This window comes from Pongo pygmaeus, chromosome 12, assembly GCF_028885625.2.
Source record: "Pongo pygmaeus isolate AG05252 chromosome 12, NHGRI_mPonPyg2-v2.0_pri, whole genome shotgun sequence".
Classification (NCBI taxonomy): domain Eukaryota; kingdom Metazoa; phylum Chordata; class Mammalia; order Primates; family Hominidae; genus Pongo; species Pongo pygmaeus.
Window position 1 is genome coordinate 48395147 of NC_072385.2, and position 576716 is coordinate 48971862.

Genomic DNA, 576716 nt, shown 5'->3' on the forward strand with positions numbered 1-576716 from the left:
CCAGAAAGCAAATCCCCACTCACACTTAGAAAAAAGAGATTTTACAAAAACATCTGAACTCTAAATGTTGATGGAGTTAAATCTCGAAAGACTTGGCTCTTCAAAGCCAGGGGTTTTTTACGGGAAAGTTGGAAACGGGCTTCAGAAAACCTCTTCGCGCATTGTATGCAAATCTGCCCCCCATTTTTTTCTTTTTCCCTGGGAGATCGTCCAGTTATCAGATTCTCAAAATGGACAGCGACTTAAAGCAATTAAAGACCACTGCGACAAATGCTCCTGCGAACACCACTCCGAAGTTAATCGCGCAGACGTCTAGACTTCAAAAGGTGGTGGTAAAGTGCGCTCAGGCATCGGTAGGAGGTGCGGCAGGCAGGGCACAGCTACTTGCTTTCATAATTTTTTTTCTTCCTGATGGACCAATGCTGTGAAAAATCCTCAGTGGGGTTTTGGAGCGGAAAGGGAGCGACTGCAGTTTGCATGCTTGCTATGTGTGCCAATCAAGGTGTTTCTCATAAATTTCCTCTTTTAATCCTTGCGGCAATCCTCTGAGTTCGGTGTTAACATCCTTAATATTATTCCCAAAAATCCATTAAGAGGGCTCTTAATGGAGTGCCGGCTTTTGTGGTCCTGGATTTTCAGTGGATGCACACACTGACCATTCCCCTCTCTCTTTTACATTCAAAACTTCCATGAGATTTCCTTTGTTTAAATGAACTTTCCTTTATAGATAGCCTTTCATTTGTTTATTTTGTCTGCCTCTTTCAATCAAGAGGCACCCTCCCCTCAAAATTGGCAGCATAAGCACAGACGTAAACGCAGGAACCAATGCGATTTCAGGTTGATTTAGGACAGCGCTGGAACTTCACTTTATCCCTCTTACGGTCACACGAGGTGGGCGGCGGCCCCGGCAGGGTTTGGGCGGGAGAAACGCGGTTCGGGACTCCGCGGCCGCCTAGGCGCGGGGATGACCTGCGGGGGTGGGGTGGGGGGAGGGAGGTCGGGGCCCGGCCCCACGTGGCCGCTGCTGCCGGGCTCATCCCAGCCCCGCCCGGAGGCGGCCCCGCGGCCCCGGCTAGCCAGGGCGGGCGGCCACCGCTGCCCTACTCCTTCTCTCCGCGTTCCGGGCCTCGGAGCCACCGTGAGGAGGATGAGTCCCTGGAGCTGGTTCCTGCTGCAGACCCTCTGCCTCCTGCCCACGGGCGCAGCTTCGCGGCGCGGGGCGCCGGGCGCCGCCAACTGCGAGCTCAAGCCCCAAGTAAGGCGCGCGTCGGGTGCTGGAGAGCCGGCCTCTCTGCACCTCCTTGGGATGGTTTCCCTCCGAACGCCGCGAAGCAGCGCTTTCGGACCCCGAGCCGACTTCCGCGGCTGGGCTTTCACCTAGCACCGCGGCGCTCCTTGCTCGCCCTCCTCTCTTTGCCCTCGGTTTCCCCTTTCCCGCGGGGGCGCAGCCCGCAGGCTCCAAGAGACTCAGTGCCCTGGCCTTTGCCCTCCGCCAGCCCAAGGGCGTCCGGGAGGGCCTCTGGGGTCTCGCCAGCCATTTTCGCGAGCTTTCGGGGGACGGATCCGCCAGGGCGTAGCGGAGCAGGAACTTGGGCACATTTATTTGAAGTTTCTTCTTCCCTCTCTTCCTTAAGAGTTTAATTGCACCTGCTCTTATCAAAATATTAATAGCGCCCTGAAGCTGCTTGGCTTAACCTTTATATGTTCAGTGCCTGAGTTAGAAGGGACTTTAGGGAGTTGAAGCCATTTCCCTTGTTTTACCGATCTGGGAAACTGGCACTCAGCGGGGGACCTGTGTGCTCCAGGTCACAGAGTGCGTTCGCGGAGTGACCACTGTCTGAGCCTTGCGTGTCCAGCCGGGCGCTTTAGATGTTCGCATCAGCGTTTTGTGGGTGAGGGAAACCCAGGCAAGGGAGGCTCAGTGACCTGCCCGAGTCAACACAGCTCTATAGCGGACAGGTCTTGCGTCTCCGAGGCTGGACCTCTTTCGAGATGAATATTTCCTTCTCTGATCAGTTTTCCTACACTCAGAATTTTCTGTGGTTCTCGAGTCCCTCTCTTCTGAGTGCGGCATAGGTTGAATTTCGCGCATATGTTCCGGTGGGTTTGATCTCTGTGCGTCCCTGGCTCTGGAGAGGGCCATGCCAGGCTTATCCTTCTGGTGCGCCCGCGACGCGGGGGTCGGGGGGTGGGGATGGGTTGAGGGAGTGGGGACTGGAATTTAGAGGCCCACCGTTGATGACACCTGCGCAGCTCCCCGGTCTGCCTCCACCCCTGGCCATTAGCAATTTTATTCCTCATCCCAACTGCGGCAAAGCAGAGGACGGCCAAATAGAGCCGATCCTGGAACTCCGGGCTGGGAAGACGCACGGTGTTCGCTTCTCTAAGGCGTCGCGGGGCTGCGGACGGCCCTCTACCAAGGCAGGAGGCGCGGCAGCTGGAGAGGGGAGTCTGCACCAGGCATGGTTTCAAACTCTGTTGCGGTGTGGCCGCTTCATGCTTGTTAGACAAGGCAGGAGTCCATCTCCTCACAAGAAAGCACATTGCCTTTCACTTCTGCAAAACCTATTACCAACTGGTAATTATGACAAGTGAGTCTGGATAAGATCTCTCTCCTTTAGAATCTGTCTTTATGAGTCCTTCATTCCATCGGTCGTCCTACCTTTTGGTCTCAGGACTCCTTTACATTACAAAAAATTATCAAAGAAGCCCAGCATGGTGGCTCCCTCCTGTAATCCCAGCACTTTGGGAGGCCAAGGCGGTGGATCACTTGAGCCCAGGAGTTGCAGACCAGCCTGGCCAACATGGCGAGACCCTCGTCTCTACAAAAAAATAAAAAAAATTACCAGCTTGGGGACACATGCCTGCAGTCCCAGCTACTCCAGAGGCTGAGGTGGAAGGAAACCTTGAGCCTGGGAGTGGGGGCCAGTGAGGTGTGATTGCGCCACTGCACTCCAGCTTGGGTGAAAGAGCGAGACCCCATATCCAAAAAAAAAAAAAAAAAAATATTGAAAACCTCAAAGACTTTTACTTTATGTGAATTAATGGAGATAGTAGTAAAACACAACATTCCATTAGCCATCAGAGCAGTGACCTCATCACACACGTAGCCTCCAGAAAATTCTACAGTACCTCGTGAGAAAATGAGGGTGAAAGGAAAATATCTTAGTTTTATGAAAACAGTTTTGACCTTATAGACTCCCTGAAAGGCTCTTGGGGACACCCACAGGTCCCTGGACCATACTTTGAGAATTGCTGTTCTCTTCTGTGGGCAAACTCTGTCTTGCCCCCTGTGGAATTGGGAAGGCCAATTAGCGGCACACATGCTGTATGTCTGACCCACATGCTGTAAGGGCGTTGCGGTTGGGTCCCTCAGTGGGTTGGGGTCTTGAGATTCTAGAGTGGAAGTCCTGGGATCCAGCCTCCAATCCAGTGCAGCAGCCCCTATAGGATTCTGCAGGATTGTGGGTTTGAGAGCTGGTTTGGTTTTCATGGTTGGTTAATGATTAGAGAGGTCTTCTGAGCCCAAATTGGCCCCTAGACACTGCAGGGTTTACCCTGAGCACCACGCAGGTTGAGTCTCTTTCTTGTCAAACAGAACTCTCAGTGTTCTTTCCTATTTATTCCTGCCTGATGCCTTTTTTTTTTTTTTTTTTTTTTTTTAGAGTCTTGCTCTGTCTGTCACCCAGGCTAGAGTGCAGTGGCGCTACATTGGCTCACTGCAACCTCTGCCTCCAGGGTTCAAGTGATTCTCCTGCCTCAGCCTCCTGAGTAGCTGGGATTACAGGCGCCCACCACCAAGCCCGGCTAATTTTTGTATTTTTAGTAGAGATGGGGTTTCACTATCTTGAGCAGGCTGGTCTTGAACTCCTGACTTCATGATCCACCTGCCTCAGCCTGCCAAAGTGCTGGGATTATAGGCATGAGCCACCCTGCCCAGCTTGATGCCTTTTATACTTGCTCTTTCTTCCCCCTGGAAAGTTCTTCCCTCATTTATCCACAGGCTTGCTCCCTTACCTCCATCTGGCTTTGGCTCAAGTGTCTCTCAATGAGTTTCTTCCTGATTACTCTTGTAAAGGTGATATCAACAGCTGCCACCACTACCATCTGCCTTCTCTGCTTTATTTTTATTTATAGCACTTAATCACCATCTGATAACAATTTTGGTTTACTGCTGTCCCTTCCCCTATGTCATCTTCATAAGGGTAGGGATTTTTGTGTTTTGTTTGCCTCTGATCCCCAGTATCCAGAAGAGTCCCTGGCCATAGCAGATGCTCAACAAATATTTGTTGAATGAAAAGGATAATGTAAAGCCAGTTTCACTGTGGCTGGTCTGCTGAAGAGTAATCCTGGAAAAGTGCAGTTATTGCAGGTCCAGGGTTGCTAGGATGGGAGGAGCTGAGGGTGTGCTGGGTGTTACGGAGTTAGCTTGCAATATGCAGTTGTCATTGTGCCTTGTTCTTTTTCATTGGATGGACTACACAGGTGTCTGTTAAAATCTCAGTTTGATTCAGAATCTTGTAGCTTCTGTGTCTCAGTCACCCATGGCCATGTTTTCTCTTTTTTGAGATAGAGTCCTGCTCTGTCACCCAGCATGGAGGGCAGTGTCATGATCATAGCTCACTGTAACCTTGAAGCCCAGGCCTCAAATGGTCCTCCTGCCTCAGCTTCCCAAAGTCTTGGGATTACAGGCATAAGCCACCATGCCAGGCTATCTTTTCCTTCTGGGAACAGTTGCAACAAGTTAGAAGGGACATGTTAATAGTGGTTCAATTTTTTTTTCTTTTAAACTATCCTAATGTTAAAATCTATGGCTTCTTCTAATTGCCATATATTTTAACAGTGAAATAGGGTAGTGGAGTTTTTTTTCTTTTTTTTTTTTTTTGTAGAGATAAATACCCCTACCCTGAGGATATCAGTATGAGAGAGGCAGAGGCAGTTGCACCAGTACAGTAAGTGCAAGGGTCCAGGGGCTCGCCATTGTGCAAGGTAAGGTAAAGAAGAGTCCTGAAGACTCTTCTTTCAGCCTGTGCCCTGCTGAAGACATGTCTGGTAGGGTAGGATCAGTGTTCCACAGGAATGGTTATTGGTGCACACAGTGGGAATCCGGGTGCCCTGCTTGGTCAGAACAGAACTGTAGGTATTGAAGAAATTGTACATGATAAGATTCATTTCTTTAAAAAATTCTTTTTGAGCTCCTATGTAGTAGTATATGGCAAGTATTTCAGTATTTGGGAATATGAAGGTGAATAAGATACAGCCCTTGGCATAAAAAGGCAGAAAAGCCCGTGAGTTGTGTTATCTTGAAAAGAGAAGATGGGAAAGGTGGCACCTGAGGCTGTAACAAGGTCAGTGTGGTATTTGTCTGGGCAATCATCTGGGACAGGGAAGATGAGCTGGACAGAGCCTTTCTAGATTTGGAATCAGGTGGTGCTCCTGAGCAACAATACAACTAGCAGGGTATTAACTGAAAAAAGATAGGACACTGAATCACAAGTAAAGCCTATTGCATGTTAAGGCTGCATAAATATGGTGTTTAAAAGCTTGGACTCAGGAGCCAGCCTACCTGTCCACCACTTAGCACGGGGCATATTTTTGCTCCCACCACACCACTAAAACTGTTCTTGTCTGAGTCCCTAGTGACTTCAGTGTTGCTCAATCCAGAGGTCAGTTCTCAAATTCTTGATTTATTTGGCCTACCATCCACATTTAACCCACTTGCTTATTTTCTGCTCCTTGAAGTACTTTCTTCGATCGGCCTCCTACTCTTCTGATTTTCCCAGCAACCTTGCTGGCCACTTCTCATTCTCCCTTGCTAGCTGCTCTTCTTTCCCCAGACTTCTTAGGGTGAGAGGGCCCTGAGACTATTCCTAGAACTTTTCTCCTGTGGACATCCTGTTGGAGACCTTATCTAGTCCCATGGCTTTAAAGAACATCTACGTGGTGATGATGCCCTCATCTTTATCTCCGACCCAGGCCTCTCCCAAGCTCCAGACTTACATATTCACCTACCACCTGGACCTTGGCACTAGGTTGTGTGCTTGACATGTCAACTGGACAGATCCAAAACGAAATTTCTGACCTTCCCCTGTAATCCTGTTTCACCCCTGTCCTTCTCCATATCTGTTAATGATAACCTCATCCTTTCATCAGCAAGTCCTGTTTACTTTTCTTTTCTTTTCTTTTTTTTTTTTTTTAATTTTGAGATACGGCCTCACTCTGTTGCCCAGGCAGGAGTGCAGTGGTGCAATCATAGCTCACTGCAGCCTCATCCTCCCAGGCTCAAACCATCTTCCTACCTCAACCTCCTAAGTAGCTGGGACCGGAGGTGCCTGCAACCATGACTGGCTAATTTTTAAATATTTTGTAGAGACAGGGTCTTGCTATTTTGTCCAGGCTGATCTCAAACTTTTGGGCTCAAGCTTCTCAAAGTGTTGGGATTACAGGCATGAGGCATCGTGCCGGCCAGCAAATCCTGTTTTCTAGACTACATCTGGAATTTGATCACTTCCCATCAATCCTGTCACTCCCACTTTGATTATTTTGGTAATGTCCTAACTGACCTACTTGTGTCTGCCCTCATCCCTCTATTCATCCCAGCCTCCAGGGCGATCCTCTGAACACACTGTCAGCTGATGTCACTCCTCTCTCAAAAACCTGGGCTAGCTACCATCTGACTCAGTTGAAAGCCTGAGCCCTTCCTGGGGCCTTTCCAGGGGCCCACCGACCCTGCATGGCTTGCTCACTCACCTCTCTGACCTCTGCCTCCTACTTTCCTGTTCAGCTATCCCTCTCTGTCGTGCTGGCCTCCTTGCTGGTCTTCCAGTACATGGAGGCCCTCCCTGCCTCAGGGCCTTTGCACTGCTGTTTCTGCCTCCTGGAGGGAATGCTCTTCTCTTAGATATCCCCATAGGGGGCCCCTCGTCTCCTTCATGGCAAGGCTTAGATGTCTTTCTAGACATTCAGTGACTTTTCTGGTCCCCCTACTTAAAATCACCCCTGCAACCCTGTGCCACAGTACTCACTGTCCCTTTTCCAGCTTACATGTTCTTTTTGTGTTTTTTGTTGTCAAATTATCCTTTATTGAAATGTTTTCCTTTGTGCTTCTTAACTAGCTGGGCATTCCACTGCACCATTGTTGATGTCATGAGTGTGGCAGCCATCAAGATTCAGCCCACGGACTGGGAAGTCCCCAGGATCTCTTTAATGGTTCCAGAAAGTTCTCTGGCTAAAGATTGGTGCTGCATCTATTGAGCAATGTTGACGACCTCATCAAAAGTGATATTTCCACTGTGTTTAATGTTTTCCTGTTTCTTTCTGTCTCTTGGTGGTTCCTTGAAGGCTTCGATGATCAGGGCAGAAGCAGAAGGTACCACCTCAATCTGGGCCTGTCTGTTCTGAATGGCCAGTTTCACTGTAGTCCTCAGACCCCTCCAGTCACTGGTTGGCTTGGCAATGTCATTACCACCCTTTTTTGGAGACAGACGCAGGGGGGCTGATCTTGGGGGCCACCACAGATGAGGCATTGACTTCACCCCCGGTGCAACTCAGGTATACGACTTTGATCTCGTTAGGGTCCAACTTAGGCGGCATGGTCGAGTCAGCTGGTGTCAGATGAACCCAGATTTGGGACACCAGAAGAAAGTTACATCTTGGCCTCCTCCAGGCTGAAAGACTTAAAGCCAGCTTTACATGTTCTCCACAGCAATTAGCACCAACAGGGAACTGCGTGTCACTCACTGTTGTATTCTCGGTGCCTAGAACAGTGTCTGGCACATGGTAGGCTCAGCAGAAATAATTGTGTTGAATGCAGGCAGTGGGACAGTCCATGCGAAATGCTTGGGTGGAGCCTGGCACACAGTGAACAGCTGCTGTTAGCATTGGTACTGTCATTACATGGCTAGAGGCCAGACATGTGTATGTGTGTGTGTGTGTTTTTTAAATTTAAGCAGTTTTCAGTGAAAAGATCATACAGGGACCTTATTTCTAGACCAGTAATAGTTGAAAAGGCAACAATAAATAAATAATAAAATGAAAATGGATGCATATTGAACAGACTGCTTCTGAAGAGAAATGCAGGTATTTTGAGGTAGGATGGGGACCTTAGGCAGATTAAGTGTATTGGATAAAAACAAACCAAAACCAAACCAAAACGAACCCCACCCCTCCATTATCCTGCAGTATGGGTTTGGTTTTCCTGGGAATATATTTGTTTAACATGATGGTGTCCTGATAGATGACAATGAATCAGGTGTCCATGGGTTTAATAATAACATTTCAGCTTGTTTGCTGTGTCTCCCAGTTGGAAACCATGTAGAAGCTCTTGGGTAGACTGCCTGGATGTTGTGCAATTAGATCTCTTATATAGGTCAGTGGTCCCCAGACGTTTCACGAGCCAGACCTCTAAATGAACAAATAAACTAAAATTACTCTTCGAAGCCTGCCTCTACCTATTTGTAGGTAATAATTCTTACCTGTTTACAATTAACCAAAGACATAACTGTCAATCTCAGCTTTTGATTAGCATCTATTATAGTTACCCAGTGTCTTCTACCCTTTTGATCTAATTCTAACCAATAGTGAGACATTTGATTGCTTAATTCGCCTTAGCAGGCATTCTTGGTAGATGTACGGTTTCCATTTCGTTTTTGAAGTATTTAAATAACCCCAGGGGCCCTTATTACTGCATAAGAGGATGCCTAGGGGATGGGGACCCTGTAAATGATTCATCTGTTAATATTACTTCAACAATCAATGGTTTAAAAAATTTTTTTTTTCTTTTTCGAGACAGTGTCTTGCTCTGTTGCCCAGGCTGGAGTGCAGTGGCGGGATCTTGGCTCACTGAAACCTCTGCCTCCCGGTTCAAGCGATTCTCCTACCTCAGCCTCCTAAGTAGAGTAGCTGGGACTACAGGCGCTCGCCACCATGTCTGGCTGATTTTTGTCTTTTTAGTAGAGGAGGAGTTTCATCATGTTGGACAGGCTCGAACTCCTGACCTCAAGTGATCCACCCTCCTCGGCCTCTCAAAGTGCTGGGATTATAGGCGTCAGCCACTGCGCTCGGCCTAAATTTTTTTTTTGTTTTTTGAGATGGAGTCTCGCTCTGTCCCCTAGGCTGGAGTGCAGTGGCGCTATCTCTGCTCACTGCAACCTCCACCTCCTAGGTTCAAGCAATTCTCCTGCCTCAGCCTCCCAAATAGCTGAGACTACAAGCACAGGCCACCATGCCTGGCTAATTTTTTGTATTTTAGTAGAGACAGGGTTTCACCTTGTTGCCCAGGCTGATCGCGAACTCCTGAGCTCAGGCAATCCACCCGCCTCGGCCTCCCGAAGTGCTGGAATTACAGGCATGAGCTACTATGCCTGGCCAATAAGGTGCCTTTCAGTAGAAGCACACATAAAACAAGGCTATGTATTGATCAGTTGATGAAAATGTTATGAACAAGAACTTAACCCTATGTTTCTCCTAGGAACAACAGTTTAGTATTTGCTAATTTTGTGTTTGTGGCAACTTTATAAAATATAACTACCACGAATAATAAGAATTGCTTGTAGATAGAAACTTCATAATCCAAGGGAAGCATGTTACTTAAAAGGCTGAAGTCAAATCCTTTAGTAAAGGGAATATGTTCCAAATATTTCTTTCTCCCTCCCTCCTTCCCTCCCTCCCTCTAGTCCTTCCTTCTCTCTCTCTTTCTTTCTTTTTCTGAGACAAAGTCTCATTCTGTAGCCCAGGCTGAAGCACAGTGGTGCGATCTGCAGACTCAACCTGATGGGCTCAAGCAATCCTCCCACCTCAGCCTCTTGAGTAGCTGGGACTACAGGCATGCACCACCATGCCTGACTAATTTTGGTATTTTTTGTACAGATGGGGCTTTGCTGTGTTGCCCAGGCTGGTCTCAAACTCCTGAGCTCAAGTGATCTGCCTGCCTCAGCCTCTAAAGTACTGGGATTACAGGTGTGAGTCACCATGCCTGGCCGAAATATATATATTTTTTCTATAAACCTAGATTTTCACATTTCTGGCTTTCTGAATACATTATTCTTATCACTAGTATGTCTGCCATTTACACCTAATTCCTTGAGCACTGCACTTCTTTGTACAGTGCCTCTTAATAAGCAGATATGTTATAAATGCCAGTTGTTGAGGATGAGAGACACTCAGGGGCCAGGAGTGAAATGGCCTGGCTTCAGATGAACATGCACCACTGCTCAGCATGTGCAACTGCTTGGAGAGAATCCATCCAGCAGAGATCATCCAGATCTCTGCAATGGAAACTGAAGGCTTTGTGAGAGAAATAAATGTGATCCACATCCTAAAGGGACAAGAGCAAACTGTAAAATCATAGGCTCATTAGGACCCTAGTTTCAACCTTGGTGGTACGTTGGGGTCACCAGGGGAGCTTCAAAAGTAGCATCTCTGTGGCTGGGAGCAGTGGCTCACGACTGTAATTCCAGCACTTTGGGAGGCCGAGGTGGGCGGATCACAAGGTCAGGAGTTTGAGACCAGTCTGGCCAATATGGTGAAACCCCGTCTCTACTAAAAATACAAAAATTAGCTGGGCGTGGTGGCGAGTGCCAGTAGTCCCAGCTACTCAGGGGGCTGAGGCGGGAGAATTGCTTGAATCCGGGAGGCTGAGGTTGCAGTGAAGTGAGCTGGGATTGCGCCACTGCACTCCAGCCTGGGCAACAGAGCGAGACTCCGTCTCAAAAAAAAAGTAGCATTTCTGAGTTCCACCTCCAGACATTCTGATGTGATTGGTCTGGGGTGGGACCCAGGCATTGGACTTTCAAAAGCTTTGTGGGTGATTCCAGTGCATAGCCAGATTTGAAGCCTCTGCCTTTGGGGATGTTGGTTTTGAGATCTGAAAGAGCAGGGATCATCAGGTCTGCCTGAGAGACAGTGGGCTTCTCAGGTGTCTCTTAGATGGTATCAGGTATATCCTTGGAGGCCCCTGAGACTCACTTCTTTAACTCTTGCCCAGTTCATTGCTGGGGCAGGCATGGTACAATCTCAAAACTGGTGATTGCTATTGCTTTCTCATCTTGGAATCAACATTTTGATTGAAAAGGGGGTCCCATCCCCTTTATTTTATTTTATTTATTTTTATTATTATTATTATACTTTAAGTTTTAGGGTACATATGCACAATGTGCAGGTTAGTTACATATGTATACATGTGCCATGCTGGTGTGCTGCACCCATTAACTCGTCATTTAGCATTAGGTATATCTCCTAATGCTATCCCTCCCCCCTCCCCCCACCCCACAACAGTCCCCAGAGTGTGATGTTCCCCTTCCTGTGTCCATGTGTTCTCATTGTTCAATTCCCATCTATGAGTGAGAACATGCGGTGTTTGGTTTTTTGTCCTTGCGATAGTTTACTGAGAATGATGATTTCCAATTTCATCCATGTCCCTACAAAAGACATGAACTCATCATTTTTTATGGCTGCATAGTATTTCATGGTGTATATGTGCCACATTTTCTTAATCCAGTCTATCATTGTTGGACATTTGCCCATCCCCTTTTGATTGAAAAGGTGAGTGTCATCCCAGACCAATGAAATCAGAATCTCTGGAGGTAGGACTCAGAGATGCTTCTTTTAAAGCTCCCCTGGCAATCCCAACATACAGCCAAGGTTGAAACTAGAGTCCTAATGAGCCCCTGATTTCATAATTTGCCCCTGTCTATTTAGGACATGGATTGTCCTGGCAGGTGAATCTACATGGACTCAAAAGTCTAATTCTACTTTGATATCTTTTCTCTTGAAATGTGACTAATTCATTTCCTCTCACAGGTTCCTGACCACCCCTCTCCCCCATATTATATCTTGATGTTACCTCTTTTCTTTTCAGCAAAGTGAGTTGAATTCCTTCTTGTGGACCATTAAGCGAGACCCACCATCTTACTTCTTTGGCACAATCCATGTCCCGTACACCCGAGTTTGGGACTTCATCCCTGACAACTCTAAGGAGGCTTTCCTGCAGAGCAACACTGTGTACTTTGAGTTGGATCTCACAGACCCCTATACCATCTCAGCTCTCACCAGCTGTCAGATGCTGCCACAGGGCGAGAACCTCCAAGATGTGCTCCCCAGGGACATCTACTGCCGCCTCAAGCGCCACCTGGAGTATGTCAAGCTCATGATGCCCTTGTGGATGACCCCAGACCAGCGCGGCAAGGGGCTCTACGCAGACTACCTCTTCAATGCCATTGCCGGAAACTGGGAGCGCAAGAGGCCTGTCTGGGTGATGCTCATGGTCAACTCCCTGACTGAAGTGGACGTTAAGTCCCGTGGGGTGCCTGTCTTAGACCTATTCCTTGCCCAGGAGGCTGAGCGGCTGAGGAAACAGACTGGGGCAGTGGAAAAGGTGGAAGAGCAGTGCCATCCATTGAATGGGTTGAACTTTTCACAGGTAAGACTCTCTTTGCATAAAAGACTTAGTGGCATTTGGTTGTATGGGTGAATCTGTTGAGTTTCAGGGCAGGTGATGGACCACGGGCACAGGTTGTCTAGAAATTGTCTTTGCTTAAAAATGCTTTTCCGGGGGTTAAAAAAAAAAAGCCAAGTGGTCAGTTATATCACTTATTTGAGTATTGCCAAGAAAAAAAACTTGTTTTTTTCTTATCATTCCAACAAATACTGCGTGCTTTTTTTTTTTTTTGAGACAGAGTCTCACTCTGTCACCCAGGCTGGAGTGCAGTGGTGCGATCTCAGCTCACTGCAACCTCTGCCCTCTGGGTTCAAGCAATTCTCCTGTCTTAGCCTCCCCAGTAGCTGGGATTACAGGTGTGTGCTACCACGCCTGACTACTTTTTGTATTTTTAGTAGAGACAGGGTTTTGCCATGTTGGCCAGGCTGGTCTCAAACTCCTGACATCAAGTGATCCGCCTGTCTTGGTTTCCCAAAGTGCTGGGATTACAGGCGTGAGCCACTGCGCCTGGCCCATACTGTGTGTTTTTAAAATGCATTTTAGTTCAGATCCTTCATTAAAAAGCTGCTTTGAGACGTTGTGGACATGTGGATGCCACACTGGTTGTCACAGGGCATGGCCTGGTTTGAAAATGATACTGGCCATTGCTGTTTTAGGAGACAGCAGTCTCTTTGAGGTCACTACTGTCCCTCTTCAGGACACTGCCCCAGGACAGTTCCTTTCCTAGGTAGAGTTATGCTCCTCTTACCCCTGGTTTAAGGATCCTACCCCAGGGCATTGGAATTTAGTTTGATGTTCAAGAAGTTGGTTCTTCAATTTTCATAAGTAATACTTGATTAAAGTGCCATGGTTTAGTTATTTCCATGAAAGTTGTTTAAAGTGCATTAGAGACTTCTGGAGACCAATGGGAGTTTTGCAATATGAAATAAAGTGTTCTTGTTTTGTAAATGTTCTCATTGGGTCACCCTGAGGTTTTGTTCCTCAGAATTTGAGATTACTGTTAATCCAAATAGCTCAGCCTTAGCAGATCTTGACATACTGAACTAAGGTTGTTATTTAAAAGGTGTAAGGACATGTAACAGCATAAAAATAATGTTCCTGAGTTGATAATGATATCTTTAGGGAATTTATCTTGCTAAAATTCTATAATATTAATAAGTACTCAGATGCTATTCTATATGCTATAGTATTTGTTTGGCACATTAAGATTTATAGATAAGATAAGGGATCATTAATTGTCTGCATTGATCTCCTGGGAAAGATTTTCTTGCATTATTATGGAAACCCAAAGAGCCAATGTTATAACCTTTTCAATGTCTGCATTTAATATAATATTTTGAAAAAGAAAGGTGCTTTGATTTGAAGGCTTATTGATTTTGACCAAATGAGTTTGAAATTGGTGAGCATTTTAACCTGAGCCAAAGCCTTCTTTCATACTCCTAGTTGGGGAAAAAAAAGGCTTCGAAGTAAAATATTAGCTCAAGCAAGGTATCTTTGAAGGAAGGTGTGCAACAGTGTCTCTTTTTTTCTTTCTTTCTTTCTTTGTTTTTTATTATACTTTAAGTTCTAGGGTACATGTGCACAACATGCAGGTTTGTTACATATACATACATGCGCCATGTTGGTGTGCTGCACCCATTAACTTGTAATTTACATTAGGTATATCTCCTAATGCTATCCCTCCCCCCTCCCCCTACCCCATGACAGGCCCTGGTGTGTGATGTTCCCCTTCCTGTGTCCAAGTGTTCTCATTGTTCAATTCCCACCTGTGAGTGAGAACATGCGGTGTTTGGTTTTCTGTCCTTGCGATAGTTTACTGAGAATGATGGTTTCCAGCTTCATCCATGTCCCTACAAAGGACATGAACTCATCCTTTTTTATGGCTGCATAGTATTCCAAGGTGTATATGTGCCACATTTTCTTAATCCAGTCTATCATTGATGGACAATTTGGGTTGGTTCCAAGTCTTTGCTATTGTGAATAGTGCCACAATAAACATATGTGTGCATGTGTCTTTATAGCAGCATGATTTATAATCCTTTGGGTATATACCCAGTAATGGGATGGCTGGGTCAAATGGTATTTCTAGTTCTAGATCCTTGAGGAATTGCCACACTGTCTTCCACAATGGTTGAACTAGTTTACAGTCCCACCAGCAGTGTAAAAGTGTTCCTATTTCTCCACATCCTCTCCAGCACCTGTTGTTTCCTGACTTTTTAATGATTGCCATTCTAACTGGTGTGAGATGATATCTCATTGTGGTTTTGATTTGCATTTCTCTGATGGCCAGTGATGATGAGCATTTTTTCATGTGTCTGTTGGCTGCAAAAATGTCTTCTTTTGAGAAGTGTCTGTTCATATCCTTTGTCCACTTTGTGATGGGGTTGTTTGTTTTTTTCTTGTAAATTTGTTTGAGTTCATTGTAGATTCTGGATATTAGCCCTTTGTCAGATGAGTAGATTGCAAAAATTTTCTCCCATTCTGTAGGTTGCCTGTTCACTCTGATGGTAGTTTCTTTTGCTGTGCAGAAGCTCTTTAGTTTAATTGGATCCCATTTGTCAATTTTGGCTTTTGTTGCCATTGCTTTTGGTGTTTTAGACATGAAGTCCTTGCCCATGCCTATGTCCTGAATGGTATTGCCTAGGTTTTCTTCTAGGGTTTTTATGGTTTTAGGTCTAACATTTAAATCTTTAATCCATCTTGAATTAATTTTTGTATAAGGTGTAAGGAAGGGATCCAGTTTCAGCTTTCTACATATGGCTAGCCAGCAACACTGTCTCTTAAGATAATGTATTTCAGAGATATTTTAGAGCACTATAATTATAGACTACAGTGTCATGTTGATTTTATAACACATTCTTAGGGTTTGTGTAGGTGTTTAAGATGTATAAACTAAATTTCTTATAAGATCTTGAGGTTAAGCTGGCAAGGTGGAGTTGTTTAAATTTAGGAGGAAAACATGACTTGTTCTTAAGAGTCTTTTTTCATGTAACTTCCCCATGTTTCATTTCTAGAGATAAACAGTAAAATACTCACAACCTGAGTATACAGCTCAATGACTTTTTTTTTGAGACAGAGTCTCACTCTGTTGCCCAGGCTGGAGTGTAATGGCACGATCTCAGCTCACTGCAGCCTCCGCCTCCCAGGTTCAAGTGATCCTCCTGTCTGGGATTACAGGCACCCGCCACTACGCCTGGCTAATTTTTGTATTTTTAGTAGAGATGGAGTTTCACCACGTTGGCCAGGCTAGTCTTGAACTTCTGGCCTCAAGCGATCTTCCTGCCTCAGTCTCCCAAAGTGCTGTGATTACCGGCGTGAGCCATCACACCTGGCCTCAGTGTATGACTTTCAACCATCACTTAACTTCTCTAAACTTTAGTTTTCTCATCTTTCCAATGGGGATAATAATACTTGCCCTACCATCCTGTTGTCAGAAGCAAATAAAAGCAGGAAATTGGAAAGCACTTCATAAATATTATAAGATATAAACAGAAGGGAGTGAACATACAGTGCCTACTATGAGACAGTCCCCACTAATAATTTTATATTTAACTCTCAAACTTCTCAAGATGAGTGGTATCATTGATTTTGCAAAGGGAAATTGTTTTCCTTCTTGGTTTCCTATAGACAAAGATTTTTTTTCAAAGAAGTTAAAGGAAAAGAGGACAGAAGCATAAAACAGAAGGGCTAGCAGAGGTTGCAAATAAGAGGCATATGGGCTGAATCCGGCTTGCAGTTCTGTTTTATGCGGTTAGCATTATTTTTTTTCTTTTTTAATGACTAAGTTGACAATATTTAAAACTTGAGAAATATCATATGGAGAACAGCCTGGATTCTCTTGGGCCATCAGAGGATCTGGAGTACGGGGGCCATGCTCCCACATAGCAGCCGTTGGCTGGACTGAGCACTGGCCACCCCCTTTAGTTGTGGCCAATATTGTCTTTCCAGTTTGGTTGCAGTCCCCATTCCTCCCTGTTGCCTTTCACCTAGACATCTTGACTTCTTTTAACTCATCTGCCTGGCCCCTGTAGGCCTTGTGGCTCTTGGTTTGTGGGGTGTAGGGCCCTGAATCTAACTGAAGTCTGGCAACAGGTTAGGACCCTGACACGGATGCCTGGATTTGATGTTGTCATCTCAGGGCAGACATCATCCTTGCCCCTCAGTATCAAATCAAGTTATGACTCCCGTTCTCCTTCACCTAAAGTTCATGCCTGCTTGGTACTGCCAGCTGCACTGGCGTTCCCTATGTGAAGGAAGCACATAGCTTGGACCTGGAGGCTCAGCAGAGTGGGCTCAGCAGGGTGGTATCTCACTTCTTCTCTGTCTGCACAGGTAGGTTCCCCTAGAGAAATGGTCTTGCTAAATCCTATCTCCATGTTCACACATCACCAGGCATCTATGGACAGGCTCTGGGCATGGGGAATTGCAATGCCTGCTCTGCCCATCTAAGCATAGGACTCTCCTGTCCACTTCCCCACCGAATGATTTGATGTCATGGTGGGGTGGGGCAGGAATCTGGGAAAGCTCCAGTCTCCTCAGCATGGAATCTGTCCTTTGGGACCCAGTCACATCTTGGCTTGGGCTCTTTTTTGTCATATCCCTAAGTGAACATGAATGTAGCCAACAGTTCTGGAGTTTCCCTCTGCTTTCCACATGCAAAGCCTGCATCTTTGGGCTTTTAACATCCTAAGAGGCAGTTAGTTGGATATAAAAGTCCTTTTGCAAACCCCAGAGTTGACGCTGAGGTGCTCTTATTTGAATTGCTACTGTGCAAAGCATCACTTCTTTGTCATTGTTTACTCTTGCCAATAGATGGCACTAACATTTTTCATATTTGCCTTTTTGGCTGTCATTCTTTTGTACTTTCCAGGAGGATGGTCACTGCTAGTTCTTGTTCTTCAGGACCCTAACAACTCATTCTCTTTTTTTTTCCCCACAATGCAACATTCAGTAGTGGTTTGGGCTCAGTGGACGTACTTCCAGATTGTATGAAACTGCAATTCTTGAGCTATAGTTTTGGGGTGCTGGAGAAGATGGGGACTTTGTTCTTTGGAGCAAGTTGTCTTTAGTTTGGTCGGTCACCTAATAGAAGAAACAGATGGCTCCAGGATGATTCTCTGGAAAGGTCCAGGGCAGAGTGGAGTGGTGGAGGCAGCCCCGCTCCCCAGGAGCCCTGTGGTCTGGCTGAGGAGGAAGGGCAAATTCTTAGAAGGATACCACCTCTCTCAGCCTGTGGTTATTAAGGGCTAGGTGGATGCTGGAGGACTCGGAGCTGGGGAGGTGCTAGCTGGCCTGAGGAAGACTCCTATGGAGGAAGGGGTCAGATTCTTTGAGGATGGGGTGGCCTGCCAGGCCTAAGGGAGAGGATCCTGGGGATACCATGTAGTGCCTTGTTTTGTACTTTGCAGGTTTCTGCATATTCTCACATCAGTGCCATGGGTCTTAAGAACAACCCCTGGGTCTAGGAGGTCTCTGTTCCTAGAGGCCAAGGCAAGATTGTGGGGGGTCAGCCAGCAGAGGTCACTGGTGGTGGTTTCCTGCTGGAATAACCCGAGAGAGGCCCATCTGGAAGCAGAGGGTGGGCTGGCCTGGGTTCACAGCAAGAGTTAGTGCAGGACAGGCCTAGGCTCTCAGATCTCCTGTTTCTAATCCAACTCTGCCTCTGAGTGTCATTTGGGACCCCTATTGACTTCAGTGGGGATGGCACTAGGTTCAAAAGGTGGAAGAAGAGACCCAGAGCCAGCAAATGAGACACAGGGTTTATTGAGAGGACTGACTTACAGGGTGATCCAGTGGCAGTGGGCTGGACAGGAGAATCCCAATCGCTTGTAAAAAGCATGCAGTTGATAAATCACCTTCACTTAGCACCTGCTCCTATATGGCAATCCTCATTTAACTCAAAGCAAAGGGCCTCAATCCCTTGTGTGGTCCATATTCCACAGGATGGGCCAAGGGTTCAGATGTTCCTTATAGATAAAGAATGAATCTCTGGGTTGGCCACTCCTGGATTCCTTAGCTCAGAATTCTGAACACACATTCTTCTTCTGAAGTTATTGCTGTCAGGTGCACCTACACTGAGTGCTGCCAACTGCCAGACTTAGAGGAGTAACTGGCTGAGGGATTCTGGCTTCCCCATCATAAATACCAATAAAAGCAGGAGGTCTCATTTTTAAAAAAATTGACTATGATGCTCATAGATGACTTTTCCACATTTTCCATGATCGATTTGGAAGTTGCTTGAAGATGGAGATCCTGACATTCTATTTTTCCTTGATAGTTTTGGTTTAAAATAAAGGCCTAGGAAAAATATGTGAACTCTCTGAAAGAGAACTCTTCCCTTTCTGATCAGGAGATTGAGACCATCCTGGCTAACATGGCGAAATCCTGTCTCTACTAAATATACAAAAAATTAGCCTGGCGTGGTGGCGGCACCTGCAGTCCCAGCTACTGGGGAGGCTGAGGCAGGAGAATCACTTGAACTCAGAGGGCGGAGGTTGCAGTGAGCCGAGATTGCGCCACTGCACTCCAGCCTGGGCATCAGAGCGAGACTCCGTCTCAAAAAGACAAAAAAAAAAAAAAAAAAAAAAAAAAAAAAATTTGAATAGAGCCTTTCTAAGAGCTATGTAGATATAGACTGGCATCTTAAGATTCACATGAAGTCTAACCTTTTGGGAGCAATTTGCTTTTATCCCAGTCTTTTGCTTTTTTACATTATTTCCCAACACTGCTATGTATTATTTCCTGTTCTTAGGCATGGTTGGGCTGAAGTGCTGCAGTTACTGTCGGTACCCCGGGAGGCTGACACATCTATTCCTTGGATAAACCATGTCCCGGCTTTCACATAGGTGTCAATACAGATGTTGTACGTGGACAGTGTCTTCATGAATTAGAAGTCTGGGTGGGTTCTTAGCTCTCTCGGGAGTATCTTCTGCAGTATTGTTTTCATGTTGGACATCCCTTTAGTTTCTAATTTTTTTGACCAGAGTAGAAAATCAAATCAACGTTGTACCTAAATGGCTGGTTGTGAAGCTCCTGGGCTCCCAGGTGCAGACGTCAGCTCTGCTTCCCCCTGGGCACAGGCCTGCTCAGGACTTGAGCTGTCTTTCCTTTTATGGCCACTTTTTATTTGGGACACATTTCTTAAGCACTCAGCATAGGTGAGGCACTCTGTTTCTAATTTTGGGGATTCAAAGACAAAGCAAGTGTTGATTCCGCCTTCCCCTGGCTCTGGGCTGCCCCTCTAAAGTCCAAAGTGAACTTCAAAAAAAAACAAGAATAGGTATTTTTGTACCCATTTTTGTACAGGTACCTGGATGCCACACATGCTGCTGGGGTTCTGACCATGCTGTGGCTGTGTCTGACCCTGCCCAGCTGCTTTTGGGGTCCTAAGAGGGGTACTTCAAGGGGAGCGCAGCCTAGTTTCTGCCTCATATCCCTGCCTCCTGCCCTGGTGAACTAGGCTGGCAGTAGAGAGCTCCTTTGAAACCCTAGCAACCAGCTCTTCCTTGACACCTGCTTGGTGGATCAGCCCAATGACACGTCTAGACTTCAGGAATAACTCCCAGCATGTCTCCATGCGAGAAAAAGTGAGAACATGAATTTTCCATCCCTCCTCCAAAGAGTCCACCTGCCAGGTAAGGGTAGTTGAGGCAGAGTCTACCCCACTTTGGGGAGAGGAAGAAGGGCAAGGAGACAGGTGGGACTGGGGCCAAGTTGTACTGGGATCCTCCAAGGAGCTGGTTAAGGTGTTGGGGTCAAGGTGCTCCATGGCCCAGGGACAGAGGAAGTGGGGGCTGCCCTGGACCCTGAGGTGGTTACTGGTGGTGTAGCATCACGTCATGCCATGGGCATTAGGGCGCTTCTTCTCTGTATTCTTTTTCTCTGTCCCTCCTGACACTTTTTGTGCTGTCCTACCTCCCTGAACTCTTCCATGAGGCTCTTCCCTTTGCATTCACAGTCATTTAGAGCTTCAAAGGGAGCTTCAGCAAGAGCTGCAGAATCATAAAATGAGGAATCCTAACAGGAGAGACCTCATTAGCCTGTCAACGCTTAGGTGAGAACTGCAGCTCACACTGAGCTTCTACTCTTGCGGGGGCTTTGGGCAGGTGAGGTTCTTTATCGCTGAGCAGAATACAGGCAGGTGGGTTGCTGCTGTCTGACTTTCGGGGAAAGGACAGCTCTGGGATGCTCTGTGCTCTCTGGGGCTTCAGTGCTGTCTGAAGAGGCTGCCGATGGTTGTTGACACAACCCAGGCCCAGAAGTGATTTTGAAATGCCGTAGAGCAGGGCCCCAGACCACAGACGGGTACAAATCCCCAGGCCACAGACAGGTACTGAAGCTTCATCTGTATTTACAGCTGCTCCCCAGCCGTTTCCTATCACTCGCATTACTGCCTGATCTCCTCCTCCTGTCAGATCAGTGGCAGCACTAGATTCTCATAGGAGCATGAAGCCTATTGTGGACTGTGCATGCAAGATCTAGGTTGCATGCTCCTTATGAAAATCTGATGCCTGATAATCTGTCACTGTGCCCCATCACCCCCAGATGGGACTGTCTAGTTGTACGAAAACAAGCTCAGGGCTCCCACGGATTCTACTATACGGAGAGTTGTAGAATTATTTTATTAGATATTACAATGTGATAATAATAGAAATAAAGTGCACAATAAATGTCATGTGCTTGAATCATCCCCAAACCCTCCCCCAACAGCACCCCTCACCTGGTCTGTGGAAAAATTGTCTTCCACGAAACTGTACCTAGTGCCAAAAAGGCTGGGGACTGCTGCTGCAGCGTAAAGCCCTATTGGCCCTACCTCCCTGCAAACGATCTACCTCCCTGCAAATCGATCTACGGCCCTGTAAATCAATCGCCAGGCTGATGGAAAGTGTTTAGAGATGTCTGAGGCATCTTGTGACTGAATCCAAGCTCGAGGGCCTGATACCTGCCTGAGCACCTCTCTACTGCTCCCACCTCCCTTTCTGGATCCAGGACTTTCAAGATCCTGTCAACCCTTCACATTCCCACCCAGCCCTGGCTCTGCTTCTCGAATGTGGCCTACATCTGGCTTCTGCCAGTGGGTGATCTGGAGATGACCCTACACACCTTCTCCACCTCACCAACAACCCCCAACCCTGACTCTGCTGTTGCTGTGACAGTTCAGAAAGCAGGCGCCATTGCCTACAAGGCAGAGAGAAGAAACTGTGGAGGATGAAAGAGAGAAGGAAATAAGCAGAGAAAAGGAGGCTTAGGAAATGGATTCTAACAGCACAAGACTGGAGCTTTCTTCTTGCTTTTCTGGTCCTCTCCCTAGGAGATGATGTAGAAATCACTGTTAAAAAACTGCAGTGGACATGAGAGTTTGTATTAGTTTGCTAGGGCTGCCATAAACCAAGTACCACCAACTGGGTGGCTTAAACAACAGAAAATGTCTGCCTCACAATTCTAGAGGCTAGAAGTCTGAGAATTTCTAGTGTCGGCAAGGCTGGTTTCTTCCAAGGCCTCTCTCCTTGACTTGCACATGGCTGTCTTCTCCTTGTGTCTTCACATCTTCGTCCCTCTGTCTGTCTGTGACCTAGTCTCCTCCTCTTATATGGACACCAGTCACACTGGATTATGGCTCACCCTTTTAACTTAAAGGCTCTATCTCCAAATAGTCATTTTCAGAGGTATGGGGGGAATGGGTGGTTAGGACTTTGACATATGAATTTAAGGGGTACACAGTTCAGCCCATAACACAGACCCAGGGTAAAGTTGCAAAGTTTGAGTAACTTTGACAGGAAAGAGATTTTGACATCATTTCAAAGCTGTCTTTAGGTGTCCAATCAAAGTGAAAACGTTTTGTAGAAGGTTTTTCACCTTGATGTGTGTGTGGTGGGGAGGAGAGGGTCCAGCTGTGCCAAGTTCATGGCAGGTGCTTGCATTGTGGCTAATTCTCTTATAGCAAAGGTCACTTGAGCCCAGGAGTTCGAGACCAGCCTGGACAACATAGTGAGACCCCCCCCATCTCTCCAAAAAATAAACGAGACCGAGCCATGAGCCAGATAGGCCATTTGGACTGCCAGTTTCCTACCTGTGATGTAGAATGTTCAGGCTAAACCAGTGGTTCTCAAAGTGTGTCCCTGGACTGGCAGCATCAGCATCATCTGGAACTTATTCGTAATGCAAAATTTGGAACCCCCATCCCAGACCTCCTGAACTGGAAACTCTGGGAGTGGGGCCAGCCATCTTTGATCTAACCAGCCCTCTGGGTGTTTCTGATGCATATGCAAGTTGGAGAACCACTGGGTCCTATTCTTGGTCCCTGCTCCAGTCCTGTTCTTGTATTGCCACAGTGCGTTACCTCAAGTTGCAGGGCTCAGAAGACCCTCTTTTCTCCCGAACTCATAGCGTCTGCTGTCCATACCACCACTGAGAAGTTGTTCATTTGCTTCCATGTGGTGGCTGTAGAATTATCAGGCTTATGGTTATTTAATTCTTTTGTTGGTGATTAACTTTCCAGATGTTTATTTTGTCTCCTGGCCTGGCACATAAACTTCTAGAGAGCAAGGATCTTGATTTACCCCCACTTTTTTTTGGTATGGGTCTAGCATAGTGCCTTGCACATGTAGGTGTTTACTAATTGCTGGGTGCAATTGGAGGGAGGTAGTTTTCTGATAGCTCAATCCGGCCATACTGTATTAAAAGACCAAACTACAGCATTTACTCTTTGCTGGCTGTTTCCATCTTTACCCTGACTTTTTCTCTTCTGTTGATCTTCCCAGGATCATTTCCTTCCTGCCACCAGGGCAGAGATGCTGCTTACACAATGAAGTTAGTGTGCCATTTTCCTGGGGAGTAACTTCCAAACAATAAAAAAGTGAAAGTTAAACACATCCCGAGGGCAGTAGTGGGTGTGCGGCTCATGGGCTGTGAGGGCAGAGACCTTCCTTCCCTTGCGAGGGGTAGTTTTTGAATCTGTGATGCAGGTTTTTAAAAAAATTTTTATTTCTGTAGAGATGCTATGTTGCTTGGCTGGCCTCAAACTCCTGGCCTCTAAAGATCCTCCCACCTCCACCTCCCAAAGCATGGGGGTTACAGGTGTGGACCACTGTGCACGGCCAAATGGGAGTCAACCACCCCATGGTTCCAAGGGAGTTTGAACCCAGGACCTTCAGTGTGTAAAGCAGACATGATAACTGTTACACTATGGAACCATGTGTGGTGCAGCTTTATAGCTTCTCTCCAAACCAGTCCTGAACTTCAGGGAGCCTCATATTGATTGAAGAGCCTGAAAATGAAGGCTGCCCCGAGGCCCTTGGTTGCTGGGAGCAGAAGTGACAGACATCCCTGCGGTCGGGTGGATTTTGGGCACAGCCTATCCTCATGAACCCAGTTTTTCTCCCTTCCTCCTTCTCTGGGGCTGTCATGGTAGAATAACTGCCTAAGAATGTGATTGATGAGGAAAACGTATACAAACTTTATTTTCTAAATGTTATCCAGATTAATGAACATACTGGAATTTGAGCTGGATTTTCAAGGGAAGGCTAGCATTTAGTCAGGTAGGAAAAACAGAGAGCTATTGTGAATGGGCCAAAAGCGCAGGCAAATCTGGGAAAATTTGTGCTGTGCTGGCCACAGGGTGGCAGGCTGGGTTGGCTATATGAGCATTTGTGTAGGGGTCTGGTGGGAGATGATGTTGGAGGAAGCTAGGGTGTGGGGCTGGGAAACCCAGGTGTGTTCTATGCACAGAAGGGCTATACAGAAGCTGTTTTTAGTGGGGAGGGAGAGGCTGGACATGGTGACTCAAGCCTTTAGTCCTAGCACTTTGGGAGGCTGAGGCAGGAGGATTGCTTGAGGCCGGCTGGGAGTTCAAGACCAGCCTGGGTAACATAACAAGACCCTGTCTCTACAAAAAGTGAAACAGTAGCTGGGCATGGTGGTGAGCGCCTGTAGTCCTAGCTACTCAGGAGGCTAAGGCAGGAAGATCACTTGGGCCCACAAGTTTGAGGCTACAATAAGCTATGATTGTGCCATTGCATTCCGGCCTGGGTGACAGAGCAAGACTCTGTCTCTAACAAAATAGAAAATAAAGTGGAGGGAGGGACAGCACACAGCAGTGCTGCAGGACAAGGCATTTGACCGCTGAGTGTGGCTGGGTAGGGGGAGACACCCATCTACCCGGCAGTGGTGTTGGAGGTTGCCTCTTTGCTGGGACCCCGGGCCGTCAGAAGGAAGACATAGGGAGTCTGGGAACCGAGACAGCTGGGGAGTGAGACATTTGACTTTTATTGAGTTGCTTTATGTGTGGACTGGATAGTGATTGTCATGTAGTTTGTTGGACAAGGGAAAACCTGACATGGATGCTGATCATGGATATTGCAGAAAATTAAGAGAAATGCCAGGGATTCTGTGGAACTGATATAGTTGATAATCATTCAGATAAACTGCTTAGCACTCATGCCTAACTGGCCCCAGGCACAAGTTCATATGCGGTTAAGGGTGGGTTATTAGCTTTATTGTGCTTTTGATTTGGTTCTTCATATGATTCTTCATAGTTTGTTGACATAGTCTTGAAGCTGGGTTGTCTTGTCACAACTTTATAAAATGTAAAGGAAACTTACCTACCAAGCAGTCAAAGTTACAAGAATGGAGACCTTCTGAGACAGTCAGGAAGTGCTTGGTAGAGGCTGGACATTTATTAGGCCTTGGAGATGGAGAAATTAGTATTTATTCTTATTGTTGCCCCAGCATTGCGTGAGATTTGGGGGAAGGAAGTGTATTAGCCTGCTTGGGCTGCTGTAACAGAATATCACAGCCTGGATGGCTTCAACAACAGAAACTTATGTCTCACAGTTCTGGAGGCTCCAAGTTCAAGACCAGGGCGAATCCTCTCTCCTCGGCTTGCAGACGGTATCTTCTTGCTGTGACCTCACATGGCCTTTTCTCTGTGTGAGCTCAGGATAGACAGCTCTGGTGACTCTCCCTCTTTTTGCAAGGTCACAGTCCTGTTGGGTCAGGGACCTGCCCTTATGACCTCATTCAACTTTAATTACCTTCTTAAAGGCCCTTTCTCCAAATATGGTGACATGGGGGGTTAGAACTTCAACATGACCTTTGGCGGGGACACAATTTAGTGTGTAACAGGAGAAGATGGATGTGCTCATTTAGCCCTTGGAAGTCAGGGCTGGAGCTGAACTGATTGAAAAGGAGAAAAAATGGTCAGGAGATGTGACCAAAGTGAGCAGAAGGCTTGGGTGGTGTCCAGGAGGCAGCGGGAAGAAAAGAGAGGGAAGGTCCAGTTGGCTGTGTGCATTCTTCCAGGCTGTGTGCCCTCCTGGTGTTCAGGAACCATCATCATTGACAACATGGCACTTCTTCAGATTAAAATGTCACTGAAGATCAGTTTGTCTCGTCCTTATGCTTGAGTCCTTTTGTTGAGAACTCAGGTTCAAGTTTTGAGAAGTGCTTCCCTGCTGCCTTTGCCAAAAAGCAGACCTAGACATCCAAAGAAGTGTGTGGAAGCTTTAGCCCCCGAGTCTGGCAGCATCCATTCACATGACAAGAAGGAGCAGGACTTTCATCACCGTCTTGGTTTGAGGGGCCAGTCTAGACTCTTTCAAGGGAATAGTCCCTTTTCAGGTAAGGGAGGAGGTATTTGGAAGAGTGGCTGCAAAGGTGGAAAATGAGCCTGAGAAGGACCTCCCCACTGCCTGGAGACCTAGGTGAGGTGGGGAGGCAAGGACCAGACACCCTCAAGGTGTCTTAAAAAATTATCTGGGTGAATGGTCTGAGGGCAAGGGAGACCCTTCCCCTACTCTTCCAAACTATACTTCAAGGGGCTGAATGGCTCTCAAAAGTGAACTAAGATAAAAAGAAGACATGACAACCCCATGCTCCAGAAGGTGAGGCCTGCGCTTGAACAGATGCGAGGCCCTTTGTTTGAGTGTGGGGAGGCTAGTGGGGTGGTGCGGGCCACTGTGAGCCGCGTAATGGGCGGTGCCTTTCATATGCAGAGCAGGCCTTTGATCTGAGGGGGATGAAAGTGCTGGAAAGAGGAGAGGCTCGCTGGGGGGTCTTTGTTTTTGACAAAAAAGACATCTGCCGGACTCGAACCCCCTCACCCACCCCCTCAACCCCTGGGCTAACGCAACAATGCCCCAACTGGGACCTGGGTCTCCCCACAGCTGAAGAAGTCTCAGGAAAGAGAAAAAGGCCTGCTGCAAATGTGGACAGGAGCTTAATCGATTCTTTCCACAGCCCAGAAGGAAAGGGAGAGAGAAGAAGGGCTGTGGGGAGGCAAGGGGAGAGTGGAAAGGGGGATGTGGGGGCTAGGGGCAAGGAAGGGTGGAATTTGAACCCTGAAGTAAACTGTCTGGTGATAAGCCTGTAAAGTATTCTCCAGTGAGCGCAACTTTCGGAAGGCAGTGCAGGTGGGGTGAGTATGTGTCATTGGAGGGAGGGAGAAGGGGATTCAGCTGATGATAAGCCATGATTATGGTTAGACAGATAATCATTTTTTTTTTTTTTTAAAAAGGGAGTATAATGTACAGCAAGCACTAATGTGAAAGTAGCAATGTGTGTATCTTACTTACTGTGTTTTCCAAGGGGAAAATTAAGTCCCTTTAGTTTTTGCACCGTAGGAAATGCCATATCAGGGGTGTTTTATCTTAGTTGTAATATTTCCAATAGTTATTTTCTTGTGGTCTCTTGTCTCTTGCCCTTCTTGAAATCTAAACAAATGCAAATTAAAAGAGATTTGAAATGAGGCAATTGGTATTTGGCCTATAAAGATGAGTATTTTCTGCTTGTGGACAATTTTAAAGTCCATTCGGTGGGGTAGATGTACTCTTTGAATGTAAAGCTGATGATTCAGCCAGTGCCGTATCATCGAGTCAGGTGTCCACTCAGGTGTAACTGGCATGGCTTGGGGAGGGAGGGGGCACATGGAATCATGTCCTACATAGGGCTGTCCCTTCAGAGGCTGTGGTTTGGGTAGGGGTTGGTAGAAGAAGGGCACAGTGATTTGACACCTTTGGTACACCCAGTAGGAGAGAAAGGTCCGTAATCAGAGGATGATTTTGTGGAGTTTTTCCCAGAGGTGGAAGTTGACCTGACACCATGATCTCTGGGGGGCAAGGGGCATTAGTTAACAGGACAGGAAGGGTGAATTTGAGGCTGTCTGTGCATCTTACCTGGTGATGCTGTCATAACCAGGAAAGGGCATTCAGGAGAAGTAGGTGTATTGCCTCTCCTTGCCTTAGAGTTGCATGGGTCTGGGCAGTCAGGCAGGTCTTGCCTGAGGAGAGATTGGCTTTAGAGGCCCGGGAGGCACCAAGGCCAGTCTTGCTGCCTATTGCCCTGTTCTTCTGTGCAGTCTCTCAGCGGAAAGAGTATGAACTTTGGAGACCATGGATCTGGGTTTGAATCCTAGCTCCCCCATTTCCTAGTATTGTGACCTTGGGTGAGATATTGAACATTTCTGAGTCTGTTTTCTTCTTTGTAAAAGGGGTATGATGAAACAAACATTGTCAGTTTGTAGTGAAGAATAAACAGAGAACCTTTGTAAAGTGCCCAGTGCATAATGTTTTGGTAAGTTTGCTGTTGCTTTTGCTCCTACCACTGTAAGTGGTTGGGCTTACTTGTACCTAGCCTGTACAGTTGTCCCTCAGTATCCATGGTGGATTGGTTCCAAGACCTACTTGGATACCAAAATTCAAGGATGCTCAAGTTCCTGCTATAAAGTGGCAAGTTGCATTTGGATATAACCTACGCACACCCTCCCAAATACTTTGTCATCTCTGTGTTACTTACGATACATAATACAATGTAAATGCAATGTAAATAGTTGTTATACTGTATTTTTGTTTTTAAAAATTGTATTATTTTTATTTTTTCAAATATAAATAATATATATTTATATATAATATATGAAATATAAATAAAGAAATATTTTTTCAGATGGAATCTTGCTCTGTGCCCAGGCTGGAGTGCAGTGGGGCCGTCTCTGCTCACTGCAACCTCTGCCTCCTGGGTTCAAGGGATTCTTCTGCCTCAGCCTCCCGAGTAGCTGGGACCACAAGTGTGAGCCACCATGCCTAGCTAATTTTTGTATTTTTAGTAGAGATGGGGTTTCACCATATTGGCCAGGCTGGTCTCGAACTCCTGACCCTGTGTGCCTTGGCCTCCCAAAGTGCTGGGATTACAGGCGTGAGCCACTGCACCCATCAAGGCTGGAAATCTTAAATTGAGGTATTGGCCAGGCAGTGTTCTCTCTGAAGGACCTGGAGGAGAATCCACTCTTCCAGCTTCTGGTGGTTGACACCTATCCTTGGTGTTTCTTGTCTTGTAGGAGCCTCACTCCAGTCTCTGCCTGATATGGTTTGGCTGTGTCCCCACCCAAATCTTATATTGAACAGTAGTTTCCATAATCCCCATGTGTCATGGGCAGGACCAGGTGGGAGGTAATTGAATCATGGGGGTGGTTACCTCCATGCTGTTCTCCTGATAGTGAGTTCTCACGAGATCTGATAGTTTTATAAGGGGCTTTTCCCCCTTTTGCTCGGCACTTCTCCTTCCTCCTGCCATGTGACGAAGGACATGTTTGCTTCCTCTTCTGCCATGGTTGTAAGTTTCCTGAGGCCTCCCCAGCCCTTCAAAACCGTGAGTCAATTAAACCTTCCTCCTTTATAAATTACCCAGTCTTGGGTATGTCTTTATTAGCAGCGTGAGAACGGACTAACACACTGCCTCTGGCGTCACATGGTGTTCTCGGTGGGTGTTTCTGCATGGTCTTCCCCCTGTGGCTGCCTGTCTTTCTGTATCTAAATTTCCCTTTCTTATAAGGACACAGTCATATTGGATTAGAACCCACCCTAATAATCTTAACTTAAATATATCTGCAAGGGCTTGTTTCCAAATAAGTTCACATTCGTAGGTCCTGGGGCTTAGGATGAACATATCTTTTGGATGGGGGGAAAAATTTAACCCACAACACTCTTTTGCCCTCTCTAGTAGTTCCGTAGCTGGTTAGGGAGATGATTTTCAGATTGACCTGTCTTCTGTGTCCTGCAGTGACCTTTACCCTCCTGGGCTAATGGAAACTTCTCCTATTGGGAGATCTATTCTTCTTTTTCCTTATTTCCTTCTGGGCTTGCCATTGGCCCAGGAGGCTCTGGCTTCCATCTAATTCACTCAGGGAGCTTTCACTCTGCACAATGGAGATGAAGGTTTCATCACTGGGCCTTTGGCTGCTCCTACATTGGGCGTATGGGTCATCTTTGCAGTTGTCACATTCCTGCTGCCCTCTGGGGAAAGCCTGGTGGCTCCCACTGAGGTGCTGGAAGCATCTCCAAGTACAAGCTGCAACACCCTCCTCCACCCTGCCAACAGCCCCTGAGGACATATTGGCCCTGCTTCTGATAGCCAAGCTAGCAACTCCCGCCACCATGGTCATTCTGGCCACCCCTCCCCCCAGCCCATGGTCATTTTGGCCATCCTCCCTCAACTCTGCGGTCATTCTGGCAACCCCTTCCCAAACCCCATGGTCATTCTGGCAACCATCCCCCACCGCATGGTCATGCTGGTTGTGCTTCTTCCTGGACCCTTGGTGGCTACTCCTGTCCTTGCTGCATTGGTCTGTCCTGGGTCTGCAGACTTGGTTGCTGCTACACTAAGAGAGCCTGCTGCAGTGCCTGTGTCTACCTGTGCTGCCACCCCTGTTGTCCTTTGCCAGGTTTCACAGGTTTATGAATGTAGAAGAGTATGTGCTGGGGTAGCTATACTGGCCATTCCATGAGTAGAGTTTGTGTGTGGAGGTTACGTTGGTGTCCCTCCCCACAACATAACCAGGGGAGATGACTCAGACATCTCAGGGACCACGTGGAGCCTCCTGATGCCAACCTGATCCTAACCCCCTTCTCTATGGAGCTCCACAGCCCGTGCCAAGGGGAGGAGAATCAAGCAAGGCAGAGAGGTCAGAATGGAGACCAGAGAGCTCTGCTCCCATTGCTTCTTGAGATGGAGCAAATTAAGGGGTTATAAGTGTAATTACACTTGAGGTCATCAAATCCAATCTTCCATTCGATGTAGGAATCCCATTTATGGTCATCTCAATTTTGACTGAACAGCCCCAGTGCCAGCAGAGCACCATTACAGTTCCCCAGGGAGCCTCGTTGTACATGTGTATATTACATACTTGTGCTGGTATTTCTATGGGGGAGAGATTCCTAGAAGTAGGACATGCACATTTTCCATTTTGACAGCTACTACTAACAAATTATGCATGTGTGCAAACACACAATGTACTGATATATGCAAATGAGTACACGGCAGTCATGGACAGGGAACTCAAAAAGAAAGGACTTTCTAATAATTAAAAATGTCTTACAAGACATTTTACAAGTGAGTGACTTGAGATGGTAAGTGTTCAAAAAGAAGAGCTTGGATGGTTGGGATGCTATAGAGGGGATTAAGCGTTGGGTAAGAGATTAGAACAGCTGACATCTAAGGTCTTAAATTCAGCCTTCTGGTACACTCTAAAAAAGCACTGAGACTCTCACCAAGGTGATATTACCCACTGGTGGCTCATTTTTTCTGGGTCCTTCCCAATGCAATGCCTCTTTCAGGTGAGCCTCAGAGAACAACAGCTGTGTATGACCCTGAGCCCATCTCCTCGAGTGTTTGCAGAGACTTAGACTGGGCTGTGCTTGTCCTCTGCCACAGATACAGACGTCCATTGTATCCCTAGTTGGGATGGCCTGGATTCTGCTGGGACCCTCCACTGGTGGCCTCCAATGATAAAGAGTTTTTCTCAATAAATAAGGCCTTTCTGTGTATCTGAAGCAGACACCTTTGCAGGTAGCAAGAATGGCAAGTAGCAAGCTTTAAGCATAGCTACTGTTTCTTATAGCCCAGGACAGAAATCTTTATAGACTTTTAGGGAAGTAGCCTGGTTAGTGCTAACATCTTGGAGGTCTCTGGCTTCTTCCCCTAATGGCCTGGCCACATCCAGCAGGCTATTCACAGCCTGTGGCTGGTCAGGCCAGCAGCATGATGTTAGGTGGTAGAGGAAGGGGCTGGTGGAAGCCATGGCCACTGTTACCATTTGGATGCAGTTCTGCACATCAATCACTTCTCTTTTGCTAATCAGGATAATGTTGCTCTCAAACACTCTCCTCCCTTAGATCATTATTGCTGAAGGTCCCCCATGGAGGGGTCGAGCATGCCTACTGCTTGGCCATCGGGAGCTGGTAATACAGTAACATAGATTCACCGCTCATAGCGCCACCTGTTTTTTGATGAGGGGAGGGGCAAACTATAGTTCTAGGGCAAGGGAGTGACTGAGACAGCTCATCTCTCTCTGGGGCCTCTACCTTGACCCCAAACTCCTACTGAGTGTTTGCATTTATCCTCTACTGCCCTCTGTGACTGGTTGCTGTCACATGCCCATTGGTTCTTGCCCCCTCTCCAACCCAAGAGCTACCCTGTCAGGGTAGGACCACCACCATCTTCTTCCCCAAGTGCAGTTCAACCTCCCAGAGGACAGGCGGACTCTGTGGGGGTGGAGGAAGGGTGAGGAATACCATTATTATTATTGTGATGATTATTATAATTGTAAACCCATTCTGCTAACAGCTTTGAATACTTTGCTGTCCCTCTCCTGGATGCTCAGAGTTCTAATATTCCACCACACTTCCTTTTGTCCTTTTTTTCCCAGGGGATCATGCTTTTCCCCCAGGGGCTGTTAAAAGATTGACAGTGAGTGACAAGGACCTAGGTGAAGGCATTTGCTACCTGGCAATTTTTTGTTCAAGAGAACCCATTGGAGGTACATCAGTGTGAGTAGCTTGGCAAGACGGCATTAGAGAGGAAATCTCCTTGGAACATTCCACCAACTGGACTTGGAAACTTAAAATGTGAATTTCTTTTGAAATAATGTTTTAAAGGATGATTTCTAGGCTAGTCCATAGAAAGGCTTATGTTTCTATGGAAAAACCGTAGAAAACACTACGACTGGCAGAAGCATGATGGCCCATTCTGCCAACACCTCAACAGCCCACATCCCTTCTGGCGAGAGTGAGTCAGACTCTAAAAGCTATGGTACAGGGAATTGGCATTCAGGTACTTGTTGGCGACTTGAGCCAGCAATTGATTGCGGTGCAGCAAGACCAGCACCTCTCTAACGCGTTTTTTTATTTGCAAGAGTTGGACATGTCGGGTATTCATTTCTTCAGGTTCTTGAGGCTCTAACTCTGACAAGTCCTGTCTGTGGTTCCCAGCCTTGCCTGTGTATTGCAGTCACCTGGGGGTAGAGGTAGGTGGAGATTCATGAGAGCATAGCTGTGATTACAGAAGATGCCCATCTGGTATACAAGCTGGTGTACAAAAGAGCTGGTGTACAAGCTTGGCTTGGTTTATATGCAGCAATTACTCAGCATGGAGCAGCCCTGGATGCACGATGTGAGCTGGTGCCTAAGATGAAGGGAAATAAGCAAGCTTATAGATGGGTAGATCATGCCAAGGTTTATGTCAACAATGAAGTGGTGGAGAATGAGCTGCAATCTGTGGTTTGGGAAATACTGGCTTCGAAGGTCTCAGGGAAAATCAAATCATCTGGGTGTCTGGAGGAGGAGGCTGGTCTGAGATCTGGGAGAAATGAGCCCTGAATCCTTACAGGATTGTCTGAAATACTGAGCTGTAGAATTCTGCTTGGGTTTCTCCTTGGAGTCAGCCAGGGGCAGCCTGAGCCCAGAGCAGAGGTCCCAGGACGGCTTTGGGTTGGGACAGTAGGGGATACATCTGGGGGTCTGCAGCAAGGGGCTTCTGCACCTAAACTACTTTTTCACTTAAAAGACTGCAGGGAACCTTGATTTTGTCCCTTTTCGTAGTCAGAAATTTTCCTTCTCCATTTCTGTGATTTGCCACAGTCATTGATGTTATCCTATGGCTAGGATAGCTCGGGCTGCATTTCCTTCAGAAACAGTGAAGGCTACCTATTCACCAGACTTGGGCTTTTTATTTCCTGCTTGTTTTATCTTACATTATAATATATAGTTTCAGGACCAGGCAGTGGCTTACACCTGTAATCCCAGCACTTTGGGAGGCTGAGGTGGGTGGATCACTTGAGGCCAGGAGTTCAAGACCAGCCTGGCTAATATGGCAAAACTCCGTCTCTACAGAATTACAAAAATAGCTGGGCGTGGTGGCGGGTGCCTGTAATCCCAGCTACTCGGGTGGCTGAGGCACAAGAATCGCTTGAATCTGGGAGGCAGAGGTTGCAGTGAGCCGAGACCATGCCATTGCATTCCAGCCTAGGTGACAGAGCAAGACTCCATCTCTTTCTCTCTCTCTCTCTCTCTATATAGTAATATATATAAAAAATATATAATATATAAAAATATATAATATAAAATATAAATTATATATATAAAATATATTTTCAGTATTTGTTCATGGAAAGGCTTTTATTGACTAAAGCCTTTGATTGAGTTTTATTGGCCAAAGCAGCAAAACGAAAGTGGAGACTATCTGTCTGTCTGTCTATCTATCTATCTATCTATCTATCTATCTATCTATCTATCTATCATCTATCATTTTTATGTGCAGACAGCATCCATGGAAAGAGATACAATGTGTTGGCGGCAGTGGTTGCTTTTAGGAAGCGTGATTGGGGAATGGGAATTGGAAGGCGATCTATTTCTTTACACTGTTTAAAATTTTTACCATATGCATACTGTTAGAAAAAAAGGAACGCTGAGATCGACATGTGTTATGGGTTGAATTATGTCTTCATCCCCAAATTCTTACATTGTAGTCCCAATCCCAAGTATCTCAGATTGTGACTATATTTGGAAACAGGGTCTTTGCAGGTGAGGAAGTTAAGATGAGGTCATTAGGGTGGGCCCTACTAAAAAATGACTGTACTTATAAAAAAGGGAAATTTAGACACAGAGATAGATACACATGTGGGAAGAACACTATGTAGATCGGAATTATATAGTCACAAGCCAAGGAACCACCAGAAGCTAGGAGAGAGGCCCGGAAGAGATCCTTTCCCAACTTCTTCAGAGGGAGCATGACCTCGTCAACACCTTGGTTGCACACTTCTAGCATCCAGAATGGTGAGGCAATACAATTCTGTTGTTTAAGCTGCTCAATTTGTGGTATTTTGTTATGGCAGCCCTAGAAGCCTAACACAACACATGAAAAACGTTAACAGAAACTGTAAAGGAAGGATTTGAATGGAGAAAGGGAGGCACAGTGGGAGGCAGTGAGCACTGGCTGGGTGGATCCATCCAGGACCCTTGTGCCTGCTCCTTTGCCCTTCTCCCCTCCTGGCCACTGTCCCCAGCTCCTGGCTGAGCATGCTGCTCATGGCACCTGGCCTTTTTGGATCTCCAGGAACAAAAGTCCTTGTATCCCAGGTGTGTTCAGCTGATTCATGTGAGGTGACTTGATCAGTGACAATGCCCCATTCAGGATGGTCCTCCTGGAAGACGCCCTGGGGTCAACTTAACTGGTGGAGTTTGTGAGCAATTCTCTTATCCACAAGCCACATCCTGAAACCCCAAATTTGTCAGACTGGTTCAGACTTCTCCAAGCACAGCAAGGAGAGTAAGTTAGGTAAGGATGACTGACAGTCATTAGTTCTATCAGAGAGGGGTCCTTCAGAGATGCCATAGTAGTTTATGAGGATGCCATATCTGGGCCTCAGTTGTTTGAATGGGAGTGAGTTTAGGGTTGTGCATTGCTCCTGTGGTGCCCATGGAGATTTCCCTTGGAGCCCCATCCTGTCCTGGACTTGGCTCCTCACTGGAGAGGGAGTTACCTCCTCTAGCTCCACAGATGGCTACCCATGGCCTGACCAAAAGTTCACTCCAAGGGAGGCAGCTTCAGCAGGGCCCTGCCCTGCCCAGCTTCCCTCCAGGGCAGCCTGAGGCATGGACTGCTAGGTCTGGGCAACGCAGGTGATAAAGGGCTGCCATCTGGAGTGGGACAGCTGGATAGCAGTGACCTGCCTCCCTGGTTTGTGGTGGTAGTGTGCGAACAGGCACCTCGAGTCATCAGGGGAGTATTCTGCCTCCAGGGAAACCCTGTAAGGACCCTTTGATCCCACTCAGAGACTGTTTCTTCAGGAATCCATCTTGGGTCTTTCTCCAAGGAGTCTGTTTCAGTGAGGGTTTTCCCTTGCTTAACATAAACAGTGCCCCAGAGACTTCCCCACATCTCAGCTAAGCCAGCGAAGGAGGGGTTTGGGGTGGGCTGCCTTGTCTGATGACCCCAGGCCAAGCTGTCTTTGAGGCTCATTATGGAGCCTTCCTCTGACTTTCATTGACTGCGTCTCTTTGGACATACAGTGACCACTGTGTTTGGTGTTTGGCACCTGCCGGTGAGCACAGTGTGGGCAGGATCCTTGCTCTTCTCAGCCAAGGAAATCCAGCCCCTTCTACCTCATCACTTAGCTGGTCTCTTGAGGCACTGTATCTCTTGATCTTTTAGGTCAATGGCTTATCTTGTGCTGGGTTTTAATCTGTGAGAAGCTTAAGGCCTTTCATAAGTAGTTGGGGTATAAATAAGCACTCATGAAAGCCATGCTTCCCCTGGGTTGTTATTCGGATCATTGCAGCAGCTCTGAAAGGAAAGGCGTGTGGTGATTACTGGAAGTCATGCTAGAGATTTAAAAAGTACATTTCTGTGGTTTTTAGCAACAAAAGAAAGATTCAGCACCAATTCTGATGCACAGCCCACTGTTCAAACTTCCTTAAAAGAAGAGTGTTTATAGTATGGCCTCCTCATCATAGTGCTGGGTGACATGAGGTGACCTCCCTTCCCTCCAGGAAAAATAGAAAGCAATGACCCTGGGATGATCAAGGGTTTTGATTTGCTTGTGTATGTGCTGTCCTGGCAAGCCTGAAATCAGAGAGTTTAACTTTGGGCCTCTGCCTTTCATTCTCCTCCCAGAAGCTTCTATGATACACCAGACCTCCTTTCCACCCTTCTTTTCAAGATTTTTCTTGAAAAACGCCCCCTTTTTCAGGTAAAATGAAAGCTCCATTAAAGGCAAGGATCTTGTCTTGTTCATGACTATATCTTCAGTGCTTGGAACAGTAGGCATACAATAACTATTTATTGACTGAATTAATGAATAGAAGAAGAGATGAATGAATGCAATTTAGGATCATTTAGTACTGTGACTTGCCTTGATTCTGTCCTTGATTAGTTGACACAGAATGAATTCTCATGATACCCTTCATCATCCCTTATGCCCTTCCATTCTTGATGTTCAGTCTATCAACCACTCAGTTTCCAGAATCCTGGAGTAACTTAGGATCACAGTTGGCATTTTGCTACCCTTCTTCCCACCCCCTTATCTCCCCCGACTTTGCTGTTCCCAGGCCTTCTGGTCCTTGAGGACCACGGGCCCAGATACCTGTCACTGATGAACACCATTAGCCAGGTCACTGTCCTAATGTCCATCTTCTACCAGGGATTGTGTGTAATTCTCAGTAGGGGAGTATCTGATATCTTAAATCATTGTAATGCACAAAACTCTCCAGTAGTCATTTTATTTACTTATTTTTTGAGAAGGAATCTTGCTCTGTTGCCCAGGCTGGAGTGCAGTGGCACAATCTCAGCTCACTGCAACCTTCGCCTCCCAGGTTAAAAGCGATTCTCGTGCTTCAGCCTCCCAAGTAGCTGGGATTACAGGCACCTGCCACCATGCCTGGCTAATTTTTGTATTTTTAGTAGAGACAGGGTTTTACCATCTTGGCCAGGCTGGTCTTGAACTCCTGACCTCAAGGGATCCACCTGCATTGGCCTCCCAAAGTGCTGGGATCACAGGAGTGAGCCACCGTGCCCGGCCTAAAGTTCTTATTTAATCTGTGATGTGGCCCATACACAGTCTGCCCCAGTTTGCAGACTGACATGTCTGTTACAATGGGTAACTCAATCTTCTCCAAATACCAAGAAAACCTTAAGGAAGAAAAACATTTCAAAATTAATGGACACTCTTCGAGGAAGGTATTTAAGCACCAGGTAACCTGGGCTTGTGCTCAATGCCTTTAAGAGAATAGCAAAGCTCATCAGCAGGTATTTGTGAGCCAATCAGACTTTGAGAATTTGGCTTGGATGAGTTAGATGGAGACAGAATATGTGGGACTTTGGCCTGGGACCAGGCATACCTGATAGGTGTTTCATAATGCCCCTCTCTCTTCCCTCCCAAACCTTTGAAGGTTTGTTCCTCCAGCTAATCTGAAGTCAGTTGGCAATTCCCAGTTGTTGTGGGTAGGCCCTAATTGTATGGCTTTAGAATGCAGGGGCTTATACCTGTGGAAGGCTGAGTTGTCTCATTTAGATCAGTTTGCAGACATGCGCCTGGGTGTATCTGCTTCTCTGGCAAGGCTGTGATCCCACATGTACCAGTCTGTTCTCACACTGCTAATGAAGACATACCCAAGACTGGGTAATTTGTAAAGGAAAGGGGTTTAATGGACTCACAGTTCCACATGGCTGGGGAGGCCTCACAATCATGGAAGAAGGTGAAGGAGGAGCAAAGGCGTGTCTTACATGGTGGAAGGCAAGAGAGCGTGTGCAGGGGAACTCCCCTTTATAAAACCATGAGACTTATTCACTATCACGAGAACAGCATGGGAAAGACCCACCGCCATGATTCAATTACCTCCCACTGGGTCCCTCTCACAACACGTGGGAATTCTAGGAGCTACAGTTCAAGATGAGATTTGGGTGGGGACACAGCCAAACCAAATCACCGCATGACCAAGCAGGCTTGTTACCTGCTCTGGCTTGTCACCAATAGAGGAGTGGGAAGGATGGGAACACAGTATGGTCTAGAGGGTACCAAGACAGAAGACGCTATTGTGCAGAACCTTGGGGAGATGCCTTCCAGAGAGACTGGAGTTACCTCTGCCAGAGAAAAGGAGGAGGTATTGAGAGAAGACAGGATGGAGGGGTTTTACAGAGAGATCTGTCTCCTTTGGTTAAGGTTGCATCACAGGCACAGGAAATATTAGAGTAACTGAGGGAGGTAACTATGTGGAAGGAGGGATGCTGTGGTTTGAATGTGTCCCCTCCAAAATTCAGATGTTGCTAGTGTGATGGTATTAAGAGGTGAGGCCTTTAGGAGGTGATTAAGCCATGAAGGCTCCTCTTTATAAGGGCCTTTATGGGATTCAGACTCCTCTTTATAAGGCCTTTATGGGATTAAGGCCCTAATAAAAGAGGCGTCATGCAGCCGTTCAGTTAGCTTGCCCTTCTGTCTTCTTCCATGTGAGGATGTAGCAAGAAGGCCCTCACCAGACCAAAGGCCAGTGCCTTGATCTCGGACTTCCCAGCCTCCAGAATGGTGAGAAATATATTTCTGTTCCTTATAAATTACCTAGTTTCAGGCATTTTGCTGTAGCAGCACAAATGGACTGAGACAAGGGGTACGCAGTGGGCCTGTGCCACCTTGGCCCACGGGAGGCAAACCAGGAAGCCTTGTCTCCCCGCCACTCAGAATGAGGAGAACATGTGAAAGGAGAAAGGGGTTGGGGCTGGGTAGGGTCATTTGCTGACCTGAGACCTCTAATGCGTTGTCTCTGGAGAGCTGAAACATCTTGCTAAAGACCTCATAGTCAGTCTTTGCTGCAACACAGATGGACCAAGCCTGTCTGTATTGCAGCAAAGAGTGAGGAGATATTCCAGCAAAGGCAGCATCCTGTATGCTGATTACTGGGGAAGCACAAGAAAGGGGAGCTGTCAGAGGCTATAGAGCTGCATCTGTACCTGGGGAAAGTGAGAGAGAAAATTCCACGGGTCATAAGTGTTGTCTGGAGCCTTGTAGGGGGTGGCCAGCCCCACTACCCACCTGATACCAGGAACCCTACCTCCCCACCTCTGACCCAGCTCTCCAGTGCCCAGGAGAATTCCCTGCTTTGTAAAATGAATTCTCCTGGGCACTGGAGAGCTGGGTCAGAGCTGGAGAGGTAGGTTTCCTGGCATCAGGATCTTGAATTTGGATTTTCCCAAAAGATGTTTCAACGAAGCTTTCTCTTGTGATGTATGCCTCAAATATGTTTGGGAAACCTGGCATACTCTGTTCCCCATCAAGGTGAGCCACATCGCACATTAGTATATCAAAGACTGAGAAGTTCTGTAAAATTAAAACCTGTTTGATTTTCTTTTTTTTTTTTTTTTTTTTTGAGACGGAGTCTTGCTGTCATCCAGCCTGGAGTACAATGGCACAATCTTGGCTTACTGCAACCTCTGCCTCCTGGGTTCAAACGATTGTCCAGCCTTAGCCTCCTGAGTAGCTGGGACTACAGGCACATGCCACCATGCCCAGCTAATTTTTTTATTTTTAGTAGAGACATGGTTTCACTATGTTGGCCAGGCTGGTGTTTAATTTTGTTTAGCCTTCATTTCCTATTTTTTCACATTAACTTCCATTAATATCCCATGGATCTAATGACGCCATTAGCTGGCAATGCCGCACTGATGGTTAGAAAAGATGTGGATAATGCACTGGTTCCTGCCCAATCCTTTATGTAATTGGAACCCACGGGTAGGTGTGTCTGTGAGTCCCCAGCCCTCTCTCTGCCCCACCTCCTAGCTTCTTCAGTCGTTCCTCACAAGCCAGCTCTTGGGTTCCCTCACCTCTTGGTCACACTCATGGAAGAGTTCCAGGTTGTCTGTGTCCTCCATAAGGCAGTTCCCTAGGTGTGTCTGATTGTGGCTGATTTGGGAAGGACAGTTCTCCTCCTTTTCTTTGGACGCTGTCCAGGGATTTGTGTTCCCTTTTTTAAGTAGCACTATCCACGTCCTTACATAACGAGCACAGAGGTGAAGGTATTTCCAGCCATGGACAAAAGAAATAAGATGGCAGCAAACAGTTGCCTTGTTAGTGAACTTAAAAGAGACCTTTCTTTTAGGTCATCTTTGCTTTGAACCAGACCCTCCTGCAGCAGGAGAGCCTGCGAGCGGGCAGTCTTAAGATCCCCTACACGACGGAGGATCTCATCAAACACTATAACTGCGGGGACCTCAGCTCCGTCATCCTCAGCCATGACAGCTCCCAGGTGAGCGCCCTTTCCCCCTGCCAAGCTCAGCACACATTTAATTATAGGAATAAAAACATTACCTGGCAACACGTACATCCTGTGTACAAAGGATTGAGGTCATGAGGGCTCTAGAAATAAAGTGGGCAGATTTAGATGTCATTGAATGAGGCACTACAGCGAATGAAAGCTTTACAATCCTTGTAAGAACAGAGAGGGGCATTGATGAGGGTTAATTCCAGGATTCCAGCCAAAGGATGAAGCTTCAAAGGATTTAACAGCGGGCCACATGAACCGGCCTTGAGGAAGGGAAGGGTTCTGGGTCTGATGGCCTCCTGGCTGACTTAGGTCACACTTTTGCAAAATGATGGAGGAGAACTTTGACTGCAGCTTCAGTGGCCTCTAGGAACATGTGAACATGATATAACTGTGTATTCACAGAAGGCTTACAGGGTTGGGGCATCAGAGCTGGGAAGGCTGCTAGCATTTGCAGACGTGGATCATTGCATCCTGTGGTGTTGCAGGATGAGTGTGACTGAGCTGGTGGATTGAGTGTTTGCCCAGCTCAGACCTTACCTGTGGGCCATTAAGTGGAATGAAGCAGCTGCTCAGCCTCAGAAGATGATGGTCTCCTTCCAGGAGGGAAGTGGGATGGATCTTTGTTATGCTTTTATCAACAGGCTTCCCATGGGACAAGCCATGGTGCCTTCACCTCCTCTCTAGGACTACATGCAAATAGCAAACACCAGCTAAACTTCTGAGGTAGGGGAGCGTGTTGTTTCCCCCACCCAGGACTGGTGTCCACATGCATGAGGACACTGGAGAGGGGAGACAGGAGCTAGTGGGTGTGGGTGATGCTGTACAGGTCTATGTTAAATCTGGGGACCCAGCCATAAGGAGACATGTGTGAACATGAGAGCTGAAGGAGGAATAGCAGCAATGGGGAGAAGGACAGCACAGGCTGAGTGCAGCATCAGCCCAGAAAGGTGACATTTCATTAATACAGAAGCCTGAAAAGACGTAATGAGCATCCCCAAAAATCTAGAGGAAGAAAAAGTCAAATTGAGACAAAGTGAAGCAGGAGGAAAGGGAGAACAAGAAACACATTAAAGAAGGAAAAATAGAGTTGTTGGTGGTGATAAATCTTACCTGCACTCTTGCTGGGGGTAGGGAAAGGGGGAGAAAAGTCAATATCAATTGGGAAATTGACATTTGAAGCAGTAGAAAAGTGGGTGGAGGATTTGGTCATTATGTGGGCAAATGGTGAGGCTGATGGAGCAGATAATACAGATGCCTTATGCATTTTTCTCCTGTGGCTTTCCCATATCTGTCCTGCCCACAGGGCCCCTACAGGAGGTCAAGGAATGTGCTGCCACTGTGAGTGAGGGCCAGGCTGGCCAGCAGGGAGTGGTGCAGGCTTTGGGTGATGTTTGGAATTTAGAAGGTAGAGCAGGATGTCAGAGGGAAGTCACCCTGTGTATCTGACGCTGCCTCTGTAGAGAGGCTGGTAGAGAGGGGGCTCTGCTGAAGAGAAGAGATTTTGGGAAATGGGCAGGGGATCTTACATAAATGACATGATTGAAAAAAATAGACGACAGAGTAGAAGATGAAGGCTGTAGATTTGAAAATGAAAGAATATCATTTCGAGGCCATCGCGAAAGGAGATCTGTTATCCATAGATGGAAGTTAATGCTGTCACAGAGTCTGAGGACTTTGGAAAGCTTTTTCAGAGGCTACTGGAAGCAGCAGCAGCAGGCAGTGTAGATACTGACCAAGATAATGGGTAACATTGTTAAGTCCCTGGGTGGAGGAGAGAGCATGCACCCAGGGGGAGGAGTGGGAGGCTGAGGTTTGGGAAGCCAGACAGCTGAGGGGGTGGGGAGAAAACACAGAGTGCCAGCCTTACCTGTAGCTCCTGGGCTGCAAGAACCATGCTGATTGTCACAATTTTGACGCACTTGCATCCTGTTATTAGCCAAAATACTGAAACTGGCTAACATGTATACCAGAATCAAGTGAAATATTTGCCAGGAGGGCAAAGAACATTGGGGAAAGCAAGAGAGAGAAATAGGAAGTGGAGAAATAATGAAAATGTAAAGTAGAGGATTTATAAAACATTTAAGTGTTTATATAAATTTCATGTTTTTGGTAATAGAATCTAAAATATGTAACTATATAAGACTATTTTTATAAGAAAGGCATGTGTGAATCACACAAGTTAAAACTATGGATTGCTGTGCAAAGACAGTGTCCTTTTTTTTTTTTTAATAAACACACGGCATCAGACAGAGCCATTTAACTAAAACAGAAGTGCAGTTGTAAATAGCATAAGAGTTCATTCAGTGCACTTTACTTAATATTTTTTTTCACTTTGGTTACCGAGAATGTGATAGAGTTGGAAACATAGCAGACGGGAAACTCCAAGAATGGCGTCACTCTTCTCTTGACAACGTCTTGACCGTCTAGGTTAGGGGATTTGATGCTCCAATGATGTAACTTTGTTAATAACTCTGTTGCCCCTTATTTTTTTTCTCTTTATTTTGGTGGAGGTCCCCAATTTTATTAATGCCACACTACTGCCTCAGGAGCGCATCACTGCTCAGGAGATTGACAGCTACTTACGCCGGGAGCTGATCTACAAGCGGAATGAGAGAATAGGGAAGCGGGTGAAGGCCCTTTTGGAGGAGTTCCCTGACAAAGGCTTCTTCTTTGCCTTTGGAGCTGGTGAGTAGTGGGTCGCCTCTGATTAGCCTCTGAAATCTGAGGCTTCTCCCAAGAAGGGAATGTTGAGGTGAGCCCCTGATTAGGGCCTGTGTTAGTCATGAAACGAGATGAAGGGAGTGACACCTTCCTTGACTTATTTCAGTTGCAGAGTGGCTCCAGCTGGGGACGGAGCATCCAGCATGGTTGAAATGTTGCTGGATGAGCTAGTGCGTGTGACATCACCCACAGCTCTCTCCACACATGAGCCAGCTGGGAAAACATTTTTGTCCTCTGAATTTCATACTTAATCCCAACTTCTTCCTGGTACTTTTCACTTTGTAAACTTTCACTACAAATATGTCTGTCTTTACTCTTCTACCTGACAATGAGCCTCCCAAATCCAAGGCCTGGGGCTGATACATCAGCTGTTATTGACTGTTAACAGCACACATGGAGACAGAATAGGACAATTGTTTTCTTTTGTGGGCTTATTGAAATAAATTCTCTCCCCCGGAGTGACTCTGACACAGAATTCTTTGCAGCCTCAGGAAATCAGGATAGAAATGCCAGAGGCTGGACAGTATGCAGAAAGCTCATTTGCTGGGCTTGGCTTTGTTGTTTCATATTTTTCTGCTAACTTCATAAACTTAAACAAGTCCTGTCCCTCAGTTTCTTTACCAGTAAGATAGGGGGTTGGAGAGAAGCAATTCTGAAATGGTGGAGTGAGGGCCTCCAAAAGCCTGTTCTTCCATAACATCAATAAGAACACTGGAAAAAATGGTCAAAATCAACTTTTCCACAGCTCTGGAAATTAATTAAAGGCTTGCAACAATCCTAGAAGTGTTTATTTAAGAAAACTGGATGAATTTTGATAGAAGCAGTGGGCTTTGTGGCATTTTAACTTGTTCTGTTTTTATCTCCCTTTTCCCAGCTTCACAGTAGCCTTAAAAATCAGGAGCCTTGAACTACAGTAGCTGTGAAAACCATTTGCCTAATGGTTACTGGAGGGGACAGAATGGGTTCAAAGTTCCTTCAAAGCTCCATCCTTAAAGAATCATCACTATCTGACATGTCCAATAGTTCCCTGAAATTTCCATTCCCAAGCTTGTCTTCATTTGGACCTGACTCAGAGCTTGCTCTGTGTGAATAGCCCTATTCTTAGGGTGTTTGTTGAAAACAATCAGTGGCAGCTGTTTAACATCATAGTTGCTGGAAATAGCAATATTAATTGAAGCTTACAAGGGGCTGCCCAAAAAACTTAAAAGCAAAATCCCAAAGGGAGTTTAGAAAAGCTCTAAAATGTTCCTAGAAAGCCACATGCATGAGAAGGGCTGTGCACATGCCCAGGAAAGACCTGAGAAGGTCCTAATCTCTCACCTCTGGCTGATCTTGAGGCTCTGTGTAAGCAGAGTGTGAAAGCTAATGCAAGGTCATAAATTGCCTGCTGAAGCATCAAATACATGCCCCCGAACTCACACAGCCCCTCTGCAAAGGTTGGGAAACTTGCAAGGAATTTAAGGAAATCTCTGTTCAGTCATTAGCCAGCCACTAAGCTAACTGAGCAGATCCTTCAGTGATCACACACAACAAAGAATACAGACTTTACAGACTTAGTCCTAGAAAATCACTACACAAACAGCAACAACAATGCACCTGGGAAGAGGGGAGAGGAGATGAGTTCCAGAGTTGGTATATTATTTAAATGTCTAGTTTTCAATAAAAACAATTATAAGACACAGAGCAAAACTAGAAAGTATGGCCCATACCCAGGGAAAAACAAGCAACCAATAGAAGCTGTCTTTGAGGAAGTTAATATCTTGGACTTACTAGAAAACGACTTTAACACTAGTTATTATAAATATGTTCAAAAAACAAAAAGAGGCCGGGTGCAGAGGCTCACGCCTATAATCCCAGCACTTTGGGAGGCTGAAGCAGGTGGGTCACCTGAGGTCAGGAGTTCAAGACCAGCCTGACCAATATGGCAAAACCCTATCTCTACTAATAATACAAAACTTAGCCAGGCATTGTGGCGCACACCTGTAATCCCAGCTACTTGGGAGGCTGAAGCAGGAGAATTGCTTGAACCTGGGAGGCAGAGGTTGCAGTAAGCTGAGATCATGCCACTGTACTCCAGCCTGGGCCATAAGAATGAAACTCCATCTCCCCCCACCAAAAAAAAAAACCCTAAAATAAACCATATCTAAAGAATTAAAGGAAAGTTTGAGAACAATATCTCACCAATACAGAATATCAATAAAAATATAAAAATTATTTTAAAAGAACCAAATGGAAATTCTGGAATTGGAAGTGTAGGAACTGAAATGAAAAATTCACTATAGGGGCTGAACAGTAGATTTGAACTGGCAGAAGAAGAATCAACATACATGAAGATAGGTTGATTGAGATGATTCAGTATGAGAAAGAGAAAGGAAAAGGAATGAAGAAAAATGAATAGATCTTCAGATACCTGTAAGACACCCTCAAGTGTGCCAGTGTATACCTAATGGGAGTCCCAGAAGACAGGAGAGAAAAAAAGAAAGAAATAAAAAGAATATTTGAATTTAAAATTGCTTGAAAATGTCTCAAATTTGATGAAAAATATTATTCTGCACATTCAATCCATGAACTATAAGTTGTATAAAATCAAAAAGTTTCACACCAAGGCATATCATAGCCAAACTGTCAAAAGCCAAAGACACAGAATCTTGAAAGCAGTGAGAGCAAAGCAGACAAGGGATCCCCATAGGATTAACAGCAGATTTCTCATCAGAAGCCATGCAAGCCAGAAGGCTATGGGAGACATACTCAAAATGCTGAAATAAAAGACTGTCAACAAACATTTCCACATCCAGCAAAAATCAAAAACGAAGGAGAAATCTGTTGCATGTGAGCTGAATAGAATTTGTATTCTGCTGTTGTTGGATGAAGTATTCTTTAAATGTCAATTAGATCAATTTGATTGATGATGCTCTTCAGTTCAACTATATTCCCTGATAATTCCAGAATCTCTATCATGTCTGAGTCTGGGTCTGATGCTTTCATTGTTTCTTCAGATTGTAATCTTTCTTGCCTCCCAGCGTGACTTGTAATTTTTAATTGAAAGCTGGATATGATGTATCTGGCAATGGGAAGTGAGGGAAATATGTTTTTAGTGTGAGGGTTTATGTTAATCTTTCTCAGAGTTGGGCTGTTTAATGTTTTGCTGTGGTCTGAATATTCCTTAAAACTTGTGTGTTGAAACTTAATTATTATTGTCACGGTATTAAGAGGTGGGGCCTTTGGGAAGTGATTAAGACATGAAAGCTCCACATTCATGAGTGGATTCATGCCTCTTAAAAAGACTGGAGGAAAGTAGTGTAGGCTCTTTTTTTGCCCTTGTGCCTTCCACCATGTGAAGATCTAGCATTAGCCCCTCCTGCCATGTAAAGCCTCAGGAAGAAGGCCTTCAGCTGGACATGGTGGTGCATGCCTGTAATCCCAGCACCTTGGGAGGCCACGGTAGGAGGATCACTTGAGCTCAGGAGTTTGAGACCAGGTCAACACAGTGAGACCTCATCTCTACAAAAATTAAATAAAAATTTAGCTAGGCATAGTGATGTGTGCCTGTAGTCCCAGCTACTTGGGAAGCTGAGGTGGGAGGATCACTTGAGCCCTGGAGGTCGAGGCTGAAGTGAGCTGTGAACATGCCACTCCAGCCTGTGTGACAGAGTAAGACTCTCTGTATTAAAAAAAAAAAAAAAAAGGCTCTCACTGGGCACTGAATGCCTATGCCTAGATTTTGGACTTCCCAGCCTCTAGAACTGTGAGAAATAAATTTCTATTGTTTATAAATGACCCAGTCTGTGGTATTTTGTAATAGCAACACAGACTAAGCCATATTTGCTGTAACTCTAGGTCCCAGAGGCTTCAGTTTCCTCTAGTGTCCTCTAGTTTTTCCTCTAGTTTTTTTGTCTTTGTGCTTTCTTAAGAACCTTCTTAAATAGAGTCTGAGTCTTGCTGTACTTTCACGTGTAATCCACTGTTATTTTACTAGAGCCCTATTGTTGTGGTGCTAAAGTGAAGATACCATTTCATACTCAACTAGGCTAAAATAAAAAAGATGGATAGTAAAAAGTTTTGGTGAAGACATGGAGAAACTGGCACCCTCATACATTGCTACTGGGAATGTAAAATGGTGTAGCCATTTTGGAAAACTGTTTAGCAGTTTTTCAAAATTAAACATGGGGCTACCATTTGATTCAGCATTTCAACTTCAGGATATATGCCTAGGAGAATTGAAACACATGTCCACACAAAAATTTGTACACAGATGTTCATGGCGGCATTATTTATAATAGCCAAAAAGTGGAACCAATCCAACTATCCATCAACTGACATGGATAAATAAAAGGTGATATATACACACAATGGAATATTATTTGGCCATAAAAACGAAAGAGGTACTGATATACGGTACTACATGGATGAACTTTGAAAACATTATGCTAAGTGAAAACAGCCAGTCACAAAATCATATGATTATATTTATATGAAATGTCCAGAACAGGCAAATCTATAGAGACAGAACGTATTCATAGATTAGTGGTTGCCAGGGGCTGGGGTCAAAATGATGAAAATGTTTTAAAATTAGATAATGGTCATGCTTGCACAATTTTCTGAATATACAAAAAAAAATCACTGACTGGCATACTTTAAAAGGATCAATTTTATGTTATGTGAATTATATTCAAATATTAATAAAACTGTTATAGAAATATGAGGGGTTTGGCTCCCACATTATGTTCATTGAAAAGTTCTGCCACAAACAAACTGCAGTTTGTGCCCTCAGCAGTGCCTGTGAGTATGTGGTAGTTTTCTTCTTCTGTAAGTCCTGTGTTTCATGTCTGGATTGGGCACCGTGTGCACATTTGTACTGTATCGACGAATGGCTTCCTGTACAAACCTGTTAGCCTGGGCCTCACTCTTGAGGCACCATAACAGTGGGGCAGGCCCCAGATGAGAAAGTTAGGAAACAGAGCCAGTGGTGGTGTCCCAATGCACCACCCCGGGTCTGCGTGAATGGAAGGTGCCCAGGTGCTGGAGTGTGGGCTTTTGCTTTCCACCCCTGCCAGACTTAGGTGAGCTCCCAAAAGCTTCCGCTATGTCCAGTGCAGGGGTAATGGGGCGCTGGGGTGAGGGGAAAGGTCAACTGGGTTCTGGGCTGGTGGGAGGCTGGGGCACTGCTTAGTCTGAGCAGTTCAGTGGGTGGGCCCTCGTGGTGGGGTTTGTGCCAGGCAGGTGGAACAGGCAACACCAACACCTGAGCTTGCCCAGTACTCAGGGCTCGATTTGTCATACTGATGCAGGGCTAGATTGGGGCTGACAGCCCCTGGGCACTCCTGACGCCCGAAGTGCCCAGGGGCTGTAAGTCCCCATCTAGGACTGGCTCCTTCTAGGGCAGAGTTATATTCCTGTAGCTGCTTTCTCTCTGTGCCTTCTGAAGGCTAAGTTGAGCTGAGGAAACTATAGAAATTGCTCCCAAACACATTACTGTGTGCTTTTAAAACTTAAAAGCTGTGTGGTTAGCAAACTTTTAATTGCAAAATGAGGATAACTGAAAACGGAAAGTACTGGAGTTTTAAAATCAAGCAGCGACTTTTGTCATGGGGATCTGGATATAAAATGCGAAGATTAGAAATGGAAATCACCTTTGCAGTAGAAGAAAAATTGAAGTCAGAAGTGCTAAGTGGAAACTATAATCACTTGTTCTAAATTGCCAGTTCCTTACTTGCAAATGAATAACCTAGGATCAGTGGTGAAAGACGTGACTTTTTTTCTTATTTAGGTGTCGATCTTAAATCAGCTTATGCTGATTTTTGGCTCCTGTTTGCCAGGGTTACTTCTCCAGTGGCCTCTTGTCCTACCCCACATTTCTAGGTTACAGCTATCGCCCCTGCACTGGCAGCTGTCTAGGCTGGTCTAGGCTGTGGGGAGGACGGGAGGATGGGAGGGAATGGTTTTGCCAAACTTCCCTTTCTGAGCCCCTGCTGACCCATGAACACCCCCTTTGATGCATGAGGGTGAAAATGAAAGCAGGAACCACGGGCCTTCTGCTTCCTTCTCAGGGCCTATTTGCTGTACTGCCACAGGCTCCCAGGGTTCCCTGGTTGTGACTCCTGAGACTACAGTGGGTTTGTCCTATGCAGAAACCTCCAAGAAGGACAGACCTTAGATTAGGTTGCCTTTACTTTTTCTAGAAAGTGGTGATTGGGAAGTAGCCATTCCTTTGGTCCCACCAGCCTCCCTGTTTTCTCAGAGAGCACAATTGCATTTCATCCTGTAGTTGGGAATTCCCCCCCCCCCCTTTTGTTTTTAATTGAGACAGAGTCTCGCTCTGTCACCCAGGCTGGAATGCAGTGGCACGATCTCGGCTCACTGCAAACTCTGCCTCCCGGGTTCAAGTGATTCTTCTGCCTCAGCCTCTCGAGTAGCTGGGATTATAGGCGCCCGCCACCACGCCCGGCTAATTTTTGTATTTTTAGTAGAGATGGGGTTTAACCATGTTGGCCAGGTGGGTCTTGAACTCCTGACTTCAGGTGATCCACCCACCTCTGCCTCCTAAAGTGCTGGGATTACAGGTGTGAGCCACTGTGCCCAGCCTGAATTCTTGTATTTTCTCCAGACCAGTGTCCTCACCTTTCAGGATCCTGCTCACATATCACCTCTTCTGGGAGGTCTTACCAGGTTGCAGTTTGATGTCCAGGCTCTCCCCTTAGCTTTGTGACTTCAGGTAACTTGCTGCATTGTTCTGATCTTCAGTGTCATTGTCTCTGAAATGCTACTGATGCTGCCCTGCCTGCCTTGCAGGACTGTTGGCAGGCCTGATCCCAGAAGCTCTCTGGAACTGTACTGTGCTGGACAGATAGGCAAGGGGCTTGGCAGGGTAATTTCTTGGTTCTAGGGTGTGTGTTTGGGGAGTATGTTTGGTGGTCCTGAGAGCTGCAGCATTTCAGGTTGTTTTTCTCACTGCAGGTCATTTCATGGGCAACAACACAGTGCTGGATGTTTTGCGGCGTGAAGGCTATGAGGTAGAACACGCCCCTGCTGGACGACCCATCCACAAGTAACCGTCCTGTGCTTCTATCTTGGCTGGGGAGCTGAGACCCTCATGGGGCTGCCTGGGCACCAGGGTGGGCTGCTATCTTGAGGAGCTCCAGAGAACCCCTGCCTTGTCATTTCCCCCACACTTTACCTTACGTGGACATTTGGCACCAGCTCAGCTGGCTCTGTGTGGCTGGGGCTGTGTCAGACATGGTTGGCAGGATGGACACTTTGGGCTGCAGGGGCCACACTGGCCTTTTCCTCAGTGGTGTTTGGCGAGTGGGGGAAGGTGAAGGGAAGGTTGCCCAGGGGTCAAGGGGTAGGGGAAAGGAGGGGTAATTAGGCTTGATGCCCGGTGTCCTTTGCCCTAGGTGTTTCGGAAGTTTTCGGGAGGCAGAATCGGGCCATGACAGTGATAAACAGGCCAGAGGGCTTAGGGGTGCCGGGAGTTGCATGTCTCGCCCTTCTCAGGGGCAGGAGAAAGCCCCTTTTCTCTGAGCTGTTTCCTCCTCCCTAGGTTTATTTCTTTCTCTCTCTCTCTTGTTTTTTTTTGGCCAAACTGCCCTCTGCCCCTGCAGACCTTTCCGTAAAGAACTCAGGAGGCTCAGCCCCCAGCCCTCAGCAATGCTGTCCACCCACTGGCCTCCCAACTGGTCGTCCATCCTGGTGGGCCCCAGGTGTCCTTCCCCTTCCCCTGTAGTAGTCTGCTTGGGCTGTCATAATAACCACCACAGACTGAGTGATTTAATCAACAGAAATGCATTTCTCACAGTTCTGGAGGCCGGAAGTCCCAGATCAAGGTGTCAATGGAACTGGTTTCTCTCGGGACCTCTTTGTTTGGCTTGTGGATGGCCGCCTTCTCTTCCTGCCGGCGCATGGCAATTTTTTCCTGTAAGCGAACATCCCTGGCCTCTCTTCTAGTAAGGACACTGGTCCTATTGGACTAGGGCCCTCATGTTAACTGAATCACCTCTTTAAAGGCCCTAACTCCAAATAGTCACATTCTGAGGTACTGGGGATGGGGCTTCAACATGTGAATGTGGGGGGCACCCATCATCCCCTAATATCCCCTCCATTCTTCTGGCCCCCACTTGCTCCCGATCTGTGGTCAGCAGCCCCCCCTCCTGGCAGAGGTCTCAGCTGTAGCGAGAGCGCTCCAGAATGCAAATGCCCATCCCCTGGCAGAGGATCCAGCAGTTATGTCTGCCCGAAGGCCGCCCATCTCCAGCTGCCCTCTTTCTCCTCAGAAGGCCCCCCTTCACTGCACCTTGTCTCCCTGTTCCCCCTCACCCCAGAGGCTCCTGCCTGGCAGAAGCCATGATTTTTTCAGTCCCCCTCCAGGCGGGAAATCCTGGCTACATCCTGGACTTCTCATCCCCACCTCTCTTCATGCCCTGTATTCAGTATGTCAATACGGACCACCCTTCACAGAGCACTTTCTAGTTTACAGAAGCGCTGATGTGAGACTGCTCATTTCCCTCCTCCACCAGGCTTTTGGCTTCCTCCAGTAAAGACTCGCTGGGATTTGTCCTCCTCCATTTCCATGGCCACCGCCCCCTTCCAGGCCCTTCTCCCTCTGGTTCACTCTTCGCCCTTCTGTGGGACTATTCTTTCCAGTGTCCCGTATTCAAACCCTCCGTGCTTTCATATTGTTCTCTTTCAAGGTCATTGTCTTCACGTGGAGGCCTTGGCACTCCTTCCAGCACGGATCTGCTGCTTGCTTCAGAAGAGCTTCCATCCCGTCCCTGCCTCTACACCTTTACTGACGCTACTTCCCCCGTCTGAGGAGCCCTCCTCTCCTCCCCTTGACCGGGAGGATCCTGCCCCTGCCTGAGTCAGCTCTGCTGCAGGCTCACATCTCCTGCCTCTCTCCTTCCTGTTCTCCTTGAGATCTGGAGAAGCCAGCCCTTAGGGGTTCTCTGCGCCCTGCAGGACTGTAGGTCTTTCCTCCCTCACTGGCCTCTGGTTCCTTCTCAGCAATTGCCGCTGGACTGACTGGGCTGGGGTTCAACGCACTGTCCCTGGGGTGCTGGAGAGGGCCCTACCTGGGGAGTGTGTGTGTGTGTATGTGTGTGTGTGTGTGTGTGTGGTGTAATGTGTGTGGAGTATGTGATGTTTGTGTGTTTGTGTGTGTCTGGTGTGTGGTGTGTGTGGGGGTGTGTTGTGTGTGTGTGATGTTTGTGTGTAGGGTTTGTGTGGTGTGTATCTAGTATGGAATATGTATGTGTGGGGTATATGTGTGTATGTGTAGTGTGCATGTGTATGGTACATGTGTGGTGCATGTCTGGTGTGTGTGTTGTTTGGTACGTGTGTGTGAGGGGTGTGTGTGGTATGTGGGGTGTGTGTGTGTATTGTGTATGTGTGTGTATTGTGTATGTGTGTGGGGTATGTGTGGTGCATGTCTGATGTGTGTGTTGTGTATGTGTGGGGTGTGTGTTGTGGTATGTGTGGTGTGTGTGGTACGTGTGTTGTGTGTGTGTGTAGTGTGTGTGGTATGTGTGGTGTGTGTGGTATATGTGTGTGTGTTGCTGGTTGTTCCCAGGCTCCCTAATTCTGCCTCTAACCCTGACACCTGCCCTTGGGGAAAGGAAGGTCAGGAATCCGTCTTTTTAGAAGCTCTCCAGGAGATTCCAATGCCCAGTGAAGGCTGAGAACCAGTGTTCTCACTTCCCGGGGAGGAAAAGAACATTTATTGGTGGATCACCAGGTGGTAGCCAGGTTTATATGGGCTCTCTTAATTCTCAAAACCAGCCTGCAAGGGAAGTGTTCCTTCTCATTTACTAATGAAGAAACTGTGAAAGGCCACACAATTAACCAGGACCAGGAAATAGCACAGACCCCTCCACCTCCCAAACCTTTTCTTTCTACCCTTTCTTCTCCCACCTTTTACTTCCTAGCCTCTATGTCTTTGTTCGTGCAGTTTCCTCTGCCAGAGATTCTTTCCCTACCCACACTACCGCCAGTTCTCTCTATCAGAATCTGTGAGATCCAGCACAATTGCCACATCTTCCTCCGTTGCTCCAGCCTGGGTTCATCCTGTGCAGACCCCAAGGAACCTATGATTTGTGCAAGAGCTCTCTCTTTCTTCTAGAGCCTTCTGGACAAGGATCTAATTTTCAAAATCGGATTTCCAGGAGTACCTATCCTGGCATCTGGCACATGATGGGATCTCAAATAGGACTGATTATGTGTTAATATCATTGCTGGTACTGCTCACATGCATTCATTTATTCAGCCAGTGGGGGACCTGAGAGGTTTTAGGGGTGAGCGTGCATACAGTGGCCCCAGGTGAAGCCATGAGGGAGGATGAGGTCTCCAAAGGAGCTCCTGTTCAGGAAGAAAGGACAGGGTCCCGGGAGGCTAAGGGCCCAGCGAAGTGGGTGGGGGAGAATGCCCACAAAGAGGGGCTGGCAAGGAGGACCAGGGCAGTGGAGGGATACCTGTGTCCTTCTTCCCCTCCTCGGCAGCCATCTGGTAGTCCTTAAGGGATGATTCTGGTCATGTGGAACTTGAATCCAGGGCAGGCTGGTGTGGCTGGGGACATGAGGGCTGTTAAGTGGTGATCTAGCTTACTTAAGGCCCTGCCAGCTCCCTTAGTCTTGGGGTAGGGCAGTATTGGGGAGACAGAGATGGGCCTGCATGTTGGGGTTTGGGGAGGGCAACTAGCAGCTGCCACTCTCCACCTGTCAGCAGGCTGGAAAACACAGGAAATGCTCCTGAATGTGAGGCTGCTGTTCTTAGAAAAGAGAAGAGAAAGAGATGGGGTTCCTGTTGGGCTAATCTTCAGAGGGCTTAGCCAGTTCTTCTCTCCTCCCCCTGGGATAATGGATACTATGTTAGTTTTCTATTGCTGCTATAACAAATTATCACAAACTCAATGGCTTAGAACAACACAGATTCATTATTTTATCGTTCTGGAGATCAGAAGTCTGACACAGGTCTCACTGGCTGAAATTAAGGTTTGGGCCGGGCTGCATTCCCTTCTGGAGGCTCTAGATAATTTGTTTTCTTTCCAGCTTCTAGAGGCTGCCCACATTCCTTGACTTGTGGAGCCTTCCATCTTCAAAGCCAGCAATGTTGCATCTCTATAACCATTCTTCCATAGTCATATCCCTCTCTGACAACAGATGGGTTCTCTGCTTTTAAGGGCCCGTGTGATTGGATTGGGCACCCCTGGATAACCTGGGCTACTCTCCTCATCTTAAGGTCCTTAACTTAATCATGCCTGCAAAGTTCCTTTTACCGTGTAAGGTAATGTGTTCACAGCTTCCAGGGGCTAGGTCATGGACAGCTTTGGGGATCTGGTAGATGTCCATTTGATTACACAGTGGGGTGCTCTAAGGTTCTGGTCAGCCCTGCTAGGGTTTATACAGCTTCACTCATTCTCAGAAGACTGGGAGAAAGGGGGATGCACCTGAACTAAGGATCTACTGTGTGCTCAGCACTGTGTGAAACATGGTGCTTGGGCTGTTTTAATCCTCACAGCAACGAGGCAGGATAGGTTAATTTTATGCAAGTGGCAGAGGCTCAGAAAGGTCAATTATCTTGTCTAAGGCTCCAAGCCTCGGGTCTTTTCCTTGTCAACCAGTGTGTTTCTTTCTTGGAGACTTCCATGAAGTGAGGAGGCTGCGTGAAATGCAGGTAGGGGGCAAATAAGCTATCAGCACAAGGGGGTAGCCCTATATTGTAGCCAAAATGACCATGGGCTTAGCCTTTGTGGGTAGAAGTTTAGCTAAACTGTGAGAATCCAGGTGGGTCAAAACATGATAATCTAGATCTTGAGCCTGTGATGTGATCCAGCCCAGAGGCTCTATGATGGATTGGGTGTGTTCAGCAGCTGGGATTTTCTATTTGAGACAGAAGAGCAGCCACCTCTATTGACCTAGGGACCCTTAAACCCCTGTCTGAGCCCATGTGAACATTTGTCTGTAGGATCTCCCTGGAGATTACAGTGACACTAATTTATACTCTTTATATTTTCTACAATGAGAATGGATTAGCTTTATGACCTGAAAAAAATCCCAACAATGAATGTTACTTAAAAATGGCAAAGAATTGGCTAGGCACGGTGGCTCATGCCTATAATCCCAGCACTTTGGGAGGCCAAGGCGGGTGGATCATGGGGTCAGGAGTTCAAGACCAGCCTGGCCAAGATGGTGAAACCTCGTCTCTACTAAAAATACAAAAAAACTAGCTGGGCGTGGTGGCACGTGCCTTTAATCCCAGCTATTTGGGAGGCTGAGGCAGAGAATTTCTTAAACCTGGGAGGCAGAGGTTGCAGTGAGCCGAGATCATGCCACTGCACTCCATCCTGGGGGACACAGCAAGACTCCGTCTCAAAAAAAAAAAAAAAAAAAAAAAAGATGGCACAGAATCCTTCTTGGAACCTTGTGCAGGTCAGTTTCCTCCCCCTGGTCTTCAGTTTCCTCAATTGTAAAGTAGGTGTTATGATTCCTCAGGACTCCTTAACTCAGAAATATGAGGGAGATAAAAACCAGGAAGAGTAAAGCTAATTTCTTCCTGATCCCTACTCTCCAACCCCCACCCAGGGCTATTAACTTGGCTCTTAAGCCCTGGCCTCGGCTACCTGGAGTTTCTGGGGTGCGGTCTTTGTTTGTTGTGAGTTGAACAGAAACAAAGCTATGATTTGTCTCACTGTGAGGACCCTCTGTTTCAAACTATAGAACATAGCCCTAGTGAGTTAGAGACCATGTTCCTTGCTAAATCAAAGCAGCAGACTTTTTCTGAGTGCCTACCATGTACCAGGACCTGTTTGGGTCATATGGAGGCCAAGACATAGTCTCTGCCATGGGCAGAGGGCTTGGTGGGCATGGAACTACCTGACCATCTGCTCTTGAACCCTCTAAGACAGTGGCCCCCAATGTTTTTGGCATTACGGACTAATTTTGTGGAAGAAAATTTTTCCATGGATCGGGGAGTGGGGGATGGTTTTGGGATGAAACTGTTCTACCTCATATCATCAGGCATTAGATTCTCATAAGGAGTGTGCAACCGAGAGCCCTAGCACACACAATTCACAACAGGGTTTGCGATCCTATGAGAATCTGATGTCCCTGTTGATCTGAGAGGATGTGGAGCTCAGGTGGTAATATGGTAGCTTGCCTGCTGCTCACATCCTGCTGTGTGGCCCAGTTCCTAACAGGCCACAGACTAGTGCTAGTCCATGGCTTGGGGGCTGGGGACCCCTGCCCTAGGAGGCCACCTGAATCCTAGAGAGCCGTGATGGGGACACATTCCCTTTCTAGGCTCTAGTTTCTTTGTTGTAACAATGAGAGGGTTCATTTAAGTGGCTTCACAGTTATGTACCAGGCATTGTGCTGAGCTCAGGAGGCAGTAATAATATATTAAGCCCTGTCCTCCAGGAACCTTCTAGCTATGAATTTATGTTTCTGGGGTCCTTAGTCTCAGGTTCAGAGTGGGGGCCTTTTTAAATCCTTTGCCATTTTAGGAATTCCCTTCTTTTATCTTTTTTGCCCAATATAAGTCTTTTCCTTTTTTGCTTTCCTTCTTGTATACCTCCTCCCTTCCTCACACAAGGCCATTAATACTGACTTCTCAGGTTCTGCCATGTTGTGGCTCAGACCTGGGGCCCACTCTGGTAATGTAGATCGTTCATCAAGGCTGAGTAATTGAGTTCTTACATGTGCTGGTCAGTGGCATCTACATCATTGGACGAGGAAAGCCCTAGACATGGCACATCCACTGCTCCCCTTCCTCAGGCAGATGGGAGTTTCAGGACTCTCACTGCCTACCTACATCAGGAGACAATGGGATTGAATCTAGTAGAATTCTTCTCTTTCTGCTCCCCCATCCCCTTCACCAAACCCTTGACAAAAGTTCTGTTGTTGGAAGAAACTTGGTCCTTTTAGTAGCTTATTTCTTCACTCAAAGAAGTATTTGGTGACTATAGTCACTTTTTGGGGAAAACTAGAAGTAAGTCTGAGTTTCCCATTAGTTGTGAAAATCTCTCTTTGGGAAAGATGATTTAAGGACAAATCTGCGATTAAGTGGTTAGAAGACAGCCCTGAGAGCCTCTTCCTGAATAAAGCCCTCATGAAGGTAAAGAAAGGGTTAACAGGGTTAAGAGCTACTTCAGTGGTTTTAGGCAAATGGCATTTAAACATTTTCCATCTGTCTTTAAAAGCTTTACTGTTCACTAGTCAGATTGGTGACATTTGCCTGTATTTGGGAGGCTGAGGTGGGAGAATCACTTCAGCCCAGGATTTTGAGGCTACAGTGAGCTATGATTGGGCCACTGCACTCCAGCCTGAGCTACTGAGGGAAACCCGGTCTCAGAAAAAAAAAAAAAAAAAGCTATAATTGTCAGTGTCTTTCTAGACAGTGCTGACCTGTTCATTGTTGGAAAACTACAGTAATTACTGTACATGTAATAGTTTAAAAATCTTGGATCTTTCTCCCCAGGACTAGGGGATTTGGAGAAGGTAGGGTGAGGATATCTGAGGGGAAAAAAAAAGGCGTCAAAGAGATAAATTCCCAAGGTAATTTCAAGAACTGGGTAATTTCTGCCCTTCCTGGCCAGCTTGAACTTTCAGGTTATCTGCCGTTGTTGTGAAACCCTGAGGTGTAAGAGAGCTGGCAAGGGCGCCATGCTGTGTGACCCTCCTCCAAATACCTTCTCCTTCCACTTGTGTACAGACAGAAGAGTAAAAAGACCTCCACACGGCCCACTCCGTCCACCATCTTTGCTCCAAAAGTCCCTACCCTGGAAGTACCGGCACCGGAAGCCGTATCCTCAGTGCACTTAACGCCGCCTCCCCTTGTGTCCCGGCCTGGAAGTGCCGACCCGCCCAGTGAGGCCGAGCAAAAGTTCCGGAAGAAGCGGAGGCGGTCACAGCGGAGGCAGCGACTCCGGCAATTCAGCGATCTGTGGGTCCGCCTGGAGGAGAGGTCAGGCGAGTAGGCTGGGTCGGGTTGGCATCCACCTTTACCCTAGTGAGCAGAACCAGGAATGCCCCTCACACTGGTTGCAATGGGAGCCCCCCTTATGGAGCAACCTTTCCCTTTCCTCATGACCCCAGGCACCCTTTTTCTGTCCACTGACAGAAGCAAATCCAGATTTAAGATAGTTGCTTCAAGCTAGGGCAAGGGCAACATGTTTATGCTTGTTAAAGAACAAGTTTCGGGGTAGGATGAGTCTGTTAAAAGTGGAAGGCATCTGGAAAGGTTGCAAAGAACTAGATATTTCAGATCTTTCTCCATGGCAGACTTAAGGAGAATGTCATAGATTTGCAGAGCTGGAAGCAGCTCCGTAGGAATGGGCATGTTTAACCCCCACATTGTAAGGTAAGGGTCGTGACCCTACACCGAATGTAGTCTCAGAGATGGCTGGGGAGTAGACCAGAGGTGGATAGGCGAGCCTGAGTCTGCAGGGCACAAGGCTTCTGGAAGAACTACCCCAGAGAGGCTGGGAGCAGGAATCCAGTTAAATTAATCTCAGCCTTATTGAGTCCCTCCTTTGTGCCTGCTGTTGTGTTGGATGCTATGTGTGTGGGGCCAACCAGACACGGGCCCTGCCTTCATGGAACTTTCAGTCTGGTGAAGAAGATGGATTTTTGAATAGATAATCTGGAGTGGAAGTGTAAGGTGTTGTGGGTGTGTGTGTTTGTGGTGCATGCATATGTGTGTGTGTGTTGGAGGTTACTACTTAGGGTCAGAGGTCAGGAAAGTCTTCCCTTGAGGAAGCATCCTTTTGGCTTCTACTGAGTAGAAGCCAAAGTGGAACCTTGTGAATAGAGCTTCTGAGTCTGGATCAGTAGACGCAGGGATTCAGTGCCTGCACAGCTGCTTAATAAATGTAGAATGAATGAGTGAGTGAGTGAACAACTGAATAGGGAAGGAGAAGAGTTGAGGGCAGAGGGAACAATGTGAAAGCCTGGTTGGAGGGAACGATTGTGTTAAAGAGCCGAGATAAAGTAATTCTGGCTGGAGCCTGGGAAGTGAAGGAGTAGTGGGGTGAGATGTGTCCAGAGAGGTAAACAGGGAGGGAAGTAGGGAGCCATTGAAAGGTTTGAAGCAGACATGTGATATGCTGTGTGATTTGCATTTTAAATGGACAGAAGCTGGCAGCCAGATGGGACCTGGAGAACAGGGACAGCTTCTGATGGTGTTCATGTCCCAGGGTGACTCATGAACCATCCTCCCTTGACAGAGGAATAAATTGACCTGTTTAGTACTTTTTCAAACAAGGCCATTGGTGGCACTATACCTCAGCTGAGTTGAAAGATCTGGGTAAGCCTGAGGTCATGGGCCCCTCAGCTTGAACTGTCTTGACCTGGTATGCCTATATGCTGTGCACATCAGGCCTGGACTTGGGCAGGTGAGAGAGGCAGAGACCCAGGGAGGAATCTGCATGGTTTGGCTCTGCCTCTGTGGTGGCCAGTGAGGAGGGTCCCTGCCTAAGATTGCCCAGAGGCTAATGATTAGCAAACTTTGAATTGGGCCTTATACAAGACTTTCACTAATCTTTGAACGAAGAACCAAATAGCCAGGGACAGTTGGCCAGCCTGCTGGTCTAAATATCCTCTGCCATTTGGTTTTCTGGTAACAGTGGCCAAAGACATGAAAGAGGGCCAGAGATATAGGAAGCCTATTAACATACGAATACCCATTCCTATCTTTAATGAGGGGAGATGAAGAGAAGCTGTGTGGGCATTTGGGGGCCTTGGCGTGTGTAGTGGTTTCTGCTGTGACTTCAGACTCTGTCTTTCTCTTTGCCTCCTAGTGACATGGTCCCACAACTCCAGGTCCCTGTCCTGGACAGGCACGTCTCCACTGACCTGCGGCTCCCTCGCCATGGGTATTCCCACCACAGCCAGATGGTGGCCAGCAGTGCCTGCCTGTCTCTCTGGACTCCTCTGTTCTGGGTGCTGGTGCTGGCTTTCCAAACAGAGACACCCCTGTAACGACTGGAAGCACCAGGCTAAGACCCTGACCCCTCGGACTTGAAGAATGGCCATTCCTGTACTCCACATTCTGGTCTAGCCTTGTTGGGCCCAATCCAGGAGAAAAGACTTCTCCTGAAAGAGAAGCCCAGTGTTGATTCTTCTCTTTCCAAGGAATGTGACTTCGGGTTATCCAACTTTGGCAGCAGGTGTACAGTTTTGTAACATAGTGAGTTGTGTGAAAATAAATTATAAATGAGTTGTATGAAAATAAATACCTTTTTTTGTGTAGATTTTTATTCATGATGTATATATATACATCAGGCAGACAATTTCTTCTCTCACACCCTCTGAATCCTTTCACTGCCTCCCCCTAGGCCCTGCACTTCTCAGCTGCAGCTCTGATCCCTTGAGGCCCTGGCTTTGTATCCTGACCCTTTCTTCTTTCCGCTCCCTTTCTTTGTGTCACTCTTGGTTCTGGATGCAGGGGAGTCAGTGGGCCATGGAACTTGTGGTCTGCATCTCTCTATTCAAGCTCTGGTGAATAGGGTGCTCCCTGTGCCCTGAGAGATGCTTTTATTTTGTATAATGTGTGTGTCTCACTGACATGCTGGAGGCTGGGTGGGGGGTGGGGGGGGGCGTGGGTAGGCTTTGTCAGAGGTGCTGTGCAAGAAAGTGGTTTTTAAACTACCCCCAATCCCCATTTTGTTATTTATTATTTACATGTTTATTGTCAATGTCTTTTCTAAATACAAATCTTATTGGGACTCTCTCTATAAAATGTGTAAGAGTAGAACTTCTCCAGTTGAATCTGAAATGGGAGCTTTTAACCCTGCCCAGGTGATCTCCCTCCCCTAACCACCATGGTTCCAGATCAGGGTCTCCCACCTGTGGCAAGCATCCTTTATGGTCCTGGGCCTCTGAATAGCCCACAAAAACCCTGGGTAGAAGGTCTGTCCAGGACTTGGGTGGGGTCAATAAGAAGTAGTTGTATTTGTCCCCTAATCTGGCTTAGGGTAAGGCTGATTGCCTGGGTTTGTAGCTCTGGCTTCCCTTCCTTTTCTGAGGCTTTTGTGGATTCATGTTCAGTTATTTCCAGGGCCCAGAAGATCTCAGTGGCCTTACTGAAACAGTGATGTGGTGGCACTCAGGACCCATGTCCACCACTTTGGTTCCATTCTGCACCACCTGTATTGCAGGGGTAGGCGGGCAAAAACTCCCAAATCCCCTTGCTGCTGTGTTCGATTCTCCTAATGAGATACACTCATGGGATATTTGGAAAACAAAAGTGGGCAGAGGGAATTTTTCTTGAGCAGGGGGCGTGGTTATGTGCAGGCTTCAGCAGACACAAGTTTGTGCAGTAGCCAGTCTCTGCAGCCCCCTCTATTCCCCTGCTTCAGCGTGGAGTAGCTGTGAGGTTGGCACAATTTTTCCTTCAGGGTTCCCACCTTGGAGTACAGATGCTGTGATGTCTGATATCAACTCTTTGACTTCTGCAGTGGCAGCCATTCCTGTGACCATGTTAGTACCTATTTCTGCTTGAAACACCAAGAGTAGTTTCTGATTTGTGCACTGATTTCTGGTAAAAGTGGTGTTCCCTGCTTCTCTGCGACTTGAGTCTGCTCTTAACTTCGATAGGTATGGGGATGAAGTGGGGAGGCAGAGATAAACTGGGAGGGTAGGATCATGGTGGCTGACTCTGTTCCTCCAATTCTTTGTAAGAGGGTGGTGTGGCTCCCACCAAGGGCTCAATCCTAGCTGGGTGATTTCCTTGTTTCTTGGGTCACATTATGGCCGAGGAAGCAGGCAGACCATTATTGGCAGGACTGACACAAGGTGGTTTGTCACAGTGGCTGCTCCATTTGAGAACTGACCCACCAACCTCTGCTTTTGAGGTGGCAGAGGCTTAAATGCACCTGGCTGGGACTTGGTTAGTTTTCACACAGATTCTTCCTAAAGTGGAAGGGGAAAATCCTCCATACATGGGCAGGACTGGCCTGTCCTTTTGTGAAAGCACAGGCTCTTCCAAGGATTGTGATGCAGCCCCACAGAACAGGGAACTGACATCATAGGCCAACTTCTTCTTATCCTGCTCATTTGCTCTACCAGTTGTGCTCACTGCATCAACCTCCCATGCACTGGACTCTGAGAGCCTTAATCTTGTCTAGAAATGGAAGCACCTGGGGCCTTTCCTATCAGGATGAAGAAAAAAGGAGCCTGTGAGGGGAAGCGAGTGCTGAGTCCTTACTCTTCCTGGGGGTCCCAGAAAGTAAATGATGGGAAGCTGCCTCTCACTTAGGGTGGGGGAGCAGGCTTAACAGGTGGGTGTCGAACCCACTGCTTCTACAGCAGAACTTGGGTTGCCAACAGAAAGAACTCAAACACTTTATTTTAAGGTCATAAGAGAAATAAAAGTCACACTTAATACGTTTAAGTCAAATCAGAATTAATACCGTTTTGCTCACATATAAATTATTGAAACCTTTTGCTCCCATTAGGAAAGCTCTCTGGCCTGGTTCTTTTTCAGGGCTGAGGTGGCACCTTTTCATTCACTCAGCTGGCAGAGCAAAGCTGATCCCTTGGCAATCCAGTAGTCTTTGGACCGCTTGGAGGGTAACAGGACGGTTACCACAAAGTTGGTTGAATGTCCTAATTAAGGATATAGGAAAAAAAAGGGTTGTTACTTAGAGAATAACTTCCTCATACAAAGAGAGAGGGTACAAAGAGTCAAGACATCTGGGTTCCAGGACTGACTGCCCCTAAAGATGCTGGAAAAATAGTCCTTTATGGGTCTGTTTTATGCTCTATAAAATGAAGATTTTAGAACAAATAATTCTTTAGGACTTGTCCAGCTTAGACTTCATAGAACTTTTTTTTTTTTTTTTTTTTTGTTCGAGACAGGGTCTCACTCTATCACCCAGGCTGGAAGTGTAGTGGCGTGATCTCAGCTCGCTGCAACCTCTGCCCTCCTGGGTTCAAGTGATTCTCCTACCTCAGCCTCTTGAGTAGCTGGGACTATAGGCACGTATCACCATGCCTGGCTAATTTTTGTATTTTTAGTAGAGGCAGGGTTTCATCAGTTGGCTAGGCTGGTCTCAAACTCCTGGCCTCAAATGATCCGCCTGCCTTGGCCTCCCAAAGTGCTGGGATTACAGGCATGAGCCACTGCGTCCAGCCTAATAATTTCTTAATAACCAGGATTCAAATGAGTTTCATATCTTGCAACAGTGATGTGTCTCTTAAATCTTTCAATTGGTAGGTTTCCCTCTGCTTCTTTTGCCGCCCCCTTGTAATATATTTGTTGAAACAGACTGTTTGTCCTGTTAAGTTTCCCAGAATCTGGATTTTATGACAGCATTGCTGTGGTGATTTTAAATATATTCCTCTCTTCCTGTAAGGGGTGGTTAGATCTAGAGGCATGACTACATTCAGGTTTGAGGTTTTTTTCCCTTTTTTTTTTTTTTGAGATAGGGTCTCATTCTTTTGCCCAGGCTGGAGTGCAGTGGTTTGATTATGGCTAACTGCAGACTTGAACTGGATTCAAGCGATCCTCCTGCCTCAGTCTCCCAAGCAACTGGGACTACAGGTGCGTGCACCACACCTTGCTAATTTTTGTATTTTTTGTAGAGGTGGGGTCTCGCCATCATGCCCAGGCTGGCAGGTTTGAGTTTTATGGCAAGAATACTTCTTAGGTAGTACGTACTTCTATCAGGAAGCACATTATGTCTGATCGTCTTTCTTTATTGGGATATTAGTGGCCACTGATGACTACTACATAGGACTACCCCTCTTTTAAGTAGCTGAAAAAGAGTTTCTTTTGATCCTTGTACAAGATGGGGTTTCTGTCACAGTTTCAGATAATGTTAGGTTGTTGGTCCCCTCTCCTTAATGATTTGTAAGAATTCTTTATGCCAGGCTTCTATAGTTTGGATGTTTGATCCCTCCAAATCTCATGTTGAAATTTGATTCCCAATGTTGGAGATGGGGCTTAATGGAAGGTGTTTGGGTGATGGGGGTCAGATCCCTGATGAGTAGATTAATACTCCTTGGAATGGGGGGTGAGCTGTCACTTTATTAGTTCTTGCGAGAGCTGCTTGTTAAAGCGTCTGGCGCCTCCCTCTCATCTTGCCTACTTCCTCTCTTGCCATGGGACCTCTACACACCAGCTCCCTTTTGCCTTCTGCTATGAGTGGAAGCATCCTGAGGCCCTCACCAGAAGCAGATGCTGGCACCAGCCTGTAGACCCATGAGCCAAATAAACTTTTCTTTAAAGTTACTCAGCCTCAGGTATTCCTTTATAGCAACACAAACACAAACAAAGACAGTTGGATTTTTTTTTTTTTTTTAAATTGAGATAGGGGTTTCACTATGTTGCCCAGGCTGGTGTTGAACTCTTGGGCTCAAGTGATCCTCCCACCTTAGCCTCCTGAGTAGCTGGGACTACAGGCACATGATACCACACCTGGCTAGACAGCTGGATTTTTTTCAAAATAGAAGGTCAGTGATGATTAATTTAGAGCCTCTGTATGTTCAAAACTGTCTTTATTCACTTCCCTTTTGAAAGATGGTTTGGTTGTGTTTTGAATTCTGGTTCAAAGGTATTTTCCCTCAACCCTTTGAAGGTGATTCTCCATTATCTTTTTATATGCACGGTGGATAATGAGAGTTGACTGATATCAATCTGATTCTCATTCTCTGGGATTTCAGTTCCAGCATATATTATACATCATCTCTTCTCTTTGGTTATTTTGAGCATTTTTTTTTTGTCTCTGACAGTCTTAAGTATCACTTTGGTATATCTAGGTTTCTTTGAAGATTTGATTACTTGTATGTTGCTAAAAATCATTCCTTCCATGTTGTGAGATCTCATAATCTAATGATTCAACTGTTTCTTTAGTTTTGGGAAATTACCAGCCATTATTTTTTCAAACATTCTCTCTCCTCCATTCTTTATTTTCTCCTTTCAGGTTGCCTAGAAAACAAGAAAAATGTTGCAAATTCTGGCTCCTTCCACAGGGTCACTTCTTTCCCCTCCCACTGTGCTGTATTCAAGGCGATTTTCCCAGTTCATTCTCTCTTCTCATTCTTCAGCTGTCCCTTGGTGTATCTGTTGAGGTGGCTTTCTTTATGTCTGGTTTCTTTTTTCAGGGCTGTATCTCAGTTTCAGATGCACTCAGAGTTTTGCATCAGGGCTGTCCATTTATTCATTTGTTTATTTACTTATTTATGATGGAGTTTTCGCTCTTGTTACCTAGGCTGGAGTGCAGTGGCCCAATGTCGGCTCACTGCAACCTCTGCCTCCCAGGTTCAAGTGATTCTCCTGCCTCAGCCTCCCAAGTAGTTGGGAATACTGGCACCCGCCACCATGCCCGGCTAATTTTTTGTATTTAGTAGAGACAGGGTTTCACTATGTTGGTCAGGCTAGTCTTGAACTCCTGACCTCAGGTGATTTACCCGCCTCAGCCTCCCAAAGTGCTGGGATTAAAGGGGTGAGCCACCTTGCCCGGCCTATTCACTTATTTTAAAATCTCTTTTATAATGAGTAAAAATGGATTTAGTGAGAAAAAGAGAGATTTTAGTGTCTATTCAGGCCACCATTTTGAAAGTGGAAGTCTCTACTTGTTAAACTCTATTTTCTACTCCTTAGATTCTAATAGAAGCAAGAATTAATTCTATAATATTAATCTACACTCAGAACAAATAGAATGTATAATGACATTTACGAATTTTGTATGTTATAGGTGGCTTCATTTTAAGTCTAGTTTATTGGCCCAAGGGAGATCTTGAGCCAATCACAGCTTAGTGTTTGGACTTTGATTGAAGATTGCATTTGGTCATTATTTGAACTAATCTTAAGAACATCCTCACCTGTGGTTGAGAGTGTTCCCGCCCGGGCTCCTGTTTTATAAAGTGGGCAGTGGTAAAGTGTTGGGCTTGGCTCATAGTTTTGTTGTGGTTCAAAATGCACCACAGGCAGCATTGGATTCATCTGTCCGGGCAATGCGTCTTCTATCACCGTCTCCTTATCATCCCATCGAGAAGCATCCATGAACATCCCATGAACAAGAACACCATCCTCAGGAGAGGGCAACTGAAAGATATCCAGAAGTCTTAAAGTGAGAGGGGGGAAAAGGGATCAGCAGGTGTGAGCCACTTCCTATGTCCCACATCCTCACCAGGTAATTCTAAAAAACACTCTATACATTGCTGTTATTATTCACATTTTAGAGAGGTCAATCCTGAGGCTCTGAGAGGCAAAAAAATGTAATAATAATGTAATGACTTTTCCCCTTTTCATGGGAGGTGGAGGAGTACTGAGATCATTGTCTATTATTCTTAGCAAGGTTTTTCAAGGATTTGGATGCCCTCCTAGAAGACAGATTATATATCTGCAATAATATTTGCAGAGTGCCCATGGACAATTCCTTTTTGTTCTTTCTCTCTTTTTAAAAAATTATGCTTACTTTTAAATGTTTGTATTAAATAAGAAAGAGTGAGAGTGAGAGACCCTGCCCATCAGAGTCCTGTGATGTGATTGGATGTCTCCACCAGTGCACACTTTTTTTTTTTTTTTTTTTGTGCCAATTGTGGGCATCTGAGTCATCCTTCCTCAAACCCTGAGTGGATTTGGCCAATTCTGGCCCGAGGTCTTTGGATAATTGGAGCCTCACGTCTGCAGGCAGAGGACTAAGAGTTGTTTGGATAATATATAGTGCATTTTATAGTGAATAAAAGGATGGTAAACTAAATTCTTTTTAGTGGGTCTTTGCTTTTTGGTGTCCTAACCTTTCTGTTTCTTGGGTGCAGCAGAATGGGCCTTCCTGTTTTTGGGCTGCACATATGTTTATGCAGGTTTGCCTGAAAACTATCCTGCTACCTACTGGGTGTCCACCATCTGGGCATCACCCAGAGGGAGCACCTTTTCCTATGCTGCGCCAAGGCGGCAAATGGGCTGACAGTGGTCTTGCCTGTTTGTAACAGACGTAAAGCTGTTTAAACACATACCCTGTGTTTAGACCAGTATATGTGCTGGTCACATGACACTGGCTGTTTCCTTTACAATGCACTACTGGCCTGTCTCCTGGTCTGTTGGTGGCAGACATTTGCTAGGTGGGCCAGGAGACAGGCCAGCTAGACAGTCTGAGGTCTCCCCAGATCTCAGAGATTGTAAGGCATTGTCATGGCTCAGCGCACATGACCCAAGCAGAGACATGGTATGAACTGGGGTGGAGGGACAGAGCCCTGGTGGTCACTGTAAACTTCTGTCTGTCAGAATCAGCCTCTGTGGCAGATGGTCCTGGAAAGCTCCGGTGGGGGCTTTTATGTGGGTATTGCTTCCTGGAGCCTCAAGTTTTCCTGACATGGGAAAGTTGACACCCTCTTCTTAAGACAAGAAGGATCTTAAAATAATAAGAGGTGCAGACACGTTAACAATTGCTCCAGCACATACAGCTGCTGAAAGGTAGTGTCAGAATTCAAACTCAGGCTTCTCCAGTTTTTAAACCCTTGCTTTTAACTTCTTGCTGTATTGATTCTGTAAGATGAAGAAGGTTACTAAAGGTAGCTAAAAAATCAAAAAATATTGCTTTAAAAATATTTCTATAAATCAGACTAGTTTAGGCAGTTCCCATCTGGTCACTGCTAATTGGGGAGCTTGTCTTGGAGGTGTGATGACTACCCTGCCCTTCCTGCTCCTGCCAATGGGAGGTGGTGGGGGAGTGAGGCATGGGAGGTTGTCTGAAATCTCCAAGGACAGTGGGATAGAAGCTGCTTTGCTGTAACAACCAGGTGGACAATACCTCCACGTCCATGGGCAGTTCTTGTCCAAATTGCACTGTCTTGGCAGCTTCTATCACTGCAGCTTGATCCCGATAGGTGGGAATTACGTTGTATTTGAAACTCAGCTCATCTATAGGCAAATTGTATTTTCGAGCATGATTTTGAAGAGTTCCTGTAATTATGAAAATTGGAAAGCTGTGTTCAAACAACACTGCTACTCCCCAGGCACTATTCCCCTTCACCCAAACCAGGCTTCCCTGGCATTAGAGAGCCTTCCCACCACAGAGAAGACCCAACTCTTAATACCTTCCTCTGAGTTAGTTCACAGGGTCAGGAAGCCTGCGGGTCATGTTGGGAGGTAAGGGCCCAAGGGACGGACAAGCTCTGGTCCTGGTTGGGAAGGGAGGGAAGGCAGGGAAGGCCAGTGTGCAGTGCATTGCCCTGCCATGAGGGAGACAAACCAGTGAGGCAGTTTCAGAGCCCAATCTCACTAACTTTAGGATTTTGCCCAGCTTGTTTTATATGGGCTGTTTAATAGGTATTAAGAATGAGAGAGATGAAGGGCTTGGGTGATTAGCATTGAGTTGCTCACAGGCCGTAGCCCCCTCTGAGGCTCTCTAGCCAGATTCCCCAAGAGCTGATGGAGGCACATCAAGAGAATTTCTCAGAGGGAAGGGAGCTGCTCACAGCTGGGGTCTGAGTGGGTGGATAGCAGTTGATGCCCTTGAGCGTGGGTCACATGGGGAACTGAGGCACACTCTGTGTGTTCTTGGAGGCAGCAGTGCCTGCACTTATGTAACCTGAGAGGGACAGGGATTAGGTTGCTGGGGAACATCTGCTATCTCTGTCATCTTTCCTCTGCCCCCCACAAGTGAGGAAGAGCAGGACCTTGTTAGATTGCCCTATGATCAATAGCCTCATTGCTAAAGCATTAGCAGCCATGTCATTTCCCCAGCACCTTAAAACCCTGTGTATGACAAGTCATGGCCTTTCCTATGGGGTTTTTCTAGAAAGCACTGGTACCTGTTAGAAATCCTTGAGGAAAGAAGAAACCGGAGATCCAGTAGGACTTAGGCTGTCCCCTTTTGAGCCACAACTGAAGGAGAAACATACTCATAATAAACGTTATTTCTGGGATGGAGTTTGTTTTCTAAAGCAAAGTCTTATTTGGGAGAGTTTCTCAGGAGGCAGAATCTAAAGCAGCCCTGAGTTAGTCACCACCCCCATTTCACTGCCTTCCCCTTCCCCTTCCTGTTCTGCCAGCCTGATGACTGCGGACACAGAGCCTGGTTATTGTGGGGTATGTGAGAGGGAGACAGCAGCAAAGTTATCTGGGATTTGGACTGATCTTGGTTGGTCTATACCTCACTGTGGGGTCCCATGGATTAGAGCTGAAACCCCAAGGATGCCTGGAATTAAAGTGGAAGGTGGGGATGAGTGCCTAGGGCAAACGATATTATAATCAGTAGAAGACTTTTAAAGTGATGCCATTCTGGACATTTCTTTTTCTCTGGGCTCAGATTATCCATCAGTGACTGTGGATATCTTTAGCCAGTGCTTCCTAGGGACCTTAGGCCAACTATGCCATCAGATTCATCAAAACCCAGTGAAAGGAATTTTCTTACATCCACAAATGAGGTCCTCAGGATAAGGTCTTTGATCCACGATCCTAGTGGCTTCAGGGATGGGTAGGCTGTGTTGGACCACAGAGCGGGAACCTGGTTGTTGAGGAAACTGTTATACACTTTTTCCATTTCTTCAGACATCACCACGAATCCAGCAATGGCTTTGTTGAGTGTTTCCAGAGAAGTCTGAAAGAACAAAAAAGGGGTTGGTGGCCTTTGCATATGTCATTTTCCAGTGTCAGTGACACACATTAATGACAGCAGGGGCTGCCTTGCCTGGAGGCGCCACTTGCTGGGTTCTATCCTCTTTGCACACTGTCTGCTGGGCCAGACCTCCAATATTTCATGCATTATTACAATATGTGACCGTTGCGGTGTAACACTTCAGCGTGGCAGTTGATAGCAGAGTCCAATGCAGTGGAAAGAAGGAAGCAGAAATGTCTCCTGAACCCTGGAGAAGTGGCTGGGAGAAATGCCACTGTCCAGCACTCCTCCAGGCCAAAAGAAAAATAGGCCTGACTGTGATTTGGGAAGCACAGAGTGTGAGGAGGAGGGGGAGACGGGGAGTGAGAACCACCTCATGCTACTGGTCATCTCTGCTCAGGGGGTTCCCCCAAACCCCAGAGTTAGTGCAGAAAGAGGAAAGTCTTTTTTTTTTTTTTTTTTTTTTTTGAGACAGAATCTTGCTGTGTCGCCAGGCTGGAGTGCAGTGGCATGATCTCGGCTCACCGCAACCTCCTCCTCCTGGGTTCAAGTGATTCTCCTGCCTCAGTCTGCCATGTAGTTGGGATTACAGGCATGTGCCACCATGCCCAGATAATTTTTGTATTTTTAGTAGAGATGTGGTTTCGCCATGTTGGCCGGGCTGGTCTCCAACTCCTGACCTTAGGAGATCCGCCCACCTCGGCCTCCAACATGCTGGGATTACAGGTGTGAGCCACCATGTCCGGCTGGAAAGGGGAGAGTCTTAGATGAGACTAATCTTCTAGCTGGCATCAGAGGGTCTCCTTGAACTGGAAACACCTCCTTAAAACATGTCTCGAAGCCTCTCCTTCTCTCACCAGAAGATGGAGGCAGGCCACAGTCCTGGGAGACACTGGGCTAGAGTGGAGTACAGGGCGATGTTTGCCACCTGGCTAAAGACAAGGGAGAGCATATAGGTGGGTTATGGCCCCTGTGGGTTGCAGTGTTGTGAAAACTGCCATATATTGGGAAAATATAATAGGAAGATGTTAGAGGCAAAATTTATGTTGACTAAGCAACCAAATAAGTCCTGGGACCACATGCACAGCATCTTAGCGACAGGCACTGTGTGGATGAAACAAGGCTACACGTCCTTCCACTCTTTCACAGATTTATTTATTGGTTCCCTTCTCCCTGTACCTCTTTTCACAAGAGGCAGTGGTAGAAAAAAGAAATGTTTTACTTAGATTTGTCCTTAGGATCTGAGGAACCATCTGCAGCAGAGTGCGGGAAAGAGGCCCTTAGCCAGAGCCAAGACCATCCTCCATGATAGACCTGGAAATAGGAAGAAGTAGCAGAAGACTCATCTAAAATGCAGAGAGAACACAAAAATGATAGAGGTGGAGGGAGCAGACTGCTGAGATCTTCAAGGTCTGCTTAAAACAGAAAGAGGTCATGTTGCAGTCGATTCTCCCAAAGGAGGCAGCCAACACACAGATGTATTAAATGGGAGAAAGAGTACTTCAAAGGCTTTCCTTCCCTTATGGCTCGAAGCCTACACAGGGTGGCCTTGTCACTCCTAGGACCTGTCCTATCCCACGGTTCTGTCTGGAGGAGAGTGGGTTCACCAGGATGGCATTCCCCAAGACTCCTGGGTGCTGCTCCCTTCCCCTGGCTTTCTTATTGCCACCATAGTACTGCCTGGCTGTTCCCAAGGGGAAGGGAAGGTGAGGCTGGGAACAAAGCCACGGCAAGGCAGGACCAGGCCTGAGGTCTAGGACTAGAGGTCAGGTGAGGAAGGCCTCAGGCAAAGGCACAGCATGCTGTGGTGAGCACCTCCCTTCTGATGGGAATGCTTGGCTGTGATTCCTGATGGCCCTGCAGGTCACCTGTCCCTGGGCTCCTCCCCTTACACTTCCATTAGGTGAATTCCTCTGTTAGTGGTGGACTGGGGTTTGTTTGACCAGAAAAAGTGACCAAAGTAGACCTGAGAGTCACATTTGTTCACTTGTACATTCAAATATTCATGGAAGATTTAGTATGTCAGTTACTAAGGAAACAAAGATGACGAATATAACAGCTCCCTTGTTTTTAAGAAATCCTTTGTTAGAGTAGCCATACTCATAGGGGGAAATTACAAAAAATGTAATGAATACAGTGGTGGACACAGAGACCTGAGATGACAGGGCCTTGAGGATGGGACCCTAATTCATCTGGCAGTAGAGGGAAGGGCTGGTCTCCAGGAAGACATTATGGAGAAGTGACATCTGGACTTAAATTCAAGTGGGTGAAAGTTCATGATGTGGAAAGGGCAAGACATGAGTAGCATCCGTCTCCTGGTGTTCCTCAGAACAACAGCACCTCCTTAGTGTTAGCTGGGCACATAGCACCTCATCGAGAGACTCCTTTCCCAGCCACCCTTGCGGCTGGGCTGTGGTCATATGACCAAGTTTTGGCTAATGGGATATAAGAAGAAAGGATGTATACTACCACTGGATCACATTTTTATAAGGAAGCTGCTTTTCCTTGCCTCTCTCTTTCCTGCTTCCCACTGGCTGGCAAAAGGGGACAACTGGGGCAGACACCTTAGACCCAGACACAGAAGTTGTCTGTTGAGACTGGAAGAGCCAACCTGTTTATCCCTGGACGAGCTCACAAAGCAGAATTAACTACCTGCCCTAGACAGGGCTCCCTCAGGGCTGTTAGGGGAGAGTAAAGTGAATTTTTATCTTGTTTTGGACTATGTTATGGGGGTCTTTATCATAGCAGCTTAGTCTGTACCCCAATTCATTCAATATAGAAGGAAATAAGCCCTGACCTGGTGACCTGACCAGGAGACTGAGAGAGGAGAGAGACTTAGCCTGCTGACTTTGGTGCATACCTGACTAGATGCCATAGTCCCAAGGTGAAGACTACATACTCAGCTGACCCAGGGTCCACCTAACCAACAAGCCTAGGTATTGCCAGCCAAGCAGCAACATCCGGAGACTTTGCCTTTCTGATAGGGAACAGAAATGGTCTTTAGCTGTAAAAGATCTCTCCCAGTTCTCCCCCAATCTTATCCCCAAGTCTTGACCTTGAAGTAGGTGTTTGGTTCCCTGCTTCACAGTAACACTTTTCCTGTTAATGCTCAATATTTTCTAATAGTTATTCTTTTTCTCTTATCAAAGTTATGCACAGAGAAACTAGGAAGGCCTTTGACCATCATTATAAATGCAAGGCAATGCAGAGAGAAAGTATCTATGAACATAGAGCAGAAGATCAAACAGATGTTTGCAAATTTTAGTGACATTAAAATCATCTGGGGAGTTTATTTAAAATTCATATTCCCAGGCCCTGCTTCAAGAAATTCTAACTCAGTAGATCTTGAGTGGGATCAAGGAATCCACATGTTGAACACACCACAGGGGACTCTAATGCAGGCATTCTGCGGCCCACACTTCGACAGATTCTGGTTTTCACAGTCTCGCTTAAAGACTATGTTATGAAATGCAAACTAGACATTAGGAACAAGCACTGAATTACTCTTAATTGAGTGCTTAGGTCTCTGATCAATTTCTAGTGAGTCAACAGAATCTAAGGGTATAAGGATAAGGAGGAGACTGAGAATTTGTAATGTTACATATTCACTCCATCATTATTAGAAAATGGGAATACAGATTCATTAGAGAAGGATAAATTCATTTTTAGACTCATTGGGCTTGAAGAGTTGTTAGTGTATCCAAATGGAAATGCTGAATTGATGGAAATGGAAGAATTTCATATTATACAACCCTCTACAAAGCTTTGATGCTCAATAGCAATGATGAAAGTAAGCTCTCATACATGAATTAACTTCAGCAGGTTGTTAAACCGGTCTACTTCCTGTCCAAGAACAGTGGTCAAGGAGTTCAGGCGTCCTTGAGGATCCTTGATGAAAAGGCTCTCAGAAGCACCCTCCATTTCCAGTTTTTCTGAAACATACACAGCGATTCCTCAGGCCAGTTATCATTGTTTTGTTGTCACAATATTGCTAAGGCAATGTGCTTATCTTAGCATTTTAAAAAAGCCAGCTTCTCTCATTGTTTAAGCCAGATACATAGGATTTAAATGTGATGTTTCTATAATTTAGAAAGCTTTTGTGATTCACCTATGTTTATATAGAAGCAATCACAGAAAATTATGCTTAAATTCATGTGTATTAGTGTATCAGGGCATACACACACACACACACACACACACACTTTTTTTCCTCAAACATTAAACCGTTGCATTTTGTTTCTTCCCTTAAAGCATGTTCCCCATGGGTCTTTTCATCTTCCCAGCCAGTGTGAGCTATGTGATCTATGGCCCTGGGACAGGAGAGGTAGGTCCTTGTTGCTTAAGTGAGATCATAGAAAGACTGGCTGTGCTAATGTAGAAGGAGAACTGGAAAAAGGAAGGAGAAGCCTGCTCATTTTCATTCTGGTTGACTGTGGGGAGAAGGTGAGGGGTTGAGAGGGAAGTGGATGAAATGGAAGGTCAGCATGGCTCAGTGGTATCTGCAAGCTTGATGAGGGGTTTGAAAGGTCTCCAATGTGGAATGAGGGGGGTTGGCAGGAGGGCATAGGAAGGTGTGCCTGGCTTTGGCTGATTGGGAGGCAGAGTCCTGAAGGCTTCAGTGGTAAATGCTAGCAGGATGAAGCGGTTGCCTGGCAGACAAGGAACATTCCAGAGACTAGACGGTCCAGGGACCCTAAGTCTCCCCCTCTACCATACAAGCATTTAAATCTCCCACTTCCCTGCTCACCCGCACTGCATAGGAAAGGTTGGGGGCAGGAGACTAGAGACAGGAGAGAGACTTAGTGTTTATCGCATGTTACTGGGCATTATTTAAAGGGACTGACTGCATTATTAAACAGGCCCATAGTTCAAACTGGATGGAAAATGTAGCTCTTCTTTCTCCCTACAATCCACCAAATGCAGGCTCAGATGAAGAACGATATGAGCTACGAAAGAGGAAGGAACAGCCTTTTCCTTGCTTATTTGAGAAAAGTATGTGTAAACAAATGGCTATGACATACATGTATCAAATTCCTTCTTGACCACACACATTTGGCTGCTGGACAAAAATCCCACAGCAGTGCCAATGAGTCTAATCTCTTGGGTCCGCTGTGCTGTGGTTACATGTCCCTGGTCTTCTCTTTCTACCATTCCTCTCAGGGCTATTTCAAACCCTCAGTTCTTTTGCTGAGCCAATTGCTTTCCTGCCCCCTCAGTCTCAGCAGATGATCTGCTTAGCACTTCACAGTAAAAGGACAAGCTTTATGAAGCCTGGAGAGAAAAACCTCCTAGGTGTCAGTAGGATTCTACCAAACAAGTGCACGGTCTCTGCAGCTATCCATTCATCTCTCCATCCTTTTCCCAACCAGCACTCCATCTTATATTTACTGATCTTATATTTATTGACTCTGTTTGCTTCAACAACAGAATTCTCTACCCAAGTAGACATTCTCTTGAGGGCCTGCTTCTAGGAGGCAGATAACTGACTTTTGAAACCACAAGGCTCCTTTTCTTCCAGGGGCTTTAAGGGCATTAGCAGGACTCAGTTGCCGTTTTTTCTGCCTCAATTTTCTTTTTCCTATAATGACATCTCTTCCAACCATGAATAACTAAGACATCTAAATCTCCTATCGATCTAAGAAAAGTGTTAAAATAGATCTCTTGTGATCATTCAGGAAGACTCTTTTTTTTTTTTTGAGATGGAGTCTTGCTCTGTCACCCAGGCTGGAGTGCAGTGGCACAATCTCCACTCACTGCAATCTCCGCCTCCCGGGTTCACGCCATTCTCCTGCCTCAGCCTCCCGAGTAGCTGGGATTACAGGCGCCCGCCACCATGCCCGGCTAATTTTTTATATTTTGAGTAGAGACAGGGTTTCACCGTGTTAGCCAGGATGGTCTCGATCTCCTGACCTCATGATCCGCTCGCCTTGGCCTCCCAAAGTGCTGGGATTACAGGCATGAGCCACTGTGCCGGGCCTGGGAAGACTCTTTCACTTTTCAGAAAACAAGGTGAAAGTAATTTAGCCATGTCTTCTAAATGGAGAAAAAATTTAAATGGATTCTAGAGCAGGACTGTCCAGTAGAGCTTTTAATGATGATGGAAGTGTTCTCTACCTGTACTGTCCGATATGATAGCACTTGAAATGTGACTGGTGCAAATGAGGAAATGAATTTTAAATTACATTAAGTTTAAATTTAGGTAGCCATATGTGGCTAGTGGCTATTTTCTTGCACAACACAGGTCTAGAGACAGTAGAATAATGAAACCAAGGGAAACTCAGGAAAGAGTCTGGTTGAAGTTACATTGAGCTGGAAACCAATTTCCTCCTAATGCTTCTGGCAGTTGAGATGTTGAGATGCTGTAAGCTTCTAGTCTATAAATCAAGAGCTCCATGTCAAAAGAGCTCTTTAGGTTAAAAAAAGTCTACATAATCAGCAGGTTTTGACACTTGTTTATCACTCAGTTCTCTGAGTTTATTCCTAAAATTCCCATTACATACAGATTCCTAGAATTATTTATTACCTGGAACTCTAGTCTGGACAGAAGCAACAAGTTCTTGAACAATTTCGTCATTGCTTTTTCCCTCTCCACCAGTAGATGACCTTGGCTGAACCTCAAGTATGGTGTTGATTAAAGTGCTGGTCTCTTTGTACTGTAATGGCAATAAGAGACAGAACAGTGAAGACTCAAATTCTCAAAATATAAATTGGCAGCAGACATAATTATTTACAAAAGTAAAGGCAGTTCTCTAAAATCATATTATTTATTTTCACTTTATTTTACTGTGGTAAGAACAATTAATGAGATTTACCCTTTTAACAAATTAAGACAGTAATTATTGCTGACTATAGGTACAATGTTGCACAAAAGATCTCTAGCGCTGATTCATCTTGCTTGACTACAACTTTATGCCTGTTGATTAGTAACTCCCCATTTCCCTCTCTCCCCAGCCCCTGGCAACTACCATTCTACTCTTTAATTCTATGAATTTGACTATTTTAGATAACTCCATAAAAGTTAAATCATACAGTATTTGTCTTTTTGTGACTGGCTTAAGGAAATTTTATTTTCTATCTTGAAGGTAGAGTTGGTAAAATGTGGTCATTGGAAATGCCTAGTACATAGTTGTTACTGTTATACTAAAAATTTTTTTGTTGAGCAACAATGGAAATGTACTTAATGGGCCAGGCCCAGAGGCTCATGCCTGTAATCCCAACACTTTGGGTGGTCAAGGCAGGAAGACTGCTTTAGCCCAAAAGGGATTGCTTTAGCCCAATAGTTTGAGACCAGCATGAGCAACACGGTAAGACTCTGTCCCTATAAAAAAAAAAAATTAGCTGGGTGTGGTGGTGTGCACCTGTGGTCCTAGTTACTTGGGAGGCTGAATGGGGAATAGCTTGAGCCCAGGAATTAGAAGTTGCGGTGAACTATGATCTCACCACTGCACTCTAGCCAGGGCAACAGAGGGAGGCCTATTTCAAAAGGAAATAAAAGAAAAATAAATAAATAAATGTACTTAATGCCACTGAACTGTATGCTTAAAAATGATTAAAATGTATATTTTCTGTTATAAATATTTTACTACAATAAAGAATGGTTAAACATTTTTAAGCTGATCAGTTAAAAGAAATTATGAAAGTCAGGGAAAAATCATGAGAACACAGTTTCAGGTCATTCTTTTATTCAATTAACTTTTTTTTTTTTTAATTAGAAAAATATGGCTTATTACAGAAAAATTTGAAGATAGAAAAATATAAAGAAAAAATATTCATGATACTTACTTTCCAGATATAATTACTTATAATGAAGTAATATTTAATTAAATAAACTATAGTTTACTTCAACTTGGACACTTTCTGTATATATGTGCATAGGTTTGCAAAATTGAACTAATAAATTTATGTAATATTAATTCATTTTCAATATTATGAGTCTTCTAATATCACTGAAAAATCCTCATGAACCATGCTTTAAGTGACTATGTGATAATTTAAGTGACAATGTGATACTAATTATGGTATAAATGCATCGTAATTAATATGAGTTACTTATCTATTTTTTGGAAATTTCTAGTTTTTTGATTTTATTAGACTTTTTTTTTTTTTTTGAGATGGAGTCTCACTCTGTTGCCCAGGCTGGAGTGCAGTGGCGTGATCTTGGCTCACTGCAACCTCTGCCTCCCAGGCTCAAGCGATTCTTCTGCCTCAGCCTCCAAGTAGCTGGGATTACAGGTACCCGTCACCACGCCTGGCTAATTTTTATAGTTTTAGTAGAGACAGGGTTTCACCATGTTGGCCAGGCTGGTCCCGAACTCCTGGCCTCAAGTGACTCACCTGGCTTGGCCTCCCAAAGTGCTGGGATTACAAGCGTGAACCACTGTGCCCAGCCGATCTTATTACACTTCGGGAATAGAATATGTTTGTATGAATTTCATCCACCATTTCTGAAATTCTTTAAATGATAGATTAAGTAGAGGCAATATTTTAAAACTGGGTATTACCATATTAATTTCTAAAAACATTGTATCAATTTATATTTCCAACAATAGTGTATCATAAGCCTTTCTATGTCTTTGCAAGAATTAATATTATTACTTAAACAAATGTTTCTAATTTAATAGATAAAATAGTTTCTCATTTTTTGCACTTCTTTAAGAATTTAAATCTTGAAAAATATGTTCATTGACCATCTATATTACTCCTTTATGAATTATTCATAATGTTTTTTGCACATTTTTGATTTTTAGCATTTCATTATTTATTATTAATTTATAAGATAATTCTATAATATAGAAAGCGAAATTTTCTGTTTTTTGTTTCAAAAATGTTTTGATTTGCCACTTGCCTTAATTTTTTAAAAAACATTTTAGATTCAGAAGGTACACATGCACATTTGTTACACGGATATATTGCTTGGTGCTGAGATTTGGGCTTCTATTGAACTTCATCACCCAAATAGTGAACATAGTACCTAACAGGTTGTTTTTCAACTCTTTCTTCCTTCCTTTTCCCCGCTTTTGGAGTCCCCAGGGTCTACTGTTCCCATCTTTACGTCCATGTGTACCCAGTGTTTAGTGTCCACTCGTAAGTGAGAACATGCAGTATTTGGTTTTCTGTTTCTGCATTCTTCGAGTTTAGTTTGTTGTTATTTTTCCAGTTCCTTTGGGTGCAACATTAGGTTGTTAATTTGAGATCTTTCTATTAATACCTTTTTGATGTAGGCAGTTAGCTTTATACACTTTCCCCTTAACACTGTTTTTGTTGCATCTCAGAGCTTTTGGTGTCTTGGGTCTCTATGTTCATTTGTTTCAAATAATTTTTTGATTTTTGCCTTAATTTCTTTGTTTACCCAAAAGTCATTCAGGAGCAAGTTGTTTAGTTTCCATGTATTTGTGTGGTTTTGAGAGTTCCTTTTGGTATTGATTTCTAATTATATTCCACTGTGTTCTGAGAAGATGCTTGGTATGATTTTGATTTTTTAAATTTGTTGAGACTTGCTTTATGACCAAGCATGTGGTCAATATTAGAGTATGTTTTGTGTGCAGATGAGAAGAATGTATATTCTTTGGTTATTAGTGGAGTATTCTGTAGATGTCTATTAGGTCCAATTAGTCAAGTATTGAATTTAGGTCTAGAATTTCTTTGTTAGTTTTCTTCCTTGATGATCTGTCTCATGTTGTCAGTGGAGTGTTGAAGTCCCCCCACCCCCTGCTCCTCTGATTATTGTGTGGCTGTAAAAGTCTTTTCTTAGGTAGAAGTAATTATTTTATAAATCTGAGTGCTCCAATGTTGGGAGCATATATATTTAGGATCATTAAATCTTCTTGAATTGAATTCTTTATCATTATATCATGCCCTCTTTGTCCTTTTTTAGTCTGTTAGTTTAGGGTCTGATTTCTCTGATACAAGAATAGCATCCTCTGCTCTTTTTTATTTTGTTTGCATGAAAGATCTTTTTCCACCCCTTTACTTTGAGCCTATAGTTGTCATTACATGTGAGATGGGTCTCTTGAAGACAGCAGAAGGATGGGTCTTGTTTTTTAATTCAATTTGCCACTCTATATCTTTTAAGTGGAATGTTTAGGTCATTTATGTTCAAGGTTAATATTGATATGTGAGGTATTGTTTTTGTTGTGGTGTTGTTGGCTAGTTGCTTTGTAGTCTCGATTGTGTAGTTGCTTTATGCAGTCTGTAGGCTATGTACTTAAGTGTGATTTTGTGGTTACATGTATTGTTCTTTCATTTCTATGTTTAGGATTCCCTTAAGCATTTCTTGTAGAGCTGGTCTGCTGGTGCCAAATTCCCTCAGTGATTACTTGCTTGGGAAAGATTTTATTTGTTTTTTGTTTATAAGGCTTAGTTTGGCAGGATATGAAAGCCTTTGCCGGAATCCCTTCCCTTCCCTTTCTTTTTTTCTTTTCTTTTCTTTTTTTTTTTCAGAGCCTCACTCTGTCACCCAGGCTGGAGTGCAATGGCATGATCTCAGCTCACTGCAACCTCTGCCTCCTGGGTTCAAGCAATTCTCCTGTCTCAGCCTCCTGAGTAGCTGGGATTACAGGTTCACACCACCAGGTCCAGCTAATTTTTTGTATTTTAGTAGAGACAGGGTTTCACCATGTTGCCCAGGCTGGTCTGGAACTCCTGAGCTGAGGCGATCCACTTGCCTCAGCCTCTCAAAGTGTTAGGATTACAGGCATGAGCCACTGCGCCTGGCCCAGGAATTTCTTTTCTTTAAGAATGCTAAAAATGGGCCCCCAATCTCTTCTGGCTTCTAAGTTTTCTGCTGAGAGACTGCTGTTATTCTGATAGGATTCCCCTTATTGGTAATATGGCCCTTTTCTCTAATGCCTTAAGAATTTTTCTTTGGTTTGACCTTGGAAAGTCTGATGACTATGTCTTAGGGATGGTCAGCTTGTACAGTATCTTGCAGGAGTTCTCTGGATTTCTTGTATCTGCATGCCAACTTCTCTAGTGAGACTGGGGAAATATTCCTGGATTATATACTCAAATATGTTTTCCAGTTGCTTACTTTCTTTTCTCTCCAAGGAATGATAATAAATGGTAGATTTAGTCACTTTACATAATCCCATATTTCTCAGAGCCTTTGCTCATTTTTTAAAAAATTCTCTTTTCTTTATTTTTTTCTGACTGGGTTGATTCAAAGGACCAATCTTTGAGCTCCGAAATTCATTCTTCTGCTTGGTGTAATCTTTGTTAAGGATTCCAGTTTCATTTTGATACTCCTGTAGTGAGATTTTCAATTTCAGAAGCTCTGTTTGGTTCTTTCTTAATACAGCTGTATCATCTTTCAAAACTTGGATTATTTCTCTGGCTTCTTTGCATTGGATTTCAACTTTCTCTTGGATCTCATTGAGTTTCCTTGTCATACATATTCTGAATTCTGTATCTATTATTTCAGACATTTCAATCTGACTAGGATCCACTGCTAGGGAACTAGTGTGATCCTCTGGAGGTAAAAAAGCACTCTGGCTTTTTGTATTGCTGAAGTTCTTGTGCGGATTTCTTCTTATCTGAAGGAATTGATGCCTCTTTATCTTTTTGAATTTGCTTGTTTGGATGGAGTTTTTTGACTTTTTATTCTTTTTTTTTCCTGGAGGATATGACTGTGGTGTATGTTGTGTACAATCAATTGGCTTTGTTTCTGGGTGCTTTCAGAGGGGCAAGGCTCTATATGGGTTCTTTGGTTACATATAGGGTTATGCAGTGTGTTTGACAGGCATTGCTTGTAGCAATGTTATTTTTGTTTGGTATTGTAATTCAGGCTGTAGTCCTGGCTTAAAAGAGCCAGCACATAGGCTCTTAGCTGCAATAGCCCTCAGTGGGGGTGGAGGCACCAGAGAAGCATGCTCCTCCAACTCACAGTTACTTTCAGCAGGGGTGGGTCCAATGGAGAATCACAGAAAAGCAGCTTACTGAAGTACACACACTTACCAGGCCCCAACAGGAAGGGCTCCAATGGGAATGCGGGTGAGGGTGGAAAATGAGAGATGCTCCCTCTTTAAGTCCATTCCTAGGCCTTGGTGGTGTCTCTTTTAGTGGCTGGTGTCACACCTCCATTTCCTTTGTCCCAAGTGGGGCTTTGGTGGAGTAGGCTCCCTCCTTTCTTAGGGGCGGTTTGCACCAAGGACGGTCTCTAGAGGACCCTTTACTCCTTAGGTAACTGCCCATCCCCTGTGCTTGCCAAAGTTAGAGTGAGTTGTGGAGTATGTCTGCAGGTGGTTTGGTGATGCAGTTGTTCAAAGGTGGAGGTTCCTGGACAGGGTAGTGGCACTGCCAGTGTACAACCAATATGGCACCTGCTGCCTAGGCTTCTCAGCCCAGTGGATCGTTGTGGGGCCTGCCCAGCTCATGCTCCCTCACCTGGTGGGTCTCCCTCCAGTCTCTGCCCAAGTAGCAGGCCCAACCAGCTAGGCTTGTCTCAAGCCATTTTTGTCCAGATCACTGAGCCAGCCGAGGCATTCTGGGCTATGGAACTCCGTAAGGGAGAAGTGGTGGCTGTTAGGCCATGCCCATCCTGGAGAAAGAGGGGTGGGCTGGGCGCAGTGGCTCACAGCTGTAATCCCAGCACTTTGGGAGGCCGAGGCAGGTGAATCGCCTGAGGTCAGGAGTTCGAGACCAGCCTGATCAACATGGTGAAACCCTATCTCTACTAAAAATACAAAAATTAGCTGGGCATGGTGGTGGGCACCTGTAATCCCAGCTACTTGGGAGGCTGAGGCAGGAGAATTGCTCAAACCCAGGAGGTGGAGGTTGCAGTGAGCTAGATCGTGCCACTGCACTCTAGCCTGAACGACAGAGCGAGACTCCATCTCAAAAAACAAACAAACAAACAAAAAAAGTAAAAAAGAAAAAAAAAAAAAGGAGTGACCAGCTCCCGTGCTGGCATACAAACCTGTGCCATACTCTTCTTTGTGTTCCCCTACTCGAGCTCAGGCCACAGATATCAACTTGATATCCCTGGGTGGTGTGCTTGAGTCCTGGGGAGTTGGGACCAGAACTGTGGATTTTTACCCTGGCCCCTAGAGGTCAAGCACTGGCTGTAATGGGGGTGGTGAACTACTCCTGGGCTGCCAATAAAACACTCAGGCAGGGCCGTGGAGGCTGTGCTGTGGGCACTCTCCCACAGGAGCGGCCTCGGAGGTGGTCTTGGGAGGGGCCAGCAGGCAAAGGGGTGCATGGAATAGATGCACTTTGGGCCTGTAGCAATGGTGGTGGGGCCTGTCTTGAGGCATGAGCACGCCCAGGCCCTGCTCTTTCCTGGCCTGGCAGATAGCAGGAGCTGCAGCCACTCAGTGTAACGTGGAGAGCCTTGGGGGATGAGTGTCTGTGGTAGTGTTATCCTGCAGCTGCACAGCACAGCAAAGCCTTCTGGGCTGTGTGTGGGTTCAAACTGTGCCTCTGCTTATTCTTTGGGCTGCTCTGCCTGCCAGTCCAAAGGTCTGTGGGGGTCACAAGAACTCCTGTGTCTAGGATCTCAGAGGTCCATGGCAGGAACGTGGTGCCCTGGGGTTCCTTCACTGACTCCTTCTTTAGGTCCAGTCCAAGTCCAGGGGTTGGTTCTGGTGCCTGGTGACTCCGAGCAGGCCTAAGTCATGGGAGAGCTTCAAGTGCACGCTGAAGAGCTTGGACTACCCTTAGGTAATGGTGCAGCATCACAAGGTCTTACACAGAGGAGTAAAACAACCCAGTTTGCTCTGGGTTATGATCTGGCACTGTGACCATGCTTTTAATAAACAGTGTTTTAATTTATCTGCTTTGGACATTTGTCACTGTATTTTTATAATTGAATCATGTATGGATCCACAGACCTCTGTGTAATATGACACAAATGTGCCCAGCCTGGTAGAAGAAGGGCAAAGGGAGAGGGTTGTATTATTATTGAAATCTTCATGTAATTGTTGGACTGTGATCAGGTAGGTTATGGATGGACTAGGCAGAAGGCCTGGAGATGGAGGGGCTTGGCCAGTGAAAGGGAAAATGCACGATGGCCTTAGGATTCTGTGAAGGACCCAGAGGTAACAGGCTAAATTGGAACCAAATGTTGAAGTCAAGGTGAAACAATTATTTTATTTGTTTATTTAGGAAGATTATAATTTCCAGAGTGAGTGGGGGTGATTATTGATGTTTTGAGTTTACATACACAACATAAATATGTATTTTAAGATGAAAGGCCACATACCTGGAAGACTAGATTGGCATTTTCATGCATTCCAAAAATTTCTGGGTCATCGATCAAAGGCAGATTTTCAATGTAGTCCTTAAACTCTTGTAGGCTGTCAGCCATGGGTGCAAAATAGATGCCTGTTATTAAAAACACAGAAGACAAATATGTCTCAGATAGACTGGCTTTGTACTGCCAAGTTTGATTTTTCTTTGCGTGGTGCAGATGGTGGCTGCAATCAGCTGGCTCATGTAGAAAGGGGGATTGATTTTCCCTAAGCTTTCATTGCTGTGTCTAGTTTTGTTACCTTTTCTTCAGGCCTTGAGAATCTGATTACTGTCCTAACTTTTCAGATGCCTTCTCCAGAGCATTTAAAGATGCGGAGAATCCAGGGACATGCTGCTGAAAGGTGTAACTCATGAAGGGCTCCAAATTTATGCCGAAAGGTGTAACTCATTAAGGGCTTAAATTTATGCTTGTGTTAGAGATTGCTTTCATATTTGTTTGATAAACAACAACAGCCCTCTCGAATTCCCCAAACTAAAAGCTACATTGAAATCTAGGGTAATTAAACTATCTATAGTGATCACAGGATATACAGTTGAATCTTATCGGCTCTGACTGATGCTCAATGGTAGGAGCTTTTATGAGCTTGTACTAATCAAGTTGCTCCTTCCAAGGGGATCAACACTCAGGACAATTAATCTGTTTTCTGTCTGACTCATAATGAGCTATCTCCAACTCACAGATCTGGTTTTTACTCAACTTGCTGTAACAGACATTTTATTTTCTTTATTTTTTTAAAAACTTTTATATAGTAGTAATAATAATATTTACTATGATTTAGAGACTGGGTCTTGTTATGTTGCCCAGGCTGGATTTGAACTCCTGAGCTCAGGTGATTCTCCTACCTCAACCTCCTGAGTATCTGGGACCACAAGACATGTGCCACTATGTCTGGATGTTTTATTTGATTACATTCAAAATATACTAGAACATAACATTGAAAACAAATTTAGACACAGTGCAATAAACTTTAAAATTGAAGTAATTCAAAGTAGTTACCATGCACTATGTACCTCTGTGATCCTACTATCAAACCAGCTCTGAAGGTGGCCAAGCATGGGGATAGGGTGTGGCTATAACAGGGTTGTGGAGACCCGACACAGACAGCCCCTGGATGGGAAACTGAGAGATCCTGTCAACATCTTCTTGGGAAAGGCCTTTTCTGTAATATTGAAAAGTCATTCACCTGATTCAGAGTATTTATAATCTTCTTCCAATGTTTCAGGAGAAAAAAATCTTTTCAAGATAGTACGAAGGCATCTTTGATCCCAGCTGTCTGTGACTCTACCACCATAAGTAATTTCACCTGAAAAGAAATTTGTATTTTGAAATTATTGCTGTTTTTAAAAAATTGATAGGCATACCTAATTTAAAAATTTTAATGTTTATTTATATACACATTTATTCAGTACTGAAAATGGAAAGCACACAACAGAATTTCCTTCTACCACCCCCCTCAAAGATAATAGAAGTCAATTTTTGAAAAGTAGAAAAAATCTACTATATGTACTCTACTCTCATTATTTTGCTATTTTAGTTTTCAGAAACTAAAGCCACTGAGCTCTATTTACATATTTCCTTTTTTGTTTTTGTTCTTTTGCTTTGAAATATTGGCTTTGAGTCTTATCATTGATTGCAGTATTCTAAAACATACACACTTTCCATCAAACAGTGCTTCTTTCGGAGCCAATGAGTAAAATGTAATCAAGTATTTGTAGCAAGGCATTCAACCTCTATACATTCCTTACTAATTACTGCTGTCAGGGTAAGGAGGAAAGACAGATTCAAAGCAAAAGGGACAACTCACTTCACAGTAATTATAAGGAATTATAACTGATTGGTATCCCATCTCTCTTTCCACAGAGAAGCTACTTTCCATGTGCCCCATTGTCATCCCAAAATTATGTGTAGCAAGAAAGCACACTGGAATCTATTGCTGATATAATTTCTTTAAAATTCCAGATCCATTGCTACAATTCACCATTCACCACTGTAGTGTTCCTGGAAGGATTTCACTTGTGATACCAACATCGTCAACTTCTGAATCCTCCAACTGTTGATCCATTCTCATCTCTATTTCTTCCATCATGTCAGGAAGAAAAAATTGTTTTTTCTTTCTCTTTCAAGCTGAGATGGTTGGTTGACAAAGTTATTTCAGTCTTTGGAATCTCAATAATTTATTTATTCCAAGACAGCAATGTCTTCATCTGCATATCCTGTAGAGATGCCTGTCTTCCCTCTCCTGTTGGAGTAACTCTTGTCTGTCTTGTTGGGTAAGCCACTCAGGGAGAGGGGAAGGGAAGTAGGTACTAGGGCTGATGGTTAAGTTGCTGAATCCCTGTATCGGCAATTCCAAGAGGTAAAAAGGAGATGTTCTGTACCTTCCTAGGAGTATTCTTTAGCAACCCTCTGGGAAATCTTGGAACATAAAGTTGGGTTAAATCTCTGTCGTGGGTCCATCTAATATGGTCTGACTTGAAGCTCCTCTTGGGTCCTTGGTGCTGGAATATAAAGCTCTAGTTTCTCCAATTGCATGATGATGTCAGGGGAAGAAGGGTATCCTAACATATATTATTCTAAAATAAGTTTCTAACTAAAATATCTGCATTTTGACAAGCAGCACAGAAGTGTTTTCCTTACAAATCAACAGATTTTGTGCTTCTCCATCCAGATTTGACTCTATTCTTTTTCTTGGGTCAAACTGAGCAAACAAGGAACTCTGTCATTTTGACTCAGGGTAGATGACTCACAGCTCACTTTCAAGAAGGAGTCTTCTGGCTTTGGTCTTCTTAGAAGAGGGACTGTGTGTGTGTGTGCACGCCCGTGTGTGTGTACGTGTGTGTGTGCATGTGTGTGTGTGGTGTCCGCCATCCATGCCACCGCCTGGTCTGGCCCCAGCATCATGGTTCCTGTGGGTACCATTGCAGAACCCAACATAGTGGCTTCCCCTTTCTCTTCCTTTTCCATCCCTGTGGGCTAGCTTGGGGATGGTCCAATAAAAACTGGAGAGGCCTGAAGTTTGACTTTGTCTTTGCCAACTTTGAGCCCAGATCCACCCCCAATACCACTCCTGGATATATGTAGTGCTGTAACCTACACTATAAAATCTGAAGGTCCTCCTCCAATCCCAAACACCTTCCAGTATTTAAAGCCTCCTAAATATTTCTGTTTATTCTCTCCTGTCTAGTTTTCCCATGGGTATTGCTATATCTCCATGTTCAATCCCTCATTTTGCTTTTATTATAGCTTTGTGAATTGTTGCACCTCTTCCTAACCTAAAAGACCATAATTGCTAACCAGTGTTTGTAAGTTAGAGCAAAATTTATTATCAAGACCCATACGCCTTTCAGGATATGCCCCCGGCTTACCTTTTTTAGTGTTGTTGAAGACACAACTGCCCTCCATACACACTTCCTCTTTTGGAGCTACTAACTGTTTCTCTAGTAGTGCCATGTCCCACACACTGTTGGCCTCCCGTCACCCCCACACCTTTATTGAGGTATCATTGGTATCCAAAAAACTGCACATAATTAATGTAAACAACCTGGTGAGTTTTGACATATGTATATACTTATGTTGCTAACTCCACAATCCATATGGTAAACATATCCATGACCTCCGACAATTTCTTTGTGCCACCCACTTTTTTATTTTGGTTAGAATACTTAACATGAAATCTACTCTCTTGATAAATTAAAGTACAAAATACCTTATGATTAACTGTAAGTGCTATATTGTACAACAGATCTCTGTAACTTACTCATGTTGTATAACTATAATTTTATGCTTACTGAATAACAACTCCCCATTTTCCTCCTCCCTCTATCCTGTGATACTCACCATTCTCTTGTCTACTTCTAGACTTTTGACTATTATAGAGGCCTCATATAAGAGGAATAATGCAGTATTTGTCCTTCTGTGACTAACTTATTTCACTTAGCATAATGTCAGTCAGGTCCATCCATGTTGTCACAAATGGTAGGATTTCTTTCTTTTCTAAGGATAAATAGTATTCCGTTGTATGTATATAGTATACTTCCTGTATCCATTTATATGTTGATGGACATTGGGGTTGTTTCCATATTTTGGCTACTACGAATGATTATCTCCATCAGCTTTTGGTAGGCAGAGACTATGTCATCTTTGATATCCAGCATCTATCATAATAGTACTAATCAATATTTTCTGAATTAATCCATAAACGAATGCCTAAAAAACTCACCATTAGCAAGTATTGCCACCTGGATAAAGCATTGTCTTTTTACTCCTATCTTTTTTAAAAAATGAGTTTCAATGAGATATAATTTAAAAAACCATAAAATTCACATAAAACTTATATATAAAAGAATATATATTGAAAATATATCTATTCCTATATAATTATATATATATATAAATTCATTAATTTTTGGTAAATTTACAGAGTTGTCCAACCATCATTGCAATCTAATTTTAGAACATTTCCATTTCCCCCCAAAAGAAATCTTGTGTCCATTTGCAGTCAGTCAATCCCCATGTTTACTCCCTGTCCCATGAAACCACTGAACTACTTTCCATCTCTATAGACTTGACTAGTCTGGAAATTTCACATACATAGAATTGTACTTGTGGGCTTTTGTGTCTGGCTTCTTTTACTTAGCATAATGTTTTTGGGATTTATTTATGTTGTTGTATGTATCAGTACTTTATTCCTTTTTATGGTGGAATAATATTCTATTTATGGATATGCCATATTTTACTTAGCCATTTACCAGTTAATGGACATTTTTGGCCATTATGAACAATGCTGTTATGAACATTTGTGTACAAGTTTTGTTTTTGTTGTTTTTTGTTTGTTTGTTTTTGAGATGGAGTTTCACTCTTTCGCTCAGGCTGGAGTGCAGTGGTGTGATCTCAGCTCACTGCAACATCCGCCTTCTGGTTTCAAGTGATTCTCCTGCTCCAGCCTCCTGAGTAGCTGGGATTACAGGTGTGCACTACCACACCCAGCTAATTTTTGTATTTTTAGTAGAGACAGGGTTTCACCATGTTGGCCAGGCTGGTCTCGAACTCCTGACCTCATGATCCGCCCGCCTGGGCCTCCCAAAGTGCTGGGATTACAGGCGTGAGCCACTGCGCCCGGCCTTGTGTACAGGTTTTTGTGAGGACATATGTTTTAATTTTTTCTAAGTACATATCTAGGAGTAGAATTGCTAAGTCATATGGCAACTTTATTTAAAAATGTTTTCAAAGCAGCAGGACAATTTTACATTGCCACCAGCAGGTATGAGGGTTCCAATTTTCTCATATGCTCACCAGCATTTGTTATTGTCTTTTAAAATTATAGTCATCCTAGTAGGTGTGAAGTGGCATTTCATTAGAGATTTAACTTTCATTTCCCTCATGACAAATTGAGCATCTTCTCATGTGCTTACTGGGCATTTGTATGTCTTCTTTGGTGAAATGTCTATTCAAATAAAATCTTCAACCATTTTAATATTGAGTTATTTTTCTTATTGTTGAGTTGTAAGAGGTCTTTATATACTCTGGATACAAGCCCTTATCAGATATATGATTTGCAAATATTTTCTCTCAGTCTGTGTCTTATGTTTTCACTTTCTTGACAGTGTGTGTTGAAGTGTAAAAGTTTTAGATGTTGATGAAGTCCAATTTATGTTTTCTTTTTTGTGTCATATCTCGGAAGTCAGTGACTAACCCCAAATCACAATTTACTCCAAAGCTCTCCTCTAAGAGATTTACCTTTATCTGTTAATTGTAGGTCTGTCACCCATTTTGAATTAATTTTTGTGTATGGTATAAAGGTCCAAATTTATCCTTTTGTTCATGGACACCCAATTGCCCCAGCATCATGTATTGAAAAGACTATCCTTCCTCCATTGAATTGCCTTGGCACCTTTGTTGAAAATCAGTGGTCATAAATATAAAAGTCATTTTTGGATTCTCAATTCTGTTCCATTGATTTATAAGCCTATTCTTTTTAAAAAAACATATATATTATTTCTCAACACAAGGTCCATCAATTCAAGACATTTTTGTAAGCAATGATACCAGCCATTCAGTCCATCCCTAAAGAACTGATGGTCCTGGGAGTTTAACCATGTCATTGCAGTCTTTTTTTATATTAACCGAAGCAAAATGGGTGCCCTTTAACAAAATTTTAATATTAGGAAACACGGAAGTCAGAGGGAGCCAAATTAGGTCTGTAAAGTGAATACCTAATGATTTCCCATAAAAACTCTTGCAAAAGTGCTCTAGTTTGATGAGAGGCCTGAATAGCATTGTTGGAGTGGAGAAGGACTCTCTGGTGAAGTGTTCTTAGGCATTTTCCTGCTAAAGCTTTGGCTAACTTTTTAAAAATACTCCCATAATAAGCAGATGTTATCATTCTTTGGCCCTCCAGAACATCAAGAAGCAAAATGCCTTGAGCATTCCAAAAAACTGTTGCCATGAGCTTTGTTCTTGACTAGTCTGCTTTTGCTTTGACTGGACCACTTCCATCCCTTGGTAGCCATGGCTTTGATTGTGCTTTGTTTGCAGGATTGTACTGGTAAAGTCATCCTCCATTTCCTGTTATAATTCTTCAGAGAAATGCTTTAGGATCTTGACTGCACTTGTTTAAATTTCCACTGAAAGCTTTGCTCTTGTCTGCCTCTGATCTGGATCTAAGAGTTTTGGCACCTATTGAGTGGAAAGTTTGCTCAACTTTAATTTTCAGTCAAAATTGTGTAAAATGAACCTATTGAGATGTCTATGGTGTTGGCTGTTGTTTCTGCTGTTAATTGTTGGTGCGCTTCAGTGAGGGCATGAATAAGATTATTTTTTTCTTTGCAAATTGATGTGGATGGGCTGCTGTTGTGGGCTTCATCTTCAACACTGTTTTGGCCCTTCTTAAAACTAGTTATCCATTTATAAACTGCTACTGATTTGTTTGGGGCATTGTCCTTATAAACTTTTTGTAAAGTATCAATATTTCGCCAATCTTCCACACAAGCTTCACTGTAAATCTGATGCTTGTTCTGCTTCATTTTAGCAGAATTGATGTTACCCTGGCAAGGGCTCCTTGCAAATTGATGTCTTATCCTTCTTAGTGCCTCAAACTAGATCCAGAAATGGAATTTTCAACACAGATTGAAGATCCAAATTTGTAAGAACTGAACACCTTTCTTAATTTTCCCATAAAATCAGTCTTATTTACAGCAATACTTTGGGATATTTGTTGCTGAGATGTCCTGTTTTCTTCAGCGCAACTTTCTGACAGCTCTGAGACTCTTCTGACCAAGACTAGGTGCTGGCCTGGAGGGAACAGTGGATGGGTGCCACATAAAAAGAAATGGACCTGATAAAGGCTCTGCTCCCTTCATGCCAGAAACAAAAAATGTGATAAAGCTATGGTCACCACTGCCAAGTCAAAATCTATGTCTATTCTTATGCCAGTGCCACAATGACTTGTTATAATTTTGCAGTAAGTTTTGAAATTGGGAAACGTTACTCTTTTGCTTCATTCTTTTTTTCAAGATTGTTCTTGCCATTTGAGGCCCTTCACATTTTCATATGAATTTTATAATCAGCTTATCAATTCCTGCAACATGCTAGTTGATCTGGGTGTAACAGTCTGCTGTTACATAGGGATTGCATTAAATCTATAGATCAGTCTGGCAAATTACTTTTTACCTCCAGAATTACTTCCACAGCAGTAGAGACTGAGGTAACCTGAAACATCAAGGATTCTAGGAGAGGGAGAAGGAAAAGGAAAATGAGAAACAGGAAAACTCAGGGTAAGCAGAGGATACCAGAGAACAATTTTGCCTACATCACCACTTTGCTAAGCAATTTTGGCCCCATTGGGATGGCTTGGGGCAGGAGTACAAAATAACCTCCCAAACTCCAGGCCTTTCCCTATTGGTTCACTCTGGGGACTGGTCCTAATCTATTTTTACTGTTATTTTGCTGCCTTCATCTCAAACATGTTTTAAGGTTTCATTTTACCTTTTAGGCTCTAGATCACCTGATATCCTTCTGCTGTTCTCCATTTCCCTTACTTGCCAATGAAAATCATCGATTTCCTTTCTGTCCCTTTTCAGAGCTCCTCCTTCCCCCACTTCCCAGTGCAAATATCCTCTCCCTTACTACTTGAGCCCACATGGTCCAAATTGGTTCTAATTTTGGCAACAAGATCCCTATGTAGTCACAGTTAATATTTACCAAAAATTTAATTCCTGAAAGATTTTTCCTTTTTCACAGGTATATGTGAATTAACAGGTCTCTACTAGTCAATTAATGTTTAGGTTCTTTTGAATCATGGACTCTGGAGGTTACACTGTTTGGGTTCAAAGCTTGGCCCCAGCACTTTGTAAATGGTGTGCCTCAGTTTTCTCATGTGTAGCACGGTGATAATAACAGTCCTCACATTGTAAGGTTGTTATGAGGATTAAATCTGCTAATTCTTGGGAAGTGCTTAAAATAGTGCTTGGCATGTAGTAAGCACTATTTTTCCTATTATTATTATTTGACAAAGCAGCTGTCCCATTTTCTATGTGTGAATATTCTCATGATGTCCTTATATGTTCTTGTCACAATCTTGTCTTCACACAAGGAACATCAAAAATCATCATCACCACCATTAAACACTGGGGGAGGACACCATCTTTGTAACTGCCAGGTGGGAGTAAACCAACAACTTTGTGGTACATAGATGGAAGCCCTGGCCACAAGGACGTACTCACCAGTAATGTAAATTAGTGCATCCCAGGGAATCTTTCCTTCTTTACAATAGAGGTTGAGGTTCAGTAAAGCACATTCCCTGTCACTGTCATTAAATTCATAGCAGATATTCCAACCAAGGGGGCCAAACTTCTTTCTCTCCTAAAATGAAAAATGAAAATGGTCTGAAATAAAATTTGATAAAATTAATTTTGTGTAAAATATTGGAAACTAAAGAACTTTCCATTGAAATTGGGCATCCCCACACTGCAAAATCAGTAAAATCATGTGGCTCGACTTCAGCTAGGCTTTCACCAGACAGAGGAAGCACCTCTTCCTTCCATACTGGCTCCTCCCCATATTTCCAAAAGAAGATTTGCTATTACCAGAAATTTGATAGACCTGTCAAAAGAACATTTTTCCTTTGGGATAAAATAAAGCATTTTCTCATCAAAGTAGGAAAAAAAAATTTCACCTACAGTCTTTTGGCATAAGAATACTGACCCTGTAATCATCCATCTGATGGAGAGAGCTACTCCCTACTGTTTTAAGGAGTCTGTCCATGATTTTTCAGTTATGCCACACACAGAATCATATTTTTTGTTTCATGGCATACCATCATGAAATCCTCCCCCAACTTCCTTTGTTATCTCCCTATCCTACCTTAATTTCTTAAATTTGAAACTGATAATTATGCCAGAGGTTTGATTCCAAGTTCCCAGCTCTTGATCTCAAAATTTTCCTAAAGCTTAAACTACATCCTCATCTCAGCTGCTTTTGTTAGCGGAACAAGGGCCTCACCCAGAACCTCTGATCCCAACCTGTCAGACCTCCTCTAAGACCTTTTAACCTATTTATCTTATATCTGGCTTCTTTTCTTTTTTTTTTTTTTTTGAGACAGTCTTTCTCTGTCACCCAGGCTAGAGTGCAGTGGCACGATCACTGTTCATTCAGCCTTGACCTCCCAGGCTCAAGCAATCCTCCCACCTCAGCCTCCTGAGTAGCTGGGACTACAGGTGTGTGCCACCATGCCTGGGTATTTTTTTAAACTTTTGTAGAGATGGGGTTTCGCTGTGTTGCCCAGACTGGTCTGGAACTCCTGGGCTCAAGCGAACTGCCCACGTTGGCCTCCCAAAATGTTGGGATTACAAGGATGAGCCACTATGTACAGTCTGATTCTTTCTTTCCTTCCTTCCTTCCTTCCTTCCTTCCTTCCTTCCTTCCTTCCTTCCTTCCTTCCTTCCTTCCTTCCTTCCTTCCTTCCTTCCTTCCTTCCTTCCTTTCTTTCTTTCTTTCCTTTCTTTCTTTCTTTCTCTGTAGACCACACACATTTGAAAACCGGGAAGCTAATATAGTAAATATGCCACCTATGAGGAAATCTATTTTGTGCTTGTTGAACTTAATTGAACCTACTGCATTCATCCAATTGATGGTATTCTGTAGGCAGATCAGACAAGAGGTGAGAGCTGAAGCTGTGAAACACGGAGGCAAGGGGAGTATAGAGATTGAATGAAAACAACTTGGGTTCAGACACAGAATGGGGCCTTCAGCATTTCACAATGACATTTATAAGCTTTCACTTAATTATTACTATTTATTTATTTCATAATACACTTCCTTGTTGCTATTAAAAAGCAGAGTTGAGTGTACCTGAATAATTGCATGGAAGAAACAAATGCCAAATATTATTTGTCTCCATTTTTTTCCAAGTATATTTTCTTCAAAAAACGAAGGTGTCATTTCAGTAAATGCTCGTCTGATATTTGCACGTAAGCCTTTTGGAGGCTCATTGGTCACCTGGATTTAGATAGAATATACGTGGCAGAGAGAGTGATTTTATAGATTTGCATTATTTCTGAATAACACACATAGACTGAAGCCATTGAAATGATGTAGGTAGCTGATGTTCATGGGGAGGTGGGGACCATTCCTGGCATGTTCGAGCCTGCTTTGATTATCTTGCTCAGGCACAGTCCAGGGAGAATAGGGAATGGCAGGGTTCTCAGACCTACAGTGGTTGAACCACATGACAAGAACCTCAGACACTTCCATTTAGTGTCCATTTTTTCTAAACACAGGTCAGAAAGCATGCTCAGGGTTTCCTCATTGAATTTTGCATCATCCCGACATAGGGCATTGTTCCATAGTTTGTCCCCTGATGTCCCATGACATGGGACAGGGAGGGAAGAAGCACCTCTTGTTCCTCATATGCAGAGGCTTGCCACAGATCATAAATTTCCAGCATTGAAATCCAGCAGCCATACTAGTATGGCTTGTAGGCCTTCCTGTCTCTCAAATGCTGAAACATTCCCTTAACTCTGGAAGGGGTTCTCTTCTCATCACTCTGTACCCTTAACATTTTCTCGTTAGGGTGACAGCTGGGAGAGCTGAATGACCCATAGGACTAGAATATGCAAGGATGGGGTTGGGAAATCGTTTCTCTGCTTGTTATAGGTGAAAAGATACTGACTTCACCTCCCCATGCTGGCCACACAGACCACCACATGCTTCTGTGCAGGCTCTGATCTCCTGGGAGGCACTAGGTGAATATTCTGAAACCAACCATTTCACATTGTTCCAACCATATGCATACATTACCTTGACAGAATTTTGAAGAACTGTAACAGGAAATGTATTACTAGGCATGGAGCTTAAAAAAAGTCGAAAAGTGTCCTTGATAGCAGTATCTGTTTAAAACAAAGATAAAACAACCAAAAAGGAAAATGTTTAGTTGGTAGTAGCACTTTTCTATAAGAAATGATTATTCTAGAGAAGGAAAAAATGCTATAAGCTTTGTTTAAAGACCTAGTTAATCCATTACAAGTATATTGTAAACTTTCTAAACGGGAGTAAGATGCATTGTTTTAGAAATTTCATGTTAGGAAGGTTTGGCAGTCTAGAAGCAGGCACATTTGGGTAAATAAATTAGGAACACGTTAATTTTTAATACTTGCTGAACTATTAAGGGCCTTATCTTTGAAACGGGAAACATTTTCAGTTGAAAAAGAGGGCAGTTATTGCCCATGTATTTATTCTCATGAGGATTTTTTGACCGTTCAATTTAACACAAGTTGCATGAAAATGGCCAAAAAGCCCTACTGAGAAAAGAATTCTCCCCTCAGCAGAAAAGTTGCAAAGGAAACAAGGGAGCAAGGATATGGAGAGACCCCATGTGTGGCATTAGCACGTTAAGTCTATGCACTTACTTTCTGAGCTATGGACAGAGGACCCAAGAAAGAATGAGCTCCACTGTAGGTTCAAAAGGCCAAAGTAAAGTTGGAAAAATCATTGTTCCCATCATAGGAAGACACAGGCATCATCCAAGGACAACTTCCTTGGCATTGGTTCTTAAGCACATATTGTGCTGTTTCTCAAACACGCTAGGCTGGCTCTCTCACTAGGGCCTTTGCACTGGCTGTTCCCTCAGATTCCCTCACTTTCTTCATGTCTTGGTCAAATATCACCTTCTCAAAGAGGACTACTCAGATTAAACCAGTTAAAATTGCTATCTTCCTTGCTCCCTACTCATATCCCATCTCAATCTTTCTGATCCTCCTTACCTTACTCTCCTTGTTATTTTTTCCAAAGCACAACCATGTTCTAACACAACGTATATGTTACTTATTTACCATGTGGTTTATTCTTTGTCTGTCTCCCCCCCAACTAGAATGGAAACTATGAGGACAAATATCTATGGTTGTTTTGTTCATCAACATATCCTAGAACAATATATGATACATAGTAGGTCCTTAATTATTTATGGAATGAATGACAGCAAATCAAAGCTGATTTCATGCTTCTTGGTGTGGTAATCTAAATTCACAAGCCACATTAAATAGCCCAAATTAAAAGTTAGTTCTACCAAATTCTAGAGCAACATTAACACTGCTTGCATAGTAAAAACTATTAGGCAAAGAAGTCAAACAACAACCAAAGTTTTAGGGCCAATGGTTTCAGTAACCAAAAAACCAAAGAAAGAAGGCGGCCAGGTTTGGAGAAGGATTTTTTCCATACTTTTGTTCTTATAATTGCAAAAGCACCAAGCTTCTTAACTTTCATAGACATCATAGTATTTTAGGGCTGGACATCTTAGAAATCATCTTAGTACAGGACTTTTCATGATGATGTCATGTAGTCATTTTACAGCTGAGGAAACTGGCCCAGAAGAAAGATATGACATGCACAGTCAGGAAGTGGTGAGGCAGAACTCTACAGAGGTGTTAGGATTTCAAGTCCTGTGGTTTTATTCGTTTTGTTTTTTTTTTCTTTTTCTTCCTCTTGTATTTTCAGCTTATTACCTGAATGTATTTTATTTCATACTGGTTCAAGTTAAACATCAGAACTTAAATGGTTAGGTGATAAATGATTATAGCAAGGGCCAGAAGAGGATTTTTTCTATCCACTTAAGTTTAGTAAGCACTTAAAATACACAAACTACTTCAGCTGGCTTCATTGGCCGATCCAGTCTCCTTGAAGAACTGGCAAATGTTCTTGTCCTAGTTATAGTGAAACTGAATGGCATCTCCATATTCTGGAGGCTCATGTAGTACCACCACAGTAAATTGCTTTTTTGATGCCTCTCTAGCATTTTTTTCTTAATTATATTCCTAATCACTGGGGACCCCTGACCAGTACTGAAGACCTCCTTGTCATTTCTCTTTAATTATTTAAGTAGAAATAAGCCACAGGCCCAGCAGGAAGCAGGCCATCTCTTATTTGACTGCAAAAGAGTGGAAATAGTGGAGATTCTGAATGGTGGATAAAAATGAGTCCTTACCTTTGTCAGAAGCAGCCTGCAGAAGGCTTGTGGGTGAGGGCAGGGGGCCAGGAAGTGAAGGGCCTTTAGGGGAAGGCTGCTAAACCCTGAGTTGGCTCAGTGACCAGCGCAGACTGGGGACTCTGTAAAGGAGCAGCTCTTCACCTTAATAAGTAGCACTAAATAAAGTGATTTGCAAGATCACCTGCATAGCTCTCACCTTTCCAGAAAGCGTTCTGTAGGGAGGGCATGAATAAAGGCCTCAAAGAAAGGGCTCTCTCTGGATATGCTTGCCTGGAGGTTCTTCCCCAGGGCTTCACAGCAGAGTGGTAGAGTGGGACCCATGCAATTTGTTACCAATAAAATAGTTCCCGAGGTTTTGGTTATTTTTATAGCAACACTTTAAAATGAGTAGATTCTAATTCCACTTCCTCTCTTTGCAGCCCATTACACTTTCTTGAGTAGGCAAAAAAGTGGTGAGATAAAACTGGTGCTAGCAACTGTGAGTAACGCTGGGCACCCCCATGGGTTGGGTGTGGCTCTGAGGCACATGTAAAGGTTAGTTGTCATGCGGGTTACAGAAGATAAAAGGTGGTAAAACACTACTCTAAGGGAATTGGTGGTAATTTGAACTCTGTTCCTTTACATTTCTCATTTTATAGGGAAGGATTTAATTTCCTTTGTTTGTCCTAAGTATATTTTTCTTTTTATTATGCCTATAAGTAATATATTTCAAATTCAAATGACTTGTCATAGAAAGCAATAAGAAACAGAAATGATCCAGTGGATCCTAGCCTCAACTTGGAATTCTGAAGGCCTTTTATCAAACTCTGGTTGTGTAAATTAGCTAAATCTGTTTAGGCCTCAAATTGCTCCTCTTTCATATATGGAAACACAGTGCCTACAATAATGAATTACTATAAGGAATGAATTCAACAAGAAAAGGTTACATAAAAATGTTATTATTATGCAAGGGCTATGTGCTCAACATACCTGGATCTGTGAAGGTTTTAATGAGCTCTTCCATTGCCAACATCCAAGAAACAGCAAGATGGCAGTTTTGCAAAAATACCCAGTTTCCTGATTTCATTGCATCCTTGATCATTTTTTCAGCAATAGGTCCTTGTCCTTGCCCCAGTGAAATTGACTGCACCCTGAATTGAACAGCAACAACACAATAGCATCTTATGCTATTTTAAAGCAAAATTAATATGAAGAAATGTAAATATAGTAGACTCTTGCTTAGGATATATATACATTTTGAATCCTCATTCCAATAGGAGTACAAATATGTTTTCCTTATTTCTTGTTTTTAAAATTATTTTTAGCATGACCCACACAGAAAAGTGCAAAAACCGAATATACAGCTCTACAAATGATCACAAATCAATACCTGTGGTTGAGAAGAGACCTGTACTGATACACTAGAGACATTTCTCTCATGCCTGTCTCCACCTCAATGATTTCCCCCTTCCTTCTTCCCACAGGTAATCATTATCCTAACTTCTAACAACACTATAGATCAGTTTTTAAACACTTAAAAAATTAAAGTCTAACATATATACAGAAAAATACATATTATTAGTGTATGGCTCAATGAATTCTCACAATGCAAATGTGCACATGTACCACCACCTAGGTCAAAAAACAGTACCCCTCCTTATCCCAAAAGGCAAAAACAATTTTGAATTCTAATGCCATTGATTAATCACACAACATCTGTGAAAGCCAGTGCGGGAAACTAGCTACAACTAAGAAACCTGTGCAAAGTGTTGGCTCTCTGAAAGCACCCAGAAACAAAGCCAATGAACTATACACAACATACACCACAGTCAAGCCCTCAAAGGAAAACAGGAATACAAAAATAAAAAGCCTCAACGAAATGACAGAAACTTGAAAATGATAAACACTAGCCCCCTTGGATAATTAGGAATCAGCACAAGAATTCTGGCAATTCAAAAAATCAGTGTTTCCTTACCTCTAAAAGATTGCAATGTATCCAACCAGATTGAAATGTCTGAAATGACAGACATAGAATTCAGAATCTGGATGGCAATGAAGCTCAATGAGATCTAAGAGAAAGTTGAAATCCAGTCCAAAGAAGCCAGTAAAATGATCCAAGAGTTGAAAGATGACATAGCTATATGAAGAAAAAACAAAACTGAACTCCTGGAATTGAAAAATTCACTACAGGAATTTCAAAATACAATTAGAAGCATTAACAACATACTAGGCCAAGTCAAAAAAAGAATTTCAGAGCTAAAAGACTGTCCCTCAAAACAACCCAGTTAGGCAAAAGTAAAGAAAAAAGAATTTAAAAAATGGACAAAGCCTATGAGAAATATGAGATTATGCAAATAGATAAAACCTATGCCATACTGGCATTCCTGAGAGAGGAGAAAAGGTAAAAAACTTGGGTAACATATTTGAGAATATAGTCCATGAAAGTTTTCCCAATATTGCTAGGGAGGTTGACATGCAATTTCAAGAAATTCAGGGAAACCCTGGGTGATACTATATTAGATGACCATCCCCAAGACACATAGTCATCAAACTTTCCATGATCAATGTGAAAAAAAAAAAATTCTTAAAGGCAGCTAGAGGAAAAGGTCAGATCACTTACAAAGGTCATCCTATTGGGCTAACAGCAGACTTCTCAGCAAAAACATTACAAGCCAGAAGAGATAACAGAACTATATTCAGCATTCTTAAAGAAAAGAAATTCTAACCAACAATTTCATATCCTGTCAGACTAAGCTTCATAAGCAAAGGAGAAATAAAAGCTTTTCCAGATAAGCAATTGCTAAGGCAATTCTTTACCACTAGACCAGCATTACGAAAGATTCATAAAAGAGCTCTAAACATGGAAATGAAGGAGTGATACCTGCTATCACAAAGACACACTTAAGTCCAGAGCCCATAGACTCTATAAAGCAACTACACAATCAAGACTACAAAGCAACCAGCTAAAAACATCACAATAGGATCAAAACCTTACATATCAATATTAACCTTGGATATAAGTGGTCTAAACACCCCATTTGACAGGCACAGAGTAGCAAGTTGGATAAAAAAATCAGACCCAACCATCTATCTTCAAGAGACCCATTTCTCATGTAACAAAACCAATAGGCTCAAAGTAAAGGGGTGGAGAAAGATCTATCATGCAAAAGGAAAAAAAGAGAAGAGGAAGTGACTATTCTTATATTGTAGAAATAAGACTAAATTGACAACAGTAACAAAGGACAAAGTAGGGCATTACATAACGGTAATGGGTTGAATTCAACAAAAAGACTTAACTATCCTAAATATAGATGCACCCAACATTGGAATACCCAGATTCATAAAACAACTACTTCAAGACCTACAAAAAGACTTGGAAAGCCACATCATAATAGTGGGGGCACTTCAACATCCCACTGACAGTATTAGACAGATCATTGTGGCAGAAAACTAACAAAAAAATTCTGGGCATAAATTAGACAATCAATTGGATCTAAGAGCTATCTATAGAATACTCCACCCATCAACCACAGAATATACATTTTTTTCATCTGCATATAGAACATAGTCTAAGATCAACCACATGCTCAACCATAATAGATTTGATGGATTCAAAAAGATCAAAATCATACCAAGCATGCTCTCAGACAACAGTAGAATTGAAATAGAAATCAATACCAAGATCTCTCAAAACCACACAATTACATGGAAACTAAGCAACTTTATTCTGAGTGACTTTTGGGTAAACAACATATTAAGGCAGAATTAAAACACTTCTTTGAAACAAATGAAAAGAGACACACAATATGCTGAAATCTCTGGGATGCAGCAAAAGCAGTGTTAAAAGTTTACAATGTGTCTGGGTGCAGTGCCTGTAATCCCAGCACTTTGGGAGGCTGAGGTGGAGGGAACTTGAACTCAGTTTGAGATCATCCTGGGCAACCTGGCAAAACCCTGTCTCTGCAAAAAATACAGAAATTAGCCAGGCATAGTGGTGTGTGCCTGTAGTCCCAGCTACTTGGGAGGTACAGGAGGGAGGATCACCTGACCCTGGGGAGGTTGAGGCTGCAGTGAGTCATGATCACTCCACCACAGTACAGCCTGGGCAACAGAGTGAGACCCTGTCTCAAAAAAAAAAAAAAAAGTTTATAGTGCTAAATTCCTACATTGAGAATTAGATTCACGATCTAATATTGCAATTAGAGGAACTAGAAAAACAAGAACAAACAAATCCTGAAGTTAGCAGAAGAAAAAGAATAACTAAAATCAGAGCAGAACTAAATGAAATTGGGACCCCAAAATCCATAGAAAGAATTAATAAACCCTCACTTGCCGCCGACGACTTGTCTCGCCGCGCGCACGCCGTGCCGCCACCCCGCAGAAATGCTTCGGTTACCCACAGTCTTTCGCCAGATGAGACCGGTGTCCAGGGTACTGGCTCCTCATCTCACTCGGGCTTATGCCAAAGTTGTAAAATTTGGTGCAGATGCCCGAGCCTTAATGCTTCAAGGTGTAGACCTTTTAGCCGATGCTGTGGCCGTTACAATGGGGCCAAAGGGAGGAACAGTGATTATTGAGCAGAGTTGGGGAAGTCCCAAAGTAACAAAAGATGGTGTGACTATTGCAAAGTCAATTGACTTAAAGGATAAATATAAAAACATTGGAGCTAAACTTATTCAAGATGTTGCTGATAACAAATGAAGAAGCTGGGGATCGCATTACCACTGCTACTGTACTGGCACGCTCTATAGCCAAGGAAGGCTTCGAGAAGATTAGCAAAGGTGCTAATCCAGTGGAAATCAGGAGAGGTGTGATGTTAGCTGTTGATGCTGTAATTGCTGAACTTAAAAAGCAGTCTAAACCTGTGACCACCCCTGAAGAAATTGCACAGGTTGCTACGATTTCTGCAAACGGAGACAAAGAAATTGGCAATATCATCTCTGATGCAATGAAAAAAGTTGGAAGAAAGTGTGTCATCACAGTAAAGGATGGAAAAACACTGAATGATGAATTCGAAATTATTGAAGGCATGAAGTTTGATCGAGGCTATATTTCTCCATACTTTATTAATACATCAAAAGGTCAGAAATGTGAATTCCAGGATGCCTATGTTCTGTTGAGTGAAAAGAAAATTTCTAGTGTCCAGTCCATTGTACCTGCTCTTGAAATTGCCAATGCTCACCATAAGCCTTTGGTCATAATCGCTGAAGATGTTGATGGAGAAGCTCTAAGTACACTCATCTTGAATAGGCTAAAGGTTGGTCTTCAGGTTGTGGCAGTCAAGGCTCCAGGGTTTGGTGACAATAGAAAGAACCAGCTTAAAGATATGGCTATTGCTACTGGTGGTGCAGTGTTTGGAGAAGAGGGGTTGACCCTGAATCTTGAAGACGTTCAGCCTCATGACTTAGGAAAAGTTGGAGAGGTCATTGCGACCTAAGACGATGCCATGCTCTTAAAAGGAAAACGTGACAAGGCTCAAATTGAAAAACGTATTCAAGAAATCATTGAGCAGTTAGATGTCACAACTAGTGAATATGAAAAGGAAAAACTGAATGAATGGCTTGCAAAACTTTCAGATGGAGTAACTGTGCTGAAGGTTGGTGGGACAAGTGACGTTGAAGTGAATGAAAAGAAAGACAGAGTTACAGATGCCCTTAATGCTACAAGAGCTGCTGTTGAAGAAGAAATTGTTTTGGGAGGCGGTTGTGCCCTGCTTCGATGCATTCCAGCCTTGGACTCATTGACTCCAGCTAATGAAGATCAAAAATTTGGTATAGAAATTATTAAAAGAACACTCAAAATTCCAGCAATGACCATTGCTACTAATGCAGGTGTTGAAGGATCTTTGATAGTTGAGAAAATTATGCAAAGTTCCTCAGAAGTTGGTTATGATGCTATGGTTGGAGATTTTGTGAATATGGTGGAAAAAGGAATCATTGACCCAACAAAGGTTGTGAGAACTGCTTTATTGGATGCTGCTGGTGTGGCTTCTCTGTTAACTACAGCAGAAGTTGTAGTCACAGAAATTCCTACAGAAGAGAAGGACCCTGGAATGGGTGCAATGGGTGGAATGGGAGGTGGTATGGGAGGTGGCATGTTCTAACTCCTAGACTAGTGCTTTACCTTTATTAATGAACTGTGACAGGAAGCCCAAGGCAGTGTTCCTCACCAATAACTTCAGAGAAGTCAGTTGGAGAAAACGAAGAAAAAGGCTGGCTGAAAATCACTATAACCATCAGTTACTGGTTTCAGTTGACAAAATATATAATGGTTTACTGCTGTCATTGTCCATGCCTACAGATAATTTACTTTGTATTTTTGAATAAAAAACATTTGTACATTCCTGATACTGGGTACAAGAGCCATGTACCAATGTACTGCTTTGAACTTAAATCACTGAGGCATTTTTACTACTATTCTGTTAAAATCAGGATTTTAGTGCTTGCCACCACCAGATGAGAAGTTAAGCAGCCTTTCTGTGGAGAGTGAGAATAATTGTGTACAAAGTAGAGAAATATCCAATTATGTGACAACCTTTGTGTAATAAAAATTTGTTTAAAGTTAAAAAAAAAAAGAATTAATAAAGCCAGGTGCTGGAGCCACTGCCAAGTCCGGATCTCATTGCTGTGTGCCCCCGATGCCCGCTGGATGTGCATTCCTGATTCCTTTTGGTTCCAAGTCCAATATGGCAACTCTCAAGGATCAGCTGATTCATAATCTTCTACAGGAAGAAGAGACCCCCCCCAGGATAAGATTATAGTTGTTGGGGTTGGTGCTGTTGGCATGGCACAGGCCATGCCAACAAGTCCACAAAGGACTTGGTAGATGCACTTGCTCTTGTTGATGTCATGGAAGATAAACTGAAGGGAGAGATGATGGATCTCCAACATGGCAGCCTTTTCCTTAGAACACCAAAGATTTTCTCTGGCAACAACTATAATGTAACTGCAAACTCCAAGCTGGTCATTATCACTGCTTGGGCATGTGAGCAAGAGGGAGAAAGCCATCTTAATTTGGTCCAGCCTAACGTGAACATCTTTAAATTCATCATTCCTAATGTTGTAAAATACAGCCCGAACTGCAATTTGCTTATTGTTTCAAATCCAGTGGATATCTTGACCTATGTGGCTTGGAAGATAAGTGGCTTCCCCAAAAACCGTGTTATTGGAAGTGGTTGCAATCTGGATTCAGCCTGATTCCGTTACCTGATGGGGGAAGGGCTGGGAGTTCACCCATTAAGCTGTCATGTGTGGGTCCTTGGGGAACATGGAGATTCCAGTGTGCCTGTATGGAGTGGAGTGAATGTTGCTGATGTCTCCCTGAAGATTCTGCACCCAGATTTAGGGACTGATACAGATAAGTAACAGTGGAAAGAGGTTCACAAGTAGGTGATTGAGAGTGCTTATGAGGTGATCAAACTCAAAGGCTGGGACATTGGACCCTCTGTGGCAGATTTGGCAGAAAGTATAATGAAGAATCTTAGGCGGGTGCACCTAATTTCCACCATGATTAAGGGTCTCTATGGAATAAAGGATAATGTCTTCCTTAATGTTCCTTGCATTTTTGGGACAGAATGGAATCTCAGACCTCCTGAGGAAGAGACCTGTTTGAAGAAGAGTGCAGTTACGCTTTGGGGAATCCAAAAAGACCTGCAATTTTATTTTTATTTATTTATTTATTTTTTGTTATACTTTAAGTTATAGGATACATGTGCACAACGTGCAGGTTTGTTACATATGTATACATGTGCCATGTTGGTGTGCTGCACCCATTAACTTGTCATTTACATTGGGTATATCTTCTAATGCTTTCCCTCCCCCCTCCCCCCACCCCACAACAGGCCCCAGTATGTGATGTTTTCCTTCCTGTGTCCAAATGTTCTCACTGTTCAATTCCCACCTATGAGTGAAAACATGCAATGTTTGGTTTTTTGTCCTTGCAACAGTTTGCTGAGAATGATGGTTTGCAGCTTCATCCATGTCCCTACAAAGGACATGAACTCATCCTTTTATATGGCTGCATAGTATTCCATGGTATATATGTGCCACATTTTCTTAATCCAGTCTATCATTGGCGGATATTTGGGTTGGTTCTAAGTCTTTGCTATTGTCAATAGTGCTGCAATAAACATACGTGTGCATGTGCCTTTATAGCAGCATGATTTATAATCCTTTGGGTATATACCAGTAATGGGATGGCTGGGTCAAATGTTATCATTAAAAAGTCAGGAAACAACAGGTGCTGGAGAGGATGTGGAGAAATAGGAACACTTTTACACTGTTGATGGGACTGTAAACTAGTTCAACCATTGTGGAAGACAGTGTGGCGATTCCTCAAGGATCTAGAACTAGAAGACCTGCAATTTTAAAATATTCTGATGTCAGACCATTTCACTGTCTAGGCTACAATAGGATTTTAATTGGAGGTTGTGCATGTTGTCCTTTTTGTCTGACCTGTGATCAAAACAGTAATATTTTAAGATGCACTGGGAAAAACATCAATTCCTGAAGTTGGACATAGGAATGGTTTGTAAAATCCTACAGCTATACCCTGATGCTAGATGGTACTAATCTTGTGTAGTCCTAAACTGGTCAGTGTGAAATAGTTCTACCACCTCTGAGGCACCACTGCCAATGCTGCACATGCTGCAGTTGCCCCTTGAGCCAGATGGATGTTTACTGTGTCTTATATAACTTCCTGGCTCCTTCACTGGACATTCCTAGTCCAACATTCTTTCCCAATCAGTCACATCCTGGGATCCAGTGTGTAAATCCAATATCATATGTCTTGTGCATTATTGTTCCAAAGGATCTTATTTTGTGATCTATATATGTCAGTAGCGTACATTACCGTATAATGTGAAAAGATCTACATATAAACAATACAACCAACTATCCAAGTGTCATACCAACTAAAACCCCCAATAAACCTTGAACAGTGAAAAAAAAAAAAGAATAAAACCAACAGTTTGTTTTTTGAAAGGATAAACAAGATTGATAGACCACTAAGTATATTAACAAAGAAAAAAGAGAGAAGATCCAAATAAACACAATCAGAAATGACAAAGGTGATATCACAACCAATCCTACAGAAATACAAAAGATCCTCAGAGACTATTATTAATAACTTTATGCACAGAAACATGAAAAGTCTAGAGGAAATGGATCAATTTCTGGAGACACACCACCTCCCAAGATTGAATCAGGAAAAAACAGAAATCCTGTACAGACCAATAATGAGTAATGAGATTGAATTGGGAATAAAAATCCTACCAAACAAAGCCCTGGACCAGAAAGATTCACAGTGGAATTCTACCAGATATACAAGGAATAGCTGGTACCAATCCTACTGAAACTATTCCAAAAAATCAAAAAGGAAGGACTCCTCTCTAACTCATTCTGTGAAGTCAGCATCATCCTGATACCAATATCTGGCACAGACACAACAAAAATGAAAACGTCAGGCCAATATCTATGATGAACATAGATGCAAAAATTCTCAACAAAATACTAGGAAGGTGAATCCAGCAGCATATTAAAAAGTTAATTCACCATGACCAAGTAGGCTTCATTCCTGGGATGCAATGTTGGTTCAACATACACAAATCAGCAAATGTGACTCACCACAAAAACTGAATTAAAATAAAAAAGCATATGATCATCTCAATAGACATAGAAAATGCTTTTGATAAAATCCAACATTTCTTAATGACAAAAATTATTAAAAAAGAAACTAGGCATTGAAGGGACATACTTCAAAATATTAAGAATCACCTATGACAAATCCACAGCCAATATCTTACTGAATGGGCAAAAGCTGGAACCATTCTCCTTGAGAACTGGAACAAGACAAGGATTCCTACTCTCATCACTCCTTTTCAACATAGTACTGGAAATCATAGCCAAAACAATCAGGCAGGAGAAAAAAATAAAAGACATCCAAATAGGAAAAGAAGAACTCAAACAATCTTTCTTCTCCAACCATTTGATTTTATAACTAGAAAACTGATAAATGTCTTCAGTAAGTTTCAGGATAGAAAATCAATGCACAAAAATCAATAGCATTTCTATACAACAATAATATTTAAACTGAGAGCTAAATCAAGAAAGGAATGCCACTTACAATAGCCACAAAAAGAATAATACATCTAACCAAGGAGGTGAAAGATCTGTACAAGAAGAACTGCAAAATACCACCAGAAGAAATCATAAATCACACAAACAAACGGAAAAACATTCTATGCTAATTCACTTGAAGAATCAATACTGTTAAAATGACCATACTGCCCAAAGTAATATACAAATTCAACGCTATTCCTATCAAACTACCCGTATCATTGCAAAACTATTCTAAAATTCATGTATAACCAAAAAAGAATCTGAATGGCCAAAGCAATCTTGTGTAAAAAGAACAAAGCTGGGGCATTATATTACCCAACTCCAAACTGTACTATAAGGCTACAGTAACCAAAGCAGCATGGTACTGGTACAAAAATAGACACACAGACCAATAGAACAGAATAGAGACCCCAGAAATAAAGCCGCACACCTACAGTCATCTCATCTTTGACAAAGTTGACACTAATAAGCAATGGGGAAAAGATTTTCTGTTTAATAAATGGTGTTACGATAGCTGACTAGCTATATGCAGAAGAATGAAACTGGACTCTTATGTTTCACTATATACCAAAATTAACTCCAGATGGATTAAAGATTTAAATGTAAGACCTCAAACTATAAAAATCTTAGAAGATAACCTAGGAAACACCGTTTTAGACACCAGCCTTGGAAAATAATTTATGATTAAGTCCTCCAAAGCAATTGCAACAAAACCAAAAATTGATATATGGGACCAAATTAAGTGGAAGACCTTTTGTGCAGAAAAAGAAACTATCAACAGGGTAAACACAACCTACAGAATAAGAGAAAATATGTATCTGAAAAAGTCTAATATTTAGAATCTATAAGAAAGTTAATTCAACAAGCAAAAAACAACTCCATTAAAAAGTGGACAAAAGATATGAATAGACACTTCTCAAAAGAAGACATACAGGCGTCCAAAAGCATAAAAAAATTCTCAACATCACTAATCATCAGAGAAATGCAAATAAAAACGACAATGAGATACCGTTTCACACCAGTCAGAATGGCTATTATTAAAAAGTCAAAAATTAACAGATGCTGGTGAGGCTGCATTGAAAATGGAACACTTATACACTGTTGGTGTATAAACTGTGCATTCGTTCACAATGTAAACAATTCAGCCATTTTAAAAAGCAGTTTGGAGATTTATGAAAGAACTTAAAACAGAATTACCATTCAATCCACCATTCCCATTAATGGGTATATATCCAAAAGAAAATCAATTGTTCTACTAAGAAGACACATGCACTTGCAGTATTCACAATAGCAAAGATTCACAATAGCAAAGATACTCAGTCAACCTAGATTCTGTCATCATGGTGGACTGGATAAAGAAAATGTGGTACTATAAACCACGGAATATGATGCAACCACATAAAGGAACATAATCAGGTCCTTTGCAGCAACATGGATGCAGCTGGAGGTCATTATTATAACTAAATTAACACAGAAACAGAAAACCAAATACTGCATGTTCTCATTTATAAGGGGAAACTAAACAATGGATACACAAGGACATAAAGACTGGAAAAATGGACACTGGAGACTACCAGATAGGGGAGGAAGAGAGGGTTGAAAAACTAACTATTGGGTATTATGCTCACTACTTCGGTGATAGGATCATTTGTATCCAAACTTCAGCAACATGTAATATTCACATGTTAAGAAACCTTAATCTAAAGTAAAAGTTGAAGTTTTAAAAAATGAATAAAGTATTTTCTAATTTCCCTTGTGATTTCTTAAAAGTGTATCATTTTATTTCCATATATTTGTGAATTGTCCATATTTCCTTCTGTTATTTATTTCTAATTTTATTCCTTTAGTGTTTGAAAGGATGCTTTTTATGGCTCAATCTTTTTAAGTTTATTGAGACTTGTTTTGTGGCCTGATGTATAAACTATCCAGGAGAATGTACTATGTGTACTTGAGAAGAATGTTTATTTTGATATTGTTGGGTACAGTGTTCTATATATGTCTGCCAAATCTATTAATATTAGTTTTAATGTTGTTGAAGTCTTCTATTACCTTATTTATTTTTCATAATTGTTCTATCCCTTATTAAAGATGGGACATTGAAATTTCCAACTGTTTTCATTGAACTATTTCTGACTTCAATTCTGTCAGTTTTTAATTTATAAATTTTGGGACTTGGTTGTTAGGTGCATATGTATTTACAATTGTTATGTCTTTTTGATGATTGTCTTATCATTAAATTATATCCTTGTCTTTTGTAACAACTTTTGTCTTGAAGTCTATTTTTTTCCCTGATATTATTATAGCCACTTCAGCTCTTTTATTCACTGGTTGGATCTAACGTGAACCTCTTGTAGGCAGCATGTAATTGAATTGTATGTGTGTGTGTGTGTGTGTGTGTGTGTGTGTGTGTTTGAAATCCAGTCTGCCAATCTCTGTCTTTAAATTGGAGACTTTAATCCATTTGCATTTAATATAATTACTAATAAGGAAGAATTTACTTCTCTGATTTTTTTACATGTCATATCATTTTTGTTCCTTAATTCCTCAATCACTGCTTTCTTTTTGTTAGTTAGATATTGATTTTGATTCTCTGCTCATTTCTTTTACTATATTGTATATATTTTGAGTTGTTTTCATAGTGATCATGTCATGGACTCCAATTAACATCTGAATTCATAAAAATTTAAATTTGAAATAATACCAATTTAGTTTCAGTTGTGTACAAAATTTGCTACTACATAGCTCTGACCTCTCTTGTGTTGTTATTGTGTCACAAACTATATTTTTATACATTGCATGACCACCAACATATATTTATAATTATTGCTTTATGCTTTTGCCTTTTTAATTATATACAAAATGAAAAGAGAAATTATAAGCCAAAAGTATATTCTTAGTGACATATATTTACCTATGTAGTTACACTTACTTGGGTTATTTATTTCTTTGTGTAAATTCAATTTACTGTCTAGTGTCCTTTCATTTTAGTCTGAACAACTCCTTTTAGTATTTCTTGTAGGGCAGTTCTCCTAGTGACAAACCTTCTCAGTTTTTGTTTATCTGGGAATATCTTAAATTTTTCTTCATTTTTGAAGGATCATTTTGCCAGATATAGAATTCTTGGTTAACAGTCCCCCCTTTCCCCCACAGCACTTTGAATATGCCATTCCATTGCCTCTGACATCATGGATTCTGATGAGAATCAGCCATTAATTTTACTGAGAATCTCTTATCTGTTAAAATTCACTTCTCTCTTGCTGCTTTCAGGATTATTTCTTTGTCTTGTCTTTTGATAGTTTGATTATAGTGTGTCTTGGTATAGCTCTCTTTGAATTTATCCCACTTAGAATTCATTAAGGTCTTTGGATGTGTAGATTCATACCTTTCATCAATTTGGGAAGTATGGACCATTATTTCTTCAAATATTCTTTCTTTCCCTTTCTCTCTCCTCTTCTCAGATTTCCATTAGTGTATGTTGGTATGGTCGATGGTATCTCTCAGGTATCTTAGGTTCTGTTAACTTCTTTTTTTTTTTTTTTTTTGAGACTGAGTTTCATTCTTGTTGCCCAGGCTAGAGTGCAGTGGTGCAATCTCAGCTCACTGCAAACTCCGCCTCCCAGGTTCAAGCGATTCTCCTGCCTCAGTCTCCTGAGTATCTGGGATTACAGGCATACACCACTACACCCAGCAAATTTTGTACTTTTAGTAGAGACAGGATTTCTCCATGTTGGGCAAACTGGTCTCAAACTCCCGACCTCTGGTGGTCCACCTACCTTAACCTCCCAAAGCACTGGGATTACAGGTGTGAGCCACTGTGGCTGGCCCACCTTTTTTTTTTTTGACACAGGATCTTGCTCTGCCACATAGGCTACAGTGCAGTGGCATGATCTTAGATCACTGGAGCCTCAAACTCCTGGGCTCAAGCAATCTTCCTGCCTCAGCCTCCCAAGTAGCTGGGACTACAGGCACATGCCATCATGCCAGGCTAATTATTATTATTATTATTTTTGTAGAGGCAGGGTCTTGCCTTGTTGCCTAGGCTGGTCTGTAACTCCTAGCTTCACATGATCCTTCCACCTTGGCCTCCTACAGTGCTGGGGTTACAGGTGTGAGCCACTACACCTGGCAGATTCTGTTTGTATTTTTTTATTTTTGCTCATCAAATTGAGTAATCTCAATAGACCTATCTGCATGTTCATGATTTTTTCTTCTGTTTCTTAACATCTATTGTTGTATCCCTTTTGTATATTTTTCATTTTAATTATTGTACTTTTTATCTCCAAAATTTCTACTTGGTTCCTTTTAATAAATTCTATCTCATTGATATTCTCTATTTTGGTGAGGCATGATTCTCATGTTTTCCTTTAGTTATTTGTTCATGTTTCCTTTAACTGTATGAGCATATTTAAAATATTTGATTTAAAGGTTTTGTCTAGTAAGCTCAATGTCTGGCATTCATTAGGGTCAGTTTTTATTGTTTTTGAATGGGTCATAATTTATCATGTCTTTGGATGCTTTGTATTTTTTGTTGTTGAAAAGCAGACATTTAGAATATTACAATGTCACAACTCTGGAAATCAGACTGTCCCCACTTCCCAGTGTTTCTTGTTGCTATCTTTGGTTTGTTTAAAGACTTTTATAAACTAATTTTGTAAGGTCAGTGTTTTTTGTTGTATGTCTCTATTCAGTTAGTTTAGTATTCAGCTAGTAATTCAACAGAGATTTCATTAAATGTCTGAAACAACAAAAATTTCCCAGGTTTTGCAGATGGGCTCTGTGTGTGCCTTGGGGTAAGACTTCAACACTCAGCTGGGCAGTTTACAAATCTGCATTAGCCTTCTCTTCCTGGTTGGGCCAAGCCTGAAGGTTAGCCAGAGGTTACAGCTTAGTTCCTTCTCATGTCTTTTGTGAGTACACACTTAACCTTGAGCATGAGTGTGGCCTTCTGGATTCCCAAAAATATGTAGGAGATTTTCAAAGCTTTTGTTTCCCAAAGCATCTTACTCTCACCTTTCCTCCCAGGCTTTCTGCTTTGTCTGCTAGTTGCCTCAACTGTTATCCCTTGGGCCAGGAGGCAGTGGCTCATACATTTGCCTTTAAATAATTTTGACAAAATCTTCCAGGGTAGTACCTCTCTCCTGGAGCATTCCTAGTTAGATTAAATAAAATTAAGACCTGTGAGCTAGTCCTTCAAAGAGCCACCAGACAGGCCAAAACAAACAACTACAATCCCCCAAGAACAAGATGTTTTCTGTTCACTATGGCACCTGGAACTCACACCATTGCTAAGCTAGAGAATGAGGGTTGGGGTAAGTTAAAATGCCACAAAGCTCTCCTGTCTAGATTCAGCTGCTTTTTCTTTATTAAGCATTCGCTTGGTTGCTGAAACCTTTGGTTATTTTCCAGAGTTTTGATAAAGTTGATTAGGACAGCTTTTGCCAGACTTATTTTTGTGTTGTCACGCCAAGTGTCAGGTTCCAGTCCATGCTGAGGTCTGAGGGGAGTGGGTGGACGGGTGGCAGATAGCTGAAAGAACACTCAGGGGGCCATAGGCATGTAAAATATGGCTTTTATTCTCTGGCTGCTCTGTCTGTCTTTATCTTGGTTGCCCACTGTGGCTGCAGCCCTTCTCAGCGGCTGGATCCGCAGCTCCTGCCATCCCCATGGCCCTCCCTTACAGGGTCAGCAGCTCCACTCTCTCTTTCTGGGTGTGAACCATATGTACAGCATCAGCAGGGCAACTGTACCTTTTACAGACAATAGTGGCTGAGAGCCAAGTATGAGTTTACACAAACAGGTTATATAACAAGAGTTTTGCGCCTGTGCTCCAAACTTGCTGAGTCACACTGGCCCAGATATCTGACTCAACTTACTCTTGACCATAGCACATACATTTTCCTTACATGTGTAGAGATAGATTTTTGGAATTTCTACTCTGCCATTGTTTGCTGATATAATACCTGGCTTAGTTATTCTTGGTCCTTGCATTTATATATAAGTTTTAGAAGTAGCTTGTCAATTTCCACCCAAAACACCAAATGGTATTTTGATTTGGTGGCATTGAATATATAGATCAACTTGAGGAGAATTGATATCTTTACAATATTGAGTCTTCCACTTAATAAATATGGCATAGCCATCCTTTATTTAGGTCTTTTTGATTTCCTTCAGTAATATTGTATACTTTTCTGTGGTGAGATCTTGCATATCTTTTATTATATTTGTCTTGAAGTATTTGACTTTTTATGCTTTTATTGTGGGAGGGTTTTTAATAATAAATTTCTTTTAAAATTATTGGACTATTCAGAAATGCTATTTATGCTTATCAATTTTAAAAGTTATGTTTTTTGAGGAACTTTAAATTTCACTAAAATTTTCAAATTCATTGGCAAAAGTTTTTTTTAAATAATATACTCATTTTAATGTCTGTGGATCTGCAATGATATTCCCTTATTCATTTTGGTAAATATTTTTAGACTTGCTCTCTCTATTTAATCAGTTTCAGCAGGAATTTATTAGTTTTATTAAGTTGAAAAAGTCAACTTTTGGTCTTTTGGATCCTGTCTATTGTGTGTTTCCTAAGTCATTAATTCTTGTTCTTATTTTTATTTTTTAAATTCTAGTAGAATTTAATTACTAAGTTTAGATAGTTTTTTATATAACATATATATTTAAGCCTATACATTTCCCTCTAATTCTGGATTTAGGAGCATCTCACAAGTTTTGATATAGTTCCACCATTATTCTGCTTAATTTATTTTTGGGTTTCCATTTTCAATTTCTTCTTTGTCTAAAAAAGGCTTATTGTTGTTGACTTTATTTTTTAAGAGAAGTTTTGACAGTAATTTGCTTTCCACACTTAGAATATATGTCTTCCAGATTTCATTATTTCTGCAGAGAAATCAGTCAATGGCATATTTGTTGCATCTTTGAAGTTATCTGTTTTTAATATGTTCTTTTTTTCCCCCCCACAATTCACTGTAATGGGTCTAGGTAGAGAATTTTCTTTGCATTTATTATGCTTGGGGTTTAGTAGAGTTTATATAATCTGTGGATTGATGTCTTTTGTTTTGGAAAATTCTCAGCCATTGTTTATTAAAATATTCTGCACTCTTCTCTCCTTCTGGGACTCAAATTACACTTTAATAGATCTTGTCATTGTATCTCTGCCTCTTATCTTCTCTTCCATCTTTTCCATTGTTTTGTCTCTTCATACTTTCAATTCATCAAATTGATATATTGAATTCTTACTTTCAGTTATATATATATATATACACACACTTATAAATATGTGTATCTATATATATACATTTTTTTTTGACACAGGATCTCACTTTGTTACTCAGGCTGGAGTGCAGTAGCATGAACATGGCTCACTGCAGTCTCAACCTCCTGGGCTCAGGTGATCCTCTTACTTCAGCCTTCTGAGTAGCTGGGACTACAGGTGTGCAGCACTCCACCTGGCTAACTTTTTTGTAATGATGGGGTCTCACTATGTTGTCCAGTCTGGTCTCAAACTCCTGGGCTCAAGTGATCTTCCTACGCAGACTCCCAAAGTGCTGAGATTACAGGCATAAGCCACTGTGCCTGGCTCAGTTGTATTTTTACATTCTAGAATTTTATTTTAAGTAACTTAAATTGTCTGCCAATTTTCTCAATTTTTTATTTCCTTGAACATTTTAAAGTTATCTTAAAATTAATGTCATATATCCATTATCAAGATACTCTGTGCTCTGTTTCTAATATACACTGTTTTTCTTGGTTTTTAAACAGGTAGTCCAGGGTTCTCTTGTATATATTTCCTTGTGCAGCTAAAATTTTCTGTTCCCCCAGATAAGATTTATGTTTTCTGGCAGGCATCCAGAGATACTAGTAGTCAGGGATCATCTTAACTTCTTCCACAAACCATTTATTTCTTACCTGGCATTATTTGTTTTGATAAATCTCCTTGGAGTGCAAACCTAAAGTAAGGGGGTTTATCAGCCTCCCCTCCTACTTAGTGGGCTCTGGGTTCTTATTTTGTCTCCTTTGTCCTTTGAAGCAATCAAAAAGTCTGCCTCACTTCACAGCCCCTTAGCATCCTCCTCTGGTGCCTCTAGGAAAAAAATGGCCATGAGTGCTGGGCTCATTGCTCTAAGTTTTCCTTTCCTCCTAAATATTCTTCACTATTTTATTAATTCTCCAGACCTTCAAACATATATTTCCTTAAGTATTTTGTCTATGGTTTCTAGGTGTTCTTAGTGGAAATATTGATCTGAGTCCTTAGTTTGTTATTACTGGAATGAGAAGTCCACAAATATGCATCAATTTACTTCTAAGTGTCACATTACTACATCCTACAGGTTTTTATATGTAATATTGTTTTCGTCATCTACTTCCACTTATGGAAATTCCCATTTTGTTTTCTCTTTAACACATGGATGTGCAGAAGTGCATTTTTTTGTTTCCCAAAATGTTTAAAAAATAATGTTTTAAGATAGATTCCTAAGATTTTATTGTGGTCAGAGAAAATATCTGTCTTCTTTTAGAAATATGTGTCTTTCTAAACACATGGCTAATTTTTGTAAATGTTCCATGCATACTTGAAAATCTTGCATTTGTTATATTTGTTAAATATAGAAATCAAAGTTCTTAATTTCACTGTCTGAATATTTTATATTTTTACCAATTTTGCAACTTTTGTTTGCTTCATGACAGTTTCTATCAGATGTGTTAAAATTTTCCATATTAATGTTGATTTATCAATTTTTTCTTGTATAAATTTCTCCAGTTTTGCTTTATAAATTCAACATTTGTTGTTAGTTGTGTACAGTTTCACAACTGGTGTCTCTTCTTTGTGGATTGTTTTGTATATCATGTAGTTTTCCTTTTAATCCTTAATAAAATTTTTTGCTTCAAACTCTGTTTTGTGATATACATTGGAAATATTACTAGCTCTCTTTTCATTAGTATTTGCATGGCATATACCTTTTGAATTTCTTTATTTTCTACCTTCTGTATTGTTTTTGTATTGAACATGTGGTTGCTAAATAGCATATAAATAAAAATTGTTTTTGAAATCTAACTTGATCACTTTTATTTGTTCTTAGGTGAGATATTTATACCTATTTAGGTATTTGCATTAATTTCTACTCTCTAGTTTGACTTTTTGGTTTACTATACTTCATTTTTGATTTTCTTTATTCCTATCTGCTTTTGGATGGAAATATTTGACTGTATATCCTTTTTCTCCTCTGCTTGTTTGGAAACTACAAATCATTTATCCTTTTAGTCTTTTCCCCTAAAATTTTAACACATACATGAAACCACGAATTTTCCTAAGGGAATATAGTGATTCTATACTTCTTTTTTCCTCCTGAATATATCAAGAAATTAGCACTCATTATCTACTGATTAATAACCTTCCTAATTTTCTAATTGTCATCTTGAATTCTACCTTTACTTTAAAAATTATTATGAAATAGTTAAGAGTCACAAAAGCGAAGTTAATACAACGCATATTCATGTATCCACAACCCAACTTAAGAAATAAAACATTATCTACATGATCTGAGCCTGCAGTCTGCCTCTCCTTGTTTAATTCTCTCTTATTACCTAACCTCCACTCCCAAGGTCACTTCTATTCTGGATTTCATATAATTTCTGTACCTTTCTTTACACTTTTTAAAAAAATATGAATTCCTAAATAATACATGCAATTATTTGCTTGTTTAATAATTTTACATATTTTATTCTACTTCTTGAATATTTAAGTTCTTCTGAAATGTAATTTTTTTGCTCAATATTAGTTTGTGTGACATAGTCATATTGATAGACATTATTATTCTAGTTTATTCATTTTCATGGCCATAGTGTATTATATTACATTTTATGAATATATCAATTTATATACTCATTTTCTAGATGGAAATTTAGGTTATTTCCAACTTTTGTTATTACAAACAATGTTTCTATAGATGTTCTTGACACTATTCACAGTAGCAACGATATGGAATCAACCTAGGTAGGTACTCATCAACAGTGGATTGGATAAAGAAAATGTATATATACACCATGGAATGCTATGCAGTCATAAAAAAGAATAATATGTTCTTTGCAGCAACACGGATGCAGTGGGAGGCCATTATCTTAAATGAATTAATGCAGGAACAGAAAATGAAATATCACAGAAGTCTAAAAGTTGAAATTATAAAAAAAGGACTTGAATGTGGCTTCTTATACAAATATGATTGATTTTTTCTCTATGATGCAAATTCAGTAGTGAATTGTTGAGCTATTGAAGATGCCCTCTTTGACTTTAATATATACTGCTAAATAATTTTTGCTTATTTTTTACTCCCCTTGCAATATGAATTGTTTCCATAACTCCATATCTTTGCCACCATTTTGCCAGTTGGATAGGTGTGAAATGGCATCTTTTCATGGTTTTAATTTGTTGTTTCCAAATTACTAGTAAGGTTGGATATATTTTCATATGCTTATTGGGCATTTAGTTTTCCTTTTCTGATAATTCTGTTTGTATTTTTTGTCTTTATTCCTTTTGGGTTGTTCTCTTTTTCTTACTGATTCACAGAAACTCTTAATAAGTCCCACTTTGTTGAGATTTCAGAACCAAAGGCAAATGTTTAGGATCATTTGATGATTAATTTTATGTGTCAACTTGTCTGAGGCATGAGATATTTACATATTTGGTCAAACATTATTCTGGATATATCTGTAAGGGTGTTTCTGGGTGAGATTAGCATTTCAATTAATAGATGGTAAAGCAAATTGCCCTTCCTAAGCTAAGTGAGCGGGACTTAGCTAATCAATTGAAGACCTGAATAGAATAAAAAGGCTGAAGAGAGAATTTCTCCTGCCTGACTATTAGGCAGGAACATCGGTTTTTTTCTGGCCTTTAGACTCAGACTGAAACATTGGCTCTTCTTGTGTCTCAAGCCTGCTGAGTTTTGGACTGGTACTTATACCATCAGCTCTCCTGGCTCTCAGGCTTTTGGACTCAGACTGGAACTACACATCAGCTGTGCTGAGTTTCCAATTGTTGACTGCAAATCTTGCAACTTCATACACACACACACATGCACGCACGCACGCACACACACACATCTTATCAGTTCTATTTCTCTGGAGACTTCTGACTAATACAGAACATGAACTCCAAATGAAGAAATGGAATCCATCCTTAATTCCCAGTCCAGGGACCAGGCCAGACCAGCCACTCCATGAAGGAACCCATCAGAGCTGGAGGCTACCTCGTGGATCTGAGACCCTTATTCTCCTCTGCCATTGTGTGGTCTTGCATACTTTTTTACCCACCTGGATAACATCTTGGAGAGCATTAGGGATAGAAAGAGGAGTCAGGAAGACTGAACTTTCATTAAAAAAAACTAAATCAGCTTACTGTAAAGGAGACATTTAAATCAGAAGAAAATAATGTAAATTAGCAAGTTTAAACATCCCCCTTTTCCCTATTACCCAGAAGAGTGAAGACTCATGAAAAAGATGAGATTAATAATAGAACATGGAGAGCTCTTTTTTTGTACATTTGATTATAGAGAGTAAACTGCAGTACCTTTTTGGTTATGTTAAAATCCTGTGTTAAATACCAAACAAATTTCAATAATTATTCCACTAGATTATTAAACTTTAATATTTTAAGCAATTTCTCCTTTGCTTAAACAAAATTTACAGCTACTTTTATGACTTTTGACACTGTTTTAACAATAGCTAACTATTAACATATCTTAAATTTATGTTGTAAGAGATACCTGAATGTAAGAATTTATGCTCTACAAGGGGAAGAACAAAGGCAAATTTTAACAAAGAGATGTTCATATGCATCTGCATTATTAAAACTGCACAACATGACCTTACCGTTCTGAATATCCACTTTCCCGGGCAAACCTCTGAAATGCACCCATGGGATCTGAGCCTGTGCTTAGGATGAATACCAGGGGAGTGTTGCATGACATGTCTTGATACAGGGTAGGCAGGTCCACAGGTGGTGTCTCTATAAACTGTTTTCCAAGATTTTCTATCACAAAGTCTGTAAGAGCAAAAACCACCTGAAAGTTGAAACGAAAAAAAAAATATGTTGAATGAGGATCCTTCATAATTTTATCCTAATTTTCTCCTTCAGCTCCTCAGAGGTTGGTGCCCTCTGTTTTTGTACTTATTCTGTCTTGATTGGGTATACATCTTTTTATAGATATTATTTGGTGGATTTATTTACCAAATATCTGTGGACAGCTATGGTTCTCATGACTCACAAGCAAGATGAAATATTAGGTAAGAGGGAAGTCCCTCAACATTCACTCTATTTATGAAGCTGCTGTCTCCCCTTCCTTGCTGCTTCTGTCCTGTTTCACATTCTTGTGGACTTTACTTTCAGCCCCTCCATTGTCTCTTTCTGCATTATTGATCTCTGTTTCCTTGATATTCCTATCATCACACAATTAAGCATTACTATATTCCATCCTTAAAAATAAAACCGAAACAAAGATCTTCCCTTGATGGCAGCTACTTTTCCAGCCACTATTTCATTTCTTCGCAAGCACTCACAAGCCAACTTTTCAGAAAATTGGCTCCATTTATTGTCTCCCTTTCTTCATCTCATTCATTCACCAGCCTCTTCTGACCCTTCTCTGGAACCAACCACAGCCTTGATGATTACGCCCAGGCCTGGCCATTTCCTACATCGATTTGGTTCTTTCACTGATCCTACCCTACCCTACCTACCCCATTCCTGTTCTTGCCGGCCTTGTCCCTCCCCAACCCATATGGAACCTTCGTGTAAGATAGAAAAAGGTGTCTCCTCTTCAAGGGACTTTTAATGTGCCAGAAAGCTGTCATGATAAATACACAGCCTATAATATCTACAATGTGAATGGCTCCCCCATGCATTATTCAGTGGACATCCTGCATAACTGTTAACAGCAGCCCTCCCCTTAGCCCTCCACTAGCTATCAACACCGTTCTGTCCAAACAAGCCTTACTTGTGTGTGTGTGTGTGTGTGTGTGTGTGTATGTAATGCTGTTGGGCAGGGAGGTGTCCCAACCTGGTCTAGGGCCATGGCCTTGGATCACACCCTTCTGTGGCCAACTTGGGAATAGATGGTGTTCACATGCCTCTTCCTTTAAGTGAGGATGTATTATGGTACTAACTATAAAGGTGTCAAGGTCTAGAAGGAATAGCCATGCAGTAGGGCCATCACGTTTGGAGCTTAGTTCTAATTCTAGTTGTGTCACTGTGTGGCTAAGTATAATTCACTTAACCTTTCCAGCATCAATTTCTTTATATTTTTTTTTTGGGTGGACACTCTTTTCTGTATAAATTTATGGGGTAAAAGTAATTTTGTTACATGCGTAGACTGCATTAGTTCTTGAGTCACAGCTTTTAGGATTTCCATCACCTGAATAATGTACACTGTGCTCATTAAATAATTTTTTTTATCATCCATCCCCTTCCCACCTTCTTACCCCTCTGAGTCTCCATTGTCTACCATCCCTTTCTCTACATTCATGTGTACATAATATTTAGCTCTCCCTTATGAGTGAGAACATGTGATATTTGCCTTTCTGTGTCTTACTTGTTTCGATTAAGACAGTGGTCTCCAGTTCCATCTATGTTGCTGCAAGAGACACGATTTTATATTTTTTATGGTTGAATATAGTATTAAATTGTGTATATATACGACATTTTCTTTATCCAGTCATCCATTGATGGACATGTAGGTCGATTCCATGTCTTTGCTACTGTGAACAGTGTTGTGATAAACATATGAGTGCAATTATCTTTTTGATATATTGATTCCTTTCCTTTGGGTAGATACCTAGCAGTGAGACTGCTGGATCAAATGATAGTTCTTTTTACTTCTTTGAGAAATCTCTGCCAGGCATGGTGGCTCATGCCTGTAATCCCAGCACTTCAGGAGGTTGAGGCAGGTGAATTGTTTGAGCCCAGAAATTTGCGATTGCAGTGAGCTGTGATTGTGCCACTGCAATCCAGCCTGGGTGACAGAGTGAGATCATGTTTCAAAAAAATTTTTTTTATACTGTTTTCCAAGGAGGTTGCACTAATTTACATTTCCACCAAGAGTGGAAATGTGTATTCCCTTTTCTCTGCATCTTCACTGACATTTGTTGTTTTTTTACTTTTTTTATTTCATTTTATTTTATTTATTTATTATTATTATACTTTAGGTTTTAGGGTACATGTGCGCAATGTGCAGGTTAGTTAAATTTTTTTACTTTTTAGTAATAGCTATTCTAACTGGGGTATGATAATATCTCATTGTGGTTTTAGTTTGCATTTCTCTGATTAATGATGTTGAGTATTTTTCACATACCTGTTAGCCATTTGTATGTCTTTTGAAAAATGTCTATTTATGTCCTTTGCCCGTTTTTTAATTGGATTATCTCTTTTCTTTGTTATTGTTGTTGAGTTCCTTGTGTATTGTGGATATTAGTCCCCTGTCAGATGCATAGTTTGCAAGTATTTTCTCCCATTCTGCAGATTATTCATTCATTCTGCTGATTATTTCTTTTGCCAAGCAGAATCTTCTTAGATTAATTAAGTGCCATTTGCCCATTTTTTGTTGCCTGTGCTTTTGAGGTCTTAGTCATTAATTCTTTGCCTAGACCAATGTCAGGAAGAGTTTCCCTTGGTTTTCTTCTAGTATTTTTATAGTTTCAGGTCTTATTTTTAAGTCTTTAATTCATCTTTAGTTGGTTTTTGTATATAGTGAGAGATAGGGGTCCAGTGTCATTCTTCTGCAAATGGCAATCCAATTTTTCCACCACCATTTACTGAAAGAGGTGTCTTTTTCCTATTGTATGTTCTTGTTGACTTTGCCAAAGATCGGTTGGCTGCAAATATGTGGCTTTATTTCTGGGTTTTCTATTTTGTTCCATTGATCTATGTATCTATTTTTATAACAGTGCCATACTGTTTTGATTACTGTAGCCTTGTAACATAATTTGATGTCAGATAATGTGATGCTTCCAGCTTTTTTCTTCTTTCTTAGCATTGCATTGGCTATTTGGGGTCTTTTTTGGTTCCATATGATTTTATGATTGCTTTTTCTAACTCTGTGAAAAGTGATGTTGGTATTTTTTAGGGTTTACATTGAATCTGTGGATTGCTTTGGACAGTATGGTCATTTTATTGATAGTAATTCTTCTTATCCATGGGCATGGGATGTTTTTCCATTTATTTCTGTCATTCACAATTTCCTCAGTGTTTCGTAGTTTTCTTTGTAGAGATCTTTCACTTCCTTGGTTAAATATATTCCTAGGTATTGGGTTTTTTTTTTGTTTGTTTGTTTGTTTTTTGAGACAGAGTCTTGCTCTGTCGCCCAGGCTGGAGTGCAGTGGCACAGTCTCGGGTCACTGCAACCTCTGCCTCCTGGGTTCAAGCAGTTCTCCAGCCTTAGCCTCAGCCTCCCAAGTAGCTGGGATTACTGGCAAGCACCACCACACCCAGCTAATTTGTTTATTTTTAGTAGAGACGGGGTTTTCCCATGTTGCCCAGGCTGGTCTCGAACTCCTGAGCTCAGGCAATCCACCCATCTTGGCCTCCCAAAGTACGAGGATTACAGGTGTGAGCCACTGTGCCCAGCCAGGTATTTTTTTTTTTTGGTAGCTATTATAAATGGGTTTGCCTTCTCAATTTCATTCTCAGCTAGATTATTATCAATATCTAGAAATGCTACTGATTTTCATATGTTGATTTTGTATTCTGCAACTTTCTAAATTCATTTATCAAATTTAAGAGTTTTTGGTGAAGTTTTAAATTTTATTTTTTGGATATATCATACTATACCATATCATCAATAAACAGGAATAATTTGACTTCATCTTTTCCAAACTGTATGCCTTTTACTTCTTTCTCTTGCTTGATTGCTCTGGCTAGGACTCTAGTACTATGTTGAAGAGAGGTGGTAAAAGTGGGCATCCTTGTTTTCTTCCAGATTTTTGAGGAAATGTTTTCAACTTTTCCTCATTCAGTGTAATGTTGGCTGTGAGGTTATCTTATATGGGCTTTGTTATTTTGAGATATGTTCCTTCTATGCCTAATTTGTTGAGGGTTTTTATCATGAAGTGGTGCTGAATTTTATCAATGCTTTTCTGAGTCTATTGAGATGATCATATGATTTTTGTCCTTAAATCTGTTTATGTGATGTATCACATTTATTGATTTGCATATGTTAAATCATCCTTGCATCCCTGGATAAAACCCACTTGATATTATCTTTTTGATATTATCTTTATATTATATTATCTTTTTGATGTACCATTGAATTAGTTTGCTAGTATTTTGTTGGGGATTTTTGAGTCTATATTTATCAGGGATATTGGTCTATAGTTTTCTTTTTTTGTTGTGTCCTTATCTGTTTTTGGTATCAGGATAATACTGGCCTCATAGAATGTATTAGAGAGAATTCCCTCCTTCTCTATTTTTGGAACAACTTCTTTTATCGTTTTTATTTCAAAAGGCCTTGCTTATATAAACCATTTGCTTTTTACTTTGCTAAAATTGTTCCAAGAGTTTAAAGTGAATTACAATATACAAAACACAAATAACTTATTTCTTGGGGTTGCTATTTAAATACCAAAATGGTAACACACTCATGAAATGCTTTTGAACTTAAAAAGTTGGAGAAATATTTTTCTCGCAAACAGGACAAACTGTCATTAATATTATATTGTGATCTTGGTTCTCAATGGCTTTATCACAAGCTATTGGTCTGTTACAAGCATATGTAACATGCAATTTCTCATGTGTGTGAACTAATTTTCTTTATGAAACATTTTAAATATGCAGAAAATAAATGTGCATAAAACATACCCTCATTTGGGCGCTAGTCACCCAAAACATATACCCAAGAACATGGTTAAGTACATAAAATACAGAAAGGAGATGCATCAGTTAAAGCTATGAAGAGGATTCCTGCAGAATTAGCATGCGGTTTCCTGTCCTTTGATTTGTCCCAGTGCTAGTTGTCTCTCCAGGAAGGTGGAAGGTGAATGATTCTCAGGTGGAAGAAGGGGCTGTACCATAGAAGTGAGTTATGTATGCATGCTAGCCCAAGGGTTGTATCTCACTATCATTGCTAAATGGTTCTCCCCACTTTTGTATTAGGTGGTTTAGAGTTCTCTGCTGTTTATAATAGTGTATTAAAGATCTTGTTCATACAAAAGATAACATAGTAACTCCTATCTTAGTTAGTCATTTCTTTGGTTTTAGTTATTCTAGTCAGTATAAATGAACCAGGCCTGCTTCCTGATGTTGAAACCATCACTGGCATAATGGCCTGAATAGAGAGTGTTTCCTTATGACTGACAACATGCTGAGATGGCAGGAGTATGGAAGATTCCCTGGCTTGACATTTTTGATCAGTTCTTCAGCTTTAGCTTTTGTGCAGTCTGTATATACATTTCCTGACTTTTAAAGTCCTTATCAGATCCCACTCTACCCAAGAAAGTCTTGCAATCCTGCAGTGGATTTGCAGTGGACTTAACTCTGTAGTTATGCTGAGGTCTTTCTCTCTGTGCTCCACTGTACTGTGCTGCTGTAGGTTCCTAGATAGTGACACTGACCTGCTTGGTCCTCATGGGCTTCTTCATATCACATGGCTGGAACTGATCAACTTCTCCCTGTGCCTCTTTTGGATATTTTTCTGTCCTATTCTCATGGAGATCTTGATGGCAGTAATGGCAAGAATTTGCTGTGGAAATGGTTTGGATTTCTTATAATCTATAAGGCCTAGATATACAGGCATTTCTTAAAGATCGTCCTCTGCAAAATCCTGTGTCTGGATTGCGGGATCATTAGAGAATGTTCAATCTCTTCCTTCTTTATCACCATGTTCTTTGCTAGGAGCTCCTCTCTCTTTTTTACAAAATTAAATTTCCCATTATGATATATGTGACTCTATTATGTTTTGCCTAAAACTCTCTTTTTAGCTTTGCTGCTTGATCCTTCACACAGTCTCTGGCTGAAGCCCTCAGAGCATTTTTCAGTTTATCCTTTCCATCAGAAGCCATCTGGCATCTCCAAAGGCAATTCCCGGCTTCAGAGGAATACTTTTTTGAAGGTATTGATGGGTGAGTCCACAAATTCACCACTGAAAAATTCTCTGTGACTGGGAATTACCTGCCCAGAGAAAGGGCATGGTTCTGTGTTTTCTCTGGATGAGAAGATAAGTTTAAATATTTGGGAATAAGGATTCTCTGCTCATCCTTCACTAGCGACAAATCTTATTAAAGCTATAGTGTATTAGGTGACCTATCAGGACCCTGGGTGACCTACTGAAATTGTGCATTATAATAGAACCCTTGTCCTTACACTTCTTAGCATCATATTCAAGTTCCTGAGACCTAAAGAAAAAATAAGAGAATGTTAAGTGGAATAAGGAAGTGTATGTTTCCTTGTAGAAGGCTAATGGATAGGTCATTGAACAGGTTATGAGAATTGCAGTAACTCAAACTTTAAATTGGTAATAATTATTGCATACTCTTGCAGCAGTATCATCAGCAAAAATCCATCAAGGTAAACTTTCTTTCTCAAGTTCAATATTAGTCTTCCACGATTTATTTAATTTTTCTATGTCTTCCTTCACTTGATCCAAATAGTGGCTTAAAAATTCTTGAAAGAAACACTCCACATACTAGGAATACAGAAGAGAACTTCCTCAACCTGATAAGGGATAGTGTATTAGTCCATTTTCACACTGCTGATAAAGACATACCTGAGACTGGGCAATTTACAAAAGAAAGAGGTTTAATTGGACTTACAATTCCACGTGGCTGGGAAAGCCTCACAATCATGGCAGAAGGCAAGGAGGAGCAAGTCACGCCTTACATGGATGGCAGCAGGCAAAGAGAGAATGCTTGTGCAGGGGAACTCCTCTTTTTTAAAACAATCAGATCTCGTGAGACTTATTCACTATCATGAGAACAGCACGGGAAAGATTTGCTCCCATGATTCAATTACCTCCCACTGGGTCCCTCCCACAACACATAGGAATTCAAGATGAGATTTGGGTGGGGACACAGCCAAACCATATAAGATATCTATGAAAAGCTGACAGCTAACATCATACTTAATGATGAAAGACTGAATGCTCTTCTTCTAAGATCAGGAACAAGGCAAGGATCTGCTCTTATAACATCTATTCAACATTGTGTTGTAGGTTCTATCTAGGGCAATTAAGTAAGAAAAATAAAAGCATCTAGATTGGAAAAGAAGAAGTAAACTTATCTTTATGTGAAGGTGACATGATTTTGTATATATAAAACACTAGAGAACTCACTCAAAAACTATTAAAACCAATAAACAAGTTTGGCAAGGTTGCAGGATACAAAAATGTACAAAAATCAACTGTATTTCTACACAATAGTAATGAGAAGGGAGAAAATGGTTTTAGTCTGTTTTGTTCTGCTATAATAGAATACTTGAGACTGGGTAATTTATAAAGAAAATAAATTATTTGGCTTATGGTTCTGGAGGCTGGAAGTCCAAGAGCATGATATGGTATCTGACAAGGGCCTCTATAATGCCTCATCCCATGGTGGAGGGCAGAAAGGCAAGAGAGGGCAAGAGAGCAAGACAGCAAGAGAGGCCCAAACTTGCTTTTATAACAAGCCCACTCTTGTGATAACTAAATCACTCGTATGACAATGACATTAACCCATTCATGAGCTCAGCGTCCTCATGATCTAATCACTGCTTAACACTGCTGTATTGGGGATTCAATTTCTAATAAAGGAACTTTGGGGAACACATTTAAATCATAGCAAAAGTTAAGAAAGCAATTCAATTTACAAAAGTATCAGAAAGAATAGATTACTTAAAAATAAGTTTAACAAAAGAAGTATAAAACTTCTTCTCTGAGAACTATGAAATATTGTTGGATAAAGTTAAAGAAGATCCAAATAAGTGGAAAAACACCACATGTTCATAGATCAGATGACTTAATGTTGTTAAGAGGTTAATATTTCCCAAATCGATCTTCAGGTTCAATGCCATTCTTATCAAAATCTTAGCTGGCTTCTTTTCAGGAACTGACAAGCTCATTCTAAAACTCATGTGAAAGTTCAAGGGACCTGGAATAGCCAAAACAATCTTGAAAAAGGAAAACAAAGTTGGAGGAGTCATGCTACTGGATTGTAAAACTTACTTCAAAGCTGCAGTAATCAAGACAGTGTGGTATTGGAATAAGGATAGACACACAGGCTAATGGAATAAAATTGAGAATTCGGAAAAAAACTCTCACAATTGTAGTCAACTGATTTTCAGGAAGGGTGCCAGAATCATTCCATGGGTGAGGAGTAGTCTTTCAACAAACGATGCTGTGACAACTGGTAGCCACATGCAAAAGAATGAAGTTGGGGCCGGGCGTGGTGGCTCACACCTGTAATCCCAGCACTTTGGGAGGCCAAGGCTGGTGGATCATCTGAGGTCAGAAGTTTGAGATCAGCCTGGCCAACATGGTGAAATCTGTCTCCACTAAAAATACAAAAAGATTAGCCAGGTGTGGTGGTGGGCACTTGTAATCCCAGCTACTTGGGAAGCTGAGGCAGGAGAATTGCTTGAACTCAGGAGGCGGAGGTTGCAGTGAGCCGAGATTGTGCCATTGCACTCCAGCCTGGGCGACAAGAGCAAAATTCCGTCAAAAAGAAAAGAAAAAAAAAAAAAGAATGTTGGACTCTTATTTCACACTTCACACCATATACAAAAATTAACTCAAGGCCAGGCATGGTGGCTCACATCTGTAATCCCAGCACTTTGGGAGGCCAAGGCAGGTGGATCATGAGGTCAAGAGATGGAGACCAGTCTGGCCAACATGGTGAAACCCCATCTCTACTAAAAATACAAAAATTAGCTGGGTGTGGTGGCACACACCTGTAGTCCCAGCTACTTGGGAGGCTGAGGCAGGAGAATCGCTTGAACCTGGGAGGTGGAGGTTGCAGTGAGCTGAGACCGTGCCACTGCACTCTGGCCTGGCGACAGAGCGAGACTATGTCTCAAAAAAAAAAATTAACTCAAAATGTATCAAAGACCTAAATGTAAGAGCCCAAATTGTACTTTTTTTTTTTTTTTTTTTTTTTTTTAACAGAGTTTCGCTCCTGTTGCCCAGGCTGGAATGCAATGGTGCGACCTTGGCTCACCACAACCTCTGCCTCCTGGGTTCAAGCCAATCTCCTGCCTCAGCCTCCTGAGTAGCTGGGATTACAGGTATGTACCATCATACCTGGCTAATTCTGTATTTTTAGTAGAGACGGGGTTTCTCCATGTTGGTCAGGCTGGTCTCGAACTCCCGACCTCAGGTGATCTGCCTGCCTTGGCCCCCCAAGGTGCTGGGTAAATATTTAACAGGGTGCTGGGTAAATTCTCCCAAGGTGTAAATATTTATGACCTTGGATTAGGCAACGGTTTCTTAGTTGTGACACCAAAAGCACAAGCAACAGAAGAAAAAAAATAGATAAACTGGACGTCATCAAAATTAAAAGCTTTTGTGCTTCAAAAGGACACTATCAAGAAAGTGAAAAGACAGCCCATAGGATGGGAGAACATTCTTGCAAATCATGTATCTGATAAGAAACTTGTAGCTAGGATATTAAAAAAAACCTTTTACAACTGCATGATAAAAAGACAAATAATCTAGTTAAAAATGGTAAAGAATCTGAATAGACAGTTCCACAAATAGCCAAGAAGCACAAGAAAAGATGCTCATTATCATTAGGGAAATGCAAATCAAAGCCATAAGGTACCATCTCACACCCACTAGGATGGCTATAATAAAAAAGATAATAATAAATGTTGTGAGGGTGTGGAGAAATTGGAACCCTCATACACTGATGGTGGGAATGTAAAATGATACAGCCTTTTAGGAAAACAGTCTGGCAGTTCATCAAAAAGTTAAACATACCATATAATGCAGCAATTTCATTAAGTAAATACATAAGAGAAATTAAAACCCATGTCCACACAAAAACTTGTACACAAATGTTTACGGCAGCATTATTCATAATAGTCAGAAAGTGGAAACAACATAAATGTTCATCAACTGAGAATGAATATATAAAATGTGGCATATCCATGCAATAGTATATTATTTGCAATAAAAGGGAATGAAGTACAGACACTTGATACAACAGAGACGAATCTTTAAAATATTATGTTAAATGAAAGGACAGGACACAAAAAAACAGAATAGGCAAACCTGTAGAGACAGAAATAGACTAGTGTTGGTGATGATGGCACTGGGGGATGACGGCTGTGGGTATGGCATTTTTTCGAGGGGTAATTAAAATGTTCTAAATTGTGATGGTTGCACAACTCTGTGAAGATCTTAAATGCCATTGAAGTGAATATCTTAAATGGGTGAATTATATAATAAGTAAATTATCCCTCAATAAAGTTGTTTGTTGTTACTACACATGATCAAAGAGTATGTCTGTGACAGCTAACGTGGCATTTTAAACATTTTCAAGTAACTGTTGCTTAATCTGTATGACATAGAGATCTTTCTTACTTAGCAAGCAGTTGTGCCAAGCATCAATGAGACTCTTTTGGGGAATTTTCTTCCATGGGATATTCTGCTTAAATAAATAGTCAGCACATGGCAGAATTAACAATAAGGACTTAACACTGCATTCATACATCTGGGGTTTACCAGCTTGGGAAAAGCTTGCAATTGTTGCTCTAAGTGAGATTCATCATAATTCTGGTTTCTCTATGGTTTTCAACAGAGAAAACCAGCTGTCACAGAAACTGCCTTCTTTGTGAGGTGGAGGAAACCTGGATTGAAACACCAGTCCTGCCAACATTTGAGTTCCCAGTGGATTTAGCCTTGGAAACCAAGATGCTTCAGGGAACGATGCATGACCTCATCTCTCCGATAGCTTTGAAAACAGCTTCTCCTTATGTATATTTAATCACCTTAAAAGAGTGGTTCTCAAAGTATGTTTGCAAAAAAACCAAGAAATGCAGGTTCTTGGTCTTTAGCCCAGACCTACTGAATCAGAAACTGGGGGATGGGCCCCAGGAGTCTGTTTTAACAAGACCCCCAAATGATTCTGATGTACACCAAAATTTGAGAACACTGGTGTAGAGAACTTTACTTAGCTTCATTCTGTGGTGAGGAATTATTCTCTATCAAGCAAGCTTTATTCATCTCTGAATTATGGTAGTTTTTTTTCTCTTTCTAGTTCAAATTCCTAATAATCTTTTCCTGAGAAGTTGACACTATTGATGCCAAAGAAAGAATTATTGGGATGATGAGCATTCTATTTCCTGTTGCAGTTGCAATGAGCCTATACCATGTGGCTTACTAAGAGTTTTTGAAATGAAATTTTATCTTTAGGTCTAAACACACTATTTATGAAGAAGGCTTGGTTTTCATGTAAAACTATAGTTTTCCACAGAAGCCGTTTTGTTGGACTATCCTCCTTCTCCCAATAGAGCAGTTGATTCCAACATATAGAGGCACTGGACGCCCAACAAACTCTGTTTGTGAACAGACCTGGAAACAACAGTTTGGTTACCCTGAACTCTCTCATCACAGAGGTCTTGTTTCTAGTCTTGTCTTAGTTCTAAGGCTTCTTTTTTTTTTTTTTTTTTTTTTTTTTTTTTTTTTTTTTTTTTTTTTTTAGAAAACTGAACCAAGGTGGTCATATTTATTTCCATTCAGCTATTTACCTATTAATTGCCTAATAATGGTCCCAAACTTGTCAAAATTTTAGAGAAACAACAAAAAAACATAAATACAATTATAACTTCATATAACATCAGTAAGCCCAAGTTAGTTGTGATGAGAAACTCTAATGCTGTTAAATAAACAAACACTTAAAATTCAAAGCAAAACTCATAGACATACCACTACATTGCTGACTACTGATGAACAGTGATCTCAAGGTTGTTATTATACATGTAAAATATTGTGTTGTATACTAACAATTCATAGTAAATGCATAATAAATATGCTAATATTAATGTATGAAATATATTTTGTATTTCACCTTTAAAAGCTCTTTTTGAAATTTAATCACATATTTATTTATTTATTTATTTATTTTTTTTTTTTTTTTCTTTTTTTTTTTTTATTTTTTCTTTTATTGTAATTATTATTATTATTATTATTATTATACTTTAGGTTTTATGGTACATGTGCCCAATGTGCAGGTAAGTTACATATGTATACATGTGCCATGCTGGTGCACTGCACCCACCAACTCGTCATCTAGCATTAGGTATATTTCCCAATGTTATCCCTCCCCCCCCCGCCAACCCACAACAGTCCCTGAAGTGTGATGTTCCCCTTCCTGTGTCCATGTGTTCTCATTGTTCAATTCCCACCTATGAGTGAGAATATGCGGTGTTTGGTTTTTTGTTCTTGCGATAGTTTACTGAGAATGATGATTTCCAATTTCATCCATGTCCCTACAAAGGACATGAACTCATCATTTTTTATGGCTGCATAGTATTCCATGGTGTAGATGTGCCACATTTTCTTAATCCAGTCTATCATTGTTGGACATTTGGGTTGGTTCCAAGTCTTTGCTATTGTGAATAATGCGGCAATAAACATACGTGTGCATGTGTCTTTATAGCAGCATGATTTATAGTCCTTTGGGTATATACCCAGTAATGGGATGGCTGGGTCGAATGGAATTTCTAGTTCTAGATCCCTGAGGAATCGCCACACTGACTTCCACAAGGGTTGAACTAGTTTACAGTCCCACCAACAGTGTAAAAGTGTTCCTATTTCTCCACATCCTCTCCAGCACCTGTTGTTTCCTGACTTTTTAATGATCGCCATTCTAACTGGTGTGAGATGGTATCTCATTGTGGTTTTGATTTGCATTTCTCTGATGGCCAGTGATGGTGAGCATTTTTTCATGTGTCTTTTGGCTGCATAAATGTCTTCTTTTGAGAAGTGTCTGTTCATGTCCTTCGCCCACTTTTTGATGGGGTTGTTTGTTTTTTTCTTGTAAATTTGTTGGAGTTCATTGTAGATTCTGGATATTAGCCCTTTGTCAGATGAGTAGGTTGCGAAAATTTTCTCCCATTTTGTAGGTTGCCTGTTCACTCTGATGGTAGTTTGCTTTGCTGTGCAGAAGCTCTTTAGTTTAATTAGATCCCATTTGTCAATTTTGGCTTTTGTTGCCATTGCTTTTGGTGTTTTAGACATGAAGTCCTTGCCCATGCCTATGTCCTGAATGGTATTGCCTAGGTTTTCTTCTAGGGTTTTTATGGTTTTAGGTCTAACATTTAAGTCTTTAATCCATCTTGAATTGATTTTTGTATAAGGTGTAAGGAAGGGATCCAGTTTCAGCTTTCTACATATGGCTAGCCAGTTTTCCCAGCACCATTTATTAAATAGGGAATCCTTTCCCCATTTCTTGTTTTTCTCAGGTTTGTCAAAGATCAGATGGTTGTAGATATGTGGCATTATTTCTGACGGCTCTGTTCTGTTCCATTGATCTATATCTCTGTTTTGGTACCAGTACCATGCTGTTTTGGTTACTGTAGCCTTGTAGTATAGTTTGAAGTCAGGTAGCGTGATGCCTCCAGCTTTGTTCTTTTGGCTTAGGATTGACTTGGCGATGCGGGCTCTTTTTTGGTTCCATATGAACTTTAAAGTAGTTTTTTCCAATTCTGTGAAGAAAGTCATTGGTAGCTTGATGGGGATGGCATTGAATCTGTAAATTACCTTGGGAAGGATGGCCATTTTCATGATATTGATTCTTCCTACCCATGAGCATGGAATGTTCTTCCATTTGTTTGTATCCTCTTTAATTTCCTTGAGCAGTGGTTTGTAGTTCTCCTTGAAGAGGTCTTTCACATCCCTTGTAAGTTGGATTCCTAGGTATTTTATTCTCTTTGAAGCAATTGTGAATGGGAGTTCACTCATGATTTGGCTCTCTGTTTGTCTGTTATTGATGTATAAGAATGCTTGTGATTTTTGCACATTGATTTTGTATCCTGAGACTTTGCTGAAGTTGCTTATCAGCTTAAGGAGATTTTGGGCTGAGACAATGGGGTTTTCTAGATATACTATCATGTCATCTGCAAACAGGGACAATTTGACTTCCTCTTTTCCTAATTGAATACCCTTGATTTCCTTCTCCTGCCTAATTGCCCTGGCCAGAACTTCCAACACTATGTTGAATAGAAGTGGCGAGAGAGGGCATCCCTGTCTTGTGCCAGTTTTCAAAGGGAATGCTTTCAGTTTTTGCCCATTCAGTATGATATTGGCTGTGGGTTTGTCATAAATAGCTCTTATTATTTTGAGATACGTCCCATCAATTCCTAATTTATTGAGAGTTTTTAGCATGAAGGGTTGTTGAATTTTGTCAAAGGCCTTTTCTGCATCTATTGAGATAATCATGTGGTTTTTGTCTTTGGTTCTGTTTATATGCTGGATTACATTTATTGATTTGCGTATATTGAACCAGCCTTGCATCCCAGGGATGAAGCCCACTTGATCATGGTGGATAAGCTTTTTGATGTGCTGCTGGATTCTGTTTGCCAGTATTTTATTGAGGATTTTTGCATCAATGTTCATCAAGGATATTGGTCTAAAATTCTCTTTTTTTGTTGTGTCTCTGCCAGGCTTTGGTATCAGGATGATGCTGGCCTCATAAAATGAGTTAGGGAGGATTCCCTCTTTTTCTATTGATTGGAATAGTTTCAGAAGGAATGGTACCAGCTCCTCCTTGTACCTCTGGTAGAATTCGGCTGTGAACCCATCTGGTCCTGGACTTTTTTTGGTTGGTAAGCTATTGATTATTGCCATAATTTCAGCTCCTGTTATTGGTCTATTCAGAGATTGAACTTCTTCTTGGTTTAGTCTTGGGAGGGTGTATGTGTTGAGGAATTTATCCATTTCTTCTAGATTTTCTAGTTTATTTGCATAGAGGTGTTTGTAATATTCTCTGATGGTAGTTTGTATTTCTGTGGGATCGGTGGTGATATCCCCTTTATCATTTTTTATTGCATCTATTTGATTCTTCTCTCTTTTTTTCTTTATTAATCTTGCTAGTGGTCTATCAATTTTGTTGATCCTTTCAAAAAACCAGCTCCTGGATTCATTTATTTTTTGAAGGGTTTTTTGTGTCTCTCTTTCCTTCAGTTCTGCTCTGATTTTAGTTATTTCTTGCCTTCTGCTAGCTTTTGAATGTGTTTGCTCTTGCTTTTCTAGTTCTTTTAATTGTGATGTTAGGGTGGCAATTTTGGATCTTTCCTGCTTTCTCTTGTGGGCATTTAGTGCTATAAATTTCCCTCTACACACTGCTTTGAATGCATCCCAGAGATTCTGGTATGTTGTGTCTTGGTTCTCGTTGGTTTCAAAGAACATCTTTATTTCTGCCTTCATTTCGTTATGTACCCAGTAGTCATTCAGGAGCAGGTTGTTCAGTTTCCACGTAGTTGAGCGGTTTTGAGTGAGATTCTTAATCCTGAGTTCTAGCTTGATTGCACTGTGATCTGAGAGACAGTTTGTTACAATTTCTGTTCTTTTACATTTATTGAGGAGAGCTTTACTTCCAAGGATATGGTCAATTTTGGAATAGGTGTGGTGTGGTGCTGAAAAAAATGTATATTCTGTTGATTTGGGGTGGAGAGTTCTGTAGATGTCTATTAGGTCTGCTTGGTGCAGAGCTGAGTTCAATTCCTGGGTATCCTTGTTGACTTTCTGTCTCGTTGATCTGTCTAATGTTGACAGTGGGGTGTTAAAGTCTCCCATTATTAATGTGTGGGAGTCTAAGTCTCTTTGTAGGTCACTCAGGACTTGCTTTATGAATCTGGGTGCTCCTGTATTGGGTGCATATATATTTAGGATAGTTAGCTCTTCTTGTTGAATTAATCCCTTTACCATTATGTAATGGCCTTCTTTGTCTCTTTTGATCTTTGTTGGTTTAAAGTCTGTTTTATCAGAGACTAGGATTGCAACCCCTGCCTTTTTTTGTTTTCCATTTGCTTGGTAGATCTTCCTCCATCCTTTTATTTTGAGCCTATGTGTGTCTCTGCACGTGAGATGGGTTTCCTGAATACAGCACACTGATGGGTCTTGAGTCTTTATCCAATTTGCCAGTCTGTGTCTTTTAATTGGACCATTTAGTCCATTTACATTTAAAGTTAATATTGTTATGTGTGAATTTGATCCTGTCATTATGATGTTAGCTCGATGTTTTGCTCGTTAGTTGATGCAGTCTCTTCCTAGTCTCAATGGTCTTTACATTTCGGTATGATTTTGCAGTGGCTGGTACCGGTTGTGCCTTTCCATGTTTAGCGCTTCCTTCAAGAGCTCTTTTAGGGCAGGCCTGGTGGTGACAAAATCTCTCAGCATTTGCTTGTCTGTAAAGTATTTTATTTCTCCTTCACTTACGAAGCTTAGTTTGGCAGGATATGAAATTCTGGGTTGAAAATTCTTTTCTTTAAGAATGTTGAATATTGGCCCCCACTCTCTTCTGGCTTGTAGGGTTTCTGCCGAGAGATCCGCTGTTAGTCTGATGGGCTTCCCTTTGATGGTAACCCGTCCTTTCTCTCTGGCTGCCCTTAACATTTTTTCCTTCATTTCAACTTTGGTGAATCTGACAATTATGTGTCTTGGAGTTGCTCTTCTTGAAGAGTATCTTTGTGGCGTTCTCTGTATTTCCTGAATCTGAATGTTGGCCTGCCTTGCTAGATTGGGGAAGTTCTCCTGGATAATATCCTGCAGAGTGTTTTCCAACTTGTTTCCATTCTCCCCATCACTTTCAGGTACACCAATCAGACGTAGATTTGGTCTTTTCACATAGTCCCACATTTCTTGGAGGCTTTGCTCGTTTCTTTTTATTCTTTTTTCTCTAAACTTCCCTTCTCGCTTCATTTCATTCATTTCATCTTCCAGGGCTGATACCCTTTCTTCCATTTGATCGCATCGGCTCCTGAGGCTTCTGCATTCTTCACGTAGTTCTCGAGCCTTGGTTTTCAGCTCCATCAGCTCCTTTAAGCACTTCTCTGTATTGGTTATTCTAGTTATACATTCTTCTAAATTTTTTTCAAAGTTTTCAACTTCTTTGCCTTTGGATTGAATATCCTCCCGTAGCTCGGAGTAATTTGATCGTCTGAAGCCTTCTTCTCTCAGCTCGTCAAAGTCATTCTCCGTCCAGCTTTGTTCCGTTGCCGGTGAGGAACTGCGTTCCTTTGGAGGAGGAGAGGTACTCTGGTTTTTAGAGTTTCCAGTTTTTCTGCTCTGTTTTTTCCCCATCTTTGTGGTTTTATCTACTTTTGGTCTTTGATGATGGTGATGTACAGATGGGTTTTTGGTGTGGATGTCCTTTCTGTTAGTTTTCCTTCTAACAGACAGAACCCTCAGCTGCAGGTCTGTTGGAGTACCTGGCCGGCCGTGTGAGGTGTCAGTCTGCCCCTGCTGGGGGGTGCCTCCCAGTTAGGCTGCTCGGGGGTCAGGGGTCAGGGACCCACTTGAGGAGGCAGTCAGCCCGTTCTCAGATCTCCAGCTGCGTGCTGGGAGAACCACTGCTCTCCTCACAGCTGTCAGACAGGGACATTTAAGTCTGTAGAGGTTACTGCTGTCTTTTTGTTTGTCTGTGCCCTGCCCCCAGAGGTGGAGCCTACAGAGGCAGGCAGGCCTCCTTGAGCTGTGGTGGGCTCCACCCAGTTCAAGCTTCCAGGCTGCTTTGTTTACCTAAGCGAGCCTGGGCAATGGCGGGCGCCCCTCCCCCAGCCTCTCTGCCGACTTGCTGCTTGATCTCAGACTGCTGTGCTAGCAATCAGCGAGACTCCGTGGGCGTAGGACCCTCTGAGCCAGGTGCGGGCTATACTCTCCTGGGGCACCGTTTCCTAAGCCCGTCGGAAAAGCACAGTATTCGGGTGGGAGTGGCCCGATTTTCCAAGTGCCGTCTGTCACCTCTGGAAGGGGAACTCCCTGACCCCTTGAGCTTCCCGAGTGAGGCAATGCCTCGCCCCTGCTTCGGCTGGCGCACGGTGCGCTCACCCACTGACCTGCGCCCACTGTCTGGCACTCCCTAGTGAGATGAACACGGTACCTCAGATGGAAATGCAGAAATCACCCGTCTTCTGCGTCGCTCGCGCTGGGAGCTGTAGACCGGAGCTGTTCCTATTCGGCCATCTTGGCTCCTCTCCGGCTTCTTTACATACTCTTTTTCTCTAGTCAGGGGAATCTAGATCTTCAGTTTTGAAATGGAATTTGGATTCTTCACTCTTGAGCCCCAATTTCTTTAGTAAGTTGTTCTTTGGCATCAATAGCAGGGTAAGGATTGTTCCTAAATGCTTTGATGAGGGCTCTAATTGGTAGGAGGTGTAGCTGGGACAACACTGTCATACTTGAATCTTTTCTTCAGGTGATACTGTCCTTGGTCTTGGCTGATCCAGGTTCCTGTGCTCTCTGTAATGGGTGTCTAGCTCTTAATTTCTGAAACCTAATCTGGGTTCTGATTAGTGTTGATTTGTGAATATATGCTACCAATTGTTTGGTATCATAACCTGGGTAAGGTTTTTGGTTGAAGGCATTGATAAGAATTTTCAGTGAAACCTCTGTGAATTTGGTATGACAGTGTCTACTGTTTGTAGATTTGGTCACATGTGGACAGCTATCCTATACATGTTGCAAGGGAGTTTAGGTGTTCAAGGATGTGACTAAGAGTCAAAATATTTTTTTACTATGGAAAATTTCAAGTACATATAAAATGAGAGAATAGTGAACTTGATGCTTCACCCACCTTCAACATTTTTTAGTACAAGGCCAATCTTATTTCATTAACACACCCACCCACTCCCTCAGCCTCTAGGATTATTTTAAAGTAAATCTAATGCATCATATGATCTTATCCTTTAGTAATTCAATATGTTTCTACAAGACAAAGGCTCTTTAAAAAAGTATAAACACATAGGCCAGGCATGGTGGCTCACACCTGTAATCCCAGCACTTTGGGAGGCCAAGGTGGGAGGAACACCTGAGCTCAGGAGTTCAAGACCAGCCTGGGTAACATGGCGAAACCCCATTTCTACAAAAAGAATACAAAAATTAGCGGGGCGTGGTGGTACATGTCTATGGTCCCAGCTACTTGGGAGGCTCAAGTGGGAGGATCCTTTGAGCGGAGGTTGCAGTGAGTGGAGATCATGCCACTGCACTCCCACCCAGGCAACAGAGAGAGACTCCATCTCCAAAAAAAAAAAACCCAAACCAACCAGACAAACAAACAAACAAAAAAACCATAATCACAGTACCACAATTACATCTAAAAAATTAACAATAATTCCTTAATATTATCAAATATGTAGTGTTCACATTTCCCTGAATAAATTATAAATGTATGTGAGTGTATATTTAAATAATAGTATGTTATTGTGTATATTTAACAGTATGTAATTATGTATATTTAGTATGTTAAGTTAGGATCTAAATAAAGCTTATACATAGAGATTATTTTGTCTCCTAAGTCTCTTCTAATCTATAAACTTCATCGTCTCCTATTTACCTTTGAAAAGCAAACAAACAAAATGTGTTGTTAAAGAAATCAGATTGTATGTCTTGCAAAAATTTTCATAGTCTGTAATTTTCTAGCTTCAATGTCTTTATTTAGAAAATTCCTTTTTTTGACTCATGGCATCTAGTCATCCTCTCATGTTTTCACCACTCAACCTGGTAGCTATTGTCCATATTCACTGGAGACTTTCCACCCAGATCACAGCCAGCCTTCCTTTCTATTACATGTCTGTTCCACTGAACAAAGTGTTACTAATTTATCTACTGCATCCCAGGCACCATCTGAGATGACACAACCCAGGTTCAGGGTTCATGTGGACATCCAACGGCCTAACCTTGCAGTTCCTTGGCTTCTAACTTCAGTGCACGTCCTATCTCTTTCACAGTCACCCATACCCATGGTCAACCTCAGAACATTGTCATCATTTGGAACTGCTCCCCATTAGAAATTTTAAGCTCAATTTTGATTATAACCTCTCCCATCTTTCCAGCTGTGCCACATCCCTAGTCTAACTACATCATTTCTCAAAGAAATTTCCACCTACTTGTTGTTCTCCCAGTCTATAAGCCCTTTCTATATCTCTTCTTTTTCCTATAACTACTCTTACCAACACTCTCAATGGTCTTGTATTCTCTATTCTTTTATTAAAATCATCTGTATTTAAGGTCAACCACATAACTTATTTTCTGTGTTCCTACAGAGTGACATAGTTTGAATGTTTGTCCCCTCCAAATCTCATGTTGAAATGTGATTCCCAATATTGGAGGTGGGGCCTAGTGGGAGGTGTTTGGGTCATGGAGGTGGATCCCTCATGAATGGCTTGGTGCTCTCCCCACAGAAACGAGTGAGTTCTCACTCTATTAGTTCATATAAGAGCTAGTTGTTTAAAAGAGTCTGGTGCCTCTCTCCCCTCTTTCTTGCTCTCTCTCACACCATGTGACATGTTTGCTCCCCCTTTGCCTTTCACCATATGTAAAAGATTCCTGAGGCCTCACCAGAAGCCAAGAAGATGTTGCTGCCATACTTGTAGAGCTTGAAGAACTGTGAGCCCAATGGACTTCCTTTCTTTATAAATTATCCAGCCTCAGGTATTTCTAAATAGCAATGCAAAATGGACCAATACAGAAAATTGGTACTGGGGAATGGGGCATTGCTACAAAGATACCAGAAAATGTGGAAGCAGATTTGAACTGAGTAATGAGAAGAGACTAGAAGAATTTGGAGGGCTCAGAAGACAGGAAGATGAGGGAAAGTTTGGGACTTCTTAGAGACTAAGTTGTGACCAAATGCTGACAGAAATATGAACCGTGAAAGCCAGGCTGATGAAGTCTCAGATGGAAATAAGGAACTTACTGGGAACTGGAACAAAGGTCACCCTTGTTATGCCTTAGCAAAGGACTTGGCTGTATTGTGTCCGTGCACTAGGGGTTTGTGGAAGGTTGAATTTAAGAGTGATGACCTAGGTTATCTGGTGGAAGAAATTTCAAATTTTTCATAATCCAATTTTTTCACCACAAAGTGGTCAGTAAATGCCACAGCTCCTTCTAACAGCCTACAATCAGATATGGAAGGAAAGAAATGACTTAAAGTTGCGACTTATAATTAAAAGGGAAACTGAGGGTAAAAATTTGGAAAATCTGTGGCCTGCTTATGTGGTAGGGAAGGAAAGAGCATTTTCAGGAAAGGATTCTAAGAGGCCTGCAGAACAACCACTTGCTGGAGAGATTAGTATGACTAAATGGGAGCCAGGTGCTACCATTCAAGGCAAGGGGAAAAAAGACTTCAAAGGCATTTCAGAAATCTTCCAGGTAGTCCCTTCCATTGCAGTTCCAGAGCCCTGGGAGGCAAGAATAGTTTCAGTAGACAAGACTTGGGCGTCGCTGTCCTGAGCCACCTATGGAAGCTGATCCCCAAATCCCAATATCTCCAACTCTACCCTTGGCTCAGAGGGCTCCAGGTACAGCTTGGGCTGCTACTCTGGAGGGCACAATCCATAAGTCTTGGTGGCTTCCATGTGATGCTAAGTCTGCAGTTGGGCAGAATGCAAGAGTGAAGGAGGCTTGGCAGCTTCCACCTAGATTTCAGATGTATTGGAAAGCCTGGGTGCCCAGGAAGAAGCCTGATGTAGGGGTGGGATCCTCATAGACCCTACTAGAGTAGCGCCAAGGGAAAATGTGGGGTTACAGCCCCCACACAGAGTCCCCACCAGGGTGCTGCCTAGTGGAGCTGTGAGAATGGTAGAGATACTGGCAGTGCACACCCTTAGTCTGGGAAAGCCATAAGCATTCAACTACAACCCAGTAGGGCAGTCAACATGGACAGCTCCCCAAAAGGCCATGGGGACAGGGCTTACTAAGGCCTTGGGAGCCCACACTTTGCACCAGTGTGCTCAGGATGCAGGACATGGTGTCAAGGATTATTCTGGAGCTTTAAGATTTAGTGTCTTCCCTACGGGGTTTCAGACTTGCATGGAGCCTGTTGCCCTTTCCTTTTGGCTGATTTCTCCCTTTTGGAATTGGAATGTTTACCCAATGCCCAAACCACCATTGTGTCTTGGAAGTAAATAACTTGTTTTTGATTTCATGGGTTCATAGGTGGAAGGAACTTGCCTTGGGTCTTAGATGAGACTTTGGACTTTGAAACTTTGAGTTAGCACTGGGATGAGTTTGAGGACTGTTGGGAAGGCATGATTGTATTTTTTAATATGAGAAGGACATGAGATTTTGGGGGCCAGGAGTGGAATAATGTAGTTTGGATGTTTGTCCCCTCCAAATCTCATGTTGAAATGTGATCCCAATATTGAAGGTAGGGCCTAGTGGGAGGTGTTTGAGTCATGGAGGTGGATCCCTCTAAATTGCTTGGTGCCCTCTCCATAGAAATGAGTGAATTCTTGCTCTAGTAGCTCACATAAGAGATAGACGTTTAAAACAGTCTGGTGACTCCCTCCCCTCTTTCTTGCTTCCTCTCTCACCATGTGATGTGCCTGCTCCCCCTTTGCCTTTCACCATATGTAAAAGTTTCCTGAAGCCTCACCAGAAGCCAAGAAAATGCTGGTGTCATGCTTGCACAGCCACAGAACTGTGAGCCAAATAAACCTCCTTTCTTTATAAATTACCCAGCCTCAGGCATTCCTTTATAGCAATGCAAAGCAGACTAACACGCAGAGTAGCAGAAAATCCTACAACATAGCATCAACACCTCCCAAATATGCTTTCATCTTTTCCAGTTAGTTTTTTCTCCCTTTTCCCAAAGGAACAATCTCCATTTTTCTCTAATGCTTTCTGAAACTCATCAATCAAATCCTTAGCAGATAATATTATACCCTTATTAACAATAAAATTAGGAATTATATCTAAATGCATAGAAACTGGAATTGCCATGAATGCTTCATTCATTCTGTTGATAACTTGTGCTGTGTTGAAACTTGCACCTCCTTGGCTTCCATGACACTTTTTTTTTTCTCCTAGTGCTTTTCCTGACCCTCTGCTATTTCTTCTCATGGGCTCCTTATCCTTTCTCTCCACCTTTTAAAAGTTGGTGGTAATCAGAGCTTCACTTTTTGCCCTTTCCTCTTATTCTATTATGTCTTATTCCTCTACGATCCTAACAACTCCCACAGTTTTACTTTCCAACTGAATGCTGATTCCCAAGTATTTATTTCTAACTCATATATCTCTCTACAGTTTCCTACTTCCATATGAGCTGACTTTCAGACTGCTATCCACTCTGATAGCTGTAGAATCAACAGCATCTTTCTCTCACACATTACTCCTTTCTCATTTGCTTAGTTGTTGGCACAACTATCCCCTTTGGCATGCAAACAGAAACTGGGGGCCATATCAGTTGCCTCATCTCCATGCCCCCCTTCATCTCTCTAATCTACTACCTCTGTCTTAATTCAGACTGCCATAATTTCTTTCATCTTCAAACAGGTCCTGGTAACTATGGCTTTGTACCCTTCAAATGTCTCCTCTCCATTGTTGTCAAGATCTGAAAGGCCCATTATTTCCCTTCTAAAGCTTCCCAACAGACTCCATCCCTTCAGCAGAGAGCACAGTACTCTAATGGCACACACCAGGGAAAGGATAACCACGGCCCTGGCTGGCTCTCTTCCATAATTCTCTATATAAAACATTATGTTCTAGTAATAACACAGAACCATGTTTCTTTTTTTTCTTTTTTTTTGAGACAGCGTCTTGCTCTGTCGCCCAGGCTGGAGTGCAGTGGCGCGATCTCAGCTCACTGCAAGCTCTGCCTCCTGGGTTCATACCATTCTCCTGCCTCAGCCTCCCGTGTAGCTGGGACTACAGGTGCCTGCCACCACGCCCGGATAATTTTTTTTGTATTTTTAGTAGAGACGGGGTTTCACCGTGTTAGCCAGGATGGTCTTGATCTCCTGACCTCGTGATCCACCCGCCTTGGCCTCCCAAAGTGCTGGGATTACAGGCATGAGCCACAGCGCTCAGCCCATGTTTCATTTTTTTGAGTCATCTCCCAAACACCCTCAAATAAATTTATAAATCATAACTGGCTAGTGAGCTTTAGTAGAAATAATTGTAACACAGTCCTTTAATTAAAGAAATGCCCTACCTTTTCTTCTTTACAACATTTAATAAGAATTAGCTTATGGAAAGAACTCAATCCTGCACTCCACAGATCTTGGCGTGCGGCCTCCTTTTCCTGTCTCATGTGTTTATCTTCGTGTTTCATTTTAGAATAGCCTTCCCATTCCTGTGGGTTAATATAAGTCTCAAAAGATCCTGGAAATACAATTTAAAAAAGATAATTTGATTAGATTTGTTTTGGCTTTGAAATTAAATAATGTTTGGTAATTTAAAAATATCTCTATATTTACTATCAGTTTTAACCACAAGTATACTGTAAATACATCAGTCTCCCCTGCTACCCAACCTAATCAAAAAGTAAAGAGTTTAAAATGTAATCAGAAAATAGCAGCAAACCACTTACAAAAAACAAAAACAAAACAAAATATTAGGAAGGTTAAAAACAAAAGGATGCATAGAGATACTTAAGCAAATGCGAGCAAAAAGAAGATTGAAGTGATAAGGGTAATATTGAGTTAACTAGAATTCAAAGCAAACATAATTAAATGGGACAAAGTAGGTTCTTATATTAATAAAAATAACAAATCCATAATAAAAACATAATAAAATGAACCCAGGTGTGCCAGAAAATAGCATAAAAATATGTCAAATAATCACTGTTAGAGGTAGAAGAAAAAGCAAGAAAAAAAAATAAAATCAGTCTATGATAAATGAAGTAAACTGAAAATTCTGGCATATGTAATTTGAACACTATAAATAATAGCTGAATACGTTGACATATTTACATTATGCCCTAATAAATGATACATCATCCCCTGCTCCCTGGCTGTAGAATATTTATAAGAAATGGATTTGTATCTTGTATGAAAGTTAGGATCATAGTTCTTACAACGGTTATAACATGTACTAAGAATTCGCACCGACACTTCTGTAGGTACAGAATGCATATGGTATAAGCCTTTCAGAAAGCCAAAATAACTAGTGTGTTCTCCAGTGAGGAAACAGGAAACAGGTTTCTTGGGTTGGCCATTAGGCACAATTGTTGGCTTGCATTTCAGGCTAGAAAACAACTTTCTCTAGCTTGTCTGCAGGGGCTCTCCTCTGGGGGCTTAATCATAGCAATCAGAAAGCTAGTGACACAAAAATTTAGTGACACTTCTGACCATGGCCTTGGGGTAGTGTTCATCTTTGCAAGATTTATAATTTATATATGGAATATAGACAACTACAAGGTATGAGACCACAAAGCATACCATGCCACAATACTCTTTAGTTAAAGGTGTTTGCACTATTCTGAAGACCAGGTAGCAGAACAACGTATTGCAAAAGGACTCTTTTTCCAGTGAGGTTCTCATTATTTATTGTGTAATCATTAGGACTCCAGGTAATGATGGGAGAAAATAATGCATAAAATATGCATTAGAAGATGGTATCTAATAATACATTATTTATTTATTCATTTGGAGACAGAGTCTTGCTCTGTTGCCCAGGCAAGAGTGCAGTGGCGTGTTCTCGGCTCACCGTAACCTTTGCCTCCCAGGTTCAAGCAATTCTCCAGCCTCAGCCTCCTGAATAGCTGGGACTACAGGTGCACACCACCACACCAGGTTAATTTTTTGTATTTTAGTAGAGATGGGGTTTCACCATGTTGGCCAGGCTGGTCTCCAACTCCTGAGCTCAGGCAATCCACCCACCTCAGCCTCCAAAACTGCTAGGATTACAGGCGTGAGCCACCGCACCTGGCTTAATAATGCATATTTTAAATAACTCCCAATTAATAGGACATGAAGCACTTAGAAATCATGAAAGACAAAAGATTAAGGCAATTAGGAAGTTTCTGAAGGTAAGATTGACAATGGAATTAAACATCACGTGCAAATATCTAAAGCTCACTTTTAGAATACCAGCCATCCTATCAAACTATGTACAAACCTTCATAAGTCTGTAGCATTTCTGGAATAAACCTTGAAATCTAGCACATAAAAACAGGAAAGTTTTTTTAAATTGTTGCAATTTTAATCTCAAAGACATGGATAACACATGGTGGTTTTATCAAAAAATTATGAGTTGTCCCTATAACCATTTTGCTTCTCAACCTCCACACCTTCCCTCTTCCCTCGCCTCTGTGTAGATGAGGCTCCATTTAGCCCTTTCTGCTTTGTGTCTGTCCCTAACTGTCCATCTCTGGGTTTCTTCTATGAGTATTTTTCTTTTTGTGTTCTCTCTCTACCTCTAGCTGTCTCATTTAACTGGTGCATAATATAGAAACAATTTTTACTGGGGGGGGGACAAAAGACTGGGGGGAATGCACTTTTCCATAAGTTAATGCATTTATTGAACAGCTTTTTTTCCCCCTAGTCTTCATTTAGAAATCCAATAAATCTATTAGGATCTTAGAAATTCTGGTTAATGCAGACTTTAAACCACCACACTTGCTGGGTACACTAAGTTAAATAAATATTCATATTAGAAGTATAAGAGTAATTACCAAAAAATAAAAATAGAATTTCAAATCAGTAGAGGGGAAAATAAAGAGTGTGGATGATGCAACTGAAGAAGAAAGGAAGGAGAGGAGAAATAAAGGATATAAAGAAAGGAAGAAGAAAGAAGAAAAAAGGAAGCAAAGAAAAAGCTGGCAAGAAAAATATGCCCAAAATGAAGATGACCAATGTAAGTCCAAACAGATCAGAGTTTCTTAACTTTACTAATACTGACATTTTGGATGCTGTAGTTATTTGTTGTGGAGGGTTGTTCTGAGCACTGTAGGATGTATAGTAGCATCTCTGGTCTCTACCCACCAGATGCCAGTAGCACTACCCCAGTTGTGGCAAACAAAAATGTCTCTAGACATTGTCAAATGGAAATCTTCCCCAGTCAAGAAGAACTGAAATAAATCAATAGCCATAATAAATATAATCAGATTAAAATTTGTCTGTTAAAAGAAAGACTTTCATGTTCCTCAAAACAACAACAAAATCCTACTAAGACACACCAAAAACATAATGATGACACACAAAAAATGGAAAGTAAAGAGTGTAGAAATATATAGAGTGAGAGTACTGACTAAGAGAGGCTTGCTGTAATAATATTAATATTAGAAGATGTATTTTGAGGTTTTAGGTCAGGATGGCTGACTAGATGCAGGTATTGCGTGCTGCCTCCATGGAGAAGAGCCAGAATAGTAAGCAGATACTCACATTTCAAACAGGTAATCTAGGAGAATGCTTGGATTCATTAGAGAAGAGACATGAAGTACCAGAAGTAAGGAGAGGGTTCAAGTTAGCTTGCGCAGCCAGGAACTGACTGGGCTGGGAGATGGTCCTGGATGCAGGGAAACAGTAAGAGGGAAATCCCTGGAGCTCCAAAACAGGGTTTTATGATCTTGGCTACAGGAGAAACCCTTGACCCACTAGGGCCTTGTGCCTGACATATGGAACTGCCTAAAGATTGTACAGAGACATTTCTCTAGAAAGGGAACCCACACACAATCCCACAGGAATCCGAGCCTGGTGCAGCCTCAGCTGGGTGCCATTTTGAGAACCCAGATCCTGGGGATTTACAGACACAGCTGCAGCCACTGTGCTGCTCCAGGGAGGGAGAGGGGAGAATGGGCACACTCACGCACCTGCTATAGGGTACTTGCTGCCCTGCGATGAGCTGCTGTTGAGACTGAGATATGAGTTGACCACACTTCTCACAGCTTCCTGCTTATGCTGCTTGCCTGAATGGTGCCCCACCCTCTTTAGCCCCAGGCCCAAGGTGCCCTTTTGAGAGTTTAATGCGGGGCTGAGCTCCACGCTTTGCTTAGTTTGGGCTGATGTGGCTGTAGCCTCTGCTTGGCTAAGGAAGAACAGGGAGACCAGGTCATCCTACTCATATCTAGGACAATACTCACAGCTCTGTAGCAGGCTGCTGTGAGACAGATGTGAATGAAACACACTCTCCACAGCTTCTTGATCATGCTGTCTGCCCGGGCAGTGATTTGCCCTCCCTGTTTTCAGGCCCAAGGCACTATTTTGAGAATGTAGTGTTGAGCTGTGCCCCATCCTTGGCCTGAGTTTGGGCTGATGTGGCTGCTGCTGCCATCCAGCCAAGAAGGGAAAGGGGACCAAGGTTCTCCTACATATACCTAGGACAATGCCCAGTGCCTTGCTACCAGCTGCTATGAGACTGAGACTTGAGTGGACCACACTCCTCACAGCTTCTCGTCCATGCTGCTCGCCTGAGAGGGGCTTCCCATTCTCTAGGTGCAAGCCCATGGCTGGCACCATTTTGAGAGGTTAGAGCCAATGTTTGGTAACCTGGCAGCGGTGGCCACAGCAAGCATTTTGGTCTTAGGTGAGATTAAAGTGCTTGTTCTGGAAGGGGAGAAGGGTCCCCACAGGCAGAATTGAGCAGTGAGTGTGGAGAGTGCCCCAGTAGTAGGTGGTGGAATTACGCTCTCTCCCATCACAAGACTGGAGTGGGAGGAGAGTTGCTGAAGTTGAGGTTTTTCCCAGAGGGCAAGACTTTCAGCCAGAGACAGTTTTGCAACCTAGAACTGGTCTGCATGGGTCATAATGGGGTGTCCCAGCTTGTTTCCTTGGTCAGTGCCCCACCAGCTCTGAGGAGTGGGAGGGAGGCAGACTCCACTCCCCTGGAGATCTAACCCTTGATGCAGACTGTCCCTAAAGGAGGGGAGAGTGCAGCCCACCAAAGACCCCCTTGGATAAAAGAAAACATGAGTGCAGTGCCAGCCACTGAAGGTGGTACCACCAAAGCCTGGGAATGGACATGGAGAGGGGGTCACACTTGCTCCACCACCCTTCTTATCAGCGCCCTGTCATGGATTTGGGAGTGACTCTTCACTTTGGGGTCTGGGGAATGCAGGTTGAAAGAGTCTGCGTCTCAAGTTTCTCCAGCAGCTCCATGCTACTGAGGGTGAATGTGCTCTGCAGAGGTGCTTTTTGTACTTCTCTAGTGCTTCCACCCCTGCTTGTACTCATCAGTTCTTACTCTTAAGCACCATCTACTAGACTGCATCCTGAATTACGCCACCAAATAAAATTACATTGCTACAACAAGCAACTTCTGAGAAAGCCACTGCATGAACCTACTTGCAACCAAGGAACCTGTACAGAGAGTTGGCACTCTGAAAGCACCTAGAAATGAAGCCAATTAATCATACACAATATACATCACAGTCATACCCTGAAGGGAAAAACAAATAAACAAGAAGCCCCATCCAAATGATAGCAAATTAAAAAAAAAAAAAAAAGAGAAGTATCAGCTCTCTCAGATGAGGAGTAACCAGTGCAGAACCCCAGCAATACAAAAAGCCAGAGTGTTGCATCACCTCCAAAGGATCCCACTAGCTCCCAAGCAATGGATCCTAACCAGAATGAAATGTCTGAAATGACAGATATAGAATTCAGAATATGATGCAAAGAAACTCAATGAGATCCAGGAGAAAGTTGAAATCCCACACAAAGAAGCCAGAAAAATGATCCAAGATATGAAAGACAACACAGCTATATTAAGAACAGAACAGAAGATATGAAAGACAACATAGTTATATTAAGAACAAAACCAACAGAAGTCCTGGAATTGAAAAATTCGCATCAGGAAATTCAAAATACAAATGGAAGCCTTAACAACAGACTAGACCAGGCAAAAGAAAGACTTTCAGAGCTTGAAGACCAATCTGTCAAAATGACCCAGTCAGACAAAAGTAAAAAAGAATTTAAAAAATGAACAAAGCCTTTGAGAAATATGGGATTATGTAAAGTGACCAAACCTATAACTTACTGGCATTCATGAGAGAGAAGAAGAGAGAATAAGCAACTTGGAAAACATATTTGAGGATATAATTCAGGAAAATTTCCCCAATCTTGCTAGAGAGGTTGACATGCAAACATAAGAAATCCAGAGTACTCCTATAAGATGCTACACAAGATGACCATTCCCAAGACACACTTGGGGATGGATAGGAGGGATAGGACTAACCAAAGTCCACGTGAAAGAAAGAACTTTAAAGGCACCTAGAGAAAAGGATCATGTTGCTTATAAAGGGAACCTATCAGACTAACATCAGACTTTTCAGCACAAACCTCACAAGTCAGAAGAAACTGGGGCTATTTTTAGTATTCTTAAAGAAAATAAATGTCAGCCAAGAATTTCACATCCTTCCATGCTAAGCTTCACAAATGAAGGAGAAATAAAGTGTTTCCCAAACAAGTAATCACCAAGGGAATTTTCCACCACCAGACTGGCCCTACAATACATGCTTAAGGGAGTTCTCAACGTGGAAACAAAAGAATAATGCTTGCTACCATGAAAGCACATGTAAGCATATAGCCCACAGAACCCATAAAGCAACTATATAATAAAGACTACAAAGCAACTAAGCTAACAACATTATGACAGCAACAAAACCTCATATATCAATTTTAACTTTGAACATAAATGGCCTAAATGCTCAACTTAAAATACATAAAGTATCAAATTGAATGAAAAAACAAGACCCATTCTTCTATCATCAAGAGACCCAGTCTTACATGTTATGACACCTATAGGCTCAAAGTAAAGGGATGGAGAAAGATATGTCATGCAACGGAAAACAAAAAAAAGCAAGGATTACTGTTCTTATATCAGGATTTAAACCAACAAAAATAAAAAAGAACAAAGAAGGGCATTAAATAACGATAAGGGGCTCAATTCAACAAAACATCTTAAGTGTCCTAGATACATGTGTATCCAACATTGGAGTACCCAGATTCATAAAACAAGCACATCTAGGCTTAATGAAAGACTTTGGCAGTACACAACAATGGTCACACAACACACAACACCCCACTGATAGCATTTGATAGATCACTGAGGCAGAAAATTGACAAATTCTGGACATAAATTCGACATGACCATTTGGACCTAATAGACATCTACAGAATACTCTCCCTAACAACCACAAGATACCCATTCTTCTTATCTGCATATGGAACATACTCTAAAATTGACCACATGCTTGGTCATAAAGCAAGTCTCAATAAACACAAAAATATCAAAATCATACTGAGCATCTTCTGAGACAACAGTGAAATAAAAATAGAAATCAATACACAGAAGATCTCTCAAAGCCATAAAATTATGTGGAAACTAAACAAATTGCTCCTGAATGACTTTTGGGTAAACAATGAAATCAAGGCACAAGTAAAAAACTTTTTTGAAACAGATGAAAACAGACAAGGAATGTATCAAAACCTCTGGGATGCAGCAAAGCAGTGTTAAAGGAAAGTTTATAGCACTGAAAAACTACATCGAGAAGTTAGAAACGACATCGAGAAGTTAGAAACATCTCAAATTAACAAACTAACCTTGTACCTAAAGGAAATAGAAAAATAAAACAAATGAAACTCCAAACCAGCAGAAGAAATAAAAGAACTATAATCAGGGCAGAAATGAACAAAATTGAGACCTCAAAAACCATACAAAGGATCAATGAAACAAAAAATTGGTTTCTCGAAAGGATAAACAAGATTGATAGACCATAAGCTAGATTAACAAGGAAAAAAAGACAGAAGATCCATAATCATAATCAGAAATAACAAAAGTGACATCACAAATGATCCCCCAGAAGTATAAAGGATCCTCAGTGGGTATTATGATGAGCATCTCTATGCATACAAACTAGAAAAATCTAGAGAAATGGATCAATTCCTGGAAACACACAACCTCCCAAGATTGAACCCAAAAAAAACAAAAATCCTGAACAGATTAATAATGAGTAATGAAATTCAATCAGGAATAAAAACCTACCAACCAGCCAACTAACGGAAAAAAAGCCCTTTACAACCAAATTGTACCAGATGTACAAAGAAGAGCTGGTACCAATTCCACTGAAACTATTCAAAAAATTGAGGAGGAGGGACTCCTCACTATCTCATTCTATGAAGCTAGCAACATCCTGATACAAATATCTGGCACAGACACGAAAAGAAAACTAAGGCCGATATCCCTGATGAAAATAGACTCAAAAATCTTCAACAAAATACTAACAAACCGAATACAGCAGCATATAAAAAAGTTAATTCATCATAATCAAGTGAGCCTTATTCTTGGGATGCAAGGACGATTCAACATATACAAATCAATAAATGTGATTCACCTCATAAACAGGACTAAAAACAAAAACCATATGATCACCTCAATAGATGAGGAAAAGCATTTGATAAAATTCAACATCGCTTTATGATAAAAATCCTCAACAAACTAGGCATCAAAGGAACATACCTCAAAATAATGAGAGCCATGAATGACAAACCCACAGCCAACATTATACTGAAAGGACAATAGCTGGAAGCATTCCCCTGTAAGAACTGGAACAAAACATAGATGTCTACTCTCACCACTCCTATTCAATATAGTACTGGAAGTCCTAGCCAAAGCAATCAGGCAGGAGAAAGAAATATATCCAAACAGGAGAAGAGGAAGTCAAATGATCTCTCTTCACTAACAATATGATTCTGTCCCTAGAGAATCCTAAGGATTTGACCAAAAGACTCCTAGACCTGATAAATGACTTCAACAAAGTCTTATGATATAAAATGAGTGTACAAAAATGAGTAGCATTTCTGTATACCAATAATGTTTAAGCTGAGAAACAAATAAAGAATGCAATCCCATTTAAAATAGCTACAAAAATATTGAGGAATACATCTAACCAAGGAAGTGAAAGATCTCTATAAGAGTAACTACAAAACACTGCTGAAAGAAAGGATGAAACAAACAAATGGAAAAACATCCCACACTTATGGGTTGGAAGAATCAACATCATTAAAATGACTATGCTATCCAAAGCAATCTACAGATTTAATGCTATTCCTATCAAATTACCAATGTCATTTTCCATAGAATTAGAAAAAACTATTCTAAAATTCATAGGAAACAAAAAATATGCCCAAACAGCCAAGGCAATCCTAGTAAAAAGGAACAAAGCCAGAGGCATCATGTTATTCAACACGTAAATATACTACAAGACTACAGTAACCAAACCAACATGGTACTGGCACAAAAGTAGACACATGGAACAGAATAGAGACCCCTGAAATAAAGCCACACACCTACAACCAACTGATCTTTGACAAAGTGAACAAAAATAATGTGGAAAGAATATTCTATTCAATAAATGAGCTGGGAAAACTGGCTAACCATACGCAGAAGAATGAAACTGGACCCCCTACTTCTCACCATATATAAAAATTAACTCAACGTTGAAGAAAAACCTCAAACTATGAGTATCCTAGAAGAAAACATAGGAAATACTCTTCTAGACATTGGCCGAGGCAAAGTATTTATGATGAAGAGTCCAAAAGCAAATGCAACAAAATAAAAAATAGACAAATGGGATTTAAACTAAAGAGTTTCTGCATAGCAAAATAAAATATCAACTGAGTGAACAGACAGTGTACATAATGGGAGAATATATTTGCAAACTATGCATCTTACAAAGAACTAATATTCAGAATCTATAAAGAACTTAAATCAATAAAATGTAAATAAGCCCATTAAAAAGTGGGCAAAGAACATGAATAGACACTTCTCTAAACAAGACATACAAACATGAAAAAATGCTCAACATGACTAATCATCAGAGAAATGCAAATCAAAACCACAATGAGATACCATCTTACACCAATCAGAATGGCTATTATTAAAAAGTCAAAAAAATAGATTTTGGCAAGGTTGTGGAGAAAAGAGAATGCTTACATACTGTTGCTGAGAATACGAATTAGTTCAGCCTCTGTGAAAAGCAGTTTAGAAATTTCTCAAAAAGCTGAAAATAGAATTAACGTTTGACCCACAATCCCATTACTGGGTATATATCCAAAGGAAAAGAAATCATTCTACCAAAACACACCTGCACTCACATGTTTATCGCAGCACTATTCACAACAGCAAATACATGGAATCAACCTAGGTGCCCATCAACAGCGAACTGGACAAAGAAAATGTGGTACATATACACATGGAATACTATGCAACCATAGAAAGAATGACATTATGTCCTTTACAGCAACATGCATACAGCTGGAGGCCATTGTCCTAAGTGAATTAACACAGAAACAGAAAACCAAATACTGTATGGTCTCACTTATAAGTGGGAGCTAAACGTTGGGTACACACAGACATAAAGGAGGGAACAATAGACCCTGAGGACTCCAAAAGAGCAGATGGAGGGAGGCAGTAAGGCTTGAAAACCTGCTTATTGAGTACTATGTTCACTACCTGGGCAATGAGATCATTAGAAGCCCAGACTTCCCCAGCATGCAATATACCCATGTAACAAACCAGCACATGTACTCCCTGATTCAAAAATAAAATAAAAATAATAAATTAAAAAAGAAATATATTTAAGGCAAAAAGCATTATTCAGAGTAAAGAGTGATATATTTAATAAAAAGGAACAATTACCAAGAACTTAACTGTAAACCTGTTTTTATACACTGGCATAGTTTCACAAAGTATAATGGGAAAAATTCTAAAATTACAAAGGGAAATTGCCAATCATAGTGGTATACCTTAATATAGCTGTCTTAGAATCTGACAGATCCAGTATAAGAACATTAGTAAGGTAAATACCACAATTAGTAAGTTTGAGCTAAAGGTCACATGTGGAATCTTGCATTCAAGAAATGACATGCATAGAATATTTTATATAAACAAAACATGCACCAGGCTGCAAAGGAAGTGTATATAATTCCAAAGAGTCAATTTCATGAAAACCATGAGTATAATTTCCATAATGTAATTAAATTATAAACAAGAAAAAGATGGTCCCCTAAATCCTAAAATGGTTTTGAACTAAAAAGTGTAGTTTTACCCGGCACTTTGGGAGGCCGAGGAGGGCGGATCACAAGGTCAGGAGATGGAGACCATCCTGGCTAACACGGTGAAACCCCGTCTCTACTAAAAATACAAAAAATTATCCGGGCGTGGTGGCGGGCGCCTGTAGTTCCAGCTACTAGGGAGGCTGAGGCTGGAGAATGGCGTGAACCCGGGAGGCGGAGCTTGCAGTGAGCCGAGATCGCGCCACTGCACTCCAGCCTGGGCGACAGAGGGAGGCTCCGTCTCAAAAAAAAAAAAAAAAAAAAAAAAGTGTAGTTTTAGAATTGAAAGGGCTATATATTAAAACTTGTAGGGAAAAATGAATACAGAATGTTATAATTCAGAGTGGTCGTTACCTCTGAGGAAGGGAGAGGTGAGAGAGAATGAGGGGATTCTGGGATGCTGGTACTGTTCTATTTCTTGATTTCGGTGATGGTTCATAAATAAATCTACACAGTTTGTGATAGTTAACCAAACTGTATAATTTTGATTTGTGCATTTTTCTGGATTTATGTTATCCTTCAATAAAAAGTAAAAAAAAAACCTATGGGCTACAGCTAAAGCAATACACAAATGTATATTTATATTCTCAAATATATACATAAAATATATGTGTGTGTGTGTGTATAAAGTAAACATGAAATATTAAAAATTCATGGGCCAAGCATTTGACTCAAGAAATTGTGAAAACAAATAATTTACAGTTTCTTAGAAATGAAGGAAATTCCTAGTGAAAAATATTGACATTGCAGAAGAGGTTAAAGAAAACATTAAGATTAGGATTCAAGAGCCTGTTTATAAGCCTCCTCAGCAGGTTCTTTTTGTCACATTACCTAAGCGTATGGAAATAGGATGTGACAATATATTTTGGGTAAGTCCGTGAAAAACTGGAAATGATTCTTCCAAGTCACAGCATGCAAACCATGTAGCAGTAGGTAGCCAGGGAGCTTCAGGCTTAGGTGGGCGTTCCTGTTTGAAGACAGAAAATGAATAATAATTCACAAAGGCAATCACAAAATATACTTTCACTTTGTCCAAGTGAAAAATCAAGCTCTAATAGTATGTTAAAATAACCATTTTCCTAGGACAAGTAGTACAATATGGTGAAATAGAAATGGTGTTGAATCAATTCTAATTGTGGACCTTTGCACAGAAGTACAGCTACTGAAAACTTTTCAGATTGACATTTACAGAAAACAAAGTGGATCAATTAAATCTGCTACTTTCAGCCTGTTTTTCCAACACCCAATACTGATCTCTCTCCACTTGCCAAATATTCCTATGGTTAATAATTTTTCTCTAGAGAACTAGTCTCCCAATCAGATTCCCAGAGGTTCTCACCCCTAGGAGACAGAGAAAGCTGAGTATGGAGCAGTATCAGCAGCAAGACAAATGGCAACCTTATTCTAGCTGTGGTAAGTGTTTGTCTAATTATTTTAGATATTCTTAGAAACTTCTGGGAGAAGTGTTATGCCATCTGGCAATATTCCATGAAGCACTTACATGTGGGCAAACAGTTTTAAAGGAGTCAGAAAAATAGCTGTGATTGTAAGACTGAAACTAGTTCTTCAAAATTTCCTGAATATTTGCCTGAGGTTCCTTACTATAATAAAAAACAGGTTTATTGAGATAAAATTTATATACTAAGCAATTCATTCATTTGAAGTATATAATCTAATGATTTCAGTATATTCACAGATATGTACAACCACCATCACAATTTAGAACATTGAATTTCCTCAAAAAGATACCGTGTACCCCTTAGCTATTACTCCTTTAATCCCATCCCTTGAGCCCTAAGCAACTGCTAAACTACTTACTGTCTCTATATATTTGCCCATTATGGACACTTCATGTAAATCAAATTATATAATATGTGGGCTTTTGTGATGGACTTCTTAGCTTAGTGTTTTCAAGGTTCATCCATGTTGTAGCACATATCAGTACTTCATTCTTTCTTATGGTTGAATAATATTCCATTGTATAAATATACCACATTTTATTTATCTATCAGTTGATGGACATTTGGGCTGTTTCCACCTTTTGACTAGTGTAAACAATGCTGTAATGAATTTTCGTGTCCAGCTTTTTGTGCAGACATACGTTTAACCAGTAAGTATAATGGAAATATTCCAAAAACTGAAAAAAACCCAAATCTGAAACACTTCTGGGCCCAGGTGTCTTGAATAAGGAATACTCAATCTGTAATGTATTGTAGCAACTCTGAGCATGCACCCTTTCCCCAAACGTTTCTTATTGTTACTGGCTTATTTGTTTAATAACTGACTGGATTATTTTAGTGGAGTCTCCCCACATACCCTGCACAGCATTAAGTCTCTAATGTTGCTCCTCAAGGGGTGCAGGCTTAGGAATGCCCACAGTTACCCCGGGATGATCATAGCTTTTTCAGGGCTCTTTTTGATAGTTTCTTTCCCTGACTGCATCTAGCTGTTAAGCACCACTAATTGTGGGCTGATTGCTCTAATGTTTTTAACAATGCTCTTGGGCATATAAATTTCTCCTCAGACTAAAACATTCAAATTTCGGCCCCTTTGAAGGAGTTGCTGGGGTCAGTGTTTGGGTTTTCTTCTGGTCTTTGGCAGGCTTCAGTGTCTTCTCCTAGGTTATCTCTGGCAAACCAGCTGGCTTATAATGTTGTGTCTCTGTCCAGTAATTCCATCAACCTCCTTTCAACTGCTTTTCACTACAACCTTTATTGTTTTAGAGAGCATCATTAGGCTTAAACTTTTCCATACTGTGTTGGAAATGAAGTCAGTTACTCTGTGAGGAGATAAGGAACTATCTGTTTTATAGGTTGCTTCTCCCACTCAGGCAAAACCTCCAAGCCAGGGGCATGACAATGATGCACTTTTCGCAGAGGCATATTCTAGCTCTAGGAGCTGAGTACGCCATGGATGGGAAGACAGTAGCTTCAGGTCTCCTCAGCTTGCCTCTGCCATTGAGGAATTACTATCTTAGGAGCTGGGACAACAGTGATGCTGCACCAAACGTGGAGCCTCAGTCTCCCCAGTGGAGGCTGGGTGGAAGAAGGCAGCCCCATGTTTTGGCTACACTCAACTGGAACTTATCTTCAGCAGTAGGTAGCTGTGGGCAGGATGAGAAATGCTGCTGTCCTGTCCTTCTCAGGAATATGGCCGTTTAACTGGCAGTGGGGAGTAGGCAGGAGCCCTATGCTCTTAGCTGCATCAGTCTTGAGTGCAGTTCCTATCTCACTAAGCTGGGACCAGGAAGGGAGGGAGTGAGTCTAGGTTCAAAGACCACAAGATTCTTGCTGTCCTTATTGAGCCTCTAGTAAATTCTCTCAAATAAATGTTTATTCATTTGCTATATGTGCCCGGGACCATTTCCAGATGCTTATGTAATTTTCAACAGTTTTGCTGGGGAGCCAGTATGCGAAGATCCTCACACTGTTATGCTGGAAGTGGCGTTTCCCTGTGTTACATCTTGATCCTAGATAAATCCCTCAAAGACTCTTAGATTAGTTAATGTTCATAGGCATTTATAAATATCTAATAAACAATTCTGAGTGGTTTTGCTGTATTTTGATCTCTAATAATAATGTGTAAAACAAATCACTGGTCTGCGCAAACTTCAATGAATTTTCCAGGAAATAGATTTCATGTAAAATTTTCTGGTTATGCTATTATTATGTACTAGCATCATTTTTTGGATTCCTAGCCTTAAGAGAAAATGCTTTAAAAAAAGCTTGTCCAACCCATGGCCCACAGGCCACATGCAGCCTAGGATGGTTTTGAATGTGGCCCAACACAAATTCATAAACTTTATTAAAACATTATGAGATTTCTTTTTTTTTGCGATTTTTTTTTTAAGCTCATCAGCTGTCGTTAGTGTTAGCGTATTTTGTGTGTGGCCCAAGACAATTCTTCTTCCAATGTGGCCCAGGGAAGCCAAAAGATTGGACACTCCTGTTTAAAATATCATCATTTAAAAACATTAGTTGTATGGACCAAATACAGCCAATGAGAATAGCGTGGAGACCTCAATTTGCAGAAGTCCATTTACCTTGTCCACATGTAATAGGAACTTGCAGATGCTTGAGGCTTTGTGTATTGGTTCCAGTTGTTTTCTGTTTGTCCTTAAACTGTAACTGTTGTGGTTCAATCCTGGAAACGCCTACTTCTGCTCACACCAGCCAGTCTCCAGCTGCAGATCCCAGCATCTCCCCCCACCTTTTGTTGTTATTGCCACCTTCTAGAAATCTATGTTTTGCTTATCTGGATTTTCTTTAGTGCATCCAGTCAACTCCAGATTCCATGGGGCATGTATCTCCTTCCTGTCTCTCCTCCCATCCTGGACACTCATCTTTTATTCTTTCTAGGTCTCTTCCAGGGCTCTTTTGCTGCACCATCTCCTTGCATAATGACACAATCTTGTCATAGGTGTTTGGAACTCACTGCACATTTTTCCACAGAAAAAGTTTTATGCATGGAAGTTGGCTTCCGAGGTTATTCCAGAAAATTTAATTTAGATCATAATGAATGTAGCAAAAAACAATGTAGCACTTATGATAAAAATAGAAAATACTAGTGTCAAAATATTAAATGAAGTGACCATATAAAATACACCCCAAATACATTTCTAAAAAAAGTTATTAGTCAAGAATCATTCCAATTTCCTCATGGTAGAGGAAAAGACAGTTTAATTAAAAATAATTCAGAGAGGTTTCTGATGATGGTAATTTTAAATTTTGAATTTGATGGTATTTAAAACATATTTTAAGCTTTTCAAGATATGCTGTTCATGAGAAGTAGATGGTGCTGGAATGGACATGGGCTTTGGGAGCTTAGAACACAGGTTTGAATCAGACTGTGTCATGCATTAGTGTGATTTTGGAAAGCTCTTTAACCTCTTTGAGTTTCTGTGTGAGACAACTGTAAGCAGAGCTGTTGATAAGGCTGCAGTGAGGAAGGAAGGGCGAAAACACACAGGGCAGGGCCTGGCTAAGTGATTGGCTAACAGTCAGTGGCAGAGTGAACTGGTTAAGAGAGCAGGCTTCACAGACTGCAAGAGTTCAAATCCTGGTTCCAGGTCCTGTTAAGTGTGTGATCAGGACAAGTTACTTAACCTTTCTGTGCCTAACTATCTTATCATAGACTAGAGATACAAATTAGGAACTTACCTAAGAAGAATACTGAGAAGAATAAGGGAGTTGACATTCATAAAACACATAGCAAGCTCTCTGTGAATATGAACTGTGATTACGAGGATAAGACACATTAAGAGAGGAGTCACAGAATATATGTGTATTTAAGATGGATGGGGGTCAGGGAGGAAGGAACAGCTGGTGGAGAGATCTTGTCTCTGCTTTTTCTGGGAGCATGGGGTGCTGAGAGTCAAACAAAAGCATCAGGTTCAACCTCCTAGTGATACACTGGAGTTCGAATACTGGCAAACAGGTGCAGATGTCAGGTCTGCAGGGGCCAAGGAGAGGACTTGAGATTTGCAGAGTTGGACAGAGCCAAGAATTTAGAGTGGAGCAGAGATCAAACTGTAGGCAAGGTTTGTGGGCTCACCTCTGTGGGCCACTAGCTTTGTGGTATGTGTGTGGGTTAAGCCAGTTTAAGGGACTGGAGCAAGCAGGACAAGCAGATGAACATGAAGAAGGGAACTGCAGCAGAACTCATATTACAGTATTACAGAAGGTGACAATCAAGTCATTTTGTCACTTCCCATGCTTTATAATGAGATATATCTCCAGGCAAGAGAGGGTCATGGTTTTTAAAAAAACTATCGCTAAATCTGTGAATTACAACTTTTATTGGATTTTAACTCTACATTTGTAAGAGGGTCAGCTTTGCAAAACATGTTCACTTCTACTAGCTCATTGGTTACTCCCAACATTCCTTTTCTATAGGTGAGGATAGTACTCCATACAGAGGTTAAATGATACATTATACAGCTAGTTGGAGGCAGAGCTGAGTTATAACTTGGGCCTCCTGACCTCAATACCCCTCCACTGGGCCACACAGCCAAATGTATGGCCTTCAGCCACCAGAGTCACCACAGAGCAGTGGTAGATGCTTGTGGGCTCTATCTAGAATAATGATCATAGGATTATTCTGTTTTCATGCTGCTGATGAAGACATAGATGAGACTGGGTAATTCATAAAGAAAAAGAGGTTTAATGAACTTACAGTTCCATGTGGCTAGGGAGGCCTCACAATCATAGCAGAAGGCAAAAGGCACATCTTACATGGCAGCAGGCAAGTGAGAATGAAAATGAAGTGAAAGAAGTTTCCCCTTATAAAACCATCAGGTCTCATGAGACTTATTCACTACCACGAGAACAGTATGGGGGAAACTGCCCCCGTGATCCAGTAATCTCCCACCAGGTCCATCCTACAGCACATGGGAATTATGGTAGCTACAATTCAAAATGAGATTTGGGTGGGGACAAAGCCAAACCATATCAATCATCATCTAAATGGGAATCAGGTACCTTTTCCAATCCTGCAGAACCTCGGAGAAAGAAATTCCATTCAGCATCAGTTAGGGTTCCTTGCTGACGCATCATCTCAACACAGAGCATAAAGCTGTAGATGAGTTTATGTTGCTCAAAAAGTCCTCTTGAAACATTGACATAAGCAGTTAGGAGAGTTTGTTCTAGTAGTATGTCCAGGCGCTGTTGTAGATTTTCTGTCTTTACAGAAGTTTCAATGGTGGTATTGAACAACTGTGTGAAAGAGAGCTCTATCAATGTCTCTGATTTAATTCATTCTCTGCAGAGAACAAAAAATCTCCGTCTCCCTTGTTTGCATTCAGTGAGTAAATGGCAGCATGGGAGATGAATACAGTAAGTCCTCAATGTGCCCGATAGGTTCTTGGAAACTGAGACTTTAAGTGAAATAATGCACAGCAGGTCTTTGAATTATGAACAACCTTGCATTCAAAGTCATTTTGCTATTACATTGATGAGACAAAAAAAATTGGTTTCATTTTATGTCATTTTGCTTAACAAAGTCACAGTTTCCAAGAACCTATCCACAACATTAAGTGAGGACTTACTGTACTATGAAAAAGTCTAGAATTCATCCCAAAGTGGTATGTGATATTTGTTTACTACACTCCCCTTTCTCTCCTATTTTTAAGAAATGGCCCAATGCCAAGCTCTTGACAATATTCAAGAGGCATCATCTTGATGTGAGACATGAAACTTTGGAAAACGGAGGTGAGCTGGCAGGACCAGTTTTTTCACATCTTCAACCCAGATTTGATAAACCCTGCATTTTGGGGTGAGAGATGTGAGAGCAAAGTAAGCTCACGCTTATTTCTTAGCACTTCCCCAAGATAATTCTTAGGGTGTAGAAGTAATGTGCTAGAATTTTTCTTGAAATTTAAGAGAAACTGATTTTGGTGATTTTAAAGGAGATTTCTACCCTGTTTCTTACCTGGAAATTTTGAAAGGAGAATCACTACCGCAAAGGTGCCCCATATTATAAAGATACTGGGAAGGCAGTAGAGATGGTGGCATTGAGGGATTAGGCCTGAGGTAGTCCCACCCATTTTCTGCAACTTCTAAGTGGAGTGGAAGGAAGATCAAACAATTTCTAAAGGCCCCAAGCTGTGTGAGGAAGCTGAGCAGAGCCTGAATGTGTGGCCTTCCATGGAAGTCACAGGGCAAGGAGGGATCTTGCAGCAGAGACTCAGGGGAAGTCCCACCAGGGCCCCGAGGGGCATGTGTTTGCAGTCTCAGGATCCACAGCCTGAGGGGCAAAGGTGGGAGGTGAGGTAGTACCTGCCCAATCCCTGGGATCAAGATATATTGTTCATGGTGAGGGCAGACTGATCAAAACAGACTGACAGCTAGAAGCCCACTAAGGACCAAAGCAGATCAGGGTCAAGAAACGTCCTCCACTCCTCCCTAGAAATACCGTGCTGAGGCTGTGCAGGCCTCTTCTACCCACCCCTTCTACTAATAGGATGGAGCGCAAAGGGAAAGGGGCCTGATTGTATCAGTCTCCTCACCAAAATAGGTTTCCATTCCCCCAAGTTAAAAGGGCTTAGAGGAAGCCTACAATTATTGTAGGGAATTGGGAAAGTGCTTGTTGATTCTCCTGAAAGTTTGGTTGACAAGGGTAATAGAGTTTTGTTTTAAGACACTCAGGAGAAAAGAGGACTCAGCCCTCTTTAACAACCTGACAAGAACCATTAGAGGTTAAAGCCCAGTGAATATGTGATAAATATGGTACCAAAATAAAACCGGTAAATCTCAAAATTCTCTAAAGAATTTCACAGTGAAATGGGTTTGGTAGAGGGTATCCTGGCCAAGGCTGTCACCTACAAATATGTTTTGGATTTCCGGTTTCCCTTCTAATCTGTAAAACTCCAGAGCTTTGATGATTCATCCTATATCACTTTTACTTTCAGCCCAAGATATTTTAGGGCCTTTTCACTTTTATTTCTTGAAGGAGATTTTAAAAACTTGAAGAGCATAAATTCCAAAACACCCAAGATAAGAAAAGTATTAACAAAAAGTCATTTAGGTGGCATTACAGGATTTGGTAATTCTTATTTTGCTTGGGTTAATACCTGTCAACTAAAGGAAGGGAGCAGAGATATGAGAACCCAAACCCTTGCCTCTAGGAATTGAGGTTTGAACCCAGCACAGATGGCTTTCAAAGGCTGCTAAAATGAACATCTTGTTGAAAGACAACCCAGGCCTATCTAAACAACTTGACTCCCATTTCTTTCAATTCCTCATTTCCATTCTCTCCTGGAAATAGAAATTGTTCCTGGACCTCCAACCATTATCAAGGGTACTAAATAAGACCTCTAGGGGAAAAATCAAGCTGTCATAAGAATTGTTTGACTATTTGAAGTTCAATAAGAATTGTTGGAATGTTATATGCAGAGATCAAAACAGACTATTCACGAAACACTCATGGGCATTATGTGGCGCTAAGTACCACTGGGGATATGGGATTGGTGAGGCTTCATTTTTGCCTCCTGGGAGTTCAGGCTCCAGCAGGAGAGAGAAGCCAGATGAAGCATTATGCCAGATGAAGCATATCAAATGTTTTGGATAAAGACTGCTGAAACTGTTTGCTACTACTCCCATTGAGAGGTGGAGTCTAAATCCCCTTTTCTCAAACCTGGACTAGCCTAGTGATTTGATTGACCAACAGACTGTAGCAGAATTGATGTTGCATGAAATCCAAGGTTAGGTCAGAAGAAGTCCTGGAGCTTCCATCTTGGTTTCTTTGAACATTTACTTTGGGGAGAGGCCCTCTTGGAGCCCAGCTGCCCTGTAGTGAGAAGCCCAAGCCACAAGGAGAGGTCACGGCAGCTGCCATGGGTGACAGCCCAGCCATGTGAGTCAGCCATTTTGGATGTTCATTCCAGTCAGCCTCTAGATGTTTGCAGCCCCAGCAGCAGGTTTTGCTGGAGAAGGTGGCATTTAGGTCGGGAGGAAGGGCATTTTAAACAGAGGGAGTGTCAGAAACACAAAAGCATCCAGTTAGTCTTGGGAATGTAAATGGATCAATTTGGCTGTTGCACAGGAGTTGAGAGAAATGTGACTGGAGAGATGAAACAGGGACAGGCTGGATGTGGCTTTGAATTCCAGGCTATAGAGTATGAATTGTGTTGATGGGCAATATCTGTGAAAATTCATTTAGGACCTAGGTCTGTGCAACAGTGTTTTGAAAACACTAGGCCTAGGCTGGCCTGGCTTCCAGGTATGTGAGCCAGCATTGACTATACAGGGGCATATAACAGGAAATAGAGATGTGTTGCAGGGAAAGAGCATTATGTTTACAATTCTCCACTGTTTTCTACTGAGTGGCACGTATGGAGGGAGAGGCCTTTGTTGGCTGAGTTGTGTCATGGGTAGGGTATAAGCATGGATGAACTGAAAAGTGAGAGTAAGTTAAACTGCTCTGCCCAGAAAAGGAGACAGCACTGCCAAGAGGGAGCAGGAGCTGATGGGAAGACTAAGCCAGGAAGGCTATGGTCGGGTGGGCTCAGAGGAGGCCACTGGCACCTGTGAGAACCTCTGGAGTGAACCTCTGATGCAGCTGCTTGGTAGTCTTGCTGTGTGGTGAGTAATGCAAACTGTCTTCCCTGGAAGTCTTCAGCAAAATTGGCATTGCCTGCTGAAGCTTTGTGGCATTGAATTTGCTTTTGAGAAAAAATGAATGCTGCTACAAAGAGGATAACGGGTGAAAACATCCTACTCATGAGACAGCAGATGAAATTCAACTGTGAATATGAGATAAAGAAGAGAGGCTGAAATAAAACAAGAGAGTCTCATAGTCATATGGTGAAAGTGGGACAGGAAGAAAGCAAAGGGATCCCTCTAAGTCAAAAGTGGGCGCAGGGAAGGAAGAGGGACAGGTTGTTGCATAAAAGGTTTGGGAAATAAAAGATATGTAAACCAATTTGGTTAAGGTCAGTGCTGTTCGGACTTAAGATACAACAGAAAACACTAACAGTGGAAAGGAATCTAGATTACTGCAGAGGATGTCTAAAGAAATGGGACTGAGCTGTGACTCTTAAAAAAGAGAGAAGGGCAGGCATGAAGGAAAACAAGCATGTTAGCTAGTTGAGGAAGTCAGGAGCAAATGAAACTTGCAAAGCAGCTTTCTTTCTTCTCTTCCTCTACAGAGTGTTCTGTGCATATTGGGCAAACAAATCTTTCAACAAATTCAAATTTTATATATACCTTTTATATATATATATATATAAAATCACTAACTCTACTCTAAAAACTGCATCTTTGGAAGGGCTGGTGAACTCTTTTTTATTTTTTATTTTTTTTTGAGACAGAGTCTCACTCTGTCGCCCAAGCTGGAGTGCAGTGGCACGATCTTGGCTCATTGAAACATCCACCTCCTGGGTTCAAGCAATTCTCCTTCCCCAGCCTCCCGAGTAGCTGGGATTACAGGCACCCGCCACCAAGCCTGGCTAATTTTTGTATTTTTAGTAGAGATGGGGTTTCCCCATGTTGGCCATGGTGGTCTTGAACTCTTGACCTCAGGTGATCCACCCACCTCGGCCTCCCAAAGTACTGGGATTACAGGTGTGAGCCACCATGCCTGGCTGGAACCACTCTTGGACCAAACGTGCACCTGGGAGATTTTACCTGATAACTAGACTTATGGCTTGTGTGAGGCAAGAAGTAATTCAACAGGTGTAATGGAGGCCAAAGAGATGACTGTCATTAACAACAAGAACACACTTACCTGTTTAAAGTATTTTAATGAGTACTGGTACATAGGATCTATTTCTGAGAGGCTTGCAATGACAAAGTACATTACAGAGCCTTGAGTGGCCACAGGACGATACTTCTCACGAGCCACATTGATCATCTGCTCAGTGGACTCTGCTTCTTCCAGCCTGGTTTTAATGGCACCAGAAGTGATCTGAATAAACATACAATAACAAGTTCTTAGGGATCTGTTTCAGAAAAATAGTGTGACTTCTGGAATGTATCCAGTTAGGTCTAGGGAAGAAATAAGGATAGAATGAGTTGGTGATTATAGTAAGCGGTCCCCAGGTGGAATGACTGAGTCTCAGGGCTCAGTGACCTTCTGAATAAGCTGACCTTTCTTCCTTCCAGAGTTAGGAATAGGCAGAGGGCAGCAGGCAATACAAGTAGCTTTGAAAACATAGAAGCAGCACGTCTCTGAGACTCAATCTGAGTTACTCCTGCAATGCAAACACTATCACAGCACTCCTAATTGCTCCTGAACTTCTTTGTGAGCAGTCCAGGGCTTGCACAATGAATGAAGGAATGAAAGGTGAAGGGATACCCAGGAAAGTGCCCAAAAGAAGGGAGTAGAGAGTGGCTGGGAGGCAGTGGCATCACATCCCTCCCTGGAATAGCAAGGGTGACTAATATTCTCGTTCTTTACCTAGTATTCCCAGGTATAGACATATGGGATAGAAGCTGTTTTTGTGGAGGATTATAACCCCAAATGAGTTAGCGATGCTTTCAAGGTCTTTTGGTTTTCTGCATTTTGGGTTTGTGGGTCTGGGGCCTTCCAAGATTCCCTTCTCTGTGTCTCTCAGTCTCTCTCTTTCTCCTGCTGTCTGTCCCTGCCTCCTCTCCCTTCCCCCACTGTTTTTCAGAGGTGGATATCCCTCGGTTGGGAAATCCTTTTCTCTCTAGAAAGTCAAAGGGTCTAGAGCAGGGACCATGAAAAATCACCAAGGGAACTGACTGCTCAGTATTTGCTCCATCAAAGCTAAAAGGAATCATCAAGTTCCTGTATAGACCAGTGCTTTCCAATGGAAATATAATGTGAGCCACATAAATAATCATACATTTTCTGAATTTATTAAAAATAAAAAGAAATAAGTGAGATTAATTTTAATAAATTTTTAATATACCCAAAATATTATATCAACATATAATCCACATAAAAGTTACTGAGATATTTTGTTTCTTTGGATTTAGCCCTTGAAATCTGTTGTATATTTTATACTACCAACACATCTTAATTCAGGCTAGCCATATTTGAAGTGCTCAACAGCCACCTATGGCTAGTGGCTACCTACCATAATAAAGAGTATAAGTCTAGACTATTTACCCCAGCCCACCAGGAAAGGGAGGGGAAGGATTCAGTGCAGAAGCTGTTTCCAGGAATCAGAGAGATCGAACTCTCCCTGTAATAACCCCTTAGGGAGCTGAAGGGAAAATAAAGGGCAGAGTTGAGTAGGAAACCCCTGTGTTAATATGGGACTCAACTAAAGCTTTCAAATCCAAGTAGAAAAAAAAGTTGATATGGGAGCAGTTGGTGGATCATGTAGGCCCACTAACAAATAATTCTTTATGTCTTAGGGAGCACAAGGCACTGATAATGTAGAACCCAGGGCTAAAGAGAAGGAAAGTGGATTGTTTTCTTCTCCTGCCAAAGAATATTAGAATACTATATGCCTCCGCTGAGTTTGGCAACTACTTGTAGACATTATGCCCTACAGGCTTGGGGTTTCAGCCGCGTTTAGAGAATATGAGACATATTTTTATGTAAGGATTCTAAGAGCTGAGAGGAGTATAAACTGTAGCCAAGAAGTGGCAGGAAACGCAGCCAAGGATCAGTTTGATCCCTGCTCTATAGAAAGGATGACTCCAAAGCAACTCCTTGCAAAACAAATAAACCAGCTTATAGATAAAGATGGCAGTCATCACGTGTATCTACCTTCACTTCCTACTGAAACTACAATAAAATTGTAGGAAAAGGCTTAAAAATGCAGAGTAAACCAGTAAAGATAGGAAGAATGGGAGAGGAAATATCAATGAATTTTGGGAGCTCGAAAGCAGACAGAAGGGTGGCAATGACTTAGCAGACCCAGAAAAATGGATTCCTACGCTGGCAAAAGCGGATAGCCACAAACTCACCCAATTTATAAAAAGAATCCTCCTCAAAGGCTTAAGAATTAGCAGCAAGAAGCACTCTTGGAAGTGGGAAGGGCTTAAAATAAGAATTGGTTGTAAGAGGACCCCCTAGGTCATCTTCCCACACCACCCATGGCCAGGGGTTTGTCCCTTTCTCACCCTGGCAGAAAAAATAGAAATTTTCTTTGGAGAAAGTAAAAGAGAGAGTTTTCTGATGGAAGGAAGGAACTAAAACAGAGTGACTGGGTGACCGTATGCAGACTGGATGCTGAGACCCTAGCCCTTCTTCTCCTCTCAGACCCCAAATACTTAAAGCCAGATCTTCACCCTTAGGCAATGTTAACATTTAATGTTCAGCTATAATCAGGATATAACTACAGTGGGAGGCCAGAGGATGGGAAGGTATGTGTGTGTGTTTGTGTGTGTGTGTGTGTGTGTTAGAGGTACAGATAACAGTTAAGATGCAAAATGAAAGTAGCTGCTTTGGCCGGCACAGTGGCTCACTCCTGTAATTCCAACACTTTGGGAGGCCAAGGCAGGAGGATTGCTTGAGGCTAGGAGTTTAAGACTAGCCTGGGCAACATAGTGAGACACTGTCTCTACAAAAAATAAAAAATAAAAAAGTGAAAAATTAGTTGGGCATAGTGGCGTGCATTTGTAGTCCCAGATATTCATGGGGCTGATGGAGGAGGATGGGTTGAGACCAGAAGACGAAGGCTGCAGTGAGTCATGATCATGCCACTGCACTCCAGCCTGGGTGACAGAGCGAGACCCTGTCTCAAAACAAAACAAAACAAAATAAAAAACAAAAAACAAAAAATCAAGAAAGCTGCCTCTGTGAAGGGAGGCATGGGTGGCTGGTGGGAAGAGAAAGCACAGAATGCTATTTTTCATAATAAGCCTTGTAGAAATATTTCATTCTTTAAAGAGTTGGCATGTAAAACTTTGCTAAAAAATAAAAATAAGTGGGTTAACAGACAACCGCCAGAAATAAAAAAATAAAAAACCCAAGGAAGAATGAACGAGAGGAGGATAAAGAGATCTAAGAACAAACAAGCTAAAGGAGAGAGGAAGAAAACAGAAGCCCAAAATTACTTGCTTATTACTGTTTTAATACTGCAATCTCAAGGGACTATACGATATAAAGCAGTCAACCAGTTTTGATGTCAACAAAAGCAAAAAACATAACCTATGTGTTTCTGGTTTAATAAAGTCAAGGGGATTTTTTTTCAGTAAATTATTTTGTCTCTCACAAGTGGATGAAAATCATTTGTTCTTAGTATGCACTCCTTAAATGATAGTTTGAATCTGAGAAATAATTTACTGAAGAATTTTAAGTTTAAGGTAAAACTTCATCTTACTATCGACACGTTTTTGTTGAGTACCAATTGTGTGCAACCACCATGTGTAATCCTTGGAGAAGGAATATCAAAATGAACTATTCACAGATTCCCACTGCATAGAACTTAACAACACAACAGAAGAGATAAGCCATGTAATTGGATAACTGTGACATAGGATAAACAGTGTCAAGTGCTGTAGTAGAGATTCAGATAAGACACTATAGAAGTTCTGAGGAGGTGGAAGTTAATTCCAACTGGGAATATCAGTGAGAGGCTTCCTGCAGGTGATGGCATTCATATGAAAGTTTGTTGGGGGAGGGGCCAAGATGGCTGAATAGGAACAGCTCTGGTCTACAGCCCCCAGCGTGAGCAACGCAGAAGATGGGTGATTTCTGCATTTCCATCTGAGGTACCAGGTTCATCTCACTAGGGAGTGCCAGACAGTGGGCGCAGGACAGTGGGTGCAGCGCACCGTGCGCCAGCAGAAGCAGGGCGAGGCATTGCCTCACTCGGGAAGTGCAAGGGGTCAGGGAGTTCCCTTTCCTGCTCAAGGAAAGGGGTGACAGATGGCACTTGGAAAATCGGGCAACTCCCACACGAATACTGCGCTTTTCCGATGGGCTTAGGAAACGGTGCACCAGGAGATTATATCCCGCACCTGGCTCGGAGGGTCCTATGACCACGGAGTCTCGCTGATTGCTAGCACAGCAGTCTGAGATCAAACTGCAAGGCGGCAGTGAGGCTGGGGGAGGGGCGCCCGCCATTGCCCAGGCTCGCTTAGGTAAACAAAGAAGCTCCAACTGGGTGGAGCCCACCACAGCTCAAGGAGGCCTGCCTGCCTCTGTAGGCTCCACCTCTGGGGGCAGGGCACAGACAAACAAAAAGACAGCAGTAACCTCTGCAGACTTAAATGTCCCTGTCTGACAGCTTTGAGGAGAGCAGTGGTTCTCCCAGCACACAGCTGGAGATCTGAGAACGGGCAGACTGCCTCCTCAAGTGGGTCCCTGACCCCTGACCCCCAAGCAGCCTAACTGGGAGGCACCCCCAAGTAGGGGCAGACTGACACCTCACACGGCCGGGTACTCCTCTGAGACAAAACTTCCAGAGGAATGATCAGACAGCAGCATTTGCGGATCACGAAAATCCGCGGTTCTGCAGACACCGCTGCTGATACCCAGGCAAACAGGGTCTGGAGTGGACCTCTAGCAAACTCCAACAGACCTGCAGCTGAGGGTCCTGTCTGTTAGAAGGAAAACTAACAAACAGAAACTAACAAACACACCAAAAACCCATCTGTACATCACCATCATCAAAGACCAAGAGTAGATAAAACCACAAAGATGGGGAAAAAACAGAGCAGAAAAACTGGAAACTCTAAAAAGCAGAGCACCTCTCCTTCTTCAAAGGAACACAGTTCCTCACCAGCAACGGAACAAAGCTGGACGGAGAATGACTTTGACGACTTGAGAGAAGAAGGCTTCAGACGATCAAACTACTCCGAGCTACAGGAGGAAATTCAAACCAAAGGCAAAGAAATTGAAAACTTTGAAAAAACTTTAGATGAATGTATAACTAGAATAGCCAACATAGAGAAGTGCTTAAAGGAGCTGATAGAGCTGAAAGCCAAGGCTCGAGAACTACGTGAAAAATGCAGAAGCCTCGGGAGCTGATGCGATCAACTGGAAGAAAGGGTATCAGTGATGGAAGATGAAATGAATGAAATGAAGCAAGAAGGGAAGTTTAGAGAAAAAAGAATAAAAAGAAACGAACAAAGCCTCCAAGAAATATGGGACTATGTGAAAAGACCAAATATGCGTCTGAGTAGTGTACCTGAAAGTGACGGGGAGAATGGAACCAAGTTGGAAAACACTCTGCAGGATATCATCCAGGAGAACTTCCCCAATCCAGCAAGGCAGGCCAACATTCAGATTCAGGAAATACAGAGAACGCCATAAAGATACTCTGCGAGAAGAGCAACTCCAAGACACATAATTGTCAGATTCACCAAAGTTGAAATGAAGGAAAAAATGTTAAGGGCAGCCAGAGAGAAAGATCGGGTTACCCACAAAGGGAAGCCCATCAGACTAACAGCGGCTCTCTCGGCAGAAACTCTACAAGGCAGAAGAGAGTGGGGGCCAATATTCAACATTCTTAAAGAAAAGAATTTTCAACCCAGAATTTCATATCCAGCCAAACTAAGCTTCATGAGTGAAGGAGAAATAAAATACTTTACAGATAAGCAAATGCTGAAAGATTTTGTCACCACCAGGCCTGCCCTAAAAGAGCTCCTGAGGGAAGCACTAAACCTGGAAAGGCACAACTGGTACCAGCCGCTGCAAAATCATGCCAAAATGTAAAGACCATCGAGAGTAGGAAGAAACTGCATCAACTAACGAGCAAAATAACCAGCTAACATCATAATGACAGGACCAAATTCACACATAACAATATTAACTTTACATGTAAATGGCCAAAATGCTCCATTTAAAAGACACAGACTGGCAAATTGCATAAAGAGTCAAGTCCCATCAGTGTGCTGTATTCAGGAAACCCATCTCATGTGCAGAGACATACATAGGCTCAAAATAAAAGGATGGAGGAAGATCTACCAAGCAAATGGAAAACAAAAAAAGGCAGGGGTTGCAATCCTAGTCTCTGATAAAACAGACTTTAAACCAACAAAGATCAAAAGAGACAAGGAAGGCCATTACATAATGATAAAGGGATCAATTCAACAAGAAGAGCTAACTATCCTAAATATATATGCATCCAATACAGGAACACCCAGATTCATAAAGCAAGTCCTCAGTGACCTACAAAGAGACTTAGACTCCCACACAATAATAATGGGACACTTTAACACCCCACTGTCAACATTAGACAGATCAACAAGACAGAAAGTTAACAAGGATACCCAGGAATTGAACTCAGCTCTGCACCAAGCGGACCTAATAGACATCTACAGAACTCTCCACCCCAAATCAACAGAATATACATTTTTTTCAGCACCACACCACACCTATTCCAAAACTGACCACATAGTTGGAAGTAAAGCTCTCCTCAGCAAATGTAAAAGAACAGAAATTATAAGAAACTGTCTCTCAGACCAGAGTGCAATCAAACTAGAACTCAGGATTAAGAAACTCACTCAAAACCGCTCAACTACATGGAAACTGAACAACCTGCTCCTGAATGACTACTGGGTACATAATGAAATGAAGGCAGAAATAAAGATTTTCTTTGAAACCAACGAGAACAAAGACACAACATACCAGAATCTCTGGGACACATTCAAAGCAGTGTGTAGAGGGAAATTTATAGCACTAAATGCCCACAAGAGAAAGCAGGAAAGATCCAAAATTGACACCCTAATATCACAATTAAAAGAACTAGAAAAGCAAGAGCAAACACATTCAAAAGCTAGCAGAAGGCAAGAAATAACTAAAATCAGAGCAGAACTGAAGGAAATAGAGACACAAAAAACCCTTCAAAAAATTAATGAATCCAGGAGCTGGTTTTTTGAAAGGATCAACAAAATTGATAGACCGCTAGCAAGACTAATAAAGAAAAAAAGAGAGAAGAATCAAATAGATGCAATAAAAAATGATAAAGGGGACATCACCACCGATCCCACAGAAATACAAACTACCATCAGAGAATACTACAAACACCTCTATGCAAATAAACTAGAAAATCTGGAAGAAATGGATAAATTCCTCGACACATACACTCTCCCAAGACTAAACCAGGAAGAAGTTGAATCTCTGAATAGACCAATAACAGGATCTGAAATTGTGGCAATAATCAATAGCTTACCAACCAAAAAGAGTCCAGGACCAGATGGATTCACAGCCGAATTCTACCAGAGGTACAAGGAGGAACTGGTACCATTCCTTCTGAAACTATTCCAATCAATAAAAAAGGAGGGAATCCTCCCTAACTCATTTTAGGAGGCCAGCATCATCCTGATACCAAAGCCAGGCAGAGACACAACCAAAAAAGAGAATTTTAGACCAATATCCTTGATGAACATTGATGCAAAAATCCTCAATAAAATACTGGCAAACAGAATCCAGCAGCACATCAAAAAGCTTATCCACCATGATCAAGTGGGCTTCATCCCTGGGATGCAAGGCTGGTTCAATATATGCAAATCAATAAATGTAATCCAGCATATAAACAGAACCAAAGACAAAAACCACATGATTATCTCAATAGATGCAGAAAAGACCTTTGACAAAATTCAACAACCCTTCATGCTAAAAACTCTCAATAAATTAGGTATTGATGGGACGTATCTCAAAATAATAAGAGCTATCTATGACAAACCCACAGCCAATATCATGCTGAATGGGCAAAAACTGGAAGCATTCCCTTTGAAAACTGGCATAAGACAGGGATGCCCTCTCTCACCACTCCTATTCAACATAGTGTTGGAAGTTCTGGCCAGGGCAATTAGGCAGGAGAAGGAAATAAAGGGTATTCAATTAGGAAAAGAGGAAGTCAAATTGTCCCTGTTTGCAGATGACATGATTGTATATCTAGAAAACCCCATTGTCTCAGCCCCAAATCTCCTTAAGCTGATAAGCAACTTCAGCAAAGTCTCAGGATACAAAATCAATCTACAAAAATCACAAGCATTCTTATACATCAATAACAGACAAACAGAGAGACAAATCATGAGTGAACTCCCATTCACAATTGCTTCAAAGAGAATAAAATACCTAGGAATCCAACTTAGAGGGGACGTGAAGGACCTCTTCAAGGAGAACTACAAACCACTGCTCAATGAAATAAAAGAGGATACAAACAAATGGAAGAACATTCCATTCTCATGGGTAGGAAGAATCAATATTGTGAAAATGGCCATACTGCCCAAGGTAATTTATAGATTCAATGCCATTCCCATCAAGCTACCAATGACTTTCTTCACAGAGTTGGAAAAAACTACTTTAAAGTTCATATGGAACCAAAAAAGAGCCCGCATCACCAAGTCAATCCTAAGCCAAAAGAACAAAGCTGGAGGCATCACGCTACCTGACTTCAAACTATACTACAAGGCTACAGTAACCAAAACAGCATGGTACTGGTACCAAAACAGAGATATAGACCAATGGAACAGAACAGAGCCCTCAGAAATAATGCCACATATCTACAACAATCTGATCTTTGACAAACCTGAGAAAAACAAGCAATGGGGAAAGGATTCCCTATTTAATAAATGGTGCTGGGAAAACTGGCTAGCCACATGTAGAAAGCTGAAACTGGATCCCTTCCTTACGCCTTATACGAAAATTAATTCAAGATGGATTAAAGACTTACATGTTAGACCTAAAACCATAAAAACCCTAGAAGAAAACCTAGGAATTACCATTCAGGACATAGGCATGGGCAAGGACTTCATGTCTAAAACACCAAAAGCAATGGTAACAAAAGCCAAAATTGACAAATGGGATCTAATTAAACTAAAGAGCTTCTGCACAGCAAAAGAAACTACCATCAGAGTGAACAGGCAACCTACAGAATGGGAGAAAATTTTCGCAACCTACTCGTCTGACAAAGGGCTAATATCCAGAATCTACAATGAACTCAAACAAATTTACAAGAAAAAAACAAACAACCCCATCACAAAGTGGGCAAAGTATATGAACAGACACTTCTCAAAAGAAGACATTTATGCAGCCAAAAGACACATGAAAAAATGCTCATAATCACTGGCCATCAGAGAAATGCAAATCAAAACCGCAATGAGATACCATCTCACACCAGTTAGAATGGCAATCATTAAAAAGTCAGGAAACAACACTGGAGAGGATGTGGAGAAATAGGAACACTTTTACACTGTTGGTGGGACTGTAAACTAGTTCAACCCTTGTGGAAGTCAGTGTGGTGATTCCTCAGGGATCTAGAACTAGAAATACCATTTGACCCAGCCATCCCATTACTGGGTATATACCCAAAGGACTATAAATCATGCTGCTATAAAGATACATGCACACGTATGTTTATTGCAGCACTATTCACAATAGCAAAGACTTGGAACCAACCCAAATGTCCAACAATGATAGATTGGATTAAGAAAATGTGGCATATATACACCATGGAATACTATGCAGCCATAAAAATGATGAGTTCATGTCCTTTGTAGGGACATGGATGAAATTGGAAATCATCATTCTCAGTAAACTATCGCAAGGAGAAAAAACCAAACACCGCATGTTCTCACTCATAGATGGGAATTGAATAATGAGAACACACAGACACAGGAAGGGGAACATCACACACTGGGGCCTGTTGTGGGGTGGAGGGAGTGGGGAGGGATAGCATTAGGAGATATACCTAATGCTAAATGACGAGTTAATGGGTGCAGCACACCAGCATGGCACATGTATCCATATGTAACTAACCTGCACATTGTGCACATGTACCCTAAAACTTAAAGTATAATAATAATTAAAAAAAAAAAAAAAGAAAACAACCAGACAAGTGCCCACTGATACTTAAAAATGTTATTTATTATCTTGTGAAATTTAGGCTGGGCATGGTGGCTCATGCCTGTAGTCCCGGCACTTTGGGGGCTGAGGCGGGTGGATCACCTGAGGCCAGGAGTTCAAGACCAGCCTGACCAGTGTGGCGAAGCCTTGTCCCTGCTGAGGATGCAAAAGTTAGCTGGGCATGGTGGTGTGAGCCTGTAGTCCCAGCTACTCAGGAGGCTGAGACAGGAGAATTGCTTGGACTCAGGAGGTGGAGGTTGTAGTGAGCCGAGATCACGCCATTGCATTCCAGATTGTGTGACAGAGTGAGACTCCGTCAAAAAAAAAAAATTATCCTGCAAAATTTGAAAAGGAAATCCAAATCAACAGCTTCTAAACTATTTTTTAACATGACTCATAATAAGAAATACATTCTGTATTTACATATATATGTTCTATATTTTTGAAGAAAAGAATTAACAAAATCATATTTATTTTATAACATGTAATACATATTTTTTATTTTCCTTCATTTGTTTTGAATGCTCTGTGCAATCTACAAAAAGTCCAATAGTCATAATTAAATTATTCATTAAATTGAACATTATCTTGTCTTTTAAAATGATAATCTCAAAAATGATCTTTTATTTTTGAGATTTATATATATATGTATATATATACACATTTTATATACATATATACATATATATATATATACATTTTTTTTGAGACAGAGTTTCGCTCTCTCACCCAGGTTGGAGTGCAATGGCACTATCTTGGCTCACTGAAACCTCCGTCTCCTGGGTTCAGGCAGTTCTTCTGCTTCAGCCTCCGAGTAGCTGGGACTACAGATGTGTGCCACCACGCCCGGTGAATTTTTGTGTTTTTAGTGGAGATGGGGTTTTGCCGTGTTGGCCGGGCTGGTCTTGAACTCCTGACCTCGTGATCTGCCTGCCTCAGCCTCCCAAGGTGCTGGGACTATAGCTGTGAGCCACTGTGCCCGGTCCGAGATAAAATTATTTTAACAATATACTATGAAGAGAAAAACACTGGCTATGAAAGAATATACATAGTTTTACCCTATCTGTTTAAAAATAAATATTAAAAAAAAAAGAAAGTTTGTTGTGTTTGTTCCTTTCAATTTGTGTCTTGTCCCAGTTCTTTATGTGTTTTATTTAAGAAATGCAGACAAGACAAGAGAAGCAGTGGTCTACAGTTTCTCTAAGTTTCTTTGGTTGGCAAGGAACCCTGACAGGCAGGCACCCGTCTGTGTGTCCATGGAAGCCCAGTGTGGCCCCTGTCTTGCTTTAAAAGCCCTTGCAGGACCCTCAGAGGCTGTAGTTATAACTTTTGAAGTAACACACTTTCCATAAATACTAAAAATATTTTACTTGCCTTTGAATCCTGGAGTGTGTCAATAAGTTCTTCATTGTCCAGAATATTTCCTTCAGAGGTAAAGAGCATTCTCAGGATTTTCTCTTCGATAGTTTTCAACTGGTTTTTATCAGTGTTGATCCTCACGATGAGCTTAATTCTTTGTTCTTCCAACCTGGGTTTTTCAAGTCGCACCACATCACTAAAACCAAAGTTCAGATACCTAAATTACGTCTCCGCCAGTGCCTCAAAGTTGCTTCTATTTTTCTTTCTCTGTTTGTAATCGTTCTTATTCTGAATACTATTTAGTTGAGCATTAATGCTGATGGCCATATCTGAATGCACACCACGTCTTTTTTGCTGGGTTTACACAATAGCTTCTGACTCAACTACATGTCAATTCTGATCCTTTATCTTGTATTTTAGAGATACATACTACTGAAGTTCCCATACCTTCTGCTCATCTCTTAGGAAGACCTGCTTAATACTTGATCTCTCTAATCATTCAATTTCTGTCTCTAACGCTTGCTTGTGCCAAGATGAAAATGGTGCCTGGAATATTTATGGCGCCTTGAATATTCTTTCTGTACCAACATGGCAGATTCTGAAATCACACCACCTCCATGAAATGATTTTTGATTGCATATGAGAAACGAGCCTTACCTCCAGCTTCACCCATGTATAAACAGGTGAACTTATATCTCCCTTCACTTGTTCTTTCATAATTTGCTCCCAGTCTCCATTTGCAAGAGTTAATCTTTATTAAGCACTACTCTATGCAATGCACCCTGCTAAGAGTTTTATGTGGATTATCTATTAATCCTTTGGCCCCCATAAGGTGGGCACTGTGGTTATCACCCCCAGCTTGCAGATGAACAAACAGACTCTAGTGGGTCACTTCCTGAGATCACATGGCTATGAGAGGCCAAGCTGGGCTTGTACCTGGGTCTGCTGGCTTCAGAGCATGCATTGTTACTAGTTTGCTGCCTCAAGTAACAACCCATTATTTACTTGTTATGTACATGCTGAATTCAGACACCTTGAAATTATTATATAAAGAATATTAAAAATCATAGCCTCAAATTCAATTGTTTAAATAAGTTTTTCAGAAGACAGTAGTTTAAGGAATTTTTAAGATAAAGATGAGCTCAGGAAACAGCTTGAGAGAAACATTAATCAAATTAGTCAAGTTAAGAATCAAAAGAGCCTGCCAAGGAAGTCTGTGAGGTGAGTTACAGTTTCTGGAAATAGAAAAGAAGACAGAAGGAGGTGGACAGTCTGGGTGGCTGAATGGAATTCCTTGAAGTTGAAAAACGGCCTTGTGCTGCCCCAGAAGGACTAAGGCATTGTGGTTGGCATTCTCCAGGAGGCAGGGAGGTGAACTGTGGTGTTCAAAATTGAGAGGATCTGAGGAAAATTGCAATGAGCAATTGAGCACAATGTGTATCACTGCCTGTCCAGGAGCTCAGCAGAGCAGAGGGCAACTGAAATAGGTGACGGCCTGTCAGAACACAGGCAGACCCAGCTCCATCCTCACCCTGGCTAAGGGCTGTTAGCTTCCCTTTTCAATGCCATCAGTCTAGGAGAAATAGCAGAGAGATACTGCACACCACGACTGAGTCCCAGCATTTCTCGTGTTCTTATCACGGCACTTCTCCTTCTTGTCCCAGGCAGCCTAACATGCTGGGAGCTTAGTGACACAGCTGAGCTTAACTATGCACAGGAATAAACTGGTATGCAAAGTGTTCAGCCAAGTCCTTAGAATATATTCGTAAAATATGTTGAAATAAACTTTAATTGGAAAGAAGTTAACCTAGTGGAAGGTAAGCAAGTTAGCAGCTGGCAGAATAATTCCTAAAACAAACTAGAGAAATAAGACTTAAGCTCATTAGTGACAACATGGCTAAGTCAGGATGATCTTGACTTGAATATAAGGGATATTTCTTTTGAACATGGGTCTAAATTATGTTTCTTTAGAGTGAATAAAAATACATACGTAGGTATTCCTATATACATACATATGTGTATATATGTGTTGGTTAAATATATATATTAAATATAAAATTAATTTTGAATCAACATCAATGTTATTATTTTAATAAATATTTTTAAAGTTTGTCTCCTGAACCTCTTGGCTAATTCTGATGATTAATACTAACAACTCATAATCCAATATTTGGGAAATAGGGATTTAATCACATACAGAATATACTAAGAAAGGGTATGTGTGTATATATATATATATACACACACACATATATATGTATATATATGTATATATACATATATATGTATATATATGTATATATACATATATATACGTATATATATGTATATATACATATATATACACACACATATATTTGAAGTGGACAGTTAAATACACTAAGAAAACACCTAAAGACCAGTGAAGCTGGAACAAATATATTTGGAGAAGCTGCTTTTTCACAGGTATGGACCAGTGCATTTCTAGGAACAACAAAAAGACTGACTTCGTTCACTTGCTCAAGATGGAAATCCTAGTGAAGGGAAGAGGCAGGGTTGGGCTGCCAGCCTGGTTCAAACAGTGGGGGTGGGGAATTAAGGGTCTATCCTTGACATCCTTGAGAAGACGGTAGACAAGATCAGCTGCTCTGAGCAGCTATGGAAACGGTAAAGAACTTGGCCACTCACTTGTATTTTTTTTGATTAAGGGTTCATGTGTAGTGCTCTTACACAGCAGAAAATTGTCTTTGTCAATATTTCTAAACAAAATATTTAGGAAACCCACAACACCCACTTCCCTCCCCTCAACTCCCTGGTTTTTTACCTTAACAACTGATCCTCCAGACCTGATTTTGTTACAGTGAAATTGATAATGGTAACTTTAATGCATACCTGGAAGAGAAGCACAGAGTGCATAAAAATGCTTAAGTGCAAACTAATAAAATATCTTTCTTTATTAGAACACAGCTCATTACTACCCAGGTGGATGTATCTCAGGTCTAATTGCACACACACCTACTCCCACACATACTTTAGGTGTAATGTGGCTTATAAAATCCTCATATGTTTTTCCCTGCCAGTATGAGTAACAATCTTGCTCCTCAAACACCACAGTTACAGAATCCTACATTGTGTTTTACGGAAAGGTGAGCCAGCGAAGGATTAAAAGCAGTATTTTGGAATTGATAGCTTGGGTTCAAATGTGAGCTGCACCCTTTAGTGACTGTGTCATCTTGGACGAGCCACTCATCTGTGCTGGGCTTTAGTTTCTGGTATTTAAAAATTTGGATAATTATAGTAAAAACTCATAGGGTAGCCATGAGAACTAAATGAGGTAATAAAATCACTTAGTTACTTATGACACAATGTGCCTTTGCTTGAAAGAAGCTATTATTGATAAACAAATAAAGTTTTATATGTTTTGTCTAATAACATTTTAATGAGAAATTATTACTATAATGTATTCTGACATCACTTGATAAGTCAATAGCAAAAACCAGTAAGTATAACAAGAGTGTGTGAATGAACATATGGCATCGTACTTCAAGGATTTTGTAATATGGTAAATTACATATTGTAATTTTGTAATATTTACCATATTACAAAATCCTTGAAGTAGGATTGATCTCTTTTTAGAGATGATTGACCTGAGGTTCCTGGAAATGGGATAATTTGCCCCCCGTTACAGAGCTAGGCTTGGGTCTTGTGGGCACTACACCCTCTCAAAAGTTAAATAAGTGAAAATCAAATAGTGAAAGTTGGCACGTTGGTCACACTTCTTTTTTGGGGGCGGTATCCATCACCTCAAGCATTTATCATGTCTTTGAGTTAAAAACATTCTGACTATGCTCTTTTAGTTATTTTTAAATGTACAATACATTATTGTTGACTGTAGTCACCCTGTTGCACTATTATATACTAAATCTTATTTAGTCTATCTAACTATATTTTTGTCCCTATTAACTATCCCTACCTTCCTGCTCCCCTCCATTCTCCTTCCCAGCCTCTGGTAATGTTGGTCACTTTTCTAAACTCTGAAATGGGACTTGGAACATGAGCCCCGGCAGTGGCTGTGTAATTAAACTCCTTGAGGCTGACGAGGAAAATCCTAACTTAAACTTTCAATGATATTTCCCCATCTTATTCAAGAAGTGTGTCAATTTCATTCAACCTGAACACATCTGGTGAAGACAGACAGCTATAAGCAATTCAACAGCTAAAACGAAAATGACACTCTTTGGAATGGTATATTTAAGGATATTTTTGGGAGGGTTGTGGTGGTGAAGAAGTAAAGTTCTGAGGTCAAGTTCCTTTCCTAGGTAAGAGCCTGCAGAGTGCACAGACGTGCCTGGAGCTGGGGCAGCACCTGGGCATGTGAGGGGGGTTGTGGCCAGGGAGAGTCCCGTGGGAGCTTGGTGGGTGGGGCAATGGAGTCCCAGCTGTCTTCATTTCTGTTGCAACTACCTTGGACACTGTAGTACTAGAGTAGGGGTTCTTCTAGAGTCTTCTGAGTCTCAGGGACATATGTATGGAGTGGAGCTCACACAGCTCCACTCAAAGAATCTAAGAGCGTGAGAAGGGGACAATATACCCCCACCACCCATAACTCTAAGTGTAGACACTGGACCTCTAGATCATGATTCTCTAGTGTTGTCTTGTTCCTAGAGTTTTCAAATGGGTGACCTCCTTATTTGGGCACATATGCTGTGGGCATTTGCACATTTAAATAATGACACCTCCTCCTCCCCCCAACCCCAGCCCCATGGACTCTCAACTAAGCTCTGATTCATTTATTAGTCATAATAACAGGGACAAAATAGTCTTTGCTGATGGAAGAAAGAGAGAGTTTAAAAGGGGGATGCCCTGTGTTTAGGAGGAGTGGCTGTGGACCAGGAGGGAGATGGCAAGGGCACTGGAGAGGTGTGCAGTGGGGCGAGACAGAGCATCGGCCTGGGCCCCAGTGGGTAGGGGCTTGCAACCTAACTAGATGGTGATGACAAGGGTGATTGGAATCAGAATCAAAGCTCAGAAGAGAAGCAAGAATGGAAGATGGTGGAAGAAAGGGGAGTGTACAGGAGACAGGGGAGAATGGGGGAGAGCTTTCCCTCTGGGTAGGAGCCCATCAAACTTCAGAGATTCATTACACAATAATAATCCAGTTAAGTTGAGAATTCCAGACCAGTAGTTCATACCTCAGGCAGATAGTGGGGATTTGGCATTTTGGTTGTCATATAGAACCTAAAGTTTTTGTCATAATCAATGTCTGAATCTCCAAGACGGATGAGTAGTCGGCCACCACTGATAAAATTTTGTTTCAAAAGAATGGGTTCTAGTGCTGGATCCAAGGTTTCCTTAAGCTTAAAAATTAAAACAGGACAACACAAAAAGAAGCAATTAAAATGGATAGCATCAACTTCACAAAATTCCTTAGGCCTCAAAATGTACTGTGAATGAATAATTTTCCAGTGATCTGATGGATATTTATTAACATCCTCACACTACCTCTAACAGTACCTATTTTCCAGTGAGCATTTTATTAGCAATCTAAGGAAATAAGAGCATCTGAAGACAATATATCTATTTAGATCAATCTTACACACTATTCATTTCCATGAGAAGAAGAGAGAAGCTGGGTAGATTAAGTCATTGTAGGTTGGACTTCAGGCTCCACACAAATGAAGATCTGTTCATTTTCATGGTTGTTTAAAACCAGGGATTGGCAAATGACAGCCTGTAGGCCAAATCTGGCCCCATGTGGCCATTTTTCTATGACTCTTGAGCTACGAATGGCTTTTACCTTTTTTAAGGGTTGTAAAAACATACAAACAAAAAAACACTAAACCAAAACAAAACAAGGAAGAACATGCACAGAGACTGCATGACGCCTGCAAAAAATGAAATATTTACTCCCTGGCTCTCTACAGAAAAAGTCTATGAACCCCTATTCTACATGATAGTTATGCCTTTTTCCTCAAAGCGAATCTGACTGTTGGTAGGAATGTGGGCATGGAGACATTGCCCAGGGATCCCATCAGAAACATCTTTATGTCAGGACGTATGTGATGGGGTCCCATGGCCTAGGGGCTTTCAAAATTTGACTGTCATCCATTTTAACAAATCCATTTCACATTGTAATTTACCCACACATGTAAATTCTTCAAACAAAAGTTTATGAGATAAAATTTACCTTTATTCAATATAATTTTGGGTTTAAAAAATTTTATTTCACTTGAAAATGTTGATTGAGATGGTCTAAGCTGATTTCATACCCATAAATGGGTGGAGACAAAGTTTGAATACACCACCCTAGCAAAGGTAGAAAGCAGCTAGGTGTATAATGCTGATGACCCCAAGACACAGAGAGTTGGGGAGGACTGGTCAGAGTGTCCTGTTCCTGGCTGGGGCCCTGACAAGGGCCCACCCCCTCTCCCAAGAGCACTCTGCTACAGTTAAAACACTCTTCTGTCCAGAGGCAGAACATCACAGAAAACCTTTTGTCCGCTGCCATGAAAGAGGAAAGTCCCTCAGGATCTCCCGTGTCACGAAGTAAACCTGAGTTCAGGAGTCCAGTTTGGAGCTAAAATACCTGTGCCAAAGTTTTCTGGAGACTTCACTCTCTCCTGTGACTGGGATCCGTTACAGAATCACCCTCGTGTTGGTCAAGGCCAAGCTTGGTCACACTGAGGCCCCTTGTGCTCTTTGTGGCTTGAGTGGGGAATAGTGTAACTTGTGGATTTCCTAGGCAGGCAAGGCTGCTTGGATAGTTTATGTGGTGACCCTTCCACTCCTCAGTTTCCTCATTGACAAAATGGAATAACAATAGTAACTATCTTGTGATGGGGCAGTGAGGATTGATGAGTTAATATACATAAAATACTGAGAACAGAGTCTGGCATGGAGTGAACACGCAATAAATATTAGTTAATGCTAACATATTAATTACAATTCCTAGTCATCATGCAGGTGCTGCAGCTAAACTGCCCTGGTCCATGGTCTTTTTGAGCTTTCTTTCTTTCTGATGAAGCAGTGATACTTCTAGGCACGATTAAACTGAGACTCAACTCACAGCCCATGTTTTGGCTCGCTCGTTCTTTTATTACTTATAGGAAAATAAACCATGATCATTAACCAATCTCTTTTGTGCCCAGGGCCTTTGTGCTGTTCCCTTTGCTTGGGAAGCCCTTCTCTCTAAGCCTGGCATATGGCTGAGCTCATCACATAGGTCACAGCTTAAATTACTCCCTTTATCCACATATCTAAGTCAGACCAGTCTTGGTGGCCTATCCATTGGTGACTATCCCAGCCCCCTCTTTACCCTTTCAAACCTCTGATCACAAGTTTCTTCCCCTCCCTCTCTCTCATTTCTTCTTTCTTTCCCTGTTTACTATCTCTGTCCCCACCTCAATTGTAAGCTATTGAGGACAGAAACCACATCTACATTTTTTGCCACTGGTTCTCAAATAATGTTTGAACGAGGGAACAATTTTAAAAAACATCCATTCTTGCAATGATAGCCAAAGAAATGGAGCACCTAGACTCAACAAACAACACTGCCCTCCCTTCTTCTTCTTCTTCTTCTTTTTTTTTTTTTTAACAAAAGTTCATTCTTATCTAATTCACTCAATCCAATTCTGACTTATGCCCAGGTAAAAAATAATGTTTATACCCACTAGAATATTTTACTGGCTTCACATCATTAGTGTATGTATATAATCCTGACTGCACTACTGTTGTGAATTTTCAGGGCAGCTCACCATCAAGGGCCACAATGAGGCCTGTGAAACAGCAGTGTCAGGAAACAGAGGCCAGCCCTCTTAACACTAAAACAATGTCTGAAAGTCCACAGGTCCTCCCTCCCACCCCTCTTGCAATTGATAATGTATTGTTTAAGGAGAAGAGGAACTGGTTTGACCAATTTGAAAATGGAGTTGACTGGTGTCTTTAGCATGATGGGGATGTGGCCTATATAGGATTCCAGATATGATTTGAAAGTTGGGAATTAACATGAGAAAAGGAAGTGAAAATCAAACCTCTTCCAGTAAGACAGGTAAACCAAGTCGGATTGAATTCTCGAGTATTCGTAAGAAATTACTATCTGTAAGCTTAATGATCTTTAAACCATTTTTGCTTTCCTTGTTCCTTATCCAACGGTTTGCCTGTTTGGAAAAGCACAGAGCAGAACATTTGCTTCAGAGCATAATAAACGGCTAGAAAGTGAAAGCTTTAGAAGAAAGTGTGGAAATGTTATTCAATCTAGAAACAAATTTGAAATATATAAACTATACTGCCCCGCCCCCCGACAATAAAGACATCTTTTAAGCCCAATGTTTAGGACTCTTCTCTTTGTTTAGATGTGGAAGAAATAAAGAAAAGAGTCATCTGGGAACAGAGTTCATGCTTATGGTATTCATGTTGGTCTCCCTTGCTTCCCCAGTCGCTCCTTCTTCCAAATCCTATTTAGTGTAACCTGATCCATGAACTTAGGGAGTCAGAAAATGGGATGCTGTCAACTGTAAATTCCAGTCAGGCTTGCCCTAAAATTTGATCATACCCTGACTTCACTCTCATTCCTCAGACCTTTTAGGAACAAGGACTACAGAATAATGAAGATCTGTGGATTTCTGCCTTCACAGAAAACAAAAAATGAATGGTTATTCCCCTAAACAAAATCAATCAAAATCAAGTATGGGAGCACTTCAATTCTTCCTTTCTTACTTTCTCATCCACAAAATGAGGGACTTGGACTATAGGACTTTAACACTCTCTTCTGGGTCTAAATCTCCATGTATGTTAAATCTAAATCTCCAAGTACATTGAAGCCCACTTTTATAATTTTTAATAGCTAACTCAACATTAAGCAGAACCAAAAGCCACTCTCTTAAGCATTTGCTACACACCTGATCTTGGGGATCAATCATCAAAGGCCATCTTCTGCCTTGAGTAACCAAAATGCCATTTTCTGTTGATATCAAGTCACGGGGCAGCCCATCAGTGTTCCACTGCCGTATCTCGTAGGGATCTCCAAGAATGTTAATGAGACTGAAGGAAGGATCAATTGGGATCTCCAGAGACTGACAGTCCTGGATCCAACACTCTATAAGCTGTAGAAGGGGGAAAGCTTACTTGAGTAGAGTCAGGAACACTCAGTAAACGAGGGCACATGCAAAATGTGGTGGGAAGTGGTAAGTCAGTGGCTGAAGAGCTAAGCCCTTCCAGTCTCCACAGATGTGCTGGCATCAGAGCATGGGACACAGGAAGTAGACCAAAATCAGGAGGCCTAGGTACTCTAACTATACCATTAGTTAGATGTGACTTTGGAAACATCATTCCCTCTATTTGGACCTCAGTTGTCTCATGTGTAAATGACTGGGTTGTCGCAGTGGTTTTCAACCAGGTTTGTATTTTCCCTGTTGGGAGAGTCTGAAAGCATATGAAGTTTCGGGTTATCACAATGACTGAGGGTGTACAAGAAATCAGTAGATGAGGGAAAGGGATGTTGGCATATGACCTCCTTCAATGAGTGGTGCAGTCATGCAGAAGAGAGAGCTGTCTGTCCCCAAAAAGCACAATTGGCCCCAGTGAGAAATATGGCACCCTAAGAGCTTAGAGCTCCTGGAGAGTCTATATGAGAGTACTATATCAGGTTTTATAACTCAAGGACAAGGGTAAACATTTTTAGGAAGACATTTCAAAAAAATGACTGTAAAATTCTTTCAAATAATTTCATTTCCTGGAAAATGCATGTAGATGAAACTTTTATTCTCTGATAAATGAAAGGCTCTTTCTTTCTCTCTTTCTTTCTTTCTCTCCTCTCTCTCCCTTTCCTTCCTTCCTTCCTTTCTTTCCTTCCTTCCTTCCTTCCTTCCCTCTTTCTTTCCTTCCTTCCTTCCTCCTTCCCTCCTTCCTTCCTCCTTCCCTCCTTCCTTCCTCCTTCCCTCCTTCCTTCCTTTCTTCCTTCCTTCCTCCTTCTTTCTTTCTTTCCTTCTTTCTTTCTTCCTTTCTTTCCCTCCCTCCCTCCCTTCCTTCTTCCCTCGCTCCCTCCCTCCCTTCCTTCTTCCCTCCCTCCCTCCCTCTTTTTCTTTCTTTCTTTCTTTCTTTCCTTCTCTCCTTCCTTCCTTCCTTCCTTCTTTCTTTCTTCAGAGTTTTGCTCTTGCTGCCCAGGCTGGAGTGCAATGGCGCGATCTCCACTCACAGCAACCTCTGCTTCCTGGGTTCAGGCAATTCTCCAGCCTCAGCCTCCCCAGTAGCTGGGATCACAGGCACCCGCCCCCACGCCCAGCTAATTTTTGTATTTTTTTTTAGTAGAGATGAGGTTTCACAGTGTTGGCCAGGCTGCTCTTGAACTCCTGACCTCAGGTGATCCACCCGCCTTGCCCTTCCAAAGTGCTGGGATTATAGGCATGAGCCACCACACCTGGCTGAGGCTTTCTTTCTTATAGAGATAAAAGCCTAAGGAAGCACAGATTCCTCCTGGTCCTGCCTGCTCCTTTCTTTTGCTTGGCCCTCTGTTGCAGTTTCACCAATTGAGAACATCTCATCCAGGCTGGCTTTACATGCCACTTGTGATCATAAGGGTAGGGGACTCACTGTCTCTTTTCCTTCCCCCAGGTTTTTGAGCTGTGTAAATGATGAATAGCTTTCTAAGACAGGAGAAGGAAAGGGAGGAACGTGTTAAGGAAAGCCTAGGGGTAGACCATCACTGGCTGATGGGGGAGTGAAGGGCTGTGAAATATATCAAGAAATTCTACCATGAAGAACCTCTACAGTGGAGAGCATTCATCTGAACTCAGAAAAATGAACCACCTCCGGCTCCAGTTTCAGCTGCTTCTTACCCCTCCTTACAGAAAGCAGGGTTACTCACTGACTGCCTGTACTGGGCTGTGAAAGCCCCATAGTAGGCCACACAAGCTGCTGCTATGAACACGTTCCCAGTGATATTTGATATTTCTTCCTCAAACTTCTGTATGCTTTCTTCCCATCGAACCTGCTCATCTTCTAATGCTGCCGTCAGCTTTCCAGCACGTACTAGACGTGCTTTTGTCAGGGCCATGGTCTTTGCTAGAAAAATTTTAAGAAAATCAGATTATACTATTAATTATTTTCATAAAGTATTAAAAGCTTATTTACCTGTTTTTTATAGCAGAATAGCATTATTTAGCTAATGATGTCAATACATCTCTGTGAAACCTTACACCAATTCAGCATTAATTCCCATTTCAGAACCAAGTCTAAGTTTGCCTTTTCCATATTGAAAACTCTTTTTTGATACTCTGTTACTCTGGTTGAAGACAGTGGTTTCTGTATCTTTGTAGTATTTAGCTTCTGGATCAAATTCACATACTGTTTTGTGTTTTAATGTAACATGCTCCAGTAAGGCTTGTTCAGGTACAGGATGTTGAATATATAAAACACATGAGTTCTTATTTGAGCCTAGGAGGCTAATGAAAATACATTCTACACATTGGATAAAAGCTGAAACCTGATTGCCAAAAACTTCTTCCTACTTCTGAAAATCAGGCATTTCCTGGCTAATGTAAATTTTATGAGTTACTTACCCAGGCTTTCTTTTTCATTTACACTTTTGTCATATTCATCTTGTAAGGCCTGTATTTGATCTTCTACTTGTCTTAGTAATGCTTGCTTTTCTCTCAGGGTAGCCATGGTAATGTCAAGTTCAGCCTAATAAAATCAAGCAACTGTTTAAGAACAGGGCCAAAAAAAGGCTGAATTTGCCCATTAATAATACAGATCTAAAAAAAATTTTATATATGTTCCTCTTTTCATGTCCAAAAAGACTTTGATGTGATACATAAAGTTAAAACAAATATAAATTAGAGTAAAATACAAGAACAGAAGTAAATGAAACAAAACAAAATCAATAATGAAGCCCAACAAAATAAATCATAATAGAGAAACAGGTGTACCGAGCATTTGGGATGAATTAGGTATCATAATGGATTATTAATATTAAATGATGCAACAAATTAAATATTCATGCCATAGTGGAAACTAATATTTCCTAACTAGTTCTCCACATCAGAGGTCGGCACACTACGGCCTGCAGGTCAAATCTAGCCTGCTGCCTGTTTTTGTACAGTCTGCAAGTTAAGAATGGTTTTTACATTTTTAAATAATTAGAAAAAAATCTTTAAAAGAATAATATTTCATGAAATGTGATAATTGTGTGAAATTTGAACTCCAGTGTCAATAAATAAAGTTATATTGGAACATAGTCATGCTTATTCATCTATGTATTGTCAATGACTGTTTCTGTGCTGCAACAGCAGAGCTGAGTGCTTGCCACAGAGACCATATAGCCTGCAATGCATAAAATATTTATTCTATGGGTCTTCATGGAAAAAGTTTGCCAACCCCTGCTCTATAGCCACAGTTCTTTCAGTAACCTGCTCCACTAAATGATCATTCTTTTTTCTTCTTGTAAAGATGAAGGGCCTCACATCCAATACAGGGTTAAGCTGGTTCTAAAACCTCAGATGACACCATCAAGCATGAAAGTATTTAGCAAATGGAAATACAGACCATCAGATGCTTGAGCTAAAAAGTACCTTAAAAAAAAGAGATTAATTCCCTTTTTTTCAGATGAATATACTGAGGAACTCATGTTCCTCTTATGCTGAAAGAAGGCTGATTTCAGAGGCAATTTCTGAAAAAAAATTGCCAGCTCTTGTTTAAAACAAAAGCTAATTTCCAAGAGTTTTGTCACTGTCTATATTGCGTAGGACCACAGTAACATTATACAGAGAACTTGAAATGACTGGCGATCATGGCCTTCAATTCTATAAAATATCACAATTCAGAAAACGTACCTGTGCGGCACGGAGCTTTTGTCTTTTTGGTTCGACGACCTTGACCACTCGAGAGTACAAATCCATAGCTCTTACCCACATGCACATAGATTTACATGCTTTGGACACTTTCTCCACTTTTTCAGGCACAAAATCGGGATTATTAATATACTTTTGAAGCTTTGCCAATATCTGAGGCTTTATGTTCTCCTTATCATATTCTAAAAGCCTTTTTAGAAAGTTAGAGTCACCAAGAAGTTGCTTTGCTGATGGCCAATCAGGCCTGAAAGACAGACATGATATATTAATGGCACGGAAATGAAGTAATATAAGAACAAAAGAAATGTATTTCTTTGAGAACATTATGATATTATACCAATAAGTGGGTAATTTTAATCTTGGTACTATAATTTTAGTAATTGGTAGTTAGGTGCACCACAATTAATTCAGGGGGTGAAAAGAAAATGGGTGACTAAGGTTCCATGCGACCCAGCTTTGGTAGAGAAAGAATTACAAAATCACAGTTTTAGAAATGTAAGGCATTATAGAAACAACAGTTTTATTTTTAAAATGCCGCAGGCACTCACATTTTACCTCCTTTATCATAGTTCCCACCCTTAAAATCACCTGCCAGGACACTACAATTGCTTTCTAACTGGGCTTTATGTCTCTTTGAACTTTGTTCTTCTGAACTTTTGCCAGATTGATCTTTCTACCATGAAAATCTGATTAGATAAAAAATGTTCAACGATTCTCAGTCCCTTCTGCCCACAGCTCTCTATTTGTGCTCTGCAGAGCTCTCTGGGTCCTACTGAGGTACCAGTTTAAGGGTCAGTGGGAACCTCTCCAACCTGTCTCCTGGAAGCCTGGTGGTGATGTGGTGCTCTGAGCCCTTTGCCTAGTTTTACATAGAAAGGTTCATTACAACATAATTTTATGAAAAAAAGTTTGTATCACTAAAGAAAGTTTAAAAACTACATATCTCCAAGATGAAATCTGAAGTGTTTAGTGCAGCATTTAAGATCTTTCATGATGCAATCACTGGCCTCCTGCCAAGCCCCATCCCACTCCAAGAACATCAAAGCTCATTCCTGAGCTTGCCTATGGTCCCACTATCCAACTGAGCATTGTTTTCCAAAAAACCTACTTGTACAACCCAGCTGGGCTTAGACACTGTTTTCTCAGCACTCCCAATACTACACAACTCTCACACTGTAATGAAATTATTAGTTTTCATGTCTGTCTTCCCACTAGCCTGTGTATACCTTGTAGAGAAAAACATATCTTCCACCATCTAGTACAAAATAGATGTTGGGGAAGAAAATGCTTCTTGAATCAATTTGTTGAATGACCAACCGAAGCAATGAGAAGTGGAGAAGGGAATGAATAATACATTACCATGGAGGAAAACAGTAAAGAACTCTTACCAGGTATCACGGCAATACATGACTCTGAATTACTCACTTGGCATTCAAAAGAATGGAGATTGCTTCCATTACAGTCATGACCAAATCGGGGGGCTTTGTAAAAACTCTGATTTCAGATATATCTGCCTTATCTAAGGAATCCAGTGCTTTATTGGCAGCATCTAGTGCAGGTAGTGCCTCGTCAAGATCTCTTTGAGCATCATCAGCTATTGCTTGGGTTTCTTCAGCTTTGACTTTTGCTGTTGCTTCATCCTCCTGTACAGTGTTACGGACCTAACCATTGAAACATGACTGCTTAAGTGGCCTCATTATTTGAATTTTAATGTTTAAAACAAAGCCAATAATAATGAGTCATATTTGCCCTTTGGATTAGAGTAATGATGAAAGGGAATTAGCTAGATTGCATTTTATGCTCTCCTTTGTCCATCTGTGCCATGCCAATAGCATAATGAATATAAACTTACTATAACAAACAGTTCCGTCTTAGGAGAGACACAGTTGCTTTATATTTATAAGTGGTGCTTTTCTCACAATTCTCTGTCCCATTCATTGGGCTGTATCAATTCTTGGGGACAGAGCCCCAAGAATTAGTAAAGGGAGATTGTTTACAAGTTAAAAGCATTGCTAAATTGCTAAAAAAACAAACTTTGCTAAATCTATCACTTAATTATTTTAATAACATATATAATAAAAAAATCCAATCGTGTCTCATTATATATAAGTGATCAGTTGCTGACGGAAGCCTTTTCCACATTCTCAGGAACTGCAGCATACCTGATCGGCACTTTCTTGATCCACTGCCAATTTTTCCATCAGGGCTTCAACATCTTCTGATTTTGTTAAAAGTACAGGCTCTAAAGCTGAAAGATCTAATTTCATTTTATCTACTAGTATGTTTGTTTCTAGTAGCTTGGTGAGACCATTCTTCACCCGATCTCGTGCCTAAGTGACAATGAAAATTTCTATTATAATGAGTATTATAAACTCTAAGTTTACTGGTATCAAACACATATTACTCATGTATTAATTAGACTTTTACATCTACAGAATTGGTAAATCAGTTTGTAATAATTCAGATTGTGAACATATTACAAATTGGGAAATGTTCAGATAATGGAACTCTAGAAATGGCCATGACATTCATCACAGTTGTTTGGATCCATGCCCTCTGGCCACAGCAGTGGGACGTCACTGGGCTGTGGCTCACTGAGAGTGAGGACCACATGGTACTGTTTTTATTCCCCATGGTAGCATGTTGAATGAGTGAAGAACAGGTCCAGATGTGAATCCCTGGAGGCTGCAGCTCTGGGAGCTTGTTTGCTCTGGCCAGCAGGGCTGAGGACCCCTAGGGAGATGAGGTCCAGAGGGTGTAGCTCTAGCTGCTGGATTTGAAACCTACTTCCCTGTGGTAGAAAACTCTTGACCATGATCAAAGGGCTGGTATCTGGTAAAGGAGACACCTGGGAAGAACTGTTTTTCGAAGGTGAGTCAGAAAGCTTGGCTCATGGCTGGGGCAGTGGCTCACACCTGTAATCCCAGCACTTTGGGAGGTTGAGGTGGGCAGATCACGAGGTCAGATTGAGACCATCCTGGCTACGGCAAAACCCCATCTCTACAAAAATACAAAAAATTAGCCGGGCATGGTGGCGGGTGACTATAGTCCCAGCTACGTGGGAGGCTGAGGCAGGAGAATGGCACGAACCCGGGAGGAGGAGGTTGCAGTGAGCCGAGATTGTGCCACTGCACTCCAGCCTGGGTGACAGAGTGAGACTCCGTCTCAAAAAAAAAAAAAAAAAAGCTTGGTTCAAATGGGCAGATTTCAAAAATATCAGTCAAGTTATTTCACAAGGCAGGCATTTTACCAGGTAAAAATCCTCTTAAAAAATTTAAATATCTATATTGTAAGTGCTTCCATTTTTAAGTGTGTTTAAAATGTAGAAAATTGTAGGTCGTGTTAATTTCCTGATGATGATGATGATGGCAGCTTCTATTTTCCGAGCATTTTATATGTGTCAGATCATAGTTTCAGGAATTCACTAACAGTGTCTTAAATTCCACGACAATCCAAGAGGTAGATACAGATTTTCTTTTAGAAAATACAGATTTTCTTTCTTTCTAAGCCTATTTTCTACTAAGGCTTAGAGAAGTTACTAATGTGCTCAAAGTTGCACAGCCAGAGGCAGAACATAGGCTGTACACAGTTTGACTGATACCCCAGTCCTTGCTCTTAGTCAGAACCACTGGCACATGTTCTTTAAAACACCATCTGTATTGCTTAACAAAATGTTTTCCTCTGTATTAAATACCACAGAGATGACCAGTTCACTGCATAACTTTGATGGTCTTGTGATGTCCATATCATTCTACTGAGTCAAGGATACTTGCATAAATGGCAGAAGGAAAATATATATAATTATTGAAAAAGAGAAGGCCCTCAGACCAACAGCAGGAAACACTTTTTGGTCATATTTTAGGTTGTCAGGGGCACATGTCAGGATGGAGAGGGCCTGATATGGTTTGGATCTGTGTCCCCACCCAAATCTCATGTTGAAATGTAATCTCCAGTGCTGGAGGTGGGGCCTGGTGGGAGGTAATTGGATCATGGGGACAGTTTCTCTTGGCTTACCACCATCCTCCCTTTGGTGCTGTCATCACGATAGTGAGTTCTTGTGAGATCTGGTGTTTAAAAGTGTGTGGCACCACTCCCCTCTCTCTCTTGCTCCTGCTCTTGCCACATAAAATGTGCCTGTTTCCTCTTCGCCTTCTGCCATGATTGAAAGTTTCCTGAGGCCTCCCCAAAAGCTGAGCAGATGCCAGCACTATGCTTCCTGTACAACCTGCAGAACTGTTAGCCAATTACATCTCTTTTCTTATAAATTACCCAGTCTCAGGTATTTCTTTATAGCAGTGCAAGAATGGACTAATACAGGGCCCTGACAGATAAGACAGTGCACAGAGTTTCCATGCATTCTCAAAAGTTCTGAGTTCAAGCAAAACAATATTTTCATAGACAATATTGAACCTACTGAAATAATCTGCTTCCTTTTTTCAGACAGCATAGATAGGTAAAGATTGATAAGCTCCAGGTAGGAGGTGGGTGTTGTGTAGTACCGCCTGCGCAGCTCATTGTAATAGCGCTCTGCCATGCTGGAGACACTCAAGTGAACGTTCACGCACATCAAGGGAAGCTTTTCTTTCAGTTCTTCATTTCCAGCATCGACTTGTGAGAAAAATGTCTTTGACACAGAAAGAAGTGCTTCTTTGGGCCACTGTGAATCAAGGAAAAATCTAGAAAATCTGTTGTGTCATTTCAATAACATACAGCTTAATACCAAGAAAAACATATTTCTCGGGAACTCCTCCCTGCCCAGTCCGCTCTTCACCTAGTTAACTCCTACTCATGTCTATGGTGCTTAATGAACTGAAGGGCTCTGTCCATTTGAGGGGTACCTGGGTCTGCATTTACTGACCAGTATGTCTCCACAGTATCATGCACACAGAAGTTGTTCAATAAATATTTGTTGACTGAATGAATTAATGATTCGGTGCTTCTAGAATTCCATAAATAAATCACATATGTTACAAGGACCTTATGTCCTCACTCTGTTTGTTACATAGTTGGGACCTCACGTCCATCATTATAATCACTGTCCTGCACACCTCAACTGCTTTGCTCCTCTCTTGTTTCTTTGAACTCACTTGAACATTGGTCAAATGCAACTCTCTTACTTCATGCCTGCAACTGTGCAGCTGAGCATGGCTGGAGAAAAATGCACAACGTTGCCAATTAGTATCACTTTAAATTTTTGATAATTAGCTTAGTGCAGCCCAGCAATGCTTCTACATTTTCTAATATATCAGTTTTATGCTCTCCTGAGTATTTCACACCAGATTCTACTTCCTTAAACTGCTGACACTTAGTCTTTCTTCTTCACTCTCAGCTGATGACCTTACTGCCCATATCACTAAAAAACAATAGCAATGAAAACAGAACTTCAATGAGCTCTTACCCCCACATCTTCCCACCTACCTGCATCTGTGCTTATATATTCTGCCTCCCCACCTGTTACTCAGGGGTAGGCTGTGGATGCACCCTGACCAGGTCAGCCCCTTCTTTGATGACTCATTCTCATCCCTTCTTGCTTATTCAAGGACACTGGTCCCACAGTGCTTAACTCGGTATGCTGCATCATCCATATATTTATCTTTTCTGGATCATTTACATCAGCACACATGCATGCCACTTGTGTTTCACATTTAAAAATACTTCTCTCTTGACCTCACATGTCCCCTAGCTCTTGCCCCATCTCTCTGCTTTCCTTTGGGGCAAAACTCAAAAGTGTTGCCTATAACCACTGACTCAGATTTCTCTCCCCTCTTCTCTCTTGAACCCTTTCCCCCACCATCCATTGAAACAGATTTGTCAAGATCGCTGATAACTTCCACATTGCTAAATTCAATGGTCTCCTCTTCCTTTACAAATTCTGTTTTGTCCTTGTTCTATGATTGCCACAGTCATTCCCTATATGAATAAATTCCTAGTAGGCTTTAAAGCTAATACAAGTACCCATGAGCTACTCTTGGACAATGTGTTACCCCTTTAAAGTCAAGCAAGTCCAACTTCTCAAAGAGATATCCTGGGATGTCACCAACCTGCACAAACCAGTCAATGGTGCAGCAATTCACAAGGGATGGAAACATCCTGCATCGGGACCGAAAGGCCTCCCCAACTGGGCTCATGCAGAGAACAATGTGCAGCTTCTGACGCACTTTGCTGATAAAGTATTGAAACACCTGACAAAAAGAAAGTTATTTTTTCAATTTAAAATAATGATTAAGCAACAATGAAAATAAGTGTTGGCTAATGCATCTGAGGCTCCCCATATCAAATATAAAATGTCAGCATAGTAGATATGTAACTTTTCTTGTTCAACATTCACTCCAACCTCTTTCTCTCACACAGTCTGGAAAGATTAAAAATGGCATTTTGCAAATTCCATTGCGGCTAGGGTTCTGGATGTGATTTAGGTCCCTTTCACCCGTGTACTTGAGGAGATCCTTTGAATAAAGGGCCATTCATACAAGGTTTTGCTGTGGGGCAGAGGACATCTGGGAGAGAGGGGCAGGGTGCTGCACAGCATCAGGTTTTACAGGTGCAGAGCCTGGCAGAAGTTGCATGGTATGGGAGTTTTGTTTTTTTTTTCTTTTTCAACTTTTATTTTAGATTCTGGGGGTACATGTGTAGGTTTGTTACAAAGATATATTGCGTGATTCTGGGGTTTGGAGTATGACTGATCTTGTCACCCAGGAAGTAAGCACAGTACCCAATAGGTAGTTTTTCAACTCTTTCATCCCTCCCTCCCACTCTGCTCTTTTATTCTGCGGTATCTATTGTTCCCATCTTTATGTCCATGTTACCCAATGTTTAGCTATAAGTGAGAACAGGTGGTATTTGGTTTTCTGTTTCTGCATTATTTGCTTATGATAATGACCTCCAGCTGCATCCATGTTGCTGTAAAGGACACAATTTCATTATTTTTAATGGCTGTGTAGTATTCCATGGTGTACACATACCACATTTTCTATATCTAATCCACCACTGATGGGCACCTGAGTTGGTTCCATGTCTTTGCTATTGTGAATAGTGCTGCAATGAAACTTACAGGTGCATATCTCTTTTTGGTAGAATGATTTATTTTCCTTTGGGTATATACCAGTAATGGGATTGCTGGATCAAATGGTAGTTCAATTCTTAGTTCTTTGATAAACTATCCTGGAACTATTATTTCTGGAAGTGGCTCCTGATTTCAGCTGCTTCCTGATGTGATGATGGACACATGGCTCTGGAGCTGGCGGCTGATGCAGAGGCACACTGACTGGTTTAGTGGCTCCCTGCTTCAGCAGGAATGGTTGTGGCAGAGGCAGTTACCTCCTTGACCATTGACTTCTACAGTGTACATTTTATATTCATTCCAAGCAGTTCAGTCTGGAATTTCTTTTTTGGCCCTTCCAATGATCCTGTGTCCCTTTAAGAAATCCCTTCCTGCTTACATTAGCAGAAGTAGACTTGCCATCTGTACCTATAATCTCTGACCTAGCAGGAGAGACAATTCTCACAAAGGGAAACAGTAAAGATATAAGAAAGAACAGTCAGAAAGTTAAAGAAGGTGCAGAAACAAGGAAAAAAGCTGGGGTGAACAAGTAATGGTGTATGGGATCTAGCATGGTGTTGGAGAATGGAAGTGTACAGCAGCCACACTGTTCCCGAGAGAGTGAGAGAAAACACATTCCTGCTTTGTTGTGTCATAACATTGCTGTTAGGCAAGGGCATCAACAATGCTAGACCTATGCCTTCAGCCCTCCACAGGCAGGATGCTGCAGTGTGTGAAATAAACTGGTGCTTAAAGAGGAATAAGAGAGGCTGGCCAGTTTGGACAAGACTATGACCTCTGTGGGGCAATGGGATTTCTGTTTTCTGCTTCCCGGAGAACTTTCTGGAAGTCTGGTGACCCAATGCTTTAAACACCGAAAATAAAATACATAGAATACAAAGGAAACCAATTATATTGAAAAAAATTCTATTCATGGACCCCTTCAGGGAATCAGTGAATGGTTAAATAAAAGGTGAAGAAACCTTTTTGTGATAAAGCCACATAACTACTCTGGCACGTCCTACCTCGTCTCTGTTCCCCTCGGAAATTCCTACTTCTTTTGCTCTTGGTCTGGTGGCTGCTAAAACCTGCTCCAGTTCATCCTTTTCAAATAAATTAGGCACTTCACCTGAGTTCAGGATGTTATTTATATCTTCTAGGAACTCCTCCACTACAATCTGTAGAAGAAAGCAGTGATCATTACAACTTGCTCAATCATTTTCCATTTATTATAAAGCAAATATTTATTCTAAAATTCACATGAATCAATTTCATCTTTAAGAGAAGATATCTTAAAAATTACATGGAACCCTGAAGTTCTAACATAGCAAGTACACTGATTTTTCATTTTTCCTTTGTGTTTTGTTTCTTAGCAGGCATTCCCATTTTACCTGGGTCAAGTCATATGTGCAAGTATTTTATATTCTGCCCCTTTCAGTTACCATTTTATCATTAATACTAACCCATAGTTCTGTAATGTACTCATCATATTTATCACAAATATAGAAGCAGAATGCACCATTGAGCTGATGCACCATACATTTGCACGGACAGAGATAGTTTACAGTCTTGTTGACATTATAAGAACAATTTTAGGCGTATAGCTTTTCTCCTTAGTTGGATTATTTTCTTGAAACAAATTCCCAGGAGTGAGATTACCAATTAAATGCATAAATATTTTCTGGATTTTGAAGATTTTACTATTTCTCATTCAATTCAAGTGTGACTTCATCCATTTTTAACATTTTTTTTGTTAATTTGGGAGGTATAATAAATGCTTTCTTTTGGAGAATTTATTTTGGATGTTTTTGATTATTAGCAAGGGAAAATATTATCCCACATTTATTATTGTCCATTAAAAAGTCTGTCTAAACTTTGCAACCACCTGCATCTTGGAGTTTTCTTTCAAATTTGCATGAGTAATTTACATATTTTGAAATAGACTTTTTGTCTTTCAACGTTGATGCAAATATTTAAAAGCAATCTCTCGTTTACCCTTTATTTCAGTTAACTTTTTAGTCATATAAAAGTTTGAGTACTATATATTTAACTATGACAAGATATCTGTTATTTTATTTTCTTCATTTGAAACTTTTTGTTTTTCTTAATGAACTTGGTATAATTGTGTCTGTCAATTTTCCCCAAGAGCAAACAGTAGTTTTCTGTGTTCTAATTTATTTTTGCTTTATCTTGTTCCATTTTCTTATGTGTCTTGTGACATTTTTTCCCTCCTAAAGTTTTAAGTAAACTAATTTGTGTAGTTTCTAATTTTTGATTCAAATCTACAAATGTAAATTTGGGAACTGCTGGGTTGCTTTCCATAGATTTTTATTTATATTAAGTTCATTTTTCTTAGTCTCTAAGAGATTTTGACTATCTTGTTCTTTATATGAATGTTTTAAAGTCCTAAGACACATCATTAATTTCTCCTTTAATTAAAGCATGGGCAAAGAATGTTATGAGTACAGCTTATGCTTTTAACAATTTAATAAAAATTTCTTTAAATCTAGTATATGATTAATTTTTGTAAACATTCAGTAGTATTAGAAAATATTTGCTTTCTCTGTAAAATATGAAATATTGTATATAGCTATTAATTGCAGCTTAGAAATTATATTATGTAAAATATCTAATCATAGTTATTTCTACTTTGTATTTGTTAAGTTACAGCCAATTAAACTCTATTTTTAACACCTTGTTTCTCTCAATTTCTTCTCACATTTATAATGTTTTGTGTATATATAAGTTCATGTATAGACACATGCATTTTTATTTTTATGGTTACGTTTACTCTTCATTATTGTAGAACATTTGAGATTGATTGGGGCTTCCAACAGAATGTAATAACTTTTTGTCTAAAGAGAAGCAACAAAATATGACTTGATCTTTGGAGCTTTAATACTTGGAGACTTTTTACATAACTTGTTTGATTTTTAAAAGCAATGTTAAAAGCACTATCAGAAATATCTTAATTTTAGGACAATCAGAAACTACAGATAAGCAAAACTAAGACAATAAAAATCATTCACAATCTCAAGATTCAAATGTTTTCTCTTTGTACACAGGGCATACATGTCTAGATATACATTAAAATGTGGATGCTTCTAAAACATAATTTTAAAGTTTTTACACAGTGCTCTAGTATATGGTTATATCAGATATTATGTATATGACTCTCTCTCACTGGACATTAATACTCTCTCAGATTATTATTTAAAAACATTACAATAGATATTCTTATACATGCAACTTTGTACATAGCTTTGATTATAATGTAAAAGAAGTATAAAGGCTTTACCTACATATTGCCAACTACCTTCCAGAAAGATTTTGCTAATTTATAATCTCCCAGTGAAGAATAAACAGGCCTATTATTCTCACACCTCTGCCAACACTGTATATTATGATTTTTAACCATTATCAACTTGCAAGGCCAAGTCACTGGCATTTTTATTTATTACAATTTCCTTCGTTAACGGTGAGGTTGAAAATTTCTTCAGGTGTTTAAAGCCCTTTGTTTTCTGGAACTGTGTATTGACATTCTATCACATTTTTTCTATTTCTTCTATAGATGTGCTTGACTTTTCCTTTTTCATTTGTGATAAGTATTTTTATAATAAGATACAAACTCATTGCATGTCATAGATACTAAAAATATTTTTCCAATTTTTTCTTTGTATTTAATTCTGCTTACAATGTTTAAAAAAATGTATGCATCAAATCTATCACTTTTTTATTCGTTGGCTAATTTCTAGACGGGTTTATTTTCTCTAAAGAAAAAATACCCACGAATAATCAATGTAGAAAGTCCTCTGCTATAGAATTAATTCAAGATCAGTTAAATTAGCTGTCATAGATACAGATGTAATCCTCCTTCAATTTTAAAGGTAATTTAACCCAAAAGATAGCCCTTACTTTTTCCTTTCTGTAGGTAAAGTCATGTTTCCCTAATTGAATTTTTGGTAAATTATTTTCTTATATGCACTTTTATACAGTTTATTACCTTCTGTTATCTTTGCCTTTTCCCTCAAAGAAAAGTTAAAAACTTACCTCCTCGACCTTTGATCAAATTTAATTACTAAGAATTTAAAGAGGGAAACAATACTTGGTAAAATAAATAAAAATGTATTATAAAAGTCTTTTACAAGCTGCGGGAAATCTGTTATCAAAGGGAACAATCCCCTTGAACTTCATCCTACAAACTGTTCAAAGCACACACCCGATTGTAACACCCATACATTTCCTGTTCTTACCCATGGGCTATTTAAACACACACCTGGGTGTCAGTGAAAAGGAAAACCATATTCTTGTCTTCTACACCAGCCATTTTGTACAACTTCCTCAGGTCTTCATGAAAACTATCATAATTATATCCCCGGCTGAGTTCAATCTGCAAACATTTGTAACCGCATATATGAGCTGCAAGTCTCGTGAGTGACTGCTTTCCTGTGCCTCCTACTCCGACAAGCAGGGCATTGCCTCTTTCTTGACGTATCATCCGAGCAATCCTGCAAACATCAGAGCAGAGAAAGGTTTTTTTCAAGTTCACAGACATGGCTCCTGCTCAGAGAGCCTGCCCCAGAGCCGAAGCCTGGTGGCCAGTGGAGCCTCCTCCCTGGGCAGGATGCTGCAAGGGAAGAGGAGGCTGCATCTGAGGCCAGGGTTTGGTGAACAGCACTGCTGGGCTTTTCTCTTTTTCATTGTTTCCCCCATTCCTAACAGGCTGTTGGGTCTCGGCCCTAGTCGTACAAATTTAGAATAAAGTAAAATTTCTTTTCCCTAAAGTCTGAAGGACTTTGTCGGAGACCCTAGCCGATCTAGTCCACAACTTATATTGTCAATTGGTAAGCCCAGGTTTCCATTTATAGGAATGAGCAAGCAGAAAAATCACTGAGCCTAGAAAAAGACACCACAGTGAGAAGGAGAGACCAACAGAACACTTCGAAATAGATTTACTGCAGGATACCAACAAAATTTTAGAAAGTTTCTGATTCATGTTAACAGGAAGATTTTTTTTTTTTTTTCTGATAGAGTCTTGCTCTGTTGCCCAGGCTGGAATGCAGTGGTGTGATCTCGGCTCACAGCAACCTCCACCTCCCGGGTTCACACCATTCTCCTGCCTCAGCCTCCCAAGTAGCTGGGACTACAGGCGCCCGCCACCATGCCCGGCTAATTTTTTGTATTTTTAGCAGAGATGGGGTTTCACCGTGTTAGCCAGGATGGTCTCGATCTCCTGACCTCATGATTCGCCTGCCTCAGCCTCCCAAAGTGCTGGGATTACAGGCATGAGCCACCACGCCCGGCCAACAGGAATTTTGAAAAGCACTGCAATGATGATACTAGAGAGAGAGCCCTCAAAAAGGAGGGAAACTCCCGTAATTTAGGAAAAGTTGGGTAGAGATGGAAAATCCACTAAACTGAGAACCTGAGTGGAAGGTGATCAGTCTCACAAATAGAGTACCGTGGAGAGTTGAACAGGAAAAGTAGAGGCCAAACTCCAGGAATATACCCAGAACTCAGAAAAAAGAGAGCAATCTTAAAATAATGGGAGAGAAAATGGAAGATAAGGAGGGCAAATCTAGGAGAAACAAATGGCATCCCAGAGGCCATATCATAGAAATTACAGGAATGAGAAGAAGGAATAGAACTGAGGCAATGGTGACTGACATAGTAGAAGAAACCACTGGAGCTGAACCCACAGACCCAAAGATCAAGAAAGAAAACTAGAGGAGAGACAAAACACTAAATGTTTCCTAGGAGATCTATAAGTAATTTACATGTAGAAGTTTTACAGTAGAAATCTATGTTTTAAACATAATTGAAAAGTTTATGATTATCTAATGCAGAAATAATAGATTATCCCCAAAGGAACAAGTAATTTTAGGTTGGCTTCAGGCATCTATTCAACAAGATGACATTTTACAAGACAATGGTTAGAGGGAGAAAAACACCATGTTATGGCTCAGAGAGTAAATAATCTGCAAAGCCTCCCTAAAAGATTCCTTGAAGATATACACAAGTATGAATGAAATTTAAAGACCTGGGAAGGGGGAAGGGATATTAGTATAAAGGTGACCAGTATGTATGAGAATCAACTCTATACATTCTTGTTAAGATGATAGAAAAGGGGGTGATAACGTCAATAAATTCTTCTTAAGAAGACATAAAATATAAACATAATTTAAAACTTATCATTACCATTGTCTAAAATCTAGAAATCATGGGAGAAATTAAAAGCAGGTTTAATTATTTTTCCTCTTCCTCCCCGCCTTCCTTATTCTGGGAAATTATCTATCTATCTATCTATCTATCTATCTATCTATCTATCTATCTATCTATCTATCTTATTTATATTGCTGATAATTGAAGAAAACAATGTTCAAATATTTCAAAATTATAGTGACTTTATTATTTTTTGATTATGAAAACATCACATGGTCACTGTAACTCATGAGAGAAAACCACTGCTAACTCTTTCCCACATGTAAGCTTCATCATGGGGGCCTGGATACTGTTCATTTCTCTATGAGAACAGTGCATAGCATTTGGCGGGTTCTCCATCAATTCCACATTCAAGTAACCAACTTCTAGAGACTGTAACAGTTAGTTACTATATACATCATCTTTGGTGGCAGGAAATAGGAGCTATGTAGTGTAAGAATAGAACAGGGAGTCTACAAGGACTTATTTAAAAAGTCTTCCTCCGGGACAAGGCACAGACTCCCAGTCATTATTTAGGATCTTCTGAAATAAGAATCAAACTTTGAAATTTGTTTCCTCCACCTTTACACCCTCTCCTGCCCCTCAGACAGGTCCACTTTTCCTATATCTTGAGTGCCTTGGTAAGATGGCTTTGTCTAAAACCGGGGTCAGCAAACTATGGCCTGCGGGCCAAATCCTGCCCCTTAACAATGTGGTTTTTTAATGACCCATGAACTAAGAATGGTTTTTAGATTTTTTTAATGGTTGAAAAAAATTTTTAAAGAGTAATATTTCATGGTATGTGAAAATCCTTTGAAATTCAAATATTAGTGTCTATAAATAAAGTTTGTTGAAACATAGCCAAGCTCATTGATTCATTTACTGTCTGTGGCTGCTTATGCATTATGACAGCAGGGTTGAGTAGTTACAGTATGATCTGCAGAGCCTGAAATAGCTTTTCTATCTGGCCCTTTACCAAAGCAGTTTGTCAACCTCTTCCCCAGAACTTTTGGCCAACTCCTCTACTAGAACAACGAAGACCCATAGGCACCACTGTCATTGCTATGTGTCTGCCACAGTACACATCTACTCAAAGACACATCAGATGTCTATTCGCTTATTTCTCTTCAGCTGCCAAGGCGAGTATAAAATTGAGGGCAGAGTGAATAGATAATAATGTTTTCTTATTTTTCCCATAATGTACAAGTGTCCTACAGTTGATGAAATATTGAATATGATAAAAATCTTGCACTTTATATGTCACTCTTTCCTTATTTCATGTACATTATTATTTATAGTAGTTTGATTATTTCTATCTGAAACTACTGGAAACAAATTACTTGCCCATTCTGCTTTGTAGTATTATTTTTTTCTGGCAATTTACTTATAAATGGATTGAAAACTTCCCCCAGTAAGAATCCTCTAATGTAGTAGCTAAGTTATATTTTCTCTCATGTGGTAGGCAAGAGATGGTTCTCCTAATTAGTGGCTTAAATACTAATAGATTTGTTCTACTATCCTTGGAGTGTGGTGACAACTTTGGGGGCATACAATGGGCAGAAACTGCCTGGTGCATTTGCTCTTTGAAAGCACAGGCTCTGAAGCAAATTTTTCCCCCGAGTTAAAAGACTTTTACTTACCCTATGTTAAAAAGCCAAAAACTAAAATGTCACCAACAAATGGAAATGTAGTGTGTGCTAAATTACTGAGTATTTAGTAATTAACCCATAACTCACTTTCATGACAAAGTCCTTTCCATTGCTAATCAGCATTAGGTGTTTGAACACTCTTACAAGCAGAAATATGTTTTCTCTGATTCCTAACTACTGATCCTCTCTTGAATAAAAGAGAACAGTCTACATCATTATTTACATGGCAGTCCTTTGTGCATCTGAAAACCAAATCTTCACCATTCTACAAATGGTTTTTAATTTCCGTCTATAATATTTTAAGCAAACCTTGAGGGGCCTGGTAATTCTCTTTCACAAAAGTAAGAAAGATTATAAATAGAATTAAGCCAACTTTGCTTATGGTCTGGTCTATTCTCCAGGAAGTTTCTCAGACCAAAATGCTGCCTTTATTTTTTTCCTTGTAGGCTTAGGGCCTGCCTGAGCGATGGGAATAAAAGTTGTTAGGGGATAGCATGTGGGTATGCTGCCAGGGGGACAGAGGGGAAGCAAGTGGCATCTGGACAAGCCAATGACAAACGACCTATGTTATAACACTTAAGCTGTGACAAACATAAATCTTGAATTAGGGCTAATTAAAGAGCTGAAATATGGAACAGGTGAAGACTTTATTTGCTTATGGTTTATGTGAAAAAAAAATCCTAGGGATTTAACTGTCAGTATTAACAAGGACCAACGCTAAAATGTAGTTGACACAGGAAAAAAACCAAAGCCATGAAGAATCTTGCTGCAGCAGTAGACCATGGGAAATCCTACTCTCACTGTATTTTACTGTATTTATTCCACAGAATATGATATCAAATCTGGATGCTGCATTTTAAGTAGAACATTGAAAAATTATAAAGTGCTCAGTATGTGAAGACTGGAAATAATGTCTAACAGGCAATAAGAAAGATGTGGGATAATTTTGCCTGGAGAAGATAAAGCTAAGAAGAATATGGGAATGATCTTCAAATATTTGGAGGGCTGTTATGAAAAAAGTGAGCCCATTTTGGGTAGGGGCACCCACAGTGGAGTTAGAGCTGAAGCACTGGTTGTGATCCCCAACTGCCACTCACTGACTAGAGGACTTTGGACCATTTATCTAATCTCTCTGTGGCATACTGCGTTGTCCAAAAAGTGGCCACAATAATGCCTCTGGTCCTACTTGCTCTTTGATTCCATCAAGAGATAGGGTCCCTGTCCTCTTCTTTTGACCTTGACTGGGCCTGTATGACTGCACTGACTAGAAGAGCACAGTAGAAATGATGGATGCTATGTGACTTCCAAGACTATGTCAAAAAAGCCATTTGGCTTCTGCCTGGCTCTGTCTTGCAGCACTTGCTTTTAGAGCCCTTAGCCACCATGTTGAGAAACCCAGATACCCTGATGCTGCCATGCTGAGAGACAAGTGGAGAGACTATATGGAGGCGGAGATGCTCCAGGCACTCCAGCGGCGGTCTGATTACAACCGCAAGAGAGATGCTCAGAGAGAACAGTCGCGAAAATTGAGAGATGATAAAATGAATCTGCTAAGGGTAGGAGTGGCTTATTATGCAGCAATAGACCACTGGGACATTCTCTGAGCCTTACTTGTAAAGAGATTATGATCCTGAGCTATAGAGAGATTGTTGTACCAGGTAAATGAGATGCTCCATATCATGGTTTCATACCCACACTGAGTGCCTTAATCATGACTGATTCACAGGATGGGATGGATACCAGAAGTACAGGAGGCAGATGTTGGCTTATCCTAGAAGGATCATTTTAGCATTAGAACTGTCAAACAGGACAGGAGCCACTTCAGGAAGTGTGCCCCAAGGACTGCAGATATTTAGGCTGGATGCTCATGAATGTGTCAAGGTTGTCCCTCATAGGACACTTGCAGTGGGTAAGAGTCAGACTCGCAAGCAGGTGAAATCTTTGATCCTGGATTGAACTCGTTTTGCTATAATTTTGAAGCTCCTCTTTCTTTAGGCATGCGTGGAATTAGCCTTGTTATACCGTACATGTATCTCTGTAAACAACCTCATACCCTTTTTATAACAAGACAGAACAGATAAAAACAAACAGAAACCATCTATTAACATTTAGCAAAAATAATGACTCTGGGGATTCCATAGAAAGCTCATTCCACAAATATTTAAAATATGTTAAACAATAACCCTTAAGTTATGGTGAGAGTTAATAAAAGACCTCTGACCATCTAGCAATCTGTTTGAAGAGTTTATTCAACTTTTTTTATCCTTTAATACAAAAAATATTAAATCAATGCATTATTGGGTGCCTTATAGCACTATACCTTGAAACATGTTCTATAGCATCCTGGAAGAACACCAACTTTACTTCTTTGGGATTTGTGAGATTATAATCATCAAGATAGTCCTGTAGAACATTTGCAATTTTCTCTATATCGGGCATGTCATCATAAATCCGATCAGCTTTATCTGCTCCAAACTATAATTTATGGGAGAAGAACCAAGTTGGATCAATTCTGATAGACACATAACCTGGAAAATCCATTTCATTTAACTTGTTCGAGAGCTACACTGGAATTTTGAAGGTCTTTGCAATAAAATTTACATAGGAGCTCAGAAATAGGGTTTTGATTTTTCTCACAATGCTACATTCTGATTTCACTTTTTTTTTTTTTTTTTTTTTTTTGAGATGGAGTCTCTCTCTGTTGCCCAGGCTGGGTGGGGTGCAGTGGTGCCATCTCAGCTCACCACAACCTTCGCCTCCTTGGTTCAAGTGATTTTCCTGCCTCAGCCTCTGGAGTAGCTGGGATTACAGGTACCCACCACCATGCCCAGCTTATTTTTGTATTTTTAGTATAGACGGGGTTTCACTATGTTGGCCAGGCTGATCTCAAGGTCCTGACCTCAAATGATCTGCCTGCTTCTGCCTCCTAAAGTGCTGGGATTACAGGTGTGAGTCACCGCGTCCGACCTGGTTTCATTGTTTTGCTGTTAGGTTATTGACATTGGAAAAGCTAACTGGTTAAAAACTATGCATGGCAGAATGCTATTATTATAAAAAATCATGCCAGAACTATTTGTGGTTTTTAAATAGCAGTCATCTAGGGTTACCTAAATTGTTGAGAATGAAATTCAGGTGTAAACTGTAGGGAGTCAAGTCCTTGTTTTAATCTATTGATGATGTCCCTTTTCTATTGCATGTAGCAACTGCCCCAGGGGCACTTTGTCCAGGAATGTTTTACTAAAACACACATAGGCAATGCAAGAAGAGGCTAGCTGTTCTTTTTCTGTTTATTCCCTCATCTGATAATACAATCAACTAGAAACACACAGGAAAATAATCTCTGAAAACAAACTTTGGACCATACGTTTAATAATAAATATAAATATATACTTTACAAAAATACGTAGTTTATCTTTTTTATTTGTCAGGTGGTAATACTTATCTAGAGTGGAGTTACCAGAGTGGTGAGGTATTGCCTACATATAATATAAAGACAAGTTCCTTCATGTGTTGAACCAGCATTGATTGACAGCCTGCTATGTACCTCTGTGCAGGAACCTGGGAACTTAAGATGAACAAAAACAGACGTGGTCTCTGCCCTCTTGGAGACACTGGGAATGTTTTACTTGAACAAGAGGCACCTTAGTAAAACAACATGGCTATCTGCCAATGTAGGCAGGGCAGTGAGATAGCAGATTTATTCTAGACAGGTCAAGAGGGTAAAATTTACCAGAGGGTAAAATTAGGTCCAGAGGGTAAAAATTAGACAGTATTGTGGAGATGGGCTTGAGGAACTCATAAGGGAATAAAAGGAAGTTAAATATATAAAAAAATTTGCTACTAATTAGAGTTACTCTGAAATGAAGAGAACAATTCTCTTAACCAAGTAGCTTCACTACGTAGAGTACAATAAGGGGGAAGTCCTGAGTTAAGAGACTAGACCTCTCTGCTTCCTTCCAAATTGAATATCTGATAGCTCTCTGATTCAAACCATTACCAAAATGAATGTAATTAGATCAGGAGTCAGTAAACTTTTTCTGTAAAGGGCCAGATAGTAAATATTTTAGGCTTTGCAGGTCATATGGTCTTTATCACTACTACTGCACTCTGCTGTTGTAGAGCAAAAGCAACCATATAAAAAAATCATATATATAAATGGCTGTGGCTATGTTCCATAGAATTTTGTTTACAAAAATAGGCAGCAGGCAGATTTGGCTCATGGGCCATAGTTTGCTGACATCTGGCCTAGATCTTAACTCTTCACACATGTAAAGTTTTTATAGAATATACATGTGAATTGGAAAATAATAAATGCTTTATAATTTTCAAATGGGGTCAAGTCAGTCTAACATACTTGCCTTAATGAAATCTCCAAATATGATGGGCTTATTCAAAAAATATTCCAGGTCAATTGCAATTCCAAAATGTTTGTCTATTTAAAGAACAAAACCAAGTTTTTAATATAATGATAATCTTAAATGGAATATTTTAGTGATAAAACATATAGAATAATAGCTGCTACTTTACTTAGAAGACTTAATTAATATATATAAAAACAGAGAATACTGTGGTAACTCCATGCTGCTTTAGTTTAGCTGATAATCTCCCAAGTTTAAGATTAAGAATACTTAACCAATAATTTAAAACATTTGTTAAATAATGAACATTGGATACTTATTTAAGAAATAAGAAGTACTTTAAAATTATCCTGGCTTTTTTTTTTGAGACGGAGTCTTGCACTGTCACCCGGGCTGGAGTGCAATGATGTGATCTCGGCTCATTGCAACCTCCGCCTCCTGGGTTCACATGATTCTCTTGCCTTAGCCTCCTGGGTAGCTGGGATTATAGGTGCACACCACCACACTCGGCTAATTTTTTGTATTTTTAGTAGAGACAGGGTTTCACTACTTTGGCCAGACTGGTCTTGAACTCCTGACTTCGTGACCCACCTGCCTTGGCCTCCCAAAGTGCTGGGATTACAGGCATGACCACTGCGCCCGGCCTATCCTGGCTTCTTATCAGACAAAATGCTCTTTCTCCTACTTTCTCTCCTCTACTTAAAACTTCATAATAAATCAAAATACGAACACTTCCTGAATTTATTTATTTTGGTATTTTTAGTAGGGATGGAGTCTTGCCTTGTTGCCCAGGCTGGTCTTGAACTCCTGAGCCCAAAGGATCCATGTACCCAGCCACCCAAAGTACTGGGATTATAGGCATGAGCCGCCATGCCCGGTTGACCCTTCCTGAATTTTAATAAAATTATTTTATAATATTTCATAATATTTCATATATTTTAATATATATTTGAACCATCAAAGAAAATAACTTTTACTCATAAATTATGAAAATTCTTTTTGTGTTAATTGTTCTTTGTAGAAACCAAATTGCTTTTCTACTCAAATAAAAAAAAGAATAGGTAAAGATTCATATTTACTGGCCATTTCTGTCATAATAACATGGAAATAGTGCTTATCTTCATTATTAATCAAGCGATCATGGAAGACTCTTTGGCACTCGTGGCAAAAGAGTCTAAATATCTGAATTTCTTCTCTTACTGTTCCTGGATCACATTGGAGGATACCTGTTTTTTAAGAAAAGAAAAAAAAAAAGAAAAATTCTACATTTGTAGAATCTCCAGTAGTAGTTTAATTAGGAAATCCTTAAGTAAACTTTACCCTCATATTGCCAAAAATGACTGCTTCCCCAGTGGATATAAACATATACTAATAGTGACCTCATTTTTTGATAACAAAACTGGGATACATTATTTGACAAAAACATTTTTTCCCTGTTTTGTGATGTTTCTTTAACTGAGCATGTGAAGTGGTCAGACTTCACAATATAAGCAAGGTTTATCTCATTATTACATGAGTTGCAATATGTTAAGTGAAGGGCCTCACATTATTTTAAAATATACTAAAGTATATATATTTACTTATCTTGCAACTTTCCTCCTCCCAATGCTTATACTGTTTTTGAAACTCCCATTTCTCTCTCTTTCTTCCCCAATGTGAGTCCTCACCAAATGCCCCTGGCCCTTCTGGCTTCTACTAAGATTATTCTGAGTACTCATTTCATTAGTGTAAATTGTTATTGCAAACACAGTTCTAATGATTTCAAGTTACAATCAAAGCAACAATGTACAGGAATTCCTGGAAATGGTACTTCTCTACAGGGACCACCAACATGGGGCTCCTCACACTGTAGACAGGGGCAGGGAGAGTGTCTACTGTGCACGTGGGCACACACAGCAGAGAGTGGGTACCACACAGCATGGTAGGTACTTTTCATGTTGCTTTGGAATACTAGGGTATTTCTATAGATAATGATGCTACCTGTTTTTTGCATCTCACATTGGTGTTGTGTGTGTGTTTGACATATATGTTTCTTGAAATGCTTAAAGTTTTAATTATTTTCAGTTAATATTTGTAGAAATAAGGAAATTTCTAGGATTTTTGATGAAATGCGGAAACAAGGGGAAAGAGATTCAACATTGGAATTTCCTGTGTATTTTATGATGTGTCATTTCAGAAATAAAGTGGATCCTGAATTTTGAAGCTCAAAAATTATCTTAAAAATAGGAATAGAAAGGCAATGGGGAAGGATAATAAATAAATGACTAGATTAGACAATGTCTGAGGATCAGTGAGTCTGAAGCAGTTCATGAAAGAAATGAAGTTATATTCTAATGTTTTCTAGGAAAATCGAGTTCATGAATCACAGGACTAAACTGCTAGTATAAGAGGGCAAGATTTCAGTGGAGGAAGAGAAAACAAATTATTTTGTCATCCTGTGGCAAGGATGGTGTGCCAGCTTTGAGAGTCCTTCAGGCTCTTGAAGGAGGAAGAAAAAGAAGAATGACAGAGCCTTCAGCTCGGGAGTTGGGAAGATCAGGAACCTGTGTGAGAACTGTGCATTAGGGAGGAGCAGGAGGGGTTTGCAGGGTTCTTAATGCCTAAGCTCCTGCCATGGGCCAGCATATCCTAGTTCATTCCCAGACTTGTTAATGCACAACAGGTAATGACTTAGATTGTGATGAAGACAGGAAAGAGAGCTGGCTTTCAAAGAGGCCAGTCATTGCTTCACATGAAAGCACCCCACAGCTTCTACTTTGGCTACTTTGCAGATATTAAAAACAAACTTATACATGTTAGTTAGAATCTTTTTAGAGAAAAAACAAATATTGGCCGGGCGCAGTGGCTTACGCCTGTAATCCCAGCACTTTGGGAGGCTGAGGCGGGTGGATCACCTGAGGTCAAGAGTTCAAAACCAGCCTGACCAACATGGCGAAACCCGGTCTTTACTAAAAGTACAAAAATTAGCTGGGCATGGTGGTGTGCACCTGTAATCCAAGCTTCTTGGGAGGCTGAGGCTAGAGAATCGCTTGAACCCAGGAGGCGAAGATTCAGTGAGCCGAGATCACACCACTGCACTCCAGCCTGGGCAACAAGAGTGAAACTCTATCTCAAAAAAAAAAAAAAAAAAAAAAAAATTAAGAGTGGTGTAGAACAAAGGGCACTGGATGGGGAGTCAGGGAACGAAGCAGATTGTGGAGCAACTAAGAGTTAGTGTCCTTGTATACAAAATCAGGGGAGACTTGTTTATTCATCTAGACATTGATTCATTCAGTGCCAGGCCCGATTAGGCACTGGGATACAGTGGTGAACTAAGCACACAGCCCTTGGGGAGCTGATGTCCTAATGGGAGAGACAGATATATAAACACATATATATGCAGAGAAATATGTGCGATATGATTACAGGTAATAGGAGCTATGAAGGGACATGGGAAAGTTTTGCTGAGAAGGTGACATTTGAGCAGGGAAAGTGAGCTATGTGGCTATCTGGTGTCAGAGCATTGCAAGCAACGTACAGAGGTCCCTAGGCAGGCCTGATTTCAGGAATGGCAAGGAGGTGGCAGTAGCAAGGAGGAAAGTGGTAGGCAATGAAAGGGAGAGGGAGCCCGGATCCAGATCACACAGAGACTCAACACAGGCAGGTGCTGGAAGCAGCCTCAGGAGGGTCTCAACAGGGCCCATGGCTGGCTGCTGTGCAGAGGGCAGAGCTGGGTCTCTTTGAACAGGGTAAATGGACAATCAGAAGCAGGAGATTAGAGAGGAGGTTAGAAGGGTAGTGGATGGAGTGGTGAGGAGTGGTTAGATTCCGGATATATTCTGAAAATAAAGCTGTCAGGATTATTTGTGGATTGCATAGAGGTTTTCAAGGTTCCTGGCCAGAGCAACTAACGGTAGTCTCCTCTGGGGCCGGGGTATGCATGGCCAAGGTGGAGGGGAAAAGCAAGAGTTCCATTTAGACATGCCAAGTTTAGCAGGCCAGCTGGATGCCTGAGGGTGCACGCTGAGAAGGAAGCTGGATATGCAAGTCGGACTCTTAGAGTAGGGGTGGGAGCTGAAGGCAGGCACTCCAGTGCCATCTCTGAGTAGACGGTATTTGACGATGTAGAATTGACCAGAATTACTGAGAGAATATGTATGTAGATCTCAAGACCGAGCCCTGTGGCCCCAACATTTTGAGGTAGGGAAGAAGAGGAGCAGCTATCAAAACAGACTGAGCGACAGCAGGCAGTGAGGGGGGACCCCAGGAGAGCCTGCCCTGGACCACTGGAGAAGGTGGGGAGGTGAAAGTTGCGTGGACATTGCTGTGAGGTTAAGGTGCCGCTGAGAGCTGACCAGTGGATCTGAGCAGACGGAGATGGGACTCAGGTAGAGCAGTTGAGCGCAGTGTTGGGTATCACACTTTGATGGACATATATTAAAGGGAGAACTGGAGGGAGTAAGTGAGACAGGGAGGAGAGACCATTCTTTAAGAGTTCTAGAAAGAGCAGAGAAATGGGAGGGGTACCACCAGGGGATATGGGACTTAAAGAAAAATATGTACTTTTTTTAAGATGGGAGGTAAGATAGTGGCTTTTTATGCTGTTAGGCATGATCCAATAAAAAAGGAAACTTTGAAGATGAGAAGAGAAGTGGGAATTATGATAGCAAAATCCTTGAGTAGACAGGAGGGGACTGGGTTCGGTACTAGAAGGAGCATTGGCACTGACAGATGCAGGGGCAGCTCAGCCCAGAGAAGGAAGATGCAGGTTGTCTGGGAGATTTAGAAGATGAGGCAGCTCTGGTCCAATTGCTTCTATTTTTTTTTTTTCAGTGAAAGACAAGTAACCAGCTGGGAGTGAGAAATAGGAGGCAGTGTTGGCCATGTGAAATAGCTGTGAAGCACTCAGCCTGAATAGGAACAGGTGATGGGATTTCTGGGTGAGTCACCGACACCTGCATACATACAATGTTACTGAGATATTTGGGGGCCAATGGAAAAGTAGGGAGGGTGCAGATCAGAAAACGAGGGTTCAGTACACTACCTTGCACACATTTGGATAAGTCCCTCAAGTTAAAGACATAATGGGACTTGGTGGGTGTTGGCAGGAGGTCAACACTCATTTTGTTATAAATCTCAACTGAGGCTTCTACAATGCTTGATGCAGTTTGCTTTACAGCTGGTGGAAAGTCACTCAGGAAACCATTTAAGATGGCCTAGAACCAGAAGCATAATATGAGAGGATTAGATTTATTTTAAACCAAATATCTATCTTTTAAATACTCCAGATGATAACATTTTCTAATAATAGATAGAAAGCCAAATTCCAACACCAAGTCTTCTGGTATCAAAGCTCTTCTGCTCATTTCAGAAAACATTCTCGAGAATGCGCTCACTCCTGTCTTCTGTGATTGTTTTGTGATGCCTGAGTGGCATTCATATCTGACTAGTGAATTTACATGAACACATTCTCAAGTAATTTAGACCTCTGCTTGAGGTGAGTCCAAGGGGTCATCACGAAGTGCACAAACCCACCTGGAAATGAACAGAAACCCTCTCTCTCACTTTTATGGATGAATGACCACCACTCTCATAGACTTTCATCTTCATGTATATTTTAAATGCGACTTACTTGCAATGGTGAACTCCCTCACACTTCAGCTTCCCCATCTCAGTAGCTGGCCATTCCCTCCTAAGCTTAGATCAGGAGCTTGGAAGTCTCTTTAGACACCTCCCATTTTCTGTCCCGCAAAATCAATCTTGAACACATTTCTTGGATCTGTTTGCTTCCCTCTGTTTCCCTGGACATCACCCCATCCTGGCCCCCACTCTTTTTTATCTGGGCTTCTCCTCTCTCTCCTTCACTCTGGCCTCTCTATTTCCATCCTGGTCTCCCTGCTGGTCCACCCTTCCCCCAGCTCCCTCACTTCACCCCTCCCTTCCATTGCTCCCCATGTCCCCACCACACTAGTCTGAACACCCACACTCCTTCCCACCTCAGGCCCCTGCACTGCTGCTCCCCTCTCCCTGTGCCCAGCCCTCTCTGCTTGGCAGGTGCCTTTTCATCCTTCATGTTTTAGGTTACATGCCATCTCTCCAGAGAGGCTTTTCCTGACCACTCAGTCTAAAACAAGTCCTCCCCCATCAGTCTCTCTGATCTTCTCATCCATAACATCACAACTTGAACATGTGTATTTATTAGCTAATCCTTGACCCCCAAGTGCTTGGAAAAATCATTATTGTTTTTTAAACAGATAAATTCTTATCACCATTAACCCTGGAGTAACTAATGGGAGAAGCGACGAGAATGCATATCAATGTTTGCAAGTTAGTCCAATCTGAAGTTGTGACTTCAGATTTGGTGTCATATATGAGATCTTTTGAAATAAACCTGAGTATTTGTTCTCAGTGGGCCTCCTGTTTAACATTTGCTTTAACTTGTGAGGATGACCTCTTTAGGTACCCCCTCCTGGGACCCCAACATGAGTTTAACATACTTCACATGGTCAATATTTTATGTAGGACCATCTCAAACCCAATCTTTAAATTTGATGAAAATCTGTCCATTTGTATGTGTATGATGGAGAATAGACAAGCTGATAATTTTATTTATATATATGTTATATGTATGTAGAAATCTCCAGCCTTGTGTTCTCCATGACACAAATACAAATACAGTTTCTAACATATACATGAGTAACTGTGTGTCTATATCTAGATATCTCATTCATCTATTCATTGTCTGTGTCCATGGAAGAAGATCCATGAGGGCAGGGATTATATACCAATGTCAGGCATATGGAAGGTGCTCAACAAATATTTGTTTAATGAATGAATTAAAGGCTACTAAATTGGTATCCATACATTAAAATTTGCGTATCATCATAGAATTTACTGAGGACCACAGCCTGGTATTCTACTTAAGGACCTGGCTTACATGATCTGTTTGGCAACTTTGCAAAACTCTTACTAAGAACATGCACACAAGATGCAGCCAGGTTTCTCAGTTTTGGGAGAAGGATTCTTTGGCATAAGCATGTTATCACTAGTTTATGGAGCTGATCACAGTTTTCAGTTACTGCTGTTATAGCTTTCTAACTAGAAATTTCATTAAATTAAATTTACCTGGTTGTGTGCTGTTCAGTTTACCCTTAGAGTGTATAGTGATGCATATTTTGGCACATAAATTTCCAATAAGTAAACACTCAGGTTTGTATGAACTGTGGTCCGAGAAAGAGTCACTTATAATGTACATATTCCAACTGTGCAAACCGTGACTGGACATTAGTGGTGCGCTCCCTGCATATATGCACTGTTTAACTAATTTGCAACAGACTATCAAAGAAAGTACAATGATAGGACTAATCGTGTTAACACTAATAGGTGATTGAAAACATTATATATAATATACATGTACTATTTAGACTCATAGGCTTCTTTTATATAGTAGAAATAAATCTATTTATATATGTTGCTAACAATAAATTTACTTTAACTTATTGATTTTGCTCTTCTTCAATTCTTGATTATATCCAAGTTCTTTCTCCTCCAAACAGTAATGAAGGACAGGACAGATGGGTGATGAATTCTTGGGTCCTGCTTAGGTGGGATGTGATGAAAAATGAAGTTTGAGATCCATGGGCCTAGAGCAAGTTCTTTTTTCCTACAGGCAAAATACCCTGTCCGTTGTAATGAGAGCAATATTCTTTCCCACCTGAATTCAGTGCAACCTGGTAGACCCCAGAATCTCTCAGTTTTGCCACATATCATTTCTATTTCCCCTTATAGCTGGTATGGGTTTTAAATGTAAACCTGTAAAGTTACAGTGGGAAGAAGCAGCCCTATCACAGCCAGTTTTCAGCTGTGGTGTGCTTGCTGGATGATGTTCCCATGGATGACACATTTCCATGGACATGATAATCCCACAGGAGGTTGAGAGTTGGGGACCATGTCTTTCCCAGTGGCCCAGACTTCACTGTATTCTTCCCACCCACAAAATGGAAATCATTCCATTTTGGAATGATGAAGAATGATGTTTTGTAAATAAATCATTTATTTAACTTTTATTTAGTTAACTTTTATTAAGTTAAACCCTCAATTTGCTTTAACTTAATAAAAAATGAAATAATTTGCAAATTCAGTCTCTTCTAACCAGGCATAAGTTTCTTGAGACACCCCTCACCACTCATCACATCACAGTGTATCTGTGGTGTGGTTGGGAATCACTCACTTCAAACTTCAAAATATAAATATAAAAGTTCTCAAAAAAGTGTGCAGGCCTTAGACAACCCTTCTAATGGCTTTGGTGGTTCCTGTTATGTCTTGTTTTATACTCTGGTGCTTAATTATAGAAGTGAAGCTCCCATCTTTTCCTATTTTCTAAAGCACTCTCCGAAAGTTTTTCAAAATGTGGCAGTTTTTATATACCATTTTGGCATTAGCTCCTAAACAGCTTATTGGAACTACTTCAATTTATTAAAAATAATTTACCACAGAAATAAGCTATTTCAATACAAATAGAAAATTCCTTTCCATGTACTGAAGGTTGTATACATGCGGGGTCTGTCCCTCTTGAGAGAGGGCTTCCACTGGAAGAAGTTGATGCTGGTGAATGTGGAGGTTCACTTAATTGCCATATCCTTGGGCATCACTGTCCACATTACTGTCATCAGCTTCTCCAGGCCAGTCACCTGAACCGTCTTATTCTACCTTTGTGCCCACCTTACCATTTCCTGCATCTGCAGTTGCATTCACCCAGCACTTCCTGTTCCTAAGATCTGTTCCTCCCTGTCAATTCCCAGTATCCCCAAGACTCAGCTCACAATCTCTCTTCTCTAAGCAACCTTTGCAGGTTGGTTATGCGGGGCTTTAGTCATGCTGCTTCATATTCTCTTACCGTTCTACTCAAAATAATGCCTCTCAATCTGTTGAGCACTTGTAGAGCAGGTGTTATTATTTTTCCCATATAAAGGATGGGGAAGTAGCCTGTTAGGGAAGTGAGTACAGATGGACAAAATATAGGTTATTATTCTTAGCGAGAGTGGCCGAGGAGATGAGTTCTGTTTTAGGTGTGTTGAGCTTGAGCTCTCTGGCGTATCAGGTGCCAAGTTTGGTGGCAAGTGGACACGCAGACCTGGTGGTTAGGGATAAGATGAGCACAAAGGCAGGGGCTGGGTAGTGATAAGATCTGCCAAGAACTGTGTGTGGAGTGCTAAGTGGCAGGGACCTAAGATGCAGCCTTCTCTAAAGGTAGGGGTTTTGTTTGCACAATCTTTCTGCATTTCTAGAACTCTCTGAGACCAACAGATACAGAAGGCAGTGATGCAAATGCCTGCCAGCTACTCTCCAGGAGTCCATATTTACCTGCTTCCTGCTCAGGAAAGAGATGGATAGATGGATTCCTTAGAAACACAGACACCACTTTGATTGTGGGAGCCTTGGAACAAATATGCTTTCTTTTCCTCCTGTTGCCTAAGTTAAAATCGACACTCACCTGAAAAATCTGTTTCAGACTGTGCTCTGAGGGCATTGGGAGGCACAGCATGCTGAAGTGTCTGATGAAGCGGGGAGTCACAGGGTTGCGGCCACCGCCTGGAGGTGCACACGCCGATACGATTGTTACATCCTGTGTGCAGAGAAATCCACTTGGATCACTCAGCAGAGAACGAAATGAGACCTGCCTATCCTAACGGTAGGACTTCCCAAATGCCAGCATTGCATTACATTTTTTTGTGCATGTTAAATGACTTAATTCTCACAATCACTCCAAGAGATCACTGTAATTACACCTATTTTATAGATTAAAAAACCAAGGCCCTGGATGGTTAAGTAAGTTGCTCAAGGTCACTCAGCTAATTCATCTACTTTGTACAAATACCTTTATATGAAACTGTAATCCTAAAAACTTTGTTATCTGAAGATAAAACATAGCCATTCTTTCAACAAATATTCATTATTCATGGTAGTTAAGTTTAGTAAAGTTGGCTGGAGCACTGGATTAGTGGTTACCAAACCACTGCTCCTAGGGTTAGGTTTCTGTGAGTCTCTGGTGATGACATTTTGGTCAACTGACCAATACATAACTTTGTTTTATGTGTGTTTCTGTTTAAAATGCCTTATTTTATATTGTTGAGTCATTAACATTGAACTCATGGACCATAGCACTATTACTCACGCCTAAATGAAGCTTATCAAACTCATTCATTTTTTTCAGTAAGGCACATCACAGCCTTTTTGTGTTTAGAAATAGTAGACAGCACTTTAGCACCACACTTGGGCCATTTTAAGTAGCAAAGTCACTAACAGAAGGCACAAAAATGTGAAAATGTGGTCTCAAGTAGACTGTGAAAAGGGCAGTTGTTTACAGCATGAGAGCTGAAAAAGAAGGCAGAGTGTTGTCTTGTTCCACCTCATCTGGAAACTGTGGGTTGGATAGCTAGATTTTTTTGCCACTCCATACATGTCTGCAAAGGACAGAATAAATGCTATGAATATTGATTTTGCAGTTACAAATAAATTTTGTGAGCAGGTGGATCTTCAAACATGGAATCCACAAATAGCCTGGGCTATTGTGAGTTAAATGGAAAGCAAAAGCCTTGTGGGTCTAATGGAGAGAACATGCCACCTATTCCATCTTAAAGCAGCTTTAGTGGGAAGGACAGAGGTTAATACCATAAATCAATGATCTTAAAAATAAATGTGCAACTCTGGGAGGCTGAGGCAGGCGGATCATTTGAGTCCAGGAGTTCAAGACCAGGTTGGGCAACATGATGAAACCCTGTCTCTACTAAAATATTAAAAAATTAGCCGGGCATGGTGGCATGTGCCTGTGGTCCCAGCTACTCGGGGGCTGAGGTGGGAGGATTGCTTGAGCCTGGGAGGTTGAGGCTGTAGTGAGCCTCTATTGTGCCAGTGCAGTCCAGCCTCAGTGACAGAATGAGACCCTGTCTCAAAAATAAAATAAAATAAAATAAAATAAAATTGCAATATAAATCACAGAAAGTTTTTTGAAGGAAAGGGATATAATGCTGAGGCAATGCTTGTTGGGGGAACCTAACTTAGTCTGTGGGTCGGAGAAGATTTGGCCAAGGAAGTGGCACTTGCAGTGGAGAGCTGGAAGCTGACAGGAGCAGAAGACAAGGCCATAGGGGTGAAGGGAGCAGGTGCATTTCTGGCAAAGGGAAGAGTGTGTGCCAACTCCTTTAGTAGGAGGAAGAATCTGAAGACCAAGAGGAAGGCACTCTTGATCCCAGATCTACAGTACCAAGGCTTGAGGTGGGCAAGTCCCTGTCTCTACGTGAATCAGTTCCAACAAACAACGGCTTACTATGTACAAGGTATTAAGCTTAGCAGGGGCCATAAAGATGAGGGAGATGGAGGTCAGGAGCTCAGAGTCTAACATGAAGGAATGCAATACAAGATGAGCACATCAACAGCTCTGATTCAAGATAGAATGTGAAGGCCATAAAGACACACACAGTGCTCCATGTGGGTGAAAGAGGAGCTCACACTGGAAATGGGGGTTTAAGGAAAGACCTTGTGAGCAAGGCAATTTGGAGATGGGCCGTGAAGGAGTAGGAGGATTACAAGGGAAGAGCTGGAGAGCAGGGCCTTTCCAGGTAGAGGACACCATCACAAAGGCATGCCGTGGGGGATATGGGTGCATTCAGGAGACAGCAAGCCTCTGCCTCAGTGGGACTGTGGGGCATGTGCAGGGAGCAGCAAAAGACCCTTGGATCAGAGCAGCCATTCACGGCCATATGTGGGAGCCTCAGAGTGCCAGGGCAAGGCATTTCCATATGACTTGTTTGGCAGAGAGGAGCCACTGAGCTCTGGCCTGGTGGGAGGTTTGGCAGTCATTCCCTTCTCACCTTCATCCCCATGGCACTGAGTCAGGGGAATTCTAAACCTGCAAAGGGCACGTGATATTCTTTCCTCACTGCATTGTTGGGTAGATAAAGTTAGATAAACTTATTTGGGAAGTAAAAAGCCTTATATGCAAAAGACTGCTTTGTTTATAAAGTTCCCAGGAACTGAATATGAGTTCATCTTCCATCCGGGGCTCCCTGTGTTGGTGACTGAGGCCCCTTTCTCAGTACGTACTATCTGTGCCCCCTTCAGTTTTCACCTCTGCACAGCTTGAACCCTCTCTTCAGTCTCCATTTATCCCTCTGCCTCTTACACTCATTTTTCACTTCACAGAATGTTTATGCCTGTTTAAGCTCTCATTTTGATAGACAGAAAGTGCTCTACCTGGATTTCCCAGGGAACTGCAGCTTAGAAATGGGGGCAGGGAGGAATCTTAGCTGAAATCACATATTCAGGAGCCAAATGGCCTGGGCTCTAATCCCAGTTTTGCCCCTTACTAGTAGTGTGACCTTGGACCAGTCACATAACTCCATACTCTTGGTCTATTTCTTGATCTATAAAACAGGGCTGATAGCATTATCCATCTTGTAGGGATGTTGGGTGCTAGTAGGTGGGAAACACTTAGAATAGCGCCTGGTACAATTATTTGTTTTTATTGTGAGCAAAACTGAACATGTCCCCTGCCCTTTTCTTGTCAAGGGTGTTGGTTTCTGCTTTCCAGAACAGAAATGCGGCAGTCAACCTAGCTTCCCCCTTCTCCCTCTTGACTCCAAACCCCACCTGTGATGGTTAATACTGAATATCAACTTGACTGGATTGAAGGATACAAAGTATTGATCCTGGTTGTGTCTGTGAGAGTGTTGCCAAAGGAAACTAACTTTTGAGTCAGTGGGCTGGGAAAGGCAGAATCACCCTTAACCAACCCTTAATTGCGGGCACAATCTAATCAGCTGCCCGTGAAGCTAGACTATAAGGAGTCAGAAAAATGTGAAAAGAGAGACTGGCCTAGCCTCCCAGCCTACATCTTTCTCCCATGCTGGATGCTTCCTGCCCTTGAACATCGGACTCCAAGTTCTCCAGTTTTGGAGGTTGGACTGGCTGTCCTTGCTCCTCAGCCTGTAGACGGCCTATTGTGGGACGTTGTGATCACATGAGTTAATACTTAATAAATTCCCTTTTATGTATACATATCTATCCCATTAGTTCTGTCCCTCTAGAGAACCCTGACTAACACACCACCAGTCCTGCTGATCTGCCTTCTGGCTTCTAAACCCTTCTGACCACACACATTACCATAGGAGGCTCGACCCTCATCTCTTGTCCTCTAGGCTACTGCAGTTGCCTCTGGTCTTGCCTCCTCTTTAGCCCATCCCTGCCCTGCAGCCAAGGGGATCTTTCCATAACATTTCCTTCAGCAGCTACTCAGCACTTACAGGATAAATCCAGGCTCCTCCTCATGGGCCCACAGCACCATGGGATGTGACTTCTGCCTCTCCTGTTGCTTTGGTGCTCATAATTCACACCACCGTAGTATTTTATATTCCCCACTTCTGGGGTGTAAAACACTCCCTTTCCCTGCTTTGGCATGCATGCCTTCAGAATCCAGCTCCAGCATCACTTCTGGGAGGCTTCTCCCATCCTCAACCCAGCCCCACCCCTGAATCCCTCCTGTCTCTCCCCTCTCACCACCCTGCATTAGAAATATCTGTCTATCCTCTGAAGCTCTCTGGGAGGCAGGGACTGTTTCACTTGTCCATGGATCTCCTGAATCAAACATGGCAAAAACTCAATATAGACTGAATGCATTGAATTACATGGAGGAAAAACTGAGGCCACATGTTATGGGCTGAATTGTGTCCTCTGTCCCCAAATCATATGTTGAAGTCCTAACTCATTGTCTCAGAATGTGACTGTATTTGGAGATAGGGTCTTTAAAGAGGTGATAAGCTAAAATGAGGCCATTAGGGTAAGCCCTAATCCAGTATGATGGGTGTCCTTATAAGAAGAGATTTGGACACAGACAGACACAGAGGGAAGCCCATGTAAAGACATAGGGAAAGAGTGTTCAGAAGAAACCAATCCTGCAGACACCTTGTTCTTAGATGCCTAGTCTTCAGAATTATGAGAAAATAAATTTCTGTTGTGTAAGCCACCCCATCTGTGGTACTTTGTTATGGTAGTCTCACAAACTATACATCATATTTCCTTGACATTTAAGTTTAAGCACACCAAGTAATTTAAAAGTTAAAGTAACCTGTATTTCTTTCCAAAACAGTTTGTTTCTGTCATAAAATCCCCCAAAATCTTGATACTGCCGAAGTAATTCAATCGGAGGCTGAGAGCCATAGCGATCAAGTCTGGGCATGTTTAAATCATCAACAAAAATCACAATTCGTTTGTTTCCCGGTGCTCCTAGGGAAATAAAATGAATTTAATTTAAGAATTATGATTTTCCCTTAGAAAATGTAAGACAAAGCTAGGGTATGACTTTGGACTCAATGACATCCTACAGGTCATAAAGAGCTCAGTTCTGAGTCCTGCCTGGAGGAGGAGAGACTTCTTTCTGGCCCCACCCAGGCCCCTTCAGGAAGATGTGGTCCTGGTCAGGACGTCCACGTTGTCATGCCAGGTGGCCCCTTACCCTCACTGTCAGGGCACAAGATGGTGGTCTCTCTCCAGCAAGGAGTGAACCTTCCTCTGTCTCAGCCACACCCACTGCCCTCAGCTACCATGTGGCTTAGGCATGAATGAGGAACATCATTTTCTTTCCATAGTAGGAAGAGGAAGAATGCCAAAGTTTCCTTTCATAAATGTCATCACAGCACCCTCACAGGGAAACCAGATTAGATATTCAAAAGCATCCTGATCACATCAAAGGGAAATCCAGTGCAGTGGGGCTGCACAATGCCACATTTAAATAAATATACACACTCATTAGAAAAAGGAATGAGTGATAGCAGAGGAAAGAGAAACCCGATGGACAAATAGCCATGTCCCTGTGGTTGGGATTATTACAGGAGGCGATTCCAAGGCAAACTGAGTGCTCCACTCCATCCTGTGGCCCCCTGGAAGCCAAGTAGCAGGAAGGGGTGGGGGGTAAGGAAGGGGTCTAAGATAAACCTTTGTAAGAATTTGGGGCCCCCACCAGAAAATAGACTGGCATCTGTTGCCCTTTGCCTACCTGAGCAGGAGAGAGGGGACAGATAGAGGAGGCAGTGAAGCAGCTGGTGGCACCATTGTTTGGCATGACAGGGCCTGCTGGATGGTGAGCAATGTGGGAGGCAGCCAAGCCTGAGCCCTGGCTGGTGCACCACCCCAGAGACTGTGGACTGAGGAAATGGGGCCCCAGCTGCAAGAGGCTGCAGATGGACTGCTGGAGAGTGAGGGCTGAGGTCCTGACTCCCACCCTCAGGGAAACTTCCAGTGGTAAGGCCAATGCCTGACCTGCAAACAGCTCTTTTGGGAGTTGATTACAAGAGTCCACTCCTGAAAGCCTGCCTCACAGGCAGCATGGACACCACTCACTGCCAGCTAGAGAAGCAGGGGCCAGCCACAGAGAGGCCCATCTGAGCACTGGCTAGGGAGAAGAAACTTGTCCTTTCCTTCTTCTCCTCCCATTCCCTGCATACTCCAGCCTCCTACAGGGAGGGTGGGGAGGAGTGAAGAGCATTCCATGACCCCTTCACCTCCCATACGTACCTGGAGCCACAAACCTGGCTTAGGACAGATGAGAGGAGGAACTTTGAATTGGGTATTGGATTGAGGCTTAGACTGGCCCAGACTCCAAATGTCTGAAGGTGACCAGAAAGTTATGCTAGTTATCTAAGCAGTTAGTAAGGGAGGGTGGGGAAGCTTCCACAAAACCTGGCTGAAAGTACTGACTGAAGAAAAAACCAAAACAGTCTCATACTTATTCCTCACTGAGTTCAGATAACCCAATGTGCCAAATATACAGAGGTTTGTTTATTTTAAATAAGGGGAAATCAGTGCATGTTGGAAGAACCTGGGTGGAGAGAGGGAGAGCCATGGAGAGGCAGAGACTGAAGATGTTCCGAGTTGAAGGTGATGATAGAAATAAATGACTTGCTTGGCAACACTAAGACGTCTACATAGCTAGCATAAAGATGCCATGAACAGAATCACCTTTACAAGTAAATTAAGCAAATAAAATGTCCAATTGTCATTTTATTACATGCACTATTTATGTCATTTATTAGCTTAATGAATAATTTGTGTGGGACAAACTAAAATAGTGATTCTTACCTAGAATATTTTTTCTTTTTCTCTCCAGTTTTGACTCAATGATCTCTTGTGTCCTTGCAGATGAAGTTTGAGCAGAAAAATTCAGATAAACAGGGACATAGCCAGCTGATTCTTGAATTTTATTTAGCAATCCTTTTGCAATCACAGACTTAAATTAAAATAAATTAATTAATGTCACATGAATATAACCTCTTTCAGTTATATCTGTAATAATTTGGCACAATGAGTAAGAAACAGGATAAAAAGAGAGGTTAAAGCCAGATTGAAATGTCTGCTTTCTCTTACTGGAGATTCCATTTAGTTATATTTTTCAGAACCAAAGAGATATTCTAATCAGCACTATCTTAGCAAAAAGTTTTAATTTAGTTTCATGCCAAAATCCATCTTGGCTACTCTTCAAGCCAATTTATGGAAAGAGTCACAGAAAGATCCAAATTTCTTTTAGAATATTTTTTTGGGGAAACGGTGAAGTCCTGTTTATGTGGATTCTCCAAAACCAAGAAGCCCAAATCATCAATATTCCTCCCTCCATTCTACTCTAACAAAAAACCCCAAATAGTCAAGGATACCATTGCTGTATCAGGTATAAGTGAACAGGCCAGAGGGGATGGGCTGATCTCTATCAACAGTGTTTTGGGAATGCAAACTCCTCTGCCCAATTCTCATCCAACCAGTCCAGTGGCAGCCCCCAAAATACCAAGGGATAAAACATAAAAGCCCCTAAACACAAACGCTGGCCCTCTAGTTCATATAGTATCAACTCCAAGAATGTGTCCGGAAACTGGCAAACTTTGGAACAATTCCCAGGATCAATATAGATTCAGCATAACGTTCTTCCTGCAAAAGTGCTAAACGCTAAAAAAAATTCCTCTCAGCAATAATATTACTTCTGGTGCTAACAATTCTAAGGCCACCACGCCCTCACATTTGGAGAGGACTTCTTGTCTGATGTAAGTTTCCTACCTTGCCCACTCCAGTTATTCCAGTAAACAACACAGAATGCTTGACTGCCAGTAGTTTTTCCATTAGATACCCATAGCGCACTGTGTCAGTTGTGGGGACAAGTATTTCAAAAAATGGAACATCTCGGTTGTATTTGAAGGTAGGTATGATTCGTTCCCAGGGATCCAGCCGTTTGGTGTCAAAGTCCATATGAATGCTCCACAGATCACCAGAACTGGGAAGCTAAAGTACAAAATTAAACACCACTTTCAATAGGGAATAAGCAATATGGATACACAGTAGTAGATATACTCATATAGAAAAAAAGGCAGTCAAAAAACCTAAATGGATTTGGATTTCTTTTTTATTTGTAGATACATAGTTATTTAGGTATCTGAGACTAGTTATTTAAACAAAATCATGCAACACAATGCATGGAAATATGTGTTATACCGATTATATTAAAACCCATGTCAGAATTGTATAGCTTTTTAATTAAATTTAACATTCACAGGGCTTACTCCATGCCAAATACTGTCTGCGATGTTGAGGACAAGTGCTGAATGAGACCCAGCCTCTGTCTTCAATGACCTGGTAATTCCCCTGAGGGACAAAAGCACTTCAGTTAATACCCATGGGGAAATAAGGGCTCTAAAGGAGTTTATTACAATCACACACACACACACACACACACACACACACACAGGGATGGCTCATTTCTACTTGCAGGGGAGTTATGGTGATGGCTACAGATTCAGGAAGGCTTCCAGGGGTGGTAATGCTACAACTCAGACTTGAAGAACAATCTGGAGTCAGATGGGCAAAAAAGGGATGGCATGGGGTGGGGAAGAAGGGGTTCAGGATCCAGACTAAAAAAACAGGATTAGAAGTCTGATGTCGTGGAAAATATGGTGTATGCTGGGAAGCATGAGAGTGCTGCATACAGTGAGATGAGGCTGGAAATACAGATGGGCCAAGTTATAAAAAGCTTTACTTATTAAAAATCTTAGAGCAACAGTCCAGTGAGGGATTCTAAGCAGGTAGGTAACATAATCAGATTGCGTTTCAGAAGTTTCATCCTGGCAGCTGTACAGAGCAATATTGCTCCAAGGTCATTTGACAGTGACTTTTAGTAAGAAATTCATGTTTCATTGTGACTCTCGACATACATACATATGTGTATCTACAAACATGTAAAATATTTACCTCTACTATGAGCAATTCACTCTACTTTCTTTTTTTTATTGTTATCCAGAATCAAAGTTTTTTTTAATTATTATACTTTAAATTCTAGGGTACATGTGCACAACGTGCAAGTTTGTTACATATGTATACAGGTGCCATGTTGGTGCGCTGCACCTGTTAACTCGTCATTTACACTAATGTAATCTAATGTGTATCTCCTAATGCTATCCCTGCCCCCTCCCTCCACCCCATGACAGGCCCCAGTGTGTGATGTTCCCCACCCTGTGTCCAAGTGTTCTCATTGTTCAATTCCCACCTATGAATGAGAACATGTGGTGTTTGGTTTTCTGTCCTTGCGATAGTTTGCTCAGAATGATGGTTTCCAGCTTCATCCATGTCCCTACAAAGGACATGAACTCATTCTTTTTTATGGCTGCATAATATTCCATGGTGTATATGTACCACATTTTCTTAATCCAGTCTATCATTGGTGGACATTTGGGTTGGTTCCAAGTTTTTGTTATTGTGAATAGTGCTGCAATAAACATACATGTGCATGTGTCTTTATAGCAGCATGATTTATAATCTTTGGTATATACCCAGTAATGGGATGGCTGGGTCAAATGGTATTTCTAGTTCTCGATCCTTGAGGAATTGCCACACTGTCTTCCACAATGGTTGAACTAGTTTACAGTCCCACCAACAGTGTAAAAGTGTTCCTATTTCTCCACATCCTCTCCAGCACCTGTTGTTTCCTGGTCGCCATTCTAACTGGTGTGAGATGGTATCTCACTGTGGTTTGGATTTGCATTTCTCTGATGGCCAGTGATGATGAGCATTTTTTCATGTGTCTGTTGGCTGCATAAATGTCTTCTTTTGAGAAGTGTCTGCACATATCCTTCGCCCACTTTTTGATGTGGTTGTTTGATTTTTTTTTCTTGTAAATTTGTTTAAGTTTTTTGTAGATTCTGGATATTAACCCTTTGTCAGATGGGTAGATTGTAAAAATTTTCTCCCATTCTGTAGGTTGCCTGTTCACACTGATGGTAGTTTCTTTTGCTGTGCAGAAGCTCTTTAGTTTAATTAGATCCCATTTGTTTATTTTGTCTTTTGTTGCCATTGCTTTTGGTGTTTTAGTCATGAAGTCCTTGCCCATGCCTATGTCCTGAATGGTATTGCCTAGGTTTTCTTCTAGGGTTTTCACGGGTTTAGGTCTAACATTTAAGTCTTTAATCCATCTTGAAATTAATTTTTGTACAAGGTGTAAGGAAGGGATCCAATTTCAGCTTTTTACGTATGGCTAGCCAGTTTTCCCAGCACCATTTATTAAACAGGGAATCCTTTCCCCATTTCTTGTTTTTCAGGTTTGTCAAAGATCAGATGGTCGTAGAAGTGTGGTATTATTTCTGAGGGCTTTGTTCTGTTCCATTGGTCTATATCTCTGTTTTGGTACCAGTATCATGCTGTTTTGGTTACTGTAGCCTTGTAGTATAGTTTGAAGTCAGGTAGCGTGGTGCCTCCAGCTTTGTTCTTTTGGCTTAGGATTGTCTTGGCAATGTGGGCTCTTTTTTGGTTCCGTATGAACTTTAAAGTAGTTTCTTCCAATTCTGTGAAGAAAGTCATTGGTAGCTTGATGGGGATGGCATTGAATCTATAAATTACCTTGGGCAGAATGGCCATTTTCATGATATTGATTCTTCTATCCATGAGCATGGAATGTTCTTCCATTTGTGTCCTCTTTTATTTCGTTGAGCAGTGGTTTGTAGTTCTCCTTGAAGAGGTCCTTCACATCCCTTGTAAGTTGGATTCCTAGGTATTTTATTCTCTTTGAAGCAATTGTGAATGGGAGTTCACTCATGATTTGACCCTCTGTTTGTCTGTTATTGGTGTATATGAATGCTTGTGATTTTTGCACATTGATTTTGTATCCTGAGACTTTGCTGAAGTTGCTTATCAGCTCAAGGAGATTTTGGGCTGAGATGATGGGATTTTCTAAATATACAATCATGTCATCTGCAAACTGGGACAATTTGACTTCCTCTTTTCCTAATTGAATACCCTTTATTTCTTTCTCCTGCCTGATTGCCCTGGCCAGAACTTCCAACACTATGTTGAACAGGAGTGGTGAGAGAGGGCAACCCTGTCTTGTGCCAGTTTTCAAAGGGAATGCTTCCAGTTTTTGCCCCTTCGGTATGATATTGGCTGTGGGTTTGTCATAAATAGCTCTTACTATTTTGAGATACATCTCATCAGTACTTAGTTTATTGAGAGTTTTTAGCATGAAGAGCTGTTGAATTTTGTTGAAGGCCTTTTCTGCATCTAGTGAGATAATCATGTGGTTTTTGTCATTGGTTCTGTTTATATGATGCATTATGTTTATTGATTTGCATATGTTGAACCAGCCTTGCATCCCAGGGATGAAGCCAACTTGATCGTGGTGGATAAGCTTTTTGATGTGCTGCTGGATTCGGTTTGCCAGCATTTTGTTGAGGATTTTTGCATCAATGTTCATCAGGGATATTGGTCTAAAATTCTCTTTTTTTGTGTGTGTCTCTGCCAGGCTTTGGTATCAGGATGATGCTGGCCTCATAAAATGAGTTAGGGAGGATTCCCTCTTTTTCTATTGATTGGAATAGTTTCAGAAGGAATGGTACCAGCTCCTCTTTGTAGCTCTAGTAGAATTCGGCTGTGAATCTATCTGGTCCTGGACTTTTTTTGGTTGGTAGGCTATTAATTATTGCCTCAATTTCAGATCCTGTTATTGGTCTATTCAGGGGTTCAACTTCTTCCTGGTTTAGTCTTGGGAGGGTGTATGTTTCCAGGAATTTATCCATTTCTTCTAGATTTTCTAGTTTATTTGCATAGAGGTGTTTATAGTATTCTCTGATGGTAGTTTGTATTTCTGTGGGATTGGTGGTGATATCCACTTTATCTTTTTTTATTGTATCTATTTGATTCTTCTCTGTTTTCTTCTTTATTAGTCTTGCTAGCGGTCTATCAATTTTGTTGATCTTTTCAAAAAACCAGCTCCTAGATTCATTGATTTTTTTTGAAGGGTTTTTTGTGTCTCTCTCTCCTTCAGTTCTGCTCTGATCTTAGTTATTTCTTGCCTTCTGCTAGCTTTTGAATGTGTTTGCTCTTGCTTCTCTAGTTCTTTTAATTGTGATGTTAGGGTGTCAATTTTAGATCTTTCCTGCTTTCTCTTGTGGGCATTTAGTGCTATAAATTTCCCTCTACACACTGCTTTAAATGTGTCCCAGAGATTCTGGTATGTTGTGTCTTTGTTCTCCTTGGTTTCAAATAACATCTTTATTTATGCCTTCATTTCATTATGTACCCAGTAGTCATTCAGGAGCAGGTTGTTCAGTTTCCATGTAGTTGAGCGGTCTTGAGTGAGTTTCTTAATCCTGAGTTCTAGTTTGATTGCACTGTGGTCTGAGAGACCACAGTTTCTGTTCTTTTACATTTGCTGAGGAGTGCTTTACTTCCACCTATGTGGCCAGTTTTGGAATAAGTGCGATGTGGTGCTGAGAAGAATGTATATTGTGTTGATTTGGGGTGGAGAGTTCTGTAGATGTCTATTAGGTCCACTTGGTGCAGAGCTGAGTTCAATTCCTGGACATCCTTGTTAACTTTCTATCTCATTGATCTGTTAAATGTTGACAGTGGGGTATTAAAGTCTCCCATTATTATTGAGTGGGAGTCTAAGTCTCTTTGTAGGTCTCTAAGGATTTGCTTTATGAATCTGGGTGCTCCTGTATTGGGTGCATATATTTAGGATAGTTAGCTCTTCTTGTTGAATTGATCCCTTTACTATTATGTAATGGCCTTCTTTGTCTCTTTTGATCTTTGTTGGTTTAAAGTCTGTTTTATCAGAGACTAAGATTGCAACCCCTGCTTTTTTTTTGTTTTCTATTTGCTTGGTAGATCTTCCTGCATCTCTTTATTTTGAGCCTATGTGTATCTCTGCACGTGAGATGGGTCTCCTGAATACAGCACACCGATGGGTCTTGACTCTTTATCCAATTTGGCAGTCTGTGTCTTTTAATTGGAGCATTTAGCCTTGATCCTGTCATTATGATGTTAGCTGGTTATTTTGCTCATTAGTTGATCCAGTTTCTTCCTAGCATTGATGGTCTTTAAAATTTGGCATGTTTTTGCAGTGGCTGGTACCGGTTGTTCCTCTCCATGTTTAATGCTTCCTTCAGGAGCTCTTGCAAGGCTGGCCTGGTGGTGAAAAAATCTCTCAGCATTTGCTTGTCTGTAAAGGATTTTTATTTCTCTTTCACTGATGAAGCTTAGTTTGGCTGGATATGAAATTCTGGGTTGAAAATTCTTTTCTTTAAGAATGTTGAATATTGGCCACTACTCTCTTTTGGCTTTTAGAGTTTCTGATGAGAGATCAGCTGTTAGTCTGATGGGCTTCCCTTTGTGGGTAACCTGATCTTTCTCTCTGGCTGCCCTTAACATTTTTTCCTTCATTTTAACTTTGGTGAATCTGACAATTATGTGTCTTGGAGTTGCTCTTCACGAGGAGTATCTTTGTGGCATTCTCTATATTTCCCGAATTTGAATGTTGGCCTGCCTTGCTAGGTTGGGGAAGTTCCCTGGATAATATCCTGAAGAGTGTTTTCCAACTTGGTTCCATTCTCCCTGTCACTTTCAGGTACACCAATCAGATGTAGATTTGGTCTTTTCACATAGTCCCATATTTCTTGGAGGCTTTGTTCATTTCTTTTTACTCTTTTTTCTCTAAACTTCTCTTCTCACTTCATTTCATTCATTTGATCTTCAATCTCTGATACCCTTTCTTCCAATTGATAGAATCGGCTGCTGAAGCTTGTGCATGTGTCACGTAGTTCTCGTGCCATGGTTTTCAGCTACATCAGGTCATTTAAGGTCTTCTTTACGCTGTTTATTCTAGTCAGTCATTTGTCTAATCTTTTTTTTCAAGGTTTTTAGATTCTTTGTGATGGGTTCGAACATCCTCCTTCAGCTCGGGGGAGTTTGTTATTACTGATCGTCTGAGGCCTTCTTCTCTCAACTCATCAAAGTCATTCTCCGTCCAGCTTTCTTCCATTGCTGGTGAAGAGCTGCGTTCCTTTGGAGGAGATTTTTAGGATTTTTAGGATTTTCTGATTTTTAGGATTTTCAGCTTTTCTGCTCTGGTTTCTCCCCATCTTTGTGGTTTTATCTGCCTTTGATCTTTGAAGATGGTGACGTACAGATGGGTTTTTGGTGTGGATGTCCTTTCTGTTTGTTAGTTTTCCTTCTAACAGTCAGGACCCTCAGCTGTAGGTCTGTTGGAATTTGCTGGAGGTCCACTGCAGACCCTGTTTGCCTGGGTATCACCAGCGGAGGCTGCAGGACAGCAAATATTGCAGAACGGCAAATGTTGCTGTCTGATCCTTCCTCTGGAAGCTTTGTCTCAGAGGGGCACCCAACTGTATGAGCTGTTGGTCAGCCCCTGCTGGGAGATGTCTCCCAGTTAGGCTACTCAGGGTTCAGGGACCCACTTGAGGAAGCAGTCTGTCCGTTGTCAGATCTCAAACTCCATGCTGGGAGAACCACTACTCTCTTCAAAGTCGTCAGATAGGGACAATTAAGTCTGCAGGTTTCTGCTGCCTTTTGCTCAGCTATGCCCTGCCCCCAGAGGTGGAGTCTACAGAGGCAGGTAGGCCTCCTTGAGCTGTGGTGGGCTTCACCCAGTTTGAGCTTTATGGCCGCTTTGTTTACCTACTCAAGCCTCAGCAATGGCGGACGCCCCTCCCCCCAGCCTTGCTTCCACCTTGCAGTTCGATCTCAGACTGCTGTACTAGCAGTGAGTGAGGATCTGTGGGCGTGGGACCCTTTGAGCCAGGTGCAGGATATAATCTCCTGGTGTGCCGTTTGCTAAGACCGTTGGAGAAATGCAGTATTAGGGTAGAAGTGTCCCGATTTTCCAGGTACCGCCTGTCATGGCTTCCCTTGGCTAGGAAAGGGAATTACCCAACCCCTTGTGCTTCGTGAGTGAGGCAATGCGCCACCCTGCTCCGTGGGCTGCACCCACTGTCTGACAAGCCCCAGTGAAATGAACCTGGTACCTCAGTTGGAAATGCAGAAATCACCCATCTTCTGTGTTGCTCATGCTGGGAGCTGTAGACTGGAGTTGTTCCTATTTGGCCATCTTGGAACCTCCTCAATTCACTCTACTTTCTGTTGTATTTTTTTTAAACCTCAAGGTATAACATAACCTTCTTTGCCAATTTTTAAGAGTCCATTTTAGAGAGTTTCATATATGTAAATATTAATATAACCACCCTAGATTAAAATATAGAACATGTACAGCACCTCAGAAGGCTTCTTTCTTCCACTTCTTTGTCAATACTAGTTTGTCTATTTGACTATCCTTTTACCAATGCCACACTCTGAATTGCTGCTGTTTTATTGTCTTGAATTATTCAAGTCATGTAGTTAAGTCCTCCAAATGTGTGTTCCTTCAAGATTATCTCAGTTGTTATAGATCTTTTACATTTTTATATAAATTTTAGAATGAGACTGTCAGATTTCATGGAAAAAATCTGTTGGGATTTTGGGATTGAAGTTGCCTAAAATCTTCAAAATATTTTGGAAAGAACTGATAACTTAATAATAGTATCTCAATCCATGAACATAGTATATCTCTCCATTTATACAGATGTTTTAAAATTTCTCTCAACAATGGTTTGTAGTTTTCAGCAGAGGCCTTTCACATCATTCATTAATTTTATTCCTAAGTAGTTGGTATTTTGTTGCTTTTATAAATGGCATTCTTTTAAATTTTCATTTGTTAACTCTTTGTGGACCTTATATCCAAGGGCCTTACTAATGTACTTATTAATTGTAATCATTTGTTTGTAGATTTTTTAGGATTTTCTACATATTCAGTCATTTTTTTCCTGCAAATAATGACTATTTTCTTCTTCCTTTCCAAAGTTTATATGTTTTATTTCTTTTTCTTGCCTTATTGCACTGGCTAGACTCTCCAATATAGTGTTTACTAAAAGTTGTAATAGAGGATATTTCCTTTTTAAAAACTGGGCTGTGACCCTTTCACTTGATTTCATGACCAGTTAATAGACTGTGACCTTTAATTTTAAGAATACTAGTAGAGAGGGTGAATTATATATGACTGCAGCAAAAGGAACAATAAATAGGCTATTTTAATAGCCCATGGAAGAAATCATAAAAACCTGCGTTATCCAAAGGCAGCAAGGATGAAGACAAAAAGACATATTTAAAAAAATACTTAGGTGATAAAATTTATTGAATACTGACATATTATTATTTAATTTACATTCTATATTCAAATATTGCCATTTTTTCCAACAATATAATTTATAGCTATATTTTTCCAAGTCTAAGATCCAATCCAGGATCATGCATTGCATTTAATTATCTCTCTTTAGTCTCATTTTATTCAGAGAAGTCTCTCAACTTTGTCTCTTATAACATAGATATATTTGAAGAATATAGTCTAGTTTATTTTATAAAATATTCATTGGTTTGGGTTTTCCAGGTGTAACCTCATGATTAGATTCAAGTTATACATTTTTGAAATAAATATCACAGAAGCAAGATTATATCTTTCACAGTGCCCCATATCAGGAAGAAGGCACAGGTTTGCTTTGATGTTAGTTAAATTAAATTGATCACCTAGCTAAGGTGCTGTTTACAAGTTTTTTTTTAAGTAAATACTTAGAAACTATGTAAATACTGCTTATCATGAAACTTCTACCCACTAATTTTAGTATTCATTGATGATTCCTGCCTAAATCAATTATTACAATAATGGTTGCAAGGTGATGACTTTCTAACTTTATCCATTATTCCTTCTACATAGGTTAGTTGGTATTAGCTATAAGAAAGAGTTTTTCTTTCTTCCCTACTTATTTACATAGTCATGCATATTTTTATTATGAGTATGGACTTACAGATTTTTATTTTACTAAAAGGGTTATGATCCTATACTATGATTATTGATTTTGATGTTTAAATCTATCCATTTTTGACCAGTGGAAGTCTCTTCAAACTGCCTTCTGTGTTTTTTGACATGTCACATCATTCTTTGAGCACTTTTTTACTATGCAACATAAAATAGTTGTTTTGTATTTTCCCTGATACAGTCTTGAAATCAACTATTTTACTAAGAATTTCTCATTTTCTTTAGTGGAGGATGACAATAGTATTTAAAAATAAGTATACTAGATATGCTCATTGCTGCTATCAAGATGTCTTTGTGTCTAGTTCCTTTCAGCACATGGACTAGAAAATTTACAGGTATGTATACACACATCAATTTTCATACATTTACTTATTTATTTAAAGACGGAGTCTTTCTCTGTTGCCTAGGCCGGAGTGCAGTGGTAAGATCACAGCTCAGTGCAGCCTCAAACTCCTGGGCTCAAGAAATCCTCTTGCCTCAGCCTCCTAAGTAGCTAGAACTACAGGTGTGCACTATTGAGCTTGGATACTAAAAAATTTTTTTGTAGAGACAGGGTCTTGCTATATTGCGCAGGCTGGTCTCAAACTCCTGGCCTCAAGTGGTCCTCCTGCCTAGCCTCCCAAAATGCTGGGATTACAGGTGTGAGCCATGTGCCCAGGCAATTTTCATACATTTGCATGTATGTATGTTAACATTTTGAATATCAATGAGTACTGAGACCTGCAATACCAATCCAATAAAACAGAGTGCATTCTAATTTTTCTCCTTCCATACATATTTGTAAATCCCTTCTCTAACAGTGATTTAGATTGAGAAATTCATTGCCATTATTCTCAATATATTTACTTATTTAGTCAATCTTAGAATATATAGCAAGCACATTCCAGCAATTCAGGATAGCTAACCAATCACAATGTTATTTTCACACTGTGAAAAATAAATTTACTAACTAGAATTCAATATTTGTTTACAGTAGAGAGTTTTTATATACTTATACATCTTACTTTTTTAATATGACTGGGAGAGGGCTCCTAACTTAAAAAATATGATAAATGTTATCTATGGTTGGAAAAACATGAATAATTTTAGGAACCAGCTTAGTGTATAAGTTATATTTTCAATAGAACTAAAGCTTTTAAAGTTTTAATCTTAAAATTTAAATAATTCAGAATTACTATGTTAAAATAGAATTTATTTAGTTCTTACCCTGGCATCAGGATTATCATCAAATTGTGTTCTAATAAATGTATCAAAAGAATCACAGTAGTTTTCGGTTAGGTTTCCACCCAAGGACCACAAATAACAGAATACAAAAGTCTGACATAGTATAGTGTTCAATTTTGTTTGTTCCTGAAAGAATTAAGAGAAACAGACTTAATATTTTATACATGAACATAAAAAGAATCCTAAGCTGCAAAGTGTAAAGATATTTTCTTTCATTTAGACTCACACATTTTTAAATGGGCACAGTGTATGTTTCTTATACTTCACTCAATGGTTCACAGAGTAGTGTTTTCTTATAGTTATACATTATAACCACTGATGAGAAAATGAATGAGAAGGAATATGTAGGGGAAAAAAGTCCAAGTTTGTCTTTCAACTGATTATTATAACTTTTTAAATGCCTGCATGGAGGTATGTAAGCAGATTGAGAACATCTTGTATTGGGAATATGTTGTAGACTGTAAGAGAATTCAAAACTGAGTAGAGGAATAAACTATACATCTAACATTACTTGTAGCTTTGAGATTCTAAGAATGTAATCATAGCTATTAGTCCCCTGAAAAATTAACTTAAAAATCAAATGGTTATATTTTAGAATGGAGTCATTTCTTTGCAAAGAACTTATACAATAATCTAATTTTTCTAGCTTCATAGCAGTAAGAAAACTCTTCGTACCATTGCCAAGTTAACTCCATCTTTCCCAAGTATCAAGGACTCCAATAAGCAACAGAGTGTAGTAACTTTGCTGATGTCCACTTGTGGAATTGCTTGGCTGCACTTTTTATTGATAAAATGTAAACCTTCATCAACATAACGTTGGAAAAGATTCAATATATATTCTTGGGTTTCCTCAGTCAGCTGAAAATGAAACAAATGATAGTTTAGCAAGACCTGATAAATATATAATTAAGTTTAGAATTAGGTTGCTTAAAATCTGGATATTTCTATATATTCAGTGACCTTTAGACCAAAGGCTATAACTATCACAACGTATTAAACAAATTAAATTTTAAGGAAACCTTTTATGACTGGGAAGGGATACATGGGGGAAATTATGGGTAGTTGATGGCGTTCTATTTCTTGGTCTGGCAATGGGTTCAGAGGTGTTAATTTCATAATTATTTCTTAAGCTGCCAATACATATTTCATGCACTCTTCTACATTGATGTTCTTTCACAATTATTAACAGTGAAAAAGAAGAAACACTGAAGACAACATTTTAATATCTATGTAAGGTAGAAAAATAATTTCCAAATATTTGAAAGTGAATTCAGCCCCTCTTACTACTCTTATTCAACTTTGTCCTGAAGTCCTAGCTAATGCAATAGGAAAATAAAAGGAAATAAAAGGTATACGGATTGGGAAGGAAGAAGTAAAACTGTCTTTGTTTACAAATAACATAATTGTCTATGTAGAAAATCTACCCAAATTGACAAAACAAAACAAAACTGGAACTCATAGGTAATTATAGCAAAGTTGCAGGATATGAGGTTAACATATACAAGTCAATCATTTTGTTATACACCAGCAAGGAGCAATTGGAATTTGAAATTAAAAATATAACACAATTTACATTAGTGCCAAAATAAATTAACTATAAATATGTACTAGATCTATATAAGACAAGCTATAATACTCTGATGAAAGAAGCTAAAGAACTACTAAATAAATGGAGAGAAATACCACATTCATGGATAGGAAGACAAAATAGTCTTAAGATGTAAATTTCTCTGATGTCATCCACAAATTCAACACAATCTCAGTTAAAATTCCAGCAAGTTACTTTGTGGATTAATTGACAAACTGATTCTAAAGTTTATACGGAAAGGCAAAAAACCCAGAATAACCAACACAACAATGAAGAAAAAGAACAAAGTTGAAAAACTGACACTACCCAACTTCAAGACTTACTATACAGCTGCAGTAATCAAGACAGTGGATTATTGGTGAAAGAATGGACAAGCAGATCAATGGAACAGAATGGAGAGCACAGAAATAGACCTACATAAATACAGTCAATTGATTTTTAACAAAAAAGCAAAGGCAATCTGATGGAGAAAGGACAGTCTTTTCAAAAAATGGTGCTGGAACAACTGGATATACATATGCAAAAAAACGAATCTAGACACAGACCTTATACCCTTCCTAAAAATTAACTGAAAATGGATTATAAATGTAAAGCACAAAATATACAGTTTTTAGAAGGTAACAGGAGAAAATCTACATGACTTTGGGCTTGGTGATGACTTTTTAGGTATGACACCAAAGGCATCATCCATGAGGGAAAAAACTGGTAAGTTGAATTTCATTAAAATTAACTTCTACTCTGTGAAACACACTGTTAAGAGAATAGATGAAATATTTATACAATCTGAAGAGAAACCAGAGTATTGTTAAGAAAATAAAAAGACAAGCCATAGACTAGGAGAAAATATTTGCAAAAGATATAATCTGATAAAGAATTGAATTCAAAATATATAAAGAACTCTTAAAATTCAACAATAAGAAAACAAACAACCCAATTTCAAAGTGGGCCAAAGACCTTCCTTAATAGACACCTCACGAAATAGGATACATAGATAGCAAACAAACATATGAAAAGATGCTCAAACCATTTGTCATTAGAAATTGCAAATTAAAACAAGATACTACTACGTGCCCTTAGAATGCATAAAATCCAGTTTTCAAAGGGAATGCTTCCAGTTTTTGCCCATTCAGTATGATATTGGCTGTGGGTTTGTCATAAATAGCTCTTATTATTTTGAGATACGTCCCATCAATACCTAATTTATTGAGAGTTTTTAGCATGAAGGGTTGTTGAATTTTGTCAAAGGCCTTTTCTGCATCTATTGAGATAATCATGTGGTTTTTGTCTTTGGTTCTGTTTATATGCTGGATTACATTTATTGATTTGCGTATATTGAACCAGCCTTGCATCCCAGGGATGAAGCCCACTTGATCATGGTGGATAAGCTTTTTGATGTGCTGCTGGATTCTGTTTGCCAGTATTTTATTGAGGATTTTTGCATCAATGTTCATCAAGGATATTGGTCTAAAATTCTCTTTTTTTGTTGTGTCTCTGCCAGGCTTTGGTATCAGGATGATGCTGGCCTCATAAAATGAGTTAGGGAGGATTCCCTCTTTTTCTATTGATTGGAATAGTTTCAGAAGGAATGGTACCAGCTCCTCCTTGTACCTCTGGTAGAATTCGGCTGTGAACCCATCTGGTCCTGGACTTTTTTTGGTTGGTAAGCTATTGATTATTGCCACAATTTCAGCTCCTGTTATTGGTCTATTCAGAGATTCAACTTCTTCCTGGTTTAGTCTTGGGAGGGTGTATGTGTTGAGGAATTTATCCATTTCTTCTAGATTTTCTAGTTTATTTGCGTAGAGGTGTTTGTAGTATTCTCTGATGGTAGTTTGTATTTCTCTGGGATCGGTGGTGATATCCCCTTTATCATTTTTTATTGCATCTATTTGATTCTTCTCTCTTTTTTTCTTTATTAATCTTGCTAGCGGTCTATCAATTTTGTTGATCCTTTCAAAAAACCAGCTCCTGGATTCATTTATTTTTTGAAGGGTTTTTTGTGTCTCTATTTCCTTCAGTTCTGCTCTGATTTTAGTTATTTCTTGCCTTCTGCTAGCTTTTGAATGTGTTTGCTCTTGCTTTTCTAGTTCTTTTAATTGTGATGTTAGGGTGTCAATTTTGGATCTTTCCTGCTTTCTCTTGTGGGCATTTAGTGCTATAAATTTCCCTCTACACACTGCTTTGAATGCATCCCAGAGATTCTGGTATGTTGTGTCTTGGTTCTCATTGGTTTCAAAGAACATCTTCATTTCTGCCTTCATTTCGTTATGTACCCAGTAGTCATTCAGGAGCAGGTTGTTCAGTTTCCATGTAGATGAGCGGTTTTGAGTGAGATTCTTAATCCTGAGTTCTAGCCTGATTGCACTGTGATCTGAGAGATAGTTTGTTATAATTTCTGTTCTTTTACATTTATTGAGGAGAGCTTTACTTCCAAGTATATGGTCAATTTTGGAATAGGTGTGGTGTGGTGCTGAAAAAAATGTATATTCTGTTGATTTGGGGTGGAGAGTTCTGTAGATGTCCATTAGGTCCGCTTGGTGCAGAGCTGAGTTCAATTCCTGGGTAACCTTGTTGACATTCTGTCTCGTTGATCTGTCTAATGTTGACAGTGGGGTGTTAAAGTCTCCCATTATTAATGTGTGGGAGTCTAAGTCTCTTTGTAGGTCACTCAGGACTTGCTTTATGAATCTGGGTGCCCCAGTATTGGGTGCATATATATTTAGGATAGTTAGCTCTTCTCGTTGAATTAATCCCTTTACCATTATGTAATGGCCTTCTTTGTCTCTTTTGATCTTTGTTGGTTTAAAGTCTGTTTTATCAGAGACTAGGATTGCAACCCCTGCCTTTTTTTGTTTTCCATTTGCTTGGTAGATCTTCCTCCATCCTTTTATTTTGAGCCTATGTGTGTCTCTGGACATTAGATGGGTTTCCTGAATACAGCACACTGATGGGTCTTGAGTCTTTATCCAATTTGCCAGTCTGTGTCTTTTAATTGGAGCATTTAGTCCATTTACATTTAAAGTTAATATTGTTATGTGTGAATTTGATCCTGTCATTATGATGTTAGCTGGTTATTTTGCTCGTTAGTTGATGCAGTCTCTTCCTAGTCTCGATGGTCTTTACATTTCGGTATGATTTTGCAGTGGCTGGTACCGGTTGTGCCTTTCCATGTTTAGTACTTCCTTCAGGAGCTCTTTTAGGGCAGGCCTGGTGGTGACAAAATCTCTCAGCATTTGCTTGTCTGTAAAGTATTTTATTTCTCCTTCACTTATGAAGCTTAGTTTGGCAGGATATGAAATTCTGGGTTGAAAATTCTTTTCTTTAAGAATGTTGAATATTGGCCCCCACTCTCTTCTGGCTTGTAGGGTTTCTGCCGAGAGATCCGCTGTTAGTCTGATGGGCTTCCCTTTGATGGTAACCCGACCTTTCTCTCTGGCTGCCCTTAACATTTTTTCCTTCATTTCAACTTTGGTGAATCTGACAATTATGTGTCTTGGAGTTGCTCTTCTTGAGGAGTATCTTTGTGGCGTTCTCTGTATTTCCTGAATCTGAATGTTGGCCTGCCTTGCTAGATTGGGGAAGTTCTCCTGGATAATATCCTGCAGAGTGTTTTCCAACTTGTTTCCATTCTCCCCGTCACTTTCAGGTACACCAATCAGACGTAGATTTGGTCTTTTCACATAGTCCCACATTTCTTGGAGGCTTTGCTCGTTTCTTTTTATTCTTTTTTCTCTAAACTTCTCTTCTCGCTTCATTTCATTCATTTCGTCTTCCAGGGCTGATACCCTTTCTTCCATTTGATCACATCGGCTCCTGAGGCTTCTGCATTCTTCACGTAGTTCTCGAGCCTTGGTTTTCAGCTCCATCAGCTCCTTTAAGCACTTCTCTGTATTGGTTATTGTAGTTATACATTCTTCTAAATTTTTTTCAAAGTTTTCAACTTCTTTGCCTTTGGTTTGAATATCCTCCCGTAGCTCGGAGTATGCCCTCTCTCACCACTTCTATTCAACATAGTGTTGGAAGTTCTGGCCAGGGCAATTAGGCAGGAGAAGGAAATCAAGGGTATTCAATTAGGAAAAGAGGAAGTCAAATTGTCCCTGTTTGCAGATGACATGATAGTATATCTAGAAAACCCCATTGTCTTAGCCCAAAATCTCCTTAAGCTGATAAGCAACTTCAGCAAAGTCTCAGGATACAAAATCAATGTACAAAAATCAGAAGCATTCTTATACATCAATAACAGACAAACAGAGAGCCAAATCATGAGTGAACTCCCATTCACAATTGCTTCAAAGAGAATAAAATACCTAGGAATCCAACTTACAAGGGATGTGAAGGACCTCTTCAAGGAGAACTACAAACCACTGCTCAAGGAAATAAAAGAGGATACAAACAAATGGAAGAACATTCCATGCTCATGGGTAGGAAGAATCAATATCATGAAAATGGCCATCCTTCCCAAGGTAATTTACAGATTCAATGCCATCCCCATCAAGTTACCAATGACTTTCTTCACAGAATTGGAAAAAACTACTTTAAAGTTCATATGGAACCAAAAAAGAGCCCGCATCGCCAAGTCAATCCTAAGCCAAAAGAACAAAGCTGGAGGCATCACACTACCTGACTTCAAACTATACTACAAGGCTACAGTAACCAAAACAGCATGGTACTGGTACCAAAACAGAGATATAGATCAATGGAACAGAACAGAGCCGTCAGAAATAATGCCACATATCTACAAGTATCTGATCTTTGACAAACCTGACAAAAACAAGAAATGGGGAAAGGATTCCCTATTTAATAAATGGTGCTGGGAAAACTGGCTAGCCATATGTAGAAAGCTGAAACTGGATCCCTTCCTTACACCTTATACAAAAATCAATTCAAGATGGATTAAAGACTTAAATGTTAGACCTAAAACCATAAAAACCCTAGAAGAAAACCTAGGCATTACCATTCAGGACATAGGCATGGGCAAGGACTTCATGTCTAAAACACCAAAAGCAATGGCAACAAAAGCCAAAATTGACAAATGGGATCTAATTAAACTAAAGAGCTTCTGCACAGCAAAGGAAACTACCATCAGAGTGAACAGGCAACCTACAAAATGGGAGAAAATTTTTGCAACCTACTCATCTGACAAAGGGCTAATATCCAGAATCTGCAATGAACTCCAACAAATCTACAAGAAAAAAACAAACAACCCCATCAAAAAGTGGGCGAAGGACATGAACAGACACTTCTCAAAAGAAGACATTTATGCAGCCAAAAAACACATGAAAAAATGCTCACCATCACTGGCCATCAGAGAAATGCAAATCAAAACCACAATGAGATACCATCTCACACCAGTTACAATGGCAATCATTAAAAAGTCAGGAAACAACAGGTGCTGGAGAGGATGTGGAGAAATAGGAACACTTTTACACTGTTGGTGGGACTGTAAACTAGTTCAACCCTTGTGGAAGTCAGTGTGGCGATTCCTCAGGGATCTAGAACTAGAAATTCCATTTGACCCAGCCATCCCATTACTGGGTATATACCCAAAGGACTATAAATCATGCTGCTATAAAGACACATGCACACGTATGTTTATTGCAGCACTATTCACAATAGCAAAGACTTGGAACCAACCCAAATGTCCAACAATGATAGACTGGATTAAGAAAATGTGGCACATATACACCATGGAATACTATGCAGCCATAAAAAAGGATGAGTTCATGTCCTTTGTAGGGACATGGATGAAATTGGAAATCATCATTCTCAGTAAACTATCGCAAGAACAAAAAACCAAACACCGCATATTCTCACTCATAGGTGGGAATTGAACAATGAGAACACATGGTCACAGGAAGGGGAACATCACACTTCAGGGACTGTTGTGGGGTGGCGGGAGGGGGGAGGGATGGAGGGATAGCATTGGGAGATATACCTAATGCTAGATGACAAGTTGGTGGGTGCAGCGCACCAGCATGGCACATGTATACATATGTAACTTACCTGCACGTTGCACACATGTACCATAGAGCCTAAAGTATAATAATAATAATAATAATAATAATAATAATAATAATAATAATAAAAAGAAAAAAATACTGAAAAAAAAAAAGGAAAACATCAACATAAAAAAAAAAAAAGAATGCATAAAATCCAAAACACTGACAATGCCAAATGCTGGCAAAGATGTGAACAACAGGAATTCTCAATCATTATTGGTGGGAATGCAAAATGATACAGCCACATTAGAAGACAGTCTTGACAGTTTCTTACAAAGCTAAACATATACTAAATAATTCAGCAACCACATTCATAGGTATTTACCCAAATATGGTGAAAACTATGTCCACACAAAAACCTGCACATTAATGCTTATTAAGAGTTTAATTCATAATTGCCAAAACTTAGAAGCAACCAAGATATCTTTCAGTAGGTGAATTGGTACATGAACTGTGGTACATTCATACAAAAAATATTATCCAATGCTAAAAAGAAATAAGCTACCAAACCACAGAAAGACATGGAAATATCTTAAATGAATATTACCACGTGAAAAAAAGCCAGTCTGAAAAGGCTATGTACTGTATGATTTCAACTGTATAACATTCTAGAAAAGATAAAACTACAGAGATAGTAAAAAGATCAGTGGTTGCAGGGGTTAAGGGATGGGGAGTAGGGATGAATATGTAGAACTTAGAGGATTTTTAGAGCAATGAAACTATTCTGCCTGATACTATAATGGTGGAAACATGACATTATGCATTTTTCAAAACCCATGAATTCTACACAAAGAGTGAACTCTAATGTAAACTATGCACTTTGGTTAATACTAATGTATCAATACTGGTTCGCCATTTATGCAAAGTGTTAATAAGAGGCGAAACTGTTTGGGGGTGAGGGAGTACAAAGTGTTAATAATAGGCGAAACTGTTTGGGGGTGAGGGAGTACATGGGAACTCTCATTTCTGTTCAATTTTTCTATAAACTTAAAACTGCCCTAAGCACAAAAATGTCTGTTAATTTTTTAAAAAGTGAATTCAGAAAAGTTAAAAATCTTAAGGTAGCCAATGACAGACTCTCAATTCTGAGAATTATTGTCTTTAATAAGGTACTCTGAGACTAGACCATAATATTTTTCAAAATGTTGATGCCAAAAAAAGGAGGAAAACAATAGTTTTCTGGCTCATCTTTGGAGGGGGAGAGGCAGAGATGAAGATGGCTTACTTGGAGTAGGGGATGAGACGTGGGGGAAACATCTCAAAGGACTACTTGTTAAGCTAAGCTAAAGAGAAAAATTCTGTGTTAGAATGGAGAAGCTACAGAAAGTAGTATGAAACTGAGTTGTTTTGAAGAACAATGTATAAGCTTTCCTTCACTTTGGGTGGAATTGTACCTCTGGGGTAAGAATGTGTCTTAGGTCTTGCACCTACAATTGGGGTAGGTTGTAAATGAGTTTTCTTTTATCTTTGGCTGTCAGAGGTGTTAGGGGCTCTGAAAATCCAAAAACAATGACGGTTAAGGTCTGGACTTAAATATTCTTTTTCTTCATTTTGCTTCCTTTTATTACTCCCAAGCTTTCTGCAAAGTCTCAATGCCTCAGGCTGTTGTAGCTGTGTTTTTAGGGACTCAAAAAAGTGGCTTGTGTTTGTAGTCCGGGGAGAAGCCAGGCAGAATAGGCAGGAGGCAGGGTGAGTAGGCAGGCTGGCAGGCTGGGGTAACAAGAAATGAGGACAGATTTGGGGAGTATATAAACATTCCTGGAGGATTCCAGGAATTCACAGGGAGGACTAGGTAAAATAATGAAGTCCCCTCAATCAAGCACCATGAGTCCTTAACCTATTGTTATTTGTGCACTAGAAGGCAACGTGAGTCCTGACAGATGGAGATATTGGGGAATATCTGATGGCACTTACTTTTTTAGAAATACCCTTCATCCAAGTTTTAACATAAGGCATCCATTTCAGTTCTTCAGGATCCACAAACACCATTCCACATCGACTGACTGTTGCAGGGGAGGCAACCCGCAGATCTTGCACCTAAAGTTGAAGAAAATTGAACAGGAAACAGCTGATATGATACTTCCTTATTTCTCCAACTTCAATGTTCACACTTATAAAATGATTCACACTTTTAAAGTCTAACAACACTGAAGGGCTTTATGTGGAAGAGAGTGGGAGAGCAATAAGTAATTAGAAATGGAGGAAGAAAGTTAAATGACCTATAAGGTGAAAAAAATTCCCACAAGTACAGGAGGATACTGTCAAACTCTATGGGCAGGGCTAGTTATTTTTTTCTTTCTTCTCTTTGCTTTTCTCTTTTTTCCTGTTCATTCTTGTATTAGAATCCCTAGCACATAGTAGACATTCAATCAGTATTTGATGAATGAATAGAACACAGGTGGCATCCTTCATAATGTTGGTAGCTGTACTTGGTCCCCATTCCTCTCCCAATCCCTCATCAAATATTCATATCATGGTGGGATAATTTACTCTTACTAAATATAATAATTTTTAATTTAAAATGCATTTCAAATGATACAAAGCTCTCTCTCTCTCTCCTCTCTCTGTCTCTCTCTCTTTCTCAGGGAAGCCAGAGTTTATTGTACTTCCTATTTACAGAGACAAGAACATTTGAGACTTTGACTGTCAATCTATTACAAAAGGATGATTTAATAAGTAAGTAAACAGAACACAATAATAGACATTATAGATAGTAAAGGCTACATCAGTGTGAGAAAAAAATGTAATGATAGTATGCCAATTTAAAGAATTATTTCACTCCACAGTAATGTGTACACTTACCTCAAAAAGCATGTGAATTTGAGGTGTGAGTTTAATCCTCTCACTGTTAGCCAGGCAAAGCATTTTGTTATCATCCAGCACTGTATTCATGTTTTCAATCCAAAGAGCATCTACTGGCCCATCACTGATGATCCATTTATGGTCTTCTGAAGTATCATTCACAGCTGCTCGGACACTTAGTGCCATCAAACCATCTTTCCATTCCAAGGTTAAGTTATTAACCTCTCCATATAATTCACCCATGGTAATTGATTTAGGGTTGAGAACATATGTTTTAACTGCTTGGTAAAAGGGATTTTCTATCCCAAGTTTTTGTAAATTCCCTAAAGTTTCTGCTAGTATTCGGTAAACTGTGGTCTTGCCACCTCCTGTTGGCCCGACTAACATAACACCATGCCTTACTAGCATAGTTTCATAAAACTGTATCACCTTTCTCACCATACACATCTCAGGCTGAAGATTTTGTCCATTCATGACATCCACAATTGTTGATTGTAAAATACCATAATCGTGTTCTGGAATTTGGACTCCAGGAAAAAGGTCAGATATGATTCCACTGTCAAAACAAAAATAAAATCAATTAGGAACAACTGGTCATTGATATTTTCCCGTATTTGTTACAATCAATGAAATATTATGAGTCTTACTGTTTCTCATTCATCTTTCTCTTCTGACATGTACAGTATTAGTTTGTCCTATGTGCTGTACCAGAATCTATCATTTCTCTGACATCATGTATGATTTTGTTTGTTTCCTGTATAGTAGACCAATGTTCCTAAGTATATTAGGAGCTTCTTGGGAGTAAGCGATATCTCTTATGTTTCTTTCTGTATTTCCCATAGTACATGGCATAGTACCAAACATATAGAAGGTGATGAACTTATTTTTAATTATTAAAAAAATTATAAAATATCTCACAAATTTAAAATTATTTTAAAATTATATTTAAAAATTATGTTTATAGCTCAACTTTTCCTAAAGTCACTTACATATACTCATTAACTGTATGTGGCTATTCAAAAAAATAAGATGAATATATAATTAAAATTAGTATCATGCAAGAAGGGAGGAAGGAAAAATGTGATTATTTCTATAGGAAACAGTTAGTATGAGATGTTTCAATGGGAAAAAAGAAGCTAAATCTTTACCTCACATTATATACACAAATACATTTGTGATACAGTTAAAACCTTACATAAAGTGATGAAAGTACTAGAAGAAAGTACAAGAGCTAAATTTTGCAACATTGTGGTAAGGCGGTCTTTCTAAGAAAGGCAGGAAATCAACTGTAAAAAAAGTTGACAATGAAAAAAGAAAAACAGACAAAAATCAAACTTCTGTGAGATAAAACGCTTTATATGCAAACTTAAAGCATGAATGACAGACTTAGAAAAACATTTCCAATGTTTATATCAGATAAAGTTTATGAGTTTCTATAAATCAATAAGTAAGAGTACAATAGGAACATGCTCCAAGAATAATAATTATAAATAAATAATGAACATAGGAAATGATGCCCAATGACTCTAATAGTTAAAGAAATGAATATTAAAATAGGCTAGTACATTTGGCCTCTCTTTAAAACACTTATGGGGAAATAGGCGCCTTCGTAAAACCACTTATGTTAATGTAAAAGGGTGAGTCATCTTTGGAGGACAATTTGATTTAATCTATTTAAATAAAAAATGTGCAAACCCTATGACCTAGGAAACTTACTTCCAGGAATCTCTCCTGTAGAAATATCATACGTGTGCAAAGATATATGTATAGGAATATTCATTATTAGAATAGAAAACAATTAGGAAAAAATCTAAATGTCCATATATAAGACCTTTCATGTTAAAGTAGTTCTATAGGTTTATTATGTCTCAAAGTACCATCTTATATAATAGCAATCTAGCAGCAGTAAAAAAAAATAGACTCCTGCATATATAGTAACATGAAAAAGACGCTCATGATATATAATGAATTGAAAAAGCAACAGCTGTAAAAATAGAAATGTATTAAAGGTAATACATGAAAGTGTCAACCAACTTATTTCTCCAGAAAGATGGAACAGATTTACTTTTCCCTATTCCTTCCATTAAGTACAACTAAAATCCCTGTACATTAAGTAAAATAAATACAAGAAGACTCTGAAAGGTAGAGAGAAGTCAGACTGGCTAGGTAACTTAAGATGCAAGCAATAACACAGTGACTAGTCCCTTGTGTCTTTTTGTCTTTTACATCCTGGCAATCCAGAAATGCCAATGGGCACAGATTTTAAAAAAAAGCCCCAGGAAAAGCTTACTGTCTTTATCCAAAGGACAAGGAAAGGGGCAGCCCAGCAAGACAGAAAACTTTTAGGCAATAACTGCTCTACTCTAACCAAACACCACAGAAAAATCCTGAGGTATTTATTCCTACCCTCACCGCAGACACTGAGTGCACAGCCCAGACTTCCACTCCAGCTAGGGTGTAACAAGTCTCCTGAAATTCCTCTTCTCATTCCCCCACAGTGTCAGAGAAGGCCAAATAGGGATGTACTTTCATCCTCACTGGGAAGTAATGATGCCCCCTTTGGTATTAGTGGAGACCATATGGGAAGCCTGGACTTCCAGCCTTACCCAAGAATAATGAAGCACCCCTTCCTCTCTCTGATGGGTGGAATCAGAGGAGGCTCAGTGGAGAGTCAGGACTTTTACCACTGTCCAGGGGTAATAAAGCTGTCTTCCCTTGTGGCATCAGTGGAGGTCACGTGGGGAGCAGTAATGAGGTGCTTCTACTCTTCTATCCAGGACAATATCACTGGAGGACTGCCAGGGAGCTGGAACTCCCACCCCTACACAGCAGAAATGACTGCTCCCAGCAGATATCAATAAAGCTTGAATTCCATCCCCACCTGGCAGTAACAAAGTTGCATTTCTAACTTCTCTTGCTGGTGTGGCATCAGGAAAAGCCAGCTAAAACAAGTTTAAATAAGATCTAGAGTCTCATAACATAATACCTCAGATAAGTAGGTTTCAATGAAAATCATTCATCATATCAAAAGCCAGAAAGATCTCAAACTGAACTAAGAGAGACAATCAGTAGATGCTAACACTGAGATGAGAGAAACGTTAAAAGTGTCTGAAAAATTTATTTCTTAAGGGATAGGGTCTCACTATACTGCCCAGGCTGGCCTTGAACTCCTGGGTTCAAACAGTCTTCCCGCCTCAGCCTTCTGACTAACCAGGACTATAGGTACATGTGACTACACACAGGTGAGATCATTATCTTAAAACAGACATCATAAAAATGTTTTAAGGACCCATTATGAACACAATAGAAACAAAAGAATATAAGGACATCTCAGCCAAAAAAAAAAAATACAGAGAGCCTATTAGAAATTTTAGAACACAAAAAATACAATAACAAAAAAATCAATAGATGGGTTCAAGAGCAAAATAGAAGGGATAGAGGAAAGATTTGGTAAACTGAAAGATAGAATAATAGAAGTTACCCAATCTGAACAAGACGGAGAATATTGTCTGAAAAAAGAAATGAGAAGCCCTTGGGGACCTATGGAAATATAACAAAAGATCTAACATTTGTGTCACTGGAGTCTCAAATGATGGGGAAGGATGAAAGAGCTGAAGAAGTATTCAGAGAAATAATGACTGAAAATGTCACACATTTGCCAAAAAGCATGAACCTACAGATTTAAGAAGTTGATCAAATCTCAAACAGGATAAACCCAAAGAAATCCATATGAAGATACAACATAGTCAAACTTCTAAAAATGGAAGACAAAGAAAACAATTTTAGCAGCAGCCAGAAGAAAAAAAAAATGACACCTTACGAACAGGGAAAAAAAACACATAAAATGACAACAAAATTCTCATCAGAGACCATGGAGGCTGACAGGAAGTGGTATAACATCTTTTTAAAAAATGTTTTATTTTCAGTTCTGGGGTACATGTGCAGGATGTGGAGGTTTGTTACATAGGTAAGTGCGTGCCATAGTGGTTTGCTGCACCTATCAGCCCATCATTTTTCAGCTCCCACTTATAAGTGAGAACATGTGGTGTTTGGTTTTCTGTTCCTGCATTAGTTTGCTGAGGATAATGGTGTCCAGCTTCATCCATGTCCCTGAAAAGGAAAATGATCTCATTCCTTTTTATAGTTTGCTGAGGATAATGGTGTCCAGCTTCATCCATGTCCCTGAAAAGGAACATGATCTCATTCCTTTTTATGGCTGCACAGAATTTCATGGTGTACCTGGGAAGTATATGGTACAACAGCTTTCAAGTCCTGAAAGAACTGTCACTCCAGAATCCTACATCCAGGAGAAATATCCTTCTGGAATGAAGGGAAATCAAGACATTCTCAGATAAAGGAAAAGGAAATGAATTTGTAGCCAGCCGATCTACCATGAAGAATGGCTAAAGGGAAGTTCTCTAAGCAAAAAGAAAATGATGAAAGAAGCAAACTTGGAGCATCAGAAAGGAAGAAAGCACATGATAAACAAAAATATGAGCTCCTATTATGAACATAGTATTACCATTCATTGTGAAACTTAATCGCATATTTATATATAAGCATCCTTCAGAGATGCTGTGGGTTCAGTTTCAGACCACTACAATAAAGTGAATATAGCAATAAAGCAACTCATATGAATTTTTTGGTTTCTCAGTGCATATAAAATTTATCTTCATGCTATACTGTAGTCATTTAAGCATGCAATAGCATTATGTCTAAAAAATGTACATACCTTTATTTAAAAATGCTTTATTGCTAAAAAAGGCTAATGACCATCTGAGACATCGGCAAGTCATAATCTTTTTGCTGGCTGAGGGTCTTACCTCAATGTTGATAGCTGCTGACTGAGCAGGGTGGTAGTTGCTGAAGGCTGGACTGACTGTGGCAATTTCTTAAAATAAGACAATAACGTTTGCCATGTTCATCGACTCTTTTGTGAAAGATATCTATGTAGCATGTGATGCTGTTTGATAGCATTTTACTCACAGCAGAACTTCTTTCAAAATTGAAGTCAGTTCTCTCAAACCCTTCCACTGCTTTATCAACTATATTTATGCAATAGTCAGAGTCTTTTGTTGTCATTTTAACAACGTTCACAGCATCTTCACCAGGAATGGATCCCATCTCAGGAAACTACTTTCTTTGCTAATCCATAAGAAGTAATTCCTCATCTATTCACGTTTGATCATGAGATCGCAGCAATTCAGTCACATCTTCAGGCTCCACTTCTAATTCTAGTTCTTTTGCTATTTCCACCACATCTGTAGTTACTTCCTCCACTGAGGTCTTAAACCCCTCAAAATCATCCATGAGGGTTGGAATCAACTGTTTCCAAACTCTTATTAATGTTGACATTCTGTCTTACCATGAATCATGAATGTTCTTAATGACATCTAGAATGATGAATCCTTTTCAGAAGGTTTTTAAATTAACTTTGCCTGGATCCATTAGAGAAATCACTATCTATGGCAGATAGAGCATCACAAAATATGTTTCTTAAATAATAAGACTTGAAAGTTGAAAGTACTCCTTGATCCATGGGCTACAGAATGGATGTTGTGTTAGCAGACATGAAAACAACATTCATCTCCTTGTACATCTCCCTCAGAGGCCTTGAGTGACCAGGTCCATTGCCAATGAGCAGTAATATTTTAAAAGGAGTCTTTTTTTTCTGAGCAGTAGCTCTCAATGGTGATTTAGCCCTTTTCTCATTTAGAACAAAAAAGGGCAGCTCGCTGCCAGTGCTCATTTAATTTTACATAAACATGTTCTTTGAGGCTGAAGCAAATCTGACTGCTTTTCAGTGTGAAAATAAAATATAAAAAGTGTTCTTGGAGTTATTTCTAAACAGAACTAACATTAGAATCATCCAAATCATCAGAGTCATCTATTTTGGAAAAATCAGATTTATCAAATGAATCTTGGGCCAACAACTATTAAAAAAACAATGTTAACATCATGCATAGGAATGTTATGCTTTCTAGGATTTGACATTTTCAGTGATCAAGAACTACTATGTTTTGTAAGTGGAAATAACACTACTAAAAACAGAATGCTATAGAATGATGCCTTTTGTTTCCAAAGTCAGTATACTAGAGCAATGTGAAAATAATAACAAAAGTGAGATAATTCATGGCAAAGTTATCTCGGGTTAAATTCGGCAGCCACAAGTGCTGCCAGTGAGTACTCTTGGGGCAAATGGGAAAAGGGTTAAAATATTCAGTAAACCATTCTCTAAACAGACATGCTGTCATCCATGCCTTGTTGTTTCATTTTTAGAGCACAGGCAGAGTAGATTTAGTGTAATTCTTAAGGGCCCTAGGGTTTTTGGAGTGGTAAATGAGCATTGGCTTTAACTTAGAACCACCAGTTGCTTTAGCCCCTAAATAGAGTCAGCCTGGCCTTTAAAGCTTTGAAGCCAGGCGTTGGCTTCTCCTTTTTCACTATGAAAGCCCTATATGGCATCATCTTCTAACAGAAGGCTGTTTTATCTACATTAAAAATCTGTTGCTTAGTGTAGCCACCTTCATCAGTGTTCTTAGCTAGATCTGGATAACTTACTGCAGCCTCTACATCAGCATTTGCTACTTTACCTTGTACCTTATGTTATGGAAATAGCTTCTTTGCTTCAACTTCATGAAGGAACCTTCATGAAGCTAGCTAGGGAAAGAAGTTTGAAGCTAGCTACTTCACCAGGAGTAGATCCCATTGCAAGAAACTACTTTTGGCTGGGTACGGTGGCTGACACCTGTAATCCCAGCACTTTGGGAGGCTGAGGCGGACTGATCACTTGAGGCCAGGGGTTCAAGATCAGCCTGGCCAACATGGTGAAACTGTCTCTACCAAAAATACAAAATTATCCAGGGGTGGTGGCATGCGCCTGTAGTCCCAGCTACTCGGGAGGCTGAGGCAGGAGAATTGCTTGAACCTGGGAAGCAGAGGTTGCAGTGAGCCAAGATTGTGTCACTGCACTCCAGCCTGGGTGACGGAGTGAGACTATCTCAAAGTAAACAAACAAAAAAATGACTTTCTTTGCTAATCTACAAGAAGCAACTCCTCATCCATGCAGGTTTTATTATGAGATTGCAGCAATTCAGTCACATGTCTGCTAGCTTTGAACTTTTCTTCTGCAGCTTCCTCACCACTCTCTCCTCCTTTATAGAATTGAAGAGAGTCAGGGCCTTGATCTGGATTAGGCTTTGGCTTAATGGAATGTTGTGGCTGGTTTAATCTTTTATCCAGACCACTAAAACTTTCTCCATATCAGCAATAAGGTTACTTTCTCTTTCTTATCATTCATGTATTCACTGGAATAGCACTTTTAATTTCTTTCAATATCTTTTCCTTTGCATTCACAATTAGGCTATTTGGCACAAGAGGCCTAGCTTTCAGCCTATCTTGGCTTTAGACATGCCTTCCTCACTAAGCTTAATCGTTTCCAGCTTTTGATTTAAGGTGAGAGGTGTGTGACTCTTCCTTTCACTTGATCACTAGAGACCACTGTAGGGCCATTAGTTGGCCTAATTTCAATATTATTGTGTCTCAGAGAAGAGGAAGGCCCAAGGAGAAAGAGAGAGATGGGAGAATGGCTGTCTGTGGAGCAGTCAGAGCACACACATTTATCAATTAAGTTTGCTGTTATGTATGGGTGCAGTTTGTGGTGCTCCCAGAACAACTGCAATAGTAACATCAAAGATCAATGATCACAGATCACCATAACAGATACAATAATAAAAAGGTTTGAAATACTGTGAGAATTACTAAAATTGCCACATATACACATGGTGAACACAAGCTGTTGGAAAAACTGTGCTGATAAACTTGCTTGATGAAGGGTTGCTACAAACCTTCAATTTGTAAAATACATGATATCTGCGAAGTGCAGTAAAATGAAGTGAAATAAAATGAGGTATGCCTGTAGATACCTCTGCCCTCAACTTTGGAGACACAGACAGTCACATACACAGGATTACAACAAACTAGTATGGGAGCCAGTGCCAGGGTAGGAAAATGTGAGCTGTAATTGATAAATTGCTTGAGGCTAGATGTGGAGATGTCTGAGAGTTAAAAACTCCAGGGGCATCCAGTCATGGGGTGGAGGGGCATATCTTTTGTGAGTTTTACCTCTAGGAGCTCAACCAAGTCTTGGAGTAAATATCTGAGAGAAATCCCATCATGTGAAAATTTTTGCAATCTATGCATCTGGCAAAGGTCTAATACCCAGCATCTATAAGGAACTGAAACAAATTTACAAGAAAAAACAAACAGCCCCATTAAAAAGTGGGCAAAGTGCATGAACAGGCACTTCTCTAAAGAAGACATCACATGCGGCCAACAAACGTACGAAAAAAAGCTCAACATTACTGATCAATAGAGAAATGCAAATCAAAACCACAATGTGATACCATCTCATGCCAGTTAGAATGGCTATTATTATTATTATTTTTTGAGACAGAGTTTCACTTTCGTTGTCCAGACTGGAGTGCAACGGCACAATCTTGGCTTACTGCAACCTCCACCTCCCGGGTTCAAGTGATTCTCCTGACTCAGCCTCCCAAGTAGCTGGGATTACAGGCATGTGCCACCACGCCCAGCTAATTTTGTATTTTTAGTACAGACAGGGTTTCACCATATTTGTCAGGCTAGTCTCAAACTCCTGACCTCAGATGATCCACCTGCCTTGTCCTCCCAAAGTGTTGGGATTACAGGCGTGAGCCACCACCCCCGGCCTAGAATGGCTATTACTAAAAAGTCGAAAAACAACAGATGTTGGTGAGGTTGTGGAGGAAAAAAGAATGCTTTTACACTGTTGGTGGAAGTGTAAATTAGTTCAACCACTGTGGAAAGCAGTTTAGTGATTCCCCAAAGAGCTAAAAACAGAACTACTACTTGACCTAGCAATCTCATTACTGGGTATATACCTAAAGAAATATAAGTCATTCTGTTATAAAGACATATGCATGTGTATGTTCATTGCAGCATTATTCAAAATAGCAAAGACATGTAACCAGCCTAAAAGCCCATCAATGGTAGACTGGATAAAGAAAATGTGGTACATATGCACCTTGGAATGATACGCAGCCATAAAAATGAGATTATATCCTTTGCAGGAACGTGGATGGAGCTGGAGGCCATTATCCTTAGCAAACTAATGCAGGAACAGAACACCAAATACTGTATGCTCTTACTTATAAGTAGGAGCTAAATGATGAGAGCACATGGACACATGGTGGGGAACAACACACACCGGAGCTGTTGGAGGGTGGGGAGTGGGAGGAGGGAGAGGGTCAGGAAAAATAGCTAATGGATGCTGGGCTGAATGTCTGGGTGATGGGATGATCTGTGCAGCAAACCATCATGGCACATGTTTACCTACGTAACAAACCTGTACATCCTGCACATGTACCCTGGACCTCAAAATAAAAGTTGGAAATGAAAAAAAAAATCACATTAAAAAAAAAGAAATCTCTTCATGCTTCTGGCAGGGGAGGGGAAAAGAAACCATTCTGAAATAGGCTGGAGCATTCTGCTCTTCCTAATAAGAAGAAGCCAGGAGAGTTAATCAGAGCCTAACCTGCCAGAGTTTTGTCAGAGCTTAACAGATCCGGGGGATGGGAAACATCAACTCCAGCTGGCTTTAGCCTTTCACTAGGAGAAGGGAATTACCCAATTCTAGGCCACTGTAGCCACCCTGTACCATCTAATGGGGAGAAGAAACTGAGAAACATTTATGAAGCTTACAGTTCAAAGGCATAGGCTCATTAAAAGACTGAGTCCTAATCCTAGGACAATAGAACACTTTCCCTCCTGCTGCATCTTACCACTACATTACTTGGAGCCAATTTACTTTTGGCTCAGTTCCTTTTAACCAGTACATCATGTCCAGCTATCAAGAAAATATTATGAGGCATACTAAAAGGCAAAAAACAAACAAACAAACAAACAAACAAAAACAAAAAACCCCCCACAATTTGAAGAGACAGAGCAAGCAGCAGAACCAGACATGGGAGGGATGTTGAAATTATCGGACAGGGATTTAGAACAATGATGATTAACATGTGAAAGGCTTTAATGGATAAAATGGACAGCATGCAGAAACAGCTGGGCAATATAAGCAGAGATATGGAAAGCCAAAGAAAGAAGCAAAAAGAAATGAATTATAAAAACCAGCACACTATAACAGAGATGAAGAATGCCTTTGATAGGCTTATTAGTAGATTGGACACAGCTGAGGAAAGTATCTCTGAGCTTGAGGATACCTCAACAGAAACCTCTGAAACTGAAAAGTAAAGAGAATAAAGACTGGAAAAGCAACATAATACCCAAGAACCATGGTACAACTACAAAAGGAGTACCACATGTGCAGTGGGAATACCAGAGGATAAGAGAGGGAGAAAAAAACAAAAGAAATATTTGAAAGAATAATGGCAGAATTTTCCCAAATTGATGTCACACACCAAACGTTAGATCCAGGAAACTCAGAAAACACTAAGGAGGATAAATACCTAAAAATTATACCGAAGCAGGTCATTTTAAAGCCATAGAAAATTAAAGATAAAGAAAAAATATAGACATAAGCCAGAAGGAAAAAAAACCCCACTTTACCCATAGATGAGCAAAGATAAGAATTATATTTGACTTTTCCTCAGAAACTATGCAAGCAAGAAGAGAATGGAGTGAAACATATGAGGAAAACCCCACCAACCTAGAATTCTGTACCCTGTGAAATTATCCTTCAAAAGTGAAGGAGAAATAAAGACTTTCTCAGACAAATAAATATTGAGAAAATTTGTTGCCAGTAGCCTTGCCTTGCAAGAAATATTAAAAGTAGTTCTTTAGAGAGACGAAAAATAACATAGGTCAGAAACTCTGATCTACCTAAAGGAAGAGCATGTAAGATGGAATAATTGAAGGTAAAATGAAAATTTTTATTTTTCTTACTCTTAATTGATCTAACAGATAACAGTTTGTTCAAAATAGTTATAGCAACAATGTATTTGATTACGTATGCCTATGTATATATTATATATGTGCTTATGTATGCTCATATATAAGTAAAATGAATGACAGCAATAACACAAGGGATGGAAGGGAGGAATTAGGATAGAAGGGAGAAATAGGATTGTTATTATAAGGTACTCACACTTCCCATGAAATGGTATAGTGTTAATTGAAAGTGGGCTTAGATTAGTTGTAAATGTATATTGCAAAATCTAGGGCAACCACTGAAAAAAGTCAAAAAAGGAAAAAAAAGAAAAAGAAATGGTATAAATGTGGTATTAAGAAGTTTGGAAGGGGATAGCAGAATAAATAAATAAAAGAGTTAGAAAATGATTGTCTTTGGGAAGTGGGAGTTGGTGAAAGGCTGGGGACTGTTGCTTTCCATGAGACTAATTTATGAAACTATTTTCTTTTTAAAACGATATACATGTATAACGTGGAGAAATGTAAAACGAAACAACAAACAACAAAATGGATAAAAGCAATTGTATTTATGTTAAACCCCAAGTCTGACTTTTTTTGAGTCAGAAACTTCTCTTAGGTCAGGAACTTATGGCCAAATGCTAATTTGTACAGCACATAGTCTGGTGATAAACATTTTGATAAAAAAACACAAATGATTGTAATTATGCCCAAACTTTAGTATCTTCATTTTAAATGAGTATTTCTTAAACTGCAAAATAAGTTTCTCCAGAAAAGACAGGAAAGTTTTCAGCTTGTTAGAGAAAGAAATAATTGAAGAAAAGACTACCATTTGCCTCTACGTGATAGCCATGCTTTACTTGGTAACGTCTAGAAACTTACCTGAACAGAAGAGCATCATCTGTTAGAAATTTTGGCAAATTGGAGTCTCGTAAAGCTCTTATCAACACCACATCTTCATTTAGGTCTGGGTTTTCTCTTTTTAAAGATCTAAATTTAAAGGAATATTTCGGATAATATCACAAGAACGTAGGGTTGAACATGATTTTCTAAACCTGTGGGGAGGGCAGAGCCCTTCCCCTGAGGATTCCTGTTAGAAGGAGATCATTTTTCCTCGTGTGTTCAGCGTTCATCTCCATCAGAGCATACTGACAAGTCCTGCAATGGCTACGCAGCCTTGAAGAGAATGACAAGGACATCGTCTCATCACCCTCCCCAATCCCGATGTTATTCAACCTGAATTTATAGTTCCCTGAATACACCATGATGATTCCTATCGCTGTGATTTTCTTTTCTCCCTGCCCAGAATATCTTGCCTTGTTCTTTGCCTGCTCTTATTTCCCCCTCAAAACCCAGCCCAGTGACTCCCTTTTCTAGAAAGCTCCTGTTCTCTATCCTCCTTCTCAGTGAACCTCTGGTGGGTGCAGCCCTGTTGCTGCCCTCCCTGCATTGCAGCTACATGACTGTACATTGGTCTGTCTCTATGATCCACTGGACTGTAGTTGTGCTCCTTCAGTGCAAGTGTATCTCAAGTTCTTAGTATTCCTAGTCCTTAAATGGCCATCCTGTAAAGAGGGGACATACTATATCTGAGAGGTTAAAAGATAGAACAGAGGGTAGGAAAGTGCAGGGAGATTCGTGCAGAGCCCAGTGATGTAGGAGCCAGGCAGAGGATTCCTGGATGTGCAGAACCTGAGCCAATGAGTCATGGCCTGAGAGGAAGGACTAGAGATAAAATAGGTCTCCTCAGAGGCTCTGGACAAGTTGGAGATTCCAGATACAGTAGTTTCAAGAAGTTATAAAGAGAAAAGGTGGGGTCTGAGAAGAGGAAAGAATCTTTCTTTACTAGATGCTAGAAAGAAGCTTAGGCTTGGGCCACGTTATAAAGACAGAGGTGAAATCTAAGACATAAGCTGAACTGAATTGGAATTATGAAGTTTCTTTAAACTCCTGAGGCTTTCTCAGGCAACATGTATGACTTGCTTTGTTGCATATGCATAACAGACTGTGTGTCTTTTAAGTCTAGTCATACCATCTTATGGTGGTAAAGGTTTTTGTACACAAAAGACCGATGTTTGAATTTGAGTTCGGGGGAAGTGAATGTTATCCTAAGCCTAGCTGGGGATCATTTTCCGTCGAGGACAACCATGTTAGGACTCACAGTGAAGAACTGTCATAGGATAAGGAGAGAGAGCCTGTGTCACTCTGTCATGGAGTGTCAAGGTAAGAATGATGACAACAGCAGCAGCCAACATTTATTAATCACTTACTGTCTGAGAGCCTTTCCTGAGTTACCCATTTAATGCATTTGATCACATGGTTTGGGATTTCACTCGACTACTTTGGTTTCTTACCCAGCCATGACCAGGACAGACTTCACAGCTCTCATGCCAAAGTCATAGTGATCCTGCTGAGACAGCTGCTCACTGCAAAGCTTATACATCTGAGTCATTTTTCTTGCTAATATTTTACTGGATTCAAATCCTTCAGAATATAGAATTACCTAGAATGGAAAAAATAATGCAATGCTTATTATATTGTATTGATAACAATGTATTAGCATGATACCAACATAGTCAAAATTGACTCTAAACATTATACTTTCCAAGTTGTTATGTCTTTCAATCAAAAAACATAAAGATTGAAGGGAAAAAGGCTTTCTGTGCCACAGGAAACTGGAAGGCAAAATATTGTATGGGGATACCTAGGCACTGATTCTGTTTTCCATCTGTAGATGAAGATGTAGCTCTGTGGACATTTGGTTCAAGGAACAGAAGAGCCTAGCTTTTGAAAATGTTCCCATCATGAAAGTTGGATGGTGTCATTAGGCCCGAGTACAAAAGCAAGAACTGAGCTTCTCTGATCTGACAGGAACATCACCCTAGTGGAGAGTGATTACCACCAGCTTCCTTAGTTTCCCGAGGAGTCAAGGGAAGCCATGCAAAGATTGTCAGCCTCTCCTCTGCCTTTCTTCTGACAAGTTTCTGCATCCTTGGTTAAATTAATCAGATGATGCGTAGTGTCTCTGACAGTAGAGCTGGAAGCGGACCCTTTTTTCTATTTATAATCTGCCTGAGACACTGCAGTTGGCTTCAGATGCAGAATTTAGAATGATGCAGAGTTCTTACTGGTGTCTGTTTTGTTTACTGACCTATCCCTGCTGATTAGCACAGTGCTCTGCACACAGTAGGTGATTAAAAATATTTACTGACAGGCCGGGTGCAGTGGCTCACACCTGTAATCCCAGCACTTTGGGAAACCGAGATGGGTGAGTCACTTGAGGTCAGGAATTTGAGATCAGCCTGACCAACACGGTGAAACCCCGTCTCTACTAAAAATACAAAAAATTAGCTGGGCATGGTGGCAGGAGCCTATAATCCCAGCTACTCGGGAGGCTGAGGCAGGAGACTCGCTTAAACCTGGGAGATGGAGGTTGCAGTGAGCCGAGATCTTGCCATTGCACTCTAGCCTGGGCGACAGAGCCAGACTCAGTCTCAAAAAAAAAAAAAAAAAAAAAAAAAAAAAATTGCTGATAACAGAATCTAATTCATTGAAATTCTAAAAATAATAGGAATAGCACTCTGAAGACTAGACTTTCAAATTCGTCCAATCCATTACTGAGTACTATAACAACAGGACAAAGCATGAGATGTGGAAAACATGTTGGACTGGGCTCTAAACCTGGTTTTCTTCCTACCAGGTTGGGACAATGAGCAAGTCATTTATTGTCCCTGTTGGTAGAGAGGGTCAAGAGTAAAGATACTACCTGTCCTAACTGCCCCCCACCCCACCATGCCCACAGTGGGTACGGGGGACTCCTGAGCTGCTGTAAGCATTATACTAATTGACATAGTTTGGATGTTTATCCCAGACCAAATCTCACATTGGATTATAATTCCCAGTGCTGAAGGTGGGGGCTGATGGGAGGTGTCTGGGTCATGGGGGTGGATCCTTGATCCCTCATGGCTTGGTGCTGCTTTGCAATAGTAACTGAGTTCTGAGATCTGGTCATTTAAAAGTGTGGGGCACCCCCCCACCCATTCTTTCTCTCTTGTTCCTGTTTTCACCATGCACAGTGCCTGCTCCCGCTTCACCTTCCACCATGAGTAAAAGCTCCTTAAGGCCACCCTAGAAGCCAAGTAGATGCCAGCACCACACTTCCTGTACAGCCTGCAGAACCGTGAGCCAATTAAACCTCTTTTCTTCATAAATTACCCAGTCTCAGGTATTTCTTTATGGCAATGCAAGAAAGACCTAATACCCTAATATAGGTTGTAATTTTTCTAATGATAGGATTTGGCACAGTCTACTCTACTCTTAAGCAATTACTTTTATTTCACATAGAAGAATATTTAAAATTAGCTGTTATCACAGGAATTTATTAGCCAAAGGAGTGATCTGTGCTTTCTGAGAAATTCCATCCTAAAGGGGTAGTGTCCCTTGTTATGAAATGCAGCATGGAGCACACAAGGGGTCTTCTGGAGTCCTAAAAATGCCTTATATTTTGGTCTTAGTGGTCACACAGATGAATGCATGTGTAAGAATTCACTGAGCTGCACCCTTGTGAGCTGTGCTCTTTACTGTGTATAAATTACACCTCAATAAAAAGTGCCATGAAAAATACGTATAAAATTTAGCTGGATGTAGTGGCATGTGCCTGTAGTCCCAACTACTCAGAGGCTGAGGTGGGAGGATTGCTTGACCTTCATTTAGTTCCAGCCTGGGTAGCATAGTGAGACCCTGTTTCTCTTTTGTAAAAAAGCACAAAATTTAAATATATCAATTATTTTTAAAAAACTATTTTATTTTTAACTAATTAAATATTTATTTATTTATTTTGAGACTGGGTTACGAGACTGGCTAATTTGTATATTTTTGGTAGGGATGGGATTTCACCACGTTGCCCAGGCTGGTCTCTAACTCCTGGACTCAAGTGATCCTCCCACTTTGGCCTCCCAAAGTGCTGGGATTACAGGCCTGAGCCACTGTGCTTGGCCAAATACATCAATTTTTGGCTAACATTTAAATTCTTGGCTATTTAAAGCCAGTTTAAATAGAAAGATGCCTAAGTAGATACAGAAAAAACAAACATGATTATAAATAATTTGTTAATGATTACTATTTTTTGACTAAGTTGATACATACTTATAAACCAATCTCCAACCACCTCATAGTGAGGAGGCATCTACTCAGCATCCCTTGACTCCAGTAAAAAATAATGTGCAAAGAGAAATAAAAATAATCTGTGTTTTCGTAACGAATCTAGACATTTTAATTCGTAGAGAGGAACTGAAAAATCCCAATGAACTGGTTAATTAAACTCATTGATTCTTTCCAGTTTTAGGGGCCTATTATATTCCAGATACCATTTTGGGTATTATGGCTATAGCAGTAAACAAACAAACATGCAGAACTTAACATTCCACATGATAACAATCATATCTACACTTAATAATGTGTAACCATTACTGGGGCATTCATAAAGGAAACTTTCTACCTTGATAGAATCGAATGGTAAATAAAAGAAACAAGTTTACATTTCGGCTGCTTTATAATGTGATGCTCACCTCTGCAATCAAGGCATAATTTGGAACCATCATTGCAAATGGTCTAAACAGGGCTTTCAAATTATCTGGCAATTCAGTTCTGCCTGCATAGCCAGGATTCATTGTGATGAAGGCTGCACAAGTCATCACCAACTTTATTTCCCGCCCCTCAAACATGAATCTAGAGAGCTGTTCGAAGATAAAATATAAGTTAACACTCTTCCAGACACTTGTAAAATGTTTCACCTAATTATTACTCGAATACAAGACTCATGTAATGAAGCACTAAAGCAAAGACTACTGAATACCATTGTTGGACAACAGGGAACATTTCTGATTCTGTCCTGTCTACTTCCAATCTCTTCTGGGCTCTGTGTTTCCTGATTTCTGTCTCCCTGCACCTGACTTGCCCAAATTGTCTCTTCTTTCCTAGCCAAGTCCTGAAATCTTCTAGGTCTGAACATTTACTGAGCCTCTTCAATTCAACTTTCTATTTTTTTTTTTTTGAGACAGGGTCTTGCTTTGTCTCCCAGGTTGGAGTGCAAGTGGCATGATCAGAGCTCACTGCAGCCTTGACATCTCAGGCTCAAGCAATCCTCCCACCTCACACCTCAGCCTGCCAAGTAGCTGGGACCACAGGCACGCCCCGCCACGCCCCACTAATTTTAAATTCATCTTAAACTTACTGACCATTAAACCTTCTCCACTCCCACTTTCTGGTATTCCCCAAGAAATTCCAACTTCATCTTAGTTCTTGAGTTATTGAGGCCCCACTGTCACTGTTTTTGTCACCACCCCTTCACTTTTACTTAACAGCAAACACTTGTTGAGCACCTGATGCAGGTGAGGCAATAGGTGAGGCATGGAGGCACACAGCTGAAGGAGCCTCACTCTTGAGATCTCCAGAAACTCCCAGGCTTGCTGTCTGCAATCAACCTGGAAACCATGAGCACACAGTACAACACATACTACGGTGCAGGTGTGTGCAAAGCCCACGGGGGTAGTAGGCAACCTGCCTGGGATCTGAAGAAGGAAGAAGGATGTTTCAGGTGGAGGAACAGGGGCAGCCATTCCAGGAAAAGTGAGCAGGAGCAAGAAACAACACTGCATGTTCTGGAAATGACCAGCAATTTACTTTGCCAAAGGGCAAAGTTCCAGAAAGCATAGCTAGGCTGGGCCTGAGCATCAGGAGTCTTGTACACTAAACTAAGGAATTTAGATTTTGTCCCACGTTTGGGGGGAAGCAGAGAAGACTTTTAAGCAGAGTGATAGGATCAAAATAGGCAGCAGAGAGGTTGGACAGGCTACAGACAGGGAGACCAGTAAGGAATGATCATTAGGGACGTAATGAGAGCCAGAATTCAAGAGGTGTAAGTGGGGAGGAGAGGCATCTAGCAGATAAAATTAACAAGACTTGGTGATGGCTTAGATTCTGGGATTAATAGTGATGGGTCAAATCCAAGGTGAGTTCCAGGTTTCTAGTTGGGCCACTAGATGAAGGTGCTATCAACAGACATGGGGAATACAGGGAAGACCAGGATGGAGTAAGGTGATGTGCCACAGCCTGGAGGAGAGAATGCATGGTACAACTGGAGACCATTTCTGCTGCTGCTGAATGGTTGCTTGTGCTAGCAAACCTCTCAATTTCTGTGGTTTAGTGTATCTATTCCAAATGATATACCCCACTCCAACTGTCTCATTTGGCACTGGCAGCTTGAGGACGAGGCTGGTTATTTGCAGATGCTCTCCTGTCTTCCTCTGTCCTCATGTAGCTGCTCTCCAGTGGGCAAAGCTTCAATCCTGCCTCTACTGTCTCTGGTCCCTGTCCCCTTATTCCATACACTTTGCTTTCAGTGAATTGCTCAGCCAGATGATAATAACTTGCACAATATAGACTATGCTATCTCTGTATTTAAAGATCTTGTGTTTAATATAGGCCTCCCCAGAGTATGCGGGAACAAGAGGGAGTACAGATAAGGGAGCTTAGACTTTAGGGTCTAATAATTTTTGGTGTCTATGAAAATATTTTTTTAACTTTGAATTCTTTTCACCTATTACCTTGGGGGAAATGACATATACTTCACACAGATTTGGTGTAAGATGAAATAAGTGTGAGCACATACCACAATGACTTACACAATTTAGTAGCTCACTATAGTCCAAGTCATGATTTCTTTTTATTTGTTCTATAATTCGCTTTTTTGCAGAGGGTGATAATCAAAATATTTAACAACTCTTATCAGGACACCTTCCAACGAGATAGCCTCTGCCTCTGGAGCTAGAGCTGAGTCCAGAGTCCCCTGTGCTGTGCCAGGATGAACCCTTATTGGTGGATCGAGACGAGGTCTGGGGCTCGTCCAAAAGGGCCGAGGGAGTAGTGGGGGCCCTCACAGGGCTTGGAGCAGTGCTGTTTTGGTTTGTAGAGGCTGAACACCAGTGCTGCCCATTGTGACCAGATCTCCAAAGGTCAACACAGAGTGGTAGAGACTTGGTCCCAACCTTCACTGCCATCAGCTTCTGAATATGAAATCCCTTCTCTAGAGACATGCTAATAAGGGGCTAAAACAAATTTTAAATAACAGGACCACTCAGTATCTTCATCTGACACCATATTCCTTGGATTTTCTAGTCCAGTGAGCTCTGGAGAGCCAAGGTCCCATTGGGCTCCCCAGGATTCCTCCCTAACATTTTTAGCATCTGCTTTCTAAAATGTAACATTCTGTGAGTTAATGACAAACTTAAGGATTGTTACCTTGAAAGTCGATTGCCCAGTGCCTTACCTTTGCCGCTTTGGCGTTCCTAATGGTAATGAGTTGCTGCGCAATGACGGACAGAACTTCTATGTCAATTCGATTAAATTCATCAAAGCAGCACCAGGCCCCTGACTGTGCCAAGCCACTGAAGAAGCGCCCCATCATCTGAAATCAAAATAAAGCAGTTCAACTTTGTATTGTGTAGTTCAGCTCATTCAAAAATTAAATTTTGAGCTGAAATATTAAAGAAAAAAAAGAGGTGGTATCCGCAAATAAGCAATAGTTTTATGTGAATACTGGTCTATGTCAGAAGTAAACATTTTTCTACAAGAGGAAATGTCTTTTTGAGTCTCTCTAAGTGATTTGAATCTGTTTCATTTTTAAACAAAATGACAATCTGACCAATTTTCCTTCTTGTTTATAACCTCCACTCACCTCTGCAAATACTTGACAGATTCTCAAATAGTTTAACACATGGAACATACAAACTTAAGGACTTTAAAAAAACTTGAAAAATTTTACTAATGGAAGCTTTCGTTGTCTTTAGAAGGTATTCTACATGGCAGACACACGACTACTGAGCAGAAGGCATAGCTGTGCAGATTATAGCAGTGATTCTTAATTTCTTCTACAGCAGAATCCTAATGGTGGAGGAAAATAAGAATGTACCATCTAAAGTGTGGCATTTCTTTTGGGCACTTGAGATATTGGTTAAGCATGTGTATAAATCTTGCATTATACCATGTATCTATCTCTTTAGTAATAGAACTAGTGGTTTTAAATTTCAAGGTGGTCAACTGAACACATACCACTTACCCCCTTCCTCCAATTCCCACAAATCACAGAAAGGCTGATAGATCTGTGTGCATATCTCTCTCCTTTTCTGTGACCACACTTATACCTGTACCTGCTTGATAAAAACATAATGGAAAGGGAAGCCAGCAGGAAGAAGGTTTTGAAAAAAAAAAAAAAGCTGGAATACGGAAAGCATAGGGAAACAGACTGTCCAACTGAGAAGGGAGAATTGCAGCCCCAAAACAGAGGGAGAGGAGTAATGCCCTTCATGAGGTCTCTAAGAAACTCCAAACCCAATATCAATATACACAAGTTGCAATACATGCAACATGAATACATACATGCAGCAAAGCAGACACAGGCCCTAGAGAAATATTTGGAAATGAGGCAAAGATCCACACTTGGAATGGTTGGGTTTATGGGTCCTTCCTCTCTCTGTTCTCCCTTCCTCTCACCCCAAGCAGAGTAAACAGGGCTCTTGAGATTTTAGTGCTGACATCCCCACCAGGCTAAAATGAAGGACTGCCTCATAAGTAAAGGGGGAGATCTGCCTTGGGGAGATATTAATATTAGGAGATACTGGGAGACGACATTAGGCTTGGGAGATAAGGAAAGCAGAGACAAGGAGAGAAAGATGGTTCCAGACATCCACTTCAGTCACCGAGATTCAAAAATAATAAAAGAAAGTGAAACCTACTGAAATGTACTACTTTAGAAGGAAAATCCTTATTGTTTGGCATTCGATGTGGGCTTTCTCACTTACTGGCTGCTCCGTGTGCATACATTCTATGGAGAGGCCTGCTGGCCACACATTCTATACTTCCACAGAGCTCTTGGTAGTTCTTTCATTCAAGGAAGGGGCATTTGGGGGAAACAAGCTGTTTACACTAATTAAATTAGTCCTTCATCTATACTTATGAACCAACAGGTGAAGATTCAAGAAAGAGAAAGAATGAGAAGAATAAACTAAAGGGCAACTCTGGAGAAAGTGGAGATAATTTAGGGAACAGAAAGTAATTTTACAAAATTGAAATGGAATCCTCAGAGAGATCTGGGAGGGAAACACATTCTTAAAATAAAACAAGATATTCTAAAAAAAGGATTAGTCAGAGATAAGAAACAGTCCCTGGAAATCAGTAATAATATAGCCAAGGTAAGAGAAGTTGAATGAATGCATGGAATAATAGCATGGACAGGACTAAAGACCAAGTTGGTGTTCTGTACAACAAAGCTGCAGAATGCTTCCATATTGTAGAGGAATGGTCTTCATACTTAGCATACATGTAAGTCCCGGCTTACGTGGAAACTTCCCAAGGGATACTTTTGAACAGTTTTAAAGGAAGTAACAAAGAAAATTCCAGATCTTGATCTGTGACACAGACTCTTTGCTAATATTTTTCTCTTTAAGAACATGTCTGTGGTCATGGTGGTTCTTCATTTCCATTTGCTCTTCAAAAATGACCCTCTTTCTCTGCCACTCCTGGCTCTGCAGTTTGCGCCTGGCTGAGGAGGAGAGTGGGGGGTTTGAAATCCAGCCCTGACATGGCTGGTGACTTGGTGAACGCGTGCCACAGGTGTAGAGGCTCAGCAGATGATACTGGAAGCCTTGCTCTTATCCAAACCAGATCTTACTGTGGTGCATTGCCCCAGGATGCAAAAACCTCCAGGGTGCCAAACAAAGGAGTAGTTCCAAATATTGATCATGAACGCAGGAATGCTTGCAATGACTGACTGGTTAACAAATACTTTTTCAAGTCAGGTGATCTCCAGTTCTTTGTTTTCAACAAAAGTGAAGGACAGGGTCAATGCCTACAGGCCAAAGATAACCAGGACACACCTGTAGTCAGATACAATTGGGTTTACCACTTGTTCCAACAAGGGAGACCACACTCTGTGGGGAACCAAGGTTTCTCTCAGTAAAAGGATATTAGGAGGACTTGTCGTAGGATTTGGGCTTCTGTTAGAAAATTCTGGGGAAAGGTCAGTGAAGAAGAGTCTTGCTCTATTAGTTTTTAAGAGCTACTATAACAAATTGCCATAAACTGAAGGGCTTAAAGCAGCAGAAATTTATTCTCCCACAGTTCTAGAGGCTAGAAGTCTGAAATAAAGGTATCAACAAAGCCATGCTCATTCTGAAGGCTCTTGGGGGTAGGATTCTTTCTTGCCTCTTGGAAGCTTCTAGTGGTTGCCAGCAACCCTTGGGATTCCTTGGCTTCTTGTACTGCATCACTCTGATCTCTACCTCCTGCGTATCTTCACTTGGCTGCCTTCTCTCTGTGTATCCATATCTACATTTTTTTCTTCTTACAAAGGCAGTAGTTAGTTATTGGATTAGGGCCTGTAGAATTCCAGTATGGCCTCATTTTAGACATCTGAGTCTTTATAAATGTAAAGACTCAAATTAGGTAACACTCACAGATATTAGGCATGAGGACTTGAACATATTTTGAGGGGACACAATTCAATCTACAACACTATGGATTAGGTGCTGGTAGGAAGCAGGTGCAAGTTTATGATGGATATCATAATAACATTATATAGGAGGCTGGGGCTGTCATCGGTAAAGGTGAAGCAGTTACACAGCTTAGCCTGGAGAGGGGGATATTAGATTATTTTTTGTGGTTTGGACAGCATTCTTGTGTGTTTTCAGACACCATTATGGCATCTCATTCCAAATGGATGCATCGTGACCTGGTCTGTAGTTGGTGGTCTGTGAAATTGTTTGTGTTCAACCGGAGAAGCAAATAGTCTGAGTCAGGTTGGCTCTCAGCGGACAGCAGTCAGGGGCTATTTTGTTTGGTTTTTCAGAAATGAATTGTGTAGCAATTAATTGACCATTAGAAATAAGTTTTGGTGTTATTTCTATCATTTTATTTTGCGATTATTTCTACTTAAAAAAAACCTTTTATTTTGAAAAATTTCAAACATACACAAGAGGTGAAAGAAGGTATATGCCACCCAGCTTAACAATTACCAACATTCTGCTATTTTCAAAATACTCTCCAACATTTTTTGTTGTTATTTTAAAGCAAACCCTAGACATCAGATTGTTTCACAATAAACTCTGTAACACATAAGAACCCCCAAATTACCCAAATCAATACTGCTAACCTACTCAAAGAAAAACCCATTAATTACTTAATATCTTGTTCAATTGTCCTCAATGGTACTGATATTGTCCTTTTACAATTGGTTTGTTCCGACAAAGATACAAGCAAGGTACAAACATTGCATTTGGTTACTGTGTCTCTTAAATCTTTAAATTTATAGCAGTTCCCTGAATCCTCTCTCTTTTATGCAATTTATTTTTGAAGGTCTGTAAGTTATTTTCCCTATAGAATTCCCCTGATTCCATATTTAGCTGATTGTATTCTTGTGGTGTTAACATGGTCCTTTATCTCATACACCTGTACTTCTTGAAAACTGGTATTTAAATCTAGACACTCCATTAGATTCATTAGGTTGAAGTTAATTTTTTTTGAACAGGAATAATTCATAGCTTGTATATCATAACAGGAGATATGTATTTTTTGATTGTCAAAGTTGTGATCAGTGGATTACTAGCCTGATTCGTCCATTATAAATTTTCCAATTAGTCTTTAGTGGTTTTAGCAATGATGGCCATTGCTAGATATATTATTTTTTGAAGGTTGCAAAATAGTAATTTCTAATGTTATCATCTCTTCTGCATTTATTAGTTGTGATTATTCTATAAAAATTTTTCCTCATCAACTTTTTTATTACCCCAAAAAACAGTCCACAGAAAAGGCAGGATAAATACTTAATTCTTTTTCTTTATCAATTTTTCAAATAAGTTGTTTCCCTGGAAACCTCTAAGGTAATCAATGAGTTTTTTGTTTTACATTTTTTGGTTAATCATTGTATATTCATGAATTTAAAAATGTTTTATGTGTTTTGATCCATTCCAGTTATTATCATTCTTGCATTGTCCCATCTTTGGTCAATGAGATCCTCTTTAGTAACATTCTGATAATTGATATGGTTACATTAATTTTTGGTATTTTGTTGTTGCTATTTCAGATAGGACATGATGTTGTAGGCTCATTTTATGCATTTCCTGCCCCAGACCTAGAACCAGCTCTGGTTACTTTTAGTAGGAAAAGGTACTTAAGACCACAGTCTGCGTACTAGAGGTGATCACTATTTTTAGGCTGTCAATGTCCCTTTTTAGAGGACAGAACTAAGAGATAATACCTGAGAGAAGAAATCAGTATCAATAACATATTAAAAACACTATTAATAATCAATTTAAAAAAGCATAAGCAAGCCAAGAGAACATGGGGAAAGATGTAAATAGGTATTTCACAGATGAGAAATCCTAGAGTATAAACATTTGAAAAGACATTCAACCTCACTAGTAACCAGGGGAATACAATGGGATACCATTTCATACTCCTCAGACTGACAACAGTTATGGAACCTGACAGCATGGGCAAGGATGTGGAGCATAGGCAGCTCTTATACATTTGCAGGGGGAGTATAAATTACCACAATCACGGAAGAAGCATTTGTCCTTATTGAGTCAATATGATACGTATATGTACCTTGAGACCAACTCCTATATTCCAAGCCAGATAAACCAGGCACCCATTCACCTGGAGACCTGTGTAATAATGCTTATTGCACATTGCTTACAGTAGCAAATACTATATTAGAAACACCCCAAATACCTATCAGAAAGAGAATGGATGAAAAAAATCATAAAAACAGAGCAGTGAAAATTAAAAAAATAGAGCTATAGTATTAGCCTGGATGAATCTCATAGACAAAGTGCTCAGTGGAAAAACCAAAATGTAGAATGTAGCACACAGAATGATACTATGTTTTAAATTTAGGACTACACACACACATATGCACACATGTGAATGATAACCCCCAAATTCAGAATAGAAGTTACCCCTGGTGAAGAGAGACAGAGGATTTCAAGTGCGCTGGTAACATTTTATCTCTTAGCTGGGAGGTGGCTAAGTAGATATTCATTATTTTATTCTTTATATCTTTTTATGTTTCTAAATTTGCATATAATATGTATTTTTTTTAAAAAATGGGAGAGAACATTTGACTTGAATCAAAGGATGTGTTCAAATTCTTTCTCTGCCATTTTCTAGTGGTGACTGCTGGCGAGTTACTTCACTGCTCCAAATCTCACTCCCATCTGCGCAATGATGACAACACCTATCACAGAGGAATGCTGGGAAGGTAAATCAGATAATATGCCTTCTGCTGAGTCTAAACACAAAGTCTCAACCCAGTGCTTGAATATTTCATTTGCTTTTTGTAGAAAGGAAGAGCTTCAAAGGAGACCAAATCCTGAGGAAAACTTTAGGGCAAAAGAGTTCCTGGAGGAGCAGGAACTAGGTCTTGGGAAAGGCAGTGCATCTGACCAAGGATCTGCAGTGTAACCTCCTCCTGCCCTAATCTCTCCTCTCTCTTATGAAGTTGTCAGGAACCGGAAAAAGCAGGTAGAGAAAACAGGAAAAGGGGACTGGTCAGAGCCCTGGGGAACATCCACACATGAAGGGACATTTAAAGCAGAAAAGAATAGCCGTTGGAGACAATCTTGTTTTGCTTAGAAATCTTATGTTGCAGAAACCCTTAGAGGATACCATTCCTCTTTCTCTGGAAACTGCTTACCACATCTAGCTCTCAACAGCCATCCATGCCTGTATGAATCAGACTATACCCCCTTCTTCTGGCTATTGCTCACGAATCTAGGGGTGATCACTTGAACGCACTTTGCCAATTAGAATCCTACTTTCAAAACTTGAAATGTGACCTTGCTGTTTTCTTGGCAAGGTTCTAAAGAGAAGGCTCTAAAGTTCCCAATGCGAAGGAGTTGGCTGCCCTAGTTCCTACTCAGCCTGAGTCATGCTCACCTCTTCTCTGGATTCCGTGAGATATCCCACTATCTCAGTAACCTTTCAATAAGTTTATTTATTTTTATTGTTGCTTAAAATATAAAATAAGTGTGTTTATGTGTTTAGCAATCTAAACAAATACAAGAAAATTAGCAATAAGCAAGAGAAAACATGAGGGTAAGAGAAGTGGAGAATAGAAGTAGGAGGCCCAGAGCAGAGAATAGAGACATAATGATAAGCAAAGAAGCAATAAAATAAGGTCTCACTAGGCTGACAAAAGACATATTTTTCTCATTAAAGAGTTCCCCAAAATGACAAACCAAATGAATAAAGAAAATTATTTCATCTAGACACATCTTGGTAGATTTTCACAATACCGAGGATCAAGAGAAAATCCTATAAGCTGCCACAGATAGACAGGAAGCAAAATATTATTAAACCTCCAAAATGTATTAAGCCATGATCAGTTTTATCATTAGCAAAATACATACTAGAAGACAATGAAGTGAGGCCTTCAAAGTCAGGTGAGAAAATTATTTTAAACCTATAATTCCACCCTCTACAAATTATCAATCAAGTATGATGACTCAGGAAAGACAGAATATTTATAAACTTGAATGGGAAAAAAATTGCTCAAGGAAGTATTCCAACAAAATTAAAATGAAATATAAGAAAGACGCAAAACTGAAATACAAAGAACAGTGGCAGCTGCATCGACTCTAGAACAGTGGTCCTGAAATCTGAGTGTGCATCAGAATCACCTGGAAGTTTGTTTCAAAAAAGCTTCTCGTTGCTGTGCTCTAGCTCCAAATTTCTGATTAAGTAGGTCTGAGGTGGGGCTTTATAATTTGCATTTCCAACAAGTTGTCAGGTGATGCTAATGCTGTTGGTTCAGGGTTCATGCTCTCAGAACCACGGTCTAGGGCTTAGCTTCTCATAGTGGACCAGTATCGATTTGCACCACCTTGGCGGATGTCAGAAATGCATAATTTCAGGCCCCACCCCAGACCTGTACATCAGAATATGTAGTTTAATAAATATCTCCGGGTGATTCACAGCACACAGAAGTTAGAAAAATAATGGTTCTGGCCGGGCGCGGTGGCTCACGCCTGTAATCCCAGCACTTTGGGAGGCCGATGTGGGTGGATCACGAGGTCAGGAGTTCAAGACCAGACCAGCCTGGCCAAGATGGTGAGACCCCATCTCTACTAAAAATACAAAAATTAGCCAGGCGTGGTGGTGGGCGCCTGTAATCCCAGCTATTCAGGAGGCTGAGGCAGGGAACTGCTTGAACCCGGGAGGCAGAGGTTGCAGTGAGCCGAGATTGAGCCACTGCATCCTGGGCAATAGAGAGAGACTCCGTCTCAAAATAAAAAATAAAAAAAGAGAAAAATAATGGTTCTAGAAGAAGTAAAGAAAGTGGAAAGAAAACACAATCCACTAACCCTGAAGCTTAGGACATTTACTTTGAATGGCAGGGGTTTGTGATGTATGTATTGATCTTTCTCTATGGGGCCAATTATTCTATTAAATTCCACTATGAACAATCTTTGATATTATAAGTGCTGTATAAGGGATTTACATTTTTATGTTCAGCCCTAGACAAAGCAGTGAAGATATAATTTAGTTATAGAATAAAATACAAATTTTATAAAACTTGACATGGTAAAAGTGAGGTTGAAATATAAAGTCCAACTTCATTAGACACACAAAGTTGTGTCTAATAAAATCCTCATCTATTTAATGTGTTGGCAGATAGTGTCCAAAGTGGGTACATAAAAATATAGAAACAAATGTATGTTTTTACAGTATAAATAGCAACCACCAGAAGAAATAAAGCCAAACAAGGATCCCTGCAAATCCATGAGTTTTTTTGGGGGATCTGTGAGGCCAAAGTGTTTTCATAATAATACTAAGGTGTTTTCATTCTTACTCTCTTTTTCATTCTCACTCTCTCATGAGAGTACAGAGTATGAAAAGATGTGGATATGGTTTCAGTTTTAACATAGCAAATAACCTTTAAGAAACTAACATTTGTCAAGTTTTGGTGTAGTTCAAGGAAGAGTATAAACAATTAACTGAAAAAGTTATTTAAAAAAATTCCTTTTTTCAGAGTCCATATCTATGTGAGGTTAGATTTTCTTCAAATGTTCAACCAAAAAAACATATGTCAACAGACTGAATGTAGAAGCAAATCGGAGAATCTGGCTGTCTTCTATTATGCCAAATATTAGCATAATAGCAATATTTTGAAAATATTAGAGATTTTCAAAAATATAAAGCAGTGGGACAATGTTTTTTGTTGGAAGTTTTGTTTTACAAAAACATGTTTAAGTTAACATATAATGGGCTTACTGTTATTTTTTTTTAACAAATAAATATATAAAACATATTTTACTTAATTTTTTCTAACATGGTAAATATCAACAGATGTAACCCATATGAACAAAAGCTCTTTGGAAGTCTCAATAATTTTTAAGAGTGTAAAGGGGTCCCATGACCAAAAAGTTTGAGAACCACTGTATTGAAAAACCTTACTGTGAATTGACTCCCACATATTTCATGTTCAATACACCATTCTTTAAATTGCCAATTTCCTACTGTAAGCTTAGTCCTTGTTCTTCGGTTTCCCTGCTATTCTATCTTGTACCTCATCTCGTTTCTTTCTTCTTACTGACATGTACAGATTTTTTATTTTTTCACCATTTGACAAATCATCCCCTGGCCTTGATTTTTATCCAAACTACCCAGACCACCACGTGTTGACTCTTCTCTCTTGCTCTATTTATTCCACTTTAACCATTATTTGCCCCATTTCTTTCCTCTTGCTTGTCATCACTCCATTCTTGCCTTATTTTCTTATGTCATGTTGCAAATAGAGAAAGACACATAAAACACTTAATGTTAATATTCAGATGCAAGAACTGTACCTTGTAGTCCAAACCATCCGAACAGTTAAAGACCACACACTGGATGGCAAGAGCTTTTGCCAGATCTTTGGTAGTCTCTGTTTTCCCAGTGCCAGCAGGACCAGCTGGTGCACCCCCAAGGTCAAGCTGCAAAGCTCCCATGAGGCAAAGATAGCAACGATCCTGAAGAAAGCAATAAACTATCAATATGAAGGGAACCAACTCTGGCCACAAATTAAGGCATTTCCTTTCTATGGGGGAAGGATTATTATTTTCTATGAAAAATATAGCAGTTGAAATACACCCAAAGATCCATGCACATAATTAAATAATGCAAATCTTTGCTTTACAAAGATGTATTCATAATAAATTCTTTCAAGAGTTAATGTCATATGAAACTTTTCAAGACTTTTGATTGAAAAGCACTCTTGTGTCAATATTAACCTAAGTGATCAATAACTTACTGTGAGTGGAGTAATAACCAATCTTGGGCATGCACCCAAATATTCATAGCCGTAAGTGTACTGAGAGAGCGCCATTCTAGCCACGCAATTATCCAGGTCTATATCCCAGTAATAGCGCAGTTGTCTCTGCCAGTCAAAAGATTCAACTGTCTCCACCTGTATGTGATATACATATTAGATACACTAATTTCAGAAAGAAGTATATAATTTTACTTAAATGAAACAGTTACCTTGGATTGAACAAGTTCAGTGACTATATCTCTTGCATGCACATCAATAGTAATCAATGCAGTCAGGATGTTTCTGTGTAATTTAGGAAGACTGCCTCGAACTATTGCAGCCAGGGCATTTAATCTCTACAAATAAAAAAAACTGTCATGGTGAATTTTCCAATATCAGCTTACATATATACATTATCTCTTTCACCATTCAATTTGGAAAGACATTGCTAAAAACCAGCTAATTTTAAGAATCTATAATTTTGTGACCAAACAGGACAATACTTTTATTTAATTCCCATAAGATTTCTGTGAAATATATACTGTCTTTACCCCATTGTACATTTGAGGAAACTGAAGGTCAGAGAGCATAAGTAACTTGATGGCAGTCACACAGTTATGAAGCAGCAAAAATGAGACCTGAGTAGACATTTGCCTTGAGAAAAGCCCACGTTCTTAACCACTATGTGATGATTCTCTAGAGGAGAGTGTCCTCCCTAAAAATTAAATGTGGTTAAAGGTGATACTCTTCAGTTTTAGGGGTGATTTTCCCATTAATAATCAGAAAATCTGAGCATTTTAACCTAGCCAATGACTGGTTAAATGAAAACATTTTCAGAAAGAGTTAGATAAATTTTTACTTGATTTTTACCTAAATAATTAAATCTTTTTCAAGGAAGAGCAGCGCCTCTGAGGACCTTGCACCATTATGCTGAAATGTCACTTGGGCCAACCCTGATGAGGGACCACCTCTACACAGAGGCAAAGGAACTTTCTTTAGGGAGTCATTTCTCTTTTCTGAAGCTATGGAGATGAAATTTCTTTGAGGAATTTCATGAGAGTGTTTTCTCTTACTTCAATGAAATTGTTTTATTTGATAAATAAATATTTATTGAATATTTACATATAAATATATATAAAGTTGTTTTATTTCAATAAAGTTGTTTTATTCAATAAGGTTGTTTTATTTTTCTGTTTTAAGAGTGAATCTTTAAAAATGTAGTATTGCTTGGAAGTAGAATTGAATTTGGAGTTAAAAGAGTCGGCCTAGGTCCTAACGAGATATACCATTTGTAAATATTTTCCTTTATTCCCCAGGTTTCCTTTTCACTCTGTTGATTGTTTCCTTGCTGTGCAAAAGCTTTTAAGTTTGATGCAATCCCATTGATCTATTTTTCCTTTTGTTGCTTGTGCTTTTGGTGTTATATCCAAGAAATCAATGCCAAGCTGATGTCAAAGCTTTTCCCCTATGCCTTCTTCTAGGGATTTTACAGTTTCAGGTCTTACATTTAAATCCTTAATCCATTTTGAGTTGATTTTTGTGTATGGTGTAAGACAAGGGTCTAATTGCTCCTACAACTTATGAGCAAAAACCAAATAACCCAATTAAAACTTGAGTAAGGGAAGAGAATAGACATTTATCAGAAAAAGACATACAAAGGGCTAACCAGGTATATGAAAAAATGATCAACATCACTAATCATAAGGGAAATGTAAATCAACTCATAATGAGATGTCACCTCATAACTGTTAGGGTGATTGTTATCAAAAAAACAAAAGATAACCCATGTTGGCAAGGGCGTGGAGAAAAGAGAACCCAGGTATGCTGCCAGTGGGAATATAAACATGGTACAGCCATTATGGAAAACAATATGCTGGCTCCTCAAAAAATTAAAAATGGAACTACCATATGACCCAGTAATCCCACTCTGGTACACATCCAAAAGAAGTGAAGTCAGGATCTGGAAGAGACTATCTGCACTCCTATGTTCATTGCAGCATTATTCACAATAGCCAAAATGTGGCAATAACACAAGTGTCCATCAATGGATGAATGGATAAAGAGAATGTGAGTTGGGCATGATTATCACGCCTGTAATCCAGCACTTTGGGAGGCCAAGGCAGGAGGATCACTTGAGGGAAGCTTTTGAGACCAGCCTGAGCAATACAGTGAGACCCTGTCTCTACAAAAAATAATAATAAAAATAATTAGCTGTGTGCTATGATCGCATCCCTGCATTCCAGCCTGGGCAACAGAGTGAGATCCTGTCTCTTAAAAAAGAAAAAAATAAAAGGAAATGTGGTATACACATACAATGAAATATTTATTATTCAGACTTAAAAAAAGGAAATCCCATGACATGTGATAGCATGAATAAACCTGGAGGATATTAAGCTAAATGAAATGAGTCAGTCATAGAAGGATAATCCTGCATGATCTACTTATATGAAGTATCTAAAATAGTTAAATTCATAGAAAAAGAGTGGTGATTACAGGGAGCTAGGGAGAGGAGGAAATGTGGAGTTGCTGTTCAACAAGTATAAAGTTTTAGTGCTATTTAAATGCTATTTAGTAAAATAGCATTTCCTAGCTATAGCTAAAAGTTCTTGATGGTATTTAAATTCATTGAATTATTTATTATTTTATTGTTAGTTGCCTGACAGTTTTACAAAATAGCAGAAATAGAATTAGAGCCTAGAAATAGTAATGGCATGAATCTGGAGGTTTTCCTGGACTGAATAAACTTCCCCGAGAGGTATCCAGGAACTAGTGAATACAGTTTGTCCTTAAAAGCTGCAAACATTATAACCCTGGTGTTTTGTTCTGGAATTGTTTTTCCTCCTATTTTCACAAGTATTCACATAAATACTACACAAATATTAAGATAGTGTCTCTAAAAAATGTAAAACACAAATAATTTTAGAATTCTAAAGCTTTGTAAGAGCTATTACAAATGTCAAAGCATTAGAATTTCTGAAATAAAGTGAATTTGCATTAACTGTGCTTAAAAAAAAAACCCACCAAGACCATCTTGCAAGACAACAATGTCACTTTGTTACAGATCTCACCTCAAAATTTACTTTTTCAAAATTCTTCAGGGCCTGTATATGATTACTGTGTTCTGTTTCCAGACATTCAGTCAAATCACGACACCACATAATTTGAGAAACAGTCAGGATAACCTGCAAGAAAACATCTTTCTTAAATATGTGATGCATATCACCAAAAAAGAATTCAGGGATATGAAATGTGAGTTCGAGTTACTTGAGAAGGGTGGCCAGCAACCACCCAGTCTGTCCTCCGTTTCCCCTGATAGTCAGCGATGGCAGCTTTGCACAGGCGACGCAGAGATGTGAACATGGCTTCTTCCACTTTACGAAGCCATTCCTCTACATTGCCTCGGGCCTTGAGGCCTTTCCCCAAGCTAACCTAAAAGGTAATCAGAGCATTGATAAAGAGGCTTGTGTGGGACTTGTAAGCTGTATGCTTTCTATATTTCCATTACAGAATCCAAAGCTACATAAATGCTGAAGCCTGACCACAAATACTGAAACTTCTATTGACATTCCACTATGCATCTATCTCCTTTCACCCCACCTATTGCTTTATTTTACTGCTTCCACTTGGAGTCAACTCCCTGAAAGAGGAGTCTATATGCACTGCATGGATTTCTGCACTTATTTTCACTTTCCTACTTGCTGCTATCTGACTTTTGTCCCTGATCACTTCTATTCTTAAGTTTTCCCATGTCCTCCCAACTGAAAAGTCCAAATGACACTTTTCAGTTCTTGTATCTATTTTTTTGGACTTCCAATGGCTTGACTGTCATGGCTGTTTTGCCTTCCTTCATCTGCTCTTCTTCTAACTTCTCTTTAAATTTCATGTTTTCCCAAGATTCTATCCTTGGTCTTCCCCCTTCTCTTCTGCACCAGTGATGAGCAAATTCTTTTGCAAGAGGATCAATTCAGAACAAATAAAATGTTTATATGTTCCCATAGATACACCACTGTGTTCTTACTGGACCCAATTCCTTAGCATTTCCTTACACAGTTCCTGTGTGTGAAATGTCTCCCATGCCCACATAGAAGATACTCCCCCTTCCATCATACTTGACTTTGTGTGTGTGTGCATATGTGTGGCTCTCCTTTGTGAAGTCACTTGGTTCCTCACAGTATGCTAATATATTCACTCTCTTGGTGTTCCCCATATGCCAGGGGCTGTGCAGTGCCCTGGAGATGCTGCTGCCAGCAACTAACACTTAAATAGTGCTCACAGGGTATTGCTTTAAGTAATTTACTACACTATCCCCTGAACGGGCTCATCATTCCATTAATCAGATACAATTACTAATCCTCATCTTTTGGCTGAGATTAAGGGATAGGACTTAGTCCAAGTGGCCTGATAGTAGAACCAGTACTCTTAACCAGTCCACCAGTGTGCCTCTTGTGGAGAGTTAAATAAGACATGGTTCTAGTTTTCTCCACTCTATTTCCAACAACAGAACACATGTCTTTGTTATTGCATTTTCTGTGGTGATTTTCAGTTGTTTGTTCAACTACTTCTCTGTTAGACTTTGAGCTCTTTGAGGGCAAGAATTTTATCTTGGTTATCCATGAAACTGCTGAGCCAACAGAGTACCTGTATGCTTAGAGTGAGAATAACCCTAGAAGAGTAACAAAGTTCATCAATAAGGAAATATAAACAAAAGCACCTCACCCTTTCTCCCTCTGGTGACAGCATTGCTAAAATATCATTAGTATAAACCTTTTCTGGTTCTCCATCAATACCAGGAATCTTTCCTTCGGCAGGAGGCATGAGAGCAAATTCGAGCTTTGAAATGGAGTCGAAGCATTTCCTTAAGTGTGGCTGCACGGCCTGTGGATTTCGTGTCTGGGCCAAAATCTCCAGAAGTTCATCATTTGACAAGAAGTAAAACCTGGATTAAAGAACATCCTTAAAATATAACTTGAAATTGAAGTAAAGTCTTAGATAGACATAAAAGATAAATTCCTTAGCCACATCTCTTCCTTGTCCACCAATTTCCTGGACCTCCAATTATACTGGTCATGGGTTTCTGGGGAAGCCACATATCTCTAAACATGATTTCTGTGAAAATTAGTGATGATGCATTTAGGTGTGATGATGCATACCTAGAATTAGTGTCTAGTACATAAAAGATAGATATTGTTCATAAAATTGTAAAAATGCTAGAAACTGATGTGTTCACATATCTGTCTCACCTGGCTTTAAGCCTCCAGAGTGCAGATGTATTATTTGTTTTCCCTAAAATGTAGCCTAGTATGTCACACATACCTGGTATTCAATATATGATTTGCTGAAGAGTTAACAGATGGATGGGTGGTTGCAGGAGAACCTTATTGGGTTGTGTGAATGTGTACTGGGCCATTCTCTTAACCCAAAGGCATTTGCTATTCCCCGCAGTATGTGCTACTGTGAAAACTGGCATAATATAATTTTGCCAGCACACCATTTCCAACCATGTGAGGCTACACCTATGTAGAAATAAAACATTTATATATATTCCATATTATTACCAGCAAGATAGGTAAAGGAAATTGTAAACTTACAGAAGATTATTTTGCTATAGATTGGGGTTGGCAAGTTACAGCCCCAGGCCAAATCTGGCCCACCACTTGTTTTTGTAAATAACGTTTCATTGTCACACAGCCATGCAGACATACTGTCTGTGGCTCCCTTTGTGTTCCAATAGCGGACCTGACTACAGAGAATGTAAAGCCTACAAAGCCTTGAATATCTACTATGTGACCTTTTATGAAAAAAAATTGTTTGTCCCTGCTCTAGATAACCAAAAATATTCTAAATGCCAGACTTCATGTAATATAGTTCTTGTATTATGTTTAATCTCTCCAAATCACTCAAAAGGAATTTGATTTATTATCCCAGCTGACTATCCTAGTTCATACTAGAATAGGTTACAGCAATTAACTATTAACGTTTAAGACAGTGATTTTCAAACTTTTTTTTTTCCAATCAAGGGTCATTTTTACTGCTGTTCCTATCCCCAACTCTCTCATGTTTTAGAAGACTAAATGTACAAATCAGCATTTAGTGAATGCTCTAGATTGTTGATTGTCAACTTAGCAATATCCCTGCATCAGGGAAAAGCTGGAATGACATTTCCAGAATCTCTTTCCAGTAAGGTTTCAGATTAAATGCTGCCTATGAGATGCTCTTCTATGTGACTGAGAAGGTGGGAGGAAGCAAAGCCATTATTCCCCAACTTGAGCATGGATGACTGAAGCTGGTGGGATTTTATCCTTGGTTTTCAGGTGTCCTCCTGACAATCCCTCCCTTTCTTGTTGTAGGAAGCCGAGACTTTGGTGGCACTTCCCTGAGACGTCTGCCTGTATTTCCAGATTTCCTCAAAGTGGTCCTCAGTTCTTCCCTTCTTCTGCCTCTAGCACCAGTGAAAACTTCTAATTCCCTGCATGAAACTTGCTCTAAACACCTAGAGTGGCTTCTGAGGTTATAACTATAACCTCAACTTGATTGACAGTCATAACTACTAAAAAATATCTTAGGTTGCTTTATAAACTTACCTTGGAAAGATAACTCTTTTTGATTCTAAGTATGCCTCTAGGCACTTCTGAATTTGGTCAAGTAATGCATTATTGTTTTGAAAAGTTTCCAGAAGTCCTGTTCATTAAAAAAAATAGTATTGGTAAAACTGTGTTAAAATCAAATTTTTTTCTGAAAAAAAATCACTTTAAAATGTAATCAATTTATGAATCTTCTCCCTAGAAAACTATTTAATAAAACTCTTATAAAAATATGCTTTGAATTATCCAAACCTAAAGTTAAAATGAGTCATGGAATTGCAATGGCAATAAAAAAATTACAATCACATCATCAGCAAAAGCTGACAGTTTGACTCCCTGTTTACCAATCTGGATGTCCAGACAGTAACTGCTGTCTTCAAGAGACTCACCTAACACATAAGGAATCACATAAACTTAAGGTAAAGGGGTAGAAAAAGATATTCCATGCAAATGGACACCAAAAGTGGGTAGGAGTAGCTATTCTTATTTAAGACAAAACAAATTTTATAGCAACAACAGTTAAAAAAAGACAAAGAAGGATATTATATAATGATAAAAGGACTTTTCCAACAAGAAAATATCACAGTTCTAAATATGTATGCACCTAACACTAGAGCTCCCAAATTTATAAATTTATAAAACAATTACTACCAGACCTTAGAAATGAGATAGACAGCAACACAATAATAGTGGGGGACTTCAGTACTCCATTGACAGCACTAGACAGGTCATCAAGGCCGAAAGTCAACAAAGAAACAACTTAAACTATACCCTAGAACAAACGGACTCAACAGATATTTACAGAACATTCTACCCAACAAATGCAGAATATACATTCTATTCATCAGCACAGAATATTCTCCAAAATAGACCATATGATAAGACACAAAACAAGTCCCAATAAATTTAAGAAAATCAAAATTATATCAAGTACTCTCTCAGACCACAGTGGAATAAAATTGGAAATCAACTCCAAAAGGAATCCTCAAAACCATACAAATACGTAGAAATTAAATAACCCTAAAGACTTATCCAAAAAGCTCCTAGACCTGATCATTGAATTCAGCAAAGTTTCAGGATACAAAATTAATGTACGCAAATCAGTAGCTCTGCTATACACTAACAGTGATCAAGCTGAAAATCAAATCAAGAACTCAACCCCTTTTACAATAGCTGCAAGAAAATAAAATAGCTGCCAAAAAAAAAAATACTTAGAAATATACCTAACCAAGGAGGTGAAAGACCTCTACAAGGAAAACTACAAAACACTGCTGAAAGAAATCATACAACACAAACAAATGGAAACACATCCTATGTTCATGAATGGGAAGAATCAACATTGTGAAAATGACCATACTGCCATAAGCAATCTATAAACTCAATGCAATTGTCATAAAAATAACACCATAATTCTCACAGAGTTAGAAAAATATAATTCTAAATTTCATATGGAACCAAAAAAAAGAGCCCACATAGCCAAAGCATGACTAAGCAAAAAGAACAAATCTGGAGGCATCACATTACCTGACTTTAAACTATTCTACAAGGCCATAGTCACCAAAACAGCATGGTACTGGTATAAAAATAGGCACTTAGACCAACGGAACAGAATAGAGAACCTGGAAATAAAGCAAAATACTTATAGCCAACTGATCTTTGACAAAGCAAACAAAAACATAAAGTGGGAAAAGGATACCCTATTCAACAAATGGTGCTGGGATAACTGGCAAGCCACATGTAGAAGAACGAAACTGGATCCTCATCTCTCACCTAAAAATCAAATCAAGATAGATCAAAGACTTAAATCTAAGACCTGAAACCATAACAATTCTGGAAGATAATATTGGAAAAACCCCTCTTGACATTGGCTTATGCAAGAACTTCATGACCAAAACCCAAAGGCAAATGCGACCAAAACTCAAAAGCAAATGCAACAAAAGCAAAGATAAATAGATGAGACTTAAACTAAAAAGTTTCTGCACAGCAAAAGAAACAGTAAGCAGAGTAAACAGACAACTCACAGAGTGGGAGAAAATCTTCACAATCTGTACATCTGGCAAAGGACTAATATCCAGAATCTGCAAGGAACTCAAATCAGCAAGAAAAAAAACAAACAATCCCTTCAAAAAGTGAGCTAAGGACATGAATAGACAATTCTCAAAAGAAGGTATACAAATGGGCTATAAACATGAAAAATGCTCAACATCACTAATGATCAGGGAAATGCAAATCAAAACCACAATGCGATACCACCCTACTCCTGCAAGAATAGCTATAATAAAAAAAAATAGATGTTGGTGTGGATGTGGTGGAAAGGGAACACATTTACACTGCGGGTGGGAATGTAAACTAAGACAGCCACTATGGAAAACAGTGTGGGGAATCCTTAAAGAACTGAAAAGTAGATCTACCGTTTGATCCAGCAATCCCATTACTGGGTATCTACCCAGAAGAAAAGAAGTCATTATATAAAAAAGATTCTTGCACACGCATGTTTATAACAGCACAATTTGCAATTGCAAAAATATGGAACCAGTCCCAATGCACATTAATCAATGAGTGGATAAAGAAAATGTGTGTAGATATACCATGGCATACTACCTCAGCCATAAAAAGGAATGAAATAACGGCATTTGCAGCAACCTAAATTGATTTGGAGACCATTATTTCAAGTGAAGTAACTCAGGAATGGAAAACCAAGCATCATATGTTCTCACTCATAAGTGGGAGCTAAGGTATGAGGACACAAAAGTGTAAGAATGATACAATGGACTTAGGCAAGTGGGGGAAAGGATGGGAGGGAGCTGAGGGATAAAAAGATAAAAGACTACGCATTGGGTACAGTGTACACTGCTTGGGTGGTGGGTGCACCAAAATCTCAGAAATCACCACTAAAGAACTCATTCATAGAACTATACACCGCCTGTTTCCCCCAAACCTATTGAAATAAAAATAAATAAATAAATAAAATGCAATGGCAGTAGTATGGTCTTTTCAATAAAAGGTACTAAGTTAACTGAAAAATAAAGAGATAATTTTAAGTAAAAGTAAAATCTACTGTTAAGATTTTAAAAGCTTTGGTATTATTTGATAAAGGAATGCTCTATTACATTAAAATGGGGGGAATTGACTAAGAATTTTAACTATTACCTTTAATAATAATATGAAGTATTTACCAAGTATGAACAAGTATATTTAATATGAAACATATTTAGCTGGTGTATCCCACTTTTGGGGGGCTAGGAGTACAAAACCAAAGCCAAGCAGTTGCCTTCTCCTTGACTCTCCAAACCAAGCCAGTCTCTATACCTACTCATTGTCTGTCACTTTCTTACTGGTATCTTTTCTGTATCCTCTGCCATCTTTAAATGCCAAAATTGTGGTGATGGGATACTATTTCTTTATCGCTAAACTACAGCTCCTTAAGGAATAAGATCCATGTCTTATTTATCTTTGTAGTTTTGGTGCTTATCATAGTAGCTGGTGTCCCCACCTGCCCAAGAATCAAATCCACAGTCTTGATCATGGTTTCCAAGGCTCTATGTAATCAAGGACCCAGTCTGATGCCCAGTCCCCACCTAAGCACTCTTGCCTCTCTTGCTTCACCTCCTAAGCCCTTCTTCTGCATTCCACTTCAGCTCGCATTGGCTTCCTTGCAAACAATTGGGCATGTGAAGCATGCACTCACCTTGGGAGCCTTGCCTTTGATCTTCCCTCCTTCTTTAACAATGTTCCCTTTGGTCACATACATGACTCATTCCCTCATTCCTGCAGGTTTCTGCTCAAAAGCCACTTTATCAAAAAAGCCTTCTGTCACAGACACACACACACACTCTCTCTCTCTCTCTCACCCATTTACCCTACTTTATTTTTCTTCATAGCTTTATCATCCCCTGAAATGATCTATATGTCTCTGTTCTTATCTTACATCCTTAGGAGCAGATGTATTTTTGAATCATATTTTTTTTCATTTCAGAAGTTATATTTTATAACAAGTCTAGTAGGGACTGGGACAGCACTCTGTAATCTAACATATTAGTTTTCACAGCAAAATGTTTCAACATGACAAGTGAGTGCAGTAGACAGAATAATGGCCCCCTAGAGATGTTCATGTCTTAATCCCCCAAACCTGTGAATATGTTAGTATACATGGAAAAGAACTTTGCAGGTGTGATTAAGTTAAGGATCATGGATGGAGAGACTGTCCTGGATCGTCTGGTGGACTGATCGATCATACATGGGTCATTATAAGCAGGAGGCGGGAAGGTCAGAGGCTGATAAGGAGATGTGATGACAGAAACAGAGATCAGTGTCCTGAGATTACAGGCTGGAAGAAGGCCATGAGCCAAGGAATGTGGGCTGCCTCGAAAAGACCCAAAGAGTTTTCAATTCTATTACTCCATGTAACATTTCTTTTCCATTTCTGTCTTATGTCAGAGTTTTTGGGCAAAGAGTGCAGCCCAGCAAACTGCAGGGAAGCTGTCTGAGGATATTTACCAGGATGGGCCATGTGCTGCTGTTTCCTGAACAACAGGCAAGCTTGCCAAGGCTTTTACTTTAAGCATAAAGTTCAACAGCCACATATGTGCACCCTGAAAGACTTTGATTCCACATCCACAGAAATGGAACTTATTAAAACACATTTCAACCTTGAGACTAGAAATGTAATAAGTGGTAGTATTTTTAACTAGTTTTAATGAATTCATTAAAAATAAAGTGTGGACATTTTTGTGGCTATAAATCTGTGGAGGAGCTTTAATAGAATACATCAAGCGAAGGCAAATATTTGTCTCGTCGTCAAAATTCTGAGATGAAAACATCGCTGATGTTTTCAACATCCCCAAATCATAAAAACAGCAAAAATAGCAGATTCTCCTTTTCCAAAAAGGAGATTCTCCTTTTCCAAAAAAAAAAAGCAGATTCTCCTTTTCCAAAACTACAAACTAAGCTGAGAGATAATAATAATAAAAAAAAGTCCAGTGTTCCGTTGACATTGCTTAGCAAGTGTGTCAAATGAAAGGATTCCTAGTCATCCATGCTGACTAGAATCAAGGGTTGAATGGACTGTATGTTATTAGATTCCCAGAGAAACATTTTAGGTGACTGTAGTCTTTTTGCTTGTTTGGAATTTTGTTTCATACCTGGCTGAGTAGCGGCTCGAAGAGCATTAGGCAGCCGATTCACCTTTCTCATGATTTCTTTCCATGACTTATCCACCTGAAGGAACATCTTGGCCTCTGCAGGCAATTGCCTCTGAATGTCTGGAGCATTGAAAATACTTTCTAGGTAGAGCCAGTTTCTCTGGCAGGTCAGCCACTCTTCCTAGGAGAAAAATATGGACACTGTCAGATTTTAATTCCCCAATTAAAAACATATGGTTACAGTAAAAATCATGACACAGGGAATCACTGTATCTTTTTCCTTGAGGGTGGTGTTATGACTCCTCACAGGTCCTTTGAAATTAAATTCCTTACAAGGTCCAAGATTCACCTTAGTCTGATTTCATCCCACTGTCTACTGAGCAGAGTTCTAATGGGTCTTCCATGTGGTTACCAGAATGGATCCAGAGAAATATGATTAAAATACCCACAGGAGAGATTCAGGGGGCAGCACGATGCCTACTCAAGGAAATCTGAAGGGAAGAGGAAAGTTCAGCGACCATTTTCAAACATACACAAGATTAGCATGAAAAAATTTTGTTTTTTTCTTTTATCTCAACTATGTGTTCATTCTTCCTTCACCTTTCTTTAAAAATGAATTTTTTTTTTAAAAACCCTGCTCATGACAGCATATGTAGTAAATATAGAAGACTGGAAGAAGAAAATCATGCATTCCCTCTGCTTTTAGACAATCACTGTTAATAAAATAAATCAGAAATATAGGGTCAGAAATCAAATGTCTGTAGACCTCACCTTTCCTCTGTGCCTCCTGCTATTACTGCATGTGTGTGCCCAAAATCCATGAAAGAGTTCCTCACTTCTCACTCTAGGTTTGGGAGTAAGCCCAAATGTCACAACCACTTCCTGGTTTGTCTCAGGTCTCACACTTTCCAAGCAATTCATTCTCTGGGAGGTCCTCACTAATCAGCTCAGGCTTCTTTCAGGGACCCTCTATGAAAACGTTTCCCTTGACTTTGACCTGTAGTCCCTCCCTTCACAGGGCTTAATCATCAGTCCAGAAGGCTGAACAGGACTCAGACAATGTGGTTTGTTGAAGAAGATGAATTTCTGAGAAAGTTCTCTTTGAAACAAAGTTGGCACAGGTTATCTTTTCCCTCTTACTGACTTTATTATTTCATAGATAACTTATCATATTAGCATGTCTAGAAACGTAAACATAATTAAGTCAAGCTAAATATCTGAAGTCTAAGAAAGAGATTGGATGGGAACAAAATGAGATTAGTGTAAGTGGGTTCTTTGTTTTGCTGTGGGACAATCAAAGGTGGAATAAAATCAAAAGGACATGTGCACCACAAGGAAAGATTCCAAGGAGACTTCAAGCAACAATGAGCATTCTTCCAGTAAATATAAAGTCGTTGTAGCAAGACTCATAAGGTGGCCCCCAAGATGTGGCATTCACATCCCTGTGTAATCCTCTCTCCTTGAATGTGGGTGCCATCTGTGACTTGCTCCCAGGTGCTATGGGATGTGGCAAAGGTAACAGAATGTACATAATTATGTTTATGTTATATAAGACTGTAATAGTCATCTTGCTAGGATCCTTTTTTCTTCCTTGCTAGATTGATGCAGCCAGTGGTCATGTTGGGGAAGCTCACATATAAAGAAAAAACTGTGGGCAACATCTAGGAGCTGAGGATGGCCTCCAGCTGAGTGCCAGCAAGAGATTGAAGCCCTTAGCCCAGAATTCCAAGAAAATAATTTCTGCCAACAACTGGAGTGAGCTTGGAAGTGGGTCATTCCCCAGCTAAACTTCTGATGAGAACGCAGTCTGGCTGACATCTTGATTGCAACCTTGTGAGACCCTGAGCAAGAGGCCTCAGTTAAACCATGCCTGAACTCCTGAGCCACAGAAACTGTGAGATAATAAAGGTATATTGTTTAAGTTTGTAGTATTTGTTTCACAGCAAAATAATAATATGGGCATGCTTTGTTTTATTGTGCTTCATTTATTGCATTTTGCAGATATTGCATTTTTCACAAATTGAAGTTTTGTGGCAACCCTGCATCAAGAAAGTTAATTCATGCCATTTTTCCAACAACATGTGCTCACTTTGTCTCTGGGTCAAAATTATTACAATTACCAATTGTCTTTGGTAATTCTTGCAATATTAAAAATATTATTATTAAACATTATTATTATTATTATATCTGTTATGGTGATCTGTGATCAGTGATCTTTGATGTTATGATTATAATTGTTTGGGGTGCCATGAAGCATGCTTATATAAGATGGCAAACTTAATTGATAAGTACTATGTCTGTTCGTTCTTTGTGCTCCACTGACTGGCTGTTCCCCTGTTCCCCATCTCATTTTTTCTCCTCAGTGCCCCCTGTTATTCCCTGAGACATAACAATATTGAAATTAGGCCAATTAATAACACTACAATGGCCTTTAAGTGTTCAAGTGAAAGGAAGAGTCACATGTCTCTAAATTAAAAGTTAGAAATGATTAAACTTAGTTACGAAGGCATGTCAAAAGCCAATATAGGTCAAAACTTAGCCTCTTGCACCAAACAATTAAGACAGTTGTGAATGCAAAGGAAAAGTTCTTGAAGGAAATTAAAAATGCAACTTCAGTGTAGACACAAATGATAAAAGCCAAAACCCTCTTTCTGATTTGGAGAAAGTTTGAATGGTTTGAATAGAAGATCAAACCAACCATAACATTCCCTTAAGCCAAAGCCTAGTCTGAGGCAAGACCCTAACTCTTTTCAATTTTAAAAAGGCTAAGAGAGGTGAGGAAGCTGTGGAAGTAAAGTTCGAAGGTAGCAGAGGTTGATTCACGAGACTGAAAGAAGCTATCGCTATAACATAAAAGGGCAAGGTGAAGCAGCAAGTGCTGATAAAGCTGCAGCAAGTTATCCAGATGATTTAGCTAAGATCATTGACGAAGGTGGCTACTCTCAACAACAGGTTTTCAATGAAGACAAAATAGCCTTCTATTAGAAGAAGATGCCATGTAGGACTTTTATAGCTAATGAAGATTAGCCAATGCCTGGCTTCAAAGATTCAAAGGACAGGCTGACTCATGTTAGGGATAAATGCAGCTGGTGACTTTGAGTTAGAACCAATGCTCATTTACCATTCAAAAAATCTCATGGCCCTTAAGAATTATGCCAAATCTACTCTGCCTGTGCTCTAAAAATGAAACAACAAAGCCTGTGTGACAGCACATCTGTTTACAGCATGATTTACTGAATATTTTAAGCCTACTGTTGAGACCTACTGCTTAGAAGAAAAGGCTTCTTTCAAAATATTACTGTTCATTGACAATGGACCTGGTAACCCAAGAGCTCTTATGGAGATGTACAAGGAGATTAATGTTGCTTTCATGCCTGCTAACACAACATCCGTTCTACAGCCCATGGATTAAGGAGTACTTTCAACTTGAAAGTCTTATTATTTAAGAAATACATTTTGTAAGGCTATATCTGCCATAGACAGTAATTCCTCTGATGGATCCGGGAAAAGTGAATTAAAAAACCCTCTAGAAAGGGCTCATCATTCTAGATGCCATTGAAAATATTTGTCATTGATGGGAGGAAGTCAAAATATCAACACTAATAGGAGTTTGGAAGAAGTTGACTCCAACCCTCACAGATGACTTTGAGGGATTCAAGACTTCAGTGGAGGAAATAACTGCAGATATGGTGGAAATTGCAGGAGAATTAGAATTAGAAGTAGAGCCTGAAGATGTGACTGAATTGCTGCAATCTCATGATAAAACTTGAATAGATGAGGACTTGCTTCTTATGGATGAGCAAAGAAAGTGGTTTCTTGAGATGGAATCTATTCTTGGTGAAAATGCTATAAACATTGTTGAAATGACAACAAAGGATTTAGGATATTACATAAACATAGTTGATAAAGCAGAAGTAGGGCTTGAGAACATTGACTCCAATTGTGAAAGAAGTTCTGTCATGGGGAAAATGCTATAAAATATTGCCTGCTACAAAGATTTTTTTTTTAATAAAAGGAAGAGTCAATGAATGTGGCAAACTTCATTGTTGTCTTATTTTAGGAAATTGTCACAGCACCCCCAACCTTCAGCAGCCACCCATCAACACTGAGGCAAGATCTTCCACCAGCCAAAAGATGACGAGTCGCTGAAGGCTCAGATAATCATTAGCATTTTTTAGCAATATAGTATTGCACAATTAATGGACTACAGTACACTATAAACATAACTTTTAAAAAAATAATTTCAACTTATATTTTAGATTCAGGGGTTACATGTGCAGGTTTGTTAAATGGGTATGCCGTGTAATGCTGAGGTTTGAGGTATGAACAATCTTGTCATTCAGAGAGTGAGCATAATATCCTATAGGTAGTTTTTCCACCCTTGCACCCTTCCTCTCTCCCCTCTTTAGTGGTCTCCAGTGTCTATTATGTCTATCTTTATGTCCATGTGTTCCCAATTCAACATAACTTTTATATGTTCTTGGAAACCAAAAAATTCATGTGGCTTTCTTTATTGCAACATTTGGGTTATCATAGTGGTTTGGAACCAAATCTACAATATCATTGAAGTATACCTATGCAAGGGCGATGGTAATAGCATTAAGCTGTATAATTACGTAAAGAAGAGCTCAATACCTGTGCATTTCCCTTACATTCTAAACACAATAACGTCCACAATTAAAACTTACATTTTAAAACCATATAATATTTAAATAATGAAACAAATAATTTCTAAGGTCCTTGTAACTCTCCAATTCTGAGTGTATGAATCAAAATTATTCTTACTCACCAGTGTTTGATTAAATAAAGCAAGTTGTTTTTGCCATTCATCCACTCGAGTTTTCAGTGGACCAACGTAACGTGATGAGGCAAGAGTTGCAACATTGATGGTGCTATCATCAAGAAGGACCTTTAAAGGAAGGGGAAGACAATACATGCAGCACCCAGTATTTGTGCTTTCAGTAATATTTCGGATACATAATCCCAAGTGTCTACTTAAAAGTCAACTCTTTGAATTAACAGCTTAGCCCCTCTTACTGTTTCCTACTCATCAATTTCCCCTCATTATTCACATCCTTGTGGCACCATGATGTTCTTTCAAAGGTCACCTAGGACTTCTGATTGCCAAATTTCTGCTGATCCTGTAATTAATAATGGCACAAGTTTTTGTTTGGTTTGACACTTTTCCTCTCTCCCTTCACTATTAGGTAACTTTTACCTTCTTAACACAATTTGGTCACCTGGGCTTGCCTTTATTTCTCAAAATATCATATACTGGCAAAATTAGCTGTCTTCTGTCCAATGAGTTATCACTTTCTCTCAATTATCTCAAGGAAGAGAGAATCGAACTCATTCATATCAAGCTCTGAATGGTTATACACAGTTTCTCCTCCACCTCCCTCCCCTACTACTCCCCTTTATACAATAGCATCTCTCACGGAGCATGTGAATTTTTAAAAATGTGCTTGTTAACCTGAAAGATGTAATGGTCCATTTCAATTATAAGCTTTTTGAGAGTAGAACCCTCACCACATGATGTCAATTGGCCTAAACTTACTGACCTCTTTGACTCTACTCTCCCATCCCCTGTGCAGAGTGATGTCTGGTCTTTCTCTTCCAACCTACACCTGGAAAAGCTATTTTATCTCTAATTCTGGCCTGGATACACCCTATTAGGCCAGGGCTTTGCCTTCTAAGTTGGGCTATGTGACCCAGCTCCCTTTGCTAAACAAATGTGCCTTCAGATTTTAAATGATAAAGACTATTCCAAACACATGAGTTAGATTTATTTTCTTTTGTGGTTGACAGAGTGTGGCCATTGTTTCCTAATTCTAATAAATTCAAGTGAATTTAGCCTTTTAGTGTGCTATAAACATGAAATGCTCATTCAGGTTTCTTTGCCTTGTTTACAGGGTTTGAAGTGCCCCTTATTTTTTTCTATGTCTATCAAATCCCATCTAATATTTAAGATCCAGCTTGTTATGACTGGTCTAGGAAACATGCTCTGATCACTTCAGCTGTAACTGTTCTCTTTGTTTTTCCAAATTCCTCAATAGTTACCAACTACAGGTTGCAACTCTTACATATATATGAAATTTTTAATGCTTTGTTAAATATTTCACGTACAAGCATTTATGTCAATTATTTGCATTCATTTTGCTTTCTCAATTAGATTTTTCTTATTAAGTGACTCTCACGTTTTATTCCCTCATCATAATCTCTCACAGAAGATTTAAGACTAGGTGTGGCTGGGATCTTTACCATAAGTTTTCAATAACCCAGTTACCCACCTGTATGTCATCTGTGCCGCCCAGGATAAACACATCTTTGGAGTCACGGTGAGGCAGAATGACAAATTCAGTTGTTTTCCAAGAGTCCTCCACCTTAGAAATAATTCAAGTCTTAGGATATCTAAATTCAGTGTGTTTAGATACTCAATAAATGCATGTGAAATGAAATAAATAAAAACTCCATAATTATCCCATTTTCCTCCTTATTGCTCTCTAAAATTATTATTATTTTTTTTTTGAGATGGAGTCTCGCTCTGTTGCCCAGACTGGAGTGCGGTGGCACAACCTCGGCTCACTGCTAGCTCCACCTCCTGGGTTCATGCCATTCTCCTGCCTCAGCTTCCTGAGTAGTAGCTGGTACTACAGGCACCTGCCACCACACCTGGCTATTTTTTTTTTTTTTGTATTTTTAGTAGAGACGGGGTTTCACCATGTTAGCCAGGATGGTCTTGATCTCCTGACCTCGTGATCTGTCTGCCTTGGCCTCCCAAAGTGCTGGGATTACAGGCATGAGCCACCATGCCCGGCCTGCCCTTTAAAATTCTTAAAATCTTCTTCTTGGATAGATGACACTAATTTGCTTAATTTTATTTGATTGACATTAACACATATACTTTGACAGAAAAAAAATTCCTTTTATGCAGAGGGTTAGTAGGTGTGTATATATTTTTGGGGTAAGGAGATAGTATCATAACTAGGAAAATCTTAATGTGTTTTGAAGCATTTAACAGATTTCTCTGGTAGCTTGGAAGATAACATATTTGGGTTTAAAATATCATTCTTGGTATATGATTTCTTACATAAGCATGCACATTTCAAACCTTGTGGCCATCAAGTTCCTATGTGTTATAGGATAAGCAGAAGGAGGAGATTTTTAGAGGTGATAACAGTAATATCTGTTGTAAGGAAACAACAGAGGGATGACTGATAATGAGAGAGTGAAAGCTGCAACGTTGAAAAATCCATCCAGATCACCAAATGTTGAATTTGAAAACTTTCACATTCCCTAATGGTATATAGATAAATATATATTCCAGATTTACCTTTCTAAGAATTGCTTCTAAGGCAGCTTCTCCAGAAGCCTGTCCAGATATGTCCTGGATTTCTTGACCAAAGTCAAAAACATGCAACTGGGAGAGCCTCTCCAAGGTTAATGGAATTTCAGCATCCACTAGAGTGGCATCAACTGTTTGTTCAATAGCTGCCCAATGTCTTGCCTTCAAAGTCGGGTTCCTCAAGTCAATGATAACTGGAAGCTGAAAAACAAACACTCTCAGAGACACGAAGCTTTTTATCTTAAAAATATAACCCAAAGGTTCTGGTTTCAATTTGTGCATGTAGAGAGCTGGAAAGAGCACCACTTACCCTCTTTCCACAAAGCAAAATCTGGATGACTGCAAATTAATGACTCTAACTGAGCCTATTAGAAAACCAAGTTTGCGGGGGCAGAACCAACTCCAAATTTGGAGAGAGATTGATACCGACAGGTTTCTCCACAAGAAGAAACAGCAACTGAAAATTTTTCTACCTGGGGCAGATTCCTTGGGATGACATACAAACTATTAAGAAGATTCAGCTAAATTTTAAAAGTAGAGTGCTAAATATTAAGTGCGGGATAGAATGAGAATGGAAAATCTCTGAGCCTACAAATACAGTGGAGATTGACAGTGAAGACTGAAAGAAAGGACTCCCAAGAAAGCTTCCCTTATGATGCTGGCTTGGGGAGGGAAACAGTGGCCATTATAGTAGCTCCAACAAATTTATCTGCCTTAGCTCCCTTGTGGAACAAATCCCTTGATGTACAGGGAAAAGAGTAACAAACTGTGCCACCTTAAGGCACTAGTGATAACTCATTGAAGATATCTCTTCCTATAACTGGAGAAATAGAACATGGAAAAAAACAATTTACCCTTGGGGGAGGGACAAAAATAAGTGCTAGGCTCAGCACTACAGCTAGAAAAGGGAGAGGAGCAACTGTGATAGGAATTCTGAGAAAAAGAGCTACAGTGCCTTGTAAGATAAAGGTTTAATGAGAACATGAGGGAATGTTCCTTCTCACCTGTGCCACCAGGTTATCAAATATTGAGCAAAAATAGCAGTGGGATACAGAGTGGAAAGCTGCAAGTGACAGATTCTCAGTGAGCACAACACAAAGGTAAGACCCAAGGTCAGAGGAAAATAGAAATTGAGAAAATAACCTTTGGTAAACCAGCCCAACCCTAAATTCGAGGTATCACTAGAAAAATCTGAAGCCTGTGGTGCACTGAAGGTAACCATAGCAACATCAACCCTTAAACCTAGCCCAGTTCCTAATTAGATTTAATGCAACATGTTACACAAAAATCCAAGTAGAAGAAGAGGCATGCTCATTTCCAAGCACAAATATTATTTGCTTTGGTATTTACTGTACTATATAAGATACCTGGCTTTGAACAAAAAATTAAGATGCATGTAAAAAGGCAAGAAAAACCACACATCTAAGAGGCAAGACAATAATCAGACCCAGAAATGACACACATGTTGGAAGTAGATGATTTAAAATAACTATGATTAATATGTTAAAGGTTCTAATGGAAAAGACAGATAAGCAAAATCAGTTGGGAAATGTCAACAGAGAGATGGAAAGTACAATTACAAATCGAACAAAAATGCTAGAAATAAAAAAAACAGTATAAGAGATAAAGAATGCCTTTAAAGGGTTTAATACAGCCAAGGAATGAATGAACTTGAAGATAAGTGAGTATAAATTCCAGAAACTGACACACACAGAAAAAAGAGGGAAAAGAAAAAATAAAAACAAAACAGAGCATCCAAGACCTGTGGGACAATGTCAAACAGCCTAAAGTACATATCATAGAAATCACAGAAGAAGAAGAGAGAGAGAAAACAGAGCAGAAGAAATGCTTGAAAAATACCAGCTGCAAAAATTTTCAAAATTAAAAACAAACACCAAATCACAGATCCAAGAAACTCAGAGAACATCAAGCAAAATAAATTTGAACAGTAACAATAGCACATGCACACCTAGGCATACTCTATTCCTAACTGATGAGAATCAAGACGAAGCCCATTAAATTATCTAGCAATTTAATTTTGTATAAGCAAAACAAAACATTTTGTATCAAAATGTGTCACTTGAGCCACTCGTAACTCCATCTAGTCAGAACCCTGTCTTTACTAATATTTTTCACTACATTTTCTTGTAATTTTATTTACCAGACCTTTACATTGGAGAAAAGCACCAACAGCAGCAGCCATCAGCAGGCTTGACACAAATTAGGTCTATGTGGCAGTTTTCTGCCTTACTCCCCTGATATGATGAATGCAGTCATTTTATGAGGCTCACCATTCCTGGAAAGGTTATTTTTGCTAGAATGTCTAAAAATCAGCCTCCGTCTCTGTCAGTCCTAGAGGTTTCTGAATCTTGGTTCTTGGCTTTCCTCTGCTTCTACAGCATTCCAAATGTATTTTGATTATAATTAAACCTTTTAAAACATTTCTGTCCATTCATTTTCTCACTGCACTAAATGTCCACGCCTTTCTTGCAAGTATAATGAGAAGAGCATTGCCCTCATAGACACATCTGTATTGCTATTACCAGCTGTGTATGTTTGGGAAAATTCTTGGTCTCTTTCAGCCTCAGTTTCTTATCTGTATAATGGGAGTATAATCTCTGTCTCATAGGGGTATTTTAAGAACAGAATGTGACAGGGAAGGCCAAATCTTGAGCTTAGTACCTACTAAAAAATGTTCAACTAGTGGGAACTATTTTTTTGTGGTGATGATGGTGTCTCAGATGCTCTTGGAATCCTAGGCAAGGAGAGAAGACGATGATCAAAATGAGAGATTCACCGGAGCTACAGAACCCAACCAACCTAACCAGTAAAACATAATCTGTTCCGTCTATACATGGTTTCACTGATGTCTCCATTACTCTTGTACTGTATCCTGTAGTATTTAAGTATGCCTCAAGAGAGAACATTGTAGTTCAGATCGCTGCTCTGCAAAATAACTTTTGCAGATATAATTGCTGACCTAATTTTTATAACTTTATTTTACATTTACGTGGTGATGTGGCATGTCTATGACGCACTATTCAATATGCAGAGATTTGAGAATAATTCATTTAGGCTTAATTTAAAATGGAACTTGACTTAAGGATTACTCTTACAATAGATGCTAGGTTGGATTTCTTTGATATTTGTAAACCTTAATTCTTATTGACATCTGGTTGATGCCTTGTGAGAGTATGCTTATTTACAGCTTAAACCAGTCCTTACAATACCAACTTCTCATCTCACTAACACAAAGGGTTTTGGAACACCGCCTTCCGTCGGATGAGGTGGGCATCCACAAGAGGCTCCTGCACCTTTTCAAAGCTGACACTAGTTTGGAAAAAACAGTCTAGCTGAAAAGCAAAACCCAAATCAAAACCAGACCTGAAGAACTCTGTCCTTAACTTGGTATGTTAATTCAGCATGACTGCAATAAAATAGTACAAGTATATAATATTACTATCGCTATAGCTGTGTAGACGATTTATGTACATCAAGTTCAATTTGTTGCATCAATTATGTGTGCAGTTTCTTCAAGCTAACAGTTTTGTGTATTGGTCTCCAATATGTATGTGTCTGTGTTCACAAGCGTGTGTGAGTTACTAACATGTTAATTTCACTTAACAAAAACTATATATTTATTGTGTACAATATGTTGTTTTAAAATATATGTATTTTATAGAATGGCTAGCCTCAAGTGTGTGTTACACAAGTTTTTGTATAGGAATTAGAATAGTTTTTTTTGTTTTTGTAATTCACAGAAACAAATCTTGAACAATCATTGCAATACAATAAACATAAAGCATAGTTTTATTTTCCCTAAGTATTTCTATTAAAAACCTATTTAAAATAATGTAACAACTTTATGTTATACCTTTTCTCCTGAGGTCTTGATAATAGAGTTTTATTTTCTGTATCTCTGTAATTTAATAAGCTAGTGACAAAAGCTAGGCTATTAGATTTAATTTTCACTAACTCTAGGCAAAGCTTGAGCTCTGTTTTACAGGTTTTCTCTCCTCTGTCCCTCAGGGAGCTTATATCTTCTCACTAATGAGCTAAAAATGTAAAAACAGTAAAGTTCCAAGAAATGCATGGGATCATAGCTAGTGGTATGGGGATTGCTCACACATGTATTTTACCTTAGTCACTCTGACTTATTGCCATTTCTCTAATTCTCCATCTTGAGATTTTTATTATGTATTTCTCCTTCATTTACCAGTGTTCAAAAGTCAACATCTAAAAAAAATCACTGTAACCTGTTAAAATTTCTACTGCAGAATGCAGATACAGAGATATTTAACTTTGTTTTCTATAATTAACTCCACTTGGTGTTGAGCTTCCATTTCTTTTGATGGAGGAAAATAAACTTTGTCTTACCTTTTCACAGTAAAAAAAAAAAAAAAAAAAAAAAAAAAGAAAATCTTGAAGGTAGCCAGACCAAAAAAAAAAAAAAAGGGACACATCATCTACAGAACAATGAGAATTTAAAACTACAGCAGACTGCTTGTCCAAAATCATGCAAACAAGAAAAGAATACTTCCAAATTACCGAAGGAAAAACAGAAACAAAAACTGTTGTCTCGGAATTATATACCCAGTGAAAATATCATTCAAAACTAAAGGATAAAGACTTCCTCAAAATAAAAACCGAGGAAATTAATTGTTAGCATACATACTCTATAAGAAATATTAAAGGATATTCTTTAGGCTGAATGAACATGTTATGAGTCAGAAACTTAGATCCACACAAAGCAATGAAGAACACTGGAAATGTAATACTGGTAAAGTAAAATTCATTTTCTTTCTTATTTTTATTGCTCTAAAAGATAACTGTCTGAAGCAAAAACAGTAAAAATAAGTTATATTTATAGTATATGTAAATATAGGCATAACATCAGCACAAAGAATGTATGGAGGAATTAATTGGGTGTGTACTATTATAAGGTCTTTATAGTACACGTGAAATAGTAAAATAATTGATTTGGATTAATTATAAATCTATATTTTAAGCTTAGGATGATAATTTTAAACAAATTTCTAAAAAATTGCTTCTAAAAATTATTGAAAAAGTGGTATGAATGATGATCTCATTGAGAAGATAAAATGGAATCATAAAATATGCAATTAAATTAAAAGGCACAAAAAGAGAAAAAAGAAACAAAGAAGCAATAGAATAAATAAAACAGCTAGCAAGATGGTAGATTCAATCCAACTATATAAATAATGACTTTAAATGCGAATGGTCTACACACACCTGTTAAGAGACTAAGAATGTCAGACTGGATAAAAAAATAGGAATCAATTCTATGCTATCTAAAAAAATCTAAATATAAAAACACAGATAAGTTAAAAGTAAAAAATGCAGAAAGCCATATCACACAAACACTAAAATACAGCTGAACTACCTATACTAATTTCAGAAAATGTAAATGTTAGAACAAGGAATCTTATCAGAGATAAGAGAGAAAATTCATAATGATGAAAGGGTCAATTCCTCAAAAAGAAGTAACAATACTAAATGTGCACATGTCCAACAACAGAACATCAAAATAAATCAAGCACCACTATCTTGAAGTGGCAGTATCATCATAAAGTTATTCACTCATTCATTCAATCACTCATTTATATCAGTATGAATTCATGGATATTTACTTTATAACTTGGGTTATAATACAACATTACATTTTTTTTGCCTAAAATTCTTACGGCTTTGGTCATTAAGTCTTCCTTGCCCTTTTGATATTCTCCCATCATTTTGTTTTTTCAGCTTTTTCTTACTTCCCAGCACCTCAAGATGCTCCAGACTCATCTTGTATATTTCCTGACTCGTCCATATAATCAGCCATTTCTACAAGGATTCCTTATAGTATAATAATAATAATAATATTATAGTATAACAATAATATTATAGTATAATAATAATAATATTATAGTATTATTATTCCTTATAATATTATTCCTTATAGTATTAAAAATGAAAATCTGGATACAAATTATGCTCATTGCTACTGGGGTGTCAATGCTTTTAGGAGGTGGAACATAAATTTCCACCCCTTAAGTATGGCTGTGCATAGTAACTTCCTTTCAAAGAATACAGTATGGAAAGGGCAGTAGTAACTGTACAGTTAAGACAAATGCTACTTCAGCCATGTGGTCAAGCTGAACACCATCAGTGAAAAGTCATGTTGATAGCATGTATTTTAGATATGATGTGATGAAAATGGTACTTTACCTGTCTTGTCTTCTTTGTAAGAATCTATAATACCAGTGTAATTATGAGAAAAACCTCAGACAAATCCAAATTGAAGGATATTATACAAACTACTTGACCAGTACTTTTCAAAATGATCAAGGTCATAAAAAACAAGGAAAGTCTGAGAAACTGTCACAGCCTAGTAGAGCTTAAGAAGACATGACAATTAAATGTAATGTTTTATCAATGGATGAAATCTTGGGACAGAAAAAGAAAAGGATGTTAGGTAAAAACTAAGAAAACTCAGATAAAGCATGGACTTTAGTTACTAATAATGTATTGATATTGGTACATTAGTGGTGACAAATGTATTATACTAATGTAATATGTTAATAAAAGAAACAGAATGTGGAGTATATGGGAACCCTTGGTATTACTGTTATAACTTTTCTATGAATCTAAAACTATTCTAAAATAAAAGTATATTAAAAAATGCATAAACTGATAGAATGGAAAGGAGAATTAGGTAAATCCACAATTATAGTTAGAGAGTTCAACACTCCTCTCTGAGTCCCTAACGGAACAAGCAGGCAGAAAATTAGCAAGGGTATAGATGACCTGAACACCACCGCCAACCAAGTCTCCCTAATTAACACTTGTAGAATGATCACTGAGCAACAGTAGAATGCACATTCTTCTCAAGTGCATATGGAAAATTCACCAAAATTGACCATATTCTGGGCTATAAAACAAATCTTAAAAAATTTAAAAGGACAGAAGTCATAAAAGTATGTTTTTGGACCATAAGACAATTTTATAGATATTGAGAAGCTAAATGTGAAATAGATATGGAAAGGCAAAGGAATTAGAATAGACAAAACAATTGTAAAAAGGAAGAACAAAATTAGAGGATTAAGACTACTTGATTTCAAGACTTACTAGCTATCGTAATTAAGAAAGTGTGGTATTGATGAAAGAATAGGCTTATAGAACAATGAAACAGAAGAGTCCAGAAATAGACTAAAAAATATAGTCAATTGACTTTTGGTAAAGGTGCAAATATGAGTCATTGGAGAAGAGTGCCTGGGGAGGATAGTCATTTTCAAATAATGACTGAAGAAAAAATAATCATTTCAAATAATGCTGTTGCTTTAATTGGATATAATATGTACAAAAGTACACCTTGATACCTCATATTTATGAAAAAATTAACTCAAAATAGATCATATACCTAAACATAGAAAAAAAACCCTTTAAACTTCTAACAGAAGAAGCATAGAGAAAATCTGTGTGATCTTAAGTTTGAAAAAAAAGTGTTTGGATACTATACTAAAAGCTTGATTCATAAAAGAAAATATTACAGAGTTTATTGAAATTAAAACCTTTTGCTCTGTGAAAATCACTGTACAGGAACTGAAAAGACAAGCAACTGACTGGAAGAAAATATTTTCAAGCTACATATTTGAAAAAAACTTATATTCAGAATATATGAATAACTCTTAAAACTCAGTTATAACCAAGGAAACAACCCAATTAAAAATGGGCAAAAGATCTGAACAGACATTTAATCAAGAATATAGACAGATGGCAAATAGCATATGAGAAGATGTTCAACATTATTAGTAATTAGAAAAATGCAAATTATGACTTTTTTGTTTTTTTTTTTTGAGACTGAGTCTCCGCTGTATGGCCCATGCCTGAGTAGAGTGGCACGATTTCGGCTCACTGAAACCTCCATCTCCCAGGTTCAATCGATTCTCCTGCCTCAGCCTCCCGAGTAGCCAGGACTACAGGCGCATGCCGCCACGCCCAGCTAATTTTTGTATTTTTAGTAGAGACGGGGTTTCACCATGTTGGCCAGGAATGGTCTCGATCTCTTGACCGCGTGATCCACTCGCCTTGGCCTCCCAAAGTGCTGGGATTATAGGCATGAGCCACCGTGCCCGGCCAATTATGACAATTTTAAGATACTACTATCCATTGGTTAGAATGACTGAAATTAAAAAGCAAAACAAAAAGTTCCCTCAAAATAATAAGGGCTAGTGATGATGAGGAGAAACTGGAATTCTCATAAATTGCTAGTGAAAAGCCAAAATGTTGCAGTTCTTTGGAAAACATTTTGGCAACTTCTTATAAAGTTAAACATACACTTACCATACAACCCAATAATCCTACTTCTAGTTATTTACCCAAGTTAATAGAAAACTCATGTTCACACAAAACAAAAAGCTGTACATGAAAGTTTATAGCAGCTTTATTAAAAATCACCACAAAATGAGACAGAACTCAGATATCTTTCACCAGGTGAATGGATAAACAAACTATGGTACATCTATATAACAGAATACTAGAAAATAAAAATAAATGAACTGGCTGGGCATGGTGGCTCAGGCCTGTGTGTGATTCCAGCACTTTGGGAGGCCGAAGCAGGAGGACTGCTTGAGCCCAGGAATTCAAGACCAGCCTGAGCAACACAGTGAGATCCTGTCTCACAGAAAGAAAGAAAGGAAGAAAAAAAAGAAAGAAGGAAAGAAATGAACTATTGCTTCACGTGACAACATGGAAGAATGTTTTTTCTCTTAAAAAATTATAATTCACAGAATTATGCTACCATCACCTCTATCTAATTTTAGAACATGTCATCACCCCAAAAGGAAACCCCATACTCATTAGGTTCCATTAGCAGTCACTCCCATTTCTGCCTCCCCACAGTGCTTGGTAACCATGAGTTCACTTTCTCACTATAGATTTATTTATTCTGGACATTTCATAAAAATGACATATGTTATCTGGCCTTTTTCTGTGACTGGCTTCTCTTACTTTGCATCATGTTTTTAAATGTTTTATCTTATTTGTTTGCAGACATGAGGCCCACTATGTTGTACAGGCTGGTCTTGAACTCCTGGGCTCAAGTGATCCTCCCACCTTGGCCTCCCAAAGTATTGGGATTATAGGCATAAGTCGCCGCACCCAGCCCAGCATCATGTTTTTAAGGTTCATCTATTCTGTTGCACATACTACTTAATTTCATTTTACTACTGAATAAAACTCATAAAGATGTGCCACATTTTATTTCTCCAATTTATTAATTGATGGAAATTTGTTTTTCCCCCACTTTTGGCTATTGTGAACAATGCTGCTATGAACATTTGTATCGAAGTTTCTGTGTGAACACGTTTTCAATTATCTTGGCCATATATCTAGGAGCAGAGTCACTTGGTAATATGGTAGGTCTATATTTAACATCTTGAACAAACTGCCAGATTATTTTCCAAAGTGGCTGCACCACCTTACAATCCTACCAGCAACATGTGGAAGTTCTAATTTCTGCATATTCCCTACAACACTTATTTCTATATAATCTGTCTCTTTGATCATAGCCATCCTCTTGAATGTGAAGTGCTATCTCATTGTGGCTTTGATTTGCATTTCCCTAATAACTAATGATGTTCAGCATCTTTTCATGTGTCTTCTTTGGGGAAGTGTGTATTCAAATCTTTTGCCCATTTTAAACGATTATTTGTCTTTTTATTTGTAAGAGTATGTTATATATTTTGGGTACAACTACATAGAGGGATCTTAAATGCATTTTGCTGAGTGCATCCAGACCCAAAAGGCTGCATGTTGTATTATTTCATTTATATAATATTCTGTAAAAGGCAAAACCTATAGAGACAGAAAACAGATTAGCAGTTGTGTGGAATTGTGATAGAGGGAAAGGCTGACTACAAAGGGACAACACAAGCAAATTTTTAGGGTTGTTCTGTATGGTACTATTGTATTGGATACATTACTCTACCCATTTGTAAAAACCCATAGAACTGTATGCCACGAAAAGTGACCTCTACTGTATTCAAGTTAAAAAAAATATAAACCAGGATTTTGAGGGAACCCAAGATAGAATGCAGACTGTAACAAATAAATTTGTTTACAATTGTATGATATAATCACACTAAAGGCAATAAAGAAGAAAGAAGCTGACTTAACCTGGGAAAGCATTTTGACTAGATATTGTAAGCTAAAGGGGAAAATATTATGCAAATAACACTGTTTTCAAGCTGGAAAATTTTCTTCTCATTGTGTCTGAAGCTTTGCTTACTTTTCTTCTCCACATTTTTTTTTAAGTTCTTTATTTCTTTTTTTTTAAAAAAAACCCTAAAATTGTCCAGGTGCGGTGGCTCACGCCTGTAATCCCAGCACTTTGGGAGGCCAAGGCAGGTGGATCAGATGAGGTCAGAATTTCGAGACCAGCCTGACCAACATAGTGAAACCCCATCTCTACTGAAAAAGACAAAAAATTAGCCTGGCGTGGTGGGTGGCAGGTGCCTATAATCCCAGCTACTCGGGAGGCTGGGGCAGGATAATCACTTGAACCCAGGAGGCCAAGGTTGCAGTGAGCCAAGATCGTGCCACTGCATTCCAACCTGGGCAACAAGAGTGAACAAAAAACAAACAAACAAAACAACAACAACAACAAAAAACACCCTAAAATTGTTTTAAAAACTAAAATCATATCCCGTTTCTTAACCATTTCAAGCACTGGCTTAGCTGAGATGGTTGCAAAGATTCAGCCCTGTACACCTGCAGCCTGGCTTCCCAACTTTCTTCACATCATAGCACATCTGGAAAATGGCATAGTTGTGTGGTGCACTGATGCAAATGGACAAGGCCGATTGGACAAGTCTACCCCAGCCTCATCTGGCTCCCTAGGGGTTTGAGCACATTAGTATCTTAGCATAAATACAACCTATTCCTGCAATATTTCCCTTACCACTTGGGAAACACTCTGAACGCCCCTGCTAACCACAGTATTCAACTGAATGATTTGGCCAAATGAAGACAGGGATGCAGTCTGTGCCACTGCAAAAAAATGAATTTGACTTGTTTTTTTCTGTCTGCGAAGCTGACTAACTTAATCAGGGAAGAATTCCTGATTTTGGTCTCATTAGCATCAATTAATAACCAACTGGCCTAAAGTTTTTAAAATAACTTCGACCAACCTTACCTTTTCTTTCATTTTTTCCACCTTGTATTTGAGCTGGGACACTACACTGTTGGGTGGCAAGCCTTTTTCCAGTTGAGTCACAAATTTAGCGTATTTAGAAACTTGACCGTTTAGGACTTCTGGATCCAGGCAATCAAATTTGGACTATGAAAAATTTAAAAACAAAGCAAAACAAGTTAAAACATAAAGTAAAAGTCAAGTTTGAAATACTAAAAAAACTTTTAAAAGTTAATCCAAATCTACACTATGCTTTTGGAAATGGCTTTACTTATTAAATTGCTAATAATATTATATATCCAGCATCATCTGTTTATTCCTTTCATGTTCTTGCCTCCCACATCATCAAATGTAGTACTGGAATCTCCGTAATTTATTTCTGAGGGTCAATATTCATAAAGTCCTCTAAGGAGACAAATAGCTATTTTTTTACTCTTGCTAACCAGAAATTTCTCACCTAGTAGTCTTCTATTATTTGATTAAATGCCTGCTTAACATAAATATTTTAAATTCGTAAATTATTCATAAAATTATAGATCTATATACTTACAGATCTATAATTGTTTTTCTCAATTATGTAAACATATAAGTATACACATATATTGACATGTCAGATAGCCACACATATATACTGATGGCAGTAGAAAATTTGCAAACCTTCATTTTTCTTTTTTTCTAAGTCCATCATTTTCCTTCTGCTCCCTAATGGGTTTTCTTGTGCATTTCCTAGGGTGAATACATCCTATGTTGGAAGCCACTGCTCTAATCCATGGTGGTAATCAGAAAATTCTTTAAGCTGCTGCTTCTCAAGAATATTTTCTTACTTCTGAGATAATTGATAAATGAGTTAAAGGAGAACACTTAAAACTGTCTGGTGTTATAGCATATATTTGTTTTTTATTTTCTATTTTCTCCACCAAAGAGTTCTATGTTTGAACTTTGTTCTTCTTATTTTCCACTGGTACTCCCAGCACCTAGAACATTACCTGGAACATATTTCCCATGTTACTGTTTTTTAACCAAGACATGTGCCTTCTAATTATAGGCATCAGCACAGGTAGGATGAATAAGAAGTGTAAAACAATATTTGTGAGGTTGATAGTATGTCTAACATGTCCATACCACACTTGAAAGTATAGGTGGTCATCTATTTTGCCTCGTAGAGAGTTGACCTTTGTTAAGGATTGAATATAGGGTAGATCCTAGAAACAAAACTCTCTGATGGCTGTTGATATTTGGCTCCTTAATTTAAAAAGTTTACTATTGAGCTCTCAAAGGAAGATCCTAGATTTTCTCACTCTATCCTATTACAGTGAACAAAATGCCTTCCTTGTTTAAAGGACAACAAAAATAGAAATCTAAAGTGTGTAGATCACAATAAAATCCTACAATTCTCAAGAACACTGAAGTGTGTGATGACAACATTGTGTTTAGAAACCACAAAGTGATTAAACGTCACGCAGCATTGTCCATTAATGCTTCCACTATGTATCCTTCTAATATGGAGGACCTGAGAAGCCTGGCTTACAAGAATACTTTCTGCTCTGTAGCATACAGTGACATAAGGACCTTTGTGCCTTTCACTGGAAACCTTATAAAAATTATCAGAAAATGATGCCGTTGCATATTTTACTGACATTAAGAAAAGCACCAGATAGTTAAAAGTTATAATTCAAATTATTAGAATTTTAAGATTAATTCATACAAAAATAATTTAAGAACTGAAGGCTTTTTTCCCCTACCTTTAACCATTCTTGTTGGAGTTTATCCCATTCAGAGAAAGAATCCCAGAGCAATTGTTTGAGCTTCAGTTCAGCACTGACTTCTTCCAAAGCTTCAAACTTGGACACTTCTACCTTTAAAAATGTAGTAAACAAAATGTGCAATTTAGTTTTCAGATATAATGAGCATATGCTATTCTCCTATTAGTAATTCTTGGTACAGTGATTGCTTGGAAGAATGTGCATCCTAAATGGATTAAGAAAAGGAGCACTAGAAACAGATGAAGAAAAAAAAAAAACTCCACAAAACCCCACATATATTAGAATTTCCATTAGAGTAACAAAATACAATTCCTGGTATTTCCTTAGAACTTAGAACTTAAATATTTTCCAAAGACATAAATATTATAAGAGTAACACAGGCATTCTTCTTTGAGTTGGATTGTGCATGCACATATATGTTAGGCCTTCTAGGGAAAGCAGATGAGTCTTTAGAGGCACTGATTTCCATTGGGCTTCTGTACTTAAAGGGCAGAAGAGGAAGATGACTGTGCGGTAGCTGGTGGGGAAGATGGTGAAGTTTAAGATGGAGAGGACAGCGTGGTTTCTGACTCTTTTCTAACCACAGACTTTATATGAACCCCATGGAGAGGAAGGGTGCAAGAAAATCTGAAGAAGGTGTTTTCATGAGAAATGTTTTAAGATTGCCTTGGCTCAACGCTGGGGAAACCTTCAGGGAGTTGGTTGCACAGAAATTCTTGTGCTTTGACATTAGGAATTTAGTCTTGTCTTCCATTAAGAGTTGCAAAGGATTTCCTGCAACCTAGATTAGTTAGGCTTTCACTCCTATTCTCCAAATAATTGAGAGCCACAGAAGGAAGGCTAGATCAGAGGCAATCAGGAAGGAATCAGTCATGAAGTCATAGACATGGAAGATGGAAGGAGGAAGATACACTTTCATTTCAGGTTCTGTGTTTTTTAAAAATTTATTTTTTAACTTTTTATTGTGATAAAAACCACATTACATGAGATCTATTCTTTTAATAAATTTTTAAGTGTAAAGTACAGTAATGCTAACTGTAACAATGTTAACAATGTTATTTAATGTACTTTTTCTAGTACTTTTTCACCTTGCATAACTGAAACTTTATACACCTAGAACAACTCCTCATTTCCCCTTCCTCCCAGCCTCTGGAAACCACCATTCCACTTTCTGCTTATATGAGTTTGACTACTTTAGATATCTCATATAAATGAGATCATACAGTATTTGTCCTTTTGTAGCAGGCTTATTTCACTAAGCATAATGTCCTCCAGGTTCATCCACGCTGTGGCATAGCAGGATTTTCTTCTTTTGCGAGGCTGAGTAAAATTCTATTTTATGTAGATACCACATTTTCTTTATCCATTCATCTGCTCATGGACATTTTAAGTTGTTTCCATATCTTGGCTATTGAGAACAATGCTGCAATGAACATAGGAGTGCAAATATATCTTTAAGAGCCTGATTCAATTATTTGGGATATAGGCCCGCAAATGGGATCATTGGGTCATTTTTTTTTTTAATTTTTGAGGAACCACCATGCTGTTTTCCATAGTGTTTGCACCATTCTAATTCTCATCTACAGTGTAAAAGATTCCAGTGTCTTCACATCCTTGCCAATATTTGTCATTCATTTTATTTTTGTAATGGCCATTCTAACAGATGTGAGGTGATACCTTCTTGTGGTTTGATTTTAATTTTCCTGATGATTACTGATGTTGGATGTCTTTTCACATGCCTGTTGACCATTTGTATGTCTTCTTTAGAGAAATGTTCATTCAAGTCCTTTGTCCATTTTAAAAATTGGGTTTTTTGTTTTTTTTTTTGGCTATTGTGCTGTAGGAGTTCCTTATCTATAAGGAGTTTAGATAATAACCTCTTATCAAGTATATAATTTGCAAATTTTTTCCCTCATTCTGTATATTGCCTTTTTACTCTGTTGATTGTTTCCTTTGGTTTGCAGAAGCTGTTTAGTTTGATGTAGTTCTACTTGTCTATTTCTGTTTTTGTTGCATTGGTTTTTGGTGTCACATCCAAGAAATCATAGCCAAGGCCAATGTCATGAAGATTTCTCCTACATTTTCCTCTAGGAATTTTATAGTTTTAGTTCTTTTGAGTCTTTAACCCATTCATTTTGAACTGATTTTTGTGTAAGGGTTCAGCTTCATTCTTTTGCATATGAATATCCAGTTCCTTAACACCATTTGCTGAAAAGACTGTCCTTTCTCTGTTGTGTATTTTTGGCACCTTTGCCATAGATGAGTTGACCATATTTGTTGATTTATTTTGGGGTTTTCCATTCTGTTTCATTGGTCTATATGTCTGAATGCATGCTAGTACCATACTATTTTAATTACTATAGCTTTGTAATATGTTTTTAGATTAGGAAGTGTGAGACCTCTAGCTTTTTTCTTGTTTCTCAAGATTGTGTTGGGTACTCAAGGTCCTCTGTGGTTCCCTATAAATTTTAGAATTTGTTTTTAATATTTCTTTAAAAAATGTCATTGGGAAATTGGTAAGGATTGCATTGAATGTATAAGTCACTTTGGGTAGTACAGGTATTTTAACAATATTAAGTCTTTTAATCAATGAACATGGGATATCTTTCTATTTATTTGTGTATTATTTCATTTCTTTCATCATAGTTTTTTAGTTTTCAGTGTGTGAGTCTTTCACCTCCTAGGTTAGGTTTATTTCTACTTTATTATTATTATTTTTGATTCTGTTGTAAATGGCATATTTTTTATGCTATTGTAAATTGTTTTCTTTATCTTTTGGATTGTTTGTTGTTAGTATATAGAAATGCAACTAATTAATGTAAGTTGATTTTGTATTCTACAACTTTACTGAGTTTATTTATTATTTTTAATTTTTCCCCCTGGAGTTTTAGGGTTTTCTGCATATGAGATGTCTAGAATATGCTGGATCCTGTCACTACTCCAAGACAGGTGATACAGAAGTTTGTCCCTTGAGCAGTCCCCTGATAATGTATCACATTGGACAGCCACTTCAAATCTTTCCCTGTCCAGGTAGAAGCTGAGATTTGGGAATTCTTGCTTGCTTACTCTGCACTGAGTCAGGGGTTTGGGGAGGGGTGTTAATGGCTAGTGAGTGCAAACTGGTCGAAACTGTTGCTTTTGTTCTCAGTGGTTCCAGCCTGGGGGACCTTCCTGTCCATAATCAAATTCAGGCAAGAGAGAAACCAATCTCTCAGCCAGACCTCTAAAGTGTCAGAATGCTGTATATTCCATCCAGTCTGTCTTTCCCTCCTTCTCCAGGGAGAAGCTGAGAACTTCCTCCTAATTGTGTAACACTGTGCTGGGGGCAGGAATTATAGTGAAAGGGTGTTAGAAATTATTCTACTGGCTTCAATCAGATGATTTTATACTTGCCTAGGGTGCAAGAGACTGTCAACTTGCCTTTGTATTTCTGACAAAATACATTGGTTCAGGGGTTGTTGAGTCAGTGTGTCCAAGGGAAAAAGGAGGGGCTGGGGCTTCATACTCTGCCGTCTTGCTGACAGGACCAAAGATATTCTTTCCTGCTCAAGGAGTGCTCACATGTGAGTTGTAGCTTTTTTTTTTTTGAAATGGAGCCTCGCTCACACTGTCACCCAGGCTGGAGTGCAGTGGCACGATCTCGGCTCACTGCAACATCCACCTCCCGGGATCAAGTGATTCTCCTGCCTCAGCCTCCCAAGTAGCTGGGATTAAAGGCGCCTGCCACCACGCCCAGCTAATTTTTTGTATTTTTAGTAGAGATGGGGTTTTATCATATTGGCCAGGCTAGTCTCGAACTCCTGACCTCGTGATTTGCCAGGCTTGTCCTCCCAAAGTGCTGGGAGTAGAGGTGTGAGCCACTGTGCCCAGCCAAGTTGTAGCTTTTTATCAAGTAGTATTTCCTCCATACCTTACTCCTTACTACATACCTTCCTGTCTTGTAGGTCAGTTAACTCAGCCTGGGAACAACTTTGAACTCTAGTTCCTTCACACAAATCTGCCTCAAGTATCACCAGCCTTATTGGCTGGTATGAAGTTCATTATTTTCAGATTTCTCTACCAATCCCTGGACCCTGGAGTAGACAGCATGTCAGATCACTTTCTGGTCATCCATCTGGGGCTCTGAAGAGACAGGTGCATTCCCCTGTGAGGTTCAAGCATGTTCCTCCGAGATTTTTGGGCAGACCAATGGGATCTTCCTTATTGCTAGGGGCTCCCTGGTTTTGAACATAGGAATATTTTTTTTTCTATTCTCTTTTCTTGTTGTTGGTCTCTCTAAAAGCTGTTGAAAGCACCTGCATCTCTTACCCCTTTTTCTTCATGTCTTTTGAGAGACTTCTTTTAGCCTTTCAAACATACTTTTTTTTTTTTTTTTTTTGAGACAGGATCTCACTCTGTCACCTAGACTGGAGTGCAGGGTTACGATCTTGGCTCACTGCAACGTCCGCCTCCTGAGCTCAAGTGATCCTCCCCGTTTAGCCTCCCAAGTACCTGGGACTACAGGCATGTGCCACCATGCCTGGGTAATTTTTGTATTTTTAGTAGAGATGTGGTTTCACTATGTTGGTCAGGCTGGTCTCGAACTCCTGAGCTTAAGTGATCCAGCCGCCTCGGCCTCCCAAAGTGCTGGGATTACAGGCATAAGCCACTGCTCCTGGTCCTCAAATCTACCCTTTTACACGCATTTGTCCCTGGCTTAGCTGGGGATGTCATTTTTATCAAATTGGCACATAAAACCAGGGTAAATCAGGCAATATTAATGGAATCATAACATACATATGAAAGTAAAGGAAGCCTGAATATTACTTAAGAAAGGATAGTGTGGTTTTAATTGACCACATTAAAAAATCCACTTAAATTTTAACATAGAAAGTACAGTTCCTTGTCTGAAAGTTTTGCATAATTCACAGTTATTTTAATAAGAAAGATATTTGGTATCTCATGTGTATTAGTCTTTAAACACTTCAAAGGCAGGGAACATATCATATTTTGTATTTGAGACTATTTGTAGCATGCTGACTAGCACATAGTTGTCCAAATATTGAATGTTTACAGTTACATTATTGAAGTCCTTGCGCATATATGCCATTTCTATACACACGTTTCTAAGACAGATGGTGTAAAACTGTCATTACCTTAAAATTCTTCTGATAGGACTTATACCGAAATGCACGTTTCTGAAGATCAGCCAGAACAGATTGCAGATTATTCAATATGAGCCTTATTTTGTCTTGGTCAGCAGAGATATCTAAAATCTGTGGATCCTGTAAATTTAAGACAGTTTTTGGTTAGCCATTCCTGCTTTTTGATAAAGACCAATTAAATTAAATGAATTAATAAACATTTTTAAAAAGATTCCTTTCTCTTTTCTTTTTGATTTTTAGAAATGATATTTGAAATTATTGTTTTCCTGAATTTTAAAGCAATGCATAGACATTATAAAAAGTACACATTTATATAAAGTGCCATGGAGATAAAATTGTTTTAAAACATTACCTAATATATTTTCCCTCATCTGCTTTCATTTCCTACACTTCTTCAACCAACATGACCTTAGATAAGGAGAGGTGAATGAAACAGAGAAGAGAAGGAAGGGGATATGATATAAGATAAATTTCCACTTTACAATAAAGGAATGGAAAGGCCTTTGTATTCTAAGATGACAGAAGAGAGAAAATGAAAAATATAAATGGCAAGACATATGTTTTATGGCTGACCTGTTAGGGTTGAAACCCCAGTGAATGGGAATGGAATAGTTCAGGAGCGAAGCAGAAGCACGTAACTAGGTTTGGGATAATCTGAGAAAATTGAAGGAATCTGAGAACCATTATAGCCATAGCTCAGGGAGGCTAGTTAGTCCATGTCTTAGTCAGCATGGCCATGCATTCAAACTGGCAACATGCTCTAGATTAGAAAAAGCCAAGCGATGTGTCCAGTAAGAAGGGGCTTATATTGACATTCTGGTGTCTTGTGACTTGGTATGATATGCAGGGAATCCTGAAGTTCTCATGTGTCTTAATTCTGGTAGTGGGAACTGTTGAGAGAACTGGTGGACCAGATGATGTCTGAGGCCAGGATAAGAAAGCCACAGATTACTTGGGATTGTAGGCTATGGAAGAAATGATGGATTGCAGCATAGGGGCTAGCATGGTGCCTAAAGAACCAGGAAAGACCCTCAGTTAACAGCAACCTGGGACAACCAGGTGCAGCCCAGCCAAACTGCACTGGAAGCTCCTATGGCCCAGAAGGTAGCACGAAGAACAGATGACCTGCCCCTCCCATCTATTCGCCATGAGGGAATTCAAGCTTCCCTTTATGGGGCAATAGGTAGGAGGGGATGGTGGCATAGGTGAAAAATTGCCCAGTAGGAAGTTTAGATTTTCAGCTGAATTAAAATCTATCCAAAAGAGACCCAGGTAGAATGGAACAGACATTTCAAACTGAAATAAATTATTATTAATGGTCACATTTAGGTTTTCTCCCTAATTCTCCGCAACAGCAGGAATGAGGGTCTTGATAGCAAGATAGTATCATTTATGGAAATGATGAAGTTACAGTCCTTTGCCCAAGTGAATTAATTCCAAACCTTCTATAGAAGAAGCACTAGTTAGAATGAGCCCATGCTTTCATTTTGTGTAAGTGCATTATGCTATTTAAAATGCATGATTTGCATGCAGATATTCATTGCAGCACTATCCACAATAGCAAAGACATGCAATCAATCTCAATGCCAATCAGTATCAGACTGGATAAAGAAAATCTGGTACATGTACACCATGGAACACTATGAAGCCATAAAAAATAACAAGATAATGTCCTTTGCAGGAATATAGATGGAGCTGGAGGCCATTATTCATAGCAAACTAATGCAGGAACAGAAAACCAAGTATTGCATGTTCTTACTTATAAGTGAAAGCTAAATGTTGAGAACACATGGACACAAAGAGAGGAACAACAGATACTGGGGCCTACCTGAGGGTGGAGGATGGGAGGAGGGAGAGGATCAGAAAAAATATCTATTGGGTACTAGGCCTGGTATCTGGGTGACAAAATAACCTATGCAGCAAACCTCTGAGACATGAGTTTACCTATATAACAAACCTGCACATGTATCCCTGAGCCCAAAATAAAAGTTCCTTAAAAAATAAAAAATGCATGATTATACATCAAGCATGTGCTGGCACTTTTGCTTTCTCTAATGATCTATGTATACATAGATATTCACACTTTTTAACCGTATGCCGTGTATAGAATACTGTATATGGTACAGCAATTAATAGCAGACTATTAACCATTGACAGTAGACTGCTTAAGCTTGAATCCCGATCCCTCCATTTAGTAACTGCGTGACCCTCAGCAAGTTACTTAACCCTGTCCCCTAATTTCCTTTTCTGTAAAATGTGAATAATAAAACCCTAAAGTGTTTTGAGATTTAAATGAGTTAAAACATGAAAACATACATAAGAATATTTTTAGGACTATTACTCATGATTGCCCCAAATGGTAAATAATCTCAATTTCTATCACCCATGAAATGAATCATTGTAAAATACAATAAAACACTACATAGCAATAAACATGAATAAACTACATCCACAAAGAGCAACATGTATAAATCTGAGGAACATACCAAAATAAAAGGGCACACTGTGTGGTTCTAATTAATAGAAGTTCAAAAATAGGAAATTTATAGCATTCTTGCTCCAGATGGCCTGCCACTGCCAACACGCCTGCTGCAGCAGGGAGGCATGGCCGGGGCTGCACACTCCATGGAGCCAGGGGCACACTCCATGGAGCCAGTTAGGGACAAGTGGGAGCTTTGCCCCTTCCAAGTTGGGGTGGGAGTTCCTTGGGTGCAGCTGTAGCCACCCAAACTGTCGCTGCAGACTCAGGCAGTCCTGTGCTCTTGGGGGCATGAGAAGGCCCCTTTGCCCTTGCAGGCTTGGAACTGCCTGCTTCTGCTGTCTGGTCTCTCCCTGCTCTGATCTTGGAAGGGAGAGAGGCCAGGCAGTGGGAGCAGGCACTTCTTCGATCCTCTCTGATCTGGGAGCAAAGTCAGGCCCAACCCCGGTGCCATGAACAGTAGCAGGAAGCAGACAGATTCCTGGATGGAAGGGGGTGGGTCCCCGGTGAGGCCCCATGTTGGCCTGAAGGCTGGGGGCTGGGCTGCCAGTCCCACAGACCAGAGTGGGAACTTGTGATGTCTTTTCCAGCCTGCCCATTATCCCCCATGGGCCAATCAGTGCACACTTCCTCCCCTCTGAGGTCCATAAAAGCCCTGGGCTCAGCCACAGCTGAGCAGATAATGGGACAACCAGCTGCAGAGGGGAGCTACCCTCTCTGCCGAGAGGTTCAGAGACCTGCAGAGATGTTGGGGCTACCAGCTGCAGAGAGTAGCAACCCACTTCAGGGCCTCCTCTCTGCTAGGAGCTGGGCATACATCGGGAAAACCAGCTGCAGAGAGGAGATACCCTCTCCAGGCCTCCTCTCTGCTGAGAGCTGCAGAGATGATGGGACAACCTGCCTGCAGAGAGGAGTCACCCATTCCAGGGCCTCCTCTCTGCTGAGAGCTGAACACTCAATGGGATGACCTGCCTAGAGAGCAGCTACCCACTGCGGATCTCCTCCGAGCTGTTCTAACACTGAATAAAGCTCCTCTTCATCTTGCTCACCCTCCACTTGTCTGCATACCTCATTCTTCCTAGATGCAGGACAAGAACTTAGGCAAAGGTGCTACTGGCCATAGAGGTTTCCAGCCAGAAAAATGACACCCCAAATAACCCATAACAAAAGGATGAGTAATTAGGAGGGGACACTAAAGGTATCATAATGCTTTATTGACATGAGTAGTGGATACATAGATGTGTTTACTTTCAGATAATTCATTGAGTTGTACAGTAATTAGTTATGTACAATTTTGTCTGTAAGAAAATACAAAAGTGCTTCAATACAAAAGTAAAAACAATGCCAAGTCCTTCGAACACTGCTTGACAAATAGGGAGCACACAAGGTGAGCTGTTTTTACATTTCCATGTTAATACATGTAAAGGCATACTATAATCTTTAATGTCTGTACTATATTCTTTTGAGTCAGTGTACTCTATATCTCTTCTATTGTAAAAGTGGTACAAGGTAACCAAATATTCTTCACTACCAATTATCAATGTATACTCTGTCTCTTTCTAAATGGGAATTTTCTAATATACTAGCAAAGTTTATTTTTATTTTTTATTTAGCTTTTATTTTAAGTTCAGGGATACATGTGCTGGTTTGTTATACAGGTAAACTTGTGTAATGGGGGTTTGTTGTATGAATTATTTCGTCACCCAGGTATTAAGCAAACTTTAAAATTGTGACAATAGCTGTAAAATGTGCTAGCAAGTCATTAAAACACTCTTCAAAATAATAAATACAAGTTAGGACTAGAATTTAACTGACTAAATTCAATTTTAATATTACATATATGCTTTGTGATAGTCTGAAATGTATTCACTACTTAAAGAGAGATTTTGAAACATTAATTTTTAAGTAGCAGCTCAAAGACATTGTTGATTGGTTAGAATGAAACTATAAAAAACTAAAGCTACATCAGTTAAATGTGTTCTCTAAATGGTTTGAAGAGTAGTCTTAATTATTCTTACCACAAAAAAATGATGTATGTGAGGTGATAGACACATTAATTAGCTTGATTAACAATTTCACAATGTATACATATATCAAAACATCACATTATACATTGTAAATATATATGATTTTTATTCGTTGGCTATACTTTAATAAACAAATGTAATAGTCAAACTTTGCATACATTATTTTTACAAAATAATGATTTAGCTTACCTGTGCTTGCAGTTTTACTTCATTCACTTCATTGTTTAATTCTTCAAGATCACTACCCAAATGCACACAAAATTGCTTAATGCTTGATTCTCTATCACCCACTGATTTATCAATGGCATTCCGAACAGCAACAATGGATGGCTTCATAGTTGCAAAAACAGCAAAGTCTTCAGGAGGTGTGGGAACCTGATATTGTTCAATAAGCTTGTACATTTGAGTCACTATATTCCCTTCATCTTCAAGGCTTTCAATCTAAATGGAAACACAGTTTGCTCATTAAATGTAGCAGAGTCCTAGTTTAGTCTTGAAGTTTGTTCTAATAGGAGACAGCCACTGTACAATATGAACATTGTATTAGTCTGTTCTGCTGCTGCTAATAAAGACATATCCAAGACTGGGTAATTTATAAAAGAAAGGCTTAATGGACTCACAGTTCCACATGGCTGGGGAGGACTCACAATCATGGCTAAAGGCAAGGGAGAAGCAAAGGCATGTCTTACATGGAGGCAGGCAAGAGAACTTGCGCAGGGGAACTCCCATTTATAAGACCGTCAGATCTTATGAGACTTATTATTCACTACCATGAGAACAGTATGGGGGAAACCACCCCTATGATTCAATTATCTCCACCTGGCCCCATCTTTGACATGTAGGAATTCAATTCAAGGTGAGATTTGGGTGGAGACACAGCCAAACCATATCAAACATCAAACTGAATAGTCAGCACAGAAGGAGTGTATTATAATGTTACGGTCAAATTGGCTAAAACCTGCTGGATGATAGTCATTGCTATAATACAGGTAATCAGGTTAGGAGGTAAATTATTCAGAGCTGAGCTCTTATAAATGTTTTCTCTTTCTGTTTTGTTCTTTTGCTGTATTAAACGTGACAATACTTAAAGTTTTCTAAGAAAACGTGCTGTGGGGTTGTTCAGCTGTAGTATCTGAGCTTCCAGGCATGTGTGATGGGCAGTGATCATCCCAGAGCAGCCCAAGGGATCGACAGGCTGTGGACTTGGCTGCATAGGTTCAGAACCCAGACCTATGGTGAGATTCCCACTATCCTTTAATAAATTATTTTACTACAGCCCAGTGACTACTAAACATCTTCACTTTGGTTTCTCACTTTCAGTGGACAGTATTGCTTGTCTTTCCTAATTTTCTGGCAAGGGATACCCCAGTTTTGGGAATGCTCCTTACCCCCAACTCTGCCACATGGTTATAGAGGGAGCAGCCATGTTCGTACTACTTGGCCCAATTTCCTGGCCACAGGCTGAACCAAGGAGCATCAAACTGTGATCTAAAGAACTTAGCTCAGTCTGACCTTTCTCTTGAACACAGGAAGAGTTAGGACTGAGGCCATTTACTTTTATGTGGAAACAGAACAGGTCATTAACATGAGAAGATAACTGCAGACAGGCTTTTAGAGAAATAGTTCTCAATCTTTAGCTTCCATTGCAATGACCTTGGAAAGCTTGTTAAAACAGATTGCTGGCCGGGTGCAGTGGCTTACTGCACCTGTAATCCCAGCACTTTGGGAGGCTGAGGCAGGCGGATCACGAGGTCAGGAGATCAAGACCATCCTGGCTAACACGGTGAAACCCCGTCTCTACTAAAAATAGAAAAAAATTATCCGGGTGCGGTGGCGGATGCCTGTAGTCCCAGCTACTCAGGAGGATGAGGCAGGAGAATGGCGTGAACCCGGGAGGTGGACCTTGCAGTGAGCTGAGATGGTGCCACTGCACTCCAGCCTGGGCGACAGAGCGAGACTCCGTCTCAAAGGAAAAAAAAAAAAAAACAGATTGCTGAGCCCCTCCTGAGAGTGTCTGATTCAGAAGGTCTAGCAAGTCATAAAAACACTGTAGTCATGTAGGGTGGGTCCCAAGAATATACATTTTTAACCCATTCTCAGATGCTGCTGCTGCTGCTGCTGATCTGGAGTCCCCCTTTGAGAACCATGGTTCTAGAGCAGCAGAGATGAGAGAAGGAGAGAGGCCTTTTTGTAAAGGCCTGGCTCTATCCATACTTTAGGATTCTGAAAGATATTCCTGCAAACTTAGAATAAATCTTCCCATTTTTCTGAGCTATTTATGTGAGTTTTTGTGACTTCCAACCAATGTTTCTAACACCTCGAACAAGTTATGTATAGAACTAAGTATCTCTACATCAAGATCTGTTCATCTTCCTCTATTTCGGGTGAGTATACATCCAGGTTTCTCTGGGAATGCCCTGGGTTTACACTTATTGTCCTAGTACAATGATTAATAGTGTCCCTTTCACTCTCAGAAAAATGTCCTGATCAGACAATGAATTATGTAGCCTACCCTCCCTATACTGGTATGAAATTGCTAAATACCCATTCCCTGCAGAATGATACCTATAAGTTACCTCATTCTCCTCTCACTGTCCCCTCATTCAGTTGCCCATTAAGTCCTTTAAATTCTACTTAACATCTTTATAATTAATTTATTCTCTCCTATATTTGAAAATACTGCTTTAGCTACATAGAGTTCATCAACTTTCAACTAAACATTCTTTCTCCATAGCATATCAATCGCTAAATCCTGTTTTTGTCACGTTGCCTCCTGTTTTTGCACATGGCTTTCCCTCTCCCTGGAATGCCCACCTGAATGTTTCATGTATTTTATGACAGCTTAAATATCCCATCCTCCACACAGCCTTCTGTAACCCATAGGCAAGAATTACTACAAACTTCCCAGTGTTACAACAGTATCTTATTCCTATGCTCATTGTATGAAAATTATCTGCTTGCATTCAAGACTCAACTTCTTTAAAGCAGGTTTATTCATTGTAATTTTTGCACCATGCTAAGTGGTGCTCACTAAACTTGCTGACTGAATGAATGAAGTTCCAAAAAATAGTTTTTGTGTGTGCAGAGAATCTCCTTAAAGGAAGCTGCTTTCTAAACACACCATCCAGCAAACACAGACAACCTCCTGCAGATGGGACACAGTCTATGTTTTCTGCATACTGCATCAACTAGCTCTTCTGGAACCACAAGGTGATAGCAGCTGACCCTCTGCAGCCATTGATTATGATGTGACCCCACCCTCCTGACATAGTTTATAGAACAGAATAGGAGCTCTGAATAAATTTACTAGACCTTTAGAATCAATATTGAAAAAGAGAGATTATCTCTTTCTTGCTGACTGGCTAGACCCGCTAGCTATAGCTTGGGAGCTGCTGGTGGCCATGTTTGCTGCTGTGGTAAGAAGAAGCAGAAGTAGTTGTCTGCAGAGGGAGAGAAGTGAAGCAGACCCTCAGAGAGATGCAGAGAGGAGAGACGGAATGAAGGTCTACTGGGGCATCCTACAGCTGTCCTATTCTGGGTTCTGGTCAGTTCCTAAGCCTACTTACATTCTTGATTGGAAGTTCCATGAAGCACCCCTGAATCCTTAAGTGGGATCCCTATTTTGGCCTAAGTTTTCTCAAGTGGGTTTGGGTTATTTGTTTGAAGTGGCTTAATGAATACAAACAATAATAAGTAATTCGCATCTTTAGACTCCTAGGACAATTTATAAGCAAACCTGAGGAGAACCACGACCATCTGCCTTTTTGAGAAGGCACGATTTCTTGAAATGAGAAACACTGTTACTTCTGTAGTCATGTGAAATAGCATTTATTATTAATTTGGTTAATAATATATAACATTCAGTTTACTTTTTTAATTGAAACACTTCTTCAATTTTCAGATATTTAAGAAAATAATTTATCTATATTTTAAATGCCAACATAACATGAATGGAAGTTTATGAAAAAACTATTGGAGCCAAATGCTAGATTGCTTCCTACAGGGAAGAGGCTGAGAGGAGGAAACCAAGTTTCTGGAGAAAAAGAAGCAAAGTAGACAAAGGAGTGTGTGTGTGTGTGTGTGTGTATGTGTGTGTATAAGACAGAGAAACAGAGACCTGATTCCATCTGCATCACTTGAGTCTCCATATCCACTTTTTTCTCCCCATCTCCACCACCCCACTTAAGCGGGTTTGTGTTGGGTTTCTTTCATTCTTAACAGTAAGTTTCCTGACTATTATGCAGCCAGACTTCCATTATGATTAACATCTAGATTACAATGGTATTACCATTTACTAAAAATTAGAATTCCAATAACCTGTGGTTGAGAACATTGGTTTTGCAGTCAAAGAGACTCAAATCTAAATTCTAACTCTATCACATCCATACATGTCTGTGATCTCAGATAACACATCCTGTTTTGGTTTCTGTTTCCTTATCTGCAGAATGAGGATAAATATCAACACTTTTCCAGCTTTTGTGAGAATTAAAAATGTAATGCATGTAGAAAATGTAATATGATGCCATGCCTGACTAGTACTAAGAGTCTGATAACTGTCAGCTGGCTTTATTCCTGTGATGTAGAACATCCACTTACTTTGAAAGTGTTTCTGATATGTGACAGCTGTCTTTTGCCCTTTAGTCCTTCACTTTTTCTTGTCCTATGTCTTCCTTCCTACTATAAGATTTGGAATATTGAGTTATATGAGATAATCAACTCACCCGTTCCTGAATTTCATCAAGAAATAATAAGCTATGAACATATTCTGTGGTAGTAGTTGGAACAAACTCAAGTTTGTACTCTGCATCTTGTGCCTCAAAGATAATGGCATCCACTTTTTTCTTGCTTTGACGAGGAAGCATAAAATTTAGCACCTAAGAAAGAAAACAACATGTGAATTGTAAATAGTCGAATATTTTCATTTTATTATATATTTTAGACAAATCCTAATTGGACATCTGCTAAATCAGCAGGTATTGGAAGCAGCAGTGAATACGAAGAGACTTTTTTTCTCTTTAAATCACTGCTAGTTAAATGAGCCAACAGGAAGGCCAGGTTTTGAAGATCATTTCTATGGCTTAGCAAATATTTTCCCTAAATGCTCTCATATCTTGCAAGTATGCTTTCTGCTTCTTCGTCCTATGTAGTGGACATTATGCTGCCCCGTCCAGCATCAGTCCCACTCCTTTCATGTTGGGTGCTAGCCATGCAGTTTGGGGGAAATTGATCTCTCCTTCAGAAACAAATATGCAGTCTGACTGATCACTTGGCAAATAGGAACATGGCTTTTTTGGCCAAAGTGATCAGATTAAGGTTGTATTAGTCCATTTTCACACTACTATAAAGAACTGCCTGAGACTGGGTAATTTATAAAGGAAACAGGTTTAATTGACTCACAGTTCAGCATGGCTGGGGAGGCTTCAGGAAACTTACAAACATGGCAGAAGGTGAAGGGGAAGCAAGGCTCCTTCTTCACAAGGCAGCAGGAAGGAGAAGTATGTGAGAGTACAGGAAAAACCACGATTTATAAAACCATTAGATCTTGTGAGAATTCACATACTGTCAGGAGAACAGCATGGGGGAAACCACCCCCCTAATCCAATCACTTTCTATCAGGTTCCTCCCTTAACACCTAGAGATTACAATTAAAGATGGGATTTGGGTGGGGACACAAAGCTAAACCATATCAAGTGTGAACCCTGACTTCAGTTGATTCAATTAGATAAAGGCCCACACTTTTATTTATGGCTGAGAGAGATGTGTACTCAGAACCCCAATGTTTCTCTTTCTCTCTCCATACAAACAAATAATTGGCTTGTCGAGCTTTTGACAATCATTTTACAAATGCCTTAGGATGAAGCCTGCACATAAGGAGGCTCAGGAAAGAGAATGAAATAATTGGTTCATTGGTAACACCATTGAGCCACTAGATCATACCTCCTTGATATCGACCCAATCTCTGGACTTTTTAGATACATATGCCAATAACTCTTCTGATTGCTTAAGCCAGTTTGAGTTCAGTTTTTTTGGGCTTACAGTAAATACATACCCAAGTATTTCTTGAGCATACAGTAGCTAAAAATGCTTGTTGAAATTGAATTAAATTTGCTCCAATTATATACATAATTATACATGTAAATAAATATATATATATATTTCTTTTTTTTTTTTACCAGATGAAGAAGCAAAACTCTAGAAGGAAGCCCAATGCCATACAATTAATTAATAACAGAACATATTAGCACTCAGGTCTGCACTCTTTTATACAGTGCTCTGTCTTCTGTCATCTACCAGGAGCCAGAAAATGTTTTCTATAAGGGCCAGATAGTAAATATTTCAGATTTGCAGTCAATACAGTGTCTGTCACAACTACTAAACTTTGTCCTTGTAGGAAGAAAGCAGCCATAGATGATATGTAAACCATTGTCATGGCTGTGTTCTGATAAAACTGTATACACAACAAGAGGCAGGCTGGGTTGGCTCTATGGGCCATAGTTTTCCAATCCCTGTTTTATATCATTGTCTCTCTGTGGGCATTGCGAAGATACAAGTATACTCTGGTTCCAAAGGAAATTATTGTATTGGTTCTGAAACTTATTACAGAAATTTCCCTAGTTCTATAACTTACCAAAACATAATCAGACCTGTAAGGACAATTCCAGATCAGAAAATGATTTCCTAAACTTGATCTCGGTGGTCTAGAATCAACCATCACTCCCTCTAGGGTATTGAGCTGTTATGGTAGTATCCTCTCTGCAGGTCTTGAAATGCTCCGACAATGGAAAAAGGAGTAGGAGCAAGAGGCCAGTGTGAGGCCTGTAGTCCCCTCCATTATCTCATCTATTATGCTTGTGACAAAAAGACTACAGAGTTTTTCTTAGAAATTAAGGATGTCCAATAGTGTTATATTAATTTTTATATTTGCAATACTATAAAATAAATAATAGGTTTTCATGCAGTAGAAAAATCATAAAATAATTGTAGAGGAATAATTAAATTTTTTCTAGTTTATAGTTACCTCTAAGCATCGCAAAGGTGATGGAATTAATTTTTCTCTTAGCAGCCTAGTGTCAATGAGCAGCAATCCTACATTTCTGGTGGGTCTGAGAGCTACTGCGTCCTTGTGCTGTTTGTGATATTTTTCCAGTTGTTCACTAAAAAAGTTAACATCTACATAAAAAAATTCACATAAAGCATAAAATATACCATATTGGATTTTAAAAGATCATTACGAAATATATTAAAAATCATTGCATTGATAAATTTACACATATATTTATAATGTTATTGTCTGAACTTAGAGTATCTCATGTAACTTTAAAATGCTAATTGGATTGCTTTATAGTATTTTATTCTTGTGTTAAAGAAACTAATATTTTATAATGTAAATATGTCTTCTGGCTCCTATGAAGAGATGACAGATGAAAATAACTTGTAAGTGCATTAGAGAATCTAGTCTGGAATTGACTAGATTTCAGAGTTAGGTTGGTTTCAAGTTGGGCTTAATCTAAATGTTCTCTCCCACATGGTATCCCAAAGTAAAGCATTTTGAGAATATAAACAACAACAAAATTTGAAATATAAAAGATCACACATAGCTAAAATTATCTCCGTTTCTCTTCCCAACACATCTCTCTGCCATTCCTGCACCCTACATCATGGTCAAGGCCTTTGTCAACTTGAAAATGCTGCAGTTGCATTTTGATAATCTTCTTGCCTCCATTTTCTCCCTCATCCAATCCATCTGGAACCAATGGAAACCTGATTATCCTTGAATATACTATCATACTATCAGTCAAAAATAGCTCTCTCTCTAATGCATATACAATTCTAAACTTCTCTGCTTGTCTTTCAAAATTCTGTACACTCTGGGCCTCTAAAAATTTAGCTAATTTTATTTCTAATTACCTCCTACATTTGGGTCAAATTGATTTCCTTACTGTCTGCCCTTTTTCCTCCTTCCATAATCTTCCTCCACCACCCCAAAGAGAAAGGGGTGCTGTTTCCTGCCTTTATTCATGCCATCTCCTCTCCTAATTATAAGGGGTAGTTTGATATAGTATAAAGAACACACCAGAGAAAGTATTAGAAGACCTGAGCTCAAGTCTTTAACCCATGTGTGGCCTTGGGAAAGTCACTTAGTCTTTCTGAGCTTCAGCTTCCTCATAATATAAAACAGAAACAGCAATTACCTCCCTTACTCACTTCAGAAGGTTTTGATTTGTGTATTTTTGAAAGCCGACTAAATTAAGATGTTAAATGATCTGATAAGTCGTATGGTAAGGATACCCGTATAATGCTGCGCTGTTTAGTATTTTCCAAATGTATTTGAGCACCATCTTTTTTCATGGTATCATGTAATTATCCCTCAGAAGAGTGCCAATGAACACAACTTTGGGAACCATTTATTTGGTCCAAAACTCTTATTTCATAGATAGAGAAATTGAGGTCAATTGAGGTCATATGACTTGGCTATGGCCACATAGCCAAAAAGGAATAAAAGATTAAAGCCAATAGTTGAGAAATACGATTTCTATCTCTTTTTTTTTTTTTTTTGAGACGGAGTCTTGCACTGTCGCCCAGGCTGGAGTGCAGTGGCGCGATCTCGGCTCACTGCAAGCTCCGCCTCCTGGGTTCACACCATTCTCCTGCCTCAGCCCCTGGAGTAGCTGGGACCACAGGCCCCCACCACCACACCCGGCTAATTTTTTGTGCTTTTAGTAGAGACGGGGTTTCACCATGTTAGCCAGGATGGTCTCGATCTCCTGACCTCGTGATCCACCTGCCTCGGCCTCCCAAAGTTCTGGGATTACAGGCGTGAGCCACTGCGGAGAGGCAGTACATAAAACGGTTAAGCAGACAAGCTTTCAAGTCAGAGAAATTAGATCTAAACTGCTCACTAGCTGTTTAATCCTGAGGTTGCCTTATCTCTATAGATCTCTGTTTTCTTTTTATAAAATGGTAACACTAATACTCTCCTCAGAATTGTGAGAATTGGATGAAATGTCTAAATATTACTTAGAACAGTATCTATCATGCTGTAAGTGCTCAGTAAAGTGTAGAAATTATTAGTAAATGCTGACGTTTATAGGAACTTGGTGGTGAGATGTGGCTGCTTGTCAGGAAGCCAGAACCTGTCTGCTGGTTGTTCTCTGAGGCAGGACAGGGAGCAGTCTGGCTAAAAGTTCAGTTAGACATTTATTAAGGATCTACAATATGTGCTAAGCAATGTTGTAGTCGTTTGAGGATATCAAATAACAGGTAAGGATGATATCCAAGGGCAAAGCCCACCTCCATAAGCCTCTGGCAAACAATTGGATTTAGTGGTTTAGGACGTATTGGGGGTTCCAAACAGAGGAGGAGCACAGAGGTTAGGAGTCCAGGCCACGGTACTCCAAAGTCACAGCCATCAGAGTGTTGGGACTGGGAGGCCTGGTTCCAGGATTGGGTTTCAAAGGCAGAACTGGCAAGACAAGATAGGACTAGCTGAAGAGTAACCTGGGGGTCAGGGGACTGCATGCTGATGGGAACTTGCTGAGGGATCACAGTTATCCAACGTGAGGACTGTGGTAGCAGGAGGCTAGGAAGCCTTGGGCTCAGGATATGAGTAAAAGAGCTCAGGGATTAGAACTGGCTATTTTGATCAGGCCTCCTTCTTGTGCCAAAATTCCAGGCTCCATACCCTGCTGCCACTGTGATGCCATGACATAGCACAGGAGGCATCATGTCCTCACGTGCCTGTCAGTATGCTTCTGTTCAGCACACACTAAGTCTCCATGTGATAGTGTTGTCAAAGAACAGTGGAAGTAGGCTTGCTTAAATTTTGTTTTCTAAATTGGGGCCCCATTTTGGTCTAACAACTTAGTATCTTGAAAAAAAGGAGTCAGTTTCAGATTTTTAAAATTTAAGGCACATAACAATCAGGTACAATGCCTGATCTTGGACTTGATCCCTGGCCAAATCATCTGGAAGTTGCTTTACTTGGGGAATTTTGAAAATGGAATAAGTTAAGATATTAAGGAATTGCTATTTCGGTGGGGTGGGGGCAGGGGATGATACTATTTTCATTCTGTAGAAACATGTTTTAGAGATGCATATTGAATTATTTAACTTAAGAATACTTCAGCATAGTAAAGAATAAGGAATTGAAAGAAAAACATAAAAACATAAAGAAAAAATTGGTGCTGGTTCATACAGCAAAGTATCAAAGTAATTGTAATTATATTTATATATAAGAAAATAAAGGAAGCTCATGAAATAAAGAATATGAAAGACATGCATCATGATTTAAAATAGCAAACAAATATACTTATTTTTTATAATTTTCTGAGAACTTGCTTGCCTGAAATTGCACTTGGACATTGTAGATTATCTTCTTTTGTTAAAGGCAGTGAAATAAAACAGTTTTCTCCTAGGTCTTATTTCATGACTAAGAGTTGTTGATTCACACCCACCAGATCTTAATGTAGTCCCAGAAGAAAAAAGAATAAGTTCCTGAGATAGAAAAGCTTATATAAACTTTATTTAATGGAATTGGTAGAGGTATCCATTCCTTTCAACTCCTTCTCATATGCAGGCTATATACTCTTAGCACTGATACAACTTTAAACTAGATGATAAGCAATTAGGAAGGAATTGCTTTCCATAATATCCTGAAATAAAACATTAATACTGAATAAGGAGAAAGGAAAAAAGTAATTCTATAGAAAATAACCTAGAAATGAATTAACTCTTGCCTTTTGTCAGGCCAACTCTTTTGGGCTACCATTTGTGTCCCCAAACATCACCAAACAGAATCCTAAAAGACAACAAATCTCAGTATCCCTACAAAAATAATTAGTAAGTACAAATGGACAAGTTACCAGGTTCCTGAAGTTTAAGAGCTTGTAAATCAAGACTTTCATTTTCCTTGAAGAATATCTGGAACTTTTCAAAGGTAGCTGCATAGATGCGGGCCGATTCAAATGCTGCCTGAATGGTTCCCTAAATGTTATAAATAAGCAGACAAATATGACCATATTTTTGTTAAGCAGAATTTAATTCAATACAACTAAACAAAGAAACAAGCAAGCACACAAACTCTATGCCCAATAGTATGTTTTGATTTGGGAAATATGAATGAAGGAAGATACATTCTTGACGTCAAGGAGTAATTGATGGATTCAAGAAGAAATTGTTATGAAATAAAAAAAATTCATCTTTAAACCTGACTTTTGAAGAATTATTCCTGTGACTGAAAGGAAACACACTTACAATTTGTTTCTGCTTCATGGTGAACTTATATATTGCTAGTAAACATATGGCAAAGAGGCAATACTTGTTTATTTTCCCAACTGCATATTTTATGTCACTGTGTTTTTAAGCAAAGGCAAACCTGTTTAGCATCCCCAGAAAATCACTTGCTTAATCTTACTATCAAATCTTTGGCATTGGCCAGTCTCTTATTCCAAAATATCCTTCATACTTGGCCATAATAAAAACTTTTTCTTCACCTCTCTTAAACTTGGTTCTAACCCATATTTCCCCACAAAGTTTTTTTAAACGAAGACAATGATTTCTAATCATTTCAATCCCTTTAATAACTGTCAAGATATATTATTATATGTTCAAAGTCTATGAAAGGCAGTTAGGATTCACTTGCTGTTGGTCTTGGTCCATGTCTACTTGGCTGTGCTCCACACCTTTTCCTTGTGTTGTCTACTAAGACTTGTAAAAAAGCCTGCAATTTGTCCCAGGAAAACTAGAGGTGATCAATGGAATTGCACAAATCCAACACACCGATGCTAGGGAAAGTGACTCAGTTATGCTTTGTGGTAGTAGAAAATTTAATTACAAAGAATAGTATACACCCTGTATGTCTACATTTAGTTATTTGTTCATTTATTTTGTTTTAATAGGCTTTTATGAATATTCCAGAATGTTTCTGCTGTTTCTTTCTTTATAATAAACATTGAAAAAAAAACTTTATCAAACTATGTTTCCTTTGAACTGAATAAATAGTATCTCTCATATGTCATCATGCAGGTGCTAGTTACAATATAAGGCTTGTAAATGGAAAGCCCCACCGATGTTCAAAATATGATTTCAAAACATTTTTATTTTGAAACAATGTATGATTCACAAGAGTGTTACTGGAATAGTACAAAGAACTGCATATCTCTGTCACCAAAATTCCCTAAATTTCAACAATTTTTCATATTTACTTTGTAAGTCTCTCTATATACACATATTATTATACTCTGAACCATTTGGGAGAAAGTTACAGACATGTGGCACATTGACCCCTAAATATTTCAGGGGTTACTTGCTAAATACAAGGACATTTTCTTACATAACCACAGTATAATGGTCCAAATCAGGAAATTAACATGGATATTAATTGGTAGTAATCAAATTGTCCCAGTCTGTCCAGAATTGGTTCCTTCCAGTGGGTTTTTGGTCTTGCTGACTTCAAGAATGAAGCCGCAGACTCTCACGGTGAGTGTTATAGCTCTTAAAGATGGTGTGTCCGGAGTTGTTTTCCTCCCAGCGGGTTCGTGGTCTTGCTGACTTCCGGAGTGAAGCCGCAGACCTTCGCAGTGAGTGTTACAGCTCTTAAAGGTAGTGCGGACCCAAGAGTGAGCAGCAGCAACATTTATTGTTAAGAGCGAAAGAACAAAGCTTCCACAGCATGGAAGGGGACCCAAGCGGATTGCAGCTACTGGCTCGGGTGGCCAGCTTTTATTCCCTTATTTGGCCCCGCCCATATCCTGCTGATTGGTCCATCTTACAGAGTGCTAATTGGCCCATTTTACAGAGTGCTGATTGGTGCATTTACAATCCTTTAGCTAGAGACAGAGTGCTGATTGGTGCGTTTTCACAGAGTGCTGATTGGTGCATTTACAAGCCTTTAGCTAGACACAGAGCACTGATTGGTGCGTTTTCAGAGTGCTGATTGGAGCATTTACAATCCTTTAGCTAGACACAGAGCGCTGATCGGTGCGTTTTTACAGAGTGCTAATTGGTGCATTTACAATCCTTTAGCTAGACAAAGAGTGCTGATTGGTGTGTTTTTACAGAGTGCTGATTGGTGCATTTACAATCCTCTAGCTAGACAAAAGAGTTCCCCAAGTCCCCACTCAACCCAGGAAGTCCAGCTGGCTTCACCTCTCACCAGGGAGACCCTTTGAGGTGGCTTTTTGTCTTTTCTACATGTCTCTATGGTTATTTGGGCATGTTCTTATTTTTTAGCTGAACAATATTCTCTAGGCTCATATTGTACTATCCTACCCCACCCCTTGAAGAAGAGAGTTCTGCAGAGAGAACAAAGAGAGTTCCTTTCAATTGGAAATGATACATAGAAACTAACACGTGGATACTAGATGTGCTCATTGGTATTGGGATGTCATTGCTTGTAGGCTATTTCAACAGACAGGTCTAGGAAATACACATACACCCCACATACAATCACGAAACCCTACACATTTCTTTATCTTTCTACAGATCAATTAAAATCCATGAGTTCACAACTCCATTCCAATGCAACAACATAGGGTTCATTCCAGCCTTCCCTCTTCCATATTTGTAACTCCCTTTCTGAGGATGAGTAACCTCATCTCATCATTCACAATATATTTATTTATTTTGCTCAACTCTAAATAAAATACACAGAAAGTAGTTTCAACATTGCTAATACACTAATACCACTGCAAAAAACAAACCTACTAACCAGAGTTCAGTATTTGCTGCAGTTATGGTGGTTTTTCATCCTCAGGATACATGGCCAAAATACTGTACTCAAAAGTTACTTGGTTTAGTTATTTTCCCTCATCCCTTTAATGTGGTTATGTATTTCACTTGAAATACATGTGGGTTTATTTCTTTTTGTTTGTATTTTGTTTTACGGTTTTGCTCTCCATTTTGTTGATTTTTTTAGAACTATATTAAAAGGTATACTCAGAAAATAGTCACTTCCCCATTTTTTTCACTTCTTACCCACCATCCTCACCCTTCCTACACCATTCACATTACCCCCTCTAGGTAACTAATTTCCCTAGTTTCTGGTTTATCTCCCTTTCCTTCCTACTTCTGACATAAACTTCTGAATATCTATAGTATACCATAGATATTCTTTTGTACTTTGCCTTTTCCATCTAACAATATATCCTGGAAATCACTCTATATTAATTAATAACCAACTTCTTCATCCATTTATTCAGCCGCATACTATTCCTTTGTGTAGATATACCATAGATTATTCAATAATTTTTCTATACATGGCTATTTTGGTAGTTTACAATATTTTGCAGTCATAAACAATGCTGCAGTAAGTAATCTAGTGCATACGTACTTATGTATTGTTGAAAACGTATTTTTAGGATACATTTTAAAGGTTGTACTGTTGGATCAAAAGGTAAATGCATGTATAGTTTTGCTTTGCAAAATGTTCTTTTATTTTTTGCATCCCCACAAGCTTAATGTGAGAGCGTTTGTTTACCCATAGAGTAATCACCAGAAAGTGTTGGTATACTTTTTAATTTTGCTAATCTGATAGTTGAGAAATTATATCGCAGTTTAAATTCACATTTATCTTATGAGTAGACTATCTTTTCATATGCTTAGATGCTATGTTTAGTGAATGTTTTATCATAAGTTTTGACCATTTTTCTTTTTTTTAAATTAAATTAAATTAAATTAAATTATATTTTAAGTTCCAGGATGCATGTGCAGGATAGGACATGCAGGTTTGTTACATAGGTAAGTGTATGCCATGGTGGTTTGCTGCACCTATCAACCCATCACCTAGGTATTAAGCCCCACATGTATTTGCTATTTATCCTGTTGTTCTCCCTCCCCACGCACCCTGATGGGTCCCAGTGTGTGTTGTTCCCCTCCCTGTGTCCATGTGTTCTCATTGTTCAGCTTCCGCTTATAAGTGACAATACATGGTGTTTTCTGTTTCTGTGTTAGTTTGCTGAGGATAATGGCTTCCAGCTCCATCATGTCACTGCAAAGGACATGATCTCATTCTTTTTTATGGCTGCATAGTATTCCAGAGTGTATATATATCACATTTGCTTTATCCAGTCTATCACTTATGGGCATTTGGAGTGATTCCATGTCTTTGTGATTGTGAATAGTGCTGCAATGAATATGTGTATGCACGTATCTTTATAATAGAATGAATTTTCCTTTGGGTATATACCCAGTAATGAGATTTCTGGGTCAAATGGTATTTCTGGTTCTAGGTCTTTGAGGAATCACCACACTGTCTTCCATAATGGTTGAACTAATTTCACCAACAGTGTAAAAAGCGTTCCTATTCCTCCACAGCCTCACCATCATCTGTTGTTTCTTAACGTTTTAATAATTGCCATTCTGACTGGCGTGAGATGGTATCTCATTGTGGTTTTGATTTGCATTTCTCTAATGATCAGTGATGTTGAGTTTATATATATATATATATATATACATATACCACATAATATATAATATATATATATGCCACATAAATGTCTTCTTTTGAGAAATGTGTGTTCATGTCCTTTGCCCAGATTGCAAAAATTTTTCCTATTCTGTAGGTTGTCTGGTCACTCTGATGATAGTTTCTTTTGTTGTACAGAAGCTCTTTAGTTTAATTAAATCCCATTTGTCAATGTTTGCTTTTGTTGCAATTGCTTTTGATGTTTTGTCATGAGATCTTTGTCCATGCCTATGTCCTGAATGGTATTGCCTAGATTTTCTTCTATGGTTTTTATAGTTTTGGGTTTTACATTTGAATCTTTAATCCATCTTGAGTTAATTTTTGTATAAGGTGTAAAGAAGGGGTCCAGTCTCAATTTTCTGCATATGGCTAGCCAGTTCTCCCAGCACCATTTATTAAATAGGGAATCCTTTCCCCATTGATTGTTTTTGTTAGGTCTGTTGAAGATCAGATGGTTGTGCAGTTTTATTTCTGAGATCTCTATTTTGTGCCATTGGTCTACATGTCTGTTTTTGTACCAGTACCATGCTGTTTTGGTTATGGTAGCCTTGTAGTATAGTTTGAAGTTGAGTACTGTGATGCTTCCAGCTTTGTTCTTTTTGCTTAGGATTGTCTTGGCTATACAGGCTCTTTTTTGGTTCCATATGAATTTTAAAGTAGTTTTTTTCTATTTCTGTGAAGAATGTGTTTTGACCATTTTTTCTACCTAGTTTTGGTTTCCCCTCTCTCTAGTATTAGAAATATTAGCCCTTAGCTATAATATGTAATACAAATAGATTCTCTCTGTTTATAAGTGTATTTTTACTTTGTTTACAATTTTTTCTTGCAAAAGATTTATTTGTTGTGTAATCAAATTTATCAATTCATCCTATTCTTGCATCCAGATTTTTAAGTCATAGTTAGATAATCCTTTTTATGAACAAATCATAAAATAATTTGTCCATCTTTACTTACAGTTTTATTTTTAGATCCCTAATCTATATATTGGTGTGTAGAATGTGAACCATAGATCTAATTTTAACTTTATCCAAATAGCTATTCAGTTGTACCAGCTACATTTATGAAAAATTCATATTTGCTTCAGTGATTTGAAATACTATATATTTTATACATTTCTACATGTACTTTGGCATCTGTTCTATTCTACTGGTCTGACAGCTATTCATGTGCCAGTATCATGTTCGTTTAATTATAGAGTGTTTATATTAAATATTTGGGCAGTATAGTACTCCTCATAGCTTTTCTTTTTTCAACATTTTTGGTAGTTATTCTTAGATGTCTATTTATGCATATAAGCTTTATTATAAGCTTGTCAGTATTTTCATAGGCATGTGTTAAAATTATAAATTAACCTAGAGAGAAAAAACATCTTTATCATGTTGAGTCATCCCATTTAAGAAATTTTTATTGGCATGTATTAAAATTATAAATTAACTTAGAGAGAAAAATCATCTTTATCATGTTGAGTCATTCCATTTAAGAAATTTTTTCCAAGCCTATTTTTGTGTCTTCCCGAAGATTTTTTAAAAACATAAAAGTGTTCTTCATATGGGTTTTTAACATTTCTTATTAAATTTATTCCTAAATATGTTACCTTCTTTGCTGCTATTATGAAAGAAGTATTTTCTATCAGGCATTTTCAATATTCTAGAATAATTGAGGTGGCATTGTGAATATCTAGTCTTTGGAGATTTGATAAATTTCCCCCATTTGGGCCTGGTGCTTTTTGTGGAGTATTTCTTTGGTAACTCTCTCTATATCTTCCGTGGATATTGGCAGGAGCTCTATTTCTAATGTGAACAATTCCAGTAAAAATATTTCCCTAAAAAATTCTCAATTTTAACTAACCCTGAATGTGGGGTTAGTTCAGTGGTCTAAATGCTCCATGTAAAAGACATAGAGAGGATAGCTGGATAAAAAGACAAGACTCAACCATTTGCTGTCTTCAAGAGAACCATCTCACATGTAACAACACCCATAGGCTCAAAGAGATGAAAAAAGACCTACCATGAAAATGGAAAACTAAAAAGAGCAGGAGTCACTATTCTAATATCAGATAAAATAGAGTATAAACCAACACCAATTAAGATGGAAAAAGAAGGGCATTACATAATGATAAAGGGTACAATTCAACAACAAGACTTGGCTATTCTAAATATATACACAGCCAACATTGGAGCACCCAGATTTATTAAAAGATTTATTAAAAAATTACTTCTAGACCTACAAAAAGACATAGACAGTCACACAACAATAGTGGGATACTTGAACATGCCCACTAACAGTGACTGATCATTGAGGCAGAAAACTAACAAAGAAATTGAGGACTTAAACCCAGCACTCCAACAATTGACTCTAGATTAACAAATAAAAAGAAAAAAGAATAAACACAACCAGAATTGACAAAGATGAAATTACAACAGATTCTAGAGAAATAAGAAAGATCCTCAGAGACTATTATGAACGATTCTATATACACAAATTAGAAAATCTAGAGGAAATGGATAAATTCCTGGAAATATACAACCTGCCAAGACTGAACCAGAATGACAGGGAAACCCTGAACAGACCAGTAACAAGTTTTGAAATTGAATAAATAATTTTAAAAACTATCAAAAAAAAAAAAAAAAAAAGCCCTGGACCAGATGGATTCACAGTTAAATTCTACCAGAAATAGAAAGAACTGGTACCAGTTCTACTAAAACTATTCCAAAATATCAAAGAGGAAGGTTTCCTTCATAACTCATTCTATTGAATACTAAGCTAGTATCACCCTGACACCAATATCTGGCAGAGACACAATGATAAAAGAAAACTTCAGGCCAATATCCCTGATGAACATAGATGCAAAAAATCCTTAACAAAATACTAGTGAACAGAATCTAGAAGCACATCAAAAAGTTAATACACCACAAACAAGTAGACTTTATTCTTGGGATTCAAGGCTGTTTTAACATATGCAAATCAATAAATGTGATTCACCACATGAACAGAATTAAAAGCAAAAATCATATGATCATCTCAATAGACACAGAAGCAGCTTTTGATAAAATCCAACATCCCTTCATGATAAAATCCCTAAGCAGACTAGGGATCAAAGGAATAGACTTCAAAATAATAAGAGCCATCTATGACAAACACACAGCCAACATCATACTGCACGGGCAAAAGTTGAAACCATTCCCCTTGAGACCTAGAATGAGACAAGGATGCTCACCCTTACCACTCTTATTCAACATAGTACTGGAAGTTCTAGCCAGAGCAATCACGCAAGAGAAAGAAATAAAAGGCATACAAATAGGAAGGGAAGAAGTCAAATGATCTCTCTTTGCTGATGATATAATTCTATACTTAAAAACCCCTAAAGACTCTGCCAAAAGGCCCCTAGAACTGATAAATGACCTCAGTAAAGTTTTGGAATACAAAATAAATGCACAAAAATCAGTAGCATTTCTATACACCTTAAATGGTCAAATTGAGATTCATATCAATAACTCAATCCCATTTATGATAGCCACATACACACAAAATGAAATGCCCAGGAATACAGCCAAACCAAGGAGGTAAAAGATTTCTACATGGAGAACTACAAAATACTGCTGAAATAAATCAGAGATGGAAAAAGATTCCATGCTCGTGGACTGGAAGAATCATTATTGTTAAAATGGCCATAATGCCCAAAGCAATTTACAGATTCAATGCAATTCCTATCAAACTACTTACATCTTTTTTCACAGAATTAGAAAAAACTATTCTAAAATTCATATGGAACCAAAAAAGAGCCAACTAGCCAAAGCAATTCTAACCAAAAACAACAAAGCTAAAGGCAGCACATTACCTGGGCTTCAAACTATGCTACAAGGCTTCAGTAACCGAAACAGCAAGGTATGGGTACAAAAATAGACACATAGACCAAGAGAACAGAACAGAAAACCCAGAAATAAAGCTGCACACCCACAACCATCTAATATTTGACAAAGTTGACAAAAACAAGCAATGGGGAAAAGATTCCCTATTCAACAAATGGTCCTGGAATAACTCACTAGCCATATGCAGAAGAATGAAACCGCACCTCTACCTTTCATCACATACAAAAATTAACTCAAGATGGATTAAAGATTTAAATGTACAATCTCAAACTATAAAATTCCTACAAGAAAACCTAGAAAATAACCTTTTTGACACAGGCTTGGCAAAGAATTGTTGGTTGTTTTCAAAAACAATTGCAACAAAAACAAAAATTGACAAGTGGCACCAAATTGAACTAAAGAGCACCTGCACAGCAAAAGAAATTTTCAATAAATATACAACCTACATAATGGGAGAAAATATTCACAAACTACGTGTTTGACAAAGGTCTAATATCCAGAATCTATTAAAAACTTAAATCAACAAGCAAAAAACAAATAACTTCATCAAAAAATGGCAAAATACATGAATAGACACTTCTCAAAAGAAGACATACAAGCAGCCAGCAAACATATGAAAAAATGCTCATTATAACCAATCATCAGAGAAATGCAAATCAAAACCACGATGACATGCCATCTCACACAAGTCAGAATGGCTATTATAAAGCCAATAAAAAACAGTTATTTCTCCATACCTAGGGAGGCTATGGAGAAAAGAGAATGCTTATACACGATTAGTGGGAATGTAAATTAGTTCATCCACTACGGAAAGCAGTTTGGAGATTTCTCAAAGAACTTAAAACAGAGCTACCATTTGACCCAGTAATCTCATTATTGGGTATGTACATGTATTAGTCTGTTCTCACGCTGCTAATAAAGACATACCCAAGACTGAGTACTTTATAAACAAAAAGAGGTTTAATGGACTCACAGTTCCACGTGGCTGGGGAGGCCTCACAATCATGGCAGAAGGCAGAAGAAGAGCAAAGGTGCGTCTTAAGTGGTAGCAGGCAAGAGATCATGTCCAGGGGAACTGCCTTTATAAAACCATCAGATCTTGTGAGACTTATTCACTATCACGAGAACAGCACGGGAAAACCCGCCCCCATGATTCAATTACCTCCTACCAGGTCCCTCACACTACACTTGGGGATTACAGGAGCTACAATTCAAGGTAAGATTTGGGTGGAACACGGCGAAACCATATCAATACCCAAAGGAAAATATATCATTCTGCCAAAAAGAAGCCAGTCCTCAAATAAAATCTTCATCATTGAGACTCTAAATGAGCTTCCCTGCTAGGTGATATTTCACTTGTGTTGCCAAAATCCACTGCTGGAGGAATTAAGTGCCTCCTGTGTGACTCCACTGGAGAGGACTCTTGGAAGCTGTGCCTGGTTTCCTCTGAACTTTATCCCATGTGCCTTTTCCCTTTGTTAATTTTGCTTTATATCCTTATATAAATAAGGATTTATTTATATAATAAATAAATACATAATACATAATAGCTGTAATACATAATAGCCATGAGTAAAATTATACACTGAGTCCTGTGAGGTCTCTTAACAAATCATAGCATCTGGCATTAAGGATCCATGACTCATAGGATCACAAGCCCCACTTTCTTATTGTTTACCTTTGCCCCTACAACATTGAGCATCTTTTCATTTTTAACCTTTCTGAATCATTTTGTTTTGGATTTCTCTCTTGTATCCAGCATATTGTTTTGTCTTGCCTTGTGAGCCAAACTGAAAATCCTTTTCTTTTAATAGATGAATTGAGCTCATTTATATTCATCACATTACTGATATATTTGGTTCCTATTTGGTCATATTATTTTCTATGTGTCTTATGGTTATATGTGTGCTTCTGTCATTCTTTCTCTGAGTTACAATATATTTTTTAAAAATACCATTAGTCACTTGTTTCCTTATTAACCTTTCATACTTTGATTTGTTGGTTTTTACTGATATTCTTTAATTCCAGCCTGTTAACTGTACATCAATCAATAACCTTATTCTACTTTCCTCTTATTCTCCTCCTTCTCTATTTTTAAAGTTGCACTATTTCTACTTCATTAGAACATACATTTATATACTAGTTTCCTATTCTTGTCTCTATCTTTTTTTTTAGGCTTATATAGATCTACAATTAAATACGTTAAATATTCCCCATCAGCATCAGCTTTTTTCCCCCAAAGTTATTTCTTAGCTAGATGAAACTCATCCTGTAGTAGACTCCTAATGAGTACCAAATTCCCTGGGTTCTTGCATGTTGAAAACTATTTTTGTATAGCCTTGATACTTAAAAGACTAGGTTGGCTAGATAAAATTCTTGATTCACATTTTCTTTCCATGAGTTGTTTTTTTTTAAATGCTCCTCCATTATTGCCTTACTTCGTATGTTGTTTTTGAGAAGTCTGATGCTAGTCTAATTCTCTTGTCTCTGTAAGACCTGCAGAAAAATTCTTTAGCCTTAAAATCTAATAATTTCAAAAGGCTATATCTCAGAGTTGATTGTTGTGGGTAATTTTCCAAGGAACTCTGTAGGCCCTTTCAATATATAGATTCAAATTTTCTTTTCCTGAACTATAGTTATAAATGTTTGCTCTGTCCTCTTCTTTTGTTTTTCTCTTACAGACACACCAATGATATGTATGTTATTTCTTCTTTGCCTGTCTTCCATTATAATTATTTTCTCTCTGAACCATTTTACTGATTTCTCTATCTTATTTTCATTCATTCTCTTGGTTGTTTTCTTATCTTTCTTCTATACTCATTACTTTTTCCTATCATTCTTCTATAGTCGTGTTAAACTTTTTGAACTTACTCTCCTTTGAGCACTATGTAATTTAGTCTTCATTTCTGAGATGATTTTGTCTTTTTCCCTTCCATTTATATTTTGAATTTTTAATTTTTAATTCAATGTGGCTTTTTGTATATTTGAATGCTTCTTTGAGAATATTTACTTTGGTGTGTAGTGCTGATTTTGCTTCATGGTTGTTAGTAGACTTGCATGTAGTTAATCTATTTTAATTTCTTTAGCTCAGGGATTGGGTGATTTATAAGATTTTTAGTTCAAGAGCATTCTGTTCTGTCAGTGGAGCAAGATGAAATATGTTTTATTTTATTTTATGGTGACAGGAAAAGAGTTGGATATACTCTCATTTATTTGATTTTTTCTTGAGACAGAGTCTTGCTCTGCTGCCCAGGCTGGAGTACAGTGGCATGATCTTGGCTCACTACAGCCTTTGCCTCTGGAGCTCAAGTGATCTTCCCACCTCAGCCTCCCAAGTAGGTTCTTTTTTGTTTTGCAGAACTTATATTTTCAGTAGTTGCTTCATTTCCTCTGCACCATCCAATGTTCACATAATGCCTCATCTTCTTTAGAAATTTTTTAAATTTTTAAATTTTTATTTTTAACTTTATTTCCTCCCCCAGAACTAATGTCATCTTGAGTAGCTTGCACTTTTAAGTCTCCTTCCTGTAGTCAGTCCTCTGATACACCAGGACTTTTTAAAAATCATTTCTGCATGTAGGATGGGCTTCTTTCTGGCTGTGACTTTAGATTAACCTCAGCTCCTTAGATTAACTGCTAGCTCCTTGCTTCTCTCTTTTGTAGATTTCCCAAGGACTGGCCTCACTGTCTGCAAAGGCTGTGGCAGGAGCATGAAGAAGAAAGCTCATTGGTATATGTGTTTATTTTTCTACTCAAAGGTAATTTGACACTTGGGTATTCTCTTTCTTTTAGTTACTTCCTAAGGGCATACATTTTGTTTAGTTTTATTTCCTTTCCTTGTAGGTTCTCATTAATTTTGGAAGATATGTGGGTGATTCATATTTAGACAGTTGCCATTATCCTTGGCTCTCTGAATTGAAAATATAACTTTTAATTACAAATGTTATAGTCATAATTAAAAAAAATTGTCTAAGGGAGAGAAAGTTGATGAATCAGAAAACTATTTTGGTACCAGAAAATCTGGTGGTTAGTAAATGAAATAAGGTTGTGGAATATCCTCCTTAGTATAAGTATTAATGCAAAAAAACACAAAAATCTAGGATGAAATTTTGGAATTAGAACATAGAGTCAATTTGCAAAGTTAAAATTATGAAAGAGGCCAAACCAACATGGCGGGAGCGTATAACTTTTGAATTGATGATTTAAAATAATGTAGCTGAGAATAAGAATTCCACCATAAGCAGAAACAGCAGTAGATGGAAAATGTTTGCTTTTAAAATCATACCATGACAGTTACAACCATACCTTGATGAAATGAAGAGATTGAAACACTATGCTAATTTTAAGTTACGTAGGAATGTATATATAACGGATATTTATGACTGACAAATGGGTAAATTTTAAGTTTGAAAATTACAGTATCATTTTGGTGTCTAGAAGAAAAGGCATTTGCAGTATGTTGAGGGCTGCATTCCTATTTTTCCATACAGGGGATTAGGTTACCCAAAAATGCAGGAGAGAAGCAAGCCAAGGAATAATGCTTGTTTCTTTATCTTCTCACATTGATCACCTCAATAAGTGAGCTTTTGAGTTTAAAAATTGGGACAAGTAAGATAAAAATTTTATGTGTAGAATACTATTTTCAAAGTCTTCAAGCATGCTTTAGTTAGTGCTTGCATTTGAGTGGCTATGGCCCAAAATAGTGAAACACCATGTTTTTGTTTTAATAAAACATTAAACACGTAATGAAAAAATGACTTTAGTAAAAGAAATTGTGTTGGCTGGTGAGTCACCCTGGCTCTGCCTGTGTCTCAGCATCCTCAACAGCCAGGATTAGTTCCCCAAAAACACATGCACGTGGATCGATGGATTGCTAATGATAAGTAACTGTTTCTCCAGATATTTTAATGCCTTTTTTTTTTTTTTTTTTAGATGGAGTCTCGCTCTGTCACCCAGGCTGGAGTGCAGTGGCGCGATCTTGGCTCACTGCAAGTTTGCCTCCCGGGTTCACGCCATTCTCCTACCTCAGCCTCCCAAGTTGGGACTACAGGCACCTGCCACCACGCCTGGCTAATTTTTTGTATTTTTTTAGTAGAGATGGGGTTTCAATGTGTTAGCCAGGATGGTCTCGATCTCCTGACCTCGTGATCCGCCCGCCTCGCTCTCCCAAAGTGCTGGGATTACAGGTGTAAGCCACTGTGCCAGGCCCTATTTTAATGCTTTTAAAAAATTATTTCATGCTTAACAGGACAATTTTTAGAGAACAAATATTATTTTCAAATTTTACCATTTAGAGATTTAGGCATATGCCAATTTTCACATATAGAACATTTAAAGATAAGAAAGAAAAAAATATATATTACTTAATTTCATAAAAATTGAGAATATTATAAAATAGTTTTAGTCAGAGTAAATGTACCTTTATTTGAGAAATAATTGTGTGAAAATTCTTATCATCCTCAAATACTGCTGCTAAACTTGGCCCAGTTCCACAAGTTTTTCCTTCAAGTTTGTTGTTAATATAAGGGCTGGTGAAAGCATCAAAATACGAATCAGGCACGAGATTAGGAACTGATAACACAGTGTTTTGACAATGATTAACTGCACCCAAAATACCATCCTGTTAAAGAGAAAAGCATAAACGTAAATGTAAACACGTATATTTATAAATATTTTTGAATTTTATGAAATGCTAAAATAAATAAGAATAACTTATTCAACCGGGCTAGGTATTGTGTTGATTCTGAGTATATGACAAATCAAAAGACATGGCCCTACCTTCAGGATACATGTTTTCTAATTGCAGAGACAAAAAAATTGCAACACATGGTGATGAGTTCTGTATTTGAAGTGTGAACAAAACACTAGCAGGTCATAATGGAAGGAAAGCCAAGGAAGTCTATGGGAAAATTTAAAGGGAGGGTTCAAAGTTTATATTCTTTGAGTAGTAATTTATATTCCAGAAAGCTAATCTATGGGAAAAATAGACGTGTAAACAAAGATTTATGTGCAAGGACAATCACTGCAGTATTTCTCGTATTAATAACTACTTAGAGAAACACTTAAGTGTTCAAAAGTAGAAGTATAGTTATATAAGTTCTGGTGCTTTTAAACAATGGAAAATTACATATCCTTACAAAATGGTGTCTCCCAAAAATCATTTAATGACATGAGAAAAAGCTTATGATATAATGTTAAGTTTGAATGAAAGACAGTGAGCATGATATAAAACTGGTATATAATATCTCAACGTAAACATGTATCTATATCTATCTCTGTACATAACCTCATGGTAAGTTAGGTATGTCAGCATATCAGTATGCACTAAAACAAGACTGGACAGAAGCCTATAAAAATGTTAATGGGTTTTCACTTTTGGTACATAATATTATGGATTATTTTAATAATCTTTTCCTGTGTTTTTCAAAGTCTCTTCAATGAGCATGAATCAGTTTGTAATTTATAATAAATATAAAGTCTAGAGAAAATGAGATAAAGAAAAGGTAAGTCTTTAAATGAGTCTCAAAAGATGAAGAGGAGCTTGTCAAGTATATCAGACAACAGTATAATCCTTGCTAAGTCATTGTGTGTGGGGCCCAAGGGGGCAGGCAGGTGAGTCATTTAGGTACTGGAGCATCAGCGCTACAGTGCAGAAATAGGATACTCTGCAGATGCAGTCAGCGCCTTCATGAAAGGCCTTGTGCATGATGCCAGTGTTACCCCATAGGCCAGCAATCCCCAAACTGTGACTGGGTACTACCCAGAGGATAAAGGGTCCCAACTTCCAAGGTAAATTTGAGAAGAAATCTTGAGTTACATGAAGCTGAACAGGAATTTTCTCAGGACCTGCTAAACAGGATTTTTTATATCTGTTAATATACAAATGTATATCACAACCCCCTTTCTCCTGGAATGCTTATCAACAGCTCACAGAACATCTTGTGAAAGATGCTACTACAGGCAATGGAGAAATTTTAAGCAGGAAAGGGACATGATTAGATTTGCTTATGAGAATAATCTTGCTGTCAGTAATGTGGAAAATGGACTAGAAGGGAGAGAGGCAGGCAGATCAGAGCAGACTATTTCAGGAGGCCAGAAGACAGATGATGAGGTCCTGATGGAGAGGAGTGGCAGAGTGGGTGCAACCATAGCTCAGCACACAAGAGCTGATGACCTGATCTCAAGGAGGTAAGGGAGACTCTAGGGGAACTCCCAGATTGCTGGCTTGGGCATCTGGGCATCTAGGAGAACTCTCAGATTGCTGTCTTGGGCACCTTTCATTGAGATGGAGACAGGGAGGGAGGAGCAAGTTTTCGAAGAAATTGATAAGTTCAATTCATATTGGTGAATTGAAGTTAACTGTGGGACATTCAGGTGAAGATTTCCAGATGACCATGAGTGGGGCTTAAAAGAAAAGTATTGGATCTATAGATATAGACATATAGATATAGGTAGAGATATAGATAGGTAGATATAGATATAAATATATGTTTATGTCTGCATCCTTGGCACAGAAAAGAGCACCCAGAAAGAACTGTAGGGTGTGAAGAGGAGGGAGCCCTTAAGGATAGCAAGAATCAAGGATCAGATAAAAAAGAGGCTCTTGGAAAGATGACTGAGAAGGAAAAAATGTTGCTACAGAAATAGAAACCAGAGGAGGAGTCTATTTCAATTAAACCAAAGGAGGAGTCTATTTCAAGAGGCAGAAGCAGTAAACAGACTCAAATGCAATGGAGGTTTCTCTCACACAGCAAGAAATATTAGAATTCAAAAGTATATGTTGAATCAAGTATTAGGAAACGATAGGTAACCTAAGCAAGAGCAAAGTAAGAGATCATGACTTAAGTATATAATTTTCCTTTAGATTAATCTCTATGTGTATGCGTGCTTGGAATCATTGGGAGTGATTAAGGCTAATGACTAAAATAATAGTGAAAAAATAGAAAATTTATGAATGATAGCCCTATTTATACTTCTATTGGCTGATTTTGGGTTATATGAAATAAAATCTTGTTTTGGTATGAATCGACAAGCATGCTAATTATTCCCAGAGCTTGGCCATGTATGTTTCATGTGTAGAAGTTAAAAATACCCATGTGGGGAACAGGGTCCTATAATAGGAAATGAGAAGGGTATCCAGTTTTTTGAGGCCCACCCCTTGGGGGTAAAGGACAGCCAGCTGCTTGTGAGAGAGCCTCCTTTTGTCATCTGCAGTCTGGGACACCTGCATCCCATGTGAAGGACATGAATCTTGTGGCCAGGAGGGGACATGAGAGCCCAGTGCCTCTTGGCATGGGAGCTCCTGAGCGAGCTTCCAATCACAGGGACCTCAGTAGTCTGCTTGTCGTTGCAAATGCCTTCAAATTGCCTATCCCATAAATTACAGAATCATAGACTGCGGAGGAGGAAGCAACGCTAGAACTCATATGCCTTCTCATCATATAAATGCAGAAACTGAACCCCAGAAGCAGTTTTCCTAAAGTCAAATAGCTTATTAATTGTAAAGCCAAGACTAAAATCTAGAGATCCTGATTACCACTGCTTTTGAATCAGAGTACAGCAGCTAACAACAGAAGATACAGACATTGACTGGTTTACTAACCTATGCACCTATGCAAATGTAGTAGGCAGAATTCTAAGATGACCCCCAAAATTCCTGCCCCTGTGTACACACGCTGTTCAATCCCCTCCTCTTGAGTATGGGTGGGAATTGTGAATATGATGGGATGCCAGTCCCATGATTAGGTTATGTGAAGCAGCAAAGGAGGGGGGATATTGCAGGGTCCCAACTTAGTTGTTTTCGAGTTAGTCAAAAGTGATTATCCTTGATAGATGTGACTGAATCAAGTGAAAGCCCTTAAAAGAGGGATTGAGCCCTTCCTAAGAGAATGGTCCATCTGCCCTTGAAGAAGCGAATGGCCATATTGTAAACTGCCCAGAGAGTGGGCCACATGGCAAGGAACTACAGATGCTTTCTAGGACCTAAGTAGGGTAGTCCTTGGCTGACACCCCTCAAGGAAATGGGGATCTCAGCCCTACAGTTGCTTAGAGCTGAATTCTTCCAGCAGCCTGAGGGAGACCAAGACCTTGAAACAGATGATAATCTGAGTAGCCAGTGAAGCTCCTGACCTACAGAAACTGAGATGATTCATGGAGGATGTTTCCAACTGCTAACTTTGTGGTAACTTGTTACACCGCTATGGATAACTAAGACAACAAAATTCTCTTGGATCCAGCATACCTTTAAAAAGATTTCACAAATGGTATTTACAGGCTGGGCATGGTGGTTCACACCTGTAATGCCGGCACTTTGGGAGGCAGAGGCAGGCGGATCACTTGAGCCCAGGAGTTCAAGACCTGCCTGGCCACCATGGCAAAGCCGCATCTCTACAAAAAAAAAAAAAAAAAAAAAAATTAGCCAGGCCTGGTGGCATACACCTGTAGTCCCAGCTACTCAAGAGGCTGAGGCGGGATGATTGCTTGAGCCTCGGAGGTTGAGGCTGCAGTGAGCTAAGATCACATCATTGCATTCCAGCCTGGGTGACAGAGTGAGTCCCTGTTTCAAAAAAAAAAAAGAAAGAAAAGAAAGAAAGAAAGAAAAAAAGAAAGAAAAGAAAGGAAAAGGTATTCACAACAGAGTGATCTCTTCAGTTGTCCTTAAAGGGATCCCTATAGTCACTTTTAAATTTTGTATAGAATGTTTTCCTGTACCTTACCAAGCCTCTAATCTGACTCAAGTTAAAGATAATGTGCTAAACTTTTAGATAGTTTATATATAGCTATAATGCTGTGACAAAACAATGCTTTCTCTCTTTCTCATGATCATCTTGGAGTGGTGACAACTGCAATTCTGACAACCAACTGACAGCAAAACAGCTGCTTCATTTTCCAAATAGGTGCTTGCATGTGGATAATACGTGAAAAACACACACCAGAAAGTCTTCCAGAGAAGGCTCAAAGAGAAGTGACTGGACAGTCAACATTAGTTCTGTGAGAAACATGGGGATGAGAGATTCATCTTCTTCTTGCTTTTCCACCATAAGGGTCCCCTGAAATGAATATATGTACAGTGTTATAAAGACACAAATATCAAGGTCTAAAACAAAATAAAAAAACAAGGACATGTAAGTTTATATAATTAGCTGAATTCATTATCTTGGCATGTGGAAAGTGTTTCAGAGAATAATAAAGAACAGAAAGAAAAAAAGGCAAATATTGAAAGACTACATAACAATGTAAACCTTTTCTCCTTGTAAAAATACTACCAACAAAATGGAAAGGCAAACAATAAACTGGGAAGACATATCAATAATGTATATAGAAGATAGAAAGTTGATAATATTTGAATAGAACTACAGTTGATATACTTAATAGGAATATATGCCAATAATATATTAATGTATCTTTGCCTAGAAATATATTCAAATACAAATATACTTAAGTAGAAAAATGGGCAAAGGACATAATCTGAGAGTTCCTGAAAGCAAAATACAAATGACGAATTCACCTCCTTATTCTTCTCTTCCTTAAAATAGCTTATTCAGTAACAACATTTGCAGAGAGTTTACTGTGTGCCAGGCACAGTGCTGGGTATTTGTGTAATTTCCACACCAACCTTCTTAAATAGGTTCCATTATTGTTCCCATAGGATAAAAATGGGATTTGGAGAAGGTAGAATGTTTCATCCAGATCATACTAGCTAGTAGGTGGCAGACCAGAATTCAACCCACATATTTCTGATTCCTAGACCCATGCCCTTATTCCTGCCCTGGGGTCATAATTAGAAGAATACAACATTTGAAAGCAGTGATATACCACTTTGTATATTACTGACACAGATTAAAACGAATGGTAATATTTAGTATGCATGTGGGTAAATAATCATTCTTTTTTTTTTTTTTGAGACGGAGTTTCACTCTTGTTGCCCAGGCTGGAGTGCAATGGCGCGATCTCAGCTCACTGCAACCTCCGTCTCCTGGGTTGAAGCAATTCCCCTGCCTCAGCTTCCTGAGTAGCTGGGATTATAGGCACCCAACACCATGCCTGGCTAATTTTTGTATTTTTAGTAGAGACGGCATTTCGCCACGTTGGCCAGCTGGTCTCGAACTCCTGACCTCAGGTGATCCACCCGCCTTGGCCTCCCAAAGTGCTGGGATTACAAACATGAACCACCACGCCTGGCCTAAATGCTCATTCTTAAACATTGCTGTAAATTGACAAAGCTTTCTGGAGAGTATATGTCAGTGCGTATGTATCAAAAGCCTTAAAAATGTGCATATTTCTGACTCAATTCCACATCTAGGAATTTTTTTCTAAGGGGAAAAATCTGAAATGTGTGAAAAATGTATAGACAAGGATACCCTTTGCAGCATTATTTGAAATAGTGGGAATGTGATCAATAACAGAAAATTATTTACAAGAATTATACATTTCTCTGTGAGAATACCACATGAAAAAATATATGTTGACTTAGGAAATATTTCATAATACTGTATTGCTAAGAGGAAAAAGCAAGGGATAAAACAGTAAGGAAAGTATAATATCTTTTTTCCCCTTTGAAGTAATTATCTTTGGGTAGCAAAGGTGCTTTTCTTTGTATATTTCTGTGTTTTCCTAATTTTGTACACTTAGCATAAATTACTTTTAGAATAGAAAAATAAATGTGACTTTTAAAATTTTGATACTATTTATAAAAAGGAGAAATTCAGAATAGGGGAGGAGAGAAAGCTATGAAAAGGAGTTCATGACTATGATTTAACTTTTGGAAGAAAGGGAAACTCAGGCTGAGAGCATCAGGTCGTGTATTGCATAATTAGCTTTCTGTGGAGTGGGAGATTTAAGCTGTGAGGGTAGGAGGTTTGATAAAATGAGGTGAGCATATAGGTATTCTGGAAAGAAGCTATTAGTACTAAGGATGGAGCTAGGGCAAAACTTACTGGGAAATTTGGATATGAGATAATATGATCTTTCTTTTAGCTATGCTGGAATGCACGAATTTGTACTACTTCATCCAAACATCTCATAGTACTCTGTGTCTTTAAGATCAACATCCTCATAAAAGGCCATCCCCTCAAAGCCAACAATTTGCTTCTTTTCACCTCAAAACTATTGTTTATCTCTTTTATTTATACCACTTTTCCTGCTTCCCTCTGCCAGTTTATGCCCACAAGGAGCATTTATGTCCCCACGAACTATAAGCTTTTGGGGACAAAGATCCTATCTATGCTTTTCATCACTATATACTCAACATCCAGCACAGGAATTGGCACACAGTAGATACTTAAGAAATATGTCAATGAACACACGAGTAAGCTTTAGCAAGTTCCTGTGACAGGAACTTTCTCTCAGTATGGTGGATTTTTACTCTATTATTAGATACTTGTTGATATGCTGATTTTCAGTCTGCCATTTCATGTGTATTGTAGGCTTTGATTATAACATGAAATACTCTATGCCAGGGGTCCCCAGCCCCTGGGCCATGGACCAGGTACCGGTCCAGGCTGCACAGCAGGAGGTGAGCAGAGGGTGAGCATTACTGCCTGAGCTCTGCCTCTCCTCAGAACAGTGGTGTCATTAGATTCTCATAGGAGCCCAAACCCTACTGTGAACTGTGCATGTGAGGGATCTAGGTTGCATGCTCCTCATGAGACTCTAACTAATGCCTGATGATCTGAGGTGGAACAGTTTCATCCCGAAGTCATCCCCCACAGTCTGCAGAAAAAATTGTCTTCCGTGAAACTGGTCTCTGGTGTCCAAAATGTTGGGGGCCGCTGCTCTATGCATTTCTCTATCTTTTTTTAGTGCACAGAAAATAGCATAATTCATAGAGCGTAGTTTGTGCTCCTCAATAAATGCTGACCAATAAAATATTCTTAATTTTGTGTGAGTATACCTTTTTATCAGGGACTTCAGGCTTCTCTTCAGTAATCCATTTCTGAATGACATCTGCTGAAGGTGTTCGTTTTAGCTTGTCAGTGAGATGGTTCAAAAGCGAATTAACAGCATTTACCGTTAAGACGTGCATTGTGTTCTCAATTAGATAGTCGTTTAGACGAATAAAGCTTGAAAAGAAAAAAACAAATACAATTTCGGTTTTTTATATTCACTACATATTTTTGACAGTGCCTCTAAAGCAAATATTTAAAATGTAAAATATCATAATTTCTCCTTGAATTTCCATTCAATTTTATTACAATATCAGAAATGTACTGTCCAGAAGAGTTGTCCTTAGATATTCTTCCTTTTAAAACACAAATATATTCAAATATGTAGCATTAATTCAGTTAGATATTCTAACTTTTCAATAGAATATTTAATGAGTAATATAGCTGTTAGGGAAAATGCATCTAGTTTATCTAGCTAAAAGGGCCATAATATTTTTTAAAAGATGCTTTAAAGGAGAAATCAATGCATACAACATCTGTAACTTGCATTCTAACAGTAAAAGTGTAAAATCTTTGCTATTGAATAAATGTTGATGGCAATTGCTAACCCAAAGGTTTGAATTTATGTTTCCTTACTTGAGTGCTTACTTAGAATGCAGACTGAGTCAGCAAGACATCTAGAATAGTTCTATTCTGCTCAAGTGGAGCTCTAAGGCCTCTAATACTTCTAGGTCCACTATGGTAGCCTCAGAGACCGCTTCACTGATTTCTGTTGCTACACAGACATTTTCATATATAAACTGAGATACAGTTAAGATGTATTACATAATTGCAAAAGTTGGATTAAGTCACTGAGCACTGAATAACAATAATCAGTATTTTACAGTTCCAAAGACATGAGGTTTTAGAATGGAGGGAAATCCAAATTCTGGAACAGTCAAGGTCAAGATCCAGTTGGGTAAGCAGGTGTCAGAGCTAGTGCTAATGAGAGTCCCCTGGTGAGGTCCTAGGAGGGATATTTCTCTCTCTGGCTCCCAGTGGTAAATCCCATTTTAGGGATTGGGTGCACCTTTGTGATGCTATGCAGCTGCCTATAGTTATTTTGTGACCAAAAAGATGGAGCAAGTCCTCCAGGCCCACTTGAGGAGGTCCATAAATCTGTGTGCCTGATTTCTCCCTGCCACAGTCTGCTGTACTGCGAGTTTCCATGCCCAGGCTGGGCCAGAGGGAAACAAAGCCAGAGAGATCAAAGAGGAGCTCTTGGCCTTGGCCTCATGCTCTGTCTCTACCAGCTCACAGTCCCAGAGCTGCTTTGGTTGGTGGCAGTTTGAAAAGGGGGTCTTCTGGGCCATGCATTCAGCTTACTATGTCCCACAAATTTCTCATCACCATTCATGAACAATGTGGTGAAGGGTTCCATTTTTTTTTTTCAAGTGAGACATCACTTAGGTCCTAGAAAAGATTCTACTTTTCATTTTAATTTTTTATTGTGTGTACTTAAGGTATACAACATGATGCTTTGATATACATAGTGATATGATTGCTCCAGTTATGCAAATTAACATAGTCATCACTTTCTGGGGTTTAATTTTTAATGAAGCTTAAGATGGGTACTACAATTTTTCTTGAAAATGAGAATAATCTTACCACGTCAGCCTCATGCAATAATGCCTTTTGCTGGCCTGTTCTGTATATGTCATTTTTTCAGAGTCTCCATAAGTGGGCAACTCATGTGGTGTATTAATGAAACTTCTACTGCTCTGCACTTTGTGATAATCTAAGAATAACAGAAGGCACAACAACAAGTGTACTTGTGTAAAAGTTCCATCTCTTTCAATATGATTCAAAGAAAAGATAAATAAAATTCAAAAACAACAAAATATTTTGGTACACGAAGCATTTCAAACCTGCAAAACAGCCCAATTATCCAAAATAAGTTTACATCAAAGGATTTCAATTCAACAAGATTGTAGATAGTTTACTGACATTCTCATTAACAGGATTTGATCTGTGTACTATGCTACCTCTTTCCTAGGAACACCTTTACCCTCCTTTTCTACCTACAATTTAGTCAACCTTTATAGTACATGCTAACTGAGTCAATCCTAAGGTCAATCCAGTCCCTTAATTTTAACAAACCTATTGTCTGTGCTAGTAGGCTGGATATACCTTTAAGCAGAGAAATGCTTAGTTCACTCTAAAGTGCTTATTAATCAAGATTCTGTATCCAGTTTAGAAATACTATATACAACACATGGACACAGGAAGGGGAACATCACACTCTGGGGACTGTTGTGGGGTGGGGAGAGGGGGGAGGGATAGCATTAGAAAATATACCTAATGCTAAATGGCGAGTTAATGGGTGCAGCACACCAGCATGGCACATGTATACATACGCAACTAACCTGTACATTGTGAACATGTACCCTAAAACTTAAAGTATAATAAAAAAAAGAAGAAATACTATATACAAACAGGAGTAATGGGAGAAGCATGCAGTATTTTCTATTTCCCTCCCTTCCACAAAATATATTAAATTTATAATATCCATCAAATGTTTGGAACAATTCAAACATAGAATCATTATTTAAACTTAAGAAAAGTCAAAGAAAAAAGGGCTGAAATTTTAGAAAGCCACTACTTCTGATATATTGAGGTTCTTTCCCCTTCATACCCTCAAAATGTCCAAATGCACAGTCATCAGGAACAAATCCTGCAGCACGCAAAGCAAATCGACAAGCTCTCCTGACTACATATTTTGCCTCATTTCGAAATTCTCCTAGGCGTTCTGTCACCTAGATATTGTTGAATATGTACAGTTAGTGATACTGAAGTATCAAAAATAGGGAAAAAAGCTTTGATTCTCATAGACAAAATTTGTTACCTCTGCTAGCCGTATGACTTGTGCGGCCTTAAATTCCTGCAGGGTGTAGGTGTGACACTTTTCAATATAACAAAGTCCCATAAAACTCAAATGATAACACAATTCATTTATTTTAAGAAGAGCTGGTCGCAAATGCTGAATGAAAATAGGAATTTATTATTTAGTAAAAATATTCTGTATTTTAAAAGTATAAAACAATCAAAAAGCAGAATAGTTATTAAGGATAATAAACACCTCTGTGTGTTAACTTTTGTTACAACTACAAAATGCATATGTTGAAAGATCACTTCTATAACTCTTTTCTAAAAGTATTCCTTGAATTATCAGATTTAATTTTCTGAATTCCTTTCTTCTGATTTTGAAAACACATACATGTCTTTCAGCTATTTAAGGAATAAGTGATTTAAGGAACCGAGGGCAAGTAATAGAAAACTGGGTGTTACCTTAAGTACTTTACAATGTCCGGTCATAATGATAATGGAAAGGCCCATCTACTAATTTAAGAGGCTAGGACACAGAAGAAAGCCAAGTTTAACATTAAATTGTTATTGGGTAACAAGTTGCTTTGGAAAACTGCTTCATGTTTTCTCAAAAGGTTAAACATAAAGTTGCTAATGACCCAGCAATTCCACTCCTAGGTATGTGCCAAGGAAAAATGAAAACACATGTCTAGACAAAAACTTGTACATGCATGCTCATAGCAGCATTATTCATAATAGATAAAAAGTGGAAGCAGTCCAAATATCCATCAATAGATGGACAAATAAAATAGGCATATCCAATATAATTTGCCAACTTTTAAAAATGCTATGCTACAACACAGAAGAAGAACCTTGAAAACATTATGTTAAACAAACAAAAGTCAGTCATAAAGGACCACATACAGTCCTTCTGTATCCTCGGGTTCCAGAGTCATGGATTCAACCAATTGTAGATTAAAAATTTAGTAGGGTCTACAATGCTTGTGTCCATATTAAAGATGAATAGACTTTTTGGGTCATTATTTTCTAAACAATATAGTATAACAACTATTTATACAGCATTTACATTGTATTAGGTATTAAAAGTAATTTAGAGATGACAAAGTATATAGGAGGATGTTTGTAGGTTATATGCAAATACTGTGTCATTTTATATAAGGGACTTGAGCATCCGTGGATTTTGGTATTTGCTGGGGTGGTCCTGGAACCAGTCCCCCAAGACACTGAGAGCCAAGTGTATTGTATGATTCCATTTATGTGAAATGTACAGAACAGGCCAGTCTATGGAGATAGAAAGTAGATTAGTGGTTGCCTATAGTTGGGGGAAGGGACAGGTAGGTCAGGAAGAAATAGAGAGTGACCACTAATGGGTAATGAGGTTTTCTTTGGAGTGATGCATATATTCTAAAATTGACTGTGGTAATGGTTGATCAATTCTGTGAATACACTAAAAATAATTGAATTGTGTACTTCAGATGTGTGAATTGTATGGTATGTAAATTATATATCAAAACTGTTATAAGGAAATGACATAGGCACAGGTGCCAAAAAAATTGGTTATTTTAAAAAAATCATAAAAAGAAAACGAGGACAACTTGTATGTCTCCCTTCAACCTTGTGTAGGGGAATCAGCCCCAGTTAACTAATTATAAATATAAGACTAGTGGTAAGTGTGTGGGTGATTATAGCATTTAATACATATTTAAATGACTGCAATGAGTCTGTTATTTAGGCCAATCCTTGCTTAAAAGGATGAGAGCTTTCTAGTCTGCTGGGACTAAATTTAAGAGAAGATACTATAAAGGCCGAAACACCACTGGTATGAATGATGGACACAGAATGAAAACTCTCAGCACATAAAATAAGAGAACATGCCTCGAGGACTGATAGAAGTAATTTCAAAGACAAATCAAGAATGAACTATTTTACATACCTAGCAACAAATGTATGACATATGTAGTGTTCAAGACATGGTAAAAGATGAAAGATGGTAAAATAACTTCAAATGACTGATGAATCCTTAATGAAATTTGAGTTTCATGTCAAGAAGGACTGGAATATTTTTTCACAACTCAGAATGCACAACGGAATGGATGACTTGAGATAGTCCATCTTATATATTTGTCTTGTACTAATATTTATGTTAGCCAGAGACCTTGAATGTTTCCCTATTGTGTGACTGGCACGTTGATAACAGTCTTTCATATTATCATATGCAAAGTGAAGGAAATGACTAGTAAAAAGCAAACTTGAGATAGTGTCATAGATATAAGACAGCTGAGGACCAGAACTCTGAGTGTGATGGTAATGATGATTGCAGTTTATTCCTAGGGGCCAAGTAGGAAACTTCTAATGCAAGTTGAAATTCAATAGATAGAAATTTTAAATATGGTCACACACTTTTTCAGTTTTGTTTTCATGATCACCCCGTTGTCCAAAGTAAATATTAAAAATTTTCCTACTGTATGAATCCATTGTAAAGGAAATATATGATATATTAGGAGGTACTGACCCATGAAAACAAGGCCCTGACTTATTTTGGACTATAAAATCTAGAGTGTCTCAAAGATGAGGGGAGGTAATAGAGGCTAACAGCCTACTCTGCTCAAAATGACATATAACTTTCCTAATCAACAACAAAGGGGATCACAAATCTAAAAACTCTGAGGTGACTTCTAATCAAAAGGGACCTGTGCAACTTTCTTCTTATACTTTTGCATTTTGCAACCTTAGTTAAAATGTAGAAACACCCCTAGATTGCTAGACTCCTAAATGACAAGACAGGATGAAAACTGGGAATTCTCTTAAGAATATAAAATATTTGATTTCAAGAACAGTCTATACCAACAGCTACAATAGATTCACACTTCCTTTTTTTGTAAGTAATTATTTTAAAATATAAATGATAAATACATACAGGATTAACAATGAACAAATTTTTTTGTAGAGATTTTCGACATCCAGTGATTTTCTTGGAGCGGACATTCTTCCTCCATACACTAAAAGCCTTCCATTTCCGGAACAGTGAAAATATGGGAATCTTAGTGAGTTCTCTGTGATATAGATATTCCTGTTCCCATCGATCAATTTCGATAAATTCAATGTCTTCATTATAAATGTGTGTTACTGCCCTTTGGCTAATAGTATAGTAGTCATTTTTACTGATGTTCTCATAACTTACAACTCTATAAACAAATAAAAATTGGGACTAATAAATAAAGTATTCAATACAAAATGAAGCAATTGCATTGCTTTTTTATTCTACAGAGATAAAACATTTCTGGAAAGCAAATATTATTTAAAGTTAAAAAATTCTAACCAACTACTTTCACATTAAATACATTACTCAAGAAAATGAGTTAAACAAGTTGGGCTTATTATAAAGATTTCACAACTATGGCAATATTGGCTTGATGATTTCAGTTACATGATTTTTACATTAAAATGAATTGACTATAAATTATTAAAATTTAATAGTTCTACATTAAAACTATCTGGAGCTAAGTTTTTATCTATTATTAACTCTTCAGAAACTATTCAATATTAATAGCATAAAAGAATTTTGCACTATTAAGTCATGACAGAATTATGAGAAAGATAAAAGCAAACATTAATTAGGTGAGATAAGAATCAAGACCAATATTATATGCCCAATTTATCACCAACAAACTATTTATTATTGATAAATGGTTTAGTTCATAATATCTCTCTTTCAACTGTTGTCATGGACATTCTTCAACTGTATGATTAACAGAAAACTGATCAAGTAAAGAAAAGAAGCAAGGACAGAGTAAAAACAGAAGAAAGGACAGGAGAAAGAAATGAAGCAATGAAAATAGGGCTGACTCTCTAAAACTGCTTAAAATAAAATTTTTCCTACAGCAAAACGATATTCCCTGTAATTTTAGCTATAATGCTGAAATATTGAATGCAAGAAATATTCAGTAATAGAACAAGTGTGAAATATGATATAGCACCTTATTGAAATATATTTAGGAATTTAGGAAAATAACATTTTTCTAAAATGTTTCTGTTAGGAGAGCTTAGTAAAACAAGATAAAGGTTAAGGGCAAAAACAAAGCCCTAAATTGTTTCTGTGTTAAAACTATGCAAAACTTACATGTACTAGGCAGAAATTAGGAACACTCCAGTGAAAATCAGCTATTTTCCACGTCTTTCAGTCCTTGGCTCTATATTCTGAACCTGGAGTCCATGGTCTTTTATTTTCTTTTGTTATTACTACTACTACTATTGTTATGATTATCTTTGAGATGGAGTCTCGCTCTGTTGCCCAGGATGGAATGCAGCCATGCAAACTCTGCTCACTGCAACCTCCGCCTCCCGGGTTCAAGAGATTCTCCTGCCTCAGCCTCTGGAGTAAGTGGGATTACAGGCGCCCGCCACTATGCCCGCCTAATTTTTGTATTTTTAGTAGAGATAGGGTTTCACCATGTTGACCAGGCTGGTCTCGAACTGCTAACCTCAAGTGATCTCCCTGCTTCAGACTCCCAAAGTGTTGGGATTACAGGCGTGAGCCACCACGTCCATGCCACAGCCCTTTAACACAGCCTTCAAGTTATTTGTGAAATCCCTGAAAATACATGGAAAATTCATGTACATATGTATGGTAAGTTTTTAAGACATTGGAACAAAATTCTATGTTTTGGGTCTGTTAAAAATAGTTAAGAACCACTGGTATAAATCATTTTTAGTTTTTAATTTCTATTTTCATTTTAATAAAACTGAGTAACAAAAATATTTTTAAAATTATGGCACACGGGACCAGAATGAAAGCAAACCCAAACCAAGAGCTGTTCATGTGAGCCTGCAAGGAGATGTGGGGGGCTGATGGTGCTGTGCGAAGTGGGAGAGGAATAGTCCCTCCAACTTCAGGGCTGCCACGGAAAAGCTTCAACCTGCTCGGCTTTTACCTGATCCCACTATCTGACTTTTTGTCTGTGTTCTAATTAACTCACCCCAGAAATGTCTGGAAAAATGCCAGGTATTGCACATGGCTGGTGAGGAATATGGAATACATTTTACATGTCTTTCCTTTTCTCATTGTCAATAGCTAAAGATATAATTAGGGTATTCTTGGGGTGATTCTCTCTAAAATGTAAAACTTCAATTTGCCACTGAACTTGTAATCAACTTCAGATGTTTCATTAACATCAGGCATCAAAGCAACCTAAAAACAAGAACAAATTGCTGACCACAGCCCTGGTGCATGTCTGGAAAACTTGCTCTGTGTAATCTATCTGTACTGATGACCCTTCTAGAAGATGGTAGCTGTAGTCCATGATGTTGAATTCTAACTTGGTGCTCAGTGCCACTTAGAAATTCCTTTTATTTGTATTTCTCTTCTTATTGCAGAACTTCATTCTCAAGCCCCCAAGTCTTTTCTTTCTTTACACATCTCTACTGTTCATTGAACAACTGAACACACGAGAGCCCTTTCAAAGGTTGGATCATCAGCATCAAAATCATCTGGGGTGCTTATTAAGAATCTAGATTTCTGAGTCCATCACAGAATCAGAATCTTTATGTATTCCAAGACTCAAGGATAGTGAGATGCCTGGGTGATTGCGATACACAATAATGTTTGTGAACCACCAAATTTTATTTCAAAACAAATAACAAAAAAAATGTGAAGACAAGGCAAGCTCCCTCTCATATCTTCACTTGAAGTTCAACATACCATGTTTTTTCCCTCTGATTGTTTCTCTCATGCTTTCCTCCAAATGGAGATGGAGAGGTTTCACCTCACTTTTCTCTAACTCTCCCTAGTTTTTTGGCTTCTTTTCCTCCACATCTAAAAGTGTGCAGAATGTCCCTTTAGCACATAGAAAATATTTTCTTGACCCTGCCACCTACTTAACTAAAATCCCACACTTTTCTTCTTCTTTTAAGTTTCCTTTATAATGGTGTGTGTCAATGGCCACATCCACCTTATCCATTCCTTCTTAGAGTTCCTGAAAAACAGTTTTGTTTCCTGCTACTTTAATGGAATTAGTTTTCCAAAGATCAACAGGACTTCCTTCAAGCCCAATCCAGTCGGTAGGTAGAAGGGGCCACAGGGTGAGGAAAAGATTTGCTTAAAAGACAGTGTATGCACATTTCTCTGTAATCCTATTCTTAGACTTTCCAGTTCATTACTGAGAGGTCATCCCCCAGATCTACTCCTTGGACTGGCGTGTTTTGCTCTATATGCTCTGCCTCCAAGTGTTTATCCATTTCAGGAGTTGAACCACGACTCCTATGATGATGACTGCCCCCTCGGCATTTCTCAGCACTCAGGATCAAACTTCAGCTGCCTCCTAGAGGGTGGTTTTGGATGTTTGTTCCACTAAGGCCTTTCTTTGAGGAAATAATCAGAAAAAGTAGGCTTCCTTTAAGAAACAAAAAAAAAACTTTCTAAAAATTCAACTGCTGTGTTATAAAATTCCTACATTTCAGATAAAGAAGATGACTTTAGGATCTAGTTAACTAGAGATCTTTGGATAGTTAACTAATTAGATTGAGATGGAAGTCTCAAATAAAATTATATTTAACTATGCTGTACTGTCTCATAATTGGAAAAAATATATGTAGTGCTTTCTTGCTGTTCAATGAACATCAAGGGGTCCCTTGTCAAATTACTTTACAGTAGAACCTGTCTGTATCCATCTTAAATGAAACTTGGACTTCAAGACTTCTATTAACTTCTAAAAGTATGTGTGTCTCATTTGAGATAACCACATGAACTGAGAGAATTTTGGGGCCCTTGTGGTAGGTCAATCATTGTTCTATTATTATTAGTCATTTCAGACATAACTCAAAGTGAACCTACTTTGGGGCTTAGAACCCCTCTGGGGTTTAAAAAAATTTTTCTTCTCCTGAAATCAATTCATTGACTTCCAAAACAATAAAACCTCAATGTGATGTTATTTCAAATAGCAGTTCCATCTGTTATACACTGCAGTGTTTGAAAATGCTATTCATCCTTAAACCAATCTACCAGACTAATATTGCAGAAACATAGTTTGCCTCATGTGACTGTTGTGCTCAAGAACCTTGAATAGCCTCTTATTGCTCCTGTCATTAAATCCAAGTTATTCTCCCAGGTATTTGTGGCACTCTCTTCCTGTTTCACATTGGTTCCTTCTCTGTCAACACAAATCATCCTCTTCAATCAGGCTGATTTCTTCATCATATTCATCTTAGGCCAGGCTTGAATGCATACATCTGTCTTTGTTCCCTGAATGCATACATCTGTCTTTGTTCCCTGTTACCTCCTGCTTCTTTCAAATTTCTGATTTCTACAAGAAAGAGAGTTATTCCTTACCTGCTTTAAGGCTGAATTAGATAAGCTCTTGTGGCCCTATACAACTCGAAGTTGTCTATTTTCATTATTACATGGTTTTAAAGTATTATGATTTGGGTGTATTCATTGAATAAAGGTAAGCAAGCAAGTGCCTGGGAAGAAATAGGCCACTTCCTGAGTTCTGCATTTATCAACCTCAATCTGTTTGATGATGGTCCTTGCCATGACTCAATATGAGACTAGATCTAACCTAACGTGGGGAAGAGAAATGCTTGCTTTACTTCTGGTTTGATTAACCAAAGATGGCAAAATATCTGGTAAAAAACTCTTTTTTTACCTGGAAAATTAAACAAAAGCAAACTAAGAGGAAACTTCCAAGTTTCATCACCAGGAGAGTGCTCTATGATCAATGTTTCTCAATGTATGGTCCTTGGAAGAGCAGCATGAGCACTATGTGGGAATTGCACATTCTCAGGCTCCACCCTAGGCCTGTTAAATCGTCTAGGGGTTTAACCATCTGTGTTTTGGCAAGTCTTTTAGGGCTTGAGAAATGCTGCTGTAGGTCCATGATGCATAACTCTGATTGAATCTTAGAATCAACTGGCAAGTTTTAAAGAAAAGCTGTTGCTCGGGCTCGACCACAGACTGATCAGATAAATCATAATTAACTGGAAGTAGAGCCTGGGTGATTCTAATGAGCAGCTAAGGCTAAGAGCTACTGCTCTAGGTTCTTCAGATTTTTGTATGAAATGAAACCATCATCCACTAAATCACCATAGCTTCAGAGCAGTGCCAGGATGTGTGTGCATGTATGTTTGTGTGTGCATGTATTTGAAGGGAAGGGTAGGGAGACAATCTGGAGTCTAGATCTAACTGTATTGGGAAAAAATAGATCTAATGTAAAGCAGGGAAGAGAAATGCTTGTTTTATTTCTGGTTTGATTAACCAGAAGCAGGGTTTTTGATTATTCCAAATGAAAATCCAAAGGGCCCATAGTGTTTCCACTTGCTGACTCAAATTTGACTTAACAGATTTAAATTTCTTCGTAGATTAGCCTAAGAAAACTGCCATTGTGTAAGACAACCTGGTGAGGTTTTTTTGATAAAATGGCTTCAAAATGATCTGTTCCTTATTGCATAATATATATATATACCTCATTCTAAAGTTTTTTTAAAAATAATTATAACTTCACACATAAACTAGAATGCCTCTACTTCAGAAAGTTTCAAGCTGGCATCTGTGTTTTCTGTTCTTGGCCACTAAATAGTAATATAATTTAAAGGATAAAATAGCTTTAGTGTGAAATTTTAAAAGCTGCCTCAAAAGTACTTTTAACAAGTTTAGAAACAACCAGAGACCAAAATTAGTTGTTTAGAAGGAACATGTCCTAAGCTTGGAGTAGAAGTTGATATAGTTCTAATATCCCAAGTCATGAAACTGTGTTTCAAAGATTCTAATTGGAATCCTAATCCTAACTAATGACTTAACAAAGTTTCTCAAATTTACATGATCACAGAACACATCTGTTAACCATCTATCAATGAGAATCATTTAGGTCTAATGTTCTTGGAAAGACACACTGGGAAACACTGAGGTATAGGAGACATGGTGTCCTGTTTCATGGCATTCTGTGGACCCAAAAGATGCTCAGATTTTGGGGAAGGCTCTGCCGTACAATCTGAACTATCTGTTAGATTTTAATAGCTTTAAACTTGACATTGCACAGAGAATGAAATCATAGAATTGAAAGATGGGAGCATCAGACATTATTCTGAATATCCTACTGCAAATCACAAAACAATATCAAATAGAAAAGTCTTTAATCTATACCTCAATTTTCTTATCTTTCACCACATATAATGCCATTCTAATAGGATGTTTATGAGGAAGAAAGAAGACTAATGTACAGAAAGCACTTGGCACAATGCCTAACACAGTGTGTGTGACACAAATGCAGGAGTAGTTGTCATTATGAGGCTGAGTATATTAAGTGGCGTGCATGAGGACTTGGGTTCTAAAATCCAAATAATCTGAATCTCAGCTCCATGACTCACTAGCTATGTGAACTTAACTCTGTCACTTTCATCATTTGTAAAATGGGTATATCAATCCTACCTACCTTAAAGAGTTGCTGTGGAGATTAAATGAGCTAATACATGTAAAACATTTAGAACAAGATTTGGCATACATTATAGTTGGTGTTAATGCTATCATGTTGCAGTACTCACCCATTAACATCGCAAAGACTTAGTACCCCACTATGCCTCATAAAAGCACCCACAGTTCCTTATCAGTGTGAGCAAGTTTATATTTCAATGGCCAAAACAAAAAACAGCAAAATGTGAATTTATATAATTGAAATAATGGTGAGGTGAAGGGTTACATAGATATGAAAAACACCTATCATCTACTAGGGAGAGAATTTTCTAATATCAACAGTGGGTCCTTTTATACCAACCTGAAAAAGGAATACTTAAAAATTGCCTCACCAGGGGTCTTCTTAGATCCAACTAAATGTTAAAACTCACAAGACTTTCATATACTTCTATTTGGCATCCATCTACTCAGAAAAACCCGGAACCACTTATTGCCTTCAGGGCAGCATCAGATATTACTTTCCCATTGGAGTCCTTGCAGCAGTCTAATAGCCACCTGGGAGCTATCTTCTCCCTAGGTGTCAACTCAGATGCAAAAAGATGAGATCCACATTGAGTGCATATGAAAGCCACTCTGGCCTAAAAGCCTTATTACTCACAGGAGCCAACATCTCTTGCAATAACCCCATAAGCATAGATTTCAGCGTTCCTACAGGACACATGCTCAGAAAAAAAGAATCTGAACTATGGAAAGTCAAAAGCTATGACTCCCCATAAGGTATTTATAATTCTTTCTTAGTTCCTCCTAATGCAGCTATAATTTACTAATCGATGTCATTTTTATCATAAGCAATGCTACCTATAAACAATCAACATTTTACTCTTTTTAGGTTATTGAGGGTACACAGCTGCAGGATTAGCCAAAGGTCAGATTCTTATGCAGGAGAAAATCATTCTACAATCCTCTAGCACAATGCTTCTCAAACTTTGAATGTTATAAAACCCATGCAATGATAACATTTTATAAGGCACACTGATACAAACTGCAGGGGCTTGGTGAAGACATTAATTACAATTTCTTTATATAATATGACAAAACACAATGCACATAATATGTGGGATTATATAATTTTTAATTTGGGACATAATTATCCCAAATTAGGGATATAATATTTAATTTGATAAAACTTCCAATTATGTCTAGCTCATAAGCAACCACAGCTGTGACCATAACTTTTTTGAAATAGCTACATCATGTCTAATCAAGACATGATGAATGATCTGTCCAAGTTCTTAATAGTCACCACTCCTAAGAAACTTTGTAAAAGTAGCAGGCAGCAAATGGCAGAAGATGATTTATTTATTGTTTTGTCTCTGACAGATGAAAACTCCCTTTTCCACTAGTCAAAATTTGGATACCTTGTTCTCTTGAAATTATTCACCAAAGGTACCACCATTCTTTAACTCTAACAGTTGTTAATTGTCTTTCTTTGATGCAGTGTTGACATTTCTTGTAATGATTTTAGAAACAATGGTGAAGATTTCTCTCAAACAGACAGAAGTTATTCTATTTGACTTAATAATCTTTCTTTAGGTTCAAATCCACAGCAGTGTCTAAGAAATCATGAGAACCATTTTAAACATTGCATTTCCCAAGTTGAATTTTTGCTGTCGATTCCTAATCTTTGTCAGTAAGTGTTAATATATTTCCTGGCAGCTGCCGTAATTTTTCAGTTAAGCTATTCAGGTGGTCAAATGTCAATTAAGTAACCCAGGTGTGGAACTAAGAACTAACCTTTACTAAATCTGCAAAGTTGGATCATTTGCAAAATACTTCCCAATTCTTGATAAAACTCATCCTTTGGATTGCCAATGCACTTAACTATGAAACAACAAAAAATAGTATTCTGTTCTCAGTTTTTTGTAGAAAGCTAAAAACAAATGGTTATGTGGTTGATAGCTTGGATTTTATCATGGACATCATTTTGACAATATTTTTAAATTTGTAATTCATAATTTTAGGAAACCATTTACATATGGAAGTCCCTCTGCAAATAACATATTACTTGAATACCAGTGTTATTGGAGTAAACCTTGGTTGTAACAAACATTTTTAAGAAGTATTTTCATAATATCTCATTTGCCTTGAATATTTAATCCCCAGAGAGTTCTTTTTTCTTCTTCCTAAACAAAGTTCTTCCAGACATTTCACCTCAGAGACTCTAAATAGTGCTGTTGTCTAGCAGTTACTAATGTCTACAGATTCATCAATATGCAATTAAATATTGCAATAAAACTTTAATAATGTCTTGGATTATGATCATCTATATCATCTAATACGTTGGTCTACTAATGATGTTATTGATTTTTTTTTGCTTTTCTGGTTCCAAGTAGTATAAAAAACTTCCACACAAGCTGGTAAAATCGCAATTCTACAATAGTGATTCATTCTGATGTTAGATATTATGTGTTCTTGCACTCCCAGCTTCTTGAGCTTCTTTATCTGATACTAATCTAAAAACAGAAATTTGTTTCATATTTTGTTCTTGTAATGCTTTTAAAAGCTCAAACCCTTTTCTGGGTGGGGTGGGTATCTCTGAAAAGGTGTTGAAATAACTTCTTTGACATCACTGATTAATTTGATAACATTTTTATACAAATAAGATATTTAGGCAAAAGGACAGGTCTATTACTGTGGTTTACAAATCTAAGTTTGAGATAATCCTAATTATGCTGCCTAATTTCTCATCTCTTTTGACTTCTGTGTTTGCCAGATACATCTGATAGTTTTCTAGCTTTAACAGAAAATTTTCCTTATAAATGAGCAAAAAGATAAATATCTGTAAAAATTAAATCCATATTACCATAAAGTATTCAAGAGAATTGTAGACCTTAATATCAGCAAATGATTTAAAATTTTTTAAAAACTCAAGGATGTGGTAAGAAAATATAAAGTATTGGTATATAGGTTTCATTAATTTAAGAAGTAAAATTATAAAATTAAAAAAACATTAATTACACTCATATAGGATCAAAAAGACCTTTGAAAATTACAAAAGCCTACAGTGCTGTTTACCAAGATAATTTTATTAGAATATGTTTTCTAATAAAGAAATGTTATTTCTAATGTTAAATCTAATATGTTATTCTATTTGACTTAATAATCTTTCTTTAGGTTCAAACCCACAGCAGTGTCTAAAAAATCATGAGAACCATTTTAAACATTACATTTCCCAAGTTGAATTTGAAAATTAAGCTTTAAAAAATTATTTTTTAAGTTTTAAAAACAATTCATTATGAAATTCAATTAAAATTCAGATTTTTCCCAGTTGGTAACATCAAAAACCAAACAAGAGGAAAGGAGGAAAGAAGGGATAGAAAAAATAATCAGAAACATCTTGTTGCTTATTTTTTTAGGAACACCTAATATTGTGTCAAAAGGAAAACACACAAAAAAAGAGCAAATGAAATTTAAAAAAAACCGAACAAGGATTTCTTTGTGTTTCTCACATACACAAAACAAAGAGTTTTGCTGATAAACTGAGTTTGTCTTAGAAACCTAAAGGAAGTGTTTACAGTAGCAATCAAACTCAGTGGGATGGTTCAACAGGAAGGTGGCAGAGGCTGTGTTGTGTTCCCACTATAGAGCTGCTCTCTGGCAGAGGGGACTACACAGTCTTACCCACGGAAATATTCTCTGAATTCGGAAAGTTTGACAAGGTAACCATACAAATATTAGAAAAAGAAAATTTCACCCATGGTAAATTTCTGAGCGATTGTGTTCTTTTTTTTTTTTTAAAAATAAGTTTTTACCACCATAAACAACTAGGGCACACTGGGAGTCACTTGCTTGGCTGCAGTACACTTCTTGGGAAGCTTTGCCTTATAGCTGTGTTAAACATTTAGCATCTGGAACCACTGACTGGGCATTTGATACTCACTCAGACCATCAGTTTTATGTAAATTTTGTGAAGGTCTCTTCGCAAATTTTAAAATAATAAATATAAGTCATAATCTTAAAAAATTAATAACAAGGCTCTCTTTAGCCATCTGAATGATGGGTAGTGTGAGCCACAGATGAGGGTTCACACACAGCTAGCTCCTTTTCCCCGTTGTAATTTTTTTAAAAAATTAAAAGATCTTAAATAACAACCTTAGTTCTTTGGAAATGAGACCATGTAACTAGAACTTCTGTCACATAGTTCTGGACCTCTAGACAATCTACGGATCCAGAATTTCTTGATCATTTCACTGGAGTCTGCTTTTAGCACTGAATTAGATGGTAAGCCAATAAGTACATTATGCTATAAAGCTGCAAGGCTGAGTGTTTCAATTTAGAAAATGGAAGTAAGCAAATTCTTATCAACTCTTTGGTTAAATTTGGATTGAAAAGTATCTCCTCAAGTTTTTGAGTTTAAATATGATTTTTGGATAGATATGCCCACTAATACATGATCAATTATTTTCCTCCAACTAGTAAAATCATAAGATGCTGGAAAGAGCCAAATCCATCCTAAGGTACATTCGCCACATACACTAGAATTCAGTCAGCCTAAAATTCCAATATTGTATTCTTATCTTCAAAGTATTTTGGCACCAAAGTGATATGCTGTCTACTCAAAATATTGAACATATCTCTAAGACATGACCCTTGAGCCAGCCCCCTAAAATCATAGAAATGGTCTTTATTAGTAATAATAGTTTCACAAAATGTTCTAAATCTTACTCTCCATTTCCTGCATATTTCATGATCGAAATAAAATCTTTTACTTGCTATTTCACTGTATGACTATGGAAAAGTGCACAGTTAGTATCCTTGATTTGATGAGATCCACAATTTTCACTCCCTGTCAATGCTAAGTCAAAAATGAGAGGTTTACTGTTGTATGTGAATGTTGTCTCTGAGCAGGGCAAAGCCTTTCTTGTTGCACACACAGCTAAGTGCTCAGACACTACTGATTCCTACATGCCTTTTGCAGTCTAAATCCCTGCTCACAACTAAATGAAAAAACTCTTCTATAGGTTTTTAGTGATAATTGGAAAAAAAATTGTCAAGCATATTTTTCTCATAAGTGTACCGTATTTACAGCAAACACTGATATGTGCATTGCACATTTGTGATTAAAGCAAAATACCTGTCAGCACACTTTATAATGATGTGCATAGAGTTAGTTAATAAGAGAATTTTGCAAATAACTTATAACTTATTCTATTTTCTCTCTAAGCACACCTTGCCATAGGTGCTTCAGCAATAGCATGACATATCATTTTTAAAAGTTTTTTGCTATAAGAAGTGCAACTTTAAATGATTTCCATAGTTTAGATCTCAATTTCACCTTTTTTCAGTTCTATACTGAGAAGCATTATTTTGCATTTTGCTCACATATTTTTTTCTGGAAAAATTCAATAGGCTTATCAGAGAGACAGATTATTCCTCTAGATTGAAAGATTATAAAAAATGCTTCCACAGCTTCACCACATTTGTTGGGTAGTGAAGACATTCTTCAACAGCAAACTCACAGCCTTACAGTTATTTTATCACATTACTTTTAAAAAGGAGTTTGGTATAACATGACCTCATCTTGTTGACACAGTATATACTATGTTTAACTTCCAGTTTAGCTGCTGCCAACTCCATAGCATCCAAATAATTGTCTTTACTCACAAGGTTTATGATATTTGGAGTTCAAGTTAGGGAGGAAAATTCAACATCAAACCCTAAACTGCAATAATGATAACAAACCATGATTCCAAAATATCTTTTTAAATGAGAACTTACATATTACTATTAAGCGTCACTTCTGTGAGTCCAAAAAAGTATAAGACATCAACTCAATTTCCCTAGTAGAAATGCTCATTAGTCTAGAAATAAATCTCCAGAACTGAACAAAAGCAGTTTTCAGTCTCCTCTTCAATACTTTATATTGTGCTGGTAAATAGATGAGAATCAGTTCTACATGGGGCAAAATTTGGCTCTTCTCACAGTGGAAAATGAACATCACAAATAGCACTCTTTGATATCTGGGTTATTAGATGATTATTTTTTTCCTGAAGAGAAAACTCTGAAAACATTTTCACATATGAATCAAGAATTATGTTTTAAAATCACCAAATAACCCACTTTCTATCAGTTTGCACTTAAGATCTACAAGTTCTTCACCAAAAACTTACAAAGAACTATACAAGCGAGTAAAGTAGTGGTAGGAATGACAATACTATTAAGGGTTTTTTTTAATTGAAGGGCTTTAAATTACATTATATGTTAATTCTTCCATCTTAAAAAAATGAATTATCTCATGTTGGAAAAATCCTCTTTTTTTACCCCAATTCTCCTTCGTCTACCATCTCTTCTCCTTTTGACATCCCAAAATTAATGTATCCGAACCCAAACATGTATTTTTCCCTGATGATTCTGCTCCATTCAGTCTTCCATGTCTCAGTTGTAAAAGGAAAATAAATCTTGGGGCCCCCAAATCACTAAACTAAAGGTAAAAATCAAGCTGGGAACTGCTAATGGCAAACCTGCCTCCCATTCTATTCAAAGTGACCCCTGTGCTCACTGGGATAAATGCATATCTCATTGCCTCATTTGGAAAGGCTAATCAGAAACTCAAAGGAATGTCTCTCATCTACCTATGACCTGGAAGCCCCCTCCTCGCTTTGAGTTTTTCCATCTTGGCCTTGAGTTTTCCCACTTTTCCAGACTGAACCCATGTACATCTTACACATATTAATTGATGTCTCGTGTCTCCCTAAAATGTATAAAGCCAAGCTGTGCCCGTACTACCTTGGGCACATGTCATCAGGACCTCCTGAGGCTGTGTCATGGGCGTGCATCCACGATCCTGGCAAAATAAGCTTTCTAAATTAACCGAGAACTGTCTCAGATTTTCAGGGTTCACAGTTAATAGCAACTCTACCCCTCTTGCTCAGACAGCTGGATCATTAAACTCATCCTGTACTCCTTTCTGGTTGTCCACCCTACGTAATGTCTGTAAAGACATCCCGTTGGCTTCACCTTCAAATTGTTTTCAGAAGCAGACCTATTTCTTACCACTTCATCATCATCCCCAGTCCCTTTCTCCCCTGAGTAACTATGGCCTTCAATTTGTCTTCCTGTTTCAACCCTTGTCACCTCAAAGCCTATTCTTCACACAGCAGCCAGAACGGTTCCTTAATAAATGTAAATCAGATCATGACACTTTTCTGCCCAAAATCCTTCCATGGTTCTCCATTGTTGTAGCCAACAAGGTCTTGTGCGATATATCCTTTATCTCTTGTTCACTCTACTGTAGTCACACCAGCCTCCTCTTTGCCCTTTGAGCATGCCAGGTCTGCTCCCAGTTCAGGATGTTTGTATTCATTTTCCTGCTGCCTGGAATGCTCATAACTGCACCACCACATAATTCATTTATTCTCTTTCAAGTCCTTGTTCAAATGACAGCTTCTCAATGAGGCCCACCCTGACCACCCCAGTTAATTCACAACCTCTTCCCCAGCACTCCTAATCCTCTTTGCCTCTATTTTTTTCCTCCAATACTTATCACATTTTAGTATTCTACATAATTTACTCATGTATGGTTTATTATTGCCATCCTCTGCTAAAATGTCAGTTCCATGAGGGCAACAATTTTGATATGGATGGTTTACTAATGTGTCTCAAGCACGTAAAACAGTTCCTGCTACAGAGATCATGCTCAACAAATTTTGCTGAACGATTGCATTTTCATAAGCATTTCTGTCCTTCCTACAAGTTATTGTTCACCGCTGTTAAGCTCTTTAAGATTTACAACAGATCTGTCATTTTAAAATTTGATTAAAAAGCTTTTCTTCTCTACCCATTTTCTGCAGCAGGAGAGCTGCCCTCAGTGTCACCTTCTCAATTGAAACTATGGTGCTGAATAAGGAAGAATAAGAGAGCCGTGAATGGGGAAGGTAGCTCAATGAATTTGGTGGTGAAGCTAAACTATTATCACCATCAAGAAAAGACTGTCTCAAGAACTGCTCTTAGCCCAACTAAATAACAGAGGAAAGCCAGTATCATCTTTAAGTCGTACTATTATCTGTTGTGCTGAACTTCAAAGCAACTTGCAGACTCACAATTATGTGACTTCCAATTATATCAACAACAAATGTGCGGCAACAACACACAGAAAGTGTGTGTATATTATTCATTTATATGAATACCCTAAGTTATCAAGTTCATTTTATTAAAAAATCCTTATTTCTGCTCTATAAAGCAAAGGTGAAATAACATAAAAAACAAATCATGCATCATCTACTTTTTATAAATTGCCATCCTCTTTTCTCAGTAATCATAAAGTATCAAAAACACATTTGTAATACTGATTAAAAATATATGGCATAATATCACATAAATATATGAGAAGCTCAGTAGTGCAGGTAAGATAGTTAATGTTTCTAAATAGATAAAGGGAAGATAAATGAAAAAATATAAAATTGTTGTGATTAGGATTCATTTATCATTGAATGATAACCAAAATTATATTTGATATTGTTATTATTAATATCCAATCAATTATAAATAATATGTGCAATCTTATTTGTAATTTTTATGTTAAATTGCATCATAAAAAATAACTCACTTTAGATTATATGTATCATATTCAATGGATGATCTTGGCACTGCAGGGATCATATAAAGAAATCCAAGATGTTCATTTTCACGTATTATTTTAATGATTTGCAAAGGATCACGAATGTTGGCTTTAACAACTTCTTCTCGGTCGTGGAAAGTGTACTTAGGGTAAGCTGAAGATCTAGTTCCAAAGAGACCTCTTCTTCCAATACCGGTATGTGGCAGTTTAGGAGGAGAGGGAGAGAACACCTCAACATAGGGCCGATGAATCTAAACAAAGCCAATTTTTGGAAAAAAAAAAAATGAGTCTTTGCACACACACACACAAGAGCAACAAAGTATTACCTTCAAGGACTAATTGCCATATTGCATGAGATGTCTAGGGCTCAAAGGCAAGCATTTTGGCACTGAAAATTTTCAAACTATTGTTAGGCAGTCATATTCCTTCTCAGTACTCCCTATCCAGATACGCATCCTTTTACCACAAAGCAGTCCCAGTTTCAGCTTCCATTGCCTTCTCCTCTCCCTTAACTCAATGTTTATTACATCAAAATATTACCAGGTCTTTGATGTCCATGGAAGCCCTCTTCCCTCCTTGCTTATTTGCTCTGCATCTGTCTTTTCTGGGGCCTCTCCTCCCAACCTCCCCCTCTGTTCTGACCACCTTGATGCTTTTCAGTGAGTGAAGTCTTGGACAGCTGTTATCGTAACTCATAATAACTTTACTTCTTTGTGAATATGAGGGGCGGTTATATTGAGTGTTGGGAATCACTATGCGATAGCCTTAGAGAAGCATTGATTTTATCAACTAATATTGGCTGTTCTTTAGACCAGTGCTTCTCAAACTTTAAATGTGCAATGAATTACCTGGGGTTCTTATTAAAATGCAAACTTTGATTCAGTACAGCTAGGGTGGAACCTGAGATTCTGCCTTTATAACCTGCTTTCAGGGGTTTGGATCCTGCTGACCATGGACTACACTTGGAGCAGCAAGGCTGAGTCCCACCATGCCATGCCCACACACTCCAGCTTTGCTCTAGTCTCTGGGCTTCACTGTCTGTGCTCTCAGTGCCACTCACACCCCCCAAAAAACTTGGGTGGCATCACCCATATCTGTTCCTCCCATGGAAGAGGTTAATCACTGTGTTTGAAGAAATTTGACACTAACTCCAAAGGTCATCACCTTGCCTCTCTGACAGTATAGGAGTAACTGGCTTTAAGATAAAAGTCACCATAGTAGACCTGCTTTGTTGAATAACTATTGTAAATATACGCATGAGTATTTTATTGCCTATTAACATAGCTGGCAGAGGCTGCCATTTCTGCAGGGATTTATTACTACAAGCTCTGTGGAACAACTTCTCCAGAAAATTTGTACTCACAGGGAACATTTTACCCTTATACCCCAACTCTGATTAAATACAGTTTGTTCAATAGCAGTTTGACAATGCCTAGCAAGTTCAGAGCTGAAGGAAACACATCTTTGAATGTAAAAGGTAAAATGTGTGTCTTTGACTTCTTGGCCAGGGATGGCAGCAATAACCACTGTTCTCTTCTGAGAATGAATAGGCCAAACCTGAACCAGAGAAAACACACATCACCTTATCTCAATGTTTCAACGAGGGCTAGTCCACTTTAGTATTTTTATGAGACTAAAGTGTTACTGTTTTAACAGAAAATGCATTTATTTTATTTGTTCTAGTCTTTAAAAAGTCTTACTGCATTCTAAGTGGAAGACTTCTTCCATAACAGGGTTACATATTTTCCTCTGAGCCCTAATTTCTCATTATGTAACTCAGTGGGAAAATATGATTCACATTTTCCTCCCATGGAGGAGGTTAATCACTGTGTTCTGCTGTGTTCTTTAGCAGTAACATAGGTTCAGATTTGGGGGTGGGAAATAAAGAAAGCATTTATTCATAAACTGTACAATGTAGTACTCCTCCCTGATGGATGCCCCGTCCAGTTTGATAAGTCAATTTCTTCCTTAATTAACAGAGGCCTCCAACTTTCCTTCCTGCCTGCCTTCCTTTATCTCCCAGGAAATCCTCCTTGTTGCATTTCTATTTGAAACTCATTCAGATAAATCAATATCTGAAAAAATTACCTTTTTCTCAGAATAAATACCTTTCTTATTTTATGTAAAACATCCCATTTTCCATATTTCTCTTTAATTCCTAACTCTTTACTGAGTTCTTCACTGAATGACAGCTACAATCAGGAAGAATAGCTCACAACCTAACATTCCTTTTCAGCCCCACTTTTATCCCAGATGTCTATACACGTTCTCTCCTTTTCTTTAAATTCAAATTTTTGAAGCCCTCTTTATGCCAAATGAATTAATTTACAGGCAATTAAATCTTTCCTGGCTCAGATCTTTTCTGGAGAAAGAGCTCCCTCTGGCTCCACTTCATAGACACCATAGTAACTGAGGCTTTATAATTCCATCTAGTTCATCATATGATTTCATTCTTTCAGGATGATCTCACCCAAACCCAAAATAAGCTCCTGTCCATCTAGCTTCTCCTCAAACTCCCACCTCTCTCATCTTACCTATCCCATTAACTTTCCACTCATTCTTCCCAGCTTAGTGCAACTCCCAAAGGTGGCTTTTTATTCACTGACTGGCCCCCCGATGGCCAGGTGTAAGAGTCCCTTTTATTTAGTTTTTCATTATTTTGTATCTTAAACAACCAAGGAAAGCTCTTATACTCCACTGTGCTGAGTGTTCACTTGTCCACCTACCTACCTCTAGACTCTGAAATCCTTGAGGACAGACCTTGTCCTCAACTGTGCACGTCTAGCAGTTCTAATCCAATGCTTGGACCCAAACCAGCACTCAATGTGTGACTGTCAAAGTTATCCTCTCAACCAAAAGCTCAGAGAAATCTTGGCTCTACTGGTATCTTTACTGTAGGTATGCCTTTCATATTTTCTCCCCTTATTGTTTTTTTTCTTCTATTATCTAGAGATATTCATTTAAAGGCAAGCTCTGGTGATTGCTTCCCTGAGCTACCATTTCTTTATGCCTTTCAAGGCAACTTCCTCGCTCTACAACTCTCACCAGCTACACAAATTGTCTTTCTAGCTGGCTTTGTCTCATTTTATTGCTCTTCACCAGGGTCTTCAAAGATTACCATTTTTGGTAAAAATGATGAAAATTTCAAAAAAGTTATAATAACATTCAAAATACTATTATATCTTCTTTATCATGCAAAAGAAGGTCAGAAGGCACCGTACAGATGCCGAAAGTTTCCTTTATGATTTTCTTCCACTGTAAGAGTTTTCCTTAAATAGGAAGAATGAAGAAATGTTATATTTCCCAAACTCATTATGCAACCTTATAGAAAATGACTTTGCTTCTATTCTTATGAGTTAAAAGTATGTTAGCAATGCTATACAAAACAAAATTAAGTTAAAAGAATCAATTAAGTATTTTAATATTATACCTGCATTTTTTTCACAGCATCTTGATGCTCAAGAAACTGAGTAGATGATGTGGCAAAACTTTTCTTTGCTATGCTTACTGGACGTTTAATGATTCCTGCAGTCATTAACTGAAATCGGTTCTGTTCATGTATGTATTCTGGCTGCTTATGATCTTGGTAGACTTTTAGCACTGGCTTTGGGAAATAGAGAGACATGTTAATCTTTATTAACATTTGTATAAACTTGTTTTATTTTTCACTACATTTGGACTCTTTCTGCTGTTGGAAATTGATCTCCTTGGACTAAGGAGATCAAAGATGCAGTCCTAATAGTTAACTACCACCATTGCCTGTCCCTGGCCTATTGCTTGAGTAAGACTTTTCTACCTAGCTTCCATTAATTTTATACTTGAAATTATCAATGAATACTTACAAGAATAAATTACAACAGAAAAGACTCAGAAGTATGAAATCATATACTCCCTAATTGTCCATTACAAACCCCCATCATTTACTAATACTGTTACTATGGGAAGAAGTGCACAATTCTCCCACCAAAATCGAAATCATCAATCACTTCTCATAGCCATAACTTATTGAAGGTCTACAAAAAATAGGTGGCATTATCTTAGGCTATTCAACTGAAAATTATGGCAATAAAACCCCAGCTTTTAACATAATAAAGTGAAGAATTCATTATAATGGCTTTTTGTTACCAAGCATTATGAGTTTATCATAATAGCTACTCTCCCATATACTGGGATAAGAAAAAAAGGCTTGAGATTAAGTAAAGGAAACAGCAGTTAACTTTTCAGTTACATTGCACTTGGTTTTAGATAAAAATCCCTTTTGAGCCACTCACTGAAGAAAGGAAAAGGCTAGCTGTTGCTACAAAGATGAAGGAGAGCTAAGTTATATTATAGTGCTAAAAAGGAATAGAGAACAGGATCACAAGTTGAGAACAAGAAGAAAAAATGTCTGTTTACACAGGGTGACTTCACAGAGACCAAACAATGATCTATAAAAATGATGTTAAGATTAATGCACATTTGGAAAACCCTTCTCTAAAACCTACTGAAATTAATAAGGAAAACAAATAAGCAAATGTTGAGGGATTTCATTACCACCAGATCTGTCTTACAAGAGATCTTGAAGAAAAGCACTAAATACAAAAAGAAAAGTCTATTACCAGCCAATACAAAAACGCACTTAAGTATATAGACCAGTGACACTTTAAAGCAACCACACAAACAAGCCAGTATAATAAACAGCTAACAACACAATGACAGGACTAAATCCACACCTAACAACACTAACCTTGAATGTAAATGGGCTAAATAACCTGTTTGGCAAGTTGGATTAAAAAAGCAAGACCCAATGATATACTGTCTTAAAGAGACCCATCTCACATGCAGTAACACCCAGGGACTCAAAAAAAGGGATGGAGGAAAATCTACCAAGCCAATGGGAAACAGAAAAAAGCAGGGGTTGCAATCCTAATTTCAGACAAAACAGACTTTAAACCAGCAAAAAAAAAAAAAAAAAAAAAAGACAAAAAAGGGCATTACATAATGGTGAAGGGTTCAATTCAAGAAGACCTAACTATCCTAAATATATATGCATGCAACACAGGAGCACCCAGATTCACAAAGCAAGTTCTTAGAGACCTACAAAGTGACTTAGCTCCCACAGAACAATAGTGGGAGACTTCAACACTCAATTGACAGTATTAGACAGATCATCAAGTCAGAAAATTAACACAGATATTAAGGACCTGAACTCAACATTGAACCAAATGAATATGATAGATCTCTACAGAAATCTCCACCCCCAAACAGCAGAATATACATTCTTCTCATTGCCACATCTTCTAAAGTCAACCACATGATCAGACATAAAACAATCCTCAGCAAATGCAAAAGAACTGAAATTATACCAAACATACTCTTAGACCACAGTGCAATAAAAATAGAAATCAAGACTACTGAAATTGCTCAAAACTATGCAATTACATGGAAAATAAACAACCTGCTCCTGAAAGAATTTTGGGTAAATAATGAAGTTAAGGCAGAAATTAAAAAGTTATTTGAAACTAATGAGAACAAAGATAGAACATACTAGAATCTCTGGGACACAGTTAAGGCAGTGTTAAGAGGGAAATTTATAGTACTAAATGCCCATATAAAAAATTAGAAAGATCTCAAATTAACAACCTCCAATCACAACTAAAAGAACTAGAAAAGTGGCAGCAAACCAACCCCAAAGTAGCAGAAGACAAGAAAGAACCAAAATCAGAGCAGAACTGAAGGATATTGAGAAATTAAAAAAATTGAAAAGATAAAAAAATCCAGGAGTTGGTTTTTTGAAGACATTAATAAGACAGATAGGCCATTAATAGCTAGATTAATAAAGAAGGAAAGAGAGAAGATCCAAATAAACACATTCAGAAATGACAAAGGGGATATTATTGCTTACCCCACAGAAATACAAATAACCATAAGTGATTACTATGAATACCATATGCACATAAACTAAAAAACCTAGAGGGGATGGATAAATTCCTGGACACATACACCCTCCCAAGATTGAACCAGGAAGAAACTGATTCCCTGAACAGACCAATAATGAGCTCCGAACTCGAGTCAGTAATAGCCTAGCAATGACCAGATGGATTCACAGCCAAATTCTACCAGATGTGCAAAGAAGAGCTGGTACCATTCCTAATGAAACTATTCTAAAAAAATTGAGGAGGGGGGACTCTTCCCCAGCTCATTTTATGAGGCCAGCATCATCCTGATGTGAAAACTTGGCAGAGACACACACACACAAAAGAAAACTTCAGGCCAATATCCTTGACAAACATTGATGCAAGAATCCTCAACAAAATGCTTGCAAATCGAATCCAGAAGCACATAAAAAACTAATCCATCATGATCAATTAGGCTTTATCCCTGAGATGCAAGTTTGTTTTAACATATGCAAATCAATAAATGTGATTCATCACAGAAACAGAACTAAAGACAAAAAAACATGATTATCTCACTAGATCCAGAAAAAGCTTTCGATAGAATACAATATTCCTTCATGTTGAACACTCAATAAACTAGGTATCAAAGAAACATACCTCAAAATAACAGCCATATATTACTCACAGCCAGCATCACACTCAATTGTTAAAAGCTGGAAGCATTCCTCTTGCAAACCAGCACAAGATAAGGATGCCCTCTCTCACCACTCCTATTCAATATAGTATTGGAAGTCCTGTCCAGAGCAATCAGGCAAGAGAAAGAAATAAGGGGCATCAAAATAGGAAAAGAGGAAGTCAAATTATCCCTGTTTGCAGATGACATGATTCTGTATCTAGAAAACCCCAGTCTCTGCTCAAAAGCTTCTTCAGCTGATAAACAATTTCAGCAAAGTTTCAAGATACAAAAATTAATGTACCAAAATTACTAGCATTCCTGTACATCAACAGCAGTCAAGCCAAGAGCCAAATAAGAAACCCAATCCTATTCACAATTGCCATAAAAAAGAATAAAATACCTAGGAATATTTTAACCAGGGAGGTGTAAGGTCTCCACAATGAAAATTACAAAGCACTGATCAAAGAAATCAGAGATGACACAAACAAATGAAAAAACATTCCATGCTCTCCGTGATAGGAAGAATCAGTATCATTAAAATCGCCATACTGTGCAAAGCAATTTACAGATATAAGGCTATTCCTATCAAACACAAATGACATTCTTCACAGAACTAGAAAAAACTATCTTAAAATTCATATGGAACCAAAAAGGAGGCTGAATAGCCAAGGCAATCCTAAGCATAAAGAAGAACACTGGAGGCATCACGTTACCTGACTTCAAACTATACTACAGGGCTACAGTAACCAAAACCACATGGTACTGGTACAAAAACAGACAAGTAGACCAACAGAAAAGAATAAAGAGCCCAAAAATAAGGCTGCACATGTACAACCATGTCATCTTTGACAAAGCTGACAAAAACAAGCAATAGAGAAAGGACTCCCTATCCAATAAATGGTACTGGGATAACTGGCTACCCATATGCAGAAGATTAAAAATGGACCCTTTCTTCACACCATATACAAAAATTAACTCAAGATGGATTAAAGACATAAATGTAAAACCCCAAACTATAAAATCCCTGGAAGACAACCTAGGCAATACCATTCTGAACATAGGAATTGGCAAAGATTTCATGACAAAGATACCAAAAGCAATTGCAACAAAATAAAAAATTGACAAATGGGATCTAATTAAACTTAAGAACTTCTGCATAGCTAAAGAAACTATCAACAGAGTGAAAAAACAACCTATGGAATAGAAGAAAATATTTGTAAGCTATGCATCTTTGAAGGTCTAATATCCAGAATCTACAAGAAACTTAAACAAATCTACAAAAAAAAAAAAAAAACAAACAAGCCCATTAAAAAGTGGGCAAAGGACATGAACAGACACTTTTCAAAAAAAGACACAGACATAGCGAACAAGCATATGGAAAAAAGCTCAATATCACTGGTCATTAGAGAAACGCAAATCAAAACCACAATGAGATACTATCTCATACCAGTCAGAATGGCTATTACTGAAAAATAAAAAAAAAAGAAAAGTAAATTATGGAATAGTCATACAATCAGATACTATGCCACCATTAAGTGTAAAAAGCCAGATGGAGAGTATTGTATTTATTTGTAATATGACAAATAATAAAAAATTAAAATAAAAAATAACAACCATTGTGGAAAGCAGCGTGGTGATTCCCCAAATAGCTAAAGCAGAACTCCCATCTGAGCCAGTAATCCCACTACTGGGTATATACCCAAAGGAATATAAATTGATCTACCATAATGACACATGCATGTGTATGTTCACTGCAGCACTATTCACAATAGCAAAGACATGGAATCAGTCTAAATGCCCATTATTGGTAGACTGGATAAAGAAAATGTGGTATATATACACCATGAAATACTACACAGCCATAAAAAAGAACAAGATCATGTTCCTCAGAGGAACATGGATGGAGCTTGAGGTCATCATCCTTGGCAACAGAAAACCAAATATCACATTTTCTCACTTATAAGTGAAAGCCAAATGATGACAACACATGAACAAAAAGAGAGGTACAAGAGACCCTGGAGTCTACTTGAGGGAGGAGGGTGTGAGGAGGGAGAGGAACAGAAAAAACAACTATTGTGTACTACACTTAGTACCTGAGAGATGAAATAATCTGTACAACAAACCCCCATGACCTTAGTTTACCTATGTAACAAATCTGTACATATACCCCCGAACCTAAAATTAACGTTAAAAAAATTACACATAAAAACACTAGCTGCATCCTGTGTGAAGGTGAAGTTTCACCTATGCAGATCAGGCAACAAAAAGTTGAAAGAGATTATAGTATAACTTAGGTTAAGGGTGAAAATGCAATTTAATTTAGGCAACATGTGTACATTGGATTGAGAAACTGGTTTCCAGGTAAAATATGTGTGAATTAAGTAAAATTATATGTTAAGTATAATTATATGGAAATTAATATACAATTAAATGTAATTATACATATATGTAATTTTTTCATCAACTCCACAACACCACTCACAGGGCCCTATCTCACAGGAATATAAGCACCAATACAAAAGGATAATACAATTTTACTCTACCATTTGAAATACTGGCAAAACAACCTGAATGTCTCAAAAGAGGAGAATGATTTAGTAAATTATGGAGTATTCATACAATCAGATACTATGCCACCACTAAGTGTAAAAAACTAGATGTATTGTATTTATTTGTAATATTTTCATGTTACAAATAAATATGAATTTGTAACATGAAAATATTACAAATAAACACAATTACAAATTGTTTCATACATTTGTAAAATTACAAAATTACAAATAAATTTGTATAAAATTGTTTCAGCATGGACAAAGGCAAGAAAGGACATATACTAGATTTCGTCAATGTTAGATGGCATAGAAAAGGGGGTCAGAGATTGGGGAATTTGGAGGTAAGGAAAAAATGTAAAAGAAGAATAGAAAAGAAAGAGAGTAGGAGAACGAGGGGTAAGGGAAGAGAGAGGAGGAAGAAACGAAGAAGGAAGAGGAGGGGAAAGAAGCAGGGGGGAAGAGGAGAATAGGAAGAAGAAGGGGAAGGGAAAGGGAGAGGAGAAGGCAGTCGAGGGGAGGGAAGTCAATAACAAAAATACATTCTTACCAACTCTATAAAAAGAAGCCAAACTAGAGACACCCACACGTCTGAAATTAGTCACTAGACTATTAAGCTACTTTCTCTCTGCATGGTGAAACTTCAGGTCATTTTCACTTTTTTCCTTGTTATTTTTTAATATTGTAAGAATTATTTTATTCATGTATTATTTATACTGTGCACGTTATGTTAGTATGTAACATACTGCCTCAAACTTAGTAACTTAAAAACTAACATTTATCTTGCTAAAAATTCTGTAATTTAGGCAGAGCTCAGTGGGGACAGCATCAATGCCTCAGCTGGTGCCCACTGGAGTAGAGGCAAGCTGTCCCCACTGAGCTCTGCCTAAATTGCAGATGTCTGTCAGTTGATACAGGGTGTTGGCTGAGACTTGTTCAGATAACATCTCCTCGGAGAGACCTTTCTAGTCACCCAATCTAAAGCAGTCTCTTCTGAGTCTCTACCACAATCCGTGTGCTCTTTTCTTTTCTTTTTTTAGAGACAGGATCTCGCTCTGTCACCCAGGCTGGAGTGCAGTGGTATAAGCACAGCTTACTGCAGCCTCTACCTCCTGGGCTCAATGACCCTCTCCCTTTGCCTCCCAAAGTGCTAAGATTACAGGCATGAGCCCATGCGTTTGGCTTATTTTTTAAATAGTTACTATCACTAGGTGAAATTGTTCAGTCTGCTTATTTAGAATTACTAGAATGTCAACATGAATCTTGTCTGCTTTGTTCATTTTTGTTCATTTGCTTTGTTCATTCCTCAGAGCATGGCTCAAACCCTGGCACAGAGTACGCAAATAACAAACTTTTAATATACATGAGTAGATGACATTGGTGACAAATTGAACAACTTTAATCATCAACGGTTAGTGATACACTTTTGTCAAGTGAAGGCAAATATGTCAGAGAGAAATAGATGTAAAAAGTTTCATATTAATTCCACGGGAGAAAAATGGGAAGGAGGACTTGGTGCCCCACACAACATGTGGTGGCGCAGGCACACTGAACCCTGGGGAAGAGGAGGGCAGCAGTCAGTGCCACATCCACCGTGCAAATGAAGGTTCAGTGTCAAGCCAACAACAATGGTGACTTTGCATTTTGTGTTGATTCCATTTGTATTGGTTTTGTATTTTCTTTGTATTTAAGGTGTCAATTTGTTTATTAACAATTAGAATTAATTCCTAGTGTAATAGTTTTTTCACACAAAGTAACATCAAATAAAAAACAACAAACCAGCATTATGGATCAAGAATGCTTTCCTTGAAGAGAAATCAGTACTCAAACTTAAGTTTGAGAAGCAAAGAAATAAGGATTAATATCCATAATATATTTTTAAAAACTTAAAAATAGATAAGATAAAGACAACTTAATTATTTATTTATTTATTTTTTTTTTTGAGATGGAGTTTCACTCTTGTTGCCCAGGCTGGAGTGCAATGGTGCGATCTCGGCTCACCACAACCTCTACCTCTTGGGTTCAAGCGATTCTCCTGCCTCAGCCTCCCGAGTAGCTGGGATTACCGGCAATGCGCCATCATGCCCACCTAATTTTGTATTTTTAGTAGAGGCGGGGTTTCTCCATGTTGGTCAGGCTGGTCTCAAACTCCTGACCTCAGGTGATCCACCCGCCTCAGCCTCCCAAAGTGCTGGGATTACAGGCGTGACCCACCACGCCCGGCCCAAGACAACTTAATTTTAAAGTGGACAAAGGTTATGAACAGATAATCCACATATTAAGTAACGTATGTGGTGATGAAAAATGAATAAGATGCAAATTATAACAACAATGTGATGCCATTTTTAACATATCAATGTAGCAAAAATAAAAAAAAAAGCTTATAGCAACAGGTTTGGTAAAGATGTGGGCAAACAGGCTCTCTCGTACACTGTAGGTGAAAAGGTAAATTTCTAGAGGGCAATTGGGTAATGTTTTTTGAAATTAAAAATGTATATATGACCTAAAGATACCATTTCTAGGAATGCATCTTGATGTGTATAAAGACAATGTCATTCAACACAGCATTATCTGAAATAGCAAAATAAAAACAAAATAAACAAAACCAAATAAAAGCAAAACAAAAAACAAGAATGAAATTACTTGAGCTCACATCAATATGAGACCAGCTAACCAGTACTATGTTATGGCACCTCTATGCAACAAAATACAGTGTAGCTGTTAGAAAAGACACCTCTATATGCAAGGATTAGAAACATTTCTATATGTTTAAGTGAAATAAACACTTTCGCGATCAGTATGTATTGTATAATCTTAAAACTATCTATGTTTATAGACACAAATATATGTGCAAATACATTTGAATAAACAAAACAGTCTGAAGGGCACACCAGTAATGATGGTAGCTAACGTCTAAAGGTGGAGAGGACAACTTTCACTTTTTAATTTTTTTGCTTTCATGGCTCTTTACATGCATTTATAATTATCCAAGGGCATAAATGGTTTCTAAAAATTAAGTATTTTCAACATGCACACAATTTTTTAAATACAAAGGCATGTACTTTGAAAATAATAAAACTATACAACTAAATATAACGTTTACTAAACTTCTCAGTGTTAAATGGTACCCTAATATCTGAAAGTGCCTAATAGCACACATAGTTAAGTATCTGTATTGTACATAATCCTAGAGAGGACTTATCTGCCTGAAAACTTTGTTCATCACTGTATCCTTCAACTTAAACAGTGCCTAGAACTTAATATTTGTTTAATAAATATTTACCGTATTTACAACTACATAAACAGTTATTATCTTTTAGCTTTTCATTCCTTCTTTGTCAATTCAGAGTCTGGAAATGACTTCCATCCTCCAAAGCAATTTTGCAACTTCCTCTGTGGCTACAGAGGCTAAAACAATGGTTTTTGAACTTACCAAAGGCTCTAGTTTTATAGGCTGCTGTCGTTTTCTTGTCTTCTCCTGAGCTTTTGTAATGTGCCTAAACGTTAGGATTTGTGTATCATTTTCTGTGGATGTCACATAACTCAATCTTCGTTTGGCTTTTATATTATTCAGTCTTGAAAGTGCAGAATTTTCAGCATATTCTTCAATATTTGTGAGGTCAAATTCACTATCTGTGGCCCGAAAAGTCATCCTTACTCCTGAAAAGAATAGGTGAGGAAAAAGAAAATGAAAAGTAGATCAAAAGGATTGGGGAAGGAGGCTACTGGAGAGGGACTTAAGGACTAGGAAGAGTTGAATTCGCTCACTTCCCTCAAATAAAACCCATCAAAGTTACCCCAGTCTTCCCGAACTGAGGACTTGAACCAAAGGAATAAAAAATTAGAAACTGTGCCTAGGCTTCAAGAACCCCTGTAGCTAGGGTGGAACGCAGGAATTTGCATTTCTTGCAAGTTCTTGGCGGATGCTGCTGCTGCTGCTGCTCATCTGGGGACCACACTGGTCTAGATTTGGAAGGACAAAAGGAAATGTAATTAGTATTGAGATCAATGTTTCTCATCTCCTGCGGAATTTGTTCAAAATGCAGCTAATTCTAGTACACGCAGTCTGAAAAATACAGTGTATGTACTCAAGAAGAAACATAGGAAAAAAAAGAATTGAGGGCTAATTTCTTACACAGCGCTTCTGGAGCTTTAACGTGCAGGACAATCACTTGCAGAGCTTGTTAAAATGAAGGTTCTGATTCATACACTTTGAGTAGCAAGGTCCTAAAACACTAGAAATATGAGCCTTTTGTAATGGTCTTGCACTCTGCACCACCACGCACAATTTCACCCCATTAGATGAGTGGAGATACTTCGAAACACCTTCCAAAATAGGGTTAGCACAAGAGGTCTTGAATCAGGTGTCGGCAGACCTAGGTTTATATAGATCAGTGCTGGCCAATAGAAATATGAGAGCTTTGTATGCAATTTTAATTTTCAAGTAATAGCATTTTTAAAAAAGAAATAGGTAAAATTAATTTTAATAATGTGTTTTATTTACCATATACAAAACATAATCATTTGAACACACAGTATAAAAATTATAGTGATATCTTATGTTGTCTTTTGGTACTACGCCTTCAAAGTCCAGTGTGCTTTTTACATATGAGCACATTTCAATTCAGACTAGCCACACGAGGTCTAATGATTACCGTATTTAACAGCGCAGGTCCAGATTTGACCACTCAGCGTGAGATCTTGGACAAGTCTCTTGATATCGCTATTGCTCACTTTCCACCCCTCTAAAATGATGGGCGGATAGGAGACAATCACTGAAATGCCTTTCCATTGATTTTCTCTGCCTCTTTGAGCCTTTATGTTCTCCGAAAGTCAGGCTTTGTTTCTGGCCCAGAAATCGGAGCCCAGGCCCGGGGGTCGGTTCCCAGGACTCACCAAGTCAGAACAGAGCAATCACCGCCGAGGGTCTCCAGAGAGAGCAATGCCTGGTCGGAGTAGAAAGTACTCGGTAGCGCGGAATGTTTCCTGTTGCGTAGCAACCAGCTGGCCTCTACGGAAGCACTGCGCCACTGAGTAACATGTCGCCAGGCAACGCCTCAACCAGCCACAGCTTTCGGTCCAGGAGCGCGCCAGGCAATCGAGCCAATTAGTGTCTCCGAAACATTTCCTACTTCGCTGATTGTTGGAGAATCCGCACAGCCTGGTTCCTCCTCTGCGCTGGGAATTGAGTACTGCGCCAGGAGGTGTAGGCAGAGCAGCCAAAGGAGGTGGTTAATTCTGTTTGTTTCGTTGTTTATCGAGCACTCACACCCATCTCAATCTCTTACAGGAATTTCTTTTCTGTTTTCCTTCAAGAGGCGTAAGACTGACTTGACGTTCACTTTAATAGAAATTTATCCGAAAGAGTCGAGAATTTCAGGAGAGGAATGTGGGTTGTGTAGACAAATGAGGTCCCACTCTCCAAGGGAGCAACCACTCTGTATCCCTGCCCTACCCGCCGACCTCCTCCCGAGTGTCTTAAGGCTCAAGAAATGTGGCCTCCTCTTCCCTTAAACTCCACTGTGGCCTTCCAACTAATGTCCTTTTCCACTTGGAAGGTAACCTAGGTGTCAGGCATAGGATAAGCCCGTATTACTTGGTTCCTGTGCCCTTTCTACCAAAGCAGACCCTGGAATTTATTCTGGCGTTTAATCTCACTTAAGTTCCCAAGTGACTGTTGCTAATTTTGCATGGAGCGACCCCATCGAAGGCCAGGGACTGTTGCTTACTCGGGATGCCTTATCCCAGTTACTGATCGGGGAAGAAATCCTTTCACCTGTCTTGATGAATCCTTACACCACATGGCCGAGCTCTGGTTTTCAACCTTGTCTCCAAAATGACATAATCATCATTTTCTTTTGCTCTTTTTGGTTGCTCTTTGTTACCTTGATATTTGTTTCTTGCTCTACGTGAAGTTCTTTACATTATTGTACTCACAGCCTGCATCTTCTCAACCTTAACATATTCAGGTATGTATTTGATATGCCGGTATGATTCTCTAAATCATAGATAGAGCTAAAATGGAGATTACAGGTCACATAATCCAACTCCCCTATTTGATTAGTAAGGGAACTGAAGCCCAGAGAAAGCAAGTGCTTTACTCCAGGTCAGGCAGCTAGTTGTGCCACAGACAAAACTAGAATGCAGATCTCCCAATCCCTAATGAGAAACTGGAAACAGCAAGAGAGTAAAGTCAGTTTAGAAAAAAATTAAAAAATTCTGAAAAACTTCAAATGTAGACAAAATAAAGATTAATTCCCCAGAGATGAAAAATACACACAAAACTAATTAGTCAGCTAGTAAAATGCAATCACTGATATAAATTAATAATGGAAAAAGAAATTCAAAGCCAACTCAATACATCGAAGCATAAAGTTATAATAACAAGCAATGTTAGACACACCCTCAAAATAGATTTCATTTCAGATATGCAGTGAAAATTTTAATCTGTTCCCTTCAAGTTTATGTAATGGAGACAAATCTATTGCTCCTCAATCCTAGACTCCCTTTTTTAGATTAAGGTGGATTGTATACAACTGTTACCATGTGCAGCTGAAAGCACTCCAAAAGCTAAGGAGTGTGTGTGTGTGTGTGTGTGTGTGAGTGTGGTGAAGTGGGGGTGGGGAGGATTGGAAGACATAGACATATTTTTACAAAGATATTACTATATGAAACACTACTCATCAAATCTCTCCAAGCTTATTTTTTAATGTGGCAAGATGTTATCTTCATTATCAACTGACCACTTACTAAATCAATGTAGACAGCTTTGTGTATAGCCTGCTATTTTTATAGTTCTTATAGATAATTGTTACATTTCATTAGTTGTTTCTTATGTGCCAAGTACTGTGCTTTATACTTTGCATTCATTTTCTTAAGTACTGCTAACAAACATGAAATTCCTATTTCATAGCTAAAGAACTAGGTTACAAATGGTTACTCACAAGTTCACATCTTTAATAGTAAAAGTAAATGCAGTTAAAATTTTTTTAGCATTAGGTTAAGATTTATATACCAGGCCATTTGTGATGGGTGCTATTCCACTAATCATTGCAATAACCTTATGTTAGAGGTATTATTATACCTATTCCACGGATAGGAAATTGAGGCTTAAAGAGGTTATGTGACTTTCCCAAGTCGCTTCAGAGGTAGTAAGTGGCAGAGCTGAGATACAAATCCAGATCCATCAACTTAAATTTCTATATGAATTTGAGCCCAAGATTATTGAATCATAGAATTCTGCTTCTGGATATATAGTGGAGTATAGCAGGGCTCACAGAAATAAGGGAATCCTCAAGTGTCAAAATAATAATCAGATGAAACCAGAGCAATAAATAACATGGAAGCTGTGGGTGCTGTGGGTACAAATGCCTATACAAACAACATATAACTTCAGGGATTAATGCTGAGGAGAAATAGAAGACTAGGCCTTGCTTGAGTCTACATAAAATGGAAGAGCAAACTACAGTTGCCACACACATCTGAGACTGTTGGAAGAATTATCCCCTCAGTAATAGGTTGGACTAGGAAAAAACTGGCAGCGACAAAAACCTAAAGGAAAACCAGCATATTTCTACCTGCAGATCCAGGTGGAAACAATTGTTAAAAATATAATAGTCTCCCCCAGGAATTTATGAGTATAGACAAAACTAGTTCTGGGTTTTTCATTTACACTACCTATGTGGTCTGGGGAAAAAAATGCAAGCTACTAGGAAATACTCATGAAGAGAAAGGCATCATCAACTCTGAGTGCTTAGAATTCTCGCAAGTTAGTTTCAGCCAAATATAAATTTACAATTAAAAAAAACCCGAGCATACAAGAAAACAAGCCACTCCAAACAAGAGTTAGCAGAACAAACAAGACTTAAAAGGCAAGCACATTATATATTAGAACTCTTAAATATAGAATGCATAAAATATTTATGAAATGTTCAAGGATAATGACAATATAAAATTTAAAAGTAATTATGGGAATAACATTAGCAAAAATGGTAGAGTAGGGAACTCTAAAAGTCCATCCTTCCACAAAAGTTGTAAGACTTCAGTGACTTTAGAGATTTCAGTAACCACATGTGACAAAGCATACAGTCTTTAAATAATAGTTTACAAAAGTCAGCAACAAACAAATACAACCTACAGCAGGCAGAAACAACAAATTCTTAGAAGGCAGGAGAATCTGATTTCCAGAGTTACCATATTATAATATTCAACATATCCAATATTCAATTTTCAACCAAAAGTATGAAACATGCAAACAAAGAAAGTATGGTCCACTTACAGGAAGAAAAACTTGATTAATTATAAATTAAGATGTTAATTGTAATCATAGGGCAACCACTAAGAAAATAACTTAAAAAAATAGATAAAAAGTGAACCAAAATGATACACTTAAAAAAATCTACCTCATACAAAAGAAGGCAATAGTGAAAGAATTGAAAAATAACATATAGAAAACAAATAGAAAATGTCAAAAGTAAGTCCTTCCTCATCAGTAATTACATTAAATGTAAATTGATTAAACTTATCAGTTAAAAGGCAGAATGAATAAAAAACATGACTCAAATACATATTGTCTATAAGAGACATACTTTAGATTCAAAAACACGGATAGGTTGAAATAAAATAATGGAAAAAGGATATTTAATGCATACTCTAAGCAAAAGAAAGCTGCAGTGGCTATGCTAATATTAAACAAAATAGACTTTAAGACAAAAATTGTGATGAGAGATAAAAGTTATGAAAAGAGTCAATCCATCAAGAAGCTAGAACAATTAAAACATATATTCACCTAACAACACAGCCCCAAAATATATGAAGTAATAACCAACAGAATCAAAGGGAGAAATAGATAATTCAACAATAGTAGTTGAAGATTCTAGCTTTCAGTAATGATAGAAAAACTATTGCTGTGGTTTGAATGTGTCCCCTGAAGTTCATATGTTGGAAAATTAATCCTCAATGCAACAATGTTGAGAAGTGGGGCCTAATAAGAGGTGATTAGGTCAAAATGGAGACCTAATGCAGAGACCTCATGAATGGATTCATGTTGTTTTCTTGGGAGTGGGCTAGTTATTGAGAAGGCTTCTTATAAAAGTGAGTTGGACCCTCTCTTGTTCTCTCATGTATTCTCTTGCCCTTCCATCTTCCATTATGGGGGAATGCAACATGAGGTCCCTTACTAGATGCCACTGACCTCTCAATTTTGGACTTCCCAGCCTCCGGAACTGTAAGAAATAAATCTTTGTTCTTTATGAATTATCCAGCCTGTGTTCTGTATTCCATTATAGTCACACCAAATTGACTAAGGGACTATAGAAAAGTTTAATAAGGAAATAGAATAATTGAGAAACACTATAAAACAAACAGGCCTGAAAAACATCTATAAAATGTCCCACCCCCAAAACAACAGAAAACACTTTCTTTTCAAGGGCACATGAAGCATTCTCTGGGATAGACCATATGTTAAGTCACAAAACAAGTCTCAATAAATTTTAAAATTTTGAAATCATACAAAATATCTTTCTGAACACATGAAATAAAATCAGAAATACTAGCAAACTGAATCCAGCAGTATATTCAAAGGATTGTACACCATGGGTAAGTATGATTCATCACAGGAATGCAAAAGTAGTTCAACATAAAAAAATCATAAATGTAATACATCATATTAACAGAAGAAGAGGGGAAAAAGACAGCATGATCAACTCAATATATGCAGGAAAAAGCATCTGATAAAAATCCATCACTCTTTCATTATAAAAACATTAAACAAGGAATAGGAACAGCTCCAGTCTATAGCTCCCAGCGTGAGCGATGCAGAAGACGGGTGATTTCTGCATTTCCAACTGAGGTACTGGGTTCATCTCACTGGGGAGTGCCAGAAAGTGGGTGCAGGACAGTGGATGCAGTGCACCAAGAGTAAGCTGAAGCAGGGCGAGGCATCACCTCACCCGGGAAGCGCAAGGGGTCAGGGAATTCCCTTTCCTAGTCAAAGAAAGGGGTGACAGACGGCACCTGGAAAATTGGGTCACTCCCACCCTAATACTGTGCTTTTCCAACAGTCTTAGCAAATGGCACACCAGGAGATTATATCCCGCACCTGGCTTGGAGGGTGCTGTGCCCACGGAGCCTCACTCATTGCTAGCACAGCAGTCTGAGATCAAACTGCAAGGCGGCAGTGAGGCTGGGGGACGGGAACCCGCCATTGCCGAAGCTTGAGTAGGTAAACAAAGCAGCCGGGAAACTTGAACTGGGTGGAGCCCACCACAGCTCAAGGAGGCCTGCCTGCCTCTGTAGACTCCACCTCTGGGGGCAGGGAACAGCCAAACAAAAGGCAGCAGAATCCTCTGCAGACTTAAATGTCCCTGTCTGACAGCTTTGAAGAGAGTAGTGGTTCTCCCAGCACACAGCTGGAGATCTGACAACGGACAGACTGCCTCCTCAAGTGGGTCCCTGACCCCTGAGTAGCCCAACTGGGAGGCACGCACCAGTAGGGGCAGACTGACACCTCATACAGCCGGGAACTCCTCTGAGACAAAACTTCCAGTGGAATGACCAGGCAGCAACATTTGCTGTTCACCAATACCCGCTGTTCTGCAGCCTCTGCTGCTGATACCCAGGCAAACAGGGTCTGGAGTGGACCTCCACCAAACTCCAACAGACCTGCAGCTGAGGGTCCTGACTGTTAGAAGGAAAACTAACAAACAGAAAGGACATCCACACCAAAACCCCATCTGTACGTCACCATCATCAAAGACCAAAGGTAGATAAAACCACAAAGATGGGGAAAAAACAGAGCAGAAAAACTGAAAACTCTAAAAATCAGAGTGCCTCTCCTCCTCCAAAGGAATGCAGCTCCTCACCAGCAACGGAACAAAGCTGGAAGGAGAATGACTTTGACGAGTTGAGAGAAGAAGGCTTCAGACGATCAAACTACTTTGAGCTAAAGAAGGAAGTTTGAACCCATGGCAAAGAAGTTAAAACATTGAAAAAAATTAGACGAATGGCTAACTAAATAACCAATGCAGAGAAGTCCTTAAAGGACCTAATGGAGCTGAAAACCAAGGCACGAGAACTACGTGAAGAATGCACAAGCCTCAGTAGCCGATTCGATGAACTGGAAGAAAGGGTATCAGTGATGGAAGATCAAATGAATGAAATGAAGCGAGAAGGGAAGTTTAGAGAAAAAAGAATAAAAAGAAATGAACAAAGCCTCCAAGAAATATGGGACCATGTGAAAAAATGAAATCTGCATCTGATTGGTGTACCTGAAAGTGACGGGGAGAATGGAACCAAGTTGGAAAACACTCTGCAGGATATTATCCAGGAGAACTTCCCCAATCTAGCAAGGAAGGCCAACATTCAGATTCAGGAAATACAGAGAACACCACAAAGATACTCCTTGAGAAGAGCAACTCCAAGACATATAACTGTCAGATTCACCAAAGTTGAAATGATGGAAAAAATGTAAAGGGCAGCCTCAGCAGAAACTCTATAAGGCAGAAGAGAGTGGGGGCCAATATTCAACATTCTTAAAGAAAAGAATTTTCAACCCAGAATTTCATATCCAGTCAAACTAAGCTTCATAAGTGAAGGAGAAATAAAATCCTTTACAGACAAGCAAATGCTGAGAGATTTTGTCACCACCAGGCCTGCCCTAAAAGAGCTCCTGAAGGAAGCATTAAACATGGAAAGGAACAACCGATACCAGCCACTGCAAAGACATGCCAAATTGTAAAGACCATCGAGGCTAGGAAGAAACTGCATCAACTAAAGAGCAAAATAACCAGCTAACATCATAATGACAGGATCAAATTCACACATAACAATATTAACCTTAAATGTAAATGAGCTAAATGCTCCAATTAAAAGACACAGACTGCCAAATTGGATAAAGAGTCAACACTCATCAGTGTGCTGTATTCAGGAGACCCATCTCACGTGCAGAGACACACATAGGCTCAAAATAAAGGGATGGAGGAAGATCTACCAAGCAAATGGAAAACAAAAAAAGGCAGGGGTTGCAATCCTAGTCTCTGATAAAACAGACTTTAAACTAATAAGTATCAAAAGAGACAAAGAAGGCCATTATATAATGGTAAAGGGATCAATTCAACGAGAAGAGCTAACTATCCTAAATATATACGCACCCAATACAGGAGCACCCAGATTCATAAAGCAAGTCCTTAGAGACCTCGAAAGAGACTTAGACTCCCACACAATAATAATGAGAGACTTTAGCACCCCATTGTCAACATTAGACAGATGAACAAGACAGAAAGTTAACAAGGATATCCAGGAATTGAACTCAGCTCTGCACCAAGTGGACCTAATAGACATCTACAGAACTCTCCACCCCAAATCAACAATATAAATTCTTCTCAGCGCCACACCACACTTATTCCAAAATTGACCACATAGTAGGAAGCAAAGCACTCCTCAGCAAATGTAAAAGAACAGAAATTATAAGAAACTGTCTCTCAGACCACAGTGCAATCAAACGAGAACTCAGGATTAAGAAACTCACTCAAAACTGCTCAACTACATGGAAACTGAACAACATGCTCCTGAATGACTACTGGGTACATAACGAAATGAAGGCAGAAATAAAGATGTTCTTTGAAAACAATGGGAACAAAGACACAATGTACCAGAATCTCTGGGACACATTCAAAGCAGTGTGTAGAGGGAAATTTATAGCACTAAATGCCCACAAGAGAAAGCAGGAAAGATCTAAAATTGACACCCTAACATCACAATTAAAAGAACTAGAGAAGCAAGAGTAAACACATTCAAAGGCTAGCAGAGGGCAAGAAATAACTAAGATCAGAGCAGAACTGAAGGAAATAGAAACACAAAAAACTCTTCAGAAAATCAATGAATCCTGGAGCTGGTTTTTTGAAAAGATCAACAAAATTCATAGGCTGCTAGCAAGACTAATAAAGAAGAAAAGAGAAAAGAATCAAATAGACGCAATAAAAAATGATAAAGGGGATATCACCACCGATCCCACAGATATACAAACTGCCATCTGAGAATACTATAAACATGTCTATGCAAATAAACTAGAAAATCTAGAAGAAATGGATAAATTCCTCAACACATACACTCTCCCAAGACTAAACCAGGAAGAAGTTGAATCTCTAAATAGACCAATAACAGGCTCTGAAATTAAGGCAATAATTAATAGCTTACCAACCAAAAAAAGTCCAGGAATAGACGGATTCACAGCCGAATTCTACTAGAGGTACAAGGAGGAGCTGGTACCATTCCTTCTGAAACTATTCCAATCCATAGAAAAAGAGGGAATCCTCCCTAACTCATTTTATGAGGCCAGTATCATCCTGATACCAAAGCCTGGCAGAGACAAAACCAAAAAAGAGAATTTTGGACCAATATCCCTGATGAACATTGACGCAAAAATCCTCAATAAAATACTGGTAAACCAAATCCAGCAGCACATCAAAAAGCTTATCCACCATGATCAAGTGGGCTTCATCCCTGGGATGCAAGGCTAGTTCAACATACGCAAATCAATAAACATAATCCAGCATACAAACAGAACCAATGACAAAAACCATATGATTATTTCAACAGATGCAGAAAAGGCCTTTGACAACATTCAACAATGCTTCATGCTAAAAACTCTCAATAAATTAGGTATTGATGGGACACATCTCAAAATAATAAGAGCTGTCTATGACAAAACCACAGCCAATATCATACTGAATGGGCAAAAACTGGAAGCATTCCCTTTCAAAACTGGCACAAGACAGGAATGCCCTCCCTCACTACTCCTATTCAACGTAGTGTTGGAAGTTCTGGCCAGGGCAATTAGGCAGGAGAAGGAAATAAAGGGTATTCAATTAGGAAAAGAGGAAGTCAAATTGTCCCTGTTTGCAGATGACATGATTGTATATCTAGAAAAACCCATTGTCTCAGCCCAAAATCTCTTTAAGCTGATAAGCAACTTCAGCAAAGTCTCAGGATACAAAATCAATCTACAAAAATCACAAGCATTCTTATACACCAAAAACAGACAAACAGAGAGCCAAATCATGAGTGAACTCCCATTCACAATTGCTTCAAAGAGAATAAAATACCTAGGAATCCAACTTAGAGGGGACGTGAAGGACCTCTTCAAGGAGAACTACAAACCACTGCTCAATGAAATAAAAGAGGATACAAACAAATGGAAGAACATTCCATGCTCATGGGTAGGAAGAATCAATATCATGAAAATGGCCATACTGCCCAAGGTAATTTATAGATTCAATGCCATCCCCATCAAGCTACCAAAGACTTTCTTCACAGAATTGGAAAAAACTACTTTAAAGTTCATATGGAACCAAAAAAGAGCCCGCATTGCCAAGTCAATCCTAAGCCAAAAGAACAAAGCTGGAGGCATCACGCTACCTGACTTCAAACTATACTAGAAGGCTACAGTAACCAAAACAGCATGGTACTGGTACCAAAACAGAGATATAGACCAATGGAACAGAACAGAGCCCTCAGAAATAATGCCGCATATCTACAACCATCTGATCTTTGACAAACCTGACAAAAACAAGAAATGCGGAAAGGATTCCCTATTTAATAAATGGTGCTGGGAAAACTGGCTAGCCATATGTAGAAAGCTGAAACTGGATCCCTTCCTTACACCTTATACAAAAATTAATTCAAGATGGATTAAAGACTTACATGTTAGACCTAAAGCCATAAAAACCCTAGAAGAAAACCTAGGCAATACCATTCAGGACATAGGCATGGGCAAGGACTTCATGTCTAAAACACCAAAAGCAATGGCAACAAAAGCCAAAATTGACAAATGGGATCTAATGAAACTAAAGAGCTTCTGCACAGCAAAAGAAACTACCATCAGAGTGAACAGGCAACCTACAGAATGGGAGAAAATTTTTGCAATCTACTCATCTGACAAAAGGCTAATATCCAGAATCTACAATGAACTCCAACAAATTTACAAGAAAAAAACAAACAACCCCATCAAAAAGTGGGCAAAGGATATGAACAGACACTTCTCAAAAGAAGACTTTTATGCAGCCAAAAGACACATGAAAAAATGCTCATCCTCACTGGCCAGCAGAGAAATGCAAATCAAAACCACAATGAGATACCATCTCACACCTGTTAGAATGGTGATCATTAAAAGGCAGGAAACAACAGGTGCTGGAGAGGATGTGGAGAAAAAGGAACACTTGAACACTTTTACACTGTTGGTGGGACTGTAAACTAGTTCAACCATTGTGGAAGACAGTGTGGCGATTCCTCAGGGATCTAGAACTAGAAATACCATTTGACCCAGCCATCCCATTACTGGGTATATACCCAAAGGATTATAAATCATGCTGCTATAAAGACACATGCACATGTATGTTTACTGCGGCACTATTCACAATAGCAAAGACTTGGAACCAACCCAAATGTCCAACACTGATAGACTAGATTAAGAAAATGTGGCACATATACACTATGGAATACTATGCAGTCATAAAAAAATGATGAGTTCATGTCCTTTGTAGGGACATGGATGAAGCTGGAAACCATCATTCTCAGCAAACTATTGCAAGGACAAAAAACCAAACACTACATGTTCTCACTCACAGGTGGGAATTGAACAATGAAAACACATGGACACAGGAAGGGGAACATCACACACTGTGGCCTGTTGTGGGGTGGAGGGAGTGGGGAGGGATAGCATTAGGAGATATACCTAATGTTAAATGACAAGTTAATGGTGCAGCACACCAACATGGCACATGTATATATATGTAACTAACCTGCATGTTGTGCATATGTACCCTAAAACTTAAAGTGTAATAATAAAAAAAGAACCTAAAAAAATAAAAAAAATAAAAACATTAAACAAACTAGGAATAGAAGAAAACATCTTCAACCTGATGAAGGGCATATGAAAAACCCATAGCTAACATCATACTCCATGCTGAAAGTCTGAAAACTTTCCTGCTAAGATTAGAAATAAAGGAAGTATGTCTGATCTTGCCACTTCAATTTGATATTGTAGTGAAATTTCAAACCAGGGAAATTAGGCAAGAAAAGGAGATAAAAGGTATCCAGGTTGGAAAGGAAGAAGTAAAACTATCTCTATTCATAGATGAAATTATCTTATATAAAAATCTTAAAGCATTGACAAAATATGATTAGAACTAATAAGTGAGTTTAACAAAGTCACAGGATACATGATCAACCCACAAAAATCAGTTGTATTCCTATGTACTTGGAATGGACAATCAAAAAATGAAAAAGAAAACAATTCCATGTATGATAGCATTGCAAATGATAAAATATGTAGAAATAAATTGAATCAAAGATGTGCAAGACTCATGCTGAAAACTGAAAAACATTGCTGAAAGAAATTTAAGACCTGTGTAAATGGCAAGGCATCATGTGTTCATGAATCTGAAAACTTACTATTATTAAGATGGCAATACTCCCCAAATTGATGTACAGATTCAATACAATCCCTGTCAAAACTACAACTGTTCTTTATAAAAGTTGACAAGCTAATCCTAAAATTCACATGGAATTGCAAGGGGGCTTAAGTAGCCCAAACAATATTGAAAAGGAAAAACAAAGTTGCAGCACTCACATTTTCCCATTTCAAAACTTACTACAAAGCTACAACTATCAAAATGGTGTGGTAATGTCATAAGAATAGACATATAGATGAATATAATAGAATTCTACAGGATATTATCCAAGTCCATCAAGGAGGTACCTCTATGAGTCTGCAAAAACCACAGTGTTACTGGGTTTGGGGTGCTCCCTCAAGCAGACACAGCTTAGATTACAACAGCCAAGTCCTTTCAGATATCTGGAAAGCCTTCTGAAGAAGGATGGCTACAAACAAGCCCCAACAGTGAAAACTACAATAAATACCTAATTCTTCGATTTCCAGACACTGAAGAACACGTACTAGCATCAACACCATCCAGGAAAACATGACCTCAGTAAGCGAACTAAATAAGGCACCAGAAACCAATCCTTGAGAGACAAAGATATGTGACCTTTCAGACAGAGAATTCAAAATAGCTGTGTTGAGGAAACTCAAAGAAATTCAAGACAACAGAGAGAAAGAATTCAGAATTCTATCAAATAAATTTAAAAAAGAGATTGAAATAATTAAAAAGAATCAAGCAGAAATTCTGGCACTGAAAAATGCAACTGACATACCGAAGAATGCATTAGAGTCCTTTAATATTAGAATTGATCAAGCAAAGGAAGGAATTAGTGAGCTTGAAGACAGGGTATTTGAAAATACACGGTCAGAGGAGACAAAAGAAAAAAATAATAAAAAACAAGTATGCCTACAGGATCTAAAAAATAGTCCCAAAAAGGCAACTCTAACAGTTATTGGCCTAAAAGAGGATGTGGAGAAAGAGATATGGGTAGAAAATATATTCAAAGAGATAATAACAGAGAACTTCCCAAACTTAGAGAAAGACATAAATATCCAAGTACAAGAATGTTACAGTACACCTAGCAGAGTTAATCTAAAGAAGACTATCTCAAGGCATTTAATAATCAAACTCCCAAAGGTCAAGGATAAAGAAAGGATCCTAAAAGCAACAAGAGTAAAGAAACAAATAACATACAATGGAGCTTCAATACATCTGCCAAGAGACTTCCATGGAAAACTTACAGGCCAGGAGAGAGTGGCATGACATTTAAAGTGTTGGAAAAAAAAAAAAAACTTTTACCCTAGAATAGTATGTCTGGTGAAAATATCCATCATCAAACACGAAAGAGAAATAAAGCCTTTCCTAGAAAAATGAAAGCCAAGGGATTTCATCATCACCAGACCTGTCCTACAAAAAATGCTGAGGGGAATACTTCAGTCAGAAAAGAAACAACATTAGTGAGCAATAAATGATCACCTGAAGCTACAAACTCACTGGTAAGTCACAAAAAACCAGAATATTGTAACACTGTAACTGTGGTGTGTAAATGACTCTTGTACTCTTGTCCTAAGTATAAAGACTAAATGATGAAACAATAACAAAAATAATAACTACAGCAACATTTCAAGACATGGTACAATAAAATATAACTAGAAACAACAAAAAGTTTAAAATTGGGGGGATGAAGTTAAAGCGTAGAGTTTTTATTAGTTTTCTCTTCCTTTGTTTGTTTGTTTATGCAAACAGTGTTAAGTTGTTATCAGGTTAACATAACATATAAAACAGTATTTGCAAGCCTCATGGTGATCTCAAACCAAAAACATACAACGAAGACACACACACACACAGACACACAGACACACACACACACACACACACACACACAACTAAATAATATCACCAAGGAAAATCACCTTTACTACTGGAAGACAGGAAAGAAAGAAGGAAGGGAAGACCACAAAACAACCAGAAAGCAAATAACAAAATGGCAGGAGTAAGTGCTTAGTTCTAAATAATAACATTGAATGTAAATAAACTTAACTCTCCAATCAAAAGACACAGACTGGCTGAATGAAGGAAAAACAAGACCCATTGATCCATTGCTTATAAGAAACACATATTCCCTATAAAGACACATATAGATGAAAAATAAAGGGATGAAAACAGATATTCCATGCCAATAGAAACAAAAAAAGAGCAGCAGTTGCTATACTTATATCGCACAAAATAGATTTCAAGACTGAAACTATAAGAGACAAGGAAGGTCAGTATATAATGATAAACGGGTCAATTCAGCAAGAAAATATAACAATTATAAATATATATGCACCCAATGCATATAAAGCAAATACTGTTAGAGCTAGGATAGGCTCCAATACAATAATAGCTGGAAACTTCCAACACCCGACTTTCGACATTGGACAGATCTTCCAGACAGAAAATCAAAAAAGAAACATCAGACTTAATCTGCACTATACAGCAAATGGATCTAATAGATAAATACAGAACATTTCATCCAATGGCTACAAAATGCACATTCTTTTCCTCAGCACATGAATTATTCTCAAGGAAAGCCCACATGTTAGGTCACAAGACAAGCCTGAAAACATTTTTAAAATTGAAATAATATCAAGTATCTTCTCTGACCACAAAGGAATAAAATTAGAAATTAATAACAGGAGGAATTTTGGACATATACAAATAGGTGGAAAGTAAACAATATGCTCCGAATGACCAGGAGTCAATGAAGAAATTAAGAAGAAGATTGAAAAATTTCTTGAGCAAATCATAATGAAAACACAATATAGCAAACCCTATGGGATACAGCAAAAGCGGTACTAAGAGGGACGTTTATAGCTATAAATGCCTACATGAAAAAAGAAGAACTTCAAATAAACAATCTAATGATGCTTCTTAAAGAACTGGAAAATCAAGAGTAAGCCAAATCCAAAATTAGTAGAAGAAAAATAATAAAGATCAGAGCAGAAATAAATGAAATTGAAACGAAGAATAGAAAAGACCAATGAAACAAAAAGTTGGTTTTTTGAAAAGTTAAACAAAAGTGACAAAACTTTAGCCAGAGTAATGAGGAAAAAAGAGAAAAGATCTCAATAAGTAAGATCAGAAATAAAAAAGGTGACATTACAACTGATACTGCAGAAATTCAAACGATCATTAGCGGCTGCTATGACCAATTATATGCCAATAAATTGGAAAATGTAGAAAAATGAACAAATTTTTAGACACTTACAACCTACCAAGATTGAACCAGAAAGAAATCCAAAACCTGAACAGACCAATAACAAGTAATGAGATCAAAGTCATAATAAGAAGTCTCCCGGTAAAGAAAAACCCAGGACCTGAAGGCTTCACTGCTGAATTTTACCAAACTTTTAAAGAAGAACTAATCCCAATCCTACTCAAACTACTCCAAAAACTAGGAAAGGATGGAATACTTCCAAACCCATTCTACAAGGCCAGTATTACACTGATACCAAAACCAGAGAAAGACCCATTTTAAAAAAAGAAAACTACAGGCTAATATTGCTGATAAATTTTGATGTAAGAAATCCTCAATAAAATACTAGCAAACTAAATTCAACAATACATTAGAAAGATCATTCATTACGACCAAGTGGGACTTATCCCTGGGATGCATGGATGACCCAACATATGCAAATGAATCAATGTGATACACCATATCAACAGAAGAAAGGACACAACCATATGATCATTTCAATTGATGCTGAAAAAGCATTTGATAAAATTCAACATCCCTTCATGATAAAACCCCTCAAAAAACTGGGGATAGAATGAACTATCTCAACATAATAAAAGCCATAAATGACAGACCCATAGCTAATGTCATGATTGGGAAAAAATCAAAAGCCTTTCCTCTATGATCTGGAACATGACAAGGACGCCAACTTTTATCACTGTTATTCAGCATAGTACTGGAAGTCTTAGCTAGAGCAATCAGGCAAGAGAAAGATATAAAAGACATCCAAATTGGAAAGGAATAAGTCAAATTATCCTTGTTTGCAGATAATATGATCTTAATATGTGAAAAAATCTAAAGACTCCACAAAAAAACTATTAGAACTGATAACCAAATTCAGTAAAGTTGCAGGATACAAAAATCAACATACAAAAATCAGTAGAATTTCCATACGCCAACAGTGAACAATCTGAAAAAGAAATAAAAAAGTAATATCATTTATAATAGCCACAAATAAATTAATTCCCTAGGAATTAACCAAACCAGTGAAAGATCTCTATAATGAAAAGTATGAAACACTGATGAAAGAAGTTGAAGAGGACACCAAAAAATGGAAAAATATTCCATGTTCATGGATTGGAAGAATCAATATTGTTAAAATGTCCATACTACCTAAAGTAATCTACAGATTCAATGGAATCCCTATCAAATTATCAATGACATTCTTCACAGAAATAGAAAAGACAATCCTAAAATTTATCTGGAACCATAAAAAGACCCAGAATAGCCAAAGCTATCCTGAGCAAAAAGAGCAAAACTTGAGGAATCACATTACCTGACTTCAGTTTATACTACAGAGCTATAGTAACCATAACAGCACGGTACTGGCATAAAAACAAACACATAGATGACGGAACAGAATAGAGAACCCAGAAACAAATCCACACACCTACAGTGAACTCATTTTGGACAAAGGTGCCAAGAACATACACTTGGGAAAGACAGTCTCTTCAATAAATGATGCTGGAAAAACTGGATATTCATTTGCAGAATAATGAGACTAGACCCCTATCTCTCACCATATGCAAAAATCAAATAAAAATGGATTAGAGACCTACATCTAAGACTTCAGACTACGAAACTGCTATGAGAAAGCATTGGGGAAAATCTCCAGGACATTGGTCTCGGAAAAAAATTTCTTGAGCAATACCCCACAAGCGCAGGCAACCAAAGCAAACATGGACAAATGGGATCACATCAAGTTAAAAAGCTTCCGCACAGCAAAGGGTACGATAACAAAGTGAAGAGACAACTCACAGAATGGTTGCAAACTACCCATTTGACAAGAGATTACTAACCAGAATATATAAGGAGTTAAAACAACTCTATTGGAAAAAAAAAACAAACAAACTAATAACCTGATCAAAAAAATGGGCAAAAGGTTTGAATAGACATTTCTCAAAAGAAGATGCATAAATGTCAAATAGGCATATGAAAAGGTGTTCCACATCCTTGATCATCAATGTAAATCAAAACTACTATGAGATGTCATTTCACCCCAGTGAAAATGGCTTATATCCCAAAGACAGGCAATAACAAACTCTGGGGGATGTGGAGAAAAGGGAACCCTTGTACACTGATGGTGGGAATCCAAATCAGTACAACCACTATGGAGAACTGTTTGGAGGTTCCTCAAAAAACTAAAAATTGAGCTACCATATGCTCCAGCAATACCACTGCTGGATATATCCAAAAGAAAGGAAATCAGTATATTGAAGAGATATCTGTACTCCTATGTTTGTTCCAGCACTGTTTACAATAGATAAGATGTGGAAGCAACCTAAGTGTCCATTAACAGATGAATGGATAAAGAAAATGTGGTATGCATACACAACGGAGTACTATTCAGCCATAAAAAGAATGAGATCCAGTCATTTGCAACAACATGGGTGGAACTGAAATCATTATGTTAAGTGAAATAAGCCAGGCACAGAAAGACAAACATTGCATGTTCTCACTTATTTATGGGATCTGAAAATCAAAACAATTGAACTCATGGACACACAGAGTAGAAGGATGGTTACCAGAGACTGGGAAGGGTAGTGGGGGGTTGGTGGGTAGGTGGGGATGGTTAATGGGTACCAAAAAATAGAAAGAATGAATAAGACCCACTATTTGATAGCACAACAGGGTGACTATAATCAGTAATAACTTAATTGTACATTTTTAAATAATTTGTAGAGTGTAATTGGATTGTTTGCAACTTAAAGGATAAATGCTTGAGGGGATGGATACTCCATTCTCCATGAAGTGCTTATTCCCATTGCATCCCTGTATCAAAACATCTATGTACCCCATAAATATATGTACCTACAATGCACCCACAACATTAAAAAAATTTAAAAACAGCAAATGGATGTGTGCCTCTCTTTGGTGACAACCGGGAAGATGAAAGATAAGAGACTTTACCATTTGACAGCTAACCCAGTCAGTAAGGAAAAACCCAAGGGACAGTGAGGGGTGACAGCCACTAAATAAGAGGAATGTGAACCCCATGTCTGAGGCTGTGGTGCTATTTAAAAAAAAAAAAGAATAGCACATGAATAGCAGGGCAGGTGCTGAGATGGGACTCTGGGTCTGAGCAGTACAAAATACAATGTGCTCTTGCTTGTTTTTGCTGCTTTTGAATTCTGCTCACTGTCACTTTAGAAGCAAGAGGCCTTTGGCTTCAATCTGGGTGTTTTCCACAACCTCACTAAATTACTCAGTTTTAAAAGAAACCCAACTTCTCAATTTTTTTTTTTTTTTTTTACTTGAGCAGGTTTCTATTCTAAAAACAAAAAAGCTTTAGATTTAGAATTTTTTGATGAAGCAAATGTAAAAAGATTCAAACAAATACTAGGGCTTTATGCACACCAAGAAGCCTTTTTGAGCCTGCTCTGAATAAGCAATACATCAGGGCCAGGTAGCTCTGAAGAGTAAGGCTAAGAGTCTAAAGACAGGGTGATGTCTAGACATGCTGCCAAAAAAGTGAGTTTGAGAACCCTATTAGTGTCATAACTGGTGTGACCTGGCATGAGACTCCTTGGTCCCTTAGCCTACAGATTCATGGAAGAGGGATTGGGAAAATATCCCAGCTGTAGTATCTAGTCTCTGCAAGACCTTTGGGAAGTATGGAATGAAGCACAGAGATTCAGGACAAGTTGTTTTGTTTTCGGCAGGACCTGATTGGTGGCCCTATGGAAGTTTAGGTACAGAAACCTATCTTGTCTGGAAGGACCTTGCTGTACATAGTATACACGGCCCAGAGCTCACGGTGGAGAACTGAAGGGCTGGGAAGGGCCAAGACCTCTTCTAGGGATGTGGGCAATATGCCAAAGGGTGGGGACAGGCTGAGATCTGGAGGCCATGTCGCTTTTCAGGGATCACTTTTGGGTCTGTGGCTGCAATTCTAATGCCATCTATTGCCAGTTTGCCCAGATGCCTTAATACTCCTACCTGGTTCCTTTCTGCTTATTTTCATCCTAATGTTAGGCCTTTGATTATTCAATAATGATTTTGTTGCTAAATTACAGTATGCCTACTCATAAAAATATGTTATCATACTAATGTTCTGAGCTTATAAAAATCCAATTTGCCAACTTGTTTTTACTGTTTTAAATACACCCTAGCAATAGCCTATGACAGAAAATCCTACTGCAGTTCAATGGCTTAAAATTCTGGGTTGGTAATCCTATTTCACAGCTAAGATTCAGAGAGGTAAAGTTACTCTTCCAAGGCTACACAGTCAGTAAATTGCCAGTAAAGAACATAGTCACCATATGACCTAGGTATTTTATTCTTCGGTATTTACCCTTGCAAAATGAAACAATGTCTATATCTATACAAACACTTGCATGTGAATTTTCATAGCAGCTTTATTTGTAATACTTCTCAGCAATAAAAAGGAACAATCTGTTGATACATACAACAACATGGTCATATCTGAAAAACATTAGCTGAGCAAAAAAAAAAAAAAAGAAAAAAAACCCCAGACACAAAAGAGTACATATTGTTGTGACTGGGTGCGGTGACCCATGCCTGTATTCCCAGCGCTTTGGGAGGCCAAGGCTGGCGGGTCACTAGAGGTCAGGAGTTTGAGACCCGTCTGGCCAACATGGTGAAACCCCGTCTCTACTAAAAATATAAAAATTAGCTGAGCATGGTGGTGCGCACCTGTAGTCCCAGCTACCTGGGAGGCTGAGGCACGAGAATCGCTTAAACCCTGGAGGTGGAGGTTGCAGTGAGCCAAGATCGTGTCATTGCACTCCAGCATGAGTGACAGAGCGAGATTCCGTCAAAAAAAAAAAAAAAAAAGAGTACATATTGTCTAATTACAATTATATGAATCTCTAGAAAATACAAATCTAATTTACAGTGATAGGGAATAGATCAGTTATTACCTGGGGCTGGGAGAGGGGTAGGAGATTAACTGGCAAGGGAAACAAGGAAATTTTGGGGAGTGATGGAAATGTTTTATATCTTGGTTACTTTGGTGGTTACATGGGTATATAAATGTGTACAAACACACTGTATTGAATTTCTTAGAACATGTGCATTTTATAATATGTAACTTATAACAATAAAATTGATTTAAAATTATATTTCTAGTATTAGACCTCAAAATCACAGGTGGAAGTTTCTAAACATACATATTTCCAGGACTCATGCCAGATCTGATGAATTAGAATCTTTGGCATTGGCACCCAGGCAAGTATTTGCTTGAAAAATTCTTATAGGTGACTCACACGAATATCTCTGGTTAAGAAACACATCTGCAGGTGAAGAAATATAAGGATGAAAATATTTTAAAGTTACATTAAGTAGTAATGTCATAAAACAGTTTGCATAACATGATTATATTTTTGTAAGCCCAGAATATATATAAACTCAGAAACTGTATAGAAGAAAAACATAACTATTTAGGAGATTTATGGTTATTTTTATGTGATGCCCTTTGCTATTCTGTGTGTTTAAAAATAAAGACCATATCCTACTTTTACAATGAAAAAATGAGTTACTTTTAAATTATCGTAAGAAGCAGGAAGTGGAGGGACCACGAACTTGGTAAAGGCCAGGATGAAATGGATCAGGAGCACTGCTGAAAGATTTAGTTTTTGATAAAAAGAAATGACATCTGTCCCATGTAGATGGAAGGAAGGTGGCAGTGGGTTAGGTAAAGTGATAAATTTGGGAACTTATTTATTCTATTTCCTCTCTGAAGCAGGAGATGTGGTCAGCTGCTGAGAAGCATGAAGGTGGGAGTTAACATCTCTTCAGCCTTGGCTGTCCAGTTTAATTTCAGGGTCTGTGAACTGCTTACAACTGTATTCATGTTTGTGTGCGTGTATTTCTTTGTCTATAACGTTGATAAGACTCTTAAAATTAAGAGTCTGTGACCAATCACCTCTCAAAGATGAGAATTAGACATAGTCTGCAGATGGGGCACCCTTAAGTGTTGGCATAAGTCACAGGCGGCTTAACTTTCTGAGGGGTTTGTGATATCGTATTCTGTTGCTTCATCACCACCTCGTGGTCAAATATATGCATTACCAGATTTTGTGTCAGGGCAACGATTTCTTAAATCTGAAAGGAACTTGAGGCATTATACGGTCTAATGCCCCATTAGTTATGAGAATTAATAATTATTATAAAGCTTTCCTTCAAAATATTGAACCAATGTGAATATGTATGAGTGATGAGCCCTGCCAAGCCTAGATAATTACATTTCAAGACTTAAAGGTCTTTGCAGAGGTGATCTCTAAATTAGTGTTTTTGTGATTTGAAAAGGTCAAAGAGGCTGGACGTGGTGGCTCATGACTGTAATCCCAGCACTTTGGGAGGCCAAAGTGGGTGGATCACCTGAGGTCAGGAGTTCGAGACCAGCCTGGCCAACATGGTGAAACCCTGTCTCTATTAAAAATACAAAAATTAGCTGGGCATGGTGGTGCATGCCGGTAATCCCAGCTACTGGGGAGGCTGAGGCAGGAGAATTGAGTGAACCCGGGAGGTGGAGGTTGCAGTGAGCTGAGATTGCCATTGCACTCCAGACTGGGCACAGAGCAAGACTCTGTCTCAATAAATAAATAGGCAAAGGGCATTTAAACTTAATTGCATACTAAGATCACTTAGAGAGCTTTGAAAAATTCTGATGCCCAGGCCACACATCGTATGAATTAAACTCTCTAAGAGTGAGAGATCCAATCATTGATACTTTTTCTAAAGTGTCCCCTACCCCAGGTGATTCCACACAGACACATCTGAGAGCGTCTGCCACAGCAGCTTGCTATTCAAGGTGTGATCCATTGACTAGCAGCATTGGCATCACCTGAGAGCTTGCTAGTCATGCAGAATCTCAGATCCTGCTCCAGACCTCATGAATCAGTCTGTATTTTAATAATTCCCAGGTGGTTCAGTTCATAGTAAATTTTAGAAGTGCTGCCATGGAGAACAGAATTGGTGTCCAGTAGGTCTGCTGGATATGGAAGGCTGGAATGGTGCCTGGAAGATGAGTTTCTCATCTTTGATCACTTCCAGTTACAGGAAATGCATTATATCTGTACCTCTGTCAGACAGTTCTAATTTTCAGAAAGTTCTGTTTTGGGTAGGTGTCAAAATCTACTCTCTAGTCACTTCTACAAACTGTCCCCGTGTTTTTTTTTTTTTAATGTTTGAATGCAGATATTATTCTACCCTTAATTTTCCTTCTTTAAATCTCTCCCTCCTAACCTTCCAGTTTCTTTAGTCCGTGTATGATATTTTTGCAGAACTCTCTTTAGTAATTCTACACTAAAAATGGCTCTTGGGACTGAAAGTGGGATTTTGGATGTGATGTGACATAATGAGTACAGTAGGAAAATGATTCCCCTTCATCTAGAAATTCTACTAATGTCTCCTTTTTGCTTCCTGAAAATCAGGATATTAGTCATGGTCTTCGTCAAATGCTGCATTATAGAGAACCTGTATCCAGCAAACAAATCAACATTGATGGTCCCAGGGCCTCAGATGATTCATATGCTACCACTAATAGTGTCCTGAGCTCTCAGAGAGAGACCAATGTGTGAATCCTGGGCTGAGGTTTTTTGGACCTTTGTCTCCAGTGGAGCCAGACTCTTGTCCCCGAGCCCCTTCTCCTAGGACCACATCCTTTCACAAAGACAGTCCGTCCCTCAGTGTGGCTGTCAGGGAAAACCTGCAAATCGCAACTGCTGCCTCTGATCTCACTCTGTCCATTCTGTCTTGCCTTTGACTCCAAACTCAAACTAATGACAATCACTCCTGTTCTTACTGTGGCCTTAGTTCCTCGTGCTTGACCATAATACACCTGTGTGCCTTGGTGGGGAGACTTGCCTGTTGTCACAGTCTCTTAAAACTGAACAAACAGCCTATCATGGACCAGTTTCATATTAGTTATCCTTGTTAGAATATTTGATCTCAGCATCTCACCCCTTTACTCATCTTTGGGCCTGAAGCTGTTTTGTCTACCAAGGATGTCCCAGCCTAGCTTCCTCTTGGACCATCTGCGTCACTTGTATAGCCATCCAGTCTTCTGGTGCTGATTCCTTCTGGAGCCTTTCACTGATGACTCATTTACATAACTTTTTAACTCCAGGAATTTAAACTATGTAGGCTCAGCCAACGATTTTTGCTTATAGAGTTCAAATTAGCATCTTGGAGAGAAATTTTTCAGCATTTGTTGAGTTTTGAAAGCTACGTGTATCTTTTAAAGGTAGTTTCTCTTTTATAAATTTGACTTTAAAAATATGTGATCAGAGGCACAAAGATATTTATTTAAGGATTTTAATGGAAGCTACATTTAAATAAAATATAGTATCTAAACTATGATTCCCAATAAGTTGCTCTAGCCAAATAAAATGACGAAGGAGAGCTATATGTATTGACATGACATGGGGCAATATACTCAATATATTGCTAAGTGAAAATGTGAGTTTCAGAATATTATACACTATTTCATTTTGTTTAAAAATATACATATGGTATATAGTCTATACTTATGGTACAGAATTTGTATACATATATTATCTACATATAGCACAGAGCAGAGATTAGCAAACTCTAATCTATGGGTCAAATCCAGACTTCTACCTGTGTTTTTGTAAATAAAGTTTCACTGGATCATAGCCATGCCCCTTTAAAATAGTAAGTAAAAATATTTACTATCTGGTCCTTTAAAGTAAAGATTTTCCAATCCCTGCTATAGTAAATATATATACATGTAGTATATAGAAAAATATATAGAATATACAGTATATATAGAAAGTGGTCACCATGTCAAGATAAAGTACCATTTTTATTTTAGGAGACTGAATCTTCTAGAAAATTTCTCATTGCTGTCAGCTTTTGCTTGTGTTATGATTTTGTAGTTTGTGTCATTATTTTTCATTATCTTTAGACATATTGGAACTCAGTAAGTTAATACTAGAAAGACTCCAGAAATTGTGGTTTCAAATGGTAAGAAGATAGTGACACACAGTGGGCAATAGCAGTAAGCTATTGCTTACTGCTAAGTGCCTCATTCCCTGAGGCACTTAGGTATTTGGATAAAAAGTGTGTGACAAGATTATTCCCATAGATGTAAGAGCAATATGGCATTTTGACTATACCAAACTACTTTTATTTCTTCTTAAAACCCCACTAAAAGAATTTCTTTAAAGTTGGAAACTCAGAAAAATTAGGAGAATGAGAAAAGAAACAAAAATATGAAATATGAATAGTAATAAATTTAACAAAAAATAAAGGTGGACTCTAAGCAATGGTGAGAAAAGAGGATAACCAACTAATATACATAATAGAATCCTTGAAGCCTCTGGAATTCGTGGCACCACACAGGTCTCGAAATAAGGGTTTAAACAAGGGGGTTGGTTGACAGTCTGTTCAGGGATTGAATGGGTCTTCAGATTTGCTCCATCCTCCCCCAATTACAGGACAAGACTGGAAATTTATTCTCTGGAATGAGTAAAACAGAAGGTCTCTACTCTAAGGGACAGTAGGCACATTTGAAGGTGGGTAACCTACTAAAAACAGTGTCGTTATCTGAATGTGAGCATGCAAAATGACAAGATCACCCAACCCTCTTTCCCTACTTAGCTCCCAGAAAAGTGACATAGTGTGTTGAATCATTTCAATTTTCTTTAGACCTAAGGCATTCCCAAGATGGGGTCTGTTTTAAAATTGTGATAGGCCTGAGCAAACAAGGATGAGCTGGTTACCCTAGCCTTAAAGCACTGGTAGTTAGACCTCCACCTTCTGAGCAGTAGGCTGGGAGAATCTTCTCGGTGGAATTTGACCGGCGCAACGGGAAAGACCTGAATGTGTGGGCAGCCAGGTTCTACGACTAAGTGGTCCAGCCAGATCAACCCTGCAGTGAAGCATACAGTAAACAAGTTTTACCTGGGTACTGTTTTGTGTTTTTAGACCCTCTGTCTTAAAAATAGGCAGAAAACTGTTAGAAAATTCAAGGAAAGCCTCTAACACCAAAGACAGAAACCAAAACATTCAACAGAAAAAACAGCTTGAGAGGTAGGCACATGATTCAAATTGCAATGATCAGAGTCTTTATCTTGAATTCTAAAACGTGGATCTAGGAGAAAGAACACTTCTTCTGCAGTCCCAGACATCATGTCCACAATGAAGATAGAATGAAGGGAATAAGGTTAAAGAATATACTTGTCCCTTTATAGCAAAAAAGTAAAAGCTCTCCCAGAAGCCCCTATGTTTGATTTGGACTTATGTCTCATTGGCCAGGACTGGATCCAACAGTCACACCTTGCTGAAAGGAATGCTGAGAAGGTAGAGAACAGAATTGTTGTAAGTGGCTTTTAACAGTCATGATCCATTCCCTGGGCTCATGGCCACTCCCCCTCCCACCCTAAAAAAGAAACAACACAGGATTCTACTGACAAGAAAGAATAGGCAAAAAAGAAACTATATGGAAAATATGTCTGCCACAGGAACCAAAGTAAGCAGGTTAAAATGTTAAAAATATAGTTGAAACTGGAACTCACATACATTGCTCATGGAAATACAAAATGATACAGACACTTTGAAAAACAGTTTGGCAGTTTCTTATGAAGGTAAAAATACACTGTCTGGATGACTTACCTACTCCACTCCTGGAGAGTTTCCTAGATAAAATAAAAATGTATGTTTACCTCAAAACCTGTATTGCAGATGTTTTATAGCTACCTTATTTTTAATCTCCAAAATTGGAAGCAGCCTAAAGATTTATCAATGGATGAATTGATAAACAAACCATGGTACATTTACCCAATGTACTATACAACTCAGCAACATAAAGGAACAAACTACTAATATGCAACAACTTGGATGAATCTCAAATGCTTTATGCTAAGTGAAAGAAACCCAATTAAAAATTATATACTCATGGGCCAGGGACAGTGGCTCACACCTGTAAATCAGCAACTTTGGGAGGTGGAGGTGGGTGGATCACTTGAGGTCAGGAGTTTGAGACCAGCGTGGCCAACATGGTGAAACCCCGTCTCTACTAAAGATATATAAATTAGCCAAGTGTGGTGGCACACACCTGTAGTTCCAGATACTTGGGAGGATGAGGCAGGAGAATCGCTTGAACCCGGGAGGTGGAGGTTGCAGTGAGCTGAGATAATGCCACTGCACTCCATCCTGGGTGACAGAGTGAGACTCCATCTTAAAAATAAATAATATATTCATGATTCTACTCATATATCATTCTGGAAAAGGCAAAACTATAGCGATAGAAAATAGGTCAGTGATTACCAACGGTTGGAGGTAAGAGGAGGGGTTGATTTCATTGAAGCATGGTGAAATTTGGGAGGTGAGGGAGGAGTTCTATATTTTGATTGTGGTGATGGTTATATGACTGGGTACCTTTTTCAAAATGCAAAGAATTGTACATTAAAAGGGTGCTTTTTACTGAATGTACATTAAATTATACAAGGAAAAGTGGAAAAGGAAAGAAAAAGAGAAAGAAAAGAAAGAAGGAAAAAGAAAGAAGAAAGAAAAGAAAGAGTCACAAAGAAAGAAAACCATGCAGTTAAGACTTTCTGGAAGAAGTTGAGCAATAACATGAAAGTAGAACACTAAAGACATATCCTATTTCTGCAGAAACCAATATGTGGTAGATACAAACATTTCTGCTGCTGCTTCAGGCCAAAAAGTGCAAGTATTAAAAAAATGTAAAAAACTGAAAAAATGCTTTGTTCTGGGATTCATAGTGTATGGTGGGGGTATTGGTCTTCACTGGGGCCTGAGGGACACAAGATTCAGAAACATCAACAGTGGTGTCATTTCAAGCATCTGTTGATAGTGAGTCTCTATGTTAGTGGTTCTCAAAGTGTGTTCCCTGGGCAGCAGTATCAGCATTACCTGGGAACTCGTTAGAAATGAAAATTTTGCAGCCCCATCTCAGAACTACTGAATCAGAAACTCTGGGGATGAGGTCTAACAACCCATTTTTTAACAAGTCTTCTAGGTGATTCTGAGGCATGCTTAAGTTTGAGAACACTGCTCTAGATTAAACAAATATGAGGTCAAGGAGTGAACTGTGGGTCTAACCAATTCAGAATGAATTCTAGCAAGTTCACAGACCATATTCTCTAATCAGCCTTAAGAATAAGGAGGTGCAAGGCAGAGCTAATTTTATAGAGCTTCTTTAAGAGAAAGAAAGAAGAATAGAGAAAGAGAAAAAAAGGAAAGAGAAAGAATACATTTGTAAAAACCTGTGAGTATGTGAAGATATCGCTTGGGGCCTTTGGAAGGCCTTGGAAGGAACTTGTCCAAGCAAGGATCCTAAAGCCTAAGCTCCATTCAATACTTACTAAATCTGCATCTGTAGGTGCAGGTGATACATATCTTTTAACTTCAAAAGTATATTATATATAAGGAATAATTTTTTTTCAGCATCATTCTGACTCCTGTGTCTTTCTCAAGAAATAATGATGCCTCCCTGATTCAACAATTGAAGAATACATAATTTTCTAGTGGGAATGGGAATTACAATGTGCCCCAGGTAGCAATTATTCAATTAGATGTTGACCCTAAAGACAATCTCATGTTCTCTACCAATAACTTCCAGAAAGTAAAAAAGAAATTTAAAAGATAAAAAAGAAAGCAAAAAAGAAACTCTTACATATGCACACTGTTGAAGTTACAGGGAGGCCAATAACATACCCCACATTTCCCTGACTGATTTCAGACCTATTTGAGAAATAGACACAGGAGCTAAGTAAATAATCTGTATCATCTTTATCATTGATAAAGCTATTATGAGGGAGAGAGCTTATGGTGAGGGCTTATCTGTGCTCCCTGCCACTCACCATCTACATTCCCACCTCCAATCTATACCTAGAGGTAGCTCACCCCAAACAAAGTTTGGATCAGACGTAATGGCCCTACATCACTAATTTAATGCCTGCTATGGTAGACAGAATAATAGCTCCCAAAGATGTTTAGGTCCTCATCCTGGAATGTGTAAATATGTCTCCTTACATGGCAAAAGGGACTTTCCAGATGTCATTAAAGTAAGGATCTTGAAATGAGATTATCCTGGATTATTCAGGCGGGCCCAAGGTAATCATAAGGGTCTACATAAGAGGGACGAGGCAGGAAGATCAAATTAAAAAAAGAAGTGACAGCAGAAGTAGAGGTTGGAGTGGTATACTTTAAAGCTGAAAGAAGCGGCCAGGAGCCAAGGAATGTGGGTGGCCTCTAGAAATTGGAAAAGATAAAGATTCACTCCTAGAGCCTCCAGAAGGGATGCATCACTGCCAACACCTTAATTTAGATTTAACTTAATTTTAGATTTCTGACCTCCAGAACAGTAAGAGAATAAATTTGTGCTGTTTTAAACAACATTACCTTTGTGGTAATTTGTTACTCCCACTGTAGAAAACTAACATACCTGCCTAGTATTCCTATCGTTGGGCATCTAGACCAGTTCTTATTTTCCCTTGCACATCTTTGTAAGCATGGACGAATTATTTTCTTAGGACTTTTTTTTAATGCCTAAGAACAGAGTACTCAATTTATATTCCTCAAACTGAGTATAAAAGTAGACTGGAATCCTAAGAGTGTGTCAGTTGACAAGACAGGATCTCTTTTAAAAGACAGATTTGACGTGTACAAATATCCCACTGTGTCAGGATGTCCTAGATTAGGTTGTTTGTCCCAGGAATGTACTTTTCTCTCTTCACAGTTATCCCCATAGACAGGGACTTGGTACCAGGTCCAAAGAGTATAATCAGCAATTCAGTAACAGGTTTTAAGTGCTGACCTCAGGTCTCCCGCTGACCTGGAAAGGGGCCTGCCCTTGCTCTCTGGCTTCTTCCACCAGTGGGCCCAAATATTTGTGAAATTCAAGCTGTGCTTCATCACGGGCAGACTTTAGGTCCCTATTCACAGGCAGCATTATTTGGCAAGTGTCTACAAGTGCTGCTCAGGATTTAACCACAAATCTTTCCTATATTGTCTATGACTTTAATACAAGAGATAAATTTGAGTTCTGTCTCCTCTATCCAGGGACTGGAAATAACAAGGATTGTTGGCTCTGCAGGAATTACTTTTTGTTAGCCAGGGATACATCAGGAGCCAGACTCCATGTGGCTCGGGGGATGAATACCATTGCAGTTGCTCAAGCTGTCAGTGATAAGTTGGGTTTTCTCAACTCTTCACAGGGTTCATATTATTCTAATCGAGGCTGTGGCCATGATAACTGTGGTGCCTGGATTTGAGGCATTCAGATAATATCCTATATTTATGTAGCAACACATTCCATTGTCCAGTGGAATTTCAATGCACATTGGATCTTCGAAATAGTTCTGGACCAGAGGAGGGGTAGAAATAAATGTTGCCACTTGGCAGATGAGAAATTTAATGCAGAGAGAAATCGTACTTTTAAAAGTCTTATGTAATCAATGCCAGGACAAAAATTTTGGGTCTCCTGATTCCCAGACCACATTTACCCTTTTTGTCTATGGTGAATGAATAAGAAAGAAAAATGCAAACCTGTGTGAAGCTAAAGTTTATGTTGTCAGACCTGTGGCCAGGTTTTTCTGAGCTCCTTTGGTATCCCCAGTTGAGTCTTTGCTCTCCAGGTATCAGAGAGCCTCTTTTGCTCACCCTTGTAACCCACCACTGAGCACTGGTCCAGACTCATAAATGATGCTAAATAAATATTTGTTGAATGAACAAGTGATTGATTGATTCTAATCATTAAACTCCTAAGTCACTGAGTCCAGGGAACACTGTAGATGGTTTTGTAGAACTGTTTCCTCTGGCCTCTTTGTCTCTTGTCTGCTGAATGTTTTGTTCTTCTATTGCATTTGTGGTGAAAGAAAACTCCTTCTTTCTTGCCATGGGAAAGGCAAACAGCCATGTAGACCTGGAATACTGCCAGGTTTGTATGGGCAATAAAGGAGGCAAGCCAGTTAGCTATTAACTAGCAGAGAAAATAATTCAGCTGCTTATCACACTCTAGTCACTTGCCTTTGGAGGCCTTTTCCTGACTTTTTCCAGCCCAGAGTGGTAAGATTAAGGCCTTGGGCAATCACAGTGTACATTTGTTTTCCCTACCTTTCTCCAACTGTATCCAGGTGTCTCTAGGTTATAATAAACACCAGGCAGCTTGAGGTGGAAGAAGTCACAGACAGGCAGGCAGTCTGCAGGCTAAGGGGTGAGTAAAGCTGGAGGAGGGGGAACCTCAAGAAACTGATGACTTCAAATTTATTTGGGCACCATTTAAGGAGAGCCCCAAGCTTATTCCCCACTGGTGGCTTTTCAAGGTTTTGGGGTTCTTGTATTTCATACTTAAAGTAAAGGTACAGAATTGTGAATATGTTAGCATGTGTTTTAGAAAGGTTGAGTAGTTTAAGGGTAGTGTGTGGGATAAACAAATGTCTTTAATGAGAAATGAGGCAGGAAAGGGAGTTTGAGCTGAAGCTCTCGAAGTCTCAAAAGGGTAAATGCACCAGCTAAGATAAAATATTTTCCATATTATCACACAAAGTTGATGTCATTGGCAAAATCACAGTTTTAACTCCTTTTTAACAACTTAGTATCGCAAGTATTTATCCTATGAGGAATGAAGATTTTTGAACATGGGGACACATCAAATCATTTAAAACTTTTGTTTCAATTCTGCTTCTGAAAGCATGGAAATCAATTCAGGAGGTTGGAGTTTGGGGACAAGGCCAGCAATGCATCTTGTGTGCCCTGAAATATTTCTAAGTCCCACAGATGAGCAGGAATCAGTAGTTGGGGGTGTATTAGTGTGGAGAGTGTGGAAGATCCCAAAGAAATATCAATTCAGATGGGCAGACATATGTTGCACTAAGACACACTCTTGCTGTAAAGAGATAGAGCTGGGTTGAACACTGAACTGGGCACATAATTGGCCTTTAGGAAGAGTTTGGGAGAGTGTAAATCTCCAATATTGGAGAAAAAAACCAAAACCCCTCTTGAGCAAAAAGGATGCTTACAGCAGCACGTAGTACAGCCTCATGTAATCTTGTTGTTCTGCCCCTCTATAGGTTCCACCCACTATCCAACTTACTCATCCTAGGTCTTAATGCAGGAAGATGATGAAAACATCTAGAGTCCAGATATGGTGCAAATCACTTCTTTACTGCCCCCATAAGGTCTTTCATTCCATCAGAGTCAGCCCTGAGTGGACACCCAAAGGCCCCAGTCTCCTTCCCTTCCTTGTTTTCTTCTTTACTTTCTACCCCTCTGCCCTCCCCAGGGTTCTACCTGCATCCTGCCCCACATCCATCCTGTGTTTGAGACAGTGAAACTCATTCAAAGCTCCCTCCTGGAAGGACAATGGTGAATAGACTAATATGCTAATTCTTAAGAGTACAGCACCTACATAAAAACCCCCATCAGATAACATTGATCACTGTCATGGCATAAATTCAACACATTATTGTTTTAAAAATTCCCGTTTCATTAGAGATTAGGATGGAGAAGAATAAAGGGGGTTAGAGAGACTCAAACTCTATTCTGTCATACTTTTACAGTTATTTAACTGCTTCTTGTGCCTTGGCCTTATCTTCTGAGTTAGACTGTTAGCGAAAGCTGAATTTTTGCCTTCTCTTGAATTTCCTGAAGCACTCAGAACAGGACTGGGTCCAGAACTCAGAATTATAGAATCTCTGGAATACAAGAAAACCTGTTGATATCATTTAGTCTAGTATTTGCAACCCTGATGCACACTTGAATAACTGGAGTGCTGTGGCAGGTAGAACAATGGCTCCCCAAAGATATCCACATTTTCATCTGTGGAATCTGTGACCATGCTGCCTTACATGGCGAAAGGGACTTGCTGATGTGACTAAACTTAAGGACCTCAAGATGAGGAGATTATCTCAGATTATTCACGTAGGCCCAATCTAATTGGATGAGTCCCTAAAAGTGGAGGACCTTTCCCAGCTGTGTTCAGAGGGAGATGTGACTACAAGAGAATGGTCAGAGTGATGCAGCATTACTGGCCTTGAAGATGGAAAAAGAGGCCACAAAACCAAGGAATATGGGCAGCCTCTAGAAGCCAGAAGAGGCAAAGGAAGAAACTTTCTCCCACAACCTCCAGTAGAGAAAGCGGCCTTGCTAACATCTTGATTTGAGCTCAAATACCAACTTTTGGTTTTGGTGAACATTGTGTCTGCATCATGTAGTACAACACTTTGCTCTCAGGTTTTGGTTCCAGACCAAGATGAAATAGACACACTTTACCCTATTCTTCTAATTGAGTACAGCTACAATTCCTTTACATTATAAAATAAGTATAAGGAGACTCTGAAATGTGGAGAGAAGATGGCAGATTGACTAGGAATCTAGGGACCTAAGGGATGATGTGATGATTGGTTTCCTGGATTTTCTTTCTGCCTCATATATCCTGGACTAGATGCAGATGTCAGCAACCCAGACATGCTGACAGGAATAGAAAAGCAAGCTCTCTCTAGCCAAAAGATGGGGAAAGGGTCAACTTAGCAAGACAAATCTTTTAGAGTATAACTACCCTACCCCAGCCAAACATCATGGGCAAAATCACAGTCTCATCCCCATTTCTGTCAACAAAAAACAAGTGGGTAACCTAGATTTCCATTCTTGTTCAGCTGTAACAGGTGTCCCCAGCACCCCCAGAAACCAGGAAAGTAGGGTGATATCTTTGTGGGGAGCTGGGACTTTTATTACTACTCAGAAATAATAAAGCCATCCCCCAAAGGTGTCAGTGGAGGACACACACAAAGATGCTGGACTTCCTACCCGACAATAATGAGGTACCCTTCCCTCTCCCTGCCTGTTATATCAGAGGAGGGCAAATGAGAAGCTGGAAATGTCACCATTAGGCATACTCCATGTCCTGAATGTTTATTGCACTTCCTATAAATCTATAATTATTTTAAAATAAGGTTTTTATATTAAACCCATAAACTTTGCTGTGCTTTCTCATGCCCTCATAGTTATTCTAGGTGACTATCCTGGGGAGGTGGGGGAGTAGGGAGAAACATGGGGAAAGAGAAGAGGAAAGAGAGGAGCACACAACCCACCATGACTGTGCAAATTTCTAAGACCCATCTCCAAGTTTGTGCTATCTCTAGGTTGATTGTTTCACAGTTGGTAGGTAGTTTGGAACACTGTCTGTCTTTATGGCATTCTGTTATCCTCAATATTGGCTGGCACATATGTAAATAGCATAAGGAGGAATATCAAGGCTTTGAGTATAAAATCCTGAGAGCTACTGGTCAAAAGCAGGGAGTTGCCAAATGCCAGGGACTGGATAAGAGTCAGGTGTGGAGCTTTTTAAAAATACAAGTTGTTGGCCAGGTGCAGTGGTTCACACGTGTAATCCCAGCACTTTGGGATGCCAACACCTGAGGATTGCTTGATCCTAGGAATTCAAGACCAGCCTGGACAACATAGTGAGACCCCATATCTACCCCCCAAAATTAAAGAATTAGCCAGGCATGATGCCACATGCTTGTAGTCCTAGCTATTTGGGAGGCTGATGTGGGAGGATCACTTGAGCCTAGGAGTTGGAGGCTGCAGTGAGCTATGATCATAACACTGCTCTACCGCCTGAGTGAGAAAAAGAGTGAGACTCTGTCTCAAAAAAGAAAAAAAAAACACCATAAAATAAAATATGTTATCCTCACTGCTTTGTGTTTACCTCCCACTTGTCTGACACCTGCATTTTTAAGTGTCTTCTCCTTAGGGCTTGAATCCTGCTGGCAGGAAAGTAAGCCAAGGAGGCATGGAAGTCTTCCCAGGCCCCCTACACTCAATCTGTGCTCCTTCAGAACTATGATTGCCTTCAACAATAAGAACAAGTTGACCAAAAAACCTAGAGTGTCATTCAGAGCCACATCTGCTAGGCCCTGATAAGTCACATCCACGTCTGCCCCGAGGGGCTACCTCCTGAGTAGCAGCTGTTGGAGAAAATAGAGCTGTGAATCTGGGGTTGCTGCCTGTCATGAGTGAGACAGTGGTTGGAATGGACAGATCCCTTGGACTGTCTTAAGGCTACAGGAAGACAAAGAATTCTCAGCTTCCTCTAGAAGGGAGCAGTTTGCATTCTCTCTCTTGGTCTATCTTTTTAAAATGAGGTGATGCTATTCAATAGCCTGACACATTAAATGCCTGTCCGGTTTTATTTCACTTTCAGGAAGATCCAAAACTTTGGCCATCTATTTCACCTGGAAGCATGACTTAAATGTTAGCTCCAATACCCCTGTAAAAATAAGTTAATTGGATCAGAGGGAAAGAGAACTGACATTTACCAAGGACCTTCCTTGGGTCAAGAAGTGTGCAATATACTTTTTTTGTGTGTTGTTCTATTTTGTATAACCGTGTAAGGTAGGCGTTGTGATCCATATTTTATATATAGTGGAAGCTATACAACAGGAATGCCCCCTAAAAATTAAATCTGTGAAGGTGTTTGCATATGTCTGTGTTTGTGTCAGGAGGTGGGTTCCCTCTTCTTTGGCAAAAAAAGGTGCCAGCTATGTCATAGGAGAGGCAGAGGCAGGAAACCACTTGGGAGCCTTTGAAAACGGCTGCAGGGTGGACCCATCTAGCATCACGGGGTGTGACTTCTCTTAGAGGAAGGTGTAGGGGCAGAGCCACAGTTGTCTGGTGAGAACAGACTGGGTCACAGGAACAAGGGAGGATGGTGGATGTGCAACGTGATAGATAGCTGAACCAGTACTCTAGGGCTACTGTGGTACTGCTCAGCAGGAAAGCGTTGCTCAGCAATGCTGCCTGAGAATGCAGGCTTCTACGGCCTAACCTCTGTCACCTCTAACTCTTTGTTCCAGAGTGGCATAGACCGTTAGGTCACTTCCTGCCTCCTTATGATTGTCATAAGCATCAAGAGGCACAAATGGGGATAGAGGAGGTAGACCTGAACAGCTGACCTCCTTGGTGTTTGCAGCATATGGGGAACAAAGCCGAGCATATGAGTTGCTCCTTGTGTCCTGTTAAATTCAAGTGAGGAATCTAAGACTCAGAGAAATTAGGTGATCTTCCCAAGGTGACACTGCTGTGATCTCTGCTGAAGCAGAGATCTGAGTTCTGAACCGTTGATGGTGAAGTTCATGTGTATTCTTTTCCACATGTTAGTGAGCTTTATCACTTTCATCAGCACTGGGTGAACATGTGAGGCTATTTTCATTTGTTTTTCAAGGTACGTCTTGTTTCTTTTCTACGTACCATTTTATCTTGCTTCTCTTAAGTTCACAGAGAAAGTTTTTTAAAGGATGGATATCATCTCAGTGTTAGCATGCATTTGAAAGTCTTTGCCTAAAACCATGGAGTAAATGAAATAATCTGGGACACAGGGGTTAGTGTAAGGCTTTGGGGCCTTAAGTGGTGGTAGCAGGACACAGATTCAAGGATATGGAGCTATCTGCCTGGCATGTCTGCTGCCCACTGCTGCCCAACCCACTAGCATCGGGCCCTACAAGTACACACAAGTCTTTCCAATCCATTAGTCCTGATGTGTTTGCTAGAGGATCCAAGACAGAGACATTCTCTTATTGAAGGATTTGGATGGAACTGTGAGGATGCAGGCCTGGAGTGAGACAAGCCCTCATGACTTTTTTTTTCTTTTTTTTTTTGAGACAGAGTCTTGCTCTGGCACCCAGGCTGGAGTGCAATGGTACAATTTTGGCTCACTGCAACCTCCGCTTCCCAGGTTCAATCGATTCTCCTGCCTCAGCCTCTCCAGTAGCTGGGATTACAGATGCCTGTCACCATGCTCAGCTAATTTTTGTATTTTCAGTAGAGACGGGGTTTCTCCATGTTGGTCAGGCTGGTCTTGAACTCCTGACCTAAGGTGATCCACCCACCTTGGCCTCCTAAAGTGCTGGGATTACAGGCGTGAGCCACCGCACCTGGCCATGACTTCTTTAAGTAACTGGATCCAGCTATGTCTGAAGGCTTTCCCTAGTTTTTCAGTTAAATGAGCCTAAGAAAATAATGGTCTACATCTGTTGAGTATTTACTACTGTCGATTAGGATTTAGTCTCTCTTCTACATGTTTTACATAGATTATTTCATTTAATCCACACAACAACTATATGAGGTAGGTACTATTACTATCCGTATTTACAAGTGAGGAGCTGAGGCACACAGGTTTCCAGGTGAGATATAAGACTGAGGAATGTACTTACAGTGCAACAAAACCATAATCTTTGGGGTTTTCTTTTCTGCTGGATAGTAATAATTTGCATTTCTATCAGAATAAAAGTCTATAAGTCAACAGAGCTTCACAGAGTCTGGGTCCTAACCACATCTCTTCATCTGTTAAAAAAAACCTACTGATTGTTCTTTCTTTTATAAAAGTAATGGAGTAACCTCAGGGAAAATTTGGAAGACAATAATAAATCCCAAAGTAGAAATTATCTATAAAATGTATAATGAAGAAGCACATAATTTTTGTATTAACTGCAAAGCCAAATCAAGTAAAGGCTCATCTTTGTAGAGAATAACTCTTTGGTGGGTTTGTTAGACAATGTTGCAGAATGGCACTGAAAGGGCATGATTCCTTTTAAGGCCAAACAGACCCCATCAATTGCTGTTAAGTGACATCACTCTGCAAAGGCCAGCACTCTCACTAATTTCACAACTATATAAAGCTCCAATGAAAAAGGAAACTATCACAGCCTTAAGCCATGAAAATGCTGAAGAAGACGAATGGTGCAGCCTGAGCCAGAGCTTCCATAACCTGGTAGCTTTCGGTTTGATTTTTGTGGTATCCTTTGTCTTTCAAGAACAAGGGGGGTTATTCTCTTCTACCTTGGAGTCCTTTCTCAGGCCACAACCAGCTTCCTAAGAACTCTCTTCTTTCTTCTCCATAGGCCCCAGGGCCCTACTTTCTCTCTTTTTAGTAGCAACTCTTGGGACTCTTTTATGGTTCCCTTCCCACTACAGAGTGGGTACAGAGTGGGTTACAATGTCTTCAGCTACATTCAGGGTCTCAGTGAATCTTGACTTCTTCTGGTTCTTTCCAGAAATTTCAACATGAATCACTTCTTGTGTGTAGATATTGGTAATCTCTGTTAGATTGCAAACATGTAATTTGGGAGACGCTATCTATTAAACTAGGTAAAAGCCCTAATGTATCTAATCCCTCTGAGACAGCATTGCCCTGAAAATAGGGCAAAAGTCTTCAGAAGTTCAGAGAGGTGGTGGAAGAATGGCTGGATCCAGTGCTGGACAGTATGAGAGTGGTAGAGACAGGAGGCAGGGATGTTCTGGGCAGAAAGGGTTCCCAGCGAGGGCCCCACCCTCAAGCCGAAAAGTCTAATACTGCAGCCCAAAGTGAGACCATACATCCCTGTTTTACTGCTTGAATGTTGCCTTTTCTAAAACCACCTGCCCTGCACCCAATCCTGTGCCTGTAAAACCCCCAGAACTCAGCTGGTAGAGAGGATAAGCAGCTGAATGTTGGAGACTACGGTTGGACATCAGAGAGAAGCAGCTTGACTTCAGAGGGACAGCTTGATGGCATAGCATCAGAGGGGAGTCCAGCTGGGGACAGCTGGTGGTGTAGCATCAGAGAGGAGTCCAACTGGGGACAGCTGGACTCCAGGGGAAGGTTACCTTCCCACTCCATCTCCTTTTCAGCTCCCCTTCCTGCTGACAGCCACTTTCAACAGCAGTAAAATTCCCCTAATTTACCGTCTTCAATTCATTCATGTGACCTCCTTCCTCCTGGATACTGGGCAAGACCTCAGGTGGTCTGAGCATTTTGGCCCAATTCAGCAAAATTCTAAGGGTTTTGGCCAGGATTGTTGTTGGGCCTATAACAAACAGCTGGACCTCTCCCACTGCCCAGTCTTGCTCTCTTCCCTTCCTTTCAACCTGCCTGGTCCCCGGGGTACTCTTGCACACAGGGTATTCAGCTTTGGCTTTTCAGGGGGCCAAATCTGCAACAGGGCTCAAATATGGGGAAAGAAAACTATATTTGGAATCCATTTCTTCTGGAGGAGAGGTCAAAGTTCTTGACATTCCTATAAGGTCCAATGCAGATGGAACCTCCCCTTCAGAGGTGCTGAGTGGATCAAGCATTCAACAAACTGTCACTGGCTTTCAAGAGGGCCCTGTAGGTGCATTTCAGAAAGTTTCTTGTCCTCGTTTTTTGGGAAAGGCAACCTCCCAACAAGCAGTGCCACTCTCTGTCGGAGGAGAAGGAAAGAATCTGCCTCTGCTCAAATTGCCCAGTGGTATTAGCTGGTTCTTTCTTAGAATTGTGCTGTGTGATTCTGTCTCTCTTTGAGGCTGCACCTCAGATGAAAATAATCCATGGCCCTCCTGATTCATCTTTCCTCATAGTTCTCCTAGGAGGAAGTGTTAAGTGTTTCTGATTTGTGTTGTACCATCTTCCCTAAATAAGGTGAAGGATACAAGCTCCCTAATCCCTCCGCTGCTTTTATGAAGGGATTAGCAGTACCTACAGTGGGGCCTGAGGGCTTCAGCTGGCTCATCAGCCCCAGAAGCCTGTCTCTCTTGGTTACACTACATTTCTCTTCAAGTGTACATACAAGTACACTGGGGACAAAGCAGCTGTTTTTCCTTTAGAAGGCAGATTTTCTTTTCCAGAAAGAAGTTGTCAGAACTGGGCATAGAGAAGGTTATTTTTGTTCCATTTCCATGTGGCAGAGTCAGATTGCCTGGGTGAATTCATACAAAGCTTTAGCACATCCCGATTCTAGAGGTAAGATACTTTGTAATACTAACAAATGCTTTTCCTTCCCTTATTACCTTCTATTCTTTGACTCTCTCCTCACAAATATTCAGCCCCCTTTCCCCAGTTAATTTCTGTTTGGCTTTCTTGGTCCATTGCTTCAGGAATGGAATGTGTAACTCAAAGACCTCAGGAAAGAAATAACTTAGACTTAGGACTAAAATGTGAGTCAATGTCTCCATGATCAGTAAAGCATCCTTGGGTTAGGGAAGAAGGGAAACCACGAGAGCTTAGGTGCTATCCTCTCATCCCCACAACCCCAGCATGTAGTTGAAGGGAGGTGGGTAGTCAAAAGAATTACCAGACAGGTTTGAGGGGTCTGTCAGAAGCATGTGAACCAGAGAAACTCCATCTTAAATAGTATTGGGAAAAAGCTGAGTGTTGGGAAAAATGCTGAGGCAGGGCTTGCATGTCTGACATAATGTCCTCTGGAATGTGTCTAGACTTGCCGGCTCCTTGCTTCTAGCCCTCCTAAGCTCCTAGATTGATTGTATTCCCATTATCTCAAGTAGCAGAACATGTTCCATATAAATGCTAAACCATCACAGCTGTAGATCATGAGCCTGCCCTTTTGACCCCCCCCCATTCTCACCACCTGTTTCTTTGTTGGATTACCAATAAATAGCATGGGCTCCCAGAGCTCAGGCCTTTGCAGCCTCCACAATTGCAACAGCCCCCTGGTCCCACTTTCTTTCTCAAACTGTCTTTTTCTCAATCCTTTGACTCTGCTGGACTTTGTTGCCCCCACCTGCCCCCAACATTCCTGGCTGCCCAATGTGGGGTGACAAAGACCCCAGTGAAGGAATGCTAGAGTGTGTGAAAGCAGAGGATGCACCATCAAAGGATACCCAAGACATCTAAAAGAAGCTCGGTGGGAAAGCTGAGTGCTTGGAAGAACCAGGGTAACAACAGGACAAAGTGAAAGCAGACATTCTGCTTATTTAAATTTCTTAAGGCATTTATTACGAAGAGGGGGAGTGAAAGTTAGTATTCAGAATTTGTTAACACTCTTTAGTGCAGTAAAGCAGTTTTGCCCATGGTTCGCGGAACGAGGGGCTATGGAGTTGGATGAATGGGAGAGAATTGGCAGAGATTTTAAAAACGCGTATAAAGATGGAGCAAAAATTCCAGTCTCAGTTTGGTCAATGTGGGCGCTAATAAAAGCAGCTCTTGAGCCATTTCAAACAGATGATGAGGCAGATTCAGATGAAGAAGAGGAGGATGAGTGTAAATATCTAACTTCAGATTCTGAATGTGAGGAACAGAAAATGGAGGAAATTAAAGAAAAGAAAGGGAAACTGAAAAAAGTATGTTTTACTAGCCCGTCGGTTCCAACTGCTGAATTAAGTGAAAGGCCACCTCCTTTCTCTCCCCTTAATGGGCCAGAAGATGAATTAGCTACAAAACTTACTGCTCCTGTAGTTGCAACATTAAAACCTGGAGCAATTGGTGGTGCTACACAAAATTCTATTCAAAAGGCTAGAGCCAAGGGAGACCTTGAAGCATGGCAATTTCCTGTAACTATAGTCCAGCAGGGAGAAAAGAATATAGCTAATTGGACCACCTTTCCTTTTAAGCTGTTAAAGGAATTCAAGCCATTAGTCAATATGGGCCAAATTCTCCTTTCCTGCAAACTTAATTGAAAAGTTTCTCTTGATAATAGATTAATACCATATGATTGGGATGCTTTAACAAAATCTGTTCTCACTCCACCTCAGTACTTGCAGTTTAAAACCTGGTGGGCTGACGAAGCTCAAACTCAGGTAAGGGAAAATACACAAGCACAACTACCTGTGCTTGTTTCCTTTGAACAGTTAATGGGGGTCAGACCTGATTGGGGTCGATTAGAAAATCAAGCAGTAATGGAGGATGTTGCCATTGTTCAGCTGTGCTCTGTGTGCTTATGGGCATGAGAAAGGATAAATGTTACAGGGGAAAAATATCCTTCTTTTAGTTCTGTCCAACAAGGACCTAAAGAATCATATATTGATTTTATTGCTCGGCTCCAAGAGGCTGTGTATAAAGCCATAACTGATAAAACACCTCAAGATGTTGTAATACAGCTTCTTGCATATGATGATGCTAATGCAGAGTGTCAAACTGCTATTAGACCCGAGAGGGAAGGCTCATTTAGCTGAATATATTAAGGCTTGTGATAGCATTGGAGGTAACTTACATAAGGCTACTCTTTTAGCTCAGGCTATGGCTGGATTAAGAGTAGAATATGCCCCGTTTCTCAGGCTCTTGCTTTAATTGTGGGCAATTTGGACACACAAAAAAGGAACATAGAAAAGGAAATAAAAAGGCAAGAGCTACCATCAATCAACAGAAAAGTCCCAGTGTATGTCCCCATTGTGAAAAAGGCTATCACTGGGCAAGTCAGTGTCATTCTAAATTTAGCAAAGATAGACTTCTTTTGGGAAATGGGAAGAGGGGCCTGCCTCGAGCCCCTCAACAAACTGAGGCATAGCCGGCACAGCCAGTGCCCTTACAAATGTACAAAAATTGTCCCCTGCCTCAGCAGGCAATGCTGTTGTAGACCTCTGCAGCACAATTCCCATCTCCCTACTTCCTGGGGAGCCACCAAAAAAGGTCCCCATGGGAGTTAGGGGACCCTTACCCCCAGGAACAGTTGGTCTATTACTTGGAAGGTCTAGTCTAAATTTAAAAGGGGTTACTGTACATACATGAATAATTGACTGTGATTATACCAGAGAAATTCAATTAGTTATTAGTTCCTCAACTCCGTGGTCTGCCTCCCCAGGGAAAAGAATTGCTCAGTTGTTGCTGTTACCTTACATAAATCTAGGAAGAAGCACAGTGAAAAGAACAGGAGGCTTTGGTAGTACTAATCCAACAGGAACGGCTGTATATTGGGTTAATCAAGTGTCTGACAAAAAACCTATTTGCACAGTAACTATTGAGGGAAAAGATTTTGAAGGACTAGTAGATACTGGAGCTGATGTCCCTATTATTGCTATAAACCAATGGCCCGAGCATTGGCCTAAGCAAAAGGCATCCATTTGTATTGCTGGAGTAGGAGCTGCCTCGGAAGTTTTTCAAAGTTCCTTGATTTTACCATGTCAAGGGTCAGATTGTCACGAAGGCACAATTCAGCCTATCATTTCATCTATTCCTGTTAATTTATGGGGTAGAGACTTATTGCAACAATGGGATGCTAAAATATCTATTCCTATGGATCAATATAGTAGTAATAGTAGACAAATGATGAGAAATATGGGATATCTCCCAGGAAAAGGACTAGGAAAAGATAAAAATGGCCAATCAGAACCTTTAGAGTTAACAGGACAAACAGATTGGACCGGATTGGGGTGTCATTTTTAGAAGCAGCCATTGTTGAGCCTCCGGCTCCCATTCCTCTTGTTTGGCTAACTGCCAAACTGGTTTGGGTAGAGCAATGGCCACCGAAACAGGAAAAACTGGATGCTTTAAAAGAGCTGGTGCAGGAACAATTGCAAAAGGGTCATATAGAGCCTACTTTCTCCCCTTGGAATTCTCCTGTATTTGTCATTAAGAAAAAATCAGGGAAATGGAGAATGTTAACAGATTTAAGGGCTGTTAATGCTGTAATTCAACCCATGGGTGCACTACAACCAGGGTTACCCTCCCCAACAATTATCCCAAAATACTGGCCTCTCATAGTGATAGATCTAAAGGATTGCTTTTTTACCATTCCTTTAGCTGCCCAAGATTATGAAAAATTTGCTTTTACTTTTCCCGCCATAAATAATAAAGAACCAGCAAACAGATACCATTGGAAAGTACTACCACAAGGCATGCTAAATAGTCCGACTATTTGCCAAACTTCTGTCAGGAAAGCTATTAAGCAAGTTAGAGAACAGTTTAAAAAATGTTATATCATCCACTACATGGATGATAGTCTGTGTGCGGCTGAAACTAGGGAAGAATTGATGTTGTGCTACAAACAGTTAGAAAAGGCTGTAGATACGACAGGGTTAATTATAGCCCCCGATAAAATCCAAACTTCTACCCCTTTCAATATCTAGGAATGAAGGTAGAACAAAGTGCTATTAAGCCTCAAAAGGTTCAAATTCAAAGAGATAATTTAGAAACCTTAAATGATTTCCAAAAATTATTAGGACACATTAATGGGAGTCATCCAACTTTAGGCATTCCTACCTATGCTATGTCTCACCTCTTTTCTACTTTACGAGGTGATTCTAACCTTAACAGTAAACGCTCCCTGTCCAAAGAAGCATTGGAGGAACTTCAATTAATTGAGGAAAAAATTCAGCAAGCACAAGTAGAATGAATTAATCCAATACAGTCATTACAGTTTTTAGTTTTTCCTACTAAGCATTTGCCTACAGGAGTTATAGTTCAATAGGATGATCAGGTTGAGTGGTTTTTTCTACCTCTCAATACGACCAAAACATTCACTCTGTACTTAGACCAAATTGCTGTGCTAGTAGGACAAGCAAGACTGCGCACAACAAAGCTAATGGGATATGATCCAAATCAGATTATAGTTCCATTAACTAAACAACAAATCCAACAAGCCTATGTTAATTCCCAAGAATGGCAAATTAATTTGGCAGTTTTTGTCGGCATTCTTGGTAATCATTATCCTAAATCTAAGATATTTCAGTTTCTAAAATTAACATCCTGGATTTTGCCTTCTATTACTCAAAAAGCTCCTATCCAAAGGGGCCGTTACTCTTTTTACTGATGGATCTAGTAATGGAAAAGCCTCATTTGCAGGACCTCAACAAGTTTTGCTAACTGACTTTGCTTCTGCTCAAAGGGCTGAACTTATGGCTGTGATAACAGTGTTAACTTTTAAACAGCCAGTAAACATTGTTTCCGATTCAGCCTATGTAGTGCAAGCCACATAAAATATTAAATGTGCCTTAATTCGAAATGTGACTGATGAACAACTTAATCTTTTATTTCATTCTTTACAGCAAGCAGTACAACAAAGGCATTCACCTTTTTATATCACTCACATGAGAGCACATACTAACCTTAATCAAACTTAATCAAAGGGTGGATGCATTGGTGTCTGCAGCTTTTGCTGATGCACAAACATTTCATTCTTTAACCCATCTTAATGCTGCAGGCCTTAGGAAAAGATATGGTCTATCATGGAACAAGCTAAAGAAATTGTGCAACACTGTTCTGCCTGCCACGTCCTGCATTTGCCACATCAAGGAACAGGAGTTAACCCTAGAGGTTTATCTCCAAATTCCCTCTGGCAGATGGATGTAACACATATTCTTGCTTTTGGAAAATTGTCCTCTGTTCATGTTTCAGTAGATACCTATTCACATTTTATCTGGGCCACATGTCAAACAGGGGAGGCTACAGCTCATGTTAAAAGATATCTTTTATCTTGCTTTTGTGTTTTGGGAATCCCAGAAAAAAAATCAAAACTGATAATGGCCCAGGATAGTGTAGTAAAGCCATGGCTACATTCTTTCAACAATGGAATATTACCCATACTACGGGTATTCCATATAACCCACAAGGACAGGCAATAGTGGAAAGAGCTTATCATACTTTAAAAACTCAAATACACAAGCAGAAGGCAGGAGACCAGGAACATAAAACACCGCATATGCAATTGCATCTAGCTTTATTAACATTACATTTTTTAAATTTACAAAAAGACCAACCCATAACTGCAGCAGAACAACACCTGACAGGACAAAAGGAAAATAAAAAGCTGGACAAGATATATGGTGGAGGGATGCACATACTAAGAGCTGGGAAAGAGGAAAGATAACTATATGGGGAAGAGGATTTGCTTGTGTCTCTCCAGGTGACAATCAGGTGCCTGTGTGGGTGCCCAACAAACATCTGAAGAACTACCATGAGCCACAGCATCTAGTGGACCCACCTGTACAGTGTGATCTGAAGGTCTGAGAAGCCTTGATTTGCTTTCTCTGTGCCTTCTGTTAGAAGGGGCCTGTTTCTCATTATCAGTGGCCTCTCAGCTACAGCCACAAAAATTTTTGCTTCTGTTTCAGTAGATTTAGTAACATGGGGGTGAAGGTATGCCTGTGTTTTTGCAGGAGATGAATGAACCATGTGGATGCCCTCAAGATGTGTACGACCATGGAACAGGAGACTGGAGAGACCCATGGATCCAGCCATGGACCAGGTTCCCCCAGTATGAGCCAGTTGAATCTGAATGCGAAGATGGAATGAGGACTGACCGGAGTCACAATGCTTAATGGACCAATGCTTTCTGACGAGCTCCTCTCTACCCTGAATACAAGAGACCCTAATAGTTAGGCAGGAATATCATCGCCCCTATTCAGCATGAAGAAGTTACAGAAGATGGACCTTCATCCTTCTGCAACTCCTACAATTAAGGATCCTCTTGTAAAAGGGAAAGGGGAGATATGTGCGAAGCATTCAAACCAGAGTGACTCCATTTTGAATAAGGGCTAAGAAAAATGAAGCTGGAGCACCAAGCAGCAATTAAGGGCTGCACAGCCTGCAATTGCCTTGCTCAATTAAAAGAGGCCACCTTTTATGCTAGTAATAATGATAGTAATAATGATACCTTCTCCTTTACAAAAAAGAGAAGGGGAGCATGTTGGGAAAAAGCTGAGTGTTGGGAAAAAAGCTGAGGCAGGGCTTGCATGTCTGACATAATGTCCTCTGGAATGTGTCTAGACTTGCTAGCTCCTTGCTTCTAGCCCTCCCAGGCTCCTAGATCAATTGTATGCCCATTATCTCAAGTAGCAGAACATGTTCCATATAAATGCTAAACTGTCACAGCTGTAGATCATGTGCCTGCCCTTTTGACCCCCCCATTCTCACCACCTGTTTCTTTGTTGGATTACCAATAAATAGCGTGGCTCCCAGAGCTCGGGGCCTTTGCAGCCTCCACAATTGCGATGGCCCCCTGGTCCCATTTTCTCTCTCAAACTGTCTTTTTCTCAATCCTTTGACTCCACCGGACTTCGTCGCCCCAACGACCTGGTGTTGGGTCTGATCACCCCAACAAATAGGAGCTGGGTAAAATGAGGCTGAAACCTACTGGGCTGCATTCCCAGATGGTTAAGGCATTCTAAGTCACAGGATGAGATAGGAGGTCAGCACAAAATACAGGTCATAAAGACTTTGCTCATAAAACAAGTTGCAGTAAAGGACCTGGCCCAAACATACCAAAACCAGCTGACCAGAGGTCACTCTGGTTGTCCTCACTGCTACACTCTCACCAGCACCATGACAATTTACAAATGCCATGGTGATGTCAGGACATTACCCCACATGGTCTAAAAAGGGGAATCAGGAATAACCCATGCTTTGTTTAGCATATCATCAAGAAATGACCATAAAAATGGGCAACCAGCAGCTCTCAGGGCTGCTCTGTCTGTGGAGTAGCCATTCTTTTATTCCTTTACTTTCTTAATAAACTTGCTTTCACTTTGCACTGTGGACTCGCCCTGAATTATTTTGTGTGCAAGATCCAAGAACCCTCTCTTGGGGTCTGGATTGGGACCTTTGTCCTGTAACATATTTCTGATGGCCCATAGGGGACTATAGTGCAGAAACCCTGACCCAATGGCTACCTTTGGGTAAGTGTTGGTGTCCTGTAACATATTTCTGGTGAACCACGGAAGGGATGATACTGAAGAGACCCCCGACTCATAGGAAAATCATCTGCATGCACCGATTGGCTGACTTTGGATAAGTGGAGTGCATATACTCAGGTAAAGAATGGGATTGGGTTAGAGGCCCAACTTAGGAGTTAATGTCTCTCCTTAAGACAGAGTGGGTTAGAAGCCCCTCTTAATAAAAGGCAAGGATGCTTGACCAACCTTGGGTTAAAGGCCCAACTTATGAAGGTTAGAGTCCCTTCTAAGATTTAGGGGGTTAGAGGCCCCACTTGGTAAAGTCCCTCTTGGCTAAGTACAGGTTTGGCACTATAGGATGTTAAATGCTATTCTCTTTGGAATAATCTGCCTTGCATACTTTGCTGTTGGCTGTGGGTGACAGGGTTAGGCAGGTACAGGATTGTGGGACACGGGGAGCTTTTTCCTCCCTAAAAGGAGAAATTTGAGAGCTGATGGGACTGCTGGAAAAGATCCCTTTGTTACCGACAAGCGGCCAACTGTACTTTTCATTGTTGGCTGCAATGAGTGGGTCTTTTCTCTGGCCTCCCTAAGCGCTTCACCTTCCTCACCCTGCCACAGGCAATACTTTACTTCTCTACTTTTCTTATCCTATCTTTTCTGTTACTCAGGGCAACCATCTTGCCCAGAGACCACATGTTGAAACTCCAAGTCAGAGGTTGGATTAAAGATGACGGGGCCTGTCTAGGGGCAAATTTAAGCCTTGCCAGTTTGATAATAGGTGCTAAGCAGAGTGGCTAATGTCTATGTTTTATCACATGTATTTTGCTTTGGCCAGAAAGAAAAAAAATAATTTTCCTTTATGATGTGGCTTGGCCCCCAGGGTGATGGTGCTGCAAGCTGGATCACTAGGGCCACTCAGGGAAAGGGAACCCAGAAGCCTGGCATGCTGGCAAAAGGGTAAGAATTTCTTACCGGTCAGATTTCTGGCTTCTCTCTCTCTGTGCAAACGGTTGCATGAATGGGAAAAAAAATCAGTGTTTATCTCCTCTGTAAAATTTTGATGAATGAGAAAAAGAATTCTAAGGCTAGTCTTAAGCTGGTGTATTTTGTGCTATGAATTTGTTTTTCTGTATCAAGGGGTACTTTAGGATAAAACATGGGCTTAGAACACCTGTAAGCCCACTTTTCAAGACAACCCAACAAGCTGGTCAGTAACAAACTTGGCTGCAGGTCCCTGAAACAAACAAAAAAACTGGATGAAGTCTCCACCTCATTATATGTCCTTGGAAGCTTGACCTTTTAACCATGTGGCGGTACTTTCTCTTGGTCTCTGCCTTCCAGGGAACAGAAATTTTAGGGTTCATGTCATAGTTAGCTCTAAAAAATCATATTAAATAGTTGAAAGCCTTTGCAAACTCAAAATTAATGACCCTAGACTTCTAGGAAAGGAAATGGAGAGTACCCCATGCTGTAGCTCACTAGCCAAGGTTTTGCACTTTCACAGTGGCAGTCCAGATTTGATTCCCCACCTACGAAGTAAGTAATCTCTGGTTTAATATATGCATGACCTTGTCTATTCTCTTCTCCTCCCTGTACTGTCTTAAATTTTCTTTTCTCTAAGCACCTGGGAGGTTATCTTTGGTAAAGTTCAAAAGCCGGAAATATCAGCCATTTGGCATAAGAAATTCTAAAAGGGCTTTATTAAAGAGTGCTATGGTTAAAATCAGTTTAGTTAAAAACAGATATTCAAGCTCTAACAGCCTGGACTCCTTGGGATAAACAGGAGGCACCACAGACCCTTTCCTGGCCCTGTTCTTCCAAGGGCTCCACCCTAAAGCTAGTAATCCAATTAAGAAACTTAAAAACCAGCAAATGAAAAATCTTACAACTACTGTAGTAATCTTCTTCTGTCTTTGTGTGTAGCTATATATGTGTTGTGTGTAATGTTTATATAAAAAAACTCTAATTAATTGGCTTAAATAAAAATAAGCACTTAGATCAAATATTTTGAAAGTTAAATAAAAACTAATGCTTTTTAGTTCAGGTAACTTTAGTAATCTTTGGGAAATAAAAACAGCTTTAAAAACTATTGATAAAATAAAAACATTTAGTCTCAATTATGTAGGTCAGATATTAAGTTTGCTAAATGCTTTAAGGTCATATAAACCACCTCTTTAACTTTTAAAAAGTGTTCAATTTATTAAAAATTATTGATAAAATAAAAACATTTAGTCTAAATTATGCAGGTCAGATTAAGTTTGCTAAATGCTTTAAGGTCATAAACCACCTCTTTAACTTTTAAAAATTGTTCAATTTACCTACTTTAAAGCCATTAGATTCTAGATAAGGCCTGGGGACATGTGGAATTAGCCATGCCCCCTAGCTACACAAAGATTATAAATAGAGAGATTTTATATAAGAAAGGATCTCATATGTTAAATTCTTGTCCTAAAGTAAAATGATTGGTTGTTTAAAAGGAGGGATGTTTAGGGCAAGTCAGAAAGTCCAAGAATGTCTCAGATGGTCTGTGTAAGCCATGAAAGGTTTTATGCAAGAAATGTTGTACAATTCAAAGGTTGTTAGACCTCCTAAATGCCTCATAAAATGCCACTATGACTCTCACTATACAACTTGCTTGCTTAAGTAAGGTACGGCCTTGGGACATGTGGAGTTAGCCTCCTAGCTATGCTGGAGTCAGCTCTTATCTGCACTTCTGCCTGTTGTCTCCTAGGCTAGGCTCCACACCTAGCACATAATTAAAATCTTGAACTTGTCAAGGTTTTCATCAAAAATAAAAGTTTCTAAGTGTTAACATTGTAACATGTAATTGAGACTCTTGAAGAAACAGTTTTACATGCAAGATGTGTAAGAAAAGTAAAATGTGTTTGTGGTAAAAAAAAGATTGTAAGAAGGCATGGGAATGTGGATTTTTCTTGCCTAGATTAAAGGATTAAAGGATTGTTTTAAGTTAGGATAAATCTGAAGGTTTAAGCTAGTTGTGAAAGTTTTGTGAAAAAGTAATTGTAAAAGAGATTCTGTGTGAACACACTGGCTAAAGTTAAAGGGGTATTCCGTTTTTCTGTAAACTGAACATTGGAATAAATGCAAACCAGGTTTTTCTTAGAGCAAAAACCTGCTTATGATCTGCTCTTTAACAAAAATTCGTAAAAATGGTGTTTGGTTTTCCTTGGGCTGTGTTTGTATAAATGTGTTATTGGTATATGTGTTCCAAAACTATGGGAAACTCCTATAATTTTGATATGACTTAGTGTACATTATCAGTAATGATTATAATTGTTGTTTTGATTTATTGTATGCCACAGAGGTAACCAAATTTCTTTGTCAGTCGTGTTTTTAACTGTAGCTATCCTAAGACGTTTTGTCATCCACAAACAATTATTACCTTGTTTTAATCCTCTTTAGAAGTTGGTTTATAATCAATTATAGAACTCTAACTGGTATTCTTAAATGCAGGTTTTCTGATAACTGGAGACTGTGACATCAGAACAGAGGAAAATATTTTCAGAACTCTCATACAGAGCTATAATGTTCATAACTATCAAACAGAAGTTAACTACATGGACTAAGCTGAAGAAGCCTAATCTTTTTAACTTTGCTTAAAATGCTGCTGATCCTTTGTTTTGCTTTTCAGAATTGAGGAAACTTTTTTTTTTGAGCTATTTACAGGTTTTAGCAATTGATTAGAGTATGCTGCTGTGAACAAAATTTGCATCATATTTGTTTCTCTCTACCTGATTTCTCCAAAATTTGGAAACTGAGAGTATTCTTAATTTATAGCAATATAGTTATTTGCATAAGTGCAATAAGAATCTGTTTTCTTTTGTAACAGGACACAATTGGAGAAATTGATTATTTTACCAAGGCTTTGACTGGAATGGTGTACTTTCCTTTAAGGAATCAAGCTTGACTTGTAGAGCCAATAAAAGCCCTTTGGGGAACTGGCCTCACACCTTGCCTACACAGTCCCTGTACAGGGTTTCTGGCCTGTAAGTAAAGAAGTTAAGTAAATAATGGTAAGTAAAGAATGCCATGTTCTCACAGGTCCAGGAGCCCCAGGTTATCTTGGGACCTCAAAAGGAGAGAAATTTACCCAACTCCTAGGTATTTGAGGATACAAACCTGTGGCAGGGCTCGGCTTTAAAAAAGTCTTATCTGAGATTGTTCTATGGAAGAGAGTTCCATCAAAGCCAACTTAAAAAGAGCTTACATGAAAAATAATTATTCTTGCTGTACTTTATACAAATAATCAGCCCAAGTATAATAAAACAAATTGGTCTTACCATGCTTTGTCTTTAGTAAAAATTGGAATTATTAGATTCTAGTCTTATCAATTGTTTTTAAGTTTGTCTCTGCAATTTAGGCTAACCCTGCTTATTCCTGTGAAACAACTAGTAATCTCTGACTGCTACTCAGAAGAAACAAGAGAGTTGGGTAATGTAAAAATTTGGATCAATACTCTAATCCTGGGCACATATTGGAATCATCTAGCAACACCATATCAGCTTGGTTCCAACAATTCAATTGCCCAGTTCATGGAAAGCTTTCTAATTTAGTTTTCTTGGAATAACTTTACTTGTTTACCCTTGTGGAATATATTGCTGTTATACTCTTTGTGTGGGAATACAGGACAAGCTTACTGAATGTTTTCTTTTCTTTTTTTTTTTTTTCTTTGAGATGGAGTCTCACTCTGTCGCCCAGGCTGGAGTGCAGTGGTGCAATCTCGGCTCACTGCAAGCTCTGCCTCCTGGGTTCATGCCATTCTCCTGCCTCAGTCTCCCAAGTAGCTGGGACTACAGGTGCCCACCACCCCCTGCTAATTTTTTGTATTTTTAGTAGAGACGGGGTTTCACCGTGTTAGCCAGGATGGTCTCGATCTCCTGACCTCGTGATCTGCCCACCTCAGCCTCCCAAAGTGCTGGGATTACAGGCGTGAGCCACAGCACCCAGCCTGAATGTTTTCTTAAATTAAACAATTACTAATCTTCCAGATATCACCTTTTGTCAAAACTCAAGCTTTATGATTGGATCTTAACATAACGAGGCCTTCTGACTGAGCTCCTCTCTACCTTGAATGCAACAGACCCTCATAGTTAGGCAGGAATATCATCGCCTTATTCAGCCTGAAGAAGTTAGAGAATATGAATCTTTGCCCCTCTACAACCCTTAGAATTAAGGATTCTCTTATAAAAGTGAGGCGGAAAATGTCAGAGGCGTGTGAACCAGAGCAATTCCATCTTAAATAAGAGCTGGGTAAAATGAGGCTGAAACCTACTGTGCTGCATTCCCAGACAGTTAAGGCATTCTAAGTTACAGGATGAGATAGGAGGTCAGCACAAAATACAGGTCATAAAGGCCTTGCTGATCAAACAGTTTGCAGTAAAGGAGCTAGCCAAAACCCACCAAAACCAAAATGGTGACCAGAGTGACCTCTGGTCATTCTCACTGCTACACTCCCACCAGTGCCATGACAGTTTACAAATGCCGTGGCAACATCAGGAAGTTACCCTATATGGTCTATAAACGGGAGATATGAATAATCTACCCCTTGTTTAGCATATCATGAAGAAATAACCATAAAAATGGGCAACCAGCAGCCTTCGGTGCTGCTGTTTATGGAGTAGTCATTCTTTTATTCCTTTACTTTCTTAATAAACTTGCTTTCACTTTGCACTGTGGACTCGCCCTGAATTCTTTCTTGCATGAGATCTAACAACCCTCTCTTGGGATCTGGATCAGGACCACTGTCTTGTAACAAGTCCACAAAGCTGGAACTTCTAGGGGAGTAGGAGAGACAGAGTAAGACAGCAAGAGTGCATGTCAGAGCAAGAACACAAACTGGTGGCAAGATGCAGCTAAATGGTATGTTTTGGTGAGTGGGGATGTTTCTTGTAGCCCACAGAGGCTGAAAGGTTCTCATATGCCTGAGAAGAGCCCAGAGATAGCTGACAGAACCAGAGCAAAACAGGCCTTCAAAGCAGGAGTAAATGATGATGCAGCAGTAGCGTGGACCACAGCTAAGGACCATCTCCTGATGGAGATGCCAGCACAGACAGAAGATAAAATACTCCTTACACTACATCCACCTCACCCTAGCATCACTCCAGGAATTTAGACAAAACTCTGGTGAAAGGAAAAGAATCTGACATTCTGGTAGAATGGGGGAGTCACATAAAATCAAGGTAAGATATAGAACTATAATTGCTTTTCAACATAAAGAGCCAAAATTTATCGAATAGGCAGAAAACTCCAAATCTTGGTCAACTCTTCTCCCTTCTGCTCTGACTGGATTCCACACATGAGGGACTATAATGAATTTATTTCGTTAAAAACAATGCAAATGAAAAAAATGCAAATGAGAGACTTTGCTCCAACAGATTGAGACTCATTACTTAGCTCAGTCTTGTCAAGATTCTTGGTTGCAGAAAAGATACCCCCTGGAGCTGCTACTCTACACACCAGCCACCCAGACTGCTGAGTCTCCTGACTCAGCACATATCTCTAATTGTCCCTGTTTATTCACACATTAGTGAGAACATGGAAGGGTGGGGTAGGGGGAAGGGATATATGTATATGCTTGAATACACATACACAAAAAGCTCTGGAAGGATACACAAGAAACTGGATAGTACTGGCTTCCCCTTGGGAGAACTGGGTGGTGGGGAGACTAGAAGGAAGATTTCTCACTGTTTATATTTTAAAATTTACTGTACCTTTTGAATTTTCATCCATGGTAATAAATTACCTATTTCAAAAACCAACAACTAAAGATTCCATCCAATCCAATTAAAAACTTCAAACTTATACCTAACTTAAAGCTCCTCCCTCCCTGCCAGGTCTGGCATGATCTGTGGCTCCACAACCTGCAGCTGGGAAGGAAGGGGCTGAGGTCTGTCTCCCACTCTTCTTTTACTCCTCCTCCCTTCACACCCTTGCTGTATGTTCCTGCAGTAGTGGGGTTTGGTTTGGATACAATCTCTTAGATGGTATTATTTGTGGTTCTCTCCTGATGTTCTATTTTCTCTTTGGAATGCTGGCTCTTTCTGAGCACTTCATGGATTTTTCAGAAACTCCTCCCCCACTCCCCTGCACAGTATCCTGATGTGAGTTGGGTACTCTTTGGCTGGCCTCGTAACTCTTCCTGCCTTCCTCCTCCCTCTGGGGGTTTTCTACAGTCTTTTATGCTAGGGTTCCTTGCCTCAGAGGATAGCATGTCTCTCAGGGGGAGGTTCAACTTTCTTTCTTGGCATGCATTTTACTCACAAGAATATTAACACATCTTGATACACCAAATATTGCCCTGCCTGCTGATGAGGACTGCTCCAGCTAGCTTCCTGCCATTGCAATTCTCTAGGAAGGAGGCAGACATAGCCTTAACAGTTAGGCATGCCTTCCAAATTCAGGTTTCCTCAAGCATTCTCTGACCAAGACCTATCTAGCTAACTAAGGTGGGCTCATGAATTTCTGCAGTTCTATAGGGATTTATCCTGAGATTTAATACCAGTAATGTTTTGGTAAGAAGCCCTCACCCACAAACTTGGCTGGGAGTGGAAGGAAACAAGAACATTAAACTGCCAACTGTAGACTCAGAAGCATCAGTCCCCTTGTTAATCCAAAATATCTGAGACAGGTCTCAGTCAATTTAGAAAATTTATTTTGCCAAGGTTAAGGATGCACCCGTGACTTGGGAAGTCTGGATGACAGGTGCCCAAGGTGGTTGGGGGTACAGCTTGCTTTTATACATTTTAGGAAGGCATGACATATCAATCAATATTTGTAAGATGTACATTGGTCCATCCAGTAAGGCAGGGACTTCCTGGTTAGAAGTAGATAAGAGACAAAAGGTTGCATTCTTTTGAGTCCTTGATCAGCCTTCCACTGAATACACAATTTAGTCTGGCTCAGTGAATCTGCATTTTTACATAAACAATAGGGCAGAGGGAGCAATCAGATATGCATCTGTCTCAGGTGAGCCTCAGAGTGATGATTGAGTTCTGCCTGTCCTTTATCCACCAGGAATTTCCTGTGGGCAAATTCTGAGGGAGGTATGTAGCTTATTATCTTTGTAGCTATATTATTTAGGAATAAAATGGGAGGTAGATTTGCCTCATGCAGTTCCCAGCTGGACTTTTCTCTTGGCTTGATGACTTTGGGGTCCCGAGATTTATTTTCCTTTCACACCCTCATACAGTGAATTCTAGTCTTTTGCTTATCTGAGCCGGCTGGGATGTGGGGGTGAGAATTCAAAGACAAGTTTGGCCACTTCCTATCAAACTTCAGAGAGAAGTAGCTCCTAGACTGCCCTCCTTATGGATGTGGAGGTAAGGCTTGTTGTCTTCAGCTTTAGAGCTTTAGACAAAGTTTTGAGACAAATAGAAATATCCTATTCTAATTTGGTTACTCACTTTGGTTAAAACCTTTAAAACATGATCCTGCCATGTAAAAAAGACAGTTTTTTAATGATAATAACTACCATTATCGACTATTTGGTACAAGGTGACAGTAGCTTTATATACTAAATGTATTAAATGTTCACAACACTCTTATGAATTAGGGAGTTTCATACCCATCTCAGTAATAAAACCTGAAACCCAGAGGTCATGTAGCCAGTGGCAGAGTTGGAATTTGAACCCAGACATGTCTGATTCCCAAACTCAATCTGCATACAAAGATGAGTGGTGAGGTATTGACTAGTGTAGTTGTCCCCTACCTATGAGCTACAGAATTGAGGTAGGGGTGTTCCTGGACCAAATTGAGGGTTGGGCTGCTATTTTTTGTGGCCCAATAATGAGATGAAGATGAACTGGGGAGGAAGACAGTTTTTATTTCTGCAACCGGTTACAGGGAGAAGGCCTGGAAATTATCACCAGACCAACTCAAAATTACAGTTTTCCAGAGTTTATATACCTTCTAAGCTATATGTTTACGTGTAAGCATGCATTTATCTAAAGACACAAGTGATTAACTTCTTTTAATCTATAACTAAGGTCTGAGTACTGAAGACCTTCCTCTGAAGCCTCAGTAAATTTACTTAATCTACATGGGTTTAGGTGCTGGGGTGATTACCCTTATCTTGTCTCCTGCTAAATCACAGAGGTTTGGAGAGTTCCTCAGACCTCCAATAAACTTGTTTGTGGAGGCCTGGGGAGTTTCCTCAGACCCCCAATAAAACTTGTTTAATCCTAAATGGGTTCTGTTAATAATTCCTTCATTAATTTGTCACACTTTAAGGCCCAGGAAAGGCCTAGGTAAAACCCTTGGTGGGTTTCTGTTACATCCCAGCCTTTGTATAAGGGCACTGGCTTTTAATATTTAACTTAACCACTCAGTCAGTACTGAAACATTGTTATGGAGGCCTGCGTTAGTGAGACCTAGTCTGCCACAGGGGTGCAGTTATTACAAGAGGTTGAAATGTCCTAAGTCCATCAAACATTGCCTGTGGATCCAAAAAATAATCTATATACTACTATTTCTCCTATATATATATATATCAATTCAATTCAACGATGAGTTATTTGTGTAAAGCATTGTTCTAGGTGCTGGGGATACTCCAGGATACAAAACAAATAAAAATCTCCGTCTTCATGGAAATATAAATTTTCATTAAAAGTGTACTGAAATTATATTTTTTGTCATCATGCATTTTATCAATTAAATGAAACTAAACATATAACTTATCAAGCGACACCTCAGGAAGAATTTTGCTATTTAAAATAGCAAGGGATTTTCTATTTATTTGCCATAAAAATGTCCAATTTGTTATAATGGATATATCTGGAAATCACTGATACTATTTAACTCTGAGGAATTTAATTATCACAAGAACATGATCCATGACGGAGGAGTTTATTTGCAGTGAAGTCCAACCTGTTAATGACAATATTTGGATCATAAATGAAGTATTGGGCAATCTCCTGGGGTAATCCCACTCATCCATCCCACAGCTCAGTGCCAATTATAATGACTACCTAAGTAAATCAGGATTGCAATGTTATTGACAATTCTGATGAGGAATCTCAGGAGCACGATTTTCGGCAGAGACGCAGATTACTTCATCTCTTGTTTACCTTTTGACTCTGGGACTCTCCAAGGTTCCTTCTAAAGCTGTTACAGAAGAGGGAACTGTTTGTCCAATCAGGGAGCAAAGTCACATTTGACCTCGAATTTCAGCCCTTAGGATCCCCAGGGAATAAACACTCATGCACTTAGTGCTAGTCAAAGACTGCATGATTATTTAACTAAAAAAATTCACATTCCTAGAAATTAACTGTCAGTAAGATAGGTTTCGGTCTTTCTCATCACATCTTTCCCTTCACAGGCCACCAGTGCCAGTTCGAATTCCCGCCCCAGCGGCAACCCTTCCGGGTCCAGGCACAGACAGGTACGCGGTGAGAAATACTATTCTCTCTAATAGCAAACGAGGAAAACGAAGCGGGGAGGAGATGGGCCTGGGATATGAAGTACTGGCACTGCTCTTCGCATCTCACCTCGCTGTTTCTTCCCTCCTAGTCTTCAAGTCCCTTGTCTCCCCGGTCTCACTACCGCTCTCCCCTCGCTCCTTTCCCGCCGCCTCACTCAAAAGCTACGAACCAGTCGCGACCGTCAGACTACATTGCCCACAATGCCACGCGCCGGCCAGTCTCGCGTGGGGTTTTCCCTCAGCTGCTGTTATAATTAATGTTAATCAAACCCACATTTCTAGGAAGGAGCTGAGTTATTATCTGCCTCTCCGATAGGATGCCTCTTTGTTTTCACCGTGCCATTCCCGCTGTTTCGTGAAGAATCCTCTGTAAAGGGAAATTTGTTCAGGCGACTGCTGTGGCCACCCTCTGCCTCCTCCGGCCTCTGCCCCTGTGAGGTCCCCGGGGGCCTGGGAGTGTCATTGGTGGATGACCGCAACTCTTGCCGCTGCCGCTGACATCGCTACCATGGTCTCCGGCAGCAGCGGCCTCGCCGCCGCCCGTCTCCTGTCGCGCAGCTTCCTCCGTGAGTCCAGCCAGTACTGTCTTCCTGGCGTCCGCGGGTTCTTGGCCCCGCAGGACCCAACGTCCTGGCCCAGGCCGCGGCTGGGCCCTCAGGGCTGGACCTCGGCGGGGGCCTGGGAGCCGCTTGGGATTCCGGCTTCGAGTCGGGGACTCCTACGGTGGAAGGAGCTTTGCTGGATACGTGGGGCGGGGGGCATGACTTAGGCCGCTGGCAGATGGAGGTGTTGGGTGGCTGAGCCAGGATTCGGGTCCGGGAGCCCTGCAAATTTGGGAGCTTGCTCTCTGCCCCGCGGTGACAAGTGACAGGGTGGGGGTGGCGTCTAGACTGGCCTTATTTGGAGTTGGGGGTGAAGAGGTCCAAGGTGAACTTGGTGGGGAAGGTAAGGGTCTGGGTTGAGAGGTAGGGGAAGAGTGTCTCAGTAGAAAGTTGGGGGATGAGGCTGTCCCTAGTACGGAAAGGTCCTGCACTTCGAATTCCTCCTCCGCAGGATTGTATGTCAGGGGAAAGATGGTTTCTGCACACGGAATGGATCGGCATAGCCGCATAGACTCCTAGAAGCTTATGGTTGGCTGGGATCTAAACCAGCTTATTTGCAGTGTCTCCACCAGGCGGTTTGTGGACACATCAGTTCCCGAAAACTTAGCACCCAAGGTTGCTAGTCTTTGAGACACGCTGACTATAGAAAATTCTTGCCATATTCAAAGTCTCTGTGCTTGTCAGGTAGGTTATAGTAGAAAGAAACTTTGGAGTCAGCCACATCAGGGTTTGAAGTCTGGCTAGTCCCTTTTCAGTCTGTGTAATAACCCTGGACACTTAATCTGTTTTTCAGTGTTTCCAATCACATGAAAATATTAACACATTTTAAGGGGCCTGAAGCACCATCACTTGTAAGGGGGACCATTATTTTGTTTACCACTAACAATGAAAAACGATTGCTTATTAAAATTGTGACACACCAGTGGTTGTCACATGTATCCTGTTTTTTTAAAAAGTGAAAAATGTGCATTTTAGCAATGATGATGTACAGGATGATCTGGGTTCACTGCAGAATAAGTGGAGCAATTTATATAAAGCATCTCATATGTAATAAACACTCAAAGTTAGTTTTCTTTTTCCGCTTTGCTCTTAATTCTGCTTGTACTGAATATTTTATGAGACTTAATTCCTTTCTTGAGATTACATTCTAAAAGTGTACATTGATGAGTGTGCACTCAATAGCTAACAGTTGCCAATCACTTGAGGACAAAGGTCTGGCTAGATAACGTTAGCAAGTATGAAATAGTTGGTTTGTTTGGTAAAGCTTTCTGGAGATTCTTGAGAGTGTTGTAGGCAGAAGGACAAAAAGAATTCATTATACCCAGTAATCACTCAGGTCAATAGAGTTTGAGCACCAAGAATGAAGTATATTGGATATGGTTTTAAACCAGCTTAATTTGAATAGATAGTGGGTTAGAATGTAGAAGATCAGATGTGCAGCACAGCCACTGTGGTGGGAAACCCCAGGAAGAAGTTGCCCACCTGTGTCTTTCGCTTCTGTGGTCTTGCTAGTCTGAGGTTCTGAAAGATCCTAGCCTCAGGTAGGTCTGCTGTCTAGAAAAATCTAGAGAATAAAGGAAGAGTGTCTAAAAGATCTAGTTCCTTACTCCACCCTTAGCAGTCCTCTCAATCCTCTTCCCACAGAACTGGAAGTTTGTTCTTCCTAGACTCCCAGGATCATTTGGCCCTAGAGTGACCATCTGGTTTAGTTTTGTTACTGGAGTGGGCTTGAATTATTCAAGTCATGTGATTAACTTGTTATTAAGGGTCTGAGATCTAAACCAAGATGTATTCTATATTAAGAGGGGTTACAGACAACAATGCTTAATGTGTAAACACCTCTAAATTCACAAAACTCTAACTCCTTTTTCCCATGCCGCATTTCCGAGTACATTTTCACTCCCACTAGAAAAATAGCAGCTACAACATCACCTTGCAAACTTTTTTTTTAAAAGGGACCAGAAATTATTTAGTCTGTGAAGCTAATAGAGCTACAGATGTTAGGGAATTTTGTTCCCTCTGTTAAGTTTCAACTTATGGTATATTACTTGCTGAAGGTCATAGTGTTGCAATATTGATTAGAGTTAACAGCAACAGAAAAAACTCAAGTGAACACTGGTAGATGCCTTCCAGAGCCCGGTTTTATAGCTTATGAAAAAAGGAAAAGTGGCCTGGCACGGTGGCTTATGCCTGTAATCCCAGCACTTTGGGAGGCTGAGGCGGGTGGATCACAAGGTCAGGAGTTCAAGACCAGCCTGGCCAAGATGGTGAAACCCCGTCTCTACTAAAAATACAAAAATTAGCCGGGTGTGGTGGCAGGCGCCTGTAATCCCAGCTACTCAGGAGGCTGAGGCAGGAGAATTGCTTGAACCTGGGAGGTGGAGCTTGCAGCGAGCCGAGATCGTGCCACTGTACTCCAGCCTGGGTGACAGAGTGAGACTCTGTCTCAAAAAAAGAGAAAAAAGGAAAAGGATCCAGTTGAAGTGGAGAGAGAAAATACAATGAAAAGTGAGAAAGATTTCTTCCATGAGAAAGTTTAAGGATTTCATAAGCACCCTTGAAGTTGAAATAGTGAAGTTTTAAGAGAAGCATAAAGTAATGCAAGATCTTTTTAAAACTGGTCAGTAGTTTCTGTAACTTGAATCTTTTAGAATAAATAGGGAATAAGAGCCAGTACTTTTGAACCTCAGAATTTTGGTATTTTAATGCCAGAAAGTAAACCTTAAAACCCAACTGGTCCCATACCTTTGTACGGCAGATGAGGAAATCCCAAAAGTTTCCAGTGAGTATCAGAAGTGATACTAGCACCCAGGTCTTCTGACTCTGCAGTATGCTTTCCACCAGCATGTACCATGTGATAACTTAAGCTTTTTTCGAAGCTCTGATTTTTTTTTGGCAGTCTCAGTGATGTGTTGAGAAGGTGACTATCCTGCTCAAAGGTGTTGCCTTCCTTTTCCCCATGTTTGCCAAGTGCGTAGGCCTGTTTTTAGAATCAGAGATGCATTTAAAGTGTATTTTGGAAAATGAGATCCTCAACAGTGATGTTGTGGATACTAGTATCTGTTGCCATTGCATCTAACAACCAAATCTTTATTTCAGAAATACAAAATAGCCTTGATTCAGATGTACCAGTGTAGCCATGATAAAGTGATTTGATTTTCTGACATCAAATTTGTTTTTCCATAGAAATGTAATTGGGAATATTAAAAATGATTTCTCTTAAGTACAGGGCAACAATTTCATTTCATCAAGGGACTAGCATACCGTAGACCCACATTTTTTTTTTTTTTTTGAGACGGAGTCTTGCTCTGTTGCCCAGGCTGGAGTGCAGTGGTGTGATCTCTGCTCACTGCAAGCTCCGCCTCCCAGGTTCAAGCCATTCTCCTGCCTCAGCCTCCCAAGTAGCTGGGACTACAGGCACCTGCCACCATGCCTGGCTAATTTTTTTGTATTTTTAGTAGAGATGGGGTTTCACTGTGTTAGCCAGGATGGTCTCAATCTCCTGACATTGTGATCTGCCCACCTCAGCCTCCCAAAGTGCTGGGATTACAGGCGCGCTAGACCCACATTTTTTTACATTATAACATTTCTTACATTAGGATGTGTCTTATTATTGATATATATGTTTTTTTTTGAGACAGAGTTTTGCTTTTGTTGCTCAGGCTGGAGTGCAATGGCACAATCTCAGCTCACTGCATCCTCTGCCTCCCGGGTTCAAGCGATTCTCCTGCCTCAGCCTCCCGACTAGCTGGGATTACAGGCATGTGCCACCATGCCCGGCTAATTTTGTATTTTTAGGAGAGATGGGGTTTCTCCATGTTGGTCAGGCTGGTCTCAAACTCCTGACCTCAGGTGATCCGCCCGCCTCATTTTTTCTTTTTTTTTTACCAGTAATTAATAGTACTTCTTAAAAATCAATGGTGTTTTATATTTGATGAAATATGGTACTTACAGCTTATTAAACTTCACTTGTAAGTCAATATTAAATGAATATATAATTTGACATTTGAATAGTGGGTTGTTTGGAGTTTAGGGGTAAGTGGCTGCTAGCTACTCTGCTGTGTTATAAGGTCCTGTAGGTGTAGACTGCAATAGCCTGTGTCTTACATATGCATAATACATATGGTTAATAAGTGTACATTTGTTAAATTCATGAGTACGTGCATGAATAAATGTTTACCAGGGACACCATTTGAGAGGTGAGTTGAAGGAGTATTGAGTATTTCATGAATACAGCCTGGGGTTATTGGTTAGGAGCATGGTACTGGTCATACAAGGCCCGTGGTTTGAGTCTCTCCTGGGCAGGTGCTCTTTGACCATAGATTGCATCATTCATCCCACCAGCCATTTTATAAATGATGTGTTTATATCTATGGTAAAGAGGACCAGTATGTGGCTGACAGGTACAAATCTATCACCCCTGTTGAAAACACATCTCTCTCAGATTACTCAGCCTCTTTCCTTCATTGTCTTTATTACAGTTTGTACTGTTGGTAGTTTTGTTTTTCTTTGTGCAATGTTTAGCTCTTTTACAGGGCAGGAAACTTCATGTGGGTAGGGCCTGAGCCTGTCTTGTTCACCTGTGAATCCCTAGCAGCTGACAGATAGCCTGTCACAGTGAATATCTCAAAGCAGTTTGGTCTGCTTGTTCTGTATCAGTAATAATAATGGTAATAAAATAGCTCTTAGGGATATAACACTTGCTGTATCCTAGGCACTGTTTTAAATGCTTTATATATTACTAACTCATTTAATTCTCACATCAGCCTATGAAGTATATACTATTATTGTCTGTGTTTTGCAGTGAGGGCTGCGCCTTTACGAATGTATTATATGTTAAAAACTTAGAGGTATATTTGTGCATGCTCACATTATATGTAGACATGGATTAGTATGTTTATAAATAAACATAAGATGTGCACAAGGACATGTAGAAAACATTTTTGGCTAGACTTACTTGATTTTAAAATATGAACTATTTTTTCTTTCTTTTTAGAGATAAATTTGCCTTTGTGTTCATGTAGGGTTGTAAACCCAGTTTTGGGAGTGTACCAGAGACTGTGCTACCTGGTGCCAATTTAAGGAGTAATTTCATATTAATATCACAGCCTCCCAGGTGCAGCTGTTATTCCACTTCTAGATGGGAAGACTAAGCCTAAGGGAGATCAAAAGGTATGCTCTGGGTTACATGGCTGCTGAAAGGCAGAGCATAAACTCAAGACCAGGCCTGTCTGATTCCTGCGATGATGCTCTCAGCTGCTCCTGGGATGCAGTCCCAAGGTTAAGCTGGACAATTTCTAAGAATCTGGAAAGAAGGATGTGGCCTAGGATGTGCCAACTACAGCATTCGCCATCAGAAATTATTCCTGGTGGCCAGCCTCACCTTTCCTGCTCTAATATTTAATTTAAAATACTTATTTTCAGCTGGGCATGGTGGCTCATGCCTGTAATCCCAGCACTTAGGGAGGCCAAGGCAGGCGGATCACTTGAGGTCAGGAATTTGAGACCAGCCTGGCCAACATGGTGAAACCCCATCTCTACTAAAAGTACAAAAAAATTAGCTGGGTGTAGTGATCCAGATACTCAGAAGGCTGAGGCAGGAGAATCTCTTGAACCCGAGAGGTGGAGGTTGCAGTGAGCCGAGATCGTGCCACTGCACTCCAGCCTGGGCTGCAGAGTAAAACTCCATCTCAAAAATAATAATAATAATAATAATACTTATTTTCTTCTTATTAGTAAAGCTAGGCATCTCATCATATATGGATTTGCAGTTTGTCATCCATTGTGTTTCTTGTTCATGGCCGTTATCAGTTTTTCTCTTAGGCTTTGGGCTCCACTTTTTGTTGGCTCTTCATGTTGCTCACGTTAATTCCTTGTCTGTTAAATGTTATGAAAACACTCCCCTGGTCTGTCATTGCCTTTAACTCTGCCTATGGTGTGTTTTACTCTGTCTGAATGCTTTCATTTTTCATGTAGGCAAAGATTCAATTTGTATCATTGCTTTTGGGTTTCATTTATTTAAAAAAATGTCAGCATGGCATTTGTACTAGATTAATGTAGCTTTGGGGACCGCCAGCAGCATTTTAGGGCTGAACTTACATGCAGTCTCTATATGAATTTTAGGGAAACCTATGATCTTTATATGTACAAAAATAGATATAGGGTTCTTTTCCCTCTTTCCTGATAAGTGGGAGTTCAAGATTGACTTTTTCCAACTCACCGAAAAAGAGATGACCCTTATGATGTTTAGCTTGGTATAAGTGTTTCTTTTGGAGACCCTGTTTCTTGTCCTGGAATTCAGTGAAATGTTTCCCATGGACCTACTGTGTGTAAGGCACTGACCATATACCATAGGAGACAAGATGAATAAGACATGGTCCTGACACTCATGGAGTTTACAGTTAGCAGTGCGAAAAGTATTTAGATGGTACTTGAAATAGTCTTGAAATAAATTTAAGCTTAGATAATTTCACTTAGAAATAACGTGATGAAAAGAGTAAGAATATGTGTCCACTCAGTAGTGTACTGTATGATGATGTTTATTGTATACCCATATGAAAGTGTTTGTAGCTTCTATTCTTCTTAATGTCAGATCCCTTTTAAAGTTCCCCAGTATATTCATAAATCATGTATATCATGTGAAGATATAGGAATTCTTGACTGTGTAATGTTTTATTTAAATGTTAATTTATACGGATTAATGTAAGTGAAATTCTCAGGAAGTTGAGGACATTAAATCTTTAATTGAAAGGTAAGAGATATTTGCAAGATGGTTTGGCCACCAATGTATGCCTTGTGTTCTAAATTTCACTTTAGGAAGTCACTTACTCTAGTAATTTGGTGGCTTTGTCACCCTCCCCACCTCTTACGCATTCATAGACTTCTCTACCTTGAATAGGTGTGGGGAGTTTATCTACCCCAAATGCCCAAGGCTTTTTTTTTTTATTATAGTACTTCACACACCACGCAGTTATGGCCCACTTTTATATCAGTTCAGATAGATTGTGAATTATTTGAGGGCTGAGACACTGTCATTCATCACTTTATCCTTGACACCTGACATTATGGCTTGGTATAGGTGCTCCTCAAATGTTGATTGAATCAATGAATGAACTCACATTTCAGTACCAGATGATAACCTTGTCTGGCATCATACAGGTTTATTGTCAGGATGGAATGTGATCAGGAATTTCACTTCCTTGCCATTGAATACATTTCTTGGATTTGCCTGTAAGACGATAATAGTCTATTAGTTCCAGCTTATCTAGAAATGGGTCTGTATGAGCCTGGGCCTGGTGTGTGGATGGGGAGATCACACACGCATGAGCGCACACACATCTACACCTGTGCGTTAGAGGTTTCCCAAGATTTACTTAATTAGATGCTGTAGGCTCTCAGGGGCATTGCACAGGCTGAGTAATACTAAAAGGCTGGGGGATTGGGAGGTGAGCTGCTATTTATCACACTTCTGATACACTTTTTATGAGCACCAAAGATCTGATGTTGTAAAATCTTGAGCTCCATAGAATTGATCCAGGAGATCTGGAGTTACTACGAGAAAACAGAGATCTTCGTTGGTCTGTTATTGGAGCTGTGCTTTAGGGACACAGACAGACCTGCCTTTTCTCAGGGTGACTTCTGCTCATGTGGAAGGAGAAGTGAATTGTCTGATCTTTGTTAAGTTAGTGAGTATAAGAGTACTTGTGCAGCACCAAACTTTACCTACAAAAAGTATTTTATGTTAACAAGTAGGGACTCCAGATATCCTGATCATAACATCTGATCTTATAATCAAATCTTCTACCTTCTGGTCTGAAAACATATGGTATGATAAGATATGATATGATATGAGCATTTGATGAAGATTCAATGGGAGGGACTGGTAAAGCCAATTCTTCCACTAGTCAGAAATTGTAGCAGGGTAGGAAAGGGTGTAGCTTCTACACAAATACCATGGTTGTAGGTGTTCAGCTGGGAGAAGTGGGAGCCAAGGGCAAGAATGTGTCTCGAGTGCAGCACTGGCAAGGGTGGGTAGGGACAGGGTCTCAGGCCATAAATCCCTGCTGTGTCCACTGGCCTAGAGTCAGATGCTTAGCTGTGACTGCTGTGCCAGAACTTGACCTACAAAGCCCGTGGCCCCTTGTTGAGCACAGTCTAGTAAGAGAAAGCTGTCTGTTATGTAGCAGTTCTTTGTGTGTACCAAATATTATCCAGGTGGTAAGGGCTAAATCTGGGCCTGTCTCCTCCCTAGAGGTGTAAGGGATTCCATATACTTCCTCCAGAAGCAGATGTTGTTGCTCTTTCAGTTATGGAATGTGAGGTCAGGACTTAGGTGGGCATGAGGCAGTGATTTAAAGCAGAAAGCGTGGAGTGGACTCTGGGCAAATATGTGACAGGTGTTCTTTTTTTGTTGTTCAATAGAGATTACTCCTTATGTTCTTTTCTTGGGCTAGCTTCATGGGCTACCACAATGATAGGTAGAAGCTACTTTGAAAGGGCCAGGGATGGGCCACAGAGAAATCAGGTTGTTAGTATTAATGGACATTTAGAAGGTAGCCCAAAATTTTAAGTCATCTATGTTCCTCCTACTGTGTTTTGGAATGTGGGGAGCTGGTTGTAGTAACTGTTTAGATTTCTCAATTTCTCTTTTAGGTAGGTTGCTGCAATAACCTAGGGTTTTTTTTTCCTAACAAGCTTTTTCCTGTCTTGTCTACTTTCCTATTTGTTTTATTTTCCCTGTTTCTTTTATACATGAGTTCATATCAGAAGAGATTAAGTGATTTTGTATCGTATTTTAGATAAGTTTTATCCTATGACTTAACATTTAATATGTTGTTCTTACTAGAGAATGAGTTGCTGAGTGATTTTTACTTGTATTCCTGACAAAGTTTGCCTTTTAGCTTACCTATTTAAAGGTATTAGGCTTTAAAAATTTGGGTCAAGTGGGGAAACGTGGCTGTTTAGTAAACATTGTTAATAGGGGTGACATTTTGTTTTCAGTCCCTGGATTTAATTTTAACCATTTATCTTTGAGCCCCAGTTTTTTTTCTAGGAAATAAAAATGATAAACATTAGCTTTTTTTCCCCTCAGTTCAGAAAAAAACTACAAGATCGTGGTTCTTGATAAAGAGAGGATGGAACAATGTCTTTTTTGTCTGTTTTTCTAACTTATTTCTGTGGTCACTGTGTCTTATTTAAAAGGTGGCATTTAGGTTTGCTGTGATCACAGGATAGCGCGTGCATTAAAGAATTTTTTTTGTGTGATCAAGTTGAATTATTGTTCAAAAGTTTAGAAAAATTATAATGTGTCTTTTTTTTTTTTTTTTTTTTTTTACCTCTTAGTGCCGCAGAATGGAATTCGGCATTGTTCCTATACAGCTTCTCGGAAACATCTCTATGTTGATAAAAATACAAAGATTATTTGCCAGGGTTTCACTGGCAAACAGGTATGTATATCTAGATTTTTATTTTCAAATGTAGACTAGAGATATAACAAATTAACTATTTTTTTATTTTTAATATCACAAAAATAACACATGATTGTTGCAGAAAAATATACTGTACAGCAATGGGGTTGTATCTCAGGAGGAGGTTAGTTGCTGTTGTCAGCCTATAACATAAAAATTGTGTTTAAACTTACCTTGCAAAGGAGTATATGGTATGCTTACTAGGAGTATATTGTTTTGGAGGCCCATACACTTTCTTTCAGCAAATACAACACTAATGGTTTTCCTCCGGTGTTGAAACAGATCATTGTTTCTTTGACTAAGCACTAGGTAAACTAGATTCTTGTATTTAGGTTTTGTACAAACAGACAAAAAACCATATTGTTAAACACAGAATCCATATTCAGTGTGGAGAAATGTTCAAACCCAGAGAGGCTCATGGATACTGAGACAAGCGAAAGAACCCGCCCACTGACTTTTTTCATCTTATACTTTCTCTGGGATGATGGCCTGGGACTAGCAGGCAGAATTGCCTGAAGTGTTTTAATTTGTTGTCATTTATTTATATTCATTCTCTCATCCTCTTTCCTGTTCTTATCATAGATTTTATATAAGTGTAAATAAATATATCTGTGATGCAATTCTATAATAAAATGCCACATAAGAATCTTCTTTCCTTTTTCCTACCTTTCTACTCCCCAGGAACTCCTTCTGTTAACAAGTTGGCATGTATCCTTTCAGATATTTTTCTTGTGCATGCAAACATATTTATATAATATGTGTTTTGTAGTGTTTATTATATAGAACTATATATATTTATATAATGTTATCCAGCATATAATATATATACAATCCATATTTCTGTAAAGTAGATACCTAAAAGTAAAATTGGATGTTATATGGTCTGTGTATTTACAATTTTAATAGCTACTGCTAAATTGAACTTTAAAACATTGGAACAGATTTATACTTCCACGATAGTAGATGCACAGAATTTTTTTAAAATGAGGTAATACTATCAAATCAATTAGAGTATAACCACGTGTCTTAACCCAAAGTATCCCTTTTTTTATTATTAAAGGAGATATGGCAAGATAAAAGCAGTCAATTTTTTTTTTTTTTGTAATTTAAGGTTAATGATTTTTCTGTAATTAAAAGAATTGTCATGTCAATTCTTCAGTGTTTTGGTAATCTAGAGCAGAGGTCAGTAAACATATTCTGCAAAAGGCCAGATTGTAAACATTTTAGATTTAGTGGGTCATTAGTCTGTGTTACAACTACTCAAAAGCATTTTAACAGCAAAGCAGCCATAGAAAATATTGTCAATGAATGGGCCTGGGTGCGTTCCAATAAAACTTAATTTACAAAACCAGGTAGTGGGCCAAATCCTATACACTGCAGTTAGCAGGTTGTTTCATGTAAAATGGTCCTTTTGCTTTTTTTTTTTTTTCCTGAAATAACTGGGCACACGAATGTGTTGCAGTGGACCTTCTTTTTCTTATTCCATTCCTCTATTACCGTAAAAAAAAAAATCCAATATCAAAAAATGAAACACCTATAAAACCATGAAACTTTGTTCCTTGTAAAAATGGCAGGATGTGGTAGCCCACACCTGTAATCCTAGCACTTTGGGGAGCCAGAGCAGCAGGATTGCTAGAACCCAGGAGTTTGAGACCAGCCTGGGCAACATGGTAAGACTCCTTCTCTACAAAAAAATAGAAAAATCAGCTGGGCGTGGTGGTGCATGCCTGTGGTCCCAGCTACTCAGGAGGCTGAGGTGGAAGGATCACCTGAGTCCAGGAGGTTGAGGCTGCAGTGAGTCATGATTGAACCACTTACTCCAGCTTGGGTGACAGAGTGAGACCCTGTCTCAAAAAAAAATGTTTATTCTGATAGCCAAATAATCTTATGTATGCCACTTCCCTTATATACATTCTAAGGAAAGTAGATCTTCATCCAAGATTTGAAGTGCATTCTATCATCCCCTTCCCAGTTGATGTTATATCCAGCCTGTTTTTTGTTATATATTAATATTATTAGCATATAATCAAATGTTTGATTAACCCAAATTCTTCATATAAATTTATTATATATAATTTTGTTTTTCTGTTTGCCAAATATTATATGATTCTGTGACATTTTAAGCTGTGAGCTTTTCTGTAAGAACCATTGCCCATGGTGTAAGCACTATTCAGAACTGTCTCTATATTCTAAATAAGGTGATAGTTTGCCTAAATATTTAAATCCAAGGGTAGTTACAGTGTTTTTCAGTTACCTGCAGTTAACATTGTTTCTCATTCGCTCTCCTTTTTTTTGTTTTTGTTTTTGTTTTTAAAGTAAGTGAGAGCGTTAATTGCCTCAGGTTTGTTGATTCAGATTCATTTTAGAGATAATGGTGAGGTCTGAAGTTTAGAACACTTCCACAGTAAATCTGCATATTGTCTCATTAGTTTGTTTTCTCAGTACACACGTTGTTCCACATATGAATTAAAAATCCTTGCATTTTTAGAGTATGTTTCAGCAATGCAGTTTTCCAGTGGGTGCCATCTTGTTTCTTTTACTGGGTTTATAAGCTGCTAAAATTATTACTATTCCTAACATTGTACTGGCTGGTGATGATGGTAAAACTAAGAAACATAAGCTTATTTGGAATAGATGTATTATTCCTCTTTAGCACTACTTTAGGATTAAAATTTGGTACTTCTGAATTTACCTGGCAGTGTAGTCTAGGGCAGTGCTTCTCAGTGTCTGTAGCGAAAAACCAGTGTAGGTGCTTGTTTTTAATTTTCAGTCTAATGTAGATGAATATTTTTATAAAATACAGTAAAAGCTGTAGCAATGTCATACTGCTATATTTGCAAACATTTTTATTTTTTTAAAAATTAGATTTTCCCCACCCCCTCCCTTCCTTTCTTCCTTTTTTTGTTGTTTTTCCTTTTCCTCTTATCTCATTACAGAGCAGCAAGAGTCTGCAAACTATACTTTGAATAGCACTGCTTTAAGAGAGAGAGAGCACTGGCCTGTGGTTCTTTCAAAACCCTGCCCCTGACTTTAGACAAATTAATTAACATGCTTGGGGCCAAGTTTCCTATTTTGAAAAAGAATTTGAATCAGAAAATTTCTGAAGTCCTTCTTAAGGCCGTGATTTTTATTCCTTTAATAGAACGTGAATAGTTGGGACCACATTTTGAAGGTCCTTGCAATGATCATATAGATTCGTTCATTTTTCAACAGCTATTTATTGAATGCCTACTGTATATTGATTTAGGTGTCATATTGCAATGAACAAAGTAGACATAAATCACTGTCTTCATGGAATTTACATTTTAGTGGTTGGTGGGGAATATATCAACAAAATCAATGAGTATTTTATGTGGTATGTTACAAAGTATAATTGCTATGGAAGAAATAAGCTGGGGAAAGGAGGAGTGTGTATACTCCTGGTGGTTAGGATGGAGGAGAGGGCGATTTTATATCAGGTGGTCAGGGAAATTCTGATCTCTGAATTGAGATGTAAAGGAGACGTAGGAGTGAACCAAGTGGATATCTTAGGGAAGGATATTCCATGCAGAGGGCACAGTGAGGCCATGAGGCAGGCATGTCCCTGCTGTGTGTGGAAGCCACAAGGCCAGCGTGGCTGGAGTATAATAAGTAGGCAGGTATGGGATTCTGATGTGGGGAGACAGCTTGTAAATTGACTTGTAGGCCACTATATGGAGTTTGGCTTTTACTTGACTGAAATCTAAAACAATCAGAGTGTTTGATTAGAGGAGTGCCGTGGTCTTCCTTATGTTTTGACCAGATCACTCGGGCTGCTGTGGAGATTAGATTGAAGGGGAGCAAGGGCAATAACCCTTCAAGAATTGAAGTGACTTAGACCACAGTGATAGCAGTAGAAGGGGGAGGAGTTGTTGATTATACTTTGAAGATAGAGAAATAAGATCTACTAATGGATCTAATATGGGACATATGAGAAAGAGAATAATCAAGGATGGCTTCAGTATTTTTGGTCTGATTATCTGTAAGGTGTGAAGTTGTCTTTAACTGAGATGGGGTAGATGGAGGGGAGTGATCGGGAACTCAGTTTTGGACATGTTGAGTTTGAGATGCCTGCTAGTTCTCAAAATGGAGGTGTCAGGTAGGCAGTTGACAATGTGAATATGGAGTTCAAGGCTTAGATATGTGGGGTGTATGTGTCTTTGTGTATGTGGGAGGGGTCACCATATGGATGATATGTATTGCCATGATAAGGGATGACATCACCAAGGGCATGAATTTAGATGAAAAAGAGAAGTCTAAGGTGTTGCGGGAAGTCAGGAACCCTGAACGGAGGGACCTGCTGAAGCCACAGCAGAAGAATATAAATTGTGAAGATTTCATGGACGTTTATTAGTTACCCAAATTAATACTTTTATAATTTCTTACGCCTGTCTTTACTGCAATCTCTGAACATAAATTGTGAAGATTTCATGGACACTTACACTTCCCCAATCAATACCCTTGTGATTTCCTATGCTTGTCTTTACTTTAATCTCTTAGTCCCGTCATCTTTGTGAGCTGAGGAGGATGTATGTTGCCTCAGGACCCTGTGATGATTGCGTTAACTGCACAAATTGTTTGTAGAGCATGTGTGTTTGAACAATATGAAATCTGGGCACCATGAAAAAAGAACAGGATAACAGCAATGTTCAGGGAACAAGAGAGATAACCTTAAACTCTGACCACCGGTGAGCCGGGTGGAACAGAGCCATATTTTTTCAAAAGCAAATGGGAGAAATATCTCTGAATTCTTTTTCTCAGCAAGGAACATCCCTGAGAAAGAGAATGCGTCCCTGAGGGTAGGCCTCTAAAATGGCCACTTAGGGGGGCGGCCATCTTTTATGGTCGCAGCTGTAGGGATGAAATAAGCCCCAGTCTCCTGTAGCGCTCCCAGGCTTATTAGGATGAGAAAATTCCCGCCTAATAATTTTTGGTCAGACTGGTTGTCTGCTCTCAAACCCTGTCTCCTGATAAGATGTTATCAATGACAATGCATGTTGGAAACTTCATTAGCAATTTTAATTTTGCCCTGGTCCTGTGGTCCTGTGATCTGGCCCTGCCTCCATTTGCCTTGTGATAGTCTATTACCTTGTGAAGCATGTGATCTCTGTGACCCACACCCTATTCGTACACTCCCTCCCTTTTGAAAATCACTAATCAAAACTTGGTGGTTTTACGGCTCAGGGGGCATCACGGAACCTGCTGACATGTGATGTCTCCCCCGGACACCCAGCTTTAAAATTTCTCTCTTTTGTACTCTGTCCCTTTATTTCTCAGACCGGCCGACACTTAGGGAATATGGAAAAGAACCTACGTGAAATATCGGGGGTGAATTTCACCCGATATCTGGCTGAATTTCCCCTGATACTAAGGAGAGAGAAAGAGAAGAGGAAAACCAGGGGAAGTCAAGCCCCAGAAGCCTAGTAAAAATGAATCAGTCCTTGGAGCCATTTTTGGTTGTCATTAACTGGATGGAGTTATGAGAGTTAGGATGGTGTGCTACTGGCATCTAATGAGTGGAGCCCATGGATGCTGCTAAATGTCCCACTAGGCACTGGATGACCTCTCATAAGAAAGAATCATCCTGTCCAAAATGTCAATAATGCTGAGGTTGAGGAGGAAAAGTGAATGGATAGAGAAATACAGGTTGTTGGGTGGGCAGTATTAAAGGTTTACTTAAGGTGAGTGATCATTAATTTAAAATGAGACCAGTTGACATGTTTTTTTTTTCCCCCTAGCCACTTTTTGGCTGCACATGTATAGGCTTAGAGTAGGGAAAAAATTGGATTTGACCCAGGTTGTGGTTTTGCCAGATATTTAAGTTGAAGTGAGAGAAAGCCAAGGTTGTTGTGGGAGGGTAATGATCTACCATGGATTTTAAACTGAGGAGTGTGAGCACATGAGGAGTTGAGAAACAGGGAGTTTCTGGTTATCAGCCAAGTTTGAAAACAGGGAATCAAAGAGGCCCTTGTTTATAGCTATTTTGGCTTTTCAGAGGCTTGTTTTGCTTCAAGGTTCAAAGCTATGTTTAGTAAATATATATTATTGTCTGGGACTAGTTAACCTATTTGTTTTTCTTTTCCTAAGTTGCTAAGATTGCTTTTGCTTCTTTTGGGCTTACCAGTCTGCTGTTTCTCATGGATCTTGTGCTTTTTCCCCTCAGGGCACCTTTCACAGCCAGCAGGCATTGGAATATGGCACCAAACTCGTTGGAGGAACCACTCCAGGGAAAGGAGGCCAGACACATCTGGGATTACCTGTCTTTAATACTGTGAAGGAGGTAATTAGTGGTGTCTGAGTTTGGCAAAACAAGAGAAGCAAGGGAAGAGCGAGCATTCTTTGGGTAGAGATCTTAATTATGTTTTTTTTGGAAGAGTCACTTGCTATTTGAAAATTCAGTAACCTAGAGAAATTTGAATTGCCATCAAAACCAGTATGTTATTTTTGTTTCTAGGTATGAATCAGCTATTAAGGGAGGAAGTACTGTGGCCAGGCTTCTGTTTGGCTTTTTGCGCTTTGCTTACCTTTCTTCTTCCAGTATGTTAGTAGTACAAATGTCAGCAACCACCCCTTAATTCTTCCTGAGTGGGGACTATGCAGTAGGCACTGTGCTAGGTGTTTCATTCAAATTGCCCTGTTCAGGCCTCACTACAACCCTTGGAGGTAGGTGCTGTTATCATCCTCATTTTAAAGATAACAGTGTTACTAGTGCAAAGAGGTTAGAGATCTTGCCCATGGTCTCACAGCTGATTAAGTGGCAGGCTTAGGATGGCTTGGAGTAAAGAGTGGTCCCATGTGAAGAAACTAAATTGTAGAGTCAGATTTACAAATCACAGTGTCCTGATTCTCCTCAAACTGCTGATTTCCTAATAATTACCTTTTAAAATGATTTTTAAATTAAATTTTAATTATTTGTTACAAAACTGCTAGGTACTTTTTGTAAAAATTCAGATGATACAAAAAGTAAGTAAAGTTAAATTTTACAGTGTTTTCGAAATCTCAGATTTTGCCTCTGTAGGGAGCTAATTTAAGCTCAGTGTGTAGTCTTTCATTCTCTTTTTACTCTTATATGAATATATACAAAACTAATAGTATTTAAAAGAAACTGTAGTGTAAATTCTTGGGTATTTAATTTTAAAAATCTAGGAAATAAACTTAGTTCTTTGGGATGATGTGTTGATCAGCCTTAAATGTATTCTTCCCTTCTTCTTATGCATATTTTTAAGGTATGTTTTAAAGCATTACATTTTTTAAAGCACAAATTTAAAGTCCTTCCTGCCTTAAATTCTATTATGGCTGATTTTATAACCTCAAAATATAGAGAGGAGATTTTTTTTACAATTCCCCTAGGTAGACTTTTCTTTTGTCATGAGCCTCTTTTTGCTTTTTTTTTTTTTTAAAGAAAGTTCTTCTTGCTAAGCAATCCATTTATAATTTATAGTGACACAAATAGTTGTGACATTTGGAATATTCTATAAGTTTTTTGACAGATATTGTTTATTTTTCACCCGTTCTGCTCTTACAAAGGGCTTTTTGAATGAGTAGGGTTGGTACCTTTCATCCATATGACGTCCCAGCACAATATTTGCTGTTGTCACAGTATAGCTTCTGGCAGTATTTGTAGACTTTAGAGGTAGAAAACTATGTAATGTAGGTACTTTTCATTAAAGTACCTACATCCCCATGATGTGACTTTTTTTGATTCCATACTAGTTTTAATATTTTTTGTGTCTCCCCCTCTGTTATCATCTTGAATAGAGTTTTAAAAAATTATTTTTAACCCCTGGCATCATTTGTGAATGATTTGTTGGCATTCTTTGACTCTGTTCACTGTCAGGCTGCTTTCAGGTTTACTGACATGCCATAGAGAGTGAGATGTCACAGAAGCTTTCAATTCACAGTGGCATTCAAATGGGCTGAGAAAGGGCTATGCTTGATTCTGTTCTACTCTGACAGTGTAGCGAATTTGAGAATGGGAAGAATGCTATTTCTCTGGTTAGTGTCCTTTTCTTACACCAAGACATTATTAAAATGATGGTATTGAATTTATTTTACAATGTTTATGATTTAACAAATAATAAGGTGCTTCGTCATTAATGTTTCAGGCCAAAGAACAGACAGGAGCAACGGCTTCTGTCATTTATGTTCCTCCGCCTTTTGCTGCTGCTGCCATTAATGAAGCTATTGAGGCAGAAATTCCCTTGGTTGTGTGTATCACTGAAGGAATTCCCCAGCAGGACATGGTACGAGTCAAGCACAAACTGCTGCGCCAGGGAAAGACAAGGCTAATTGGGCCCAACTGCCCTGGAGTCATCAATGTGAGTGCAAAAAAATAAAAAGAAACTCAGATTAAGCCTCTCACAAGGCTAAACAGCTTTGAGTGAATGCGAGTGTATTTGTGTGTATGACCTGTGAGTGACTTTTTTTTTTTAACTTTTCTGAAAACTATGATTACTTTCAGCCTGGAGAATGTAAAATTGGCATCATGCCTGGCCATATTCACAAAAAAGGAAGGATTGGTGAGTTTGTTTGTTACATTCTTATAGATTAAAACGTTATTTGCCTTAAACCCTCAAAACTCACAAAGAATTTTTGACTTTGCAAATCAAGTTTAATTAATTTGACTTGAGTAGAATTTACCAGGGAAGTTTTGTAGTCTGTCAATTCTGTATCTTGAATATAATGAGTTTATTTGAGAAGCCATTACAATTCTGCAGAATCAATGAAGTTTTTTTGGTGGTGGGAGTTTAAAGATTTTTTTCTGCTCAGCACTCTGTGGATTACTCCATGTGTTTGCATGTATCAGTAGTTAATTTCATTAACTATTATAACTTAGTTATTGCTAAGGAGTATTCTGTTGTATAATTATACCACAGTTTGTTTATTCATTCTCCCATTAATGAACATTTGGGTTGTTTTCATGTTTGAGCCTTACAAACAAGGCTTAGGTCAACATTTGTGTACAGGTCTTTTTGTGGAAACATTTTCGTTTCTCTTGGGCAAAATGTGTAGGAATGGAATTGCTAAGTCATGTTCATATGAACATAAGTCAAGTATATTTAACTTTATAAGAAACTGCCAAATAGTTCTGCAAAGTGGCTGTATCATTTTATATTTTCACCATTAATGTAAGAGAGTTCCAGTTGATCCATATCTTCACAAGCATTTGGTATTGTTAGTCTTTTCATTTTTTTGAGACAGAGTTTTGCTCTGTCGCCCAGGCTGGAGTGCAATGGCTCGATCTTGGCTTACCCCAACCTCTGCCTCCCAGGTTCAAGCGATTCTCCTGCCTTAGCCTCCCCAGTAGCTGGGATTACAGGCATGCGCCACCATGCCCTGCTAATTTTGTATTTTTAGTAGAGACGGGTTTCTCCATGTTGGTCAGGCTGGCCTCGAACTCCTGACTTCAGGTGATCCGCTGACCTCGGCCTCCCAAACTGCTGGGATTACAGGCGTGAGCTACCATGCCCAGCTATTAGCCTTTTTAAATGTAGCCATTCTACTGAGAATAAAATGGTATCTCTTGTGGTTTTGAGTGTCCCTGATGACTAATGATGTAGAGCACCTTTTCATGTGCTTATAAGGCCGTTCACATACCTGCTCAATAATTACCTTGTTCTTTTAGATATCACAAACTTTCTCAAAATGTTTTAGGTTTGTAGGCACCTTAGAAAGCAGGGCAGTGATCAGAAAGGCAACTCAGATGGCCTGTCGTAGGAAAATTGCACTGCTACTTGGTTAGTTCCTTGAGGAAACAGCCAAAGTAACATTTCAAAGTTAGCCACATTAGGCTTGTGTTAAGGCTTTACACCAAACTTTCTCTAAACTATACGGTTTTTCAGTTATGAAAGATGATTGACCTTATTTTTCTCTATCTATAAACCATGGCTACTAATAATAAGGGTAATTGTCACAGTGGGTGAGTGTCGGCTGTGCAGTTTACAGAATTGGGTTAAAGATCATGATTTTTCTTTATTACCAATGTCTCTTGGAGCTGTCAGCCCTGCTGCCAGTGGCAGTACTTGATAATTTCATTTACGAGAGAGGTTTCAGGGAGCTCCATAGGCCATCTGAGTTCCAGTGGTGCCAGATCCATGTATCACTGATGCTTTTGTACATATTTGAATAGTTCTTACATTCTTGGGTCTGTTTTGAAGGCTGTGGTCTTAAGGTGAGCATGGAAGGAATGCTCTGTGCTGAGTCGCCTTTCTGATCACTGCTCTGCTTTCTAAGGTGTGCATAAACCTAAAAAATGAAAATCAAGAGAAGTTCAGGGAAGTCCTTTAGACCTTGCCTTTGTGAATGGTCATAACCCATTGATGAGACAGTCATCTGAGACTGCTTTTAATTCCTTTGAAAAAGGACTTTTTTTTTAAAAAAAAAAAAAAAAAAAAAAAGAAAATATGTGACACTGTGTCCAGAGTTGGTTCCTTCCAGTGGGTTCTTGGTCTTGCTGACTTCAATGAAGCCGCGGACCTTCGCGGTGAGTGTTACAGCTCTTAAAGGTGGCATGGACCTAAAGAATGAGCAGCAGCAAGATTTATTGTGAAGAGCGAAAGAGCAAAGTTTCCACAGTGTGGAGGGGGACCTGAGCAGGTTGCAGCTGCTGGCTGGAGTAGCCAGCTTTTATTCCCTTATTTGTCCCCCACCCATGTCCTGCTGATTGGTCCATTTTACAGAGTGCTGATTGATCCATTTTACAAAGCTCTAGCTACAGAGCGCTGATTGGTGCGTTTTTACAGAGCACTGATTGGTGCATTTTACAAACTTCTAGCTGGCTACAGAGTGCTGATTGGTGCGTTTTACAATCCTAGCTGCAGAGTGCTGATTGGTGCATTTTATAATCCTCTTGTAAGACACAAAATTTCTCCAAGTCCCCACTCAACCCAGGAAGTCCAGCTGGCTTCACTTCTCAACACTACAAGATTTTTGAGGGGGTGAGGAGAGAAAGATGGTTATTTGTGCCAACTCTTCCTATTTTGGTACCATTGCTAATAGTCTCAATAGCCTCCTTGACTTCAGATCCTTAGGTTGAGAGTTAAGGGAAAGGAAGGACTTTTCAGTCCCTTGGGTATTTCTGAATGGAATATAATGTAAGAGCAGTATAATAGTGTAATGGATTTCCAGTTTTTGTTAATGACAGCTAATATAATTGCATATCTCCTAATTGAGTGTTATCGAAGGAAGTGATTGGATTCCAAATTGATGATATTTAACTGTACCATGTTGTTTATTTCTCTTATGATAGACAGTTTGTTACTCTCAACCACATGTCACATACTTGACTCTTCTGCCCTCTTTTAAAATTTTAAACTGCCTATATTGAGATAACTATAAATTCAAGTGTAGTTGTAAGAAATAATACAGACAGATCACCCTTTATCCAGTTAGCCCAATGGTTAACATCTTGCAAAACTATAGTATAATTTCATAAACAGGATATTGACATTGATACAGTCAATATAGAGAACTTTTCCATAACCACAAGTATCCTTCATGTTACCCTTTTCTAGTCACGTGCCTCCTGCTTCCACCGCCTTCTCAATTCCTGACAACTAGTAATCTACTCTCCAATTGTATAATTTTGTCATGTCAAGAATATTATATAAGTGGAATCATACAGAATGTAGCCTTCTGGGATTGCCTATTTATAGTCAGAATAAGTCTCTAGAGATTCATCCAGCTTGTTGTGTATCAATGGTTTGTTTCTTTTTATTACTGAGGAGTATTCATGGTATGAATGTACTTCAGTTTGTTTAACCATTCAACTGTTGAAAGACATCTGGGTTGTTTTCAGTTTGGCCTGTTACAAGTACAGCTGCTATAAACATTTGTATACTGGTTTTTGTGTGAACATTGTCTTCGTTTTTTTGGAATAAATGTCCAGGAGCATGGTTGCTGGGTTGTATGTTACTTGCATGTTAGTTTTTTAAGAAACTGCTGAATTGCTATCCAGTTTAAGAAACTGCTAAATTGCTATCCAGTGTGGCTGTGCTATTTTCCATGTCTACCGACAATGTATGATCCAGTTTCTCTACAGCTTTGCCAGCATTTGGTGGTGTCACTGTGTTTTTATTTTAGCCATTCTGGTAAGTGTTTAGTGATAGCTCACTGTAGTTTTAATTTGTATTTGCCTAGTGGCTAATGATATTATCTTTTTATAGATTTTTAAAATAAATTTATTTGCCATTTGTTACCTTTTTCAGTGAAATGCCTCTCCTTGGGTTTTGCCCATGTTCTAATTGGATTGTTTACATTTTTATGGTTTATTTTTTAGAGTTCTTTGTATGTTCTAGATACTAATACTTTGCTGGATATGCAGTTTACTTTTTCATGTTTATTTAAAAGTGATCTTGTTTGTATCTATAAAAACTCTTCTTGGGATTTTGATAGGAATACACCATTACATAAGTAGGTAGGCATTATCCACCTAATCTTCTCAATGATGAAATGTCCCATAGAGGAGAGGGACCGTGTTGAAGACAAAGGATGTGGATGGGACAAAGGCACTAAGAATAGGGGAAAAGTGATAAATGAGACATACGTGGGGTGGAAGTTGTGGTTGTCGTTTGTTATGCATTAGGGTTCAGTAAATGAATAATCTTAAAACTATTAAAATTAAATTTCACTTAAGAGGGTGGTCTTACTCCATTGATGAGTTTTCAGTTTCAACTCACTTAGTAAACATATATGTGTACCTTCTGTGCCTGGAACTGTGCTTTAAGCTGGGAACATAGGGGTTGTGAAGACTCTTATTTATTGACCCATTGAAAATTATAGTCTAGTGAAGAAGGTAGCTGCTATAGAATCTCAAGCACCATTGGTGGTCTTTTACTAAACCAGGTGGTAGGAGAACATTGTTCTTAACTGGAGAATCAATGTGTGGTCAGGATATTCAAATTTCAGGCTGGTTGATCAAGCCTGACTATGAATTTATTTTGCCAAGCCAAGATTATTAGATAAAAATTAAAACTTGAAATTTATCCTTCCCTTTTTTCCTTATGGACCTTTTACAGATGGATCATTCCATTTTACTGTGTCAGCAGTAGGAGGCCATGTTATGTGGCAGATTCGAGGGCAGGGCTCAGGCCAGCAGTTAGTCTCCTTAGAGATGTTAAGCTGTTGATCAGAGGCACTGTCTTGCCTTCCGAATAAAAAGTTTGTGTTCGTTCCATCCCAAGGCAGGCTTTCTGTAATGCAAATATAAATATCTGCCTATTAAAGCTAGGTAGAATCAGTATTTTAGATCAGCTTTTAAGGATTTCTGCTCTTGATAAAATTTTTGTTTTTTAAAAGCATTATTATGGTTTTAATATAATTCTTAACAGTGCTGAAAGTTAGCATTATGTAAAAGTGACCTCAAACTTAGTAGTGTTTGCTGTAACACTAGAAAAAAATAATTACCTGTAGGTTGCCGTAGGCCATTCAGTGTTCTCTGCATGATCCTCCCTCTGTCCTCAGTATTTGCCATCAGTACCTGCCTTGACCTCAGGAGCAAGAAGAGTTGACAAGAAATGAGCCCTCTTGTTACCGGAAGGTACTGGAATTGTACTGCAAGAACTGCTGTTCTTGTTTTCTTAGAAGAAAAAATTCAACCAAGAGATGCACAACAAGGGTTAAGTAGCAGAGTTTATTGAAGGAAGATAAAATGCATTCAGAGAGAGGAGCGGCTGACTGGCTGGCTGACCTCCTGGAAAACAGTAGTGGCAGTGTTTATTTAAAGAGACAGTACACCCTGAGAGATGATTCAGAATAGGCTGCTCGAGAGAGAGGATGAGCCAGCAGCAGCTAATGCTAGGGGACCCTCTTTATGAGAATATTGCGTGATTATTCATGAGGGGGGTATGAGAGGGTATCAGTTGCAACCATGTTTTAAGCAGTCTCCTTGTGTGTACATGCTACATGCTCTGTAGTTGTACGTGCTAGTGTACACCTTGCATGTCTCATTAGCATTTAAAATCTCCACACAGGGATGTGGTTTTTACTACTATAATGAGCAAAAGGCTACTGTAGGGCAAGTTATTGGAGGAGTGCACATGCTCTCGTCAGCAGGGAAAGTCCCTACCATGATTATCTCCGGCTAGGGCCTGATAAGTCCCCTTCATGGTCAGTGGATCCCAATCACAGGCCAGAAGTAGCCAGTGTAGTCATTGCCTTCTTGCAGACGGTCAGTAAGCAGCGCATCCAGGACTTTTCCCAGGGCTCCCCTGCTTGCTTGTTTCTGGCCATCTGCCTAACATTCTTACTGTGTCTTATGGTAACATTAGGGCTAATAGTGAATGAACCATTCAATGAATGAAGTTGTTTCTACCCCAGAAATACTTTCACAGTGGTAAGGCAAGATACAACTTCTCCTGCTTATTTCTTAGTAAAGAGGGCAGTAGGAAATATGAAAGCATTGAGGAGATGTAGAGAAAGAGATTATATCTCACTTCTCTTTGGGGGTGATCAGGAAAGACCTCAAAGAGAAAGTAGCATTTAATGTGGACCTTGAAGGATGATTAGAAGTTTTGTCAGATGGTGGAGGTGAAACACTCCATCTTAAGCAGAACAAATATGAAAAGATAGGAGAGCATGAAATATCAATGAGGAATAACCCAGTTTCACTAGGTAGGGAAACAGAAACAAGTCTGGAGAGGGAAGCTGGGACTCTGCTGGGCTGGGGAGTTAGAGCAGAGTTCCACATGAAGGGAGGCATCGTCGAGGACGATGTTGTCACTATCTAGTGAAATGCATCTAAAAGAGCAATGTGAATGTTCTGTAGTGTCTGTTTAGCAATGACTAAGTTACGTACACACCGTTCTTTCAATTTGACTGGTTGGTATGTAGAACCTGAAGTTATTGTGTGCCCAAATTCATAGTGAGAAGATGTGTTTATGCATAGGTCACACACTTAGTACGCATTAGTATACAATAATGGTGACATAGCACTTTGTTTAAGAGTGTAAACATGCTGTACGGAAGTTGAGGTAACTTATAGTTATGGTTTTTGTCTCAGGTTGACAAGAATTCTACCTGCCCTGGTAGGGTGTATTGTTAGAAAGGGGTCTTCTGAGTTCTTCAGAGTTGCTCCAAGGCAGGAGTTTAAGGAAAGTAAACTATGGACACCCTGGATTAATCTTTTTGTTTGTCTAAAGTATTACATAGATTGTGGCTCTGAATAAATTACCTTTCTGGAAGCTCAGCCAAGCATAGTAAACTACAAGAGAAGGCATCTGTCACTCCTCCCTGGCCCCCACTGGCTCTCCTCCCTCGGCGCACACCTAATCCAGATGTGAAATTAAGTGCTTTCACACAGGTCCATTTATAAAGGAAATTAGGTGGGAGACTTGATTCCAGAGGGATCTTGACCTTATTCCCCAGTTTTCTTTATACTGATTTTAAAGCCTATATATTGGTTGAAAATCACTGGGAAAATAGTTGTGGAGAAGATAGGTAGTATTTTAAAGTGTGACTAATGCTAGTTTTGATGGTTTAATAGTTTGGGTACTGTATTATTCTGTTTTATATTGCTACAAAGGAATATCTGAGCCTGGGTAATTTATAAAGAAAAGAGATTTGTTTGGCTTATGATTCTGCAGAACAGATGCATGGTGCTAGCATCTGTTCAGCTTCTGGTGAGGCCTCAGGAACCTTTTACTCATGGCAGAAGGTGAAGGGGGAGTAGGCGTGTCACATGGTGAGAGAGGGAATGAGAGAGGCCAGGATCTTTTCAAGAACCAGCTCTCATGTAAAGGAACAGAGTGAGAATTCACTCATTACCATGGAGAGGGCACTAAGCCATTCATGAAGGATCTGTCCCCATGACCCAAACACCTGCCACCGGGCCGCACCTCCAACACTGGGCATCGCATTTCAACCTGAGATTTGGAGGGGACAAATACCCAGACTACATAAGGTAGTATAAGTCTAATCTATTACATTCTGCCACTGTAGGTATGATTGTACCTACCAAATTTATATTGATATTATCTTCTTCATAAAGATTCTCAGAAGAGATAATTTAAGTCTTTCTTCATTGTTTTTATAGTCATAAAATAACCTTAACTAATAATATACTTTCTCTTATGTCTAAATTTAAAAACCCCCCTGCTTGAATTTAAGCCTTTCCTTTTCATTTCATCGTTTGAAGATACTATTGATTTTGATGGCAAATCATGGAATGAATTTTATACCTATGTTAGTCACTCGAAGTGTTTGGTAATTTAGTTTACCATATTTTAGTCTAACATAGAAACACAATCTAATATTTTTGAATTCTCTTTCGTTAAGGCATTGTGTCCAGATCTGGCACCCTGACTTATGAAGCAGTTCACCAAACAACGCAAGTTGGATTGGGGCAGTCTTTGTGCGTTGGTGAGGAACTTTTGCTAAAATCATTTTTTTGGAGTGTGGTGTCTTCATTGGATGAGTATAATAATAATTATTGATTTTATTATTTGCAAAAGATTTTGATACTCTTATGAAAAGGATGTTATGATCTCAAATTTAATTTACTTAAGTGTAAAGTTGTTCTGTAGTTGTTTCAAGATTCATGGTCCAAGATTTCATTTCTAGGTTGAAGAACTAACATCTTGGGACACGTGGCTCCCGGAGCACCTTGGTGCCTGAAAACATCACTTGGTTTGATTGCTCTGAAGAAATGGTTCCTTATATTAGGACTTTTGTTGTCATTGCCATTGCCATTATGTTCATCAGTGCTTTATAGTTACTGAGTTCTTTGCCATTCATGTCTCATTCTTAAGGGAAGCCTCTCAGGTGCCTCTGAGCTGGAATATTGTACTGTTAGAGCCTTATTGATGAGAAAGTTAAGGTTGAGGAAGGTTCAGTTCCTCAGAACCTCTCTTTTTATCACACTATACTGCCTCCCATTTGAAAAAATAAAAATTACAAGTTTTTACATTTTAAAATAATTTCATTATTTGTTGCCAAAAGCCAAGGCAAATTCCTCCTTTTCATAATAATAAATATTCTTTCAAGTTCTTAGAATACCTGTTAACGTTTTAGAATTATCTTTACCAAAAAATAACATATAGCTCTGGAGCGTTTTTATTAAGATTCAAATTCATAAATTAAATGTTGAAAACATTAATTGAGCATTTCTACATGCAAAGCACAGTCATAAGTGGAAGATACTTTAATGTGACAGAGAATAAGAAAAGGTTTGAAACAGGCTTACCGATTCCTTCTTTTCCAGCTTCAGTTTTGAATTTGTAAATGGAGGATAATAATGCCTGTCTCACAGAGAAGTTGAGAAAATTAGGAAATGACAGATCTAACGTGTGCTAAAGCATAGGACTTGACACGCGGTTGGCACTTAATAAATGCCGGTTCTCTTCTTCCACTCCATTTTTCAGAGATGCAGTGAAAAGTAAGAAATCAATCCTGCCCTCAGTAAGTTTGTAATTTAAAAATAAAAAGTGGCAGCCTGTCTGTAGGGAACATTTACTTTAACCCTGTCCAAGAATTTGTTCTTAAATGTGGTGTGTAGTATGGCTCTGATATGCAGGCTCTGTCATCATCCACTCTGGATCCAGAACAGGAGCGGTCAGGGCACTCACTGTCACTCACTGGCACTTGTGTCTTAAAACTTGTGGGTGATTTACCTGCAGCATACCTCATCAGATAGTTTCTTTACTCAAAGAAATTTGTTAAATGTTTATTCTTTCCTCTGGTGTAACATCAGCATGCAACACAGATACACATTTTCTTAAAATGTTCATTTCTGAGGAGTTATCTGGGAATAATTTTGTGGAACAGAAGAGGCTTGATAAAGGAGCTAAAGCAAAAAGAGGGTTGTCTTCGTTACAGCCCTAGAATATTCCTAGAATATCAGGAACCAACCACCATTTAGCATTTATATAATATTACCAACAGAAATAAATGTAGCATTTTGTGATTTTTTTAATATTAAATGCAAGAGCAATGATACATTTAAAAATATTAGAGAGAAGGGTAAGAAAAATGACAAACTAGTTAAAAACATTTATTGACCTAAATTCCATGGTTCACCCTTAAATTTCCAGCTATTGATATTTTTCAACTTTTTCAGGCATTGGAGGTGATCCTTTTAATGGAACAGATTTTATTGACTGCCTCGAAATCTTTTTGAATGATTCTGCCACAGAAGGCATCGTATTGATTGGTGAAATTGGTGGTAATGCAGAAGAGAATGCTGCAGAATTTTTGAAGCAACATAATTCAGTAAGTTTGGGTTTGGAAAAATGTAGCTCTTTGCTCTTAATATCAGAGGCTTGTTTCAGAAGTTATTTTTATTTTTTCAAAGGTGCCTTTTTTTGAGAAAACATGAAAGATAAAACTTTCTGAGCAGAGCCTTCTATACTGGACACTCAGACAATTCTGTATTATTTCAGGGTTGATTCTCTACTTCTCTATTCTGAACTCTCCTCCCCAGGCATCACCCCACACTTTGTGGTAGGTAAGTTGTTCTCCTGCTGAACAGATACATTCAGGCCATCAGCCCGAGAGCCCCCACTTGACCTGCAGACGTGGTTTTCACCTGTGACCAGTATTCTTTCTCCGGATCTCAGAGGGAAATAAGTGTTTTTTTTCTCTTTTTCAAGGCTGATCTAAAGATCCTATCCCTTGTGCTTTTTTTCAGGATCTGGCTTCCCTCCAGTTTTAGACTTTCCTTGTGGAATGGCACTTCCCTTCAGAGATCAAGTAGAAAAGCTTTACTGTCTATGTCCTAGGGAGGCTTTCCTTGTTGCCTGTCACTTAGAATTAAACGTAAAGGAGTAGTGTTGAGTTATGTCATCATTTCATTTAGCTTGAGGGAGTTAAGCCCTGTTCCTGTGGTGAAAGGAGAGATGGGGGTGCAGTAGTGACTGAAGCAGTTTGGTGGCCACCAGCCTCCACTCAGTGAATTTGTGCTGTGGCCATTGTTGTGTCAGAGAACTGTGGGAGAAAATCAAGCAACTGATTTTCAGAATTTCTCTTACACTGAGGAATGAGTGAAAAATTCTCTTCAGGAGACCAGGCTAGAGAGTGGAGATCACTTTCTCTCTATGCTTATGAAAAAATTCCACCAGTGAATGAATTAAATACCACATAAAATAATACTGGAGAGTTAAAGGAACCAATAATATCATGTACAGGGTGGTTTACACAAAACAAGGCATATTTATTTGTGTTTTAAGGAATTTTCAAGGGCTATTTTGAATATACTTGATTTTCTTTTGTGGTGATTTTAAGCCCTAACTCCCATATTAGATATGACTCAGGTTTACCCTCATTCTCTCATTCTCTTTCCTTACTTTTCATTCATTCTTGAATCCTCAGCAATCAGGCTCCTGTCTGTCACTTAGAAGCTATATGACCTTGGGAATGCTTCTTAATCTCTCGTTGCCTCAGTTTCCTTATTGGAAAAATGATGATATAGTAGTGCCTGCCTCCTAGAGTTATTTTAAGGACTGCGAAGTTTAAATGACTTAGTAACGTATAGCAAAGTAGTGCCCGGCACTTAGTAAGCACTCTTACTGAGCCATTTGCTGCTGTGGAATCTTCTTACTCTCCTGACATTGTGTTTGCACAGAGATCACCAGTGGCCTTGATTCATTCGTCATCCTCTCCATCCTCTTGGTTTCTTTCTGGTTTTCCTCCTCTTTATCATTCCCTGGATCTATTTTCTCTGCCTATTTCTATGGTAGAAACCTGAGAACTAACTTTTATTTCTCTCTTATCCTGTTTCTACTCAGTTACCAAGATCTGTCTCTGAGACATCAGAGGTTTGTCTAGATTCAGAGCCTTGTCTGTGCTTAGTCCATCTACTTTGGTTTGGGTCCTTATCCCATCTCATCTGGACCATCTCAGTGGTTTCCTTCTTGATCTCTCTTATTTTCTCCAACCACCCCCCTTTACTCTTAGGCCATTCTGTTTATGGCCACCCAAATTATCTGCCCTTCTGAAACATGGGTATTGGTGCTGTTTGTCCTTGGTTCACATCAGTCAGTGTTTCCCATGTAATGTTTCCCATTACATGTCAGCTAAAGGGCAGATTTAGCATGGTATTCCAGTCTTTCACATACCATCCAAACCTTCCCTTTTAGATCAGTTTTCCATCTGACATGCCAGTTTTCATTCTCACTTGCCTTTGCTTGTTCCTTCTGCAAGGCATGCTTAATATCTGACTTTCACTCTAAACTGTGTTACGGACTGCAGGGAACTGTTAACCTCAGTGCCCCGCCCAGTCCCCTGGCACAGTAGGCACCAATACAGGTCATGTAAATGGAAGAGTAGATTGTTAAGGATTGGAGTAAAATGTTAGATTCCCTTGTGTTCAGAAAGTTGTATAGTTTGAAATTTAAGTAAAAACTGACTTCTTTAAAAAAAAAAAGTTTCGGTTAATACAGCATTACGCTGTGTTAAATTGAATTTAAAATGTATTTGGGCCCAATTCTGAATCCCTTGGATAGCCTAGTATTTAGTGGGAAAAATGAAACATCATTTTATTTCATTTGGTAACATGTTTCCTATTCCTGGTTAGTTGTTATGAAATTAATTTGTGTTGAGAACCTAATGTGTACAAGATTCTAAGTTAAGCAGTTCAGATGCTGTATTATATAAAATGCCTAGTGTAATACTTGGTGTAAACACTCGATAAACATGATCTGCTGCTGCCTTTCTTGTTATCATTACAATGATAATAATTATTTGCAAACGTTCTGGTGTTTAACTTTTATCCTGATGCTTTGGTAAGTTGTTTTTGTTCTTTCTTTATGAATGAGGAAACTGGTACAGGAAGATTAGTAACTTGCCAATGGTAGGTATACAGCAAACGAACCAGGGGTGAGATTCATACCCAGGTTTGTCTGACTTCTCCATTTCACCATGGAAGGATGAAGAGTCAGATTGAAGGAGTTAAGGACAAAGAGTCATCAGTCTTGGGCATAGGCTCAGACTACACTGATAGCATTCTAACTGGCCTTTCTGTTTTTAGACATACCTCTCATCATTTTTGTGTCCTATTTTCAGACTACACTTCCCCATAGTCTTTTAGTTGTAGTTCTCTCTACCTAAAAAACAAAAAACAAAGAAGCCTCCAGTGGCTCTTTGTTAATGGGACAGATGCAAATTTGTTTGCCATTCTAGGCTCAACAAAGTCTTGATCCTTACTAGTGCAACAATATTCCCACTTTTTGGGGAACAGGGGAGTGGAATCAAATACAAATTAATGCCACTCAAACATGAGATTCTCATATTCTATGTAGATCTTATGAGTGAATGAATAAATAATTTGTGGAGTCTTTTCTTTTTAATTTTATACCATTGGTACTACAGTAGGTGCCAGGCATACCGCAGTTAGTGAAAATATAACCTCTGTGTTCAGGGAATTCATAGTTTAGTAGAAGAACACATGGGGAATAGGTTATAGCCAGTGTGCTGAATTTAACAGTAGAAGGGTGTAAAAGGCACAGCAGGGTCACTGACGAGATGATCAACTATGAGGGCCTTTGTGGGGAGGGTGGGAGGGAGAGACAGAAAAGGCTTATGGGGAAGAGGAAGCTAGAGTCAGATCTTAAAAGTTAAGTAGGAGTTTGCCAAGCATCCAAGGAGGGTGGAGAGCATTCTCAGCAAAGGCACAGAGCTAGAGCATTCTGGGGTTACTGGAAGATAAGGAGGAAGGGAGGAAAGGTGGCAGATGAGGCAGGAGTAAGCAGTGTCTGACCATGTAGCTCCTTGCATGCTGCATCTTAGTGGGAATCAGGGCAGTCAGTCGAACCGGAGTAGCAGTCATTCACTGCCATGTACTGCTCACAGTGCAAAGAAAAAAAAAAGCCAGTTTCACTTATGAGTGTCCCTGATGAAGCAATACAAATTATTAATTTTATTAAATTATGATCCTGGAGTCAGTATTTTGTGATAAAATGGGAAGTAAAGCACTGTCACAATTGAGTTGTGAGCTGAACTAGCTGCCCTTTTCGTGGGACACCAATTTTACTTGAAAGAATGACTGGCAGATGAACTGGTAATTCAGACAGATCTCTTCTCAATAATGAACAAAGTAAACCTGCTGTGTCAAAGAAAACAGTTGATAGTATTTGTTGCTAATAATAACATTTGAACTTTCAAGTGAATATTTAAAATTTTGGAAAATTTGCATCTGCAACTGTGAGCTTGACAGCTTCCTCCTACCTAGAGGCTTTTCTAATGAGCTTGATGGTGATACTGATAACTGATCTGTTGTTATTAAATGATGAAACATGTCAGCATTTGGAAGATCTGCATAACTCAATGAACCTATACATATTTCCTAACTGAGGAATGCATGTTACAAAATCACTGTGGTTAAAAGATCACTCAAAGTGCAAGACAGATTAATGAGTTTTAAATTAACAAGGGACAGAAAGTTCACTGCTATGGTTTCAGATTCCAACATTGCACCTAACCTTTAAGAAATTACCACTTGAGAGATTTGGGTAGTATCAAAGAACCATACTCCCAATTATCTGTAAGGCAGCCAATTAAAATACTTCTCCCTTTTCCAGTTACATATCTGTGCGAGGCTGGATTTTCCTTTTATACTTCAGCTTAAATAACATACTGCAACAGATTGAATGCAAAAGCATTTATCAGAATCCATTTGTCTTTCATTAAGTTAACCATTCAAGAGTTGAAAATATAAGTGGTAAAATAACGCAACTCTTCTCACTAGAATGGTTTTTAAAGTGTTAAAATGTTATTTTTAAGTGAATTAACATATTTATAAAATTTGTTTTAATTTCTAATATACTAAATATCATTAGACATAATACATGTCAACAAAAGCTCTTTGAGATCTTCAATAATTCTTTTAAGTATAAGGGATCCCTAGACCAAATGATTTGAGAACTGCTGGTCTAGGGGAAGATGATGGCACCTAAGTGAAGGCTCTCAGGTTCCACTCGTGCTCAAGTTCTGCCTTCTCCACGCCTCTCTGTTTTACCTGGTTCCTTATTATCTCTGGACTTCTGTTATGAACATGATATTACCATTAATTGTGAAACTTAATCATATATTCATATATTAGTTTATGGTATCTCTTTTTTTTTTTTAAGACAGAGTCTTGCTCCATCGCCAGGCTGGAGTGCGGTGGCACGATCTCAGCTCACTGCAACCTCCGCCTCCCGGGTTCAAGCGATTCTCCTGCCTCAGCCTCCCGAGTAGCTGGGACTACAGGCGCGAGCCACCATGCCCAGCTAATTTTTGTATTTTTAGTAGAGATGGGGTTTCACCATGTTGGCCAGGATGGTCTCGATCTCTTGACCTCATGATCTGCCCGCCTCGGCCTCCCAAAGTGCTGGGATTACAGGCCTGAGCCACCATGCCTGGCCTATGGTATCTCTTAATGGATTGAGGTATATACATATTTTATATTATTTCTTCAACTACTTTGCATGTCTAGAGTACAGAAATTTTTATATTTTCTTTGTATGGGTTTTTTTTTTTTAAACCTCAGAATCTAGTATATAGAGATTGTACATTAGAATGGATTTTTGCTGAATAAAACCAATTCTCATCTTCCCTCTTAGACACAGAATTCCAGAGTGGAAAGGGCTTTTGGGCACCAATCTAGTTTGGCCATTTCATTTCATAGATGAGGAAGCAGAAGTCTGGTTCTCAAGAAGCCTTGTCCAAGGTCATGCAGCTTTTGTTACTAGGAAATTAAGTCCTAGGTCCTTTCCAGTATACTTCCCACCTCATCTTTTTCTTTTAGCACATTTATTAAGGGTGAACTGATAATGAATTAAGGCATAATATTAGGTTGAAGTAAAGCAACCCAGTCTTGTGCCTTAAATTATTATTATCGCAAATCATATTTTCCAGTATGCTCTTTTACTTTTCAAATGATAGAGTCACATGTGTATTTGTGAAGTGGAAGTTTTATATTGAACAGATATGGACATTGGCACAGTGTTGTATTCCTGAGTTTGTATGGAAAGTTAATTCAAAGGAGAATGCAGTGGTTTCAATCATGGTTTAATATTTGTGTTGGTTTTGCTAAGATGAATGGTGAGCTTTCCCCTGCCCTAGCCATTTACCATTTACCAGCAGAGTCATGAATTTGAGGTCCCATTTTGATTGACTTCTTCATTAGAGCATTTAAAATATTACTTTCTTTCCAGGGTCCAAATTCCAAGCCTGTAGTGTCCTTCATTGCTGGTTTAACTGCTCCTCCTGGGAGGAGAATGGGTCATGCCGGGGCAATTATTGCTGGAGGAAAAGGTGGCGCTAAAGAGAAGATCTCTGCCCTTCAGAGTGCAGGAGTTGTGGTCAGTATGTCTCCTGCACAGCTGGGAACCACGATCTACAAGGTGAGCTCCAACAGTGGCCCAGGTGCTCTGAGGTTGCAGGCTTTCTCTGTGTGTGGCCACACTGGGTACCTGGAAATCATGGCCTTTTCTTCTGGGACTTAATTGGTTTTCTGATGTGCAGCTTAATAGTTTGTATCAACTTTATTAATGTCCTAGTGCCCTAATTAGGCATGATCAGGAATAATGTTCTTATTTTAAAGCTTTCTTCTTTAAACATTGGGATTTTTATTTTTGTTAGTGGCAAGATACAACATACACAAAAAGCATCTTGAAGATCATAAGTGTCATGATTTCCATTTTGAGGGTTTGGAAGGTAGCTGTGCAGAGAACTGCTTTATGCTTTGTTACTTGTTTTTTCCTTTGGGATATAGCCACCCTGACCCCATGGGTTTCTGTTTCTAGGGAGAGGAGATTGGAGGCTGAGTAACAAGAAATGGGAACTGGATGAAGAAGGAGTTGGGGTGGAGGGAGATCTAAAGAGGATGGGGAGACTGACCCTGGCTATGTTGTGATACCATTGTTAACCATTTTTTTGGTTTGTTTTTGTTTTTTTTTGTTTGTTTGTTTTGCTTTTCCTTTTTTAATAGGACATTATGGGTTAAAATATTCTAAGTAATTTGATGTCTTTTATAATCTCTTTGCACTGATTTTCAGCTTGTCTCTTTGAGTGATCATTTAAGGCTCTCTCTCCCTCATTATTTTTATGATGGTATACCCCTGCCACACACACACAAAAAGCAAAAAACAACAAAAATTCTCCTCTTAAGCATGCTGAAAATAGGTACCAGTTGGTTTCCTAGAAGGGAACAGCATTCAGACAGAATTTCAAAATCCTGATTTGGTGGTCTTCTTTGCCCTTGTCTTAGGGATAAATAAAGTGGACTCCTTTTTTTATTGAATCTTTGCATGATCCTGCTCTTGGAATATAACACTATGTGCCAAAGTGTTTGAAAGAAATCTAGGTGCTTAGTGAGAGTGAGAAATAATTTTATTTGAAGGTGGGAGTAAGGAGAAAAGCAAATGCTTAAATTCACATTGGAGATGTGTGTTACCATTTTCTTCCAGTAAGTGGCAGCAGGGATCTACACATTTTATCCTAATTGTTACAATCTAGAAAAATATGATTTTTGGTATTGTTTCCTTAAACACTACTTTGCTTAAGATATTTGTTTGTTTCAGGTATTTCTAAGGTTCTTGACATTTTGTTCAAATCCTTGTAACGATCTGTCTTTAGCTTTATTCTCTGAGAAACTGAGCAAACCTGTTTCCATTGCCTTATTAGAAGGGTTCATGTATATAGCACTACAGAAGCACAATGAAGTTTCTCAGCTCCTAAAATTATTGTTATTATACTGCTGTGAAAAAATAAATATTATTCGAAACCTCCCTCTCTGCTTCTGGATTTAGGAAATATAAAGTTGAAGCTCTGCATCTGTTTCGTGAAATTCAAGCTGACACAGACTGATTTTGAAAGCTGTTATTCTGTGTTCAAACGCCCTCATCCTGGTACATTTTTCTTCTGTAATTTGGTTGTTCAGGGGATCCTAAAGATAATAGGTTTCAAAATCATTTTGACCATAAATGTAATTTGGATCTTTTATCTTTATTCATTCCATCTCTCTTCTCTCTCTCTTCTGTTTCTGAAGGAATTTGAAAAGAGGAAGATGCTATGAAAGAAAAAAAAAATTCCTAAAACTGTGGAATGGATCACGTAGACATGTAACCCAGCAGCAGTTTGCTTCTGTTGTCCACTGATTAATCAGCCTATGTGCCTGACACTGGTCTTGCAGTACAACTGGAAGCCAAAACAAGGTGGAAGATGTCCTGAATTAAGATGTTTTCAGCTCATTGTATTACAGAGACAGCCAATAAATCTACCATTTGATTTCAATATGGTTTTGGAGGCTTATTATTGTTCCAGTGTGAAGGATGAGGAGAGTGGGAGAAATGGAGGTGTATTTATATGTCTGTATGTTTTAATGTGTTCTTTTTGTTTGTTTGTTTGTTTTTTTTTTGGAGACAGAGTCTTGTTCTGTCGCCCAGGCTGGAGTGCAGTAGTGTGATCTTGGCTCACTGCAACCTCCGCTTCCTGGGGTTCAAGCAGTTCTCTCTGCCTCAGCTTCCCAAGTAGCCGGGATTACAGGCACCTGCCACCACACCCGGCTAATTTTTTTTTTTTTTGTATTTTTAGTAGAGATGGGGTTTCACCAAGTTGGCCAGGCTGGTCTTGAACTCCTGACCTTGTGATCCACCCGCCTCAGCCTCCCAAAGTGCTGGGATTACAGGCGTGAGCCACCGCGCTGGGCCTTTAATGGGTTCTTTAGAGAACATTGTAACCTAAACCTCTGGGAGAATGAGGCTGTAACAGTGTCAATGTGGCATTTGTCTATCTTAGACATAGAATGACTTCAGGTATCTTTTGAATTATAGTTTTCTCATGTATGTATATATCTCCATCATGCAGGGTAGTTCAAAGGGTTGGAGATGATGCATGAAGTCCCTGGCATGTAATAAGGCAACTTAATTGTCATCAGTGCCTCTATCATCACTGCCATCCCTACCACACCATCATCATTATCATCATCAGGATTAGAGGCAGAAGCTCATTTATATTTCAGTTTCTGCCTCATTGGGAAATGGAGAATATTCACCAATGCCATGCTTTTCTGTGGTTCTGCAGAGGGCCCATCCAGAGCCCACATTCTTTGTTTGAGGTTTAAGACATTTCACTGCAAGAAAACTGGAAAGCTGTTAGCCATCCTATTTCGTGTTTAAAAGAACTTCTTAACAAGAAGTAATCCCAGTGGGTAATTCCCACTAAACAAGACAGAGGTGGTGCCTGTCATCAGGAACTTACATTCTGGAACAAAATATTATCAGATAGTGTAACTGTCCTGAAGGACACAAATAAGAGCTTCAAAAAATATATATATATTAGGGAGAAGCCCCTGAAGAAACGCAGACGGGAATTCTCCCTGGGGAGGGGACGTGAGTTGGGACCTGAGGACTGAGAAGGTACCAGCCATGCAAAAAGGGAGTGTAAACACTCAGCTAAGGGAACAGCCTGTGCAAAGTCAGGGAGGGGGAAGGGCTCATTTTGAGGAGGTGAAGGAATACTGGGTGGTTTGAGATGGGTTTGGGGAAGTTTGATGGGCCTGAGGAAATGTGTTTTGGGAGCTCGCATGACCATGCCCAGGCTGCTGCTGAGATCACAAAAAGCAGGTGTTAAGTGTCACAGACCAAGGAATTCTGCCCAGACCAAGGGACACATGGTGATTGACTTTCAGATCAAGTAGACTTTAGTTTCTGCTTGTTTCCTCAGCTTGAAAATGTGGATAATGGCTTCCATGCCAGAGGGAACTTGGGTATATGTTATGTGGCGTGTGAGGGTGCTCATCACAGGGCAGGCTTGGCTAGGGCTTGGCATTTCTCCGTAAACTTGAGTGTACCCTGCTGTTGTGCTTAGGACGCCCAGGGTGACACTACTGGCCCAGGAAGGAAGGCTTTCCTCCTTCCTCTAAACCAAGGACCCTACAGGGAAAATGTCTTGGTTGAACTCACTGGGGCTTTGTGACAGGGACACAACTCAGATGATAGGTAGGTGACCTGTCTTAGCTCAGACTCTTATAACAAAATACCATAAACCAGATGGCTTAAACGTTTATTTCTCACAGTTCCAGAGGCTGGGAAGTCCACTATCAGGGTCCAGCAGGGTTGGGTTCTTGGTAAGAGTCTCACCCTGGTCTGCAGACAGCAATGTTGTATCCTCACAAGGTGGAAAGAGCTAGCTAGATTGCTGGTCATTTATAAGGGCATTAATCCCATTCAGGAGGGCTCCACCCTCATGATTTAATTACATCCTAAAAACCCCACCTCACAATACCATCACATTCTGATTAGGGTTTCAACACGCAAATTTGAGGGGACATAAACATTCAGTCCACTGCATGACCCTAACAGGAAGCATCCTTTTCAGGGTCCACCCTGACCCAGGACTGCTCTGGGATTGCCTCAGCACCCTGCCCTGTCCTGTGAGCATGTGTCCCAAGACTACATCTCTCTTTTCACTCCTCTGCTCCTGTTGCCTAAACCAGGGAGCTCAGTGTCCCCATGACTCTTTCATCTTCTTCCACCACCACCTCCATCTTCCCATTCCCTTTCATCTTCCTTTTCCCACCCACCCTCTCCACTCCTCCTAGGATCCTGTGAGGCCACCTTCTCCCAACCACCTCTCTCACCTCTCTTCCCTCCTACAACACCATCACTACCTCTGATCTGAGAGCTCAGACAGCAGTGGTTGGAATTTTAGGTTCTGGTGTTTCCTATTTCAGTTTTATTAACAAAAAAAGTGAAAGGGCTATTCACAGCTCCAGCAAATTTGAAAAACTTTGGTTATGCAAACTTTAAAACATTTACAAAAGAATTGTGATAGCATAATGTACTCCCATCACCTAGCTTTGTACCCATCACCTAGCTTTGAAAATTATCGACATTCTATCATTATTGTATGATCGGTAAGTAATCTCCAACCAACGTCCCATAGTGGTGATGTTGTTAGAAGAGTTCTTTTGTTAAGGTAAATTTTACATACTTTGAAATGCATAAATCTCAGCCACATACATTAGAGAAATGGATGAACCCATGTAACCACATCTTCCTCGTAATATAGACCATTTCATTATCTCAGAAAGTTCCATCATATCCTACCTAATTGCATCCTCTCTATAGGTTACCTGTATTGTTTTTCACCTGAAATTAGTTGTTTTGTCTCTTTTGGAAATATATAGGAAGGGAATCATATAGTATGTCGTCTTTTAGGTCTGGCTTCTTTCACTCAGCATAATATCTGTGATGTTCACCCATGTCATTGTGTAAGTAGTTCATTCCTTTTTATTGCTGAGTACTGTTCCATTGTGTGGATACTCCACATTATGTCTATCCATTCTCCAGTTGTTGGCTTTTTTGTTGTTTCCAGCTTTTGGCTGTTAGTAAATAAAGGTGCCATGATCCTTGTGTGTAAATCTTTTTGTGAACATTCATTTTTTTTTCTTCTTGTAGACATATGGAGGAATAGAATAGCTAGATGTAATTGCATGTGTATATTTAACTGTCTTTTTTCCAAAGTGATTGTGCTGTTCATATTCTATCCCAAGAAAATATGAGTGTCTGTTTTTCCCTACCTTCTCTGAGATTTGGTATTTTTGTTCTTGTTAATTTCATTCTAGTGGGGATGTCAGTGGTATCTCATGCTTAAATTAGTATTTCCCTGAATAATAATTGTGGTGAGAGGCTGAGAGCTTTTTTTTTTTTTTTAGAGATGGAGTCTTGCTGTGTTGCCCAGGCTGGTCTCAAACTTCTGGCCTCAAGCCGCCCTTCCACCTCAGCCTCCCAAGTTGCTGGGATTTAAGCCATCAGGTCCAGCCTAAAGTTGAGCACTTTCAAGTGTGCTTTTTGGTCTTTGGTATTTTTTTCCTTGAGAAGTGCCTTTGCCTATCTTTTATTTCTTTGTCTTTTTAGGACTGAAGTTCCAACAATTCTTCCTATATTCTGAATACAAAACCTTTCTCAGATCTATATTTTAAGAACATTTTCTCACAATCTATGCCTTGCCCCATTCATTTTCTTACTGGTGTCTTTTGATGAACTAAGATTTTAAATTTTGATAAAGAGCAACTTATCATTTTTTTTCTTTTTTGCTTACTGCTTTCTCATCCTAAGAAATGTTTTTCTACCCCAAGTTCATGACGCTATTCTGCTTTCTTGTAAAACCTATATTATTCATTATTTAGTTCTCATATCAACTTTGAATTAATTTTTGTTTATTGAGTGAAGTAGAGGTCTAGATTGAGTTCTTTCCTTATGGATATTCAAGTGGGTCTGGCAATATCTGTTGAAAAATCTGATCTTTGGCCATTAACTGCTTTCATTTATAGTAGAAAGGTCAATTGACCATGTATGTATGGGTCTGTTTCTGGACTGTGTTAGGCCTTTTGTAATTTAATATAAATTTTAGAATACGTTAGTCAATTTCTATGGAATTATGATTGTGATTGAGTTGAATTCTGTATATTATTTTGAGAAAAATGTTTATTTAACAATAGTTTTCCGTGTTCTTTTTTGCTGCAGAAATACACAAATATGCATTGATTTTTACATTGAATCTAAAGCTTTGCTAATTGCATTTATTAGATCTAATAGTTTTAAAAATTAGATTCCTTAGGGTATTTTTTATATAGAAATTCGTCATCTATGAATAGGGTAAGTTTTACTTATTTTCCAATCTCCATGCCTGTTTTGAAGATTGCTAGAAGTTGCTAGCTTAAAGATGTTCATAGATGTCCTTTAACATGTGAGGTAAATCTCCCTTCATTCTACATTAGCTAAATGTCCTTGTTATTGTTGTGGGGCTTTTTTGTTGTTGTTTCCTTTTCTTTTTCTTTTCCTTTTTTATGGGGAGGGGGTTTCACTATGCTGCCCAGGCTAGTCCCAAACTCCTGGTTCAAGTGATCCTCCTACCTTGGCCTCCGAAAGTACAGGCATGAGCCACTATGCCCAGCCTTGTTTATTTTTAAAATCATGAACGGCTGATGAATTTTTTCCAGTGATTTTTCTGAGTCTATTGAGATGACCATGTATAGTTTTTACTTTATTTTGTTAATATGGTCAATTTAAATGTTTGATTTTTAAATGTTAGCTTGTATTCCTGTTTGTAATTGCCACTTGGTCATGATCTTATCCTTGTCATACATTGATGGATCAACTTGCTAATAGTTTGTTAAGAATTTTTATGAACATGATCATGAGGGGTATTGATCTTTATTTTCTTGTAATAAATTTCATACACGTCCTTGCCAAGTTCGGTATCAGGGTTATATTGGCTTTATACAATAATTTGGGAAGTGTTCTTTTTTCTTCTGCTTTCTGAAAGAGTTGGTGTAAGGTTGATAGTTTCTTCCTTAGATTTAATAGAATTCACTAGTAAAACCATCTGAGCTTGAAATTTACTTTGTGAAAGCTTTTGATTATAAATTCAATTTCTTTGATAGATAAAGGGCCTTTCAGATTTCCTATTTGACCTTGTACCAATTTTTGTTTTTTTCTACCTACTGCTTATTGGAGAAGGCCTTTAAGTGAAAAGCTACAAACTCAGAAATCTCACCCATTGTGGTCCCCCCTTCACAGGTAATCTCCTTCACTGTCTGCATGATTTGGTCACTCCACAATGCTTTCAGGTAATTGTTGTCTTATAAATAATTTGTCCAGATTTAATAATTGCTATCTGCAGGAAGGTTAAGGATGGATCAAGCTATTCCATCATTTGCCAGAAGCTGGAACTCTATTGCATCTTTTAACAGAAATGAAAAGCCCCTCTTCTTGGCCAGCACTGCTACTCCCCTGGAATGAGTAGCAGTGAACAAGGCAAGGCACGTCATTCTCACATGTAATCAGATTTTTCAAGTTATTTCACTGAGGGTGTCAGATTTCACCCTGTCCTGTGAAAGTCACATGCAATAGCTTTCAGATATATCCACATCATGGGTGAAGTCCAAGACTAATATTTTAATAGATTTCTGTAGTCTAAAGCTCTCTTGGTCACTTCTTGTCTGGTGTTATATTGCCACTGCTTTACTGCTTTGAATATCTCACACATTTTCCATCTCCCTAGGTCTACACCTCCCCCCCGCAGAATGTAGCCCCTTCTTGAATTCTCCACAACCCATTTGAGAAGCTTGGTTTGTGGTCGAGTTTTGTCAAGAGAAGCAGCAGGGTGTGCTCAAGCTGGGAGTATCAGTCATACCTTTCTTGAGTCATACCAAGGCCACAGAGAGATCCTTTCCAGGAACTCTTCTCCTGTAGCTCCTGTTGCAAGCCTTCTCCTGTCTCAGGCTCCCCAAGCTCCCCTGCCACAGCTCTGCATCTCCATGCTGCTCCAATGCCAGCCATTTCCAACTCTGAAAATCACTTTTATTTCCTCGGTAGAGCCTTTAGCACTTACTGCGTCTTTGCCCCAGCATGTCCCAGCTTTTGAAGACATCCTGATCTTCAAAATCAAACACATTAACACTCAACAATCACAATTACAGGTGTCCCCCTGGGGGGACAAAAATACAAAATACAGTACAAAATCGGACTCTCTTTTTATCCTGTTTCCCCAGACTCCAACCTGTAATCTGGCTGATTCCAGTTCAGTGTTACATTCCAACACCAATTCACTGACACCAATTAGGTGTTCTACAGTTCAATTCAATACTGACACTAACTACCCGAAGTTAACACAGACTTCATGGGTTAAGGGGCTCAGCCCCACAAGGCTGTTCCCACTTCCAATACCAGCCAAAAGTCCTGGTCGTGCCTTTGCCACCCACACTTTTGTCTTATTTGGTTATGAATCTGGGGCTTCCCATAATCCCCTTAAGATTCAATAATTTGCTAGGATAATTCAGAGCTCTCTGAAGCCACCACACTTATGATGGTTAGTTTTATCATAAAGAATACAACTCGAACAGCCAAATGAAAGAGAAAGGCAAGGTCAGGAGGACCTTCTGTCTCTGCAGAGTTGAGGTGTACCATCCTCCTGGTACACAGTGTTGGTGCTGAGATAGTAGACAGGAGCTGAGATATTTTCCAAGAAAAAATAACACTGAGTGGTAAAATAGGTTTAACTGGAAATGATTATCATTTTTGGCCCCAGATCCCTTTTCAAATTCAATGAATGCTATGGACTCTTTGCCCAGAAATGCATACCCTTGCACATGTTGGGCATTAGGGTTAGATCCCTTGACTTAAAGCTCTTCCCTGAGCCATGTGTATCATAATATTCAGCTCCTGGAGAAGGAAAGACTAAATCTTACATGGGAATTACAGGATTCATTGTGTCCCTCATCCTTGAAGCTAGTCTATCCTATCAGGCAATTTATACCTGCTGCTAGAAAGGTGAGGATAATTTCCCATTGTCAATCCTTTTGGCAGCACTTTTGCTTGTTTCTGACTGGGTGTGTTTGGTCCTATCTTTTCTAGGTTCTGGCCTTCTGGCTTTGCGTCTCCTACTTTGATTCCTGGTCTGACTCTTGGACTGGACATTAGGACCTATTCTCCCATGTATTTGAAAGTTGGCTTTCCTAAGTGGATTTTGGCTTGGGTGACCCTTTAGTTTTCACCACCCTGAATTTGTCCCTGGTAGGTATCCCATGGCACACCCAAAGGTGAAGCTCCCTGGGATCAGCAACAGTGAGACATCATTACCGTCTTTAGACCTGAATTGTCAAGGGATGGGAACTATTCCTAAAGCTGATGAGAGGCCTCAGGCAAAAGCTGTGGCCCTGTGTAGAGGAAAGCAACCACTACCCAAGCCAAACCTGACATGGAGGGGTGAAGGGAATAAAGGCCTCACACCTCTCAGAGCTCCTGTCAGTAGGAGGATTGGCTGAACTCAACTGGAAGGCAGAGAGAGGGCAAGTGCCGATCATGCCATGCAGAGAGCAGTCTTCTGGGGGTACATGGCAGGGCAGAGAAGGGTGGAAAATGGATCCAGAGGGCTGACTGGAGAAATCCCAATTGCAAGTCATCTACCCTGACTTTCACACTTGGCCAACATCATGGCCAGTGTAGCAGCAGGTCCCTTTTTGGGGGAATCCGGGGAGAAACTAGATGTTAGATACTGTGGGAGGTTAGCGTGGGGCACATTTGGGACAATACCTGATGCCTCCATGGAAGTTCTTGGTGGAATTTGGCATTACACCCTATACTAAGGCGTATTCTTCAGGAAAAAAAAAATGTTAATATTTGGTGTGCTCTCAGAAGGTAAAAGGGCATTTGCAGGGAAGTATACCATGGTATTAGGTTTCTTGAGTGACCCATGAGACAAGTAAAGATAGCTTTAGGACTGTTCAGGAAGTGAGGGTTGCAGCTGCAGGTAAGCACCCTGGAGCCCAGGAGGTGAAGGGCCTGGGACCTGAGAGGGGAGAGGTCAGGAGGCTGGACCAATGCAGTATCCCTGGAGAGTCCAGGACTCACACTGTATAGTTGCCCAGAGTCCTGATGGTAATTGTGCGGTTGTAAGTTTTTTGGTCCTAGGCTGCTCTCTGATTGGGTTTTCTTTTTCTTTTTCTTTTAGTTTTTATTTTCTTTTATTATGTTTTGAATTTTTTTTTCCTTCAACTTTTATTTGAAGTTCTATGGTACATGTACAGGATGTGCAGGTTTGTTACATAGGTAAACATATGTCATGGCGGTTTGCTGCACAGATCAACCCATTACCTAGGTATTAAGTCCAGAATCCATTAGCTATTCTTCCTGATGCTCTCCCTTCCTGCCACCCAAGGAGAGGCCCCAGTGGATGCTGTTCCCCTCCATGTGTCCATGTGTTCTCATTGTTCAGCTCTCAAAGTGTTTCTCCTAAGGTCACCTGGTAGGGAGCATTTTGGCCAGAGCAAGGCAGACAGGATGGGACTTCTCCCTGAGGCTCACAGGCAGGTAGCACTGGCTAAGGACACAGTTCTCTTTCTGTGGTTTCTATGTGGTCTGTCTTTGTCTTTTATTTCCTGGATGACAGAGAGGGACTGTAACTACGAAGACCTCTAAAGATTGACCTAGCCTTATTTTCCAGATAGGAGAGCTGAGATTCATGGAGATAAAGCCTGAAATCAAAAGTGAGTTGGTGACAAACAGAAATTTGAACCAGAGTTGCCTCTCCTGGCTCCCAGACCTGTGCCTCCCTCACTTTGGTGAGGGGCTGCAGAGGGCATATGAGCCAGTCAAAGTGGTTCAGAGGTGAAAGGGTGTGGGGGCTCAGTCAGGATGGTGGGAGAAATTGTAAAATTATAGGAAATAAACACAAACCGTCTTGGAAGGCCTGGGAGTTTGCATAAAGTGTTGGCTGAAGGCAGCTGAATTCTCTTAAACGCTTAGGGCGTAGAGACATGGGAATATAGAGTGGTTTATCTAAATAACTTGTTTACTCATGTGGTCCTAAAACTAACCTTTGATCATTCATAGGCAGGATGGCACTCTTAGGGGAAGGCAACCAAGTTGATTACCCTCTAATGGTGTTGACTCAAAGCCTTTGTCATTTAATGTGTGCTAAATAAATACCAGCAGGGTCAGCGAGTGAGGGCAGTGGCTGCAACTCTTTACAGCACTCTCCTTGGAGTCTGTAAGTGGCCCGGATGCTCAGCCAGACTGACAAGCATAATATCTGTGTCAATGTATGTTATTCATCTGCCGTTGGGTCAGGGTCTGTGGGACAGACCCCTGAAAAGGGGAGGAGCTCAGAATAGGCAGCATTTTTAGGGACGTCGTAAGCCGCAGAAAGTTATTCAAACAGTGTGAATTATGCTTGTGACCTACTCTCTTTGAATTTTACATATTCTAGAAGTGGAATAGGTGAGATGGGGGGTGCAGGCAGAATGTGGTCTGTGACCATGTGATGGCGTCAAACCAAAGGGCTGGGCAGGAGTCAGGACCTTGCCTTTGGCTTCAGGTGCTCAGCGCTCAACTCTTCTCACTAATGAGCTGACCACAGACAATTGAGATAGACGATGCAAGAGGGTTGTGGTAGCTTTAGGAAAGGCCACTGGAAAAGGAGTGGCAGTTCCACATCAGTTTCACTTCATCAAGAATTCCATCAAAGCTCTTCAGGGCTGTGCACCTCTGGTGTCAGCTCTGTCCTATCTGGAACTGAGATTTGAAATTGCTCATGATTAAAAGCCTGGTTGGTTATGCTGTAACCCTAGGGAAAATTGAGCTGATAATGTAAAGGTCAGTACTCATAACTTTTATTCAGATAAAGGAGTTCTACCTTTTAATAACTTTTTAGATCATTAGTATTCTGATATTATGGAAAGTAAGGCATCTTCATAATGGCTGAATTAATGACGTTTCAATATTTGAGAACTTTAATTTCAAAACAGGGTAGGGAAGGCCTCTGCAATACTATCTGGTTTGTTTCTGGCAATTCCTAGCAGCTGGGGAAGGTTAAGCAGTGGCTCAGAAAAGAGTATGTGTCCTCCAACAAGGCATCTTCTGGTGACAGGTTTCCAGTGATGGGATGAAGTGAAGGAGGTACCCACAGGAGAGTCATCCTCAAATATCATCCAAGTCTGGTGTTACATTGTTGGCCAAACCCTAACACAAACCATGTATGTTTTGTCCTTCCCTTGACCACCTCAACTGCTTAAAATCCATCTTCTTATAAGTCTATACTTTAACCCAAATACCCCCCCTCCTTTCCATCAATATTTTCCAACCCCAATGTCCACCCAAAAGCTCTTAGGGATTATGATTGGTATTTGAATTCCTGTGACCCAAATTATCTGTGCTCCTCATGGTGTTCAGCTGGGCCTGCAATTTATATTTCCTACATCTACCTGTCTTGTACTTCCAAAGCAGACTATGTTTCTCAAGGTAAGAGCCTGCATTTTATGTTTCTGTGTGTCTCTCAGAGTCATGCCCTATACCTATGTGGTGTTCAATAAATGTTAAAGAATAAATGGTACTTTTTAGACCCAACTCTGCAGGCTCAAAGGAATTGTTTTATGCACAAAGTTAAGAAATAAATAGCCAAACTCCAGCAAAATCACTTTCTTTTGCATTCTTCATTTTGATGAAGTCTCTAAGGTGTGGTTTTCTAGATTCTTTATGGCCCTAATATATTCCAAATTACCTTATATTTCTGTTTTATCTAAAAATAGGAGGTGACATGTAAGGATACAGAGCCCCGGTCACCTAGAGTCATGTACCAAAATCTGTCAGAGTAATCTCAAAGACAGATCACACCAGAGCGTTTTATTAAAGGCATTTACCTTGCACCAGGTAATTAGGCACTATAAAGTTAATTCATACTGGAAGGAAGCAACAGGAATTTTGGGTGTGTTGAATGTAATTCAGCCAGTTGAGACAATGATGATTAGGATTACTCTGGGAGAAACTGCTATATATCCTTCTGGTCCAGGCACTATTTGGAGGTCATTGAACAGATGCCATTTAAGATACTGCTATACAGTAGGAAAAGAGGAAAGGGAGAAAACAGCAGAAGATTTTAAATGATTCATATTCTGTGTCCAAGGTATTTAAACTTATAAACTCTTCAACTTGCCCTCATTGCAGGGGCATTCAAAGTCCATTGAACCTTCAACCTGAACTCATATTAACCTACACTTTACTTTTACGCAGTAAGTAGATAAATGATAATAATTGAGGATATGTCTCCCTCTAAAAGCATTTTTTAAAAAATGAGAGCTGACCCATTTCTCTCTCACAGTCATTAGTCACCTGAGTTACTTTAGGGCAGTTGGTTACTCAGAATCAGCTCACAGGAATCCAGCTTTCAGCCAGCCACAGCCAAATCCTGCTCTTAGCCTTCTTTGCTGAAAAAGACCATTACCACATGACCACAACCCCACCTACAGAAATTCTGCCCTTTACTTCCTCACCAGGCTCTATTTCCACCTATAAAATCAAGCTTAACTAATTGCTAAGTCCACCTAAACTGTCTTACACAGAGGAATGGTTGTTTATTATGCATAATATATATGTGTATATGAACACACACACACAATTTGCAAAGATGCAGCAAGCAGCAGAATCCTGGGGGTCAAGTGCACCCATTTCTCTCACAAGTTAGTCTTTCTATGAAAGTCTTGGAGATTGTCCTGCTTTTATAGGATGTCACAATCTCAGCTTTCTCTTTCTCAAAAATCGCTAAGACAGATGAAAAATGCTCAATTTCTGAGACCAACAAGTGTGTCTATCTAATTCATAGCTGTAGCCTCAGAATCTGGTACACAGTAGATGTGAAATACTCCTTGGGTCATGCCCATAGACTACTAAGTGCTTTATAATAGTCAATGAAGATGATACTTTAAGATTTAATTTAATAAATACATGTACATTTGTTAAATGACCAAATGAGCCCTGACTGCCTACACTATTGCTTTCTTCCGGATGCTGGCCCAAATGAGAATGAGTGTGGTTAGAAGGTCTTAATTAGGCAGTTCCACTGGGAAGCATTCACCCAACTCAAGGCAATAGGAGCAGGATGCAAATAGAGGTAGCTGGGCAGGCTTACCATGAAGCCAATCAAGCTTAACCCTCAAGGCTTCTTATTGCCCTTGCCCTTCCGAGACTCTGGGAGGGGCCCTGGCGATTCTGCATTCCTCACCTTGCATTCCTGTAAAAAAAATATTTCATTAACACATCCATCACTACCCATAGTTACCGTGTGTGTGTATGTGTGTGTGTGTGTGTGAGTGTGGTGTGAAGACACTTAAAATATGCTGTCATCAACTTTTAAGTAAACAGCACAGTGTTACTAACTATAGTCACCACGCTGTAGAGTAGATCCCCAGAACTTATTCATCTTATAACTGAAAATTTGTGCTCTTTGACCAACATCTCCCTAATCCCACCACCCCTCACCCCTCAGCCCCTGGTAACCACCATTCCACTCTTTGCTTCAGTGAGTTTGACTGTATTAGATTCCACACATGAATGAGATCATGCAGTAATTTGTCTTTCTATGCCTGGCTTATTTTACTTAGCATAATGTCTTCCAGGTTCATTCAGGTTATTGCAATTGGCAGAATTTCCTTCTTTTTAAAGGCTAAATAATATTCCAGTAGGTTTGTGTATACAGTCATGCACTGCTTAGCAATGGGGAAATATTCTGAGCAATGTGCCATTAGGTAAATTCATCATGTGAACATCACAGAGTATACTTACACAAACCTAAATTGCATTGCCTACTATATATCTAGGCTCTATGGTATAGCTTATTGCTCGTAAGTTACAAACCTGTATGGCATGTTAATATGCTGAATACTATAAGCAATAATATCACAATGGTAAGTATTTGTGTATTTAAATACATCTAAATGTAGAAAAAGTACAGTAAAAGTACAATATACAAGAAAAAATTAGTACACCTGTATTACCATGAATGAAGCTTGCAGGACTGGAAGTTGCTCTGGGTGAGTCAGTGTGTCAGTGAGTGAATAGAGCATGAATATTGTCAGGCCTCTGAGCCCAGGCCAGGCCATCACATCCCCTGTGACTTGCACGTATACATCCAGATGGCCTAAAGTAACTGAAGATCCACAAAAGAAGTAAAAACAGCCTTAACTGATGACATTCCACCATTGTGATTTGTTCCTGCCCCACCCTAACTGATCAATGTACTTTGTAGTCTCCCCCACCCTTAAGAAGGTTCTTTGTAATTCTCCCCACCCTTGAGAATGTACTTTGTGAGATCCACCCCTGCCCACCAGAGAACAACCCCCTATGACTATAATTTTCCATTACCTTCCCAAATCCTATAAAATGGCCCCACCCCTATCTCCCTTTGCTGACTGACTCTCTTTTCGGACTCAGCCCGCCTGCACCGAGGTGATTAAAAGCTTTATTGCTCACACAAAGCCTGTTTGGTGGTCTCTTCACATGGACGCACATTAAAAATATGAAGGCCTAGGACATTAGTGTACACTACTGTAGAGTTCATAAACACTTTATACTCAGGCTACACTAAATTTATAAGCATTTTTGTTCTTCAATAAATTAACCTTAGCTCACTGTAACATTTTAATTTTATAAACATTTAAAGTTTTTAACCATTTGATTCTTTTGTAATACCACTTGGCATAAAACACAAACATATTGTACGGCTGTATAAAAATAATTTCTTTCTTTATATCTTTATTCTATAAGCTTTTTACTATTTAATTTTTTTTTTTTTTTTTTTTTAAGTAGAGATGGGGTTTCACCATTTCGGCCAGGCTGGTCTTGAACTCCTTACCTCAGGTGATTCACCTGCCTTGGCCTCCCAAAGTGCTAGGATTACAGGCATGAGTCACCATGCCCAGCCAAAAAAATTTTATGTTTTTACTTTTTAAATGTTTTTCTTAAAAATGAAGAGACAAAACACATACATTAGCCTAGGCCTGCATAGGGTCAGGATCATCAATGTGACTGTCTTCAGTCTCCATATCTTGGCCCATTAGAGGATGGATCTTCAGGAGCAATAACACATGTGGAACTGTCATCTCCTAAGATAACAATGCCTTTGTCTAGATACCTCCTGTAGGACCTGCCTGAGGCTCTTCTTGAGGAGGTGTCATTCTTTTCAGAAATATGTCCATAGTGGCTTGCTTGGTTTAGTTCTTTTTTTCATTGTAGATTTGCTTGTAAGCATGTAACGCACCGTGAACATTCCTCTTTATTAATAAAAACCTTTCAGTGTGAGGGTCCATGCTTTCAAAGTTTTTAAGGAGCTTCTTGAGGTCTGCAAAAGCTTCTGCTAAACCATTCACTGTGAATTTTCTTGGGGGTTCTTCTTTTTCTTCTCCCACAATTTCCTTTTTCTTACTTCTTCTTTAACTATGTGTTCCTGCTGCATTATAATATTATGTGGTTTGTCATTGACCAAGATATTATGTGGCTCATGACTGCACATACCAAAATTTTTTTATCCATTTATCTGTTGAAGGACACTAAAGTTGTCTCCATATCTTGTCTATTGAGATCAATGCTGCAATAAACATGAAGATATATTATAGATATCTCTTTGAGACACCGATTTCATTTCCTTTGGATATTTACCCAAAAGTGTATAAACAGAAGTGAGGTGGCTGGATTGCATAGTAGCTCTATTTTTAATTTTGGAGGAACACCCATGCTGTTTTCCATAATAGTGGAATTTACATTGCCACCAATAGTGTGTAAGGGTTCCCTTTTCTCCACACCATCACCAACTTTTGTTATGTTTTTTCTCTTTAATAATAGCCATTCTAACAGGCGTGAGGTGATATCTCATTGTGGTTTTGATTTGCATTTCCCTAATGATTAGTGATGTTGAGCACCTTTCCATATACCTGTTGGCTACTTGTATGTCTTCTTTGAAAAATTGTCTATTCAGGTATTTTCCCATTTTTTAATTGGGCTATTTGATTTTTGCTACTGAATTGTGTGAGTACCTTATATATTTTGGATTTTAATCAAACCTTTATCATATACACGGTTTGAAAATGCATTCTCCCATTTTGTAGGTTGCCCTTTCATTTTCATTGTTTTCTTTGCTGTGCAGAAACTTTTTAGTTTGGTGTAGCCTTACTTGTTTATTTTTGCTTCTGTTACCTATGCTTTTAGTGTCATGTCTAAATAATCATTGCCAAGACCAATGTGAAGGAGTTTTCCCATTTTCTTTTAGGGGCAACTGTAAAACTTCTAAAAGAAACTTTAATGCATTTTGATGTAATTTCATTCTTTTGCATGTGGCTATCCAGATTTCCCAACATCATTTATTGAAGACACTATTCTTTCCCTATTGTGTACTTCTGAAGACTTTTGGGATTAGTTGACTGTATATGAGAGGATATATTTCTGGGCTTCTATTCTGTTCCATTAGTCTATATGTCTATTTTTATGCCAGTGCTATGCTGTTCTGTTAACTATACCTTTGTAATATAGTTTGAAATCCCAGCCAGTATCATGCTGTTATGATAAATATACCTTTCTAATATAGTTTGAAATCCCAGCCAGTATCATGCTGTTATGATAAATATACCTTTGTAATATAGTTTGAAATCCCAGCCAGTATCATGCTGTTATAATAAATATACCTTTGTAATATAGTTTGAAATCAGTGTGATGCCTCCATCTTAGTTCCTTTTACTTTTTTTCTTTTTGAGACAGGGCCTTACTCTGTCACCCAGGCTGGATTACAGCAGTGTGATCACAGCTCACTGCAGTCTCGACTTCCTAGGCTCAGGTGATCTTCCAACCTCAGCCTCCTGAGTAGCTGGGACTACAGGTGCATGCCACCATGCTCAGCTAATTTTTGTATTTTTTGTAGAAACAGGGTTTCACTATGTTGCCCAGCCTGGTCTTGAACTCTTAGGCTCAAGCAATCTACCCGCCTTGGCCTCTCAAAGTGCTGGGATTACAGGCTTGAGCCACTGTGCCCGACTCCATCTTAGTACTTTTAGCTCAGTATTGCTTTGGTTATTAGGGGTCCTTTGTAGTTTCATACATATTTTAAGGATTGTTTTTCTATTAATGTGAAAAATGTCATTGGAATTTTAATAGGGATTACATTGAATCAATCTTTAGATTGCTTTGGGAGACATGGACATTTTCACAATATTAATTCTTTCAATTCATGCACACAGGATATTGTTCTATTTATTTGTGTCTTCTTCAATTTTAATTTAATTTTTTTTTATTTTATTTTAGATACAGGGTCCCACTATGTTACCCAGGCTGGTCTTGAACTCCTGGGCTCAAGCAATCTTCTTGTTGTGGCCTCCCAAAGTGCTGGGATTATAGGTGTGAGTCACTGTGCCTAGCATCTTCAATTTCTTTCCTGAATGCCTTACAATTTTCAGTGTTCAGATCTTTTACCTTATTAGTTAAATTTATTTCTAAGTATTTTATTCTTTTTGATGTTGCTATAAATGAGCTTGTTTTCTTAATTTTGGGGAGATTGTTCATTATTAATATAGAGAAATGCCACTGATTTTTACGTGCTGATTTTGTATCCTGCAACTTTACTGAATTTGTTTATTAGCTCTAACAGTTTTTGGTGGAGTATTTAGGGTTTTCTATACATAAAATAATGTCATCTGCAAACAGACAATATAACTTCTTTTTCAATTTGGGTACTTTTTTTTTTTTCATTTTCTTGCCTATTTGCCCTGGCAAGGACTTCTTGTAGTATGTTGAATAGAAGAGTCAAGAGTAGGTACACATGTCTTGTTTATGATCTTAGAGGAAAAGATTTTAGCTTTTTTTTTTTTTTCTTTTTTGCAGTTTTCCTCTGGGATACCTCACATGTTATTCTCTTTTCTTCCTCAGCCTACATAAGCTATTAGACTGGTGAGTTTCTTCCCAGCCACTCTTTAGGTCTGTCTTTTCAGATCCTCCAAATCTATATTTTGACCCTCTTCCTGCCTTTACTAATTTTCTTTCAGAGTAGCAGTCTGCTCATTTCTACTCTACCAATTATCATACATATTTGACCTAGAGTTTGATATGGTTTGGCTCTGTGTCACCACCCAAATCTCATCGGGAATTGTAATCTCCACGTGTCAGGAGAGAGGCCTGGTGGGAGGTGATTGGATCATGTGGGTTGATTTCTCCCTCGTTGTTCTCATGATAGTGAATGAGTTCTCATGAGGTCTGATTGTTTAAAAGTGTGTGGAGTTTTCCCCTTTTCTCTCTCTCCTGATTTGCCGTGGTAAATTATGCCTGCTTCCTGTTCGCCTTCTGCCAAGATTGTAAGTTTCCTGAGGCCTCCTACCTGTGCTCCGTCTACAGCCTGTGGAACTGTGAGTCAATTAAACTTATTTTCTTCATAAATTACCAAGTTTCAGGTAGTTCTTAATAGCAGTGTGAGAATGGACTAATACAGAGTTATATGCATCCTTATCTGTTTAATATCTATCTCTCCCATAAGCTGTAAGGTTGGTGAAAGTAGAGATAACCTGTTTTGTTTACCCACATTGGCCATGGTGGACTCTGTCTGGCACACAGTATGTGCATATTGAATATCCAACGAATAAATGAACAGATACTCCCATGGCACTGAGTGAAATCACATTGCATTATGGTTTAGTTTGCTTTTATTTTGCATGTTTTTACCTTATTATTTTTGTTTTTTTATCATTTGTGTCAGACACATAGATAAGTGCTTAAAGACGTAACAATTTTAAAAATCCTCTTATGCTCTCCCAGTGCTATTGCAGTACATATGTTGTGATTTTGCCAACTATTTGCTCTGAGGTGTCTGGGACCTACTTTGGCATGCATAGTTTATTTTCCACTTTAGTAGCTGAGCTAAGGAAAGAATCTATGAGCTCCTGCTACTCTTGGTATATTCTTCCCTGTCCTTGTTGGTGAGGAAGCAAGAAATTCACGTTTATTTTGTTGGCAGCTCTAAGCAGCACCTAATACACTGAAGCTGTGATCCTCAGATTATGCACAGGAGACTGCTGGGGAAGCTTCCAACACCTGGGCCTCACACCAGTGCGATTACAGCATGATCTAGGTGGTGGGTCCGCCACTAAGGTGTTTTGAATTCTCCCAGGTGATTCTAATGTTCAGCCAAGGATGAGACTATTGCCTTGGAGAAACAAACATGGCTGTGGCATCTTCTGGAGACGTTTTTGTAGAGTCTCTGCTGAAACTGGTCTAATTTTTCTGTTACAAACTCAAGCAGAGAAGCTTTGCTCCAGGCTATGATCCATTTTTGTCATACACAAATGTGGAAGGGATAACCCCCCAAAGTCCCTGTGGCTTGCAAAACTTTGAAAGAGAAGTAGAGCTTTGGGGCCTGGGGGTTTCTCCTTTGATTCCCTATACTCTCGCTCTAGTCAGCAAAGCAGGCAGGATTAAATGAGGTCTGCAGCCTGTGGGGCCAAGGTGATTTGGAACTTGATTATTTGGGGATTCAGAATATTTACAATGGAATTGTCACCAGGTGAAACAAAAGTGACTTTTATCTAGCCTTAGGCCTTTCAACCCGGGATTCTAGGTGGTCGTTCAATTTGCAATCAGAAGGCCTAGGTTTGATTCTCAATATTAATACTTACCATATGTGTGATTCTGGGCAAGTCACTTAACTCTCTGAGCCTCAAAATCTTTATTTGTCAAATGGAAAGCATCATATATACGTCACTAGATTTTCTTGTGAGGATTAAATGAATGTTTGTAAAATGATTGTACTGAGTACATAGCAAATACTCAACAAATGGTATCTGTTGGTAATAATAAAAGCAAATACAAGCTCTCTGAATACTTTACATGGCTGGTTGTAGAGTCTGTGACAGTAGGAATAGTTTTATTGGTGTTTCTATACTCAATCCCTGCAGTATATCCTAATAACATGTGTGGAACTGAATTGTTTCCTAAAAATTATTTTGTAATGGATGTAAAAAGTGTTTAGATCAAGTTTCTCCAACTTGCAGCCTGTGGTGGCTTTGAATGCAGCCCAACACAAATTTGTAAAATTTTTAAAAACATTGTGAGGTTTTTTTGTGTGTATGTCATTTTTTAAAGCTCATCAGCTATCATTCTGGCCCAGGACAATTCTCCTTCTTCCAATGTGGCCCAGGGAAGCCTTTAAAGATTGGACATCCCTTGTTTAGATGAAGCATTCCTACACATTGGCATAATGTGGATCCAACCAGTCTGTTTAATAAAGTTAAGGTATACCTTCTAGTTAAAAGGATTTGCCTAATTTCGCCCGATAGAAGGCAGGTGTGTTGCATATAGGGTTGTCTTCACTAAATAAACTTCCCATGAGTTTCTTGATCACTTCCCATGAGTTTCTTGATCACACAGATGTTTGGAGTCTTTGTGATGACTTTAGCTTTAAGTCTCTGGCCCAGGACAGCCTATGTGTGGCTGAGTAGGGCTCTGATGAGTCAATGATTTTCAACTGGCTGAACATTAAGTCACCTGAGAAGATTTTAAAACTCCTGATGTCCAGGCTGCAGATTCTTTGAGGATGAGACGCAGATATCGTGTCTAACTGAAAGGTAGGGGCTGCAAATCTGAATACAATGCTGCATTTCTTAGACTCCCTTGTGTTTTGGTTTTACAAATGACCCGGCTTTCTCCTAGCTGATACACTCGGAGAAGGAAGTGAACACTGTGAGGCAAATATAGTTGTGGAGGTGCTTAAAAAAATTCTATAGCATCTGTAGCAGAGGGCCTAGTGTCTGGTTTCAGCTTTGTGGGTATTGAGAAGCAAATATTAATACTTAATTTCTGATCATTCCAGAAGTAGGCAATTTTGGTGCTAATTGGTGGCTTCTTGATCCCAGTTTCCTGATCACAGCATAGGCAACAGTTGTCTAGGTGGGCAAGTTCTGCATTGTTCTGAGAATCATTCCTGGGAGCTCAGCTCAATTATGCTAGTTTTTTAAATAAGTCACCTAATAATAAATTCTAAGTTCCTTTATACTAAAACTTGCCAGAATGAATTCTGCTGTGTGCCCTGAACCTGGAGTAATCACTGCTAGAAGTGATTGTAGGCAACAAACATTCAGGGATGGGAAACGGGTGGATTCCATGGCTTAGTTGCGTTTGAAGGCCCCTGGGTTCCAGTAACCGGTACAGGAGGGGCTACTGGTAGATCATGACCAGAAGAAACAAAACTTTGTTACATAAGTTCCAGGGGAATCTGGAAAAAGTGCCGATTGGACTCATGGCTATCATGGACTGAGTGACTATATAGTTGGAATAGCAATACGTGGACCATGGGGATGTGCTGGCTACTTACAACAGCATTTGAAAACTTAAAAAGACTTGGCATTTCACATTTTTATTTTGAGGCTTAGAGAACTAGTGAGTTTCTTCTGCCCTAAAATAATCTCTTATCCTTTGTTGTTGCAGAGTTTATATAATCAAAATCATCTGCAGTGTCTGTTGTGTGTGTGTCGGGGGAGAGGGGTATATTAATTACAACACAGGTGGAGCTCGCAGCTTCACCAGATCACCTGTGAAAGTTGAGCATTTATGAGAAGGAGTAGGAACCTAAAATTGGGAATTACCACATTTGGGAGGAGTTGGAGAACCCTGTATCTCTCAATCCTACTGAGTCGCCCTTGTACCAGAAGCCTTTGTTTCTTATATCTTGGACTCTGCAAATGCCCTCTTTCACCAGGCAGACACATGTCCATGGGACAGGGAAGGTGGCATGGACACAGGGAGGGAGGTGCTTCCATTCTGCTGCTGCCAATTATGGCAGAGGCAGTATGGTACTGGAACCAGCATTTGTGGTGCCGCTCCCTGATTCCTTGGCTTGCTTTCTGATGTGGCAGAGGCTCTTTCCGAGGGTAAGTTCTGATGGGTAGTTTTAAAAGTTGTTCTTGAAATCTCAACCTTGAGCCTGCTCTTTTGGCATTTCTGCCAGCCACCTAATTACACAGAATAATTTTTTTTTTCTGTCTCAAGTAGCTAGAGAAGATTCTGTCTTCTGCAACTGAACCCAGATACAGAGGGATAACAAATTAATTCATCATCAGCTTTTAATATTCCAGCTCGGGTTACATGATTAAAGTCCTTTAAGGGCCTTAAAGGACCTATTTTCTAGCCCCTGGAGAAATAGCTTCTCTCAACCATAAGAGGAAGGTGGATAGGTTCTGCTTGAATCCCACCAGGGATAAGTTTTTTAGGCAACTCATTCCATTTTGAACAAATTCCAACTATTAAAGAAACTAGACTTGTCTGAAACCTATTTGTAACTTGAGCCCATTGATTTAAATTTCCTGTTAGCACATTGGTTTAGCTTTCTGCTTAGCTAAAAACTCGAATTCCTCCACCTGACCCTTCTGTAACATGGTTCCCAGATACCTTAACACTGCATACAACTAGTTAAAAGACATAGAGAAAGAGGTGAGGAGGAGAGAAGAGTTAGTTATTTTTGGTGGGGGTTGTGCAAGTTGTCTGCATGTGCAGAATGTGCTGGTATAAATATGCAGAAAAGCAAAGCCAAAAGAGGGCTGGTTGAAGTATGTAATTAAAAACCTTCTTATTTAAAAACAGTCCTGGTACCAGCTCATGTTTATTTCTATGTTTCCAGCCTCCCTGGAATGTTTTCTTCTCACAATAATTTATTCTTCAACTACTTGTTCATCTTTGTGTGTAAATGAATAATTATTGGGTCATATACTATGTTGATAGCATGAATTATATTTTATCCAATGAGTTGTCACCCATACTGAAAAAGAGACAGGAAAGGGGAATAAAAATTAAAAGCAAATCATAAGAGAGGATTAAACCACATTCTCCTGTTATTTTTATTTCTCAGACTACCACTATCATCAAAAATCATTGCTTATATGTCTATTGTCTGTCTTCCTCCATCAGAATGTAAATTCCAAGAGAGCAAATACTTTGTTTTAATCCTTGTTGTATCCTTGAAGCCTGGTCCATTTTGTCCTCTGTTTAAACAGTGTAGATTCTAAATATATATATATATATATAAAAATTTAGTGGATGAATGAATGTTTGCAGACACAGTGACAAAAAGGAAAGAAGGAGGTAAAGGAGCAGAAGGGAGATTGTGTTAGTTTTTTACTGTGGCAATAACAAATTACCACAAATGTAGTCACTTAAAACAACACATATTATCTCACAGTTTGCATGGGTCAGGAATCTGGGCACTGCTTGACTAGTCCCTCTGCCAGGGTCTCCCCAGACTGTGTTCTCATCTGGAGGCTCATCTGAGAAAATATCCACTTCTGAGCTCACTCAGGTTGTTGGCAGGATTCATTTCCTTGCAGTGTGACTTAAGGCCTCAGCTTCTTAACCTGTTATTGACTGGAGGCTATTCTCTGCCACATGGTCCTGCCACAGGCAAGTCACACATGGCTGTTTGCGTATTCTAGTAGGCTAAGATAGTCTTATATAGTGTAACATAATTAAAGTGACATCCTGTCACCTTGGCAGTATTTTGTTGGTGAGAAGCAAGGCACAGATTCTGCCCCAACTCAAGGGAGGGGATTGTACAAGGGTGGGACTCACGGGGGGAATCCAGGAAGGAATATAAATGATCAGGGAGTGAGAGATGTGGCATTTTGTTTTTCAAGCATTTCTTCTTATGAAATTTACCCTCCATTTCAAAATCAGAGTATCCTGCAGCTCACAGATTCAGGTTAGGAAGCCCCCAGTCCTAGGCGGTTTAGAAATTCTCAAGGTCTGGAACTGGTGGCTTGCTTAATGATTCACATTGTTTGGAATCTCTCTCTGGATTTTAGTTTCTCTCTGGTGAAGAAGAAATTTCAAGGAGAGAGTTAGATGGGACTTGGGTCCCTTACTACTTAAGAAGTAGAAGAGTCTTTGTTAACAAGATGGGTAAAAAAATTTTTCTTTTTTCAAGATGGGTAAAATTTTAATCTGAGAACTTAGAGTATCCAGCAGGCTTGCCTGCAAAACCCGTGTGTGTATATAGCTAAAAGGGTAGATTATATATACATATTCGAGAATCACAAGAAAAACAACAGAACAGATTGACTATGCTTGCATCAGAGGGACCTGTGAAAGACCTAACATATTCAATTAAATCTAAGACATCATCAATTGTTAGGCACGCTATCATTTATATGCCACTAAGGAATAAAAAGTGAAGTGCTGGAAATTTAACAATGACAAGTCACTGGTTAGAAGACATATCACTATTTTAGAGATATTAGTATAAAAAATGTGTGTCTTAGAATTGAAGACTACGATTGGTTTTTCAGAGCAAACGTATCTAGAATTGGTATTGCCACCAGGAAGCCCTGATTCTCAGCTAAGTTGAGATCTAGAAGACCTAGAAATATGACACTTATTACTCTGCTGTCACTAGAAAAATAAAACATTAGAGATGGAAATGTCTTTAGGAGTCATTTAACCCAGCCTCCCTCCTAAGGAAAGGACAGATGGTATTCCAGCCTCTGCCTAAATATTCTGAGAGTTGAGGAACTCACTTCCTTACACAATACCCTGTTTCATTTTGGGGTGTATTTTGTCAGGTAATGGGATCCCAGTTGAAACCTAAACCATGCTTATATAGATTTGACTGTATATGTAAATATATTAATGGTTAATAGAGTAGGTGTCACCTGTGGAATGATAAAATGAGAGTCCTGTAGACCCTCACCTTGAGGGGAGATGACTTTAGGCTGACAAGATGTGCCAATGACAGTGCCTCAATTTATTCACTCTTTAATTCAGTGAGAGTCCCTACCATGTGCCAAGGTCTAAATCAATGAGAGACACAAGTTCTCAGTGTCCACTCCTCACAGCTCCCCACTCCTCCACCTCCAGTGTGGAAAACACAGAAGCAGTGCTCTAATTGGACAGGTTTGGCTTGGGCGCCTGCATGTGGTCCAGTCAGCCACCCCCAGTGTGGCTGTGACATAGTACAGACACTGTCACTTCTCTTTCCCTCCTGTGGGACCATCACACAACAGGTGATTTGGGTCCCTCTGTACACTACATTGCTGGGTGTCAGCTGGAGATGGGGATGCACCATGACACACTGCTTTGCCTTGGACCTCAAAGAACCAGATTGAGAGTGAGTGCAGAGGAGGTGAAAAATAATTATGTATCAGATTATTTTTATTAATCACAGCAGAAACACCCCTGATGAATTGTCCCCAAATAGTTGGGGTTTATTGTAGTAGAGTAGGACCTTCCTTGAGGTTTCTGTCACAGAAATCTGAGGGACAGAGCCAGTTACACATTATTTGCCAAAGCCTAATGAACCCTGCTTTGACCACCAGTGAAGAAATCTATGGAGAAACACAATTATATTTTTACCAGATGTACTCATAATAAACTGCACCATTACAGTGGTTCTTGTCATTAATAAAAATGAACATTTTATTTAAACTACTGGTAATATAGTAATAAAGTGCTAATGTGTTTTATGTATTCATATTTGCACATAATCTCATTCTTTGGCATAATTAATGAGAAAATATTCAAACTCTTTTTTAAAAATTATACTTTAAGTTCTGGTGCAGAATGTGCAGGTTTGTTACATAGGTATACATGTGCCATGGTGGTTTGCTGCATGCATCAACCTGTCATCTACATTAGGTATTTCTCCTAATGCTATCCCTCACCTAGTCCCCACCTCCGACAGGCCCTGGTGTGTGATGTTCCCCTTCCTGTGTCCGTGTGTTCTCATTGTTCATCTCCCACTTATGAGTGAGAACATGTGGTATTTGGTTTTCTGTTCTTGTGTTAGTTTGCTGAGAATGATGGTTTCTAGCTTCATCCATGTCCCTGCAAAGGACAAAAACTCATCCTTTTTTATGGCTGGATAGTACTCCATGGTGTATATGTGCCGCATTTTCTTTATCTAGTCTATCATTGATGGGCATTTGGGTTGGTTCCAAGTCTTTGCTACTGTGAACAGTGCCACAATAAATGTAAGTGTGTATGTGTCTTCATAGTAGAATGATATATAATCCTTTGAGTATATACCCAGTAATGGGATTGCTGGGTCAAATGGTATTTCTGGTTCTAGATCCTTGAGGAATCACCACACTGTCTTCCAGAATGGTTGAACTAATTAACACTCCCACCAACAGTGTAAAAGCGTTCTTATTTCTCCACATCCTCTTCAGCATATGTTGTTTCCTGACTTTAGTGATTGCCATTCTAACTGGCGTGAGATGGTATCACATTGTGGCTTTGATTTGCATTTTTCTGATGAACAGTGATAATGAGCTTTTCTCATATGTCTGTTAGCTGCATAAATGTCTTCTTTTGAGAAGTGTCTGTTCATATCCTTTGCCCACTTTTTGATTGGGTTGTTTTTTTCTTGTAAATTTGTTTAGATCCTTGTAGATTCTGGATATTAGCCCTTTGTCAGATGGATAGATTGCAAAATTTTTCTCTCATTCTGTAGGTTGCCTGTTCACTCTGATAGTTTCTTTTGCTGTGCAGAAGCTCTTTAGTTTAATTAGATCCCATTTGTCAATTTGGCTTTTGTTGCCATTGCTTTTGGTGTTTTAGTCATGAAGTCTTTGCCCATGCCTGTGTCCTGAATGGTATTGCCTAGGTTTTCTTCTAGGGATTTTATGGTTTTAGGTCTTCTGTTTAAGTCTTTAATCCACCTTGAGTTAATTTTTGTATAAGACATAAGGGATCCAGTTTCAGCTTTCTGCTTATGGCTATCCAGTTCTTCCAACACTGTTTATTAAATAGGGAATCCTTTCCCCATTGCTTGTTTTTGTCACATTTGTTAAAGATCAGATGGTTGTAGACGTGTGGTGTTATTTCTGAGGCCTTTCTTCTGTTCCATTGGTCTATATATCTGTTTTAGTACCAGTACCATGCTGTTTTTGTTACTATAGCCTTGTAGTACAGTTTGAAGTCAGGTAGTGCGGTGCCTCCAGCTTTGTTCTTTTGGCTTAGGATTGTCTTGACTATGCTGGATCTTTTCTGGTTCCATACGAAATTTAAAGTAGTTTTTTCCAGTTCTGTGAAGAAAGTCAATGTTCGCTTGATGGGGATAGCACTGGATCTATAAATTACTTTGAGCAGTATGGCCATTTTCACAATATTGATTCTTCCTATCCATGAACATGGAATGTTTTTCCCTTTGTTTGTGTCCTCTCTTATTTCCTTGAGCAGTGGTTTGTAGTTCTACTTGAAGAGGTCCCTCACATCCCCTGTAAGTTGTATTCCTAGGTATTTTATTCTCCTTGTAGCAATGGTGAATGGGAGTTCACTCATGATTTGGCTCTCTGTCTATTATTGGTGTATAGGAATGGTTGTGACTTTTGCACATTAATTTTGTATGTTGAGACTTTGCTGAAGTTGCTTCTGAGATGATGGGGTTTTCTTTTTTCTTTTCCTTTTTTTTTTAAATTTTTTTTTTTTAGACAGTCTCACTGTCACCCAAGCTGGAGTGCAGTAGCATGATCTCAGATCACTGCAAGCTCTGCCTCCCAGGTTCATGCCCTTCTCCTGCCTCAGCCTCCTGAGCAGCTGGGACCACAGGCACCCACCACCACACCCGGCTAATTTTTTGTATTTTTAGTAGAGACAGGGTTTTACCATGTTAGCCAAGATGGTCTCAATCTCTTGGCCTTGTGATCCGCCCGCCTCGGCCTCCCAAAGTGCTGGGATTACAGCATGATCCACCACCCCCAGCCTGACGATGGGGTTTTCTAAATATACAATCATGTCATCTGCAAACAGAGACAATTTGACTTCCTCTTTTCCTAATTGACTACCCTTTATTTCCTTCTCTTGCCTCATTGCCCTGGCCAGAATTTCCAATACTATGTTGAATAGCAGTGGTGAGAGAGGTCATCCTTGTCTTGTGCCAGTTTTCAAAGGGAATGCTTCCAGTTTTTGCCCATTCACTGTGATATTGGCTGTGGGTTTGTTATAAATAGCCCTTATTATTTTGAGATATGTTCCATCAATACCTAGTTTATTGGGAGTTTTTAGCATGAAGAGGTATTGAATTTTATTGAAGGCCTTTTCTGTATCTATTGAGATAATTGTGATTTTTGTTGTTGGTTCTGTTTATGTGATGGATTACGTTTATTGATTTGTATATGTTGAACCAGCCTTGCATCCCTAGGATGAGACTTGATCGTGGTGGATAAGCTTTTTGATGTGCTGCTGGATTCAGTTTGCCAGTATTTTATTGAGGATTTTTGCATCAATGTTCATCAGGGATATTGGCCTGAAATTTTCTTTCTTTGTTTGTCTCTGCCAGATTTTGGTATTAGGATGATGCTGGCCTCATAAAATGAGTGAGGGAGGATTCCCTCTTTTTCTATTCTTTGGAATAGTTTCAGAAGGAATGGTGCCAACTCCTCTTTGTACCTCTGGTAGAATTTGGCTGTGAATCCATCTGGTCCTGGACATTTTTTTGTTGGTAGGCTATTAATTACTGCCTCAATTTCAGAACTTGTTATTTGTTCAGCAATTCAACTTCTTCTTGGTTTAGTCTTGGGAGGGTATATGTGTGGACTTTTCCATTTCTTCTAGATTTTCTAGTTTATTTGCATAGAAGTTTTTATAGTATTCTCTGATGGTAGTTTATATTTCTGTGGGATCGGTGATATTCCCTTTATTATTTTTTATTGCATCAATTTGATTCTTCTCTCTTTTCTTCTTTATTAGTCTGGCTAGCAGTCTAAGTATTTTGTTGATCTTTTCAAAAAACCATCTCCTGGATTCATTGAGGTTTTGAGGGGTTTTTAGTGTCTGTATCTCCTTCAGTTCTGCTCTGATCTTAGTTATTTCTTGCCTTCTGCTGGCTTTTGAATTCATTAGCTCTTGCTTCTCTAGTTCTTTTAATTGTGATGTTAGGGTGTCAATTTTGGATCTTTCCTGCTTTCTCTTGTGGGCAAGAGAAATTTCCTTCTACACACTACTTTAAATGTGTCCCAGAGATTCTGGTACGTTATGTCTTTGTTCTCATTGGTTTCAAAGAACATCTTTATTTCTTCCTTCATTTCATTATTTACCCAGTAGTCATTCAGGAGCAGGTTTTTCAGTTTCCATGTAGTTGTGCGGTTTTGAGTGAGTTTCTTAATCCTGCGTTCTAATTTGATTGCACTGTGGTCTGAGAGACTATTTGTTATGATTTCCGTTCTTTTGCATTTGCTAAGGAGTGTTTTACTTCCAATTATGTCATCAATTTTAGAATAAGTATGACGTGGTGAGAAGAATGTATATTCTGTTGATTTGGGGTGGAGAGTTCTGTAGATGTCCATGAGGTCCACTTGGTCCAGAGCTGAGTTCAATTCCTGGATATCCTTGTTAACGTTCTGTCTCGTTGTCTGTCTAATATTGACAGTGGGGTGTTAAAGTCTCCCACTATTATTGTGTGGGAGTCTAAGTCTCTTTGTAGGTCTCTAAGAACTTGCTTTATGAATCTGGGTGTTCCTGTATTGGGTGCATATATATTTAGGATAGTTAGCTCTTCTTGTTGCATTGATCTTTTCACCATTATGTAATGCCCTTCTTTGTGTCTTTTGATCTTTATTGGTTTAATGTCTGTTTTTATCAGAGACTAGGATTGCAACTCCTGCTTTCTTTTGCTTTCCATTTGCTTGGTAAATACTACTCCATCCCTTTATTTTGAGCCTGTGTGTGTCTTTGCATGTGAGATGGGTCTCCTGAATACAGCACACTGATGGGTCTTGACTCTTTATCCAATTTGCCAGTCTGTGTCTTTTAATTGGGGTATTTAGCCATTTTACATTTAAGGTTAGTATTGTTATGTGTGAATTTGATCCTGCCATTATGATGTTAGCTGGTTACTTTGCCCATAAGTTGATGTGGTTTCTTCATGGTGTTGATAGTCATTACAATTTGGTATGTTTTTGCAGTGGCTGGTACTGTTTGTTTCTTTCCATGTTTAGTGCTTCCTACAGGAGCTCTTGTAAGGCAAGCCTAGTGGTGACAAAATCTCTCAGCATTTGCTCGTTTGAAAAGGATTTTATTTCTTTTTTGCTTATAAAGCTTAGTTTGGCTGGATATGAAATTCTGGGTAGAAAATTCTTTTCCTTAAGTATGTTGAATATTGCCCCCACTCACTTCTGGCTTGTAGGGTTTCTGCTGAGATATCCGATATTAGTCTGATAGGTTGTGTTACCCACAAAGGGAAGCCCTTCTCTCTGGCTGCCCTAAACATTTTTTCCTTCATTTTTCCTTGGGCTGCACCCACTGTCCAACCAGTCCCAGTGAGATGAACTGGGTACTTCAGTTGGAAATGCAGAAATCACCTGCCTTCTGTGTCAGTCTTGCTGGGAGCTGAAGACTGGTTATGTTCCTATTCAGCCATCTTGCCAGCAATCTAATATTCAAACTCTTAAGAGAGATCTATGAATAGATGTCTATGCCTAAATTAGATTTTAGGAATCTGTAAGTAGACTTTTTCCAAAGTCTGTGCCAATGACTTGTTGATGGTCATTAAAAAAAACTGAATGAAAAGGAAACTATTTTCTTTTGAAGATGAAAGGCATCTTTTTGTATCATAGGTGAAGTTAGAGATATGGATAGGACAAGAACAATTTCCAAATTCATTGCAGTGCTCAACTGTTATAGCATGTTTTCTGACTAATACTTTCCCAGGTTGATTTATATTGATTATTGGCATCCCATAAATTTATTAATCTTAAAACATTTTTACTCTTCTCATTTCTAATTATCCTTTCCTTTCTTCATCATTCTATGTCTTGGTATTGTAGCATTTCATTTCAGAGAAATAGTGTATTTTATTTATTCCACATTGTTATGTTAATGTTTTTCTTTTAATGTTGCTGTCCTGCACTTCTCCCTGTTCCTTGTGAGCTACATTTATAGAAGCTTCAATGAGTCTATATTCTTAATAAATTCTGTGATCTGCCTTCTTTTATCTGAGTTTAGGCCCTCATCATCCTATACCACAGTGACTGCAGTATCTACCTCTCTTTACTCCACCCTCTTCTGTCTCCCAGAATACTCCCAACAGTATGTCATTTGCTTGCCACTCTTCAGTGGCTTCTCATTTTGTTTTAGATGAAGGTCTAGTTGCCTTCCTGTGGCATGAAGCCCATCCTGCTGATGGGTGACTGCTTCTACTGCAGCTCCCTCAAATACACCCTATTCTGGCTATACAACCTCACTGGTCATTCTGGAACCTGCCCTTCTGGTGAGGCCTCTCTGCATCTGCATGTGCCATTCCTCGGTAGAATGCTAAGTCCTCTACAGTGTACAGCTTGTACACTGAACAATTTCCCACTCACCTTTCCCACCTCAGTTCAGGGTCACCTTCTCCATGAAACTTTTCAGTACCCTCTGAGTCCAGGCAGATTGGCTGTATCCTCCTGTTTGTTTGGTATACACTTGTTTAAGTGCCTTTCTTTTCTAGATTGTGAACTTCTTAAAGGCAAGGCGCGTGTCTCTATTTCTATTCCCAGAGTCCAGCAAAGTACTTGGCCCAATTCATATTTGTTGAATAAATGAGGAAAACAATAACATAGTATAACTATAAGAAAAAAAGGATTTGTTTTGTAAATAATAGATAACATGACTTTTGATTCTTGTGTGCTTTTTTCTGTTTTAATGAGAGTGACTTGCCTTCCTAGCTGTGCTGTGAGTTTTATATGGACAGGGACCATGTTTTACACTTGGTTGGTGCCCACTTGGTCCTTACTAGAGTGTTGAGTGTATAACAAAATCCCAGTAAATATTGTTTGATCAATGAAGGACTAAGTGCAGCATATATTCTGATTACTTACATTGAACTATATAATGTTTTCTTTTAAAATAAGGGTGTGACAAATTAGCAATAATAATGTACTAATTACATGAACAAGGTCATATATGGGGAGATATGTAGAAAGCCTCAAATACCAAGGGCCATGTTCATTCCCCTTCAGTGGAGTCAATGCTGCATGGCCACTAGGTGATGCTGGTTAGTCCAATCTTTCTCCAGCAGCCAAAGATCCAGGAGAGTTGCACCTGCCAATCAGGAGGAAGTCTTGAAACTTCCTTCTGGTGTATTCACTAATTTTAATTTTTTTTCCTTCTTAAAAGCAGAAAAGCTAACAAAACCATGTGTCTTCACTCTCAGTCTACACACAATCTTATGAGTATCCTTTAGTTTTTCTTTTTCTTTCTAGGAGAGATTATCCTTCTTTCCAATGATATAAAAATGACATAGGATGGAATCCTTTAACATCCAAAAGCTTATCAGTTTATTAGCCCAATGTCTATCAGTAGTTAAAAATAGTGCTTTAGGCCAGTGATCCCCAAAGTGTGGTTCCCAAGGCAGCAGCAATCGGGATTATCCAGAAACTTGTTAAAGATGTGCATTCTTGGGCCTCACTCCAGACTCACTGACTCAGAAACTCTAGGGCCGCAGTCATCTGTGTTTTAACAAACTCTCTAGGGGATATTAATTCTGATGCATGCCAAAGTGTGAGAACCAGTGCTTTAGACCTTTAACAGTCATAAAGCAATGCTAGAGCAAGACACTACCAGGTCTCATAGCTGCCAGAAAGGAGGTGGAGAACAGTCATTAGGAGACAAGCTTTGAAGCCAGAGTTGGCTTGCATTCACATCCTGTCTCCACTGCTCACTTGTTTTGTGACCTGCAACACTGTACTCAGTTTCACCATGGTTCTGATTCCTCAGTTCCTCATCTCTGTCACTCAGATCACAGAGTCGTACCTACCTTATAGAGAGGGTTGTTATAAGGAATGAATGAGTTCCTATTCATTAGTGCTTACAACAATGTCCAGCACAGAAAGAGTGCTATGTAAGTGATAAATAAACTATTTTTTTTTTTTTTTTGAGACAGGGTTTCACTCTGCTGCCTAGGCTCAAGTGCAGTGCTGTAATTATGGCTCACTGCAGCCTCAAACTCCTGGGCTCAAGTGATCCTCTGACCTCAGCCTCCCCACTATCTGGGACTACAGGCATGCACCATCATACCTGGCTAATTTTTACATTTTTCTTTTGTAGAGATGGGGGCCTTACTATGCTGACCAGGCTGGTCTTAAACTCATAGCCTCAAGTGATCCTCCTGCCTTGGCCTCCCAAAGTGTTGGGATTACAGAGATGAGCCACCATGCCTGGCAAAATGAGTGAACTTGAAACCGAAGGTTTCAAGAAAAGTGTTCCAGGATAGGCTACCATAAGAGAGACACAGGCAGGTGGCGGAGCAATGCACAACCCTTGCAGAGTACCCTTTGCTACTACCTGCTGGTGACCACAGCCTATGTATCAGGCCAGAGCAGTTCTCCCAGAAGCTGAGGGACCAGATGAAGAGTACAGAAATCTTTATCTATTGAAGCAGGATGGACACCTGTGCTGTTCTGATTGCTGGAGGAGAAAGCATCAAGAAATGCAGTTATGCTTCACCAGCACCTGGCAGATATCTGAAATCCTTGGGCTGTGATTTGGCTAAATCTTAGGTTTTGAAGCTTTCATATGTACTGCTTTCTTTTCTTTCCTTTTTTTTTTTTTTTTTCTTTTAAAATCAATGGCAACATCATCTAGGCACTAATATCCATTCCTGTTGGTTGGTAGTATATTCTCCATCACTTGGCAGATTTGATGTATTTTAATCCAGCCTTTAGCTTTCTCTAATCTCACTTCATCAATCCTCCTCTGCTTAGACACGTCTGCCTTCATTTGGCAGACATGGCAGGTTTTTCATTTCCCCCATATAAATGACTTGTTTATTACAGTAGGGGTCCCTGGTCTTTTGAAACAGCTTACAGATATCCTCAAATAGAGCTCAGAAAGGGCTTCATGAATAATAATGCCCAAGTAAACTCGAGATGAGTTTGGACATTGCCTCTTTGAAATTCATGCATCATCCTAAGTGCTGTCATTTAAACAGAAAGTGTAGAAGGCTTCCTGTGAAGGATGAGTCTGAAATATGCTTTCATTACAAAACTTATCATTTCAGCACAAAACAAACAAACGGTGGAAAGCAAAGTTGGGAGTAGGTGATTCCTGGTATGTGTTTTACTTGAGCATAAAATTTGTTTTTCTGATTGTATTGAGACTTTTCACAGTCCCTGGTTTTAACTTTTTAATTTGCATTTCTCTTTCTATTAAATCTTCCTCAGCTTCCTTGCATCTAGACTATGAATTTATAATCTGAAGATGAGGTGATGGCTATCCAGAGGAGTTATCTCTCAATTTTGTTTTCGTTTGTCTTGGGAGACAAAAGAGAATTAATTGTCAGGTGTATTTGTAGCATGGACTTCAGCTTCTGTCTAGATCAGATTCTCAAGCTTAGTTGCACATTGTAATCACTTGGAAACTCTTGAAAAATACTGATGTCTGGGATCCATCTAAGATCTTCTGGTTTGGGTACTCCCTGGACATAGGGACTTTTCAAAGTGCCCAAGTGATTCTAACACACGACAAACTTTGAGACCACTTGTGTTTATTATGTTAACTCCATGGATTTGGAGATGGCCAGTCATTTCTGGGGAATGAGTCAGATGAACAACCAAAATTTTTGCAGAGGAGGGGCTGATTAGCTTCTTAGGGGAGAATCCATCCCCAAGGAGGAAGGAGCCAGGCATACCCAGGTACAAAGGCCATGAGCTCTGCTTTTGGGAGTATTCACTTCACTCTGTCCCCTGCCTAGTGTCACAGTTGCAATTATTAGACCTAGGGAGAGAGAGAACTGTGAACAGAAATGACAAGTGTTTTCCAGTAAAAGCACAAAGCATTGGGTCCCAGCAGAACTAGTAACAGTGTGTGACATAATTGGAGTGAGGAATGTTCCTCTCTGCTTTGCTGCAGACCATGGAACAAATCGGGCCTCCCAGAGGTTGGAGAGCAGCAGTGTAAGTTGTCTATTGAGCCACAATGACCTCCAGCACAGACAGCGGAGGCAGAGTGGTGTGGAGAGGTCTGCACCATGGGGTCTGCAGGAGCCTGGGTGGTATCTAACAGATATGCTGGGAGTACAGCCGATCTGTCAGGGTTCTGAGGTCATCTACATGAGCAGGCAACAAGAAGATAAAATTTGCTTGGATTCCATGTCTGTATCTATTTACCAGCAGTCTAGGCCTGGGGACTCAGCGCATAGTTTATCTGTATAACTGAGGATGCAAGCATATAACTATATTGCTTCAAATTAGAAAATCAGAATGCTACCTTTCTGACCACATTGGTTTCGTTCCCCTTAAGAATGGTTAGACTTAATGGTATGCCTTTTGTCTGACTTGAGGAAATGGCCACACAAAGAGGATTTTGCCATTGCTATGGAATTGCTGTTAAAGGAATTGTTCATCATATCATTCAGTGGTCCTCATAAAGTCCCATGTGATGAATTCTTTCAGAATTCCAGGATGAATTTATCTTAAATAATTGGCATGCTCTCATTTATGAGATAATAAGATCTGTGTAACTCATTACATTTCATACCTTCTCCTCCTCAGCAGTCAGGAATTTCAAAATCAAATAGGCTTCTAACAATAAATACAACCTCTGGTGTTAATGACTTTGAATCCTCTTTTCTATTATGGTTTGCTGTGGTCTCATAATTTTTTGCATGTTAATCTCTTATTTTAAACCACTCTGAAATAATTTTTTTAAAGAAGCAAAGGGAAAATAAAAATCTCAGTTTAATAGAATCCAATTAAAATTCTTTTGTTGTGGTATAATATATACAATTAACTACACATATTTAAAGTATTAATATAATATCTGATAAGTTTTGACATGTATATACCTGTGATACTGTAAAATACATATTTGTTCTTCCATCTATTTCTTGGCATCGAATTCCTAAAATCCTTAGAATCTCTAAAGTGATGTCTTTTTCTATGCTAATGTTGTGTTGACTGATGTCTGGCAGTTCCTGGGTAGCTTCCGGATTGGGGTGGTAACCAAAAAGACCAAGTCATGATTAGAGGGTTGGGACTTCCAGCCTTACTCTCCTTTCCCCAACCTGGGGTTAAGGAAGAGAAGGGAAGGGGCTAAAAGTTAAGTTAATCACTTATGGCCAATGGCTTAATGAATCATTCATATCCAGTGAAGTCTCCATAAGAGGTCCAAGAGGACGGGGTAAGGAGGGCTTCCAGATAGCTGAACACATGGAGGTTCCTGAAGGTTGGTATACCCAGAGAGCACATGGAAGCTCCATGCCCCTTCGTTTATAACTCACTCTTTGCATCTCTTCATCTGTATCATTTGTAATATCCTTTATAATAAACTGGTAAACCTAAGTGTTTCCTGAATTCTGTGAACTGCTCTAGCAAATTAATCAAACCTGAGAAGAGAGTTGTGGAAGCTTTGATTTATAGTGGGTAGGTTGGTAGGGAGCATATTAGTCCATTTGCACGCTGTTGATAAAGACATATGCAAGACTGAGCAATTTACAAAAGAAAGAGGTTTAGTGGACTTACAGTTCCACGTGGCTGGGAAGGCCTCACAATCATGGTGGAAGTCAAGGAGGAGCAAGTCACATCTTACATGGATGGCAGCAGGCAAAGAGAACTTGTGCAGGGAACTCTTCTTTATAAAACCATCAGATCTTGTGAGACTCATTTACTTTTATAAGAACAGCATGGGAAAGACTTGCCCCCATGATTGAATTACCTCCCACCTGGTCCTTCCCATAACACATGGGAATTCGAGATGAGATTTGGGTAGGGACACAGCCAAACCATATCAGACAGAAGCACAGGTAAAATGAGCTGGGGCTTGTGACTGGCATCAGAAATAAGGGGCAGTCTTGTGGGACTGAGCCCTCAACCTGTGGGATCTGACGCTATCTCCAAGTAGGTAGTTTCAGAATTGAATTAGTGAGCATCCAGCTGGCAGCTGCAGGATTGCTTGCTTGCTTGGTATGCGGGTAAAACATCCCACACGTTTTGTCACTGAAGTATTCTGTGTTGATCATTGTGGGATGAGAGCAGAGAAAAAACTGTGCTTTTTCCACTCGTAATTACCCTGGAACCATAAAATATCACCACGATTTAGATAATAAATGTGTCTATCACCTCCCCATTACCACAGGTTCTTGGGCTCTCAATGCAACTGAAATTGACACAAGGCCAAAATAATTTTCCCAGAGAAGGTTTTACTGGAGCTTATGCCTGGGCATAGGGAGGCAACATGAGAGAGAGAGGGAGAGAAAAGGTGAAGAGGGAGGAAAGGGGAAGGAGTGAGAGGGAGGGGGAGGGGGAGAGGAAATATTCTTAGGCTGGCTCCTGTTGGGGGGTTGGAAAGGCAATTTTATGGGGGGGCTATGTTGGGAAAGGAGTGACGTTTAGGCATGTAGAGGCAGGGAATTTTAGCACCTATGTAGTTTGTTAACATGCTTCTTCATGCATCATATCTCATTAGAATGTTGAGTCTCCACCCCTGGGTGTGATATTTAGTATTGTAATGAAGCTAAAGTTAAGGATCAGTCATTCTCCTGGCCTTTTGCACATGAGGATGGTGGGAGTTTTCTTTTTTTTCTTTTTTTAAAATTATTATTATACTTTAAGTTTTAGGGTACATGTGCACAATGTGCAGGTTAGTTACATATATATACATGTGCCATGCTGGTGTGCTGCACCCATTAACTCACCATTTAGCATTAGGTATATCTCCTAATGCTATCCCTCTCCCCTCCCCCTACCCCACAACAGTCCCCAGAGTGTGATGTTCCCCTTCCTGTGTCCATGTGTTCTCTTTGTTCAGTTCCCATCTATGAGTGAGAACATGCTGTGTTTGGTTTTTTGTCCTTGCAATAGTTTACTGAGAATGATGATTTCCAATTTCATCCATGTCCCTACAAAGGACATGAACTCATCATTTTTTATGGCTGCATAGTATTCCATGGTGTATATGTGCCACATTTTCTTAATCCAGTCTATCATTGTTGGACATTTGGGTTGGTTCCAAGTCTTTGCTATTGTGAATAGTGCCGCAATAAACATACGTGTGCATGTGTCTTTATAGCAGCATGATTTATAGTCCTTTGGGTATATACCCAGTAATGGGATGGCTGGGTCAAATGGTATTTCTAGTTCTAGATCCCTGAGGAATCGCCACACTGACTTCCACAATGGTTGAACTAGTTTACAGTCCCACCAACAGTGTAAAAGTGTTCCTATTTCTCCACATCCTCTCAAGCACCTGTTGTTTCCTGACTTTTTAATGATTGCCATTCTAACTGGTGTGAGATGGTATCTCATTGTGATTTTGATTTGCATTTCTCTGATGGCCAGTGATGGTGAGCATTTTTTCATGTGTTTTTTAGCTGCATAAATGTCTTCTTTGAGAAGCGTCTGTTCATATCCTTCCCTCACTTTTTGATGGGGTTGTTTGTTTTTTTCTTGTAAATTTGTTGGAGTTCATTGTAGATTCTGGATATTAGCCCTTTGTCAGATGAGTAGATTGCAAAAATTTTCTCCCATTTTGTAGGTTGCCTGTTCACTCTGATGGTAGTTTCTTTTGCTGTGCAGAAGCTCTTTAGTTTAATTAGGTCCAATTTGTCAATTTTGGCTTTTGTTGCCATTGCTTTTGGTGTTTTAGACATGAAGTCCTTGCCCATGCCTATGTCCTGAATGGTATTGCCTAGGTTTTCTTCTAGGGTTTTTATGGCTTTAGGTCTAACATGTAAGTCTTTAATCCATCTTGAATTAATTTTTGTATAAGGTGTAAGGAAGGGATCCAGTTTCAGCTTTCTACGTATGGCTAGCCAGTTTTCCCAGCACCATTTATTAAATAGGGAATCCTTTCCCCATTGCTTGTTTTTCTCAGGTTTGTCAAAGATCAGATAGTTGTAGATATGTGGCATTATTTCTGACGGCTCTGTTCTGTTCCATTGATCTATATCTCTGTTTTGGTACCAGTACCATGCTGTCTTGGTTACTGTAGCCTTGTAGTATAGTTTGAAGTCAGGTAGTGTGATGCCTCCAGGTTTGTTCTTTTGGCTTAGGATTGACTTGGCGATGTGGGCTCTTTTTTGGTTCCATATGAACTTTAAAGTAGTTTTTTCCAATTCTCTGAAGAAAGTCATTGTTAGCTTGATGGGGATGGCATTGAATCTATAAATTACCTTGGGCAGTATGGCCATTTTCACGATATTGATTCTTCCTACCCATGAGCATGGAATGTTCTTCCATTTGTTTGTATCCTCTTTTATTTCATTGAGCAGTGGTTTATAGTTCTCCTTGAAGAGGTCCTTCATGTCCCTTGTAAGTTGGATTCCTAAGTATTTTATTCTCTTTGAAGCAATTGTGAATGGGAGTTCACTCATGATTTGGCTCTCTGTTTGTCTGTTGTTGGTGTATAAGAATGCTTGTGATTTTTGTACATTGATTTTGTATCCTGAGACTTTGCTGAAGTTGCTTATCAGCTTAAGGAGGTTTGGGGCTGAGACAATGGGGTTTTCTAGATATACAATCATGTCGTCTGCAAACAGGGACAATTTGATTTCCTCTTTTCCTAATTGAATACCCTTGATTTCCTTCTCCTGCCTAATTGCCCTGGCCAGAACTTCCAACACTATGTTGAATAGAAGTGGTGAGAGAGGGCATCCCTGTCTTGTGCCAGTTTTCAAAGGGAATGCTTCCAGTTTTTGCCCATTCAGTATGATATTGGCTGTGGGTTTATCATAGATAGCTCTTATTATTTTGAGATACATCCCATCAATACCTAATTTATTGAGAGTTTTTAGCATGAAGGGTTGTTGAATTTTGTCAAAGGCCTTTTCTGCATCTATTGAGATAATCATGTGGTTTTTGTCTTTGGTTCTGTTTATATGCTGGATTACATTTATTGATTTGCATATATTGAACCAGCCTTGCATCCCAGGGATGAAGCCCACTTGATCATGGTGGATAAGCTTTTTGATGTGCTGCTGGATTCTGTTTGCCAGTATTTTATTGAGGATTTTTGCATCAATGTTCATCAAGGATATTGGTCTAAAATTCTCTTTTTTGGTTGTGTCTCTGCCCGGCTTTGGTATCAGGATGATGCTGGCCTCATAAAATGAGTTAGGGAGGATTCCCTCTTTTTCTATTGATTGGAGTAGTTTCAGAAGGAATGGTACCAGTTCCTCCTTGTACCTTTGGTAGAATTCGGCTGTGAACCCATCTGGTCCTGGACTTTTTTTGGTTGGTAAGCTATTGATTATTGCCACAATTTCAGAGCCTGTTATTGGTCTATTCAGAGATTCAACTTCTTCCTGGTTTAGTCTTGGGAGAGTGTATGTGTCAAGGAATTTATCCATTTCTTCTAGATTTTCTAGTTTATTTGCGTAGAGGTGTTTGTAGTATTCTCTGATGGTAGTTTGTGTTTCTGTGGGATCGGTGGTGATACCCCCTTTATCATTTTTTATTGTGTCTATTTGATTCTTCTCTCTTTTTTCTTTATTAGTCTTGCTAGCAGTCTATCAATTTTGTAGATCCTTTCAAAAAATCAGCTCCTGGATTCATTAATTTTTTGAAGGGTTTTTCGTGTCTCTATTTCCTTCAGTTCTGCTCTGATTTTAGTTATTTCTTGCCTTCTGCTAGCTTTTGAATGTGTTTGCTCTTGCTTTTCTAGTTCTTTTAATTGTGATGTTAGGGTGTCAATTTTGGATCTTTCCTGCTTTCTCTTGTGGACATTTAGTGCTCTAAATTTCCCTCTACACACTGCTTTGAATGTGTCCCAGAGATTCTGGTATGTTGTGTCTTTGTTCTCATTGGTTTCAAAGAACATCTTTATTTCTGCCTTCATTTTGTTATGTACCCAGTAGTCATTCAGGAGTAGGTTGTTCAGTTTCCATGTAATTGAGCGCTTTTGAGTGAGTTTCTTAATCCTGAGTTCTAGTTTGATTGCACTGTGGTCTGAGAGACAGTTTGTTTAATTTCCATTCTTTTACATTTGCTGAGGAGATCTTTACTTTCAACTATGTGGTCAGTTTTGGAATAGGTGTGGTGTGGTGCTAAAAAAAATGTATATTCTGTTGATTTGGAGTCGAGAGTTCTGTAGATGACTATTAGGTCTGCTTGGTGCAGAGCTGAGTTCAATTCCTGGGTATCCTTGTTAACTTTCTGTCTCATTGATCTGTCTAATGTTGACAGTGGGGAGTTAAAGTCTCCCATTATTATTGTGTGGGAGTCTAAGTCTCTTTGTAGGTCACTCAGGACTTGCTTTATGAATCTGGGTGCTCCTGTATTGGGTGCATATATATTTAGGATAGTTAGCTCTTCTTGTTGAATTGATCCCTTTACTATTATGTAATGGCCTTCTTTGTCTCTTTTGATCTTTGTTGGTTTAAAGTCTGTTTTATCAGAGACTAGGATTGCAACCCCTGCCGTTTTTTGTTTTCCATTTGCTTGGTAGATCTTCCTCCATCCTTTTATTTTGAGCCTATGTGTGTCTCTGCACGTGAGATGGGTTTCCTGAATACAGCACACTGATGGGTCTTGACTCTATCCAATTTGTCAGTCTGTGTCTTTTAATTGGAGCATTTAGTCCATTTACATTTAAAGTTAATATTGTTATGTGTGAATTTGATCCTGTCATTATGATGTTAGCTGGTTATTTTGCTTGTTAGTTGATGCAGTTTCTTCCTAGTCTCGATGGTCTTTACATTTTGGCATCATTTTGCAGCAGCTGGTACTGGTTGTTCCTTTCCATGTTTAGTGCTTCCTTCAGGAGCTCTTTTAGGGCAGGCCTGGTGGTGACAAAATCTCTCAGCATTTGCTTGTCTGTAAAGTATTTTATTTCTCCTTCATTTATGAAGCTTAGTTTGGCTGGATATGAAATTCTGGGTTGAAAATTCTTTTCTTTAAGAATGTCGAATATTGGCCCACACTCTCTTCTGGCTTGTAGAGTTTCTGCCGAAAGATCCACTGTTAGTCTGATGGGTTTCCCTTTGTGGGTAACCTGACCTTTTTCTCTGGCTGCCCTTAACATTTTTTCCTTCATTTCAACTTTGGTGAATCTGACAATTATGTGTCTTGGAGTTGCTCTTCTCAAGGAGTATCTTTGTGGTGTTCTCTGTATATCCTGAATTTGAATGTTGGCCTGCCTTGCTAGATTGGGGAAGTTCTCCTGGATAATATCCTTCAGAGTGTTTTCCAGCTTGGTTCCATTCTCCCTGTCACTTTCAGGTACACCAGTCAGATGCAGATTTGGTCTTTTCACATAGTCCCATATTTCTTGGAGGCTTTATTCATTTCTTTTTATTCTTTTTTCTCCAAACTTCCCTTCTCGCTTCATTTCTCGCTTCATTTCATTCATTTCATCTTCCATCACTGATACCCTTTCTTCCAGTTGGTTGCATCGGCTCCTGAGGCTTCTGCATTCTTCATGTAGTTCTTCAGCCTTGGCTTTCAGCTCCATCAGCTCCTTTAAGCACTTCTCTGTGTTGGTTATTCTAGTTATACATTCTTCTAAAGTTTTTTCAAAGTTTTCAACTTCTTTGCCTTTGGTTTGAATTTCCTCCTGTAGCTCAGAGTAGTTTGATCGTCTGAAGACTTCTCTCAAGTTGTCATTCTCCGTCCAGGTTTGTTCCATTGCTGGTGAGGAACTGCATTCCTTTGGAGGAGGAGAGGTGCTCTGCTTTTTAGAGTTTCCAGTTTTTCTGCTCTGTTTTTTCCCCATCTTTGTGGTTTTAACTACTTTTGGTCTTTGATGATGGTGTTGTACAGATGGGTTTTTGGTGTGGATGTCCTTTCTGTTTGTTAGTTTTCCTTCTAACAGAGAGGACCCTCAGCTGAAGGTCTGTTGGAATTTGCTAGAGGTCCACTCCAGACCCTGTTTGCCTGGGTATCAGCAGTGGTGGCTGCAGAACCATGGATTTTCGTGATCTGCGAATGCTGCTGTCTGATCATTCCTCTGGAAGTTTTGTCTCGGAGGAGTACCCAACCATGTGAGGTGTCAGTCTGCCCCTACTGGGGGGTGCCTCCCAGTTAGGCTGCTCAGGGGTCAGGGGTCAGGGACTCACTTGAGGAGGCAGTCTGCCCGTTCTCAGATCTCCAGCTGCGTGCTGGGAGAACCACTGCTCTCCTCAAAGCTGTCAGACAGGGACATTTAAGTCTGCAGAGGTTACTGCTGTCTTTTTGTTTGTCTGTGCCCTGCCCCCAGAGGTGGAGCCTACAGAGGCAGGCAGGCCTCCTTGAACTGTGGTCGCTCCACCCAGTTCGAACTTCCCGGCTGCTTTGTTTACCTAAGTGAGCCTGGGCAATGGCAGGCGCCCCTCCCCCAGCCTCGCTGCCACCTTGCAGTTTGATCTCAGACTGCTGTGCTAGCAATCAGCAAGACTCCGTGGGTGTAGGACCCTCTGAGCCTGGCGCGGGATATAATCTCCTCGTGTGCCATTTCCTAATCCCGTCAGAAAAGCACAGTATTCGGGTGGGAGTGGCCCGATTTTCCAGGTGCCATCTGTCACCGCTTTCCTTGAGCAGGAAAGGGAACTCCCTGACCCCTTGCACTTCCCGAGTGAGGCAATGCCTCGCCCTGCTTCGGCTGGCGGATGGTGTGCTGCACCCACTGTCCTGCGCCCACTGTCTGGCACTCCCTAGTGAGATGAACCTGGTACCTTAGATGGAAATGCAGAAATCACCCGTCTTTGTCGCTCACGCTGGGAGCTGTAGACCAGAGCTGTTCCTATTTGGCCATCTTGGCTCCTCCCGGGAGTTTTCTTGAGTAAGATTTATGGGAGAATGTCACTTATCTTGCTTTCTTCAGATAACTTGCAGCTTGCAAGGTCTTGTGGTCAGTGGGAATGCATGAAATAATGCTCTGGTCAGGGTGAGCTGAAGCTAAGTCCCATCCCTACTCTGTCTCATCCCTAAAATTTCCACATACCTCTTTGTAATCTCTTTCTGTTACTACCCCCTGCATCCCCTATCTCTAGGCAACTACTGATCTGCTTTTTGTTACTTCAGATTTGTTTGCATTTTCTAGACTCTTGTACAAATGGAATCATATAGTATGCATGCTTTCTGGTCTAACTTCTTTAACTCAGCATAATTATTTTGAGATTCATCCATCTTGTTGCATGTCTAAATAGTTTTTTTATTGCTGAGTAGTATTTCACTGTTTATCTAGCTGTTGATGGACATTGCAATTGCAGTCAGGATTTAGCTATTACAAATAAAGTTTCAATAAACTTTTATGAACAATTATTTGTGTGGATATAGATTTTCATTCATCTTGAGTAAATACCTAGAAAAAGAATGGCTAGGTTGTATGGTAAGTACACATTTAGCTTTTTTGGACACTGAAAAAGTGTTTTGCAAAGTGGTTATACCATTCGACATTCCTGTCAGCAATGTATGAGAGTTGTAGTTGCTTTACATCCACACCAACAATTGGTATGATAGTATTTTAGCCATCCTAATGATGGCAGTGGTGGCCTGTCTGGAGCAGCTACTGTGAAGATGCTGGCAGTAGTAGAGGAGGCACACTCCACCCCCTACTGAGTTAGTGGGGCAGGAGTCCCACCCTCCTGGACACAGCTCCAGCCACCCAGTGGTGGTTGCAGTCCTGGGCATCCCTGCACTCTTGGGGGCAAGGAAAGCCCCCATGCCTCCACAGGCTCAGGAGTGTCTGCCCCCACTGTCTGGCCTATCTCCACTCCCAGAACCCACTCTGATTGTGGAGTAAAGCTGAGGCTAAGACCAGGTGATGTTACAACCTGGCTGGGTGTGTACATTCTTGGGGCAGCGCTGACACACCAGCCCCCTGCTGCCTTGGCCCCCTCCAGACTTTGGACACCAATGAGCACCAATGAGCCAAGGGTGGGGGTTGAGGGCAGCTCAGCACAGGCCTGCGGGTGCCCCTCGGCAGGAATAGCCTGGGTGCCATGGACATGATTGATGGTGACAAGAGGCAGACAGGCTTCTGGGTGGAAAGGGGCACATCCCCGGTGAAGCCCCACCTTTAAGTCAGGGATAGCCTGAAGTATGGGGGCTGGGCTGTCAATTCTGGGTGGAGTCCACAGACTGGAGTGACAACTTAGTGCTTTTTCCAGGCCTGGCCATGTACTTCCTCCCTTCTGAGACCATAAATACCCCAAACTCAGCCAGACTCAGACATCAGGAGGATCTGCCTATAGATAGGAGCTACCAACTTTGGGTCTTCTGAGAGCTATTCTGTCACTCAATGAGGCTCCTTTCTGCCTTGCTCACACTCCAGTTGTCCACATACCTCATTTTTCCTGGATATGGGACAAGAACTAGGGACCCACCAAATGGTGGAACTTAAAAAGCTGTAACACAAAAAGTGCTGAAAGACGCTCCCTGCTCACCATGTTGTGGGTGACGAGAAGGAGAGAAGAGCTTCAGCCCTTTGGGGAGCCCAGGCCAAGGAGGTCCCCAAGCCAGGGCTGTTACACCCTCTTTGGGGTTCTGCAGTTGCTAGTGTTTGCAAGCTTCTGGGTGCCACCGCGTTCCCCTCATCCAGATGCAGGTGCTTGCAGCAGAAGCCATGTGCAGTAGATCTGGTCCAGTTGCAGCCTCACATGGAGCAGACACCTGTGCTGGCACCTGGAGCTGCCTGCCCAGCTGCAGCTGCCTGTATGCCTGGCTGCATCCAGTGGCCAGGCCCTGTGCTCACTTGCCCACACACCCCTCGCCACTCCAAACCTGGCTCACCCTTGGCAGGTGTGGGATATGAGCAGGTAGCATGAGCTGAGCACAGCCTGCCAAGCTGAGTGGGCCCAATGAGCCCAGTGGGCATGAGCAACACTTAGGCAGAAGACACTGCCAGCCACAGATGTTTCCAGCTGGTGAAGCGACACCCCAGGGGTCCTGTGACACTAACAGGTATGTAGTGGTATCATTATAGTTTTGGTTGGCATTTCCCTAATGAGTAATGATGTTGAATTTCTTTTCATGTGTTTATTTGCAATTCATATATCTTTGGAGAAAAGGCTGTTCAAATCTTTTGACAATCTTAAAAATTGAGTTGTTTTTGTATTGTTTTGAGTTCTTAATATATTCTTGGATACAAATTCTTTATTAGATATGTGATTTGAAAATCTTTTCTCAAAGTCTAAGTCATGTCTTTTCATAGAATCTGATTCTTCAGTTCACCGTTTAAGCAACCCCAGCACAGTCCAGGCCTGGGAGACTGTGACAGGTGATGTTTAGAATTAGGTTCCTGAGACTCTGCAACATCTGCAGGCATCATCCCGCTCTGCAGTCCTCTTCACTGAATGTCTTGGGCTAGCACAACCTATTTACAAATAAGGTCACATTCTGAGGTACTGGCAGTTAAGATTTCAACACATGAATATTTGTGGGAGACACCTCAACTCATAACAATAGGCAATTGCATGTAGTTCAACCTAACAAAAACTTTAGATCAATCTCCTTGTTTTTAGTTCCTGACTTCCTCATAGCTTCTGCTTTGGATTGACTTAACGATTCCAGATGAGTCACTTTTCTGGGTTCTGTGGAAGGCTACTTTAAAATGCTAATGTTTTTAGAACGATGCAGAGCAGTAGAGAACTCAGAAGACAAATGTAGTTGGTAGATTGTTCCACACACTTGAGGTGCAAGGAAAAACATATTAGCCTGTTTTACAAATAAAATTAGGTATAGCCCTGTGCCTGTGTTAGCAATAAACCCAGTATCAATGAGGACAACTCTGCCAGCATTCTCAGGTCTTGGAATGTGTTTAATTGCCTGGCATCTGGAAAGTGGTAATGGAACCTAGTCCTTAGTCCGTGATTGCTCTCGGTTTTTATTCTCCTACATGCTGCTCCTATTGAGCTTGGCTTGACTTACTCTGCCAGCTAGGGGAGTATTTGTAACTGGCACTGTTAATTGTTTGCCTAATATCCATTTCTTCTTCTTACTTGCCAGTATAGCCCTGATTTTGTTTAGGGTGACCATGTGCCCAGCCCATGGTGTCCATCACAGCTAGACTAGATCATGTGACCTAATCCTGATATAAAGGAAGAGTGCTGTGAAAGCTTTTGGAAAACTTTTTGTTTTGCTGTTAGAAAGAACAGATGGAGCTGGTATCTTTCCCTCTTTGTTCCTACCTTGAATGTGGACATGATACTTAGAGTTTGGACTGTCATTTTGTGATCATATGAAGAACTATCATTTTGCATTTATCTGTCAGCAAAGGGAAAGACAGGACAGTATGATTGATTTGTTGAAATTGAGTTGTTTTTAAAAAGTCTTTGGTCTGTTGGTAACCATGATTATTTAGCTTTCTGGGATGTGTGAAGATCTATTCAGAAATCTCCTTTAAAGAAATTCTCCCCTATTTAGAAACTCAGTTTAATGTCAAGACAACAGAATTTGGATTTAGAACTCCTGGGTTTGGGCCATGGCTCTATCATTTACTAATGTGAAAATTGGACGAGCCACTAACCTCTTTGAACTTTAATTTCCTCATCTGTGCAATATGAAAATGTTGCTTGGTATCCAGATGAATTTTGGAAAAAACGATTGTAGAGAAAAATAAGTGATATAATTTTCATTAAAATAATTTGTGTATGGTAAGGCTTTATATAATCATTAATATTTTGTCATATCTAATTGTTATGACAAAAATAATTATTTTGCAGTTGTGGAAAACTATGAGATTGAATAATAACAGCTCATATGCACTGAGAGACTCTTTGTAACAATTACAGTTCTTAGGTCTTTACGGATTAACTCATTAATCATCACAACAACCCTGTGAGGTGATTAGTATTTAGAGTCCATTGTAGAGAGGAGGAATCTGAGGCAAATGAGGTTAATCCTCTTTAAAAGATTAATCCCCTTCCCCACACAAGACCCAAATCATTTGTCATCTTCTCTCTCCACAGAACGCTCTCCCCAAATCTATTTTCTAACACTTCCCTGTGATGTCAGAGTATTTTCCCTCCCCTTCCTTTACAGTCTTTTCACCAGGCCTCTATATCCTTTCCCGCTGTGTCTAATTAAAACCCTCACTGTCCTGAATTCCCTCTCACTCCATATTGTCCCTGGGTTCCCATATTTATAGGTTTAGTTTCTTACCCTTTCAGAAATTTATAGGAGTTCATTAAAAATAGGAAAACTGCTTGACTCTGCTGTTTCTTTTATCTCCCTCCTATTTGTGCTAATTCTTTTTTCCTGTCAAATCGTACTGAAAGCAAGTCTATAATTAGACTTAATTAACATTTCTTTTTAACTCCTGAAATCTGTCTCCTAATCTCTCCTGCTCAAACACTGTATGGCAGCAAATCTCTTTGGCAATCCTCTTGAATTTCTTTCACTGCAAGATTAGCAACGTTTCCTATCTCCTAGCCATCTCCACCTATCTCAGACTTCAGATAGTGTCGATCAAGCTTGACTGAAATCACACAGTCCTGGGATCTTTCTCTCTTAACTTGCACTTTTTTGTGTTTGATTCAATTGCCTTCCCTCCCACTGAGTTACTCTCTATTCCCTTATTCTGTTTTATTATATTTTGAGAAATTATTACCACTTGAAATGATTATATAGTTTTCTTTTCTGACTGCTATAAAAATCACATTCCTTCTTCAGCTTATCCCTTTCTATAACCTTTATTTATATAGAGGGAACACTGAGGGGATAGAATGAAAAATAAGCCAGCTGCTTCTAAGTTTCTAGCTGGAGACTGAACATCTCTTGGATCAAATCTTTTGGTCTTTTGAGGGTCACTTAAAGACTTCCTAACATGTTCTCTTTGTCACTACTAGTGGTTCTGGAGATGTCAGAGAACACAGAATGTGGGAGGAAAAATAGATAAGCAATGTGGCAATTAATGAAGGTACTAACAGTGAAGGCTCCCTTACTGAGACTCAGTCAGATCAAAAGCTGGTGGAGGAACAAGTTTGAAGTAGGAGAAGAGATTGAGCCTTTGGTATCAGCATGGATTGAAGTCAGAAGGCTGTTGAAATAGGGCACATGAGTGATGTGAGGTGAGGGAAGAGAGAACTAGGCATTGGCTACAGAGGAGATAAGAAGTGGTTGACATCAGAGGATACTATAAACACCTCTATGCACATAAACTAGAAAATATAGAAGAAATGGATAAATTCTTGGACATATACATGCTCCAAGACTGAACCAGGAAGAAATTGAATCCCTGAATAGACCAATAATGAATTCTGAAATTGAGACAGTAATAAATAGCCTACCAACCAGAAAAAGCCCAGGACCAGATGGATTTACAGCTGAATTCTACCAGAGGTACAAAGAGGAGCTGGTACCATTTTTTTTCCTGAAACTATTCCAAACAATTAAAGAGGAGGGTCTCCTCCTTAACTCATTTTATGAGGCCAGCATCATCCTGATACCAACACCTGGCAGAGATACAACAACAAAAAAAGAGAAAACTTCAGACCAACATTTCTAAGAACATCAGTGTAAAAATCCTCAATAACATAGTGGCAAACTGAATCTAGCAATACATTGAAAAGCTTATCCACCATGATCAAGTTGGATTCATCCCTGTAATGCAAGGTTGGTTCAACAAACCCAAATCAATAAATGTAATTCATCACATAAACAGAACTAAAGACAAAAGCCACATGATTATCTTGATAGATGCAGAAAATGCCTTCAATAAAATTTAACATCTTTTCATGTTAAAGACTCTCAATAAGCTAGGTATTGAAGGAACATACCGCAAAATAATAAAAGCCATATATGACAAACCCACAGCCAATATCATATTGATTCGTCAAAAGCTGGAAGCAGTCCCCTTGAAAACTGGCATAAGACAAGGATGCCGTCTGTAACCACTCCTATCCAACATAGTATTGGAAGTTCAAGTAAAGTGTATTCAAATAGGAAGAGAGGAAGTCAAATGATCTTTGTTTGCAGATGACATAATCCTATATTTAGAAAAGTCCATTGTCTCAGTCCCAAAGTTTCTTAAGCTGATAAGCAACTTCAGCAGAGTCTCAGGATACAAAATCAATGTACAAAAATTGCAAGCATTCCTATACACCAACAACAGGCAAGCAGAAAGCCAAGTCATGAATGAACTCCCATTCACAATTGCTACAAAGAGAATAAAATACCTAGGAATACAGCTAACAAGGGAAGTCAAGGACCTCTTCAAGGAGAACTACAAACCACTGCTCAAAATCAGAGAGGACACAAACAAGTGGAAAAAATATTCCATCCTTATCGATAGGAAGAATCAATATTGTGGAAATGGCCATACTACCCAAAGTAATTTATAGATTCAATGCTATTTCCATTAAACTACCATTGACAGTCTTCACAGAATTAGAAAAAACTACTTTAAAATTTATATGGAACCAAAAAATAGCCCAGATAGCCAAGACAATCCTAAGCAAAAAGAACAAAGCTGGAGGCATCACACTACCTGACCTCAAACTATATTACAAGGCTACAGTAACCAAAACAGCATAGTACTGGTACAAAAACAGATATGTAGACCAATGAACAGAATGGAGAATCCAGAAATAAGACCACACACCTACAGCCATCTGATCTTCAACAAACCTGACCAAAATAAGCAATGGGGAAAGGATTCCCTATTTAATAAATGGTTTTGGGAGAACTGGCTATCCATATGCAGAAAATTAAACTGGAGCACTTCCTTGCACCATATGCAATAATTAACTCAAGATGGATTAAAGACTTAAATGTAAAACCCAACACTATAAAAATACTTGAAGAACATCTAGGCAATACCATTCAGGTTATAGGCATGAACAAAGATTTCATGACAGAAATGCCAAAAGCAATTGCAACAGAAGCAAAAATTGACAAATGGGATCGAATTAAACTAAAGAGCTTCTGTACAACAAAAGAAATGATCATCAGAGTGGAGGACAGACTACCTACAGAATGGGAGAAAATTTTTGGAATCTACCCATGTGACAAAGCTCTAATATCCAGAATCTATAAGGAACTTAAATTTACAAGAAAAAACAACCCCATTAAAAAGTGGGCAAAGGATATGAACAGACACTTCACACTTCACAGACATTTATATGCATTTATAAAGATGCATGCATGCATATGTTCACTGAAGCACTATTCACAATAGCAAAGACATGGAATCAATCCAAATGGCCATCAGTGATAGAGTGGATAAAGAAATTGTGGTACATACACACCACAGAACACTATGCAGCCATAAAAAGGAACGAGATCATGTCCTTTGCAGAAACATGGATGGAGGTGGAAGCCATTATTCTCAGCAAACTAACACAGGAACAGAAAACCAAACACCACATGTTCTCACTTATAAGTGGGAGATGATTGATGAGAACACATGGACACATTGTGGGGAACAACACACACTGGGGCCTGTTGTAGGGGCCAGGGGAGGGATAGCATCAGGGAGAATAGCTAATGGATGCTGGTCTTAATACCTAGGTGATGGGTTGATTTGTGCAGCAAACCAGTATGGCACACATTTACCTATGTAACAAATCTGCACATTCTGCATGTGTACCTCTAAACTTAAAAGCCAAAGAAGAAAAAAAAAGTGGTTGATTCTGGAATGTATTTAGAAGGTAATGCAAATGAGATTTGTAGTTGGTTGGATATGGGGGTTAAGAGAAAGAGAGGAGTGGAGGATTATCCTCAGTTTTGGGGTATGAACAATACTAATGAGGGAGGAGCAGGTTTATGGATAAATCAAGATTTAGTTGTAGATGTGGTGCTTGAAATGTTTTTTTGCACAGACAAGGGGATGTAGAAGAAGCTGTGTTTTTTTGGCTGGAAGGATTCCTTCATTCTTTAGATTTAAAAAGCTTTCTCCTGGTCTGTGTTTTCTGGTGTATAAAAGGCTCTGTAAACCACGTAAAATGAGGGGTGGCATAGGTTGGTTGGCATGGCTTCCCACCTTCAGCACACAGGTGTAATTTATCCTATACTAATTTCCTAATCAGAGATGGCAAATGATTTCATGTTGCCTGCCAAACTAAAAAAAATAGTCCTCATTTACTATTTTATGTGCTATGAATGTAAAAGTAATAAATCAGTATGATATACTGTAAAATGTTTAATAGAAGTACATCTTCATCACTGTTTCTAATAAAAACAATACAGAGGTTTTATCAACATTGATGACATAATTTTTAATTTGTTTTACTGTGTAAAATTATTCTCATCTTTCAGGAACAAAGCAAAATTATTTTTGACTTGATACAATTTGTAGTAGAGAACAGACATTCAGAAAAATTAGTTATTGGAAAAAAGATCAAATAAAAAATTACATGCATTAAAAGTCACGGAAAGTATTAGGTTATAAGTTTGGAGAGTACAGATACTGCAACTATAACCCACAGACAGTACAGGAAGCGACCTTACTGATATCATTCTACAATCTGTAGGTAACATTCTGGGTTAATTTACAATTTTAACTGCATGGTCTTTAACTGCATTCCAACTTGCTTAAATTCATGAATGCATATAAAAATTATTTTGGCCTTTATGTTTCAAAATTTGGAAAAAACAGAACAACTTTAAAAACAAATTCACCATTCAGAAATTAATCCATGTAATTGACAAACATATGAAATGTACCTATGTGTCATAGTCCAGGCCAAACACTGAGTATGCACAGGTGATGGGAAACAACAAGATCAAGACTTTGTAGAGATTATGTGATTGCTTTAGGTTCAAATACAAAGATATGAAGCAAATCTCTATTATATATAATTTAAACTGCTTATATATGTTAACTTATCTGTTACATACATTTTTAAATATTAGAAAACAATTTCTCATATTTATTTTTTCTGGTGGATAGGTCTATGATTTGATTCAAAATGTCTTTGTGCAGAAAATAATATACAATGAATGGATATAAAGTATCAAACACATGAGGATTTATCTTTCAGAACTATTCTGGAAACTACAATGACTTCAATCACATACATCTTTTCTGTCTGCTTTTTTAATTACTAAATTTTGAAGTTCAACTTGACAGTCTGCATAATTAATTTTTAAAATAATTTTAATTTTAGATTCAGGGGGTACATGTGCAGGTTTGTTACATAGGTATTCTGCATGACGCTGAGGTTTGGGATATGAATGATCTTGCCACTTGATTAATAAGCATAGTACCCAACAGGTGATTTTTCAACCCTTGTTCCCCTCCAATCCCCATCAGTAGTCCCTGGTGTCTATTGTTGTCATCTTTATATCCGTTAAGTACCCAATGTTTAGCTTCTGCTTATAAGTGAGAACATGCTGTACTTGATTTTGTTTTCCAGCATTAATTTGCTTAGCATAATGACCTCTAGCTGCATCCATGTTGCTGCAAAGAACTTGATTACATTCTTTTTTGTGGCTGTGCTGTATTCCATGGTGTATTTGTACTGCATTTTCTTTATCCAGCTCATGATTGATGGGCACCTAGGTTGATTCCATGTCTTTGCTGTGGTGAATAGTGCTGCAGTGAACATGAGTGGATGTATCTATTTGGTAGAATGATTTATTTTCTTTTGGATATATACCCAGTAATGGGATTTCTGGATTGAATGGTAGTTCTGTTTTAGGCTCTTTGAGAAATCTCCAAACTGCTTTTTATAGTGTTTGAACTAATTTACATTCCCACCAACAGTTTATAAGCATTCACTTTCCTCTGTAGCCTTACCAACATCTGTTGTTTTTTTTTTGACATTTTCGTAATAGCTATTCTGACTCATGTAAGATGGTATCTCATTGTGGATTTGATTTGCATTTTCCTGATTATTAGTGATGTTGAACATTTTTTTCATATGTTTATTGGTCACTTTTATGTCTTCTTTTGAAAAGTGTCAGTTCCTGTCCTTTGTCCACTTTTTAATGGGATTGCTTGTTTTTTGCTTGTTGATTTAAGTTCCTTATAGATTCTGGATATTAGACCTTTGTCAAATGCAGTTTGTGAATATTTTCTCCCATTCTGTAGGGTGTCTGTTTACTCTGCTGATTGCTTGCTGTGGAAAAGCTCTTTAGTTATTGGGTCCCATTTGTCAGTTTTTGTGTTTGTTACGGTTGCATTTCAGACTTAATCATACATTCTTTTCCAAGGCCAATTTCCAGAATAGTGTTTCCTAAGTTTTCTTCTAGGATTTTTATAGTTTGAGATCTAACGTTTAAACTTTTAATCCATCTGAGTTAATTTTTTTTATTTGGTGGAAGGTAGGGGTCCACTTTCATTCTTCTGTATATAGCTAGCCAGCTATCCCAGCACTATTTATTGAAAAGGGCGTCCTTTCCCATTTGCTTATTTTTGTTGGCCTTGTCTAAGATCAGATGGCTATAGGTGCGCAGCTTTATTTCTGGGCTCTCTATTCTGTTCCATTGGTCTGTGTGTCTCTTTTTATGTCAGTACCATGGTGTTTGGGTTACTGTAGCCTTATAGTGTGGTTTATAGTCAGGTAATGTGATGCCTCCAGCTTTGTTCTTTTTGCTTAGGATTGGTTTGCCTATTCAGGCTCTTTTTGGTTCCATATGAATTTGGCTCTACGGGAATTTTAGAATTTTTTTTCTAATTTTGTGAAAAATTATATTGGTAGTTTAATAGAAATAGCATTGAATCTGCAGATTGGTTTTGGCAATATGGCCATTTTAACAATATTGATTCTTCCTATTTATGAGCATGGAATATTTTTCCATTTGTTTGTGTCATCTATGATTTCTTTTAGCAATGTTTTGTAGTTTTTCTTATAGAGATCTTTCACCTCCTTGGTTAAATGTATTCCTAGGTATTTTATGGTTTTTTTTTTTTTGCCATTGTAAATGGAATTATACTTTTGATTTGGCTCTCAGCTTGAACATTACTGGTATATAGAAATCTTACTGATTTTTATACATTGATTTTTGCATCATGAAACTTTACCAAAGTTGTTTATCAGTTCCAGGAGCCTTTTGGCGGAGTCTTTAGGGTTTTTTAGACGTAGAATCATATTGTCAGCAAAGAGAGATAGTTTGACTTCTTTTTTTTATTTGGATGTATTTTATTTTTTTCTCTTGCCTGATTGCTCTGGCTAGGACTTCCAGTCTGTGTAATTAAAAAAAATTTGAAGTTCATTTTTGTTTCTGTTAGAATTTTAGGATGACAATAAAATTATTTAAGAAGCCAATATTAAATAAAATATTCATAACTCAAACTAAAAATCAAAATATAGCATTCAAACCAAAAGGAAATTCTTTCTCTGAGTTGGGTTTTAAAAGACAATTGAAATGAAACAATAAATCAGCACACTTGAAAGATTAGAGAACTCCACAGAACAAGATTTCCAAACAAACTGAACATATATCAAGTCACTAGTTGCTATAGATGGAAGGCTTGTATACCCCCAAAATTCATACATTGAGACCTAATTTCCAATGTGATAGTATTTGGTGGTGAGACTTCTGAGAGATGATTAGGTCATTATGGTGGAGCCCTCATGGATGGGATTAGTGCTGTTATAAAAGAAACCCAGATAGCTCTCTTTCCCTTTTTGCCATGTTAGGACACAGTGAGAAGATGCAGTCTATGAATCAGAAAGTGGGCCCTCACCAGACACGGAGTCTATTAGTGCCTTGATCTTGAACTTCCTAGCCTCTCAGAACTATGAGAAATAGATGTGGTTTATGGGCCACCCAGTCTGATGCTTTGTTATAACAGCCTGAACAGACTAAGACACTAGTATTATGCTTAGGCAAGGCATGCAGTGTGCACACATATATTTCAAAACAACACAGTTACTGTTGTCAGATCATTATAGTCAGACATAGTGTTACCTGATTCATTACATCATCTTATCATACTTTTATGGAAAAACTAAAATCATTCTAAGGTAATTATAAATTTTATGCAGAGATGGAAATTAGTAAGAACGGTATCCTTTTGAAGTTCATTTCCTACTAAAAAGTTAGTGTCAAATTAGATTATTAAAGTAAAACATTAATTTAAAAGCCTCCCTTGATAATCTTAGCAAATGAACTCTAATGTGTATATGTTATAGCTTTTTTTTTTTTAATAGGGTCTTACTCTGCTGCCCAGATTAGAGTGCAGTGGAATGTATGAGGTAATAGGGTGACTGCAGTCTCAGACTCCTGGGCTCAAGCAATCCTTCTGCCTCAGCCTCCTGAGTATCTGGGACTACAGGCACACATCACCACACCTGGTGTATTTATTTATTTATTTATTATAGATGGGGTCTTGTTATGTTGCCCAGGCTGGTCTCAAGCTCCTGGCCTCAAGTGATTCCCCCACCTCAGCCTCCTGAGTAGCTGGGATTACAGGCATGCATTACCACACCTGGCCAGTTTATTTATTTGTAGAGATGGGGTCTTGCTACATTGCCCAGGCTAGCCTCAAACTCCTGGCCTCAAGTGTTCCTCCTGCCTCAGCCTCCTGAGTAGCTGAGACTACAGTTTTGCAACAGTACACCTGGACAATTTTTTTTATTTTTATTTTTTGTAGAGATGTGGTCTTGCAATGTTGCTCAGGCTGGTCTTAAACTCTTGACCTCAAGCAGTCCTCCTGTCTTGGCCTTCCAAAGTGCTATGATTACAGGTGTGAGTCACCACACCCAATATATGTCTATATCTGTAGATACAGATACATACACCATTTCTACTTGGATAGCAATATATACGTGTGTCCACATTCTTTATGTCTACATGTTTTTTTTTCCTCCAGGATGAATCTGTGGTGATGAATAAAAAAGTTATTTTTATTTTGGTGTAGATAAACTACTTCTGTTGCTCTCAAGCTGCTATAACCTGGGCCATCTTGTTTGGTTAGAATGTATAGTCAATTCCATAGAATCCAGAAGAGGAGTCATTAATTCTTGCTGGAAGATAAGGGCTAAGCTGTAACTTCTGGCATACGGAGGAAGATCCTGACTTAGGAACAAGTACATCACACTTGGAGTCATGAGCCCTCATTTGGAGTTCCAATTCTGTTATTAACTCAATAGGTGAAACCCACGCTTCTGTGTACTGTACCAATTTTTGAGTATAAAGTTGGGTCACATCAGGCCAGGCATGGTGGCTCACACCTGTAATCCCTTTGGGAGGCAAAAGCGGGCAGATCATGAGGTCAAGAGATCGAGACCATCCTGGCCAACATGGTGAAACCCCGTCTCTACTAAAAATACAAAAATTAGCTGGGCATGGTGGTGCGTGCCTGTAGTCCCAGGTACTTGGGGGGCCGAAGCTTGAACCTGGGAAGCAGAGGTTGCAGTGAGCCGAGATAGCACCACTGCACTCCAGCCTGGTGACAGAGTGAGGCTCTGTTTCAAAAAAAAAAAAAAAAAAGAAAAATAATAATAATAAAAAAATTGGGTCACACATCAGTGGTTAAATTTCATTGTCTCCTCACCTTTGTAAAACAGACTTCAGCAACCTAAAATAGATCTTTCCCTCAAGGATGTCTCATGTACACTTGGCAACAGTCAGCTGGTGTTCTTCCTTCAGTAAGCCCCTCCAGATTGATCCATGGATACATGTCATTTCCCTTGAACATATTGAAATAGAATTTCTGGCTTTGTTACCTGTACTCTCTAGCTAGTACATCTTGTTTGTTACATGGAATTTGCTGAATTCAATGGGGTTTTCACAGCAGGAATCTCTCATTGCAGACACTTATACTTAACACTATAATGTGTTCCTGGAAAAGCTAAACCAAATGCAATGGCAAACTTTACTATCTTTTATAATTGTGGTTGAGACCTGCATGGCTGTACCAGCCTGGAGCAGAAGGATAGATCCTTCATCATTGAATGGGGGCACCAAATAATAAGGTAAGAGACATTATGAAATCTCTGTTCCAGGCTTTTTGTGAGAAGCTGCCTTTGTCTGTCTAATGTTTGTATGTGATCCCACCATGCAACACTATGTGGCCAGGCTCTTTGTGCTCAATTCTAGCAGCTAGACTCATTTTAGGTAAGAAGAGTAGTGAAAGGTTATATCAACATATGAGGCTCTTATTATTTTAATTCTAAATAAGTCTTCAGGCCCTGACTGAACTTCTAATTGTATCTGGGCCAAGGGAGAGTGGCTATTTGCCTCTGCCTCAGATAGCTCCCTGGCTGTCCACCTAAAGGTGACCTGGTCCTGGAGGAAAAAACTCAGGTGAGGTTGGTTTGTGCACGGTGAGAAATTTGACCTGAGAAGAACTTGGTTTGTCCATGTTCTTTTTGAGTTGAGGCTTTAGAGTCCAAAACTATAGATTTGGGCAATATCACAGTAGTATCCTTGGGCACATCAAACCCTGGCCATTTCACTTAAGTGGAATTTTTTTCTTACACTCAGTGATTCTCAATCCTGGCTATGTAAAAAAATAAAAATAAATAAAAAATAATAATCTGAGGGGTTAAAAAATGCCTGGGCCCCAACCTTAAAGATTCAGATTCAGTCAGTCTCAGGTGGGACACTACATCATTGTTTTGAGATAGGGTCTCGCTCTGTCACACATGCTGATGTGTGATGACACAATCATAGCTTGCTGTAACCTGCAACTCCTGGGCTCAAGCGATCCTGCAATCTCAGCCTCCGGAGTGGCTGGTACTGCAGGTGTGTCACACCACATCTGGCTATTTTTTTAGATAGAGATGGGATCTTGCTATGTTGTCTAGGTTGGTCTCCTGGCATCAAGCAATCCTCCTGCCTTGGCCTCCCAAAATGTTTAGGTTACAGGCATGAGGCACTGTGCCTGGCCACATCTATTGTTTTATCAGCAGTTCTAATGCAATGCCAGAGTTGATAAGTTGCTCAGAGAAACGGATTAGCAGCCCAGATCACATTAGAATAAACTGGGGTATTTACATTTTCTCACCTCCAGGAATTCTCATTTAATTGTTAGGGGTACTGACTGTTTTCTTTTTTTCCTTTAAGCACCTGTGCTATGTTTTAAAAAAATTGTATGGGGGAAGGGTTGTCTTCAATAGTTCTGAAAAGTTCTCAGTTGATCACATTGTATAGCCCGTGTTGAAAATAGCTTCCCTAGGGTTTATAGACTTCAAGGAGGTTGTCTGCGGCTGTCAGGGGCCCTCACAGCTGCCTAGTTTGAGTCCTTTCTCTAAATCCCATCAAATGACTGCTGTGTCAGCTAGGTCTAAAGACAGGAAGGTGCTCTGGGTCCTGACTGCTGTCTTGTCTCCAGCATCAGGCAGACATTGCACCCTGACAGATCCTGCAGTAGGACAGTGCTTCCCTATAAGGTATTTTAGGTGCTCTATTTCAGGATAGGAGCTTAGCTTGTGGGGGTCATTATGGATTCAGGAGGTAAGCCTTGCTTACTCTCCATGTTCAGGGTGATCTCTTGTCCCTGGAACTTACTATATTGCATACTCTATAGCCAGCCAAGTGTTTTTCAGAACTAGACTCACCAAATGCCTAGTGTTTTATAACCTCTGAGCCTGACTAAAGACTGAAGGTTGTGGGAGAACCCTGTGCTATCCATTTCTGTGAGAATTTAAATTCTTTAAGTATTGAGGTATGTGTGAGAAAGGGTAAAAAGAAGTGCTTACTTCACCGAAAACACCCGTGTGTTTCTGGTGGTATTCACATTAAGGCCACAGCCTTAAGAATGGAAAGAGAATCCCACAGAGGAGTCAATAATTGGTACCCCCAGTTCTCTCTAGTCCCTGAGATCCAGTGGAAGTCTTACTGGGACTGGTGTGAAGAAACCAAGTAATATATAAATTCCAGGCACTGCACCAAATGAAAAGTATTAGGATTCCCAAGGAAGAATGTGGATATGGTCAAAGCTGCCCTCCTGTGGCCTCAACGTGGCTAAAAGATACTAACTCTGGGGTATTTCTAATTATCTTCTGCTTTAAATATCAAACAAACAAAAACCAAACAAGGTGAAATGGATTTGAAAAATATAGCCATTATAGAGTGGAGAGGGTTAGCTTTTCCAAACAGGTGAAACATTTACAGGTTGCATCTGTATTAGTTTAGGGGTCCTATTAACAAGGTATCATGAACTGATGCATTAAAACAACAGAGATGTATTTTTTGTATAGTACTAGAGGATGAAAGTCTGAAATCAAGGTGTCAGCCGGGTTGGTTCCTTCTGAGGGCTGTGAGGCAAGGACCTGTTCCAGGCCTCTCTCCTTGACTTGTGGAAGGCTGTCTTCTCTCTGTGTCTCTTCACATTGTCTTCCTCTATGCATGTCTCTGTTTCTAAATTTTCCCCAAAGGACACCAGTCATATTGGATTAGGGCCCACCCTAGTGACCTAACTTAAACTTCTCAATAACAACTTTATCTCCAATTAAGATCACATTCTGAGGTATTGGGGGCTAGGACTTCAACATATGAGTTTAGGGACACAGGGGACACAATTCAACCCATAATAGGGTCTGTCTCCAAGTACCCCATGATTTTCTCTGTAGACAATTAAAAATATCTGTACATCTCTGAAACTCAGTCATGGATGGGAATAAAGTACATTTTCTTCCCCACAGAAGTTTTCTCATCATTTTAAAAAATTAATGGATATAAACTATATGGCTTGGCCTGATTACCTTACAGTGAAGCCCATGTGTTGGACATATCCAAGTATTAACTCCAGTACCAGAAGCAGATCAATAATTTAGTTCCTAAGCTTGAGATTTACGAAAATAGAAAGACATGATTATGTGTTAAATAGCACAACTATTAAGTTTGGTGCAAAAGTAATTGCGGTTTTTGCCGTTACTTTCAATGGAATGTTTTTCAGGAGAGGGTTACGTGATTAGGAAAATGTTTGAGGGACAAATGATTAAGTGGAGAGTATACAGTGAAAGGAGGGGAGGGATGGCTCCAATGTGGGTGGTCCTTGTGGTAAAGACTTCTCAAAGTCAGACCTGGTTGTAACTTAAGGTGTAGGGGGTTTGTGCTTTTTCCACCTTTAATTAGAGATGTAAACATTCCTTTTGAAGAACTTGCAATACCAGGATTCCTCCAGTAGTGGGAATATAAGATATCGTTTAATATTTCAGGACCTAACTATTTGCAGTGAGAAAGGTCACATGGTATTGATTCAGGTTATATTATTTATGCTAACACTTATATTAATGATAGTAAAATCCCACAGGAAGACATTATTTTTAGGGTCATTAAGAGAAGTATCTATAGCAGTTCAGTGTACAAGTCTTACATGTCTTTCATTGAATTTATTTCTAAGTAATTTATTCTTTTTGATGCTACTGTTGTCTTTATTTTCAGATTATTCATGGCTAGTGTTTGGAAATATAACTGAGTTTTGTATATTGATCTTGTATTTTTCAATCTTGTTTATTGCCTCTAATAATTATTTTGTGTGGATTTCTTAGAAATATTTTATGTACAAAATCGTGTCATCTGAAAATATAGTTTCACTTCTTTCTTTTCAATCTGGATGCCTTTTACTTCATTTCTTGCCTAACTGACCTAGCTAGAACCTCCAGTACAATGTCGAATGAAGTGGTCTAAGTGGACATCCCTGTCTTATTCCAGATCAATCTTTCAGCATTAAATATGATGTTTGTGGATGGTTTTTCACAGATGCCCTTTTGTTAAAAGGGGGAATTTTTGAGGCCATTTTAATAAACTTTTGAAAAAGCCGTTAGACACAGAGCTTACTCTCCTTTGAATGAGTGTTACCTTTTCACCCTGGCAGAAGATTGGAAGTTTGTCTTCTGAAGAGTGCAAAAGAGAAAGTCTCTTTTCTGGAACACCAGTCACAGTCGACGGCAGGAACAACATAAGTACAAGATTGTCTACTGAATGTGGAGATCTCCAGCCTTCTTTCCCACCTAGCCCTCAGAATGTGGGCTTCCAGGATTATATCTTCCAGCTGGGACATTGTAAGAGGCTTTTCTAGAAATTTTGACTAGTCCAAAAGAAAAGACATTAAGATGCTGAGATCCAGGTTTATTCTCCCCAAATCCCAGCCATATCATACTACTTGAAGCCCCATGGAATTTACAGTGACTGAACTTCTCAAGATAATGCTGGATATTAGAATACAGTGGAACAAAGCTTTACAAAATTATGGGGGAAAACATTTCTACCCTGGAAGTCTAAACTCAGTCAAATTATCAAGCAGGTATAAGAATAGAATAAAAACTTTGTAACAGGTAAGGTCTAAAATATATTGTCTTTCATGCACACTTTCTCAGGAAGCTACGGGAAGATGTGTTTAATGAAAACAAGGGAGTAAATCAAGAGAGAGAGGGAATACATGAAGGGAATCACAGAATGATGCTGAAGGGAAAACCTAAGACAACAGCAACAGGCCCAGAGGGCAGCCAGCTCAGATGGCAGCTGGCCAGAAGGCAGGGGACTGGCTTTTTTAAGAAGATGAGCATGAAAATATATAGAGAGGTAACAGGTGGGGTCAGAGTTTGGGGACAAGTCAGTCACAACTAAACAGGGAAACTAAGAAAAAGAAGCAGCAAAGCAGTTATTTTTTTCATGAGAAACAAATTTTTATGCAGGAAAGGAAAAGGCATATTACTTTAGGTTACTCAGCTCTCAGTAGTACTTACGTCATTATGAAGTTAACACCAAATACTGATATAACCAAAGGTACACAGTTCTGTATTGGGCAGATGGGAAATGGGCATGTGTGTGGTTAGGAAAAGAGGCAATCGTGTGAAAGAGCTAAATCTTCATCTCCAAGTATGGAAAACCCATAATAATGATAGAGAGGAAGCCTCAAAAACTTATAACGGAGGGAAGTATCAAAATACTCAACTCAGTGTTTTGCAGTGGTGGAGTGGGGGTGAGAGTGGTGGGTGGGGTGGGAGTGGGGGTAGCAGGTCAAGGGACTATTTTTTCTAAAACACACACACGCACACACACATACACACACACACACACACACACACACACACACACACACACACACACACACACACCCCAAATACAAACTCATAGAACTATTTGACTCTTTATTTTGTTTAACTTTTATTTTAGGTTCAGGGGTACATGTGCAGGTTGTTATATAGGTACCCTTGTATCCTGCGGGTTTGTTATACAGATTATTTTGTCACCTAGGTACTAAGCCTAGTACCCAATAGTTAGTTTTTCTGTTCCTCTCTCTCCTCCCACCCTTCACTCTCAAGTAGGCACCAGTATCTCTTGTTCTCCTTTTGTGTCCAGGTCAGTTCTCATCATTTAGCTCCCACTTATAAATAAGAACATGTGGTATTTGGTTTTCTGTTCCTTAGTTTGCAAAGGATGATGGCCTCCAGCTCCATCCATGTCCCTGCAAAAGGCACGATCTCATTATTTTCTATGGCTGCATAGTATTCCATGGTATATGTACCACATTTTCTTTATCCAGTATACAATTGATGGACATTCAGGTTGATTCCAAGTCTTTGCTATTGTGAACAGTGCTGCAATGAACATACATGTGCATATGTCGTTATGGTAACAATTTATATTCCTTTGGGTATATACCCAGTAATGGAATTGCTGAGTCAGATGGTAGTTTTGTTTTTAACTGTTTAAGGAATCACCATACTGCTTTCCACGGTGGTTTAACTAATTTACACTCCCACAAACAGTGTATAAGCATTCCCTCTTCTCCACAACCTTACCAGAATCTGTTATTTTTTGACTTTTTAATAATAGCCATGATGACTGATGTGAGATGGTATCTCATTGTGGTTTAAATTTACATTTCTCTAATGATTAGTGATATTGAGCTTTTTTTATATGCTTGTGGGCTGCATATATGTCTTCTTTTGCAGAACGTTCATGTTCTTTGCCTACTTTTTAATGGTGTTTTTTCCTCGTTAAGTTCCTTATAGATGTTATCCAACATCTATAAGGATGTTATACATCTTATATCTAGATGTATCCTAGATATCCTTACATCTATCCTAGACTTTTGTCAGATGCATAGTTTGTAAATATTTTCTCCCATTCTGTAGGTTGTCTCTTTACTCTATTGATAGTTTCTTTTGCTGTGCAGAAGCTCTTAAGTTTAATTAGATCTCATTTGTCAATTTTTGCTTTTGTTATGATTGCTTTTGGCATTTTTGTCATGAAATCTTTGCCTGTTCCTATGTCCAGAATGGTATTGCTTAGGTTGTCTTCCAGGCTTTTTATAGTTTTGGGTTTTACATTTAAGCCTGTAATCCATCTCAAGTTGATTTTTGTATACAATATAAGGAAGGGGTCCAGCTTTAATTTTCTGCATATGGTTAGCCAGTTATCCCAACACCATTTATTGAATAGGAAGTCCTTTCCCTATTGCTTGTTTTTTGTCACCTTTGTTGAATATCAGATGGTTGTAGGTGTGTGGCATTATTTCTGGGCTCTCTGTTCTGTTCCATTGGTCTGTTTGTCTTTTTTTGTACCAGTAAATACCATCCTGTTTTGGTGACTGAAGTCCCGTAAGTGTGGTTTGAAACTGGGTCTTTGTGCTTTTTGCTTAGGATTGCCTTGGCTATTTTGGCTCTTTCCTGGTTTCATAAAAATTTTTAAATTTTTTTTCCTAGTTCTGTGAAGAACGTCATTGGCAGTTTGATAGGAATAGCATTGAATCTGTAAATTGCTTTAGGTGGTATAGCAATTTTAATGATTGATTCTTCCTATTCATGAGCATGGAATGTTTTTCCATTTGTGTCATCTCTGATTTCTTTGAGCAGTGTTTTGTAATTTTCACTGTAGCGATCTTTCACCTCCCAAGTTAGCTGTGTTCGTTGGTATTTTATTCTTTTTGTGGTAATTGTGAATGGGATTGGGTTCCTGATTGGCTTTTGGCTTGGCTGTTGTTGATGTATAAGAATGCTGGTGATTTTTCTACATTGATTTTTTATCCTGAAACTTTGCTGAAGTTGTTTATCAGCTAAAGGAGCTTTGGGGTAGAGAATATGAGATTTTCTAGATATAAAATCATGTTGTCTGCAAACTAGGATTTTTTGGTTCCTTTCCTCCTATTGGATGCCCTTTATTTCTTTTGCCTGATTGCTCTGACCAGGACTTCCAATACTATGTTGAATCAAAGTTGTGAGAGAGGGCATTCTTGTCTTGTGCCAGTTCACAGGGGGAATTCTTCCAGCTTTTGCCCATTCAGTATTATGATGGCTGTGGCTTTGTCATAGATGGTTCTTATTATTTTGAGGTATATTACTTCAATATCTAGTTTATTTACAGCTTTTAACATAAAGGAGTGTTAATTTTATTGAAAGCCTTTTCTGAATCTATTGAGATAATCATGGGATTTTTGTCTTTAATTCTGAATTTATTTTGAATCAATAAATTCACATTTATTGATTTGCATAGTTGAACCAACTTTGCATCTCAGGGATAAAGCCTACCTGAGCATGGTGGATTAGCTTTTTGATGTGCTGCTAGATTTAGTTTGTTGAGGATTTTTACATCAATGTTCATCGAGGATATTGGCCTGAAGTTTTATTTTTTTGTTGTGTTTCTGCCAGAGTTGCTTTTCTTTCTTTTTTTTTCTTTCTTCTTCTTCTATATAGAGACAGTGTCTCCTCTCCCTATGTTGTCCAGGCTGGTTTCAAACTCCTGGGCTAAAAGGGATCCTCCTGCTTCAGCCTCCCAAAGTGCTAGGATTACAGGTGTGAGCCACCACACCTGGCCACTGCCAGTTTTCATATCAGGATGATGCTGGCCTCACATAATGAGTTGGGGAGGAGTGCCTCTTTCTCAATTTTTTGGAATAGTTTCAGTAGGAATGGTAACACCTCTTTGTACATCTGGTAGAATTCAGCTGTGAATCTGTCTGGTGCTGGGATGTTTTTTTAGTTGGTAGACTATGTATTACTGATTCAACTTTGAAGCTCATTTTTGTCCTGTTCAGGCAATCAATTTCTTCCTGTTTCAGTCTTGGGAGAGCGTATGTGCCCAGGAATTTATCCATCCTTTTTTCGGTTTTCTAGTTTTGTGTGAATAGAGGTGTTCATAGTAGTATTTGGTTAGTTGTATTTCTGTGGGGCAGTGGTATCATCCCCTTTGTCATTTTTCATTGTGTTTATTTAGATTTTCTTCTTTGTCTACCTAGTGGCCTATGTATATTATAATTTTTTTAAAGGAACCAATTCCTGGATTTATTGATCTTTTGAATGGTTTTTCATGTCTCAGTCTCCTTCAGTTAAAGTCTAATTTTAGTTATTATTTGTCTTCTGCTAGTTTTGGGATTGGTTTGCTCCTGGTTCTCTAATGCTTTTAGTTGAGATGTTAGGTTGTTAATATGAGATCTTTCTAACTTTTTGATGTGAGCATTTAGTGCTATAAATTTCCCTCTTAACACTGCCTTAGCTGTGTCCCAGAAATTCTGGTATATTGTATCTTTGCTTTCATTAGTTCAGAGAACTTCTTGATTTCTGCCTTAATTTCATTATTTATGCAAAAGTCATTAAGGAGCAGGTTTTTTATTTTCATGTAATTACAGTTGCATGGTTTTGAGCAATTTTTTTAGTCTTGATTTCTATTTTTATTGCATTGTGGTCTGAGAGTGTGTTTGATATGATTTTGATTTATTTCCATTTGCTGAGGATTGTTTTATGTTCAATTGTGTGGTTGATTTTAGAGTATGTGCCATGTAGTGATGAGAAGAATGTTCTGTTGTTTTGGGGTAGAGAGTTCTGCAGAGGTCTATCAGATCCATTTGGTCCAATGTTGATTTCAGGTCCTGAATATCTTAGTTAATTTTCTGCCTCGATGATCTGTCTAATACTGTTTGTAGAGTGTTGAAGTCTTCCACTATTATTGTGTGGGAGTCTAAGTTTCTTTGTAAGTCTCCATGAACTTGCTTTATGAATCTGGGTACTCCTGTGTTGGGTGAATATTTATTTATTTATTTTATTTTTATTTCAATAGTTTTAGGGGGTAAAGGTGGTTACTGGTTACATGGATAAGCTTTTTAGTGTAGATTTCTGGGATTTTGGTGCATTCATCACCTGAGCAGTGTACACTGTACCCAATGTGCAGTCTTTTATCCTTCACCTCCTCCCACCCTTCTCTGAGTCCCCAAAGTCCATTATAACTTTCTTATGCCTTTGCATCCTCCTAGCTTAGCTCCCCCTTATAAGTGAGAACATAACAATATTTGGTTTTCCATTTCTTAGTTACTTCACTTGGATGGGGCTCAAGACCATTATTCTAACTCGCTGTAAAACACATTATTTTGTTCATTTTTTATGGTTGAGTAGTATTGCATGATTGATGGTCACTTAGGTTGGTTCCATATCTTTGCAATTGCAAATTGTGTTGCTATAAACATACATGTGCATGTGTCTTTTTCATATAATAACTTCCTTTCCTTTGGGTAGATACTGAGTAGTGGGATTGCTGGATTGAATAGTAGTTCTACTTTTAGTTCTTTAAGGAATCTCCATACTGTTTTCCATAGTGATTGTACTATTACATTCCCACCAGCAGTGTAAAAGTGTCCCTTTTTACCACATCCAGGCCAACATCTATTTTTTTGACTTTTTAATTATGCCCATTCTTGCCGAAGTAAGATAGTATCTCATTGTGGTTTTAATTTGCATTTCCCTGATAATTAGTAATGCTGAGCATTTCCTTATATGTTTATTGCCTACTTATCTTCATTTGAGAATTGTCTATTTATATGCTTTGCCCATTTTTGATTGGATTATTATTTTTTTCTTGCTGATTTGTTTGAGTTCTTTGTGGATTCTGGATACTAGCCTTTTATCAGATGCATAGTTTGCAAATATTTTCTCTTACTTTGTGAGGTTTCTGTTTAGTCTGCTGATTATTTCTTTTGCTGTGTAGAAGCTTTTGAGTTTAATTAGAGCCCATTTATTTATTTTTGTTTTTGTTGCATTGGGGGTCCTAGTCATGAATTCTATGCCTAAGCCTGTGTCAGTAGAGTTTTTCTGATGTTTATCTTCTAGAATTTTTATATCTTCTAGAATTTTTATGACTTCTGGTCTTAGATTTAAGTCTTTGATTAATCTTGAGTTGATTTTTGTATAAGATAGAGATGAGGATTCGGTTTCATTCTTCTACATGTGACTTGCCAGTTTTCCCAGTGCTGTTTAGTGAATAGGGTGTCCTTTCCCCAATGTATGTTTTTGTTTGCTTTGTTGAAGATTAGTTGGCTATAAGTATTTGACTTTATTTCTGGATTTTCTATTCTGTTCTATTGGTTTACATGACTATTTTTATACTAGTACCATGCTGTTTTGGAAACTATAGCCTTGTAGTATAAAGTTGGTTAATTGATGCCTTCAGATTTATTCTTTTTGCTTAGTATTGCTTTGGCTATGGGTGCATATATATTTAGGATAGTTAGGTCATCTTGTTGAGTTAAAGACATTACCATTATGTAATGCCCTTCTTTGTCTTTTTTGATCTTTGTTGGTTTGAGGTCTGTTTTGTCTGAAATTAGGATGGGAACCCCTGCTTTTATTCTGATTTCTATTTGCTTGGTAGATTTTCCTCCATCCCTTTATTTTGAGCTTGTGACTGTCATTGTGTGTGAGATGGGTCCCTTGAAGACCATTGGGTCTTGCTATTTTATCCAGCTTGCCACTCTGTGCCTTTTAAATGGGGCATTAACCTGTTTACATTGAAGATTAGTATTTATATATGTAGATTTGACCCTGTCATTGTGTTATTAGCTAGTTATTATGCAGGTTTGTTTGTGTGGTTGCTTTATGGTGTCACTGGTCTGTGTAACTAAGTGTGTTTGTATATTGGCTGATAATGATTTTTCCTTTCCATATTTGGTGCTCTTTTAAGATCTCTTGTAAGGCAGGTCTGGTAGTAACAAATTCCCTCTGCATTTGCTTATCTGAGAAGAATCTTATTTCTCCCTCTCTGAGGAAGCTTAGGTTGACTGGATATAAAATTCTTGGTTGAAGATTTTTTCCTTAAAGAATGTTGAACATAGGCCTTCAGTCTCTTCTGGCTTGTAGGATTTCTGCAGAGAGATCTGCTGTTAGCCTGATGGGGTTCCCTTTGTAGGCGACCTGCCCTTTCTCTCCAGCTGCCTTTAACATTCTTTCATTTCAACCTTGGAAAATCAATGATTATGTGTCTTGCCAATGACCTTCTTTTTTAGAATTTTGCAGGTGTTCTCTGTATTTCTGCATTTGATTGTTGGTCTCTCTAGTTAGGTTGGGGAAGTTTTTGTGGATGATATTCTGAAAGATGTCTTTAGTGTTGTTTGCTTTCTCCCTGTCTCCTTCAGGGATGACAATTATTCATAGATTTAGCCTTTTTTTTTTTTTTTTTTTTTAAATTTTGTGTTTTAGCATTGTTTTATTTCAAAGTACATCTTGGTGAGAATGCATTATTTTGAACTGGATAAAAGCCCCCCGCTACTGAATCCCAGGTCTCTCTATGAAGCTTGAATAGAGGCACTGTAACTCTAATGGCCAAAGGGCTGGCCTGGAAATTCTCCCTTCAGCTGCAAAAAGAGAAAAAGAATAACCCAAGTAAACAAACAAAACAAACAAATGAGCAAACCACTACAACACAAAACCATTGGGATGAGATGAATACTAGACTGGGAAAGTGATAGCTCTGGTATTCATGTGTGTGTGTGTGTGTGAGAGAGAGAGAGAGAGAGAGCACACGAGAGCACACACAAGACCCTACAGAGGAACCAAGTAGCTTATCTTCTTCCTTGGATTCGTCTATCTTATATCCTAGAAGACATGGGGTGATCCTGGCCCCTGGTAGTGTAGGACAAGGTAGAGTGGGACTTGTGGTTTTAAAATACTTTTTAGACCGGGTGTGGTGGCTCATCAACACTTTTGGAGGCCGAGGTGGGTGGATCACCTGAGATCAGGAGTTTGAGACAAGCTTGGCCAACATGCTGAAACCCCGTCTCTACTAAAAATATAAAAATTAGCTGGGCATGGTGGCAGGTGCCTGTAATCTCAGCTACTCGGGAGTCTGAGGCAAGAGAATTGCTTAAACACAGGAGGCGGAGTTTGCAGTGAGCCAACGTCATGCCATTGCACTCCAGCCTGGGTGACAAGAGTGAAACTCTGACTCAAAATTAATTAATTAATTAAAATAAAATATTTTTTTATTTGGGGCTGGGTGCAGTGGCTCATGCCTATAATTCTAGCACTTTGGGAGGCCGAAGTGGGAGGATCACTTGGGGGCAGGAGTTTGAGACTAGCCTGGGTGACATAGCAACACGCCATCTCTACAAAAATTTAAAAAATAAAAATTAGCTGAGTGCAGTGGTGCACACCTGAAGTACCAGCTACTCATGAGGCTGAGGTAGGGGGAATTGCTGGAGCCCAGGAAGTTGAGGCTGCAGCGAGCAATGATCGGGCCACTGCACTACAGCCTGGGTGACAGAATAAGATGGTGTCTCTAAAAACAAAAAACAAACAAAAAAACCCAAAAATCTTCTTATTTTAAAATAATTTCAAACATATAGAAGAATCAGGAAAACAGTACAAAGAACACTCATATACTTTTTACCTAGATTGTTAATATTATACCACATTTGCTTTTTCTCTACCTATTCATCTATTTATTTATATGTCTTTATATCTCTTTGTATATATATACTTACTGAAACATTTGAAAGTTGCAGATATCATCTTCCCATATTACTCAATACTTTATCTTTAAATTCAAATTCAAATTTTACCAGCTGTCCCAATCATGTCTCTCACAACACTTTTTCCCCCTCAATCCAGGATCACAAATTGCATTTGGTTGTTATCTCTTTTTTTTTTTTTTTTTTAACAAATTACTTTTAATTTTTGTGATTACATAGTAAGTATATCTACTTATGGGTTACATAAAATATTTTGATGCAGGCATGTCGTGCATAATAATGAACCTTGATTTTTAAAAGGATTTTAGAAGATAGGGGAGGAACTCAGAGCAAACAGTGATATAGAAAGCACAGAAACACCGCGTGTTCTCACTCATAGATGGGAATTGAACAATGAGAACACATGGACACAGGAAGGGGAACATCACACTCTGGGGACTGTTGTGGGGTGGGGGAAGGTGGGAGGGATAGCATTAGGAGATATACCTAATGCTAAATGACGAGTTAATGGGTGCAGCACACCAGCATGGCACATGTATACATTTGTAACAAACCTGCACATTGTGCACATGTACCCTAAAACTTAAAGTATAATAATAATATAATAAAAAAAAAGAAAACACAGATATAAAAATGCAAAGCTTTTTGAGGAGTCAGTGAATAAAATCCTATTTGGCTAATAATGACAATAATAATAATGACCATTTATTGAAGGCATGTTGTATACTGGATGTGTTACTTATTTAAAGATTTCATCTTCACACTCACTCTCCATTGAGGCCAAGAGATTATGTATGGGCCAAAGTCTCCTCTAAGGCCTGTGTTCTTTCTACCAGGTTTATCTTAGAAGAACTGAGGATTTGATAGGATAGTATTGGTAGATAAAGGTGGAAAAGTAGAATTGGGTCAAATTATCCAGAAATGCTTTGCATAAATCCAAAGGATTGTAGTTTATGATCTGTGATTGGATTCTGAGCAGAAACTAGAATGATAAGGTAATTGATGACAAGATGCAGAATGGTTTAGTGTTAGAGAGACTGGTAGCAAAGAGATCAGTTAGGGGGCTTCCACCATGTTTGAGAGTGAGCTAGATGAGGCTTTGATATTCTGCTTAGGAATTTTTAAGATGATCATATTTTAAGTAATATCTAGCTTAAGAAGTCATATTTTAATTTTTTTATTATTACAGAAGTGATACATAATTGCAATGCAAACATTTAGAAAATAGAATTAGTAAGCAAAAGAAAATAAAACTTGCCGTTAATCTTAGCATGTAGGGCTAAAACTAGTATTAGCATTTTGGCATCTTTCCTGCTAATCTTTTTTTTTTTTTCTTTTTTTTTTTTAATTTCTGAAGTATTTATTGATCATTCTTGGGTGTTTCTCGGAGAGGGGGATATGGCAGGGTCATAGGATAATAGTGGAGAGAAGGTCAGGAGATAAACACATGAACAAAGGTCTCTGGTTTTCCTAGGCAGAGGACCCTGCGGCCTTCTGCAGTGTTTGTGCCCCTGAGTACTTGAGATTAGGGAGTGGTGATGACTCTTAAAGAGCATGCTGCCTTCAAGCATCTGTTTAACAAAGCACATCTTGCACCACCCTTAATCCATTTAACCCTGAGTTGACACAGCACATGTTTCAGAGAGCAGGGGGCTGGGGGAAAGGCCATAGATCAACAGCATCCCAAGGCAGAAGAATTTCTCCTAGTCAGAACAAAATGGAGTCTCCTATGCCCACCCCTTTCTACACAGACACAGCAACAATCTGATCTCTCCTTCCTTTCCCCACACTTCCTCCCCTTCTCTTCAACAAAACCGCCATCGTCCTCATGGCCCGCTCCCGATGGTCGCTGTCTCTTCGGAGCTGTTGGGTACACCTCCCAGACAGGGCAGCCGGGCAGAGGCGCTCCTCACCTCCCAGACAGGGCGGCTGGGCAGAGGCGCCCCTCGCTTCCCAGACGGGGCCGCCCGGGCAGAGGCGCTCCTCTCCTCCCAGACGGGGCGGCCGGGCAGAGGCGCTCCTCACTTCCCCGACGGGGCCGCCCGGGCAGAGGCGCTCCTCGCTTCCCAGACGGGGCCGCCCGGGCAGAGGCGCTCCTCAGTTCCTCCCAGACCGGGTGGCAGCCGGGCAGAGGCGCTCCTCACCTCCCAGACGGGGCGGCCGGGCAGAGGCGCTCCTCACTTCCCCGACGGGGCGGCCGAGCAGAGGCGCTCCTCACTTCCCAGAGGGGGCGGCCGAGCAGAGGCGCTCCTCACTTCCCAGAGGGGGCGGCCGGGCAGAGACGCTCCTCACTTCCTCCCAGATGGGGTGGCGGCCAGGCAGAGGCCCTCCTCACCTCCCAGACAGGGCGGCCGGGCAGAGGCGCTCCTCACTTCCCAGACTGGGCGGCCGGGCAGAGGCGCTCCTCACCTCCTAGACGGGGCGACCAGGCAGAGGCGCTCCTCACTTCCCAGACGGTGTGGCGGCTGGGCAGAGGTGCTCCTCCCTTCCCAGATGGGGCAGCCAGGCAGAGGCGCTCCTCACTTCCTCCCAGACGGGGTGGCGGCCAGGCAGAGGTGCTCCTCACTTCCCAGAGGGGGCGGCCGGGCAGAGGTGCTCCTCACTTCCTCCCAGACGGGGTGGCAGCCGGGCAGAGGCACTCCTCACCTCCCAGACGGGGCGGCCGGGCAGAGGTACTCCTCATCTCCCAGATGGGGCGGCCGGGCAGAGGTGCTCCTCATCTCCCAGACGGGGCAGCCGGGCAGAGGTGCTCCTCACTTCCTCCCAGACGGGGTGACGGCCGGGCAGAGGCACTCCTCACCTCCCAGACGGGGCGGCCGGGCAGAGGCGCTCCTCACCTCCCAGACGGAGTGGTCAGGCAGAGGCGCTCCTCACTTCCCATATGGGGTGGCGGCCGGGCAGAGGCGCTCCTCACTTCCCAGATGGGGCAGCCGGGCAGAGGTGCTCCTCACTTCCTCCCAGACGGGGTGGCAGCCGGGCAGAGGCGCTCCTCACCTCCCAGACGGGGTGGCCGGGCAGAGGCGCTCCTCCCTTCCCAGACGGAGTGGCCAGGCAGAGGCGCTCCTCACCTCCCAGAGTGGGCGGCCGGGCAGAGGTGCTCCTCACTTCCTCCCAGACGGGGTGGCGGCCAGGCAGAGGCGCTCCTCACCTCCCAGACGGGGCGGCCGGGCAGAGGCACTCCTCACCTCCCAGAGTGGGCGGCCGGGCAGAGGCGCTCCTCACTTCCCAGAGTGGGCGGCCGGGCAGAGGCACTCCTCACTTCCCAGAGTGGGCGGCTGGGCAGAGGCGCTCCTCACTTCCCATAGGGGGTGGCAGCCGGGCAGAGGTGCTCCTCACTTCCCAGATGGGGCAGCTGGGCAGAGGTGCTCCTCACTTCCTCCCAGACGGGGTGGCGGCCAGGCAGAGGCGCTCCTCACCTCCCAGACGGGGCGGCCGGGCAGAGGCACTCCTCACCTCCCAGACGGGGCGGCTGGGCAGAGGCGCTCCTCACTTCCCATATGGGGTGGCAGCCGGGCAGAGGCGCTCCTCACTTCCCAGACGGGGTGGCGGCCAGGCAGAGGCGCTCCTCACTTCCCAGATAGGGCAACAGGGCAGAGGCGCTCCTCACTTCCTCCCAGACGGGGCGGCCGGGCAGAGCTGCTCCTCATCTCCCAGACGGGGCAGCCGGGCAGAGGCGCTCCTCACTTCCTCCCAGACGGGGTGGCAGCTGGGCAGAGGCGCTCCTCACATCCCAGATGATGGGCGGCCGGGCAGAGGCGCTCCTCACTTCCCAGATAGGGCGGCCGGGCAGAGGGGCTCCTCACATCCCAGACGATGGGCGGCCAGGCAGAGACGCTCCTCACTTCCTAGACGGGGTGGCGGTGGGGCAGAGGCTGTAATCTTAGCACTTTAAGAGGCCAAGGCAGGAGGCTGGTAGGTGGAGGTTGCAGAGAGCCGAGATCACACCACTGCACTCCAGCCTCAGCACCATTGAGCATTGAGTTAGCGAGACTCCGTCTGCAATCCCAGCACCTCGGGAGGCCGAGGCAGGCAGATCACTCGAGGCCAGGAGCTGGAGACCAGCCCGGTCAACACGGCGAAACCCCGTCTCCACCAAAAATACAAAAACCATTCAGGCGTGGCGGCGCGCGCCTGCAATCCCAGGCACTCGGCAGGCCAAGGCAGGAGAGTCACAGGAGCCCGAGGCAGGGAGGTTGCAGCAAGCCGAGATCCCGGCAGTACAGTCCAGCTTCGGCAACAGAGGGAGACCGAAAAAAGAAGGAGAGGGAGACCGAAAAAGAGGGAGAGGGAGAGGGAGAGGGAGAGGGAGAGGGCCTTTTTTATATAATCCCATATTTCTCAGAGGTTTCATTTCTTTTTATTCTTTTTTCTTTTTGTCTGATTGTCTTATTTCAGTAAGCCAGTTTTCAAATTATGAGATTCTTTCCTCAGCTCAGTCTGTTCTGCTGTTAATACTTGAGATTGTGTGTTTTTCAGCTCTACCAGATCAGTTAGACTCTTTTTTTGAGACCAAATCTCACTCTCTCACCCAGGTTGGAGTGCAGTGGCATGATCTCTGCTCACTGTAACCTCTGCCTCCTAGGTTCAAGTGATTCTCCTGCCTCAGCCTCTTGAGCAACTGGGATTACAGGCATGTGCCACCATGCCTGACTAATTTTTTTCTTTTTCTAGTAGAGATGGGGTTTCACCATGTTGGCCAGGTTGGTCTTGAACTGCTGACCTCAGGTGATCCACCCTCTTGGTCTCCCAAAGTGCTGCGATTACAGATGTGAGCCACCACGCCTGGCCAGGCTCTTTTATAGCGGCTATTTTGTCTGTCAGCTTCTGTATTATTTTATTGTGACTCTTGGTTTCCTTGGATGGATTTTGGCATTCTCCTGAATCTCAATGATATTCATTCTTATCTATATTTTGAATTCTATTTCTGTCATTTCATCCTTCTCAGCCTGGTTAAGAACCCTTGTTGGAGAACTACTGCAATCATTTGGAGGACATAAGACACTTTGGCTATTTGAGTTGCCAGAGTTCTTGCTTTGGTTCTTTCTTATCTCTGCATATGGGTGTTTCTTTCACTGCTGGACTGCTTCTGATTGAAGTCATCAGGCTGGGACAGAGTGGTTGTGCTGGAGTCCCAGGTCAGGTGGCCCTGCCCAGTGAGGAGAAGTGAGGACCAGAACCTGCATGGAGAACAGTCCAGCCACATTTCTGTGAGATGGGTGCTCTGGGCTAGGGGTCTGGATCAGCCCCTAGTCCCATGGACTCTCTAGAGCCTGGAGACAGCAAGGGCAAGGGCTGTGAGACAGCAAAGATGATAATCCATCTTTCCCACTGGGAACTCTGTACCAGTGAGTCGTGGAGCTGCTAATGGCTGGATAGTCCCAGTGGGAGTAGCTGGAGATCCAGGCTGGGAGGACCTGCCCAGTGAGAAGATATGGGACTGGGGACTCATGTAAGAAACATTCAGGTCACTTTTCCTTAGCACTGCTGCAGTATGCTGGGGGTCCACTCCAGTACCTAGTCACCTTGGGTTTTCCAGCAAGTGAATATGTCAACAGTGAAGGTGGTAAGGCAGCAATATGGAAGCTATGGCTCAAACACATTGGTAGGAGTGGCTGGGGACCCCTGTTGGGGGTCCCACTCAGTGAGGAGAAATGGGATTGGGGACCTGTGCAAAACAGCAGTCTGGCTGCTTTTTTGTAGAGCAGCTGTGCCATGTTGGGGGTTCACTCCAGCCCCCAGTCATCTTTGACTCTCCAAAGCCTGAAGGTGACAATGGCTAAGGCTGCAAAACAACAAAGATGACAGCCTTCCTCCCTCTGGGAGCTCCCAGGGAGGTTTTTAACCATTGCTGACTTGAAAACACCAGCAGGGGTGGTTGTAGGCCTCAGTTGGGAGATTTCAGCCAGTGAAGAGAAACAGGCCCAGCATGAAAAAGCAGTCTGGCTGCTGCTTCACAGAGCTATTGTGCTGTGCTGGGGGACCACGCCAGTCCCTTGTTGCCTTGGATTCTTCAGAGTGCTAAGGCAGTGAAAAAGCAAAGATGGTGGCCTGCTTTGCCCTCTGGGAGTTTTGTCTCAGGGCGGTGTAACATTGCTACCCATGGCTGGCTGGAGTTCCAGGCCAGTGGGTCTCATCCTCTGAGTTGGTAGGGAAGCAAGGCCTGCAGACTGTCCCTGCTTAGACTCCTGGATTCAGCCCCTTTCCTAAGGGTTTGTACAGGGGAATAGCCTCCTGCTCAGCTGGAGTTGCAGCTGCTTTTGCTGGGAAGCCCAGGTATCTAAAGCCCTTGGGTCGCTGTGTGTGCCCAAGTGACTGCTTTGCTAAGACCCCACAGAGCTGTGTGTGTCAGACAGAAGGCCCTCATGGAGTGGGTTCACAAAGGGATCTCCTGACTCAAGGGCTGCAAAGATCCTTGAGAGAAGTGTCTGTCCCTGGGGTCACTCACTCACTCACTGCTTCCCTGGGCAGGGGATGCTTACCTGGCTCTGTGTTGCTCCCAGTGGGGTGGTCACCCTGCCTTGCTTTTCTCCATTCTCTGTGCGTTGAGTTGTTTTCTTGATGAGCCCTAATGAGTGTACTTGGTTGTTTCACCATTGAAGATGCTGGGTATTTTTTTATACTTTAAGTTCTGGGGTACATGTGTGGAATGTGCAGTTTTGTTACGTAGTTATATACATGCCATGGTGGTTTGCTACGCCCATCAACCCATCACCTACATTAGGTATTTCTTCTAATGCTATCCCTCCCCTAGCCCATTACCCCCTCAATAGGCCCTGGTGTGTGATATTCCCCACCCTGTGTCCATGTGTTCTCATTGTTCAACTCCCACTTATGAGTGAGAACATGCGGTGTTCGGTTTCCTGTTCTTGTGTTAGTTTGCTGAGAATGATGGTTTCCAGATTCATCCATGTATCTGCAAAGGACATGAACTCATCCTTTTTATGGCTGCATAGTATTCTATGGTGTATATGTGCCAAATTTTCTTTATCCATTTTATTATTGATGGACATTTGAGTTGGTTCCAAGTCTTTGCTATTGTGAATAGTGCCACAATAAACATACCTGTGCATGTGTCTTTGTAGTAGCATGATTTATAATCCTTTGGGTATATACTCAGTAATGGGATTGCTGGGTCAAATGGTATTTCTAGTTCTAGATCCTTGAGAAATTGCCACACTGTTTACCACAATGGTTGAACTAATTTACACTCCCACCAACAGTGTAAAAGTGTTGCTATTTCTCCACATCCTCTCCAGCATCTGTTGTTTCCTGACTTTTTAATGATTGGCATTCTAACTGGTGTGAGATGGTATCTCATTGTGATTTTGATTTCTCTAATGAACAGTGATGATGAGTTTTTTTTCCTTATGTTTGTTGGTTGCATAAATGTCTTCTTTTGAGAAGTGTCTGTTCATATCCTTTGCCCACTTTTTGATGGGGTTGTTTGGTTTTTTTTCTTTGTAGATTCTGGATATGAGCCCTTTGTCAGATAGATAGATTCCAAAAATTTTCTCTCATTCTGTAGGTTGCCTGTTCACTCTGATGATAGTTTCTTTTGCTGTGCAGAAGCTCTTTAGTTTAATTAGATACGATTTGTCTATTTTGGCTTTTGTTGCCACTGCTTTTGGTGTTTTAGACATGAAGTCTTTGCCCATGCCTTTGTCCTGAATGGTATTGCCTAGGTTTTCTTCTATGATTTTTATGGTTTTAGGTCTTACGTTTAAGTCTTTAAACCATCTTGAGTTAATTTTTGTATAAGGTGTAAGGAAGGGGTCCAGTTTCAGTTTTCTGCATATGGCTAGCCAGTTTTCCCAACACCATTTATTAAATAGGGAATCCTTTCCCCATTGCTTGTTTGTGTCAGGTTTGTCAAAGACCAGATGGTTGTAGGTGTGTGGTGTTATTTCTAAGGCCTCTATTCTGTTCCATTGGTCTATATGTGTGTTTTGGTACCAATACCATGCTGTTTTGGTTACTATAGCCTTGTAGTAGGGTTTGAAGTCAGGTAACGTGATGCCTCCAGCTTTGTTCTTTTTGCTTAGGATTGTTTTGGCTATGTGGACTCTTTTCTGGTTCCATATAAAGTTTAAAGTAGTTTTTTTCCAATTCTGCTAAGAAAGTCAATGGTAGCTTGATGGGGATAGCATTGAATCTACAAATTACTTTGGGCAGTATGGCCATTTTCATGGTATTGATTCTTCCTATCCATGAGCATGGAATGTTTTTCCCTTTGTTTGTGTCCTCTCTCATTTCCTTGAGCAGTAATTTGTAGTTCTCTTGAAGAGGTCCCTCACATCCCTTGTAAAGTTGGATTCCTAGGTATTTTATTCTCTTTGTAGCAATTGTGAATGGGAGTTCACTCATGATTTGGCTCTCTGTCTGTTATTGTTGTATAGAAATGCTTGTGATTTTTGCACATTGATTTTGTATCCTGAGAGTTTGCTGAAGTTGCTTATCAGCTTAAGGAGATTTTGGGCTGAGATGATGGGGTTTTCTAAATATACAATCATGTCATCTGCAAACAGAGACAATTTGACTTCCTCTTTTCCTAATTGAATACCTTTATTTCTTTCTCTTGCCTGATTGCTCTGGCCAAAACTTCCAATAGTGTGTTGAATAGGAGTGGTGAGAGAGGCCATTCTTGTCTTATGCCAGTTTTCAAAGGAAATGCTTCCAGTTTTTGCCCATTCAGTATGATATTGGTTGTGGGTTTGTCATAAATAGCTTTTATTATTTTGAGATATGTTCCACCAATACCTAGTTTATTGAAAGTTTTTAGCATGAAGCAGTGTTGAATTTTATCCAAGGACTTTTCTGCATCCATTGAGATAATCATGTGGTTTTTGTCATCAGTACTGTTTGATGGATTACGTTTATTGATTTGCATATGTTGAACCAGCCTTGCATCCCTGGCGTGAAGCCGACTTGATCATGGTAGATAAGCTTTTTGTGATGTGCTGCTGGATTTGGTTTGCCAGTATTTTATTGATGATTTTTGCATCGATGTTCATCTATTGGCTGGAATTTTGTTGTTGTTGTTGTGTCTGTGCCAGGTTTGGGTATCAGGATGATGCTGGCCTCATAAAATGAGTTAGGGAGGATTCCTTCTTTTTCTACTGTTTGAAATAGTTCCAGAAGGAATGGGGCCAGCTCCTATTTGTACCTCTGGTAGAATTTGGCTGTGAATCCCTCTGGTCCTGGACTTTTTTTAGTTGGTAGGTTATTAATTACTGCCTCAATTTCAAAACTTGTTATTGGTCTATTCAGGGATTCAGCTTTTTCCTGGTTTAGACTTGGTAGGATGTATGTGTCCAGAAATTTATCCATTTCTGGTAGATTTTCTAGTTTATTTCCATAGAAGTTTTTATAGTATTCTTTGGTTGTGGTTTGTATTTCTGTGCGTTCAGTGGTGATATCCCCTTTATCATTTTTTATTGCATCTATTTGATTCTTCTCTCTTTTCTTCTTTATTAGTCAGGTTAGTGGTCTATTTTGTTGATCTTTTCAAAAAACCAGCTCCTGGATTCATTGATTTTTTTTTGAAGGGTTTTTCATGTCTCTATCTCCTTCAGTTCTGCTCTTAGTTATTTCTTGTCTTCTCCTAGCTTTTGAATTTGTTTGCTCTTACTTTTGTAGTTCTTTTAATTGTGATGTTAGTGTGTCAATTTTAGATCTTTCTTGCTTTCTCTTGTGGACATTTAGTGCTATAAACTTCCCTCTACACACTGCTTTAAATGTGTCCCAGAGATTCTGATATGTTGTGTCTTTGTTCTTATGGGTTTCAAAGGACATCTTTATTTCTGCCTTCATTTCATTATTTACCCAGTAGTCATTCAGGGCAGGTTTTTCAGTTACCATGTAGTTGTGCAGTTTTGAGTGAGTTTCTTAATCTTGAGTTCTAATTTGATTTCACTTTGGTCTGAAAGACTCTCTGTTATGATTTCTGTTCTTTTGCATTTGCTGAGGAGTGTTTTTCTTCCAGTTTTCTGGTCCTGAATATCCTTGTTAATTTTTCTGTCTTGTTGAACTGTCTAATATTGACAGTGGGTTGTTAAAGTCTCCCACTATTATTGTGTGGGAGTCTAAGTCTCCTTGTAGGTCTCTAAGAACTTGCTTTATGAATCTGGTTGCTCCTGTATTGGGTGTATATATATTTAGGATAGTTAGCTCTTCTTGAGGCATTGATCCCTTTACCATTATGTAATGGCCTTCTTTGTCTCTTTTGATCTTTGTTGGTTTAAAGTCTGTTTTACCAGAGATTAGAATTGCAACTCATGCTTTTTTTTGCTTTCCATTTGCTTGGTAAATATTTCTCCATCCCTTTATTTTGAGCCTATATGTGTCTTTACACGTGAGATGGGTCTCCTGAATATAGCACACTCATGGGTCTTGAATCTTTACCCAATTTGCCAGTCTGTGTCTTTTAATTGGGACATTTAGGCCATTTATATTTAAGGTTAATATTGTTGTGTGTGAATTTGATCCTGTCATCATGATGCTAGCTGGTTATTTTGCCCATTAGTTGATGCAGTTTCTTCATAGTATTGATGGACTTTACAATTTGGTTTGTTTTTGCAGTAGCTGGTACTTGTTGTTCCTTTCCATGTTTAGTGCCTCCTTCAGGAGCTCTTGTAAGGCAGGCCTGGTGGTGACAAAATCTCTCAGCATTTGCTTGTCTGTAAAAGATTTTATTTCTCCTTTGCTTATGAAGCTTAGTTTGGCTGGACATGAAATTCTGGGTTGAAAATTCTTTTCTTTAAGAATGTTGAATATTGGCCCCCATTCTCTTCTGGCATTTAGGGTTTCTGCCAAGAGATCCACTGTTAGTCTGATGGGCTTCCCTTTGTGGGTAACCCAACCTTTCTCTCTGGCTGCCCTTAACATTTTTGCCTTTGTTTCAACCTTGGTGAATCTGATGATTATATGTCTTGGGGTTGCTCTTCTCAAGTAATATCTTTGTGGTGTTCTCTGTATTTCCTGAATTTGAACATTGGCCTATCTTGCTAGGTTGGGGAAGTTCTTCTAGATGATCTCCTGAAGAGTGTTTTCCAACTTGGTTCCATTCTCCCTGTCACTTTCAGGTACAGCAATATCAAACATAGATTTGGTCTTTTCACATTGTTCCATATTTCTTGGAGGCTTTGTTCGTTTCTTTTCATTCTTGTTTCTCTAATCTTGTCTTCTAACTTTATTTCATTGAGTTGATCTTCAATCTCTGATATCCTTTCTTCTGGTTGATTGATTTGGGCATTGATACTTGTGTATGCTTCACAAAGTTCTTGTGCTGTGTTTTTCAGCTCCTTCAGGTCATTTATTTTCTTCTCTAAACTTGTTATTCTAGTTAGCAATTTGTCTAACCTTTCTTCAAGGTTCTTAGGTTCCTTGCATTGGGTTAGAACATGATCCTTTAGCTCAGAGGAGTTTGTTATTACCCACCTACTGAAGCCTGCTTCTGTCAATTTGTCAAACTCATTCTCCATCCAGTTTGGTCCCTTGCTGATGAGGAGTTGTGGTCCTTTGGAGGAGAAAAGATGTTGTGTTTTTTGGAATTTTCAGCCTTTTGGCACTGGTTTCTCCCCATCTTTGTGGATTTATCTGCCTTTGGTCTTTGATGTTGGTGACCTTCAGATGAGGTATCTGAGTGGACGTGCTATTCCTTTCTGTTTGTTAGTTTTCCTTCTAGCAGTCAGGCCCCTCTGCTGCAGGTCTGCTGGAGTTTGCTGGAGGTTCACTCCAGACCCTGTTTGCCTGGGTATCACCAGCAGAGGCTGCAGAACAGCAATGATTGCTGCCTGTTCTTTCCTCTTTGTCCCAGAGGGGCTTCATCCCAGAGGGTCACCTGGCAGATAGCAGCCAGAGCTCTCCTCTGTGTGGTGTCTTTCAGCCCCTACTGAGAGGTGTCTCCCAGTCAGGATACACGTGGGTCAGGGACCCACTTGAGGAGGCAGTCTGACCCTTAGCAGAGCTCAAACCCTGAGCTAGGAGGTCCGCTACACTCTTCAGAGCTGTCAGGTAGGGACACTTAATTCTGCTAAGCTGCAGCCACAGCTGCCACTTCCCCCAAGTGGTCTGTCCCAGAGGAATGCGGGTTTTCTCTATAAGTTCCTGAGTGGGGCTGCTGCCTTTTTTTCAAAGATGCCCTGCCCAGAGAGGAGAAATCTGGCAGTCTGGCCACAGCAGCCTTACTGAGCTGTGGTGGGCTCCACCCAGTTTGAAGTTCCCAGGGGCTTTATTTACACTGTGAGGATAAAACTGTCTACTCAAGCCTCTGCAATGGCAGACGCCCCTCCCCCCACAAAGCTCCAGCATCCCAGGTGGATCTCAGACTGCTGCTGTGCTGGCAGCGAGAATTTCAAGCCAGTGGATCTTAGTTTGCTGGACTCCATGGGGGTGGCATCCGCGGAGCCAGACCACTTGGCTCCCTGGCTCAGCCCCCTTTCCAGGTGAGTGAAGGGTTCTATCTCTGTGGTGTTCCAGGCACCACTGGGGTATGGAAACAAAAAAAACTCCTGCAGCTAGTTCAGTGTCTGCCCAAATGGCCACCCAGTTTTGTACTTGAAACCCAGGGCCCTGGTGGCATAGGCACTGGAGGGAATCTCCTGGTCTATCTGTTGCAAAGACCGTGAGAAAAGCGCAGTATCTGGGCTGGAGTTCACCGTTTTTCCCGGTACAGTTTCTCTTAGCTTCCCTTGGCTAGGGGAATGAATTCCCTGACCCTTGCAATTCCTGGGTGAGGCAATGCCCCTCTCTGCTTCCGCTCACCCTCCGTGGGCTGTACCCACTGTTCAACCAGCTTCAATGAGATGGACTAGGTACCTCAGTTGGAAATACAGAAATCACCCACCTGCGTCGATCTCGCTGGGAGCTGCAGACCAGAGCTGTTCCTATTCAGCCATCTTGCCAGCATCTCCTGTACTCAAAGATGAAGGTGCTGTATTTACTTGTCCCTTCTATTTCTCTTCGTGAGACTAGCACATGCTAACTGCTTCTAGTCGACCATCTTGACCAGCCCCTCCTATTTGACTCTTTAAATTATGTTTATAAATAACTTTCATAACATTAAATATTAAATTCAGAAGTGATAATAAAAATAATGACTTATTTTTATCTATCAGATTGGAAAAGTTTAAAAACATTGACAGTTTTTTCTGAAGGGCTGTTAAAATTTAAGCTATATAATTTTGTGTTCACAATCCCAAATTTCTATTTCTAGAAATTGACCCTAAGAGTAAAGCATAACTATGTTCAGATAAATGATCAAAATGAATGATAAATGGCCATATCAGCTGCCATTTATGAGGATTTATATATACCTTGCACTTTACAGACAGTGTCTGAGTTAGTTCCAATGACAACCCAATCAGGTAGTTATCATTGCCCCTCTTTATGTACAAGTAAACAGCCCTCCATTGTTCTTGCTTTCCTTTTACTTCCTCCCATTCTTCCTCTTTTTTTCCTTCCCTCCTCACTTTCTATCCTCTCCACTACCTTCTTCATTTTCTCTTCTTGTATGTTAGGAACAACAGATTAGGACCTCTTGTCTATTGTGGAATCTTCCATGTACTTAACATGTGTGATTCAATTCAAGGCATAGAAAAAGAGATGAAAGCCTCCCTTTTGTCCACAGAATATGTTCTGTAATGTTTTTGTTTTTAAATAAAGAGTGTAATTTGTGTCCCTGTTTTTCTTAATTGGTGAGAACTTGAAATGGAGGACAGTGGGTGAATCTCAAACCTCCAAAAGGCCCTGTCAAAGGAAGTCTTAATAAAATGATGCACTAAAAGAATATTGGGTATAGCGAGAAAATAGACCAGACTGGAATGATTGATGTGAAAATAGGCTAGATGTGGATGTTTGATGTAATCTTAAACAGATACTCCTTAAAAAGTAGCTCAATGACATCAATAGTTGCAGCAGCAGCAGCAGCAGCAGTTTTAATCATCGCTAACTCTCATGCTCAACTCTAGTGCCCACATTTTTATTTTTTATTTTCATCTCTCAATTAAAATAAAGGACAACCGATTACCATATTTTAATCAGGAAAACTGAGGATGGGTCTGAAATGTCTTTCTGCTGTTGGAAAGCAAGGATTTCAAACTTTATTTCAAAGTGTGAAAGACCACTAGTCAAAGACCATCAGGAACATGTTTAGATTTTTTTTTTTTTTTTTTTTTTTTTTTTTGTAGCTTGCAAGGAAGAACACACTCCAGGGGAATTTTGTGGTGTCAGGGAAATAGGTAATTGAGAAGAGCTTACTATAAGATTTTTGCTTATGTTGAGTAATTTTAGGAAGAGATTGAAGAAGCAGGGACCATCTCTGGATTGGATAATGTCAAGAAGCTAGGAGCAGTTTGGCAATTGAGTATCTAGTAATCTTTCTACAAAATTTGGTAGGAGTGAGGCTAGGCTGGGATGTCATTGGTAAGAAAGCAAAAATCACTTAGATATATTTTTTCCTCTAGCTGAATTACAGCTTTGACTATGCTTGTTAGAGACTGTTTATCATAGCTTGATAGCCAGCTAGTAGGGCTGATATTCACTTTCTCAAAGATATTCAAGGCAGTGTAAAAAGTATAAAGAAACTGACTTAAAGGGATGCATACTGGCTAAATTGAGAAAATTTAAGCATCAAAAAGAGAATAATTATGACTAAAAAAGCTATGAGGTCATTCAGATATTCAAATGAAAAATTAATGGAAGTATACAAAATGTAGCTTTAATAAAAATGAACATTGTGGGATATATTTAATTTTTACTGATTACATAAGCTTCTAATTAATACCTACATGCAGATATTTTATACCTATGTGTTAAGAAATGTCAGCCATGCCAAGGATAAATAACATATTTCTGGGAATACAACATGTTTCAAAAGTTTAAAACCTATCTGAAAGGCAGAGACATAAAAGTCCCTTGATGTAATACATAAAAGTTTATTATAAAAGAAACTCAGTCTAATGCCCCAAGGCTTGGGTTTAAATCACAAAGGTTTACACAATCAGGATTCTTGGCCAACCAAGATTTATCAGTTGCGAACTTCTACAACTTGTCATTTCAGCTGGTCTAAGGTGGTATTCTTTTGCTTTTGTCACTAGTAAAACTACTTCAGCCTTGAGAAACCTTGATAATACATAAAAATCCTAGAAAGGAAGAAGCATAAGTACATATGATAAAATTTATCTTGATTTCAGTACCTTTATAACTGGTTTAAAATGAAAGTATAATAGAGATTTAAAGCATTTATTTTTGTATTTTGTTTGATTTTTCAGAAAATATAAAATATTAGAATAATACTTTAAATTAGTACTTTTTGAAACTTTTAAGTTCAAGGTACATGTGCAGGTTTGTTACATAGGTAAACTTGTGTCATGGGAGTTTGTTGTACAGATTATTTCATCACCCAGGTATTAAGCCTCATACCCATTAGTTATTTTTCCTGATCCTCTCCCTCCTCCCACCCTCCACCTTACAATAGGCCCCAGTGTGCATTTTTCCTCTCAATGTGTCCATGTGTTCTCATCATTTAGCTCCCACTTAAAAGTGAGAACATGTGGTATTTGGTTTTCTGTTCCTGCATTAGCTGGTAAGGATAATGGCCTCCAGCTCCATCCATGTCCCTGGAAAGGACATAATCTTGTTTTTTTTTCACGGCTGCATAATATTCCATGATGTATATGTACCACATTTTCTTTATCCGGTCTGTCAGCAGTGGGCATATAGGTTGATTCCATGCATTTGGGACATACTATTAAAAATGTTTGTGACCAATAAGTAAGTTTAGTAAATCTAATTTGTTTTATTCCAAGTCTATATTTGTTTTGAAAGTACTATGTGAATACTTAAAATAGTGATGGTTTACTCCTTCAAAAATGATGATTTTTTAAATAAAGTCATACAGTTAACAAATGGGGCATTAAACAATAGTAATGAATGTTCCTCTTTATGTACAGAAACTTTTCAGACATCAAAGAATCTACCCATAGGGCAGAGGTGAGGATGTCACAGAATTGAAAAGCAATGTATTGGAGAATCACTCATCCATTTTCTTTTAGTATGTTTTCACAACAAAGCTTCTTTTGAGAACAGCCCATCACCTATAAACCTTGAGAACCTTGTGATTCTATCATCCTGGCTATAAATAGGTTAGAGAAGCTGATGTTTGTTTCTCTTGGCCTTTCTCTTCTGGTCACAAAATGTCACCTACAGATCAGGCAAGAAAAAGAATCAGTAACAAGGATGCTGCTGCTCAGAGCTGTCCATAGACAGGTGCATTCAATTAGTGATCTCCCACTTCCTTGCATTATGACTTTCTTCATGTGAAAGTCATACACGGTGATGCCCTGAAGTTCCCAACCCTAACATGGGGTCCCAAGGGTTCCCTCCCTCATATTCCAATTAAGGGATGCATCTGATGTCTCTTTGGCTAAAAAGGTGAAGGAAGTTGAGAAGGAAATAATTTATTGGGTTATTGCCACTTTGAAAAAACTTGGGCAATTTAATAAGGAAGATAAGAAATATGGATGTTGGGTGATCAAGTGCAGTATCTACCACAGGTGTGATCAATTTCCCAAACCAGGTATAATGCTTCAAATGAGGAAAAGAAAAATGGTTCATAGAGGGAAAACTCCCAGGAGATTCTTACCCAGGTGAGGACCAGGCACATAGAGCAGTCCATCTGGACGTGGGAAGATGTTATCTTTTGTGATTTTGGGCTTGACCTGTTGGAAGATATAGTAATCAATTGTGCATTCTAAGAGCCCTGGACTTTATCTCCCATCAGCAATTTTCCTCCCATGATACTCTTACACCGTCCCTGTCTCTCAGAGGCAGAAAAGGCCTGATGTCTATTGAGGTCATAATTGCAGTCTGCCCCTGCACCGTGGACCCCATTGATTCCAGCTCTATAATGTTCTTGTAGTCTGTCTGTGTGCCTCTGTCTCTCTTACTCTGATTTTCAATCTCTCTTATCCTCTTGCCTCCAAATATTTGTACATTTTTCTTCATAAACTGTGAAACCACAGCCCTGACATTTAATCCATCATAATTTTTTTCTATGATTCTTTCTGCTACTAAATACTTCAATCTTGTGTCTCATGCCCATAGTTTTTTTCTCTTTCTGGCCCTAGAAATTTGAAGTACTCATTTCATTACTTTATGAACTGTTTCCCTTAGAGGGCACCCAGAATTCTTCCTATACAAATAGAATGGATTTTTAAAAAACTTGTATTATCACTTTCCGACTTCCTGTTGTAACAGGTGTTCTTGACCTTATACTCTTCCTAAAGGCCTTTCCTCTTCAGTGTTGTTTCTTTTACAACTTCCATATTAGCTCTTTTTCTTTCTCTGCCAATCTGTTGATATCCCTGAAGACTGTTTTTTCCCATTTTCTTTTCTTCTGTCTTTAGAGAAAAAAAGCCACACAAATATTTCACTGAATGTTCTGAGTTAGAAATTCCAAATCAATATCCACCTGTAGTTCTCTTGTCTCTCTTCTACACTAGTTCCACATTTTGAGTTCCCCTGGGAGATTTCCACTTCAAAGTTCCACAACCATTTAAAGCTTAATTAATCTCTTGGAAAACCATTTCCCCTTCCCGTGGTCTTTATTTCTAACAGTGAGGCATGGTGCTTCTCAGCACAAACTTTGGAATCAGACAAATAGAAATCCAGCACTTATAATTATGTGCCGAAAGACTTTAGGCAAATTACTTAACCTCTCTCTATCTTTGTTTTCTTACCTGCAAAGTGAGGATGCCCACCTCGAGGAGCTGATACTTCTTGTGAAGTTATTAGCTGTTTACAGATACTAGTTCTCTCCTTGTAGGTAAATAGGAGGGCTATATTAACCTGTCCTGTTGAACTCAGTCTGGCCATTTGCTTTGGTCAATGAAATGGGAGCTGAGGTGACAGGTTCCATTGCTCAGTTAAAAGCCACAACAGCATTGTTCACAATGGTGGCTTCTCTGGCAGAAAGAATGACATGGGGCAGAGTCTCACCCATCCTTGAAGGATGTGTAATGTTAGTGAGAAATAAACCTTTGTTATTTAAAGACTGAATTTTAGGATTGTTTTGTTACTGTAGCACAACTGAGCCTACATTGATTGTTATATCTTTGCACTAAGAACAAGACAGGGCAGTGGGGCCAAGATGGCCGGCTAGAAACAGTGGTGTTCAGAGGCTCCCATTGAAAAGAACCATAATAAGCATGTGACTCCTTCATTGTCAACCAAAGTATCTAGGTTCTCTCATCAGCACTGAGTAGGAGGCTGGCGTGATCCACAGAGAGGAAGGCAGTGAGTGGGCATGCTACCCAGCCAGGGAAACCATGCTTTTTTCCATGGAACTGTGTAACCCATGGATCAGAAGATTCCACTTGTGAACTCATGCCACCAGGGCCTAGTGTCCCAACCCTGGAACCATGCAGATTCTCAACACCCTTTCAGCTGGAATCTGCTTAAGCCTACCGAGCTCCTGGGAGGAGTGGGTGACCAGCACCACAGCTGCAGCTGTGGCTGCCTGCTGTCTAAGCCATTTGCATTCTTTGGTGGTGTGGCAGCAGCCAGTACTGGGACTCACAACTGCCTAATACACTAGACTCCCTGGGTCAGGGAAGGGTGATATCCATCTCCATAGCTCCAGGCTGTGCTTTTCCCCTGCTAGAGCCAGGGAGGCTGGATGGCTTGGTCCCAAGATGTGTCCCCCACAGCCCAACATATCAGCTGGGGCAGACTGTGGCCAGAGTGCCTTTTCAGGCCTGACTCTGACCCATTCTTCCTCGTTGGGTGGGGCTTCCAGGCAGGAACTTCAATAACTCCAGCCAGAGGCTCAGGTACAAAACCCAGATCTCCCTGGGCCTGAGCCCCTAGGGGAGGGGTGGCCACAGTCTCTGTGGACCAACAGACTCAGCCTTTCCTTCTGGTAGTTCTGAGGAATCCAGGCAGCCCAGATGAGTGGGTTTCCCCCCAGCGAAGCACACCCTCTCCACCAAGGGACAAAGTGCTTCATTAAACAGGTCCTATTCCCCATGCCACCCAACTGGGTGAGACCCTCCAACAGGGGTTGGCAGACACCTTATACAGGATCGGTCCTACTGGCATCAGGTTGGTGCCCCTTGAGGTCAGAGATCCCAGAAGAAGGAGCAGGCACCCATCTTTGCTGTTTTCCAGCCTCCTTGAGTGACATTTCACTCAAGGTGTGGGAGCAAACTAGATGAATAAGGCCTGAAGTGAACCCCTGAGAAAACTGCAGCAGCCCTACAGAAGAGGAACCTGACCATTGGAAGAAAAACAAGTAGAAAGCATCAACAACAATGAAAATCCCCCACAAAAACCCCATCCAAGGGTCAGCAGCCTCAAAGATCCAAACTAGACAAACTCACAAAGATGAGAAAGAATCAATGGAAAAACGCTGAAAACCCAAAAGGCCAGAGTGCTTCTTCTCCTCCAAATGATCACAGCATCTCTCCAGCAAGGGCACAGAACTGGACAAAGGATGAGATGGATGAATTGACAGAAGTAGGCTTCAGAAGATGGTTAATAAAAAACTACGCTGAGCTAAAGGAGCATGTTCTAACCCAATGCAAAGAAGCTAAGAACCTTGATAAAAGATTAGAGGAGCTGCTAAGTGGAATATTCAGTTTAGAGAGGAATGTAAATGACCTGCTGGAGCAGAAAAACACAGCACAAGAACTTCTTGAAGCATACACAAGTATCAATAGCTGAATTGACCAAGTGGAAGAAAGCATTTGAATTTGAAGATACCTTGCTGAAATAAGGCATGCAGACAAGACTAGAGAAAAAAGAATAAAAAGGACTGAACAAAGGCTCCAAGACATTTGGGATTTCATAAAAACGACTGAACCTACAATTGATTGGAGTACCTGAAGGAGTTGGGGAGAATAGAAAAGAGCTGGAAAACGCATTTCAGGATATTATCCAGGAGAACTTCCCCAACCTAACAAAACAGGCCAACATAAAAATTAAGGAAGTGCAGAGAACATAACTAAGATACTCCATGAGAAGATCAGTCACAAGGCTCATAATCATCAGCTTCTCCAAGGTCGAAATGAAGGAAAAAATGTTAAGGGCAGCCAGAGAGAAAGGCTAGGTTACCTACAAACGGAAGCCCATCAGACTAACAATAGACCTCTTAACAGAGGCTCTACAAGGCAGAAGAAATTGGGGACCAATATTCAACATCCTTAAAGAAAGGAATTTTCAACCCAGAATATCATATCCAGCCAAACTAAGCTTCATAAGCAGAGAAATAAAATCCTTTCCAGATAAACAAATGCTGAGGGATTTCGTTACCACCAGGCCTGCCTTGCAAGTTCCCCTGAAAGAAACAGTAACTATGGAAAGGAAAACCCAGTACCAGCCACTGCAAAAACACACCAAAATATAAAGACCAATGACACTATGAAGAAACTGTATCAACTAGTGCACAAAAAGCCAAATAGCATCATGATGATAGGAACAAATTCACATATAACAATACTAATCTTAAATGTAAATGGGCTAAATGCCCCAATTAAAAGACACCAATTGGCAAATTGGATGAAGAGTCATGACTCATTAGCGTGCTGTATTCAGGAGACCCATCTCACATGCTCACATGCAGAGACACACATAGGCTCAAAATAAAGGGATGGAGGAAAATTTACCAAGCAAATGGAAACCAAAAAAAAGTAGGGGTTGCAATCCTAGTCTCTGACAAAACAGACTTTAAACCAACAAAGATCAAAAGAGACAAGGGCATTACCTAATGGTAAGGGGAACAATTCAACAACAAGAGCTAACTATTCTAAATGTATACGTGCCCAATACAGGAGCACCCAGATTTATAAAACAAGTTCTTAGAGACCTACAAAGAGACTTAGGCTCCAACACAATAATAGTGGGAGACTTTAATACTCCAATGTCAACATTAGATCAATGAGACAGAAAATTAACAAGGATATTCAGGACTTGAACTCAGCTCTGGATCATGTGGACCTAATAGTAATAGACATCTACAGTACTCTCCACCCCAAGTCAACAGAATATACGTTCTTCTCAGTGCCAATGGCAGTTATAAAATCAGCACATAATTGGAAGTAAAACACTCCTCAGCAAATGAAAAGAACAGAAATCATAATAGCCTCTCAGACCAAAGTGCAATCAAATTAGAACTCAGGATTAAGAAACACACTCAAAACCACACAATTACATGGAAATTGAACAACCTGCTCCTGAATGACTCCTGGGTAAATAACGAAATTAAGACAGAAATCAAGAAATTCTTTGAAACCAATAAAAATAAACAGAAAATATACAAGAATCTCTGGGACACAGCTAAAGCTGTGTTAAGAAATTTGTAGCACTAAATACCCATATCAGGAAGCTGGAAAGATCTCACACTGATACCATAACATCACAATTAAAAGAGAGACAAGAGCAAATTAATTCAAAAGCTAGCAGAAGACAAGAAATAACTAAGATCAGAGCAGAATTGAAAGAGAGAGAGACACGAAAAACCCTGCAAAAAAAATCAATGAATCTAGGAGTAGTTTTTCTCAAAAAATTCACAAGACAGATAGACTGCTAGCTAGACTAATAAAGAAGAAAAGAGAGAAGAATCAAACACAGTAAAAAATGATAAAGTGGATATCACCACTGATCCAACAGAAATACAAACTACCATCAGAGAATACTATAAACACCTCTATGCAAATAAACTAGAAAATCTAGAAGAAATGGATAAATTCCTGGACACATATGCCCTCTCAAGACTAAATCAGGAAGAGGTCGAATCCTTGAATAGGCCAATAACAAGTTCTGAAATTGATGCAGTAAGTAATAACCTACTGTATTAATCTGTTTTCATGCTGCTGATAAAAACAGAACTGAGACTGGGAAGAAAAAGAGGTTTAATTGAACTTACAGTTCCACATGGCTGGGGAGACCTCAAAATCATGGCAGGAGGGGAAAGACACTTCTTACATGGTGGCAGCAAGAAAAAATGAGGAAGAAGCAAAAGTGGAAACCCTGATAAACCCATCAGATCTCGTGAGACTTATCACTATCACAAGAATAGCATGGGAAAAATTGGCCCCCATGATTCAGTTACCTCCCACCTGGGTCCCTCCCATAACATGTGGGAATTTTGGGAGATACAATTCAGGTTGAGATTTGGGTGGTGCCAAACCATATCACCTACCAACTAAAAAAGGCCCAGAACCAGATGGATTCACAGCTGAATTCTATCAGAAGTACAAAGAGGAGCTGGTACCATTCTTTCTGAAATTATTCCAAACAACTGAAAAGAAAGGGACTTCTCTCTAACTCCTTTTATGAAGCCAGCATTATCCTGATACCAAAACTGGGAAGAGACACAACAAAAAAATAAAACTTCAGGCTAAGATTCCTGATGAACATCAATGCGAAAATCCTCAATAAAATACTGGCAAATCAAATACAGCAGCACATCAAAAAACTTATCCACCACAATCAAGTCGGCTTCATCCCTGGGATGCAAGGCTGGTTCAACATATGCTAATCAGAAACATAATCCATCACATAAACAGAACCAAAGACAAAAACCACATGATTCTCTCAACAGATACAGAAAAGGGCTTTGATAAAATTGAACATCCCATCATGTTAAAAACTCTCAATAAACTAGGTATTGATAGAATATATCTCAAAATAATAAGAGCTATTTATGACAAACCCACAGCGAATATCATATTGAATGGGCAAAAGCTGGAAGCATTCCCTTTGAAAACTGGTGCAAGACAAAGGTGCCCTCTCTCACCACTCTTATTCAACATAGTACTGGAAGTTCTGGCCAGGACAATCAGGAAAGAGAAAGACATAAAGGGTATTCAAGTAGGAAGAGAGGAAGTCAAATTGTCTCTCTCAGTAGACAACATGATTTTATATTTAGAAAACCCCATCACCTCAGCCCCAAAACTCCTTAAACTGATAAGCAACTTCAGCAATCTCAAGATACAAAATCAATGTACAAAAATCACAAGCATTTCTTTACTCCAACAATAGGCAAGCAGAGAGCCAAATCATGAGTGAACTCCCATTCACCATTGCTACAAAGAGAATAAAATACCTAGGAATACAACTTACAAGGGATGTGAAGGACCTCTTCAAGGAGAACTACAAACCACTGCTCAAGGAAATAAGAGAGGACACAAACAAATGGAAAATTATTTCATGCTCATGGATAGGAAAATCAACATCATGAAAATGGCCATACTGCCCAAGGTAATTTATAGATTCAATGCTATTCCCATCAAACTACCATTGACATTCTTCACATAATTAGAAAAATTCTAATTCTTTAAATTAGAAAAACTTTAAATTTCATGTGGAATCAAAGAAGACCCTGTATAGCCAAGACAATCCTAAGCAAAAAGAACAAAGCTGGAGGCATCACACTACCTCACTTCAAACTATACACAAGGCTACAATAACCAAAACAGCATGATACTGGTACCAAAATAGACATATAGACCAATGGAACAGAACAGAGACCTCAGAAATAACACCACACATCTACAACCATCTGATCTTTGACAAACCTGAGAAAAACAAGCAATGGGGAAAGGATCTCTGTTCAATAAATGGTGCTGGGAAAATGAGCTAGCCATATGCAGAAAACTGAAACCGGCCCCTGTCTTTACACCTTATACAAAAACTATCTCGAGATGGATTAAAGAGTTAAATGTAAAACCTCAAACCATAAAAACCCTAGAAGAAAACCTATGCAATCCCATTCAGGATATTGGCATTGGCCAAGACTTCTTGACAAAAATGCCAAAAGAAATTGCAACTAAAACCAAAATTGACAAGTGGGATCTAATTAAACTAAAGAGCTCTGCACAGCAAAAGAAACTATCATCAGAGTGAACAGGCAACCTACAGAATGGGAGAAAATTTTCTCAATCTACCTGTCTGACAAAGGCCTAATATCCACAATTTACGAGGAACATGAGAAAATTTACAAGAAAAAAACCCCATCACAAAATGGGCAAAGGATGTAAACAGACACTTCTCAAAAGAAGACATTTACATAGCCAACAAACATATGAAGAAAGCTTAACATCACTGATCATCAGAGAAATGCAAATCAAAACTATAATGAGATACCATCACATGCCAGTCAGAATGGCGATTATTAAAAAGTCGAGAAACAATAGATGCTGGCGAGGCTGTGGAGAAATAGGAATACATTTACAATATTGGGAATGTAAATTAGTTCAGCCATTGTGGAAGACAGTATGGTGACTCCTCAAGGATCTAGAACCAGAAATACCATTTGACCCAGCAATCCCATTACTGGGTATATACCCAAAGGAATATAAATCACTTTACTATAAAGACACATGCACACGTATGCTTATTGCAGAGCTATTTACAATAGCAAAGACATGGAATCAACCCAAATGTCCATCAAGAAAAGACTGGATAAAGAAAATGTGGCACATATACACCATTGAATACTATGCACTCATAAAAAAGGAAAGGAAAGAGATTATGTCCTCTGCAGGGACATGGATGAAGCTGGAAGCCATCATCCTTAGCAAACTAAGGATGCAGGAACAGAAAATCAAACACCACATGTTCTTGCTCATAAGTGGGAGTTGGACAATGAGAACACATTGACACAAGAACAACACACATCAGGGCCTGTTGGGGGGTGGGGGGCGAGGGGAGGCAACTTAGAGGATGGGTCAATAGGTGCAGCAAACCATCAATGGGACACGTATACCTATGTAACAAACCTGCATATTCTGCACATGTATTTTTTTTTAAGAAGAAATAAAACAAAACAAAGAACAAGACAGATATAGTTCTTGACCTCTTAAAGTTCATAGCTGAATGGGGGAGATAAACACTGAAAAGTAATTACAGAAGGCTTTTCTGTAGTAGCTCTTATGTCTTTACAATTTAGCATTTAACACTGTCAAGTGCTATTAGCTCTTTGACAAAAGCTTCCCTTTTATCTTACCTAAGTCCTTTCAGTTGCCATTAAAAACATTTGTTTTATTTAAGTTGCTTTCAAGGGGAAGCATTCATTAAAATCACCTGAAGGGCTTGTTAAAACAGTTTTTTTTTTAAATTATATAACTGACAATAATTGTATATATTTATAGAGTACAATATGATGTTATGATACATGTATACATTGTGGAATGATTAAATCAAGCAAATTAACATATCCATCCCCTTACAGACTTATTTCTTTATGGTAAGAATATTTGAAATCTGCTCTTAGAAATTTTGGTAATAGCCATTCTAATAGGTGTGAAGTGACAGCTCATAATGGTTTTAATTTTCATTTCCTTGATATTAGTGATGTTGAGCATCTTTTCATACACCTGTTTTGTATTTGTATGTCTTCTTTTGAGAAATGTCTATTGAGGTCCTTTGTCCATATTCTAATCAGGTTATTTGTTTTCTTGCTATTGAATTGTTTGGGCTCTTTATATATTTTGGACATTAACTCCTTATCAGATGTAAGATTTGGAAATATTTTCTCCCATTCTGTAGGTTGTTTCTTCACTCTGCTATTTTTCCCCTCTGTGGAGAAGCTTTTTAGTTTGATGTAATACATTTGTTTATTTTCACGTTTTTTGCCTATGCTTTTGGGAGCACATTTTCCCAGACCAATGTTACGGAACTTAGCTTTTCTCTTATGTTTCCTTCTAATAGTTTTACAGTTTTGGGTCTTATGTTTAAATCTGTAACCCATTTTTAGTTATTTTTTGTATATGATGTGAGATAAGGGTCTAATTTCATTCTTCCGCATGAGGATATTCAGCTTTCCTAACAACATTTATTGCAGAGACCCTTGTCTCCCCATTGTGTTCTTGGTATCCTTGCCAAAAATTAACTGACAGTAAAAGTGAAAGGTAACAAGTGTTGGCAAAGTTGTGGAGAAAAGGAAACCCTTGTACACTGTTGGTGGAAAGGTAAATTCATATAGCCATTATGGAAAACAGTATGAAGGTTCCTCAAAAAATTAAAAATGGAACTACCATACAATGAAGCAATTCTATTACTAAGTATATATCCAAAAGTAATGAAAGCAGCATGGGAAGGGATAGCTGCACTCCCATGTTCACTGAAGCATTATTTACAATAGCTAAGTTACAGAATCAAATTAAGTGTTTAGCAATGAATGGATAAAGAGAATATGGTATATACACAATGAAATATTATTCAGCCTTAAAAAAATCCTATCATTTGCAACAACATGGATGAACTTGGAGGACATTATGTTAAGTGAAATAAGCCAGGCTCAGAAAGACAATAATACTTTATAATCTCACTTATAGGTAGAATCTAAAAAAAGATGAATGAGAGTAGAATGGTGGTTACCAGGATCAGGGGCAGGAAGGATACAGACTGGGAGATGTTTGTGAAAGAACGTAAAATTTCAGGAGGAATAAGTCAAAGAGATCTAATACACAACATGGTTACTATAGTTAATAACAGTGTATTATATATGTGAGAATCATGGAGAGTAGACTTATAGGTGTTCTCACCACAAAAAATGATATGTGAGGCCAATTTAGCCATTCCATAATGTATACACCAATTTCACCATTCTATAATGTATACACATTTCAAAACATAATGTTGTACATATAAATATGTACAATTTTAATTTGTCAAGACAAAAAAAAGCAAAAAAAGTTAAAAAACCAGATTGCTGGGCTCCACCTGAAATCCTTATTCAACAGGTCTTGAGTGGGGCCCCAGAGTTTGCATTTCTAGCAAGTTGCCAGGTGATACTAGGGACCACACTTCAAGAACTACTGTTTTACCAGCTCTGGTCCCTAATGACGTAGAGCATTGCATCTTCTTTAATGCTAGTCTTCCTATACTCACTAGATACTGTTAGGTCCAGCTCCAGTTCATGGGAATTGTCTATATAACACCGGGGAGAGAAAGAATACTGGCGGGTATTTGGAAAGAAAAACCATAGGAGCAGGAGTCGTGATGTTTGGATTTCCTGGGGTCTTTGTGATGATGTTAGGAGCTAGGCAAACAATATTTTCAAGCTGGAGATCTAACCATGGTGGAGTTCAGCACTGCTTTTATTGATTAATGAGGGGGCCACATTGTCTCTGCCAAGAGCTGATCTTGGTAGAAAAATAATGGGATTAAACCCTCCCTAGAGCATCAGCCTCCTACCTCCAGTTGTCTACTCACACAAAAGGAGCCACCCTTACAGAAGAATTGGGTCCAGAATAAAATTAAAAGTCTGGTGCAGACTGAGCCATGTTGATTTAGTCCATAAAGTATAGGTTTGTAGATTTTCTTAAGACAAAACAGAATATATTGAAGGCAATTTTCATTTAAAGTGCCGACAAAAATCAACTATATCTTAAATGTCCAACTCATTCCTTGCTATTCCCTTAGGAACCCTAACCACTGATGCTCTTTAACTCTAATAGCTTGTTTTCCTCCTACAGTTTGTGGCTCCTTGAAAAACAATAAATATAACTAGTGTTTACTACATTCCAGATGTCATGTTAAAACCTTTTATTGCTCATTATCTTATTGAATCTTAATTTCAACACTAATGTCAACAAATTAATTTTAATCCTAACTTTGATGTGGGCATTGTTATTCTCATCTTCTTATAGTCAAGAAAACCAAGGCCCTGGGAGGTAAAACTGCCTAATTTTACCTGGATCATAAATGTCAGCATTGAGGCTAAAACTGTGGCTTCTGAATCCAGGCAGTTAAATACCGTGAATAATGTGCAAAAACTCAGGTTAGGCTTACGATTAAACTTGAAATCCTCTCCTTCCTTCTATGCATTTTCAAACTTCCCTTTCTGTGTCAAAAGCACCCAGAAAGGATCATTAGGCAACAGGATGAGTCAGAACAGGGGATGGAAAAAGAATAGCCCTAGGTAGATTTGTCTCCAAAATTAACTCTTATTTTTAACTTTAAGACAAAATGGGGAATTTTTATCTTTAGGCTTTTGGCTGACATTCCCAGACTCGTGCTCTTATTTTAACATCTCTCTGATGTTTTTAATTAAGGCCAGAACCCTCACATATTTGCCTGATTGCTCAGTAAGATATTTAAGTGCCAGATGGCAGGCCTGCCCAATACCCTCCATCTGTGATGGTGTAAGATCGTGGCCTAGAGAAATATTTTTCCTCAATGACAGTACCTTTCTTCACACAATATTTTACATGGTGCTTCCATATATAAATGACATCCTAGTGGCACTGTTGAATTTGGGCCTCACTTGCTGACCCTTCCCTCCACTCTGGTGGTTCTAAGGACATAGAGGGGCACTTGGTTTTGATGGTCAAACCTCACTAGAGCATCAACTTCCAGCCCTCCCTTAGCTGGGACCACTGACTACATATTAAACTGACTTTCAATCAGTCCTTCTGCTTTCAGCACTACCTATACCTCCTCTTTCAGAACTACTTGGTGCTCTGAAATTCCTGAGCCATTTGGGGTTCTTCAGTACAGATGAGTTTGCCTTTTCCTGGCTTATTTTAGCACTCTTGAGTCTGTTGGTTTCCATATTTTTCTATCTGCTTCTCAGCTTTTATATGTATATATGCACATATGTATATAGTGTATGTATTTAGTCACTCCTTCCATTTTGTGGGATTGTGCCTTTACAAATCCATTCATGATCACTTTAGTAGAGTTTTGAGAGGGGCAAAGGGACTTCTTTAAGCAGAAGCCATCATTGACTCTTATTTTTATTTTTCTTTTCTTGTGGGTATATAGCAGGCATGTATATTTATGGGGTACTGATATATTTTGGCACAGGTATGAATGCAGAATAATCACATCATAGAAAATTGGGTGATAAACTCAAGCATTTATCCTTTGTATTACAAACAATCCAATTATACTCTTTTAGTTATTTTAAAATGTACAATTAAATTATTATTGACTATGTTCCCCCTGTTGTGCTAACAAATACTAGGTCTTATTCATTCTAAATTTTTTTTTTTTTGTACCAATTAACCTCCCCCCACTGCTCCTGCCATTTCCCTACTACCCTTCCCAGCTTCTGGTAACCATCCTTCTGTTCTCCATCTCCATGAGTTCAATTGTTTTGATTTTTAGATCCCATAAATAAGTGAGAACATACTTGTCTTTCTGTGCCTGGCTTATTTCACTTAGCACGATGACCTTCAGTTCCATCCATGTTGTTGCAAAGGACAGAATCTCTTTTTTTTTTTTTTGGCTGAATAGTACTTCATTGTGTATATGTACCACAACAGACATTTTTCATTACCCATTCATCTGTTGATGGACACTTATGTTGCCTCCAAATCCTGGCTA

General features: G+C 39.9%; 3 protein-coding genes and 2 pseudogenes across 8 annotated transcripts; 4 read left to right on the forward strand and 1 right to left on the reverse strand.

Moving 5' to 3' along the window:
* The first annotated feature begins 217 nt into the window (after window positions 1-217).
* Window positions 218-60451, forward strand: TRABD2A (TraB domain containing 2A). 5 transcript variants are annotated; one of them, XM_063648573.1, is made up of 7 exons: window positions 218-326; window positions 11858-12418; window positions 40345-40491; window positions 43020-43194; window positions 50185-50275; window positions 57931-58182; window positions 60017-60451. In XM_063648573.1, exons 1-7 carry the CDS (start codon window positions 231-233, stop codon window positions 60195-60197), a joined length of 1503 nt encoding a protein of 500 aa, XP_063504643.1. In that variant the 5' UTR covers window positions 218-230; the 3' UTR covers window positions 60198-60451. The 5 variants fall into 5 exon arrangements, with proteins under 5 accessions (XP_063504643.1, XP_054331494.1, XP_054331493.1 ...); XM_054475519.2 differs by lacking the exon at window positions 218-326 and adding an exon at window positions 1030-1255; XM_054475518.2 differs by lacking the exons at window positions 218-326; window positions 40345-40491 and adding an exon at window positions 1032-1255.
* Window positions 60452-62536: 2085 nt separating this feature from the next.
* DNAH6 (dynein axonemal heavy chain 6) lies at window positions 62537-385163 on the reverse strand. 2 transcript variants are annotated; one of them, XM_054474946.2, is made up of 78 exons: window positions 385058-385163; window positions 384817-384906; window positions 383595-383821; window positions 374491-374664; window positions 371049-371311; window positions 355961-356228; window positions 353063-353197; window positions 352853-352973; window positions 351826-351955; window positions 350187-350355; window positions 347227-347343; window positions 342714-342914; window positions 328825-328945; window positions 324981-325132; window positions 322684-322836; window positions 318152-318403; window positions 313448-313576; window positions 308292-308405; window positions 306553-306696; window positions 295344-295556; window positions 294301-294393; window positions 292800-292919; window positions 288011-288191; window positions 282870-282966; window positions 281005-281224; window positions 279553-279717; window positions 279357-279470; window positions 276519-276644; window positions 276289-276444; window positions 275846-276007; window positions 266269-266406; window positions 263510-263677; window positions 260297-260445; window positions 258825-258932; window positions 247020-247575; window positions 246132-246254; window positions 237306-237488; window positions 236613-236756; window positions 226280-226501; window positions 225317-225464; window positions 223308-223465; window positions 218679-218810; window positions 214230-214401; window positions 210286-210432; window positions 209207-209280; window positions 207169-207323; window positions 201275-201506; window positions 198024-198176; window positions 196001-196141; window positions 194374-194616; window positions 192122-192289; window positions 191385-191620; window positions 189942-190203; window positions 188670-188793; window positions 187976-188172; window positions 186012-186215; window positions 185145-185270; window positions 182307-182471; window positions 179939-180006; window positions 177151-177331; window positions 165784-165963; window positions 161040-161273; window positions 155392-155527; window positions 143721-143890; window positions 119484-119674; window positions 98482-98642; window positions 95331-95419; window positions 94383-94529; window positions 92756-92894; window positions 85219-85338; window positions 83985-84106; window positions 76308-76437; window positions 73589-73716; window positions 69581-69766; window positions 68979-69051; window positions 67976-68127; window positions 66045-66267; window positions 62539-62825 (listed from the first exon to the last, which is right to left on the reverse strand). In XM_054474946.2, the coding sequence occupies exons 3-78, from the start codon at window positions 383811-383813 to the stop codon at window positions 62722-62724; spliced, it is 12471 nt and encodes a 4156-aa protein (XP_054330921.1). In that variant the 5' UTR covers window positions 383814-383821; window positions 384817-384906; window positions 385058-385163; the 3' UTR covers window positions 62539-62721. The 2 variants fall into 2 exon arrangements, with proteins under 2 accessions (XP_054330922.1, XP_054330921.1); XM_054474947.1 differs by lacking the exon at window positions 384817-384906 and having other exon boundaries at window positions 62537-62825.
* On the forward strand, window positions 101820-104076 carry LOC129030081 (60 kDa heat shock protein, mitochondrial-like; annotated as a pseudogene).
* On the forward strand, window positions 104169-106451 carry LOC134737872 (L-lactate dehydrogenase A chain-like; annotated as a pseudogene).
* Window positions 385164-441585: 56422 nt separating the features above from the next.
* On the forward strand, window positions 441586-477924 carry SUCLG1 (succinate-CoA ligase GDP/ADP-forming subunit alpha). The gene is made up of 9 exons (XM_054474949.1): window positions 441586-442198; window positions 451577-451680; window positions 457883-457999; window positions 459825-460037; window positions 460181-460238; window positions 467992-468075; window positions 469772-469923; window positions 475845-476033; window positions 477680-477924. Exons 1-9 carry the CDS (start codon window positions 442102-442104, stop codon window positions 477704-477706), a joined length of 1041 nt encoding a protein of 346 aa, XP_054330924.1. The 5' UTR covers window positions 441586-442101; the 3' UTR covers window positions 477707-477924.
* The last annotated feature ends 98792 nt before the right edge of the window (window positions 477925-576716 follow it).

Coding starts and splice junctions, on each gene's coding strand:
- TRABD2A (XM_054475519.2), top strand. CDS start 1,148: ATGAGTCCCTGGAGCTGGTTCCTGCTGCAGACCCTCTGCCTCCTGCCC. Junction 50,276..57,930: donor GCTGGACGACCCATCCACAA/GTAACCGTCCTG, acceptor ACTTGTGTACAG/ACAGAAGAGTAAAAAGACCT. Junction 58,183..60,016: donor TGGGTCCGCCTGGAGGAGAG/GTCAGGCGAGTA, acceptor TTTGCCTCCTAG/TGACATGGTCCCACAACTCC.
- DNAH6 (XM_054474947.1), bottom strand. CDS start 383,813: ATGACTTTTCGGGCCACAGATAGTGAATTTGACCTCACAAATATTGAA. Junction 226,502..236,612: donor ATGATAATCCTGATGCCAGG/GTAAGAACTAAA, acceptor TTTGTACTTTAG/CTTCCCAGTTCTGGTGATCT. Junction 191,621..192,121: donor ATCAAGAAAGTGCCGATCAG/GTATGCTGCAGT, acceptor TTCAATGGTTAG/GTCCGTAACACTGTACAGGA.
- SUCLG1 (XM_054474949.1), top strand. CDS start 442,102: ATGACCGCAACTCTTGCCGCTGCCGCTGACATCGCTACCATGGTCTCC. Junction 442,199..451,576: donor CCTGTCGCGCAGCTTCCTCC/GTGAGTCCAGCC, acceptor TTTACCTCTTAG/TGCCGCAGAATGGAATTCGG. Junction 460,038..460,180: donor ACTGCCCTGGAGTCATCAAT/GTGAGTGCAAAA, acceptor GATTACTTTCAG/CCTGGAGAATGTAAAATTGG.